At 48.3% G+C, this 510,783-nt stretch overlaps 2 protein-coding genes, 1 long non-coding RNA gene and 1 pseudogene across 45 annotated transcripts in view; all 4 read left to right on the top strand.

The window, feature by feature from the left end:
* Positions 1-30,215: 30,215 nt before the first annotated feature.
* On the top strand, positions 30,216-197,565 carry ZNF638 (zinc finger protein 638). 23 transcript variants are annotated; one of them, XM_051842790.2, is made up of 29 exons: positions 30,291-30,419; positions 106,020-106,118; positions 106,348-107,866; positions 112,791-112,852; positions 121,836-121,874; positions 123,007-123,305; positions 125,766-126,040; positions 128,860-129,006; positions 130,966-131,091; positions 137,716-137,774; positions 138,174-138,226; positions 149,984-150,034; positions 154,843-154,911; positions 155,670-155,756; positions 155,985-156,053; positions 156,740-156,780; positions 158,101-158,232; positions 160,571-160,699; positions 161,871-161,912; positions 163,107-163,241; positions 165,736-165,861; positions 179,873-179,910; positions 184,808-186,026; positions 186,635-186,700; positions 187,816-188,767; positions 190,812-190,916; positions 194,716-194,817; positions 195,716-195,834; positions 197,247-197,565. In XM_051842790.2, exons 3-29 carry the CDS (start codon positions 106,550-106,552, stop codon positions 197,310-197,312), a joined length of 5,925 nt encoding a protein of 1,974 aa, XP_051698750.2. In that variant the 5' UTR covers positions 30,291-30,419; positions 106,020-106,118; positions 106,348-106,549; the 3' UTR covers positions 197,313-197,565. The 23 variants fall into 23 exon arrangements, with proteins under 23 accessions (XP_051698743.2, XP_008252487.4, XP_051698746.2 ...); XM_051842789.2 differs by lacking the exon at positions 30,291-30,419 and adding an exon at positions 82,010-82,132; XM_070068948.1 differs by lacking the exon at positions 30,291-30,419 and adding an exon at positions 82,039-82,122.
* An 8,088-nt stretch (positions 197,566-205,653) lies between these two features.
* Positions 205,654-219,102, top strand: LOC103347658 (nucleophosmin pseudogene; annotated as a pseudogene).
* Positions 219,103-219,117: 15 nt separating this feature from the next.
* On the top strand, positions 219,118-409,263 carry DYSF (dysferlin). Of its 20 annotated transcripts, none has more exons than XM_051842769.2 (58): positions 219,118-219,658; positions 242,264-242,319; positions 243,631-243,722; positions 254,616-254,721; positions 262,102-262,216; positions 263,230-263,322; positions 263,682-263,893; positions 266,233-266,361; positions 266,701-266,763; positions 267,382-267,432; positions 267,828-267,858; positions 268,368-268,483; positions 273,426-273,552; positions 275,421-275,524; positions 285,165-285,233; positions 285,414-285,457; positions 288,820-288,902; positions 296,412-296,453; positions 298,111-298,226; positions 298,592-298,705; positions 299,801-299,978; positions 300,384-300,508; positions 302,191-302,297; positions 307,070-307,262; positions 309,061-309,216; positions 311,700-311,831; positions 311,918-312,084; positions 312,856-312,970; positions 313,207-313,312; positions 313,471-313,613; positions 315,019-315,192; positions 327,289-327,382; positions 327,845-327,922; positions 335,013-335,194; positions 337,481-337,621; positions 338,257-338,286; positions 339,344-339,373; positions 345,014-345,055; positions 347,350-347,451; positions 347,559-347,720; positions 348,636-348,801; positions 348,990-349,066; positions 355,154-355,216; positions 375,412-375,510; positions 381,770-381,898; positions 382,177-382,332; positions 383,737-383,828; positions 386,121-386,291; positions 386,893-387,035; positions 388,874-389,013; positions 389,947-390,035; positions 390,266-390,361; positions 390,673-390,814; positions 394,742-394,841; positions 402,509-402,687; positions 404,256-404,365; positions 405,553-405,700; positions 409,014-409,263. In XM_051842769.2, the coding sequence occupies exons 1-58, from the start codon at positions 219,571-219,573 to the stop codon at positions 409,050-409,052; spliced, it is 6,447 nt and encodes a 2,148-aa protein (XP_051698729.2). In that variant the 5' UTR covers positions 219,118-219,570; the 3' UTR covers positions 409,053-409,263. The 20 variants fall into 20 exon arrangements, with proteins under 20 accessions (XP_051698729.2, XP_002709822.2, XP_002709821.2 ...); XM_051842768.2 differs by lacking the exon at positions 219,118-219,658 and adding an exon at positions 228,524-228,849; XM_051842773.2 differs by lacking the exons at positions 219,118-219,658; positions 355,154-355,216 and adding an exon at positions 228,524-228,849.
* Positions 409,264-447,855: 38,592 nt separating this feature from the next.
* LOC127488392 (uncharacterized) overlaps positions 447,856-510,783 on the top strand; it is a 153,499-nt gene continuing 90,571 nt past the window's right edge. The window contains exons 1-2 of one of the 2 annotated variants that reach the window (XR_007916088.2): positions 447,856-451,458; positions 455,546-455,610. This is a non-coding gene — a long non-coding RNA (uncharacterized lncRNA). The remainder of the gene's footprint in view (positions 451,459-455,545; positions 455,611-510,783) is intronic. The other variant, XR_007916087.2, reaches the window with a different exon arrangement.

The raw sequence follows: 510,783 nt of genomic DNA, 5'->3' as shown, positions 1-510,783 counted from the left end.
CACTGTACAGTAGCTCACTGTCTCTCAGTTGTTTTCACTCAGCCATTCTCAGCTGTGAATTTAAAATAAACTCAGCTGAGAATCCTTCCAGAGTCTGCTCTTTGGGCTTTGCTCTCCAACTTTCTATCACCTGGAATTAAACCACCTCATTGGAAAGACAAAAAAAAAAAAAAAAGTAATAATAATAAAAGGCATTGGGGTGATTATTTTTTCTTTCAAGTACTTGTATCTGTTATGTGGCCTTCATAATTTTTTGTCACACTTCTAGTTATGTCTTCATGACTGCATGACTATCTGATTTATTCACCAGTAAAGCTGCCACCTCTGTATAATTTTTCAGAATTCTTGATTTTTCTACCCTACATGTACATACCTAACACATATTTGTTTATGGATGAACTTTAAAGATTCATGTCATGAATACATTTGCCAAGGCCATAAACCCCACTACTACTATCAAAGTTATCCTTTGCAAACTATTATTTTTCTACAGTAGCTTCTTTTGCTTTGAAAGCAAAGCTCAGACACAAATTTACAAGGATCTGAAAAGCCCCATTATTCTCTGGGAACCAAAATTCTAAGAATACCTTTAGGTTCCAAATTTAACCCTCCTGTAATGGAAAATCCAGTGCTGACCTCTCCTGCTGAGATGGTGGTTTCTGATTGCACAACAACGTGTTCCCTTTCCAGGGATGCAGAAGCCTAAACACTCTTGAGATTCTCTCTCCCCACTAGAAACACAGACTGTTCATTTAGCAATTAGAGCTGTCAGCACAGCAAGCTGGAAAGACAGGGGGAGTAGCATCTGTCCCTGGGCAGGAAGCCCTTGGCACAACCAGGACTTCAGGGCCTGAGGAAACAGGTAGGCCAGTGGCTCTAATTTGTCATTTCCCCAGCACTTGCTTATTTACATCATGTATCCTGGCAAATGACAGCTATACTAATCTCACCTATTTGGTGGACAGGAAAGTTGTGTGGGAAGTATGAGAAAGAAGTAAGAACAGGAATGGTCTGTCTGTGGGTCTCCAAGGACTTGGACCCAAGTGATGCTGCCTCATCCACCCATCACTCATTCACCATCCACCTAACGACGATCTTTTCTATACTAGCTGCCAAGCTTGGTGCTGTGTAATCACTGGTGCGGATGACGTGGTTCTCACCCTTAAAGGGTACCCAGTGAGTGGGAAAGACTAAAATATAGACAATAGCCACAAAGGGTTTCAGACTCTGCGGGGCATGAGGAGCATATACAATTAGGAAAGGGGTGGGTCTCCATAGTTTCCACCTGCCCTTTTCCCAAAGGAGCAAATTCCCTAACCATTTCAATGTGCTGATTCTTCCCAAGCTGCTGCTTTGAGGCTTTCCATCATCTGACCAGGAAATCTTGAAATGCTTCAGATTTTTATGGTATATTCCACCTTGTACATTATATTTTGCCTGTAAGACATGCTGAGCCTATGGTAGCTATTTTAGGTGTTCCATGTATATAAATATTGCATCTCAAGATAAGTACCTTGGGGCTGGTGCTGTGGGATAGGGAGTAAAGGCACTGCCTACAGTACCAGCATCCCATATGGGCTCCAGTTCATGATCCACCTGCTCCAAGGCCAATCCAGCTCTCTGCTGTGGCCTGGGAGAACAGTAGATGATGGCTCAAGTTCTTGGGCCCCTGCGTTCACATGAGAATTCCCAGAGGAGGTTCTTGGCTCCTGGCTTCCGATTGGCGCAGCTCCGGCAATTGTGGCCATCTGGGGAATGAACCAATGGACGGAAGATCTCTGTCTCTCTCTGCCTCTGCCTCTCTGTAACCCTGCCTTTCAAGTAATAAGTAAATGAATCTTTTAAAAATTTAAAAAAAAGATAAGTTCCTTGATTGTGATTACCCTGTACTTTACTTTTTAAAAAATTTTATTTATTTTCTATTTGAGAGAGAGAGAGAGACAGACAGAGAGAGAGAATCTCCTATCCACTGTCCAAATGCCTGTAACAGGTGGGTCTGGGCCAGACTGAAGCTGGGAGCTGTACTCTCAGTCTGGGTCTCTTATGTGGTGGCAGGGACTAAGTGCTTGAACCTTCGTCTGCTGCTTTCCAAGTTGGTCATTAGCATGAGACTGGAGCTGGTACTTGAACTGGAGCTGGCACTCTGATATGGGATGAAGGTGTCTAGAGCAGGGTTTTAACTGCTGAGCCAAATGCCTGCCCCAGCGTAAGTGCCTTCTTAATCTAACAGGCACATAATTATTTTCCAACCAGTCAGTAACTTTGCTGGCTTCTTCAAGCAAATGTGGCTTTAATTCATTAAAAGCTTCCAGAATTTCATCATCTGGAAGGAATGCCAATGCAGACAAATGATGCATTTTTGAATGAATGGATGTTTTCATCACTGCCCTATGACAGGCCCAGCCACTACCCATTTAATATGGTTTTTTTTCTTTCTTTTTAAATGGAAATTAACCGTGGTTTTGGGGATTTTGTCTTCAGGATTTCACCATTCAGGACCTTAATCTTTCAGGATTGTGATTTTGGGATTTCAGACTTTAGGGATTTTGGTCTTTTGGGATTTCAACATTCAGAATTATGGCATTGGGGACAGTATCTTTGGGGATTATGGCCAGCACCACTAAGTACTCCAAGAAAAAGGAGTCTGAGGTTACAAATCCCTTATGGCTGGGCTCAGAAGTCCCAGGACATCGATCCACCTCATTCTATTGGTAAAAGCAATCACAGAGCCAGTGCAGATTCAAAAGAAGGGGAAATAAACTTCAACTCCTGATGTAAGGAGCAGCATGCATATGGAGGCAGGAGGGGGATGTTGCTGTTGTATGTCATCCCTGGAGACTAGCTGACACAAGCAACTTAGACACCATCCTAATTAATACATTGAATAGTTTTAATCTTTTAAAATGTTGCCCATTTGATAGTCAAACAAAATTATTTAAATTTTCCCTGTCTTTGTTACCAATCAGGTTAAGAATCATATGTGAGAGTATTTCAAAAAGTTTGAGGAAAAATGTAATTAAAAGATAAGTTTATTTTTCTATAACCTTTTTTATTTTTATTTTTTGGAAAGGCAGAGACAGAGAGAGAGCAAGAGATTGATCAGTTAATTCCATCTGCTGGTTCACCACCTCCCCCCAGATGACTGCTGTGGCCAAGGCTAGGCTAGGGCTGAAGCTGGGAACCAGCAACTCCAACCAGGTCTCCCATGTGGGTGGCAAAATCCAGTCATTTGAGGCCGGCGCCGCGGCTCAATAGGCTAAGCCTCCACCTAGCAGCGCCGGCACACAGGGTTCTAGTCCCGGTCGGGGCACCGGATTCTGTCCCGGTTGCCCCTCTTCCAGGCCAGCTCTCTGCTATGGCCCGGGAGTGCAGTGGAGGATGGCCCAGGTCCTTGGGCCCTGCACCTGCATGGGAGACCAAGAGAAGCACCTGGCTTCTGCCTTCGGATCAGCGCGATGCGCTGGCCGTGGTGGCCATTGGAGGGTGAACCAACGGCAAAAAGGAAGACCTTTCTCTCTGTCTCTCTCTCTCTCTCTCACTGTCCACCTGTCAAAAAAAAAAAAAAAAAATCCAGTCATTTGAGTCCTCACTGCTGCACCCGAGGGTCTGCATTAGCAGGAAGTTGGAGTCAGGAGCCAGAGCCAAGGATCCAGCCCAGGTACTCTGATGTGCACATGGGTGTCTTAACTGCTAGGCTGATGAAAATTTGAAGTACTCTAAAATATGCTTCTGGACCATGTGTATTTTTCTCTGGGAGTTCTCTTGATACCCTTACTCATTTTCTCCCTTATAATACCTCATATATCTATAGAGCTGTTTATATTTCAGTTATATTTTTTACCCAGAAACCTTTTATTTAAGTTATATAAACTTCATGCATTTCATAAATATAACTTTAGGAACATAGTGATTCTTCCTACCCTATTAGCCCTCCCACCTGCACTCCCACCGTTCCTCCTCCCTCTCCTAGTCCCATTCTTATTGTTTACTAAGATCTATTTTCAATTAACTTTATATACATAAGAGTAATTCTATACTATGTAAAGAGTTTAACAAATAGTATGAAAAAAAAAAAAAAGCCTGTTTCTCAACACTCAAGACAAGGGCTGTTCAAAGTCATTGCTTCTCAAAGTGTCAATTTCACTTCTATATATTACCTTTTCAGTGCTCTATTAGTTACCATAAATCAGGGAGAACATATGGTATTTGTCCTGTTGGGATTGGCTTATTTCACTAAGTATAATGTTTTCCAGTTGCATGTATTTTGTTGCAAGTGACAGGATTTCATTTTTTACCACTGTGTAGTAGTCTATGGTGTACCTATCCCATAATTTCTATCCAGTCTTCAGTGATGAACAGTTGGGTTGATTGCATATCTTAGCTGTTGTGAATTGAGCTGCAATAAATATGGGGGTACAGATAACTCTGTCTTATGCTTTCATTTCCAATGGGTAAATTCCCAGGAGTGAGATGGCTGGGTCATTATGGTAGGTCTATATTCAAATTTCTGAGGTACTTTATACAGTCTTTCACAGTGGCTGTACTAGTTTACATTTCCACCAACAGTGGATTAGGGTACCTTTCTCCCTACATCCTCGCCAGCATTTGTTGCTTGTTGATTTCTGTATGAAAGCCGTTGTAATGGGGGTGAGGTGAAACCTCGTTGTGGTTTTGATTTGCATTTCTCTGATGGTAAATATCCCTGAGCATTTTTTCATGTGTCTGTTGGCCTTTTGGATTTCTTCTTTTGAAAAATGCCTGTTTAAGTTCTTTGACCATTTCTTAACTAGGTTGTTTGTTTTGTTGTTGAGTTTCTTGAGCTCTTTAAGTATTCTGGATATTAATCCCTTATAAGTTGCATAGTTTGCAAATAATTTCTCCCATTCTGTTAGTGGCCTCTTCACTTTGCTGAGTGTTTCTTTTGCAGTGCAGAAGCTTCTCATTGATGTAATCTCATTTGTCAATTTTGTCGCTCCCCGTCTTCGTGGAGGAGCGACACTAGACCCTGCGCTGTTCTTTCTGTCTGCTCGGCCCTCCCCGGGTTTGCTGCTGGTTCTTCGCGGGTTGGCTACTATCCCTTCCACCTCCGTGGAAGGGCAGTTCCCCCTGGCCACATTCCCCACTTCCGCAGGGGAGCGGCACACCGCCGGCCGGGTCTCTGGGGGGGCTGCACAGGTGTTCCCTCTAGATGTTCCCCTTAGATGTTCCCTGTGCATGCCGTCTCTCTCCTCCTTTATAGTCCTCCTCTGCCAATCCCAACTCGGCTGCCCACACGCCGAGTACGCTGCTCTCCTCCAATCAGTAGCAAGTCCTACAGTTTATTGGTTGAACTGGAGGCAGCTGTGCGGAAGCTGTTTACTTCTCTCCCAGCGCCATATTGTGGGAGAGCAGATGCATAGAATAAGTCTTAATTCCAGTAACTCAGTCCAGTCCGGGCTGCTCCCCACAAATTTTAGCTTTGATTGCCTGTGCCTCTGGATTTTTTTCCAAGAAGTTTTTGCTGACGTCAATGTCTTGCAGGGTTTCCCCAATGTTTTCTAATAATGTGATGGTATCTGGTCATAGGTTTAGGTCTTTGATACATTTTGAGTGGATTTTTGTGTAAGGTGTAAGGTAGGGGTTTTGCTTCATACTTCTGCATGTGGAGATTCAGTTTTCCAAGTACCATTGGTTGAAGAGACTGTTCTTGCTCCAGGGATTGATTTTAGCTCCTTTGTCAAAAATAAGTTGGTTGTAGATGCATGGGTTGATTTCTGGAGTTTCTATTCTGTTCCCTTGGCTATTCATCTGTTTTTGTGCCAGTACCAAGCTGTTTTGATTACAACTGCATTGTAGCATGTCTTGGAATCTGGTATTGTGATGTCTCCAGCTTTGTTTTTGTTGTATAAGATTGCTTTAGCTATTCGGGGTCTCTTGTGTTTCCATATGAATTTCAGTATCCTTTTTTCTATATCTGAGAAGACTGTCATTGGTATTTTGATTAGTATTGCATTGAATCTGTAAATTGCTTTTAGTAGTATGGACATTTTGATGATATTGGTTCTTCCAATCCATGAATATGGAATATTTTTCCAGTTTTTTTTTTGTCTTCTTCTATTTCTTTCTTTAATGTTTTGTAATTCTCATTGTAGAGACCTTTGATGTCCTTGATTAAATTATAATACTTTGTTTCAAATATTTTCTTCTTGTTTGTATTTGTATTTATTTTGCTGTTTGATATCTGAAAAAATTGCATTTAGTTAAGTTTTCCAATGTTTTCCTTTAGCCATATTGGATTTCATGTACTCCTTGGAAAGACCTTCTCTATATTATGATCATAAAAATATTTCTTCCAGGGGCCGGCATTGTGGCACAGTGAATTAACGCCCTGGCCTGAAGCGCCAGCATCCCATATGGGCACCTGGGTACCAGTTCTAGGCCCTGCTATTCCACTTCCGGCCTGGCTCCTGGCTTTGGATTGTCGTAGCTCTGGCCGCAATGCCAACTGAGGAGCAAACCATCACAGTGAACCATCGGATGGTAGACAAAAAAAAATTTCTTCCATATTTCTTACTATGTATACTTTTCAAATATTCATCTATAGATGTATCAAGGTTTTCATATGAGTTTAATATATACCAATTCCATATTAGTCACATTTGCTACATACATTTCAAGGATAGCAATTTAGTAACATCATTTTGGGTTGAGTGAAAATTTTTAATTTTCAGAGTTCATTACCCAGCTTGATTTATCCTATTGCATTGATGCCTAGAAGTATGTTCCTTTAAGGACCTGATAATAAATTCTGTTTTATTTTATTACTTTTAAATTTATTTTATTACCTTTTATATTTATCTCTATTATATACCTGGAAATTACTTTGGGCTACGAGCCAGTTACCACAATAACATTTATTACATAATCATCTTTCAGTTATCTTAGTGGTATTTCTTTAGTCATGTAATAAAATCTTGAAATTTAGTAGAATATTCTTTGGGCTTTCTCTTCTCTCCCATTCACCACAGTCCAGTTTATAGAAGGATATGATATTACTTTATAGGAATAAACATCCAATGATACAGCAAAATATGAGCAGAATGGCAAATATGTTCAGGAATATAATTATCAACTAATCTCTGTTAGGGTTTCCTTCCACATACCTATTTCTTTGTTTAACCACACACACAGCTGGGACTGTTGTACACATGATGTTCTTCAGTCAATTTTTCCACTTGAAAAAATATTGACAGTGTTTTTTTAACATGCCAATATTTCCAAATTATCATTTTTAATACAGCTGCATGATTCCATTGATTATTCATATATACCAAAATCTATTTAACCAATACCATATTAATGAACTTTTGTGTTATTTCCAATATAAAAATATGGGGCTAATATTCTTGCAAATTTGTCTTTAGAAATTTGCATTGTTTATCCCACAAAATAGTTTATGGATGTAAAATTGCTGGGTCACCTTCCCCCACAAAAATGTAACCACTATATGGAATTTTGTGCTAATCATTCTCTAGTTTTTCTTTGTAATTTACCACATCCATATTTACTTAAAAATGTCTACATAGAAGTTACTTTTAAATTCTTATGTAGAAAAAACTTATTTGTTTCCCTTTACAAGTCATGACTTTTGTTTTATGCTTAGAAATGTCTGTCTCATCTAAACCCGGTCGGGGCACTGGATTCTGTCCCAGTTGTTCCTCTTCCAGGCCAGCTCTCTGCTGTGGCCAGGGAGGGCAGTGGAGGATGGCCCAAGTGCTTGGGCCCTGCACCCCATGGGAGACCAGGATAAGCACCTGGCTCCTGCCTTCGGATCAGCGCAGTGCGTCGGCCGCAGCGGCCACTGGGGGTGAACCAACGGTAAAGGAAGACCTTTCTCTCTCTCTCTCTCTCTCACTGTCCACTTTGCCTGCCCAAAAAAAAAAAAAAAAAAAAAAACCAGTTTCCTTTAGCATCAGTTTCATTTTTTTATACTGAAGTGCAAAAATAATCTGGAATTTATCCATTTGATTTAGGAATCGAGGTGAGAATCCAACTAAATTTCCTCCCCCGGTGGCTTACCGGTTGCCCTGCTTCTTACGAAGGAAAATATGCCCCGTTTTTTTGCTCCCATGTGGAAATGAAGGAAGACATAGAGCTGGGTAAAGATTATAACCCAGTCATTAAGAAAACTGCAGGCCGGCGCCGCGGCTCACTAGGCTAATCCTCCGCCTTGCGGCGCCGGCATACAGGGTTCTAGTTCCGGTTGGGGCTCCGGATTCTGTCCCAGTTGCTCCTCTTCCAGGCCAGCTCTCTGCTGTGGCCAGGGAGTGCAGTGGAGGATGGCCCAAGTTCTTGGGCCCTGCACCCCATGGGAGACCAGGAGAAGCACCTGGCTCCTGCCATCGGATCAGTGCGGTGCGCCGGCCAAGGCGGCCATTGGAGGGTGAACCAACGGCAAAAGGAAGACCTTTCTCTCTGTCTGTCTCTCTCTCTCTCACTGTCCACTCTGCCTGTCAAAAACAAACAAACAAACAAAAAGAACACTGCAGTAACCGCCACAGCCTCAGCCCCTCAAGGAGGGTCCCATCCAAGAGGCTTCTTCTTCCCAGCAAGTGACAATGAGCCCCATCTACAAGCTGGGAAGGTGAAAGGGACTCAGGTGCTCCGCATAGTACTTCAAAGCTCTGACACCAGTGTGAGGGCACTTAGATGAAGAAGTTAAGAAATGCCTTTCAGGGCCAGCATAGCAAGCTGTCGCCTGTGACTCTGGCATCCCCTAAGCATGGCAGGTCCAGTCCCTGCTGTTCCACTTTCTATCCAGCTCCCTGATAATGCCTGGGAAAAGCAGTGAAAGATGGCCCAGGTACTTGGGCCCCTGCACCCATGTGGGAGTCCAGGAGGAAGCTTCTGGCTTTGGCCTGGCCCAGCCTGGACTGATGAGGTCATCTGGGGAGTGAACCAGTGGATAGAAGATTCTCTCCCTCTCTCCCTCTCTCCCTCCTCTCTTTTTCTGTCTGTGTAACTCTGACTTTGAAATAAATAAGCAAATCATTTTTTAATAAAAGAGAAATGTCTTTTCCTCTTTTTTTTTTTTTTTTTTGGACAGGCAGAGTGGACAGTGAGAGAGAGAGACAGAGAGAAAGGTCTTCCTTTGCCGTTGGTTCACCCTCCAATGGCTGCCGCAGCCATCGCATGGCGCTGATCCGAAGGCAGGAGCCAGGTGCTTATCCTGGTCTTCCACGGGGTGCAGGGCCCAAGCACTTGGGCCATCCTCCACTGCACTCCCTGGCCACAGCAGAGAGCTGGCCTGGAAGAGGGGCAACTGGGACAGAATCCAGCAACCCGACCGGGACTAGAACCTGGTGTGCCGGCGCCACAAGGCGGAGGATTAGCCTATTGAGCCGTGGCGCCAGCGAGTCTTTTCCTCTTAACGTTTTTTAAATTAAGAGTCATGTGTGTCTGATTTAATAGTTTGGATTTCTGTTCATTTATTTATTCAACAAATATATCTGAGTGTCTACTATGTGTTGTGTACTTGGGCTGGATTTTAGGACCCATTTGGACAGGTGCCTGGCCCAGTGGCCCTGGGCAGGGAGGAAATTGTTTTGAAGGTGACATTTGTACAAATCATGGGAAGCAGGTGGAAGAGGCAGCCCTTTGGCTAGCTGGAGGAGGAGCATCCCAGGGAAAGAGAAGAGCAGTGTAAACACCCTAAAATAGGAGTACACCTCGCATATTTGAAGAAAAGCAAAACAAAGTTCTTATGACTGTAATGGAAGTGAGCCAGAGAGAAAGTGATAGGCAATGCGTGAGAATATTAAGTGGGAACACAGGCAGTGTAGTGACTTATAGGCCATTTAAGAACTTGGCTTTTACTCCTTATGAGATGATTTGACTTCATTTTTTAAAAATGATTTATTTATTTATTTGAAAGGCAGAGTTACAGAAAGGCAGAGGTAGAGACAGAGTGAGAGATCTTCCATGCGCTGGTTCACTCCCCAGATGGCCGCAACAGCCAGACCTGCACCAATCTGAAGCCAGGAACCAGGAGTTTCCTCCGGGTCTCCCACACAGGTGCAGGGGCCCAAGGACTTGAGCCATCTTCTACTGCTTTCCCAGGCCATAGCAGAGAGCTGGATCGGAAGTGGAGCAGCCGGTCTTGAACCAGCGCCCATATGGGATGCCGGCACTGCAGGCGGCGGCTTTACCCGCTACACCACAGCACCAGCCCTTTGACTTCATTTATTAAAGAATTTCTTCATCTGGGTGGGAAAAAACTGTTGGAGGAGCCAGTGAGACTAGAAAGGCAAGAGATGATGGTAGCTGGAACCAAGGTGGCAGCAGCAAATGTGGAAAGAAGGGACCCAAGAGGGCCAGCACCACATGGGATGCCAGCACTGCAGGCAGTGGCTTTACCTGCTATGCCACGGTGCTGGCCTCTAAATAAATAAATCTTCTAAAAATTTTTTTTGCAACCATATATCTTAGTTTGGGTTTTCCCAAGAGTGGATTCGAGATAAGAATCTGAATGCAATTGTTTATGCAGATGTGGTCTCAGAAAATACCAGAAAGAGTTTAGAGAAGTAAGACAGAGATGAAAATGCAGTCAGTAAAGGATATGCTATCATGCAAGTTACCAACTGATAACTGGAGCTCAACCTTGCAGGGAAGTTCTGGGCCTCCCAGAATACGCCATGAGTATATGGCTGATATCAGTAAAGAGCAGCTCCTCACCCTTCAATCTGCAGTTTCACTTTCTATGGTTTAATTACCCATGTCAACTCTGCTGCAAAAATATTAAATAGAATATCCTAGAGATAAACAATGTGCGAGTTTTACATTGTGAGCTGGTCTGAGTAGCATGAAATCCTGCTCTGTCCTGCCCAATTTGTGAATGATCCCCCTGTCCAGTAGCCACACTACATATACTACCTGCCCATTACTCTCAGAGTAGCTGCTTTGGTTTTCAGATAGACTGCTGTGGTAACACAAAGCTTGTGCTCAAGTAGCATTTATTTTACTTTACTTGCACTTTGCCCCAAAGTGAAAGAGAAATCATGCTGGCAATTTTATTACACTGTATTGTTATAATTGTTCTATTTTAATATTGATGTTTTTAATTTCTTACTGTGTCTAGCTTATAAAATAAATTTCATCATAGGTATGTCTTCAAAGATTCATGAAACATGTATGTTACCAAAGCACGATGCATTGGCTTAAAAAATTTACACCAAAATAAACTTTTCTTTTAATTCCATTTTCTGTGAACTTTTTAAAGAACCCATGTGTGTATGTGTATGTGTGTGTAATGCACATTTTACAATATATTGTATACTATCTGTAGCTTCAGGCATCCACTGGTGGTCTTGGAACATTTCCCCTATAGATAAAGGAGGACTATGGTGTCAACTCCTTTCAGTAACTAAAGATGGCCGTTTCTTGGGTGTATTAATTCTTGTGTACTTCTGGCCTGATGAGCCCACTTGCCCACAGACATATCATATTCTGGCTGCTGAAGAGAGTCAACAGGCAAAGAGACGTAGACAGAATTGGTGTGCGAAGGTACATGGATGGGGGCCCTAGCACTATCTGCTATACTATTCTAACCTCTTGTACTCCTGGGTACTGAACACTAAATGAATATTTTTCACATGTTCACTGACTATCACAGGTGTTTTCTGGGGGGAAAATCATATTTTGACTTAGCTGTTCTTTCCTACACTGTAAATATTTCCCTTAATTTTCCCAATCCTTTTGTTGACTTGATTACTGAACATCTAGGCAGCCTGGTATAGTGCTGGTGTGGACCCCAAAGGAGTAGAATCTGGGGGAGGGCACATCCAGGAGCCTCAGGCAGAGATTAACCACAAAGTACCATGGGAGAGGGGGAGAGAGATTGGAGCTGGGAGGAGCACATGTAGAGCAGACAGCTCAGGGTGAAACAAGAGGATGTCTGGGGCTGGCGCCACGGCTCACTAGGCTAATCCTCCGCCTGCGGCGCCGGCACACCGGGTTCTAGTCCCGGTTGGGGCGCCGGATTCTGTCCCGGTTGCCCCTCTTCCAGGCCAGCTCTCTGCTGTGGCCAGGGAGCGCAGTGGAGGATGGCCCAAAGTACTTGGGCCCTGCACCCCATGGGAGACCAGGAGAAGCACCTGGCTCCTGCCTTCAGATCAGCGCCATGCGATGGCTGTGGCGGCCACTGGAGGATGAACCAACAGCAAAGGAAGACCTTTCTCTCTCTCTCACTGTCCACTCTGCCTGTCAAAAAAAAAAAAAAAAAAAAAAGAGGATGTCTGAAAACTCTACTCTTCCAGTGTCCACTAGATGCAGCTGACTCTTAGATGTGTGTCTGCATATACATCTTTACCTTCTCTGATTTGAAAACCATCCATCTGCCAAACATTAAATTCTAGTATATCCTTGTGTATAATTCTATTTGAGTGATTTTTTTTCTATTTTTTTGCCATTCACATATACAGTTTAACTCCTTTTTTTTTTTTAAGATTTTATTTATTTATTTGAGAGGTAGAGTTTTAGACAGAGAGAGAAGGAGAGACAGAGGGAAAGGTCTTCCATCCGCTGGTTCACTCCCCAAATGGCCACAACAGCTGGAGCTGGGCCTATCTGAAGCCAGGAGCCAGGAGCTTCTCCCAGGTCTCCTATGCAGGTGAAGGGGCCCAAGTACTTGGGCCAGCTTCTACTACTTTCCCAGGCCACAGAAGAGGGCTGGATCAGAAGAGGAGCAGCTAGGACACGAACCAGCACCCATATGGGATGCCAGTGCCTTAAGCAGAGGCTTAGCTTACTGTGCCACTGTGCCAAACCCCATTTTAACAGCAGCTTTACCCACTATGCCACAGTGCCGGCCCCATCAGTTGACTCTTAAAAGGAGGCCAACATCTGGGGAGTGAACCAGCAGATGGAAGCTATCTCTCTCCCCCCTTCTCTCTCTGCCTTTCAAATAAATAAATAAATCTTTTTTTTTTTTTAAATTTTGACAGGTAGAGTTATAGACAGTGAGAGAGAGAGACAGAGAGAAAGATCTTCCTTTTGTTGGTTAACCCCCCAAATGGCTGCTACAGCTGGCGCTGCACCTATCCAAAGCCAGGAACCAGGTGCTTCTTCCTGGTCTCCCACGCAGATGCAGGTGCCCAAGCACTTGGGCCATCCTCCACTGCCCTCCCGGGCCACAGCAGAGAGCTGGACTGGAAGAGGGACAACTGGGACTAGAACCCAGAGCCCATACGGGATGCCAGCGCCGCAGGCGGAGGATTAACCAAGTGAGCCATGGCAACAGCCCCAAAAGAAATAAATCTTTAAAAACAAACAAAGACAACAAAGGTGTAGGAGGGTGCAGGTAGAGGAAACAATAGGTGTAGAAGGGAGCAGCCAGGAGATCGTGTGATGGAGCACTAAGGTCAGGGGCAGCTGGCAGGTGGGGAGGCTGGGGTCCTAGGGAGTTTTTGGTATGGTTTGTATGGTAGACTGCATTTTCCACAGATAGCCACAACAACACTTCTCCTCTCACTTGCTCACCTACAACATGACCTGATATTCTTTCAACTGAAACATAAAATCTATGTCCCCTCCCCTTGCATCTGGACAAGTTTGCTTGTAACCAACAGAAAGTAGCAGAAGTGACATTGTGTGAATTCAGAGGCTGTCATAAATGGTGAGCTTTGAAATTCCATGTAAGAAATCTTTCTGGGGCTGATGTTGTAGCGTAGTGGGTTAAGCTGCCTCCTGCGACCCTGGTATCCCATACAGGTGACGGTTTGAATCTTGGCTGCTCCACTTTTGTGCCAGCTCCCTCCTAATGTGCCTTGGAAAGCAATGAAAGATGACCCAAGTGTTTGAGCCCCTGCTCCCACGTGGGAGGCCTGGATGAAGCTCCTGGCTCCTGGCTTTGGCCTGGCTCAGCCCTAGCCATTGTGGCAATTTGGGGAGTGAACCAGTGGATGGAAGATTTCCTCTCTCTCTCTCCTTCCGCCTTTCTTCTCCTCTTTCTGTAACTCTGTCTTTCAAATTAATTAATATTATTTATAAATCTTGTAAGTAATATTTACTTATTTGAAAGGCAGAGTCAGAGAGAGAGAGAGAGAGAGAGGGAGAGAGAGATATTGTATCTGCTGGTTCACTCCCTGAATGGCTATATCAGCTGGAAATGGGCTGATCTGAAGCAAGGAACCAGGAGCTTCCTCTGGGTCTTCCACATAGGTGTAGGGGTCCAAGCACTTGGGCCATCCTTTGTTGCTTTCCCAGGCACATTGGGAGGGAGCTGGATCAGAAGTGAAGCAGCCGGGACACGAACCGGTGCCCATATGGGATGCCTGCATCACAGGCAGTGGTTTTGCCCGCTATGTCACAGCCCAGCCCCAGAAAATAAATCTTTAAAAAAAAAGAAGAAATGTTTCTGCCTTGAGGACATCAAGCTTCAAAGAAATCAAGTCACAAGGAAAGGGTACACCCAGGGGCTCTGGTCAGCACTGCTAATCTTCTCCATTCGGTTCAGGCACTAGGCACTGGAGTAAATGAACCTTCAGATGATTCCATTCATCATTTGCTGAATCCCCAGGTAAGGCCCTAGTCATCAAGGACATTACTGCTATACCCTTTCCAAATTTCTGATCCACAAAATCCACAAGTCTAATAAAACAATTACTGTTTACACCACTAAATTTAAGAGTAGTTTATTACACTGTCATAAATATTAGAACCACAGATTTTGGGCTCAACCATCATGTAGTACAAAGCCTTGGGGTTGTACAACTTCAGGAGGCACCAATAATAAAGCAGACAATGTAATGATGGTCCCAAGAGTTGTGCGGAGTGGCAACTCCGCTGCTGCGGATGAACAAACTGCCAGTAGCCAGAACTAGAAGCAAATGAACTACTAATGAAGCTAATGAAATCCAGGTGGGAGAAGAGACGGGCCTGAGCTAAGGAAGTAGCAGTAGAAATAGAGAAAAGATGTGTTTTAGATCAGGTAGAACAAGGAGACAAACAGGAGAAGTCTGGAATGACTCCCAAGTGTCTGGCTCACAGAGGATGGTGGTATAATTTCCCGAGTCAGAGACCACAGCAGGAGGAATCAGTCTGAAGAGGGAAATAATGAGTAAGGATACGGATGTATTGATTTTGTGGTACCTGAGGAAATATCTAAGCATTATATGGACATATGGAAGAAGGCTGGGCTGTAAATAATACCTTTGGGTATCAACAACATATGTTCAGGAATTAAAGCTGTGGAAATGAATATGACAGTTGGAGAAGATTTAGAACAAGAAGAAGGGCCAAGGACTAAACACTGGTAATGAAGATGTTTCTGGAACAGGACAAGGAAGAGGACCCCATAAAGGATTTTCTGAAAATAAATGATTGAAAAGGGGATAAAAGAAACAGAAGAGTCTGGTGTCAGAATAGCCATGAAAGGAGAGGTTTTTTGTTTTTTTTGACAAAGAGATCTCTTCCATCCACTAGTTCACTCCCCCAAATGCCTGCAATAGCTAGGGTTAGGACAGGTTGAAGCAGGGATCTGGAACTCCATCTAGGTCTCCCACCTGGGTAGCAGGAACTCAAGCACTTGTTCCATGACCCATTGCCTCCCAGGTGCCTTAGCAGGAAGCTGGATTGGAAGTGGAGTAACCAGGTACTTCAATATGGGATGCAGTCACGCCATGCTGCGGCTTAACCGCTGTGCCACGACGCCAGCCCAGGAGGAAATTTTAATAGAAGGTAGTGGTCAATAATATTCCATATCTCAAAGAGCAAGGAAGATGAGGACTGAAAAGTAGCCACTGAGTCTGGTAATTATAAGGTCACCGGCGCCTTTGGGAGAGTGGTTCCTGTGGAGTGGTGGAATAATGAACAATGGGCTGTGGACAAGGACTTACTGCAGAGCAAAAGGAAAGAGAAAAGAGCATTGACATCTACAATGGCAGAGAGAGGAGGGAGAAGGGGAGGGTGAGTGGGATAACTGGGGCCTTTGTCAGCCACACTGCAGGCCCTTGTCTGTCAGAGAGGCAGGGTGGGGCAGTGGCTGCCTGTATTTGTGTCAGGCTTCACCACCTCTCGCTAGCTGTGGAAACTTGAGCAGGTTACTTAACATCTTGTCCTTAGTTTCCTCATCGGTAAAGACAGTTCTTACTTCAGTAATAACTGAGGCATAGGGCATGTAATACGCACCAGATGAATGCTGACTATCACTATTATTATTACCATCATCATCATCATCACCACACTTGTGAACTCTGGCTTTTCTTTTGGTAATACCTACTGCTCTTGCTCCAGGGCAGCGGTTTTCAAAGTATGATCCAGGGACCTGTGGGAGCTCCCAAGGCTCTTTCAGGGGGTCTGGGAGATCCAAAACTACTTTCATAACGCAAAGACATGATTAGCCTTTTTCACTTCCATTTTCTCACAAGTGTGTGAGTTTATAGCACAGTTTTCCAGAGGCAATGTGATATGTGAAACTGCATCAAATTGGTGCAGAAACAAATACAAAAATACAGCTGTCTTTCATTAACCCAGACATAAAAGAGATTTTCAAAAATGTAAAAGAATGTCACTCTTCTCACATATTTTGTTGTGTTTTGGGAACTATATTTTCCATAAAAATGTGTTATTTATGTTAAAGTATAATAGGCCTATTTCTGTTATTGTAGATAAATGCAAATTAAATATTTTAAAAATTTATCAATCTTGATTTCTGATATGGTAAATATTCAAAAACATAAACAAAAGCTCTCAGAGGCTGTCAATAACTTTAAGAGTGCAAAGGGAAACTAACACCAAAAAGTTTGAGAATCACTGCTCTAGGGCTGAATCTGAATCAGAATAGAAAGCCTTAACCAGTTTGTATCCTTTCTCTGCCACACAATACCACTTGCTTTTCCCTAAGGAAACCATCTTCATTCACAGTTCTGAATGTTTGCTGTGCTGTTGCCCAGTTTAGAATGTCTGCTTACTTTTCTTCACCTGTCAAAACTCTGAACATCTTTTAAGACACCCAGACTCTCAATGGCATTGGCTTACGGTGATGTAGGTGCTCAGTGTTCCTTCTCAGAGGTTTCCTAGCATCAAGTACCTTTATGCTCCTTCCCCACGCACGGTCTTTCTTACTGTTTACCAACCACCATAGTGATAGCCACGAGGCCTACATGTGCCATAGCAGTTAATCCTCCGAGTGGGATGCCAGCATCCCATATGAGCACTGGTTCAAATCCTGGCTGCTTCATTACCGATCCAGCTCCCTTCTAATGTGCCTGGGAAAGCAGCGAGGATGCCCAAGTTCTTGGATCCCTGCCACCCATGTGGGAGACCCAAATGGAGTTTCAGGCTTCTGGCTTTGGCTCGACCTAACCCTGGCTGTTGCAGCCATTTGGGGAGTGAACCAGTGGATGAAAGATGTCTCACTCTCTCTATATAGCTCTGACTTTCCAATAAATAAAATAAATTTTAAGAAAAAAAAAATGGTGACAGCTATGCTCCAGTCTGAGCAGAAGTGAGAGCAATCCTCTCCCCAATTCTCTGTTGAAATTTGTCACCTTGGCTTCCAAGCAACATTTCTTATTTATTGAGTCTCACAAATCTACTGCTTTAGTTTTTGCTTAAAAGCCCCTATTCCAGCAGTTAGACACAGTCCAGCCTGAATGAGGCACATAAGACCTTGCTCCCCATACCTTCATCTCTTGTATTTCTCAGAGTTCAGGAAGTAAACATATTTTCTTCACAGTGGTAGCTCTTCTGCCAGTTTAAGCATAGCTGGGGTTCCCTGTTGTCCCCCTCCTCCTTCTCCTCCATATATACATTCTGATCCCTACCATAACTTCTGCAAGGAACATGTTATCCCATTGTATTAGTTACTTAATAGTAGTTGATGCTGTGAGCAGAATAACTCCCCAGACTCGGTGGCTTTAAACAACATTTATCTCATAGTTTCTGTGGGTTGGGAATCTGGGCTGGCTTCGACAGGTCTTTCACTTCAGGGGCTCTCACAGGCTGCAGTGAAGGTGTCAACCATGACCATCATTTCAAGCCTCAACAGGGGAAGGATTTGCTTCCCAGACCATGCATGTGGTTATCGGCGGGATTCAGTTCCTCCCTGGCTATTGGCTGGGACCTTCCTCAGTTCCTTCTGAAAGGGGGGCTTTCTAAATGGCAGCTTGCTTCAACAAAGAGTATAATCTAAGAGGGTAGCAGGGTAAATCCAAAAGATGGAAGTCAGTCTTTCATATCCTTATTGTGGAAGTGACATCTCATCACTTGTAAGTATTCATTTTGTCATAAGTGAGTCACTGAGTCCAGCTCTCATACAAGGCAAGAGGATTCACACAAAGGCATGGCTACCTGGATCACTCAGGGTCATTTTGAAAGATACCTGCCACCTCATTTTCCTGATACTCAGTGTGTTTCAGTAATTCAGTAGTTCAATCATTCAATAAATAGCAGCACCGAATTTCAGTTTAAGTCTTTATGACTTTGGGGTCTGATTTTTGGGGTTACCTTTAGTAATTATTTCCTAATTCTTATATTGTGTTTGTCACTGTGGGCATCTGCCTCATTCAACTGCAGCCTTATCAAAGGTAGGGGAGCTTATGTCACCAGCAAAAATGTTGGTGAATAGACAGAGGAATATATGCATCAGTTAAAAATAGTCCATATATTATAACTATGCAACAGAAATTGCTATACAGGGGTTCAAAATAAAAATCCAGGACCTTAATAAAACAGAGCATAGGTTGAAGTAAGAGAAGGGAGCAAAGGGGCAACCCAGATACCTGCTGGCCCCATGGAGGTCTTCAATTTATTTTTCTTGCATAAAACATGGTTTCCTGGTGTGTGTGTGTGTGTGTGTGTGTGTGTGTGTGTGTTTGACAGGCACAATATTGTCAGAATACGGAGAGTGGAATGGACAAGAACGCTCATTAGGCAATCTAAATAGAGTTATATCCATGCCCCATCCAAAATGTGTTAGCCTGTATATTTACAGATAACTTAGAGAGTCCTAACCTATGTTACTGTGACCAAAATATTTATACTAGTAGAGATATAAGGAGCAAATATTCCATACAAATTTGTATTATTCCTTTATCTTGAAATCTTGGGTTATTCATATTATTTACAAAATATTGCCTTTAAAAGGCAGCATTTTGGGGCCAGCATTTTGGCGTAGCAGGTTAAGCTGCTGCCTGGTGCACCAGTGTCCCATACGGGTGCCAGGGTTCAAAACCCAGCTGCTTCACTTCCAATCCAGCTCCCTGCTAATCTGCCTGGGAAAGCAGTGGAGGATGGCCCAAGTGCTTGTGCCCCCATACCTGGAAGAAGCTCTTGGATCCTGGCTTTGACCTAGGCCCAGCCCTGGCCATTGTGGCCATTTGGGGAGTGAATTAGGGGATGGAAGATCGATCTCTCTCTCTCTCTCTCTCTCTTTCTCTCTCTCCCTTTCTTTCTGTAACTCTTTTAAATAAATAAAATAAATATTTTTTAAAAGGCAGCATTTCTAATAAACCTGATTTTATTAATCAGGTATGGATATATTTGACATACATTTTTGCCCAGGTAGTTCTGCAGTTCCTGCTTTTTGTAGGAACTCTGACAGATGCTTTCAGATATGGTGTTAAGCTATGCAGAGCATTGACTTCCCCGCTTTTACCAGGTAAGTGAGGTTGGCCAAGAAGTGGTTGCAGGATCCATCCATTTCTTCTTTCTCTTATATGTTTAGATTTTATTTCTGTTCAATGTCTTGTAGAAAGCACAACTCTGAAGAATCAAGAAGAAGCAGTGATAGTTCAGCCCCTTATATTAAGGGGAGGAAATTAGCAAAATAGTCAAATTTGTGGCTGTAAGTGCCTATTTAAAAAAAGAATGATCTCAAATAAAACACATAACTATGCACGTCAATGACCAAGAAAAGCAAGAATAAAACAAATCCAAAATTAATAGAAGGAAAGAAATCACAAAGATCAGAGCAAAAATAAATGAAATGGAGACTAAAATAATACAAAAGATAATGAAATGAAGAGTTGATTTTTTTGAAAGGATAAACAAAAAAGAGAAACCTGTAGACAAATGAGAAAGAAGGAAAGTGTGTGTGAGGGTGTGTGTGAGAGGGAGAGAGAGAGAAAGAAAGAGAGAGGCTCTCAAATTAATAAAATCGGAGATGAAAAAGGAGATATTACAACTGGTACCACAGAAATACAAAGGATCATTAGGGACTGTTATGAGCAAGTGTATGCCAACAAACTAGAAAATCTAGAAGAAATGGATAAATTTCTGGACACAAGTAACTTACCAAAACTGAACCATGAAGACACAGAAAACCTGAATGGACCAATAATGAGTAATGAGATCGAATCAATAATAAAAAATTTCCCAACAAAGAAAAGCCCAGAACAAGATGGCTTCACTGCTGAATTCTACCAAACTTCTAAGGAATAACTAACACCAGTTATTCTCAAATTATTCCTTCTAAACTCATTCTATGAGGAAAGCATTACGCTGATACCAAAACTAGTCAAGGACACAACAACAACAAAAGGAGACTATAGGCCAATATCCCTCAAGGATATAGATGCAAAAGTACTTTAAAAAATGCTTATAAATTAACTCCAACTGCACATCAAAATGATCATTTGGGAACAGCGCTGTGGCGTAGCGGACACAGTGGCAGCATCCCATATGGGTGCCAGTTCATGTCCTGGTTGTTCCACTTTTGATCCGGCTCCCTGCTAACAGCCTGGGAAAGAAGCAGAAGATGGCCTAAGTGCTTCTGCCCCTGTACATGGAAGAAGCTCCTGGCTCCTGGCTTTGGCCTGGCCCAGCCCTGGCAGTTGTGGCCATTTGGGAAATGAACCAGCGGATGGAAGATCTCGCTCTGTCTCTGTCTCTCTCTGTAACTCTGTCCTTCAGATAAATAAATCTTTAAAACAAACAAACAAAAAAAATAAACAAAAAAACGATCATTCACCATGATCAAGTGGAATTCATTCCAGGGACACAAGAATAGTTCAATATACTTAATAAACATGATACAGCACATAAATAGAATGAAGGATGAAAAAACCACATGAGCATCTCAAGAGATGCAGAAATAAAATGTACTGATAAAATCCAACATTCTGTCCCGGTTTCCCCTCTTCCAGGCCAGCTCTCTGCTGTGGCCCGGGAGTGCAATGGAAGATGGCCTGAGTCCTTGGGCCCTGCACCCCATGGGAGACCAGGAGAAGCACCTGGCTCCTGCCTTCAGATCAGCCGCGGCAGCCATTGGAGGGTGAACCAATGGCAAAAAGTAGACCTTTCTCTCTGTCTCTCTCTCTCACTGTCCACTCTGCCTGTCAAAAAACAAAACAAAACAAAACAAGAAAATATAGGTGAAATACTTCAAGACATTGGCATAGGCAATGTTTTTTTTGAGTAAGCTTCCAAAAACAAAAGTAACAAAAGCAAAACTAGACAAATGGGATAATATTAATCTAAAAAACTTCTGCATAGCAAAGGAAACAATCAACAGAGTGAAGAGAACAGACAGCATAGGAGAAAATAGAAAATATTTGTTAATTATTCATCTGACAAGGGATTAATACCCAGAATAAATAAAGAACTCAAAAAACTCAACAGCTACAAAACAATCCAGTTAAGAATGGGCAAACATTCTAACAGACATATCTCAAAAGAAGAAACACAAACAATCAACAAATATTTGAAAAAAAAAAAAAAAATGCTCGGCCGGCGCCGCGGTTCACTAGGCTAATCCTCCGCCTAGCGGTGCCGGCACACAGGGTTCTAGTCCCGGTTGGGGCGCCGGATTCTGTCCCGGTTGCCCCTCTTCCAGGCCAGCTCTCTGCTGTGGCCAGGGAGTGCAGTGGAGGATGGCCCAAGTGCTTGGGCCCTGCACCCCATGGGAGACCAGGAAAAGCACCTGGCTCCTGGCTCCTGCCATCGGATCAGCGCGGTGCGCCGGCCGCAGCGCGCCAGCCGCGGCGGCCATTGGAGGGTGAACCAACGGCAAAGGAAGACCTTTCTCTCTGTCTCTCTCTCTCACTGTCCACTCTGCCTGTCAAAAAAAAAAAAAATGCTCAATATCAATAGTCTTCAGAGAAACACAAATCAAAACCACAATGACATACTATCTCACTCTAGTTAGAATGGTTGGTTACCATCAAAAAATAGGCCAGCGCTGTGTTGTAGCAGGTAGGGCCACCACCTGCAGTGCTGGCATCCCATATGGGAGCCAGTTTGAGTTTCAGCTGCTCTGCTTCTGATCTAGCTTTCTGCTCTGGCCTGAGAAAGCAGTGGAAGATGGTCCAAGTCCTTGGGCCCCTGTACCCACGTGGGAGACCAGAAGGAAGCCCACAGCTCCTGGCTTCAGATTGGCCCAGCTCTGGCCACTGGGGCCATCTGGGGAGTGAACCAGTGAATGGAAGATTTCCCTCTCCATCTTTGCCTCTCCTTTTCTGTTGCTCTGCCTTTCAAATAAATAAATAAATTTTTTAAAAGGAATTAAAAGGACAGTTCGAGACATCTCCAAGAAAATAAAGTTTCATCTCTGCCTGTGATTATCCTTAAAAAAATGCTGATGAGGATGTGGAAAAAGGGAGCCCTTAAACACTGTTAGTGGGAATGGAAATTAGTAGAGCCATTGGGGAGAGCAGAATGGAATTTCCTCAAAAAACTAAAAATGGGTCTTTCCTATGAGCTAGCTATCCCATTTTTGGGTATATATCTAAAAGAAATGAAAACAGCATATGAAGAATATACTTTCAGTGAAATGGAAACTGGAGGTGATTATGTTAAATGAAATAAGCCAACACAGAAAGACAAATACTGAATGGTCTGTTTTATACATGAAAGTCAAAAAAGATCAATCTGAACTTGTAATACTGATTACTATGAGGCCGGCGCTGTGGTGCAGCAAGTTAAGCCACTGCATGCAGTGCCAGCATCCCATATGGGCGCTGGTTTGAGTCCCAGCTGCTCCACTTCTGATCCAGCTCTCTGCTAATGGTCTGGAAAAGCAGTAGAAGATGGCCCGAGTCCCTGGTTCCCTGCACCCATGTGGGAGACCTGGAAGAAGCTTCTGGCTCAGATGTTGTGGCCATTTGGGAAATGAACCAGGATAGAAGATTCCTCTCTCTCTGTAATTCTGACTTTCAAATAAATAAATACATCTAAAAAAAAAAATAGTGATTACTAGAGGCTGGGAAATGTAGGGGGAGAACATCTGAATCCACCCTAGAGAACAGTCACCTAACAATGGTGTAGCTTTTGTTGTTTTCTTAAAATATCCTGAGGTATAAGCACAACAGCTAGCTGAGCAATCCCTCCATGGTCTGGGGAACTACATGCATAAATTCAGTGATTGTTAATTCAGTCGGGAAACTTATAGAAGGTTATCTGTGAGGGTCTAAGTCTCCAGAAAATCCTACACTTAGAAAAAACATTTAGGGCCAGTGCCGCGGCTCACTTGGCTAATCCTCCGCCTGTGGGGCCAGTACCCCAGGTTCTAGCCCCAGCTGGGGGGCCGGATTCTGTCCTGGTTGCTCCTCTTCCAGTCCAGCTCTCTGCTGTGTCCCAGGAAGGCAGTGGTGGATGGCCCAGGTGCTTGGGCCCTGCACCCACATGGGAGACCAGGAGGAAGCACCCGGCTCCTGGCTTTGGTGCTGCACCAATCCATAGCAGCCTTTTGCGGAGTGAACCAATGGAAAAGGAAGACCTTTCTCTCTCACTAACTCTGCCTGTCAGAAAAAAGGAAAGGAAAGGAAAGGAAAGGAAAGGAAAGGAAAGGAAAGGAAAGGAAAGGAAAGGAAAGGAAAGGAAAGGAAAGGAAAGGAAAGGAAAGGAAAGGAACAACATTTAGACACATCCACCAGATCCTGTAAGTCTGCTGGTATTAGAGTATTGAGGATTCACTATTTGGAAGTTTAGTCTTTACAGGAGGAAGGTCAAAGGTGGCCATCTCTGTAAGTTAAAGCATTGCACAGCTTCCTAACAGTGGAGATGTGCATTTAAAATATTTTTCAATTGTCAAAGAGAATTTTTTTTTACTGAAAATTTTGCTTAAGTATTCAGAATATTACCATCATAGGATTAGGTAGGTCATTTGCTGTTGTCAAGTAGCATTTGAAATTGTTGAGCAAGACTCCTTTAGCCATAAAACTATGCTAACCTCTCCAGGACATTCATTCCTCAAGTCTCTGCTGACAGTACACAAGTTATCATATAGCCTGCAAGGGAGTATGAGGTACAGTTCTATTTTCAGCTTGCCCTTTGGCTTGCTCTATAACCTTGGGAAAATCACTTCTAGGCTTTGTGCCACAGACCTGCCATCTGTAAATTACAGATGGTTAGTAACCCTGTGACCAAGCTGGTGGGTCATGAATTCTGGAATTGGGCAACAGAGAACTTCAGAATGATGAGAGTGCCACTGACACATCATTCTTTTGAACTTTTCAACAGATCAGTCTTCTTGGACATTTGATCATAATTTTGCTGTAATAACTCTTGAATATAGAACACATTAGCACTAGTTTCCTAAATTTGGATGGCCCAACTAAACTCTTTAAAATCTTACTACTAAGAAAAAGTGAATATGAACTTTTCCTTCTTACTCATCTCCATTTCCCTTGGTCATCTTCCAGGGTGCATTTGAACATCACTTCCAACTGGATTTTGCCATGACAGGGGCCTGACTGGGATCTAGTGTCTTCTACTTTACTCATTACTTTGTATACACTTTCTCACTTATTAAAGAAGCAAAAGTTGGCTACTTTAATAAGCACCCTCCCAACCATTAATCATCCCAGTTGTTACAATTTTACTTTGTTTTGCATTTCAAATAGTGCTGCTGTAAACACTATGTGAAAATTGATTTTCTCATTTGGATTATTTTGAGGGAATGTGTTCCCAAATGTAGACTCTTGGGTGAAAATAATTTCACAGATTTTTATGCTTTGTCCCAGTACTCTTGAAAACTGTTGTTCTAATGAATAACTTTATCAACTTATGAATTTAGCCATTTTTCTTAGCTCCATCAATATTCTTTTGTAGTTTTCAGTTAGCATTGCAGCAAAGCTAATAATTTCTCCCAAGACTGACTTCTCTGTTTTCATGTATAAACTATTTGGTCATATATTTTGAATCTTATGCAGTAAGTCTGGGAATTGATTTTGTTTTATGCTTTTATTGATAAATAATTCACATACCATATAATTTCTCCTTTGGAAGTATATAATTCAGTGAGCTTTAGTATCTTTACAGAGTTGTACAAATATCACTGCAATAAATTTTAGAATGTTTCAGAAAGAAACCTTTCTCCTCCAGCCTTTATCCTTTCCCTAGCTCCTTCATCCCACCCCCTGAGCAACCACTCATCTACTTTGTTTCTGTGGATTTGCCCATTTTGGATATTTCATATAAATGAAATAATACAACATTATTTCATTTACTGAAATAATGGTGGTTTTACTGACTGACTTCTTTCACATAACGTAGTATTTCCAAGGTTCATCCATATTGTAGCACATATAAATAAACTCATTCCTTTTTATTGCTGAATAGTATTCCATTATATGGATATATCCATTGCTTGCTTGCTTGCTTTATTTATTTATTTATTTATTTGAGAGGCAGAGTTACAGACAGTGAGAGGGAGAGACAGAGAGAAAAGCCTTTCTCCGCTGGTTCATTCCCCAAATGGCCACAACGGCCGGAGCTGCGCCGATCCAAAGCCAGGTGCTTCTTCCTGGACTCCTAAGTGGGTGCAGGGGGCTGCTTTCCCAGGCCACAGCAGAGAGCTGCATCGGAAGAAGTGCAGCCAGGGCTAGAACCAGTGCCCACATGGGATGCTGGCGCCGCAGGCAGAGTTAACCTACTGCGCCATGGTGCCAGCCTCCATTGCTTTATTCTTTTATCAGTTGATGGGCATGTGGGTTGTCTCCATGTTTTGTCCATTCTGAACAATGCTGCTATGAAAATTCATGAAGAAATGTTCTTGTAGACATGTGTTCTACTTCTCTTGTATATATATACAAGAGTGCCGTTGTTGGGTCTTATGGTAACTTGATTTATTAGAGTAACTACTAAACTGTTTTCCAAACAGGCTGCACCATTTTGCATCCCAACCAGCAGTGTATGAGTGTTCCAATTTCTCCATATCCCTACTGAATCAGTTTGTTAGGGCTGTCAAAACAAAACACCACAGACTCGGTGGCTTAAACATCAGAAATTTATTTTCTAACAGTTCTGGAAACTAGAAGTCCTGGATCAAGGTGTCAGGAAGACTGGCTTCTTCAAAGATCTCTCTCCTTGGCATACAGATGGCCACCTTCTTAAGGCCTTTGTTCAGTGCATACACATCCCTGGTATCTCTGCCTCCTTAAGAAACCGGTCATATCAGATTAGGGCTCTACTTTACATCCTCATTTAATCTTTTGTTTGTTTGGTTTTTGTTTGTTTGTTTTGACAGGCACAGTGGACAGTGAGAGAGAGAGACAGAGAGAAAGGTCTTCCTTTGCCATTGGTTCACCCGCCCATGGCCGCCGTGGCTGGCCTGCTGCGACCGGCACACTGTGCTGATCCGAAGCCAGGAGCCAGGTGCTTCCTCCTGGTCTCCCATGCAGGTGAAGGGCCCAAGGACTTGGGCCATCCTCCACTGCACTCCCGGGCCACAGCAGAGAGCTGGCCTGGAAGAGGGGCAACCGGGACAGAATCTGGCGCCCCGACCAGGACTAGAACCCGGAGTGCCGGCGCCGCAAGGCGGAGGATTAGCCTAGTGAGCCACAGCGCCGGCCTCATTTAATCTTAATCTTTCAAAGACCTGTTTTCAAATACACTCACATTGGAGGTTAGAGATTTAACATTATTTTTACAGTACTATAATTCAGTCCAAACACTTGTCAACACTTGCTATTATCTGATTCTTCCATTATTGCCATCATAGGAATGTTAAGTGGTATCTCACTATGGTCTTGATTTTCATTTCCTTGATGGCTACTAATGTTGAGCATCTTCTCATGTGCTCATTGGCATTTTTATCTTCTTTGGAGAACTCTCTGTTCATATCCTTTACCCAGATTTATTTCTTCATCATGGCATATATTATTCCTATTGTAGGTTATCTGCATAATATATTAACTGTATAGTTATCAGATGTACCAGAAGCAACTTTGGGAGAATTTTTCTAAATTCTGTTCTAATTTCATTCTAATTCTAAATTAGTGACAGTCTTTCTACGGAAGATTAAGAACAGCAACAATAACAACAAAAAGAACCTTGAGGGGCAGGCATTTGGCCTTGCGGTTAAGATGCCAGTTAAGACAGCCGTATTAAAGTATCTGGGTTTGCTATCTGGCTCCAGCTGCTGATTCCAGTTACAGCAAATGCTGATCCTGAGAAGTAACAGTGATGGCTTAAATAATTGGGTTCCTGCCACCCATACAAGACACCTGGATTGGGTGGCAGCTTGGGTCTAGAATCAGCCTTTGCAGGCATTTGGGGAGTGATAAATAAAAATTTTAAAGTAGAAACATTTACAAATCAATTAATATATCTATATGAAAATAACAAAGAATTAATGGAAAAAATACAGTAAACAAAACCCAAATAAAGTGGATGAAAGATAAGTGCTCTGAGGATGGCACTGTGGTGCAGTGGGTTAAACAGCGTCTGCAGTGCTGGCATCCCATATGGATGCCAGTTTGAGTCCCAGTTGCTCTGCTTCTTATACAGCCCCCTGCTAATGGCCTGGGAAAGCAGAAGAAGATGGTCTAAGTCCTCAGGCCCCTGCACCCACATGGGAGGCCCAGAAGAAGCTCCTAGCTCCTGGCTTTGAGGCTGTTGCAGCCATTTGAGGAGTGAACCAGTGGATGAAAGATCTCTTTGTTTCTCCTCTCTCTCTCTCTCTCTCTCTGTATAATGCTTTCGAATAAATAAATCTTTTTACAAAGCTAATTACCTTATTAACAACGTACCAATTTCATTGTACGATATATGTATGTATTCTACAATGTTTCTGTATTTTAAAAGCAGAACACTTGCTGCCTGTTTAGTCACTGAAATTCTCAAGTTTTTTAACTGAATGTTGGGTTTAGGTGTTGTTCCTAGATGGAATCCATCCCTGACTCTGCAGTACACAGTTTTAATGTGCCTCACTGGATCAGTCCCACTGGTATTTTGTCTTTTAGCCTTGGCACTCCAATTATACATCCTTGTGTGCTCAGTAGGGTAACAAAAACTGCCACAGGTTGATTTCTGAAGGTGGTAGGCTTTAGAGCCACGGCAGCAGCACAGTCTGTGACACTTTCAAAACAAGTATATTCCCTCCATCATCTTGTTTTTGAGAGCCAGAACAGATATTCTACAATTAAAAAAAATCATGAGTAGAAAACTGGACAAAATATTATAAGCTGTTTACAGAAAGGGAAATTTAAAAATTAAGTCTGATAATATTCTGTTTATTGAGATGCACTAAAATAGATAAGTTGATATATTACTAGGGAAGTATAAATGAAACTGGAGAGCAACTTGGCAACATTTACCAGATTTTTTAAATTCCTACTTATGATTCAGCATTCAACACTCAGTTTTTAAGCACAGACATACATTTGCTTACACGCCAAGTGCTATAAATAAGAATACTGACTGTAGCATTGTAATAGCAAAAGAATAAAAACAACTTAAATGGACAATTTGATGGAATACTATGAAATCATAATAAAGAATGAAAGCTGTCTGACATACAATGGTAACAGAAGAAAAAGCAAAGTAGCAAAAGTGTGTAGTGGATCACTTGTGCATGTGTGTGTCATTAGCCAAAGAGCTGGTGTGTGTACACAAAGCAACTTCAAAAGGTTAGTGAAAATTCAACATATCTTAATTCTACTTTTTCCATGAACTTTTAAAAAGTTCATATACTGGGGCCAGTGCTATAGTGTAGTGGGTAAAGCTGCCACCTGCAGCGTGGCATCCCCTATGGGTACCTGTTTGAATCCTGGCTGCTCCACTTCCCATCCAGCTCTGCTATTTCCCAGGAAAGCAGAAGATGGTCCAAGTGCTTGGGCACCTGCACCCACGTGAGATATCATAAAGAAGCTCCTGGCTTCTGATCGGCACAGTTCCCACCATTGCAGCCATCTGGGGAGTGAACCAGCAGATGGAAGACCTCTCTCTCGCTCGCTCTCTCTCTCTCTCTCTGTGCGTCTGCCTCTCTGTAACTCAGTCTTACAAATAAATTAATTAATTAAAAAAATAAAAAGTTCATATATATACATACATATATTTGTTGTTTTGGCTTTGTTTTTAATGCATAGAATATCTTTGAAAGTATACGCAAGAAATTGGTTAACAGTAGTAGCCTGCAAAGAAAGAAAACTAGAGTTCTTGGGGGGGGTGTGGAGAGGATTAGTGGAGGATGGGAGCTTTTTCATTGAACGCATTTTTGACCATGTTACACATATTTCTTAGTTGTCTACAAGAAAAGAAAAAAATGACATGAGGATTTTTCACACAAATGACAGCCACAGGACTCCCAGAGTAACAAGCCTCGGCCCCATCCCTACCCCAGCCCTTTTCAATTTTTAAAAAAACAGATTTATTCATTCATTTAGCAGGGTGACACGCTGAGAGACACACATACAGAGACAGAGATCTTCCCTTCTGTGGTTCACTGCCCAATTGCCTGCAACAGCCAGGGCCAGGCCAGGCACAAGCCAGGACCCAGTTACTCCATTGGGATCTCCCACGTGGGTGGCAGGGGCCCAAACACTTGGCCATCACCTGCTACCTCCCAGGTGCATTAGCAAGGAGCTGGTTCGGAAGCAGAGCTGCCGGAACTCCCCCGGCTCTGCAATTTGGGATGCCAGCGTCCAGAGCTTCAGCTTCATCTGCTGTGCCACAAGCCCGCCCCACCAGACGAGAACGTGGCGCCACGGTTACCGGTTTTCCGTTCCTCCTCCTCGCCGACTCCGCGGGTCCCCAAGCACTGTAGCTGGTCGTCACAGGTGTTCCGCAGACAGCGGACCATAATAAAAACGGAAAGCCATGCACAATCCGAAGTTTGTCCCGAACGTCTTAGGCGGTCGCAGATCCTTTCTTTGACGAGCACTTCCCCTCTTGCGGACCGCTCCGGGACAGCTGGCGTCGCAGGGTAGCGGGGAGCAGGGGGCTGCAGGACCAGCGCCGCCCCGCCCCGGCTTCCCGCGCTCCGCGCCCATTGGCTGCCCCGGGGGTGGGCGGGCCCCGCTGCGCAGAGCCCCGCCCCCCGGGGCCTGAGGGGCGGTGTGCGGGGCGCTCCGGGAGCCTGCGTGGGTGCTGCGAGCACCGCCCGCGATGTCCCGGGACCACGTTCCTGCCGAAAGTGCCCCCCGGGCCGCAGCCCGGGCCGCGGAGCCGAGCCCTGTGGCCTCGACCGCCGGCGCGCGGCCGGCTTCGGACCCGCTGAAGCGGTGAGCGCCTCCTTTGCCCCCGGTGCTGCCCGCCCTCGCTGGTGCTTAGCGGCAGTTGGCAGGGGTGGGCAGCAGGACGGGCCGTCGCGGGGTCGGGGCCAGGTGCCCCCGGTGGCTGCCGCTTCCCAGCTAGTCTGGCTTCAGCGCCTAGCAAGTTGCGCACGCCCATGTGCGGGTCGGTCAGCCAACAGCCGCCGAACGCCGAGCCGGGCCGGCGCACTTGGCCTCGGCCTGACATCCGCCGCTGCGCGTCTGGACCGGCTCGGTGGGCTCTGTGCGCGCGGCGCCGCGGGCCGGGGCCGGTGGCGAGCGCCGGGAGGCGAGGACCCTTCGCGTCATAGGCTGTCTGCGAGGGCTGGGCCGTGCAGTCGCCAAGATCGCGGCTCTGTGGGCGAAATGGCCCGGGCGAGCTCCAGCTTATTTTAAAAACTTACATTGCAGATTGCGTACTATGACCTGACTCGTCCCCAAATAGTTTTCGATGTCAGGGCAGTCTTTGGAAGGCAGCATCGACACTTTTTCTTTTTCCTTCAATCAGTTTCGAGCTTTCCAATTTCATAGTAATAGATTTTACACTAGAGAAATTTCTCAAAGTCCAGGACACGGAAAGCCAAGGAGCTGTGCGTACTGTTTGGACTCGGTCCTGAGGGGGTATTTTTGCTTCTCCACTTGCCTAGACCTGCTTTCGCCCAGGGGAAAATAGCGCCCCCGCCCTCGTGCCACTTAACGAAGGGGAGTCCCGCACCTGGGAGCCTCGCTGGGCTGCGGGCTCAGGGCTGTCCTGATGGGCCGGCCGTTCGTTGCAGCGATTTGGATGTGCCCAAAGTCACAAGGGACACTGCTCACGTCCCCGTGTGGGGGCACTTCGTAGCAGCATCAGCTCCCTCTTTTCACCCTTTTGGCTGTGGTTTCCTGCTGTCCTCTGGACTGAGCAGGCTTGGAGCAACTTAATTGCTCTTTCTTAACACAACTGAATACCAGTATTGTATTGCTCCTCTCCAATCTTTGTGGCGTCTGTGTTGATAGGAGCTGGGAGTGGAGAATGATGGACATTCTGCAAATGTAGAAGGCTTTGGTGTTATGTCATTCTTGGCATTGTTGCTGGGTCCAAGTTGTGGTGACATCGGACCTGCTTTGCCCTTTCTCAGGCTCCTGGCTTAGGATGAGTCAAAAAGGAGAGGCCATTTCTTATCCGGTAAGAACTAGAGACAGGGATTGCTGGTTTAAGAAAAGTTGCTGTAATTCGGTTTGCTGCCTTGTGAGGATCAGAAGATTATGGGTTTTTTTTAAATGAGTGCATATTGGAGATTGTAGAATACTGTAATTACTGTTCTTTCTGGGTTGGAAAATACAAATGCTGCTCTATTTTAATTCAGTGATTAGAAAAAGCATAAGTACTTTAAATGCACTATTTAAAATTGCCAATGCTGCTATGAATACTCTTGCAGAATCAAAAAGTACCCCTAATTTATCTTTTCTGTAGATCTTTTATGCATAACTTAAAGGACATCGGTATGGTTCTGTTGTTCCTGGTTGTCAGGATTCTTAATGTCTTCCTATTTAGAAAGTGTATTTTAGGAAAGAGAGCTGCAAAATGTATTTCATTACCTTTTGCATCTGGGGACATTTTGTAATGACAAGGAAAATGGATTTAGTACTGGTCTGTGACAGTAGAATAGTTTAAAGAATTTGTTGGGGATTGCTTTTTTTTTCAATGTGCATTGTGTTTACTATTATTTGAAGAATTGTACAGTATGCTGTGTCTCAACAAAAGTAATTTTCAGTATCAGGATAATCACGTGAATGTAGTAATGACACTTTTGTTCCCTACATACTAAGTTTTGAGCTCTTATGGCATATATCACCACTCATTAAAGAAATTTTGCAAAATACAGAACAAATTTAAAACCATACCTAGTATTGTTCATTCATCAATTTTGAAGGATTTATTTTTTCCAATTTGCTTAGGCTTATTTTCACTCACAAATGCATTTCTGGGTTCCAGATTTGGAATAGGGTTTATGTTGTTGAGTATATAGTTTTGGTGATGGGTAGGTAGAAGAGTTTATAGGGTCTGTTGAAATTTTAATTTTCCCCCCATTGAAATTTCAGCACCATCAGAGGCTATTATGGTGTTTTCTACTTCAAGAGAAGGATCTGATGATAAAATGCTTTGTAATTTTGAGTATTATAACCACCAAGATTAAATGCTATGATTTTTTAAAAATGGTTTTGAATTAGAAATCTTTGAGAGCCTGAGTCATTCTGTCATCTTGTAGTGATGTTTAATTGCCAACAGGTTATTTTCCCTCCTCTCCAAAGTCCAAATATTTTCCTTGCAGCATTCCTAGAAGAGCTGTTGATGTGGTATCAAGGTGTAACACTCTTTTTTTTTACTTACGTGTGCAAAATTTTGTCAAGATTTATTTGCGTAGCTGAGGGCTCACAGATGGAATCAATGAAGTACCCTGTTGTTTCCTTAAATACCTTGTATTTGATTTCCTATTAATAGTTGATTTGTGGTTTGGAGGGCATTTTGCCCATCTCTATTAAAATCCTTGAATCTTTAGACACATTTTGATCCAGCAATTCCACTTCTAGGAATTATTCTGAGAAAATCAATAATGGATATATACATAGGACTGAGTACTGGAATGTTTGTTGCAGTGTTTATGATGATGGAACTTTGAAAACACTAAATTTGGCCGGCGCTGCGGCTCACTAGGCTAATCCTCCACCTTGCGGCGTTGGCACACCGGGTTCTAGTCCCGGTCAGGGTGCCGAATTCTGTCACGGTTGCCCCTCTTCCAGGCCAGCTCTCTGCTGTGGCCAGGGAGTGCAGTGGAGGATGGCCCAAGTGCTTGGGCCCTGCACCCCATGGGAGACCAGGAGAAGCACTTGGCTCCTGCCATCGGATCAGCGCCATGCGCCAGCCCCAGTGCGCCGGCCGCGGCCATTGGAGGGTGAACCAATGGCAAAGGAAGACCTTTCTCTCTGTCTCTCTCTCACTGTCCACTCTGCCTGTCAAAAAAAAAAAAAAATCTAGAAGGAAAGGCTATATTTACATATTTAGGCGTTGAAACCATTTTGTCATTGAAATAATTGGCTAATCCTGGAGATAGATGTGAAGTTTTCAGGTGACCCTGCTTATTCAGAGTTTATTTCTTTCTATTTTATTTGAGATTTTATATAATCTCAATATAGATTAATTTCATGTTGTGAGATCAAAAGACTGGAAGTTAGGTTCTCAAGACAGCATCTAAGAGTGCAAGTTGAACATGGGTGATATGACTGCACTGTACTAGGAGTCTTCAGAAAGTTCATGAAAAAATGTGTATAATGAAAAACCTATACATGGATTTCATAATTTTTTGCATCAAAATAAACTTACAGCTTAAAAAATTATTATTTGATAGAGAGGCAGGTGAGTGAGGGAGAGGGAGAGAGAGGTGGGGGGGTGGAGAGAGCAGGCATACACAAGTACTACCATTTACTGGGTCACATCTCAAATGCCCGCAACAGCTGGGGCTGGGCAGGCCAGACAAAGGCTGGGATCTGAGAACTCCGTCTGGGTCTCCCATGTAGGTGGCAGGGACCCAGGTACTTGAGCCATCACCTGCTGCCTCCAAGGGTGTGCATTAGCAAGAAGCTGGATCAGAAGGGAAGCTGGAACTCACACCTACACACTCTGATAGGGGATGTGGGCATCCTGCATGGCATCTTTACTGCACTAAACGTCTGCTCCTATTTGTTGACTTTAAAAAAATTATTTGAGAGGCAGAGAGATAGAGGGAGCTCTCACCCACAGGATGACTCCTCAAATGCCCATTAATGGCTGGAACTGAGCTGAGCTGAAGCCAGGACCTGGGAACTCAATCTAAGTCTCCCATGTGGGTGACAGGGACCCAATCACTTGAACCATCACCACTATCTGCAGCAGGAAGTTGGAGTTAGGAGCCAGGCATCAAACATAGGTACTCCCATAGGAGATGCAGGTGCCAATCACTAAGCTAAATGCCTGTCCTATTTACTAACTTTTTTGATAAATTGATAATTGATAACAAGGTGAGGATTTAATCTTTACACTTCCTCTAGTCTATTTCCACTTCTTTCATCTTTCCAATTGAATTTTGTTAATTATATTATATTATATATACAATATAATCTATATATTATATATACATATATAATATATATAGATTTTATATTATATTTATATATCAACTTTGCCTCACTGTAATGAAATACAGGACACAGGCTACTTACGAAGAGAAGGCTTATTTAGCCCAACAGTTCTAGATATTCAAGGGCATGGTGCCTGCATTGGCTCAGTTCTGGTGAGGACCAAGGTAAATGACAGTGACAGCAGTGCATGTCAGGGCATGTGGTAACATCTCAAGCCAGGAAGCAGAGAGCTGGGTCCCACAGTCCCTTTTCAGGGCCCACCCCAGTTGACTCAACAACCTCCAACTAGACCTTACCTCTTAAAAGGTCCGTAGCACTTAATGCTGCCACCTTGGGGACCAAACCTCCGAGTACAATGGACCTTTCCCTTCGGGGGCACCATAGCACATTACTGTGTGTAGGCAAACATGATTAGTGTTTGATCCAAATAACAAACTTGGATTATGTCTTTTGTCTACCTAATTTTCTATCATACTGTGGCTAATTTTTCTCAGTGCTCCATCAAATGAGCCAACAAATGCCAAGGATCTCTCATTTTTATTTTTTCCTTAAGACTTCTTCATATAGCTCCTATTCTTCATATTGCCAATCTGATCTGGCTCTAAGTTTGCACCAAAGCTAAAGCTATTCTTTAAAGAGGTAGGAAATATTGCACCCATAAAATATGAATAAGGTGCTATGGAAAGAAACCACCAGAGATTGGGAAAGAGCTGTATGAAATTCAAAATATGGCTGCCGCCACAGCTCACTTGGTTAATCCTCCGCCTGCGGCGCTGGCACTCCGGGTTCTAGTCCCAGTTGGGGTGCCGGATTCTGTCCCAGTTGCTTCTCTTCCAGTCCAGCTCTCTGCTGTGGCCCAGGAAGGCAGTGGAGGATGGCCCAAGTTCTTGGGCCCTGCACCCACATGGGAGACCAGGAGGAAGCGCCTGGCTCCTGGCTTCGGATGGGTGCAGCGCACCGGCTGCAGTGCGCCGGCTGTGGCTGCCATTTGGGGGGTGAACCAACGGAAAAAGGAAGACCTTTCTGTCTCTCTCTCTCTCTCTAACTCTGCCTGTCATAAATAAATAAATAAGAAATTCAAAATATTATAGTGAAAATAGAATTCTGAATAAAAGGACTAGAAAGTACAGCTTAGGTTTGGTGCATGGCTGTCTTCCTGGTTCTTTCCCTCATTTCCCTCCTGCTTTAGATCTTGTTATTCAGATCCTGGTTTGCTGAATTCATTTTCCTGAGAATTTACTTCAGTCACTTTCTAAGAAACGACAAGTTTTCTAAGATTTTGCATGTCTTAAAAATGTTACCTTCCACTTGAATTGTGGTTTAGATGATTATGAAGTCTAGATATTCCCTCTGAATTTCTAAGATTTAATTCTAGTGTGTTTGCTGTTAGTCAGTATTGCTGTTAAGAAATCTGATACCATGACATTTCTTGCTCCTTTAAATATGGGTGATTTTTCCTTTCTGAATTCTTTGAGTACTTTTATCTGTTATTCTGGAATTTTATGAGGATATGCTCATGGTGGGATTGTGTGCTATACCTGGTGGACATTTTCAGCCTTAGAACCCCCATTTTCTCCCTTGTTTGGTGAAATTTAATAATTTCTTGCCTTCTGCTTTTTTATTCTGTTCTCTTCATTTGGATTATGGACCTCCTAAATCAGTTCTTTAATTTTCTTATCTTTCTTCTATTTATTACCTCTCACTTTTTTAAGCTTCTTGGGTAATCTTTGCTACTCTTATCTTTCAGTTCATCTACTCTATTTCATTCTGATCATTATATTTTTAACTTGTGGAGCCTTTTCTTGTTCTATGATTGCTTCTTTTCCTAATATCCTGTTCTTTATAATATGTATTTTCTTATCTTTTTTTAACTTTTATTTAATGAATATAAATTTTCAAAGTACAGCTTATGGATTACAATGGCTTCCCCCCCATAACGTCCCTCCCACCCGTAACCCTCCCCTTTCCCACTCCCTCTCCCCTTCCATTCACATCAAGATTCATTTTCGATTCTCTTTATATACAGAAGATCAGTTTAGCATACATTAAGTAAAGATTTCAACAGTTTGCTCCCACACAGAAACAAAGTGAAAAATACTGTTTGAGTACTAGTTATAGCATTAAATCTCAATGTACAGCACACTAAGGACAGAGATCCTACATGAGGAGTAAGTGCACAGTGACTCCTGTTGTTGACTTAACAAATTGACACTCTTGTTTATGGCCTCAGTAATCACCCTAGGCTCTTGTCATGAGCTGCCAAGGCTATGGAAGCCCCCTGAGTTCACCGACTCTGATCATATTTAGACAAGGCCATGGTCAAAGTGGAAGTTCTCTCCTCCCTTCAGAGAAAGGTACCTCCTTCTTTGATGACCTGTTCTTTCCACTGGGATCTCACTCGCAGAGATCTTTTCTTATCTTTTCAAAGATATTAATTATAGTTTCTGTGTTGTAGTTTTCTTTCACTCTCTTAATTGTTTTTACCCTTTGAAGTCCTTCTCTCTCTCTCTCTCTCTCTCTCTCTCTCTGGCTTTTCAGTTTCCACCATGAGAAGCCTCGAGTTCTTAGTGGTATAGGACATAATCTTGGGAGCAGGGCCAGTGACGGGGAATGCATCAATAGCCCCCAAGCCACCCCAGGTTCAGCGATTCCCTAGGAGAATTCACAAGGTTCAACATATAGTTGTACTCACATCTATTTATTCCAATGAAAGGATACAAAACAAAATTGACAAAGGGAAAAGGTGCATAGGGTGACGTCTAGAGGGATCTGGGCACATGCTTCCAGGGTCTCTCCCTGTGGAGTTCCACAGGATGTGGAAATGCTGTCTCCCAGGGAAGCTCATTAGACACTTAGTGCCAAAGTTTTTTATTGGGGGCATGGCGTGTACCAAAATTCCAGATTCCCAGAAGTAAGGCAGTTGCTCAGCATAAACCACAGTGTGTGTATTCTCCCTTTTTAGGCACAGTGAGCCACTCCACGTTAGGGAAAGGTAGGAGCTTTCCTGGTACCCAAGCTTCCAGACCAGTGTAAAGTGTCTCAGGTGGCAATGCATGCGTGGCCATGCAGACTGTGTCAAGTGCTCTTCAGGGAAGCACCATTCACAGCACTGCAAGGCAAGTGCACCCCTGAGGCTGGGCAGCACAGTGGACCCAGGTAAATCAAAGAGCCAGGGCTTAAATCCAGGCTTATGTGATTTTACAGTCTGCTTCCTCATTTTGATTAAGATTGGCTAGTCTCTCATGTTGTATATACTGTTAGAGAATAATTTTTAAAAATAGGTAATGTCATGGATCTCATACACACAAACAGATGAAAAAGTCTTACTGATCTTTAAAAATTGTTTTCCTAAAGATTTAATCGTTATTTGAAAGGCAAGAGTTAGAAGAGAGATAGAAAGATCTTCCATCTGCTGGTTCACTTCCCAAATGGGCACTGTGGGGAGCAACTCGGACTAGACTAAGTTACTGGAATTAAGACTTATTCTATGCATCTGCTCTCCCACAATATGGCGCTGAGAAGGGAAAAACAGCTTCTACACAGCTGCCTCCAGTTCAACCAATAAACAGCAGGACCTGCTCCTGATTGGAGGAGGGCAGCGTACTCGGCGTGTGGGTAGCAGAGTTGGGATTGGTGGAAGAGGACTATAAAGGAGGAGAGAGACAACATGCACCAGGAACATCTAAGGGGAACATCTATCTGAAGGAACATCTGAGCAGCCCCCGAGAGAGCCGGCCGGCGGTGTGCCGCTCCCCTGCGGAAGTGGGGAAAGTGGCCAGGGGGAACCGCCCTTCCACGGAGGTGGAAGGGACGGCAGCCAACCCGGGAAGAACCAGCAGCAAACCCGGGGAGGGCCGAGCAGACGAAAGAACAGCGCAGGGTCCTGTGTCGTTCCTCCACGAAGACGGGGAGCGACATAATGGTGCCGTGACTCGGATATGAAGCCTAGGCAGGGCTTAGTGTCGTTCCTCCATGAAGAGGGGGAGCGACAGGCACAACAGCTATGACTGGGTCAGGGGCTTCCTTTGGGTCTCCCATGTGTGTGGCAGGGGTCCAAGCCCTTGGGCCATCTTCCACTGCTTTCCCAGGTGCATAAGCAGGGAGTTGGATCAGAAGTGTAGCAGCCAGGACTCAAACTGACGCCCATATGGCATTGCTGATGCTGTGGTGGCTTAACCTGCAACACCACAATGCCTGACCCAACGATTTTATTTAACTCATTAATTAAATGAAGAAACCAGTAAGATGTTTAGAAACCAGTTTAGAATCCAAAGAATTGATGTATTTATAGATCAGGAATATTGGAATGAATACACAAATGAGAACAGAACTGCTGTCTTACACATTGGAGGAGAAAAGTCAGTTGAGCCTCTGCAAGACAGAATTGGTATGCCTGGAGACAAAAGTTATTTCCCCTTGTTAGCGGTTGTCTTCAGTAGAAACCAATAAGGTAGAATTGCTCAACAGCAGAGAAAGGCTAGAACCAGATATCTGGAAGGTTGTGATCTACACAAAGCATTTTTTCCACTGAAGCATGATTTCCCTTACAATAGTTATTTACCAAAATGTGGATTTTGAATTGCCTTTCAATGTAAAATTATCTACACAAAAATTCTGGTTGACAGGGAAATTATATATATATATATCACAATTTATATATATATATCACAATTTGTATCTTGAGTTCATTTGCTAGGTTGTTTTTTTAACTTTTATTTAGTAAATGTAAATTTCCAAAGAACAGTTTATGGATTACAATGGCTTTTCCCCCCAATAACTTCCCTCCCACTTGCACCCCTCCCATCTCCTGCTACCTCTCTCATTCCATTCACATCAAGATTCATTTTCAATTATCTTTATATACAGATTGATTTAGTATATATTAAGTAAAGATTTCATCAGTTTGCACCCACACAGAACATAAAGTGTAAAATACTGTTTCAGTACTTATTATAGCATTAATTCACATTGGGCAACACATTAAGGACAGAGATCCCACATGAGGAGTAAATACACAGTGACTCCTGTTGTTAACAATTTGACACTCTTGTTTATGGCATCAGTAATCTCCCTAGGATCTAGTCATGAGTTGCCAAGGCTATGGAAGCCTTTTGAGTTTGCTGACTTCAATCTTATTCAGACAAGGTCATAGTTAAAGTGGAGGTTCTCTCCTCCCTTCAGAGAAAGTTACCTCCTTCTTTGATGGCCCCGTTCTTTCTACTGGGATCTCACTCGCTGAGATCTTTCATTTAGGTCCTTTTTTTTTTTTTTTCCCTCCCAGAGTGTCTTGGCTTTCCATGCCTAAAATACTCTCATGGGCTCTTCAGCCATATCCGAATGCCTTAAGGGCTGGTTCTGAGGCCAGAGTGCTATTTAGGACATCTGCCATTCTATGAGTCTGCTGTGTATCCCGCTTCCCATGTTGGATCGTTCTCTCCCTTTTTTATTCTATCAGTTAGTATTAGCAGACACTAGTTTTGTTTGTGTGATCCCTTTGACTCTTAGACCTATCAGTGTGATCAATTGTGAACTGAAATTGATCACTTGGACTAGTGAGATGGCATTGGTACATGCAACATTGATGGGATTGTATTGGAATCCCCTGGCACATTTCTAACTCCACCATTTGGGGCAAGTCCGATTGAGCATGTCCCAAACTGTACATCTCCTCCCTCTCTTATTCCCACTCTTATATTTAACAGGGATAACTTTTCAGTTAAAATTTAAACACCTAAGAATAATTGTGTGTTAATTATAGAGTTCAACCAATAGTATTAACTAGGACAAAAAAATACTAAAATGGATAAAGTATTAAATTGTACATCAACAGTCAGGACAAGGGCTGATCAAGTCACTGTTTCTCATAGTGTTCATTTCACTTCAACAGATTTCCTTTTTGGTGCTTGGTTAGTTGTCACTGATCAGGGAGAACATATGATATTTGTCCCTTTGGGACTGGCTTAATTCACTCAGCATGATGTTTTCCAGATTCCTCCATTTTGTTGCAAATGACCGGATTTCATTGTTTTTGACTGCTGTATAGTATTCTATAGAGTACATGTCCCATAATTTCTTTATCCAGTTTACTGTTGATGGGCATTTAGGTTGACTCCAGGTCTTAGCTATTGTGAATTGGGCTGCAATAAACATTAAGGTGCAGACTGCTTTTTTGTTTGCTAATTTAAATTCCTTTGGGTAAATTCCAAGGAGTGGGATGGCTGGGTTGTATGGTAGGGTTATATCCAGGTTGAAGAGGAATCTCCAGACTGACTTCCATAGTGGCTTTACCAGTTTGCAGTCACACCAACAGTGGATTAGTGTCCTTTTTCCCCACATCCTCGCCAGCATCTGTTGTTGGTAGATTTCTGAATGTGAGCCATTCTAACTGGGGAGAGGTGAAACCTCATTGTGGTTTTGAATTGCATTTCCCTGATTGCTAGTGATCTTGAACATTTTTTCATGTGCCTGTTGGCCATTTGGATTTCCTCTTTTGAAAAATGTCTATTGAGGTCCTTGGCCCATCTCCTAAGTGGATTGTTTGTTTTGTTGTTGTGGAGTTTCTTGATCTCTTTGTAGATTCTGGTTATTAACCCTTTATCTGTTGCATAGTTTGCAAATATTTTTTCCCATTCTGTCGGTTGTCTCTTCACTTTCCTGACTGTTTCTTTTGCAGTACAGAAACTTCTCAATTTGATGCAATCCCAAATGTTAATTTTGGCTTTGACTGCCTGTGCTTCTGGGGTCTTTTCCAAGAAGTCTTTGCTGATACCTATATCTTGCAGGGTTTTTCCAATGTTCTCTAATAATTTGATGGTGTCAAGTCATAGTTTTAAGTCTTTAATCCATGTTGAGTGGATTTTTGTGTAAGGTGAGAGGTAGGGGTCTTGCTTCATGCTTCTGCACATGGTTATTACCAAGCAATAACCATGTGCAGAAGTTAAGCAAGTTGTTTAGGTTCACACAGCAAATCAGTGATAAACTAAATAGATAATTAATAAGGCTTCTCATTTGGGTCCCAGATTGGTTTTCCTACCAATAATTGACAGAGAATGGTGAGTTTTCTTAAGTTCAGCAGTGGGCTTGGAGAACATCAAAATAAGTAAGCTTCCAGTCCTATATTCTCACTAGGAAGACAGCATGGTACATAGTGAACCATCATACAATGATGCAATAGGCACTTTGCCAGAAGTGGGAAGAGTGTGAGGCAGAATCAGAAAAGAATGAGCAAGGCCGGCGCCGCGGCTCACTAGGCTAATCCTCCGCCTAGCGGCGCCGGCACACCGGGTTCTAGTCCCGGTCGGGGCGCCGGATTCTGTCCCGGTTGCCCCTCTTCCAGGCCAGCCCTCTGCTGTGGCCAGGGAGTGCAGTGGAGGATGGCCCAAGTGCTTGGGCCCTGCACCCCATGGGAGACCAGGAAAAGCACCTGGCTCCTGGCTCCTGCCATCGGATCAGCGCGGTGCGCCGGCCGCGGCGGCCATTGGAGGGTGAACCAACGGCAAAGGAAGACCTTTCTCTCTCTGTCTCTCTCTCTCTCACTGTCCACTCTGCCTGTCAAAAAAAAAAAAAAAAAAAAGAAAGAAAAGAATGAGCAATTAAATTTGACATGGAAATGAACATTTTGTCAGAGGATCAGAGGCAGTAGAACTTAACCAGAATGATTTCTCCATTTACACAAATGTAGGACCTCTGTGTATTCTTTCAAGTAGAAAACCAATCCCCAGACCCAGCCTCCTTGTATTCACAGCCTCACAATGGATGCTCTGGGATTGGTCTGCATGCCTGTTTAACAGTGGCAGCAGAGGCACTGTGTAGCTTTCAAGACTGACCCATTATAGATGTTGCTGTTTCCATCATGGTCTCTTGGCTTGCCTGCTTTGAGAGAACCAACTGTCATGTCATGGGAACGCTCAAGCAGGCCCTGAAGAGGTTTCTGTGGGGAGAAACTGAGTAGAATTGGAGCAAATGGCCACCCAGCTAGAGATTGTATTTCCCAGCTTCCCTGGCAGTTAGGTTTATCTTTTTTTTTTTTTTTTTTTGTCCTTAAGATTTATTTCTTCATTTGCAAGTCCAAGTCACAGGAATCTTCCATTTGCTGGCTCATTCCCCAAATGGCTTACAGTATCTAAAAAAAAAAAAAAAAAAAAAAAAAAAAAAAAAAAAAAAAAATTCCACTATCAAAACCCAAATTACATAGATTACCTATTATTTATTTGAAAGGCAGAGAGAGAGAAAGAGAGAGAGAATATCTTCCATCCACTGGTTCACTCCCCAAATGACTGCAATGACTAATGCTGGTCCAGGCTGAAGCCAGAGCCAGGAACTCCATCCTGGTCTCCCCTGTGTGCAGCATGGGCCCAGACATCTTCCCAGGCATATTACGGGGAGATGGATTATAAGCAGAGCAGCTGGGACTGGAACTAGCACTCCCATATGGGATGTGGGCATCGCAAGCGGTGACTTAACTCACTGTGACACAGTGCTGGCCCCTCGGTTTGTCTTTATGACTAAGTTCTTGGAAGCAGATGCCATGTGTTCAACTTCTGGTATTTGCCTTCCAAAAACATTTCTCAATCTGTTTTTCAGTATCACTTCCATAAAGAGCCTTTTTAGACTATTTTTCCGTAATTCCTCCTATGAAATTTTAATACCACAGATATACAGTGTATGTATTTATGCAATGTAAGTGTATATCTGTACTTCATCCATAAAAACAGCAAAATTTTTTTGCTTCTTTATCGCCCTACCCACCCATCCTCAAGAGCCTGCCTTTGCCCCCTTGAGGACAATATGTTTGGTTTGATGATGTATGGTTTAGAGACTGAGAATGTTCTCCCTCCTTCTGTTTCTCCCTTTGTGTGAAAGCAGCCTTATGTGATTAGCTAACCTCACTCCTGCAGACCCAGGGAATGTGAGCAACAAGATAGAAGGAACCTAGGGAGTAGTGCCACAGAATAAAGCTGCTAGCCTGTGTCTAGACAGTTAATTGGGAAAGAAAGAAGCTTGGATCTTATTTAAGTGTTTTTTTTTTTTTTTTTTTTGACAGGCAGAGTGGACAGTGAGAGAGACAGAGAGAAAGGTCTTCCTTTGCCTTTGGTTCACCCTCCAAAGGCCGCCGCGCCTGGCGCGCTGTGACCAGCGCACAGTGGTTTTATTTCAGGGACTTTGTTGTAACTTTGCTGTATCCTAACAAATATGCACCCCATTTCTTCAGCACTTCTCTTCTGTTGGTTCCATGTCACCCAGGTCTGTTTACCAAGGAAGCAGGATTGTCATTTACTCTTTCATTATCTACAGGTGCCTTATGATTACTGGTGCTGCAAGTTGTATAAATATTTGTGTTATTTGATATAAAATTTTTAGCATCTTTGAGTGATACTTCGTAATTACTCAACTAAATTGCCACTGTGCTTTATCTCATTCATTATTGCTAGTTTGCATTACAGTCATTTTTAAAATTTGTTTAAGCTACTAGGTTTTTTTTTTAAGATTTATTTATTTGAAAGTCAGAGTTATAGAGGAGTGGCAGAGGCAGAGAGAGAGGGAGAAAGAGATCTTCCATCTGCTGGTTTACTCCCCAAATGGCTGCAATGGCCAGGGCTTGGCCAGGCTGAAGCCAAGAGCCAGGAGCTTCTTCTAGGTTTCCCATAGGGATGCAGGGGCCCAAGGATTTGGACCATCCTCCACTGCCTTCCCAGGCTCATTAGCAGGGAGCTGGATTGGAAGTAGAGTAGCCAGGACTTGAACCGGCACCCATATGGGATGCTGACACTGCAGGCGGTGCCTTTACCCACTATCACAGCACTGGCCCCACCACTAGTGCTGAAGCAGTAGAGTATTCTAAGAGTACACAAATGATCTTCTCAGTTCCCTCATCTGTAAAATTGGCCTGGTAAAAGTACCTACTCATAGGTTTTGATGAGGATTAAGTGAGGTAAGGCTTGTAAATGACTGAACACATTGCATAGTTTGTACTACCACTAAATGGTTTTTACAGGGGCCAGTGCTGTGGCACAGCACTTTAAAGCCATGGCCTGCAGCGTCGGCATCCCATATGAGCACTAGTTTGAGTCCCAGCTGCTCCACTTCTGATCCAGCTCCTTACTAATTCACCTGGGAAAGCAGCAGGGCACAGCCCAAGTATTCAGGTCCCTTCACCCACATGGGAGACCTGGAGGAAACTCCTGGCTGCTGGCTTCAGATCAGCCCAGCTCTGGCCATTGTGGCCATCTGGGGAGTGACCCAGCAGGTAGAAGACCTCTCACTGTCTCTGTCTCTACCTCTCTCTCTGTCTTTCAAATAAATAAAATAAATCTTTTTAAAAATTCTAAAATTTTAAAAATAAAAAAGGTCATTAAAATTGTTCCTTAATACACATGTGGGACGGAAGGTTGGTCCCAGGGCACCCTTCAGATGCCAAAATACATCAGTTCTCAAGTCCCTTATATAAAATGGCATGGTGTTTTTCTAAACTGTACATATCCTCCCATATAATTTAAATCATCTCCAGATTATTTACAATATCTTATACATTGTCAATGCTGTGTATACAGTTGTTTTATTGCTTAGGGGATAATGATGAAAATGTCTATACATGTTCAATACAGACACAGTCTTTTTTTCCCAAAATTTTAAAAGATTGTTTATTTGAAAAGGCAGAATTTACAGAGGGACACACACACACACACACACACACACAGATCTTCCATCCACTGATTCATTCCACAAATACCCACAATAGCCACCAGCAGAACCAAGCTGAAGCTAAAAGCACAGAACTCAATCTCCCATGTAGCAGGGACCCAAGTACTTAAGCCATCATCTGCTTCCTCAGCAGGAAGCTGAATTGGAAGCAAAGAACAAGGACTGGCACCCAGGCACTCACTCTGATACAGGATACAGGTGTCCCACATGGCGACTTAACTGCTATGCCAAATGACTTACCCTTCTGCCCCGCCCCCACTAGGTTTCTTATGATCTTGAAGTGGATGTGTATTCATGTTTCAGCGGTGCTTCCTTAGGGTGGAGATTCCCTGAAAGTAAGTGAGTTTACCAACACTGCCTTCCCTCCAACTGCCCCTGCCCCGCTTCACTCAGGATTTGTAAGCATCAAGTGCTGAGGAAGGTGGGAATGAGATGTGAATCTGCGGGGCTGGCGCTATGGCGTGGCAGGTAAAGCTGCCACCTGCTGTGCCAGCGTCCCATATGAGAGAGCTGCTCCACTTCCCATCCAGCGCTCTGCTATGGCCTGGGAAACAGTAGAAGATGGCTCAAGTCCTTGGGCCCCTGCACCCGTGTGGGAGACCCTGAAGAAGCTCCTGGCTCCTAGCTTTGGATCAGTGCAGCTCCGGCTGTTGCAGCCAATTAGGGAGTGAATCAGCAGATGGAAGACCTCTCTCTCTGCCTCTCCTTCTCTCTCTGTGTAACTCTGACTTTCAAATAAATAACTAAATAACTAAATAAATAAGTATGAGTTTAAAGATGTGAATCTGAAGTAAGGTGCCTCATCATTTTGGAGTAACCACTATTGACATAATAGTTGTCTTCTTTTCATGCTTCTCTTTATGTATATACACATACATTTACTTAATTTTATACATGTGAGATCATATTGCCACTTGAAGTTTTTTTAAAACACTATTTGAGAGACAGAGCTTCTGTTTGCTGGTTCAGTCCCCAAGTGCCTGCAGTGACAAGGGCTGCACCGGGACTGAAGCTGGGAATGCAATCCAAGTCTCCCACATGGGTGGAAAAACCTAATGACCTGAGCTATCACCCCTGCCTCTCAGGGACTGCATTGTCAGGAAGCAGAGCAGGATACTCCAGTGGGATGTAGGCATCCAAACTGCTATGCTAAATGCTTGCCCAATGCTTTTATTTTTAAGATTTACTTTATTTGAAAGGCAGAGAGAGGGAGAGAGAGAGAGAGAGATCTTCCATCTGCTAGTTTCACTCCCCAAATACAAATGATAGCTGGAGTTAGGCCAGACTGAAGCCAGGAAACTGGAACTCCATCCAGGGTTCCCATGTGGTTGCAGGGGCCCAAGTACCCGGGCCATCATCCACTGCCTCCCATGCACATAAACAGGAAGTTGGATCAGAAGTACAGAGTATCAAAGACTCAAACTGGTACTCCCATATGGGATGTGGCTTAACCCACTGTACCACAGTGCCTGATGGCCACCCCTCTGCCCTGGCACATTTAATAGTAGCATTTTTATTTCTTATTCCTTTCTTGTTCTTAGCAGTGTAATATGTATTATGTGTGTGCAGTGTGTATATACACACTTCTATACTTCATGCTCATATAATCATATTTAGATATAGCACATATGAGTTTTATAGTAAGTCATCTAATCAAGTTTTCTGTTCCTTTTTTTAAAAAATAATTTTATAAAACTTGTATTAAAATTGTACATTTTTAAAATTTATATTTTATTTTAAAATAATTTTCTTTTGGTTTTTAAAATTTGTTGCCATAGTATTGGAGGTATGTTTACTTACAGTTTATTTAGTATTTTTGACATCTCTTTTCAAATTATTTCTGATCCTTGTATTTTTGCTCAGCTCTTCCTTTTCTCCCCCATTCTGCAAAAATCAGAGTTTTGTCTGTTTATCATCCTTTCAAAGAATATGCTTTTAGATAAATATATTCTGGTCAGTTTTTTTAAACGTATACTCATGTTTATCCTCATTAATTCCTTCTTATTATTATCTCATAGTTTTTGTCTTCTGTCCTTTGAATAATAACTCCTTCCCATGTTTTTTCTTTTTATTAAAGATTTGTTTATTTATTTGAAAGTCAGAGTTACAGAAAGAGGAGAGGCAGAGAGAGAGAGAGAGAGAGAGAGAGAGAGAGAGAGGTTTTCCATCCGCTGATTCACTCCCCAATTGGGGAGCTGCGCTGATCCAAAGCTAGGAGCCGAGCTTCCTCCAGGTCTCCCACATGGGTGCAAGGGCCCAAGGATTTGGCCATCTTCTACTACTTTCCCAGGCCATAGCAGAGAGCTGAATCGGAAGTGGAGCAGCCAGGACTCAAACTGGCGCCCATATGGGATGCCTGTACTGCAGGCAGTGCCCATATAGGACGCCTGCCCTCCAGGCGGTGGCTTTACCCACATGCCACAGTGCTGGCCCCCTTCTCAAGTTTTTAAACCATACTGAAGGCATCTGATGCTCTACAGTGTCCTCTGAGGGCTGCTTTAACTCCAAGGGGCCATGTCCTATTGATCTAAAGTTTTCTCCTTTTTATCACTTTATAAATGGTTTGTAATTTCAGTCTGGTTTCTTCATGTACTAGTATGTTTGTTAATTTCCAATTACCTATGATTTTTTTAAAAATTTAATATTTATTATTTGGAATTTTAGTGAATGACAGAACATGCATAAAAAATTCCTACTTTAAATTTTTTGATTTTTTTTTAAATTTTGTTTATTTACTTTTTGAGAGACAGAGAGTGAGAACTTCTGTCCTGTGGTTCACTCCCCAAATGCCTGCAATAGCTAGGGCTGATGCCAGGAACTAGAAACTCAATCCAGGTTTCCCAAGTATGTGTCAGGAATCCAGTTACTTGAACCATCACCACTGCCTCCTAATGTCAGCTGATCTGTTTATTCAAAATATAAAATTGGTTATAAATATAAAGATGATTGAGTGTTTTGTTTTGTAAGTTTTTCACTTTTCATAAGGAAGGAAGGCACTAATAATTTCTTCTCAGGTAGATAGAATATATGCCGTGTATTTAAGTGTTAGGTCATGAACCATTTACAGATGCATAGCAATAATTTCTCATCTCGGGAATTTTCTTTTTTTTTTTTTAAGATTTATTTGTTTATTTGAAAGTCAGAGTTACACACAGAGAGAAGGAGAGGCAGAGAGAGAGAGAGGTCTTCCATCTGCTGGTTCACTCCCCAAATGGCCACAACAGCCAGAGCTGAGCCTTTCCGAAGTTAGAAGCCAGGAGCTTCCTCTGGGTCTCTCATGTGGGTGCAGGACTTGGGCCATCTTCTACTGCTTCCCCAGGCCATAGCAGAGAGCTGGATCAGAAGTGGAGCAGCCAGGACTCTAACCGGCGCCCATATGGGAAGCCGCACTGCAGGCGGCAGCTTTACCCGCTACACCACAGCACCGGTTGAGGAAATTTTTTTCCTTTATTATTGTTTTATCCTCTACAGGTTTAATTTAGAACTAAAGAAAAGAGTTTAGCTCTGTTTCACCAGAACAAAGGTGGTTTGAGTGACAAAAAATTAGGAGAGGAAGACATTTAAAAAGCAAAAGCAAAACCCAAAATTCCTAGACTTTTTAGAAGCAACTGGGTGTTCTGCACAGTTAACTACGCTTGGTGGAAGGCTGTTAAACCCCAACCAAAGAGGGGAGGCCTCTTGTATGAAAAGGCTTTGTTATTTGCTTTGCTAGTGTCACTAAGAATATAGATGGATATTGGTAGGACTTCAATCTCATGATGAGAGTGGGGAGGAGGGGTTCAGGAGATGTCCTAACCTGATGGGCTGTCAATCATTTGCATGCAACTCTATACAACTCCCATTGTCATCTTCGTACAGGGAAAACAGTGTCACTTTTTGGGTTTTAGAACAAAGGTGCTATGAGCTACGAGAAAAAATTAATGATTAAGTATTTACTTTTTTTGTTGTTGTTGTTTTTTGGTTTTTTTACAGGCAGAGTGGACAGTGAGAGAGAGAGAGAGACAGAGAGAAAGGTCTTCCTTTGCCGTTGGTTCACCCTCCAATGGCCGCCGCGGCCGGCGCGCTGCGGCCGGCGCACCACGCTGATCGGATGGCAGGAGCCAGGTACTTATCCTGGTCTCCCATGGGGTGCAGGGCCCAAGTACTTGGGCCATCCTCCACTGCACTCCCTGGCCACAGCAGAGATCTGGCCTGGAAGAGGGGCAACCGGGACAGAATCCGGCGCCCTGACCGGGACTAGAACCCGGTGTGCCGGCGCCGCAAGGTGGAGGATTAGCCTAGTGAGCCGCGACACCGGCCAAGTATTTACATTTTTAAAAAAGATTTATTTATTTGAAAGTCGCATTACAGAGAGAAAGGGAGAGAGAGAGAGAAAGAGAGAGAGAGAGAGATCCTACATCTGTTAGTTCATTCTTCAGATGGCTGCAACAGTCAGCACTGGCCATGCTGAAGTCAGGAGTCAAATGCTTCATCCAGTTCTCCCACGTAGGTGGCAGGGACGCAAACACTTGGGCCATATTCTACTACTTTTCCCAGGCTTTTAGCAGAGAGCTGAATCAGAAGTGGAGCACCTGGGATACAAACTGGTTCCCACATGGGATGCCAGAGTCACAGGCAGTGGCTTTATCTGCTATGCCACAATTTTTTTTAATGATTTGTGTATTAATTAATTTATTTATTTGAAAGGTAGAGAGAGAGAGAGGTCTTCCATCCACTGGTTCATTCCCCAAATAGCCTCAACATCAGAGCTGGGCCGAACTGAAGCCAGGAGCCTGAAGTTTCTCCTGGATCTCCCACGCAGGTCGGAGGGACCCAAGGACTTGGGCTGCTTTCTGCTGCTTTCCCAGACCATAGCAGAGAGCTGGATGGGAAGTGGAGCAGCCAGGACACGAACCATTGCCCATATGGGATACCCGCATTTATTTCAGCTGTCTGGGGAGTAAGCCAGCAGATGGAAATCTCTCACTCTCTCTCTGTCTCTCCCCATCTCTCTGTAACTCTGACTTTCAAATAGATAAATAAATCTTTTATTTTAAAGCTTTATTTATTTACTTGAGAGGCAGAGTTACAGACAGAGAGGGCTGGACAAAGAAGTCTTCCATCCTCTGATTCACTTCTCAAATGATCACAACAGCTGGAGCAGGGCTGACCTGAAGCCAGGAGCAAGGAGCTTCTTCTGGGTCTCCTATGTGGATATGGGGGCCCAAGAATTTGGACCATCTTCTACTGCTTTCCTAGGCCATCAGCAGGGAGATGGATCAGAAGTCGAACAACTGACACCCATATGGGATGTCGACACTGCAGGTGGATGCTTAAACTCCCATGCCACAGTGCCAGCCCCTAGATAAATAAATCTTTTTCAAAATTTATAAGCTCTAATATCATCACTGCTCTGTAATTTTTATGTCCAAATAATGGTTCATTAAGAATAATATTTGGTTCTATTTCTGGCTTCTGAATTATCTTTTACTTTGACCACCTTAGTTATTTATGTTGCTGACTTGGTCCCTGTAGAGATTTGAGGTTGTACCCCTTGTCATAGGTGGGAGGTAAAATCTCGGCTATAGACCCAGGCTCCATGCCTGTGATGCCATCATTCTCATTGAGTTTATGCTACTTCCACTTTTCCTTACTTTTGCACTAAATATATTTGGTGGTTTGTTTCATGGTGGCAGTTTTGGGAACTGAGCTTGGAAAATTGTTATTTATTAATTTCCACATTGTAAATACATATTTGACAGCCCAGTATCATGTAGTAAGATTTCTCCCCTTCACCCTTTTCTCATCCCCTTGCAGAATCTTCCATGAGAATTTCCCATGACAGTTTCAGGGCAAACCAGTTAAAATAACACCCATGGATTTGATAGAATCTGAGTCTCCACCCAGGCTATCTAGACAGGAAGAGTTTGGGGAGGATCTGCATGTGTTGTGTTTTGCAGTAACTCCCGAGTTTCTGTTGTTGCATCACTGATTCCTTGGGTTTGAACCAGGTGTCTGCAGCTTGTGAGAAGCTACCTTGTGCTCCCTCTCGCTGGCAGTGCTGTCTTCACCCTGGCTCAGATGCAGCTCCAGTTCTGCCCTCTCTATTGCTGGCTGTGTGATGCCTTTTCATGGAGTGATAGACGTCGAAGACTCTAGTAGAGCTTTGACCACAGGAAAGTAGTCAAAACTTTCCAAAGTTCTAAAACTAGACTCCCACATCCCTCCCCCCAAAAAACCACCACCACCACCAACAAACCCTAAAAAGAGGAAGACAATGGAATTTTTTCCCTAAATCTTAAATAATTTGTAGATACTACCCCCTTTTCATCCTTCTTTGGGATCAGGGAGGTGTGGTGGAGTTATTTGTCTGAATACTCTCTTCAGTGGTTCTTAAGGTGTGGTTCCTGGGCCAGCAACTCTTAGCATCACCTGGAACTTGTGGAAATGGCAAAACCTTGGGCCTCATTCCAGTTGGGGAATAGGGTGGGTGGCAGTCTAAGTTTTAACAGACCGTCAGGTGATTTTGATGTACACTGCTCTGTTATAACCTGAATTATACTTACTTTGGATTTGTATGTGACAGTCTGCAAGAGTTCCCAAACTCGTTCAGCAGCTTCCTGCTTTGCTTCCGTTGCTTTGGGGTCTGGGATAAAGTATACTGTGTGGTGAACTGTGAGCCTGACCCCAGCTGGCTGGGAGTTTGTGATAGCTAAAGTCAGTTGAATGCCTTGAAAGAGAACTAACTGGAGGCTGGCACTGTGGCATAGCGGGTAAAGCCGCTGCCTGCAGTGCTGGCATCCCATATGGGCGCTGGTTTGAGACCCGGCTGCTCCACTTCCCCTCTAGCTCTCTGCTATGGCCTGGGAAGGCAGTAGAAGATGGCTCAAGTCCTTGGGTCCCTGCACCCATGTGGGAGACCCAAAAGAAGCTCCTGGCTCCTGGCTTCGGATCAGCGCAGCTCCGGCCATTGCGGCCAACTGGGGAGTGAATCAGTGGATGGAAGACCCCTTTCTCTTTCTGTCTCTGCCTCTCCTTCTCTCTGTGTGTAAGTCTGACTTTCAAATAAATCTTAAAAAAAAAAAAAAGAAAATAACTAATAGATGAGGTAATGGGTGGCACAGAGATAGATGCCTTGAGCACTTCCAGAAAAGTCAGTTAGCTCTGATGTTCAGGTTGTTGATCAGAGAACTTAAGTTTTGAGACATGGCCAATAACAATTATTCTCATATTGATAAATTAATGTAAGTAATCTAGAGAAAAAAGTTTGATTATATGCCATTTAGATTTTTTTAAAGATTTATTGTATTTATTTGAAAGAGTTACAGAGAGAGGTAGAGACAGAGAGAGAGGTCTTCCATTCCGCTGGTTCACTCCCTAAATGACTGCAATGGCCAGAGCTGCGCTGATATGAAGCCAGGAGCCAGGAGCTTATTCCAGGTCTCCCACATGGGTGCAGGGGCTCAAGGACTTGGGCCATCTTCTACTGCTTTCCCAGGCCATAGCAGAGAGCTGGATAGGAAGAGGAGCAGCTGGGACTCAAATCAGTGCCCATATGGGATGCTGGCACTGCAGGCCAGAGCTTTAACCCACTGCGCCACGGCTCTGGCCCCAGCCGTTTAGATTTAATATTTAAAATTGTGATAGAATGTACTGTTCCAATCATTTAAAAAATTTATTCACTGAAAGGCAGAGTTACAGAGAGAGAGAGAGAGAGAGAGAGAGAGATCTTCTGTCTGCTGGTTCACTCCCCAAATGGCCACAAATGGCCAGTGCTGGGCTGGGCTGGGCTGAAGCCAGGAGCCTAGAACTCCATCTGGTTCTCCCATATGGGTGCAGAGACCCAAGTTCTTGGGTCATCTTCCACTGCTTTCCCAGGCTTGTTAGAAGGGAGCTGAATCAGAAGTAGAGCAGCTGGGATTTGAACCTGCACTCAAATGGGATACTGGTATTGCAGGCAGTTTAACCCACTACACCATAATCTGGCCCCAGTATTTATTTGTGTGTGTGTGTGTGTGTGTGTGTGTGTGTCTGGCTTATTTCATGTCACGTAATGCTTTCATGATTCATTCAAACTATAGCATGTATCAGAATCTTATTTATGTTTTTTTAAAAAGTTTTTTTTTCTTATTTTTAAGGCAGAGTGACAGAGAGAGTTGGGGGAGAGACAGAGAAACCTTCCATCTGCTGGTTCACTCCCCAAATGGCAGCAATGGCTGGGGCTGGGCAATCTAAATCCAGGAGCCTGGAACTCATATGGGTCTCCACTGTGGGTAGCTGGGGCCCAAGTACCTGGGCCATCCTCCACTGCTTTCCTAGGTACGTTATTAGGGAGCGGGATTGGAGATGGAACAGTGGGGACTTAAACCAGTGCTCCAATATGAGAAGCTGGAGTCTCAGGCAGCACCTGCTTCACTACAGTGCTGGCCTCCAGAATTTTATTTTTTTAAAGGTTGTTAATATTCCACTGTATGTATGGATCAATGTTTTGTTCATCCATTCATCCATCAATGGATATTTGGGTTGTTTTTACCTTCTGGCTATTGTGTTGCTGCTGTGAACATTGGTATAAAAATATTTGTTCACATTCCTGCTGCCAATTCTACTGATTATATACTTAGAAATGGGATGAATAGGTCAGATGGCCACATTAGATATTTCAGGAAACTCCATCCTGTTTTCCATGGTGGCTGTTTCATTTTATGTTACCTCTGGCAATGCCTAAGAGTTCCAGTTTCTCCGCATCATCACCAACACTTGGGTCCTATTTTTGGATTTAAAAAGTAATATAGCCATCCTAATGAGTGTGCAGTGGTATCTCACTGTTGTTATTATTTGCATTTTCCTAATTATTAATGATATTGAACATCTTTTCCTATGCTTATTGGTCACCTGTATATCTTTCATCAATGTGTTATAATTTTCAGTTCAAAAGTCTTTTGCTTCCTTGGTTAAATTTATTCCTACTAAGTATTTTACTTTTTATACTATTATAAATGGAATTATTTTCCTAATTTCCTCAGATTGCTCATTGATAGCATATAGAAACACAACTGATTTTATTTTACCCTCATAGGTGGTGAGGGCAGGGAGACCAGCCCTGAGTTGAGGGAACAGGGTGGTGGCTAACTGAAGAATTATGATATTATTTAATGTAAAACCTGGGTTAGCCTGTGGAAACTCAGGGTGCGTTCTGCATGAAGAACTGCCTTGATACTGTTACAACTGAGGAAAGTCACACCGACTTGTCCTCCACAGCGGCTGGGTGGGACAGCTTTCCTGAGAGAGGTCTGTGTATGGCCAGCCTCCATCTGGTGCTTCATTCTGCTTTGGATTGTGCCAATGTTGGTCATCATGCTTTAACCGTCTGTCTGTCTGTCTACCTACCTACCTACCTACCTAAGATCAGGAGCCCATAGCAGGTGACTCAAATCATCAAAAGCAGGCAAAATAGCCCTAGGATTCACACTGGCACTTTCCCTGGAGCACAGCCCAGACTCCTAAGTGTTTAGTAGCAATACTGTAAAGTACCACAAGGTGGCAAGAGAGCTCCAAGTTTTGTTTTATTTTTTTTTAAACGTTGGGTTATGAAGCAAACAAGTGTTCCCTGATGGGAATGAGGAAAAGTTTAACAACTGGAGTCATTGTGCACTAACTTCCCATGCAGGATCTCTGTCTTCAATAAGTTGTATTATGAGAGTTAACTGTAAAACTAGTTCTCAAACAGTTTTTGTGAGTGTGTGTGTGTGCGTGTACGTGCAAATTGTTGAAATCCTTACCATATAGAGTTGGTCTTCTGTGTTCAAAGTTAATTGAAAATGAGTCTTAATGGAGAATGGGTCTGGAAAGGGGAGAGGAAGGAGGAGGAGTATGCCTGGAAGGGTAAGTAAAGTGGAAAAATAACTATATTCCTAAATTTGTACTTATGAAATTTGTATTCCTTAAAAATTAATTGATTGATTAAAAAAAGAAAGCTTAAGAGTGCTGTATTTTACAATTTAAAGGTGATTAGAATACTTGCTCTGGCAAGTTTTGTAACTCTTGCTCATTGTTCTGGTGAATGATTCCATACCTATTAAAGAGCAATATTGGTACACGAGTGGGATATTTGTCTCTCAGACTCAAGCGCAGGTCACTATTGCCTCCTTCCCTCTCTGTTCTTTCTCTGTTTCTCTGTCCTTCATTCAAGACTATGTGAAGAAGGCAGTAGGAGGCAGTGGTTCAGAGCATGAACTCTGGAGGGCGTATTGCTTGAGTTCAAATAGAGATACCACTGCATAACTGTGACAGCAAATCACTTAACTTTGTGTCTTGGTTCTTTTTTCTGTAAAATGGAAATAACAGCTCCCACTTCCTTGGATTCTCAGGCTTAAATGACTTGATAGGTAGAAAGGCACTTAGAGTAGGACGGGCATTTGGCCCACTGATTAAGATGCTGCTTTGGATGCCCACAACTATATCCGAGTGCCTGGATTTGAGCCCTTACTCCATTTCTAATTCCAACTTTTTTTTTTAAAGATTTATTTATTTATTCAAAAGTCATAGTATCAGAGGGAAAGAGAGCAAGAATGCAAGAAAGATCCTCCATCTTCTGGTTCACTCCCCAAATTCCCACAACAGCCAGGGCAGGCCAGGCTGAAGCCAGGAGCCAGGAACTCCATTAAGATCTCCTCTATGGGTGGCAAGGACTTAAGCACTTCCCAGGCACACTAGCAGGAAGCTGGATCAAAAGCAGAGCAGCCTGAACTTGAATTAGTACTCAGATATGGAATGCTGGCCTAGCAAGTGGGAGCCGGCCTTGTTGCAACCACAACCTCGGCCAGTTAGACAATAACAGCTGAACAAAGTCTCCCTCTCAGCAGATACAGGAGTTTCCCTTATCCACAGTGTATATTCAAGACCCCCAGGGGTAGCCTGAAACCGCAGATAGCACCAAACACTATATAAACTATTTTTTCCTATATATACATACTCATGCTTATGTTTGATAAGGTTTGATAGGCACAGTAAGAGATTAAAACAATAACTGGGGCCAGCACTGTGGCATAGCAGGTAAAGCCTCCACCTGCAGTGCTGGCATCCCATTTGGGCACAGGTTTGGTTTCAGGCTGCTCCACTTCTGATCCAGCTCTCTGCTGTGGCCTGGGAAAGCAGTAGAAGATGGTCCAAGTCCTTGGGACCCTGCACCCACATGAGAGACCTGGAAGAAGCTCCTGGCTTTGGATCACCTCAGCTCCAGCCCTTGCGGCCACCTGGGAAGTGAACCAGTAGATGGAAGACCTCTCTCTCTCTCTCTCTCTGCCTCTCTAACTCTGTCTTTCAAATAAATAAATAAATTTTAAAAATTAAACATGTAGATAAGAAAAATCTTGTTTTTAAAAAAGCATATAGAACAATTCCTAGCATATAAAATACTAAATTTATTTTAAAGATTTATTAATTTCATCTTAAAGGCAGAGTTACAGAGAGAGATTGATTGATTTTCCAATTGCTGGTTCACTCCCCAAATGGCTGCAACATCCAGGAGTGGGCCAGGTTAACAAAGGAGATTCATCTGGGTCTCCCACATGAGTGCAGGGTCCCAAGCACTTGAGCTGTCTTCTGCTGCTCCAAGGTGCATTAGCAGGGAGCTGGATTGGAAATGTAGCAGCTGGGACTCATACCAGTGCCCATATGGGATACTGGCATTGCAGGTGGTGTCTTAACCCACCGTACTACAACGCCGGCCCTGAAAATACTAGAATTTTATGAAATTAGTGTTTAAAACATTTTTTGTTCATTTATGGAGTTACTTTGCTTTAATTTATTAACCAGATCAGTGAACTTGAGGATTCTGTCTTACAAAAAACAAAAACAAGGGCCAGCACTGTGGCATAGCAGGTAAAGCTACCACCTGCAGTGCTGGCATCTCATATGGGCTCCAGTTCCGGTACTGGCTGCTCCTCTTCCGATCCAGCTCTCTGCTGTGGCCTGGGAAAGCAGTAGAAGATGGCCCAAGTCCTTGAGCCCCTACACCCATGAGGGAGACCTGGAAAAAGCTCCTGGCTGCTGGCTTCAGATCAGCTCAGCCTGGCCATTGCAGACATTTGGGGAGTGAATCAGCCGAATGGAAGACCTCTCTGTCTCTGTCTCTACCTCTCTCTGTAACTCTGTCTTTCAAATAAATAAAATAATTCTTAAAAAAAAAAAAGCAAAAACAAGACAACACCTTCCAAATTAAATTTAGTATATAGTTATTTCATTGCTTTTTTTTTGGGGTGGGGGTGGGGGTTAGCATTCACCAACCTTTTTTTCTCTCATTCACCAACCTTTTTTTCTCTGTCAGTCATTTCCACCTATTTCCCACCCTTAGTGTGTCAAGGAAGAGAGCAGGGATTTTGCTTCTTCATAGGAAGAGTCTTCATTAAACAGTATGGAGTTTGGTTCTCAGGAAGTGACACACACACACACACACAAAAGAAGACGTACGGAAGCAGAATAGCTTTCTGTTCTTTAGATCTTTTCTGTATGTGCAGAATAAAGATTGTTTTAGTAATCGAAATTTTTTTAGAGGCTGCTGTACGTTAATAACCATTTTAAGATCATATTAAAATATATTCTAATAATATTAAAATATGAGAATACACTCTTTAGAAAAAAATCTTTAAATAAAAACTTCAAAATAAATAAATAAATAAAAACTTCAAGTACTCAAAAGAAAATATGAGATAGTTGTATGGTAAGATTGTAAAAATAAAATTAATGCAGGGCCAGTGCTGTGGTGTAGAAGGTTAAGCCTCCACCTGCAATACCAGCATCCCACAGGAGCACCAGTTTGAGACCCGGTTGTTCCACTTCCGATCCAGCTCTATGCTAATGGCCTTGGAAAAGCAGCAGAAGATGGCCCAAGTGTTTGGATCCCTGCCACTCACATAAGAGATCCAGATGAAGCTTTTGACTCCTGGCTTCAGCCTGGCTCAGCCCTGGCTGTTGCGGCCATTTGGGGAGTAAACCAGCAGATGGAAGATTGACTCTGTCTGCCTTTCAAATAAGTAAATGAATCTTTAAAAAAATAAAATTAATGCATGTACTTACCACTCAGTTGAAAAAATAGAACATTGCTATTTCTCCTTCTTTCTCTCTCTTCTCTCTTTCTCTTCTATTCCTCCCTTTCTTCCTCCTGATGCAGAGAGAGAGATGGAGAAAGGGAGAAAGAGCTACCATCCACTGGCTCACTCTCCAAATGCTTGCAATAGCCCTGGATGGACCAGGCTTCAGCCAAGGGCTGAGAACTCAATCCAGGTCTCCCACATGGGTGGCAAGAACCCAATTACTGGACCCATCACTGCTGCCACCCAGGGTCTGCCTCGGAAAGAAGCTAGAGTCAGGCCCAAGAGCCGGGTGTTGAACCTAGGTCTTCTCATACAAGACATGGCTGACCTAACCAACATCTTCACCACTAGGCTAAATACGCACCATGAATCAACAATATTTCTAAAGTCTATTACTCCTAGTGACCCTGTGTCCTTCCCTGAACTTCCCCCAATATGAACTTTTTCTTATTCTGTTATATAAAAAAATACCTTAGCACTTGTGGACATACTCATAACATATTGTGTAGATTTACATGTTTGAAAATGACATGAGGGGCTGGCAATGTGGCGCAGTGGGTTTACGCCCTGGTCTGAAGTGCCGGCATCCCATATGGTTAGGGTTAGGGTTAGGGTTAGGGCATCCCATATGGTTAGGGTTAGGGTTAGGGTTCTAGTCCTGGCTGCTCCACTTCCAATCCAGCTCTCTGCTATGGCCTGGGAAAGCAGTAGAAGACAGCCCAAGTCCTTGGGCCCCTGCACCCGTGTGGGAGAACTGGAAGAACCTCCTGGCTCCTGGCTTTGGATTGGCGCAGCTCCGGTCATTGTGGTCATTTGTGGAGTGAACCAACAGAAGGAAGACCTTTCTCTCTGTTTCTCTGTCTCACTGTCTGTAACTCTACCTCTCAAATAAACAAAATCTTAAAAAAAAAAAAATAAGAAAGAAAGTGATGGCCTCAGAATGAGCTTGGAAGGGTTCCCTCCCTTTCAATTATTTGGAATAGTTTAAGAAGAATTTGTATTAGCTCTTCCTTATGGTAGAATTCTGCAATGAATCCATCTGGTCCTGGACTTCTGTTTGTTGGGAAACTCTTTATTATTGATTCAAACTCAGTCTTGGCTTATTCAAGTTTTCTATACCTTAGTGCCTCCATTTTAATAAATTATAATCTATATAACTCTATCTGTTTCTTTTAGATTTTCCAATCTGTCACTGTAATAATATCTCCTTTTTCATCTCTGATTTTATTAATTTGGGTATTCTCCATTTTTTTTTGTTATTTGAGTCAATGGTTTAAAATTTTGTTTAGCTTTTCAAAAAATCAACACTTTAGGCTGGTGCTGTGGCATAGTGGTTTAAGCTGCTGCTTGCAGCACCAGCATCCCTTGTGGCACCAGTGAGTCCCAGCTGCTCCACTTCTGATCCAGCTCCCTGTAATGTGCCTAGGGAAGCAGCAGAGGATGGCCCAAGTTTTTGGGCCCCTGCACTGACATGGGAGACTGGAAGAAGCTCCTGGCTTCAGCCTGGCCCGGCCCTGGCCATTATGACCATTTGGAGAGTGAATCAGTGGATGGAAGGCCTCTCTCTGTAACTCTGTCTTTCAAATAAATAAATACATTTTTTTAAAAATTGTTACGATGAGGCTCTTTTCTGATCATGCCTATTTGGGATTCTATGTACATCCTGTATTTGGATTAACACATCTTTCTCCAAACTGGGAAATTTTCTGCAGTTATTTCACTGAATAGTTTTCTAAGCCATTCTTTTCCCCCATACCTTCAAAACTCCATAACAGTCATATATTTGATAGTTTGATGATATCTCATAAAACCTGAATACTGTTTTTGGTTTCTTCTTCTCCTCTTCCTCTTCCACTTCTTCCTCCTTCGTGTCCTCTTCCTCCTCTTCCTCTTTCTTTCTTCCCCTTCTTCCTTCTCCTCCTCCTGAGATATTTCTAAAGACCTATCTTCTCTGCAGGATATTCTTTCTTCTGCCTCACCAAGTCTGTTGTTGAGGCTTCCTGCTGTATTTTTGTTTGATTTATTGAATACTTCATTTCTAATATTTCTGTGTTTTTAAAATTTTTGTTTATTTTTTATTTTGTTTATTTGAAAAGCAGAGTTACCAAGAGAGGGAGAGACAAAGAGAGAAATCACCCATTCACTCCCCAAATGTCCACCGTGGCCAGGATTGTTGGGTCAGACCAAAGCCAGGAGTCAGGAGCTTCATCCAGGTCTTCCACATGGATGCAGAGGCCCAAGGACTTGATCTATCCTCATCTTCTTTCCCAAGAGCATTAGCAGTGAGCTAGATTGAAATTGGAGCAGCTGGGACTCAAACCAGCACCCATATGGGGTACTGGCATCGAAGGTAGCAGCTTTATCCACTACACCACAACACTGGCCCCTGTTTATCTATCTATCTATCTATCTATCTATCTATCTAATATCTCATTTCACTATTTCCCTATGTTTTTAAGTAGCCTTACCATCATTCTTTTGAACTGTTTTTTAGGCATTTCATCCATCTATCCTTCTTCACAGTCCAATGTCAATATTTTATTATGTTCCTTTGTGGGAGTCCTATTGCTTTCCTACTTCAATTTTTTTTTTGTTTCTATGTTGGTTTTTGTGCATCTGTGGGATCTTTTGTCCAATCTCCTCTGGAGGATTTTTTTTCTTTTAATTGAAGACTTTATTCCTGGAAGTGTGCCTCTGGGGCTCAGCGGAATACCTATGATTTATACTTGAGTTCCAGGGGTGTGTGCTGGGTGGGGTTAGGGAGCTCTGGCCATCATTTATGGGTTGGGCAAGATTCCAGAGTGACACCCAAGATGGGTGTGGTGGAGCACCTCTGGGTGCAGTTGGTGGGTGGACACTGTGCAGAGCACTGATCCACTCTGCAGTGTGTCACCCAACCCCCTCACAAGATCTGTCCCCAGCATGCGGGGAGCTGAGTCTGCAGTCAGACCAGGTGGGTGCACAGGAACTCAGCCACAGCTTACGACCCCCTCAGCTCCGAGACCTATGCCCAGAAGCTCCCACAGTCACATGGTACAGGGGTCTGTTCTCCACCCTGCAGGCTGCCCTGTCACTGGCCCAGTGGCCTCCAGCAGCAGCAGGACTGCCCACTCTTCCCAGAGTCAGGATAAAGTTCAGTTGCAACTCCACCACAGCAAATTGAGCTAGGGCTTTGGTGGGTGGGAGGGAAGGAAGGGAGGTATGGCCTCCCTTCAGCTAAGCAAAGTCATTACCCATAGCCTCATTGGCTCCCCAGGCACAACCTAAAGTCGATGGGGACCATTACCATGGAATTCTCCCTGGATCAAGGCTGCTAGTGGCAGGTGCTGTGGCAGCCTCCCCTCTCCTTTGCAGATGGGAGCTGACTGTAGATGCAGGAGTAGCTGGTGGTGTGGCTGGCAGAGGCCCGTCTCCTTTCCTCACTGCCCCATGAGGTCTCTGTTCTGTTCTGTTCATTCTCTACTGAACATTTCTCTCAATCTGTCTCCTGGGAACATGGTCCTTCCTTTGTTCTTGTGATATCTTTCTGTGGCTGAGGTCAGTGTGGCTTCTTACTATTCAGCCATCTTGATGCCATCAGTAATTGACCATTTCAGTATCACCTGAGCATATGTGTAGTTAAACCTTCATTTTGTTAGGCTCTGTTCCTAGATGTTTACCTGCTATATGTAGGATACAGACATCCTTTAAATGTTCTTGTGAACCTAACTTGCCTTCCAGAAAGATTGCTTTCCCGACAGAATTACATGTGAGTGCTCAGTTCTGTTCCTTAGGAATAGACCTCTTTCTTGGTTTCACTTGCTTCAAGCAATTTGCTTCAGTCTTGGCCTCTGCCTCAGGGCGTTGCTGAGGTTGATCCCAGAGAAGAGATCATGGCCCCTTTGTGCTGTCCCAGTTCTTTGGGTCTCCCTGAATCCTGAGCATACCTTCTATAGTATCTCACTTAACTTGGTTTGGCAGAAATTTTAGCTTCTGCAACCAAACAAAGCTGGTGATTATCTGACTCAGCCATTTTTGGGACAAATGTCTGTAGGCACTGTAGGTGCCTGTTTGCAAGGCTCTATGGTCTTTCCTGTTTGCTTTCAGAGGGAACAACCCAAATAGAAGCTTGTTTCTCACAAGCATTAGATGTCAGAAGTAGACAGTTATTTGAGTTAGGATACTTTTTTACTGCAAACTGTAGAAAACCCTAATGCTATCATCTTCCATAACCAAAAGTCCAAGGGTAAAGTGGCTTCAAAGTGGCAACACTCAGCAATGGCTGTTTTATTATTATGGACCCAGCTTCATTCCTGTCTTCATTCTGCTATTCTCAGCAGAGACTTTATCCCAAAGTTGGCCTCCTGTTACAAGGTGTCTGCCACCAGTGATAGAGGATAGAAACTTCTTGGTAATGGCTTGGGATAGAGGAAGGAAGGGGCTCTCCCCTATAACAAAATAATGCCTTTTTCCTTAGTGTATTTGAACTAATTTAAGTCATGTGTTAATATGACTAAAGGCCTCTAAAGCTTTAGGTTTGACAAGCACAAACAGTGCTCTGAGTTTTTCAGTTTAATCAGCTCCTTTTAGCCACAGAATAAGGACAGTTACTTCCCAGCTAGGGTTAGTGGGATCCTCGTGGCATTCCATGTATTGAGATCTGTTATTGCCATCCCTTCTCCTTTATGTTATCCATGGGTGTATCAGCCAGGATCCTGGTTTGCAGATGACAAATACTGAACTGAAACTGGCTTAAGCAAAATGGGGCATCTATTGCTACAGGGATCAGGAAAGGCTGTAGGGTAGTCTGGCTTTCGGCATGGCTGGAGGTGAGGCTCGAGTGACATCACCCAGGCCCCTTTTCTCTCTAACATGTTCTGTGATGTAGTCATGAGGACCACCAGAAGCCCGAGATACCCCTCTTGCCAGCTCAGCAGCCCTGGTGGAAGGAGAGCATCTTCTCCCACTGCTGTGGCAGAAAGGTCCCAGGGAGGATTTTGATTGGCTACATTTCCATTTCTGAGTCAATTACTGTGGTCATGGGAATGGAATGTTCTGATTGGACAGGCTTGGGTCCTGTGTCTCCTGTGGGCGAAAGAAGCAGTCCAGCCACACCTAAGCCACTTGGAGGTTTTCCAGGGACTCCCCTCTGGAAAAGGGCTTGGTTTTGGGGAAAAGGAGGGATGAATACTGGACTAAAGCAAAATCGCAGAAACTCACTATAATAATATTTAACAATTCAAAGGAAGCCAAGTTGTCTAGACATTAATTCTCAAATTGTGCTCCCCAGATGTACTGCATCAGAAATCCTGGAGGTGGAACCAGAAACCTTGTTTTGATAAACCCTCCATATGAGTCTGATGCAGGATAAACTTTGAGAACCATGATAGAGTCTCCCCTCACAGCAGATGATGGCTCAGTTAATTGAGCACCTGCCACCCACATGGGAGACCCAAATTACATTCTGAGCTCCTGGATTCTGCCTGATCCAGTCCTGCTTGGGGAGTGAATCAGCAGATGGAAGATCTCTTTCTCGCCTTTCAAATAAATGAAAATAAATGTATAAAACTAAATGAGGTCTCCCTTAGTGACCATGGAAATGCAATAGAGCAAGCATTGCACTCTGTGTAAAGGAGAGGTGGAATCTAATTTGGACCCTAGAGGAGATGGACTTCATCTTTTGAGTACATTTCCATTTATTACTCTCTGGCTACCCATTCTTCACTGACACTGAAGCCTGACTAGTGCCAGTTTACTGTTTCTCTTCTGCCAGTTAAGCCATGGTACTTCAGCTTTTCCTTTTCTCTTCACTGATTCAAACCCTAACCATCCTTGGAGGTTCAAATCAACCCCCTCTCTTCCAGGGAACCCTTACCTGATGGGCTCTGACTTCATGGATGTACGTCTACCCCAGTTGCCTTCTTCTGTCATTCATCTGGGACGTATTTATTAATTGCTTATGTACCAGGTGCTGTGGTAGGTCCTGTGGCTTAAAGGATAGGTGCAGATTCTTTCTGACACCATCAGAATGCCCTCTGAAGTGACTCTACTAGTTTACATTCACCACCAGCAGAGGAGGCTACGTAGTTCCCCACATCCTCACCACTGCTAGATATCACCATCATAGTCTCTCTGATTTTTGCCAATCTAATGAGTGAACCATATCTTGTTTCTATTATAAAATTGTGCATCTTTTATGGCCAAAAAATGTGAAGGTCTTTTCTATACAATTTGCATTTATTTTTCTGTAAGTTGTTTTTCAATATCCTGAGCCAGTTTCTTTCCATTTTTTAGACACAACAAAATTGATATTTTTCTTTTGGTATACAGTACTTTGCACTTTAATGCATGTATAGGTTTGTGTAACCACCACCATAATCAGGACAAAGACCAATTCCGTTGCTAAAAACAAACAAACAAAAAACAAAAAAGAAAGAAAAAACAAAATCTCTGTTTTAACCCTTTATAGTCACAATGAACTATATTGTACCTCTTGGCAACTACTCATCTTGTCTCCATCACAATAGTCTGTGTTTTCAGGAATGTCTTATGAATGGAATCATTTAGTAAGTAACCTCTTGAAATTGGATTCTTTCACTTAGCAAAATGTCTTGATATGCAGCCCAAGTTCTTGTATTTATTAGTAGTTCATTCTTGTTTTTGCCAAATAGTGTTCTGTTGTGTAGACAGACCAAAGTTTGTGTATGCATTCATCCATTTGGGGAAATTTGTGTTGTTTCCAAGTTTGAGTCTGCTACAGATAAATCTGATATGGACATTCATGTCCTGGATTTTGTGTGAACAGAAGTTTTTATTTATTTAGGGAATAGAAAAATCTTAGGAGTGAGGTTCTTGAGTCATATAATAAATGCCTAACTTTAGAAGAAAATGCCAAACCATTTTCTAGGGTGACTGCATCATTTTATATTTCCACCAGCAATATGTGACAGTATCTTATGCTCCATTTGTCTTGTCAATACTTGATATCACCAAGATTTAACCATTCTATGGGATGAGAATTTGGTGCAGAGGTTAACACAACAATTGGGATGGCCACATTCCATAACAGAGTGTGTGGATTCAAGTCTCCGGTCTACTTCCAATTCCAGCTTCTTACTAGTATGCACCCTGGGAGGCAGCAGTTGATGATACAAGTACTTGGGTTCCCGCTACCCACATAGGAGGCCTTAATTGATTTTCTGACATCAGCCTGGCCCAGTCCCAACTATTACAGGCTTTTGGGACATGAACTCATGGATGGAAGATTTCTCTCTGTTTCTCTGTCTTTCAAATAAATAAATGCATTAATTAAAATCCCAAGTCTGTATTTTTTAAAGACTTAGCCATTCTAGTAAATGTCTAGTAGTATCATATGGCTTTTAATATGCATTCCCTAATGATCTAATAACATTTCTGGGTTCGTATTTGTTATCCTTATATCCTCATTGTTGAAGTATCTGTCCAAGTCCATTGCTGATATTTTAATTGGATTTGTTGTGTTGTTGCATTTAAGAATTCTTATATTGTCAACACAAGTCCTTTGTGTGATTTACAAATATTTTCTTCCAGTCTGTTTCAGTGTCTTTTATAGAACCAAAATATTTATATTGATAAAGTGTAGTTGAACACTTTTTTCTTTTATAGATTATAGTTTTGATGTCTTGTCTAAGAGTTCCTCATTTTAGAGAATCCCTAAGGTCAAGAAAATTTTCCCCCTCTGTTTTTTTCTGACAGATTTGTAGTTTTATGCTTCACATTTAGATTTACGATCCACATCAAGATTCCTTTTTTTATATTTTCTAGAAGACACTATATAGAATTGGTGTTATTTCTTTGTTTAATGGTGGGCAGAATTCACTTGTATAACCATCAGACCTGGAGAGTTCTTTCTTAGAAAGTTTTAACTATAAATTCAATTTGTTAAGTAGCTATAAGAACATTCATATTACTTATTTCATGTTGGGTTAGTTTTGGTAGTTTGTAATTTTTAAAAAATTGTCCATTTCATGAAAATTGTTGAATTTATTGGCATAAGGTTTATAATCTTTTATTTTTTCAATATTATAACATTTGTACTGCTGTCAGCTGTTTCATTTTGAGTATTGAAAATTTTGCATCTTTATTCTTTTTGGTTTATCTAGAGGTTTATCAATTTTATTTATTTATTTTTCAAATATTTCTTTATTCATTTGAAAGGCAGAGCAACAGACAGGGAGAGGAGCGGGAGAGACAGTGAGAGAGAGAAAAAGAAAGAGAGAGAGAGAGATCTTCCATCTGCTGGTTCATTCCCCAAATGGCTGCAATAGCTAGGTCTGGGCCAGGCTGAAACCAGGAGCCAGGAACTCCATGTGGGTCTCCAACTTGGCTGGCAGGGGCCCAAAATCTGCAGTCCAATGATGCCAACCCCTTTTATTTTATTGATCCTTTTAAGAGCCAGCTTTTGTTTTTCATTGACTAGTTCTGTAATTTTTCTGTTTTCTACTCCATGATTTATGATGCCCTTCATTTTATTATTTCCTTCTTTCCACACAATTTGGATTTATTTTGCTCTTCTTTTATAGTTTTTTTTAAGATGAAAGATTATTAAGTTATTGATTTGATACCTTTCTTCATTTAATATAAACACATAATGCTAAACATTTCTCTTTCAATTTTTTCTTTGTTTTTCTTTTTCTTTTTAAATTTTTTTAGTTTTTTATCTTTTTATTTTTTCTTTTTCTCTCTAAATTTTGATATGACATTTTCACTTAATTCAGTTAAAATATTTTCATATTTATTTTGAGATTTTTTTTAGCTCTGTGACTCTTTAAATAAGTATGTAGTTAAATTTCCTATTATTTGGAGATTTTTCTGTTATTGATTTTTAGTTTAATTCCATTATGGTCTGAGAACATTCATTATATAATTCAATTCTTTTATATTTTTTACTTTGCTCTAGCCTAAGTGGCAATCTTTTAAATTTTTAAATTTGCACTTATTTATTTATTTTAGCGAGAGATAGACATACAGACTAAGAGAGATTATCATCTGCTGATTTATTACACAACAGCCAGCACTGGGCTAGACCAGACAGGAACCTAGAATCCAGGTTTCCTCCATGAGTGGATCCCCCTGCCTCTCAGGACGTGCATCAGCAGGAAGGTGGAAATGGGAGTAGAGGCAGAATCCAAACCCAGGTGCTGGGATAGGGGATGTAGTTATCCCAAATGGAATCTTAACCACTAAGCCAAATATTTACCCTTCTTGTGACTATTCCTTGTTTACCTGAAAAGCATGTAATTTCTGTTGATGAATGGAGTGGTTTATAAATAACAATTGGATTTATTTTGTTTATTATGTTATTCAGTCCCATAATATTCTTGCTGCTTTTCTGTCTGCCAGTTCTATTTGTAACTGAGAAAGGAGTGTTTAAATTTCCAACTGTGATAGGAATTTGTATTTGTGATTGAATTTATATATCTTTCCTTTCAGTTTTGACAGGTTTTGCTTAATGCAATTTGTATTCTATTGTTAGGTGTAGACATACTTAGGATTGTTATATCTTTTTGGTGAATGTATCCCTGTTAACTTTATCCTTGCTAATTTTCTTATCTCTTATGTCTACTTTTATTCACTTAATATGGCCACTCAGCATTTTGTGATTAGTATCTGTATGGTATGTAATTGTTTCACCCTTTTACTTTTAGCCTAGCAATGTCATTGGCATTTGAAATGAATTGCTTATAAACAACATGTATCTGAGTTCTGTATTTCTATGTATTTTGACAATCTCTACTTTTAGTTGGTTTGTTTGGACCATTTATACTTAATTATTGGTATGTTTGGAATTAGAAAAACTATCTTGTTATTTTCCCTTGGTTCTCTCTGCTTTTTGACTCATGTTTCATCTTCATTGCCTTCTTTTGGGATATTTTAACATTGTTTAGTATTTTTAGTTTTTTCATTGTGATTTTTGACAGTATATTTATAGAGTGTACTTTGGTTTCTGTCTGTATAGTGACTTCTTTAGCTGTATTTGGCACCTCACAATCTTCCTAGGGTCCCTGTTTTACCATTTTTGTTTGAATTTGGTAACATGACTACCACATAGGTCTGCTTGTCCTTTCCTGTACATGCTACAGTTTTCCTTTATATTGTACCTAAATATGTCAAAACCCCAGCAGACAATTATTGTTGGTTTCAAACAACAAATATAAGAGCAAGGTTTTGGTGTAGTAATCAGTCCCTGCTTGGGCCACCCTCATCCCGTATTGGAATATCCCATATTGGAATACCTGGGTTTGCATCCTAGCTCTGCTCCCAGTTTCAGCTTCTTGCTTAAGCACATGCGAGGAGGCAGAAGGTGATGGCTTGAATAGTTGGGGCCCTCCACCCATGTGAGAGACTTGGATTGGGTTCCTGGACTTCCTCAGCCCTGGCTCTTGCAGGCATTTGGGGAGAGAACTGGAGGATGAAAGATATCTTTGTCTCGTCCCACACTGCCTCCTGTCTCTTAAATAAATAGCAATAAATAAATTAAAATATCAAACATATTTAAGGAATGAAAAAGGAGAAAAACCTTTTTACCAAGGTATTTTCTTTCTTTTTTTCTTTTTCTTTCATTCTTCTTCTTCTTCTTCTTTTTTTTTTTTTTTTTTTTTTTTTGACAGGCAGAGAGGCAGAGTTAGACAGTGAGTGAGAGAGAAAGACAGAGAGAAAGGTCTTCCTTTACCGTTGGTTCACCCTGCAAATGGCCACCACGGCCGGAGCTATGCTGATCCGAAGCCAGGAGCCAGGTTCTTCCTCCCGGTCTCCCATGCGGGTGTAGGGGCCCAAGCAATTAGGCCATCCACCACTGCCTTCCCGGGCCACAGCAGAGAGCTGGACTGGAAGAGGAGCAACCGGGACAGAATCCGGCACCCCAGCCAGGACTAGAACCTGGGGTACCGGCACCGCAGGCGGAGGATTAGCCTAGTGAGTCACGGCGCTGGCCCCAAGGTATTTTCTTAAAAGTTTTTTTGTGCCTCCTTTATATACTTGATGTTCCAAATTTCTGTATGGTGTCATTACCTTGTGGTCTGAAGAACTTCCTTTAGCAATTATTTTAGAGTAGTTCTGTTTATAAACACTACTCATGCTCTTTCATCTGAGAGTGTCTTCATGTCACATTCATTCCTAAAGGATATTTTCATTGGTTATAAAATGCTGCACTAACATTCTCTAGGCACTTTAGAAAGGGTGTGTCACTTCATTTTGGCCTCCATAGTTCCCGGAGTCTTCTGCCCTTTTAAATTGCTTGTTGGGAAGTACAAAAATAAAGATACAAAATAAGTACAAAGAGAAGTCTTGAGAATGGTAACAATGAAGCAAAGAGCTTGTCTTGAGAACCATAACAATGAAGCAAAGGATGTCTTGGAAAAGATTCTTTTAGACTCTGATTGCTTTTCACATACTCCTTCAGATGAGGAAAAGGCTCCAAGATGTTTCCCCTTACAAAGTTTTAAGCTTTGCATCATATTAAATTACTGCCTTTACCATAGAATAATTAAAGTAGGAATAAGAGCTATATCTAGCAAGTGACTTATGAGTGAATTAGTAGGAAAATAATTCCCCCCATAAAGGACAATGGGACCCAAGCAAATTTGAATTTGAGACCCTAATAAACAAAAAACAGAGCCAATATTTATGTGAGGAAGAATCTAGAAATACTGAGTCACTTGTGTGATAGACTCACCAAAGCAGGGAACAACAGCTGCCTACTTCAGAGGGAACGCCTAGATGAGGGAGCCAGCGGATCTGGGGCTGGGTCAGGAATGGTGACGAGATCATATTCCATTGCTCTGTGAAAACTGACCCTTGGGCAGCGAGCTGGAGACTTGTGCTGTTTTTCTTTTCTATGTAGCCTTAAAATAACTCTCATCAGTTAGGGAAGGAAGCTTTAAGATAAAAATTTTATTGAGATGTAACTCGTATCATATAATTATCATTGAAAGGATACTATTCAATGGTTTTTGGTATATTCATAGAATTATACAGCTATCACCACAATCTATATTAGAAAATTTTAGTCATTTCAACAGGAAACTCTGTACCACTAGCCCAATTACCTCTCCTATCATGGGGACTAGGGAGTTCCTTGCTAGCCTGTGTAGTTATTCAAACTATCCAGTAACATCCTCCTGTGGGAACCAGGGACCCCCACCACCACCACCCCGCCTTCCTGAAATTGCAATGGCTTTCTTCCACAGACCCTGCTTGCTCATTCTGGTCTGGAATACAGCTCCCATGTGGCCCTGTGATATCCTCACCCTGGCTGTGAGTATATGTAACAGTGAGCTCTGTCAGCCTCACTTTTCAAGGGTCAGATGGTATGTGTTTCACTGTCCCTGTAATCCTGGGATAGGAGTCTCCCCTTCATGAATGGGGTAAATGAGAGGCAGTTAAAACAAGAGGCTCAGCAATAGAGCAGCAGGCAGAAGAAGAATCAGCACCCTGGAAAATAGCTAATTGAGATTATCCAGTCTGCTGAACAGAAAGAGAACAAGAGTGAAGACAAATGAATAGAGCCTAAGACACCTACCTGTAGGACACCATCACACATAACCCTGTATGCATAATGGAAGCACCAACAGAATAGGAGAGAGAAAATGGAACGGAAAGACTCCCCAAAGAAATCATGGCCCAAATCTTTCCAAATCTGATGAAAAACATGAAAACATCCGAAAAATCCAATGAACTCCAAGCAGGCTGAATTCTATATGGAGATATAATGTAATATAATATATATAATGTAATATATAATATATATAATGTAATATATAATATGTAATGTAATGTAATGTAGTATCTATATGGAGATATAATGTAGTCAAACTGTTAGAAGATGAAGATAAGGAGAGAAGACAGAAGGCAGCAGGAGAGAAGTGACTTGTCATCTACAAGGAATCCACAATCACATTGATAGCTGATTGCTCCTTAGATGGCAGTGGGATGACATATCTAAAGTGCTGGAAAAAAAAAATCACGAACCAGGAGGCCAGCGCTGTGGCGTAGCAGGTAAAGCCGCTGCCTGCAGTGCCAGCATCCCATATGGGCACTGATTTGAATCCTGGCTGTTCCACTTCTGATCCAGCTCTCTGCTATGGCCTGGGAAAGCAGTAGAAGATGGCCCAAGTCCCTGGGCCCCTGCACCCATGTGGGAGACCTGGAGGAAGCTCCTGGCTCCTGGCTTTAGATCAGCTTAGCGCTTGGGAAAACAGCAGAAGATGGCCCAAGTACTTGAACCCCTGCACCCATGTAGGAGACCTGGAAGAAGCTCCTGGTTCCTGGCTTTAGATTGGCCCAGCTCTGGGTGTTGCTGCCATTTGTGGAGTGAACCAGCAGATGGAAGATTCATTTTCATTCTCTCTCTCTCTCTCATACACACACTACTTCTGCCTTTCAAATAAATAAGTAAGTAAGTAAGTAAGTAAGTAAATCTTTATAAAAATCACCAACCAAAAATTCTATATCTGATAAAACTATCTTTCAAAAATGAAGGACAAATTAATATACTCGCAGATAAACAAAGACTGATGAAGTTTACCATTAGTCAACCAGCCCCATACAAAGTGCTGAAGACATCTTTCAGGATGATATGATATATGGGCCCCTGCCAACCACGTGAGAGACCCAGATGAAGTCCTGGCTCCTGGCTTCACTGGCCCAGGCCTGGCTGTTGCACCATCTGGAGAGTGAACCAGTGGAAGGAATTTCTCTTTCCCCGCCACCCCCCCCCCAACTCTGACTTTCAAATAAGTAAATAAATATTTAAAAAAAAAAAAGTGTCATGTGAGGATAGATCACAGTCACAAAACAGGAAGCTTGTTGAATATCACTGGAGGGGGTGGGCATTTGGGGCACTGGTTAAGAGGCCACTGGGACACCCACACCCCTTATCAGAGTGCCTGGGCTTGAATCCAGACTCTGCTTCTGATTCCCTCTTCCTGATAATGCATACCCCGGGGCAGCATGCGATAACTCAAGTAGCTGGGTCAATGCCACCCACGTGGGAGACTTAGATTGACTTTTAGGATCCCGGCTTCAGCCTGTCCAAGCCCCAGCTATTGCAGACATTTTGGGAATGAATTAGCAAATGGAAGACCTCCCCCAAACTCCTGTTCTGCATCTCTCTGCCTTTCAAGTGAATAGAATAAGTAATAAACATGTATAATTGAAATGTATCAATTAAAGTAAAAATATATTTAAAAATAAACTTTATATAAATATCACTGAAATTAAGTATAAATCTGACATAGATTCTGAAAGTTAAGGTGTATATGGGTAAACCCTAGAGTCACAACTAAGAAAACAGATTTTAACATATGTAAATAATGAAAAAAATTGCTATAATAATTAGGATATTACAATAGAATATATTCATATGAGAAAGAAACCAGTAAAGGAGGAATAGAGGAAATAAAGGCATAAGAGTAGTAGAGAATGAAAAAGAAAATGGCAGACATAATCAATAACATTAAATGTGAATGGATTAAGTAATCCAGCCAATAAATGGGATTGTCACACCTGTAAAAACATGTGTACAAAAATATATTCTCTAGAGAATACACTTTAGATTCAAAGGTACAAATAAATTGAAAATAAAAGGATGAGAAAGCAGATAAATGAGTAGCAAAAACAGAAAGCTGAGGAGGCCATACAGGTTCAATGACTCATCTCCAAAATAATTGGGACCAGAGTGTTTTAGATCTGGATTTTTTTAAATCTTTGGGATATCTGAATATACATAATGAGATACCTTGGGGATGAGGCCTAAATATAAAGAAAAAATTCATTTTTGTGTCAAATATACCTTACATAGAGAGACTGAAAATAATTTTACACAATATTTTTATTGTGCCTGTGTTTTGACTGTGACCCATCACAGGTAACGGGGTAGAATTTTCCACTTGTGCATCATGTCAGTGCTTAAAAGTTTTGGGGGGCTGGTGCAGTGATGTAGCAGGTAAAGCTGCCGCCTGCAGTGCCAGCATATGAGTGCCAATTGAAGTCCTGGCTGCTCCACTTCCAATCCAGCTCTCTGCTATGGCCTGGAAAAGCAGAAGATGCCCCAAGTTCTTGGGCCCCTGCACCCACATGGGAGACCTGGAAGAAGCTCCTGGCTCCTGGCTTCAGATGGGCACAGCTCTGGCCATTGTGGCCAGTCGGGGAGTGAACCAGTGGAATGGAAGACCTCTCTCTCTGCCTCTCCTCCTCTCTCTGTGTAACTCTGACTTTCAAATAAATAAATAAATAATTTTTAAAAAAAAATGTTTTGGAATGTAGAGCATTTCATATATTGTACTGGGTTAAGGATGTTCAATTTGAACATTAGACAAAATAGACTTCATCTCAATTAGTGTTAGTAATAAAAAAAAAAAAAAGAAAAAGAGGGGCCGGTGCTGTGGTGTAGTAGGTTAAGCCTCCACCTGTGGCACTGGCATCCCATATGGGCAACAGTTCAAGTCCCAGCTGCTCCACTTCCAATCTAGTTCCTTGCTAATGGTCTGGAAAAGCAGCTGAAGATGTATTAAGTGCTTGGGCCCCTGCACCCACATGGGGAACCTGGAAGAAGCTCCTAGCTCCTGGTTCCTGGCTTCAGATCAGCACTTGTTGCCATTTGGGGAGTGAACCAGTGGATGGAAAACCTCTTTTTTTTTTTTTTTTTTTACATTTATTTATTTATTTACTTAAGAGGGGGAGAGAGAGAGAGAGAGAGAATCTTCCATCCACTGGTTCACTCCCCAAATGGCATCAAGGGCTGGAGCTGGGCCGATCTGAAGCCAGGAGCCAGGAGCTTCTTCCAGGTCTTTTATGTGGCTGCAGGGGCCCAAGCATATTGCTTTCCCAGGCCATCAGCAGGGAGTTGGATCAGAAGTGGAGCAGCTGGGACTCCAACAAGGGCCCATATGGGATGCTGGCACTGCAGGCAGATGCCTAACCTACTACACCATAGCACCAGTGCCTGGAAGACCTCTTTGTCTCTCCCTCTCTTTCTCTGTAACTCTGTCTCTCAAATAAATACATAAATATTTTAAAAATAAAAGATAAGCTCATTTTAAAAAAACCTCTTGCTTCCTCACAGCTGTATTATCCTTCCTGTTGTGATGGTCACAAACTGCATCTTTATGGATTCATCCTTTAAAATCATATAGAGGGCTGGCGCTGTGGCTCACTAGGCTAATCCTCCACCTGTGGTGCCGGTACACCGGGTTCTAGTCCCCATCGGGGTGCCAGATTCTGTCCCGGTTGCCCCTCTTCCAAGCCAGCTCTCTGCTGTGGCCAGGGAGTGCAGTGGAGGATGGCCCAAGTGCTTGGGCCCTGCACCCGCATGGGAGACCAGGGGAGGCACCTGGCTACTGGAGTCAGATCAGCGTGGTGTGCCGGCCGCGGCGGCCATTGGAGGGTGAACCAACGGAAAAGGAAGACCTTTCTCTCTGTCTCTCTCTGTCACTGTCCGCTCTGCCTGTCAAAAAAAAAATAAATAAATAAAAATAAAAATAAAAAATCATATAGAAAAAAAACCACCAAAGCAGAAGAGTTGAAATCCTAATGTGCAATACTGGTTTTTATATATTTACTAATGTAGGCACTTTTAGTATTTGCTATGATTTGGGTATGGTGTGTCTCCCAAGTAACGGACTTTCATAATTACATATTACCTTTCCTGTGTTTTTGTTAGGATTTGAGTTAATGTCTGAGGTCTCTTGCTTTCCACCCCAACATGTTTCTTTAGCTTTTCTTGTAAGATGGAATTTCTAGAAGTCCTCTCCATTTTAAAAAATATGAGATGTGTTTATTTAACTTTAATTTTTGAAAAATAGATACATTGAATAAGTTTCTTGGTTGACATTTCTTTTTCCTTTTTCCTTTGAAAATGTCCTTCCACTGTCTTCTGGCTTTCATTGTTTCTGATTAGAATCAGTTTGTGATGAGTCTTTTTTTTTTTTCTCTTGCTGCTTTTGCAATACTTTGTCTTTTAGAAGTTTTACTATATGTTTGTTTGTGGATCTCACTATTTATACTACTTGAGGTCAAACTTCTTGGATGTATATATTACTGTTTGCCATTAAAATTGGGAAGTGTCCAGCTGTTATTTCTTCAAATTTTTTTTTGTTCCTTTCTGTCTCCTTTTCTTCTGGTAATCCCATTTATGTATTTGTTGGTACACTTAAAAGTGTCCCATATTTTTCTGAGGATCTCTTCATTTTTGCCTACACTTTTTTTTCATATATTCTTTGGATTGTACAATTTTCAAGTTTGCTGATTGCCTATCTTCAAGTTTGCTGATTCTTCTGAAAATTCAATTCTGTTGCTGAATTCTTCTGGTGAAAAAAAAAATTTTTTTTGACAGGCAGAGTGGACAGTGAGAGAGAGAGACAGAGAGAAAGGTCTTCCTTTTCTGTTGGTTCACCCTCCAATGGCTGCCGTGGCTGGTGCACTGCGGCCGGCGCACCGTGCTGATCGGAAGCCAGGAGCCAGGTTCCTCTCCTGGTCTCCCATGGGGTCCAGGGCCCAAGCACTTGGGCCATCCTCCACTGCACTCCCTGGCCACAACAGAGAGCTGGCCTGGAAGAGGGGCAACCAGGACAGAATTTGGTGCCCCGACCGGGACTAGAACCCAGTGTGCCGGCACCGCAGGCGAAGGATTAGCCTATTGAGCCGCGCGGCGCCAGCCTAGTGAACTTTTTATTTTAGTTATTATACTTATATTTTACTTATACTTATACTTATATTTTACTTCCATAGTGTCCATTTTGTTCCTCTTAAAAATGATTTTGTCCTTTTTATTGATACTGTCTACTTATTACAACATTATTATCATACTTAGCAATTTTTATTGCATTTTCCTGTAGTTCTTCAGTATATTTATTATAGGTACTATGAAGTCTTTGTTAAATCCAACATCTGGACCTTTCACTTGCAGCTTCTATTGCCTATCATTATTTTCTGTTTAGGTAACACTTTCTTATTTCTTTGCATGTCTTGTGATTTAGGAGTTGAAAACAGGACATTTTAGAGTCTCCCCTTCCCTTGAGATTTTTGGCCTTTATTGTTGTTTGCTTGTTTATTTGTTTGGTGACTGAACTGAACTGTTGTAGGGAAGTTTATTCCTCTTGCAATGTGCAACCTCTGTCCTTGTTCCTTAGAGGTTGTAGTCTTGGCTATGCACACAAGACAGTAAACGACTGGGATTTCTCTAACTTTTCATTAAGGTCCTGTGTTTATCCCAATACTTAGCTCTGGATTCTGAAGACAGAAGAAGGGCAGTAGTTGTCTTGACATCCTATGTATTAGGCCACTTTCGCTAGAGCTGAAATGGTGATGGGATTCTCTGGGTCATGACACAAAGCCCATTTACACAAACAGATCACAGGAGAAAGGTTGTGATGACTGCCCTTTTTTGCATTGAGCAGGCATTGAGCTGTGACTGTGCTGAGCTGGCAGAGGCTGAGCTCTGCAAAGAGCTGCTCAGTACTGGCCGATCAGCAATAAGAGAGGGTAAAAGAAGAGGGTGGGGAATTGTGGAGTAGAGTGGTAGTAAGAAGACCTTGTGGGCTAAGATAGCTTTTCTTTTCCTGGCAAGAGTATTGATGTTTTTAGGTGGTGTTGTGGACTGAGAATTTTTGACTCCTCCACTCTTGCAGACATTCAATCTTAAGGTCTTGTGTTAACAGTTAATTAACTGTTGATGGGCTCCAGTGGAGGTTTGATCCAACAATGGGGTTTGAAGGTGTGGCCTTTGGGAAGTGACTGGATTGGATTTAGAGGCTAGCGTGGAGCCCTGTGATTGGCTCATGATGGCATTAGGAGAAGCCTCACAGAGGGTAGGGAGGAATCTGCTCTCTCTCTCTCTTTTTGCTGCCTTGCCCATGTGACCGATCCCCCAGCACCCTCTGGCCTCGGCAGATGCCTAACCAATGGGCCTCCCACTCCTGGACTGGGAACCTCTACACTGGAAGCTGAAATAAACCTTCTTCCTTCCTAAGAAGCGCCTCACAGGTATTTTAAAGTAATGAAAAGCTGAGTCATACAGATGGGATGGAGGACTTATAGAAGCAACTCGAGAAGATAAGCTAAAATCTACTCTAGTCTCCTCCTGTCCCCCTTTTACATGTGAGAAAACTGAAACCCTGTAAGGTTAATGTCCAAGCAGAGATTGTGATTGCCAAGCCAGTGTTCTATTCAGTGTAAGGCTTTTCATGATCTAATCCCTGGCTGCTTGTCCATCCCCTTCCTTCCTCTCCATCACTCTCCCTCAGCTCCCTGCCCCAGGACCCTGACTCCTGATGTTTCCTCGGGCTTGGGAGCTCTTCTTCAGGTATCTGTTTGGCTTTCCCTGCCTTCTTCCCATCTCTGCTTAGCAGTTATGAGATAACTTCCCTGAATACCCTGGCTAAAACATCCCCCAGCCCCTGCCTCACATTTTCCCTTACCTGTTGCATGGTTTTTATTTCATATTACCACGTTATAGATTTACTTGGCTATTGTTTGTTTCCACTAAAATATAAATTCTACGAGGGGAGGTACTTGAAGTTTGTTCCCTGTTGTATCTTCTAATGTTTAGAATACTGGCATAGAGTAAGTATCCAGTGTAACGTGAGTCAGTATTATGCTACTCCTATGCTCCAAACCTACCTTTCTCATTCACAGTAAAAACTAAAACTCTCAAAAGTTACAGACTGAATAGAGTTTCCCAACAAATTCATATGTTGAAGGCCTACCTCCCCAGTGCACCTCAACATGTGGCTGTATTTGGAGACTTTTCAAGAGTTGTTTAAAGTTAAATGAGATCATGGCAGTGGGGCCTAATTCAAAAATGAGTGGTGTCCTCCCACGAAGAGGCAGACACTGCGATGCCTGTGCTCAGGGGGAATGCCATGTGAGGACATAGTGAGAAGGTGGCCAACTGCAAGCCACAGACAGGACTCGGGAGAAACCAAACCTGTCCACACTTTTATCTTGGACTTGAAGCCTCCAGAACCGAGAAAGTAGAAGTCTGTTGTTCAAGCCACCTAGGCTTGGTATTTTGTCATGGCAGCCCCAGCAAACTAACATAGCCTCTCAGTGGTCCCTGCTGCCCTCCCCCTTCTCCGTGTGACGGTAGCCTCTGTGGCTTTCTTGGTGTTTCTCAAGTATTCCAAGCTGGCTTTCACCTTGGAGCTTTTATATTTTATGTTCACTCTATCTAGAATGCTCTACCTCCCAGATGTCTATCCTGTGTGTTCACATTTCAGTCAGGTTTCTGCTTAAACACCGCCTTCTTAGTGATGCCTTTCTTCACCACCTTAAATCAGATTGTCACCGGGGGGAAGCGGGAAGGCCATGGGGTTCTTGTCTTCACGCAAGAATTCAGGCATGAGACAGAGAGCAGAGTGATAAGGCTTTATTGGGGATAGGGCATCCGTCAGAATGGAAGGCACAGAGAGAGTGCCCAGTCACTCAGTCTGGGGAGAGCGGGGTTACATGGTTGAGTGGACAGAATACACCTGGGCAGGCCAGGTGGGCGGCTCAGCAGAGAGCAGAGGGCTGAGCTAGCGGTCTGTTTGGATTCTCTAGGTTTTTAAGGGAGTCTGTTTACCCCCCTCCTCCTCTCCTCTAGGACAAAGGATGGAGAAGGGTTTGTTGAGTGAAAATTAGCAGATTTCTCTCCAGATTTGCTAGTGCCTGGGGAAGAGTAAGGGGGCTTTCCTTAGGGCATCTGAGAAAGTTTTATTGACCCGTTATTAGGTTGGGTAACTCACTTGGTCCTGAGAGAGAATTCTCCTGGGAGCTTTCCCTGGGGGAAGGGCTGGGGCCGCCTGGAAAGCTATCAGGGCCTGAGCAGGACTTTGAAGTGCAAGATGCTGGGCTTCTGGGGCTTCCGCAGTGGGTGCTGGTCTTCAGGCCTTTCTCTCACACACACACAGGCTAAATTTCTGACTTGCTACCTAACAAGACTGCAGCTTCTGTTACTGCCTCAGATGGCAGAGTGGGCCCTCAAGGAGTTTCTTGTTCAGTGTTCTTATATGTGATGGTCAGTCAGGTGAGCACACAAGAGGACACTGGGAGAGGCTCAGAGTAACACCCAGGTCCTGGAAACACCCAGGTCAGGCAGGAGGCAGGAGTCAGGAGGGCCTCTAGCAGAGAGAGCTCCGGTCAAGGCCTCTACTGTTTCCAAGGGAAAGGCAAGGTCAGGGAGGGAGCAGAAGATAAAAAGGACTGGCTCTTTTGAGGAATTTTAAGTTCCAAACTATGGGGTTGCCCCCTGGTGTATAGGGCAGGCAGAGACTTGGATTCCCTTAGTTTACTCCTGCTGAGCCCCTTGCTGTCTTGGAGAATTGGCCAATCCCAGGAGGGGCAGTTTCTCCCCCAGCCAGAAAGGTTGTAAGATGTCAAACACCATAAGGTACAGAAACTACAAACAAACAATCCGTATTTATTGGGTTAGTTATCCAAATGACGCTGACCCATGGGTTGACAAATAGATTGTTAAGCCAGACCTCTGGGTTCACAAGCCCATATTTATATATGGGAATCAAGTAGTTTGTGTTGTTTGCTTTTTAGAAGGTAAGACACATTTCAATTAAGGGGGAAAGGATGATTTACTTAGTATCTGGAACCTTTATGATTGGCTTTTTTTTTTTTTTTTTTTTTTGACAGCAGAGTGGACAGTGAGAGAGAGAGAGAGAGAGAGAGAGAAAGGTCTTCCTTTTCCGTTGGTTCACCATCCAATGGCCGCCGCGGCAGGCGCGCTGTGGCCGTTGCACCGCACTGATCCAAAGGAAGGAGCCAGGTGCTTCTCCTGGTCTCCCATGGTGTGCAGGGCCCAAGCACTTGGGCCATCCTCCACTGCACCGCAGCACCGCGCTGATCTAGACTAGAACCCGGTGTGCCAGCGCCTCAGGCAGAGGATTAGCCTAGTGAGCCGCGGCGCTGGCCTATGATTGGCTTTACTCATTGGGAAGAAAACAAAGCTTGATCTCTACCTCACATCATAAAATATTAAATGTTAGATTGATTAAACATCAAAATGTAAGAAAATAAAATTGTGAAGTTATAAAGAAAAGTTTAGGCAACTTAGGAAAATGTCATATAATTTCTGGGTGTATATTTCCAGGGGATGGAACGAGGCTTCCAAAACAAACAAAAACTCATAAGTCATAAGGAGAGGGATAGATTTGATTATGTGAAACATTTAAGTTTATAATGGCAAAGACCCTCAAGAACAAAATACCAGTGGGGAAAACCAAAGGCACCATTTGACAAAGGGTCTGCATTTTTTCCTATAATAAGAAATGCCTCCTGGTAAGAAAAAGTCAGCTTACCAGAAACAGAAGCAAAGAGTGTAAAAAGGAGTTGTTTTTAGTGAAGAAATGCACTAGGCTAGTAGATGGAGAAGACGCTGACAGCTCCACACAGGAGATGGGAGAGATTCTTTCACTGCCTTTCAAATAGATAAAAATAAATGAACATTAAAAAATATGATATATATGATTTACTGGAAGGATTGTTGGGAAGTAAAGAAATGGCAGGTTAACATGTATATTTTTTGGGAAAAAACTTTTCCTGTTATGTGCAGATTACATTTTTGTGCATGTTTAAGTAAATATAAAGAAATGTGTGGAGGAGCTTGTTGGCTTTTTCTGTTATTTTTGGCTTGTTGCCTCTAACAGGATTTTTAGTTTGAAATGAAAATCAGTAGGTATCTTTAAAAAAAGACTTTTCTTAGGTGGTCCTGTGCTTATTTTAAGGAAACTTGGGTGCTAGGTAGAACTGTGGGAGGCTCAAGGTGGGTGGTGTGATTAGTGTACTATCCAAAAGGCAGAGCTTGCTGAGTTTTTCTTTCCGGATTTTGTCTGATGAGTTTTTTTTTTTTTTAAGATTTATTTATTTATTTGAAAGGCAGAGTTACAGGGAGAGATGAGAGAGAGAGAGAGAGGTCTTCCATCCACTGGTTCACTCCCCAAATGGCCCACGTGGCTGGAGCTGCGCCTATCCAAAGCCAGGAGCCAGGAGCTTCTTCCCGGTCTCTCACACGGGTGCAGCGCCCAGCACCTGGGCCATCCTCCGCTGCTTTCGCAGGCCACAGAAGGGAGCTGGAACCGGCGCCCATATGATTGAGTTTTCGTTAGTGTAGTAGGACTCTGTTCAGCAGATTAAAGCATTGGGGAAAACAATCTAACTTCTCTCAACCCAGTATTTTTCACGGGTAAAATGAGTATTAAAAGTGTCTATCACACAGGTCTTTTTATTTTGAAATGACCTATAAAAGGATTTTCAGAGGCTTAAACTTTTAGCTCAATAAGCCTTAGTTGAATTCTAATTTCCTGACATTTTGAGTGGCTACGGTATACAGCATGTCATTCCTACAGGGCCGACAAAAGGGTACAAGGTGCGAGGGGACAGGCACGCAGAATCTTCAAACCATACAAAGCATGAGGATATTAAGTGCCAGGTGAAGGTTATCGGGTTTAGTGCTGTCATCGAAGGCAGAAGTGATCAGGGGAGACTTCACGGAGGCGGCGAGGCAGTGCAGGTGTTAAGGGTAAGTGCGGAGGCAGGTCGAGAGGGCTCTTGGGTTCGCGGGAGCGCCCCCTTGCGGGAGCCGGCCGCGTTCCCACCCTCGGTACGCAGGCGCCGGCGCCCTGGGGCTCGCAGAGGCTGGAGGGGCGCATGCGTGTAGCTCTGTGGAGGCGGTAGCTTGTTCGGCGTCGGGACTGGAGGCTGAGGGCTAAACTGAGGCGCGAATGGGATCCGGCTGTTAGTCGGTAGGCATAGGTAGGACCGCTGCTTTGAGGGGAGCAGGGGGCTGGCACACGCGGGCCGTGGCGCGGGGGTCCGGAGCCGCTCCGGGAGCTCCGGGCCGACTATTGTATCTGTGTCGCAGCGACTGCGCACAAAATGGCGGCGGGCAAGCGGCGGGGGCGGGAGGAGGCCGGGGGACCCCCGGGATGGGGAGGGGAGCTGGGCGGCCCCGCGCCCGAGGTGCTGCGCTCACCGCCCGGGCGGGCCGGGCCGGGCCCTCGCGCGGGCCCCTGCCCTGGGAAGAGCCGCCCGGCGCCGGTGCGCCGAGGAGCGAGAAGAGACCTCTGGCGAGGCCGGGCGGCCCCCTCCCCAGCGGCGCGAGGCCTGCGGCGGCCGCGCGTAGCCTGACAGCCGCGGGAGCCCCGAGGAGGGAGGAGCCGTGGCTGTCGGGCACGAAGAGCGGTGGAGTTTGAGCCGAGCCCTTTGGCCCGCGACGTGGTGCAAGAAGCGATCGGAGAAGAGCGTGTTTCGGGGCTGGCCTTGAAAGGGGGAGGTTTCGAGCGAGCGGCTTCTGCGGGCCGGGGTGGCCTGAGCCTGCCCGGCGTGGGAGTGGGAGCAGCACAGGTGTCACCCGTGTGCGCGGCGCGGCTGCGGGCCCGGAGTCGTGGACGCGGGGCGTGAGCGATGGGTTTTTGTGGCATTGCGAGTTCGCGCCCGGTTCTTTTCCCGTGGGGAAAGTGTGTCCCACGTCCTGGAGAACTCGACGACGTCTGTGACAGATCTTTTGTTGTTGGAGGTAATTGCAAAAGAGGGAACCCACAGTGTTAACAGCATCTTGAATTGGGCTGGACTGGGGAGGCTGCTTCAATCTGGTTTTTCTTAAAAATCTTGAAATTCGTTCTCAGGCGGCGTTTCTAGATAGGGGACGGGAAAGGAGTTCTGAAGTCAAACTTGTCACCAGCTGCTTGTGTTGATGTAATTCATTCTCTAACCAGCTTTGGAGTTGTGTACAAAAAAAAAACAAAAACAAAAACAAAAAAAACCTTTTCCCCTAATTTGTTGCAAAGGGTTAACTCAGTTTTCAAGATTGTTTTGTTTGCGGATGCAGATTTGGAATCAAAAATGGCACCCTGGAAAAATAAATTTGCCAGAAAAGATGTATTTAAGGAAATTTACGCAGAAAAATAAATGCATAAATAACATCACTTCAGAATTGCTTTCAATTTTGTTACTGATTTAGTAGTTTGAGACTCGCTGGGCTCGTGTGGCGTTTTTAAAAATTTTTTGACAGCATTTCGTATACATTTTATTTTATATTCTCATATTCTGTAATGGGTACTTCCAGGTAATTTTGTGGTATACAACGTGTACATACATCAAAATTTGCCAGGCCATTCCCTCCTTGGTCATTTGTGTTAGAACCAAGCTAAGGGTAGATATAAAACCGTTGGAAGAAATCAGAAAATTGCATTCGTTTTTCTAACTAGGTTTTAGAATGCATTTGTTCATGCTGTACATACCTATTGCCTTATGTATTGGTTATATTTGTAAATTTTTTGCATTTTATTACAGAGGGTTTGTACAGCGGAAACTGTAGTTTTGAAAAGACTCATAATCGTCTCTCTATACTTCATGGCTGCCTTAAAATTTTTCTCTTGGGTGCTTTTAAGAAGGTGATTTCTGTAAATTTTGTTTTTATGTAATGGAAGAAAATTAGAGACAAATGGTTTAGTGGAAAGCCAGTACGCTTTGGGAATCAGAGTATCTGGATTCAAATCCCTGTTTTAGTGTGCTTATGAGACTTAATTTTATTTCAGTCTTTTGAACTTTTGTTTCTTTATCTGTGAAATGGTGATGATAATACTTCCTGTTTGGGACTTTTTGCACTGTTAAGTGAGACAACCCACGGAAAAACTCCCATTCCATGGTGTACACTGGGTTCTTAATATATATTAGCCATTTTCTCTTAAAGTGTCGAGGTAGTATATTTTGGTAGAAAATTGCAACCTGTGGATACACTTAATACGAAAGATCATCTAATTTAACTTTCATTAAAATATTCTGTGCTTCTATAGATGTGAAACATTTCCCTCTTGCAGTCCTTATCAAAATATTTTGTATCCATTTACTTACACAATTTTTAAAAATTGTTGTATCAGCCTCTGTGTCTGGTGTATTAGATGCTCAGATGTTAAGTAAGTGAACTTAGCTGGTAGTTTGCCATTGCCTGGACTTTTTCTACCATTACTTAATGTGTACCCATCAAAGATTGAATAAACTTGTCCAACTTAATAATGAAATGCTTTATATACTAGGAAACAGTGCTTTGAGTACCCTATACAGGAGCCAATGGATGGGGAAATGTGGTTTAGAGAGCCTCCAAATTGAAAACAACTGTTTAGCTAACACCAGTAAGCCCACATCTATATCTAACTTTTTTTTTTTTTTAAGATTTATTTACTTATTTGAAAGAGTTAGAGAGAGAGAGAGAGAGAGAGATGGCTGCAATGGCCAGGGTTGGGCCAGGCCGAAACCATTTGGGTCTCCTTTATGGGTGACAGGGGCCCACGTATTTGGGCCATCTTTTGCTGCTTTCCCAGTCTGTTAGCAGGGAGCTGGATTGGAAGTGGAGCAGCTGGGACAAGAACTGGCAACCGCATGAGATGCCAGTGCACAGCTTTACCTGCTGTGCCATAATGCCTGCCCTAATATTTCTAACTTTTTTACTCTTTCAGCGTTGTTTTGTACTGAAATTTTTGGATAAAAATGAAAGAAAAATAAGTAAATGATGGATGAGAACAATGGGAAGAAACAATGGTGAGGAAAAGGCAGGGTATAGAAATAAAACACAGCTGTAACAATGAAAGTCAAGCATAACAAGGGTTTTGAATTGAAAATAAAGAGCCAGAAGCATAGGAGAAATAGCTTTAAGATACAAATATTTTCATAGTGGTTACCTTGGGATCCATCGATTTTAGATTATTTTTCAGTTCTTTTTGAACTTTCTGATATTTAATCCAAAATATATTGATTATCCCAGTTTTTATTAAGTGTTTATACTTTTAACTGTCTTGTTTCCATAAGTCTTCTTATTGAACTTTCAAATAAATTTTCTAGTGTTTTTCTGGGTGTAACTTGCTGACTTTCTTTTCTATTGAACTTTTTACAAAAAATTTTGTTACAGAAAATTTTAAACATGCACAAAAGTAGAATTATGTAGTGGTTCACTCATGCTACCTATCAACTTCAGTAATTAAAAGCTAATAGTTAATATCTGTCTCTGCCTCTCACCTTATTTTTAAGCAAATTGTATACATTTCATCAATGTAGTGTAAAATTTTTTCTAAAATACTTAGGAGAAACATGTTAGTCAGATCTAAAATAACTAATTGCTAACAATAACTCAATAATTGCATGGATTTTTTTTTGTTGTTGTTGTTACTTATTTGGGAGTCAGAAGTATAAGTCCCATCTCTAGTTCACATCCCAAATTCCCTCTGTGGACCCTGGCTGGGGCTAGGGCCAGGGCTAAGATTTAGGGTGGAGCTGGGGAGTTGGAATCTCAGTCTAGGTCTCCTAATTGAGAGTCAGAGACCCAGGTACCTGAACCATCACTGCTTTGTATATCAGACAAAGTCTATATTAGCAGAAAGCCGGAGTCAGGAACTAGAGGCAGGTATTAACCCAAACACTCCAGTGTGGGATGTGACCATCTTAACTGCTAGACCAAATGCATGCATCTTAATAATAAATCTTTTTAAAAATTTTTGTATTTACTTTTATTTATTTGACAGGTAGAGTTACAGACAGTGAGAGAGAGAGAGAGAGACAGAGACAGAGAGAGGCAGGCAGAGAGAAAGGTCTTTTCTCCATTGGTTCACTCCCCAAACGGCCACAATGGCCGGAGCTATGCCGATCTGAAGCCAAGAGCTAGGTGTTTCTTCCTGGTCTCCCATGTGGGTGCAGGGGCCCAAGCACTTGGGCCATCCTCCACTGCCTTCCCAGGCCACAGGAGAGAGATGGACTGAAAGAGGAGGAACCAGGACTAGAACCCGGTGCCCATATGGGATGTTGGCGCCGCAGGCGGAGGATTAATCAAGTGAGCCACAGCGCCGGGCCCTAATAATAAATCTTTAATATCATATATTCAGATAGTATTCAGATTTCCCCAGCTGTATCTCATCCACCATGTAGAAACACAAAATTTCCATAAAATTTGTTGAGGTCAGGCTCTGTGTAAGGTGTACAATGAAAGCAACTTGTTGATAATTGGTAAATATAGCTCCTAAGACTATTTATAAGCTCCCCACCTTGTGTGTGTTGAAGAAAACTTTGCTTTTTATATATTGATTTATAAATAATATTTTGTTTCATCAGCATCTGAATCCATCAGTTTCAATAGGACTTTAAAAAATGTATTCAGTAGTTAGAATTTTTTAATTAACAAGTGTGTTCTGCTAGACCTCAATTTAGGATACACTGAAGACAAGTGAAAGTGAGCAGTTAATTTCCTTATCTAGTATATTGTGATTTTCAGATTTGCCCACGTCTTAAAGGAACAAACACCCACCTCGTTAAGTAAAGCATTTTGTTTTATGTTTTTTGAGTACCTATTGTCTGTCAGGAGATATAATTTCAAGTAATCCTCACAACATTTAAAAAAATTAATTTGTTATTTATTTGAAAGGTAGAGACAGAGATCATCCATTCATCAGTTTACTTCCCCAAGTGGCTGGAGCTGAGCCAGGCTGAAGCTGGGTTTTCATTGGAGTGACAGGGATCCAACTACTTCAGTCATCACCTGCTGACTCCCAGGGTGTGCATTAGCAGAAGCTGGAATTGGAAGCAAATTCGGGACTGGAACCCAAGCACCCTTTCGTTTTATTTTTCTTTCAAGATTTATTTATTTGAAAGGCAGAGAGTTAAGAGGGAGAGAGAGAGAGAGAATCTTCTATCTCCTCAGATGGCTGCAGCGGCTGTCCAAGGCTGGGCTAGGCTGAAGCCAGGAACCAGGAGCTAGGAGCTTCTTCAGGTCCTCCACATTGGTACAAGGACTCAAGCACTTGGACCATCTTCTGTTGCTTTCCTAGGCTCATTAGCAAGGAGCTGAATCAGAAGTGGAGCAGCTGGGACTCGAACTGGTACCCATATGGGATGCCAGCATTGCAGGCGGTAGCCTAACCTGCTATGCCACAGCATGGCCCCGATATTCAGATATTTTTGAATGCTCTTTTGTTGAAACTATTAAGATAGTTCTTTGAACTATTCAGTTACTGGCCCTGAACCCAGGTACTCTAATAGGGTGTATGGGCATCCCAAGCTGTATCTCCAAATTCTTGGCTTACTTCACAACATTCTAAATGAGTACTGTTTATATTTCCATGTTCACTTGTTGGATTGAAGTTTGGGTTAATCAGTTGGCTCATGGTCACACTGTTAGCAAACAGGAAGACCAGAATTAAAATGCAGATGAAGGACCTGCATTTCAAAAATCACTATACCGTACTGTTTCTCTAAAGCCGAATTAATAGTGATAAATTTTACTTACGGGAGTAAACCAATTTTGCATGAAGTCATTTGCTGGCACCCCTCCTAGCAGGGTGGGTATCTTCAGATTAGTGGAAATTTCCCCAAAGATCAAATTATTAGGAATTGCATAATGGACTGAATAATAGTCAATAGGGAGGCCAGCGCCGCGGCTCACTTGGCTAATCCTCCGCCTGCGGCGCCTGCACCCGGGCTCTAGTCCTGGTCGGGGCGCCGGATTCTGTCCCGGTTGCCCCTCTTCCAGGCCAGCTCTCTACTGTGGCCCGGGAAGGCAGTGGAGGATGGCTCAAGTGCTTGGGCCCTGCACCTGCATGGGAGACCAGGAGGAAGCACTTGGCTCCTGGCTTCGGATCAGCACAGTGTGCCGGTCGTGTCGGCCATTTTGGGGGGTGAACCAACGGAAAAGAAAGACCTTTCTCTTTCTCTCTCTCTCTCTCACTAACTCTGCCTGTCCAAAAAAAAAAAAAAAAGTAGTCAATAGGGAGGCAACATAAGAAGGACCAAATCCAAAAGTGTGTTTGGAGCTGATGTTCTTTGTTATGTTGCAGATTGTCTGCCTCTTGCCATGCTTGTGTGTATTCTTTTTTTTTTTTTTAAGATTTATTTATTTGAAAGGCAGTTAAAGGGAGAGACAGAGACACAGACACAGACAGAGAGCGAGCGAGAGAGAGAGAGAGCGCGCTTCCTTCTGCTGGTTCATTCCCCAAATAGCTGAAGTGGCCAGGGCTGGGCCAGGCTGGAGGCAGGAGCCGGGAGCTTCATTCAGGTCTCCCACATGAATAGCAGAGGCCCAAGCAGTTGGGTCATCTGCTGTTTTCCCCTGGGCACATTAGCAGGGAGCTGGATCAGAAGTGGAACAGCCGGGAATTGAACCCATGTCTATCTGTGATACCTGCATTGCAGGCAGCACCTTTACCTGCTATGCCACAATGCCAGCTCCATTTATAGTATTTTTGACTTTGTGTACAGTTAAGAAGTTACATGGTCATAAAATGTTTGTTCACTGGGCCGGCACTGTGGCGCAGTGGGTTAAAGCCCTAGCCTGCAGCGCCAGCATCCCATATGGGCACTGATTCAAGTCCCAGCTGATCCACTTTCCAATCCAGCTCTCTGCTATGGCCTGAGAAAGCAGTGAAGATGGCCCAAGTCCTTGGCCCCTGCACCTGCGTGGGAGACCTGGAAGAGGCTCCTGGCTCCTGGCTTCACATCAGCTTAGCTTTGGCCGTTGCAGTCATTTGGGGAGTGAACCAGTGGAATGGAAGACCTCTCTTTCTCTGGCTCTACCTCTCTCTGTAACTCTGTCTTTCATAGAAATAAAATAATTCTTTTAAAAAATAATATATTAACAAGGTTCAAAAGTCAGTATATCTAAAAAAATTCAGTCATTAACATATTTTTAATGAAAATTAGCTCCAGGTGATAGGGTAATTCCTTTTTGCACCCCCTTTCCTAAATTATTTTATAGTACTTGTAAGTTGCATATGTTGTGGTCCTTTATCCCTGAATAATGTGTCTGTGTCTGTCTGTCTTTTCTTTTCTTTCTTTTTTTTTTTTTTTGACATGCAGAGTGGACAGTGAGAGAGAGAGACAGAGAGAAAGGTCTTCCTTTGCCGTTGGTTCACCCTCCAAGTGATCAGCACCACGCTGATCCAATGTCAGGAGCCAGGTACTTCTCCTGGTCTCCCATGGGGTGCAGGGCCCAAGGACTTGGGCCATCCTCTCTGCACTCCCAGGCCACAGCAGAGAGCTGGCCTGGAAGAGGGGCAACCGGGACAGAATCCGGTGCCCCAACCGGGACTAGAACCCGGTGTGCCGGCGCCGCAAGGCGGAGGATTAGCCTAGTGAGCCGAGGCGCCGGCCCGAATAATGTGTATTTCTAAAAATGGGGTATTTGCATTCATAGTCATAGTACAAAGACCTGCTTCAGTAAATTTAACATAAAATTCTTCCATCTACTATTTTTATTTCAGTTTTGTCAGTTGACTGAGTGGTGTTCATTGTAGCATTCCCCCCACCCCACCCCAGCAGGATTATTCTAGGATCAAATACTGTATTTAATTGTTAGATTTCTTTAGTTTTCTTTATGCTGGAATTTTTAAAAAATATTTATTTATTTGAAAGTCAGAATTACACACAGAGAGGGGAGAGGCAGTGAGAGGTCTCCTATCCGATGGTTTACTCCCCAGTTGGCCGCAATGGCTGGACCTGCGCTGATCTGAAGCCAGGAGCCAGGAGCTTCCTCTGGGTCTCCCACGTGGGTGCAGGGGCCCAAGGACTTGGGCCATCTTCTGCTGCTATCCCAGGCCATAGCAGAGAGCTGGTGGGAGATGGAGCAGCCGGATCTCAAACCGGGGCCCATATGGGATGCTGGTGCTTCAGGCCAAGGCGTTAACCCACTGCACCACAGTGCTGGCCCCAGCTGGGATTTTTTTTTTAAAAAGATTGATTTATTTGTTTGAAAGGCAGAGTTACAGAGAGCAGAGGCAGAGAGAGGGAAGGAGGGAAGGGGGGAAGGGTCCTCTATCTGCTGGCCCACTCCCCAGAAGGCTGCAATAGCTGGAGCTGTGCCAGGAGCCTCCTCTGGGTCTCCCACATGGGTGTAGGGGGCCCAAGGACTTGGGCCATCCTTACTGCTTTCTCAGGCCATAGCAGAGAGCTGGATCAGAAGTAGAGCAGCCAGGACTTGAACCAGTGCCCACGTGGGATGCCAGCACCACCACAGCACTGACCCCTAGGCTGGAATGTTTTGATAGCTTGCTTCTTCTGTTTTGTGAGGTTGACTTCAATACATTTTGCTATTTTTAATATAACATTTCTCATTTGGGTTTGCTAATGTTTCTTCTTGAATACATTCAAATTATGCATTCCTGTTACATAAGTGATGATAGGTCCCCAGAGTATCACTCCTCCATGAATGATAATATTGTTTGGTCATGTGTTTAGTTAAAATGTGTGCTGTGGAGAGACATTTTAAGATTTCCCTCTGGATATAACATCTATTCATAATCCTTACTTGAAACATTTTTTATTGGATGGTTCCAAAATGATAATTTTCCAACTCCATCTTTTCCTCTACATTTACAGACAGGAACTGAGAATTCAGTAAGAACCTTTCTCTTTTCTACTGATTGATTCTTCGGTATGGACTTAGGGACTCCTGGATTTATGAGTCTTTATTACTGTTACGTTCTTGCTTTTTCCCCACTTCATATCTGTGTTGTCTTCCACGGTGAGGGCCTTAGTTCCTAAAGCATTTACTTACTTGCTGAGTCTTACCATAATACATTAAAGTAGTTTCACTATTTCTTCATCCATCTCACTACCCAAAACAATAGCTAAGAATGGAAATTTGTTGTTTATCCTTTCCTCCTGCTTCACTAAAAATGAAGGTGTATAGATTGAATAGTGGTTTCATAAATCACTTGGATTAGTTTCCTTTTTTTTTTTTAAAGATTTATTTTATTTGAAAGAGTTATACAGAGAAGCAGAGAGAGAGAGAGTCTTCCATCTGATGGTTCACTCCCCAATTGGCCGCAGTGGCTGGAGCTGCGCCAATCCGGAGCTAGGAGCTTCTTCTGGGTTTCCCATGTGGGTGCAGGGGCCCAAAGACTTGAGCCATCTTACACTGCTTTTTTTAGGCCATTAGCAGAGAGCTGGATGGGAAGTGGAGCAGCCGGGTCTCAAACCGGCACCCATATGGGATGCTGGCACTTCAGACCAGGGTGTTAACCTGCTGAGCCACAGCACGGCCCCTGGATTAGTTTTCTTTTCCCCATCAGTGGGTTGTGGTATTTAGTGGAAATATGATTGAATTAATTTGCTTTCAGTTTTGGGTGTTTCTTTATCCTTACTGATTTAATTTTTTAAGCATTTCTATTTGTTCTCTTAAAAACAGACACACATCTCCCATACACTGATTCACTTTCAAATGATTAAAGCTGGGAACTCAGTTCAGGTCTTCCACATGGGTGGTGGGAACTCAAATATTTGAGTCATCACCTGCTGCCTCCCAGGGTATCCATGAGCAGGAAGCTTGAATCAGTGGTGGGGGGGCTTGAATCCAGGTACTCTGATATGGACTATGGGTATCCCAAGTGGTATCTTAACTACTAGACCAAGAATCTGCCACTATAATTATGTCCTGTGTTGGGCATTCTGCTGCACAACAGTAGAACAGATGGGGTGTGTGTGTGTGTGAAGGGGGAGGATTGTAGATTGTTAACACAGTTCCAAAGGTTAAAACAGTAAGGGGCACCACAGATTAAGCCACTGTTTGCAACATCAACATCCCGTATCGGAATGCTTGTTTGAGTCTCCCGTTTGGTTTCCTGATGTGCCTGGGAAGGCAGCAGAAGATAAACTAACTGCCTGGACCCCTGCTAGCCATGTGGGCAGTGGGGGAGGTCTAACTTCATCATTTTTATTATTCTTCCTGTGTTTCTTATAATCATGAGCATATACTTGTGTATGTGTGTTTTAATATTTCCTTTTTACACAAAATATAGTTTACCATGTATGTTCTTTTCTATTTTGTAAAGATTGCTTTTGGGCATTTTTAAAGTAAAATTTATTTATTTATTTGGAAGGCAGAATTACATAGAGAAAGGGAGAGACAGGGAGATCTTCCATATGCTGGTACACTCCCCAGATGTCTGCCATGGCTAGGGCTGAGCCGAGTAAAAGCCAGGAGCTTCTTCCTGGTCTTCTACATGGATACAGGGGCCTGAGTGCAGGCAGTAGCATTACCTACTATGTCACAATGTGGGTCCCCATTTTTGGAGTTTTTAAAAGCATTTAGTTGGGTAGTTTAAATATGCTTACTTGAAGATTCTGGAGTCCACTTTAGGCAGATGGGACTTTTTTTTGGCTCATGCCTCCATGAATGAAACTAAAAATGACAAAGAAGGCAAAGATGCAGTTAGGCCTCAAAAACAGTTGGAACTGGGTATTGAATGCCTTCAATATTGTGTTTACCTCTTGGACCTACTTAACTTTCATATAATGGTTTATTTTGTTTCAGTGCTGTGCTTTCTCAGTAAGGCAGTAAATCTGGCTGTGAACACTACTTGAGTTTTATAAATTTCCACATATCTTCTAATTTATAGTTTAAAAAGATACCGGAGAGCACTTCTTTATTTCAACTTGGCTCTTGAACTAATCTATTATATTTATTAGGGGTGGTAATGTAGGCAGAATCACCAGTGCATATCTTTAGGGGAGCATCATTTACAATGAATACAATACTGTACTTCAGAAATTCTTAAAAGGACTGGTGCTGTGGCTTAGTAGGTTAGGCCTCCCCCTGTGGCTCTGGTGTCCCATATGTGCACCAGTTAGTGTCCCAGCTGTTCCTGTTCCGATCCAGCTCTCTGTGTATGGCCTGGGAAAGCAGAGGAAGATGGCCCAGGTGCTTGGGCGCCTGCACCTTTGTGGGAGGCATGGAAGAAGCTCCTGGTTCCTGGTTTCAGATCAGCTCAGCTCCGGCCATTGTGGCTTTTGGGGAGTGAACCAGCAGGTGGAAGACCTTTCTCTCTGTCTCTCCGTCTGTCTGTAACTCTACCTCTAGAATAAATAAAGTCTGTAAATAAATAAAACCCACCCTATTTAAAAAAAAAAAAAGAAATCCATTTTATATTTGAAGTGATATGCTCCTAAAAATAAAAAGGTGTATCTGATTATACTCAACCCATTTATTGTTTTCCTGGAAATTCATTGCCTTATGGAGTTGTTACTATCTGGTTCTTAAAGTGATTTGTTCCAGCATTGTACATTAATAGAAGTTACTTTTTTTTCAGAAAGAAGTTCATGGTGTTTGTCCATCCTTTGAGGTAGCAGTAAAGTTTGTGATGCCCTTCAAGATGCTAAATAAACGTTGTAATTGTCTGCCTGTTAGCTTTCTGTTTCTTTGGCCATTTTATTTGCCAAATATTTGAGTCATCACCTGTGCATATGGGATGCCGGCACTGCAGGGGCGGCTTTTACCCGATATACCACAGCTCTGGTCCCTGGCCATTTTCTTGAGGCACCACATTTTGGCATTTTAATTTCTAAGAGGGTACTCTACCCACAGTTGTAGCACTTCTGGAATTATGAGTTGTGTGAAACTCGAGGTAGAAAAGAGTTGGCAGAGTGGATATGTGGTCTGTTTCCATAGTGGGAGAGATTAACAGATGGATGGACAGTTAAACTGAAGAAAAACACAGAATGACATGTTAGGTTCTTGATTGATGAACAATTGGATTCCTGTGTTAACTGGCCATTGTAATAATAGCATTCTTAAGTGCCAAAGTGGATTTATGTACTATACGACAAGCAGTGCTCTAACAAAGTAGCACCAAATGAGGTATATGAATGTAATACCTAGAAAAATGTTAATGGTAGTTTTCCCTTTGTAGTAAGATTATGTAAAACTTTTTATTCTTTTCCACATGTCATAAGGGCCATTTTTTCTTTTGGGGGTTGTGAGTAATGGATGCATTATTATTATTTTTTTTTTTAGAGAAAAGCTGTAAAACTTACATTCTGTGTAGCTGGAATACAGCATGGAAGGAATATTGAGGGAAGATTGATTGTTTTTAGATTTTATTTATTTATTTGAAAGAGTTACACAGAGAGAGGAGAGGCAGAGAGAGAGAGAAAGGTCTTCCATCTGCTGGTTCACTCCCCAATCGGCTGCAACGGCCAGAGCTGTGCCAAGAGCCAGGAGCTTCTTCTGGGTCTCCCACATGGGTGCAGAGGCCCAAGGACTTGGCCATCTTCCATTGCTTTCCCAGGCCATAGCAGAGAGCTAGATCAGAAGTGTAGCAGCTAGGACTTGAACTGGCGTCCATATGGGATGCCGGCACTGCAGGCCGTGGCTTTCCCCACTACGCCACAGCACCAGCCCCGGAAGATGTATGTACTTTTGTGATCTTGCTTGCTAACTGCTTTCCGGGGTTTTACTTAATCTGTAAACTGGGATTCTTTTGCTCTCCGGGTTTTTGTAAAGCTCAAGTGAGATAATGTTAAAATGCTTTGTAAACCATGAAGTACAATAAAGTCCAAGTGATACAAATCTCTTTATTATGAGTCTAGTGGAGCCATTATGATCTGGCTGACTAATTTATTGATGGTGTTTCTAGATTCTGAAATCTTAGGTCTGTCAACATCTAAAGAACTAAAGACTCCCTTCCAGAAGACTGCATCAAAATAATAGGCAGTTCTTGATTTTCTTTGATAGTGGACATCTCAAATACTTCATGGGATCTAGTAGTGATAGCTTTTTAATCTTTTAAGCCATTTCTTCATGCCTGCCTATTTCTGTTGTGTGCTTATAAAATTTTTATGATTGTCATTGAATATTTCTTGTAGAGTGACAATTTTTGGTTCTTAAAAGGACACAGAAGAGAATTCTTTTGGGACTTTAAATATTTGAAAAATAGGGGGAGAGACAAAAACAGATCTTCCATCTGTTGGTTCACTTCCCAAATGCTTACCATCATTGGGGCTGGACCTGGTCAAAGCTGGGACCTGAGTCTCCCAGATGGGTGGCAGGGACCTAATTACTTGAGCTCTTATTTATTGCCTCTCAGGATTACATTAGTAGGAAGCTGGAATTGGGAGTGAATTTGGGACATGAATCTAAGCACTGCAATATGGGATGTGGGCATCCCCAGAGGTGTCTTTTTGTTGTTTAAGATTGATTTATGTTCATTCATTTTCAAGGCAGAGAGAGATGCAAGTGTTCAAGTGGCAGCTTAACCATCTGAGCTACTACATATGCACCATCCCCGCCCTGGGGTGGGGGAATTTAAACTGTTAATTGTCAAAATAGTTCATAGGTGCAAAATGTTTTATTTATTTATTTATTTATTTTTGACAGGCAGAGTGGACAGTGAGAGAGAGACAGAGAGAAAGGTCTTCCTTTTTTTTTTTTTTTTTGGTTGCAAAATAATTTACTAAAGGCACTTTTGTTAAACATCAAACTGATAATTTGTTACTGATAAGGTATGTCATCGTAAACATAACAAAGTGATTTCAGGAGATACATGGCTAGTAGAAAAACAGTACAATTTTTTCATAAGCGACAGCGAGAAAGGTCTTCCTTTGCCGTTGGTTCACCCTCCAATGGCCGCCACTGCAGGCGTGCTGCGGCCGGTGCACCACACTGATCTGAACCAGGAGCCAGGTACTTCTCCTGGTCTCCCATGGGGTGCAGGGCCCAAGTACTTGGGCCATCCTCCACTGCACTCCCTGGCCACAGCAGAGAGCTGGCCTGGAAGAGGGGCAACCGGGATAGAATCTGGCGCCCCGACCGGGACTAGAAGCTGGTGTGCCGGCGCCGCAAGGCGGAGGATTAGCCTAGTGAGCCACGGCGCCGGCCACAAAATGTTTTGTGACGATTAAATAAATACCCTGTTTTTGAAAAATATTAAATACTCAAAAATGAAATGTCACTTGAAATAGCAGATAATATAGTTATGATTCTAACCAGTGTTTGATTTTGCCCCCCATCACACTTTCTTGCACAGGAATAGAAGAAACTGTTCCAGAACATGAGTTTGTGCTCAGTGATCGCTTTAAGTATTTTATTGGCTGTATGTTTTTTTTTTAAGTTTTATTATATTTATTTGAAAGGCAGCATTTAAGAGCGAGCTAAGTTCAATCTACTATTTGCTACTCAAATGACCACAAGAGCTGGGGCTGGGCCAGGCTTAAGCCAAGAGCTTGGAACTCCCTCAGAGTCTTCCACATGGGTGGCAGGGGACCAAGCACTTGGATCATCTTCTACAGCTTTTCCAGGCACATTTAACAGGGAGCTGGATCAGAAATGGAGAAGCTGGGACTCAAACCAGTGCCTATATGGGACACTAGTATCACAGGTGGCAGATTAACCCACTGTGCCCAATGCCAGTCCATTTTTATTGATTTCTGTAAGTATCTTATTTAATTAGGAATACGATTCTATTTTAAACCCTTTATTTAATTGCAGCTTTTTTCTAAAATTGAGGGTTAAAAACTAAGAGCTCAACTCAGGCTTTTCCAGGTTAGTTTAGTAATTCCCTGAGTTCACTGTCTATAAATTCCTCTGAATGAACAAAGCTGAATATGATCAGAACTCCTTGGTTAAATTAAAAGGGGTTTTATAATAACTGTCTTAACTTGTTTTGTTGTTTTCTAGGTGTTATGCCAAGTTCACCATTGTATTTTTGTTTATTATCTTTGGTCAGATTGTTTCAGGTTTTACCATAATGATTCTCTAAAGGCAAAAAATTTATTTTCTTCCTTTTTTACTTTCTTTGCTTTTAAAGATTTATTTATTTGAAAATCAGAGTTAAGGACAGGAGAGAGAGAGATTGATATCGGTATTGATATCGATCTTTGCGTTTGCTGATTCACTCCCCAGATGCCACTATAGCCAAACCAAAGCCAGGAGCTTCATCCAGGTTTCCCTTGTGTGTGGCAGTAGCCCAAGTACTTGGGTTATCTTTTGCTGCTCTCCCCAGGCCATTAAGAGGAAGCTGGATCAGAAATGGAACAGGGACTGGTACACATAGGGGATGCCAGCATCGTAGGTGGTGGCCTTACCTACTATGCCACAGTGCCAGCTCTGAGTTTATTTTCTTCAGTATGACATGACCCAATTCTTAATCAGAGGTTTCTTATTGAGAATCTTTTGCTTGTTTCTCTTCTTTTACTTTGTTCATTTCACACAAAAAATATTTTTCCATCGAAAGATAGAATGAAACAAAGATAGTGAAATATTGAACTACTTAATACTTGATAAAATGTCAGGTAGCAGAGAAAGGTATGAGAAATAATCAAAATTTGATTTTAGACTCAGATCTGAATTTACTGTGTACACATTGTTGTTAATCACACAAAATTAGCTGATTCTGGTTTTTGTTAGACCTTGGTGTGATATGTTAGGTTGAGAATCATAAAGTCATTTTCAATAGCCAATATTGATTGTTTTATACTGCCCCTCAGTTTTTGTTATCTGTTAAAACAGTCATGCCTAATATTTAACACTTAAAGTTTTTATTTAACACTGAAATTTTTCAAACACAGAAAAAAGCAAAGGAAGAGTAATCTTATGGACCCATCACTCAGCTTCCAGAACTCATTTATTTTTATTTTTTTTTATTTTTATTTTTATTTTTTGACAGGGAGAGTGGACAGTGAGAGAGAGAGACAGAGAGAAAGGTCTTCCTTTGCCGTTGGTTCACCCTCCAATGGCCGCCGTGGCCAGCGCACTGCGCTGATCCAATGTCAGGAGCCAGGTACTTCTCCTGGTCTCCCATGGGGTGCAGGGCCCAAGCACTTGGGCCATCCTCCACTGCACTCCCGGGCCACAGCAGAGAGCTGGCCTGGAAGAGGGGCAACCGGGACTAGAACCCGGTGTGCCGGCGCCACAAGGTGGAGGATTAGCCTGGTGAGCCGCGGTGCCAGCCCAGAACTCATTTTTATTAGTTCCTTATTAAACTTTTCTTATCCACCTCCAGATGCTCTATAGATTACAAAAAAGAAAATATCTAACACGCCTTATTCCACTTGTTAAGCATCTGAATCTGTAACATGACATGTTAATGCCAGTGGCTGTATCTAGATACGTGTAGATTAAAGCTCATAATAGCCAAGCAAAAGCTGTTAGTTGCAGAATGAATTGAGATGGATGCCAGGTTTAGTCATGAAAGCTTTTAAAAGGGTGGTGGTAAGGAGAAAAAGTACATATGAGAAGTATTGACAGCAATGCATAGAATTTTATAAATAGGTAAAAATGGAGAATAAAATTTTGCTGAACTTGGATAACTAAAAGGAACTGGTGTAGAGACAGAGAAGAGGAGGATTGAGAAATGATTGTTTTTGGAGACAGTTTAAAAGCTGACAAAAGCAGTAGTAGATGGGTTTCTAACAAAAATTTTCTTCATAGATTATTTCATAAGATGGTCTTGATGTTACAGTAGATTTGAGCATTTTAACTGATGCTTTATTTTGGACTAGAATGTCATGGTTTTGTCAAGACAAACATAGGCAGTTTAAAAATTTACTTATAATTTGTATCATTGCAGCACAGTTGTCTCATCCTAAGGTATTCAGAAACTATTTTCACAGTATTCTAACTTTCCTAAAATTTGATAAACATGTTTATTAAGACCTTGTTTTCTGAAAACTAATTTTTTCCTAGTTCCTGTAAAAGATATTATCGTACACAACTGAAGCGTTCATTGCCTCTCCCAGAAATCCTTTTCTGATAGGTTAGCATTGCTATATTGACAAACTATACTGTAGTTCATATACTTTGTTTTTCCTGTTAGATTACTAACACTTTGTAGGGATCATGTTTTATTTATCTTTGAAAATTTAGGAACTAAAATAGTGACTGTTTTGTTAGGCTCTCAAAAAATGTTTAATAAGCTGAAAGAGTAATTCTGAGCTCATTCCTTTCCACTAAAGCCAAAAAGAAGGGGGAAAGGAGGAACCCATGATTATTTATCTCCCCACTTCATCTTCTAGTGGCATGTGTACAGGTTTGGAACCTTACAGGAAGAGCTTTCTAAACTACATTGCCTATTAAATGTTCCTCCTTGTCAAAATCAATCAAAAACACAGCTGAATGTAAAAAAATGATGATAGCAGCAAGCATCAGACATGTTGTTGTATAGGAAGGCAGTAGCTAAAAACTGGATGAGAGAGTGGAGTGGTAGCTAGGGAGTTGTCTTGGTTACATGGTTTAATCTAAGCATTGAAGGCCTACATTCCAAAACCTCTAAACAGGGTTTCTTAACGATTTTGGGTCATAGGCCTTTTTGAAAATTAAATCAGTCTCAGTTTGGATTTAATTCTGCCTGCCTCCCACCCCCAACCCCAAACACATTTCTTGTCTTGCTGTACTTTCTGTTTTCAGCATTAACAACTTGCCCTCTAATTTTTGTCTTCAAATTCTAAAGTTTCCTTCCAACCCAGAGGGGATTGTCATATCTTTTCTGTGTGGTTAGTTACTAACTCTGGCCATTAAAAGCCATTCTGTACCATAGCTTGTCCTCTGGATGTATTCAAAAGTTCTTGTAGAACCCCAATTGATTATTTTTTTATTTTAAGCTTTATTTCTCCCTTGAGCAGTGGATGCTCCATACTCAGTGTAGACAGAATAAGAAAAATGAAAAACTCAAAATTTCTATACCAAAGTACATGTCAGGAAGTATTCATTTTAAAAAGTTAAATGTAATGGTCCAGCATTGTGGTGTAGTGGTTACCTTTGGCATGGGCATCCTATGTAGGTGCTGGTTTGAGTCCCAGCTGCTCCACTTCTGATCCATCTTACTGCTAATGCACCTGGGAAAGCAGTGGAAGATGGCCCAAGTGCTTGGGCCCCTATACCCAAGTGGAAGACCAGGAAGATGCTCCTGGCTTCAGCCCAGCCCATCCCCACCTGTTGGGGCCATTTGGGGATTGAACCCATGGTTGGAAGATCTCTTTGTCTCTCCCTCTCTGTAACTCTGCTTTTCTAATATATAAATAAATTGTAAACAAAAAGTAAAGGGCTACATTCTCAACTGTTGGGGAACTCAGTTATCTGGAAAATGGCTTATTTGCTAATGGCTATAGCTACCTTATCAAACATTTGTCCTGGATATGGATGACAGTATTATCTAATCAATAAATGCCATTTTTGGTGGAATTCCTTAGATTTCTTTAAATGTAATAACAGATTTGAAACATCTGGGCCTCTATTATATTTCATGGTTTTTTTTTTTTTTTTTTTTTTTTTTTTTTTTGACAGGCAGAGTGGACAGTAAGAGAGAGAGACAGAGAGAAAGGTCTTCCTTTGCCGCTGGTTCACCCTCCAATGGCCGCCGCGGCTGGCGCGCTGCGGCCGGCGCACCATGCTAATCCAATGGCAGGAGCCAGGTACTTATCCTGGTCTCCCATGGGGTGCAGGGCCCAAGTACTTGGGCCATCCTCCACTGCACTCTCTGGCCACAGCAGAGAGCTGGCCTGGAAGAGGGGTACCCGGGATAGAATCCGGCGCCCCGACGGGGACTATAACTCGGTGTGCCGGCGCCGCAAGGCAGAGGATTAACCTAGTGAGCCATGGCGCCGACCACATTTCATGTTTTGGGATTAGAGACCACTTTGACTTCAGATAGGTTATAGTAATACTCTTCACATACTTAACATTCATAATGCTGTTGGATGGCTGATTCTTTAACCAGTATTTTATTGATAGTTTTGTCCAGAGGCTAATTTAAAACATGAAAACAACTTAGGGATTTAAGGAGTTTTTGTTTGTTTTTATTTGCTAGTACATTTTAAGATATATCCTACCAGGAGTGTATGATACTTTCATAGCTGTAAAATATGGATATACTGTAGTTTATTCAAATAGTTTCCAGTCTCTAGGAGCTGCCTTAATTGCAAAGGCATGAAAAAGGAAACCTTAAAGAGACTCCTAACTATATATTTTGTTATTTGTTATAATTCTTATGAGATATCTCTGAAGGAAAGCATCTTTCTGGCTTTATAACTTTGGTTCTTGCCCACCTAGAACAGTGATGTAACTATTTATATGATAAAACAGCTGAATTTCTTACTATTTAATATATTTTTATAGCTAGGGAGATAGTTTTCTAAATATTTTAGGGGTACTTAGCTTTTTAAAAAGATACACTGAATGACCTAATAATTATTTTTGGGTTTTTATTTCCTTGGCTTGATTGAGAAGGATGTAAAAGTTAAGTGACAAAACAGAGAAAGGTGCTGATGGTCAGGCTTGCCTGTGTGTAAGTTACATTTGGGCCGGTGCCGCGGCTCAGTAGGCTAATCCTCCGCCTGCAGTGCCGGCACCCCAGGTTCTAGTCCCGGTCAGGGCGCTGGATTCTTTCCCGGTTGCCCCTCTTCCAGGCCAGCTCTCTGCTGTGGCCCGGGAGTTCAGTGGAGGATGGCCCAAGTGCTTGGGCCCTGCAGCTGCATGGGAGACCAGGAGAAGCACCTGGCTCCTGGCTTAGGATCAGCACAGTTCACTGGCTGCAGCGGCCATTGGAGGGTGAACCAATGGTAAAAGGAAGACCTTTCTTTCTGTCTCTCTCTCATTGTCCACTCTACCTGTTAAAAAAAAAAAAATTAAAGTTACATTTGAAAAAAAGGCTTCAGAATTATATAATTGCAGAATTCAGGTTTATAATACCTTATGAATACAAAGTTTGCAATACAAATACAAGTGTCCTTTTATAAAGTGCTTCCACCAAAACAAATTTGCCTTTCAGTTCTATTTTTCCACCAACTTTTTGAAGTAATCACATGATTTCTCTTTTTTATGATGATTCATTGATAAACTGGTTGTCAGAAACTTCTCTACCAGGATTAGAATAATATAATAGCTCCAGAAGATGTTCAGTAGTTTTATATTAGTCTGAAAGTATTACTAAATATAAGCTAAAATTATATAAAATATACTAAACTTAGAAGTATAAAATGTATAAGAAATCTTAGGATAAGTTAGAAGTATTGTCTTAAAGCTCAGGATTAAGGGAACTTCTCAGAAAGGAAGTTTTCAGAAATGACCCAGTAAAGGACAAGGATGTCAAGAGAAAAGTACTGATTGTAGCCAATAGGTCCTGGGTCCAGAGGACTTATTAATAAATAATGATGGCTGAGCAGTCCTCTAACTTGTCTTCCCAACAATGAAAGGAGAGAGATCTCTTAGAGTTAGGGTTGTTAACTTACGACTCTATTCTTACTAGATTGGATTTTATGAGGCTAGCCATTTGAAAGGTTTAGTTTTAAGTTTCTAAAAAATGGAAAAAGCCAAACCTGCTGTTGATAGTTGAAAATTCCTCAACCTGGAAAAGACCTTTACTTTTCATGTGTATTCTAGACTGTCTGGTGTCTTTTCTGGACTGATATTCAGTGACTGCACACTGATAAAGCTAGCTGTACTAGCTGTTGTTTTTGTTTTTGTGGGTTTTTTTTTTGTTTGTTTGTTTTTTTGACAGGCAGAGTGGACAGTGAGAGAGACAGACAGAGAAAGGTCTTCCTTTGCCGTTGGTTCACCCTCCAATGGCCGCTGCGGCCGGCGCGCTGTGGCCGGCGCACCGCGCTGATCCGATGGCAGGAGCCAGGAGCCAGGTGCTTTTCCTGGTCTCCCATGGGGTGCAGGGCCCAAGCACTTGGGCCATCCTCCACTGCACTCCCTGGCCACAGCAGAGGGCTGGCCTGGAAGAGGGGCAACCGGCACAGAATCCGGCGCCCCGACCGGGACTAGAACCGGGTGTGCCGGCGCCGCAAGGCGGAGGATTAGCCTAGTGAGCCGCGGCGCCGGCCAATTTTTTTTTTTTTTTTTTTTTTTTTTTTTTTTTTTTCCTGACAGAGTGGACAGTAGGAGAGAGAGACAGAGAAAGGTCTTCCTTTTGCCGTTGGTTCACCCTCCGATGGCAGCCGCAACACACCACGCTGATCCGAAGCTAGGAGCCAGGTGCTTCTCCTGGTCTCCCATGCGGGTGCAGGGCCCAAGCACTTGGGCCATCCTCCACTGAACTCCCTGGTCACAGTAGAGAGCTGACCTGGAAGAGGGGCAACCGGGACAGAATCCGGCGCCCTGACTGGGACTAGAACCCGGTGTGCCGGCGCCGCAGGCGGAGGATTAGCCTATTGAGCTGCGGTGCCAGCCGACTAGCTGTTAAACTACAGAAATATTCCTGCTCTTGCTTGGTAAGTAGCTACTGCTATAAGATTGTCCTTCCCTTAGGGCTGCCTTATCACACTACCTCCTCCTGCTGCAAGCATCTGAAATCTTAAGGATGATGGAGGAAGGAGGGATTCAGGATTCTGTTTTGTGTATTGTAAGACAAATGTGTTTTGATTGTTCTTTACCAGTTACTAGATATTTCAGACATCACCTCTGGGTATGCATAAGGAAAAGCTCAACTTTGGAAACTGCAAAATAAGAAAGTTTTTGATAAGAGGGTTCAGAACCCTTAATATGCTAATAGGAATTGTGCCCCTCTAAGAATAGTAGCAAGTATAGCACTTTTCAAACTGTCTTGACCAAGAAACTCCTTTGTAGAAAGCTAATCTTCATAGAATAGAACAGAATAGAATTGCGAAGCTCACTAACATTCTATAAATATATACTTCTGTCATGTAAGGCAGTGCTAGACAAATTAGAAATTACATAGGTAGGTTTTTGCCTTTAAAGAACGTAAAATGCAGATACTTGAAGCTGATGATTGTTCATAATTAGATGTAGTAATTACATGGCTGATTGAAAGCTGTTCCTTTTCTGTTTTGTTTTGGAGAGAAACAAAATCTGAAAGAGCTTGTGTTCCTTAAGTTGTAAGAGGAGTTTTCACCAGATGGGGGAAAATGGTGCAGAAAGAATTTGAATAGACGAAAAACTGCTTATATAAGCAATGATTGTTTTTAAGGATTGGGGTAAACAAATGTTGTTCTTGAAAGTAATTTTATTATGTAGAAGATAGGCATGGTTTCATAGGAATGTTTAAAAAGATCATAAGTTGCTGGCGCCGCGGCTCACTAGGCTAATCCTCCGCCTTGCGGCACCAGCACACTGGGTTCTAGTCCCGGTTGGGGCGCCGGATTCTGTGCCGGTTGCCCCTCTTCCAGGCCAGCTCTCTGCTGTGGCCTGGGAGTGCAGTGGAGGATGGCCCAGGTGCTTGGGCCCTGCACCCCATGGGAGACCAGGAAAAGCACCTGGCTCCTGGCTCCTGCCATCGGATCAGCGCGGTGCACCGGCTGCAGCGCACCGGCTGCGGCGGCCATTGGAGGGTGAACCAGCGGCAAAGGAAGACCTTTCTCTCTGTCTCTCTCTCTCACTGTCCACTCTGCCTGTCAAAAAAAATCATAAGTTTGTTATAAATGAACTTTTTTTGGGGAGAATTTGGGTATTATTTCAGTAAGTTTGTTTCTGCTGCTGTTTGGTGAATCAAGCCTGTGCAATTTTTGCTGCATTTTTTGTGTTTCATTTTAGTTTGAAAATTTACTTGTGTTAACGATGAGGATTTTGGATATAGTTGTTCAGATTTAACAAATATTTGAGGATCTTTTGAGTAAGTATGATTTAGATGCTTGAGAGATAAGACTTAACAGTGAGGGACCAGCACTGTGGTGTATTGGGTAAAGCCACCGCCTGCAGTGCTGGTATTCCATATGGGTGTCGGTTCAAGTCCCAGCTGTTCCACTTCCAATCCACCTCTCTGCTGTGGCCTGGGAAGGCAGTGGAAGATGGCCTAAGTCCTTGGGCCCCTGCACCCACGTGGGAGACCCAGAAAAATCTCCTAGCTCCTGGTTTGGATTGGCACTGCTCTGGCTGTTGCAGCCCACTGGAGTCTGAACCAGTGGATGGAAGACGCCCCCTCCCCCATCCACTCTTCCCTCCTCTCCTTCTCTTTCTGTGTAATTCTGACTTTCAAGTAAAAAAAAAAAAAAGGACTTAACAGTGAACAAAATAAGTTGACACTAAATTGTTGAAGAAAAAGACCATGCATATGCGCACAGAAACAGGACCATGAAAAGCATGAGTCCAAAACTGTTGGAAGCAATAAGTAAGAAAGGTTGTTGGAAGACCCTCTTTGGGCCTTGGTGGTCAAGTTTAGTCACAGTATATGTTCTTGTTACAAACTGGGAGAGGATAGGCAGGTTGTGGCTGCTGACCTTGGTCCTGAATGATAACGGTACTATTTTGCTAAGAAGTGGTTTGGAGTGGGTAGTGCTGCTCTCCGGTGGGCTGTTCAGCAGCCAGCTTTGACTAACATAGCGGGAACTGCAAGATATTTTTACATCTGTGAGTGGTTAAGAGCATGGTTTATGGGGCCAGATTACTTTAAGTGCAAATCCTGGCACTGCTACTTGTCTCTGTTTCTTAACCTGTCTCTTAATATACTCTATAAAACTAAGTGTCTCAGAGTTGTGAAAACTAAATGATATAATCTGTGTAAAGTGTTTAGAAGGTAGCTGATATATGAACAGTGCTCTGTAAAGTTAATTGTTGTTTTCCAAATGTACAATTTGTTTGTATTCCACTGTGGTGGAAATTCAAGAGACTGGTGACTGGCTTTGTTAAAGTATGTTGTGTCTTACTACCAATTTCATGCTGTTACATACTCCTTTGTCAGACTGTAGTCAAGTTATTGGCAAAAAATTTTTATGTTACAGGAAACAACTATTTAATAACAGGAACATAAGTGTAGTTTAATTGCCACATGGAATTTATTAGATGTGAAGGCTGAGTCCAGGGAAGAATGTGTCTTACAGAAATGAGTCATACAAAGCTTTAGGGTTACAGTTATTATTTTCATTGTTTTTATGTCTGGTAATATACTTAACAAAGTGTGCGCATTTCTGAGTATTTTAATGCCTTCATCTTTTTTTCCAGTATTAAAGCATGAAATAAATCCTCATTGTTTTTCAAGATTATTTAAAAGGAGTTGTAATTACTGCTCAGCACCTAGGACAGCACCCACCACAACACAATGTACATGAACTCTGGCTTAAGGTTTGGGGTATATTTTCTGGATTCGGGAAAGGAAAGAAGAGAAAGTTCTGGGGGAAGTTTAAGATCCTTCTGAGTTCCTGCTCTAAAAGTATATGAAATGCAGGGCAGTTTTATGGCTTTATTTCAAAATGTTTTACACTGGCTGTAGAACCCACTTCATGAAGTAGTTTGAGTTAAAATGATCTAATATTTGTGTTTTAACTTTCAGCTTTGTGTTATTCTTGGAAAATTTCGCACCACTTGTGAATTCCTTGAACCTGGGCATTGCAAATCCACTTCTGTTGGGCCCATCTCCTTTGCACTTTGCTCAGATTAAGACTCAGTTGGCGCTTCAGCAGCTGAATGCCGTTGCCTCACATGGTTCAGTACCACCTTATACTTTATTAAATCAGGCTTTCTTGAAAATAGCCATGTCGAGACCCAGGTTTAATCCTCGAGGAAACTTTCCACTTCAAAGGCCACGAGCACCTAACCCTTCTGGGATGAGGCCTCCAGGACCATTTATGAGGCCTGGATCTATGGGTCTTCCAAGATTTTACCCAGCAGGGAGAGCCCGTGGAATTCCACACAGATTTGCTGGCCATGAATCTTATCAGAACATGGGACCACAGAGAATGAATGTTCAGGTAACTCAACACCGAACTGATCCAAGATTGACCAAAGAAAAATTGGATTTTCATGAAGCACAACAAAAGAAGGGGAAGCCTCATGGTAGCCGGTGGGATGATGAGCCTCACATATCTGCATCGGTAGGAGTGAAACAGAGTTCTTTAACACAGGTTACAGAGCAGAGTCCTAAAGTACAGAGCCGCTACACAAAAGAGAGTGCCTCAAGTATCTTAGCAAGTTTCGGATTATCTAATGAAGATCTAGAAGAACTTAGTCGTTATCCTGATGAACAGCTAACTCCTGAAAATATGCCATTAATTTTGAGGGATATAAGAATGCGAAAAATGGGGCGCCGATTACCTAATTTACCTTCTCAAAGCAGAAATAAAGAAACGCTTGGTAGTGAAGCAGTTTCAAGTAATGTGATTGATTATGGGCATGCAAGCAAATATGGCTACACAGAAGATCCCCTTGAAGTACGTATTTATGATCCCGAAATTCCAACTGATGAGGTCAAGAATGAATTTCCATCACAGCAGAACATTTCTGCATCTGTTCCCACTCCAAACGTAATATGTAATTCTATGTTTCCTGTTGAAGATGTGTTTCGTCAGATGGACTTCCCTGGTGAGTCCTCCAATAATCAGTCTTTTTTCCCAGTTGAGAGTGGAACCAAGATGTCAGGCTTACACATTTCAGGAGGACAGTCAGTCCTTGAACCTGTAAAATCCATCAGTCAATCTATTAGCCAAACAGTTAGCCAGACAATGAGTCAGTCTCTGATTCCTCCTTCTATGAACCAGCAGCCTTTTTCATCTGAATTAATTTCAGCTGTAAGCCAACAAGAGCGGATCCCACATAAACCTGTGATTAATTCATCTAATGTACATGTTGGCTCAAGAGGAAGTAAAAAGAATTACCAGTCAGAGGCTGATATTCCCATTCAGTCTCCATTTGGGATTGTGAAAGCATCATGGTTACCAAAGTTTTCACATGCTGATGCCCAGAAGATGAAGAGACTTCCAACTCCTTCTATGATGAATGATTATTATGCAGCATCTCCAAGAATATTTCCACATTTGTGTTCTCTGTGTAACGTAGAATGTAGTCATTTGAAGGTGAGTGTTTTTCAAGATCCCTGTATAATGATGCTCAGCACCCAATTTTCTCTAAATTCTCCTGTGTGTGCTGGTATTAACTAGGCCTTTAGGAAATGGCAGAAATTTTGAATTCGGTGTCAACGTTTAGTTGTAATCTTAAGTAGCTCTGGCCTTAGTACTGAATTGAGTGTTAGACTTTCTAAAGCATTCCTATAACTGGATACACCACATAGTTTGCCGATTTATTTTGAACTTTTAATTATCCCACTTACAAAATTTATATAATGAACTGTACTTAAAAAGACTGTCACATGAATCACCTTTGTCTAAATAAGAGAATCTGTTGGTGTAAAAATATAAAGAATTGGTATAACTCATTTGTACAGCACAATTTTAAAAAACAGTGTATTTTTACCTTGATTGTACCCACCTGTCTTAGGCTAACGACAGTTAATATTGATTTAAATATTTTTTAACTTTATATGGACTAGTGGTTTCTTGAAAAAGAGCTTCCTAAAACAACTTCACCGCAAAATTAGTCAAGATGTATTAATTATGGGGCCAGCTATGGGCTCAGAAAATAGTGTAAAATAATAGAGATTTGAAGAGAAAAATGTTTGTAAAATAAGCTTTAAATATTTCCATGGTTAGTATAGTTGTAAAGAAGTGTCTTGCAGAGGTGCTGAAAAGTAGAATAATGAAAATGTACTTACTATTTGATAGTAATCATTGGTAGACCTGAGCAGAGATTCCTGTTTTATTTATGTATAGGTATTTGGAAACCACTGGTTCTTCTATTTACTAATGTGATTTTTAGATTAGACTGGAAGTGGTCAGGAAGGAGTTTACTTCCCATTGGAAGAAACTCATTCAAAATCATAGTCTACTTTGAACAGGCTTGAAAATCCATAGGTGCTAATTCCCTTGTTTCTTCTCCTTCTGGTACTTCCCTTCTCCCCGTTTTTCTCTTCTGCTTACCAAATTTCAGTCAGCAAGAATCTGATACATAGATCTGATGCCATTGTATTAAGGTTAACTATAGCAAGAAAAAAGGCAGTGTTTTACCCAATCTTAGCCAAATTTCCTGAATTCTATTAAAAATAATAATTGTCTTATTCCATCAAAAGGGATAGCAAAGCCTTACCTTGAAAAAGAAAAATCTCAGAGTAATTCCCAGCAGTTAGTTGTAATTTCTAGGTAGCTCTGGCCCAAGTACTAAATTGTGTATTAGGCTCTCTGGATGAAGCACATCATTTTTTGCATTTATTTTAATTAGTCACTATGAATCAAACAAAATATCTTAGAGACCTTTAAGCTTTAAGTTTTATTCTGCAGTGTAGAAAAGGAACACATTTATTCAGCATGTTTTTTATAACAGTTTTTTTGTATGACTTTTTGATGATAGGGTAGAAATGAATATTTAAAATGTAGATGTTTTTGAGGTGTTTATACAGTCTCAGAAGAATTACACAATGAAGGAATTAAAAACATTAGAGGGCAACAAATGGAGATTTATTTATTGAACTTGTTTGGGTATGCTGTTGAGGGGGAGGTGACATAATATTTGTCTTCATTTTAGACTTGTACCAGTCAGCATTATCAATTTACCAACAACTCGTGTGTGTCTAGCAGTATGTGATTTAAAAAATATATTCTACTTCCTGAGATCAAAAGACTTTGCTAGTGTAACTTAATATAGTGGTAGTTACTTATGCACTAAGTCTGTCTGGACTAGAATGGTCTGAAAGGGAAGATGTAATGAAGGAGGTTGAAGATGGGTCTAAAGAGTGGGCTTTAGATATGCCTACCTAAAGGGGGAGAGATGAATAACATACAGAGGCAGAGGTCCTGAGAAAGGACTACATTGCCTTGTGGTCAGAGGCTATTAAGAAAGAGTGATGAACATATTAAAAATAAGTACAAAGGGCCTTGAAAATCTAGTGTAAGAAGTTTGAACGTTAGGTATGAGACGTTAGGAAGCTAAGTTTCTTGATACATGAAGTGATGTGTTCAAAGTGTGCTTTAGGAGAGATCTGACTGAAGCATTCATGGTAAATAGGAATAAGAAGAGATGGGAAAAGGCACCTAATTGGTGCCTTCTTACATATTCATGTGTGAGAGGGTGAAAATCTGGGTTAATATGGTAAAAGTAAACATTTCAGAAGAGGGAAAGTAATTTAGTGATCATTAGAGCTCTTAGGAGATTGCCAGTTAAAGACACCTCTTCATGGACAATACAACAGAATGGTGTTTAAGTAATGATTCTTCATTACTGAATGTTCAAATGATAGGGGTTTGTGAACATGGCTTTAGAAGGCAAATACTACCTCTCATTACTATGATACATTTTGCTTCCTCAAGTGTGTATATATACATTTTAAATAGGTAGCTGATGAACAAAAGTTATACAAAATCTAACAGTGTCTGTGTTCCTCACTTTTAAGTCTTTAACACTGTAGCCTTAAGATATACTTTGAGAATGCAACAGAATGTGAAATGTATTTCCTTTTTAAATTGGAATTCAGAATGTAGAGGAGGAGCTTTTCTTGGTTTAAAAACACTATTTATTTCTGATTCAAAAAATGAATTCCAAAAAGGTTTTTGAAGTATTTGGAGAATAGAGAGTGAGCTCTGATCTGGGTAGGTAATTTTCTTAAGATTTACTTATTTGACAAGCAGAGTGATGGGGTGGAGGTGGAGGATCTTCCATCTTCTGGTTCAGTCTTCAAATGCCTACAACAGCTGGGGCTGGGTCAGGCCAAACCCAGGAGCCCAGAATTCCACCTGGGTATCCCATTTGGGTGGCAGGGACTTAAATGCTTGAGCCATCATCTCCCTTCCCAGGTGCATTAGCCAGGGAGGTATTGGAAGTGGAGGAGGCAGGACTCCATTGAACACTCTGATAATTGGATGCAGTTGTCCCAAGCAGCTGAACCCACTGCACTGCAACACCCACCCAGTAGTTTCATTCTTAGCCTGCCCAAATGTACTGTCCTGTAGCATCACCTGCTTAGTGTTAATTAGTACTTTTTCTATGGAGAGGCCTTGCTGCTTTTGGAACATTATCTAATCTTGTACTGTTACTTCAGAGTCTAGAAATTGGGGTGTCAGGGGCTGGCACTGTGGCGAAGCAAGTAAAGTCTCTGCCTATGTTGCTGGCTTTCCACATGGGCACTGGTTCGAGTTCTGGCTCCTCCTCTTCCAATCCAGCTCTCTGCTAATGCACCTGGGAAAGCAGCAGAAGATGGCCCTGGTTCCTGGGTCCCTGCACCCATGTGGAAGACCTGGAAGAAGCTCCTAGCTCCTTGCTTTGTACCAACCCAGCTCTGGCCCTTGGGGCCATTTGGTGAATGAACCAGCAGATGGAAGATCTCTCTCTTTGTCTCCCCCCCCAACCCCCATGTAACTCTGCCTTTCAAATAAATTAAAAATATAATAAAAATATGATTATAAAAAGAAATTGGGGTGGCATACATCTATTTACTGAGCTTAGAAGCATGTTAAAAAGATGGTAGAGTGTGTGTTGCACTGGAGTGACTATACCTTAGATAGAGCAGCTGTCACCTTCAGCTGATTACTGCAGTAAGAATGCATATCCAATATTAGATATCTTCATATTTCTTCCAAGAAAAGCTGGACATCTGGATTTGGGGATGAAATCTATGGGTTTTTAAATGTTGGCAATTTAAGTAAACACCGTGTGCTCCAAATAAATCATGCTCAACCTCCTTCCCGCCATTGTGTCTGTTTGATGTAAACAGTGTCCAATTATTATCAAAGACATGGCTGTAGCACCACTAGAGACTCTTTAACTGCCAATCTTATCTAGCTTTCTCATTGTATCACTGAGCAGAATATGAAACTGTTTTTCCCCCCTTTTGCAGTCTATAGTCAGTTCCATGGCTTAATGAAATAATTCAGGGTTTGTCATAACTTGTTGAATATTGCAGGTACTTTCAGATAGTTCTTGCCAAGGCAGAATCCAAAATTAATGTCAAGTGGTGCTCTGTGATACTTCTGGTTTATCTTTAGCAATGACCTAAACTAAAATATTTTGAAATGGAAACAAATGTTTTCCTCAAGGAAAGTTGCAAAATACAGAACTGCTTAGTAAGTTTTCTGCCTTTCCAAATGCTGGAGGAACAATAAAACATTGAGTAATACACATGTTGCTTTTATGTATTTGCTTTATTTTGGAGTCTGTATCTTTGAAAACTGTATTGGCTTTTTTTTTTTCCTAAAGGAGATGTATCACCCAGGAACTGATGGTTACATATTGTAATTTTATGGCAGATTAATTGTAAATGAAGAAATGTATAAGAAAGCATTTTGTTAATTGTAAACATCTATATGTAAGGGATTTTGTGTCTTTCAAATGATGTTATTTTCTCTTAAATTTTGAAAATAAATTAGATTTGATCAGCAACAGTTTTTCATATTTTTACTAATCATTTGTCAATATAGTGAGTACCTTGTTTGGAATGATTCTGGCCTATGAGATAGTATTTTTTGATTGTTGGTGGTGTTAACTTGAATATTGGAGGAATAAGTCAATAAGATAGTGTATTTTGAAGATGCTGTCTTACAGATACCCTTTTACTTACAGAATTTTTTATGTTCTTAGATGTTGTTTTCATATTGGAGAGAAATTACTTTCTGACCGTGCTTTTATCCAATTTTAAATATTTGTTGATTTCAAGTGTTAATCTATGGGTATGACTTTTAAAATGTTTTCCATATAAAATAGTTTTAAAAGGGATCAGAAAGGTATGGTATTAAGTGCATTTGTTTGGAGGTCTTAATTTTTGTGAAAATTTTACTGTGACAAATGCAATTTATACCTAGTTTAATTTTTGAAAAGATGTATCTTGTCATTTAAGACATCCTGTTTATTACTCAACATGAGGAATATTCTAATTTCAACACTTTTGTCTTACAATAGGATTGGATTCAACATCAAAATACATCAACTCATATTGAGAGCTGTCGACAGCTACGTCAACAGTAAGAATATTCTTTTTTATATGTAACAAATTTACAAAATAGTTAATGTTCAGTTATGACTTAAATACCTTTAGTGTGATGCTTTGTAGAAAAATATTTTAGAAAGCTCTTGCCTATTTAAAATATTATTTTTGTAGATGTATGTTTAAGATTATTCCAGAAGGGGAGAATTCAATATGATCCTTGCCTTGGATTCCTTCTTAACTCAATTTCCAGTAGGTGAATTTTTTAATATCATTGGTTTTTTTTTTGCTGGCTTGCCTTCCCTGAAATAGTTTATCTATTTCAGAGCAGATATCATTCCATTCTCTTCTCCTTTCCCCCAGCAGTTATATTTAACTAAAAACTAATGGATACAGCACACCAGTATTTAACTTTAAGCCTACAGCTCTGCTTTGTCTTAGAACTTGTTTTCAGAATAAACCTTAAGTAAGGGATGAACAAGCTAGTCTTTGTTCCTCACAATTACTTCTTCAGCTCTTCCATATTTTTCTTTAAGACAAGGCACCTGTGAATATTTCTCCTACTAGCCTTAGAGACGAGAAGTGTGATTATAGCTGTATTCTCCAGTGTCCTTTGTAATAACAAAAATAAATTAGGTGTTCCCCTTCCCTTTAAAAAATTTCTAGTCACCAGACTTGGGCAAATATATTTTGAGGTTATTATTCAGGACTCTTCCCGTTGCATGTGATTAACCCAACTAGAAATAGTTTTTAAGGGAAAGAAATTTATTAACTCATTTAACTGGGAAGCTTCAGGGGTAGCTCTAGCTCTAATTTCAGAAACAGTTTAATTTAATCACAGAGTATCGGAAATATTTCCATTTCTTGGCCATTCTCTTCTGTGTAGGCCTTATGTGATCTCGGGCGTACTTCTTCCACTCTCATAGTTCTGGACTTAAGTTATCTGTTTACTTATCTCCAAGACAGTTTTGTTTAAGATTTATTTATTTGAAAGGCAAAGAGAGAAAAAGAGATCTCAAATTTGCTAGTTCACTCCCCAAATTGCTGTAGGTCCCCTCTGACAAAGCCAGGAGCCAGGAACTCTTTCTCATTCTTTCCCATGTGTGATAGAGACCCACTGCCTCCTAGGTGTATTAGCAGGAAGCTGTGTCAGAAGCTGTGACTCGGTCCATCACTCCCAATGTGGGATACAGGTGTCCCAAGTGGTGGCTTACCACAATGCCTGCCTCTTAAGCGTTTTATGTTTTGTTCTCTTAAAGTACTTCTTTGCCTGTAACTCCTGCAAAGGTCCTAGGTTTGACTCTTTGGGACCACTTTGGTTTTGTTCTCCATCTTTATAGTAGCTGAAGGAATACAGTGCTCAACTTTTTTTGGTGTCATTGTGCATATTTCTGGTATTGAGAGTGGGGTAACTGGTACTCGAATCATAGAACAAGTAATTGGGGTTGTTTATCCAGTTACTAGAAACTATACAGACAAACATAGGTCATCTCTGGGAGATAATATATTACTTGAATTAGATATGCCTATAAATGGAAACCTTCCCCTAAGTCACATATTCCCACAGATACACAGTGAGATGTCTAGTTTTTATGAGGATGAGGGCTTTGCAGAAGTGAGTTATTTGCTGTAGATATTCACTCATGATGATAAGAGGATTCTAGCTGCATGTACTGCCATTTACTAGAGAAAAGAGCATGGTATGCCTATTAAAATCTTTTTTGTAGATAAGCTTATATTTTTCATGCAGATGGGACTTAATTTTAAAGTGTGTCATTTCCATGCCTGCCAGTTCAGTGCTCTAGCCTACTTTTTTACCTTACTGATATCATATACTTGATTAATTACTTCATGGCTTTTTTTCCCAGCAAAAAACATTTTAGCAAATAAATTAGTTTGAATTGGCTGCTATAGATCCTGATTCTGTGTCCTTTTAAAGGTGCATTGTGTTCCATTATGTAGAATTCTTAATCCATTTACTAATTCCTATATTGATAAATATTTAAATTCTTCTTTTCTTAATAGCTTATTGTCTTCTATCTTTGTTGGCTCTTTCTGGAATATAACATATGGGTGGTTAGCTTGAGAAGAGATACAGTGCGTCAGAATTTTAGTATTAAAGATTTGTGGTGGGCTTTGATCTAGCCCACATTGTATTCAAGGACCCAAATCTACTCCTAGTTCCAGCTTCCAGCTTATGCAGATCCTGGGAGGCAGCAGGTGATGGCTCAAGTTGTTCATTTCCTGCCACCCACGTGGGAAACCTGAATTGAGTTCCTAAAATCTGGTGTTGCAGGCATTTAGGGAATGGAACAGCAGATAGAAGTTTTCTGTCTCTCAAATAAATAGATTTTTAAAAATACTTTATTTTATTTACTTGAAATGCAGATTGACAGATTTTCTAACTACTGGTTTACTCCCTAAATGACTACAGTGGCTAGGACTAGGGTAGGCCAAAGCTAGAAGCCTGGAACTCCATTTGGTCTCCCAAGTGGGTGGCAGGGGCCCAAGCACTTGAACCATCTTCTTGCTGCTTTCCCACAAGTATTACCAGGGATCTGGATTGGAAGTGGAGCAGCTAGGACTTGAATACACACTCGTATGGGATGCCAGCATCACAGGCAGAAACTTAACTTGCTGAGGCATGACACTGGCCCCAATAAATAACTTTTTAGGGGCTGGTGTTGTGGTATAGCAGGATAAAGCTGCTGTGTGTGATGCAGGCATCCTATATGCGTGCTAGTTTGAGTCCCAGCTGCTCTCCATTTCCAATCCAGCTCCCTGCTAATGAGCTTGAAAAGCAGTGGAAGTGGCCCAAGTATTTAGGCCCCTGCACCCACTTGGGAGACCCAGGCAAAGCTCTTGACTTTCGCCTGGCCTAGTTGTGGCCATTGCGGTCATTTAGAAGTGAACCAACAGATGGAATATTTCTCTGTGTCTCTCCTCTCCTCTGTATCACTCTTCAAATAAATAAATAAAACTTAAAAAAATTTTTAAAGTGTATTTAAAAATACAGAATTTTACTTTGTGTATTTACTGGGCATTATTCTAAATACTGACATGTTCAATTTAATCAATTTGATTTGATCTTTGAAACCACCTCTGAGGAAATTGAGGCGCAGACAGGTAATTTGCCTACTATCTTATAAGAAATAAATAACACGCGCCATGGCTTACTTGGTTAATCTTCTGCCTGCGGCGTCGGCATCCCATATGGGCGCTGGGTTCTAGTCCCGGTTTCTCTTCTTCCAGTCTAGCTCTCTGCTGTGGCCCGGGAGGACAGTGGAGGATGGCCCAAGTACTTGGGCCCTGCACCCACATGGGAAACCAGGAAGAAGCACCTGGCTCCTGGCTTCAAATCAGCACAGTGCTGGCCATTGCGGCCATTTGGGGAGTGAACCAATGGAAGGAAGATCTTTCTTTCTGTCTCTTCTCTCACTGTCTGGCTCTGTCTGTTAAATAAAAAAAAAAAAAGAAATAATCACACTAGTTTATCTGGTTCAAGGATTTTTTTTTCCTCCCTTTTCCCCCTCAACATTTTATTCTGAAGAATTTCAAAGCCATAGGAAGTTGAACTGTCTTCATCTGTATTCACCAATTGTTAGCATTTGATACATTTATTTTATCTTTATATATACTTTTTTTTTTGAAATTTCAGGAAATAAATTGCAAATATTATGAGACTTCATTCCTAAATTCACTATTTCCTAATAATTTTTTCTGTATAATGAGAGCAAAACACATATCAGAAGATTAACATTAATTTCATATTATCTACTAATTTATATAGGCCAAATTCAAATTTTGTCACTTATTTCCAAAATGCCTTTTGTAACTAGACCTAACCATGCATGACCCCATTTAAATTTAGGGATTCAATCAAGATTCATGCATTATATTTCTGAATTTAGAGTACTCCACACTATACTTTTCTTTCTTGTTTATGTTTGAGGAGGGTGTTTTCATGATGTTGACTTACAAAACATTATTTATGTGAGTGGCCTAGAGACAAAATACTCACACATGCTTATACACAGACACACACACACACACACACACAGAGAGAGAGAGAGAGAGAGAGAGGAAGGGAGGGAGGGAGGGAGAATGGTTCACTTCCAAGATGTCTGTAGCAGCCAGGACTGATGCTGGAAGATGGGGGTGGAGCCCAGGTCTTTCACACTGGTAGGAGGAATCCAATTACTTGAGCCATCATCACTGTTTGCCAGGGTCTGCATTAACAGGAAGCTGGAATCAGGAACCAGAGCCAAGTATTGAACCCAGGGACTCCAACATGGGATATGGGCATCTTAATGGCTAGGCTAAACACCCACTCCTGTTGCCTTTTTTTTTTTTTTTGGAAAGTTATCTTGTAGAATGTCACACATTATGTATTTTGCTGTTTGTTTTCCTCATTAAATTCAAGTTAAATGTATTTGTCACATTTACTTCATAAGTGATGTGTGAATTGTATCACATTAAGGCACAGATAATGTCCATTACCTAGATCCTTGCTCCTAATCATTTCCATTATTCTACCTCCATTAGTAATATCATGCTTTGGAAACAAAATTTTTGACTAGGCAAAATACTATAGATGCTTTATCTTCTGCCCTGGGCAGCAGGTATGAGATGAAAGCATTGTGTTAGCAGACAAACTTTGAAAGTCTAAGACATTGGAGCCAGCGCTGTGGCATGGTAAGCTAAGCCTCTGCCCACTGCACTGGTATCCATTAAGAGCACCGGTTCAAGTCCCCACTGCTCTACTTCTGATCCTGCTCTCTGCTATGGCCTGAGAAAGCAGTGGAAAATGGTGCAAGTGCTTAGGCCCCTTGCCTGGAAGAAGCTCCGGACTCCTGGCTTTGGATTAGCTTAGCTCCAACCCTTGCGGTCATTTGGGGAGTGAACCAACAGATGGAAGACCTCTTTCTGTCTTTCCTTCTCTCTTCTGAACCCTAACTGGAGAGCTCTGGAAAATTAGGAATAATCTTTAATGTATTGATGACCGTTTGATGACCCCCCTGAATTGCCCGCATTATACATGTCAGAAAGCTGAAACCTACACATACTGGAAAGTGGGCTTTAATTTATATAACCCCTGTGCTTAAGCCCAGTTTTGTTTGATTCCAAAGGTCTTTGTTTTTATTTGAGAAAGAGAGAGAGAGTAAGAGAATGTGCTTTGCTCATTCAGGATGCAGATTAGCAGGAGGCTAGTTAGCATTGGGAATAGAGCTGGAGCTTGAACTCAGGCTCTGTGATACGTGATATGAATATTCCAAGCAGTGTCTTAATCACTAAGCCAAACACCCACCCATTTATTTATTTATTTATAGATAAATCTGTAATTCCGTTTTCCCATCAACTTTAAAAAAATTTGAGGGGGCCAGCACTGTGGCTTAGTCGGCTAAGGTTCTGCCGGTAGTGCCAGTTCATGTTTCCACTACTCTTCTGATCCAGCTCTCTTCTATGGCTTAGGAAATCAGTGGAAGATAGTCCAAGAACTTGGACCCCTTCACCCTGCATGGGAGACCCAGAAGAAACTCCTGGCTTTGGATTGGCACAGCTCCAGCTGTTGCAGCTGGAGTGAACCGGCAGATGGAATTCTTTTCTATCTCTCCCTGTCTGTCTCTGTAACTCAACCTCTCAAATAAACAATTTTTTTTTTAATTTGTATGAGAAGTAGAGACAGCTCTGATAGGCTGTTTGAGTCCCCCAATACCTGCAACAGCCTGGATTGGGCCAGGGCAAAGCTGAGAGCCAGGAACTAATCTAGGTCTTCCACAAGGGTGACAAGGACGGACCCAAGTACTTGAGCCATCATCTCCTGCCTTTTAGAGTGCATGTTAGCTGGAAGCTAGAATTAGGACCTGAGCTAGAACTTGAACCCAGGCACTCCACTATGTGAGATCATCCCATCTCGGGGGTCTTTAACTGCTAAGCCAGGTGCCTGCCTCTGCAGATTTTTTTTTTTTTTTTTTTTTTTTTTTTTTTTTTTTGGACAGAGTTAGACATTGAGAGAGAGAAACAGAGAGAAAGGTCTTCCTTCTGTTGGTTCACCCCCCAAATGGCCACCACGGCCAGAGCTATGCTGATCCGAAGCCAGGAGCCAGGTGCTTCTCCCGGTATCCCATGCGGGTGCAGGGGCCCAAGCAATTGGGCCATCCTCCACTGCCTTCCCGGGCCACAGCAGAGAGCTGGACTGGAAGAGGAGCAACGGGGACTAGAGCTTGGCGCCCATATGGGATGCTGGAGGATTAACCAAGTGAGCCACGGCGCTGGCCCCTGCAGAGTTTATTTATTTATTTATTTTATTTTTATTTATTTATTTTTGACAGAGTGGACAGTGAGAGAGAGAGAAAGGTCTTCCTTTGCCGTTGGTTCACCTTCCAATGGCTGCCACGGCCCGTGCACTGCGCTGCCGATGGCAGGAGCCAGGTACTTATCCTGGTCTCCCATGGGGTGCAGGACCCAAGCACTTGGGCCATCCTCCACTGTCCTCCCGGGCCACAGCAGAGAGCTGGCCTAGAAGAGGGGCAACCGGGACAGAATCCGGCGCCCCGATCGGGACTAGAACCCGGTGTGCCGGCGCTGCAAGGCGGAGGATTAGCCTAGTGAGCTGCGGCGCCGGCTATGAGTTCTTTCTTTTAAACACTGAGTTATAAGATGAGGCAGGAGTTCATCTTCCTAGATAGTAATAGAGTAACACAGTAATACAAGTTTTAAAAAGTATTTAAAAAGTTAATAGTAATGCAAGTTTTAAAAAGTATTAGAGGGGATGGAAACAAAATTATCCACTTACTGGAATTTATTGACAAGTGAGGAATACCTTGGATTAAGGTTAATTTATTTTTAAAAAAGATTATTTATTTAAACGAGTTGGAAGGAGGGAGGGAGATTTTCCATCTGCTGGTTCACTCCCCAGGTGGCCTCAATAGCCAGGGCTGGCCAGGCTAAAGCCAGGAGCCAGGAGTTTCTTCCTGGTCTCCCATGTGAGTGGCAGGGAGTGGCACTCATTTTATGTAAGCAGTTATGCCATCTTTTGCTGCTTTTCCCAGGCCATTAGTAGGGAGCTGGATTGGAACCAGGACCCATATAGGATCCCAATGTTGCAGGCAGTAGCTTAACCACTGTGCCACAATGCTGGCTTCAAAGCTAATTTTTTTATCAATTTAAATTTTTTCTTTTTAATTTGAGTGAACACTACCATCTGATTTATCCCCTAAATGGCTGCAAGGGTCAGGGCTGGGCTAGAGCAAGGCTGAGAGCTGGGAACTCAATCTGGGTCTCCCACATAGTGGCAGGGATCCAAATACTTGAGCCATCATCTACTGCCTTTCAGGGTCTGCATTGGCAATAAGCTGCTGTTAGGATCTGGGGCCAGGTGCTGAATCCAGCTACTCCAATATGAGATACGAGCTTTTAACCATCATCTTAACTGCTAGGCTAAACACCTGCCCTGTCTTCATAGTTTATCATCACATAATCACAAAATACCATGGGTAACTTGTCTACTCTCAAAGCAGGAAGAAAGCAACAGGAGATTTCTCAGAATTTGTCAGCGGTCTTGCTCCTTTGTTTGGTTAGAACCTACCACTAGCTGTCTTCTAAAGAAGCTAGGCTGGGGAGAAAATATTTAGCTTTTTTAGCTTTTGTTACAGAGGCAGGCAAGGAAAAACTGTTGAGAATTGCTGTTGAGTTAGTTCATTAACAGCATCTGAGGCAAAGAGCAACACCAAAAAACCACTTTACTTTCACTGAGTTTATGACCTAACTTTTTATTGATGACTTGTTGAAAGTGCTGTCTCCATTTCCTTACCTGGCTTTCATCTTACTATGGAAAATATATTCTTGAGTACTAGCAATTTAATGATTTAGTATGTTCACCATGTCTAGTTAGCTCAAGTCCTTTAGAAAAGTTGAAGGTGGAGATGTCTGTCTTCTGTGATACTGTTGTTCCTCCTTTTTCTTTCTGTGATTATTCCTTTTTTGTTTTAAATGTTCTTGTGCATAAGATTTCTGTCCTCAACCCTCTTTTTTCTGTAACTCCCTCCTATGTTAGTCTCACTCTTCAGAATATAGCTGTGACTTCTTTCTAAATATCTCAGCCGCCTTTTCCTAGTTTCAGATGTTCATTTATAAATGTTCTGAAAACATTCTTATGTTATCTTTGCTTCAGAAATGGTCAGTGAATCCCTCATTGCTTTCTCTTGTGTGAAGCCACATTATGTGATTTTAAGGTTGTTCATAATTTTGTCTTTACCTGAGACAGCCTTTCCAAGTACTTTCACAGTTCTTTTTCATCATTTCCGTGCTGTTGCAGACCAGTTTCTGGAACAGAATACCAATATTTTGCCACTGGTCCTTCGTTTTATATATTTTCATGCTTGAAATCTAAACTAACCCATTCCAGCTGATGGGTTTTTTTTAAGGGCTACTTGAAAAGCAGTGTTGTCTTTGAACTATCTTCTGATTGCTCTCACTTAGATGTATCTTTCCAGAGACCACATGGTATCACTTAAGGAGCACCACTCATATTGTAGCCTATGGAAGTACTCTAAAATATGATAAGAATCATGTCCCCCTGGAGTTCTGCTTAGTGGATGAACTGTCTTCTGTCTTTTTAACCCCTTTCAATACTTGTATCTTGTACCTCTTCTGTGCTTTTAAACACTTTTTTGTGTGTGTATTGCCTATTATACTTAAATTTTTAGGCCTTTAAAATGTGTTTCTCTGTTACACCTACTAGCATAGTAGTTTAATTATTTATTGAGTTAGACTCTCAATATTTTATTTCCAAGAAAAATTTCATATTTTAACCTACAAAGGCACTTCAAAAAGTTTGTGGAAAACACATACTATTTTTACCTGTATTTTTCCATGAACTTTTTGAAATAACCCTATTTAATAAATCACTATGTAAACTAAGGTTTTGAATAGTTCTCCTAATATATTGAAGGTAAAGATTACTTGAGCCTTATAGTTTTAGTTTAGCTGTTTATTAATATTGTTTATTCTCAAAATAGGTATCCTGATTGGAATCCTGAAATCCTTCCATCAAGAAGGTAATTTTTAAAAAAATAGTATTATTATTGAAACTTGATTTTCTTTTGAGAGTAAACAGTTACTTGTTAAAAAAGTTATTCTTTTGAATTGAAGCCTACTTTCACCATTTTTGCTTTTTAACAGAAGACAAATGCAAAAATCTGTGAATCTTCCTTCACTTATTCCAGCTTAAATGCAATACTTTCCCTCACTGAACTTCTGTTTTCTTTAATCTTTTCTGAAAATACTTGTTCTGATTATTTTATGTTTGTGGGATCTTCTATTGTAAATGCCTTAAAGGCTGAGAGTGGTCTTTCTAAGATCTATAGCCTCTAGGGGTCTGTACTCAATTTGTGTTTATATTCACAGAAATATTTGTAGATGGCTTTGTTCATTTTTCTGTTACTGTAACAAAGTACCTGAAGTTGAGTAATTTGTAAAGAAAAGAGGTTTATTTGGCTCACAGCTCTGGAAGTTTTAAGAGTGTAGTGCCAGCTGTGCTTGGCTCTGGTGAAGGTCTCACAGGGAATGGTATCACAGTGGTAGGGTCTGGGCGGGAGAGAGAACAAGGAAGGAAGCCAGATTCAAAGGATTCTTCTACAACAACTCGCTCTCATGAGAACTAACTCTGAGTTGTCCAAGAGCTACCTTCCCTTCTCAGGCAGAGCCTCTAGTGACCTGAGGATGTCCCACTAGACCCCTTCTCTTAAAGGTCCCACCAACTCTTGTTATCACCAACACATGAGTCCTTTGGCAGGGGAAAAAAACACATTCAAACCTTAGCAATAACAATCTTTCAGGGAAAAACTTTTGAAAAATGTTTATGTAAATCACTTTCTAAATTCTTTGCATATCTCTTTCAAACTATTAATTATAATATTGGTACAGGAAAAACCCAGGACATTTATGATGATACTTTTCTGTAAACGAGATAGCACAGCAATTGGAGGGCTTATCATCTGTTCTCATTTTTTCTTCCTTACCCTACAAGGCTGAATTACATCATAACAGGTGTTTATTTTTGTTTTAAGTATTACTAATGCTTGATACTGCCAAAAGTCTCTTTTTAGTGAAGTGTTGTTGTCATTTAATATCATTTGAGCTTACATTAAATTGCTGACTCTTGGCTTGTTTTCTCTTACTCCTTTGTAGAAATGAGTGCAATAGAAAAGAAAATGAAACTCCAAGAAGGCGGTCTCATTCACCCAGCCCCAGGCGATCCAGAAGATCAAGCTCTAGTCACAGGTTCCGTCGATCTCGAAGCCCAATGCGTTACATATACAGACCAAGAAGTCGAAGTCCAAGAATTTGCCATCGTTTCGTTTCTAGATACAGATCAAGATCCAGATCTCGTTCACCATATCGAATTAGAAATCCATTTAGAGGTAGTCCAAAATGCTATCGATCAGTTAGCCCTGAAAGGATGTCACGGAGATCAGTGAGATCATCAGGTACTCTAATAGCTGTGAAATAATCAATCTACTTATTTTGACTAAACCTTTTCAGTTTTTTTATGTTTGGATTTTAAGAAATGAAATGTTGTATATGGTAAATTTTAGAATTGCTACATGAAATCTGATTCACATCCCATACAGTCCATTATTCCCTCTAGAAACATTGTGTGCAGAAGTCTGAGAGAGTGTATCTGTTTACCAACATCAAATTTAAAAACAGGATGTAAAAACATCTGATTTTTTTCTTGAGAATTACTTATATAGAGCTTTATGAATTCATTTAAAACTTAACATGAAATTATTCATATTGTTAATTTATGTCCTTTTTTAAATTAATTTATTTATTTGAAAGAGTTATGCAGAGAGAAGAAGAGGCAGAGAGAGAGCGAGAGAGAGGTCTTCCATCCACTGGTTCACTCCCCAGTTGGCTGCAATGGCCAGAGTTGTACCGATCCAGAGCCAGGAGCTTTTTTGGGGTCTTCCATGTAGGTGCAAGGGCCCAAGGACTTGGGCCATCCTCTACTGCTTTCCCAGGCCATATAGAGAGCTGGATCAGAGGTGGAGCAGGCAGGACTCGAACTGGTGCCCATTTGGGATGCCGGCACTGCAGGCAGCAGCTTTACCCACTATGCCACAGCGCCACAGCACTGGCCCCTACCTTATGTCTTTTTTTTTTTTTTTTTTTGACAGGCAGAGTGGACAGTGAGAGAGAGAGACAGAGAGAAAGGTCTTCCTTTGCCGCTGGTTCACCCTCCAATGGCCACCGCGGCCTGCATGCTGCGGCCAGCACACCGCGCTGATCCGATGGCAGGAGCCAGGTACTTATCCTGGTCTCCCATGGGGTGCAGGGCCCAAGCACTTGGGCCATTCTCCACTGCACTCCCGGGCCACAGCAGAGAGCTGGCCTGGAAGAGGGGCAACCGGGACAGAATCCGGCGCCCCGACCAGGACTAGAACCCGGTGTGCTGGTGCCGCAAGGTGGAGGATTAGCCTAGTGAGCTGCGGCGCTGGCCTACCTTATGTCTTAATACCAGTTTAATGACCTTTCCAAAATAGCCTTCTATAATGAGAAATTACTGTAAATGTTTAGGAAGTACTTTGAGTAGGTCTTTTACTATATTCAGTATACCAATAGATTGGCTGCAATTGGGAATACTTTTAAATTTATTATTACTTTTAAAATTTACTTCAGAGAGAGACAGAGCTCCCATTTGCTTTTTTACTCCTCAAATGCCCTCAATCATTGGGGCTGAAGCTGAGTGCCACTAAATCCAGATCTCTTACGTCAGGAACAGGAACCCAGTTACTTGAGCTGTTACTGCTGCTATCCAGGGTCTGTATTAAGCAGGAAGCTGGATTCAGGAGCTGGAGCAAGGCATGGAACCCTGGTACTTCATTGTATTTCATGGTGGGATATGGGTATTTAAGTGGCTGGGCTAAATAAATACCTGCCCCTGGAAATATTTCTGAATGGATAAAGCAGCCATTCTCAGTGTGTGGTCCAAGGACTCTTGGAACCTCATGTTCTTTTCAGAGTTTTATAAAATCTTTGTTTTTTCAGTTTCGTCTCTTATGTGAGGATAGATTTTCTTTGTATACATTGAACCAAAACACTATCAACAGATTCACTACAGAAGTAGATATAATTTAAAGGTATCTTTTAAATCCAGCATTAAAGTGTTTGCAAAAATGCACAGTGATGCTACTAATCTCATTATTTCTGTTTTGAGAATTACACTTTTTTTTTAAATAAGTGTTCTTTATATTAACAGATAGTATTCACTGAATTAATATTCTGTTTTATTTTTAACATGTTAAATATGAATACACTTAAATGACATACACTTAAATGAATACACATTAAATGACAATAACACAAAATACCTTGGAGTTTTCAGTGGGAGTATAAAGGAATTCTGAAATTGTGTGAGGACCACTGAATAAAGGAGCTTCTTATAAAAGCCTTTTGAACAATTAAAGACTTAACTATCTTTTGGGGGGGTCCAGCGTTGTGGCTTGCCAGGTGAAGCTGCTGCCTGCGATGCTGGCATCCCATGTGGCGGTTTGTGTCCCAGCTGCTCTGCTTCTGATATAGCTCCCTGCTAATAGTCTTGGAATAGCAGCAGAGGATTGCCCAAGTGTTTGGGCCTCTGCCACCCACATGAGAGATTCACATGAAGCTCCTAGCTCCTGGCTTCGGCCTGGCCTAGCGCTGGCTGTTGTGGCCAACTGGGGAGTGAGCCAGTGGGTAGAAAATCTGTCTCTCCCTCTCCCTTTCTCTCTGTAATTCTTTTAAGATAAATTAATAAATCTTTAAAAAATAATTTTTTCTGTGTATTTGCTCACTATTTATCTTGAGAATGGCTGTATGTGATAAATAATGTTTCTTTCACTATGTAACGAAATGGTTCTTTAAGTTCTTTTCAATTGAAATCATGTTGATGTCCTTTTTAATAGATAGAAAAAAAGCTTTAGAAGATGTAGTACAACGATCTGGGCATGGGACAGAATTTAATAAACAGAAGCATCTTGAAGCAGTTGATAAAGGACACTCACCAGCACAGAAACCTAAAATTGGCAGTGCAACAAAGCCATTAATTAAAGCTACAAGCTCTGCAAAGAGTGATCCCAATTCAGGAGGACATTCAGCTCGTAAATTAAAGAATCTAGAAGATGACACCTCAGCAGAATGTAAGCAGGTGCCTGATAAAGCTGTTTCTCTCCAGCGTAAGGTCAGTATTTCTTTGTTACTACAAGTATATGTACATTTTTTCTTGTAGTGTTTTGCATGGTATATGTTTTTTTCATTTTTTTTTTAAATTTTAGTTTTCACTAACATAAAAAGTTGTACATTTTCATAGGGTACCATATGATGCTTCTATAAATGTTTTTTTAATTTTTAAAAATTTTTTTAATTAATTTTTTTTTGGACAGGCATAGTGGACAGAGACAGAAAAGTCTCCCTTTGCCGTTTGTTCACCCTCCAGTGGCCGCTGCGGCCTGCGCACTGCGGCCAGTGCACCACGCTGATCCGAAGCCAGGAGCCAGGTGCTTCTCCTGGTCTCTCATGCGGGTACAGGGCCCAAGCACTTGGGCCATCCTCCACTGCACTCCTGGGCACAGCAGAGAGCTGGTGCTTCTATAAATATGTACACTGTGTAATGCTCAAGGAGGAGAAAACATACCTGTCTCCTCAACCATTTTATGTTTTATTATGTGAAAGCTTTAAAAATCTTTCTTCTAAGACTCAGTCCAGGTCTTTCATGTGGGTGACAGGGACTCAAGTACTTTAGACATTATCTGCTGCCGCCCAGGGTGTGTCTAGCAGATAGCTGGAGTGGAAGCCAGAGAGCTGGACATGAACCAGGCACTCCAATGTGAGATGCTGGTATGGTGTACCAAGAGGCATCTGAATGACTGCACCAGAAGTCCACATCACGTTTTCTTTATCTGTTCACATGTTGATGGACATGTTGGTTGTTTACATCCCTGGGCTATTGTGAATAGTGTTGCGTAATCATGGGAGTACAGGTGTCTCTGACACAGTGATTTCATTTCCCCATACATTAGTTTAATGATAAATAACAAAATTCTATGAATTTTTTATTCCATTTTTGTGATATATTTGAAATCACAAGTTGGTAAATTACATTGATGGGAATTTTATTTGTTTCTCTTAAGAACACAGAGTCTGGCCGGCGCTGTGGCTCACTTGGCTAATCCTCTGCGTGTGGTGCCAGCACCCCAGGTTCTGGTCCTGGTTGGGGTGCCGGATTCTGTCCCGGTTGCTCCTCTTCTGGCCCAGCTCTCTGCTGTGGCCCGGAAGGGCAGTGGAGGATGGCCCAGGTGCTTGGGCCCTGCACCCGCATGGGAGACCAGGAGGAGGCACCTGGCTCCTGGCTTCAGATCGGCGCAGTGTGCCGGCTGTGGCAGCCATTTAGGGGGTGAACCAACAGAAGGAAGACCTTTCTCTCTGTCTCTCTCTCTAACTCTGCCTGTCAAAACAAAACAAAACAAAACACAGAGTCCAATAATTCAGTCTTGTAATTTAGTAATGCCATAGGCTTAGCATTTGATGTATTAGAGCATTTTAAAAGTTGGGTGGTGTTAGCTAATTTTAAGAGTAGATCATTGTGGTCAATTTTGCTGTCTGGTGAAACAAATCTAATTGCCAGCAGCAGACTTTCTTGGGAGTTGACCACTTTCAATCTGTTGTAAACTTTTTATGTAAGTAGAGTTTTTATGGGAAATAGAACTTTTTTTGGACAGTATAGAATAGTTTTTTCTGGTTTATTGGTGTATTTCTACTTAATTTGCAAGTTATAATACTGGATATTCTGTATTTGTTAATTAAATTACTCTTTAGAGTTATTGCTGATGGATCTGGTTATCAGATGTTTAGTGTTTTTTTTTTTTCTTTTAAAGATTTTATTTATTTATTTGAGAGGTAGAGTTACTGAGAGGGAGAGACAGAGAGAGGTCTTCCAACCGCTCGTTCACTCCCCAAATGGCTACAGTGGCCGGAACTGCGCTGATCCGAAGTTAGGAGCCAGGAGCTTCTTCGGGTCTCCCATGCGGGTGCATGGGCCCAAGGACTTGGGCCATCTTCTACTGCTTCACCAGGCCATAGCAGAGAACTGGATTGGAAGAGGAGCAGCCAGGAATAGAACCAGCGCCCATATGGGATGCTGGCCCACAGGCAGAGGGTTAACCTACAGCACCATGGCGTCGGCCCCCTCTGTTGGGTTTTAAAATAGAAAACATTTTGTCTTTAGCATTACAAATTTTTTTAAAAAGATTTATTGATTTATTTGAAAGGCAGAGGCAGAGAGAGAGAGGGGTCTTCCAGATGCTGGTTCTCTCCCCAAATGGCCGCGTTGGGTGAAGCTGAGATGATCCAAGCCTGGAGCCAGGAGCTTCTTCCGAGTCTCCTATGTGGGTGCAGGGGGCCACAAGCACTTGGAACATCTTCTACTGCTTTCCCAGTCCATAACAGAGAGCTTGATTGGAAATTGAGCTGCTGGGACTCCAACCCAGCACTGCAGGTGGCAGCTTTACCTACTAAGCCACAGCACCGGCCCCACATTTAAAATTTTTTAGGGGCCAGCACTGTGGCATAGAAGGTAAAGCTGCCACCTGCAGTGCCAGCATGCCATATGTGTGCTGGTTCGAGACCTGGCTGCTCCACTTCTGATCCAGCTCTCTATATGGCCTAGGAAAGTAGTAGAGGATGGCTCAAGTCCTTGGGCTCCTGCACCTACATGGAAGTCCCCAAAGAAGCTCCTGGCTCTGGATTGGTGCAGCTTTGGCTGTTGCAGCCAATTGGGGAGTGAACCAGCAGATAGAAGACCTCTTTTTCGCTCTCTCCGTGTAACTCTGACTTTCAAATAAATAAATCTTTAAAAACATGTTTTTTAAAAATTTTGTTAAAACTATTTAGAAAAAATTCTTTAAAGAAACGAGATTAGTGGTAGAAGAAAAACTATATAAGGAATTATTACTGTACTTCATGGTTTATTTATGCTTAATTTTTTTTTATTTCAAAAAATAGCTTCGGAAAGAGCAGTCTTTGCATTGTGGCTCAGTTCTTCTTATATCTGAGTTACCAGAAGATGGCTGTACTGAAGAAGATATTAGAAAAGTATTTCAACCATTTGGAAAAGTTAATGATGTTCTGGTTGTTCCATATAGAAAGGAGGTGAGTCATTTAGTCTGTTCAAAGAACTCAAAAGTTAATAGTTCTATAAATTATTGTTGTGTCTTTTAGCTGCTTGTATTACACAGGAGAGTACTACAAAGTGTTTGTGGAAAATGGAATAAAAAGATAATGCACATTTTCCATGAACCTTTTAAAGATCCCATATATATATAATTGTTCATTAGTTAAGTAAATATTGGAATATGAATGAACTCCCAAATACTGTTCTATATCCTTTATAATAAGGGTTGGCACAATATTTTTATAAAGGGCCAGATGATAAGTATCTGTGATTTTATTGTCTGGCCAAAGGATCACAACTACTTTGGCATTGTGATACAAAAGCAGCTGTATATAATACGTGAGTGAGCATGGATATCTTCCAAAAAAGTTTTTTTTTTTTTTTTTTTTTTTGGCCAGGCAGAGTGGATAGTGAGAGAGAGACAGAGAGAAAGGTCTTCCTTTGCCATTGGTTCACCCTCCAATGGCCGCCACGGCTGGTGCGCTGCGGCCGGCGCACCGCGCTGATCCGAAGGCAGGAGCCAGGTGCTTCTCCTGGTCTCCCATGGGGTGCAGGGCCCAAGGACTTGGGCCATCCTCCACTGCACTCCCAGGCCACAGCAGAGAGCTGGCCTGGAAGAGGGGCAACCGGGACTAGAACCCGGTGTGCCGGTGCCGCTAGGTGGAGGATTAGCCTAGTGAGCCGCGGCGCTGGCCCCAAGAAACTATTTTTTTTAAAGATTTATTTATTGGCCGGCGCCGCGGCTCACTAGGCTAATCCTCCGCCTTGCGGCGCCGGCACACCGGGTTCTAGTCCCGGTTGGGGCGCCGGATTCTGTCCCGGTTGCCCCTCTTCCAGGCCAGCTCTCTGCTGTGGCCAGGGAGTGCAGTGGAGGATGGCCCAGGTGCTTGGGCCCTGCACCCCATGGGAGACCAGGAAAAGCACCTGGCTCCTGGCTCCTGCCATCGGATCAGCGCGGTGCGCCAGCCGCAACGCGCCGGCCGCGGCGGCCGTTGGAGGGTGAACCAACGGCAAAGGAAGACCTTTCTCTCTGTCTCTCTCTCACTGTCCACTCTGCCTGTCTCAAAAAAAAAAAAAAAAAAAAAAAAGATTATTCATTTTGTACTCAAAGTTAGGGATGAGTGAGATGTTTCATTCACTGATTTACTCACCAGATGGCTGGAAAGGCCATCCCTGGACCAGGTCGAAATGAGAGCCTTGAGCTTCACCTTGGTGTCACAAGTGGGTGACAGGAGCCCAAATACTTGGAACATCCTCTGCTGCTTTTTCCTGGTCATTAGCAAGGAGCTATATTGGAAATGGAGCACCCGAGACTTGAACAAGTGCCCATATGGGATTCCAGCATCACAGGCAGCGGGCTTTATCCACTATGCCACAACACCAGGCCTCCCAGAAAACTGTTTTAAAAAAATAGGTGGTATGCCATAGTTCACTAATAATTGCTTTAGGACACTAGTAACATAAATAAATGATATTTTTATGTAAGAACTATTTTCATGTGGGTTATATTCATGTAATACATAAACTGTGAACAACCTTTCTTAGACTAAACAGAACATAAAGTTATATGAGTTAAGACAGCAATGTACTGCTAGTGTCATCTTTGTTGCAAAAATCCTTAAAAATGTCAGATTTTAAACTAGGTCAAATCCTGCTTTCACTCCTGTTCAGTGAGCCATGCCTTCCTGTTTCATTCTATTCAATGAGCCTGCCATGCTGTTTGTTGGTAGTGGCCTAGAAATTCTGTAAGGTTAGATGTCTATTTCATGTGTGAAAAACATCAAAATACTCTAGCGAAAACAAAGAGACAAAATCAACTAGTACTTGAAAGTAGTTTCATGGTTTAATGCTTCCCAGAAAAGTTTCACGTTTTCTATAAGATGCCCAGGCTTTTAAAAGTAAATTTCTGACTAAAAAAGGAATAAATTTCATTTTAGGCTTATTTGGAAATGGAATTTAAAGAGGCCATTACTGCAGTAATGAAGTACATTGAAACAACACCTCTTCTAATAAAAGGAAAAGATGTGAAAATACGTATTCCAGCAGGGAAGAAAAAAGTACAGGTAAACTGAAGTTAGGTCCTACATAGTTTATCATTGTTGATGAGCTGAATTTTTTTTAAGGTATGACATGTGTGCAAAAAAAGTAAAATAAACATTTTAGCTGAACAGATAACATGTTTGCAAATTTAAATATACTGAAATATAAAGCTTCTGAATATATACATATGTATAGTACTGTAAACAATATTAAATGACAACAGAGTGGTGGAAGATATCAGATGTAAAACAAAATTAGTAAATGTCTGTGAAACTGCTACCTAAAGTGAATAAAATAGTACATCTGCCAGCATCTTGGAAGCCTCTGAACTACTCCTTTCCAATCCTCAAAACCCTTCATTCTTTCTACAGGTAGCCTTTAGCTTGATTAATTTTATTTCAGAGACAGACAGGTATATATGCTATATGTATGCTGTATCTATGCTAGTTAACTCCCCAAAGGCCTGGAAAGCTGAGGCTGAGCCAGACCGAGAGCAGGAGCCAGGAACCCAGTCTGGGTCTCTTACAAGGATGGCAGAGATCTGGGTACTTAAGCTGTATCTGTCACCTGTCTTTCTAGGTACTTGGATATGGGATGCTGACATTCAAACCCAGAGAGAGAGAGTGTGTGTGTGTTTTAAGATTTATTTATCCACCTGAAAGAGTTACACAGAAAGAGGAAGAGACAGAGAGAAAGAGAGATCTTCCATCCACTGGTTCACTCCTCAAATGGCTGCAATGGCTGGGGTTGGCCCAGGCCAAAGCTGGGAGCCAGGAGCTTCTTCCAGGTCTCCCACGTAGGTGCAGGGGCTCAAGTCCCCTGGGCCATCCTCTGCTGCTTTCCCAGGCATGTTAGTCAGGGGCTGGATTGGAAGTGGAGCAGCCAGCTCTTGGGTTTCGAACTGGCACCCATATGGAATGCTAGCATCACAGGCAGCCGCTTCATTCACTATGCCACAATACTGGCCCCTAAGCCTAGAGTCTTAATTGCTATACAACTTGGTTTCTAATTCCATAGTTTCGTCTATTTTGAACTTAGAGAATATACTGAGAAAAACCTCTTTTGCTTTAACCTTAGAAGTATCAATGTTAGTTTGGTCTTTGTAGATTATTTTCTATTTTGTTTATATGTCCAAAAATAATATCTACAGAATTACTGTAAAATATCCAGTAGGTTTAATTTTTAATTTTTTATTTGCTACAGAATGCCTGCTTTGAGATTCTGTTGCATACATTTTTCAATTTGATTTTTCAGTCTGATCATGTTAGTTTTCTTCATTGCTTTTAACTTCTCTGTAGTGTTACTTTTAATGACTATACCAGTTATTTTACCAGTTCTTTATTGATTGATTTTAAGGATAATTCTAGTTTTTCATTATTATACACAAGTTTTTTTGTAATTTGGTGTATGCTTCTCACAGGCCATCCTTTTGCATTTTTAAGTTGATGCCTATCAATGAAATTGTCAGGTTATAGGGTAGTAATAGATCATATCAGATTGTCCCTTCAGTTGCTGCGATAGTTTACACTGTTAATTTTTGAGAGTACAAATGTTTCTGTATTATCAGTATCTTAATTTCTTTAATTATAAAAATCCAGTATTTTAAAAATAGTATCTAGTTTTAATTTGCATTTTATGCAGTTTTTTGCTTATATATACACATATATAAATTTTGTAATTTCCCTGTCTACAGTTTTATTGGTGTGTTCTTCAGTGGCTTTGCTTTTTTCCTTGTGGCTTGTTTTAGATGGCCTTCTCTCTACTAATGTCAAAAAGAAATGCTTCCATTATTTTCTTAATCTGCTTTTTGTAATGTGTGATTAGGAATCTATACCTGTTTCTAAAATGGATAGCAAATTAGCACAACACCATTTATGATTAATCTGTGTTGACTGGGGGAAAAAAAACCTTTTTATATATGAATTACCCTGTATATCTAGATTGTTTCAGACTATTCTGTTGAATCAGTCTGATTATTTTTATGGTACTGTGTGATTTTAATTAATAATCTTTTAATATTTTCATATTCCTGGTAGTTATTTTTCTTTGCTCTTAAATTTTTTGTGGAATCTTGAGCATTTATTCAGGCATAGTGGTTTCAGAAACAATTCAGGGTTTTTTTTTTTTTTTTTTTTTTTTTTTTAAGATTTATCTATTTATTTGAAAGGCAGAGTTACAGAGAGAGAGAAGGAGAGGCAGAGATAGAGAGGGGTCTTCCATCTGCTGGTTCACTCCCCATTGACCTGTGCCAATCCGAAGCCAGGAGCTTCCTCCAGGTCTCTCACATGGGTTTAGGGGCCCAAGGACTTGGACCGTCTTCTACTGCTTTTCCAGGCCATAGCAGAGAGCTGGATTAGAAGTGGAGCAGCCGGAACTCGAAGCGGCACCCATGTGGGATGCCAGCAATGCAGGCAGTGGCTTAACCTGCTATGCCACAGCAGCAGCCCCAGTTTAGGTTTCTAAAGAAATCTCACTGGGATTTAACTGATATAATATTGAATGTATATTGATGTTTTTCCAGTAATAAGTTTTTCTATCCAAAAACTTAGTTATCTCTCCATTTATTTAGGTTTCATTTCATGTCCTTTAGCAAGTTTTATATTTTTCTCCCTTGAAGTTCTACATTGGGGAGGGGAATTTAGTTTATTTTTTATATATACATGTATATACACACAGATAAAATATTTATATGCTATAAGAAAAAGGGTCTTTTGTTTCAACTAGTGGAAAACTTCACTGGTGATTTATTAAACATGTAGGAAGTATGTTTGCATAGTAACAGGAAATATTCAGATGTGTTGTCCAGGGCTGATGTCAGCTCTGTAATACTTTGAGGACCCCAACCTGTCTTTCTGCTCCACAATCTAGCATGTGGCTCTCATCCTCAGTTGTAAGATGATGACTATATCTCCTGGCATCATTTCTATCTTCTAAACAGGAAAAAAAAATGAATAAAATTCATGAACAAAATGGAGTTTGAGTGACTGAATTTCCTAGCAACATTTGTTCTATTTGATTTACCAGAACAATCACACATGGTTATCTCGTTGCAGAGGAGGTTAAGGAGAATCAAGAATTGGATGTGTAGTGTAAGAACTTCAGCTTATACACAAGTAAATTTTACTCAAGATTTTTAAACAAGGGATGTGACACTTAGAATGTATTGATTAAAAAGAGTGTTCTGTAAGTGGCCAAGAGAATGAGTTAGTCCAGCAAATGAGACTGAATGCAGAGAAAGCCTAGCAGATGGATTAAAGTGGAGAAGAGACAAGAGTACTGAATTCCAGTCAGATAAATCATCTGTTGTGATGATGGAAATGTTTTTGGGTGGTCTAGTAGCCTTGAAAATAGGAAGGAAAAGTAGCATATACAAGTGACTGGCAAGTGAGACCTAGCTGATTGTTACATTTAGAGAAATGAGAAGGCCAGTCTTAAGTTCTAAGACGTTTAATCTGGAAAATAGATTCAGGAGACATTTAAGGAATTAGACTGTGTTAAACAGATCAGGATTCTTTTGGATGACTTTCTGATGAGGCTGGTAAGGTAACAACAGAAGTCCAAGAGCACAAACCATATTTACTATCAAGATTTTTCATAAAATATGCCATCTGCGTCTAAGAAACATTGATATTCTTTAAGTATGGTTTGAGTTATGCTGAGTTGAATGAGACTTGGAAGGCTAACTTAGGACTCTTGTGCTGTGAAAGGGCAAGTTGCCCAGGGATTTATGGGAGGGAACTCCGGTAAGAATTCTGATTATACCTTCTTCATATTAGAAGTATGTAGATGGGACAGGCATCATGGGGTAGAAGGTTAAGCCCTTGCCTGCAGTGCTGGCATTCTATTTGCTGCCAGTTCAGTCCTGGCTGGTCTATGTCTGATCTAGCTATCTGCTAATGCACTTGGGAAAGCAGTGGAAGATGGCTCAGATACTTGGGCTCCTGCACCTACTGGGGAGACCCTGAAGAAGCTCCTGGCTTTGGCCCGGCCCAGCCTCGACTATATCAGCAATTTGGGAAATGAACCAGCAGACAGAAGATCTGTCTCTGTGTCTCTCCTTCTCTCACTATATCTCTCCCTTTCAAATAAATAAATGAACCTTTAAAAAAGAAAAAGAGGTATGTAGAGTCTTTTGGGCTCATTACCATAGTAAGTGAAAGACATTAACTTTTTTCTACCAGAGCAACTCAGGTAAAATCCATATAGTTTGAAAGGCAATGAAAAATAGTTCTGGGAGGCTGTAAAAAATTTAGTATTATAGAAAATCCAATGAGTTAACAAGAAAATAAAACCAAAGATGTAGTCAGTATTCAGATGAAATTAACTTCATTTTAATTCAGAAACTTAAGAAGCATCTGACATAGTATTTGCAGAAGATGCAGTAGGTCCTTACAGTCTGTTAGTGAAGGTTAAAGAGACAAAAATTATGAAATGCTAGGCACATCCAGTCTGTATGTAACTAGAACTCCACAAAGAGCATATCACTTAAATACTTTTGAAGATTTAAAGTTCCCTTGTTACAGAGAGACAATTTAAAAGTGATCCAGACAGAAATAGTATAATTACACAAAGAAATAGTCTAATACTGGATAGCAGAACAATAAATTTTCAGGGTTGCATGGAAAAAGATTGTGACTCACTGTAATTTAGTACATCCATTTCAAGTGAAATACTAATGTATCTTAGGACAGTGTTTTCAGATGTGCACGGACAGGAATTATATATCTTTACCAAAATGTTGGCATAAAATGAAGAACTTCAGAAACGAAGAGGCCAGCATTGTGGTGGTAAAGCCTCTGCCTTCCACTCCAGCTCCCTGCTTATATGCCTGGGAAAGCAGCAGAGGATGGCCCAGGTGCTTGGGCCTCTGCCACCCACATAGGAGACCCAGAAGAAGCTCCTGGTTTCAGACCAGCCCAATTCAAGCTGTGCAGCCATTTGGGGAGTGAACCAGCAGATGGAAGATCTCTTTCAGTAGCTCTGCTTTTCAAATAAATAAATACATTTAAAAAAAAAGAAAAAAAGAAATGGAGAAGTTGTAATATAAAGTGTTTGGTAACAACCCATGAAACTATTTACAGAATAAAATCTTAATAATCATAAAATGGCATCAGTTGCAAAGACATTTATTTATTTATTTTTTGACAGGCAGAGTTAGTGAGAGAGACAGAGAGAAAGGTCTTTCCTCTGTTGGTTTACTCCCCAAATGGCTGCTACAGCCGGCGTGCTGCGGCCAGCGCGCTGCGGCCAGTGCGCTGCGCTGATCTGAAGCCAGGAGCCAGGTGTCTCCTCCTGGTCTCCCATGCAGGTACAGGGCCTAAGCAGTTGGGCCATCCTCCACTGCCTTCCCCGGCCACAGCAGAGAGCTGGACTGGAAAAGGAGCAACTGAGACAGAATCCGACACCCAAACCGGGTCTAGAACCTGGGGTGCCAGTGCCACAGGCAGAGGATTAGCCAAGTGAGCCGCGGCGCCGGCCTAGTTATTTATTTGAAAAGCAGGGGGCAGAGGCAGAGTAGGAGAGAGAGAAGAGAGAGGGAGAGATCTTCCATCCACTGGTTCATTCTCCAGTTGGCCGCAGCAGCCAGAGCTGAGCCAATCCGAAGCCAGTAGCCAGGAGCTTCTTACGGGTCTCTCACGTGGGTGCAGGGTGCCAAGGACTTGGACTGTCGTCTTCTGCTTTCCCAGACTATTGCTGGATCGGAAGTGGAGCAGTTGAGACTCAAACCAGTGCCTGTATGTGACGCTGGCACTGCAGATGGCAGCATTACCTGCTGTGCCACACCACTGGCCCACAAGATCATCATTTTGATCTAAAGAATATCATCAAAAATTGGAATATAACCAAAGAATAAGGGCCAGGATTTTAGCTTACAGGGAGGAAATAAGTAATTTCAAGTTCTTTTAAAATTGAAGGTGTCTTTCAGAATGAAAACAAGTTGAACATCTTCTGATGTTTTTAGTCTTAGATATGCTTTGTCACAGATATGGTATAGGAAAAAAAAAAAAACCAGAATGTATGGGGTTTGGTACTATCTATGTTTCAGATCACCACTAGTGATATTGGTATGTATGCCCTGTGGATAAAGAGAAACTACTGACTTTTTCTGAGTGTAATGAAAATTTTTGAGTCTAGGAATGGCCTTTTAAATCTAGTTTCATGTTGTCATGAGAGTGTGGGTTGGTGGAAAGTCAAGGGCAGAAGCAGAGAGATCTTTATGAGGGTTTTGTAGTTAGCATAATATCACAATAATCTACTCTGGTAAATTACACCAGGGTGATAGCAGTTAGACATTTGAAACGTCACAGTGCTGTAATAAGTCTTCTTATTGAAAAGTAGTTAATGTTAAGAAAAATATAGATGAGTGGTAAATGATGGGCATGTAAAACTGTGCTGCAAGATCACAAATTGGGGGCAATCATTGTGGCATGGCATGTAAAGCCGCCACCTGTCATGTCGGCATCCCATATGGATGCTGATTTGAGCTGCAGTTAATGCAATAGTAAAAAGTAAATATTTAACTTTGGAGTAGGAAGATTTTTAGATTTTTTTTGTTGGATTCCCTTTATCCTTTTTTATATCTTCTGAATTGCTTTTTATAAATGGGAGAAAACTAAATATTTTTCTTAAATGCTTTTTGTTCATAGAACAAAGAAGTAAAGAAAAAGACTTTAGATTCAAAGAAAGTGTCTGCATCTGCATTAAAGTAAGTAATTCCATGATTTCATTGACTGAAGAATGTGTGTATGAGTTAAGAAATAATTAATTTGTAAAACATTTTAATATGAGGACACCAAAATAAAATATAAAGTTATTTTCGGGCAAAATTTTAGAATTCAATGTGTAGTTTTTTGATAATACACATTTTCCACAAACTTTTTGAATATCGCTGGTATATGTGGATTTCAAAATCTTTTGCACCAAAATTATGTTTTAATTCTATTTTGTATGAACCTTTTGAAGTACCCATGTAATTTCATCACCGTAAGGACAAACTGAATGGGACATAGTTCCAGTTGAGTTGCTTTAAACTTTTTTAGATTTAAATAATTCATTTTTGGAATTTTTTTAAGATTTAGAACTTCTCATTTCTTCTTTTAAATAGGAAAGATGCAGATCCTTCCAAAACTGTTGAAACTGTTACTTCAACTTTTACTGGTAAGTCGTTCCTTTTTCTCCAGATAAGTGTATGTTGTCAGTTTACTAGAACTTTTTAAAGATGATTCTAGAAAGATATTATTTATTGTGCTTTGATAGAAGGTACCCATATTGCATCCTTTAATTGGCACTTGTATTAAGCAATTGGTTAATGTGTAAGTGCTAGATAATTACATTCTCTCTTCTGAAATAAATCTAAGAACCCTATGAGACAATATTTGTGAAATGCCTATCATAGTTTTGTAGTTAATGGTTGTTTTTTATATGTTTAGGTAGTTTTGAAATACTTTCCTCCATCCCCTCATCATAAACTCACAAGACAAAACGTAAAGAAATATATGTTAAAATAGCTTATCTGATCCCCTTTTATTTTGAAAGGTAGCTGAAAAACACTAAACAAAAATATATGCTATCATATATATATATACATGTTCTAAAAATTGTACCTTTACAGTCATAAAAACATTTCATGTGTTTAAATTTAGCTAAATGAATTTTACCTAATTTTTAAAAATATTTATTTATTATTTATTAGAAAGGCAGGTTAACAGAGAGGTAGAGACACAAAGAGGGGTCTTCCATCTGCTGGTTCACTTCCCAAATGGCCGCAATAGCCAGAGCTGGGCCAATCCAAAGCCAGTAGCCGGGAGCTTCTTTCAGGTCTCCCACGCAGGTGCAGGGGCCCAAGGACTTGGGCCATCTTCTACTTCTTTCCAAGGCCATAGCAGAGACCTGGATCAGAAGAGAGCAGCTGGGACTCAAATCGGTACCCATATGGGATGCCAGCACTGCCAGCGGCCTTAATTTTACATAACTTTTTTAAACTGGATGGAGAGAGAAATTGCTGCCAAAATAGCACTCTTGAGATGAGTGAAAATAAACAATTTGATAGTGAGGAACAAGACAGAAAACCTGAAATCAAGCAGACTTAAAGAAATTCAGAAAGTTAAATTGTGTTTTGTATGTTCTGCTTGGGGGAAGGCAGGTATATAATATATTTTGGATTCCTGTTCAGAATAGAATAAGAGTTGTTCTTTTTTTTTAATAACGCTATTTTTTTTCTTTTTATTTATTTATTTATTTGACAGAGTTAGACAGTGAGAGAGATAGACAGACATAAAGGTCTTCTTTTCTTTGGTTCAGCCCCCAAATGGCCGCTACAGCCGGCACTGCACTGATCTGAAGCCAGGAGCCAGGTGCTTCTTCCTGGTCTCCCATGTGGGTACAGGGCCCAAGCACTTGGGCCATCCTCCACTGCCTTCCTGGGCCACAGCAGAGAGCTGGACTGGAAGAGGAGCAGCCAGGACTAGAACCTGGTGCTCATATGGGATGCTGGCGCTACAGGCAGAGGATTAACCAAGTGAGCCACGGTGCCGGCCTCCTGAGAGTTGAAGTTCTAAAGCAATCAGGTGACTGGAAAGTTAGATTGTATAAAAATCTCCTTTCTCCTAATGTTTAGTTGGATTGAGTACCTGAAATATTGTATTATGGATAGCTTCTGGAATGCAATGTATTTTCACTAGGATTTTAAATTAGGTGTTGTGTGTGAACAAATATACAAGAGGGCTTCAAAAAATTCGTGGAAAAAAATCATACTTTAATACCATTTTCCATGAACTTTTGGAAGTTACCTGATAGAGAAGCAGAAAATGACTTTATGCGGGTGGGTGACATAACAAAGGTAACAAAACTAAATACTCATTCTAAAGAAGACTTTGAAGATCATGCATTTGACCCCATTAATAGCATTTCTCAAAACATGTTGTGTGAGACTAATTCCTAGAAGATGTTTTGGTTCAGATAATTTGGGGTAATCAGGACCTCATATGAAAAGGTTAGTTAAAATGGTGTAGAAAGGTAAAATTTAAATTTTATTATCTGGAATATTTTAGTGGATATAATATAAAAGTTAAAAGAAAAACTTTTTTCCAGGTTTCATACAAGATGAATTCTATTAGAGTAGTGTGGTACTTTTTATTATAATTGGAAAACTTAATACTTTTTTTTATATTTGGGGCAAACTGTTAACTTAGATTTGAACATTTCAAAAGTTCAGCTATCAAAGAATATCTGTTAGAGATATCTTTTATTTTGACAGTTACATGGCTTCGAAAGTAGAATGCAGGTGCCTGAGAAACTGTTGTTCAAGGTGTAGATTTTGGAAATGACCTTATAATAAAAGTAATGAATATAAGGGGGTAAGTGCATACATGTGCAAAGAAAGAGAAGAACTTATAAATCAAGCAAGTACATGTCAGAAAGATAAGGGTGCATGATGTCTTTCTGAGGTCAGCTGTATCAGATTAAGGATGATAGGAAAAGTTAGGATGGTTTAAAGATAATTTTGACTATAAGCACAAATAAAAAAGGAAGGGGAATGGGGCTGGTGCTAGGGTGCAGCAGGTTAAGCTGCAGCTTGTCACAACATCCCATAGTGGACTTCCCCTCCAGCTCCTTGCTAATGTGCCTGGGAAGGCAGTGGAAGACTGCCCAAGTACTTGGGCCCCTGCACTCATGTGGGAGACCAGGATGGAGTCCTGGCTCCTGGTTTCCCCCTGGCCCAGCAGTGGCTTTTGGTGGCCATATGGAGAGTGAACAAGTTATGGAAGGTCCCTCTGTCTTTGTCATTCTGCCTTTCAAGCAAACAAAACAAATTTTTGAGAAAAGAAAGGGGAAGTCTAAAGAAGAACACAAAAGCATAATTTGATAATAAAGGGAAATATTAGAATTCTTATACAGTGTGATTTTGAAAAAATGTTTGAGTACCTACTGTGTGTCAATTATAGGAAGCATGTTCTAGAGGCTTAGGATACAGTAGTAAACCAAATTGCATTCCTGTCCCCAAGTAGCTTACATTTAACTTGAGGTGACAAACATTAAATGATGTGTATTTTAGAAAGAAGAGGCATGACAAAAAGGGAAAGTAGACAGGGTAAAGGTGATCCAGGATGAGTTGATTTAAAGTTTGAATTTTAATGCACAGAAAAAGGCAGTAATAATTTTATTAAAGCAGTCTACTAACATAATCTGTGCCATCAGGGAGAAAATAAAAGGAAGAAATTTAAATTTCAAGGATCTGCTTTGTGGTTGTTATGCAGACTAGGCACATTGGTTTATTTTTTTTTATTTATTTATTTTTTTGGACAGGCAGAGTTAGAGAAAGGTCTTCCTTTTCCCTTGGTTCACCCCTCAAATGGCCGCTACGGCTGGCGCACTGCGCCAATCCAAAGCCAGGAGCCAGGTGCTTCCTCCTGGTCTCCCATGTGGGTGCAGGGCCCAAGGACTTGGACTTGGGCCATCCTCCACTGCCTTCCTGGGCCACAGCAGAGAGCTGGACTGGAAGAGGAGCAACCGGGACAGAATCTGGCGCCCCGACCAGAACTAGAACCTGGGGTGCAGGCGCCGCAGGCAGAGGATTAGCCTAGTGAGCCGCGGCGCCGGCCAGCACATTGTATTTTTAATTTAGTTTCATTTTATGTTAAAGGTAGTAAGACAGAGCAGAGATGAGACAGAGACTTTCCATCTGCTGGTTCACTTCCTAGATGTCCTCAGCAGGAGGGTTGGACCAGGCAGAAGCTAGGAGTCTGGAACTCCATGCCAGTCTCCCATGCAAGTGGCAGGAACCCAGGTATTTGAGCCATTACCTGTTGCCTCCAAGGGTGCTTGCAGGAAGCTTGGCCTGAAGCTGAGGAACTGGGATTCAAATCAGACACTCTGATAAGGGATGTAGTTGTCCCATGTAGCGACTTAATTTCACCAAAATTGATGAAATTGACCCAGTATGTTTACGTTACTTGATCCTGTAAGTTCTGTAAGTTACACTTTGTTCATTTTATAGGTGAAGAAACAGATTTGGAGAGGTTAAATAACTTAAGGTCACATGAACGAATTAGGTATCAAAATCAAAATTAGAATTCCAAAGCTTTTAGCCTCTATTAAATTACCTCTTTTAGACTGAAAATGTGTTTCTTTCTTTTTTATTTTTTTTTAAGGGAAAGAGTTTGTTGGGGGAAACCCGACAGACTGCAGGGATGGAATGAAGAAGAAAAAGAGGGAGAAGGAGAGTGTAAGAGATACAGAGAGAGAGAGATCAAGAGACAGACAGATAGTGAAAATGTGGTTTTTTTTGTTTGTTTATAAGATTTATTTATTTATTTGAAAGCCAGAGTTAACACAGAGAGGAGAGAGAGGGGTCTTCCATCCGATGGTTCACTCCCCACTTGGCTGCAACGGTCAGAGCTGTGCCGATCGAAAGCCAGGAGCCAGGAGCTTCTTCTGGGTCTCCCATGCAGGTGCAGGGGCCTAAGGACTTGGGCCATCTTCTACTGTTTTCCCAGGCCATAGCAGAGAGCTGATCAGAAGTGGAGCAGCTGGGTCTCGAACTGGCACCCATATGGGATGCTGGCGCTTAAGGCCAGGGCATTAACCCACTGTGCCACAGCACTAGCCCGAAAATGTATCTCTAATTTTATATGATCACCGTTCTTTTATTCTCCCTTAATAGTTTCCAAAAAGTTTATTCTTTTCATGTCCTTTCTGGGCAGTTTTTGTTTTTCTTCCCTTTCCATGTCTTTAAGGACCAGTGCCATCTGCTATACACACATAAATCCCTGTATCCTCTCAAGTTTATTCCTCTCATTTAACATTCTACACTAGTCATCCAGTGTAGAAACTCATGAGTAGTGCATAAACCTATCTTTCATTTTCTTCTGTCCTACCCAATTAAATTTAAGTAACACTCCTTTCATCTCATCAGTGACTGATTCATTTTAGTTCTCTTGACTCCTCTTCAGCTCTCAGATGCTTTTGCCTTTGTTTCTTCACTCTTGTAACTCTTTCAGTTCATTCTCTTAAATTTAAGCTTTTGAAAATAGCTTCCTGATTGGTAGTTTTGTTCCATTCTCTGCTCCATTAGTCATTCTGTTGCCTCTTTAAAGCACATGTGATCATTTCACTCCTTGTGACCCATAGAATGAAGTCCAAGTCCTTCAGTTTTGTATAAATTACCCTTTAGCCTCATAGTACTTTTTTCATTCTCTTAATATACAATTTAATATTATATTCCAACAACTCAGAACAGTTTATTTTCCATCTGTGCCTTGCTGTTTCATTCCTTGTTCTTCATCTGTGCAGCCTGTATGCATGGAATAGTTGTCTTAACAGCCAGTGAACTTAGTAAGTACCTATTTAATAGGTGTCAAGCAAGATACTAAAGATACAAAATCAATTGAGACTCCTTTTGGGAGGTGAGGTGAGACAAATCCTAAGTTATCCTTTAAGGACCATCTCAGGTGAAACATTATGATACCTTCCCTGACTCCTAGGTCCTAGAAGCTTCCAGCTCTCTTTTGGTAATAATTTGTACATTAAGTCAAGTAGTATTAGCAGTTTGTTAATAAATGTCTACTTTACTGGACAGTTGAGGTAATATTTATGTTTTCATTCTTTAATCTCTAGTTATACTATAAGGGCTTAATGAATAAATATTTGTAGGAGAAACAGTACAGGTATAATTAACCAAGGTTTATATTTACATTGTGATTGAATACATGGGAAAAGTATACAAAACCTTTTTTTTTTTTTTTAAAGATTTATTTATTTGAAAGTCAGAGTTACACAGAGAGAAGACAGGCAGAGAGAGAGAGAGAGAGAGAGGTCTTCCATCTGATGGTTCACTCCCCAATTGGCTGCAACGGCTGGAACTGTGCCGATCCAAAGCCAGGAGTCAGGAGCTTCTTCCAGGTCTCCCACGCAGGTGCAGGGGCCCAAGGACTTGGGCCATCTTCTACTGCTTTCCCAGGCCACAGCAGAGAGCTGGAATGGAAGAGGAGCAGCCAGGACTAGAACCGGCACCCATATGGGATGCTGGCACTTTAGGCCAAGGCGTTAACCTGCCGCGCCACAGCAAAGACCCTTTTTTTTTTTTTTTTAAGATTTATTTATTTATTTGAAAGAGTTACACAGAGAGGGGAGGGGGAGGCACAAAACCTTGTTTGTCATCTATAAGCCTTTTTTGCTTTCCTTTTTAAAAAAAGTATCTTTGCCTTTTCAGTTCCCAGATGAAAATGAATTAAATTAAAATATATTTATCAAAGTAATAAATGTTTATTGTTAAAATTCCATTTTTCAGATGTTTAAAGTGATTCCCACTATCTAGATACTGCCTCTGTTAAGTCAGTTATTTCCCCAACATAATTTTTTCCTCAATTAAAACACTCTGCTGATAAGTTTTCCACATGTGAATTCCACCATGTGGAAAACAGTAACTGTAGTCATATTCCAGCTATTCCATAGCATTCAGAAGAAAGGAAAGCTTCCTTTAAAAAGGAATGGGGAGGTGGAGAAAAGAATAGAGACAGGGGACATGAGAAAAAAACAAGCTAAATGCTGCCATCAGAGACATGTACACTTGTCAGAATGGCTAAGATAATAATAATACCAAATACTGATGAGGATATAGAAAAACTCATATGTTGCTGATGGGAATGTAAAATGGTACAGCCATTCTGGAAAAGCATATGGCACTTTCTTAACAACTCCACCTATGTGCTTACTACATGACCGCACATTTGTCCTAGAGGAAAGAAAACTTATGTCCACTCAAATACTTATACATGAATACTATAGCTATTTCATTCATAATAAAAGAGATTATAAACAACTCAAATGTCATTCAGTGGATAGATGTGAGACAAACAGGTATATCCTTAGCATAGATTACTACTCAGTGAAAAGAAAGGAATCAACTATTTATATGTAAGCCACTCAGATATATTGCAGAGGAATTGTGTTGATTGGAAAAAAAAAATGTTAAGTTTTTTACATTATAGGATTCAATTTGTGTCACACTCTTGAAATAATAGTTCTGGAGTCTCTATAGATGAGTGATTGTCAGAAGTTTGGGGAGGGGAGGAGGTGCCACTTGGTATAAGTGGCCATAGTAGAGATCCTTGATAAGCCTGCCCCGCAGCTCACTAGGCTAATCCTCCGCCTTGTGGCACCGGCACACCGGGTTCTAGTCTCGGTCGGGGCGCCAGATTCTGTCCGGTTGCCCCTCTTCCAGGCCAGCTCTCTGCTGTGGCCAGGGAGTGCAGTGGATGATGGCCCAAGTCCTTGGGCCCTGCACCCCATGGGAGACCAGGAGAAGTACCTGGCTCCTGCCATTGGATCAGCGCAGTGCGCCAGCCACGGCGGCCATTGGAGCGTGAACTAATGGCAAAGGAAGACCTTTCTCTCTGTCTCTCTCTCTCACTGTCCACTCTGCCTGTCAAAAAAAAAACAAAAGATCCTTGAGAAGGAATGTTTTGTATCTTCAGTGGTGGTGGTTAGACTAATATGCACAGGTTTATGTCCTGTAAATTTTACAGAATTGAATATATACTCTGGATTGTAAAACTAGTAAAATTTTATGTTAGTAGATTTGTAGCAGTATATTATGCTATAGTTACACAACATTTTACTGTTGGAGTCAAACTGAGTGAAGGATATATGGAATCTCTCCCTGTTAACTTCTTAGAACACCATGTCAGTCAGTGTACAATTATCTGGTTACTGAATGAAAATTTTAAAGTATTTATTTACTGATAAAGGGTTCATAATAAGTTACAAATGTAGGGTGATTTAACTTAGGAATTTAATTGTAGATGTAGAGGGTGGGCATTTGGTGCAATAGTTGAAATCCTGGTTGGGATGATGCCTGTTTCCTGTATTGAACTGCCTGGCCTTGAATCTCAGCTCCACTTCCAATTCTGGCTTCTTGTTAATGTGCATCCTGGGAAGCAGAGGTGATGGTTTAAATACTGAGATCTCTGCCACTCCCAGAGGAGACTCATATTGACTTTCCCAGGCTTCCGGCTTCAGCCTAGTCCAGCCCTGACTGTAGCAGGCATTTAGGGAATGAGCCATTAGGTGGAAGATACCTCTCTGTCTCTGCCTTTTAAATAAAATGAAAATAAAGGCCGGCGCCGTGGCACCGGCACACCGGGTTCTAGTCCCGGTCGGGGCGCCGGATTCTGTCCCGGTTGCCCCTCTTCCAGGCCAGCTCTCTGCTGTGGCCCGGGAGTGCAGTGGAGGATGGCCCAGGTCCTTGGGCCCTGCACCCGCATGGGAGACCAGGAGAAGCACCTGGCTTCTGGCTTCGGATCAGCGTGGTGCGCTGGCCGCGGCAGCCATTGGAGGGTGAACCAACGGCAAAAGGAAGACCTTTCTCTCTGTCTGTCTCTCTCTCACTGTCCACTCTGCTGTCAAAAATAAAAATTAAAAAAAAAGTAAAATAAAAATAAAAATTCCCCTCCCCCCAAATATAGATATAAAACTAGTATACAAGGAGTCTTTTAAAAGTTCATGGAAAATTTATATTATGAAAAGATTGTATATGGATTTAAAAAATTTTTACAGCAGGGCCAGCATTGTGGCAGAGCAGGTAAAGCTGCTGCCTGCTGTGCCAGCATCCCATTTGGGTACTGTTTGAAATCCCAGCTGCTCCATTTGCAATCCAGCTCCCTGCTATTGGTCTGGGAAAGCAGCAGAAGACGACCCGAGTCCTTGGACCTCTGCCACCCGTGTGTGGGACCTGGATAAGCTCCTGGCTGCTGGCTTTGGTCTGGCCCTGCACTGACTGTTGCAGCCATTCGGGAATGAACCAGCGGATGGATGATCAATCTCCCCTCTTCTGCTCCCCTTCCCCCATGTAACTGACTTTCATTTTTTTTAATTTTTTTTATTTTTTATTTATTTATTTATTTATATTTTTTTTTTTGACAGGCAGAGTGGACAGTGAGAGAGAGAGACAGAGAGAAAGTTCTTCCTTTTGCCGTTGGTTCACCCTCCAATGGCCGCCGCGGCTGGCGCGCTGCGGCCGGCGCACCGCGCTGATCCGATGGCAGGAGCCAGGAGCCAGGTGCTTTTCCTGGTCTCCCATGGGGTGCAGGGCCCAAGCACCTGGGCCATCCTCCACTGCACTCCCTGGCCACAGCAGAGGGCTGGCCTGGAAGAGGGGCAACCGGGACAGAATCCAGCGCCCCGACTGGGACTAGAACCCGGTGTGCCGGCGCCGCAAGGCGGAGGATTAGCCTAGTGAGCCGCGGCGCCGGCCCGTAACTGACTTTCAAAGAAATAAATCTTTAAAATAATTTTACAACAAAATAAGTATACCTTTTAATTCCATTTTTCCATTTTTTTGAAGTATCCTTGAAGTATCTGGAAGCACTGTGAATGATGTACTGTACACAGGAGAGGGTCTTACTGGAAGTGTAAAAATGTTTCAAAATGAGGAAATCTTTTGATTCTATTTACCATACTTTAAAATATCATGGTTTTTTTTTTTTCTAGAGATATTTGATGAAGTTTAACATTCATTTCTTGCATTCAAAAGAAATTGTCAAAGTAGACAGCTACTTAAGTATGATTGTTTATATACATGTGCTTTATTTATGTGCACACGTATGTACACAGGTACACGTGTGTCGACTTAAAAGCCAGCATATGCTTAATGGTAAAACATCAGATGCATTTCCATCAAGGTTGGGAACTAAACAGTATACTCATCATTACCCCTTTGAGTTAACATAAATGCTTTTTTTTAAAAAAAAGATTTATTTATTTGAAAGTCAGAGAGAGAGAGAGAGGGAGAGGCAGAGAGAGACAGAGGGGTCTTCCATTCACTGGTTCACTCCCCAGTTGGCTGCAATGGTTGGAGCTGCACTGATCCGAAGTTAGGAGCTAGGAGCTTCTTCCAGGTCTCCTATGTGGGTGCAGGGGCCCAAGGACTTGGGCCATCTTCTGCTGCTTTCCCAGGTCATAGCAGAGAGCTGGATTGGAAGTGGAGCAGCTGGGACTCGAACTGGTACCCATATGAGATGCTGGCTCTGCAGGCGGTGGCTTTACCCGCTACACTACAGTGCCGGCCCCAATAAATGCTTTTCTAGTCAGTGCAACACAAATCAAAAAGCATGAAAATTGGAAAGTAAGATGCAACTTTTTTATTTGCAAATAAAATAATATGAAAAACTCAAAAGAAATTAGTTAAAATGCCAGTAAATTGGGGCCAGTACTGCAACATAATGGGCTAAAGCCTCTGCATGCAGCACTGGCATCCCATATGGGCGCTGGTTCTAGTCCCAACTGTTCCTTGTCCGATCCAGCTCTCTGCTGTGGCCTGGATAAACAGTAGAAGATGGCCCAAGTTCTTGTGCTCCTGCACCCATGTGGGAGACCTGGAGAAAGCTTCTGGCTTCCTGGCTTCGGATCAGCCTAGCTCTGGCCATTGCAGTCATTTGGGGAGTGAACCAGTGGATGGAAGACCTCTTTCTCTGTCCCCACTGTTTCTGTCTGTAACTATCTCTCAAATGAGTCAAAAAACAAAACAAAACAAAACAAAAAAAAACTTTTAAAAAAAGCTAGTAAATTGAACTATAATTACTCATCTTAATTCTCTTAAGTCGGTACGTGTTAATTGATTCATTATATATAAACAATATGTAATCTAATAAAGTATTCTGTTTAAAATAATAAAAATGGTGAGAACTTTAAAAAATTTGAATTAAAAAAGTATTTTTTTCCTGAGAGGCAGAGGGATAAGAGATTGTCCGTCTACTGGTTCATTCCCCAAATGCCTGTAACAGCTAGGGCAGGAGTCAGGAATTCAGTCCTGGTCTTTCTCATGGGTCACAGGTACCAACCACTCCAGCCATTGTCTGCTACCTCCCAGGGTACACATTAGCAGGAAGCTGGAATCTAGAGCAGGGCTGGGTCTTAATTTCAGGCACTTTGATAGGTGATATAGCCATTCCCACAAGTCATCTTAAACTGTCGACCAAATGGCCACTCCAGATCTTTGAAAATATTACTAACAGGCATAAAATATGGCTTAAAAGACAGAACTCACCCTTGGGTGGACAGCCTTTCCACTATAAAATGCCTGTTTGTTGTAATACAGAAATATTTTGAACTTTGTAAAAATTATCAGTAAGAATTTTTAAAAATTATTACATTACATCTTTGGTCCACCTGTAATTTGTTTTGGTATAAATGCTTTACTTTATCAAAAGTAAAGAGTGATACATAGAATGGTAAAGACATTTAAAAATATGGACGATATTTTTTCTTTAAATTTCAGAGTGAGGAAATCCTTCCCAATCAGGAAGACGTTTGACTACATTAAAAGTATTTTGCATAAGTATTTTGCATAACTTTTTAAAACAATTATTATCTATGTGATACAGACTAATTAATATATAAGAAGTTCTCATAAATAACAAAAAAACTCAACAATCCAAAAGATAAATTGCCAAAATAATATGGATAGGTATGTTATAGACACAGTAGAGATGACTTTTAAACATATGGAAATTGATACAACTTTATTCAAAAGTAAAGAAGCAAAAATTAAATCACACCAGTTTCCATCTCATATTTGAAAGGTTGGTAACTTTTCTTACCAAGTTAGACTTTTGACTTGATAGCATATTATAGAAATGAATAGAGAAGTTTCACTCTTGTGCTATTAATGGGAATATTAATTGGTACATCCTTCCAGGAGAACAGTTTAATGATAATCATTAAAATTTAAATTTATATGCCTTTTAACATATGAAGTCCATGTATTAAGATCAGTCCCCATGATTCCATGGACATACAGAGATAAGTATAGGAGTGTTGTTTATAGTAGTCTATCAAAATTATTGCCAGATTATTGTTATCTAAATCCATATGATGTTATTTGTGATGTGTTATTAAAATAATTTCTTGTTATTTTAGCCAGAACTGGACAAGCCAAGACATCTGCATCCAAAGTAAACAAATCTGCAGGTATGTTTTTGATTAGGATTCTAGCTATACTAATTTTAAATTATTTAAGAAGTATTTAATAGTTGTCTTGGATTTTATATGACATGTATTGAATATATACTAATCTTTGAGATTTATATAGTCACAAGAAGTTTTCATAAACAGGATGATTTTTTTATGAAAATAAAATTCTGGATTGGCTTTATGGCTCAGTGGGTTAAGCTACCGCCTGTGATGCTGGATCCCATATAGGTACCAGTTCGTGTCCCAGCTGCTCCACTTCCAATCCAGCTCCCTGCTGATGGTCTGGAAGAGGCAGTGGAGAATGGCCAAAGTGCTTGGGCCCCTGTCACCCAAGAGGGAGCCCTGGATGAAGCTCCTGGCTCTTGCCTTCAGTCTGGCCCAGCCCAGCCCTAGCCATTGGCAGCCATCTGAAAAGTGAACTAACAGATGGAGCAGCTCTCTCTCTCTCTCTCTAACTCTGACTTCAAATTAAATAAATAAATCTTCACTTGATCTTATCCAAAGACCAAGAAGTGATAAATCTTTAAAAAAATTTTTTTTTCTGGAGAAAGTACTAGAGTATACTAAAAAGTTTATGAAAAAGTAGAATTAAATAAAAGTTTATTTTGATGCAGAAAATTTTGAAACCCACACATAATGTTCTCATGCTATTTATTTTCTATGAGGCTTTTTGAAAGCCTTTCATATTTCTCATAATGCATATATTGGAGTCTTCTCTGTTTCCTTTTTTTTTTTTTTTAAAGATTTATTTATTTGAAAGGCAGAGTTACAGAGGAAAAGGCAGAGAGATAGAGGTCTTCAGTTACTGGTTTACTCCCCAAATGGCGGCAACGGCCAGAGCTGGGCTGATCCGAAGCCAGGAGCCTGGAGCTTCTTCCAGGTCTCTCACATGGGTGCAGGGGCCCAAGGACTTGGGCCATCTTTTACTGCTTTCCCAGGCCATAGCAGAGAGCTGGATTGGAAGTGGATCAGTCGGGTCTCGAAGTGGTGCCCATATGGGATGCTGGTGCTTCAGGCCAGGACGTTAACCCACTGTGCCACAGCACCGGCCCCTATAATTGGTTTTTAAGTAATTATTATTCTCCTTCCTCCTTTGGCATAATCCTCCTTTCTGTTTTTCCCTACCGTCTCTACTAAATGCAGGTTAATTCAGGATCATCTCTTTTAATAGAGGTCAATGTATTAAATTTTCTTCCCCATAATGTTGAAAAGGAAAGGAAACTGTTAAGCTGGGAAGTCCCACTGTTAGTGGCAGAGAGTTTTCATATTGTCATATCTTAGAAGGAGTAATCTGGGGGCAGGCACTGTGGCGCAGTGGGTTAACTCCCTGGCCTGAAGTGCCAGCATCCCATATGGGCGTCGATTCGAGACCTGCCTGCTCCACTTCCAATCCAGCTCTCTGCTATGGCCTGGGAAAGCAGTGGAAGATGGCCCAAGTCTTTGGGCCCCTGCACCCATGTGGGAGACCTGGAGGAAGCTCCTGGCTCCTGGCTTTGGATCGGCGCAGCTCTAGCCGTTGCAGCCAATTGGGGAGTGAACCATCAGATGGAAGACCTCTCTCTCTCTCACTCTCTCACTCTCTCACTCTCTCACTCTCTCACTCTCTCAGCCTTTCCTCTCCCTGTGTAACTCTGACTTTCAAATAAATAAATAAATCTTAAAAAAAAAGTAATCTGAATGGAATTATGAGTTGCTAAGAAACTTGTCTTGAAGATGCATTTATTTTTGCGAAATTAAATTATTACTTTGATAATAATTGTGTGATACTCATAGTGGAATTGCACTAGCCTTCCCATAGCTATGGAAAATCAATGCTGGCCAGTGCCGCGGCTCACTAGGCTAATCCTCTGCCTTGCGGTGCCGGCACATGGGGTTCTAGTCCCGGTTGGGGCGCCGGATTCTGTCCCGGTTGCCCCTCTTCCAGGCCAGCTCTGCCCGGGAGTTCAGTGGAGGATGGCCCAAGTGCTTGGGCCCTGCACCCGCATGGGAGACCAGGAGAAGCACCTGGCTCCTGCCTTCGGATCAGCGCAGTGCACAGGCAGCAGCACACTGGCCGCGGCGGCCATTGGAGGGTGAACCAACGGCAAAAGGAAGACCTTTCTCTCTCTAACTGTCCATTCTGCCTGTCAGAAATAAAAAAAAAAAAAAAAAAAGAAAAGGAAAATCAATGCTATTTTTCCTGAAATTCTAGTTCTTTGGCGGTATTAGTAAAATGAATTAACTTGTGATAGTAATATAAGGATAGTGAAAGAAAAGTCTGTGGCCTTACCTAACTAGTGTAGAGGAACTTGTGAACAACTAAGAATTGATTAATTTAGATAACAAGCTGTAAGGGTTGGTACCGTGGTCCTGCCTTACTTGGGACAATATATTTCAAGACCTCCAATGGATGCCTGAACTGTGGCTGGTACAGAACCTTTTATAAACTATGTATTTTTCCATATATTCCTGTGATAAAAACTTTATGAATTTGACACAAGAAGAGCTATAATAACAATAATAGAACATAGTGTGTGAATGTGGGCTCTTCCTTTCCCCTCAAAATATTTTATAATACTTTCACTATTCACTTAGGAAGCGCTCTGCTGTTTTTCTTTGACTATCAAATTGCCAGCATTACTACTCTTGTGCTTTGGGGCTGTTATGAAATTACACTTCTGTTTAACTGGGACACTGAGATAACCAGTCTAACAGCAGAGATGCTACTATGTAACAAATGGCTCAGAAAGTTTGTGGCAAGTAAGATTAAAATATGTTTATTTTGGTAAAAAGAAAATAATCTTTTTTTTTTTTTTTTGACAGGCAGAGTGGACAGGGAGAGAGAGAAACAGAGAGAAAGGTCTTCCTTTGCCATTGGTTCACCCTCCAATGGCCACCGCGGCTGGTGCGCTGCGGCCGGCGCACCGCGCTGATCCGAAGGCAGGAGCCAGGTGCTTATCCTGGTCTCCCATGGGGTGCAGGGCCCAAGGACTTGGGCCATCCTCCACTGAACTCCTGGGCCACAGCAGAGAGCTGGCCTGGAAGAGGGGCAACCGGGACAGAATCTGGCGCCCCGACCGGGACTAGAACCCTGTGTGCCGGCGCCGCAAGGCAGAGGATTAGCCTAGTGAGCCGCGGCGCTGGCCAAGAGAAAATAATCTTAAAACCCATTTGTGTAAGCTGTCTTTAAAGTTCTTAGTGAATAGGTGTTATGAGAAAACTATACATGAACTACAAAAATTTTTTGCACCAAAGTAAACTTACTGGTAAATTGCAGTTTTCCACAAATACTTTGAAGTCTCATATACAGTATGGATTCACTGGACAAAGGGATCACACATGGAACAGCTTGCGATTTCATCATGCTACTTGAGAACAGCGTACAATTTAAAATCTAATGAGCTGTTTATTTGTAGAGTTTTCCATTTTGTACTTACAGACCATGGTTAACTGTGGATATCTGAAACCATGCACGCCTAAACTGCAGATAAGGGAGGACTATTTGTGCTGCCTTTTTGGACTAAAATTATGGTCTATCTTTGAATATAAAGGGTGGGTTTATAAACACTTTCAGTTGATTTTTGTGGATGTCAGTGATTGTCTCTTTTTTTTAAAGTATAATAATAAGTATAATAGTGTTCCCTCACAGGGTTTCTTCCTGTTAGGTAGTTGTAGCAGTCACCACCCTTGTTTATATATGGAATAGTCCACATAGGAGTCTTGTGAATGCCCTGTGGCTCACTTGGTTAATCCTCTGCCTTTGGCGCCGGCATCCCATATTGGCTCCAGTTCTAGTCCCGGTTGCTTCTCTTTCAGTCCAGCTCTCTGCTGTAGCCTGGGAGGGCAGTGGAGGATGGCCCAAGTCCTTGGGCCCCTGTACCCATGTGGGAGACCAGGAGGAAGCACCTGGCTCCTGGCTTCACATCGGCGCAGGACCGGCTGTTGCGGCCATTTGGGGAGTGAACCAATGAAAGGAAGACCTTTCTCTTTGTCTCTCTCACTGTCTATAACTCTACCTGTCAAATAAATAATAAAAAATACATTTTTAAAAAAAGAAATCTTGTGACTGCCCCAAGGCTTCTCAGTTTATCTTGGGAGTTCAATTTAGAGCTATGATTTCTCATCCTGGATTTTTCCTCATACTTTGTTCTTATGAATCCTGATTTTCAGAGCTAAGTCTCTTGCTCTGTTAAAGATGGTTTTACTCCCTGTTCAACATCTGTACTGCAACTTTGATCGTAGTCCATAAATAGCAACATCTTGGAAAATAAGCAACAGTAATAGCTAGGTGACAAAGAATGTTTGGAGAGATTTTAGTAGTCCTGAGCAATTTAAATAGTCCTGTACAGCAAGAACATTCTAGCAGTGAATCAAAGCAAACTTTATGTGACCTCACCACAATTTAGATGTTACTGAATGCTTTTTAACCAACTGGGAGCAAAGCAAGTAAGCATGGGTTGAAAAGCTCTAGCTTTAACTGCTTTTGTAACTATTAAAAGCATGGTTTTTTGCTTTTTTTTTTCCTCCTATCCTTGAAATTGGTAATTTTCCTTCTGGTTGTTGGACACATTCACAAGTTCACTTAACCTGCCTGAATGCTGTACCCCATCAGGGAAGTGAAATGTTTGTTCAGTGATGTATTGTTTCCTGAAAATTACCGTAATTGCTAGAATTAGAAAATGTCTTGTGCCCCCAAAGATGATAGCATTTTACATTTTGAACAAAATTCTAATCTGTTGTTCTTCTATTCTTTTCCTGTGAGGTTCTTTGGAGATTATTCATACTAGTTAAGTAAACCAACTTTGACTGTAGCTTTTGTGATTTAGGGAAATCAGCAAGTTCTGTAAAATCTGTGGTAACAGTAGCTGCGAAAGGTAAAGCTTCAGTCAAAACAGGTAAGACTGTTGGAGAAGCAATGTGTTATTAAGTTTATTCTTAATTCTCCTTTAAAGAATATAATAAGTGTAATATCAAAAGCAAGTTTCAAATTCCTAAAATAGATTTTAGCATCTTATAACATTTGAAGAAGTTAATAGATACTACACACCTATATGGTACTATATACACACTACATATACACAACTTTTTGACTGTACATTTTTCACAGGTGCATAATCACATGCTGGTCTGTCACTTCCTCTCTATAAGTGGTTTAATCATTATTTTCCTCTTTGTTTTTGAATGGTGACTCATATTACCTTCCTCTGCTTGTACATTTCCTCTGATGTTTGTTACTTTTAAAAAGATTACTTCTTTCCATGTTAGAAGAATGCTTTTTCTCCATAAATAAGTGGAATACTATTGAAAATAAATATAGCACGTTGAAACTACCAGTATCTTTTTAGTAATACATTTTCCAGTAGCCTAGTCTTACAGAACTTTTGCAGAATTAGCAAAATACGAGTTTTGTAATGTGTTCTTAATGATGTGCTTCTATCACTTGAGGTTTGAACTTGTAACTCACTTTAGGATATCATCCAAAAATGGCATCTCAGCTTAGTAAAGCAGATAATGAATATAAATAGAAAAAGTGAATGTTCGGAAAGAACTGCTTTTATAATAAACCACTACTTATTCACTAAGATATTAGCATAAGACATGTTGCATGGTTGAGCAGACCCTTAAAATAACGGATCAATTCTACCTTTAAAAGCAAAATCTACTGGGAAGAAGTCTCTGGAATCAAAAAAGGCTGGGAATATCAAAAACAAAGACTCCAGTAAACCTGTGACTGTACTAGGTAAGTTTGAAATGTTGTTATTTCAGTAGTTTATTATCTTAGACCCTCTTGGTGTTATACTCAGTGTATATCTTGTAATTTTGCTTAAAAATCTTCAAAGGGCTTGTTTTTAAATTAAGTCGGATCAGCCTAAGGAGACCTAGACTGACCAATAAGCTTAAGTTCCTTTTCACTAGTTGAATTATATTAGTGCTTTTCTACACTGCTAAAGCAGACTATTTCATGCAGAAACCTCTGAAATAAAGACTGACATAGAAGCGAAAGCTACAGAGAACTCTGCTAAAGAAACTACTTCAGGTAGGTCAATAGAAATTTTATTTTGTTTTATAAAGGTGGAGGAGAATCGAAATTTTAAGAGCAGAGGTACTTAATTTTGTTGTATTACTTGAATACGTACCTACACACATTTTTTTCTCCATCCTGAAATAAAGGTCATACCTAAATAAAATTAAGAATATTATGATTCAAAGGGTCAGCATCATGGCTCAATTCCAGCATTCCTTATTGGAGCACTGGCTGCTTTGATTCCTATCCAGCTCCCTGCTAATGTGGCTGGGAAGACAGTAGAAGATGGCCCAAGTGCTTGGACCTCTGCCACCCACATTGGAGACCTGGATGGAGTTCCTGGCTCTTGGCTTTGGCCTGGCCCTGCTCTGACCATTAGCCATTTGGGAAGTAAACCAGTAAATGGAAGATCTCTTTCTGTCACTCTGCCTTTCACCAAAAAAAAAAAAAAAAAGGAAAAGAAAAAATAATTTTTTGATTTAGATTTTCACCCTTTTAAATGTGATTAATGCTATCAGAAGAAATAAAAATGTATTATTTAAAAGCCAGTGTCACTTTTGTAGCTGTTCCCCTCTGGTTCTCTAACTCTTTTGTGAGCTGTGTACGCTTTCAAATAGCTCCTGTTTAATCCATTGTGGAATAAAGTGAGATCTTGATAAAGTATATCTATTTATTTTTTTCTTTTGTTTTGTGTTAAGAAGCTGCTTTGGAAACTGCAGAAAATGAACCAGTTAACAAGGTCAGTTTTTTATTCCTTTAAACCTTAAAAAAATTTGACAAAAAAAGTTTTTTACAAAATTGAAGTAAAAGTTATTATGGTCTTTGGGACTTTGAAAAACTCCAGTCACTTTTGATTCTTTGAGTATGTCTTGAGTTCAAAAACTTTGAGTAGCTCAGTAAATGGAAGATTTATTAATACATTATTAATAAATGTACATATTTTTGAAAATCACTTTTTCATTGGGAATGACATATTAGCCAAAATGAGTCTTTTTGGTACACAACAGGTTATCAAATTAGAACCAGGGGAATTTTCTGATAGCTTTTTCTCCCCTAGGAGGCAAACGTGAGATATGTTAATATTTGGAATTCCAGTTGTTTCTTTGTGTTTTGGAAGGAACAAATAGTGTTTTCAGTTCTGTTTGAAGGATATAAACTTCACCTTATTGTTTTCTTATGATATCTGTTATTATGAATATATTAAAATATCTTTAATTTAGAATTTACCAGTTTAGATTTTGCCATCATTTAGTTGCTAAGCACAAGTTTATTTTTATGTAGTAACTCCATTCTTCAAGTGGTAATTAAATAATACATCTTACAGGGATAATATTTTAAAGCACCAATAGTCCTTTAACATAAAGGACTTCAGGGAAGGAGCCATTTATTAATATAGTTGACATGGTAGTTAAAAATCACTAACAGTTGATTTATGGAAATCATAAAAATTTATAGTTTTTTTTTTTTTATAAAACAAAAGTAAAACATTGTACTATGGCTCATTTTTAAGAATTTCCCCAAAATTTTCAAAGAAAAAACTGTCATTGATAAGAGAGCCATCTTGAAGAATAAAATCGATGTGAAAGGATGTTTAGTAGGAAAATAGTGCTTAACTTGCAGTGGCGATTGAGTTGTGTGGTAAGGAGTCTAAGGAAATACTGCCAGAAAGGGATGATCCTTTCAAGAAGGTAAAAGGATACCCACTGATTTGGAGTTTGGAGTTTGTGCCCATAAAGCACAGGAGTGACAACAGTACTTGAATGGCATTGTAGTCAAAGATATTTCTCAAATTTTAAAGCACCAGGTGAAAAAGAGACCTATAGAACTAAATTAGATGATGGATAGTACCTCTATTAATTTCATATATTTGAAGAACATAAATTTGCAAAATAGGGAGGGAGTGTTGTTTTTAATTTGAAGTTCAGATCAGCCTACTGAATTGATCAGACTTGCTCAAATATTAAATGCAGTATACATACTGACATACAGTGTGTAGTATAAACTTGACTAATCTAAAACCTGTTAAACTTTAATATCAATTTTTAAATTTATTTTGAAGGAAACAGAGGAAATGTGTGTGATACGTATTTCTAATTTGCCTAATAAAGGATATTCTATAGAAGAAATTTGCAACTTAGCAAAACCGTTCGGTGGTTTAAAGGATATTTTGATTTTATCATCTCACAAAAAGGTAAGTTAATAATAGGTATTCATACTGTCTGACAGCACATTTTGAAGTGTTAAATTCATAACATGGGAAGAAAAAGTTTAAAAACACCATCTTAAAGTAATCCAACCATTTCAAGCTAAAGACATTTTAAAATGTAAAACAGAAAGATTCCTTTATGTTTGAATTCTAAGCAGGCATAATTTTGATGCTGGGGGGAAAATGGCTTACTAATAATTTCAGAAGTTTTGCCAAAAAATTTGTTTAATAAAAATGTTATACGTCTGTAATCTGTTTAACAAAGAATTTTCAAATGACACTTAGCATTTTGTAGATCATTTTCACTAGTATTTCTTTAGGCTGTTTTACTAATGATATTCAAATGGGAAGTAACCTTTTTGAGACTCAAACTAATAATGGCATCAGTACTTAGAATGATCTAGGCTCTGAGTTTTCTATCAGTTTACATTGCTTTTGCATTTTAAAACAAATTTATTGTTAACAACTTGTGGGAAGTATTTTGTATGAAATAGGATTCCAAAAATGAGTTTAAATAGTGGAACTGACATCATTGTAGTGCCAAAGAATATTGTTTTTACAATAGAAAGGTGTTGGTGAGTTCTTTGAGAATAGAGTTTGTGTTTGGTGATAATCAGAATCAGTGTGCTTGAGAAAACAGGAGAGGAGACAGAATACGGTTGAGTTGTATATAGCTTGACATTATGTTACATATAGATTATTTGAATAATTACACCACTTTGTAAAGTGTATATTCTTAAATGATTGAACTTTTTATGAAAATTATATTTCAGTAGTTTATTTAAAAGTCTATTATTATGTTTTAAAAACATAACAAAAATGAACATGTTTTTAATGTGAGTTTTTTCTTTTGAAAGCTTTTATTTAATAAATACAAATCTCATAGGTACAGCTTTAGGAATACAGCGGTTCTTCCCCCCATACCTGTACTCCCACCCCCACTCCCATTCCACCTCCTGTTCCTTCTCCCATCCCATTCTTCATGAAGATTCATTTTTAATTATCTTTATATACAGAAGTAATGTGAATTTTTTAAATGAGTTTCTTAATACATTGAGATAGGGGAAATGTGTGTTTACAACTAATTTAAATTGATATTTTACGTCACATGTCAAAGTGCATATTATACCAAAGTATATGTGTAAACAGGTAATAAAGTGTATGTTCCAAACCCAAATATCTTAATTATTATCTGCCCAATTTTGATTAAATTTAAATATTCTGTGATTATTGAACATTTCCAAGATATTATATAGAAAATACCTGGTTCAATTTACACTAGTCCTCCATTTTCCTCTCAGGGAAGTGTTTGGGCTCTGCTGGATGCCTAAAACTAGGGATATTACTGAACCCTATTTTATGATGCTATTCTTTTCATATGCATATGTACATAAAGTTAAGCCTTTTCCATTTTTAGATAAGTACTTGTAGTACACTGGGGCCATTATGTTTGTATTTGGAGGTACTGTAGCAAAACTAGCATGTGTTTCTTTTTCCTTTTTTACAACCTCACACTTTTAGAATTTGTTCTTATGTAATCTCAACATAATTGTTTGGTTTGTTCTGTTTTAAGTAGAAAACTTAACCTCTTCATTTAAAAGTAGTACTTTATAGCTTCTCTTTGCCATCTCTGAATTTCCAACAGCTTTACTCTTGTGCTTTGTGCATTATTAAGGAAAATAAAGGGTGCTTAAACAGTGGGATATGGAGACCATCTATCTGATAACAGAAATGGCTGATAATTGACCAGTTGGCACATACAGTGTGTATACCTAGACAAAAGATTCATTTATGTGCTGGCCAGTCAGAATGAGATTTCATTACATTATGGAGAATAGCTCATAGTTTAAAACTTGTTGTTTATTTCTGGAATTTATCATTTACTATTTTCAGACTATGCTTGATTTTGGGTAACTGAAACTGTGGAAAATGAAACCAGATTGGAGGGAAGGATTCTATATAATGCAAACATTTGTCATATATTTTTAGTTCATATTTCTCATTTTATCAATTGTTGGATTTATTTGCTTAAGAAATATTCTTCTATATACTAAGGATACAGTGATGAATAAGAGGACTTTTGTTAATGTTGGTTACTAAAATGTCCTTGTTTCTGTCTTTAGTATTGACTTCTGAGTTCAGTCATTTTTTCTTGCTTATGGTTTTTAACATTAGTCTGTGGGACTCAATTTCTGAAGACTGTATTTTTTAATTTTAAAAGTGCTTACTAAGTGTTCAATTCATTTGATTCAAGTATTAAATCTTTCCAAGAAAGAGTAACTTAAGACTTATGTTTTCATTCTTGTAATTTCTATTTTAAAAGGCATATATAGAAATAAATAGAAAATCTGCTGATTCTATGGTAAAATTTTATACTTGTTTTCCAATATCCATGGATGGAAATCAACTCTTAATAAGTATGGCTCCTGAAATCGTGAATATAAAAGACGAGGTAAATGAGACTTAACATCATGTTTACTAAATTTTATTAAATTTCTTATCAGATTTATTTTAATCTGTTACGTTTTGTAATTTTCTTTGAGTTCACGTTTTCTCTCAGGCATTGAGAAAAGTACTTCCTGTCTTTATAATAGTTCACTACACTGTTTGAGTTATTTTCTTAGTGAAACAATCCTGTCCTTCATGTGTATTGATCTTGAAAACAGTTATCACCTCAGCATTCCTAACTCAGTGCCATTATGTGTCGTTCAAACTGGAATCCCTGGACTTTCTTTAATTTTTTTTCTCTCATTCCTTATATTTGGTTTATTAATAGATGTTGTATAAAGGTTGTTTCTTTATCTCAGACCATCTTCTATTATTTCGTTTCTTAAAAACTTCTGCTGGACCACTAGAGTAGTTGATCTTTGTACCTTCTACCTTCAGTTTTGTTTCCCTCAAGTCTTTTCTCCACAAGGCCCTCTGACTGACTTACAATTCAAATCTGTCCCAATTTAGCTTTAATGTCTCTGTGGCCTGTAAACATTGACCATCAACTGTTAAGAGGCAAGAGATAAAGATGGGGAAATCTCCAGAGTAAGATGGATATAAAATACATGTAATTTGAGGAAAACTTTCATCAGAATCACTCTCATTTGATTGAATTGGTGGTGGTGTTTTATACATGTCAGTAAAAAGAAAAAAAGTTTAAGAACCATAGTCTAATGTTTGTTACCCTCTGCCAGCTCTGACATTGTAGGCTCATGGCATTCTTGGCCTGATTATAATGCAGCAGCAGCAGATCACTTCATACTTACACACTGTGCTATTTTCTGTTTTGTCTGCATTTCTATTTTTTCTATTTTGATTTGCTTAATTTTTCTTTATAATTTGATTATCTTCCTGTAATCTGAATTAAGTCTTTTATTCCTTGTATTTGAACTTGTGTGTTCATTCTAACTATATTTAGGGGAATAGGAAGAGTTAAATTGTAATGGGAAGGTAGGACTTTGATAACTTGTTTTGAGGGAAAGATTTTTGAAAGGAACAGAAGTTTTGCTACTTCATTTTATGAAATGCTGTGTAATGTATATTTGCATAGATTATTATATTACACATCTTGACTGAATATGTGAATGACAAAGAACTTACACTTTGAACCTTTGTATAATTTGACTTTTTAGGAAGCTATGTTTATAGCCTTGATTAAAGAAAATGACCCAGAGGTAAGTTTTGCCTTTGATTTCTTTTTTACCCATATTTAATTGATAGAAACCTTGAGTGTTTTATTTATTCACCTTTGAGTAAATAGAGAAAAACATAGTAATAATTTTAAGATATTGAGGGTGGGGCCAGCACTGTTGTATAGCAGGTAAGAGCCCTGGCATCGCAGGTAAAAACTGCTATTGGTGGTGCTGGCATCCCATGTGGGTGCTGGTTCAAGTCCTGGCTGCTCCACTTCCAATCTAGCTCCCTGTTGGTGTGCCTGAGAAAGCAGCAGAGGATGGCCCAGATGCTTGGACCCTTGCACCCACATTGGAAACCCACATTGGAAACCCACAGGAAGCTCTTGGCTCCTGGCTTCAGATTGGCCCAGCTCCAGTTCTTGTGGCCATTTGGGGAGTGAATAAGCAAATGGAAGACACCTCTGTTAATTCTGCCTTTCAAATCAATAAATAAATCTTTTTTTTTTTTTTTTAACATTCTGGTGGTAATGGAGATGTCAGATGGGTTGTCTTCTTGTTAAAATAAGAAATAAAGGGTCATGGTAATCCTTGATATGAATTAAATTCCCCATATATTGGAGTATATAGTAAGTGGCCCTATAGGGCAGTAGCCTGACAGAGGATGTTTTGGGTAAACATATTGATAGTAGAAGTACTCTATTTCTTGTTTTAGTATATTGTTTTACTAATTACTCAAACAAATAGACTTCACTATCATCATATATCATTTTCTCACTCTTAAGAAAGGACATTTCTGGAGTCTGTAATATTTTTATTTATATTTATTTATGTATTTTACTTGATAAGCAGAAAGAGACAGATGAAGAGAGAGACATCTCCCATCAATGTTTTATTCCCCAAATAAAACATTAGCAATAGCTAATGCTGGGCCAGGCCAATGCCAGGATCTGGGAACTCATTTGAGGTCTCCCACATGGGTGGCAGGGATCCAAGTACTTGAGCCATTCATTACCTGCTATCTCCCAGGATGTGGCTTGGCAGGAAACTGGAATTGGCTGCAGAACCAAGACTTGAGCCCATGCACACTGATACTGGATACAGTTGTCCCAGGCTGCATCCTAATGGCTATGCTAAATTCCCATCACCTATAATGTTAAATTATTGTTAATCTGTGTGTATAGTGTGATGCTACAGCATTTTGTTTTTTATGCTGTCTCTTTTTTTAAAAAATAGGCAAATATAGATAAAATTTACAATCGATTTGTACATCTTGATAATTTACCAGAAGATGGACTTCAATGTGTACTTTGTATTGGACTTCAATTTGGAAAAGTAGATCACCATGTATTCATGAGTAATAAAAGCAAGGTAACAGTTTCCCTCTTAACATAGTTATATAGTCTGTGAGATTATGTAGCTGGAACCCTATATTATGATCTGCATCTTATAATTCAACTTCTGAACTGAAGTACTTCTAATCATTATGTAACTGCTTACCAGAATATATACTTACCAGAAATGTGCTAGGTTAGGATATTTTCTTCTGGACTGTGACAAGACAGAAGAGGTTATCTCTCTCTCTCTTTAGAGCTCTTAGTCTTTAAGGAAGATAAGACACAAGGGGAAAAGGTAATATATATAGTACACAGAGCATTATTTTAGTGGAATGTTTAGTTTGTTCTGCCCTTAACTATTTTACTTTGGCTTAGTTGATGCTTATTTGTAAAGTTAAGGATTATTACCAGATATTTTCTTTAGTAACTTACAGTCAAAAGACACGTAGAGGCCGGTGCCGCGCCTCACTAGGCTAATCCTCCACCTTGCGGCGCCGGCACACCGGGTTCTAGTCCCGGTCGGGGCGCCGGATTCTGTCCCAGTTGCCACTCTTCCAGTCCAGCTCTCTGCTGTGCCCCGGGAAGGCAGTGGAGGATGGCCCAAGTGCTTGGGCCCTGCACCCCATGGGAGACCAGGATAAGTACCTGGCTCCTGCCATCGGATCAGCGCAGTGCGCCGGCCGTAGTGCGCTGGCCGCAGCGGCCATTGGAGGGTGCACCAATGGCAAAGGAAGACCTTTCTCTCTGTCTCTCTCTCTCTCACTGACCACTCTGCCTGTCAACAAAAAAAAAAAATAAAAAAAAAAAAGACATGTAGAATTAGGTCTGTTTATTTCTGTGGAAAGAAGTATAAATAAAATAATTATTCTTTACCATCATGACTGAACTTCCTTCCTTAAAAGAACACCAAAAACTGTGTCATCTGTTCACATTTGTATTTAACATGTATTTCAGCTGTCCATTAAAATTAAATTTTGATCAGCTACATATTACCCAAAAAGGCAAGATTTTATTCCAAAATATATAGTATTTCATTTAAAAAGTTATATAATTGAGCAATAATTTTTTATTTATTTCACATGTTCCTAACTGATAAATAGAGCATGTTTTGTACTGTAGAAATAGCTTCATATAGGATGGAATGTGAGGACAGAAGGCTTAAAAGAATTTTGAACCTTTGCTTTATAGATCCTTTATTGTTTATTTTAAACAAAAATTTTTATTTATAAAAAAACCAGATTTCATAAATACAGTTCTAAGAGCGTAATGATTGGCTGGTGCCGCGGCTCAATAGGCTAATCCTCCACCTTGCGGTGCCGGCACACCAGGTTCTAGTCCTGGTCGGGGCGCTGGATTCTTTCCCAGTTGCTCCTCTTCCAGTCCAGCTCTCTGCTGTGGCCCAGGAAGGCAGTGGAGGATGGCCCAAGTGCTTGGGCCCTGCACCCCATGGGAGACCAGGAGAAGCACCTGGCTCCTGGCTTGGAATCAGCGTGGTGCGCCGGCCGCAGCGCGCCAGCCATGGTGGCCATTGGAGGGTGAACCAACGGCAAAAGAGGAAGACCTGTCTCCCTGTCTCCCTGTCTCTCTCTCTCACACTCCACTCTACCTGTCAAAAAAAAAAAAAAAAAAAAAAAAGAGCATAGTGATTCTTCCTACCCTACCCTCCCTCCCTCACTCCTACCCTCTCTCCTCCTTTTCTTATTTTTATTTTAATTTTTACAATGACATACTTTGAATTTGCTTTATAATTACAATCTTAATCCTTCACTGAAAAGCATACAGCATCCTCTTAAATTTTGCCTTGCCTTTGCAACATTCTAAAAATTGTTTCTTTGGTTTATTTTACACAGAGATTGACCTTACCTTTGCAATCATGTGTCTAGAGCCTGAAATAAAAACACATTCAGTTTTCTAAAATAATTTTAAGAAACTTTTATGTGATTAAAATATGCAAATTTCATATTTGTAAAACATAAATCTGTGGTTTTGATTGCGTTTAATTGTCAGATCAAAGGCATTAAGTACATTCATGTTGTACAACCATCACCTCCATCCGTATCCAGAACATTTTCCATTTCTTAAACTGAAGCTTCCTGTCCACTAAACAGTAACCCCCTAGCCAGTGTTAATCAATATTCTGTTTATGAATATGACTACTTAGGTACCTTGTATTTGTGGAATTCTGACTGACTTATTTCATTTACCATATCTTCAAGATTTATTCGTGTCAGAATTTTCCTCTCTTCTTAGGGCTATTAAATACTCTGTTGCATGCATATTTATCCACTTACCTGTTCATGGACTACTAGGTTGCGGGTTTTTTTTGTTTGTTTGTTTTTTGGCTACTGTGAATAATGCTTTTATGAAATGGGTATACAAATATATGTTCAAGTCCCTGCTTTTTTTTTTTTTTTTTTTTTTGGGTATATACTGAGAAATAGAATTGCTGGATCATATAATAATTTTAAACTTTTAATTTTTTAGGAAGTATTCATGCTTTTTTTTTTATTTATTTATCTTCTCCAAAGGCAATTCTTCAATTAGATAGTCCTGAGTCTGCTCAGTCAATGTACAGCTTTCTGAAGGAAAATCCACAGAACATAGGGGACCATGTGTTAACCTGCAACTTATCTCCAAATATAGAGTCTTCAGAGGTAAGTGGTTTTTGTTTTTGTTTTTGTATTATCTTTTGTGCTTTTAGTTTTTTTTTTTTTTTTTTAAGAATTATTTATTTATTTGAAAGACACAGTTACAGAGGAGAGACAGAGAATGATCCTCTATTCATTGATTCACTCCCCAGGTGTCTGTAGTGGCCTGGCAGGCTGAGGCCAGGAGCCTAGAACATTATCTGGGTCTCCCATGTGGGTGGCAGGGGCCAAGCACTTGAGTCACCTTCTGCTACTTTACCAGGTACATTGGCTGAGAGCTGGATTGGAAGTGGAGCAGCCGCAACTTGAATCGGCGCTCATATGAGATGTCGGGTTTAGAGATGGCAGCTTAACCCATTCTACAAGGCCATTCCTCCATTTGTGCTTTTAGAAAATGGAGAAAGCATAAAGTTCTTTCTCCCAGAAGTTACATTCTGAAGATGATTTGAAGAATTTTTCTTGGGCAATAGTCAAACTGGTTCTGAGTTTAGATGTTCTTTTTTTCTCCTCCCTCCCCTCCCCCTCTCTTCTTGGTTTTGGAAAGTTACAATCCAGGATTGGAAGAGTCCCATCGGTTCATTTGGTGATAACATTCTTGCTGGCATAGTCCTTAGGTAGGACAACGCAGTTCATGGCAAAAGACACAAAACACACAGAACTGTCATTATCTGGTCAGTCTCTCCCCATCCGCTTCAGTCTCTCTCATTTTAAAGCTACCATAATTGAATCATGGAGAGTGAGACATGTCCCCCTAATATAATCACACCCCAAAGGTCCTACTCTTAAACACCATAGACAGATTAAGACTTTAGGGACTAAAGCTCATGTGTTAGGGAGAACAAATATTCAAACCATAGAATTCCACTCCTTCTCCCCCAAAAGTTGGATTCTTTATACATACAGCATACAGTGGTTGCATCTCCAGCAGTTCCAAAGTCTTCACCAAGTCCGGCATGAATTCAAAAATCCAAAGTCTCATCTAAGACTCAGAGCAAAGTGCTTCAGCTGTGAGCCTATAGAAATCCAGGTGGCATGCTTCCAAAACAGTAGTGGGATAGGCACAGGCCCTTATACATTCTGATTCCAGAGGAGGGAAATAGATAAGTAAAACATATTAATTAGCCCCAAACAGACTGAAACCCAGGGCAGATGTTGAATCCTGAATCTCCCAAATCCCCAAGGCTTTGGGCACAGCCCATGCTTCAGTTCTTACCATCTTCTGTTGCATGTTGGTAGCTCCATAGTTCTGAGGTCTTGATAACCTCCCATACTCCATATTGCTATTTTCTCTACCTTTCTGGGGTCTTTAATTTTATTGACACAGCTTTACTAGACATCACCTCATTGGAAGCTCCTCTGACCCCTGAGCCTCTGACCCTGTGGCAGACTTCTGCCTCACCTCCCAGTCTTTCTTTGAATTCTTGGTGGAAGCTGCCATGAACTCAAAACTCTTAAATCCTGTACATAACAACCCATCATCATGTGGACTCCATCAAGTTTTGCTTCCTGCAGGAGCTGTGCCTGCAGCTTTGGAGTACTTTGATGCATGAATTGTGAGATGGTCTTGGGGATACTTATGGACAGGGGTAGGAGTTGTTTCCTTAAAATAATTCTGGTTTTCTATGCTTGGAGCATATGATGCAAGGTGGGGCTGGAAAGATTTCTGGGATATCCTCAAGACAAGTTTGCTGTTGTGCTAATGTGAAGCATTCAATAATATTTTTCAGGGGGTTCCTCAGCCTTACTGATTTGTACTTTTTTTCACTCTGTGCCTGGACAGACAGCAGAATTTCCCTCTTTAAATTGTATATTTTGGCCGGCGCCGTGGCTCAATAGGCTAATCCTCCACCTTGCGGCGCCGGCACACCGGGTTCTAGTCCCGGTTGGGGCGCCGGATTCTGTCCCGGTTGCCCCTCTTCCAGGCCAGCTCTCTGCTATGGCCAGGGAGTGCAGTGGAGGATGGCCCAGGTGCTTGGGCCCTGCACCCCATGGGAGACCAGGAAAAGCACCTGGCTCCTGGCTCCTGCCAGGATCAGCGCGGTGCGCCGGCTGCAGCGGCGGCCATTGGAGGGTGAACCAACGGCAAAAGGAAGACCTTTCTCTCTCTGTCTCTCTCTCTCACTGTCCACTCTGCCTGTCAAAAAAAAAAAAAAAAAAAAAAAAAAAAAAAAAAAAAAAAAAATTGTATATTTTGCCTTAAATCAAGCTACTGCTTTCAGATACTGTGTGCAGTTAAAAGTAACCAAACATTAACTTGATGCTTGCTTTCTTTCCTTTTGAAATAGCTTTTCTTTTAATCCTATTATTCTGTGAACATTTAGAAATTTTCAATGTTTTCCTTTTATTTGAAAGGCAGAGGAACTGAAACAGAGAGAAAAATCTGTCTATATGCTGGTTCACTCCCCAAACGCTTGCAACAGACAGTGCCGGACCAGGCCTCAGCCAGAGACCTAAAACTCCATCTGGGTCTCCCACATGAGTGGCCAAGTATTTGAGCCATCATATGCTGCCTGCCAGGATATGTGTCAGCAGGAATCTAGATTGGAGTGGAACAGCAGTGACTTGAACCAGGTGCTCTGATATGAGATGCAGACTTCCCTGTGGTGTCTTAACCTAGTGACTGAGCCAAATGCCCACCTTTCCAAATGCTTTGTTATTTAGATGCTTCCTCTACCAGATTTCCTTGCTAGTCACTTTTGAACACAGTTCATCTAAGTTCCTTATGATGGTGTGACAAAGGAGGTCTTTACTCCAGTTTTCCATAGAATAGTCTTCCATTTGCATCTGAGATATTGTTAGCATGGCCTTTACTATCTATATTCCTATTCACATTCTGGTTACAACTACTTAGCCATTCTAGCTCTTCTCTCATCTTCTCAGCCTATCCCAGAATTACTGATAAGGCTTTGCTTAAAACAGTCTAGACCTTTTCTAGCCTGCTGTTTAGCACTCTTCCAATCTGTTAGAAACCAATGCCAGAGCTGCCTCCATATTTATAGGTGTAGTTATAATGTTTCCTAGCTCATGCAGGAGGTTAAGAGGGCATGGCATACCATGCCCCCCAGGAAAAGCACTGGTCAAGGGCTCAGCACACTGAGATCCCCAAATATGTTATGACTGCTGGCAGGCAGCAGAACCCAGGCACATTTCTCCCACCTCCACTTCCTGTTGAGGGGCCTTGTAATTGTCAACTAGGTAAACAGCTCCGGGTTGTGGCCCAGACCCCTAAGACCACCTGGAAGGCTATGTAGGCTACATGACCTTCAAGCTGATTGGAGAATCGTAGAGGCTCCAGTATCTGCTTTATCCTATAGAATTAGTGTTGCTACCCTGAGCTAGCTACTCCCCTTTGCCTGCCCTATTTAAAAAAAAAAAAACTGTGCCCAACTGTTAATAAATGAACACATTCACTGAAACTGTCTCCGGTGCTTGTCAAAGAACACCATCTCCGCACCATCCTGACAGTGTGGGCCTCACAGGACGAGCCCACAACTGGCGCTCAGACAGGGAACTGAACTTGTAAGGTAGGCAAGGGTGGAGCCCTCCCTGCTAGGTAAGGAGGCATCACCCATTAGTCAGGCCCCCATTCCCTCTCTGCTAGGTGAGAGGGTACCTCCGTCCCTTTCTAGGGACCCCCCACCCTGTTCATCAGCTCCAATCTCTCTGTGCTAGGTGAGAGGGTACCTCTGTCCCTTTCTAGAGGCCCTCACTGTGATCGTTGGCTCCAACTCCTCTCTGCTAGGTGAGAGGGTGCCTCCATCCCTTTCTAGGGTTTCCCCGCTGTGATCATCAGCTCCCCATGTGGATCTTCTATTGTTCACCTATGATAATTTTCTTGGTACCCTTGTTCTCTCTCTGGGACTCCTTGTTACCGCTCCATTGGACTGGTCTGTTTGTAGTTCATTCTTTCGCTTTCCTGATTGTTACCTACTTTTGCCCTTCACTATGGGCCAGATCCCGAGTAAGGACCCCAGGCCTAAGCTCTTGCAGGCTTTGTTGGAAACTCATGGCCTTAAACTAAAATGGGAGGAAGCCAAATGATTTTGCGAAACCTCTGTGGGCATGTGTCCGTGGCTTGAAGCAGTACACATTTATGATCCATCCGTCTGGGAGAAGATTCATAAGCCGCCCGTCGGCAGGAGGTAAACACCAACATACCTGCCCCCTCCCCAGTTGTTTGACCAGGTAAAGCTTTGTGCCCTCCATGCTTGCCTGAAGGAGGGGCCCCACTCAATCTCCAAGGCTGCATCGAAAAGCCTCTGAGGATCTTAAACTTCCTTACCAGAATGGAACAGGCTGTACACAGCAAGGTCACTCATGAGGGGGCCAAGAGGGCCCTGATCTGTGACCTGATATGGGAAGGCTTAAATAAGGAACACTGTGCTGCGATTGCCCCAGTGCGTATAAAGTCGCTAGATGAGTGGATTCTCACATGTCAGGATATTGGGGTCCACTCTTCCCAAACTGAGAAGCTCACCCAGGCACTTAATGCCTAGACAGAGATACTTTCCCAGGCTCTGACTTCTGTGGTACAGGTTCAGGACCCTGAATTCCTCCATGTTACAGTGGACACCTATTCAGGATTTATAATGGCAACTCCTTCAACGGGTGAAAATGCCCCTAAGGTTATTGCTCACTTCCTGTCTTGCTTTCTTGTTATTGAACTCCCACTTTCCATAAAAACTGATAATCGCCATGCTTATACATCCAAAGTGTTTACCTCCTTTTGTGTTAAATGTGCCATTTGTCATATCACAGGCATACCCTGTGACCCCCAAGGCCAAGGCATTGTAGAAAGGAGATGTTAGGACCCTAAGCTTGAAAAACGGGGAGGGAGTATGGTACCCCCCAAAAGAGTGTTAACTTTGCTCTTCTCACCTTAAATTTCTTATAAGTCTCACCCTCTGGAGAACCACCAGCAGTGAGACACTAGAGACCTCTCACAGGCCCAACCCAGTTGCCCCTGGTCTGATGGGGGAACCTGACTACCCAACAGTGGAAGGGACCTGATCCCCTTATAACAATGGGAAGAGGTTTTGCTTGTGTCTTTCCAGATATCGCTCCATAGCCTGTGTGGATACCCACCGGAAATGTCAAACCCTGGACCCCAATCTCCAAAAATAAGCCAACTTCAGCACCTTTCCCTAAACGAGCCACCAATGAAAAGACCCTGGAAGAGGAGGAAGCTTGTGCCCTCCCAACTCCCAATCCAACTGGCTTGATGCTGATCTGTGCAGCACTGATGTCAAACTCTCAGGCTGCCCGTGACCAGGCTAGGTCCCAGGATGGCCCTGGCAATTTGACTTCCTACCCAAATACACAGTAACTGGACCGGACCCTAGGACCAGTCCTTCAAGGACGTGGTCAGGCAAGTGGTAGAACAAACTAAGAGGGCCCTTGGACTGATCATCTCTGCCGTTATATTCATTGTCACTGTGGTAGCCGGTGTGGCGGTCGCCACAGTTTCCCTCGTCCAACTGTGCACCCCCAGTGTGTTCACTTCACAACTGTTTGTGTCACCAATGTGCCTGTCTTAGACTGGGAAACTGGATATTGTAACTTGGCAGCCTATATCAGGGGCCCTTAGGATGAGGAGTTTTCTCAGGTGCCCTTCAATTTAACCCAGAACTTAATGCCACTCACATTTCTATCATGGTGGTTACCACCTTGACACAGGGACTGGTTGATTACTGGTGGGGACTCTTGAAATTTTGGTTCCATCCCTATACGTTGATTATTGCAGTCATGGTTATTGTGGATTGTAGCTTATTGATCTGGTTTTTCCATGCCACACTAAGCAGAGTCACATCTGTCAAGCGAAAGGCTGCTCTGCTGGCTGAGATTTTGGCCATAGTATAGTCCACCCTAAAACTGTGGGGGAGATGTGGGTGATCCTGTGCCTGACTGGGAGACTGCCTGCCTAGCCCATGCAGGAGGTTAAGAGGGCCCCTGGAAAAACCCTGGTCAAGGGCTCAGCACACTGAGACCCCCACATATGACCTGACGGCTGGCAGGCCGCAGGGACCCAGGCACATTTCCCCCACCCCCCTCTTCCTGTTGAGGGACCTTGTTGAGAAATGTTCCTTCTATACCCAATTTACTTAGAGTTTTCATCATGAAAAGGTGTTGTATTTTATCAGATGCTTTCTCTGCATCTATTTTTTTTTTAAGATTTATTTATGTACTTGAAAGGCAGAGTTACAGAGAGGCAGAGGCATAGAGAGATGTCTTCCATTCTCTTGTTCACTCCCAGTTGGCTGGAACGGCCAGCCAGAGCTTTGTCAATCTCAAACCAGGAGCCAGGAGCTCCTCCCAGTCTCCCCCATTGGTGCAGGAGCCCAAGGACTTGGCCCATCTTCTGCTGCTTTCCCAAGCCATAGCAGAGAGCTGGAACAGAAGTAGAGCACCTGGGACTCGAACTGGCACCTATATGGGATGCCTGCACTGCGGGCAGTGTGTTTACCTGCTACCACAGCGCTGGCTTCTCTTTGCATCTATTGAGATAATCATATGTTGTTGTTGTTGTTGTTTTAATGACAGGTAGAGTTACAGATAGTGAGAGAGAGAGACAGAGAGAAAGGTCTTCCTTCCATTGGTTCACACCCCAAATGACTGCTACGGCTGGTGCTGCGCCGATCCATAGCCAGGAGCCAGGTGCTTCTTCCTGGTCTCCCGTGCAGGTGCAGGAGCCCAAACACTTGGGTCATCCTCCACTGCCCTCCCAGGCCACAGCAGAGAGCTGGACTGGAAGAGGAGCAACCGGGACTAGAACCCTGTGCCCATATGGGATGCCGGCACTGCAGGCGGAGGATTAACCAAGTGAGCCACAGTGCCAGCCCCGATCATAGGGTTTTTGTACTTCAATTTGTTAATGTGATGTATCACGTTGATTTTGTGAAAGTTGAACCATCCCTGCATACTAGGGATAAATCCCAATTGGTCCAGGTGAATGATCTTTCTGATGTGTTGTTGGATTCGATTGGGTAGTATTTTGTTGAGAATTTTTGCATCTATGTTCATCAAGGAAATTGTTCTGCAGTTCTCTTTCTCTGTTGTATCTTTTTCAGGTTTAGGAATTAAAGCGATGCTGGCTTCATAGAAGGAGTTTGGGAGGAAATAGCTTGAGAACAATTGGAGTTAGTTCTTCCAGCTAGAATTTAGCAGTGAAGCCATCCAGTCCTGGGCTTTTCTTTTCTGGGAGGGTCTTTATCACTCATTCAATTTCTGTCTTGGTTATGGGTCTTTTTATGATTTCTTTGTCTTCTGGCTCAATTTAGGTTGGTTCTGTATGCCCAGGAATCTGTTCATTTCTTTTAGGTTTCTTCATTTCTTGGAATACATTTCTTTGTAGTAATTTCTGACTATTTTTTTTTTTATTTTTATGGTATCTGTTGCATTTCCTTTTTTATTTTCAATTTTATTGATTTAGGTCTTTTTTTTTTTTGGTTAGTTGGGCCATTGTGTCAATTTTGTTTTGATGAGCTTTTGTATTTTTTTTTTCAATTTTGTTTGTTCTCTAATTTAAATGATTTCTTTTCTCCTACCAGTTTTGAGTTTGGTTTGCAGTTGTTTCTCTTGGACCTTCAGATTTATTGCTGACTTATTTATTGGTATCTTTCCAATTATTTGATATAGGCACTAGTTGCTATAAACTTTCCTCTTAACACTGCTTTTGCTGTATCCCATCAGTTTTGAAATGTTGTATTGTCATTTTCATTCATTTTCAGAAATTTTTTGATTTCTCTTTTGATTTATTCTATGATTTCTTCATTCAGGAGCATGTTTTTCAATCTCCATGTGTTTGCATATGTTCTAGAGATCCTTGAGTTGTTGATTTCCAGCTTCATTCCATTGTAGTCTTTATTTATTTATTTGAAAGGCAGTGCTTTCCCAGGTCATAGCAGATATGTGGATTGGACGTGGAGCAGCCAGGACTCCAACCAGCACCCATATGGGATGCCAGCACTGCAGGCAGCAGCTTTACTGGCTATGCCACAGTGCCAGCCCCTTGATTTTTTTTTTTTTTTTTTTTAATTTGCTGAGACTTGCTCTATGGCCTAGTATGTGATGAGAAGAATGTGTATTCTGCCACTGTGGGGTGAAAGGTTCTGTAGATATCGGTTAGGTCCATTTGTGTCAATTAACTCTGTTGTTTCCTTGCTGATTTTCTGTCTGGTTGATCTGTCCATTGCTGAAAGTGGGGTGTTGAAGTCCCTTATTACTATTGTATTGAAGTCTGTCTCCCTTTAGATCCTTTAACATTTCTTTTAAATAACGAGGTGCCCTGTAATTAGGTGCATATACATTTATAATAGTCACATCTTTCTGTTGAATTAATACCTTAATCATTGCATAGTGCCTTTTTTCCTCTCTTTTAACAGTTTTTGTGTTAAAGTCTATTTTGTCTGATAATAGGATGGCTACACCAGCTCTTTTTTGTTCCTGTTAGCATGGAGTATCTTTTTCCATCCTTTTGTTTTCAGTGTGCATATATCTTTGTTGGTGAGATATGTTTCTTGTAGGCAGCAAAGAGAGGGTCTTTTTTTTTAATCCATTTAGCCAGTCTGTATCTTTTAATTGGAGTTGAGGCCATTTACATTCAAGGTGATATTGATAAGGACTTGGCCTGCCATTTATCCATAAATATTCCTATTGTTTACTTTAGATTTCTTTTGTACTTTCACTGGGAGATTTTTCTGCCTCCACCTTTTTTTCGTAGTGGTGACCATGTTTCTGTGTAAAGCACATCTTTGTTTTTGTTTTTGTTTTTGTTTTTTTTTTTTTTTTTTTTTTTTTTTTTTTTTTTTTTTTTTTTTTTGACAGGCAGAGTGGACAGAGAGAGAGAGAGACAGAGAGAAAGGTCTTCCTTTGCCGTTGGTTCACCCTCCAATGGCCGCCGCTGCAGCCGGCGCACCGCGCTGATCCGATGGCAGGAGCCAGGAGCCAGGTGCTTTTCCTGGTCTCCCATGGGGTGCAGGGCCCAAGCACCTGGGCCATCCTCCACTGCACTCCCTGGCCACAGCAGAGAGCTGGCCTGGAAGAGGGGCAACCGGGACAGAATCCGGCGCCCCGACCGGGACTAGAACCCGGTGTGCCGGCGCCGCTAGGCGGAGGATTAGCCTAGAGAGCCACGGCGCCGGCCTGTGTAAAGCACATCTTTAAACATCCTTTGTAAGGCTGGGAAAGTGGTAACAAATTCTTTCGGTTTATGTAATGGAGGGTCTTTGTTTCACCTTCATTCATGAATGAGAGCTTTGCAGAGTACAGTATTCTGGGTTAACAGTTTCTTTCTCTCACGACTTGGAATATATCTCATCATTTTTTCCTAGCCTGTAGGGTTTCTGATGAGAAGTCAGTTGTTGAATCTAATTGGAGATGCTCTGAAAGTTCTCATACACATTTTAGAATCTTTTCTTTATGTTTTACTGTGGAGAGTTTGACTACAATGTGTTGTAGTGAAGACCTTTTCTGATCATGTCTTTTAAGAGTTCTATGTGCTTCCTAGACTCGGATATCCCAATCTCCATATTAGGAAAGTTTTCTGTAATTATTTCCTTAAAAAGGCCTTCTAATCCATTTTCTCTGTCCATGCCTTCAGGAGCTCCCAAGACCCATAGGTTGGGTTGTTTGATAGTATCCCATAAATTTCCAACACTGTTTTTTAGTTTTCTGATTTTTTTTTTAGTCTGACTGTAAAATTTCTAGTGATTTGTCTTCTAACTCATATTCTTTCTTCTGCCTCACCCAGTCTGTTGTTTAGGGTTTCTACCACATTTTTTATTTGTTCTGTTGAATTCTTTATTTCCAGTATCTTATTTTGATTTCTCTTTAAAATCTCAATTTCATGGGAAAACTTTTCATGTGGTCATGTATGGATTTCTTTAGTTTGTGGATTTGCTTTTGATTACTTCTAAATAACCTTATGATCAATTTTTTGAATTCTGTTTCTGGTATTTCTTCAATCTCTTCATCTTCATATTCTAATCTTGAAGTGTTGTGCTTTTGGGGGGGCATCATGTTGTCTACCTTATTCTTGTTTCTTGAATTGCTGCTTTATTATTAGGCATTTTTGGAGATACTTGCTGGTTTGTTTTTTTTTTCCCCTGTAATGGCTTTTTATCTTTGGACTATGCCTTTGTGGCTTAGTGTCTGCTCTTTCAGTGAACACCCAGAGACATGTGCTGGGTATGGTCAGTGAGCTTTGTCAGTGCTCCAGAGTGAGAGGAGTGTCCAAGGTGACACCCAAGTTGGGAGTGGTAAATCTCTTTTCCTTTCCCTTTCCCTTCCCTTTTGTTTCCTTTTTCACCTTCTCTACTCCAAGGAGACCAGTGCCTTGGTGCTTGCCCTAGTGAGTATAATATTGTCTGCACTGCCACAAGAACCACAGAAAGAATCTGTTCAGTCGTCAGTGTGAGCATGGATCCTACAGCAGTGACCCTCACCCAGAAATCAGGGATCTCCAAGCATGTGCATCCGTCCACAGTGACTGCCCAAAGTCCCAGGCACACCCTGTGCCCTCTCTCACAGCCACAGTGTTTTCACAGTCCCAGCACATAAGACTCCCACAGTCACGAGCACCCAGCCAGACTCAGGTGTCTCCTCTCAACCGGCTGCCAGGCCTGTGGACAGGAGCTGGTGCAGCTGTTATGTATGTCCAAAATGGCACCTTCCCTCTCTCGGCTAGTAACAGAATGCCATTGCCAAGTGGTTGGGGAGAAAGAAGCGTGTCCCCCTTTTTTCCCCTCTAGGTTGGCAGGAATACTGTCCTCCACAGAGCTCCAAGCCAGACTCACACTGCTTTATCACTGATAGCTTGGGCTACTGCATTCTGGTCTCACCTCACTCTCCAAAGCTGGTGCTGAAATTCTTGGCTGCTGGGGTCCTGATTTGTGTGCATCCACACCCTCCACATAGATCCACAGTGTCCCTCTATAATTTGTGTGGAGTTTGCTCTCTGACTCTCCCCTGAGACTGCTTCTCTCCACTTTTTTTTTTTTTTTCTTACTATCTTCCCCTTAGACTAGAGCAGTAAGCTCCCTCCCTATTCTGCCATCTTGGAAATTCTCCTAGATTACCTATTATTTATTTGAAAGGCAAAGTCTCAAGGAGACACAGACAGGGGGAGCGGTAAGGGGAGAGAAAGAGAGATAGAGTAACCGATTTTCTATTTGCCGGTTTACTCCCCAAATGACTGTAATTGCTGGGGCTGGTCCAGGCTGAAGCAGTAGCAGTAGCCAGGAACTCCAGTTCGCTCATATGGGTGGCAAGGGCCCATGAATCTGCTTTCTCAGGCCGATTAGCAAATCCAAAATGGAGCACTCAGGACTTCAACAGGAGTTTCATCTTAGGATGCTAACCGTACAGTCAGTGGTTTAACCTGCTTTGCCATAGTGCCAGCCACTAAAATTGCATTTTGTTAAGTTATGTCATTCATGATTTTCAAGTTTTTTTTCAATTAAGTTCATATTACACAATGGCTATATAAGAATTCTTCCAGCTATATAGTACCCAAATTCTTTAATGAAAGAAGCGAAAGTTTATAAAATTTGTCTTGATGGGTACTTTACTTCCCAAACCCTTGTTCATTCTATTTTATTAAGTTGGAAAGTACATTTGGCTTAATGTGAATGCTTCATTTCACCCTCAGATTTTTGTCACTACAGTTTTTACTACTTAAAATGAGTTACTGCTACTTAAAATAAGTTAATTATGTCTATATTGCTGTCTCAGTACCTCCCCACTTTCGTTAGTTGTAAAGGTTACTTCATTGTATAGAACATTATAGCCTTTAGTTATTTTTTAATGTTTTCTCTTTTTACTTTTTAAGATTTATTTTATTTGAAAGAATTATAGAGAGAGAGGAAGAGACAGATCTTCCAGCCTTTTAGTTGACTCCCCAGATGGCCGCAGTCAGTGGCTGGAGCTGGGCCCAAGTCAGGAGCCAGGAGCTTCCTGTGGGTCTCCTGTATAGGTGCAGGGGCCCAAGCACTTGGGCCATCTTCCACTGCTTTCCTGGGCCATCAGCCGAGAGCTAGATTGGAAGTGAAACAGCCAGGTCTCAAACCAGCACCCATGTGGGATGCCGACATTGCAGACAGTGGCTTAATCCACAGTGCTGGCCCCAGCCTTCTTTAATTATAGATAATATGCATACAAAATCTATAGTACTCAATTCTAAGTATTGAAAAGCAATATTAGCATTTTTAATATCTTGATTATAAATTAAGTAATAATGAGAGTGGTTCTTTAAAAAAGGAAATATATATATACACACTTGTGCACTCAGAGATGAATTTCTTGCATTTTGTTTTTGAAAGGGGAAAGAAAATATCTTCATTATGTAACTCAGATTATGTAGTTTAATACTTCTGTTGAATAGAATCTATTCTCTTAGAGGTATTCTCTGGCTTCCTATTCTAAATGATGGCTATTTGTGTGCTTTGTAAACCAATCCTTTGTTTTCTTTTCATTGTTATTCTGAGTTATTTCTGCTACTTCTTAGACTTTGTAGAGCAATCCATAAAGTGAGAAATAAAGTTTGCTAGAGTACATCTTCAAATAATGTTTTACCCCAGAAAATATGGGAGGTAAATTTTCTGAGTCCTTTCATATTTGAAAATTATTTTAGCCGGTGCCGGGGCTCAATAGGCTAATCCTCCGCCTGTGGCGCCATTACACCGGGTCCTAGTCCTGGTCAGGGCGCCGGATTCTGTCCCAGTTGCCCCTCTTCCAGTCCAGCTCTCTGCTGTGTCCCAGGAGTGCAGAGAGGATGGCCCAAGTCCTTGGGGCCCTGCACCCAAATGGGAGACCAGGAGAAGCACCTGGCTCCTGGCTTTGGATCAGCGCGGTGCGCCGGCCACAGCGGCCATTGGAGGGTGAACCAACGGTAAAGGAAGACCTTTCTCTCTGTCTCTCTCTCACTGTCCACTCTGTCAAAAAAGAAAAAAGAGAAAAAAAGAAAAGAACTATTTTATTACTTTCCTCCTAGATACTTTATCAGTAGTTTTTCTAGGTGGAGAATTTGGTGCTCACATTATTTTGCCTTTGATTTTCAGCAGCTAGTACTGTTGGGAAGACCAATTCTTACCATACCTGTAGGTATTCTGTATCTTTGATAATGTTTAGGGCTTATTCATTAAACTAATATTTAATTCTTTTCTGTGCCATCACTTTTAGACATGTTGAAATACATTGGTGAATAGCAGGGTCACTATCCCATGTCCCAATCCTACAAAAATTGTATTTGAATGGAGTAAATAGATGATAAACAGATAACACAAATTTGTTGTCTGTGTGCCTGCATAAATGTCAACAAGTTAAAACTGTTAATGAAACAATCGGGGGGAAAAAAAAGAGTGATCAGTAAGAAGTTGTATTTCTTAGAATGGTCAGTATTAGCCCCCTACAGAACAGTTACTAGCGATATCTGAAGGAAGAGAGAAGCTCTACACATACATATCAAGGAGAAGTTTTTAGAAAAATAAGGGTGAAGGCCTGAGGAACATACTTATTAATGTAGAAATTTCCAGGGAGGATCAGTATGCATAGTCCAGTAAGCAAAATTTTCTCTTAGTTTGTAGCTCATTTCTTTTTGTTTTTTGAAAATTTATTTATCTGAAAAGCAGAGTTACAGAAAGAGAGGGAGAGATACAGAAAGCTCTTTTGTTGCTGGTTCACTCCCTGAATGACCACGTTGACCAGAGCTGGACTAGTCTGGAGCCAGGAGTTTCCTCCAGGTCTCCCACATGTGTGCAGAAGCCCAAGCACTTAGGCCATCCTCTGCTGCTTTCCCCAGTGCATTAACAGGGAGCTGGAGTAGAAGTAGAACAGTTGGGTCTCAAAACAGTGCCCATATGGGATGCTGGCATCACAGGTGGCAGCTTAACCCAGTATGCCACAGTGGTGGCCCCTAAGAGGTATTGCTTTTTGTATTTTCACTGAATGCACTTCATTGATAGGTTAAATATACTTAAAGTCCAGTAGAATTGCCTCTAATAAAATGTCAATTATATTACAGGCGCAAACTGAGAATGACCCAGAACTAGGAAAAGAAAGGTATGTTGCTTTTTAAGTTTTCTAACATTTTTGAAGAGGTTTTTTTTTCTTTTGAGTTTCATTTCTGCATTTTAAGTAATTACTCATAGCAAAAAGTTCCTGTCTTAGAAGGTTTTTTAATGCAAATGTGGGCTTGTTGTGGGTTCTTTCATAGTTGTTTGAACTAGGGGTTTGTTGCTTTCTCTGTCTCATTAAGGTATTTCTTGATTATTTAGAGAAGTTGAGTGTACAAACATAGATTGAATTAAATGTACAAATATGACTTCTTTATAAAATGTTTTCAGAAGGCTGTTAACTAAACTCTAAGCAATATTATATATTGTTGTTACTTTTTCTGTCCTAGAATAATTAAACACAATAATAATGTTTGAACTATCTAAATTGCATTAACTTAAAACAAAAAGGTAGCTTTCATGTGTGTTTTGGTAGTTCTTAAAAGCAACTATAGTTTGAAGAAGGGATTTTTGTCAAAGTTAAATACACTGCTTTTTATTTTCAGAGGATGAAAGCTTAGTTTTCAAAGTCTACGAAGTAGAGACTTATAACCTTGTTTGGGCTACATAAAAGACACCTTCCCCTTAGTTACTTTTTTATTCTGATGGATACCTTCCTTGTCACCGCTGTTGTCCCACCAATTATTAACCTGCCTCTCACTGTTTTACATTATATTTAAAAATTTATTTTATTTATTTGAAAGACAGTTACAGAGAGAGGTAGAGCCAGAAAGAGAGCAGTCTTCCATTCTGCTGATTCACTTCCCAAATGACCATAAAGGCCAGAGCTGAGCTGATCCGAAGCCAGGAGCCAGGAGTTTCTTCCCGGTCTGCTACACTGGTGCAGGGACCCAAGGACTTGGGTCATCCTCTGCTGCTTTCCCAGGCCACAGCAGAGAATTGGATTGGAAGAGGAGCAGCTGGGGCTTGAACCGGTGCCCATTTCGGGATACTGGCGCTGCAGGCTTGGGCTTTAACCTGCTGTGCCACAGTGCTGGCCCCTGTTTTACATTTTAAATCACTGATTTGGGATATTTATTTTCCTTCCTGTATACTAACTGAATCACTAGTGTTTGCTAGCCCATGTTGTATAAGCATGTAAGTTTGAAATCGCATTTTCATTCTGTTTTAAAGTGTAGTGTTTGTTTTTTGATGTACTGTTTTGAGATGCCTACGAAACAAAATGTCTTACTGGATTTTTCTTCTCAGTAAATATTTCTTACAAAATCATGGTTTAGATAAAGGTGATTGTCAGTACATTGGTAACTTCAAGCGAAACAGGCTTGGTGTATTGGTCAACACACTTTTTGTAGTTGTTGACTTCATCATACCAATTACATTCATTTCCCTAAAGCATAATACCACCTGTCATGTTTGTTATAACAGCTTACAAAGAGCTTCATAAATAACAGTACTTCATGGAGTAGTACAGATAGACCTACAATTTGGCTATAATAACTGTTGCTGCTAAGTAAGTATGTTCTTCCCAAAATTCATTTTATCTATTTCATTTGAGGTCTGCAAGAAAAACTGTTGTCTGTTTGAGAGGCAGAGAGACAGAAACAGAAACAGAGCTCCCAGTCCACTGATCAGTTCACTCCCCAAATTCCTACAACAGCCAAGGCCCAACTGAAGCCAGGAGCTGAGATACAGTCCAGATCCCCCGTGTGGGCAGCAGGAACCCAATTAGTTGAAGCACTGCTTCCAGAGCCTGTTTGGCGTCAGGAGCCAGTGGCAGGTATCCAACTCAGGCACTTGATATGAGATGTAGGTGACTTAATCACTAGGCTAAATACCCACTGTGGTTTTTAAAAATTCTTATTTATTTTCATTTATTTGAAAATCAAGAGAGATCTTCCATCTAACAATTCACTCCAGAAATGTTTGCAACAGCTAGGGCAGAGCCAGACCAAAACCAGAAGCCTGGAATGCAGTCTGGGTCTCCCACATGGATAGCAGGAATCCAATACTTCAGCCATCACTTGCTGCCTCCTGGGATGCCCATTAGCAGGAAGCTAGAATAAAAGTGCAGGCAGGACTCAAACCCAGACACTCTGATAATGGGATGTAGAGTTCCAAAGTGTGTCTTAATTGTTGCACCAAATACCACCTGCACCTAAAATTTTCTTTTGCCATCAGTTTTTTCCCTCTTTTATTTATTAGAGAAAAAGATGTGGGATATGACCAGAACACTATACATTTCTTTTGGAGTAAACTGATGCTGAGAAAAGAGTTGTAGTGGTATTTTTTAAAGTACTTAATGGTTGCCAGCTCATCAGAATGTGATCTTTTTGTTTATGATGAAACTTTATTTAAGTAGATTTCCTATTTAGAGAAGATCTCACATGGATATGTTTTTATAATTTAATAGTAATCCATGATGCCTGTACTCACCCTCTACTGGATAAACAGGGTTCATTTCACATATTTAAAGCTCCAAATAAGGATGCTAGATGATTCATTAGTATTGGAGCTCTGAAATAAACACTGATCTCCAGGATTGTGAAGTCCAAATCTAGTTTCTTGGGATGTGTGTCTTACAGTGTTAACCTTTGTTCAAAATGCCCAGCTTTTATTGTATGCATTTTCTGAAGGTCTTAAAATTCGGGCATTAATGCAGATGAGATGGAGAATGCGAAATCAGATGCCTTCCTGAGATCCTTTTCTGTGCCTTTCCCAGAATGATTTTGTTTTGCTTTAATCTTTAAAAAGACTTGTTTAACTCTGATATTAACAATGTCATTTATTTGACATCTCAGACTGGCTTTGTAAGCTACCTTGCTCACTAGTGAAGCCTTTGCCTATTTTAGCAAATAGATACTAATGATACTAATATGTGGTAAATGATTTCTGTGAAGAAAACTTTTTTTAAAGACCAGCACACGAGACATATATGGAATTAAACCATTTTTCCACATAGGTGGTCTTTCTCTGTGTGAGGGTGGCACTACTTAGTGATTCATTTTGTGTAAAAATAGTAACTTTTTTTGGTAGTAAGGGAGAACTCTCTCTATGAGCTTGAGCTGGGAACCAAAATTTCCACTATTATCTTTCTATACCATTGAATATTTTTATAGCCCTAATTTAGGGTTAATACTCAGCTCAGTAATGAATGTGATTTTCATTATGGGAAGTGAATTTTGAAATTAAAAAACCAAAGTTTATATTTTTAGAAATAATCTTTACACAACTGTTGTAACAGTGAATGTCACAGCTGTGTCTTTGTCGTTTATGCTGAGCAACAATTTGTATTTTACATAATCCTAAGAATTTGGAACACTAAAGTTAGTCATTGATATTTGACTAATAAAGATGTGAATTGTTTCAAATGACTTTTTCAGCTTATGAATAATAGAATCTGTGTTGACTAAGGTCTATGATTATTGGCTTTTCAACTTAAATACTTAAATTATGCAAGCACTGTGGCATTTGCAACATTTTTTTTAAAAAAGAGAGATTTATTTATTTTAAGTCAGAGTTACACAGAGAGAGGAGGAGATTCAGAGAAAGAGGTCTTCCATCTGCTGATTCACTACCCAGTTGGCCGCAGTGGCCAGAGCTGCACCAATCCAGAGCCAGGAACCAGGAACCAGGAGCTTCTTCTAGGTCTCCCACATCAGTGCAGAGGCTCAAGGACTTGGGCCATCTTATGCTGCTTTCCCAGGCTATAGCAGAGAGCTGGATCAGAAGAGAAGCAGCTGGGACTTGAATGGGTGCCTATAAGGGATGCTGGCACTGCAGGCAGTGGCTTTACCTGCTACGCCACAGCGCCGGCCCCGCATTTGCAGCTTTTGATCAAGAGTTATTTATCTGATCTCATAGAAAAGTTTTCTCCTTCGGAACCTTAAACTTAAATCTTTGTTGGAAGTGAGGGATTTTTCAGTTCATTGACTATCCTGATGTTATAGCACTTTTTCTAAACTTCTGAAATATGATTGACATCATCTCAGGACACAAAACACTGTGTTGCATTGTTAACTAAAGGATGTTTAGCCACCCTTTAAGAAGCTTGTTAAAGGGAATTGGTTGTATGCCTCCTTCTTTGAAAAAGGGAGAAAAATGTTGTTATTCTTTATTGTGAGGTATTGATATGGTTTGATCACTTTCTGATGTCTGTCTCTAACCTGCTTCTAATGTAATTTTGTGAATGTGTTAACTTTAATTTGTGTTGGTAGAATGATAGACATTGTCTTCAGAAGCTAAGATTTTCCTTATTCAGAATAATCTTTGACCTATGGAACATTAATATAAAGATAGTTCATTCTGTCTTTGCTTCCTTGAAAGTAATGAAATTACAAAATCACATTCATTTTCTTTTGATTTGGAAAGACTAGATGAGGTAAGATCAGTTAATCAGTGCAGTTCTTGAAAATGTAAAAGCTATCACATCTTTTTAAAAAAATGATATGGTTAGGAGTATAGCCTTTTCCTACTACCTTTTTTGTTTTTAAAAAAATTCACTTTAAATTTCAGTGCATCACTCATCAATTTCATTGTAGTACAGTACCAACATTTTACTGTTTTAAAAACTGTTGGGAGGTTAGGATTATATAATTTGAGGATCTCAAGTTGACATAGTAGGGAGCAAAATTGGTTTTTAACTCCGATGAGTAAAAGGAGCATATCAATGCTTGTAGTTTTGCCATTGTTTCCTTCAAATTAAAGAGAAAGCTTCATTGAGATGGAGTATCTTTTAAATTTTTGTATTGTTTACATATTTCCAAAAACTTCTTAACCGTTTTTACTGTTAATTGGCTGGATTTTCCAAAGCTTATTTATGATACATCAGGAAATCTTTGCAAGTAGCATCCGTAGGATTAATTATAATGGTTGAATCCTCATCATAGTTTGATTTTGGTTTGTGTTCTTTTTTTGTTGTTGTTTTTGTTTTAAAATACTTTTAGCCCTGGTTTGAAAAACAATCCAGTTGATGAAAGTGAGGTACAGACAGCAACTGATAGTCCCTCTGTTCAACCTAATGAGATTGAAGAAGAAATTACTCCTAGCCTACAAACAGAAACTTTGGTACAGCAAGAAGAGCCTTGTGAGGAAGAACCTGAAAAAGGACTATGTAACTCTGGTTTTACTATTGAAACATTGCAAGTTGAAAATCAAGAAGAGGAGGTCAAAGTAGAAATTCCTCTTTTAGCACCCACTCCTACCAGTATTGAGCTATTCACTGAAAATATAGAGGAATCTGCTTTAAATCAACAAGTATTTTCTAATGACTTTGAGAAGGAAGAGGCAGAAATTAATGCTGAAACAGAATTGTCAACATCTGACAGTGCATTTATAAAAGAAAGGAACATCAAAGAAATTCTAGAAGAATCTCCATCTGAAGCAGATTTCCTTTCTGGAATTACACAGTCTGTGGTAGAAGCGGTAGCTGAAGTGGACAAACATGAAGCTGTTTCAGAAATAATGCCAGCTGCTTGTGTTGTAACTTTAGTACCAGGAGTTTCCTCTAGTGATGAGAAGGCAGTGAGCAAAAAAGATGTTTCTGAACAAAGTAACATTGATGAACATGAGAAGAATGAATTTGCTGCTAAGGAAACCAGAGTAGATATACAGATAGGAGCAGAGGAGGCTGAAAAGAATGAAGCTAGGATGGTTGCAGAAAAATTGGAAAAGATTATGGCAGCAGTGAAAGAGAAACCTGCAGAAAACGCTGTAATTAAGGCATACCCAAATAAAGGAGTGGGACAGACTATTAAGCCTGATGAAACTAGTAAAACCAGTGTGTTGGCTGTATCGCATGTATCTAACAGTAAATCAAGCATCAAGACTACAATGATCTCTACTCCTAAGGCAAAAGCTACTGCTTCGAAAACTGAAAATCAGAAAAGTTTTCTGAAATCTGTGCTCAGAGATCAAATAAATGCAGAAAAGAAACTTTCAACCAAGGAATTTGGTCTACTTAAACCTGCAAGTGCCAGGTCAGGCTTGGCGGAAAACAGCAGTAAATTCAAAACCACTCAGAGTGGTGTTACCAAAGGAGGCAGTGGAAGGATCTCAGCTTTGCAAGGCAAAGATTCTAAACTGGATCACAAGGACATAACAAAACAGTCTCAGGAAACAGAGGCTAGATCTTCCATCATGAAGCGGGATGACAGCAACAATAAGGTGAGGAGAGTAGAAAGAATGGCTCACTGTGTCTTTGACGTGTTTAGCTCTGTTGCTGTAGCTGTGGAGTAGAAGATGTAATCTTATTTCATGTTTGCACCTGCTTACTTTCAGCTCACCCTAAGCTCCCATGTCCCTTCCTTAAACAGTTTCATTGATTGAAGCCAATAGCATTTTAGAGTATGAAACTCGAGTTCATAATTTATTAACAGGTTTGAAAAGCATTTGTGTATAGAAGTTGATCAGAAATAAACCTATGTAGTTTAAAGAAAAAGTGTGCAGTGAATCTCCTTAGCTGATTCAGCACTTTGCTTCTGAATGGGAGGTGATTTCCTCTCTTACACTGATGCTTTGTCAGGTTTCTAATTGCCCAAATTAGACATTGTGGATCTAAGGAAGAAATGATCAGAAAGACCGAATTTAATTCCAACTTTGAGAGTTGTTTATACCATTCAGTGACTGTTGACTTAGTTTTGTGTGCTTGTTAGATAATTATACTTGCATAATTGATTATAGTTGAATAATGTTTTATGTTTAAATTCCTTTTTTTGAATATTGATATTAATAACCTGTGTAAATTCTGGTTCTTGTGTTATTTAATATTTCAGACTTTGGCTGGGCAAAACACTAAGAGTTCTAAAAGCACCACTGGTAGAAGTTCCAAAGCTAAGGAGGTAAAAAAAAAAAAATCCAGTAACATTAACCTTTCATTTCACCCTTCCATGGCAGAGTTTGTCTATCTTATAACTCATACCTGCTTACTGATGTTTAATGAGTGAGAGCTATTCAACAAGGGACAAGAATGAAATGTCCTTTTTTTTTTTTTTTTTAACTGTACCATGAATTCTTCACTTTTTTTACCTTGAGCTAGGCTAAATAGTTTATCACTAATAGCAAACTAAATGTATAGAAATCCCATGGAAATTTATTTTCTTCAGGCACAATATTTCAAATCACAGATCTTTTTTCATTTACAGTTATATTACATATTTAGTCTTTTTTTTTGACAGGCAGAGTGGACAGGGAGAGAGAGAGACACAGAGAAAGGTCTTCCTTTGCCGTTGGTTCACCCTCCAATGGCCGCCGCGGTCGGCGCACCGTGCTGATCCGATGGCAGGAGCCAGGAGCCAGGTGCTTTTCCTGGTCTCCCATGGGGTGCGGGGCCCAAGCACCTGGGCCATCCTCCACTGCACTCCCTGGCCACAGCAGAGAGCTGGCCTGGAAGAGGGGCAACCGGGACAGAATCCGGCGCCCCGACCGGGACTAGAACCCGGTGTGCCGGCGCCGCTAGGCGGAGGATTAGCCTAGTGAGCCGCGGCGCCGGCCTACATATTGAGTCTTAATTTTTTCATATAACTTTCTTAATATATAAACTTTCTAGCTTGTACTGTGTATCTTTTTTGGGGTGCTGTTAGAAGTCCAGTAAGTCTCCAAGAACACTTGGTAGATATTTCATGTACAGAACAGTAAATTATTTGTTTATATTGTTTGACAGATCCTTTAAATGAAGCATTTTTGCATTTATAGTTCAAAATATCATTTATGAAGTAATTGTAATCTTAATTGAAATTAGGTAAAAATAGAAGATTGATATTGTTAGGATTTTTGGCATTACTTTTAATAGTTGATTCATTTGTGGTGCTTTTAAAAAAAATGAATTTTGACCTTTAGGAAACTTCTTTGTACTAAAATTCCCTCGAAAGACATACACCACATTTATTGTGACTTATGGGAACTCGGCCAGTTGGTTAATAGTTGTTCACAACACTGATTCTTAACTCTCCAACAGGAACCATTATTTCCATTTAATTTGGATGAATTCGTTACTGTGGATGAGGTTATAGAAGAAGTGAATCCTTCTCAAGCCAAGCAGAATCCATTAAAGGGAAAAAGGAAAGAAGCTCTCAAAAATACTCCTTCTGAACTTAATTTAAAGAAGAAGAAGGGAAAGACTTCTGCCCCTCGTGGTGTTGAGGGAGAATTATCTTTTGTAACATTGGATGAGATTGGGGAAGAAGAAGATGCAGCTGCACACCTAGCACAAACTCTAGTTACTGTAGATGAAGTAATTGATGAAGAAGAACTAAATATGGAAGAAATGGTAAAAAATTCAAATTCACTTCTTACATTAGATGAATTAATTGACCAAGATGACTGCATTTCCCATAGTGAACCTAAAGATGTTACTGTTCTGTCAGTGGCTGAAGAACAAGATCTGCTCAAACAGGAACGCTTGGTAACTGTGGATGAAATTGGAGAAGTAGAAGAACTACCTTTAAATGAATCAGCAGATATAACTTTTGCTACTTTAAATACTAAAGGAGATGAAGGAAATAATGTAAGGGAATCCATGGGGTTCATTTCTTCTCAGATGCCTGAAGACCCTTCTGCTTTGGTCACTGTTGATGAAATACAAGACGATAGTAGTGATTTGCATTTAGTGACTTTGGATGAAGTAACTGAAGAGGATGAAGACTCTCTGGCTGATTTTAACAACCTTAAAGAAGAGCTGAATTTTGTTACTGTTGACGAAGTTGGAGAGGAAGAAGATGGAGATAGCGATTTAAAAGTAGAGTTAGCACAAAGCAAAAGTGACCGTCCCACAGATAAAAAGGGGGATAGGAAGAGAAGAGCTGTGGACACAAAGAAGACAAAACTTGAAGCCTTGTCTCAAGGGGGTCCAGTAAATGAGAATATTATGGGAGAAGATCTGAAAACAATGATTGAAAGACACTTAGCAGGTAGATACTTGGAGGTGGTAGCTTTTCTATTTTATAAGAGGATTACATTTAAAATTAATTTAAAAATATATGTTGTAGAGGTAGGTGTTTGGCACAGCACTAATTAAGCCACTGGTTAGGATCCCCACATCCTGTATTAGAGTGTCAGTTCAAGTCCCAGCTCCTCCACCTCATATCCAGCTTCCTGATAATGTGCCTGGGCAGCAGATAACGACTCAAGTGCCTGCATCCCTGACACGCATTTGGGAGACCCAGATGTTGTTCTTGGCTCCTGGCTTTGACCTGGCCCAGCCTAGGTATTTACAGGCATTTAGGGTGGTGAATCAGTGGATGAAAGATTGATCTGTTTCTCTCTCTGTGTCTCTTTCTCCTTCCCTGTCACTCTGTCATTCTGCATTTTAAGTAGATGAAAACAAATGAGTGTTTTAAAAATAAATTTATATTGTGGCATTACCATTAATTCACCCTTTATTAATGTTCCAAGCCAAAAGATTATACTAACCATTAATAAAAGAGAACTTTAAAAAAAAAAAAAAGAGGGGGGGGCGGTGCTGTGGTGCAGCAGGTTAATGCCCTGACCTGAAGTGCCGGCATCCTGTATGGGAGCCGGTTCGAGATTCAGCTGCTCTACTTCCGATCCAGCTCTCTGCTATGGCCTGGGAAAGCAGTAGAAGATGGCCCGAGTCCTTGGGCCCCTGCACTGCTTGGGAGACCTGGAAGAAGCTCCTGGCTCCTGGCTTCGGATTGGCACAGCTCTGGCCATTGTAGCCATCTGGGGAGTGAACCATCGGATGGAAGACACACTTTCCACCTCCCCTCCCCTCCCCTCCCCTCCCCTCTCTCTGCTCTCTCTGTGTAACTCTGACTTTCAAATAAATAAATCTTTAAAAAAGTGAGAACTTTAGGAAGTTCATGAAAAATTGAATTATAAGTTGATTTTATTGCAGAAGATTTTTAAAATCCATACATATAAGGAATTTTCAAAAAAATCATAGAAAATATGTATTAGAGAAAACCACATGGATTTCATACTTTTTTTTTCTTTGACAGGCAGAGTGGACAGTGAGAGAGAGAGACAGAAAGGTCTTCCTTTTGCCGTTGGTTCACCCTCCAATGGCCGCCATGATTGGTGCGCTGTGGCCGGCGCACCGCGCTGATCCAATGGCAGGAGCCAGGTACTTATCCTGGTCTCCCATGGGGTGTAGGGCTCAAGCACATGGGCCATCCTCCACTGCACTCCCTGGCCACAGCAGAGAGCTGGCCTGGAATAGGGGCAACCTAGACAGAATCCGGCGCCCCCACCGGGACTAGAACCCGGTGTGCTGGCGCCGCAAGGCGGAGGATTAGCCTAGTGAGCCGCGGCGCCAGCTTCAAACGTGTTTTTTTTTTAAATAAGCAAAAGGATGTTCACACCAGATTGTCTTCCAGTTTTTGTTTACATTTAAGATTTAGCGTAATTCATAAAAAATATATTTTCCTTCATTTATTTTACTTGAGAGACGGTGCCAGATGGAGAGAGCACTCATCTTCTGGTTCATACCCCCAAATGTCCACAACAACTGACACTGGGCTAAGTAACCACCCAAGTACTCTGATGTGGGCATCTTAAAACAGTAGGCCAAATGCTGCCCTAAAGTGATATTTTAAAAATTTTTTATTTAATTTATTTGAAAGAAAGATCTTCCATCTGTTGGTTTACTCCCGAAATGCCCCCAACAGCTGGGGCTGGGCCAGACCGAAGCCATTAACCTGGAACTCCCATCTGGGTCGCCCATGTTCTTGGCAGGGACCCAAGAACTTCAGCCATCACCTGCTGCTTCCGAGGTTGTGCATTATCTGGAAGCTGGATCTGAAGCAGAGCTGGGACTCAAGCCCAGCACTCTAATTTGGGATGTCAGCATCTCAAGCTTAACCTCTGTGCCAGACACCTGCCTCTTGGGTAGTATTTGCAAAAATGTAAGGTGTTAATATTCAGATAATTTAATGTGTTTAAAGCAGTTTAAATATGGCTACTGTAGCACTAAAGGAGACTTTGTTTTTAAAGCTAAGACACCAACCAAAAGAACTAGAATTGGGAAAGTACCACCATCAGACAAAGCTGCTGGAACAGAAGCAGGCAGAGGTGAAGAGGCCTTCCACATTGAGGAAGGTAAACCAAGACTGGGAGTGTTGGGGGAAACGATTCAAAGATCTGCCATCTGAGAAGAAAAATAGAAGAATGGTGAAATAGAGCAGGAATGGAAAAAGGCAATAATTAATTTTTTTTCAGTTTTATTTGAAAGAGATCTTCTGTCTTTCTCTCCAGATGTCTCACATGAATAAAACTGTATTTAGATAATGAAGCATCAGTTTTTGGAATGTGACATATTTGTGGACATGATGTATGAAAGGTTTTTTTTTAATATTTTATTTTTTTATTTGAGGGTGTTACAGACAAGGTGAGACAGGGTGAGACAAAGGTAAAGCAAAAATTAACCACTAGCGTGCCTCAAAACACTCGAAGATTATCTCTCTTATCATTCTCTTTGAAGCACCTTTCCTGTCATTTTTTTTTTTTAAGCTTTACCCATTTGAAGGTCAGAATTATAGAGAGAGGAGAGACAGAGAGGTTTTCCATCTGCTAATTTACTCTTCAGATGGTCACAATGGCCAGGGCTGGGCCAAGCCAAAGCCAGGAGCTTCATTACGGTCTCCCATGTGGATGGCAGGGGCCCCAGTATCTGGCTCATACTCTGCTGCTTTTCCAAAGCCATTAGCAGGGAGCTGAATCAGAAGTGGAGCAGCTGGGATAGGAACTGGTGCCCATATTTTGGCTGGCATTGCAGGTGGCAGCTTCATCTGCTATGATGTACACCAACCCCTTCTGTTGTCTTTTTTTTTTGTTTGGTTGGTTTTTTTAAGAGATTTATTTATTTATTTGAAAGGCAGAGTTACAGCGAGTCAGAGGCAGAGAGAGAGTTCTTCCATCCATTGGTCCACTCCAAATGGCTGCAACTGCCGTAACTGGACCAATCTGAAGCCAGGAACCATGAGCTATTTTGGGTCTCCCACGTGGATGCATGAGCCCAGGACTTAGGCCATTTTCCACTGCTTGCCCAGGCCATAGCAGGGAGCTGGATTGGAAGTGGAGCAGCTGGGACTGGAAATCTCAGCTGGGCCCTCAGTGCTGCTCCACAGTCTATCAGAGATCTCCTGCCTCTCCAGTTTCCTGATCAGTATAAATAACTTTTTACCCCATTTGCGTCATCTAGCCCATTCCTTACTGGATGACCTGCCAGAGCAAATGCAGAATCTCTCTTGTCTGTCAAATTGAATTTTACTTATGTTGGCTGCTTTATATGATCAAGTCCTACCAAATTTTTTTTCCCCCAGGGCTAGCATTGTGGTGCTGGAGGTTAGAATACCATTTTCAGTGCCAGCGTCCCATATTGGAGCATTGGTTCAAGTGCCAACTGTCCACTTCCCATCCAGCCTTCTTCTAATGCACTTGGGAAGGCAGTAGAAGATAGCCCAGATGCATGAGTCCCTGCCACCCAGATGGGAGACCCAGATGGAGTTGTTGGTTCCTGGCTTCTGCCTACCCCAGCTTAGGCCATTGTGGCTATTTGGGGAGTGAATCAGTGGATGGAAGTGTGTGCATGTGTGCTGTCTCTGTTCCCCTTGCCCCCAACGCAGACACTCACTATATATTTCAAATCATTTTTTAAAAACTCTTTTTAAGCTTGGGATCCCTGTGGCTCCTTTCTCCTTCCTTTCAGAACAAAGCACCTAAAAGCAATCACCCTTTTTGAAAAAAAAAAAAGATTTCCTTGTTTATTTGAAAGCTAAGAGTTAGAGAGCACTTCCATCCACTGGTTCACTCCCCAAATGGCTGCAACATCCAGGGCTGAGCCAGGAGCTTCATTCAGGTCACCCAGGTGGGTGACAGGGGTCAGTTACTTAGGCCGTCTTCTCCTTTTCCTAAGCCATTAGCAGAGAGCTGGATTGGAAACAGAGCAGTCGGAATCCAAACCATATGGGATGCCAGCATTGTAGGTACTGGCTTTACCTGCTGTGCCACAACACTGACCCCAGAATCACCCTTTTTTTTTTTTTTTTTTGACAGGCAGAGTGGACAGGGAGAGAGAGAAACAGAGAGAAAGGTCTTCCTTTGCCGTTGGTTCACTCTCCAATGGCCGCTGCGGCCGGCACACCGCGCCGATCCGAAGGCAGTAGCCAAGTGCTTCTCCTGGTCTCCCATGGGGTGCAGGGCCCAAGCACTTGGGCCATCCTCCACTGCAGTCCCTGGCCACAGCAGAGAGCTGGCCTGGAAGAGGGGCAACCGGGACAGAATCCGGCGCCCCGACCGGGACTAGAGCCCGGTGTGCCGGCGCCGCAAGGTGGAGGATTAGCCTGTTGAGCTGCGGCACCGGCCCCGAATCACCCATTTACTTTTTCTTTGGCTTCATTCTCTACCACCTTCTATAAACTGATGTTGATAAACCCCATTGGGTTGTCAAACATGATTTTTAAATTGTGTTTCCTCTTAATTTAGTCTCATTTTAGTTTTCTCCATCATTGTTGCTATTGATCACTACCTCTTTTTTAAAGATCTTTCTCATGGTCAATAGGTATTCCTCCTTCCTTGTCTGGTCTCTTCCATAAACAATCCATGATGTCAAGCTTTAGGTAGTAGCTTAATAATCTGATTAGTAGTTTTCCCCTTTAGGATTTCTTGAATAATATAGAAAGAATTATCTTATTTACTACTTAGTAATAGTGTATTTCAGTTAATGGACAGTATGTTTGACAAAAGGACCTAACTTTAGAAAGACAGTACCCCAAACATTTTAAACGTAAATGAAGTGTGGTATATTATTAATTTAAAGGTGCCTTCAGAGTGGCAGGAGCCAGATGTGTTTTGAGAAAGTTCCTTAGCTGGGTAAGGAGTTAAAGTATTTTAGGAAGAGATTAGAGGCAGGGAGATTAAGCTGTTTTAACCATCAACTCAAGCAAAGAAGATAGCTTTTTTTTCTCCCCTACTTTTAAATAGACTAGGACTTCCTAACCAGTAAAATATGAAGATTAAGAGAAGAAAGAGTATTGATTTCAAAATTTGTAGCTGTACCCTCAGATTTGGTAAAGTGTAGCCCAAATGTGTGGAGTGAGGAGCACTGAACTTAAAGTCACAAGTCTTGGTTTAGCTTCTGTCACCTGCTGGCTATGCACTGGAATCATAATAGATTATTACCTCTTTTAATCTTGTTTTCTCCATCTATGAAGAAATATTTAATAATTAATCTTATCTCATGTGGGATGAAAGCTAAATGAATAATGTAAAAGGAGTTTGTTTAGTACTGTGCAACAGTAGGGTGTTTCAGTTACTGAAGGTAACTAGAATCTCTTGAAACCAGTTTCCATTTTTATGTCTGCCCCAAGACCATGTTAATGCGGGATCTGCTAGCACAGAGTAGGCTTGAATGTATGTCATTTCACTGGTGATTCTGCTTAACAAGGATCTTAAGCTGTCAGTTTATGTTAAGTTGTTTAGGTTTGAAGCACCACAATACAAGGCATCAAAATTATCTCTGCTGGTATCCTTTTCTCCTAATCTTCACTCTCTTCTCAACTCAGCATCTTGCATACATAAGTTAACTCTTGCCAGTAACTATAGAAATTGGACTTCTTCCCTTATCCCTCTAAATTATTTCTGGAACAATATATAAATTAAATTTTATATTAGCCTTCATCCTACACCCCAGATCCATTTAATAATTCTGAATTTACTCATTTATTTCTTACATCAGAGAATCTTAGAGAATATTGATGAGTGGTCAGGTGGGATTAACCAAGGAAAATGTTTCCTTTGAATTTTAAGTTAGTCTTTGAAAGTAGGGAATATCCAATGTTAACTTCACAAAGTCTATAATAGCTTTTTTCCCCCTCCTTAAAAAATGTAATGGCTTTAGTTGATGAAGACCCTGGATTAAAGGATTCAGAACCAGAGCGAAAACGCAAGAAAACTGAAGACTCTTCTTTAGGCAAACTGGGGGCACCTGATACTCCTGAAGGTAAAGTAAAATGACATTTTTTTTCCTTACTCCTATGAAATAAAAATTCCAGATCATAGTTAATGTTTTTGTTGATTAAATAATTGACACTTAAAGTGCTGCTCTAAAGTGGAAACTAGCAAGTTTTACACATCGGTGGTTATGAGGACATTTTATTAGGTTGATTTTTCGGTCAAGGGTATTTGTATTGCAGACACAGAGACAGAAAGAAAGGTTTTGCTTCTGTTCGTTCACTCCCCAAATGGCCCCTATGGCTGGCACTGCGCTGATCCGAAGCCAGGAGCCAGATGCTTCTTCCTAGTCTCCCATGCAGGTGCAGGGGCCCAAGCACTTGGGCCATCCTCCACTGTCCTTGCAGGCCACAGCAGAAAGCTAAACTGGAAGAGGAGCAACCGGGATTAGAACCCGGTGCCCATATGGGATGCTGGCACCACAGGCAGAGGATTAACCAAGTGAGCCACAGCACTGGCCCAGGACCTTATTTGTTTACTTGCATACTCCTCAAGTAGACAGCTGCCCATCATAATGCTGCTTCTCCCTGTTTTATTTCAGCTGGGGTTCCCAAGAGGTTTATTTCAGACTGCCACATTCTTATCCAGTGAATTGTTCTGAAGCATAACTGAGGAGTTCTGTGTTATCTAATCTAGTTAACTTGCAATATGTCATTGTACTGGCATTCTGGAATTCCCTGGAGGTTCTGGAATATTGTAGAGTTTGTTAAAATATAATGACCTGTGTTTTGTGATACTGCTTTTGATCTCTAAATGCATAGCAGTTATATTATGCTTGTATGTAAGCATACACTATAGTTAGCAGGTTTTTCATGTTTGGACAAATTGATTAACAACAGTTAACCATTTTTTCTCCTTTTTCTTCCATCTCAATTTCTGTCTTCTAGATTTAGACTTTCTTGTACCGAAGGCTGGATTCTTCTGTCCAATTTGTTCTCTTTTCTACTCAGGTGAAAAAGCAATGACAAATCACTGCAAGAGTACACGTCATAAGCAAAATACAGAGGTAATTTTTTTTATTCTTAATATATAAAATTTTCAGGTTCTGTTGTCTTGTAATTTAACTGTTTAAGTATCTACCCAAAAGATACCTTTTTACCCATTGGGAGAATTTTTGAATATTTATGCCAGTTTTTTCTCAAGTCCAAAATCCTATTTTTTCCTTTAACTGTACCTTGCCAGTAATTTCTAGTCCTTGTTCCTTTTCCTTGGATAACATTTGCCAGAGTGGATTCAGCAGATTGGTGATCTCAAATGACACTCTGTTAAAGTGTGAGAAACTGTATTCTGATGCCCTCTTATGAAGTCATGTACATATTACCATAGTAAAGTTTGGAAATTGTCTAGTTTTCTGGTTGTTTATATTTAGCCCACTTTCCAAAACCACCAAAAATTCCTGTACATGTCTTTAGAAAGTGCTACTCTGGAGGCTCATCCTTAGCCAGTCATATAACAGTAACTGAGCTGTTGTTTGCTGGAAGCTTATTTAATGTCCTCATCAACTTTAGGAGGTAGATGCTGTCTTCTGATTAAAGATGAAGGAACAGACTTAAGATGGTCGACTATCTAAACACAAGGTCACATTCCTAGTTAGCATTAAACCTGGTGTTTGAACCCAACTCTTTTATTCTAGGCTCAAACCCTCACACACTTTGCTATGCTACCTGTACTCTTTAATATATATATGTATATGTATATATATATATAATTAATATATCTTACCATTTTTCCATTTAAAATCTTCAGCACCTTCATACTGCACTTAGACTAGTATCCAGTCTTTTCATTTTGGATCTGTAAATCTCTGCATGATCTAATTGATTATTTTCCTACTTCTCTGAACTCAGTTTTTTGTTTCTCACTACATTCTAGCTTTTCAGGTTCTCTTTGTTCATTTTTTCATACATGAAAGGCCTCTTGCTAACTTTATATTGCTATTCCTTTGCCCTCTCCCAGTCCCACTTGCATGGCCAATTCTTCTCTTTGATTTCAACGCAAATGTCAGCTCCTTAGAAAGGCCTATGCTCAAAAGACGTAGCTAGAGTGGAACACCCCCTCCTACCCTATGAGGAGATCATGCTTGATCAATTACCTTATAATTTTAGAGTGCTTACTACCACCCAGAATTATCTTGTTTGTTTTTTCTTCCCAAATAGAATATAAGCTCCGTGGTATAAAGGGCCTTACCTTATCTTGCTGACCAGCTACATCCTCAAGGACCAGGTGTAATGCTTGGTATATCATAAATATTAGATGATTGATGAATTAAAGGAAGCAATTACTTAATATACTATGTTTCTAATTTTTATTTTGTGGGATTACCCTTTAAATGGTAAATATATGGAAGTACATAAGATAGGTTTGCACACACAGGAAAACATCTAATAAGTATTTTATATTGTAAATTGCTTTTAACAGAAATTCATGGCCAAGCAAAGAAAGGAAAAGGAGCAGAATGAGGCTGAAGAAAGAAGCTCTAGGTGATGGAGGCAGAAAAGGGAAAATATTCATTAGAAATTTGTTTAGGGTACAGTTGATTTGTGTATTTTTGTTATCACTTAATTTGTAATTTTTGTTTAAGAAACAAATATTCATGTTGTACAAATTTCTGATTACCCTTGATGTAGAGAGACTGATGGGGAAAGTATGATGGGTTTGATTTTTATATCAAATCATCAGGCATGGAGAAATATCTTTTAGAAGTGTTAAAATAAATGTTCCTACTGTATATTTAAAATATCGTCTTGTTTGTGACTGATTTATTGAAGACTTGCTTGTCTCTGATTGCAGACAAGGTTCTCTACAACCCCTGTGATTTGGGACATACAGGGGTTTTTCATGTATTACTAGAAGTCATATAGCATAACAGTGTTTTAATTTGCTTTGACCGTTTATGTACAGATCAGAGGTTTCCTAAAACTCAAGTTTTTCAGGATAACATTATATTACATCATTTTTGATGAAATAGATTTGAGTACAGCATTGCTTGATCTTTTAAGTGTTGTGGGGAGATAATGTCTTCTGTTTCTGATAACACCTGTTATTTCTGCCAGAACCTATTTAAAATAGCTTCTAACAAGTCATTTAGTATTAGTTTGAATCTACAGAGCAACCTTTACTTTCAGGGGACCATCAAATGTTACTTTTTAAACCATTTGAATTCTTATGTAATTTGTAAATATACACAAAAGTAATTCAGTGAACTGTTAGTAGAACATAGCCCTATAGGACTATACTTCAAATGAAAGTCTGTTGACTTTGAATTGTTTTAGTATTTGATTCCGCAGTCTCTTCTAAGAGTAGAGTGTACCAGTTGGTAATAGAAGGTGAATGAAGGGGAAACAACAGCAACAAAAAACCCAGCTTTGTGAGTATTTCTTAGCTTACAAGCACAGGTTACTTCATAGTTGACAAGAAATAGGAAAAAAAAAAGTCAGTACTTCCTTGTCACAAACTCACCACACACTCAGTTTAGACTTAGCCACAACCTAAGCACAATGACAGAATGCTACATGCCACACATTATTAGGGAGTGGAGTGGGGAGGTAAGTGGCTTTTGGGTGCCAAAAGTCCTGGAATTAAAACCATATGGGTGAATGAGGTAATGAGAGGGATAAGAGCTATTCCAAGGTCAGAATCAGGTGCCAGGAAGCTGAAGCAACACGGTCAGAGTAAATAAGAGTCCTCTTTTTTTTTAAGAATCTTCTTTTACTAATGAGCTTGCTTCTGGGACATTTATGACCAGGGAAATTATAAATTCTGAAACTTGTTTCAATCAGCCTTGAAGTCTTTAGGATCTAAGTGTGAAACTTATTTCTAATTATCCAGAAAACCACTATTTTACTTTTAGAATTGGGATCCAAGGGAATAAACTATGAAAGCATGAAATTGGAAGGGTGATTATTGTGTTTTATCCAGTAATCAATGTTGACAGGTAACTACATCCTAAATAATGTTTCTTTCTGGTGCTTTTTGCACTTAACACTAGTAATTTTTGTCACAGGGCTCTAAATACAAAAGATTTTTGTGAGGTTTTCTAAAAATGAATGTGTTCTTTGTGTGTAATGTTAGATGTTCTTAAAAAATCTTGAAGTAATCTCCCTCCTTTAGTCAGCTACACAATGTAACATTTGTTGGTTGAGGAATATAATTTGAATTGCAGCTTATGTTAAGTTTCTGTCATTTCATCACCTAGATGCCAAAGCAAAAATAGACTGCATTCAATACAACTTCTATAAAAATTCTTAGATTTTATTAACCTTTTGACACAGAATGCTGTGGAAATTTGCCTCTCTAAAACTGGTCTTTTGGGATTTTTTTCCCCTTTAATATATGGGACAGTTTTTTTTAAAGCTTACAAGTTTTGTTTTGATGTTTGATTATGGAGCATGTCAAGCATACTAGAATATCAAACTAGGATAATACACCCTCATACACTGATTCCTAGTTTTCAACAGTTAATGAACTCAAGGGCAGTCATATACCTATGATTGAAATACATATATTTCCACTACTAACCCTCTTACTTTAAAGGAAATCTCAGGGGCTGGTGTTTTCACACAGCTTGTTAAACCTCCTCTTGCAGTGCCAGCATGCCATATTGGAGCACTGGTTGAGTCCTGGCTACTTTGCTTCTGATCCAGCTTTTTGGTAGTGTGTCTAGGGAAGCAGTGACAGCTGTCCCAAGTTCTTGAGCCCCTGCTACCCATGTGGGAGATCAGGATGGAGTTCCTGGCTCCTGGCTTCAGCCTGGTCCAGCCCAGGCTGTTGCAACCATTTGGGGAGCAAAGCAGCAGATGGAAGACCTCTCTAACTCCCCTCGTGTCTTTCTGACACTCTGCCTTTCAAATAAATAAGTGAATTTGTTTTTTCAAAAGTAAATCTCTGGGGGCCGACGCTCTGGTGCAGCCGGTTAAAGCCCCAGCCTGCAGCACTGGCATCCCATATGGGGACTGGTTCGAGTACCAGCTGCTTCGCTTCTGATCCAGCCCTCTGCTATGGCCTGGGAAAGCAGTGGAAGATGACACAAGTTGTTGGGCCCTTGCACCAGCGTAGGAAACCTGGAGGAAGCTCCTGGCTCCTGGCTTCGAATTGGCGCAGATCCAGCCATTACGGCCAGTTGGGGTGTGAACCAGCAGAATGGAAGACTCTCTCTTTCTCTCTGGCTCTGCCTCTCTCTCTCTAACTCTGTCTTTCAAATAAATAAAATAAATCTTAAAAAAAGAAAAGTAAATCTCTGTATGTTATTTTACCCATGTTTCATTTCATATTATCTAAAAGATACAGATTCTTTTTAACATAACCAATATTATTTTAAATCATCTACTTATAAAAGCCCAGGTGAGCTTTTCAACTGTATCATAATTTTTAAAATTTTATCATGTCTGAATCCAGATCTAAGTAAAGTCTATACTTTGTGATTCTGTGATAGATCTTTATATATTTTTAAAGATTTATTTATTTACTTGAAAGAGTTACAGAGAGAGAAGGAGAGGCAAAGAGAGAGCGAGCTTCCATCTGCTGGTTCACTCTCCAGTTGGCCATAATGGCCAGAACTTGTGCTGATCCAAAGGCAGGAGCCAGGAGCTTCTTCCAGGTCTCCCACTTGGGTGCAGGGACCCTAGGACTCGGGCCATCTTCTACTGCCTTCGCAGGTCATAGCAGAGAGCTGGATTGGAAGTGGAGCAACCAGGACTTGAACTAGTGCCCATATGGGATGCCGGCACTAGCAGGCAGCAGCTTTACCCGCTATGCCACAGCGCTGGCCCCCAATCTTTATATTTTTTAAAATACAGGTTGTTGTCTCTCAATTTGTTTTAAAGATTTTTGTTTATTTATTTGAGAGGTGGAGTTACAGACAGTTAGAGGTGAGACAGAAAAGTCTTCCATCTACTGGTTCACTCCCCAGATGGCCAAAACAGCTGGAGCTGGGCCAATCAAAGCCAGGAGCTTCCTCCTGGTCTCTCATGTGGTTACAGGAGCCCAAGCACTTGGGCCATCTTCCTTTGCTTTCCCAGGCCGTCACGGAGAGCTGCATGGGAAGAGGAGCAGCCAGGACTAGAACCGATGCCCATATAGGTTGCTGGCACCGCAGGTGGAGGATTAACCTGTGTCACAGCATCGGCCCCCTCTCATAATTTATTTGATAAAGAATTGGATCCAATATTGATCCATAAAGTGTTTGGTATCAGTTTGTGATGACATAAGTATGGAAATTGAGTGTTTAGAAACGTTTTTGACTGTGATTCTATGTCTGTTAGATGTAACAATAAAAAAATGGGATTTTTTTTTAACTTTGGCTTTTATAAAAGTATTAGTCTTCAGTGAATTAAACTAGGGGGAAAAAAATTGATCCAGCACATAGTTTGAGAAGCAGTGCTTACAGGTTTCCCACAGGCTGGATGTTTTTTTTTTATTGCAACGTTGTAGTTTTTTGTCTTCTGTATAACTTATAATCTGTAGTTGAATGTAAACACTTTATTAGAGTTGGGTTCTTTTTTTGCTTTTTGGCAAGACTAGTTAAGGCAGCAGTGGTCATTCTAATCTGGAGGCGAATATGTTCTGGTGGGATTTTACTAGCTGTTACTGGTTAATTTTGATCCATTTATTAAATAGGGGTTGCAAAATTGTGACATTTTAATTCTGTATTCCTTCTTTGCTTGAAAGCTGAAATACTTCCCTGAAGAGAGAAATTTATCTGCTCTTTTGCTGCTCACTGGTATAATTTGTACACGAAGCACATGATAAATGTTTGATGCTTTTCCTTAATTTACCAGGTTTTCTTTGTTTTTCAGAATAAGTCATTTCATTGGCATCTGCCAACTGTGATAAATTCCTTTTAAAAATATTAATGTGAATTTTAACATACATGTGTTTCAGTCCTTGCAGTATTAGCCTTGTTGCTCAAATTGTCCCCCCCTTCATTTTTTATTTTTTTCAACTCTTCTTAACTTTATGTATATGTTAAGATGTTCCAGGCTTATCTTGTAGAATAGTACTCCATAAAGTTCATTGGAAAATGAGGTTAAATGATCAATTCATTTTGGTGCAAAAAAATTGAAATATATATGCAGAAGATCCTTTGTGTACTTCCTGCCTTAGACCCAAGGTCAGTTATTTCTCATGGTCATGGCTTCTGGGTTTGCTTTTCAGTGGATGGAACTTAGAAATACATGTTTTGGGGGCTGATGTTATGGTGTAGCAGGTGAAGCTGCCACTAGGCGACACTGATAATCCCATTTGGGTGCCAGTTCATGTTCTGGCTGCTCCGCTTTTGACCAGCTCCCTGCTAGTGGCCTGGGAAAAGCAGCATAGAACAACCCAAATGTTTTGTCCTTACCACCCACAGGTGAGACCCAGATGAAGCTCCTGGCTTCTGCCTATCCCAGCGCTGGCTGTTGCTTTATGAGTTTTATGGATTACATATTTTTTAGCTTTGATACTTCATGTTACAAGGACTTGAAATGTGTTCTGAATTCAGGGTCATAAAACAAGATGTATTCAAAAAAATCTAGCCTTTGTCTCATTCCATTCTATATTCCTTCCCTTCCGGATACAGGTAACTAACTTTATGCTAATTTTGTGATGTATTATTTTTTTAAAAAATCAAGTCATAAACATTTGTATACATGGGGTTATCAATTTTAATATCTAGTGCCTTCTAATGATCACTTACCTAAAAAAAAAAAAAAAAAAAAAAAGGTGAGAACAGCAAGAACAGAAGTTGAAGCTAGAAGAGAGCCAGAGAATACTTGAATTCTGTGTAACCTAAGAGGTTGGAAATCACCACATGCTGAACCTTTCAGTGTGCAGAAATTAAGTTCTATGAGGTGAAAGGAAATCTACTTTTTGCTAAAATTTTAGTTTTTAAAAAGGTTGGTTTTTCTAAGAATACGTTTTTAAAATATTGAAAAAGATGAGAAAAACAATGTTTTGGGGCCGGTGCTGTGGTGCAATGGGCTAACACCCTAGCCTGAAGTGTCGAAATCCCACTTCTGCCGGCTTCTCCACTTCCAATCCAGCTCTCTGCTATGGCCTGGGAAAGCAGTAGAGATGGCCCAGGTTCTTGGGCCCCTGCACTCGTATGGGAGACCCAGAAGAAGCTCCTGGCTTCGGGTCAGCGCAGCTCCAGCTGTTGCGGCCATTTGGGGAGTGAACCATAGGATGGAAAACCTCTTTTTCTCTCTCTCTGCCTCTTCTGTCTCTGTGTAACTCTTTCAAATAAATAAATATTTTTTTTAAAAATGTCTTGAGAGTCCATGAAAATGATGTGCTATGACTGACTCTTTACCACTTTATTCTGATATTTATAATTTTTCACATCAATGGATATAGGCTTCTGAGGTAAGGTGCTGAACTTAAAAGTGTATGTGAACAAAGGTATATTAATCATGTTCCTGTCCTCCTCAAGGTGTACATGAGAACATGAGCACGAGAGGATATTTGATAGTGCAGCCTGTGCTAACTATCTCACTGAGATATGAGAGGTCAGCGTGCAAGGAAGTAGGGAGAGGCTTAGAGAGTAAAATGGAATTATATTGTTGGATTTTTTTTTTTTTTTTGAAAGGCACAAAGAGATCTTCCATTTGCTGGTTTACTCCCCAGATGACCACAATGGCAAGGATAGGGCAAGGCCAAGGCCAGGAGCTCTGAACTCAATCTGGGCTTCCCGTGTAGCTGGCAAATAAATACTTAAATACTAGCAAAGAAATACTTAAAAAATAAAAGAAGAATAAAGTAGACAAAAAGAAAACTTTGGAGACTTAACTGTATAGCTAATTATATTACATGTGGCTAGACTACATACATTTCAATTAAGGTGTTCTGAGTACTTCAGGCATGAACTGGAGTTAATTGGCGTAGTGTATTCTTTGTATTCTAAGAGGACCCTAAATCCTGGGAATAAATGTTTTGCTTTTTCAAATTTTAAGTCTTACAGAAAAAGTAATGCAGGTAATCCTATTTAAAAAATGGTCACAGCTTATGCAAATGATTTGTGTAACAGACATTCTCATTTATATAGGATGAGCTCAGTTCTCAAACTAGACACACAGATTAGGAGCAAAAATAAACTGTTGGTAGCCTGTGCGCTAATAGGTGCTAATTCTCAGAACATAATAGTGAAAATATGACTCCTATGTTTGCCAGTGTGATAAACATTTTATAGCATCCTCAATCTTCAAAATAATCCTAGGGGAAAGATAATATTCTGATTCTCTTTTTACTTAAGAGGCAGCATAGGATGGTTACTTGCCCATGGTTACACAGCAGTAAATGATAGAATTGGGACTAGAAACCCAGTTGTTTTTGTCTCAGCTGGTCAGGAAGAAAAGTCCATGAGTAACACAGCAGTATCACTGCATTGGCAGGACTGGGAATCCCAGGAAGGAAGGTTGGCCTTCTTTGTATCAGTGTGGAGTGCTTTACCTACCTACTGAAGTGGTCACGGATAAAGTGGAAAACTTAACTCACTGATAGGAATGCTCTTGAGTCATTGGTTAAATGGGGTATTTTGTCACTAATATTTGTTTAGAATTACCTGTGGACATGGTGCGTGTCACAGCTGTTAAGATGCCACTTGAGAACATCCCTTACCACAGTGTCTGAGTTTGAGTCCCAGTTTGGTTCCTGATCCTAGCATCCTGTAAATGTACACCCTGGGAGGCAGTAGGTAATGGCTTGAGTACTTGGGTCCCTGCCACCCACGTAGGAGACTTGGATTGAATTCTGGGTTCTTGGCTTCAGCGTGATCCAGTCCCAGTTGTTGGTGAGCATTTGTGGAGTGAACCAGTGAATGGAAGGTTCTCTATCTGTGTGTGTGTGTGTGTGACCCTCTGCCCTTTAAATTAACTTTTTTTAAAAGATTTATTTTATTCACTTGAAAGACATAGTTAGACGGAGAGACTGAGAGAGAGTTCCTCAATCCACTGATTCACTGTTTAATTGGCTGCAATGACTGGGCGGGGCCGGACTGAAGCCTGGAGCCTGGAGCTTCATCCAGCTCTCCCACATGGGTGCAGGGACCCAAGCATTTAAACCATCTTCCTGCTGCTTTCCCAGGCACATTAGCAGGGAGCTGGATCAGAAGTGGAGCAGCCAGGACTCAAACCAGCGCCCATATGGGATGCGGGCATTGCAGGCAGCCTCTTTACTTGATAAGCCCCATCTTTTAAAATAGGGATTACTATGGCATGTGGCAGTATCAAAGAAAATGTCAGTTTTGTTTTTAGGTTCTATACTGCACTCGCTGTGTGCCACCTTGGAGTGGGCTGTACCTGTTGTCCTGCATTTTATTACATCCCTGGCAGTGGGAGTTGGGCAGTCCTGCCCCATATTGGAGCATTTCCTTCAGCCCTGCGGAACAACCAGAGCCTTCTAAACTTTTCCTGACATAGCAGAAAAAACTCATGGGTGGGCAGGAACTTGCTGGCTCCTTTTATGAAGGCTCACCAGAGGGTTGGGTGGAAGTATAACTAAGGCACCACTGCTTGTTGAGCTTGGGTGAAGCCAACATGTCCCTGCTTTTTGTAGGCCCCCGAGCTAAGGCTACTCAAGTGTCACAGGCCAGAGAAATGGCTCCTGGTTTCACATAGCCATTTACAGGGATTGCAGTGACTGGCTAGAAACTTCCTCGTGTTCAGCCTTCCCAACTCCCAAGAGGCCTGCTGCCACTTCCTTTCCCTGTGGGTGCTTTCCCAACCAGGGAGCAGAGTTGGCCAAAAGGCCTCAGGGAAGTTGTAAAGATAAGGTTTTAACTTCCACACTGATGTACATTTATCCTGCAGTTATTGAAGTGGCCCCACACATTGCTGTGAGCTCTTATTAAAACCCAGTTAGCCCGATTACAGTCACACTGGCAACGTTGAAAATGTCTGTACAGCCAACGGTTTCCCTTGGGGGCTCTGAAATAACACCACCTGCGGTCTTAAGGTGGAAGTGTGGTTCAGGGCCTGTGCATAGTAGCGGACAGCACTTAGTAGCTGTGGAGGAAGATGCAGAGTCAGAAGACGAAGAGGAAGAGGATGTGAAGCTATTAAGAATATCTGGAAAACAATCTGCCCCTGGAGGTGGCAGCAAGGTGCCACAGAAAAAAGTAAAGCTTGCTGCTGAAGAAGATGAAGATGAAGATGACGATGATGATGATGATTTTGATGATGAGGAAACTGAAGAAAAAGCTCCAGTGAAGAAATCTATATGAGATACCCTAGCCAAAAATGCACAGATATCAAACCAGAATGGGAAAGACTCAAAACCGTCAACACCAAGATCAAAAGGTCAAGAATCCTTCAAAAAACAGGAAAAAACTCCTAAAACACCAAAAGGACCTACTTCCGTAGAAGACATTAAAGCAAAAATGCAAGCAAATATAGAAAAAGGTGGTTCTCTTCCCAAAGTGGAAGCCAAATTCATCAATTATGTGAAGAATTGCTTCCGGATGACTGGCCAGGAGGCTATTCAAGATCTATGGCAGTGGAGGAAGTCTCTTTAAGAAAGTTTAAACAGTTTGTTAAAATTTTGCGTCTTATTTCATTTCTGTAACAGTTGATATCTAGCTGTCCTTTTTATAATGCAGAGTGAGGACTTTCCTTACCGTGTTTGATAAATGTTGTCCAGGTTCCATTGCCAAGAATGTGTTGTCCAAAATGCCTGTTTAGTTTTTAAAAAAAGGTTTTGCTTGGTTTTAAGTATGTATGGAATGTTATGATAGGACACAGTAGTAGCAGTGGTCAGATGTGGAAATGGTGGGGAGACAAATATACATGTGAAATAAACTCAGTATTTTAATAAAGTAAAAAAAAAAAAAAAAAACCCAGTTAGAGTTTTCCTAAGTAAATGTTTAAAGCTCTGTTTCAGATGAGAAATTTGACAAACACTTAAACCATAAGGAAACTAAACAGAACAGTGTTGAGTCGTCACTATCCTTTTTCTCATATAAACTCCAGATTGAGTAATTGACTTGTGTTTCAGGCCTCACTTAAGAAATGCATTCTTTGACCTTAAACTTCAAGTCACAGTAGGGAAGGCTGCATGTGCTAAAAGGTCACTTGCAACTTGAGAACTGCTAGAAGGAAGGCGAAATCACATCCCCTTTCTTATGTTCACCCCAGGCCTTATCGAGTGGAATAGCTTAGTTCCTAAACATCTGTGTCTTCTGATCTCTTACTGCCAAGCATGCCAATTAAATAGGCATCTAATGCAGCTTCAGGGCCTGTGTTAAGTCTCGTGTTAAGGTTGTGGAGAAGAGGTTGGAAGATGCAGACAGGTGCCCCAGCAGGCCTCTACATGCGGGTGCTGTGACTTGCTTTCAAGTATTCACCTCTCTCCTTGTGTGCCTGGGAGTCACTGACAAGGCGACTGCCCTAGTTTGAGCTAGTCAGAGGAATCCAATGCACTTTGCCCTGGTGAATTTCCAGTTTGAGCCAATGAAACCTAAGGGGAAGTTTGCCCAGTCCTGCTGACAAAGAAGGGAGCTCCTTTGGAAAAGTGCAGTAGAAATTGTGCCTCTAACTTGGCAAACCCTGAGCGCTTCTGGCTGCCAGCCTATAACCACAGGAGTCTCCAGGCTTTGGAAGAAACCTGTGCTGAAGCCAGTGAAGCAGAGAAATAGTAAACACTTGGTCCCAGGATTACATCCTTGAGCTACTGCATCAAACAGCATGCAATCTACCCTATCTCTGGACTTAAGTCCTTAGAGCTAATGTTACCTTATAAATGTTACAAGTCATTTTTTTCTGGGTTCCTCTTTGAGTAAGAGAGTTCGACCTTTATCCAATTGTCAGAATTTTTTCAGAGCCTTTTGAGATCAAAGTGTCCCACATTTAACAATCACATTTAAATGTCATCTACTTCAGTGATGTAAAAGAACCCTGTTTAATCTCATCCTTTGTCTTATGTAATATTGTTGCTTTTCTTGTTTGTATGAGTGATGTCCAGTAGGCTCCTGTTCTTGTTTATTTCCCAACCTTGCCCCTGACATCCACACTCGGTGTGCCTCTGTCCTGACCCATAGAGAACAGCAATCTCCCTCTGCACCCCCACTGGACTCCCAGTGCCAGTGGTTAGAACCTCCATATGACTTAGGGTTTCCAGAATGTTTAGGCTGCTTTGTTAACTACTCAGCAGAATCTCATTTCAGGCTAGGAACTTCAGACACTTGAAGATTCTCCATGGCATTCCTATCATTGGCTGCTGGTAGATGGAGTTTTTCTAAGTCCTGACTTCTCATGCTATGGCCAGTTTTATTTTTAGGTAGTTCTAATTCTTATCTTCCCCCTAGAATTCAGATCTTAAAAACCTATAATCCAAGAGAAAAGTTACTAGCTCAACACTGCTGATCAGGAACTTTGAGTGTTTTTCCACTTGTCCCACCGATCTCTCACCACCCTTCTTTACCCTGTGTTCTGCTCCAGGAGGCTGACACATAGGCTCCTACTTTTTTTGGTGGCTTTCAACCAGTGAGGAACAATGGCAGGGGATTGGACAGAGGAAGCACTATTGTATTTTTTTCTCTCAGCTCTCTCCCTTCAAGATCACCTCTTTCTGGCTGTGTCATTCAACCAGAAATCACTGTACCTCTTAATATGGCATTATTTATAGGACTCTCCTGCTTCCAATAACAAGTAACTACTATGGTTAGTTTTAGGGCACCCTACAGGCCTTTGTGCTTCCTTAATAGCCTGTCCACACTTTTGTAAGTCATTTCTTTATTATTGGCTTTTACTCAGTTTAACGGAATGTCAGTATCCATCTATGAGGGGTCTTCTGAAGTTCAAGAAAAATGCATATGATAAAGTACCAAAATAACTTGTCTTTTAATTCAAAATTTTCATGAACTTTTGGAAGTACCCTTGTATTTCTAGTTGGACCCAGACTGATCAAATAATTGTTAATGAGAAGCTGGCTGTAGGAAACTGACCCTCAAAACTGGATTCTGGGCAAACAAAAATGACTAGTTATATTAATAACAGATAAATTGGACTTCAGAGTAAAGGGTATAACTAGAGACGATGAGAGACAAAGATCCATCAAAAAGATACAGCAATAAGAACAATACAGCGATTTCAAACCAAGTTTGAAATCAGTGAAGTAAAAACAGCTAAGAAGAGGAATAGACAAATCCAATTATAGTTGGGAACTTCAGTACCCACTCTCAACAATTGATAAAACTTGTAGAGAAAATTAGCAAGGGTATGGAAAGACTGAACTTGATCATCAGTCAACATATTTAACTCATTTATAGAACACTACCCAATAACAAAATACATGTTCTCTTCAAGTGTCCATGGAATATACACCAAAATAAACCATATGCTGGACTATAAAAGAAACTCTTTAACAAACTCAGAATAACTCAAATAATACAGAATATGCCCTGTGGGCATAATGGAATCACATTAGAAATAAATTTAATAAAATCACCAAATGTGTGGAAATAAAGCAGACGGCACACTTAGAATCCATGGATCATAAAGTTTCAAAGATTTTTTAAACAAAAATCAGTATCTTGGGATACAGTTAATGAAGTGCTGAGAGGGAGATTTATAGCATTATGCTAAAATCACAAACGAAAAAATATCGAATCAGTAAGTTCCTAACACAAGAAACTGGAAAAAATTTAGCAAACGAAACTCAAAGCAGGAAGAATGAAGGAAACGATAAAAGAGCAAACACGAGTGAATTTGAAAACAGGTGAACAACAGATAAAAATTTATGTAACAGAAATCTGGTTCTTCAAAAAAAAGTTGACCAAGGTAAGACAGACATAAGCCACAAATATTAGGAAGGGAATAGTGAATAGCACAGCAGATTCATCTGCTGGGTCACTCCCCAAATGGCCACAGTGGTCAGGGCTGAACCAGGCTGAAGCCAGGAGCTAGGAACTCCATCTGGGTGTCCCATGTGGGTGGCAGGGACTCAAGTACTTGAGCCATCATTTACAGCTTCCCAGGTGCATTAGCTGGGCACTGGATCAGAACCAGGTGCATTAGGTGGGCACTGGATCAGAAGCAGAGTAGCCAGGACTCAGAACAGGCACCCCAATATGGGATGCAAGCATCCCAAGGGACAGCTTAACCTGCTGCAGCACAACACCTCTTGTTGGTCTCCATTAGGTTGCATGCAGCAGGTCCCTTCTCTCATCGGTTCATCTTGTAGAGATAGAGTTGTCCCTAAGATAAGACATGACCAGATACTTTGAGCCACTGTGACTTGCCCAAATGCCCACAGAGTAGCAGTCTCTGTCACCTGCCTGGCTTGCCCTTGGACTAGAATCATGTCTATTCATTCTGGTCTCCAGTTTCCCTTCTCTCACACTCACCTAGTGCCTTCTTCGAGTGTGAGAGTTTCTGTGCAAGGATCTTCCATCTGTTGGTTCATTCCCAAAATGGCCACAAGGGCCAAGGCTGGACCAGGCTGAAGCCAGGCTTTTTATCTGGGCCTCCTATGTGGGTGGCAGAGGCCCAAGCACAGGAGTCATCTTCATAAACATTATTTCTAGACTCATCTAAAGTTTTAATCCCATGAAATACAAGTCTCAATAATAACAGCTAATATTTATCAGATGCTCACTGTGTGCTATAATGTTATCCTATGGGACAGGTATTCTTATATTCTCAGTTTTACAGACAAGGAAACTGATGCTTAGGAAGATAACTTGCCCAAGGCAATACGGTGAGTAGATCTAAATTTTGAATCCAGGCAGTGTGGCTTCAGCTTCATCCTTTTACACTGCTATCATTGTTCTTTTCTTGTCCTACTGGTTTTACAGTTTTTGGCTGAATCTTATCTCCCTCAGCTTTTTGCCCCCCACCCCCACCACTAAAAGTCACCTGTAGCCGTCTGCTCTGTCCTCATGCGCAAAGAGCACATTGATCTGGTGTTTCGGTTATGGTCCAAGTAGCCAAAGCCCATTCTTTGACACCACCCACGTCAGTGGTGCCCGCTTTGTTTTCTGCATGAGAACAAATGAGACATTCTGCGAGCCAGATTCCTAGGCCATTCTCAGAAATGTCGGTTCCCATGGTCTGGGAGTGGAAGGGCCCCAGCTGTGTCCATTGTTCGTAGGAGGAGCCTGATGAGGGAGGCCTTCTTCCCCACCACACTTTGCGAGGCACTGGTAAATCAAATGCTCATTCTTCTTTCCTTTCCAAAGTCCTGGCCTTCAGGGAGAGACAATGACAGAGTCACCAGTGTGCTGCCCGCTGGTACAATCTCCCGGTGAATCAGAGTACAGGGTGGGTTCATGCGCTAACGGAGGCCAAGAGGCTCCACACTGCGCATGTGCGAACCGGAGACCCGGGCAAGCCCGCGGAGTCTGAAGGCCTGAGGAGGAGCCACAGAGGGGCCTGGAACCAGCAGCTCGGCTCCTAAGTGCGAGGGAACTGAGACTTGAGCGTCCCGGCCTCGACAGATTGGCTGCTGCGGCCCACGCCGGGGAGGGCAGCTCTTCCCTGAGCCTCCGGATCTCCGCACCAACCCTTTCCTGAAATGCCCTCACGGAGACACGGAGCAGTCACGCTCGCCAGCTCTCTCTGCCTCCTTGACCCCAAACTGACGCGGAGCCTGCCCGTCCCAGCGCGTGCTGGTTGTCCTCCGTCCTGCCTGGAGCCGCCTCACCCTCCGGAACGCCTTCGGAAGGAAGGCCGGGCGGACTTGCCCCTCGGGCGGGCGGCGTCCTGGGCGTTCCTGGCGTTTCAGACCAGAGGCCTGCGCCTCCCCCGGCCCTGCGCTGCGCTCCCTTGCACCGTCGCAGCCATGCCTGAACACACCGGAGAAAGTCAGTTCTGTGTCCTGAGTGCCTCCTCGTGTTTCTGTCGGCAGATTCTCAGCAGAGCCCATTTCGTGGGAAATGGAAACCCTCCGCCAGGGGCAGCCGCGTGGCCTCGGGAGACAGTGTTTTCACACTTCCTCTTCTTCTTTTTGTCTTTCTAGTAGAAAATAGTATCAAAAGTGTCCCTTAGTTTCTCCGCGAGATGGGAGAGCCGGCCTCCTCCCCACCCCCACCTCCGCTCTGAAGCAGCCAGGAGTGGAGGCTTCTGAGCCCCAGCCCTTTCCAACAATAGCCTGGTTGTCAAAGGCTCAGTGCTTCCTGTGGCTGCGCAAACCATGGAGGCTTAAAGCAGCACACTTAACTCTCTGAATTCTGGGGACCAAAAGTCCAAGGTTGAAGTGTCATCAGGACTTGCAGGAGACTGGATTCCTTGCCTCATCTGGCTGCTCGGGCTGTGTATTATTATTATTGTTATTACTTCAAAGGCAGAGAGACAGAGAAAGTCCTTCCATCCTCTGGTTCACTCCCCAAATGACTGCAACAGCCAGGGCTGGGCCAAGCTGAAACCGGGAGCTAGGACTCCATCCAGGTCCCCCATGTGAGTGGCTGGGATCCAAGCTCCCAAGCCATCATCCACTGCCTCTGAGGATGTGCATTGGCAGGAAGCTGGACTGGAAGCGCAGCTAGGCCTTTGACAGAGGGACATAAGCATCCAAGCAGTGACCCAAGCTGCTGCACCAAGCACCCACCCCATGTATTCCTTGGCTTGCGGCCGTCTTACTCCACTCTGCCTCCATCTTCACATCACCTTCTCTGTGTGCACTTGGCTGGTCTCCTCTTACCTTTCCTATAAAAAGGCACATGTGTTTTAGGGCCCACTGGGGTAACTCAAGATTGACTCCCTAGCCTTAATTTGATTACATCTTTTGCAGGTAAAGCAACATTTACAGGTTCTGGGATTAGGAAGTGAATGTAGCTTTGCCCAGGCGTTGTTACTGCCTGCCATGCTTGGCTGTGGCACGTAGGCATCCTCTGTGGTCAGCCCCCAGAGAGGAGGCAAATTAAACCCACCCCCTTGGAAGAAAAGGGCAGAAACACACAGGACATGTTTGCATTTGATAGGATATAGAGGATAAAGGAAATCTTTTTGACCAACCTCAGTGTTTCAGGTAACTTCTTACCTACTAAGATAAAAAATAATAAAAATCCCCATCTAGGTTAAAAAGAGAGACACCTCAAATTTTGGAAGACCTAAAGTATGCTTTCCACACCTTTTATTCCCATTACCTTCACCACAAAATATGATTATACCCACCTTACAGATGAGGAAACTAAGACTCAAGGAAAGCAGATCTGGCAGTGGCTGTGAGGTCCCTGGGCTCTAGCCCTCCATTGCCACTTCCCCTGACCGACCAGATTCACTGTCTCCATCACGGCATGTGATCCCAGAAGACCTGTAGCAAAACTGCGCTGACCTCGAGGTTTCAAATAATTTTTCCCTGAACTGCTCAAGTTGGGAAGGGCTCTGCTTGTTAATTCTTTCCCAGAGGAGAAACCAAACTGTAACTCCAGATCCAACTGGTAAATATAGCTGCATCTGGGCAAATACACATAAATCCTTATATAACCTCCAGTTGAGCAGAGTTTACTTATTGAAACAATAAAGGTAGAAGTCACAAGGGAAAGAATTGATAAACTTCAGTGTAAATATGTGGGGCCAGCACTGTGGTGCAGCGGGTTAACTCCCTGGCCTGAAGCTCTGGCATCCCATATGGGCGCTGGTTCTAGACCTGGCTGCTCCACTTTTGATCCAGCTCTCTGCTATGGCCTGGGAAAGCAGCGGAAGATGGCCCAAGTCCTTGGGCTCCTGTACCCGTGTGAGAGACCCGGAAGAAGCTCCTGGCTCCTGGCTTTGGATCGACGCAGCTCCGGCCATTGCAGCCATCTGGAGAGTGAGCCAGCGGATGGAAGACCTCTCCCTCTCTCTGCCTCTCCTTTCTCTGTGTAACTGACTCAAGTGAAACAAATAAAAAAATCTTAAAAAAAAAAAAAAAAGACTGGCGCCATGGCTCACTAAGCTAATCCTCTGCCTGCAGCGCCAGCACCCCGGGTTCTAGTCCCGGTTGGGGTGCCAGATTTTGTCCCAGTTGCTCCTCTTCCAGTCCAGCTCACTGCTGTGGCCCAGGAGTGCAGTGGAGGATGGCCCAGGTCCTTGGGCCCTGCACCCGAATGGGAGACCAGGAAGAAGCACCTGGCTCCTGGCTTCGGATTGGCGCAGTGGCTGGGTGCAATGCACTGGCCGTAGTGGCCACTTGAGGGGTGAGCCAACGGAAAAAGGAAGACCTTTCTCTCTGTCTCTCTCTCTCTCTCACTGTCTAACTCTGCCTGTCAAAAAAAAAAAAAAAAAAAAAAAAAAGTAGCCTCCCACCCCCATAAACTCCACACATTCTTTCTGTGCAGAAAGAAATATTGAACAATTTTTTAAAAAGTGTAAATATGTGTGACTTCTGCTGCTTAGCCAGGCTGGCTACAGGGTAGAATTCGTTTCACTGCAGCGGGCAGGCAGGGGACTTAGCAGCCTTCTCACCTTCTCCTACCCCTGTCCCTTACCCCTTATTCTTCCCCAGAGCAATCATAGAAATGAGAATTCCTGGCCCCCTAGAAACCAGGATCCTATTTCCCCAAAGACATCCATAAGACCTAAAAATGTTACTCTAGGGGCTGGCGGTGGGTGCAGTGGGTTAAACTGTTGCCTATAACACTGGCATCCCGTATCAGAGTAATTGTTTGAGTCCAGGCTGCTCTGCTTCTGATTCAGCTCCCTGCTAACATGCCTGAGAGAGCAGTGGATGATGGCCCAAGTAATTGGATGCCTGCCACCCACATGGGAGACCCATTTGGAGTTCCAGGTTCCTGGCTTTGGCCTGGCCATTGCAGCCATTTGGGGAGTAAATCAGCAGATGGAAGGTCTCTCTCTTTCTTTCTCTCTCTCTCTCTCACTCTGCCTTTCAACTAATAAATAAATCTTTTAAAATGTATTCCCCTAACTCCCCTTTTTCTTTCTGTCTTAGTGGATCTTAAGGATCTTCTATATCCCACAGTCAATCATAAGACCCCCATTTCAGAAGAGGCAGGAGGCAGGAAGGCTGGCCAAGCAGGCTGAGAAGAATCTGCACAGACGGGCCTTGCTGAGTTTCCCCACCCAGTTTATTAACATCGGGTCATGTGCAGTCCCGTGTGTACAGGACCATCCACGCTTCATCAGACCTAGGCATGAACGGATAGCTCCATGGGTCTTCAAGCTGAAGGCTCCCATGTCATGTAAAACTGTGACCAAATACATTTGTGTTGTTCTTGTTAGCCTGTCTTTTGGTGGAGAGGCGTTGGTCGTGACTTTACGATGCGCGGGAAGGATCACCGTCTTGCCTAGCTTCACAGTGCTCGGCCTGGGAGAGCCACAGAGTGTGATTGATGCATCACCTCTGCAGCAGTACAGGAAGCCCTAAGCCTCCCATTGTGTTCATCTCAGCTCCAGCCACACACACAGGCCAGCCTCTCTCAGTCCCAGCTCCAGTTCTTGGAAGAGACCAATCTGATTAGTTCAGCTTGGGTGGCCTCAGAGAAAATAGTTCTTTTGATTAGAGATGATACCCAACCTTGTCCTACTCAGGATGGTGATTTACTCGTGATGCCCCACAAAAAAGCCCTTGATGATAATACACACACACATACACACACACACACACACACACACATACCCCTAGGCCTCACCTTGTCCTCTGAGCAGTGTTCTGGAATACATCAATGCTCTAATTTCTCATGTTCTCCACTCTCCTATCTTAATTCCAGAGGAGAAGAGAAGGTAGAAATACAAGACACTGGGGGTGCTTTATATGCCTTGGCTACCATAGCCAGGGTTCTTTTGTAGCAAGAAGCGAAACTGTGCTTCAAGTTACCCTGGGTCAAACATGGAGGGACTCACCACCAAGACACAGGGTATGTCAGCCAGCATTGCTGGCTGCACTGAGCAGCCAAGCCTGGGCATCCTGGGAGAGCTGTGGGAGTTCCCAGAACAGAGGCAAGTTGGAGGCCATGGCTTGGCAGATGGACAGGACTGAGGCAGCAGGTGCCACAGCTGTGATCCTCCAACCGAGAGCAGGACAAGGGTGCTGACCTGCCGTCACTGCAGCTGCCACATCCGGCTTCCTGGAGCTCCTGCAGGAATGACCTCAGTGCTGGGACACAGCATGGCATGGCTGAGCCTTAGGCCACCCTGTGCGGTGACAGGGAGAGGGAGGCCCTGGCTCTGGAGTTTCCAGAAGAGAGGCAGCGTTTTCATCTCCCTGGAGCACCCAGTGAGTGGGGAGAGCCTGTTTTAGGTAGGGCAGCTTCAAAACTGAGAGCCACAGATGGCAAAATTCCACCGTAAGGGCTATCTCGGCAGCCTTGGGCACGGAGGCGTCTGAGCAGTGGGACCCAGCTACAACTGCCCCCAGGAGGGTCTCTGCCTCCTGTTCCCCCATCCCACCTTATTCTGATCTCTAGCTCTGTTCCTCTCACTGTAGGCATGAGCCTCCTTTTTTTAAAAAATTTTTTTCAAGAGGTAAAGAGACAGAGACATACATAGGAGCTCCCCTTTGCTGGTTCCCCCTCGCCCAAAGCCACAACAATCAAGACTGGGTCAAGCTAAAGCCAGGAGCTGGAAATTCAGTCCAGGTCGTCCACGTGGGTGGGAAGGACCCAGCCACCTAAGCCATCACCTGCTGCCTCCCAAGGTCTCCACTGGCAGGAAGCTAGAGTCAGGAGCTGGAGTGGGGAGATCAAACTCAGGACTCCAATGTGGGACCCAGGTAGCTTGACGGTGTTTTAACCCCTTGGCCGGATGCCTGTCCCTGGGCCTCTCATTCTACTCATCTCAGCTTCAACCACACACAGGCCAGTCTCTTGCCATCCCAATTCCAGTTCTTGGGAGACACAACCTGATTAGTTCAGCTTGTGTGGGTTCAGTGACTATGGTTCTTTTAAATGGAGCCGGTACCCTAAACATGTCCTACTCACTCTGTTGAAGAATAAAATGTGGGTGTGTATGTGCTGAGACTGGGCTGTGCAGAAGGAACTTGAAGACCCCTTCTCTCCAACAAAGGAAATAACAAAAAAGCCCAGTTCTTTTCAAATAACTGCAGTCACGGCATCTCTACCAGCAGCTGGGTGCTTCCTTAGATCCTATTTTTGCTCTGTCATGCCACAGGTTCATGTTACTCTGCATTTGGATAGAGCCAGACTGTAACTTCTTTAAAAATAGATGATAATTTGGGTTTCCCTGTACCAGCAGGGACTCTTATTCCATGTCCCAGTGAAATTATATATTTTTGTAAAAATATTTATTTATTTGAAAGTTAGAGTTATACAGAGAGAATGGAGAGGTGCAGGGTGTGGGAGGGGTCTTCCATCCACTGGTTCACTCCCCAGATGGCCACAATGGCAGGAGCTGCACTGATCAGAAGCCAGGAGCCAGGAGCTTCTTCCAGTCTCCCATGCAGGTGCAGGGGCCCAAGGACTTGGGCCATCTTCCACTGCTTTCCCAGGCCATCAGCAGAGAGCTGGATTGGAAATGGAGCACCCGGGACTCAAACCAGCACCACATGGGATGCTGGCACTGCAGGCAGTGGCTTTACCCGCTACGCCACAATGCCAGCCCCTGCAATTATATTTCAGCTCCCTATTTTGCTCCCGTCTCTAAAACCTGCATCTGGCAAATGCCTGCCACATACAAGGCACCTGTAAATGTGGTTAACTGAGCCACTGGATCTACCAGTCAGCGAGTCACTTCACCGGAGCCAAAGGGGCTTTCTTCAGCGTCACATGAGGGCCGGGTTCTGCAGTAAGAGACTTGATTACTTCACCTGCACTGCAGGGTGTCCTCCTTCCTCTCAGTGTTGCCTTATTTCATGCTCTCCATTTCCACAGCCTTGTTCCTCCTCACCATCATCTCCTGGCGCAACCCTCTGCTGCGTCTTGTTACACTGGCTGCTTGGACCCCATTCTCCAAAGAGCAGCCAGAGGGAGCTTGTGAGAAGCCGATCAGATCCTGCAGCTTCCCTGGATTTGGGGCAGCCTCTCCAGACTGGCCTCCCCCCTTATCTCCACTCCAGACAAGGTGTTCTCTTCTCTCCCTTCTCCCCCACGGCCTTGCCCCACTCCCTTCCTCCTCTCTGGAACGCTCTGCCTCATCTACACCTCAGTCTTGTGCAAAAACTACTAAATGGCCTTCAGATCTTCCCTCAAGCAGCCCTCCCTGGGGCCACTATTGGCCTCATTTTAACTTCATCGCCACTTTCTCACAGCTGTCTCCATAGTCACATTCCAGGGCTTCAGTGAGTGAATTTCAGAGGCACAGAATTCAGCCCCTAACCGGCACTTCCCTTCTGGCTCACCATTGTGTCCCTCTCACCGGAATCTGGACAGACAGTGCCTGGGTTTTTGTAGGACTTGATCAGCACCTGTAATGACTGGATTTCAGCTCCATCCCTCCCCCACGAAAAGGAAGAGAGGCCACAATTGCTGCATAAGGATCAAACGTGACCACAAGAAGTGTTTGTGATGCTGATTTTGAAATTACAGACTTTTAGGGAAGTGTGGCTCCCTCCTCCCACCTCAGGACAGGACAAAACCAGCCCCTTCAGCAGCTGACCCTTGCTGCCCTGGGTGTGTCTGCTGCCCCCATGGGCTGCAGCCGGTAAGTTTTGCTAACAGCTGCACACCCAGGCAACTGTCCCTCTTTAGAAGGTGAGTCATGGGCTGCTGGGAGTGTGGACCTGCGTAGCTCTGGGAATGCAGTTTAGCAATAGGTACGGGAACCTAAAAACAGTGGTGTCTTGCAACTTTCTAATTCTAAGGTTAGAGCCTGAGGCAACTGGTGGGGTGTGGGTGGGGATGGGCTCAAGACACACTTATAACCAACCCAGTTTTAACTCTTTAAAATATTTCTCACTATGATAGTCGTGCTTTGGTAAATCTGGTCCATTCCTATGGTAGGCAGTTATGTAGCAATCATTGAAAAGAATTCTATGAAGAGTTTTTAACAATGCAGGAAAACGTTATGTTGCAAAATAACAGATTGAATATACACTCCGATCTCAGGTGTATTATAAATACGGTCATTTACATGCATATTCATATTGACAGGGAAAATCTGAATTGGTAAATGCCCATATGTTAGTACTGTTATTTATTTATTTTTAGAACCAGAGATTTTTCTTTCTTTATGCTTCTTGTGTTGAAATTAGTGTGTGTTGCTTTTACAACCTGAAAAGACCGGCAACGTTGTGCGCGGAGTCGGTACTGCCGGTCCATGGAATTCTTAGCTCCGGGTTTCTCACAGGGAAAGAGGCCGCTGAGCAGCCCTTCCGGGAGAATCTCTCGTCCCAGGTTTCTGGAGAGTGCTGGAATCCCCGCAGCCGGAGGAGGAGGAGGAGACGACCGACCGGCTTGGCGTGGCGCTCCGCTGGGGGTGGAAAGGCAGGGGAGGGGCTGAGCGAGCTCTGTGCTAGGCTGGGTGCCTGAAACCCTGGTCCAGCCCCCGGCCCTCGCGGCCACCGCCCAGCCCGCTGTTCCATGGCCAGGTGCAAAATGCCTTGTCATCTGGAGAGCCCGCGGCCGGAGCATTGAATTACAGCTCAATGGAGCCCCGCTAGGGCGGCGGGCGCGGAAGCAGAGCAGAAGCCCCTGTTCTCGGAAGGCCCGCTGAGCGGCCGGGTGAGCACACCCCGGGCAGCGCAGCCGAGGCAGGGTCCGAGCCTTGCTCAGTGGAGCAGCCCGGGGGTGGGGTCTGTTCGCTTTTAAGAGAAGAAGCTCGGAGCCGGGAGCCGAGCCTGCCCTCCCCGGGAGCGGACCCACTAGCTGCCCCTCTGCCGTCTGCGACCTTCCCCAGCCCTCCAGGCGCCCTGGGCGCACGGAGCTCTGCTCGCGCCAGACATGCTGAGGGTCTTCTTCCTCTACGCGGAGAACGTCCACACCCCGGACTCCGACATCAGCGATGCCTACTGCTCCGCGGTGTTCGCAGGTAGGAGGGGCTCGCGGAAGGGTCAGGGAGGGAACACCCGGACTCTCCACCCCTGAGAGCGCCCCGAGGTGGGAGACAAGGCTCCCCAGCTCCGCTTCGACCGAGCCTGAGTGTTGCAAAGATACGCGTCCTCGGTTGGAGCGACTCAGAGGGAAACTGAGGTAGAGAGCGAGAGAGCGCGCGCTGGAGAGCGAGACAGAGCGAGCGAGCGAGCGAGCGAGAGCGAGCGCAGAATGGCGCTTCTAGGGCTGGAAGCTGAGCCCGCGTCGGCCCGAGGGAGGCCAGGAAGGCAGGATCCGCATCTCTGCTCTCACCTCTCCCTTTCTCTGAGAAGAGGTCTTTTCTGCGCTGGGCAGCAAAGCGCGGAACTGCAGGGCTCCTCTCCCCAAAGGCCTGGTCCCATCCTATTTATAACCCGCTCTCCCCTCCTGCCAGCGCCTGGCGGCTCTCCCTGGCCTTTGCTCGCCCTCAGAGGCTGGGCTGGCAGGCCACTGGGGGCGGAGGCTCGCCCACCCCTCCAACAATCCTGAGTTTGCCCTGGGCACGGCCCTGGGGAGGTTAGCAGCTGGGACACAGCGGTCACCAGCAACAAACCTCAGGGGCTTTGTCCTCTCTCTCACCCCACCAGACTGGTGGTTTCTGGTTTCCATCATCAGATGGGGTCTCCCTGAGCAGGAAGATCTTTTCAGGGTTAGGCCTGCACTTTTCCTCAGTGAGGGCCAAGCCAGAGCTGGGGTCTCCAGCAGCTGGGTCTTTGGGTTTGAAGTCATCGTGGGGGAGAAGGACAGCACGTGTTTGAGCTCTGTGCACTCAGCCCCTGTTATCTGACAGAGTGGACTCCTGATCTACCTATCTTCCTCATCCGCACCCCCAGGCCTCGAGAAAGCACAGCATTGGTTGGCTCCTGGCCATCCAGCATGGAAAAGTTCCTTTCCCTTTCCTGAGCTCCGGGATCCACTTGTTCACAGGCGCGAGCACAGTTTGGAGCACCGTGGGCTCCCTCGCATGCTCCCTAGAGCCGATGTCCTGGTGCACGCCCACCGCACCCACTAGGGGTGTGAGGTTTGGGGCCTTAGCGCACTGACTGGAAGCGAGAGCAGGGCTTTGGTGCAGGTGAAGCGGGAGCTGTGATGCGGGTGATGGCGATGCTGCAGCTGTGTGTTTGTCCTCACGTGCTGCCTTGGCCTGTTCTCCACCAGTTTCCATGGGGCCTCCGGAAATGAGCTCTCTCAAGGTGTTTCCAGCAGGGAGGACACAGGGGTCAGTGAGGGTCTCTCGTGTTTCCTTTCTGCATCCTCAGCTCTGGGCAGGGCAGGCAGGGCCTGGCTGAGGGCCCTGGGTTCCTTGTAGCACAACTGCAGGGGGCAGCGTTCACCATTTGCACTGTAAATGCCCCTTGGTGGGGGCGGGGAGCACAGGCACTTGTGCATTAAGCAGCCCCCTTGCAGCAGTGCCTCTGCCTCCAGCTGCCTTCTCAGTCTCTCCCCTGAGCACTGAGTTGGCTTTGTGAGTGGTGCCCCCTGCAGTGGTACAAATGCACACCCCCCCCCCCCAAGGTGGGCCGCAGCTCCTGTTCTGGGGGAGGGGGGCTTGTCTCTGCTGTCTGCCTGCCTGGAGCCACATTTTCCTCCACCTTCCCCATCACACCCCCTCCCGGATGCCTGGGCCACACTTGCCTTCTGCCTCAGGCAGTGGAGTACCTACTTCCACCCCGGCAGGCAGACTCAGAGCAGCAGTGCAGAAAGGAAATAATGAATAATGAATGGCAAGCACTTTCTAACCCAGAAGAGCTTTCCCCGACAGGAAGTGGTCCTGGTGTGGCTTCTACTCTGTCTTTATTTCGGCCCCCAGGGCCTGTCTGTGGGGCAGGCTCCCCCTCCTCTGTCCCCAGCCTCTCCCTTGGTCCGCACCTGCCAGGTGTCAGGCCCCAGGCCTGCCCTTTGCCCACTGCCAGGCTTCTCTGGCTTGGCTCCCCCTTCCTGGCTCTCAGGCCTGGCTGCGGAGAAAGAAAATATATTGTTTGCTCCGATCAAGAGCCTCTGAGCGGGGGGAGGAGGCCGGCTGGAACCCCCACTCTCAGTCTTCACTGTCACTACCAGGCAGTCAAGGGGAATGCAGTCCCCCCTCCCCCAGCCACTGGCCACATTCCACCCCCTGCATTTGCCAGGCTCCTAGGCCATGTCCAAATTTGGCCTCCCCGCGGCTTTCAGCCCTACTCACTCCCCTTCTCCCAGTCCAGGCCCCGCTGGTGAATGATTACACGGAAGGCTCTGGGCTCAGGGCAAAACACCCTTCTGGGAAGACTCCCCTCCCTGTCTGGCCTGGAGCTGACTTCCAGGCCTCTGGTTTTTCCCCTGAAGCCCCTCCTTTGGCTATCTGATTATATACCCCATAAGGACACCTGCAGTTCCTCTGTGCAGGTGTAGATTAACCTCGTGCTCACAGCAGCTCTGCCAGGCCGAAGGGCAAGAACATTAATATTATCCCCTCTTGACAGATGAGGCTGTGGGCCCAGAGGAGGCCAGGGCCTGGCCACAGTCACACACTGGCCACAGCACACCCCTCCCCCATCGTCTGTGCTCTCTGTTATTATCAGCATCCTGGGCTCCTGAAGAGGAAAGTGCTCTGGGATGCGTACCCCGCGCTGCCCACACTCAGCACACCCAGGGCAAGGCCTGAGTCCGAACAGGGAGGTGTGTGTGTGTGTATGGGGGGGGGTACCCTGCAGGGGGCTGGATTAAAGTAGGGGAGCGACAGGCCTCAGGCAGCACACGGTGAGGCAGATGACCAAATGATGGAAGATTCCTATTTGTCAAATGTGTATTTATCTCACAGTTAGGGAACGGCAGCTCGTTCAGCACAAACAACGTGCCATTTTGAGATGCTGTCTCTTTAAAACCCTGCCACAGCGTTATAAAGAGAGCTATTTAACAGACACAGTGCTTATTATGTACCCCACCTTTTTCAGAGAACATTTAAGATGAGCTACACGCTGGCCCAGTTGTAATTGATATCAGGCACTTTACACACGTAGGCCTCAATTAATCTTCCTAGAAGCAGATATGTTAGCAACTATCACCACCCCCTTTTACAGAGGAGGAGACTGAGGCACAAAGAGGGTAAGTGACTTGCCTAAGATTATGGTGGAGTTGGGATTCAAGCAGTCTGGTTGCAGAGTCCCCCTGCTCCCACCTTGTCTTCAGCCACTCTGGTACCTACCTCTGCTTTATGGGGACCAGGACTGACATAGCAGGTAAGGCCCTCCCTCTCCCCTACCCTTCTGGAACTAGCATCCCAGGTTCAAGTCCTGGCTAATCCAGCTTTCTGCTAATGTGCCTGGGCAGCAGCAGATGATGGCTCAGGTACTTGAGTTCCTGCCACCCACACTGGGAGACGTGATGGAATTGCTGTCTCCTGGCCACAGCCTGGGTCAGCCTTGGCTGTTGTGGCCATTTGAGGAGTAAACCAGTGAATGGAAGGTTGAAGATCTGGCTCTCTCTGTCACTCTGCCTTTCAAAACTAAATAAATAAATATTTTAAAAAGATCTGGGAGCAGGGTTTGAACCCATGTCTTTTTTTTTTTTTATTTCTTTATTTGAAAGGCTGAAAGAGAGAGAAGGAGAGAGAGAGAGAATTTTCCACCTGCTAGTTCACTCCACAAATGGCTGCAACAGCCAGGTCTGGGCCAGGCCAAAGCTAGGAGCCAGAAACTCTGCAAACAGCTAGGGCAGAGCCAGGCCAAGCCAGAAGCCAGGGATTCCATCTGGTTACCCATATGGGTGGCAGGGGCCCAAGCACTTGAGCCATCATCTGCTGTCTCCCAGGTGCATTAGTAAGAAGTAGATCATGCTGCTACTTGGGATGCCTACATCCCATATGAATGCCTGTTCAAGTCCTGGCTCCTCTGCTTGGGATGAGCTGAGGCCAGAGCGATGGAGGCGGGCAGCCTGTGGTGGGTGTGGCAGATACTTGGTCATGCACATCTAAGAAGACTTTTTATATCTTTTTGGCATGGTAAATTCTGTAATCAGCTGTTTGTTCAGCCACTGTCCTGCCAGGCTAGGCACAAGGTGGCCGGTGACCATCCCGTATGCCCCCAGGGACTCTGGTCCTATCTCCTCTGGATGTCCTTCCTAGAGCTGCCCTTCTTAGCTGAGGGTATTGATTTGCCTGCCTGATGACTGACTGTGCTCCCACCCCTCTCCCCAGGCCACACTCATTTCTCTACAATCTGCATTCTTTCCACATGTGTTCATTAGCGTGGGATGTCAGCAAGGGGCGTGTGAAGGGCTACCTTGGGCCACGTGCTGTGCTGGAGGCACTGCTGTTTGGTTTAGTCCTCTCAACACCTCTGTGAAGGACTCTGAGAGGTCCACAGGCCTCAGGTCACCTGGCAAGAAGAAAACGTGGCCTGGGACACAAGCCCAGGACCATCTGCTTGTTCCCACTGTGGGTGGGTGCTTCCATGGCAGTCACGTGACAGAGGCTGCAGCCAGTATCAGGACTGCACCTGCATTCTACACTCTGGGAACACACAGGTGCTGTCAAGCCTGGCTGATTGGATGGCAAGATCCATGGGGCACAGATTCTTAAATGAATGCAAGGGGTGAGGGGGGGAAGGATGGGTTGGCTCATCCACGCTTCCGGAAGGTTTTGGACATTGACAAATGTGCCCTGCAGGACTCGTGTGCATGAACTCATGTGCAGTGTTGCTCTCAGTGCCAATTCCCGGGCCTTTTTGCTTCCTGGATACCTCATGTTCAGGCCCTGGGGAAAAACAAAGCCCTGGACAACACCAGGAAAACTCCCAGAGCAAGGAGGGGCGTGCTTTGAGGAAACTGCCTTGATGATCAGGGACATGGACCGCAGATAGGTGACAGGAGAACTCACAGACGCGTGCCTGTGGAGGGAGGCTGGCAGGTGACCCAAGATTAGGCCACTGGTGGCAAGTGAGCAGCCCCCTTCCCCAAGTCCCTTTCTTCAGGGCCCAGATGTCAGTTTTGGGTGGAGAATTGGGGGGGTCCAGGTACCAGTTTCTCTGATTGTTTTAACTTTTTTTTATTTGATAGATAGAGTCAGACAGTGAGAGAGAGTGACAGAGAGAAAGGTCTTCCTTCTGTTGGTTCACCCCCTAAATGGCCACTACGGCCGCTGTGCCGACCTGAAGCCAGGAGCCAGGTGCTTCTTCCTGGTCTTCCATGCAGGTGCAGGCCCCAAGCACTTGGGCCATCCTCCACTGCCTTCCCAGGCCACAGCAGAGAGCTGGACTGGAAGATAGCAACCGGGACTAGAACCCAGCGCCCATATGGGATGCCGGTGCAGCAGGCAGAGGATTAACCAAGTGAGCCACGGTGCCGGCTCAGTTTCTCTGATTTTTTTTTTTTAAAGATTTATTTGAAAGGCAGAGTTTCAGAGAAAAAAAAAAGAGAGAGAGAGACAGAGAGAGCTCTTCCATCTGCTGGTTCACTCCCCAAATGACTGCAACAGGTGGGACTGGACCAGGCCAATGCTAGGAGTCTGGAACTCCATATTGGCCTCTCACATGAATGGCAGGGGCCCAAGCAGTTGGGGGAATCTTCTGCTGCTTCCCAGGCACATTAGCAGAGAGCTGGATCAGAAGTGTAGCAGCCGGGACTCAAAGTGGCACCCATATGGGATGCTGGCGTCACAGGTGGTGGCTTAACCCTCTATGTTACAGTGCCGGCCCCAGTTTCTCTGATTTTTAAAGAGAAGCTGTAAATCAAGATTGGTATGGAAAACCTAATGCTTAATTAAGGCCTAATTTTGTTATAAGACATTGTATCGTCAAAGGCAGTACCTCTGTGTGTAGGTTGGATGTGTCCCAGGGGACACTAGTGACAGCCTCTGATACACAGGGTTTTGTCTCATCCTGGAGGCTGAGGGCCTGGGCTCTCCAGAGAGCAGGTGCCAGTGCCTTCCTTCCCCCAGTGACAGAGCCACATCTGCTCAGATCCCATTGACCAGTGCTCTTTCATGGCCACATCTAGCTGCAGGGTGGGCTGGGAAATGTAATCTTCCTATTTGGGTGGCATGTGGTCTGGAAAAACTCTGTCTACGGAAAAGGGGGACATATGTGTGTTGGGGGGAGGTGAGGTTTCAGCCACGCTGTCTGTTAGGGCTTCATTCCTGATGGGTGTCTGCTCGGAAGGAAATGCCGTTCATGGCACCCCCATAGGAAGTGTGCAAGGAAACAGCTCTCTTTGGGGAGATGTCCCGAACAGTGAACAGAGGCTCCGGGCAGGAAGTTGGAAGGTAAGGTGGGAGAGAGGATGTGTGCAGGGCTCAGGGCACTGGCTATTGCTTTTCTGGTTTGCAGAACAGGTGTGTGGAGCCCCGGTTCCTTGGACACAAGCCGAGGGTTTGTAAAAGCTATGTTCTTGTGGAAAGCTTAGATATTCCCACAACAGATTTCCTGTACCGACTCTGACAGATTGGCACAGGGGTAGGGAAGGATGCATGTGGCTGGGAGAAAGCAAAAAGCCAGGAAGTACTGCAGCACAGAGGAAAACGGAGCCTCATAATATCTGAACTTTCCCCTAGGGGGCAGTGCCCTGCCTTCTTGGAGGAGATACTCTCACAGGGAAGAGGAAAAAGACACAGGTGATCCCTGCTGGAGCCTGGGCATAGAAGGCAGGGGGAAGGGGATGTGGCTTTAAATGGGGTGCCCAGAGGTAGTCCCCTTTGAGAGGAGGGCTGAAGGAAGGTTGATGAACATACAGTCAGGGGAAGCAGCAAGCAAAGGCCCTGAGGGTGCCGGCCTGACCTGCCTGAGACAGCTGGAAGGCTCACATACTTGAAGAAGGATGTTATCTCCCCACCCCCGCCACTCCCACCTCCCCCAGGGAGGGGCAGGAGAGAAGGTCAAGGAGGTCACACAGGGACTTGGAGTTTAGTGAAGTGGGAGCCTTTCAAGGGGCTAGAGTACAGGATGGCAGCGGGTCACACTGACGGGTAGGAGCAGGAGCCGCTGGGGCATCTGTGGCCACCACACAGGCAAGTGCTGACGGTGGCTTCAGCCAGGGTTACCATGGAGGTGGTGGGGAATGGTGGGATTCTGGATATTTTTTGAAAATATGTATTTATTTATGTAAAGGCAGAATTAGAGAGAGAGGGAGAGACACAGAGAGAGATCTTCCATCCATTGGTTCACTCCCTAAATGGCCACAATGGCCGGAGCTGAGCCAGACTGAAGCGAGGAGCCAGGAGCTTTTTCCGGGTCTCTCATATGGGTGCAGGGGCCCAAGGACCTGTACCTGGGCCATCTCCTGCTGTCTTCCCAGACACATTAGCAGGGAGCAGGATCGGAAGTGGAGCAGCCAGAACCGGAACCAGTGCCCAGACTGATGCTAGCACTGCTTTACCAGCTACGCCATAGCACCGGCCCCTGGACATATTTTGAAGGAGAACTGATAGGATTTGCAGGCTTGGTGACATAGGTGGGTTCAAGAGAGAATGGAAGGGAGAGATTGGAGACAGAAAGTAGGGACAGTGCTTTCAAAGAGTAATGCTGTGAAGAGAACTGAGTGGTGGCTGGAGGGGTGAGGGGTGCAGAGGCTGTTTATGGCCAGACAGTAGTGTGCAGATGGAATAATCCAGGAGACAGGGAAACTCGGCATTGTGTGTGTGTGTGTGGAGGGGGGTGGGTTACTGGGACCTTGTCAAGGAGAGGAAAGAGGGGGTGAGCCTTATGCCCCAGTGTCCTGTTGGTCTTAGGAGCGCGATGATTCCTCCATGAGCACAGGAGGGAAGGCAGAGGAGGGCAGCACAGATGCAAGGGGATCAGCAGGAGCCCGGGAGCCTGGGATGCTCTCTGCTCTGTAAATGGGACATAAATGGAGGGCGGGTGGGTGGGGGGTGCTGGAGGTTTGGGGATGGGGAACAGTATGAAATCATTAACCAGGAGAGTTAGTAAGGGGCTGCTCGGGTTGGGCGTCAGAACTGTCATGTGACCCTGGTCAGGTGGGCTGGATGACCCTTCTGTAGCACCTAGGGTGGTGAATGGGTGTCTAGGAGGCAGAGCAGCCGGTTCAGCCCCAGAGGGAGAGAGGGGGAAGGGAGTTAAGGTTTGTGCAGAATGGTGAGAGTAACCGGGCACTGAATTTAGGCTGAGTACGCCTGGTGGTAGTGGGAGGAAGGGAGGGACAGTGCCCTGGCTGTTGCCAGGTGCTGGACTGTTGGAGTTACAGAAGTGACAATCCATGGCTCCAGTGGTCAAGGGGTTCCTAAACTGGAAAGGACCAGACATGGGCTCAGCCACAAGCAGCTGTCCCCACAGTAGGGGGATGGGAATCAGGTGTGTAGGGATCCCTGGGTTGGAGGGACCGTGTAGGAGATGGAATAAGCAGCGGCTGGACCCCGGAGCTACAAAGAAGGCAGTATGAACACAGACCTCTGCCTCTGGAGACCAGAGACCCTAGACAGCCCTAGAGAAGGTGCAGAGGCGGGGTCTCGGGCACCGGGACTTCGGTGTCTTCCTGACCCTGGTTTCTGATCTGGGCAGCCAGCGCGAGCTGAGGGGCCTGGCTCTCCAGGGCAGGTACTGCTCAGAGGCGGGGCTTGGTCCGAACTGGGCGTTCCTGTCCCCCGCACACTCCTCAGAGCTCTAAGTGGCCAGGGACTCGCTCTCCTCTGCCCCCTACTCCCCATTCGCTATGGGCGCACGGCGGCCCGCAGCGTGAGCTGGGGTCACTAGAGGGTCCCGCGTGGGGCAGGCTCGGCGGCTCCGCGTCCGCGGTAGGAGGACACACGGTGGCCCGCGTCAGCTGCGCTTCCATTCCCGGCTGGAGGCGGGGACCCGCGAAGCCCAGGACCAGCACCCGCAGGGCTCCGGTCCAACCTCTGCTCCTCCCCGCCCGCCTCAGGCAGGGCGGATCTGGGTAGGGACCAGAGGGAGGGTCCGCCCCACGGGTGTCCGGTGTCATCCCAGGGGCCTCCCCCAGGCATCGGCCACTTCTCTGTGGAAGCACAGTGAAGGTGACGGCTCCCTTTTGGCGCGGGAGCCTGGGAGGTGGGTGCCTGGGCCCGGTGCTCGCACTCCAGAGCTGCCGGCGCTCCTCTGGGCGCCCAGGACCGCTGAGCCATGCTGTGCTGCCTGCTGGTGAGGGCCAGCAACCTCCCCAGCGTGAAGAAGGACCGGCGCAGCGACCCTGTGGCCAGCCTGACTTTCCGAGGTGAGAGCCCCGGGTCCGCGGCTCTGACCCCCGCCCTGACCCCAGTCCCCGCCAGTTATTCCTCTGCCAGTGAGGACAGAGACCTCAGCCCTGACTTGTGCTGCCAGCGATGGGGAAGAAATAGCACAGGAGATGCCTTCGGGCTGTGGGGCTTTGGAAACCCGAGTGCCACGCTTTGTCTTGGGCCATCGCTCTTCCAAGAGCTGCCCCCGAAGGGACACGAATGAGTCCCAGCCCTAACCGGGTAGTGGGGATGGGGGTGGGTTGGCAGATGGGTATGGGACCCATCGAAAACTGAGCAGCAGATGGTGCGGTTTGCTGTTGTGTCTTTGTTTCATTCATTCATTCGCCGCTGCCCCCGCCCCCCCATCTTTGTTGAATGCTGGCCAGGTTGAATCTGTGGTGTCTCTCGGGAAAGAATTGGGAGCAGAATAGGATGGGTACGGCCTTAAGACAAGAAATTCAGAATGTTTTTTCCAGAGTCAAGAAGCTTCAGCCCCTATGGGTGGTGCTAGACCAGAGAGGGTCTGCTGTGTTGGGGGGAAGCAGAGTCCCACCCCCACCAGGCATCCCCAGAGAGGTCTGCTCTGTTGGGAGGAAGCAGAGTGCCCCCCCACCCTCTCACCAGGCATCCCCAGCTCTCACTCCAGGGCAGAGGTTCCCACGGGAGGGGGAGTCTCAGAAGGGGAAGGGAAGAGGAAAGATCTGTCAAAATGAAGAGGAAGAACAATAGTTATGAGTCAGACACTCAGTGTGGCAGGGAAGCAGAAGTGAGGAGACGAGAGAGGGCTTCCTCTTTGCCAGGACTCCTGCTCCGCGCCTTTGTGTAGTTAGAAATGTGTGCGTGGCTCACAAGTGTGGTCAGATGGGGAGGGAAAGAGACAGGGGTTTGCATGAGATTTGAAAGGGGGGCTCCCAAGCAGTTCTTTAGCTCTGACCATAAGCCCCATCATGTCCCTCGGCACCCTCCACATAATAGCAACAGGGCAGAGACACACACAGTGTGGCCGAGGGAGACCTACATATAGTGTGATTTATGTCATTTTGGACAGTTTTGTGATTTTCATGTACTGGTGACATACCTGCGTGTTCAGTCTGCCAGAGCAACTTCAAGGCAAGGTCCTCAGTTCTCCCTGTTGCCCTTGTGCTGTGGGAGCCTTGGCTATGTAGAAATTGTGGGGAGAGAAATCCCGCTGGGGACACTGAGCTCCGGGGCACACAGAAGCCCATTGCGCCTTCCCTGGTTCTGTAACAGCCCCATTGTGCCTGCTAACATCCCTGTTCTGGGAATAAGGATGTGGAAACCCAGGGAAGTTCAATGATGTGTTCAGGTCAATGGTGGCACTGCCCTTGGGTCAGAGGTCCCTCCTGGCTACCGCGCTGGCCCTGATAGCCCGAGCGTGGATGGCTGCTGTGCTCTCCTCACCTCTGTACGCCCTACCCTTTATCCATCCTTCCTATTTGTGTGCACTGAGGGGCCCCTGGACAAATTGGAATGTAGTAGAATGTAACCGCTCCAGCTGTTCCAAGTCTATGCGTCTTTCAAAGTCCAGCTGCAATGTTGCCTTCACCAGGAAGGCCCCCAGGGCTGTCCTGTCACAGGTGTCTCCTCTCCAGGTAGAATGGCATTTTGTGAAGTCTGCTGGTGTGCTCACCCCAGCCAGCGCGTGCTTAGTACTCAGCCCCATACCCAGGACATCAGGCCTCCTTGGGAACGGTCACCTGGCCTGCTTATTCTCTGGCATGTCCCAGCATGGGGCAGAAGCAGGAGCTCTGTAAAGTCTGTGTCTTTGGCCCTGTCTCCAGCCAACTTCCGGATGTGTCTGGCAGCCTCACCGAGTCTAGGGTGGGGTCCTTACCTGGAGAGGGTGTTTGAGAACAGATTCCTGGGTCTCCTGCATGGAGATTTTCATCCAGTGGGGATGGAAGGTGTGTGGGTGGAATTCCTTTGCCCCCCCACCCCGGGGGGGGGGAGCATTCCCAATGCAGGGCGGGACTGAGCTAAAGCGTAGGGAGGGAAGCCTGTGGAACCAGCCCCAACACTTACAGAGTGTCCAGGCCTGTGGCATGCCAGCCTGGCTGCACACAGAACTGCCTGCCAAGGTTTAGAACTGGCCCTGGCTTGCCACTTGTCCCCTTCTCTTGAGAAATTACATGCCCAGTGGTGCCTGGGCATGGGTGCTGCTGACAAATCCCCAAGGGTTTTGCATGCCCATGGTCAGGAAGCCCTAGGACCCGGCCTTGTCATGGCAGAGGGGACGGTGGCGCTGCTCGGGAGGCGCCTAGCTGCCCCTGTGCCGCCTCCACCATGCAGCCTGTAACATATGGGCCGGCACTGGCCCCCTGTTCCTTGCAGTTGTGCCCTGGGCATTCCAGCCTCGGATGTAATTTCAGGACCTGCTTCCCAAAATAGAGTGTGAGCTCTCGGAGATTGGACTCTGAGGGCGCTGTTTTGGCTCCCGTCTGAGGGGGGCAGAGGCTGTTGTGAATACTGGTCATGCTTTCATCCTTGTATTGATTGATTAATCTGTGAGTTAGCTAAAAGCATCACGAGGACCTGGGCCATTGTAGACATTCTCAGTCCATCGTTGGTGGAGATAAGCAGCTTCCTTCCCTGTAACATTTAGTAATCGCTAATACTTTGCTTCCCCGCCCATTTTCCATCTTTGAATGTGATTATTTTTATCCCTTTATTCGTGCAGTTAGTCACTAAGCATTTATCCTTTGAACACATTTATCTATTGAACATCCCAGTGCCGGGGATGCATCCAAGAGCAAGAGCGGACCTTCGTTGCTTTGGAGCTCGGATGTCTTCATTTCCTTGAAGGCTGGATGTAAATTTCTGCCCTGCTCACCAACCAGGAAGCCAGGAGTCCTCTCTCACCTTGCTTCTCCCTCCACCGGCCAGCAGTGGCCAGTGTCAGGTCCTTCCTTCTCCCCAGGGCTCTCCAGCCTCATCCTGTCCCCTAGAGCCTGGGGAGGGGGAGGGCGTCTTGCAGAACCATGTTAAGGTGGTTTCCTGTCCTTAGGAAAAGCTCCCTGCTCGCCTGTGTATAAGGAGGGTGGACCATGGGACCCTGGACTCTGAACCTGGCCTTTTAAACATTAAAAATGATTCAGAACAGAGAAAATAACTTTCTGTGTCCATTTTATAAACGCCATAGGTACTCATTATAGAAAATGACAAATTTTGGGAAGACATAAAACAAAATTTAACAATGGGCTTGAATCCCACCACTGGGAATGCACTTGTTAGCATTTGACTGCCTCCTCCTAGATTCCTTTCCCCTATTTTTATTTTTTTTAAAGAATTATTTTTTATTTCTTTGAAAGAGAGTTACAGAGAGAGGTAGAGCCAGAGAGAGAGAGAGGTCTTCCATTCTGCTGGTTCGCTCCCCAAATGGCTGCAATGGCCAGAGCTGAGCTGATCTGAAGCCAGGAGCCAGGAGCTTCTTCTGGGTCTCCCACGCGGGTGCAGGGGCCCAAAGATTTAGGCCATCCTCTACTGCTTTCCCAGGCCATAGCAGAGAGCGCCGGCCCCATCCCCTATTTTTAAAAAGCAGCTTTAGTTATGAAATTTAACCAGAGGAAAAATACATAGCATATGAATGTATGATTTAATGGGGTGGCTCTCAGCTGGGAGCGGTTTCATTCCTGTGGGAACTTAGGGCAGAATAGGGAGAGGTGGGTGCCGCTGGCCGCTTGTGGGTAGCAGCCAGAGATGCTGTCAACAGCCTGAAATGCTCAGAGCAGGCCCCACGATACCCACAATGCAGGTGAATTTGGCTCTGAGCTTGGGAAGGCATGCATTCGTAGATTAATGCTGAAGAGAACATGCCTGTGATGTCACCCAGGTCAGGGGGCAGAATTGCCAGCTCTCCACACCCCTGCCACTCTCTGCAGAGGTAACCTCACCCCAGGTCCCCTGCCCTAAATGTTTGCATATTTGCTGAAAAGCAATAGGGACAGGTTTCAGTAAATATTCTTCTACATCACCTTTCTTAAAATGTCTGCATATTATTTTATTATGTGGGTACACCATAATTAAATTACTCAACCCCCTGTTGATGAATACTTAGGTTAGATCACATCTTAAAAATACATATTGTCACTTAGAGGAATGTCTTGGAGACCAAATTTTTTGCCCCCATGTGTAATTTTTAAAGAAGTATTTATTATTTATTTATTTATTCACAAGGTATAGCAACAGAGAGGGAGGAGCAGACTGCAGGTCTCCCATGTGGGTGAGTGGCAGGAACTTAACTACTTGAGCCATTACCTGCTGCCTCCCAGGCAGGAAGTGGAATTGGGAGCAGAACTGGGACTCGAAGATGCTCTGATATTGAATGAAGGTACCCTAAGCAGGGTCTTATCCAATAAACCATACACCCACCTGGGTAGTCTTTTTAAATTATTTTGTAGATTTATTTATTTACTTAAAAATCAGAGTTATACAGAGAGAGGGAGAGACAGAGAGAGATCTTCCATCTGCTGGTTCACTCCTTGGATGGCCACAATGGCTGGGACTGGGCTAGTCCAAATCCAGAAGCCAGGAGCTTCTTCCAGGTCTCCCAGATGGGTGGCAGGGACCCAAGTACTTGGACCATCTTCTACTATTTTTCCTAGGCACATTAGTAGGGAGCTGGATTGGAAGCAGGGCAGCCAGGACTTTAACTGATACCCATATGGGTTGCTAGCATTGCAGGTAGCAGCTTTACCCACTATACCACAATGTCAGCCCCATTAATAATCTTTTTTTTTTTTTTTAAGATTTTCTTTTGAGAAAGATAGAGATAGAGAGAGAGAGAGAGGTCTTCCATCTGCTGGTTCACTCCCCAAATGGCCACAAAGGCTAGAGCTGGGCTGATCTGAAGGCAGGAGCCAGGAGCTTCTTCTGGGTGTCCCACGTGGGTGCAGGGGCCCAAGCACTTAGGCCATCTTCTACTGCTTTCCTAGGCCATTGGCAGGGAGCTAGTTTGAAAGTGGAGCAGCTGGGACACAAACCAGCACTCATGTGGGAAGCCGGTGCCACAGGCAGATGCTTAACCTACAGTGCCGGCTCCACCCCAGAGTAGTCTTAATGCATACTTGCCCCTTCAGATGCCTCCGTATCTGATGGAAAAAATTAGGGGGAAACGCACCTGTAGTAAACACATACAGGAATGTTTTTATTGTTATTATTCCCAGAATAATACATTATAAAAATTGTGTGCATACCATTTACTTTGTATTAAATCTTTACATTACTTAGGATACTTAGAGAATGCAGGAGGATACACTTGGGTTATATGAAAAGATGACATCATTTTATATGATGATATTTCAAAAAGTGCAAGTAGGGGCCAGCATTGTTGTGTAGTAGGTTAAGCCACTGCCTGTGACACTGACATCCTGTATGGCCACTGGTTCAAGTCCCATCTGCTCCACTTTCCATCCAGGTCCCTGCTAATACATCTAGGAAAGCAAAAGATGCCCAAGTGCTTGAACCCCTGCACCCACATGGGAGACTTGGAGTTCCACACTCCTGGCTTTGACCTGGCCCAACCTGGCTGTTGTAGCCTTTTGGAGAGTGAACCTGCAGAGGGACACTCTCTTGTTTCCTCTCTCTCTGCAATTGACTTTCAAATAAATGCATGAATCTTAAAAAAAAAAGTGCATGGGAAATGGGTATTATGGATTTCAACATTGTTTGCATCAAAAGAAACTTACCTTTTAATTCCATTTTCCACACAGCTTTTTTTTTTTTTTTTTGATAGGCAGAGTTAGACAGTGAGAGAGACAGAGAGAAAGGTCTTCCTTCCTTTGGTTCACTCCCCAAATGGCTGCTATGGCCGGCGTGCTGCGCTGATCTGAAGCCAGGAGCCAGGTGTTTCTTCCTGGTCTCCCATGCGAGTGCAGGGCCTAAGCACTTGGGCCATCCTCCACTGCCTTCCTGGGCAACAGCAGAGAGCTGGACTGGAAGAGGAGCAACCGGGACAGAACCGGCGCCCCAACCGGGACTAGGACCCAGGGTGCCGGTGCTGCAGGCAGAGGATTAGCCTAGTGAGCCGCGGCGCCGGCCCACACAGCTTTTGAAGTTACCTTGTATGAGGGATTTGAACATTTTGGGGTGGGTGGGCAGGTCCTGGAACCATTCCCCATTAATATTGAGGGATGATTACATTAATAAAAGGACAAACACTGCCCCCTAAAACATTGGAAAAATTTCAAACTCATTCATTAAGAAATAAGTGAGTAGAAAATAGCATTGAAATATTACAAATACTGCTTAAGCCACAGGAAATGTCAAAAGTTTGCATGATAATGCTTTGTTTTAGCAGGATGATAAGAAAATACGCCCTCTTTCTTGGCTGCTAGGAGGCCAGAAGAGGCCATTTCCAATTTGGGAAATGCAGCAGAGCCCACAGTATATCTACAACCTCTGACAGCAATTCTGCTTCTGGAATTAATTTTTTTTTTTTTTTGACAGGCAGAGTGGACAGTGAGAGAGAGAGACAGAGAGAAAGGTCTTCCTTTTTGCCGTTGGTTCACCCTCCAATGGCCACCGCTACCGGCGCGCTGCGGCCGGCGCACCGCGCAGATCCGAAGCCAGGAGCCAGGTGCTTCTTCTGGTCTCCCATGGGGTGCAGGGCCCAAGTACTTGGGCCATCCTCCACTGCACTCCTGGGACACAGCAGAGAGCTGGCCTGGAAGAGGGGCAACAGGGACAGAATCTGGTGCCCCGACCGGGACTAGAACCCGGTGTGCGGCGCCACAAGGCGGAGGATTAGCCTAGTGAGCCGTGGCGCTGGCCTGGAATTAATTTTAAACGGGGGAGGGGGGGGTAGTGTTGTGGTGCAGTGGGTCAAGCCACCCCTTGGGAAGCTGGGATCCCACACTGGAGCACCAGTTCAAGCCCTGGCTGCTCCACTTCCCATCTGGCTTCCTACTAAGGCACCACTAAGGCGCCAGCGGAAGATGGCCCACGTGCTTGGGCCCCTGCCTCCATGTGGGAGGTGGAGTTCCAGGCTCCTGACAGCCTGGCCCAGCCCCGGCCATTGAGGCCATTTGGAGAATGAACCCACAGATGGAAGATCTCTCCCTCTGTGTCTTCTTGCCTCTCTAGTAAGATAAAATGAACATTTTAAATCATAAAAAATAATATTAACATTTTGCCATAGGTGTTTCCAACATCTTCCCTAGGTTTTCTTTTTGCTTGTTTGGTTTTTAATTGACAAATACAAGTTGTAGATAAATACCTTCCCCAGTGCCAATTGGCCTGCTGAATTTAGAGGCTGCCTATCTCATGGTGGATCCCATGAGGGCAGGGTAACCCTCCCTGGCTGCTGCAGGGTTTAGGAAGATGGGGATGGGCTGGCGCCGCGGCTCACTAGGCTAATCCTCCGCCTTGCGGCGCCGGCACACCGGGTTCTAGTCCCGGTCAGGGCGCTGGATTCTGTCCCGGTTGCCCCTCTTCCAGGCCAGCTCTCTGCTGTGGCCAGGGAGTGCAGTGGAGGATGGCCCAGGTGCTTGGGCCCTGCACCCCATGGGAGACCAGGAGAAGCACCTGGCTCCTGGCTCCTGCCTTCGGATCAGCGCGCCGGCAGCAACAGCCATCGGAGGGTGAACCAACGGCAAAAGGAAGACCTTTCTCTCTGTCTCTCTCTCTCATACTATCCACTCTGCCTGTCAAACAACAACAACAACAACAACAACAAAAGGAAGATGGGGATGGGTGAGGTACTTGAGAGTAAGGAGGGCAGCGAGGCTGCCCAGGTCTTGGGGAGCACAGGTGCACGACTTGCAAAGTAATTTGGGCATCTTCCAGAGTCCCATGTGTTTAAGTCTTGCTCTCCAGTCTTAGGATAATGGATTAGGGATGGAACTGAATCAGATTATGGTGTCTGAAGCCGAGGCCTTGGGAAGTGATCAGGTTGGGTTAGGTGGTCGGGGTGGCATCCCTGTGCTTGAATCATTGTGACTCTATGGAGGGAGATGCGCGGATGTGGAGGAAGTGCACCTCCCTGTGTCTGCTTCCGGGCTCGCCATGTGACCGTCCACCCTCACCCTCAGCACCCCTGAACCGGAGGGGCTGCCCAGTCTAGACTGGGAATCCTTGAGCTGTGGGCTGAAATAAACATCCTTCCTTCTTAAGTAGCTTCTCCCAAGTGATGTTCAGGTCCGGAAAACTGACTAATGCAGCAGCTTGCGCCCGCGGATGGTGGGGCAGGTACCAGGATGAGCAGCGTTGCCTGCCCTTCTTGCCAGGAGCCTCTCTGTGCCGAGCAGTGCAGCAGAAGCCAGGCTGTCCTTTTTTCCTTTCAGTTGCTGCTGCCCTTGGGTTGTCTGCTGAGCCTGTGGGTTCCTATCACTGTCTTTCTCCTATGAGTATTCCAGTGGGGCTTAGCTCTGCGCACAGCAAACCTTCAGTATACACTTGTGGCAGAAATGCAAAGCTGCACAAGGCCCCCCCCGCAGCGTCTGAGCCTAAATCCTGTCTCCTGACTCAGGGCAGAAGCAGGGCGCGCGCTCTCTCTCTCTCTCTCTCTCTCTCTCCCTCCCTCCCTCCCTCCCTTCCTCTCTCTTTCTTGGGAGTCTGAAACACTCTGGCTCTGCTCCCTCTCTAGGTGGATGGCATCAAGCAGGCACTGGGGCACTGGGCCGGGACCTGGGAGACCTCCCTGCCCCTTCCCCTTCTGCACACCCCACCCCCACACTGGCCAGTAGACTTCAGCACCGCCACCTGTGTCCTCACAATCCCCCCCCCCCCCCAGGCCTGTAAAAACCTTTCTGCTGAAATCCATATCATGGGAAAATCGCCCATCTGCTTAAGATGTGCGTTCAGCCTGGAGGAGCACCCCAGGGCTTCCGCATGGTTCTCAAGGATGCCTGTGGGTCCCCAGTTCTGCTGAGAGGGCTAGAGGGAGGACACGGTCCTCTCCCTCCCCCTAACGTGAGCCTCGGGCTCCCCTCCACCTGGAACTGTGGTATTTGTTACACAACACCAGTGAAGCCCCCTCTCTCAAGACCACTTAGTCCTCAGGGTCAGGACAGGTCTAAATCCATGATACAAAGAAACTGTTTCCTGATTAACGATTATGTCTTCCCTTTCCATGGCGTCTGTAAATCGTTTGGTTGTGCTGGGTTCTGTTTGCTTTTACTCCTGTTCCTCTGTGGGGCAGGCGAGCCCCTTGGTGACACCTCCCTTAAGGGCATCCAGGGCGTGCCAGAGTGGGCCCCTCTAAGCAGGACTTGGGAAGGCAGGAGGTGGACACTGGACCTGGAGTTGACACCCAGATCCTGCTCTGGGAATGCTAGCTGGGAGCACTAGGAAATGAGTTTCCTCGTGGACACCTCAACAGAGGCTGCAGATGGAATTTTCCATGTGACTCCTGGCAGGGGAGGGGAGCCTAGATGTGTCCCTGAAACCTATGCAGTGGGCGCTTCTCATCAGTTTGCTGCCGAGGGAGCAGAGGCACGGGAGGGGGATAAGCTTTCCCCGAGGTTGCGGGAGGCGTCCGCGCAGCTTAGCCAGGCAGGCGTGGAGCTGGTGCCCTTCCAGGCCATCTCCTTTCATGTCTTCCGCCTGCAGAGTTCTACCTGTAACGACTCTGAGGACCGTGCTGCTAGGAGAAGCACATGTGTGGCTGCTTGAGTCACAAGCTGAACTGGCCGCGTGCCTGGGGAGGGCATGGGCTGCTCTTTTTGCTTGCAAGAATGAGTATTTTTGACTATTCACTGGGCATGTAGCAGGTATTTTCGTGCACATGAATAAGGGAGTCTGTCACTCCAAAGAATATAGCTGCCATCCACCACTGGTTGCCAATGATAAAATTTGAACTTTCAAGCAAAACTGGAATTTTAGAAAGTTTGTGTCTTCTACCTTCCCAGTACTTTTTCAAAGATTTATTTGAAAGGTGGAGTGATTGGGGGTGGGGAGTGGGGGAGGAGACAGAGACAGAGAGATATCTTCTGTTCAGTGGTTCACTGTCCAAATGGTGGCAACAACTAGGGCTGGTCCAGTCGGGAGCCTGAAACTCCATCAGGGTTTCCCAGGTAGGAGGCAGGCTTCTGAGCACTGGGGCCATCTCCCACTGCTTTCCCAGGCATGTGAGCAGGGAGCTTGATCCGAAGTACAGTAGCTGGGACTCGAACTGGTGCTCCAGGGTGGGATGCCTGAGTCACAGGTGGTGGCTTAACCCACTCACCACAACACCAGCTTCCAGCTTCCCAGCAATTAAAGATATTTTGTGATAAGATTAATGGTGAGATTAGTGAAGCTGAGTTTTTGGTATTGTAAAATAAATGTGTGAACTCTTGGGAGATCCTCATAACTCACTGCACAAAAATGATCCAAATGCCCGATTGTAGGTGACGCAGAATCACACATGGATGAAAATCTGTCCAAAGTACAAGTAGGACAGTGATGGGTTTTAATGTCACAGGCCACGGCGTATTTATGGGCTTAGTTTCAGATTTTACATTGTGATTTACCTCTAAGGAAGATGAGGACTACTACATGTTGAATTTAGACATAGTGCCACAGATCTTTGCAATGATTTGAAAGTGCATTAAAATACGCCTCCACTTCCAGCTCTAGATCTGGCTGGGTTTTCCTCAGAGACAACCAGAGTGAGACATCGCAGTGGACTGAATGCAGAGGTAGACATCAGAACCCAGCCAGGCAGTAGAGAGTGTCACAAAAATGCAAGGCAGTGCCTCCTCTTGTTTCCCTTTGTTTTGGAAACTCTTTACTTTTTATAGAAATATATCATTCATGTTAACATATGTCAGGCTTATTATTTAAACTAATGACTAAATACTTTAAAATGCCTCCATTTTCATTTTGCATGCGGTCAAGATCAAAAGACACAGCCTCCCCAATACAGGCTCCTGGGGGTGCCTTTTGAGACTGCAGCCCTGTGACTGAGAAGTTTGAGAACTGTGGCCCTGAGTGTCCACGGGGTCAGTGTCATCCCCAAAGCCACGGTCTCTGTATCAGTGGTTTGTAACCACAAGAGGGAGGGGCATGGGAGCGAGTTCCCCTGCTCCCAGGAGGGTCTTGGGTAAGGGCAGGGGTTTGGCACTGTGGTTAGCCCGCTGCCTGGGACACCCACGCCCCATGTTGGAATGCCTGCGTTTCAGTCCTACTCCTGCTTCCAATCCTGCTTCCTGCTCATATGCACCCTGGGAAGCAGCAGGTGATGGCTCAAGTACTTGGGTCCCTGCCACCCATGTGGGAGACCTGGACTGAGTTCAGAGCACCTGCCTTTGGCCTGGCCCAGCCTTGGCTGTTGCAGGCATTTGAGGAGTGAAGTAGCAGGTAGAAGATCTCTCTTTGGCCCTGCCTTAACATGTCTGGGGAGACTGGAGTAGGCTGAACACCTGTTTTCAAGTGGCTGCCACGGAATCTACCGAGTCCTCTCTGTCTCGCTCCCTCAAACGTTCCTTTCCCAGGATTTTCCTCTGTGCTCTCTCTGCTGTTTCTCTCCTCCAAATGCATCCACACCCCTTGCCTGCCCCCTTGACCTGCCCCTCCCACCCTCCCACAGGAGTTTGTACCTCTCAGAGCCTCTTCAAGGCCTTGGGCAGAGAGGGGGTTTTGTTTTGTTTTTAAAAATTTATTTATTTTTAACAGGCCATCAAAGAAGGAAGTACCTTTCTCTGAAGGGAGGAGAGAACTTCCACTTTGATTATGGCCTTGTCTAAATAATGTCGGATTTTGTGGACTTCCATAGCCTTGGCAGTTCATGACAAGAGCCTCGGGTGATTACTGACGTCATAAATAAGAGTGTCAGTTGTTAAATCAACAATGGGAGTCACTGTGCACTTACTCCCCAAGTAGGATCTCTGTCCTTAATGTGTTGTACTATGAGAATTAGTGGTAAAACTAGTATTCAAACATTTCTTTATACTTTTGTGTCTGTGTGGGTGCAAACTGTTGAAATCTTTACTTAGTATATACTAAGTTGATCTTCTGTATATAAAGATAATTAAAAATGAATCTTAATGAAGAATGGGATGGGAAAGGGAGTAGGAGATGGGATGGTTTGTGGGTGGGAGGGTGGTTATGGGGGGAAAAACCGCTATAATCCAAAAGTTGTACTTTCAAAATTTATATTTATTAAAAAAAAGTTTAAAAAATTCTATTAACCAAAAATATTTATTCATTTTATTTGAAAGCAGAGTTAGAGAGAGGGGAGGAGACAGAGAGAAAGAGAGGGGGGGGGAGAGAGAGAGAGAGAGAGAGAGATCTTCCATCCACTGATTTACTCCCCATATGGCCTCAATGGCTAGAGCTTGGCCAGGCTGCAGCCAGGAGCCTGGAACTCTCTCTGGGTGTCCTCACGTGGGTGCAGGGCCCCAAGCACTTGGGCCATCCCCTGCTGCTTTCCCAGGTGCATTAGCAAGGAGCTGGATCAGAAGTGGAGCAGCTGAGATTCTGGCTATGGCCTACAGCTGAGATTCTGGCGATGGCCTAACCCGCTGTGTGACAACACCAGCCCCAGGGTGGGGCAGGGTTTGTTTGAGTGCAAGTGCAATTCACAGGGAGCTCACTGTTCTAACTAGCAGTGTACAGTGTAGGTGGCTTCAGGTGGCAGTGCTGTGTGCCCATCACCACTCTAGTTCTGGGGCATTGTCATCTCCCCAGACAGAACCCTTCACCCACTCCTTACTCACTCCCATCCCTGTGCTTCCCTGTGGTCCTCCAACCCCAGGAAACCACTGTTCTGCTTTCTGTCACCAGGGGCCACACTCTGGGCATTTTGTACAAGTGGAACCAGACAATTTATGGAGATGGTTGTTTCCTTTTTACATTTCTTTTGAGAGAGAGAGAAAGAGAGAGAGAGAGAGAGAGAGAGAGAGAGATCTTCTATCCACTGGTTTATTCTGCAAATGCCCACAATCGCTGGGGCCAGGCACAAGCCAGGGCCCTGGAACCCAATCTGCATCTCCTGCGTGGGTGACAGGAACCCAGCTACTTGAGCTGGTGAATATTTTTTAAAAAATAAAAGAAGTATTTTCTCAGAAGACTTCATTTTTAGAATCAGAACACTTAGCAGAAAAACCCTTTTTCTAGAAGGTCAAAAATGGCAATAGCAAGCTCATTAAGAAGATGCAAACGACGGGTTTCCTTTTCAATGAATGCTTCTGATGAAGCTGCTGTTCTGTGGTCCTAGGGCTGAGGGAGGGAGGGAGGTAGAGGGAGAGGGAGAGAGGGAGAGGGAGAAGGAGGAGGGAGAGAGAGGGGGAGGGAGATGCAGGTGAGGGAGAGGAAGGGAGGAGCCGTGTGCTGGGCACTGGGCCTTAGTCGTAGACTGATGGGATTCTCAGGCAAACCCGCTGAGCAAAAGTACAGATCTCAGATGGAAGCTGCCTGGTGGGAGGTACTGGGTGGGCCGCGTGTCCTCACTTCCCTGTGTCTCTCTCGTAGGGGTGAAGAAGAGAACCAAGGTCATCAAGAACAGCGTGAACCCTGTGTGGAATGAGGTATGGGAGCCACCCTGCCCCCTGCAGGACAGGCTGGGGGCTCTCAGAGCAGTTGGCTTTCTCAGTGCCCAGTGCCCCCCAATCCCCCTGCACTGGGGCCTGGGCCACAGGGACAATGGGGACATGTCCTGTGTGTGTGGGTGTGACCGGGAGTGGAGCGGGGAACCTTTGTCTGTTTCCCTTGGCTCTGGCCGGCCAGGCAGAGGGTGTTTGGGCTCTCTTGTCCCTTTCCCTCACACAGCCCCTTCTCCCTGTCCAAAGTCCACCTCCTCCTGAAGCCCTCCCTGGCTGCCAAGGGCTCTCTGTACCCTTCATCAGCTTGCACACGTGGCTCCTGTGGGGTCCTTCGGAAGCCCTGGCTGCCTCACGTGGGGTTGGGGGATGCACAGGAGCCTCGCTCTGACGAGTGTCGTGGGGCCTCGGGCTGGGCCTAACCCGTGCTGCCCGCCAGAGCCTTGACTTCAGGAAGAACGCGGTGACTTGGTCCCTGAGGACCCTGAAGACTCACCTGGCCTGGCTTCTTGGGGATGGATTAGAATTGACTTGAGAGAGGGGGCAGTGAAAATTTTGCCTTCTTCTGTCTTCCTCTGCTGTCATCTCTCATCATCTCCCCTAAAGCTCTGGAACTCCAATCCATCCTCCCTCCATCCCCTCCTCCCTCCCTGCCCCCCTCCCTCTCTTCTGCCTTTCCATCCTATCCCATCCATCCCTCCCTTGCTCCTTCCCTTCTCTCTATCCCTCTCTCCCTCCCTCCCTTACATCCATCCATTTATCCATCCATCCATCCAACAGACTCTTTAAAAAAAAAAGATTTATTTATTTATTTGAGGGGTAGAGTTACAGACATTGAGAGGAAGAGACAGAGAGAGAGAAAGAGAGAGAGAGAGAGAGAGAGTCTTCTATCCACTGGATCACTTCCCAGATGGCTGCAACAGCCAGAGCTGTGCCAATCTGAAGCCAGGAGCTTCTTCCGGGTCTCCTATGCAGGTGCAGGGACCCAAGTACTTGGGCCATCTTCTGCTGCTTTCCCAGGCCACAGCAGAGAGCTGGATTGGAAGAGGAGCAGTCAGGACTCGAGCTGGTGTCCATATGGGATGCCCGCGCCACAGGTGGAGGATTAACCTATTGCGCCACAGTGTCGGCCCCCCCCCATTAGACTCTTTCATGGACAGGGGTGAATGATTAGTATTCACTAATCTCTCTCATGCACCCAGGGTTTGCTCTGAGGCCTAGAGGCATGAGAGTGGCCGAAACACGGTCTCTTCTCCTCGAGGGCCACAGGTTAAGATGCTTTTTCTGTTTTCTTTCAAGGGCTTCGAGTGGGACCTCAAGGGCACTCCCCTGGACCAGACCTCTGAGCTTCATGTGGTGGTCAAAGACCATGAGAAGATGGGGAGGAACAGGTGAGGGGGGCCAGAGGGCGACTCCATGGCTCGAAGGTGCAGGTAGGGTTGTGGTGGGTGTGGGTTCCAGAATCTGGGCCTGGCCCAGGCGGTGCTGAGGGAAAGCCTGGCTGTGGCCTCAGGACCTTGGCCATGGGTAAAGCTGAGCGCTGCCTGTGCTGCAGGAAGAGGGGATGGGCTGCTGTTGCGCTCACGGGGAATCTGGGGCTCCAGGGGACTGAGCAGCTTCCTCAAGTAAGCGATGGCGCAGCTGTGATTGGAGGGCAGGTCCCGGTGTCCTGCTTGATGTCCCCGAGCCCCCTGGGAGTCCCAGGGGTACTGAGTCCTGCAGAGTTCAGCTCTCCTGCTGCTGCGGCCTTTGAGAGAACCGAAGGAGCAGAGCAGGTGAGTCTGGCCACTGCAGGGCACCTGGAAGAGGACACGCATGTTCACTTCCTGGACCGCACTCAGCAGTGGTGCAGCCCCATGCACAGATCGCGTGAGAGCAGAGGCTGGGGCACATTAATCATTCACAGCCCACCGGCCTCGGGGGGATGCTAGGGCAGGGCCGCCCAGGGGCTGGAGGCTGGTGTGTGTGTGTGTGTGTGTGTGCGTTGAACTTTGGGGCCCTCCTGTTGGCCTCTGAGGGTGCCCTGCAGCTCCTGCAGGCAGCCAGCTACCTGAGAACCAGTTCCCAGCATGACTAGTTCGTTGCACAGCCAGTGGGCTACATGTCAGTTCTTCAAACGTCAATTTGCAGAAAAGCTAATTCACGGATCTTTCCAATTTACCAGAAATTTCTGTTTTATAACTACCTCAGAGTAATGTTTTCAACAAGGTATGCATTTCGGGTTTTTAAAAAATTATTTATTTGAGAGGCGGGGAGGGGAGAGAAAGAATCTCATCCATTGGCTTACTCTCAAATACCTGAAGTAGCCAGGCTGGGTCAGGCTGAAGCCAGGAGCTTAGGACTCAATCCTGGCCCCTCATGTGGGTGACAGGAAGCCAAGTTCTTGCTCCTTTGCCTGCTGCCTCCCAAAGTGCACATTAGCAGGAAGCTGGAGTCAGCAGCGGAGCTGGGACTCAAACGCAGGCACTGCTATATGGACTGGATGTGTTCCCAGCAGTGTCTTAGCTGCTGTGCCAGATGCCTGCTCCTCAGTGTAATTTCTTTTTATTTTCTCAAACACTTTTGCAGTTTTGCATTTCTACTGATTAAAAATTAAATTGTGGGGGCTGGCTCACTGGTGCAATGGGTTAATCCACCGCCTGTGGTGCCAGCATCCCATATGGGCACTGACCTAGTCCCGGCTGCTCCTCTTCCCATCCAGCTCTCTGCTATGGCCTGCAGTAGAAAGCAGTAGAAGATGGCCCAAGTCCTTGGGCCCCTGCACCCACAAGACCCGAAGGAAGCCCCTGACTCCTTCCTGGCTTCAGATCGGCCCAGCTCTGGCCACTGGGGCCATTTGGGGAGTGAATCAGCAGAAGGAAGACCGCTCTCTCTGTCTCTCCCTCTGTCTCTGTTTTGTAACTCTGCCTCTCAAGTAAATAAATAAATCTTTAAAATAAAATAAAAAATTAGATTGTGATTAAACTGAATTGAAATTTAAACTTAGATCTGTATCTGAAGAATATGAGAGGCAGGCCGGCGCCGCGGCTCACTAGGCTAATCCTCCACCTAGCGGCGCCGGCACACCAGGTTCTAGTCCCGGTCGGGGCGCTGGATTCTGTCCTGGTTGCTCCTCTTCCAGGCCAGCTTTCTGCTGTGGCCCGGGAAGGCAGTGGAGGATGGCCCAAGTGCTTGGGCCCTGCACCCCATGGGAGACCAGGAGAAGCACCTGGCTCCTGGCTTTGGATCAGCGTGGTGCGCTGGCCACAGCGCGCCAGCCGTGGTGGCCATTGGAGGGTGAACCAACGGCAAAAAGGAAGACCTTTCTCTCTGTCTCTCTCTCTCTCTCACTATCCACTCTGCCTGTCAAAAAAAAAAAAAAAAAAAAAAAAGAATATGAGAGGCAGTCAAGGCAGCACCAGCAGGTGAGGAAGTGACAGGACCAGGGTGTGGCTCCAGCAGCGGATGAGGCTGCAGCCTGGACAGCAGCCTGTTGGAAGATGCAGAGGTGGGGCAGGGGCCCTGCAAGGCAATTCTGTAAGGGCTCCACCCCAGAACTCCCACTGCTTCCTCTCTATGCACGAAAAGGGAGAAAAAGCACCAGAGACTAGAAACATTAAAACCCTAAAACCGTGAACATTGGAATCATACCCGGGGTGACAAGAGTGACTACGTGACATTTTAAATTTTGAAAGAAAAGGAAAAGCATTAAATGAATTCAGTTCCGTGGCAGTTTTAAATGGAATCTCTGATAATGCTGTCAACCTAACCAATGAAACAAACAGCAGAGAGAGAGAGGAGAGACTTTTCTATCAGCTGATTCACTCTCCAAATGGTTACAACTGTTGAAGCCAGGAGCCAGGAGCTTCTTCTAGGTCTCCCACGTGGGTGCATGAGCCCAAGCCCTTGGATCATCTTCTGCTGTTTTCTCAGATGCATTAGCAGGGAGCTGGATCAGAAGTGGAGCATCTGGGATTCAAACCAGTGATCTAATATGGGATGCCGGCACTGCAGGCGGGATGTTAACCAGCTGTGCTGTAACAATGGCCCACCCCTCGCCCCCTTGCTTTAATCAAGCAGTATAAGGACACCTGGGATATCCCTAGCCTCACTAGGAGGCACATGGTTACTTTTAAGAGAGCTTCTCTCTAGGTATTGGCAGTAGCCTTTGCTTTGACATAGTGGGATCCACTCACTCCCTTTTAGCAACCTGTTGACTTTATCCAGTGGGGCATGAAGGGGCCTCTCACCTACACACAGACACTTGCCTGCCTTCATCTTTCGCATGGTCTCAGGGTCAGTCGTGGCACCTGCACCTGGCGGGGGGCCCAGGCGGCAGCTCAGGAGCTCCCTGAGCGCCAACACACCTTCTCCTCCTTCCTTCAGTGGCTCCCGCTCCCATCCCGCACTGAGTGATGGGCTGGTCCAGTGTTATGAGTGTGGACCTCGAGAAGAGCTGGGTGTAGGCACAACAGGCGTGTAGCTGTGGGCGGTTCCCCAGCATCCCCAGCCTCTGTTTCTTCCATTCTTAGGGAGTATTAAGTCAAGTGCAAAAGCACATGGAAGGAACTTGCCACAGCACGGTGCTCATGCGAGTTCTGCCTGCCCTGTCCCTTTCCCTTGTCCCCCTGTGCTGCCCAGGCACTTCCAGTCCTGCTGACCCTCTCACCAGCTAAGGCTTGAAAAGGGGTGAGACCTCAGTTACTACGGGCAGCCTATGGCTTAGTGGATGCTGCTGGATGGCCCAGACTCTGCTGAGAAGACAAGGGCAGCCACACAGGCTGCCGGGGACACCGTGAGGAGGGGAGCCTCTGACTTAGGGGCTGCCTCCTGGATAGGCTTTGGTGCCTCAGGGTGGAAGTGAGGGTGGCCTGGTGCCTGCCATGGTGGTGAGCCTCATCTGTTGAGGGCAGGTGGCGCTTTCCTGGGAGGAGGAGCCTGCCTCCAGTCCTGCAGGGCAGCAGCGCTACCTGGAGGGGTGCTGTGGGGGGCGTGGGGAGCTGGCTGGTTGGTGCCCATCACCCACACCTAGAGTGTGCTGATGCGACTTGGGGGGTTCTGTCCTGGGAGGGGCAGGTGCTCTAAGTCCCCCCGAGGCGTCTACCAGTGCTGGGCTGGGGCTGGACAGTGGCATGCGATTGAGGGTCCTATCCTGCCACTGCCTGTGACCTGGGTCTCTCTGAACCTATTTCCTAATCAGGGCTTCACCTGCTGTGCCACAACGCTGGTCCCTTATGCTGTGCTGGCTTTCAGATGCAGCCTTAGGAACGGGGTTACTGGGTGTAAGCCTATAAACTCTTGGTTGGTTCTGCCAAGTTGCTTTTTAAAAATGTCCTGGTTTAAGCTACCCATCAGTGTCAAAAACAACAGAAAGGTTTCCTGCACTTTGTGTTTCCCTGAGGTGGGCATCTTTCCTCACGCTTGTGGCCCATGTGTGCTCTCTCTGCTAACAACTCATCCTTATGTTTGAGTTGTTCATCTTTTTCTTGTCAGTTAGAGGAATCTGAGCATATTTGGGACTTTATGAGGAATATTTTTTTTTTTTTGACAGGCAGAGTGGACAGTGAGAGAGAGAGACAGAGAGAAAGGTCTTCCTTTGCCGTTGGTTCACCTTCCAATGGCCGCCACAGCTGGCGCGCTGCGGCCGGTGCACCGCGCTGATCCGATGGCAGGAGCCAGGTACTTATCCTGGTCTCCCATGGGGTGCAGGGCCCAAGCACCTGGGCCATCCTCCACTGCACTCCCTGGCCACAGCAGAAAGCTGGCCTGGAAGAGGGGCAACTGGGACAGAATCCGGCGCCCCGACTGGGACTAGAACCCGGTGTGCTGGCGCCGCAAGGTGGAGGATTAGACTAGTGAGCTGCGGCGTTGGCCTATGAGGAATATTAACCCTTGGTCTGCTTTATATCCGGGGAATATTTTTCTTCCTATCACCTGTCAGTTGCTCTGTCCCAGTGCACCCTCCCAGGGGCATGAGCACCCAGTGTGTGAATGGGCACACAGTCACAAAGGCAGAGCCATGATTTGCCATTGTTAAAGTTGGTCAAGTAGGCATGGCTGAGTTGCCGCCCCCTTTCTGGAGCCCTAGCAGACTGTTGTGGATGAGAATATTTTCAGTTCTCCATCCCATTGTTCTCAGCAGGCTCAAAAGCATCAGCCATATCCTTATTTTCAAGGATTTTTTTTTAATAACTATATTTTGCCCTGGATTCTATCCAGGACATCCCTGGATTTCAGAGGGATTTTTCTTTTGTCTTCCTCAGGACTGAAGTGGAAAACTATTTTGAGTCCCCCTGGGCAGCCCCCTGGGGAATGAGATCCTGGCAGGAAGGCTGCCAGAGGCCGGAGGGCTCAGGGGATGGAATGTGCTGGTGTCCCTCACTTCCTGGCCCTCAGTGCCAGGCACGCACAGCTGGGGCAGGCGGGGCTCCCCTGTGTGTGTGCTCATTTCCTGACCCAGGGAATCTAAGGAGGGGCCCTGCCCTGAGCTGCGCTGAGCTGAGCTGTAGCACGCACTCTCAGAGTTCTAGTCCACACATTGCTCTCTTGGTTTCAAAGATAAAGAATGAGCAACTGACACATGGTGCCCCTACTGCAGCATTTAAGGAATAATTTCAGACTTATAGAAAGTTGCAAAAATAGTTCAAAAAACCTCCATGGACCCTTCCCTGAGATACACTTGTCGCTAACATTTTACTCCATTTGTTTTATTATTCTTCTTCCCCTCTTTCCTCTCCCTTCCCTTCTTCCTCCTCCTCTCTTCTTCTTTGTCTCTCTGCCCCCCAATTTGAGGATAAGTTCTATTCATCATGGCCTCTTACCCCTAAATACTCAGAGTGTCTTTCTTAAGAATAGGAATATTCTTTCACATGACCACAGTACAGTTATTAACTTGAGTAAATTTAAGCGGCTTTCATACTTTAAATCTATGGTTTGTGTTCCAGTCCCGTCAATGGACCCAATCATTTTTTTTTATAATATTCCCCCCTTCCCTCTGCCCTCAGCATACCTGTAGGGTCCCACATTGAATTTAGTCCTCAGACTTCCATGGCCTCCTTTAATGTGGAACATTTCCATAGTCTGTCTTGTATGACAGTTTACATTTTTGAATAATTTAATAACCTTACATTGAAAAATTAATTTATTTCTTATTTATTTGAAAGAAAGATGAGAGAGACAGAGATCTCCCATCTTCTGTTTCACTCCTCAAATGTCCGTAACAGCCAGGGCTGCACTAGCTCCATGCCAGGAGCCAGAAGCCAGGTCTCCCATGTGACTGGCAGAGATCCAACAACCTGAGCCGTCACCTGCTGCCTCCCAGGGTGCGCATTAGTGGGAAACTGGATTGGAAGCAGAGGAGCCAGGACTCAAACCAGGCACTCGGATATGGGATGTGGGCACCCCAACTGGTGTTTTAAACTGCTGTGCAAAATGCTTATTTTTTTAAAAAGATTTATTTATTTATTTGAAAGGCAGAGTTACAGAGAGAAAGGAGAGAGAATGAATCTTCCATCCGCTGGTTCATTCCCCAAACGGCAGCAACCCCCAGAGCTGAGCCAGTCTAAAACCAGGAGCCAGGATCTTCTTCCAGGTCTCCTACATGGGTGCAGGGGTTCAAGCACTTGGGCCATCTTCTGCTGTCTTCCCAAGTGCATTAGCAGGGAGCTGGATCAGAAGTGGAGCAGCTGGGATTCAAACTGGTGCCCATATGGGATGCCTGTGTGGCAGGCAAAGCTTTACCTGCTACGCCACAGCGCCGGCCCTAGTAATAGACTTTAAAAAGAGTAAACTTTAAAAACAGCCCACACCAGCTGCTCCCCTCCCCTGTGCCCACTGCTGACCTCTCTTTCCTCTGTGTGGCAGCGACTCTCAGCCCCCAGATCCCAGTGACTCCAGCACAAAAGAGAACCAAGAGACGGCCAGGTCTGGGGAGGCTGGGGGCCAGGGTCCACCCTGGGTTTCCTTCCCCCTGGCCAGGCTCTTGGTAGCTAGGGCCCTGTGTGGGGCCCCCAGGCCTCCCCTCCTCTTATTTGGCCCCCATTGAATCCTGTGGCCAGCCACTGGGTGGTGCCCATCATTTCTAGAGGGCATCTCCTCCATCCTCTGTGAAGTGGGCAGACCACTGCGGAGTAGCCCCAGGGCCTTCGCACCTCTGCACTGAAGGCTCTGTGCTGCCCTTGGCCTCCTGTCTTATCCGAATTCCATCCCACAGACTGTCTCTTATGGAGCCTCTGGCAGCCAGCCCCAAGCCTTTGCTTTCCCTTGGGGGAGGGGCTGGCCCCAGGACCTCTGGTGAGGGAGAGATACAAGGAGGAAATAACAAGGGTTACTGCTGGCCGCAGCCCGGAGGTGCCCTGGCTGGCAGGGGTGGGGCCAGCATGGCCTTCTGCATTTCCTCCCATTGTTCGGCGCCCCACTTCCGGGAATTCTCCCGGCCCAGGCGGTAGGGGAGGCCTGCCCTGGTCGGTGCTCCACTCTGCCTGCAGTCTCCAGGGCTCCCCAGCTGAAGCTCCAGCCTCCATCCCCACCCACCTCCCAGGCCAGAAAGCTCCACGCTGCCCAGCGAATCTGCAGACGCGAGGCCTAGGGCCAGGCCGCAAGGTCCCCTTGTGCGCCCCAGTTTTCCCCTGGAGGATGGGGCGACTCTGCCTGCTGGTGTCCTGTGAACTCATGGGTCCCCTCCACCTGCAGGCTGGGCTTTTTGATCTTGGACACGTTCTGGCAGCAGAGGCCTCTGGCACGGCGTGCTTCAGGAGCCAGAGCTCAGTGAACTGTGATGCACGGAATCTACGTCTTCAAAGGCATCTCAATCCAAGCAGCTCACGTTTTAGAAAACGAGGGGTTTTAGACCCCCGAATAGGTAGCACTGAACGGCCTCCTATAAAGAACATCAGAAAAGTTGTCTTGCTTGCAAGGGCACCTGTAAGGTGACAGGCTGCTGGTCCACGAGAGGCGGATCTTCTTGGCGAGAAACCCGTATAAGCAGCCAGCGCAATATTTTGTGTGCGTGGTAAAATATCCGCAGCAGAATCTGCCGTCTTAGCCAGTTTTTTTTTTTTTTGAAAGAATATGTATTCTGCAGTTATTGGGTATTTACATTTTTGTTTATTATTTATTTGAGAGGCACAGAAACAGAGGGAGAGAGAGATAGAGACAGATATATAGAGATCTTCCAACTGTTAGTTCACTCCTCAAATGCCCGAGGGAGAGAGAGATAGAGACAGATATATAGAGATCTTCCAACTGTTAGTTCACTCCTCAAATGCCCGAAACCTCCAGGGCTGGACCGGGCTGAAGCCGGGAGCTTGGAACGCACTCTGGGTCTCCCCTGTGGGTGGCAGGGACCCAAGTAGTAGGGCCGTCACCCACTGCCTCCTGGGGTGTGCCTCAGCAGAAAAGCAGGCTCAGAAGAGCTGACCCTCAAGCCCAGAGATTTTTATCCACTGCACCCAGTGCCCACTCATTTTAAACAATTTTTTTTAAGTGTACTTCAAAAATTCATGGAAACATCGAACGAGAAGTTCACTTTTGGCCAAAGATTTTGAAACCCATGCTTTTTTTTTTTTTTTTTTCCATAATCTGTGTTTTCCATGGATTTTTGAAGACCCCTGGTACAGCTCAGTAGCTTTAGGTGTGTTCAGAGTGTTGTGCAGCCATCACCACCCTCCATCTCCCAACTTTCCTCTTCCCAAACTGAATGGCTGCGCCCCCTGAGCAGTCACATCCCCTGCTGCCCCCTGCCCAGCCCTGGCGGCCACGTTCTGCATCCTGCCTTATACATTCGGTCACTACCTCGCGTAAGTACTATCAAACAGCATCTCCCCTTTTCCTCCAGGCCCATTTCACTCGGTATAATGTCCACAAGGTTCATCAATGTCGTAGCGTGTGTCAGAATTCCCTTCCTCTTTAAGACTGAATGATCTTCCATAGTCTGTATTTATCACGCTTTGCTGGGCCATTCGTCCTCCCTAGAGACTTGGTTGCTCTGTGAATGATGTGAATGGTGCTGTTAGGAACGCGGGTGTGCAGACGTCTGCTCCACTCGCTGACTTCGGCTCTTTCCAGCACATGCTCAGTAGTGGGGTGAGAGGTCCCACGGTAACTCCCTGTTGAACCCTCTGAAGACCTGCCGTGCTCTTTTTTTTAAGACTTATTTATTTATTTGAAAGGCAGCGTTAAAGAGAGGCAGAGGCAGAGAGAGAGAGAGAGAGAGAGAGATCTTCCATCCACTGGTTTTCTCCCCAGATGGCTGCAATGGCCAGAGCTGGGTCAATCCAAAGCCAGGAGCCAGGAGCTTCTTCCGGGTCTCCCATGTGGGTGCAGGGGCTCAAGGACTTGGGCCATCTTCTACTGCTTTACCAGACCACAGCAGAGAGCTGGATCAGAAGTGGAGCAGCCGGGACTTGAACTGGCACCCTGCCATGCTATTTCCCATGGTGACTGCACCCTTCCCCTGTACCTACCAGCAGTGCACAAGACTTCCAGTTTTCCCGCATCCTGGCCAGCTCTTCTTATTTTCTGGTGTGTGTGTGTTTATAAATGTCATCCTACTGCATGGGACAGGTACCTCATTGTAACCAAGGGTGCAGGTTTATCTCATGGGGTGGTGAAGACCCCATGTTCAAATTGCTGATCCCAGGGAACAAATCATGTACTCCTTATGCATCCAGGAATGCAGCTGTGGCTGCTCATTGGCCCGGCGGGGCTTCCTGCCTCGAAGTGTGGGGCGGGGCGGGCCTCACGCCCAGGGAGCAGACCCCAGGGGGACAGGCTTTGCTCTGTTGGCGCTGCCGCCACCGAGGTGCAGAGCGCGCAGCATTCTTGACTCTTGGCGAAGGAACAGCCCCTTTCCCTCGGGCCCCTTTCTTTTTCTTTTTAAATATTTTATTTATTTTGTTAGCAATGACTAGTGGGATAGTTTCCTGTCTTCGTGAAAGAAAGAATTCAGACGTGAGACGGAGAGTAGTGGTAAGCAAGGTAGCAAGGTTTAATGGGGTGGGACGTCCGTCAGAATGGATGCGACAGAATCCGAGAGAGAGTGCCCAGTCACTCACACCGGGAAAGCAAGCTTACACGGTCAATGGAGAGAATGCACCTGGGGCTTATAAGGGAGAGGGGTCCAGTTTTTCCTTCTCCTCCTCCTCCTCCTCCTCCTCCTCCTCCTCCTCCTCCAGAACAAAGGGCTTGCTGAGTGTGCATTAGGTGAAATTCCTCCCAAGGTTTCACTACTCAGTGCTGTCAGACTGTGGAGCACACCTGGCCCTGGGCAGTGGAGCCTGCCCTGGAGGAAGGTGTGAAGGTTTTATCGTCAATGTCCTCGGGGCAGGTAACCCATTTGGTGCAAGGAGAGAGGATTCTTCTGGGGGGCAAGGCTGAGACCACCGTGAAGTTATAGGGGTCTGGGCAGGACTTTGTAGTGTAAAATCCCAGGCTGCTTCACGGTGAGATACTGCAGAGGCTTTGTTTCCCTCAGGCCTCTCTCTCACATTCACAGGCTAATTTCTAATTTCCTACCTAACAGTTTCAAGGTAGGGCCACAGAGAGAGGGAGAGGCCCAGTGGGCTGCTAGCTGATCTGAAGCCAGGAGCCAGGAGCTTCTTCTGGGTCTCCCACATGAGTGCAGGGACCCAAGCACTTGGGGCATCTTCTACTGCCTTCCCAGGCCATAGCGGAGAACTGGATTGGAAGAGGAGCAGCTGGGACTCGAACCAGCACCCATATGGGATGCTGGTGCCACAGGTGGAGGCTTAGCCCACTGTGCCACACGCCAGCCCCACCCAGGGCCCTTTTGAGACTCCCTTCACCCTCATGCTGAGAGCCTGCCCAGGAGCGGGCTCCCTCCCCTCAGGTGTCTGTGGGTGCCTGTCTCCCATGGCCCTGTCCCGAAGATGCAAACGTTTCTTTTGGAATCACTGTGGGTCAGGTCCTGGGAAACCAGGAGAGGTGCCCTGTAGACGTGGGCCATGGGGGCTGCTGCAGGGCAGAAGCAGCGCAGGTGAGGTGTTCCAGGAGGACTGTGGGGTCTGATGTGGAGCCAGTCCTCAGCTGGGTTGGGGAGGGGCGTGGCTGGGCCTCAGGGAGGGTCAGAAAGGGGTCAAGCCCGACCCTGGGAAGGGGACATGTCTAGATGTCTCCCCAGGGGCTTGACTGGCAGTGACTGGCAGTAGGAGTGCAGGGTCAGGGTCAGGGGGTGCACGTCCTACTGGGCCAGGCAGCTCCACCTGGCATGGTGGTGGCGAAGGTTCCAGGGAAGAGCCAGGGTGCACTGGGTGAAGTTTCTCCATTCAACTTCTGTCTCTCGTCAGGTTCCTGGGGGAGGCCAAGGTCCCGCTGCGGGAGGTCCTCGCCACACCCAGCCTGTCCGCCAGCTTCAATGCCCCGCTCTTGGACGCCAAGCAGCAGCCCACGGGGGTAAGTGCCTGGTGGCCCTGCTCTGTGGCCTGGCCTGGTGGCTTCCTCTCAACGCCTGGCCTTTTGGATGCCAGAGCTGTGTCAGACTCCAGCTCTCAGGGGCCAGGCCTCTCCTTCCCTGACAGAGCTCGGGGGGCCAGGAGGGACACTGGACTGGGAGAGGTGGGAGGGGCGAGGGAAGCCCTGGCCTCACATCAGCTCGGCCTGCCCCGGGTCTCGCTCACCTGCCTAGGCCAAGCTACGCAGTCGCTCCGTGGCTTCCCCAGGCTCCCCAGCAGAACTCCGTCCTCACCGGACAGTACACTCTCTGAGTCACCTGGGTCACAGATCACAAGGGAAGGGGGACAGACAGCCCACTCCCCTGCTCCCAGGACCTGCTGGACCCCCTTCCGTTTCCTGCATTGTCCTGCCTGCCCCAGCCCCCAGCTTCCCAGGGCTCTCTCAGGTCAGGCAGACAATTCCCGGCCTCATCTCTGGCTCCTGTTATTTTTAGTGAGCTAAATATAGCCCTCAGGGCTCATTCTTCCTGGTCCCTGAGATTCGTGACCTTCCCTCTGGGTCTGCCCCACCTCCCAGGATGCCCCGGGAACCATTGATCTGGAAGTCACTTCCTGCTGACGAGACCTGGGGGTTCTGGATCCTGAGTCATCTGTGATAGCATGGAGCTGCAGAGTCCTGTGGTGTGTGTGTGTGTGTGTGTGTGTGTGTGGACACTGGGGCCCTTGGTGGCCTGGGTGGGCGAGTGAGGAAGTGACCAGTCTGGACCAAGCTCAATGGAACCTCACTGAGCATTGAGACCCAGGGAAAAGAGGACAGCACAGTGACTTGGTGAACAGGGACGTGCCCCAGAGCGCATCTCCTGAACTGCCCGCGGCGGAAGGGACTGGAATGGACTCCTGGCTCGCTGCACTCCGGTCTGACTTGCTCCCAAGGTCACTGAGGCCTGTGATGGCTGCGTTGCTTCCTGGATGGGGAGAGGCCACTTCCTAGGAGAACCCTCCCCCCCCTCCCCCTTTCAGACCAGGCCTGCTGGTAGAACATTCTGGTTCAGTGCCGTGTCCACTGAGCCCGTCCTTCCTTGGAGCCCTTCCATCTGCTAACACTGCCCAGAGCCAAGGACTTCCTGGGCCTCTGGAGCTACCCCTCCCGGGATCCCGGCCAGGTCCAAACCCAGCCGGACAGGCACAGAGCACTCATGGAGCAATTCTAGACCTCAGGGCAGCTGGCGAGGGAGGCACTCTGGGTCGGCCGTTCCGCTGGTGCTCTCCCCTGATCTCAGGAGGGGGCCGCCTACTTCACTGTGCACTGGGCCCAGAGTGTCCAACCACCGGGAGCAGAGACTGGCAGCGAGCTAGGGCCACACTCTGATGAATCCCTGGGCTTTCTTCTGGCGTCGTGAACGTCCACAGCTAGCCGCGCCCCAGCTTCTGCGGGGCCTGTGGGAAGAGCAAGGCAGGCCCAGGCACACCAGACCTTGCCTGCCCACTGCTCAGTGTGTGTCAGAGGGAGGGGCAGGAGCTGGTCTACGGCTTGGTCTTGCAGAGCTCAGAGATGGACATCTCCATGCAGACAGCCTGTGAGAAAAAGGAGCTGGGCAGAGGACCCCAGCACCCGGCCTGGGAGAGTCTGCCTGGTTGGCCTGTGGTTTCCTGAGCCCTCTGAGTGTGGAGGGCAGGCAGGAGCCCAGGTTCTGTGGATCTCGTTGACGGTGGACCCCAAGCTGACATATATGGGTGGCGGAGGCTACACCATCCGGGGGTGCCATGTTTTGGACATGTGATTGATGTGGCCGTGTGGTGTGGTAACCTACAGTGATGCTATGGCTCAAGACCCGGGGAGTGGGCTCTCGGGTGGGGCCCTTACTGTGGAGGGTCCCATTAGGGGCCTGAGCCAGAGAGTGTGTGGTCTGGGAATGCACAGGGCTCACACTCATGCTGTAGGAGGGGAACCTCAATTCTAGTTGTCAGGAGAAGGGGACTGGGGTTGTGTGTGTGTGTGTGTGTGTGTGTGTGTGTGTATTTAAACATTTATTTATTTGAAAAGCAGAGTTACAGAGACAGAGAGATCTTCCCTCCACTGGTTCACTCCCCAGATGGCCACAATGGCTGGGGCTGAGCCAGGCTGAAGCCAGGAGCCAAGAACTTCATCTGGATCTCCCATGTGGGTGCAGGGGCCCAAGCACTTGGGCCATCCCCTGCTGCTTTCCCAGGTGCATTAGCAGGGAGTTGGATTGGAAATGGAGGAACTGGGACTCAAACCAGCGCCCATATGGGATGCCACCAGCACAAGTGGCAGCTTTACTTGCTCGGCCACAGCGCCGGCCCTGAGGGGCTGAGTTTTGCTGTCATGGTGAAGCTAGGGCATCCCGACCCTGGTGGGAACCATGGGCAAGTCCCGTATCCCTATAGATCCTTGGTGAGGATCTATAACAAAGATTCATTTATTTACTTGAAAGGCAGAGTTAGAGAGGGAGGGAGGGAGGGAGGGAGGGAGGGAGAGAGAGAGAGAGATCTTCCTTCTACTGGTTCACTCCCCAAATGGCCTCAATAGCCCAGGGCTGGACCAGGCCAAAGCCAGGAGCCTGGAACTTCATGCAGGTCTCCCACACAAGTGGCAGGGGCCCAAGCACTCGGGCCATCCTCCACTGCTTTCCTAGGCACATTAGCAGGGAGCTGGATCAGAAGAGCTGCAGCCAGGACTGGAAGCAGCACTCATATGGGATGTGGTGTCACAGGCGGTGGCTTAACCCACTGTACCACAACACTGGCCCCTGTATTTTATTTTTACTTATTTATTTTGCTTGTTATTTTTGGTCAGTCTCTTCTGCCAAGACATTAGCGTCACGGGAACACGGCCTTTGTTTTGTTCATAGAATTATCCCCAGTGTCATGAACGGTAGTTGGCCCTAGCAGGTGCCGGATGTGTAAATGTGATTGTGAAGGGCTCAGGAGCGGTGTGTGTGTGTGTGTGTGTGTGTGTGAGGCCAGACACATCTGGCAGGCTCCCAGTCCTTCACTGTCACCTGCCCGCAAAACCAGGACCCCCACAGGCTGGCCCCTGGGCTGTCGCCACGCTCGGCTTTATCCTCTGCTGTTGCCATCTTGAACTTAACAGTTTCTGAATAAGGGACTCCTATTTTCTTTTTGGCACTAGGCCTGTGAGTTTCATTGTGGGTCCTAACTGTGTCCAGCTCCTGGACCCTGCGTGAGGGCTTCGTTTGTCTCCACTAGGCAAGATTCTTACGGTTACAGCAGAAGCAGGTTTCTCAGATTTTTAAAACCTTTTGTTGGGGCTGGTGCTGTGGTGCAGTGGGTTAAAGCCCATGCCCACAGTGTCAGCATCCCATGTGGGCACTGGTTCGAGTCCCGGCTACTCCACTTCTGATCCAGCTCTCTGCTATGGCCTGGGAAAGCAGCAGAAGATGGCCCAAGTCCTTGGGCCCCTGCACCTGTGTGGGAGACCTGGAAGAAGTTCCTGGCTCCTGGTTTTGGATCAGTTTAGCTCTGGCTGTTGCAGCCATTTGGGGAGTGAACCAGCAGATGGAAGACTTTTCTCTCTCTCTCTGGTTCTACCCCTCTCTGTAACTTCAAATAAGTAAAAATAAAATCTTAAAAAAAAACCTTTTATATGTGTAATTTAAGATTTAGAGAAAATTCGCCAAGAATGGTATGAAGAGTATTCTGTCCTATACCATTGGGACCAAGTTGCCAACCCCTGGTCCATCTTCCCAGGTGTTGGGTGTATTTCTCTGAGTAAGGACATCCCCTTACAGATGTGCAGTCCTCCAAACGAGGAGATGGCCACTGATGCAGTATCTTTTTTTTTTTTTTAAACATTTTATTTATTTATTTGAAAGGTAGAGTTATAGACAGAGAGAGGGGGAGAGAGAGAGAGAGAGAGAGAGAGAGAGAGAGAGGTCTTCCATCTGCTGATTCACTCCTCAAATGACTGCAATGGCTGGAGCTTGGTTGATCCAAAGCCAGGAACCAGGAGCTTCTTCTGAGTCTCCCACGCAGGTACAGGAACCCAAGCACTTGGGCCGTCTTCTACTGCTTTCCCAGGCCATAGCTGAGAGCTGGATTGGAAGAGGAGCAATCAGGACATGAACCGGTGCCCACGTGGGATGCCAGTGCCACAGGCGGAGGCTTAGCCCACTACGTCTGGGATGCAGTATATTCATCTGAGCCAGGGACCTCTCCTGGCTGTCTGCTGTTTCAACAATGTCTTTGCAGCGAAAGGAGCCAGCAAAGGATTGTGTGTTGTGTTTAGCTGCTTTGGCTCTTTAATGTTCCTGTGCCTGGGCTAATTTCCCAGTCTTCCCTTGACTTTTATGGCCTTGTGGCCGTGGTGCTTCTGGAAGCACAGACCAGTTATTTTGTAGAATGGCCCTCAACATGGGTTGTCTGGTGTTTCCTTGGAACTAGATGTAGGCTGTGCATTGTTGGTGAGAATGTGACACAGGTGATGACATCTGTGTACCCTGTCCAGTGGTGAGACTTGGAGTGGCTTCCTTGCTTCACTGTCACCCTCATCATTTGATTGAACTAGCACTTACTGGATGTGCACCAATCATTCCTCTGCTCCCCTTTCCAGCAAGGAGAAATTCCATGGGAATTCTTCACATCTGAAAGATCCTGTTCCTAACCCACTGTTGACTAGGAGTTGTAACAGCTATTTTTTTATGGTTAAATTGATTATTTTTAAAAGATTTATCTATTTAATTGAAAGAGTGAGCATACAGAGAGAAGGAAAGGCAGAGAGAGAGAGAGAGAGAGGTCTTCCATCCGCTGGTTCACTCTCCAGTTGGCTGCAATGGCCAGAGCTGAGCTGATCCGAAGCCAGGAGCCAGGAGCTTCTTCCTGGTCTCCCACATGGGTGCAGGGACCCAAGGACTTGGGTCATCTTCCACTGCTTTCCCAGGCCATAGCAGAGAGCTGGATTGGAAGTGGAGCAGCCGGGACTTGACCTGGCGCCCATATGGGATGCTGGCACTGCAGGTGACTACTTTACCCGCTCTGCTACAGTGCCAGCCCCAAATTGATTATTTTGACAGCTGCTAATTGGTGATATTATAAATGAGTTATTTTTCACACTAATCAGTTTGCATTCCACCCCAAAGAGAAACTGTCTCTTCTTGTCTCCTTCATATCTATCTATCCATCTATCAGCCATCTATTTATATCTAATCTATCACTTAATCCATCTACAAATCATCTACCTATATACTTGCCCATTAATTTATTATTCATTATCAATCACATTTCTCTCCATCTACCATCTATCATATATCTCATTTTTCCATCTACCAATTATCTATCCATTAATTTATTATTCATCTGTCTCTCATCTATCAATCATATATCTCTCCGTCTACCATCTACCTATCATCCGTCTCAATATGGATCATGCATTTCTGTTTTATTCAGTGATTAACCTGTTACTATTGTTATTTTGTTATTCGTCTTGTGCTCAACATTTCCTGATTTGGCCGGTGGAGCCCCTGAGAGCTGATGTGTATGTTCTTTTCATTAAGCACTTCTTTGCTTTCTGTCCCAAAGAAATAGCTCAGGCTCATCTTGTATTTCCCCTGCCCTAGCCATGGAATTAGTTATTTCTCCAGAGAGCCTAACTTGCCTTGGAGTGGAGAGACCTACCCAGGCTCCCTGAGCTGGCGTCTCCAGGAGCAGGGGCAGCCCTTTGGGGGTTCTGCGGAGGCTGGGCATTTCCCGCCTGGGTTTGCTGCACGAGTGGCGACACCTGGTGGTGGCTGAGAACCCTACAGGGCTGGTTGTGGCCCTGGCTTGGATCTGGGGCTTACTGGATCCTGGTTGCTTCCGGTCCTTTCTCAGGGTTCTGAGCCCTGTTGTCCTGGCTCTGCCCTCGCTTAGCAGGCTGCCCCCGTCCAGGCACAGATCGGGAGGGCTGGAGCCTGAGAGCTGGATGCTTCCAAGGCCCGCAGGTTCTGCAGTGCAGGGACAGGGTTTGCTCCAGGGTCTCGGTGGCGACGCCCGGTGCGCATTGCTGGAACACAGGGTGGAAGATGATGCGTGCTTGACTGTTGGTTGCCCAGACCCGCGGGGAGGGTGGCCTGACCTTCAAGCATGAAGCAAAAGACAAACAGGCAGCACAGCTGGGCGCTGTTTCTTTAAAAAGATTGGTAAGCGCAGGGGCCGGTGCTGAGGCGCAGCGGGTGAAAGCCCTGGCCTGAAGCACCGGCATCCTATATGGGCACCGGTTCTAGTCCCAGCTGCTCCTTTTCCGATCCAGCTCTCTGCTATGGCCTGGGACAGCAGTAGAAGATGACCCAAGTCTTTGGGCCCCTGCACCCACGTGGGAGACCCAGAAGAAGCTCCTGGCTTCGGATAAGCGCAGCTCTGGCTGTTGTGGCCATCTGGGGGAGGGAACCAGCGATGAAAGACCTCTTTCTTTCCCTCTGCCTCTCCTCTCTCTGTGTAACTATGACTTTCAAGTAAATAAATCTTAAAAAAAAAAAAAAAAGATTGGTAAGCATGACCCTAAAGTGTGAAGAGTGAGGGAATTCTGGGCCATTTTGCTTGATTTTGAATTATTTTTCTTTAACAAGGTTTTTGGACTCCCCAAGCTTTCTTAAGTACGTATTACTTATATTTAAAAGAAAGACAAAATGGCTCTCACAGGAGGCTTGCGGGGTTGCAGCAGGCCTGCTGGCCCAGGAAGGCCAGGCTAGGGAGCTGCTAGCCTGCGCCTTCTCCCTGGGGCTCAGGGTGGGGGTGGGGTGAAAGCTGGGCACCTTCCCCCTGCACCTGAAGGGGGTGACCTGGCACGGACCTCTTGGCTGGGGATGCTGCTATTCAGCAAGGGGACTCAGCAGGGTGAGGGATGTCAAGGCCTCCTCAGTGCTGCGTGGCCCCGTGCAGAGCAGAGCAAAGAAGCTGTCTGCAGACAGGCAGGGGAGGAAGAGCCCGGGCTAGGCAGAGGGGCCACTGGCCTTTGTGCTGGAGTCGGGCCTAGGCTGGGAGCGAAGAATCTTGCAGGAGGGAGTGGATCCCTGCTTTGTTTATAGGATGTGCTCCACCAGCTGACTTAGTTCTCACCCGGCCCTGTGAGGAAGGGGCCATGGCCACTGCTGTGCCCATTTTACAGGCGAGGACACTGAGGTATAGGGCGGTACCGCTCTTGCCCAGATCACAAGGCTCCTGGTGGTGGAGCCCCATCCCAGATTCTGTGCTCTTTACCAGCCGGCAGTGCTCATGGGCCCCTGGTGGGGGAGAAAGGGCTTTGCCACAGCCTTCTACAAACCCAAGCCTTGTCAGAGGCACAGTCCTCGCGGACAGGAAGGCTGCGGGGTGGCAGTGGCCAGAGCCAGTGTGCTCACCTGCTGCCCACCTCTGTGTCTTCCAGGCCTCGCTGGTCCTGCAGGTATCCTACACGCCGCTGCCTGGAGCTGTGCCCCTGTACCCGCCCGCCACGCCGCTGGACCCCACCCCAATCCTGCTGGACTCGGATGCACTGGCTGGTGAGGGGCCCAGCCCTGGCCACGCAGGAGGGCGCTCTGTGGGGGAGTGAGGATGCCGGGCCGGACGCCCTGCCCTGCGTGGCTCCCGGCTGTGCAGCGCAGGGTCTGCCCCACGCCATCGCCGAGGCCTCGCCCCAGAGTCCAGTGCTTCTCTGTCCCCACGCCCAGCAGGGCCTTAGTGACGCAAGAGTTAGTGTTCCGAGAGAGAGGGAGAGAGAGAGAGCGAGAGAGCGAGCCCTGGGTTGAAGTTAGGGGACATGAGCTCTTGTCTTAGTTGACACTAAGTAGTCACTGTGTGACCTGGAGCCAGTCACTCTCCCTCTCTGGGCCCGCAAAGGCTCCATCATCTGTGAGTGAGCAGACGGAGTTCGCCGAGTCCTGTGCACGCCTCAGCTCTCTTTCTTTGCCTCTGCCTGGCCTGTTGAGCGAGGACCCCAGCGAGGGTGGCTGGCCTGCAGCAGTGGCCCCTGGGAGGGTGCAATGCCTCACGGGTTGGCTCCTGGACACCTGCCTGTGGCAGAGATTCTGGAGTTTCTCTGGTGGTCAAGGCAGCCGGGCACAATCACAGCAGATGTCTGGCCATGCCCTGAGCCCGTCCCCTGGGACCCAGCCCTGTGTGGGGGCTCAGTGGCGAGAGGGGCGGAGAGCACCGTCTTGGGGCCCAGCACTGTCCCAGCGTAGAGACCTGAGCTTGCTGAGCACTCGGGAACCTACACGACCGCAGGCTGCACGAGAGCTGGGCTGGATCCTGGGGATTGAGGGTGGGGAGGGCGGAGGCCCCCAGTGCTCTGGGAACATACGGAGGTGGGTCTGGCAGGCCAGTCTGGGGACTCCCAGCCCTGCCTGCGAGGTGGTGAGAAGGGACAGTCCCCCGAGACCTGGCAGCCCTGTCTGAGCTTTGTGCCCAGCTGCCAAGGGTGGTGAGAGCCGGGATGGGTTTGGAGTACCCAGGTTGGTGCCCTCACCCCAGTTCTTCCCGTCCCTCCTGGGGCTGTGCCCTAACCACGTGGCAGGTGGGGGACAGAGCCGGGCCGAGACTTGGTCCCTGCTCAGTGACAGCACCGTGGACACGAGATACTCTGGAAAGAAGTGGCTGGCCCCCGCGGGTGAGACATGGGCTGGGGTGGTCCCAGCCCCACATCTTGCCACCTGTAACTGTCTTACTTGCTGTCACCGCCAGTTCACGGGGGTGGGGTGAGGGGGCCAGAGGGCTCACCCTGCAGGACGCAGGGGCTGGGGAGGGCTGGGGCCATTCTCTCTTCTTCCTGTTCACTAACGGACTGACTGCCCTCAAGTTTCAGCAGCTGGAAGCTCCCTGTATTTCTGCCTCATCCATCCTGGCCCCTGATGGAGAAGGGTGGGGACGAGGGAGATGGGTGCTGGGTTAGTGCCCGTGCCCTGTGGATCGCGGTGCACTGGGCTGGGTCCCACGGGCCCTGGGGCTCATTGTGTCCTGTCCTCCCAGACACAGGAGGAGAGGAAGACACGGAAGACCAGGGGCTCACGGGCGATGAGGCAGAACCATTCCTAGACCCGAGCGGTGCTCCGGGCCCTGGGGCACCCCCCACCCCAAAGAAGCCGCCATCCCACCCTCCGCCCTACCACCCTGGGAGCAGGAGACCAAGAAGCGCGCCGGCGCCCAGAAAGCTGCTGTCGGACAAACCGCAGGACTTCCAGGTGATGACCAGGGTGCTGCCCTGATCCCGGCCCCTCCTGCAGCCCAGCAGCGGCTGCCAGTGCCGGCCGCCCCCTGACCTGCCCACCGCTCGGAAGGACGGGCCTGCGACCCTGAGGCACTGTGCTTCCCTGCGGCCCCGGCAGGGCTGAGCTGGCACTGTCGTCTCAGGACAAACCTCCACCCAGCCCCAAGGGTTTGCTTTTCACAAAAAAAGAAAAGTCCCAGCAGAGATTCTGGCCTTCTGTCCTCTGCTTTCCTGTCCAGGGTGAATCTCCCTGGCTACACAAAGTGTGGTCGCGGCCTCCTGAGAAATGTAGACTTTCTGGCCCCATCCAGACCTGCTGTATCAGGATCCACAATTGAAAACAATCTGTTTATTTTTATTTATTTGAAAGGCAGAGCGACAAAGACTGAGACTGAGAGAGAAAGCAAGAGTGCTTCCAAGTGCTTGTTTACTCCCTAAATGCCCAAATGCTTGCAACAGCCATGTCTGGGTCTGGCCTAAGTCAGGAACCTGGAAGTCCATCTGGGTCTCCCATGTGACTGGCAGGGATCTAACTACTTCAGCCATTAGCAGAAAGCTGAATAGGAAGTGGAGTAGTTGGGACTCAAGCCAGGCGCCTCAATGTGGGGCATGGGTGTCCCAGCAGCGACAACCACTGTGCCCAACGCCTGCCTGATATTTAACTCGTTAGAATTCCTTTTAATGTTAAACACGGGAAACTTAAGTCCCTATTCATTAAGTGCAGCAAATCAGAAAAATATATCTCTGTTCTAGATTAAGGTATTTTAAGCGGAAGTCCTAGCTGTACCTGTTATAGCTGCCCCAGGAGACTGAATTTTATTTTCCACACCATCATTTCCCACACAGGTTGTTTTCTTTAAAAGTAATATATATTTATTTTTGTAATGCATTTTTTTTTAACAGGCAGAGTGGACAGTGAGAGAGAGAGAGAGAGAGAGAGAGAGAGAAAGGTCTTCCTTTGCCGTTGGTTCACCCTCCAATGGCTGCTGCGGCCGGAGCGCTGTGGCCGGCGCATTGTGCCTATACGAAGGCAGGAGCCAGGAGCCAGGTGCTTCTCCTGGTCTCCCATGGGGTGCAGGGCCCAAGCACTTGGGCCATCCTCCACTGCACTGCCTGGCCACAGCAGAGAGCTGGCCTGGAAGAGGGGCAACCGGGACAGAATCCGGCGCCCCGACCGGGACTAGAACCCGGTGTGCCGGCGCCGCTAGGTGGAGGATTAGCCTAGTGAGCCGCGGCGCCGGCCCTTTGTAATGCATTTTTAATATTTTGCACGGCAAAATGAAGAGAATAGAAATCAGTCGTCCCCTTCGCAGCGTTGTTCCTCATAGCCTGATGTCTTTGAAGCAATAGTTGGTTAATGAATGCATTCACTGATGAGGAGAACAGTAATGGTGTTATTTTCCTGTGAGAATTGCTGGGATGGTTTTGGGTTTCGTGTTTTAAAATTCATCACCTAGTAACAGGAAGCACAGACCTTGACGTCTTCATTGACTGGAAGTTCAGTGATGAAAATGCGCCCTCCCTCCCTCTCAGCGTGTGAGAAAGCATTGCATCTCCTAAAGATGGGCCCTCTCGCTTCGCGGCTGCCCTCTGAGGGGGTTGTCCTTAAGAATGCCCAAGGCTGGCACCGCCCGCGGCTCACTAGGCTAATCCTCTGCCTGCAGCGCTGGCACACCGTGTTCTAGTCCCGGTCAGGGTGCTGGATTCTGTCCCGGTTGCCCCTCTTCCAGGCCAGCTCTCTGCTGTGGCCAGGGAGTGCAGTGGAGGATGGCCTAAGTGCTTGGGCCCTGCACCGTCATGGGAGACCAGGAGAAGCACCTGGCTTCTGGCTTCGGATCAGTGCGGTGCGCTGGCCGCAGTGGCCATTGGAGGGTGAACCAACGGAAAAGAAAGACCTTCTTTCTCTCTGTCTCTCTCTCTCACTGTCCACTTTGCCTGTCCAAAAAAAAAAAAAAAAAAAAAAAAAGAATGTCCAAGCCACTGCACGTGTCCGTGTCAGTGGCTTGTCATGTGGGGCTTATGCCAGTGGCTGCAGGAACTGAGCGCAGGAGGGAGGGACCCAGCCGCCCTGGGCTTCTCTGCGAGTCACTTCCCTGGAGCAGTCTGGCAGCCTTTCGCTGGAACTACAGAACACACAGACAGAAAGGACCCTGGCGGGAAACGTGATTGGCTCTTTCATGCTTTTCCTAATCCCTTTCGAAGCCAGCAGTGAGACTGTGCCCTCACTCCCATGAGGGAGTGGTGGGTGGTCCCTTCCTCCCTGCCCGCCCAACCCCTGACCTTCCTTTCGCTCATGTCCCTCCTGGCTTTCAGATCAGGGTCCAGGTGATCGAAGGACGCCAGCTGCCGGGGGTGAACATCAAGCCGGTGGTCAAGGTCACGGCTGCCGGGCAGACCAAGCGGACGCGAATTCACAAGGGGAACAGTCCTCTCTTTAACGAGGTGGGAGCCGCGGGGCGTTGGGGGCTAGGTGGGCCCTCCAGCTAATGGTGGCTTGAGATGTGCCTGGTCTTACGTTGGTTATCTAGGCACGGAGACAGGGCTGCAGCCCCGATTCCTGCCCTGGGCTCCTGCTGCTCCACGTCCCCAGGCACCTGCCCCTGAGGTGACAACCTCTGTGAGGTCAGGGCTGGACAGCCTGGAACTGGGCAGATTTTCTGAGCTCAGCGTTGGCCTGACTGCCGTCCTGGCAGCTCCTGGGTGGTGGTGGTTGACCCCCATCTCTCTGACCCATGGGCTGCAAGCGCTGAGTTTACCCCCACTCTGGCTCTCGTCCCACAGACTCTTTTCTTCAACGTGTTTGACTCTCCCGCAGAGCTGTTCAATGAGCCCATCTTCATCACAGTAAGTCCTTCTGCCGGCCATGTGCAGGCACATACGTGTCCGTGTACACATGGGCACATGCAGGGCTTTACGCGTGTGTGAGTGCATGTCCATGTGAGTGTGTGTGTGTGAAAGACCGGGGCTGCAGCCCTGTGCCTGGTGGGTGTGGAGCAAACCCCGTAGGCTCTGCCTGTCTGGCAGCTCCCCTGGGAGACCCCCCACTGCTCAGCATTCGCACGTGCCTCGGCTCAGGGTCCTGCAGCAGCTGCTTCGGTTTTCATCTTTTTTTTTTTTTTCCGTTTGTCCACCTGCCTGCCTCTGGCCAAGGTTTTCTTTCTCTGGGCCTCAGCCGTTCCTGCCCCTGGCCCCAAAAGGCAGTGCCACCTAGTTAGTGTGTGGGCTCTGGAGCTGGCCAGTCTGGACTCCTGTGTTGCCTGTGCCAAGTAGGGACTGTGCGATTCTGTACAAGTCCGGCAGTCGCTCTCTGCCTCTACTTCTGCACCTGTCAAGTGGGGGTGAGCCCGACGTCCCTGGGAGGGTCAAACCTGGCTGAGCGAGCCCTGAGGTCGGCCGCTGTGACTCGGGAGGGAAGATCTGGGGGCGGCCCTGTCTGGGCCTGTGACTGATCTGTCCGTGCAGGTGGTGGACTCCCGCTCCCTCAGGACAGATGCGCTCATCGGGGAGTTCCGGGTGAGTTTCTCCGGTGCGATGCGGGCCCTTCTCACCTCCCTGTGTTAGCTGCCGCTCTGGGGCGGTGGCAGGAAGCGGCTCTCAGAACTGCGGTATCTTGTCTGTGCTGGGAGTGTCCTTGCAACAATCCCCCCGCCCTGCCCAGTCTCCTCCCAGCCCAAAGAGCCTGGGTGCCAGGGGGTGGAGCAGTAACACTCAGGGGCAGGGTGGGCGAGGACACAGAGATGTCCCCGGACCACGGCCAAAAAGTGTTGTGCTGACTTTGCACAGGGAGCAAAGATGACCCCGCTGCCCTCTGTCTCCGAGTGTTCTTTCAGGGACTCTCACCTTTCGCCCTGTGTGCTCAGCCCCTCAGTGCCAGGGGTCGAACCTTTGTTTCCTCTCTTTGCTTTCAGATGGACGTGGGCACCGTTTACAGAGAGCCCCGTGAGTTCTCACCGCCCTGGCCCTATCCTTGCATTTTGGTCCTGGAGGCTGCTTGAGGACATCCATTTGGGACCCTCGTTCTTGCTCCCTGGGGTGGGATTTAGGAGTTGGAGGTGGAGTTTGATTTTGGAAGAGAAAGCAGGTTTTCATCCTCCCCCTAAAACACGCCCTCGGGAAGATCAGCCCCTCATCTGCGTCTCAGCCCATTCAGGGGTGATAATCTAGAAGGTTCCAGCAAGCGTTGCTGAGGCAGGGATGGGTCATTTGGGTGATGAGTTCAGGTTCCCACTCCAGTCTGGGCACTTCCTGGGTGGTGGGGAGGGGCTTCGGGCTTGGCTTTCGCACCTCTAACAGGTGTGACACCCACACAGATATAGCTCCCCAAGCCCAAGCTCTGCCCTGCCCATGCCTGGTAGATGAGTTCCCCCCACCCCCGCCCCGTGTGGTCCCTCTGGGCTCCTGAGTGTGGCTGCGGCCTTGGGGTCACCAGTGGACACTGTCTCTTTTAGGGCACGCCTATCTCAGGAAGTGGCTGCTGCTCTCTGACCCTGACGACTTCTCTGCTGGCGCCAGGGGCTACCTGAAAGCCAGCATGTGTGTGCTGGGACCGGGAGACGAGGCGCCCGTGAGTGCATTCCCCAGGGTGCAGGCCCAAACTCGATACTTTCCCGATTTAAAAGAACACAGGGTAATCATGAGACATGCAGAGCATGTGGGAAAGTATAAGTAACAAATGAATCACTCGTAATCCTCCCAGGTGGAGGGAGCCATTATTAACATCCTACTGCATACCCTTCCAGAAGGAATCCGCGTGTAGTTTTCCATTTTGCCAAAGTGAGGTGGTCTGTGTCAGTTGCCCAAGATTGTATGCGGCTCCTCTCACATGTCAGTAAGGACAGCTGTCAGCTGGCCATGGCCAGAATGAGAAAAGTGTCTCTGCATGTTTGCCAAGAGGAGGAAAGGCGGAGGTGTGTGGGACACTCAGAGCTAAATGAAGGGTTTCTGAGCAGACGCAGAGCGCCCTCTCTGGGTTGGAGATTTCGTTTGTGGTAGAGGCCCTTGCCTTAGAAGGCTCAGCAGCAGAAGGCAGAGAGAGGCTGGGGGCTGCTGGAGGCAGGTGGGGTCCAGGGCAGAGGTGAGAGGGGCGCAGGAGGATGGGCTGGGGGAGGGAGAACCCCGTGTGATGCAGTGGAAGAGGGAGACAAAGACTGGGAAAGGGCTGGGGAATGCATGTGTAGTGAGCGCCTGCGGTGTCCCTGGCTCTAGGAGAGGGAGGAGGGCGCTGGGGGGTGAATGGGTGGGAAGCTGTCCCCGAGAAGGAGACTCAGCTGTCCAGGGTTGCTAGAGGACTGGTTCTGAGTGGCTGGAGGCTTGAGATGTGGCTGTGGCTCTAGTGAGAATGAGGAGATGTGTTGGTTAGCGGATCATCTACATGGGTGTTGGCAGGGATGCTGTGTTTTACAAGAGAATTGGAAATCAAACAGGCGAATTATGAAACAGGTGTCCGGAGGGAAGGGAAGGTGAGCAGGTGTCGAGGCTTGGTGGGTGCTAGCAAGGGGATGGAGGAGAGTGGTGTACGTGTGTGTGAGCATGTGGGCTTCAGAGAGGAAAGATGGTGGAGTGCTGGTGGAGAATGGGGGCAGCTGGGAGAGAGCTGGGGGCTGGGTTCTCCTCTCGTTGTGATGGTCAGGAGGAGGAGGAGAATCAGGGGGCAGCATGGGACGCTAGGGAGAGGGTTGCAGGGGTGGATTGTCCCAGGGGAAGCCAAGTTCCAAGGGCAAGTCAAGGGGGACGGCTGCGTAGGAAGCCGCAGTGGAAAGGGTGCGGGGCGGGGGTGCCCGGGGCTGTGCAGGGGCCCGGGGCGCCTGTCCCTGCCTCTCACCCGCAGAGTCCAGCCCTGTCCCTCTGTAGCCCGTCTCTCCAGAGGGCTCCCCTGCTTGTTGATTTCGTGTGGCATCTCTGAGCCCATTTTTCTAAAACACTGCTTCCTCTCTCTTGCATCCTTGCGTTTCCTGCATGGAGCCATTTCCCTTGAAGCGGCCCAGGGGGAGCCCCTATTTTCTGTGCCTGCCTCCACTGGGGGCCGAGCCAGGAGACGCAGCCGCCCTGGGTTTCCTCCGCAGCTGTGGGGCACTGCAGCCCCTCCCGACGGCCGCGCCACCTCCTCCTCTGGAGACTCCTTTACGCTTCCGCTCCCCTGGGCCGGTACCCACCTGGGCGCAGGCAGACTCAGGAGGGGCCTCGCCTGCACATTCCGCGTCTCCTCCCCGATCTTGGCCGTTCTTCTGCGACCTGAGGTCCAGGAAGGTCCTCGACAGCTGTCCTGATTTCTTCTAAGAACCTGAGGTGGGAAATGGCTCCCTCCTACCAGGCCCCCGGCCCTTGCTGAATGACTTCCTCCCCAGGTTATAGCCCCTGCCCCCCCGGGCTTTCTCTTCCTTTCTGCCACGTGATGGCCCAGCTGGACCCCATCCTTGATCGTGATTCTTGTTGTGTGCCCTGGGTCCCCCCATACCTCCTGTCCCCATTCTTCTTACCGCACAGTGTCCTTGGTCCGTTTTGGTGGCAAAAGTCACCTGGAGGTGGGTCTGGGGGTCTGTTTCCCGACCTCAGCAGGGCCCCGGATGCTGTCAGCGTCCTCCCCTTATCCTACTGTCCGCCTGGCTGTCTCCTCTCCCGAGCCCCAGGTGCAGCTGCCCTGGGAGGGACACAGCTGCACCACAGTGAGGTCCTGAAGCGCCCCTGGTCCCCAGTTCGTTGCCTGTCTTCAAAAAGAAAGATGCCTCAAGTCTTAGGCGTTACGGGAGGGAGACTTGGGTTTCTCTGTCTTGGAAGTGCTTGGGCAGGTGGGCCAGCCTTGGCCTGGTGCTTCTGCAGTGCCTGGAGACCCAGGCTCCTGGTCTTTGTGCCACCATCTTCATCATGCAGCTCCCGTCTCGTGGCCAGCAAGGTCACTGCACTTCCCCTGCTTGCGCCTGCACTCCAGCCAGTGGAGAGGGAGAAGAGGAAGGAGGCCCATGTCTTCCTTATAAGGCACCACCCCGGAGCTGTCCACGTCTGTGCGCAGGCTCCACTGGCCAGGCTTAGTCACGTGGCCGCACCCGACTGCTGGAGGGCCTGGGAAATCAGGTGCATCCTAACAGCAGCCTGCCCGGCTAAGAGTGGGAGGTTCTTCAGAGGAAACAAGCCATAATGGATTTGGTGGCAGAACGAACCAATCCTGCCACTTCCTCCTCTGTGTCCTCCGAGTCCTCCGAGCTACCTCTTCTGTCCCGTGTGCCTCTCTAGCCAGTCCCACGGCAGCACCAAGGCCATCTTGTTTGAACCCAGATAGAGTCACACGCGTCTCCTCTTTAGCAGCCTCCAGGGACAGCCCCTTTGCCTTCAGGATCAAGTGCAGAGTCCTTAGCGTGGCACTGCAGGCCCTTGACAATTCCTTCTCCATCTGCTTCCCCAGTCTCTCTGCCCACGATGTCCCCCACAGACCCTGTGCTGCCACACCAGGTGCTGTGACCCTCCCTCCCGGGACCCCCCCCCCCCCTTCATCCACTGGAAGGCTTTCCCTCTCTTGCCTAGGCCCAGCTCAGATGCCGCTTCCTCCAGGAAGCCTGCCTTGTCCTCCAGGGTCTCCCCTTGGGGCCACACTCAGCCCTCTGTTGGTCTCATTAGGTGATAAGTCTAACTCCACCCCCGAGATTCAGTTTCTTCATGGTGCGGACAATATAGCAACTATGACCTCTTCTGTCTCCCCTCTTGCCTCGGGCAGGTTTTATACACAGTAGGTGCTCAATCAGTGCTTGTTGTCTAGTGTGGCAAGGCTGGGCTGCGAGGCATATGCTGGCTTACACTCTACTGGCCCTTCCACGCCTGCCTGCCCGCCCAGGCGCTGTTCTCCAGATCTGCTGTCTTCTGCAAGGGCCTCTGCCTGAGCTGCCTCCCCTGCTTGGTGCTCACCACCCAGGCCTGAAGCCGGAAGGCCTTTCTGAGCACCAGTGCCCCCTTCCGTCCTCCCGAGAGACCTAATAACAAGTCCTCTGCCCCGTGCTCTCCCAGCATGTAGGTTGTGCTTCTAACCTGAGCGAAGCCTCATCCTTCTCATCTCTAAAATGGGAACATGCTAGGGCCTTGCACCCGGAGTGTAACCTGGGGACCAGCAGCATGGGCATCCCTTGGAGGCCCTACCCCAGAACTGCTGAACTCGAACCTCTGTTTGAATTGGCACGTACGGAAGGTCTGGAAGACACAGACTCTCGCCCCATGTTGCACATTGGCATCACCTAGGAAGCCTTAAAGCCACGGAGGTGTAGCTCTTCTCCCCCAGAATTCTGCTGTGGCCCGGGCTCCCCAGGTGTTGCTGATGTGCAGCCAGCTGTTCCGGGGGAAGCTGGAGAATTGCATGAGACCGTGCAGGGCACTGAGTGACTGCTGGGTTGTGTTATCCCTGTCCCTGTTGTCATAGGCAGCTCACGCTCTTGCCTTCGTTTGCTCAAAAGGTCCTGTTTTCCTTGCAAGATGGTGAGTTCCACTGTGGGCAGGCCCTCCCACCCCCCGTGCCTTATTCATCCCAGCGACTCTTGCCCTTCAGGGCCACAGTCACGACTTGGCAAATACTTGTTGAGTGAATGGGCAGATGTTGCTGAAGACAGAGTGGCCAGCTCAGATCTCCGAGATATCGTGGGTTTCGTCCCAGATCATGGCGGGGAAGCAAGGTGCAGGAATTGCTTTCAGTTTCCCAGTGCATGTCATGTTTTGCTCACCATCTACTGTGGCCTGTGAAGTGCTTAAGAGTGTTTTGTCCAAAAACACACACCTTCTTAAAAAGACTTGCTTGCTACAAAATGCCAGTGGTCATCTGAGCAGTTGGGAAAATAGACTTGCTCTATGCAGGGTTGACCTTAGCCTTCAATTTGTAAAACAGACAACATGTGTGAGGCACAGTAAGTGGAGCCAGGTAAAAGTAGGTGCAGCTATGATTTTTTTTTTTTTTTGACAGGCAGAGTGGACAGTGAGAGAGAGAGAGAGAGAGAAAGGTCTTCCTTTGCCGTTGGTTCACCCTCCAATGGCCGCTGCGGCTGGCGCGCTGCAGCCAGCGCACCGCGCTGATCCGATGGCAGGAGCCAGGTGCTTCTCTTGGTCTCCCATGGGGTGCAGGGTCCAAGTACTTGGGCCATCCTCCACTGCACTCCCTGGCCACAGCAGAGAGCTGGCCTGGAAGAGGGGCAACCGGGACAGAATCCGGCACCCCGACAGGAACTAGAACCCGGTATGCCGGCGCTGCAAGGCGGAAGATTAGCCTAGTGAGCTGCGGCGCTGGCCTATGATGTGTTTTTGACTGGCAGTAGTAGGAGGGAAACTGAGGTGGGCTGGAGGCCTGTGTGGGCCACGTGCAGTTACGTGGCTGTTGAAGACGCCTCCCCAGCAGTCGGGGATGGAGATTGGTATTATTACTGTCTCAACAAGGAAACAGGTTCTTGGCCGAGTACCTTGCCTGAGGTCAAGTGGCAGCCAGGGGAGAGCACGCTGTGTCCAACAGCACATTAAGGAATCCCATTTGGTTTACTTTGTAGCTGGAGAGAAAAGACCCCTCTGAAGACAAGGAGGACATTGAAGGCAACCTGCTGCGGCCCACAGGCGTGGCCCTGCGAGGAGCCCACTTCTGCCTGAAGGTCTTCCGGGCCGAGGACCTGCCACAGAGTGAGTGTGACACCCTGGGCAGAGGCCCGCCCCTGCGAGGGTGGACCACGGGCAGCACCGAGGCCTCCAGTTTGTGGGACCCTGGGTCCTTGCTCAGCCTCCCTCTCCCCTGACCTCCATCCGTTTTGCCTTTGGCCTGGCTTCCTCACCTCAGGGTCTGTTGGAGGCTGGGACCGACCACACAGCGCAGGCATGCCCCAAGCCGTCTCTGGGTTTCCCCTGGGCTGCTTCTGCTCTTAATAGCTGAAAAGCAACCAGAATTTAATGGAAAGTCGATGCTAGTGGAGTCCGCAGGATGCAGGAACTCTCCAGTGTTGCCTGGGCCTCTTCAGCCGCTGTGTGGACCCGCTTTCCCGCTCTCACAGGGAGCCTGCAGCACTGGAGGCGCTCAGCTCCCAGGGCTGGGTCTCGCTGCTTTCTTCCCTCTGCGAGCAAGCCCTGCAGGCTGGGGAGCAGCAGCTCTGATGTTGGAAGGGCCTGCCTGAAGGGCTCCTGGGGCTCCTTTTCTGCACAGGTCGACACCCATCCAACAGGTGATGCAGCTGCCGTGTGCCTGGGACTGAGAAGACCCTGTTCCAGGAAACCTTTTGTCCCTGTAGACTAGGACAGTGGGTCACCCTACTGGTGACATCCCCACCCCCTCCTCCCAAGAAGGCCGCAGTGGCCACTGTCTGGTTTTGCACCGTGACTAGCCAACACGAGACCCTTGTGCTTAGTGAATCCTGGACTGGGGTCGGGGGTTTACTAAATATTCTAGGTGGCCGGCTGTCAGGCCACACATTGCAGTCCCCTAGGCCCCGCCTCCAGCCTTTCAGATTGACTTGGGTGGGTAGGGCTCAGCCTGAATGTTAAAGCCTCCAGGTGATTCTGTGAGGGCCCCTCCTGAGCTGCTGTTTTAAAACCCTTCTTAGCATAAACAAGCCCGCCACTGTCCACGTCCTTGCCAGAACGCTTGTGACAGTGTCCCTGTCTAGCTTTTCAGGAAGCTGGTCACTTGAGGGCGTCCGCAGTGGCGCTGCTGTCCACAGTGAGGTGGGCTCTTTCTTACAAGCTTACTTGGACCAAAATCGGGGTGGGGTCGGGGGAAACCTTCACACACGGATTGGGTAGTAAACAGCTATTCAAGTTTGTGCTTGAAAATGCCCTGTGTTTATTGATTACAACTGTGTAGAAGAGAGGCTGGCGCGCTCCCAGAGGGCCGTGGGGAGATACAAGTACCAGCTCCTCCTTAGGAGAAGGAGCTTTGCGTTTTATTCTCTGCAATATTATTTAAATATAAATAAAAAACAAAATAGTTGGGTGAACAGAAATGAAGTATTTGCCACTTGTTAGCTATTATGTTCATGTCAACATCAGCGGGCACAGAATCCTTAACTGTCCCCCTGCTGTCTCGCATCTGTGTAAACATAACACAAGGGCGCCTACAAACACCTGTCCCTATGCAGTTATATGTAAATAATGGGCTGATTCAGTAAAGTAATTGGTCTGGAGCAGCACAGACTAGAAACTTTGTTTACAAAACAGAATTGACTTGTTGGTTAATCTCAAGGAAGCCACTGAGCTCATGGCTACAGAGGAACCTGTGGGCCAGGCCTCAGTAATGAGGCATTATCACAACCTCTGGCCCTGCCTGGGTCTTTCCCTGCGCTCAGCAGTGCAGGCTTCCAGTCGGTCAACCGGAGGGCCTTTCTGAGAGGCTCCAAGCAGAGTGAATGGAAGAGCAAGCCGCCTGCGGGCCGGGGCAGGAAGCTGCCGGTGCGGTGCTCGGGCTGCTGGGCTGAGCCCGCATAGGAGGGGAGCCGCTGAGGGCACAGCTGGGGTTCGGAGATGGCACAGCAGGCAGGCAGTGACTGGCGTCTCCTCCCCAGTGGACGACGCCGTGCTGGACAACGTGAAGCAGATCTTCGGCTTTGACAGTAACAAGAAGAACTTGGTGGACCCCTTCATGGAGATCAGCTTTGCAGGGAAAATGGTAAGCAGTGAGGGGTGGGAGGGGATGGCCGGGGGCCCCCAGGGACGGGTGTCAGGCTCGCCCCCACCCCCGGCAGGGACACATGTGCCCACGCTGATCCGTGTACATGCATGGGATACGCCATCAGGCCTGTGCTCTGGGGCTGCCATGCACATGAGCGTGGGTAGATCAGCCTGAGGTGCCCTGACACGGCCATGCAGTGACTCGGAGGGGACAGACACCCACAGTGAGCAAATGGAGGGATATTCAGGGAAAACTGAGGAGTCACATGGGAGCCAGTTGTGAAGGCATAAAGAAAGGAACACTCCCCTCACATAGTATGATTAAACACATGATGATGATGATTTTAAACATTTATTGTTTATTTCAAAGGCAAAAGAAAGGTTGTTCATCCACTGGTTCATTCCCCAAATGTCTGCAATGGCCAGGGCTTGGCCAGGCCTAAGGCCCGGAGCCTGGAACTTGATCCAGGTTTCCCATGTGGGTGTCAGGGATCCCAGTACCTGCTGCCTCCCAGGGTGTGCATTGAAGTGAAGCTGGAATCGGAAGCAGTGCCAGGACTTAAACCCAAGCACTGCAATATGCGGGTGTCCCAAGTGGCATCTTCACCACTGTGCCAAATGCCTGTCCCACAGTGATGGGGTTTTGAGAAGCTGTGGCAGGAGTTGGGCCAAGAAGGACCATTCTAGCAGGCCCCCTCGGGGTCGCTCACTGGGACAGCCCCCTCTTCCTGAAAGCCCAGCTTCTGCCCCAGCCCCTCTGCATGCAGGCGGGAGCCCCCAGCATCTGTGTCTGCCCCATGGGCTCTCCCAGGCTGTGGCCATCGCCTCTCTGCTGAGGACTCCCCGCAGCTCACCTTAGCCTTGACCCCTCCCTTTGACCCCAGCCCTCTGAGCAGCCCCACCTACGGCCTCTCTGCCTCTGAAGGAGTCCTTTTCCCTGCCTCAGCTGCCCTTCTTCCCCAGGAGCCCCCATCAGAGGCAGAACGTGTGGGGCTGCCTTGACCCCTCCCTCTCTCCCTCCCCACATCAAACGTTCGAAGGCCCATGCCTCCCCTCTGAGCCCACGCAACACCCGCCCCTCCCCCAGCCTCCATTTTTCTCTCTCCTTGGCATCACGCTTTTGAAGAGTTCAGCCTACTTGTCCAAGTGCTGCTCTTTTCTGAGTGTTTCCTTCTGGTGGTGTTTTTTTTTTTTTTTTTTTTTTTTTTTTTTTTTTTTTTTTTCCTCAGGCTTCTGTATTTCTTATACTCTGGAATTCAGGGCTAGAGACTTGATTAGATTCAGGTGAAGGATTTGGGTAAGAATGTATAACACATGTGCAGCTGGTGTTGTGGCGTGGCTGGTTAAGCAGCTGCCTGTGACACCAGCATCCTATATGAGCCAGGTTCAAGTCCTGGCTGCTCCACTTCCAGTTTGGCTCCCTGTTGGTGTGACTGCGAAGGCAGTGGAAGGTGGCCCAAGTGCTTGAGTCCCTGAACCCATGTAGGAGACCCAGATGGAGTTCCAGGCTCCTGGCTGTCGGAGCCATTTAGGGAGTGAACCAGCAGATGGATCTGTCTCTGTGTCGGTTTATCTGTCTCCCTTCTCTGTCTCCCCTCTCAAAACAAAAAGGAAAGGCAGAGTTACAAGGACGCAGCACAGGCGAGGTTCTGCGTGTGATACTGCAGCTGACAGGAAGCACTCCAGTCAGGCGCCAGGCGGTCCCGTCACTGGCGACAGTCATCTGCGCAGCTGGCCAAGGCGCTGTCCCCAGATCCCTGCCCGGGGAGCGTCCACCCCGTTGTAACGAGCAGGAAACCTGTGGAAAACGCCTGGCACAGTGTAGATACCCTGCTTCTCAGGAACCTCTTGCCTAGTCAGACCTCCTCGCCCGAATCAGTCATTTACTTGGAGATACAAAATGGTGATTTTTTTTTTCTCACCATCATTCCTTCTCTCTTGAGTAGCTGGCATTTTTCTTAAGAGCTTGGTCCCCCTCTGAGTAGTCCTCGGGACATCAGTTTCTATCAGTGTAGTGCATCAAGATCGGTCATTGTGTGTGTGATGTCAGGATCGTCTTGTAGCTGACCGGCTCCTCCTTCCTGAGCACATGGTCTAGTGGGGGAGTTGAAGCTCACTCCTGCTAGGTGTAAATGCTCCTGGCAGACCCTTACCCAAGTGTACGTTTGGGTTGGGTCAGGGTCGATGCCCTGTTCCTGGCCTCGGGAGGGGCCAGGCAGGATGTATGTGGACACGAAGCAGTGGGTTGGGCAGTTCCTGTCTGAGGACAGAGGTCGATGTTCCCAGTGGGCAGGTAGGGGAAGCCAGGTCCTGAGGTTGGTCTCATTCCTCACTCCCAGCCCGTCAGGGCGCTCTGATGGTGGCCGGACCGCAGGCCGACTTCCTTCACGGTCACTGCTTCCTTGGTGGGAAGTCTCAGAGCCGTGGGGGCCCTGCTGCTCCCCCGGGGCCCTGGCCAGCACCTTTGGGATCTCTGGGTCCTCTCGGTGCTCTGGGCTGGCCCCAGGTGTTTTCCCAGGAAGCTGTTTAGGGAAGGGCCTGGGAGAGTAAAAGGATTGGACATAGCTGACTGGCAGCTGACATCAAGCCAGAAGCCCCATCTCCCCGTGGTCCCTCTCCAAGGTGGTGGAGGGTAGTTGAAGAATAAGTTGGTAGTGAAGGCGCAGCTGAACCCTCCCCGCTGGTGGCTTCAGCCTGGTCAGCCTCCTCTATTGGTCTGTGGGCCCTGCCCTGAGCCACCTCCCTGCGCTACCTCATCTGCATCCACCCCAGCCTGATCGTCTGCCTTTCCTCTTGTGGACACTTGGTGGTGCTGTTATCCTAGATGTCAACTGTACTTGGTGTGGCTGAGCTCCTAAGGAACTGGGAGGGTGTATGGGTGCACGTGCACAAACTTCAAGTTATTGGGGAAGATAAGGGAAGGTTCTTGTTGAACAGGGCAGGAGGTATGCACACTTTTTCAGAGTTCTATAAAAAACCCATTGACTGTAAAAAAAATTCTTTTTCTTTGAACAAAAGGAAAAAGCCTCATGATATTTCTGTATCCCACACCATCTTGGAGACAACTGTGAACAGTTATTAACACTCATGTATATTTGCTTCAAGAATGTCTTCTCTATCCCTGACATTCCCCCAGCTCTCCTTTCCCCATCCCCTGAAAAAAAAAAAATTGGATTCCGAATACAGTTGATCTTCGTTATCCCCAGACTTGGTGTTTGGAGTGTGCCTGCTTGGTCAGATTTGTTTGTATTTTGTGAGTCTGCACTGGCGTCACTCTCCTGGTCGTCTGTGGGCACATGCAGAGTGGGGGGTGAGCTGAGTGCCCTGCCGGGCGTGTTGCCTGGCGAGATGATACCCTGCCTCCTTGCCTCAGATCTTGTGCTGCGAGTAAGTGTCCTTTTCTCTGTCTATTTAGTGCCTCATTTTTCTAATGTTTGTGCCTCTTTGTGGTGACTTCTCTGCTTAAAATGTATCGCAGGCATAGTGCTGAGGTGTCTGATGTTTGTAGGCACCGTGGGGAGAGAACAGGTGTGTGTGTGTGTGTGTGTGGTCCGGGTGTGAGTCACAGTGCTGCTGGCAGGTCCCGGGTTCATGGACAACTCTACGTAATCAAGCTGCCCCTCCACAGAAGCCGATAGAGTGAGGCTGGGCATTGATAAGTTGGCAAAAGTGTCGTGGCGGAGGCTGGCAGGAATTCAGCCCTTTGTTTTGCAGGCACAGTGACTTGGCATCCACTAAGTCAGCCCTCACAGTAACTATAGATCACAGCTCCCATGAGTAGTGGGAATCGACTCTGTGCCGTTTGGTAAATGCCTCTGTTGTCTAGTATTTTCTTAGGTTATTTAGAGGTTGTTTTTAAAATTTGGATTAAAATGTAATACTTGCACATTTTGAGGGGTATTATGGGATATTTTTATATATTCACAGCATAGGTCAACTCTACCAGCCTTTCTGTTTCCTTATCTTTTCTTTGTGTTTGGAGCCAACCTGCTCTTCTGTTCTAGTTTGTTATATAGAATGTAATACATCAATTGGAGCCATAGGCACCCCCTGTGCTGCCAAATGCTGGAATGTGCAAGTCTCTACCACATAAATGTGTATGTGTGTTCAAGACTTCACTTCCACACGAGAGAGAACGTGTGGTCTATGAGCCATCTGCTGGCTCATTTCTCTTAAAAAATCTTCTCTAGTTCCATCCGCTTTGCTGCAAATGGCAGGACTTCCTTTTTTATTGTTTGGATAATGTTCCATCGTCTGTATACACTGCATTTTCTTTTTATCTGTTCATTGATGGATACATAGGCTGACTGTCTCTTGGATGTTGGGGACAATGCTGCAAAGAACATGGGAGTACAGGGATCTCTTCCTTCTGCTGAGCTCATTTTCTTTGGATAGGTACCCAGCAGTGGGATAGCTGGGTCATATGGTATGTCTGTTCTTTGTGTTTTACAGAATATTTATCATTTTATTTGAAAGGCGGAGCTTCCATCTGCTGGTTCACTCCCCTAGATGCCTGTAGGAGCCAGGGCTGGCCCAGGCCAAAGCCAGGAGCCTGGAACCCCATCCAGGTTTCTTCCAGGTGGTTGACTTAACCACCTGAGCCATCCCCTGGGGCCTCCCAGAGTAGCCGTTAGCAGGAAGCTGGGTCAGAAGTGGAGGAGCACTCTGATATGGGATGTGGGCCTTGTAACTGCTGCACTGAACACCTTCCCCTGGTTGGTTTGGTTGAGGAACTCCCATATTCTCCTCAATGACTGTACTAATTTGCATTCCTGCCAAGAGTCCCTTTGTCCGTATCCTGACCAGCTTTTTTCTCTTTATTTTGTCTGAGAATAGCCATTCCATTGGAGTAAGATGATACTTCATTGTGGTTTTGATTTGCATTTCCCTGATGGCTAATGATATTTGGCACTTTTTCATAGATTGGTTGGCCATTTGTATTTTTTTCTTTTTTTTAAGAAATAGATTTGTTTATATGAGAGGCAGAGTTGGAGAGGCACAGATTTTTCAATTTACTGGTTCACTCCCCAAATGGCTGCAATGGCTGGGGCTGGGCCAGGCTGGAGCCAGGAGTTTCTTCTAGGTCTCCCACATGGGTGCAGGGGCCCAAGTACTTGGGCCATCTGCTTTCCCAGGTCACTAGCAGAGAGCTGGATCAGAAGCGGAGCAGCCCAGACTCGAACTGGAACCCGTATGGGATGCCAGTCTGCAGGTGGTGGCTTAACCCACTGTGCCACAGTGCCAGCCCCCTTCCAGGCATATTTGTAGGGAGTTAGATAGGAAATGGAAGAGCCAGAACTCAGTATGGGGTGTGGACGTCCCAAGAAGTAGCTTACAATGCTGTGCTGTGATGCCAGCCTCTCCTCTCTTATTTTATTAATTTGGTCTCTCACTCTCTTTCAGTCTAGCTGAAGCCTTATACATTTTGTTAATTCTTAAAAATATTTTATTAACCCTTGGCTTTTCTTAGTTTCAATTTAGTTCTGATTTTTATTTCCTTCTGACTATGGGTTTAGTTTGTTCTTGTTTTTCCTATGTGCTTGAGATACATTGTTAGATTGTTTATTTGATACCTAACTTTTTTGATGTGGATTCTTATTGTCATAAATTTCCCTCTTAGCACTGTTTTTTCTATATCCCATAAATTTTGCTATGTTATGTTTCCATTGTTGTTAGTTCCAAGGAACTTTTTAATCCCCCCTTGCCCTTTTTAAAGATGTATTGATTTGAAAGGCAGAGAGACAGATCTTCCAACTGCTGTAACAGCTTGAGCTGGGCCAGGCTGAAGCCAGGAGCTGGGAATTCCAATCAAGGTCTCCCACATGGGTGGCAGGGACCCAAATCCTTGGCCCAGCATCCACTGCTTTCCGAGGCATGTCAGCAGGGAGCTGGATCAGAAGTGGGGCAGATGGGACTTGGACTGGCACTCGGACACAGACAGCTTGACTGACTGTGCTACAATGCTGGCCCCCTTTAGTTTGTTTTGAATATCATTTTTTGTAGTGGGCTTTATAGTTTCATACATTTTCATGGTATAACTCTTTTTCTTTGTTTATGTAGGACACACTTAGGCATCTTTTTAAAGTCTTGTCTGGTATTGATTCCTTGAGTGTTTTTCATGTCTTGTAAGGACTTTATTTCTCCTTAATTTCTGAGTGATAACTTCATGGTTTTCTTTCAGAACTTGGAATGTATTATTCCATTTCCTCCTGGCCTGTAAGATTTCTGAAGAAAAATTTGTTAATCTAATGGGAGTTTCCTTAAAAGTTACTGAGTGCTTCTCTCTTTCTCTCTCTAAAGATTTATCTGTTTAATTGAAAGGCAGAGTCACAGAGAGGGAGAGGCAGAGAAAGAGATCTGTCTGCTGGCTCACTCCCCAAATGGCTGCAACCACTGGAGCTGGGCTGATCTGAAGCCAGGAGCTTCTTCCAGGTCTCCCATACAGGTATAGGGATCCAAGGACTTGGGCCATCTTCCACTGATTTTCCAGGCCATAGTAGGGAGCTGGATCGGAAGTGGAGCAGCCAGCATTCAAACCAGTGCCCATAAGGGATGCCAGCACTGCAGATGGAGGATTTACCCGCTATGGCACAGTGCCAGCCCCAAGGGTGCGTTTCTCTTACAGATTTTAGAATTCTCTGTGCTGTGCTTCTGAGAATGGTGGAGATCTTTACTAGTCATGCCTGATGCCATGATCTCTTCTGGTCATTTGGGGTGCTAATGTCCACATTTTTCTCCATATGTGAAGTTTCCAACTATTTCATTGAATGGGTTTCTTTTTGTTTTGTTTTTGTTTTTGCCTTTATTCCTCTTTCCCTCAGGAATTTCCATGTGCCCCACAGATCACAGTTGCTGTCTTCATTCTCTTATTCTTTTTTCCCCCTCTTTTGTCTGACTGCTTGAAGTTCAGATGTTCTTTCTTTTGCTTGATCCAGTTTGGTTTGGTTCTTTTCAAGATCCTTCTTTGCTGAAATTCTCATCCATATCATGCATTAATTTCCCAGTTTTGTGCAAACCCTTGGACTGTGTGTGAGGGCTGCGAACCTGGGCTGGTGCCAAGGTACGTGGGGCATGCAGGCTCCAGGTTGCTGCCTGACATCACCTAGGTAGCACCGGGGCTGCCGGCAGGCAGATTCTCACACAATACTGAGGATGGTCCCGACGGCTTGCACAGCTTCCAGGAGCAGTGGGCAGACTGTACTGGGATCACAGGAACCCTGGCTGGGAGTCCTGGTGTGCATGGTCCCAGGGACAGCCAGGGACTTCCAGGGTGGCTGGGGGAGGATGACAACCTGTCCCTTGTGAGCTCCGTGGCTAGCTAGGTCTAGCTGGATCTGTGAAGTTACAGTTGTCTTGCTTACTTTTTTGTCTAGTGTAGTGGAAGTGGGTGGGTCTATTCAGGGGCCCCTGTCCTCTGGGGCAGCAAGTCCTTTTTCAGGATGGTGCCACCTGCCGCAGCCTGTGCTCTGGGGTCTGTGCTCTGGGGGAACTTGCTGTGGGTTCCTTCTCTGAATCACTGCCACTGTCTGCAAGCTCCCCAGGGAGCTCTCCTTACAGGAGTATGGACTTCTCCTGTAGCAAGGACTGCTCTCATTGGGCACCCGCACAGATGGGCTCTGCAGAGGCGTGCCCGTGTGCCCCCCTTTCCCCTGCAGTGCAGATCGCCCCTGCACCCAGTCACTGGGCCTACATCTCAGCTGTTGGCTGGCTTTGTTCCTCCCTGTCTGCTGCAGTCCCAGCAGGTTCCCTGCTGAGCTCTGGTGTTCCCCAGCATGTGTGTGTGTGTACAAACACACACACACACACATATATATACATATTATATATATACACATACATATTCGATGAAAATAAGAGATTGATTTTTTTCCACTTGGAATTCACTTCCCAGATGCCTGTAACAACCAAGCCTGGGACAGGCCAAAGCAGGGAGATTGGAACTCAGTCCAGGGTTCATGTCCATGGGTGACATGAGGGTGGCAGAAATGCATGTTGCTACCAGAAAAGCTGGATTGGAAGTGGAGTGGCCAGAATCACTTCCTCCTTTGCAAAGAAGACCACTGCAGTTAATGTGTATCATTTTTCACTACACACATGCAAGCAATTATGGCTATAGATTCTCTTTTACCCTTTTAACACAAATGGTTGCATAGTATACTCACTCTGTATCTTATTATTTCTACTTGATAATAGAACTTAGAGATTGCTTCATATCTGTGTGCAGAGTGATCCTCATTCTTCTTTAAAGCTGCAGAGAATTCCACTGTGTGACTGGATCACCATTTGTCTAACTTTTCTCTATTGTTGGACCCCTGGTGGCTCTTTCTCTATTGTTGGATCCTTGCTAGTTCAAGCCATGCTGCACTGAATAACCTCACATGTAGGCCATCCTGCGCACGTATAGGTATTTCTGCAGGCGAAGTGTCTAGAGAGAAGCAGTAGGTCTAAGGGAATGTGCATTGTCAATGACTAGTGGTTGTTTGTCTCCTGGAGGGTCAAACTATTTTTCCTACTAGTGAAATACCAAAGTTCCTACTTCCAATGGCCTCGCTGACAATGAGTTGTCGGACTTTAGAGAATTTTATGAATCTACTTTATAAGGAATGGTCTCCCATTAGTTTTACTTGTGTTTCATTTATTGACTGAGGTTGAGCATCATTTTATATGCTTCACACCCTGTCGTGTCTCCATCCCATGAATACTCTGTTCTAGTCTTTGCCATTGCTCCAAGGGGTGATTGATCTTTCTCTCCTTTCCTCTTCACGTTGCGAGCACAAGAGCCAAATCCTGGCACCTGGCCCTGGCCCCAGGTACATGCACTTTTGCCTGTGCTCCTTTTCTACAGCAGTGGGGGCAGGGGCCAGCACTGGGTGGGTGGGGATGGGCCTGAGATTCCTGAAGTAAGTCGTTTAACACACATGAAGTACTTAGCATGGTGCGAGGTCCACAGCAAATGCTCTGAAAAAGCTGTTACTGTTTTGTGAGGAACATGAAACCCACCAGGATCCATATATCTGAAACGTGGCCTTTCCCTGCCACCCCATGTGTGGATCCTGGGGCCCCCTCCCCCCAACTCCAAGGGCAGTGTTGGCCCATGAGTCACTGCCTTAGGTCTGGTTTCCACTCCTGCTGGGTCATTTGTTTGTGAGAAGCCCAGTGTTTAGGGCAGTGCTGGTCTGAGACAGTCTGTGCTTACGGGGTTTGCATCTTCACTGAATTCTCTTTGACTCTCAGATGCAGGTGTGTGGCCTGGCCCTCTGTTCTCCCCTTCCCTGTCTCTGATCTCCTGAGGTCTGAGGTCTGGGCCTTTGGGAAAGCCAGTCAGGCCCCAGGCCGCTGCTTAGGGTCACAGCCACAGTGGGGGTTGGAGCCAGGAACATCCAGCCAGAGCTGTGCTTTCAGGGCAGAAGGCCTCAGGTGTTTGGACAACTCTCCCCAGCCCTGCTCGCCCCTTGGCCCTGGGTCCGACCTTCCATTGAGCGTTGTCTCTGCTGTGCCCCAGCCTACTGCATGGGGCTCCCAGGCCCTAGCTGTAAGGGCAACCAGCATGGCAGAGTGGCCACTGGCTGGTTTGGATGTTCCTGAGGGAGCCCAGAGACCCCCAAGAGCCTCCATCCCCCGTCCTCTGCGCCTCCTAGCTCTGCAGCAAGATCCTGGAGAAGACAGCCAACCCTCAGTGGAACCAGAGCATCACGCTGCCTGCCATGGTGAGCCTTGCCCTGCCCCTGCCCTGCCCCCACCCCAGGAGGCCCTGAGGCGCTGGGCTTTGCAAGGTTTAGGGTTGCCTGGCTCCCCAGCACCCCACCTATGTCCTGGACTCCTGCTTAGAGGAGGGGGTGCTGCCTTTGTTGAAAGGGCTCTGCTGTAACTCGCTTCTCTTCCCTCAGTTTCCCTCCATGTGTGAGAAAATGAGGATTCGCGTCATGGACTGGTGAGTCATGTGTCCAGGGGTCTTCCGAGGGGCTGGCTTGCTCAGTGTGGTTCTTCTCAGTCTGCTGGTGGTGAGAGGAGGCTTCAGAGGAGGTGGGGCTGAGGAGATGGTTCCTAGGAGGCTTGCTCACTGCCCTGCGCTAGGAGGTAGGGTCTGTGCTAAAGGCAGGTGGGGAGTGCGTGGTCCGGTGGGCTCGTGAGGAATCCATCTCTGAAGCTGGGAGGGGCTGGGCAGGCTTCCTGGAGGAGGTTGGGGCGAGTAGAGGATTGGAGGCCCATGGAAGGAGGCTGCAAGGAGCAGAGCTTCTGGGAGTGTGGCTATGCTTGCCCTGGGGCTGGTAAGGGGACATACGGGTCCCCAGTCTGGGGAGATCTACCAGCCTGCCCAAGTAGGGGACAGCAGGTGAGGAAGATGGCCTATTAGAAACATAATGGTAGCTAACACCTGCCGAGCAGCACTGCGTGCCAGGCCCTGTGTACAGCAAGCTCTTTACGAGTACGAACACATCTGACCCGAGACGCGGGGGCCTGATGCTACTGCTCCACGGAGGTGGAAGTGGCTCAGGAGAGAGGAAGTGACTGGGTGGTGGCTGAAGGGCTTTCCAGACCAGACTTGAACCCAGGCCTATGGCTGTGAAAGCTGTGCTCATATCTGCTGCGTGGGGTGTCTCTCTGCCACCCTTGGTGTCGGGGGGTGTTAGGGGTCCGCAGTGCGATCCTCAGGCACCAGGCATTCCAGAAAGCGACGCTGTCCTTTCTCTGCCCCCGAAGAGTCTTGGCCGTGCAGTTCCCCAGCGTGTTCTCCTTTGGGCCCAGGCCCGTGGCACCCCCAGCCAGGAGGATAATGAGAGACGAGGGAAAAACCCCCAGACCACAGAGCCAGCAAAGTGTGTGCCAGTTCCCCAGGCCTAAAGCAAACAGCTTGTGAGAATTAGGAGGGAAGGGCGCAGCCAGGAGGCCAGAGCGGGGGAGGCTCGAGGGCCATGACCACGGCTCTGTGCCGCGGGGAAGCGGTTTTGGGGGGAAGGGGGGGCAGAATGGACTTGCTGTCCCTGGGACGATCTCCTCGTGGCAGCTTGTGGCGTGCGTGTGGTGTGGCCTGGGGGCGCTCGGCCATGCGTGCCTGTGCACGTGGACGCGTGTGGGTACGATTGGCCTGTGTGTTGCGGTTGTGCCTGGCGCAAGTCTCTGTGAGCCGTGGCAGAGGCACGGGCATACTGTACAATCCAAACACATTACGGAATCTGGGGGCTGCGTCTGGGGTTTGGGTTGAAGTGGTGTTTTTATTGTGAGTCTATTTTCAGACTTGCTGTATTTTCCAAAAGCAACCCCAAGCCCCAAAAACCCAGCTTGTGGCCAGAGAGCATGCTGTCATCGTGTGCTCCTGTGCAGAGGAGCCCTCTCTCCAGAAAGCCCAGGTGCACTCGTGTTGTCACCTGGGCCCCCGGGACGCCACTGGATGCCATCTGATCCTTTCCCTGTAACTTCATCTCTGCTTAATTCTTTAGCAAAATTCCTCTTTCCCTGGAAGACAGACAGACAGACAGAATCCCCAAACCATCCCTCCCCCCACAGAAACAAAACCTCTGCCTTCCCGTTCTCCTGGCTTCCCTCTGATTCAGAGAAGGTCAGAGGTCAGAACCAGCGTGGTTTTTCCCCTATGGATTGGACGTGAAGGCAGGGTGAACATGCCAGCATCTATCTGGTGTCTGGGGTTGATCACCTCATTGTGAGATGTTCCTGGGAATTTTTACTTTCCAGTTCTTAACTAACATTGTTCCCTAGGACACAAGATGAAGATCTGAGCTGACGATTCACTTTTTGTAGCCCCTGTCCTAAAAGAAAACTTTTTTTTAAAAAAAGACTTATTTATATTAAAAGAGTTACAGCAACAGAGTGAGCTTCCCGTCTGCTGGTTCACTCACCAGGTGGCCACAGTGGCCAGCCCTAGACCAGGCTGAAGCCAGGAACTTCATGTAGGTCTCCCACGTGGGTGCAGGGGCCCAAACACTTGGGCCATTTTCCGCTCCTTTTCCTAGGCCATTAGCAGGGAGCTGGATGGGAACCGGAGCAGCCAGGACTCGAACCGATGTCCATATGGGGTGCTTGCATGACAGGCAGTGGTGTTACCTGCTACACCACAACACGGAGCCCCTGAAGGAAAGCTTTAAAATCTAAGCTTAATCACTTCTCTGAGTCTCTGAGAAAAGAGGAAGTGAGGGAGCAGAACAGGTTAGGGTAACTCTTGGGGTTAGGATTTAGAAGAATCAAGTCCCCATGCCCAGGCGTGACGTTTCCGGGGGGCTGAGTGCACTAGTACCTGAGGCTGCCTGTGGCCAGGTGTTCCGAGCAGGGGGAGAGTAGGGAGAGGGCCTCACGGGAGTTGAGCAGAGGGAAAGGCACCCGAGAACCTTCCCCGTCTGAAATCGGGGCTCACTGCGGTTCCTACCTGATGGAGCTGATGTGAGGATTAAGCCAGCTGTCACTTGACATCAGGGTCCTGCTTGGCTCTTAGTAGGCACTCGGTGAATAGTCACTGTTGCTGTTGTTGGAGGAGGCAGCTGTGTGGGTGTGGGGGGTTCTGCCTGAGACGCTGCTGGCCGGTGGGTTAACCTGGCAATTGGTCTCCTTGGGCTCCTGCCCATCGTCCTCTGGGCTGGTTAGGGAGGGGGAGCAAGATGGGCTGTACTGTGCCCCGGGGCTGTGGTGTGAGTGTGGGAATCCGCACACCAGGGCTTCAGGCCCTGGCTCTGCACCTCCCCCGGTGGCTGGGCCCGGGCAGGGACCTTAATGGCTTGGAGCCTCAGTGTCCTCAACAGAGACGATGGGGAGAGAAAAGTGCTTTTTTCTTAAGGCAGCATGAGAGCCTTTTCTAGGTAAAAGTAGGTGAAGAGTACTTTGTCATGGTCAAGCCAGACACAGAAAGCGAGTGTGCGTTTGCTCAGCTGAAGACCTTGGCCTTGGAGGTGGTTTCTCCTTGGTTGTGAGGTTTTCCCCTTGATGTGGGTATGGCTTCAGCTCCTGGCCTTGGTTCTCCCTGGGCCTGGGAATCTGGCTCCCCTGCCCTTGCCGCCTGCCTCTGGGTGCCTGCCCGACCTCCTGCAGCTGTGCTCACAGGCCTGCGTCGGTGGCCCACTGCTGGTTGGCTGGTGGGATGCTCGGGGTTGGTGAGAGGCAATAGGGGGTCGTGAGCAAGCTTTCTGCCGGTCTCTCTCTTCCCTGGGTTAGCAGGCCTTGGTAGTGCACCCGAAGTGTGCACTTCCTTCCTTGGTAGTGCACCCGAAGTGTGCCACTTCCTTCCTGGGTGGGCTGTGGCCTGTGGTTCCTGTCCGTGTTCAGGCCCCCTCTGCCCCCTTGCTCTAGGGACCGCCTCACTCACAATGACATCGTGGCCACCACCTACCTGAGTATGTCGAAGGTCTCTGCGCCTGGAGGAGAAATTGAAGGTATGTTCCACGGTTCCACCCCCGAGCCCTGTGCTGTCTTTTGTCCAGCCTCCATCTGCCTCGCCCCTCTGAAGAGGGGAGACCGTTTCCATGGGTGAAGGCCCTGGTCAGGGAGAGGGACGCCCCTCCCTCGGGAGGCGGGATACCCGTTGAGCGACTGTAAGAGCTTAATTCTCTCCTTTGGGTAACGCTGGTGGCCATGGCCACGCCGTCCCCTGAGTTTCATGTTCAGCGACCAAGCTCTAGAAGTTTTTATTTTGAAACTGACTTTGTTGGCCTATTAAAAAGTAATCCATTGCTGTTTTATAAAATTTTCAATAATGTGAAAATAGAATACGTAATTTACTCATGAAGTTACCCCATGCCCATTCCTTCAGACAAGAATGTACATGAGCCCTTTCTTTATACACATGTGTACGTGTGTGTATATACAGGCACGCGTGTGCACATGTGGGGCTATGTACACACATATACGTTAAAAACAAATTATTCAGGCTGACGCCGCGGCTCACTTGGCTAATCCTCTGCCTGCAGTGCCGGCACCCTGGGTTCTAGTCCCGGTTGGGGCGCCGGATTCTGTCCCGGTTGCTCCTCTTCCAGTCCAGCTCTCTGCTGTGACCCGGGAGTGCAGTGGAGGATGGCCCAAGTGCTTGGGCCCTGCACCCGCATGGGAGACCAGGAGGAAGCACCTGGCTCCTGGCTTCAGATCAGCGCAGTGCTCCGGCTGCAGCACACCGGCTGTTGTGGCCATTTGGGGGGTGAACCAACGGAAAGGAAGACCTTTCTCTCTCTCTCTCTCACTGTCTAACTCTGCCTGTCAAAAAAAAAAAATTATTCTGAAAGTTGCTTTCTGCCCCTTGACAATGTAACATAGATATAATTTCACGTTATTAAATATGCTTCTTCTATACAACTAGTTAATGGTGAAAATGTACGTATTTCTTTTTTTTTAAAAAGATTTATTTATTTATTTGAAAGTCAGAATTACACTCCCCAGTTGGCCACATCAGCCAGAGCTGCACAGATCCGAAGCCAGGAGCTTCTTCTGGGTCTCCCATGCGGGTGCAGGGGCCCAAGGACTTGGGCCATCTTCTACTGCTTTCCCAGGCCACAGCAGAGAGCTGGATCGGAAGAGGAGCAGCTGGGACTAGAATCAGCACCCATATGGGATGCTGGTGCTTCAGGCCAGGGCGTTAACCTGCTGCACCACAGCTCAGACCCCTGCATATATTCTAATTTTTCTACATCATGAACAACTTACTTTGCAATGAATGTTTTTGTAGCTAGTTCTTTGTGCAATTCAGGGATAAATATTTGAAATTATCATGTCAAAGGACTTTAACATTTTTAAAGCTTACAGTCTACATTGAAACTACCCTTGAAAAGGCTAGACTAATCTCCAATCCCTAATCGTTCATGAGCTTATTTTGCTGCATCTTTTTAAACACAGGGTAAAATAATAATATTGAAAAAATGTTAATTTGAGTGAAGATAGTACCTCCTATTGCCTTAATTTTCACTTCATTGATACCTTGTGAAGTTGACCAATGCAAATTTGAAAATACTTTAATCATGAAAAATCACAAATAAATAGTTTCATATTCATTAATAAGCATATATGCTATGGTACATACATTCTGTAAAATCATATACTATATATTATAAATTCCCAGTTGTGCTCTTGGTCCAAATTTCTTCTGGTATGTCTGTCTGTCATTGTTTTGTGAGAGTTCTGTATGTATATGGCTATTAACCTTTGCCCTGTCATATGTGTGGTAAATCATTTTTGCCAGTTTTATCTTACCAAACAGTAGTTTTTGACTTACAGATATTTAACATTTGTACACAGCCAAGTCTCTCAATCTTTTGTTTGGTGAATAAGGCAGGGATTTAACTTCACTCTGAAGCATTGTTCTTTGGTATAAACAATGCTATGTTTTGAGTAATCTTTTCCCTATGTTTTGAAATGCCACCTTTATCACCCACCAAGTTTCTCAATGTGTTCTTGGGTCTGTTTTCTTGAAATTTTTTTCCTATTATTTTCAATTGGTATGTGTGCTTATTATTTCTCTGGTTTTGGTATCTGGGTTATGCTGGCTCTGTAAAATTAATTGGAAAGATTTAAAGTCTTCGCTAACATCTGGAACAGTTTATATAGCATAAGAATATAGTCTTGTGAGGGTTTGAAATAATTCACCCATAAAACCAACTGGGCTGGGTGCCCTTCTTCAGTGGGTGTAGTAATAGTGCCTCAGAAACCTTCCAGTTTCTTCGGTGCTCCTTGTTAGTTTTAGTTTGTTACTTTTGTTCTAGTCAATTTTGTTAATTTGAATTTTCCTAGCATCCATTACATTGAGGTCTTTTTATTTATATAGTGTCCTGCAAAGCTTCCTTTTAGGAGTTAAACAATTCTTTCTATCTGCCATGTTTTCCTAATTCTTAGTTCTATTATGTTTTCTTTTTTCTTAAGCTTGCTAATTTTAAAAAAAAACTTATTTGACTTTTCATTGTATGTTTTAACTCTTTATTTTAAAAGTTAACTCATTAGAGGAAGAGGGAGAAGCAGGGGAGAGAGAGATCTGCTGGTGTAACTGTTGGGTCGCTCCCCCAGAAGCCTGCAAGGGCCCTTGGCTGAGGCTGAACCGGGAGCCGGGAACTCGACGCAGGTCTCCACTGGTGCAAGGAACTCGACTCCTTGAGGCAGCACCTGCTGCCTGCCAGGGCGTGCGTTAGCAGGAAGCTGGAACTAAGATGGAGCCGGGGCTTGAACCTCTGTGCTCTGCTCAGGGCTGCAGGCATCCTGCCTAAGCATCCACTCACGGACTTCCTTCCTTTCTAAACTTTCCAACACCTTGCGTTTACTTTCAGAATGTCTTATTTAAATGATACCATAAGGGTTCTGCTTCATATGTCATGCTTAAAAGGTCTTCAGCTAACCAAGGTTATATTCAACACTATTTTTCATTTTTGTTTTCACATTTGACTGTTTACCCTGTTTTGAATTTATTGGTGTGTTTTCTGAGTGCGGTTTGATTTTTATTTTTTGTAGGTAGCCTATGTTTTTCTTCTGACTAGATGCTGCTTGTAGGAATTTGTCCTTTTCCTTCTAGCTGAGAAAATGACTCTATCCATCGCTCACAGGGCTCTCTTTCACTGAGCTATGTGTGAGGCACGGTGAGTTCTTAAATCCGAATTGAAGAATAATTAAAGAGAAATTCGAATGTGTTGCTGTGACCGGCTGAAGGCCGGCTGGGCAGCAGTGGCAGGACGTGCTGTAGTCCCGGCCGGCCAGCCTGCGGCCCCATTGGCTCTGCTGCTTTGTAACCAGTGGTTTGCCCCAGTCCCCTTGTGTCCAGTGAGGCTCTGGGGCGTCCCGACCCCGTGAGGTGGTTGTGGGGATGGAATGAGATGATAAATTCACTCACCCCCAAGTCACGCTTCCTATGTGTTAGCTCGGTAACTAGCTTGCTGCATCATGAATTTGATTTTTTCCCCCTGTAGCGTGTGGTTGAAAATTGGTGATTGCTCGTTAGTTTCTTCTCAAGGCTTCGCTCCCCTCTGTTGCTCCTCCTGCCATGTCTGCTCCCTCCCAGAAGGGGGCCTGGGTCCACCAAGGCCTTCTCTTCACTCCCTCGAGGCTTCCAAATCGGTTCCTGAAAAATTCACATGGGTGCCCTCCTGAATGGCGCGAATGCTGCCTCTGCATCGTGGAGGGTGCTCTGCGGCCCCCTCCAGGAGATCTGTTGGGTGTTGGCCGGGTCTCTGTCCTCGCAGCTCCTTAGGTCTGCAGCAGGGGCACAGGGGCGTGCTCCTGGCAGACTCCACCTGGTGCTCTTGAAATTAGTATCTTCTCCAATCCCTTCTTTCAGGTTCTCTGAAACAAACAAACAAACAAACAAAAAAGCCCACCCTTTTAATTTAGGAAACTCCAAATCCAGTGAGGTGGAGAGTTTTCCAGTGAATTCCCAAGTATCCTCAACTCAAACTGCCACACCTAGCTGCCCTCTGCCATTCTGATTCCATTGCTGAGACTTTGCACTGGTGCCATACGCAGAAATGGCCTTCCAGACGGCACTGCCCTTGGGGCGCCCCTGCTCCGCCCCTCCCACCGGGAACTGCCCGTTCCAGCTTGCAGTGCCTGTGGGGATGCTCTTCCTAGGGTTTCCGACAAGGCTGTCCTGTGTGGTGGTAGGATGTAGGGGACAGGGCGGGGGGGAATACAGAGGGCGTGGTGGCCACCTCACCATCACAGTTCTTGGTAAGGAAGGAACTGACTGGTCCCCATCTCAGAATTGAGGGGCCGAATGGGACGTTTATGTTTTCCGACACCTGCTGTTTCACGAGGCTCCCACTGTGCCTGCCCATAGCCCCCTGATAGGGAGTGTGGACCCCCCAAGAACCCCTCCTCATCAGGCTTCCCTGGTGGTCAGGTTAGCCTTTTCTCTTTGTGTCACTGGAAGTGGTTGGGGGGAGGGATGAAGATGGTTACTGGCCACTAGATGGCGCTCAGGTCACGGGCATTCCCGTGTGTGTCCTGGAGGCAGTCAGAGGCAGGACCACATTTCCCGCAGATTGTTCTGGAAATCAGAATCTTCTCACAATCGGTTAACTGGTTTTGTCCAAGTTAAATAGCTTGAGCAAGAAGAGTCAAGTTCATAGGTCAAGCGGCCACCCAGACTCTCCGGTGTCTGTCTGCAGAGGGGACCTGAGCCTTTCTCCGGCCCCAGTGGCAGGCACTGGCCTTGCTCCCTGCCATGCTGCTCCCACTGCCGAGGCCCCCTCGGAACCTGCCGCTTCCACTCGCCCCTGGGCTCTGCCGTGTTTTGTCCCCATGCTGGGGTGTGTGGGGACCTACAACAGCCTCTTTCCTCATTGTCCGCAAAACTCAAGTGAAACTGAACTTGAACAAACCAGGGCTTTCTCTGCAGTCTCCCACCTCCCGGATTTTTGGGCCCCACCTGCCATTTTTGCTTTGTGTGTTTCCAGCAAGGAGAAGAGCTGATACCAATCCAGGCGCACTCCTGCCCTCAGGTCTGCCTGGGCACAGTGCAGGGTTCCTGGGACCCTGTGCACCCGAGGACCAAGATTGGCTTGCCTTTTTTTTTTTTTTTTTCTTTAAAGGAGTGCTTTCCTTAGAAGCTGTCCTCCTTTCCAAAGGTAGTGGGCACAGGAGACCTGTGAAACCTGAGCAGATTCTTGGATAACTGTGTACTCATGAAACTCTCGCTCACAAGGAGCGCTCATTCCCTTACAGTTTTTTCCATGGCTAAGAGCTCCAGAGTTGGTTTCTTTTTGTCTTTGGAAGGCAGATGATGACCGTTTCCCAGCAGGGCTCAGTGACTCCTCCTGTCTGGCGCGGGCTGGCTTCGGACGGCCAAATGCCATGGGCTTGGGGGCGTGCCGAGAGGAGCGAGCTGGCCGCAGGTAATGGCCTTGGCTTCTCCAGGAGACACGTGTGTCCCCGGGGACTGTCTGCAGGGCTGTGACCTGTGGCTGGCTGGGCTGGGAGCCTCTGCCCTGTCTCCTTCAGCTTCCCCCAGGTGAGGGGGCTGCTCAGGCCACAAAACTGGGAGGATTTGTCTGCATTTTGGGACTTCCACAACCCTGGTTTCCTGGGCTTGGGGAAAACACACCAAAACACTTGTGCTTGGCAGAAGGGTGATGAGGACTAAATAGAGGCTTTGTCTTGGGTGGCTGTGCTGGTCACTCTGCCCTTTACTTTACGAGCTGTCTGCAGACACAGGGGAGAGAACCCGGGCTGGGCCTCGGCACCCAGAGACCCGTAACCTGCCCCACGTTGGAACCCCCTGGCCTAAGATGACACCTGGGCCACGTGTGTGACTCCAGTCCCCATGCCCAGTTAAGCTTGTTGAATGAACAAATGAACAAACAAGAGCAAATGAAAAGGCGTGGTTGGGAGACAGGCTGCTATACCACCCTACTGCCAGACCCCTCCGGGCTGGATGCTGGTCAGATGCTGGTGGGACTGGGGTGGCATTCAGTCTGGGCTGGGCCCGTCTGCAGCCAGGCTTTGGAGTCGGGCTGTGGGTGGGAACCAAGGTTGCCTCTCTGAGAAGCTCACTGGGCTTAGAATTGTGACCTTGGCCTCATCAGCCTGAGGAAGCTGGTCGGGCCTGTTAGTAATCCTTTGGAGAGAGCTGGAAGCAGAGTTTTTGTCCTTCTGGTGGTCCCCGGCCATTCCTTTCCTTGGGGGTGGCAGCTGTGCCCATGTGGGTCCTCTGGCTTTTGCCAGAAGCAACCTGATAGCCAGATGCCTGGTTCCCTCACTTGTGAAAATCTATCCCTATGGATGTGAGAATGGCCGTGAACTATGATTTCTGCAGCCCTGACTTCCGCTGGCCAGCAGTGGCTGCCGAGGCTGGCTGTGGAGAGCCGAGAGCTGGCCTGGGGCTGCACCCTCCTTACTGCCTCTGCCCTCACTCGCCCGGCCCCATTCTTGTCTCCAATCTTCCGCATCCCCTTGTTCTCTCATCTCCACCCTCTCTCGGTGGCTCTGTTCATTCTTCCTTCACAGCGGTTCTGCTCAACTCTTGGCTCCCAACTGCAGTTATACAGCTATGGAAAAGAGCAACAGGGATTTTTTTCTTTTGGAGAAAGGTAGTAGGTAAAGGTGAACAATGAATAAAATAGCAAGTTCACCAAGCATGTCTGCAGGCTTGGTCATGGTCTTGAACTTGGTTACCCTTTGATGATTGGAGGAGGGAGGGAAGGTCAGAGTGTGGAGGAGGCAGCCAGTGGAGGGAGAAGGAGAGTTCCTGCCCCTCGGAGCACCTTGTTCCTGCCCAGAACTGAAGAATGATTCCAGGAGCCCAGGGCACGCCGCAGCACTTCCTCCCTTCCGTCCTTATTTGTAGATACCCAGTACCGTATTTAAGGACATGGCTGCCATTTAGAGACTTCAGCTAATGGACAGTGCCCATCACTGCTTCACTGGAAGCAGCAGGTGTTAGAAGCAGAGTCCCAGCGCCTGTTGTGAAAACGCAACCTGGTGCCTCCACTGGCAGTACTGCAAATGAGCACTAGGTGGAGATGTTGTGCCTGGAAGTGCTGTTAGAGTTCTTGGTCCAAGTGTCCAAGGGGCCCACTGGGGTTGGAGCATGGGGTGTGCCTGGCTGCTCTGTGTCTTCCCTGTCCTTTCTTTGTGTCTGTGTGTTGTCTTCTCATGTACCTGGCTTCAGGAAGGAAGAGCCCATTTTTGTGTCATTCCTGAATATATCGAATACCGTTCCGTCCACTCTGGCAGGCAGAACATGTTGCGATATACAGGTGGAGGGTCGGGAAGGGCCCCCGGGGCTCCTCGTGGGCTGCAGGCTGCACCTGGCTGGGACTGAGCTTGTGATAAGATCTCAGCTGGGCTGGGGGTGGGGCCCAGGCCACATCTGTTTCCCAGCGGGGAGCTGTCTCTCCAGCCGTCTGTCTGCATCCACACGCGCTGTTCACGTAACCATTCCTCCCATCCTAACCCATTCCCATTTCTTTACGCTTCAGAGGAGCCCGCAGGTGTGGTCAAGCCTCCACCAGCCACAGACCGTACGTTGCCGTTACCTTTGGAGCTGTGGGTGTTTGCTTGGTGGGGAGAGGGTGCTGGAGCCGGGGGAGTTTTGTGCTTGAGTTGGGATTGAGGTTTGCCGGCAGCCTCTGAGCTTACCAACCTGTGCTGTCACGGGTGCAAACCACTCGGAAGGCTTTGAGGGCAGTTTCTTCCCACCCTCCCTGACCCCTTTCAACCTGCTGGGCTTCGGCTGATGCTCTTGTTGGGAGGGCGGGGTGGGAGTGGCGATGCAAGGTGTCTGAGAGACCAGGAGGAAGTCAGGAGCCAGCAAGGGCGGAGGAGGATGGGATTGAAGATTCTGGAGGTTGAGATAAACAAGATGAGTCATGACCAAGGTGATCCACACAAATGGTGATCAGCGCGCGCTTTGCTTGGCTGTTCCTCCCTCTGTCCGCAGAACCAGAGCCCTGTCTGTGCTGGCGTTTGGAAGAGGGAGAGTGTGAACAATGCAGGGTGACCCCTGGTAATGGGACAGGCACAGTTCTGGCCTTCTGGTCCCTTGCTGTCCCTCCCTCACCCCCAGGTTTTCAGCAGGGATGAGGCATTCGTTGCATGACCATAGCTCTGGCCCAAGCACTTTTGGCTGAGGCCACTGAACTTGGCCTTCCCTTGGTGTGTCCTTGGGTAGGTTGGGTCACCCAGGTGGCTCTTGCACCTGGCCCTACTTCCTACCTTTGGCATCCTTCTGGAAACATTCTCTCTCTCTCTCTCTCTCAAAGTTTATTTGCAAGGCAGAGCGACAGAAGGAGGGACAGAGATCCTCCATCCACTGGTTCACTCCCCCAGTGGCTGCAATGGCAGGGGCTGGGCCAGGCTGAAGCTGGGAGTCAGGAACTCCCACATCAATCTCCCACGTGGGTGACAGGGACTCAAGTACTTGGGGAGGAGTCTTCTGCTGCCTTCTTAGGCTGAATCAGAAGCAGAGCAGCCAGGACTTGAATCAGCTCTCTGATAAGTTAGCGTTGCAAACAGCAGCTTAATCCACTGCCCCACAACGCTGGCCCCCTTGAAATGTTCTCTTCCCCTTTCCTCCGAGACGGACACCTAGCTTTGTGGGGTTTTCTGAGTAAGCCCAGTCAAATCCCATCCCGGGAAACTTGGCTCTGTGTGTGTGTGTGTGTGTGTGTGTGTGTGTAAGTAAGGGATCTGAGGCTAAGTCGGGCCAGTGGACGTAGGGGCCTGAGCGGGGGGCTGCACTGTTTGGAAGGGACGTCCAGCCAGACCCCTCTCATATCCCCTGGCAGGTGGACACTCTGGTCACTGGGCCTGGGGACCTCCTTTGTGCCTCTCCACTGGCTGGAGGGGCTGGGTGCTGAGGAAGTGAGGATGGAGATGGTTGTAGGATCCTGGGGGCCTGAGCCCTAGCTTTGCTGCTGGCTGAGTGCGTGTGCTTGAGGCTGCACCGTTTAGGGTCCTGCTACTTTGCAGCTGTATGTTCCTTTGCATCTCTGAGCCTCAGCAATACAAATACCCCCGTGTCTCAGGATAAGGATCTGAGGGACTTAGGGGAAAGGGTGAGAACGCTCGCTGAGGTCATGGTCGTGCATATGCTTACAAGGGCTGCCTCTGGCACATGCTGGAGGAACAGGGGGCGGGGTTGAGCCCACCCCTCTGATCCCTGCTTGTGTCTTGCAGTGGATGACCATCTGGGCTTCCTCCCCACTTTTGGGCCCTGCTATGTCAATCTCTATGGCAGCCCCAGGGAGTTCACGGGCTTCCCAGACCCCTTCGTGGAGCTCAACATGGGCAAGGTGAGCCAGGGTGGGATGCCGGGTGCCTGGGGCCTGCACGTGGGCCCGTCCCTGAATGGTCTGGGCAGCACCTGGGCCTGGCATATGTTCCAGGGACCCGATGGGGCTGGCCCGGGGCCAGGCAGCCACCCCCCCAGAGCATCCTCCTCCTGCCCGGCCCAGCCCGGCCCAGCCCCTGCCCCTCCTCTGCCCCTCCTGTTCCCCTTGACCCTCCTTCTTCTGCAGGGCCAGTGTGGCTTCTCCTTGCTCAGGCTCTGCTGGGCCATGCCTCACTCAGCTCCGGATGAGAGGGTTGGTGCAGGCACCTCCTGGGTTCCCTGAAGATGTGCGGCCTCAGGGCCACCTTGTGCCTTCCCTCCCGGCAGGGGGAAGGTGTGGCCTACCGAGGCCGGCTCCTGCTCTCTCTAGAGACCAAGCTGGTGGAGCACAGCGAGCAGAAGGTGGAGGACCTCCCTGCGGACGACATCCTGCGGGTGGAGGTGAGGGGCACCTCCTGGGCCAGAGCTGGATCCCCGCTGGGTGCGGCCACATAGTCAGGAGGAGGGAGGGCTCGGCCCCACACTCGCTCTGCCTTCACCTCCCTGGCCTCAGCGTCTCGGCTGCAGAACGGGTGTGATCAGCACCCGTCCTGCCTCCTGAGGGATGCCCAGAGAAGAGAGAGGATTCTAGAAGTCTGGAGCGCACAGCAGAACCCGACGCTGTTTTATCATAGTGCTGTCAGAACCGCTAACCCGGAAGTCAGGTTGACTCTCGCCGTGCGGCAGACGCTGCTGGGGTGCCCCTGCAGCCATCCGATCTTCCCAGCGGCGATCACCCCATCTCACAGATGTGGAAGCGGAGGCTCAACAGACAGCAGAGCTCAGACCTTGGGCCAGGAGGTCTCGACCTGCAGACTCTGTGGTCAGATGGCCCTGGGCGGAGCCTGGCTCTCCCGCTCCCAGTCTGCACTGTCAGGGTGACAATTACCCTTCCCTCCTGGGACGGTGAGGAGAGTTAAGTGAACGAATATGTGTACGCACGAGGCACTCAGGAAGCATCAACTCTCATTGTTTACATCCTCATGCCCAACTCTTCTGACCCTCTGCCCTCTGCCCTCACTGTGGAAAACACCGGGACCAAGGCTGGCTGCCTCCTGCGTACTCAGCCTTGTGCCCCCACCCCCAGCCCATGCGGTGGCGCTGGTGCTTGTCTCAGGGGTGCCTGGAGGCTTGGGGTGGGGGCTGTGGTGGTTGGAGCTTTGCAGTCCCCCTCTGAGTGCAAACTCGAGCCTGTAGGGCACCGTGGGGGACCCTGCTCCGCTGGCGTGGTGGTGCCGGCGGCGTGGATTTCCGAGCAGCCTGGCCCTGGAAGAGCAGATCTTGCTGGGGAGGTGCGGCCAGGCGCGCAGCCCTGGAACCTTCGGCTCCGTTACTACATCTGCGCCGTCTGCTGACCTGGGCTCTGTGTGCTGCCCGTCGGTCCAGCCGGGGGCCTTGGGGGTGTGGTCATGGCCAGGGCCGCTGGGCCCCTGAGCCCTCCCCGCCACGCCTTCCTCTGCTCCTTGCGGTGACCTGTGGCTGCTACTCTGCCCTCAGAAGTACCTGCGGAGGCGCAAGTACTCCCTGTTTGCTGCCTTCTACTCGGCCTCCATGCTGCAGGACGTGGACGATGCCATCCAGTTCGAAGTCAGCATCGGGAACTATGGGAACAAATTCGACACCACCTGCCTGCCGCTGGCCTCCACCACGCAGTACAGCAGGGCTGTCTTTGACGGTGAGGCCTGCACCCGCGCTCGCGCTCCTGGGGGTGCACAAACCACAGGGCGGGGGCCAAACCCTAGCTGTTACCTCCCAGGGAAGGCAGCTGCTGAGGGGTCTGCCCTTGGCTCTGCGCCCCGTGCCACTGCCCCATGCTCCTCCGCGTGGAGCCTGCAGCTGGGACCCCTGAAACACCATCTGTGGCCGGGGTGGATCTTGACCCAGATGCTAAGGGGCTCTGATGAGAGCAGCGGCTGGCTGTGTAACAGGCAGCTTGTTTGCACGCGCCGGGGAGTACAGGTTGTCCGCATGTGTCCAAGGGACATCTGAGGTGGGAAGGGGGTGGGTCCTCTGTCCAGGAGGAGGTCTGAGCCCTGGCCTCTGCCTCTGGCGCAGGCCTCAGGTCCTTCTCCTCTCCCAGGCTGCCACTACTACTACCTGCCCTGGGGCAACGTGAAGCCTGTGGTGGTGCTGTCCTCCTACTGGGAGGACATCAGCCACAGGGTCGAGACACAGAATCACCTGCTTGGGATCGCCGACCGGCTGGTGAGCAGAAGCCACCCCAGACCTGAGGGGGTTGGAGTGTCTTCAGACCCTCTTGGCCTGGGGGTTTGCAGTCCTGCCCTGCAGGTTGGGAAGAGACTTGGCAGGGGGGACAGTCCCGGGGACTGTCTGATATAGGGGATGACACCAGGCAGGGGGCAACGGTCTTAGTCTGAACTGTTCACTCCCCGCCTTGGGTGCCCTTGGGCTCTCCCCACACACAAGGACTCCTGTAGGCAACTTCTAGCTACAAACCAGAAGCCAGGAGCAAACCAGGAGCTACCCCTGCCTTCAGAGAATCAGTTTAGTGACAGAGAATGGACTCCTTGGAGGGAGATGGGTTGTGGGGCAGGAGCTCAGCTCAGCTGTGAAGATGGGGGGGCCCAGGGGAGGAGGTGACTTCTGGGGGAAGCTGTGGGGTGTTAGCTACAAGGCCTGGGTGGCCTGTTGGATTTGGGGGTGAGGAAGGACTATGAGAAGTGATCCTGGGGCCTAGGACTGGGCAGGCAGGGAGCAGAGAAAGAGAGTGGGTGGTGAGTTCTGGTTTGGAGGTGGGGAAGGGGCCTTTTAGGGAGTTATGGACAACTGCTGGGAGCTTGGCCAGGGCGGTAGAGATCCAAATGTGGACAGAGGTGGAGAGGATGAGGGAAGGAAGAAGGCAGGGCAGGAAGGGTGTGGCTGGAGTGTGGGACTCACAGGTGAGGTGTGTAACCTGTGGAAAGGTGGGAGAGGCAGGTGCAGCCATGTTGTTGGAACAAGAGAGGAGTGGCAGGTGGAGGGACCTGGGGTGAGGAGGTGAGCACAGTTCAAAAGATGGAGGGTGAAGGGAGGCAGTGGATCTGGGGCGTCCAGACTGGACCAGGGTTAGTGGGGCATGGTGGGCCACACCTCCCTGGAGGCCGGCAACTCTAGAGGAAGGAAGAAACCAGCAAACACTGAGATGGGGAGAATGGCGAGTCTGTACTGCCTTTGGATCAGCCACTATCTCGTTCCGGGATCTGTCCTGGACTGGTGGTGGCAGCCTGGAGCACATGTCCCGTGCTTGAGATGGCTGATGAGTGGGGAGCAAGGTGCATGGGGGACCGATAGACCCATTCATTCCAAGAAGGGTCTCTGCCCCCATCTCAGGGCTGCGGCCCACAGGGAGGCTTGGAAGGGAGCTTAGCCCGGGAGGCAGCGTCAGGCCAGGGAGGTTGAAGCGGGAACTCACTGTGCCTGGAGGTGGGCTGCCCCCTGAGGAAGGCAAGCTTGGTGTGAACCTAGCCAGGTGGTAACATCTGGAAAGGAGAGAGGGGGTTCCAGGCAGGGGCCTGGAGCAGGCTCAGAATGGGCTGCTTAGCTGTGGGGAGTCATGGGGAGTCAGACTTGGCTTGAAGCGGCGGGTGAGGCGTGGGATGCATTCAGATGCTGTGAAAGTCTGTAGGTAGCATCTGAACTCCTGGAGACCACCTGTGAGGTTGGCATCCGGGCTTAGGGATTTGGGTGTGACTGAGCATGGGGACCCCTGGAATGTTCTGGAGCTGGAGCAGATCCTGAATAGTTGGGTCTGGGCTCTGCCTTCCCTGTCCTACACGTTCACCCATTCTTGGTTTAGGGGCTGAGCTGTGACAGGGCCAGGGGGTTGGGTCCCGTCTGGACGTTATGCACCCTGGTGGCATCCTGACCCCGGCCTGCCTGTTCTACAGGAAGCTGGTCTGGCGCAGGTCCACCTGGCCCTGAAGGCGCAGTGCTCTGCCGAGGACGCCGACACCCTGGGGGCTCAGCTGATGGATGAGCTCATTGCAGACTGCAGGTAGGAGGTACCTGGCGCCCCCAGCACCCTCCTCCGCTGGCTGGGTTAGGCCCGTTTCCCTGAGAGTGTTCGTGTGTGGCGGTGAGCAGGGCGCGTCTCCCAGCCACGCTTGGCCAGCAGTCCGGCCCGTGCTGAGTGCAAAGGTGGAGGAGCCAGCGCGGGGAGTTGAAAAGGTGACATTTAGAGCAGGCCATAAATCTCCCTGCAGCGGCGGCAGCTGTGGGCCCAGGGCGGCCCGGCCACCTGAATGGAGAGCATTGTGTCTCTGATCCCCGACCCCTTATTTCCCTGATGGAATCTCCAGGAGAAGCTGGCCATGTGTGTGCATGTGCGTGTGTGTGTGTGTGTGTGTGTGTGCGTGTGTGTGAGACGCGGCTCCTCTCCCAGGGCCGTGGCGGGAGCATGGTTTCTGGTTAGCCTTCTGTTGACACGGCCGACTGTCAGCTTCAGGAAGAGGGAGATTGGGGTGATGGAGAATGGGGGTGCAGCGGCCGTCCAGAAGGGGCTCTGCATCTCCCCTTCTGGTTTTGAGGAACCGTGGCTAAGACAGCCTTGAACTTCAAGCTGTTATGAAGAATAGCTCCTTTATGATATTTCATAAACAAAGTGCCTGGAGCAGAAGGACTTAAGAACCGGTGGCTCTAGTCATTAAGAAGAAAATGTCGGGAGACTCGGGCACTTGTCTGTTCACTGGCTTTGGGCAGCTTCACCTCACTGGGCTCAGTTTTCTCAGTGGGTCCGATGGACTTATAACGAATGGTTGTTCTCCTCTGCTGTTTGGGGCTGAGTGTGAGTGTATGACAGTGTGCCCCTCAGCGTCTCATCACCTCGCCTGGCTGTGGAGCCCCTGTGAAAAATGTCTTAGTGCCTTCATGCTGAGAAATGGGTCCCCACGGCCACCTGCTGCGGTGCCTGTTCCAGTCCTTTGTTTCCTAGGAAGGAAGTGTATCTATCAAGATCTTTCCCAGGGGCCGGCGCTGTGGCTTGGGGAGGGTTAAGCTGCTGCCTGCAGTACCAGCATCCCATATTCCGTTCAAGTCCTGGCTGCTCCCTTCTGATCCAGCTCCCTGCTCATGAGGCTGGGAAAGCAGCAGAGGATGGCCCAAGTGCTTGGGCCTGTACGCCCACTTAGGAGACCTGGATGGAGCTTCGGGCTCTTGGCTTCAGCTTGGTCCAGCTCTGACTGTTGCAGCCTTTTGGGGAGTGAACCAGCGGATAGAAGAGATTCATATTCTCATTTTCTCTTTCCCTCTCTTGCTGTAATTCTGCCTTTCAAATAAATATCCTTTGGAAAAATGTTACCCCCAAAGAAATGCCCTCCCCCAGTGGTAGAATTCCAGACCAGTCCCCCAAACCTTCCTACAGCCTGGCAGGCTCAGGACCAGGCTTCCAGAATGTACTGATGAGGGTGCACCTTCTGTCCTCTGGGGGTGACGACATAAAACTAAGCTAATGAAGGAACCAGTGTTGGGGCTATAGAGCTTAGATCAGGTACACCTAGGTCCAACAAGTCCAACTAGGGGGAGCTTCCTGGAAGAGGAATACCTGTGGACTTGGTAGGGAAGGGTAATAGTTGGCCTCTGAAAAGGGGACTTCCTGCTGCTCAGGGTAGGGGTAAGGGGGGGTTTGGCCTCAGGGATCTGGGGGTAGGCATAAGGGGGGTTTTGGCCTCAGGGGTCTGGTAAGGAGAGATCAGTCCTGGGAGCCACAGAAGACAAGGGGACCCCCTGTGGCTCAGCTGCCTACTGGGGCTGCAGTGTGAGGGGTGGACCGGTGGGGGGGCGGCTATGGCTGCGTTGTGACAAAGCCTTAGCAGAGGCAGGGACACCAGGAGGAAAGGCTGCTGAGGGAGGAAGAGGTCAGCCTGGGCTCTTCCAGAGGTGTTGCGGTGACAGCCACCTACTGTGCCAGGTGCTGCCCTAAGAATCGCACATGTATGAATGTCCCATCAAAGTGACAGACCAGGAAACTGAGGCACAGGCTGACTAACCTGCCCTGTCTCTTCTGTCGTGGATGGGTCATGAAGGGGGCTTGGCCAAAGGCAGGCCCAGAGTGACCTCCTGGCTGCGGCCGCTCTCTGTGGGGTCGGCAGCAGTGTGAGTTGGATGAGGCATTTAGGACAGGGATGGTGACTGGAGGCAAGCTGGTGCTGTGGTCTGGACATGGGAGAATGGATTGGGGCTGGAGGGACACACAGGGGCGTGGTCAGCCCATGTGGGGCTCATGGGGGGCTCACCAGGGCATTCTCAAGTACCCTGCGCCATCCCTGCAGAGTGGCAGGCACTGCCCGAGTGGCACAGCCTTGGGGTCGGGTCAGGGGCCAAGGCTCTGCTTCTGTAAGTAGTCTCGCTCATGCCTCATGGGGCTGAGGTGCTGGCACCCTGAGCCAGGAGGACCTGTGACCTGTGCTGCCCTCCACGTCCTCCCCACAGAAGTACTTCCAGCCTGCCCTCGTGAGTCGGAGGGTGTCTGGGTGTCCTGGGGAGCTTGGGAAGGGAGCCGAGCTCCTTCCTCTGTAGGACGTACGGTGGCTCTCAGGTGGACTTCCAGGTACCACCTGAGGCTGTGAGCAGCCCCCGGCCAGGGCAGGAGGGTCTCCTCCATGACGGCTGATGCCCCTGTGGCCCGTGGGGTCCCCAGATCGCCTCTGGCCACGTTGACAGTGTCAGTGCCGCTCATCCACATGGTGCCCTTTTCTCGGTCCATCTCCCAGGGAACGCCACTCACCCTGCTGGGCCAACGCTGTCCACTCTGTTCCTGTAGCCATAGGTTGACCTGTGTGCTGGCCTCCCAGTGGGGTGTCCTGCTGTGCACCACGCCATGTCTGGGGCCACAGGTACCCCAGACGATTCTGTCACCTTTCCCCGCTGTGTCTTCTCCTGGATCCATCGTCCCCAGAGCTGGCGTTGTCTTCCCTACCTCTCCTGCCCTGCGGGTGCCCCTGTCGCACAGCCATCTTCACCAGCCCTCCTTGCGTCAGCGTCCCCATGATCTTCCTAAAATGGTGACACAGCAGACTTCAGCCCCACAGGACAGAGTCCAGCTCTTGTCCTGGTGAGCAGGACTCTGCCCCCACCACCTGCCACCACAGCGGGACCTCAGGCCCTGTGAGCCTCTCTGCTGGTCTGTGCAGCCCTCCCCACCCCTCCTCACTGTACCGTGCACTCCCTTGCCCCTGTGCCTTTGCTCATGTGTGTGCTGTTCTACCGGTCACACTGCTCTTCCTGCTTTCCTGGGCCTGACTAGCTTTGGGCCACTTCTTCCAGGAAGGACTCCTGACTTTGAGGCTGCAGGAATAGGAATTGTGGATGGCTTGCCTCTCCATTCTTGGGGGGCTCTCAGAGAGCAGGGCTAGGTCTGATTCTGGTCCAGCCTGGGCCCAAGGGAGCTGTGGCTTCTGAGGAGTGACAGCAGGCCAGCTGTGGCAGTGACTTTGTGAGCAGCCGGCTCTGCAACTGCCCGTACTCCCTGAGTCAGGAGGGCTGACTACGCTAGGGTTGGGGGTGCAGGGCCACCGGTGTTGTCTTCTGTGACCCCTCTCTGTGCCTGCTGCCTTGGGCTCTCCTGCGCAGCAGAGAGCTGAGATACGCTGTTAGTGGCCTGGTCCTGGCTGGGCTCCTGGCCTCCATGGAAATGTCCCTTTGGTGGTCGGGGTTGCTGTCCCTCCTGGCTGCCGACACAGGCTGGGCAAACTCCTGTGCCCAGGCCCAGCTTGGTCAGGGCCCCCTGCACCCGGAGCGTGCCCCTGCGCTGCAGCCGCCGGCTGGGGCAGTCCCAGCCACGGCACCCTCGGGCAGTAAATATTATATTACTACAGGGTGTGCAGTACGTGACCTGAGACAGGCCCCGGGGCTTAAGTTTCCCGAGATGGAGTTTGCGTGCTGCTCCCCCCACCCTAAAAATTCAATTAAAAAAAATAACAGGAAAAATGCAGCACGCCGAGGGCCTGCCAGAGTGGTGGATCTGGCGCGGCGGTGCCGCTGCGCTCCGCCGGTAATTGGTTCTGCATAGCTCGGGGAAATTGGCAGAAAAATAAATCAGCCGGGAGCCGGGAGCCCAGACGCGGCGGGGAGGGGAGAGGGCGGTGGGAGCGGAGCTGGCGGGGTTGACTAATGTCCTGTGCGGGAGTACAGGACCCCACAGGCTCGCCCAAGGGCCGGGAGGTGCCCCCGTGGGAGGCTGGGAGGTGGGCGGAGGTCTTTGCCTCCCAACAGCATTGGGCTTAAACTCGACCTTTGTGCTCAGGGCTGTGTTTCTGAGACTGTGTGAGACCCAGTCCTGTCCAGAGGTTTCCCCAGGCCGGGGGGGGGGGTCTGGGTGGGTGTTGTGGGGCTGCCCCCAGCCGCTGGCCTCCCTGCTGTCTGTGGAGGCCCTCAGGGCTCCCTGCATTTCCTTTTTTAAAGTACACCTCGCCCAGAAGGGATGGCCACATAAGTTGTGGGGAGGGGCGCTCCTGTGTGAAAGAACTCACCAGGCTGGAGGTAGGGGGGTGACTTCTAAACAGCCTGCCCCAGAGTAAAGGTCAGGGAGCTTTGGAGTGGGAGGTGAGTGAGCCGATGTGGTTGGGAAGGCTTCCTGGAGGTGGTGAGGATGGAGCCCTTTAAATGTGGTGATGAGTGGATCAGGTTGGAGAAGGCACCTGGCAGGTAGGCTGAGGGTATAGGGCCTGTTAGCCTGTGCATGTGTGTATGTATGCACGCCTGTGTTCACCTGTACCTGGAGAAGTGCCTGCTTCTCCTGCTGGTCACGTGATGTCACACCTATCCTCACAGTCAGCCCCTGCACGATGTCCGTGAGACGCCCTCTGCCACCCACCTGGACCAGTACCTGTACCAGCTGCGCAGCCGCCACCTGAGCCAGATTGCAGAGGCTGCCCTGGCGCTGAAGCTCGGCCACAGCGAGCTCCCTGCTGTCCTGGAGCAGGCGGAGGACTGGCTGCTGCGTCTCCGTGCCCTGGCTGAGGAGGTACAGACCCCAGGGTGCCTTCCTCCCTCTGCCTGGAACCCCAGGAAGGGGAGGGACATGGGGACTGTGTGGACTGGTGCTGGGTGACCTTGGTCAGGTGGCTTACCTTTCCCTAGTCTCGTGTCCCCGTTTATGACAGGAGGGAAGATATAACAGGTATTGGGGGCCAGCGTGGAGCCTGGAACACTGTAGGTGATTAATAAATGCTCTCTGCCTCCCAAAGTATGTCGGAGACAGAGCCGAGACCAGACTGGCTGTAGGGCCAGCGCTGGGGGCTGCTTCCTGCCAGCCTGTGCTTGGTCTGTACCTGGCCTCAAATGTGCCTCTCCTGGGCATTGTGTCTGGAGCCCTCCTGGGTGCCTCCACCATGCCTCCATGTTGGGTTGGACCTAACCAGAGAGAACTGGCTCCAGCGTGCCTTTGGGGGTCCCTTTCCCTACCTTTATAACCCCAGCCCAGGTCTGTGAGGCCACAAGCACCCACACAAGTCCTGGCACACAGGCAACTCATTCTGGGTTTGTTCAGAATGAGAAAAGTCTCCTCCCAAACCATGGGCAGATGCAGCTGCTGCCCACTCTGCCCAGGGCCACACGGATCCTAAGGGAAGAGGTAGGGTGCTTAGGGAGGGGCTCTTGGAAGCAGTCTGGGGAGAAGGGTGCTGAGAGGGACTTTTGGAGGAGCAGGTAGAGATGCTGCTCGGGAGGGCACGAGGGTCCCTGGATATTTCTCAGGGCAAGGAGTACAGGCAGGGAGTGCGGCAGCTCCCTGGGGCATGCTGCGCTGCCCAGTGAGGACCAGCCCCTCAGGTGGACACCAGCTACCTCTGACTCCATAGCCTGAATATGGATGGCAATAAGCCTGCAGTTGGGTAATGCTAAGTGAGGGCTAGAACTGTATGGGAATCCGTGTGTGTGTGTGTGTTTGTACACACACGTTGGAATCCCCCAGGGGCTTGTGCAAACAGGTGTTGAAGCCCACCTCCAGGGGTCCTGGCCCCAGGTCCAGGTAAAGTCTGAGAGTCTGCATTTCTGACAAGTTGTTGCAAGGAGCTGCTGCTGTGGCTTCAGGGGTCCCAGCGTGGGAGCGCCGTGCCAGTCAGGGGTCAGGGACACGGATCTGGAGCCCTAATCCCTCAGGCTGCATTTCCTCGTGTGTCAGGTGGAGGTGCCTGGCCTGCCTCCTGGGCCCGCTGGAGGGATTAAGGGAAGCAGTCCTTGTGACACGCTCAGTGAGCACCCCAGGAGCACTGCCCAGTGGGTCCCCCTCACCTCCCTCTTGGCTTACCATTCTGGAAGCCGAAGGACACTTCTCCGAGCAGCAGGAAGTAGTAGCCTTGCAGTTCTATTCTGGGCCAGGCTTCTGTGAGAGGGCAGAGCAGCCAGTGCCCTCTGGGGGCACCTTCTGTGCACTTGGGATGCTCTCAGGGCCAGGAAGGAGGCTGCTGTCTGAAGTGCGAGGTCAGCTCTGACCCAGCCTGATCCTGCAACGCGTATGTACCCCCGGGAGTCCCCAGCCTCAGAGGGCCCTAAGGACAACATTGCTGAGCTCCGGCAAGGGCCTCTCCTGCCAGACAGGGGTGTTCACTTGGGGGGATTTTCAGCAGGCTCCTGTGCAAGCCTGGAGCAGGGCTGCTATCTGGGGGCTCACAGCCACTGCAGGCAGGTGCCTGGCCAGCCTGGGAAGGCTAGGGGGGCAGCGTGTGGACAGCAGCTGGGGAGGGGCTTCTGAGGTGGAGGTTAACTCTCGCGGTAGCCGTGGGGTGCAGGTCCTGGTGTCTCACTACCCTCCTGCCCCGCAGCCCCAGAACAGCCTGCCGGACATCATCATCTGGATGCTGCAGGGAGACAAGCGTGTGGCCTACCAGCGGGTGCCCGCCCACCAGGTCCTCTTCTCCCGGCGGGGGGCCAGCTTCTGCGGCAAGAACTGCGGGAAGCTGCAGACCATCTTTCTGAAAGTGAGTTCTCCTTTTCTCAGTCTCGGTGGTCCTGATGGTGCCTTCTCCATGCAAGGCCTTTCTCCCGCCCCTTCCGTTTCCCGCTCGTGTTCTGGATCCATGTTGGTGTCCTTGGGCTGTGGTCTCAGAAGCGGTGGTCTTTGTCTAAAACAATGCCCCCTTCCCTCTGTCCCTCATGAGGCGCCGTGCATGTAGTCTAGAGGGCTTGCGGGATGGACTGGACGTGGGGAGGCGGCGTGCGAGGCCTCAGGCTGCATGGGACGCTGATCCCTGAGGGCAGGTAGAAAGGACAGCCTTAGAGCAGCACAGGGCATGTGGACAGCTTTCCAGGCCTGGAACTCCCCATGGCCTCGGGCAGCTTGCCTGTCCTCTCTGACTGCCGGCTGTCTTCTTGCCTGTCAGAGGAGGACAAGGGCTGCCCACTTCACAGGTTGTAAGGGGCCAACTAGGCAGCACAGATACTGGGTCTTGCTGGAACGGGGGCTCGTGGATGCTGGCTTCTCTCCCCTCCTCTCCCCTTTTCCTTTGGGGAGCACCTTAGCTTCACAAGCACCATGACTGGATGCACACCAAAGCCAGGAGTGGGCACTGGTGCCTCAGAGGGGAGGCCAGCCCTGTGCAGCGGGGAAGGAAGCAGGGGTGTGTGTGTGTGTGTGAGAGAGAGAGAGAGAGAGAGAGAGAGAGGGCTGCCACTCCACCTCGGGCACATTCCTCAAGTGATTGACCCCAACCCCCGAGAACCGCCCTTCTAAGCCAGCTCTTCACCCCGTAGGGCAGGAGGGGAGCAGCCCTGCCCACGTGGGGCTGGCTGTGGAGGGCTCTGCGTGCACCTGATGGGCTTGCTTGCTGGAGCAGGGTGGGCTCTGGGTTCTGACCTTTTGGCCCCGTAGCCTTAGGGAAACACAAACTGAAAATTTTCCCTGATTCCAAGGAAAGGAAAAAAAAGACGTAGAATTTTTCTCGAAGTCTTCCCTGCTGAGTTTATGAGCCCGCCAGTAGCTCCTGAGCAAGCTCTACAAAAATGTTGGCAGTGAGCAGAGACCAAGAAAACATTGGTGTTTCTTAACTTAAACCAAAGTTGGAAAAAATGAGCACCAGCAGAGAGGAGAGGAGCCCCAAACTAGACATTTCTTTATTTGCTGTTGCTATTTTGGGTCCAGCAGGCTGGCCCTGTCTGGGGGAGGGCAGGGGAGAGAGCTGGGGGTGGATGGGGGAAGGGGGGGGTCAGGCATTCCTGCCCTCTCCCAGGGGCTGGTGGTTTGGAGGGGAGCAGGCTGCTAACCACCCCTGGGGAGAGGATAGCTGAAGCCAACAGCCCTGGGGAAGTGTCAGGGAGGGGGTGACACGTGGGATCAGGGGCTTCGCCGAGCATGAACCAAACGGAGGGGCTGGGCGGCATGAGATGGTCGTTGCCTCGGCATGTCCAGTGCCCTGCCCAAGCTGTCCACCTGCCCCAGGCTGCTCCTGCACCAGCTCGCGTGCTCTTGCCTCGGTCTCCCTCTCCTCCTGAGAACCCACCCCAGCCCTGCCTGCCCTGTCGCTCGGCTCCCTGTCCTGGAGAAGTGACTCCCTCTGAGCCGGTGCACACGAGGCCCAGGGGGCTCAGCGTGTCGCCTTGTCTAGGGGACCACGTGTTATTTTAAGAGAGGAATTTCTGCTCCTTGGGCCATAGCTGACCTTTGGTTTCAACCAAATGATGAAGTAATTGTGGAGAATACTTTTTTTTTTTAGCATTGGGATGTTGTGGTTATTCCATTTTGGCAGTGCTTCTGAAAGCTTTGGGATAAAAAGCAGTAGAAGAGCAGCAAGTTGTGGTTAGCAGGCTGATAAGCTCTTGGAAGCGTAAGGGTATTGGTGATGCTAATGTCCAGCGCCCACCCCTAATCCTGAAAACAAACAGGGAGGTTTGGATCACTTCCCCTCGCAGATCTCTATCACTGTGTCGCCTCTGGAGATGGAGTCTAGAACGCTGCTGTCCACCGTGGCAGCCGTATATGGCTGTTGAGTGAATTAAAGGGAAATGAGACCCAACGCTCGGTTCCTCAGCCGCACTAACCATGTTTCACAGGCTCATCAGCACATGGGGTGGTGGCTACCATACTGGATGGTGCAGATGTAAACCAGTTCCCTCTTAGCAGGGGGTTCACTGCACAGTGCCAATCTAGAGGAGTAAGGGAGCGAGGTGGGGGGAATGTGGAGGGAGCAGGGGAGACCTCTGGATCCTGGTCTGGGTATGACTTCTCTCTGCAGAGGGCTCCTGGGGTTGGGGGTGCTACGGTTCTCTTTGATGGGAGGGACTCCTTGCGGGAAGTAGAGAAAGTTCTTAATTATGTACTCTTCTTCCAAGGAATTCTAGTGCCTCCTCCTACAGGGCACACAGCTAATGGGGTAGGGGTGGGGGCTGTGCCAGGCTGAAATCCCAGAGCTAGAGGACACCCTCCACCTCCAGACCAACCTGTAGGGTCCTGTCCTCTGGTTCTCAGTATCCCATGGAGAGGGTGCCTGGAGCCCGGATGCCAGTGCAGATTCGGGTCAAGCTCTGGTTCGGGCTGTCTGTGGATGAGAAAGAGTTCAACCAGTTCGCTGAGGGGAAGCTGTCCGTCTTCGCTGAAACCGTGAGTGCCAACCGGCTTGGCCCTGCCTCTCTCCGAGCTGCCGCCCACCTCCCCCTGCTCACTCCTCCTCCTCCCTCACCCTCCAGTACGAGAACCAGACCAAGCTGGCTCTAGTCGGGAACTGGGGTACCACGGGCCTCACCTACCCCAAGTTTTCCGACGTGACGGGCAAGATCAAGCTACCCAAGGACAGCTTCCGCCCCTCCACTGGCTGGGCCTGGGCTGGAGACTGGTTCGTGTGTCCGGAGAAGACGTGAGTCCTAGGCAGGGAAGGCTTGGGGAAGGCCACACTGCCCACTGCGACCACTCCATCTGCCCAGCCACGGCCCTGTTGGCCAGTGCACCTGCTCCTGCCACCCGAGCCTCTCCCAGCACAGGGGCAGGATTCCTTTGTGGAGGGCTCTGACAATCAGAATGGGCCTTTGGATTCGGCCTCGGTTCAGCTTCGCACCCATTGGCATGACCCTGTCCTCTTGCGAGCCCCTTGGTGCCTCTGTACGTGAGCCCCTCTCATGTCTGGGGCTGCTCACCCGTCCTTTCTCTTTTTGTCCTTCAGTGTCTGTGTGACCATCTCTGCCTCTTTCTCCTCTTCTCTTTCTTGTTTGATTGACAGAGCGTTCTTTTATTTTTACTTAAGATCAAAGCGCAGCGTATGTTACACAGCCAAGGACTCAAGTCTTAGGTGTGCAGCCTCATGGGTTCCCTGTTTCCACGGCTCTCTATTGAGAGATGCTGTACTCCTGGCCTGGGGGAGGGGCTCCTGTCACTCACTGCCCAGCGGTGCCCTTGACTGGCCTTGCTCCCTCTGTTTGATTGGGGTGATGTGGTCTTTCGCCTCTATCTCGAGGTGTCCCTGGCTCTCCTTTTCAAGCTCTGACCCGGTTTTTCTGCACCCTCACCTCCATCCCTCTTGTAGCAAGGCTGACGTGTGTGGGTTGGCCAGAGCCTGAGTGCTGTCCCGGAGCGGGTGAGAGGGTGGGGGGGTCTCTCCTGCAGAGGTACCGAGTGCTCCCCTACCCCAAAGTCTGCTCCATGACACGGATGCCGGCCACCTGAGCTTCGTGGAGGAAGTGTTTGAGAACCAGACCCGGCTCCCTGGAGGCCAGTGGATTTACATGAGTGACAACTACACGGACGTGGTAAGGCAGCAGTCCGGGCGGTCGGTCGGTCCCGCGGGAGCTGTGGCTCAGAGGCAGGGGATCCCCGCTTCAGGACTACTGTGGGAGCCGGTGGGAGCAGGATATGGACCCTGAGTCACACAGGTCCCCAGCGGCTCTGCCCTTCCCTCGGGGTGGGGGGAGCGGGTGGCTTTCCTGCTTCCCTGCTAAGGTACATCTATGTCTCCTCACTCTCGCCTGTCTTGTTTTGTCCCTAGAACGGGGAGAAGGTGCTTCCCAAGGACGACATCGAGTGCCCCCTGGGTTGGAAGTGGGAAGATGAAGAGTGGTCCACCGACCTCAACAGGGCTGTTGATGAGCAAGGTGGGCGGCAGGGCTTGGCGGGGGCGGGGGTGGGGGGGCATCCGAGTGCCAGGACTCCTTGGAGGGCTGAGAGTCCCTGGCCTCGCCAGAGTTCATGAGCGGGGCCCCAGGGGAGAGGGACGCGGCTGAGCGGTGAGTGACAGGTGCCCCTCCCCCAGGCTGGGAGTACAGCATCACCCTCCCCGCCGACCGGAAGCCCCGGCACTGGGTGCCGGCAGAGAAGATGTACTACACGCACCGCAGGCGGCGCTGGGTGCGCCTGCGCAGGAGGGACCTCAGCCAGATGGAAGCCCTGAAGAAGGTGAGCAGGCGGGGGGTGGGGGGGGAGGGTGGAGAGGAGACTGCTGGGCACGGGTGGGTGTGTGTGTGCGTGCCGTGCATGGGCGCCTGGCCACACCCAGCACGCACAGGGACAACACACCCAGATGCCCGAGACTGCCCGAGAGCGCTCGCGAGCACGGCAGGTGTGCGGAGGCCCGCTTTCCTAGCTGCAGAGGCGGGTTCTGAGGACCTGTTCCTGAGGGTTCGCAGCGCGGGTGTGGCCTGCAGAGGGCGGGGCCCTGGAGAGCCACAAAAGAAACGCCACCTGGGTGGGGAGCACCCTGGGGCGTGTGGCCTGTTGGCTGCCATTGGCCGAGAGCTGCTGGGGTCCACGCCTCCCAGTGAAGTGTTCCCCTTGGCAGCCGGCAGTTCCCTGGGTCACACGGCCGCTGCGTGCAGTGTGGTGTGCAGGGCCTGGGCTGGGCTCCGCAGGGTTTCCTTGAGGACACACAGCCATGGTCATGTGCTGGTCCCGCCAGGAACCGTCAGCCCACGGTATGCGTGTGTCACGTTCTGCCCCGGGGTCACACGGATGCCCACGCTACGCGCAGCCTCAGATCCAGCCTCCCTTGGACTCTCTTGCCCAGTGTCCTTCTTTACCAAGAGCATGTTGGAATTTTGGCTCCACGGCCAGCCCTGGCCAGACCTGGGTTCCTTCTCTCAGCACAGAGCTGCTGGAGCGGAGCATTTCTGGGTCTGGGAGAGGCGGGGGTTATGGACAACCAGCCATTCCAGGTGCCTTGCACCAGACAGGCTAACGGGCACTCGGCAGGAGGGGAAGCCCAGGCAGGCACGAGGGCCTTCCTGGAGGGGGTGTGGCTGGCTCCAGGACCAGCTCTTGTCGCTGTGGGTGTGGCCCAGGTGAGGAGGTGTGGAGGGACAGTCCCAGGCTGTCTGCCCCAGGAGCTGGGGGACAAGAGCTTCCAGGCTCCAAGCAGGGTCCCCTTGTAGATACTGCAGGGGATCCTTCCACGGCTGACCCAGGTCCAGCCTCCTGGTGCTGGGAAACGGGATCTTCATTTGGCCTCTGAACTGTGGGCACTCTTCCATTTTTATGGGCTGGGATGTGAAGAAGAGAACCTTGGATTCATGCAGTCTACCCATAATTCAAATAAACAAGCAAACCGAAGCCCAGTGTGTTCATCACTGCTCCAGGCGGCCTTCCCTTCCTGGCTCGTCCTTTTTCCCCACAGCCCATGGAGACTCCTCTCCCCTCTCCATCTTCTGACCTGGGGTCTTGCAGAAGCTGCTTAGAGGCACCTCCTCCAGGTGGCCCTCCCAGGTTTCCTCACGGGGAGGGCAGGCGGGCACAGCTGGAGGTGAGCCCAGGCGTCCCCACGGGCCTGCCAGCCAGCCTCTGAGTCTGCCCCTCTCTCCCGGTGCAGCACAGGCAGGCGGAGGCGGAGGGCGAGGGCTGGGAGTATGCCTCGCTCTTTGGCTGGAAGTTCCACCTCGAGTACCGCAAGACTGACGCCTTTCGCCGCCGGCGCTGGCGCCGCCGCATGGAGCCACTGGAGAAGACGGGGCCTGCGGCCGTGTTTGCCCTCGAGGGGGCCCTGGTACGTGGGTGTGCGCCTGTTGTGGGCCGGGTGGGGTGCTTGTCTCCCGGAGCTGTGCCCGGCGGACATGGGAGAGGCGCAGGAAGCCCGCGCTGGGGCTTTGGGTGGAGCGTTGGCAGGCCGGCCTGGCTTCAGCTCCTGCGGGGTTGTGTGTGGGGACAGTGAGCACCAGGCTGGGTGTCCTCTGAAAACAAAACAGCGGCTTTCTTGGCACTGGACGACCCGCTGCCATCACCGCCGCTGCTGCTGCTTTGAGCAGCCAAGTTGGGCACAGAGAAGGAGCTGACCTTGGCCTTCTCCCCTGTGACCGGGGCTGGAGCTCAGGGCCCAGGTCTTGTGGAAGAGGCTGAATGGCATGGGGATGGGTGGCAAGGCTTTGGCCTCACCCCTGTAATACCCAGAGAGGTCTGGTGACCCTACAGTATCCTTGGTTGGTCAGGCATGCTCCTGAGACAGGGGCCACCTCGTGGATGTCCCTAGAGGTGCCTTAGAAGCTGAGCCCCAGAGGGCTTCGTGCCCTAGGGTGTAGCCGGTGAGCTGGCTCCACAAAGGGCTGAACAGGTGGGGACACTTGGGCTCACGTGCAGACTGTCTCCCTGTAGTCTGGGCGTCTCTGGGATGCGAGTGGCCCTGCATGGGATACCGCTCTGAGATCCAGCCAGGGCTTTATTCCCTGCCCCCTGCCATGGGGACCTTGACCGTGACCCTGGGGAGCAGGTTCCATGGCTGAGGGGTGCTGAGGGGGTCTGAGGCTGCCCGTGAGTGGCCGGCTGAGTATGCACATTTGTGTATTGGGTTGGGGCCAAGGCTGGGTATAGACTTGTGGGGCAGCCCAGCTGCAAGGGCTGGGGTTGGGGGTGTACAGGGTGGGCTCTGGGTCTGATGGGGTGAACAGTGAAGGGCATCGAAACCAGCTGTGGCTCTTGGAGGTCATGGGAGGGCCGGGAGGTTCTGTTGGCCTCCAGGTGGCTGGGCCCACTGTGTGACACAGGAGAGGAAACCCTTAGGAGGCTGGGACTGTCCCAGGAGCCCCTCTGCCCTGGAGCCATCTGGTGGGAGGCTGGGGAGATAGAGCCTGGTGGTCGGGGCAGGAGCAGCCGGGAGAGAAACCCAAGAGAATATTCAAGAGAATAGGGGGCCTGGGCTGAGCCCACGAGGCTCGTGGGGAATTAGTCTCTGGCAGGAAAAGAGATTCACATGCGTCCCAGGCCCAGCCCCTGACTTGGCCTCATAGCACTCTGGCCTGCTCCATGGCAGCAAAGATGGTGCCGGTGATGAAAGGCCGATGGCTTCCTGACAGCCAGCAGCAGCCGCTAGGTGAACTGGCACAGCCCACCGGCTGCGCTCGGTCCCCCCGCAGCTGGAGACCCCGGGGCACTACTTCCTCATGCACACCAGAAGTCTCCTGTCCCAGTGATTTGACTCCACCTGACCTTGTGCGGGAGCTTGGGGGCGAGGGATGGAGAGGCCTCTGATTGGCTACCCTGGACCAATCAATCCCTGTGACTGATGGCACCACCAGGTTGGGGAGAACAGCTTCCGAAAAGGGAGCCGAGCAAACAAATCAGCGGACACAGTGCTGGGCAGAGCTCCAGATGGCGACAGCAGGACTCTGCCCGGTGGGCAGCAGGGAGCCAGCGTGGGTTGTGGAGCAGAGCAGCACTCTGGTCGGAGCTGGGTTTCAGGAGCATCAATCAAATCCTTGTGGATCATGCCTGGGGGAGGGAGTCGGGGCTGGAGGGGAAGAGGAGTGGTAGGATTTGGGATTTGGAGAGGGAAGGGTCACAGGGGCCTCAGGGACTTGACTGGTGGAGGGGAGGCGGGCAGGCTCAGGGCTGCGATGAGTTCACCGCTGGCCCTGGCAAGCAACACAGACACACACACACACACACACACACACACACAGTGGAGAATGGAGCTGGCGGCTGCCTGTCAGGGGGCCTGGGGCAGGGAGTCTGGGAGGCCTGGGGACCAGAGGTGCCCGGAGACGCACAGACAGGAGTGTGCATGGGTGCTGTGGCTGGCTTGGGACCTGCAGGCAGGTGAGCAGGGCTGCGAGCCACAGCCAGGCTTCCAGGGGCCTGGAGGGTGGGGGCAGCCCTTCCCAGAAGCAGGCACCAGCGGTTGGTCCTTCGGGAGAGGGTGTGTGTGTGTGGGGGGGGGGGGATCGCTGGAGCCGAGTGTGGAGTCGGTGACTGCTTGTGATTCAGATGTGATTGGCTGGAGAGAGCAGCACAGCGTGGCCCTCTGAGTCCCAGGAGGACTTGGCTGACGCGAGAGCCGGAGGGAGACAGTGGTTTGGGAGGGTGGATCCCACAAACCTGGAGTCGGAGGACCACAGGGCTTTGGAAAGCCTTCAGGTGTCTTCTGCATTTGGACAGAGCCGCAGGCACATTTGACGGCAGCTGTCTGGCTTGCTCCGTGCCTGCTCCGTGCCTGTGGGAATTGAGGCTCCGTCAGCTCCCACCCCACACTCCCACACGTTGCTCCCGTGGTCGCCTCCATGTCCTTCCCACCAGGGCAGAGGGGCGTCTGAGCCCGCGTCCTGAGTCCATAGTCCTCCTCCAGGATGTCCTGAGGCCCCAGCAAGGCTCTGGACTCACATCCACTGTGCTCCCTTGTGGAGACATGGCCGTGTTTCCTGGGTGCCAGGACCCAGCGCCCGTCCTTACCTGCCCGTGGCTGACTTGAGGAGGGCAGGTGGGATGAGTGAGCTTCTGGGTGGTGCAGGTGTGGTTTGGCTAGTGCTTCCTCTGCCCACCAGCTGTAGATGGATCAGTCATGCCTACAGGGGTTCTGTTCCCTCCCTCCTGGAAGTCGCCAGGGCCTAGGATCAGTGTACGGGGTGAGGATGACACACGCAAACACGCGCTTCTTAGGCTTAATGAGTGTGGGCACTGCCCGTGGCCCTCGTGCTGCAGACTCTCGCCTGGGAGTCGTAGCCGACAGGTGGTGCAGTGAGGATGTGAAATGCACAGCACATTGTGGACCGTGAAGGGCAGGGTGCACCTGTACCTGGCTAAAGGTGTGAGGCCAGAGTCCCAGAGAGGAGGATGTGTTTCCCTGCTTCTTGGTGGGAGAAGAGTGATCTAACGGCAACTTGGTGTGATAAGGAAGAGTATGTCCACACGTGAGTGCAGAGACTCCCAAGAGCACTTGTGTGTTACATGTGTGGGAGGTGGGACACGTGTCGTTCCTCAGTGACAGTACCCGGGGGGGGGGGGAGGAGGGGGCGATCTTGGAGGACATCGGGAGGCAGACCAGGAAGGACTGGGATGGCAGCCAGGTGGCCTTCCTGACAACTGGACAACCTCGGGTGCCTGGGCCCAAGGACCAGGCCCAGGGAGCCCCTTGCCTCCTGCCACCCCTTCCCTGGCCCGCGGTCCGCTGGCGGGCCCTGATGCCAGCTCTGCTCTGGAAGACGTCTCCTTGGAAGGCAGGCCCCGTCTGCTCATTAGCCTTTCCCTGAAGCCTTCTGCAGGGGCCAAGCCTGGCTCCCTCCACGGAGCGGGAGGCCCTGGCTCCGTCTGCTAATCGTCTGCTGTCTCCATCCCGAGCATTATTTTATTTTCGTATTATTCTTTTTCCAGCTAATATCCTGGCATTCCCAGAGACACCGGCTTTCATAATCTTCCTGGCGTTCCCAGGGAGCTGGGAAGCGGAGCACAAAGCCGCTATTATAGCGTGTTCCATCCGCCTCCCTCTCCTCGCCCCACACCCCTCGCTGCCGCCACAGCCACCACTGCCGGCCCCCACCCAGCGATTCCCTCCCGACGCCACCGGGCTCTCTGGGAACTCGGGTGACGGCGGCCGGGATGAGCTCACGGAATCCATCCTGTCGCCCCTGCCCTGGGCCTGCCCTTCGTGGCGAGGATTTTTCCAAGCCCCGCCCCTCTGCTTGGCTCAGGATGTCCAGGAGGGTGTTCTGAGATGCCTGAACCTGGCGGGGAGGGAGCCATGTGTGCTTGCAGCCTGGGGGAGTTGAAGGGCTGGAGGGAACTTTGATGTCCTAAGTGCTTGCTAACCTGCCTCTGGTGTGGGAGCCGCTTGAAATGGATAGAGTGTGTGTGTGTGTGTGTGTGTGTGTACACGTACATGTATGATCTGTGAGTGTATGAGTGTGTGCATGTGCATATGTGGTCTGTGAGTATGAGGCATGCACGTGTGTGGTCTGAACACACTCAGTGGTCTGAATGCAGGTGTGTGCATATGTAAGTGGTCTGAGTGAACACGCGTGTATGCATGCGTGTGTAGTCTGAGTGCATGTGTGTGATGCCGTGGCTTTACCCAGCTCCACCAAGAGCATAGGAATGGCGGAAGTTGATTTTCCCATTTTCTCAGCCATCTCAGCCTGAGAGCTTCACGTCATCTCATTTTATCCTCGCGCTGACCTCGGGAAGCGGATTCTTTGATTAACCCCATTTTACAGTCGAGGAGGTTGAGACACTGGAACTGCCTTTATTCAGTACAAGATACACATGGCTATTGAAAATAGAGTAAGAAAATGGAGCTGCTGCCCAACGGGGCTCGCCTGGCCAGTGGCTGGCTCCCGCGCTGGCCAGTGCAGCTCCAGAATAGTCTGTTTACCGCAGAAAGTTCTGCCGGACAGCGCTGTGCTAGAACAACCCTGAGTCCCTAACGTGACCCCAGGAGACACCGGGGACTGAGGTGGCCCTACACCCAGGACCCGCACAACTCCTCGCTCCCCTCCACATGACTCCCGGCCAGGGGCCAGACCTCTGGGTCTTTTCTTCCCCACTTGGGTTGGGGCAGGATGTCCCTCTTCCCATAGAGAGGACCTTTGGGGGTGGGGTTCCCCGGAAGGGAGGGTTCGATGTGGGCAGCCAGGCCCTGACCCCAGGAGCCTGCAGTTGACTGGTGGAGGCCTCTAGTCCTCAGCTGAGGTCCAGAAGGATTGGACAGAGAGGCACCGCCAGGCCTGGATCGCAGGCAGGGCAGGGCAGCTGGGAGTCGGAAGTGCTGGGAAGGGGGTCAGGGAGAGGCTGGTGCCAGACGGGAGTGATCTGGCATTTGAGCTGGCTGAGAAGGAGTTCAGATGTGGGTGGGACGGTGAGGGCCTGGATGAAGCTGGCTGTGTGCAGGGCACCCGGGCATGGTTCCCGGAGCTGGCACTTTGAACGAGGGCAGCGCCTGGGAGGTGTGAGGAGTTTGCCTTGCTGGTAACCGAGGCCCATGGCTGGGGCCGAGGCTGGGCCCAGACTTGCTGCTTGAGTGTATAGTACCTGTTCTGTGCCTGGCATTCTGGGGCAGCTGGAGGCTGGCCCCCCTCTCAGGGGCCTCCTGGCTCAACCTGCTCACCCACGTGCAAGGACAGCTTGGGGAACTCCTCTCAATGAACACACCCTCGGTCTGTCTGGCTCAGGATTTGGGTGCTGAAATTTAGGGCACCTGTGCGCCTCAGACAAAATGCCAGCATGCTTTCAGTCCAGGGATGTGTGTGTGATCATGCATCCACGAGGGTGCTCGTCCACCTTCGCCAGAGTGCACAGTCTATCGCTGGTCTGCGCTGCGAGTGATAATCTTGCTGGGAAAGCAGGCCCCTGTAGGACTGTGCCAGGCGAGCCGGTACATAGCGTTGTCCTAATTACGGCGGCACTCTGGCATGCCATCAGACCTGCTCGAGCCATCTTTGCAGCCTCGGCATGTGGAGATGTGGAAACCCTAGAGAGACACACGCACACACACCCGCGCCAGCCCACACGTGGCATTGGGGATTCTCCAGGTTTCCTGATTCCACTCCCAGATCCCCAGGGGCCAGCCAGTAGTTTTGCAAGGAGTTTAACAGCTGCTTCCAAGCCCTGGCTCCAGCTGTAAATTAAATGGGGTTGCACCCTCGCCTGCAATTCCGCTTAACGTTGCAACCGGCCCTGATTAGGCTGTGAATTTCTGTGTTCCATCCCCTTTTAAAGGGTTCTTGTCTCCTGGGCTGGTCTGCTGGTCTGTGTAGGACTTTTCTGCAAGCAAAAGCTGTGGCAGCTAGGGGCTTGAAGTGGGCCCAGGCTCCCCACAGCCCTGACCCCCGCTGTAGCTCCAGAGCCCTGCTCAGGCACCGAGGAAGCAGGTGTCTGGGAAGTCCTGCAGGTGGGCGGGGAACTCCACATTCCCCTGGGGAGGAAGTTAGTCACTCTGAGCCCTGGTGTTCTCAATCAGATGGGGTGAGAAGACCCTAGCAAGAGTGATAACCTCCCTTTGAAGGGGAGCTGGGCTCAGCAAATCTGGCCCCCCACCTGTTTTTTTTTTGTTTTGTTTTGTTCAAAAAATACTTTTTTTAAATTCCATTTTTCTTTTTATTTATTTGAAAGGCAGAGTTACAGAGAGGCAGAAACAGAAGTTTTCCATCCTCTGGTTCACTACCCAAATGGTTGGTGTTGGGCAGATCCAAAGCTAGGGGTTTTCTCCAGGTCTTCCACATGGGTGCAGGGGTCCAAGCACTTGGGCCATCTCCTACTGCTTTCCAAGGCCATAGCAAAGAGCTGGATTGGAAGTGGAGCAGCTGGGTCTTGAACTGGCGCCATATGGGATGCTGGCACTGCAGGTGGCAGCTTTACCTGCTATGCCACAGTGCTGCCCCCACCCCTTGTTTTTGTAAATAAAGCTTTATTGACACAGCCAATGCTTATTCATCTGTGTTGTCTCTGGCTGCTTCTGTGCGTAACAGCAGCTGCATAGTTGCAACAGAGACCATAAGGGCCAGAAAGGTGAAAGTGTTTACTGCTTGGTAAGTTATACACAAAATTTGTTCAGCCCCAATCTAGGGCACAGATGAAAGAGGTGCATTCAAAAAATTTGTGGAGGGGCTGGCACTGTGGTGCTGGAAACCTGTATGGGCACTGGTTCAAGTCCTAGCTGTTCCACTTCTGATCCAGCTCCCTGCCAATGTGCCTGGGAAAGCAGCAGAAGAAGAGGGCCTAAATGCTTTGGCTCTTGCACTCATGTTGGAGACCCAGATGAACCTCCTGGCTTTGGCCTGGCCATTGTGGCCATTTGGGGAGTGAACCAGTGGATGGATGATTCTCTGTCCAACTTTTTCAAATAAACCTTTAAAAAAAAACACACGGGGCCGGTGCCGCGGCTCACTAGGCTAATCCTCCGCCTTGTGGCGCTGGCACACCGGGTTCTAGTCCTGGTTGGGGCGCCGGATTCTGTCCCGGTTGCCCCTCTTCCAGGCCAGCTCTCTGCTGTGGCCAGGGAGTGCAGTGGAGGATGGCCCAAGTGCTTGGGCCCTGCACTCCATGGGAGACCAGGAGAAGTACCTGGCTCCTGCCATCAGATCAGCGTGGTGCGCCGGCCGCAGCGCGCCAGCCGCAGCGGCCATTGGAGGGTGAACCAACAGCAAAGGAAGACCTTTCTCTCTGTCTCTCTCTCTCTCTCACTGTCCACTCTGCCCGTAAAAAACAAACAAACAAACAAAAAACCACGGAAAACCAGAATTAAAAATAATACAAGATTTCCATGAATGCCTTGAAGCCCTCTCATATTATATGTTACCTCTGCTCTGTTTGCCTATCATCTCATTTAACTGTTCTCATGGTACTAGGGGATCAGTTCTAATATTCTTACTTTATGGGTAAGCAAACTGAGGCACGGAGAAGTGATAATAGAGGCATTGTCACAAATCTTGCAGGTGATGGCCAGGTGGTGTCAGACCAAAGGTGATCTGTGCTATGTTGTCGAGTTCTTTGGATGGCCCGGCAAAGTTGATGTTGAAAAGATAAGAAGTGAGGACCTGCAGGGTTGCCCCAGGGCTGTGCCGGTCGGTGTTTTATAATCAGCTCTATAAGAAAAGTGAACCAAGGCCGGCGCCGCGGCTCACTAGGCTAATCCTCCGCCTAGCGGCGTCGGCACACCGGGTTCTAGTCCCGGTCGGGGCGCCGGATTCTGTCCCGGTTGCCCTTCTTCCAGGCCAGCCCTCTGCTGTGGCCAGGGAGTGCAGTGGAGGATGGCCCAGGTGCTTGGGCCCTGTACCCCATGGGAGACCAGGAAAAGCACCTGGCTCCTGGCTCCTGCCACCGGATCAGCGCGGTGCGCAGGACGCAGCGCGCCGGACGCGGCGGCCATTTGAGGGTGAACCAACGGCAAAGGAAGACCTTTCTCTCTGTCTCTCTCTCTCACTGTCCACTCTGCCTGTCAAAAAAAAAAAAAAAAAAAAAAAAAAAGTGAACCAAGCCAAAATGGCGGCGCCAACCCTGGGTCGTAGCATGTGCTGATTTCTGTGGCATAAATACCCCCACCATGGCTGATCTCAAGCTAGGGACGTGGTGCCTCTGCATGTGGAGCCGGAAAGGGGCAGGCGGTGGCGCCCTGGTTGATGTACTGCCATCCCGGGGACGTTAGATGCAGGTAACCCCTAGATCACAGGTAGTAGTGAACAGTAGGAAGAGAATTAGGGTGAGTGTGAGTATTTGCCAATTTTTATTTTTTCATACCGTCACTTTGGTTGTGGGTTCGTATGATTTAGTTCTCCCTGATGGCTGTGTGGCAAAACGCTTGATCTCATCTGCTGCCCCAAGCCCTGTGAGCCGGCTCTAGCACCTGCTGCCCTCAGGGCTCCATGGGTCCTGTCTGCATGGAGTAAAGAGGAGGCTGTGGCCCCTAGCTGCAGCGGCCTTTCTGCCAGGCCTGTGGCCAGTGCTCTCGGGGCCCCTGCTGTGCAGTAGCAGAGCTAGTGTTCTCTAAAGTGAGTGAGAGGCAGCCACCCATGCTGGTCTGTTAGATCCAACCGAGACAGGGAAGGACGCTACGACCCTGAGATGCCTCTGTGGGTGCAGCTGCTGTGGCGCTGTCCTCTGAGTGCTCAGCTTGTGCCGTTTGCATGCGTCCACCTCTGCCCTCCAGCCTCCACTCTGTAGGTGCTCAACCGGAGCCCTAGGTCCCGTTTCAGGCATGGCACCGTTGCTACAGGGAGATTGTGCATGGCACAGAAGGAGTCTCGATGGTCTCCATCTTGGCCTTGACCCAGTCAGGTGGGTGGAGGCGTTCTTGTAGGCTGTGGGGGTCTCTGGATGTCAGCCCTCGGCAGACTCAGGTGGTTTGGCTGCTGGCTCTGGGCCCTCCCAGGGGAGCCCTGCGGCATCCCGGAGGCAGAGCATTGCTCAAGCCCCTTGGGGAGCTGTGGCTCCAGCTGGGCAGCAGTGGGTTGGAGGGGGCCCAGTCCCCTGGGCGGGCAGTGGGATCCCTTACACAGCCGGCCCCGGCATGGAGTGCGTGGCCGCAGCCCGGGTGGCTGCCAGGCTCGGCCTGGGAGTTGCATGAGCTATGGAGGTAGGAATGTGATTGTGGGAAACTCAATGCCCTGGGTCTGGCCTGGGGCTGGGCAGGAGTGTGTGTGTGTGTGTGTGTGTGTGTGTGTGTGTAAGCGGGATGAGGGGTGGGTAGGCAGAAACCAGAGCAGCAGCCTCTCCTGCAGGCAGGCCCTGCACTGGGCTCACAGGGCTCTGGTGTGGGCACTCCCTGTCCTGGCCAAGCAGTGCCTGAGGCTCCAGGCACTGCTGCTCTCCTTAGCTGCCACCCCGCCTCTCCTCTTCCTTCAGGAAGTCTTCCTGGATGGAACCCTCCAAGCCCTCCGGTTGCATCGCACCCCACAGATGGTGCCATCCTGGGGTGTGAGTCGCTGCTGGTGGGTCTTTTCTGTAGTAACAGCTTCGTGCCCAGAGCTTCCTAAAGGGGGAGACTGCTGTGTGGTGCACCCTTTCCTGTCCCTCGCCATGGGTCCTTGGGCCTGTGTGCCACACGTGTGGCAGAGGGCAAAGCCATGCTGGTGACACGCGGCAGGTGATGAGTCCTCACGGGGTGACTCTGAGGTGCCACTTGCTGGGCTGGGTGCTGGTGATAAAGGACCAGATCTCCTTGATTTCACGCACAGAGCATGAGTGCAGGAGAAAGACTAGGAGAGGCTGGAAAGGGGCTGCTGATTCAAGCCAGACAGTCAGGGTGTCCAGGTCCCAGCGATGACGGAGCTGAAGGAAGAGCTCAGGTTAGTTTGATGGAGAGGAGGAGTCCCTGTGCAAAGGCCCTGTGGCAGAGGGAAGAAGATGAGCTCAAGAAATGTAAAGAAGGTGAGAGAGGAGAGTGAGGGGCTGACAGCATTGTTTAGTGTGAGCCTGGAGTGATGAGAGAGGTAAACTGATGCCACTAGACCCGCTGCTGAGTACCAGGTGCCTGCCGAGGGCGGTGGGTGTGTCATTTCACTGTGCCACTGCCTGGAAGCATCTTTGGTGGCTGTAACTCGGTGTGGCTGTGATGGCAGCCGTCCCTCCCTGGGACCCCCGGGCTACTGCCTCTTGTTCCTGCCGTCTGAGTACTTGCTGTGGAGTCCCTGAGCTGCGTGTCGGGTGGTGCTCCTCGGCAGAGCCCCAGGCCGTGTGCCATGCTCTAGCGCCTGGGTTTTCTACTCTGTGCACAGATGCTGGCGGGCAGAGCAGGTGCGCTGTGGTGCCGTGGTGAGTTCGCACACCGTTGTCTGGCTCTGAAACAAAGGCAGGAGTGGTCCCTCCGTGACGGCGCTGAGTACCGTGTAGCTGAGGCGATGGGCATTGTGGGGCGAGCCCGTGTCTGTCCTGCCGTGCTCCAGGTTGCTGCTCCGGCGGCTCTTCCTTCCAGTCAGGCTGTGCTCCAGGAAGGTTCCTTTCCTTCCTTGTCAAGGCTGGCCACGCGAGGAGCAGGGCGGTGAGGGGGCGGGGCTTGGGTTGTGCTCACTGACCAGTCTCAACCAGGGCCTCTTCGTGCTGGGAGCCCATGCCACGTGAGGGAGAAGGTGGGCGCACCCAGCGTCTGCGGCAGCCCAGGCTGTGAGGAAGGGCGGAGCCGCGGGGCAGGGTTGGGAGCGCTGCGTGGGGGTGCAAGGTGTGTGTGAGACTGTGTGGCGTGACTGAGGATTGTGTGAGGCTGTGTGAGCATGTGGGAGGTACGTGGAGACGTGTTGAGTGTGTACGTGTGATGGCGTGTGTGAGTCCGGGAAAGGCACGTTCCCTGGTTTGAGCATGGAGAGGTGGCCGGGTGCGTCCAGGCTGCTGAAGATGCATTTCAGAGGTTAGGGGCTGGCAAGGGTCTCTCCTGGGCCTAATGGGGCTGTGTGGAGAGCCCAGGTCCTCCAGGAAGGTCAGGAGGGCCAGAGCTATACAGATGTCGACAGCTGCATGGGTAGGAACTAGGGCAGCTGGAAGGGTCCTAAATTGGCAGCTGTCCCTTAGCTCGGCTGTAGCTGTGTAGTTGCCCTGCCTGCCCAGATACACGTCTTCCCAACAATCACTGTCGCTGTGAGCTGACGGTAGGAGGCAGGTCCTTACCTGTGGATGGCAGGTCGGGTGGAGGCTGGGCAGAGGCAGCACAGGCCCAGAGCCCGGGCAGCATGGGGGCCCTTGCAGTGGCTCCTCTCCCTGAAGGAAGTCACCCTCAAGGCCAGTGCCTGCAGTGGGCCTGCCACTGAGCTCCGCCTGTGACGTCCTGGCCAGCGTGGTCTCTTCGGGAGGGGTCTGCTCTCATTGTCCTCAAAAGCCACTCATGGCTCAGTGGGTTGGGGCCCAGAGCTATGAGGACATGGTGACAGGGCTGACCAGCTTGGTTTCACGCGCAGCAGACTGACAGATTGGCTTCTGAGCCTGCTGTAGACCCACCCTGCCTCCCATCCTGCCTCAGCCTTGGTCCTCCTCACCCTCAGTGCTACGGGAACTGGTGAGAGATGGGGGGTGCAGTAGAGCCCCTCCCCGGAGCTTGGACCTGCTGTGCTGGCACTGCCTCTAAACACCCTGGGCTGGGGACCCGCTAGACCTGTCCCTCGGGGGCAGGTCCCCTGGTGGGTGTCCCCTGGAAGGCCCTCTAGGATCCTTCCTTCCACCATATTCTGGCTTCTGTGGCTGGAACACCCCCAGATTGCACAAGGAAGGCTGTGTAGTCTCCATGGGGAAGGGAGGATTCCCCATAGCCGTTTGTGGACATGACATTGGAGTTTGATGCTTTAGAGGGGGCGCACCCCAGGGTGAGATTGGAGTCCTGAGGGCCCAGAGTGATCTTGAGGCCTCTTGGCCCTGGGGACCTAACACTGGGGTCAGCATCCCCCATGACTGGCTTTGTCCCCAGGGCGGCGTGGTGGATGACAGGAGTGAGGATTCCATGTCGGTCTCCACCTTGAGCTTTGGCGTGAACAGACCCACGATTTCCTGCATCTTTGACTGTAAGTGTTGCCTGGGGGTGCCGATGGGGGTGTGACCTTACACTTCTGTCTGTGTGGGGTTCTGTGGGCAGGCTCGTATGCGGGGTCATTGGAGAATGCAGTCTGCTTTTTCATGGCTCAGTGTCTTGGGGTTTACGTGCGTGTCTAGATGTGTGTTGATGTGCGCATGTGCACACAGTCTCAAGTTTGAGCTCGGACATCCAAAGCTCTGGCTGCCCTGTTGTGTATTTGGCTCTTCCCCCTTCCCTCTCCCCATCAGCTCTAGCCTGGGCCAAGGACGCATCAAGCCCCTGTCTGCCTTTGAGTGGTGGTCTGTTCGTCCCAACCTGGTGCCCGAGTCATTTCTGTTGTTCAGCCCCCCAGTCTGCTGCCCTTACCGTGGAGAGACCCCACCTCCCCTCCAGCTCCAGCTCTTAGTCACCCAGCCCTTCACGCTGCTGTCTCTGTTTCTTCCTTGGGAAGATGGGAACCGCTACCACCTACGCTGCTACATGTACCAGGCCCGGGACCTGCCTGCGATGGACAAGGACTCATTTTCTGGTAGGTGGGGGAGGGGGGGCACCAGGGACTGTGGCCTCAGGGGACTTCTTGCCAGTGGGGGCCTGGCTGTGCCCAGTACTGTCGCCTGGATCAGCTGGTGTAGCAGTCACCCGTCCATGGCCTGCTCAATTCCCCTGCAGGGTTCTGTGTGGCCGACTGCCCCTCCTCCCTGAGAGCCCCTCTGGCCGTGGCTCCCAGGCTGCCACTCTGCCCCAGGTCTCCTGCTGCTTCTGCCACCCCCACCTGCTCCATTGCACAGACAGCAATTGATCGATGCATCTGCTCTGTCCAAAGCTGACTCCTGGCCACCCTGCCCTCCCAGGTCTAGGCCTCTTTTGCACCTCTTGCGTTGATCCTGGGGCTGGCAGCCATTTCTGACCCAGTCCTGTGGATACTGGCTCTGGAATTGCCCTCCTACCTGTTCCCCCCTCTTCAGTCTCATGCTGCCATCTCTCACTGGCCTCGCCCCTTCTCTAGGCCATTTGTTTCTTCCCTGGCTTCCCTGCTGCCTTCCATGCTACCCCTGACACACCTGGGCAGCTGCTCACTGCTTTCATGAACAGATGCTGATGGACAAGCCCCCAGCTCCTCAGCACAGCAGCCAGGTCCTGGGAGGCCAGCTCTGTGGACCTTGCCTATTTCAAATTTGGCTTGTTCCCCTGCCTCTGCTAGCTCCATGCCACCAGTCCTTGTGTTTGCCAAGCTTCTCCACGTGCGTGACTGTTCTCTGCCAAGAATGCATTCCCCTCCTCGTAGCCCAGAGAACTCCTCGCCATGCTTCAGGACCCTGCTCAGGTGCCTTGCAACTCTTCTCGGAGCCGACTTGGTTGCTCCTTTCTCAGCCCTAGGCCAGCGCCTTGCTGGGAGCCCTCATGCTTACTGCACAGACTGGTTGCAATCCTTTGCCACTACCTTCCCACGTTGAGCATGAGTTCCCGCAGGAAGGGGTCCTTGAACCTGGAGTGCTGGAATTGACCTTGCAAGCAGCCCCAAGTGCTCAGGGTGGGCCAGGTGCTTACTGACAGTGTAACCCTTGCCGCAGCCCTGTCTTAAAGGATGGGGGTGGAGGCTCAAAAGTAACAGACAAGTGACCCAGGGCAGTCAGCCTCCAGAGGCCTGCTGTTTGCTGGGGCAGGACTTAGTGCTGAGAGAGTGACTTCCTCATCATGGAACGCCGCTACAGCTTCCCCCGATCTGCCTGTCCCCCTGCCTGGCCCGTGCTTTTCACCCCGATGTGGGGACTGCGCATGCTCGCCCTCCCCAGCAGCTGTGGTTCCCAGGTCCCTTACCTCCCCTGTAGCCCCATGCAGCCAGGCTCATGGTGGCTGCATTCATTTCTCATCCTGAGCGTGCCTGTCCCTAAAGCGTATTCAAAACCAGCAAGTTAGAATTGGAGGCCAGGGACAGATAGCTACGTGCGTGTGGTGACAACGTCCTGGGAAACTTACCCGGGATTCTGACGATCGGAACGTACCCAGAGGAAAAAAAGATATGGGCAAAATTCACAAGCTAGCTCTCTTCCTCGCCCTTCCAGGGACGGCGTGAGAGGTGAGGGTGTAGGTGGCAGGGTCGTGCAGGGCGGGCAGCCAGATGGGGCCCAGGCTCCTTGTCTTCTGTGGTCCAGCTGGCCGAGGACCCCACGGGGAGGGAACTCCTGCAGGGAACCAGTGAGAGGAGCCGGTGCTCACGTCTGGGGCAGGCCCGTGGGCCACATCACTCTTTCCATCCCGGCCCCACCCCTCCCCCAGATAAACCTCCCTTGAGCTTTGAGGGCACTGCCTCGGGCTTCCGCGGAGGCACTGGTTTCTGAATGAAAGGGCCGATTGAGCAGCTGCTGCAAAGGAAAACAGCAGCCGCGTGGGGAACCTGTAAAACCCAGAGTGTTTATTTTCCCTCCCAACCCTAAACCAAAGCAATTTCTCCCTGGGAACTGACCTGGGGCGGCTGGCGGCCGGCGGCTGTGCAGGGCCACCGGCTGGCCTCTCGGAGGAAGCTTGTGTGCGACTTGGAATGTCTGAGCCAGGAGGGTTGGGCACAGTGTGTTGCTGGTGGCACCTTCTAGCCGCTGGCCGCCTCGGGATGGTATGGAGCTGCCCTGTGGTCCCCAGGCTGTGCTCCCTGCCTGCCCCCTGTTTGGCAGGCCTCGGGGCTGCCTGGAGGCCAGGCTGTGTCTGTGCCTTCTCGTTGGCTGAGGATTGGAGTGGATGCTGGGAGCGTTGCAGCAGCACCTGTTGAGTAACACTGAACTTGGGAGAGGAAGGTGCTTGTACCGATGTTGCTGTGCAGGTGACCTGAGGCTTGCATCTGGGTGGGGCCATCTGCTTCAGTCCCCTGAACCAAAGGGAAGACGTTCATGGCACGTGCCTGTGTGTGTGTGTATGTTGGGGGGGGGGGGAGGGAGGGAGAGAGAGAGAATGTGGCCACCATAACATTTCGATGAAGTGAAAACGTGGAGGACACTGTGCGACACAGCCAGCTACTCTGTGTTGCTGGCCCAGGGCTGTCCCTGCCTTGTGAGTGTCTGCTGCATGCGCTGGCTTTCCTGGGAACTGAGAAGCTGGGCTCGAAAGGATGTGGTGCTCTGCCTCCATCCTGCCACCCCTGTGGGTTGGAAGGGGTGACTGCCCTAGATTGCTGTTCCTCAAAGACAAGTGGGTATGGGGGCAGCTGTCTGCTTTGCCCCTCCCCAGCTGAAGCTGCCACATGCTTGCAGGGAGCCTCGGCTCTGCTCACAGAGCTGCCCCCGCCCCCGACGGGGGACCTTCCAGCACTTGCATTCCTTGTGGAGTGTTGCTGGGCAGTGGACATGGGGGCCTGATTTGGCCAACCAAATGTGAGAGACGGTGAGCTGGTCAGGTGCTGTTATTCATCTCTCAATAGGGGCCGGACGGCCTGTCCGGGAAGCTAAAGCTCTGTGCTCCCTTTGCCAGCCTTGTGGCCCCTCATGACACCTGTGCTCCAGTTGGATGGTCCTGGGGGTGTTCCCAACAGACTGGACCGCAGTGCTTCTGATGAGATGTGGCAGCCACACAGCTGGGGCCACCTCGTGGTGACCAGTGCCTGCGTTTGGCCCCCATCTGGGCTCTGTCCTGGCTGGCGGTGGAGATTGCTTTGGGGCTTCCTTCCCCATCTGTGCTCTGGTCCCGCACCCTCCCTCTCCTCCTCTAAGCAGAGCCTTTTGTTAAGGTTGGCGCTGGCCTGGGCAATCCACGCAAGGAGCTCAGGAAGGTGTTTTCCAAAGTGCATTGGAGGCTTGTGAAATGCTTCACTTGCAAAGGGTTCCTTAGTGGGAGAGGCTGGGAAGCCCTGTGCGCCTGGAGATTTATGGGGCACAGGAGCACAGAGAAGCTCTGAGGCCTGGGCAGGCAGGAGCCTGTTTAACCAGTTTAAGCGTTCGGTAGCTCCCTAGAGAGCGCGCCACTTGAACACATGTTTTGGGAAACGTTGATCTGCAGGATGCAGCCCAAGCTGCTCAGCACGGGTCCAGGGCCGTCCATGACCTGCCCCGGGTGCGCCCTTTCTCCCCTGTGCCAGGACAAGGTCTTGCTGTGCCCCCAGTGCCTGTGCTGTTCTTGGGGTCCCTGGCTGCACCCTGCTGGCTGCCTGCAAGGTCCCCTTTGGCTTGGTCCGCGCTGGCTGCCGCCTGCTTTCTGAGACTCCAGGGAGGAGACTTGTCCTGGAGACTCGATGCGACCAGGCTGCAGTTGGGCACTCCCCGTCCCTGGCACCCGAACCCACCACTAGGAAGCTGCATCTCACCTCCTGCTTGTCGTCACGTGCCTGAGAGCTTGGGCTGGGTCCGGGTCTTCTTCATGCTGCTAGCACCATGCAGCCCTACCCCGTGGTGGCCACTCTGGTGAATGAATGATGCGGTGCCATTAGTGCCAGAGCGAGCATCTTTGCACATGCAGCTTTTGGGGTTGTTGGGATGGTTCTCTGGAATGCAAGGAAAGGGATAGGATCAGGTTCACGTTCTTCAGGGCGTGCTGCCACGTTGCTCTTTTGAAAGCTACTGACATGCTGCCGGCGGTAAAGGAGCGCACCCTTTGTCTAGGTTTTGCTAGTGCTGGGTTTTATAACTTTAAGTGATTGTTCTTAATTTTATAGGGAAAATATTGCTCTAGTATAGTTTTAATGTGAATTTCCTTGATTCCTGGCGCTCCGCCCCACCCTCCCTTGCGGGTACCTTCTATGAGGGCGACATGGCAGGAGGAACACTGGACTAGGAGTTGGGGGGTCTGGCCCTGGGCCAGCCCGTTTGTCTTCTGGGGCCAGGCTGCCTTTTCTGACAAATGAGGTGACACCATCTGCCCTGTCCCCAGCCCTGGGGTTGGAAGCTGTGTGGTAGGAGGCCCTCCAGGAAAGCCTGGTGTACTGGGAATGCAGAGGTCCCTCCCTGGAGCTCCAGGAAGGGCTGAGCAGCAGCGCCCAGCCCCCACAGCCCGGTGCTGGGCTCTGGACCCAGCTTAGAGCCGCCTGCCTGGGACGTGCTGCCCACTCCCTTGCTCGCTGGTGGCAACGGCGGCGTCCAGCAGAATCCCCGCGTGTCTGTGGCTGGAGCCTCTCCCTGTAGCTTGGGGTCCTGGGAGACTGCTCATGCAGAGGTTCTTGCCCCCGCCTTGGGGGGTGCTCAGCTGGAACTGGTGAGCCCCAGTCCCACCAGGAGGGGCAGGTTCTGCAGGTCCATCTGGCTTTCCTTCATCTGCACACCTTGCTGTAGCAAACGCCCCCATCCCCTTCAGCTTGGCAGGGAGGGGCTGGGCCCTGTAGGGGAGAGGCCAGGCCCGGCACACAGTAGCGCAGTGTCTGAGGCCCCAGGCCTCCAGGCCTGCTCTTTACAATGCCTTTGTTGTGTGTTTTCCTCCCGTGGGCGGGTGGGGCACAAGTGTGGGTCTGGGTGAGTTTTGTTTGAAAGCCCACCCCCACCCCCACCCCCAGCCCCGGGGGCTGAGCTCATTGCCTGAGCTGGGGGGTGGAGGGAAGGCTGCTGGAGGGAGTCGACCCGCTCAGGGGCCAGCGTGGGGGTGCTGCCAACACCAATACAGCGTGCATGGCGCTACAATGCCCAATTGTGATGGCTGTGTAAACGCGGCTGGCTGGGGCCCGCACGCTTATAAAAATAAAGCGCTGGGAAGCACGGGGGGCGGGAACGAAAGGGGCTTTGTCGCGGCCTCTAATACGGTTTTATTTATCGGAACGCGCCCTACTTCCCTTACTGGAACTGGGAGAGGTTCTCTGCCGAGCCTGCAGCTGATGGTATCACAGCCAGACGGTTTCATTAAATGCACAGACGCCGCTGGGCCCTGCCAGGGGCAGCAGGCAAAGGGCTCGCGGCCAGCCCTGCCAGGGCCTGTGCAGGGAGCAGGGAGCCCCATGCCAGGGGTGCTCCCGCCAGGTGTGTGTGGAGGGGGTGAGACATGCTGGGCATCTCTCATCTACCCTTCCTGTGCCAAGGGCCTCCCGTTGCCCCCTTCTCCCAGAATCAGGTTCATACCAACTTCCTGCAGGAAGCCCTCTGGGATTGCCCCTGCTGTGTTTTGTGCCTGATGGGTCTAGGTTGGCGGCTGCCTCTTATTAGCCAAATCCAGCATTGTTCAGCCTGTGGCTGCCCATAGCTTCTGTCTTTTAATGTAGATGCCCTTCACCCTTAAAATCTGCCCTGTGGGTGACAGCCACCATTTGGATCCTGCTTCCTGCATCCCTTAATGGGAGTCCTGCCACTGCCCACCCACTCTTCCTACCTCTTCCTTGGTCACTCCCTGCAGCCCCTCCCTCTGCACCTCCTGTGCAATGGCTGTTGCTTGTCCCTTGGCGTCCTTGTGGCCATCAGCCTGGCTTGTTCTCTCCTCATCCCAGCCCATCCCCACTCCTTCTGAGGCTTCTGAGTTGGAGGTGGTTGCCTGTCAGGTCACTGAGGCCTCTTGAGGTCATATGGGGAGTTAGCGGCAGTGCCGGGGCAGGGCAGGAGGGAGCAGGATGCCAGCTGCATGGACTTGGCCCTCTCACACATCCAGCCTCCTGCGTGCCCAGACTTTCCTGTCCAAGTGCCCTCCACCTCTGCCACTTCTAGTCTTACAAGATGGTGACAAATGGAACCCTGGCCCTAAGCTGAACTCCTGTTTGGAGGCCCCCCCCTCCAAGCCCTCAGCTCCTCTCCCAGCTGGGTCCCCTTAGACTTTGTGTTACACTGGTTTCCACTGTGTGGCCTTAGAGGGCAGCCCCAGCATCACCTGGGAGCTTGTTAGAAAGGCAGGTTCTCAGGCCGTCTGCTGAATCTGCATCTGTGTGCCCCACTTCCCTAAACTCTGCTCCAGTGGCACAGCCTGTCTTTGTTACTAGGCAGAATGACTTGTGGCTGGGGCTGGCAGGCTGGAAAGGGATTTGGTGACAGCGGGGATCAGTGGGGGCCTTCTGATTCCTCTCCTACCCCCCAATAGCCAAACAGCTCTTGGGTCTGTGTGCTCTCTAGCAACCCACTCCCAGCTAAGCCCTCACCATCTCTGCCGAGACCTTTGTAATAGCCTCTAACTGGCTTCCTGCAAAACCCTCCGCCCCCTCCAGTTTGTTCTCCATGGGGCAGCCAGAGTGAGCTGGAAGCGCAGACCTGGCCACGTGAGCCTGTTGGCGTCCTGGAGCTCAGGGACCAACCTCGCTGCGTTGTCCTTCCTTCCTTGGGAGCAAGTGTTTCCCTGACACACTTTGCTGTGCTGTGTGGTTGTCTGATCCAAATTGTCATTTTGCATTTGTGTATTTTACATTTTCCTTCAAATTGTAGTCTCAGCCCCCAGCACCTAGCTCCTATCCTGACATACAGAGGCACTTAACAATTGCTTATCGGATTAGTGAATGAATGAGCAGACCGTTCAGGGACTTACTTCTTCCAGCTGGACTTCATTCCTGTGGCCTTCCAGAGGGGGAGGTTCCGTGCATCTCATGTTCGTTGTCAGGACCTGGCTCCCAGCCCTCCTCCCAGACGAGCTGGGAATTGCCCCTGGGACAGTGGGTTCCAGCCTGGGCGTTGCTGTCCCCAAGCAGGTGGCTGTCACCGAGCCTGCTCTGTGTCCTGTCTCCCTCTCCCCCGCCCACGCAGACCCCTACGCCATCGTGTCCTTCCTGCACCAGAGCCAGAAGACCGTGGTGGCGAAGAATACCTTGAACCCCACCTGGGACCAGACGCTCATCTTCTATGAGATCGAGATCTTCGGCGAGCCAGCCAGCATTGCCGAGCAGCCGCCCAGCATCGTGGTGGAGCTGTACGATCATGACACCTACGTGAGTCACCCGCCTCCCTCCCCTGCCCCTCACCGCCCACCCCCTGGAGGCTCCAGGGAGAGACGGCCGGTGAGGTTGAAGTTTGAGTCTCCGTGGACTCTTGGTTTCCCACCAGATGGGTGCTCCCCGCGGCTGGGACTGGTGGCTTCTCCCTGCACCCTGCAGGCTATGCAGCAGTTAAAGCTTTTTGAGAGTAATTGAGACTGGCTGGTTAGCACACGTGTGCCAGGGCAGACACGGCTAGTGAAGCGCCGCAGAGGTGGCCGCGGTGGAGCAGAGGCTGGGCTCCTCCTTCTCGCTTAGGAGATCCTGTGTGGTCCCTGCTGCCATCACCGAGCTCTGCGGACTGCACAAACATTTCTCAGGCGCTGGCTTTCCTGGGAGGAGGGGCCCCTTGCCTGGCATCCCCCCTGTAGCTGGGAGCTAAGACTCACCAGTAGAGCAGAGACTCCCCTGCAGGAGAAGGTGTGTCCCCAGGTCCCCCCCAACTCTGTGGCACAGGCAGGGCTATCCACTGGGACTTCCCGAGTTGGTGGAAATGACCCATGGTTGTGCTGTCACCAGCATAGGAGTATTGGCAATGGGGCTAGCCTGAGAAGTGGAATTTCAAGCCTTCTTTAGTTTAAAACATTTTTAAATTTTTCATTTTATTTGAGAGGGAGAAACCGGTCTCTTCCATTCACTTCCCCAAATGCCTTCAGTAGCTGGGGCTGGGCAAGCTTGAAGCTAGGAACCCAGAACTCAATTCAAGTCTCCTGCATGGTGGCAGGGACCCAAGTACCCAGGGTGTGCATTAGCAGGAAGCTGAATTGGAAGTGGAGTGGGGACTTGAACCTAGAGGATTATGGTGTGGGATGTGGACATCCCAAGCGGTGGCTTGGCCATTGAGCCAGGTGCCCCGTCTTTAGTTTTAATGCACTACAATGTAGGTTTAAGTAGGCACCAGTGGCCAGTGCTTCTGCATTGGACAGCGCAGGTCTTGAAGTTTCCTGGAGGGACAGTGAACTGTGGCAGGATGGCGGGGAAATGTGGGATTGGGGTGTTGGGGCAGAGCTGTGAGTGGGAGACTGTGATGTCAGGGGAAGGCAGCCCGGGAAGGAGGAGAGCACAGGATTGACAGAGTCAGCTGTTTGAAGAACACAGGGTTGGGTAGTACTGGAAGAGCACGGCTGTGTTGGCCCACCAGGCACGTGGCAGAGAGGCCTGGCTAGGGTTTTGCAGGTCCTAGGGGGATGAGAAGGGAGGAGGCAGGATTTGGAAGATGTTTCCAGAGTTGCCATGACCAAATGTTGGGTGCCCTGGGAGGTTGAGCCGCCCAGGGGGTGTGGGAGGACTATGCTGTTTGGATGGGGGCCAGCCAGTGGTGGACAACACAGGCCTGGGCTGGGGAGCCCTCCTGGGTGCTCTCCAAAGGAAAGACCGATGCCACAGGGCAACAAGCAGCCGGGGGAGGAGGCCCACTCTGAGTGGTTGGAGCCAGGCTGTCTCCCGCCGTGGTGGGCATTGCTGCAGGGGCTGCTGGCTACCCCAGGATGGCCCCCTGCAGTGCACGACCTTCTGCTTGGGGGCTCTCCAGATGCTGGCTTGTGTGGGCTGCTGCACCATCTGGCTCCATGCCCCTGCCCTTGGAGAAGCCATCCACATGCCTGGAGGCCATAGGCAGGCCAAGATACAGAGGGCTCATCTTGGCAGGGCTGTGAGGGAGGGGGGACAGCAGCACTGACCATGCCATGCTGGCTCGAGGAGGGAGAGGCCGGCTGAGGCTGTGGGCTGGAGTGAGCATGGGGAGGGGGGGAACAGGGCTACGGGGAGGGCCTGTGGTGCCAGCCCGGGACTTGGCCCCTGTCCTCTCGACAGTAGGAGCCAAGGAAGGTGCCTGGCAAAGCAGTGTGAGGTGAAAACAGCATTTTCACAAGGCTTACTTGATGTGTGCGATCACCATTTCCCCATTTGCAAAGAGGGGTGTTGAAGAGTGAAATGAATGCAGAACAGCCCCTCTGCTGCTGAGGGCGTTGGTTCTGTGGTCTCCAAAGGACACAGAGCTGGGTTAAGTAAAAGCAGGGTGAACAGAGTTAGACCTGCAGAAGGACTTCTGACTGAGCCAGCAATGCAGGCCAGGTGTTGGTGGTCAGAGCCCGGCTGCGTCCCTCCTGGTCCGTGCCTCCCTCTGAGGAGAGCAGGGCTACCGTCCTCCACAGAGGCTGCCCTGACTCCGAGGCCCTGTCTGGTCCCGGGTGTGGGTCTGCTCCTCTCTCTGAGGCTCCTTATCCTCCATGCCCTGTGCAGGGTGCCGACGAGTTTATGGGCCGCTGCATCTGTCAGCCGAGTCTGGAGCGGATGCCCCGGCTGGCCTGGTTCCCACTGCTGAGGGGCAGCCAGCCGGCCGGCGAGCTGCTGGCCTCCTTTGAGCTCATCCAGAGAGAGAAGGTGAGGCTGGTCCATGTCCAGACCTGGGAGGGCTGCTGGGACCCTTCCCACTCCTCCTCCTTCTGAGGCCCTCTTCTCCCATCTTTCCTGAACCCCTAATTAGGACACGATTGAGCATGGCACTGTGTTAGGTTCTGCAGTGTCCTTGTGCCCTGCCCCCTCCCCCCAGTTCTCGCCTGGTCATCTCCCAATGTGGCTCTGGGATGAAGACCTCTGTGGTCTGGCTGGGGGAGGGGTCTGGACAGCAGTGATGGGGGCGGCTGGGCCATGGCAAGGCAGCATCCCCATTCCACGGCGGCTCTGCCATGGCCCAGATGCATGGCCCTAGGTCAGCCATGTCCCCACTGTGAAACAAGAGGTTTGGGTTAGAGCTCTGCTCTTGGTACGTGTGAGCCCAAAAATGTGCCCCGGATAGGGGAGGCTGCCCTGAATGAAGTGTCTGGAGGGGACCACGGTCCTCAGCTTCCCCTTCTTCCCAAGGGATGGGGTTAGCGCGCCCTTGCCTCTCTGGTCACCGACCTTTTCCGCGGGTGTCGCTGGGGGCTGAAGATGTGATTGCCTGGCCAGGGCAGAAGTGAGGGGCTGGGGGCCTGGGGTGACAGCCACGTGACCACCATGCTTTTTCTTCACCCTAGCCGGCCGTCCACCACATCCCCGGTTTCGAGGTGAGTCTCGCCCTTGCCGTTCCTTCTTGAAGCTGACTGCCTGCCCCTGCACTGGCAGCTCCTCGGGGCAACACAGGCAGATGGGCAGACACTGCCCACCTTGTGTGTGGAGCCCCAGGGCGGGGTGGGAGGGGTTCGCCACCCAGCCCTGGCCTTGCCTGGCCTTCTTCCTGGGGAAGTCTGTCGTGCCCTCGCCCCACCCCCACCAGAAACACTACCTCTGGAGGTGTGGCCTGGGCTAGGGCTCCGCAGCACCTCAGCTAGTTCCTGGGGTCCCCTTATGTGGACTCTGGGCAGGGACTGCCCATGCACGAGTGACATGCAGAAGCTATGGCTGAGACGGTCTTTGCTGACCCCTGTTCCCACCCTAATGCCATGTCCTCTTATCTGCCATGGGTGCTTTCCTCCCTTCTTGCCTCCTGCTTTCTTCCTCCTGGGGTCAGAGCAGACAATGTAAACCTCGGCCTGGGGCCCAGGCTGATTGGATTCACTGTGCCAGTGCAGGCCAGACACAGCAGCAGCTGTTAGAGTGCTTATCTCCCCTTCACAGGAAGCCCCGGCATTTCCAGACAGTTCTTACCCTACAAGCCCCACTCAGCCACCCCCATGCCACCCACCCTTGCTGTTCTCCCCTCCTCCTCCTCCTCCTCTTCTCTCCCTGTCCTATCCAAGCTGCAGCTCTTGGTTCTTACAGCCCTGGGGGATGCCAGGTTTGTTCCCAGCTCCCCACGTCCCTGTGCCCTGGCAGGCTGCACCTGTCATCTCCTTGGGGCTGCTGCACAGGCTCCCTTCCCAGAGCTGCCTGGACTCTGTCTGCGACTAGGCTTCAGCCCTTCTCACCTCTCCCTCTGCATCCATGTCCACCTCTTCCTTCTCAGGTGGCCATCCTGGGCCGGGGGTGTGATCAGGAAGCGGCCATTCTGGATCAGATGAGCAGGTTTCTGCTGTGCTCCTCTGTGGCCCAGCCTAGTGCTCCTGTTACTAATGGAGAACTTGTCTCTTCCCCTCTCCCCCCACCCATCTCCTGGATATGGAACATCCCACGGGTGTGGTGCAGGTGCCGGACAGCTCAGGCATACTGGATGAGGTGAGCTGGACCCTCGAGGCTGTGGCTGGTGGCAGGGCCAGGGGCGGGGATGGGGTGGGGGGAGGAGGGAAGGCCAGCGGCCTCTAAGCACTTGCTTCAGAGCCATCCAGGTTCCTGGCTCCCTGTGGTCACCTGTCGCCTAGAGGTCTGTCTGGATTTTATTCTCATGCTCTGTGTGGATCAGGGTTGCCGAGGCTGTGTCCTGGGGGTGAGTCTAGCCTCAGAAGGAGGGCCAGCTGTCCTGTTTGGAGGCCAGATGACTATACGGACAGCAATGCCCAGTCTTATCAAGTGGCACATTTTCAAGAATACAATGTTAAGAGGGGACCAGAGCAGCCAAAGACGACTTTGTGCGGGAGGCAGCCAGAAGTTGCAGGCTTAGGAGAAAGGAGGGAACACACCTTTGGCTCCAGGGCTGGCTTCAGAAATGGGGTGGACTGGGGATTTGTGGGGACTGGCAGGCGTTTGGGGTTTGCATCTAGAAGAAGCCAGGACATGTCCTTGGGGGAGGGTGGTGAGAAGCACACTCTTAACGGCCTCCTGGATGCCGGTGAACCGGTGGCCGAGAGTGAGCCTGGGGCTGAGGCTCCGGGGAAGAGAGCGGCTGCTTCCTGCCATCAGGGAATCCCCAGGCTGGGAGCGGCCACCGTTTGACATTTTCGGTGTAACTTGGACTCAAAGTGCAGGGTCAGGATGTGGGATCCGCAGGTCCCGCGCCCCTTACCTCACTTCCTGTCGCTCCCAGACCGAGGTGGGGTCCGCCAAGGGAGCTGGCCGTGATCGCGCCCGACAGGCCGCCTCCTGCTCCTGGCTGCAGTTGCGAAAGACTGCCGGTTTGGAACGGGAGGCAGGGCCCCGTCCAGGGAGGCAGCACGGAGCCCTCGCTCTTGATTGAGAGCATTCTGTGGCCAAAACCCACAGCCTGCGCTGAAGAGGACCCAGCCCAGGGATGAGTTATTAAAAAAAAAAAGTTTAGGTCCCTAATAACTGGATTTGTCATGTGTAACAGCGAGGGCTCAGATTCCGACAGCAGGGATCTGGCTGTGGTCGCCTTGTCAGGAAACGAATCAAAACGGCAGCTTTTGGGCCAGACCCTGACGAGGGCCAAGTGTCCTGCTGCAGGGCCGGCCAGGCCACAGGCTGAGGCCGCGTGTGGGTCAGCAGGGCCAGGGGCCAGTGCGTCCTGGGGGTCTGCCGGCCGTCGGGCTGGGCTGAGCCAGCGGCTCGGCCTCTGAGACCCAGCTGGGTGTGTGCAGTATCAGCTGGTCTGGGGAACCACTCTGGAGGATGACCTTGTGCCTGGCGCTGGGGGACGTAGCTCAGCCCACTTGAAGGGGAAGCCTCGTGCCAAGATGCTGGGTCCCACTTGGTCTTAAGAGTCCCCAGGAGCTGATTGCAAGCAGGTTGGTCCTGCAGGAAACCTGATGCCTCAGCAGGATTTTCTGTCTTCTTCCTGTGGCCCAGCCCCTGCCTGGTGTCCTCCGTGCAGTCCCTCCCGGGCTCCCAGCCTGAGCTGTGGGCCAGTCTTCCTGCAGGGCTGTGGAAGGCACACTAAGGGCTCAGCTCCTGGACCACTGGCTATGGGAGGGCTTTGAAAGTCTTCCTGCAGGGAGGGAACTAGGGGAACACCAACCAGGAGGCTTTGGAGACTGTCGGGATAATGGGGACCTGGACAAGGTGGGGCTGCTGACCCCGAAGCATGGCTAAAGGGTGGCCTGTCCCCTGGGGAGTGCCATTGGCCAGTCCAGCTGGGCACGGAGACTCCCGTGTGGAAGCCAGCATGCTGTGAATGTGATGAGACTGTCTGCCTGGGCTGAGGGCTCCCAGGGCAGACAGGGATTGGCAGAAACGGTGAAGGAGGGTGCTACAGGAGCAGTGCCTGGGGCCAGTATGGTGGGCAACAAGATCTCCCTAGTGCAGGCTCTGTGCCTGTCTGAAGGTCCCTGCGCGGTGGTAGTGGGGAGGCGGGACCATTGTCACTCATGCTGGCGGCACACTGGCAGTGGACGGATGACAGGCGCAGGCAGAGAGGGGTCCTTTGCATTCTCCTCTCTCTCTCTCTCTCTGCCTCTTCCCCACTCTCCCTCTGTGTTTCTCCTTCCTTTGCCTGCTCCTTGGCCCCATCTCCCCCCTTCTCCCGCCTTTTCTGAGCCCTCCGTCTCGTTTCTTTTCCTTTTTTGTCTGGAGAACAAAGGCGGGCCACGCTGCCAGGGGGAATGAGTTCAAAGCAACGGCAATTTTAGATTTCCTGAGAACTGGAGAGTGGTGCGTGCACGTGTGTGAGTGTGCACACCCGGGAACTCACACGCTCGTGCGCACACGTAGCAGAAGGCATGTGAGCGCCTGCCTTCAGAACAGGGGCCCTGCACCGCGCATGGAGGACGGCCCCATGGGGTGTGCGGTCCTGACTGTCTCAGGAGTGCCGCCTGGTTCGGCTTCGTCTCTCCTGCTCCGCCCTCATAAGAGAAGATGCCTGTTCCATGGCTGTTCTCATGGCGGGCTCCAGGCTGGGCCAGATGTCACTTCACCCACCCTTCCCTTCCGAACCCCGGCCACAGGCTTCATGCAGAGGTACCGAGGTACTCGCCTCTGCCCCCAAACCCGCTGGAAGGAAAAATTTGGTGTTTTGCAATCAGGAAAATAAACCCAGTGGTCTCCCATCCCCCTCGTCCTCCCCCAAGGCTTTAATGTAAAACACTGTTTTTCCTGGGAAGTGTAATTAGAGCAGCATGTTGTTCCTAACGAGCTGGGTGGGGCCAGCACACAGTGGAGCCCTCCCAGCCTGCCTGGCTGCCCCCTGCCTGGGACTCCCCGAGGAACCAGCGTGAGAGTTTCTGTGAGGGTCCCCTGACTGTCCCTGGCTGGGTGAGAAGGGGGTCTGCGGGCTTAGGTGGCTAGAGAGGTATGTGGACACTTCCTCTGGCCTGGGAGTGAGCATCTGTCTAGTGCGGTGTCTCCTAGGGCTTGGGTTGGGAGACCCTCCCCTCCCGCCGCCATGACTCAGGGCTCAGCCACCTGTGTTGGACCGGTTGGCAGGACACACATACTGGAGGACACCCAAAGGTGGCTTCTGCTCTGATGGGGTCCTTGCTTGTCCTCAGGGTCCTTTTTGTGTGAGTGGGCTTGATGAACACCATGCATACCTGTAGACGTGTGGCCACCTAGGGCGGCTCTCCACTCACTGCTGGGCAAGGGAGGGGCAGCTCCCATGTGGCTTCCTCACCCAGCCTCGTTCTGGCTTCCCTCGAGGGCTGTCACTCATGGGATGGTGAATCCGAGTGTCCAGTGCACTTCCATTCCACCTCCGCCCCCTGCCTGGCAACGCCGACCTGTACTCCTAGTTCTAATGAGGGTCCTGGCTCTCACGCTGACAGCTGCTGTCCCTGAGGGGAGGAGGTCATATAGCCCTCAGGTGGCCTGGACCAGAAAGAAGTTGAGAAACAGGCGCAGGAGCTGATCCTGAGGCCTCAGGGCTTCCACGTGTGCGGTGGTTAGAAGCTGCTAGGATTCTGGGGGTGGTGCAGAGGCTGCAGTGGATGTAGGGTCGCAGAGGATTATGGGAAGTCAGGGACTAGGGTTATGAGAGGCTTCTGGGGGAGTTTTCTGGAGGATAGAGAGCTTGAAGTGGACCCAGAGAGATGTGCTCCGTCCAGGAAGGCAGCCAAGGAAACCCATTCAGACAGAGGGAGCAATGAGCAGGCATGGGGTTGGGTGTGGTGAGGGCCCAGGAACAGGCTGGGGCAGACAAGGGCATTAGAGAGAGAGCACATGTTGGAGTCATTCCTTGATCCACCTGTTCACCCACCTGTTCATCTGCCTGTCCACCTTCTCTTTCTCCCTCCAACTGTCCGATTAGGATGGTTTACTTACTGGATGGGGATCCGGCTGTGCTGTGGGTGTATAGGATTGCTGGCGTCTCTGGGAACAAAGTCCAGTGCACACAGAGACAGTGCAGGGTGAGAGACAGCGTCTGTCAGTGGGGCTGAGTTGCTAGGGAAGCCACGGAAGTGCCTAGGCCCAGGGCGCCAGGGAAGATTTCAGTGGATATCTAAAGTCCCAGCAGAGGTGGCCAGAGGAAGTGGGGACAGAGTGCATTTCAATTAGAGGGACCCATGAGCTCCAAGCCTCAAGGCTACAGAGACCACAGCACCTCTTGCAACCTGCTAGGGTTTGAAGGGCAGGAGTTGACCGTGTCTGGGAGGTTGCTCCTTGCTATTTGGAGCTCTGGGCGGTCGGGGTGGAGAGAGTTACCTGGTAAGAGATGTGCCCGGAGAAGTCAGCAGGAGCTAGGTGACGAGGGGTCCTGGGGGCCGCCTCAGAGAGCTTGCACTGCCTCCTGCAGGACACTGAGCAGTGAGGGAGTTGTTGGAAGGCTCGCCCTGGCTGCAGAGGGCAGCACCTGCTGGTTGTTAGGAGGGAGTGTGCAAAACTGCATGTGAGGAGACCGGGCAGGGATGCTGGTGAATCCAGGGAGAAGGGTGATGGCCTGAACCAGGAAAAGGAGTCAGGAGGGCGTGAGGAGTTCCTGGAAGACAGAATCATCCGTGCCTGGTGGCTCACCAGGCAGGGTAATATGGAGGTAAAGGAGCCAGAGACACCTGGGGGTAGGTGGGGCCACTTTCTGAGAGGGCATTGGAAGGGAGCAGATATTTTTAAATGTTTGTTTTTATCTATTTGGAAGGCAGAGTGACAGAGACAGGGAGATGGCTTCCTTCTTCTGGTTCACTCCTCAAATGCCCTCAACAGCCAGGGCTGGGCCAGAGAGCAGCCAGGAGCCAGGAATGCATCTGGGTCTCCCTTGTGGGCATCACCTACTGCCTCCCGGGTGTGTTAGCAGGGAGCTGCCTCAGAAGCAGAGGGGCCTGGATGCAAACCATGTGGGATGATGGCCTGCCAAGCAAGGAGCCCCCTGCCTGTTGCAGGGAGCATGTGTTGAGGTGGAAGATGGAGAATCTAGTTGTAGAAAAGTTCAGTGAGAGAGGCTGGGGGCACATGAGGGGCCGGGGTTAGGAGAGACGCTGGGAGCAGAAAGCTCCTGGTGGACGAAGGAGGCACTGCTGAGCCGACTGCAGCAGACGGCAGTGAGCAGGCCGCGGGGCCCAGAGAAGGAGCTGGGGTCCGCCGCCCAGAGGCTGCCGAGGCGTGATGAGGAAGACAACGGCCATGTGTGTGCCTTGGGTTGGGTGCTGGCAGGTGACTGTTGACCTTGGAGAATGAGGGATGCAGAGAGCACTGGACACCAGGGAGGAAATGGGAAGAGAAGAGGGAAGAGGGCTGGAGGGGGCATAGAGGAGGGCGTGGGAGGGGTTTGGACATGGAGTGTCTTTAACTGGGGAAGGAAAAGACCCAGGAGAGAGCATGAGCAGCTGGGAAGGACGGGGTGAGAAGGCGGAGAGCATTTAAGAGCAGCCACGCAGTAGCAGCGCCGTGGGCACCGAGACGGGCACACGGCACCAAGGGCTGTGGCGGCAGCGTGCAGGCTGGGCAGAGCCACAGAGGCAGGGATCCGTGAGAGGCTGCAGCCGATGGCAGGGTGGACAGGGCTGGCAGCCCCGTGCTGAGGAAGCTGCCTGAGCCCTCCTCTAACCTCTGTCTGTGCTTGTCTCTCCTCCTGCCTGCGCTGGGCCTGGCGCTCCACAGCTGTGTGCACCCGCCCTCCTCCTGCAGGGCCTTCTGCAAACGGTATAGTGCCCAGCCTTCTCCAGGGGCATGGGGGCCTGCAGATGGGGACGCTCCTTGGTGCCGGGCGAGGAAGGGGGGCTCCGGGAAAGGCTGCCCAGGATTTGGGGCCACATAGGAAGTGCTTCCCCAGGGGGATTTTGGGAGAACCTCGCAGCTGTGTGAGGAAGACTGATCTTTCTGCTTCCCCTCTCAGGAGAGCTTGAGGCTGAGCCCTCCCTGGCCCCTTCTTTTTGCCCCCTTTTGTCTTGGGCTTTTGGCCCTGGGCCCATATAGGGCTGGACACTAGCCAGGAGAGACCATGAGTGGGCCACGAGCAGGTCACTTCTGCATAGCCACCTGCTGGTGGTGGCCTCAGGGTGCCCTGGGTACACACCAAACTTGGGGTCCTCTCAGCAGCCAGGCCACCGCTGCGGCTGTGGAGGCCCCAACTCCATTTTCCAGGGATCCCTTCTGTGTGGAATATGACATGCACAGCACCCCCTGGAGGTGTGTGCTGGGCCAGCCCTGTCTGACACCCTCCCTCTCAATCAAAAAAGAGTAGGAGCTTCCCATGTGGAGTGTCGGGCATGGAGGGGACTACAGGGTTCCGGCACTGTGCTATGGTGACATGGGGACGTGGCGAGGCCAATGTCTCACTCAGAGGTGCTCCCAGGGACCGAGCTGTCCTCAAGTCATCCCTGGAAGATCAACACCAGCACCGTTGGTGCAGACAATGGTCCCAGCCACAGTTGGAGCCGTTGCTGTGGTCACAGCCACGTGGAGAGCGCATCGTGTATGACAGATGCTCTGTGTAGCTGTGCTGTCCTGCTGTTCTCAGAGCAGCTTCAGAAGGGGCTGTTGTCCCTGGGCACACAGGGGAGGGGCACAGCTGAAAGTAGGGGCCAGGCCCGTCTGACTCCAGAACTGAGCTGCTTCCCACTGCAGGTCAAGGTGTCGCTGGGCAAGAGTGATGGGCGGCTGGGCTGTGAAGCGATTCAGGGAGGCAGGAGGAAGCTGGCATTTTCTCCGCCTCAGATCTCCCACCATCTACATCAGAGCATCTGTGGATAGGTGTACGACCTTTTCAGAAGAAACCAGGTCACTTGGAGAATGTATCCAGTGACTCCTTTGTTTACTAAATGAAGATTACATGAGGCAAGCTCCATAAAGTATCCAGCACAGCCCTTTAAAGTATAACCAGTATTTCCTAAATGGGAGGTCCTCCACGTATGGATGTGCAGGTTAGGCACTGCACAAGGGCACTGTGTCAAGGGAGGGATAATTTCTGGCACAGACCTCATCTATTTGTATTTGTTAGAACAGTTTCCAGTAGGTGGCAGTAAAGTGTCTTGTACTAATAATGAAGACCATGCCTGTTTTCTGATATGGGAAGTAGAGTTTTAAGAAAGGGACATCTTTCTCTCGTGGTCACAAAGGTGCTAGGTAGGTCAGGAGTCCTAGTGAGAGTTTAGCGAACCAGGCACTCTTCTGAGTGTTGGACAGGTATTCATTTCCTGTACCCTTGCACTAACCTTTAGAGATTGATAATGTCCACTAACCACTTTGTAGATGAAAAAGTTGAGCTATAAGCAAAGTGAAATAGCTCATTAGCTTCATAAGTGGTCAAACACATTAACTAGTAGTTAGCTAGTAGTCAACTAGTCTAAGGTGGGAGGTCTCCCTGGCCCAACCCTGCCTCTCCCATAGTTCTTAGAGATCGCTGGGGATCCCTGACCCAGTCTCTTTAGCAAACTTCTAGGAGGCCCAGGGAGACACAGGCCTGGCTGTTCTCTGGCCTGCAGGAGTGAGGAAGCCACCCCAGCAGTGCCTGCGGGCATTCACATCCCTTCTCCCGCTGGGCATTTGCTATGTTGTTTGTGGTTTGCAGTACAGGTGTTCTGTCCTTGCAGGGAGCAGGTGTGGGACATGGAGGTGTGGAGCACCAGGGCAGGTGGTCCCTGGGAAGGAGCAGGAGAACCAGGCTCTAGGGGGAGATTGGCATGGCTGTGCCAGGACGGGTGAACAGTGTGAGCACCGTCAGGGAGGGGGAGACCCTGAGCAGCTCAGTGGTGTGCTGGAGCCTGCGCTGTGGGAAAAGGGGCAGCCTCTACCCTGCTGCAGGTGCTTGACCTGTGACCTACGAGAGGACGGTGCCTGGTATGAGCTGCCCGAGCCGCTGACCATCTGCCCACCTGTGTCTGCATCTGTGTGTGTCTGCCTGTCATTTCTTTCTGTCCTGTCTCTCCTTTCTTGTTTCTTTGCTTGGTCTCACTCCCACCTTGGTCTCCATCCATCCTGCCTGGTGCCCCCTGCAGTCGGATGACACGGACCTGCCCTACCCACCACCCCAGAGGGAGGCCAACGTCTACATGGTTCCCCAGAACATCAAGCCTGTTCTGCAGCGGACAGCCATAGAGGTGAGGCCCACCTGGGCGCAGCAGCCTGGCCCTTCTCCCATCCTGGCCCTGGCCTCTCCTAGTGCTCGGAACCTTTCCAGACACCATCCTCCTCCTGGGCTCCCCAGATCCTGGCCTGGGGCCTGCGCAACATGAAGAGCTACCAGCTGGCCAGCATCTCCTCCCCCAGCCTCGTGGTGGAGTGCGGGGGCCAGGCTGTGCAGTCCTGCGTCATCAGGAACCTCCGCAAGAACCCCAACTTTGACGTCTGCACTCTTTTCATGGAAGTGGTGAGCCCCTCTCCCTGCCGCCACCTGCGCTGCCCTCATGGCCTCAGGCTACCTGGGGTTGTGGCTCTGGCTCCCTGTGGGATCCCAGGGAGCTCTCTCTCAGAAACTCTCCCTCTGAAGTGGAAATGGGGAGGAAAAGCATCCGGTGCTGTGAGCAGCACTGGCCGGCCGACTTGCTCTTGCCCACCCCACCAGGGTCAGCAGTCCCAGGAGAGAGCTTGGTTATAGCCTCTTTGAGTTGTTACAGGCGCCCGCCATGGCTCTGACTTCCAGAGATGCCTTCAGGCTCTGTCCACCCGGGGCCTCCCCAGCCCGGTCCCCCGGCCCCGGGAGCCCAGCACTCTCCAGCTCCCCGGGGCTGCTGGGCCTCGCCTCGTGGCTGCAGAAAGGCAAGTCTGAGGAAAGGAAAGAGGTTTGCGAGATGAAAGCGCTGTAGAAACTCCAGGCCCAGTGGCTGTCAACAGGAGCCTCCTCTTGGCTGGGCCAGAGCCGCCACTGGAGGAGAGCACATAAATTATTTCAAGTTGTGTTCAAAGTGTGTTCGGGGCGGCGGCAGTGGGGGGAGCAGCTGGATCTGGAAGCCGACTCTTGAGTATCCACTTGGGGGGCACTGTCTGCAAGAGGTGTTGAGCCCCGGCCCAGCCGCCCTCGCTGCTCCCTGGCTGGTGAGGGCTCAGGGAAGGGAGACTGGGCGTTCGCTTGCTGCGAAGCCGGTGGCTCTGGAAGGTAGGGAAGCGGGGGAAAGGCTGGCATTTGGACAACACCCAAAAAGTGGGCAGAGCAGGTGAGTGGCTTCTGGGTCTGGCTCTTGGGGATTCCCTGCGGTTACAGCCGTACTCTGCTTCCCCAGCCTCTCCTGGGTGTTCCAGACGTGGGCTCAGGCTGGCATCTGGAGCCTCACTTCTCCTCCCCCAGATGCTGCCCCGGGAGGAGCTCTACTGCCCGCCCATTGTGGTCAAGGTCATTGATAACCGCCAGTTTGGCCGCCGGCCTGTGGTGGGCCAGTGCACCATCCGCTCCCTGGAGAGCTTCCTGTGTGACCCCTACTCAGCTGAGAGTCCATCGCCACAGGGAGGCCCAGGTAGGGGAGGGCCCCTGGAGCTGGACGGAAGTTCCCAGGGGAGGCTCGGCTGCACCTGAAGGTGGAGGAGACCTGGGAGAGGGGAGAGTTGGGTGGGAAGAAGAGATGGGTCCTGGCATGGAGAACGAGGGGTCTTGCCTCTGCTCCTTGTGGCTGAGAGACAAGCCTCCTCCTCCGCCCCCATGCAGATGACGTGAGCCTGCTCAGCCCTGGGGAGGACGTGCTCATTGACATCGATGACAAGGAGCCGCTCATCCCCACCCAGGTAGGGGCGGCCCCAAGGCCCCCTCCCCTTGCCCTGTCACTGAGGGAGGAATGGAGGTGGAAGCTTCCTATCTGGTCCAGGGGGTGGGATGTGGTCTTCCCTGTGACACCCAATTGATTTGTTCCTGGAAGCATGTGAGAAAAACAGCTACCCCTGACCTTGGGGGCTGCACTGGGGCTTCCTCCTGGAGATCCCCAGCCAGGCAATCAAGGTGGGTGGGGCAGTCTCTGGAGCCCTGGCAGGCCCCTTCTTCGAGGGCGGGTTCTTCCACATCTGTGCTTGGGGCAGCTCAGAAACAGGAGGCTGTGTCCCTACCGATGGCCCTGTGTCCCTGCCTCCAGGAAAGGAGGGGAAGAGGGGCAGGACTGGGACAGTACTCTGAGGATCTCCGATCTCATGGGGGGAAGGAGTCATCCTTTTGCTGTGTACTCAGCCCAGTAGGGCCAGCTAGTGGCCCAGAGCCTATGCAAAGAGCATGGCTGGATGCCTATGGCCTCTTGGAAGCACTCACTCCACCTTGGGCCCCGGATCCTGGAGGGCTGCAATCCAGTCCCTCCTAAGGTGGAGATGGAGAAAGACCTCACTGTGAGCACCTGGCCTTGAACTTGAGGTCTGCTCCAAGTGGTCACCTTCCTCTCCAGGCTTCCTGTGACGTGGGCCAGGCCCCTGGCATGCTGGGGCTCCCCGAACTGCCAGGCTGCCTTGAGCCTTTGTGCCCATACTGTAGACGACGCCTGTGTCTCGGGCCCACAGCCTGCGTATGTATGCAGGGACAGGGTGGCACTTGAAGATGGCTCCCATTCCTTAAACTGGTGATCACATGTCAGCCTGGGTGCCGAGCTCGGCAGTCCGGCAGCCCCTGCCTTGAAGCCGCCCTGCAGCTGTGTTTGCCACTCTTCCCTCTGCACCGAGCACTGCTTGCTGCTGCTTTCTCCCACGTTCATCTTTCCGCCCCCACCGTGGTGTCTGGCTCTGGGCCTTGTTGCTGCTGCTGACACGGGAGGTCTTGCTCTGTGCTAAGAAGTCTCCTGAAGCCCTGAGCTCTCCTCCTTTCCAGCCCCCCAGGGCTCTGTCCCATCGTCCTGTCTGCTGGGAGACCTTCTGTCCTGGCTCACTTAGCCAGCTCTTTGTCACTCTCAAAGCCTCAGCTTGGATGCGGTCACCTCTTTCAAGGTGTCTTCCCTGGCTCCCTCACTTCTCCTGCCAGGCTGGTCTGTGTCTCGGTTGTAGCACTGTCCCAGGTCCTGCCTGTCTCTGTATGTGTCAGCATCTTCTCCACGGTAGACTGAGGCTGGCAGTTGGGGCTCCTCTCTCAAATGCCCAGCATCCACAGATCTGCCTCTGCAGAGGTTTCCGTGGAAGTCCATGGGCAGGCAGCGACTAGGGGCCGGACTGATTACCTGCCCACTGTCTGCAGGACTGGGGAAACCCCTACGGACATTTCAAAGAGCCCTTCGTGAAACTGATCTGAACTCCACACTGGTGCCTGGTTGAGTGTTTGTGGCTGAAGCAGGCAGATAATTTGCCCCCTAACTCTGGGCTTTCCTGATCCTGGCCCCTGTTTTCTGGCCTCCTCAATGGCTCTGTCTGGGACTGTGCAGGAAAAATCAGGGGCTTGCCCAGCAGGATTTCCGTTCTGCATGTGCTGCCCTCAAAATGTCTACAGATTTGGATGGGGAGGGGATTATTTTGGGCCCTGCTGGCTACAAGCACAGCCAGAGGCCGAGGAGGAGGAGGCCCCGTCTGGCCGTCCTCCCAGTGTTGACATGAGGGAACTGGAGATGGCGTCTGAGCCAGAGCCAGGCCTGTGCTCCTTGTGGGAGGCCCCTGGCCACTCTGGCGGGAGCTGCTGGCCAGGCAGAGGAATGGGGCACCAGAATATGGGCTCCTAGAGGTCTGTCCACATGGGGAGCGGCGGGGCCTCCCCTCACCTGAACGTGGAGGGCAGGAAGGAGGAGGAAGGAAGACCAGACTGTTCTGATGGAGGAGACTGGGACTCTGCCCTCACTGAGCCCCCTGTCTGATGGAGGAGATGAGCCCCGAGTCCAGAGGGAGCCCTGGCCCTGGAGGAGCCCCTAGCTCAGGGTCTGACTTTGTGTTGTGTTTTGGCTCTAAGATCTGTTTGTCCAACCTGGCTGATGCAGGGCGTTTGCACAGACTGCTCTCATCCACAGCCACTGACACTGGGAGGCCAAGGCGCTCCCAGGTTGACCCTGGAGCTGCTGGGGTCTGGTTCCTGGGGTTTGTCAGTTCATTTTGGCCGTGTTCTCCTGCTCTCTTCCTGCCCCTAGTGCAGATAGAGAGGCCCTGGACTTCTAGAGACTGGAAGGACAGAAAGTCTGGCAGGAGTTGGTTTGGCCTGGCTACTGTTTTTCCCACTGTGCTTCTTGCAGCCTATTTCAACCTCACAGCCGATGCAGCCCCTTTGCTGGCTCACCCAGTCCTGGCTGTCCACCCAGCCAGGGGCTCCTCCTCCAGCTCACACCTGCTCTTGCCAGGTCGGGCGTCTGTCTTGGGCCCTGGCTGTCATCCCCCCCCACTTACTCCCTTCTCTCGGCTCTTGATGCCCCTCGCTGTCATCTGCCTAGGTCCTGGGATAAGCCCACCACACTCGGAGAATGCCTCCTGCCAACCTTCCCTGGTGCTCAGGTCCCCAGCTGGCCCTCAGGACAGAGTGCTCCTGAGGACCTGGGACATGTTTTGGTCCGTGTCAAGATGGCCTGTGCCGGGGCCAACTCACAGTATGTGCAGAATGTAGATCTGTCCCCTTGGCCTCCCATGGCTTGTGGGTCAGGAGCGCTTCTGGGGATGGAGAGGGTGCTGTGTGGGAGGCTGGCCTCTGAGCTCCGTGCTGCTGAGACTGACTGAGAGATGCCTCTGCGCATGCACTTGAACTCCACTGTTTGCCCTTGGTCCGGCTGCTGTCCCACCTATACACTTCAGGTTGGCAGCCCAGGGGTGGGCTGGGACGAGTGTGTGTGGAGTGCACACACAGAGCTCTGCCTCTGCGTGAGAGGTGGGAGAGGAAGGGGGCAGGTGTGTGCATGCTTCTGAGGCTACCAGCAAAACGTCCCTAGCTTGGTGGTGGCGTGGCAGGAATCCTGGCCTTGACTTTTAGCTTTCTAGGGGCAGGCATGAGTGTGTCCTCGGAAGTACTTCAGCCCATGTGGTTCTCTGGTTTAAACAAAGAATACATTCTCTTTTTTTCTCCTGATAAATAAATATGATACACACTCATTATGCATGAGTTCAGAAAATATCGAGAATAAACAAATGGGCATTGCGTCCAACCAGACGTGCACTGTGAGTGCCACCAGCATCTCGCCTCTGGGCTCCCCTTTCCGGCTCCCTCAGTCTCTCTGATTTGGACTCCATGGCCATCTTTAAAACAAATCTGAGGCCTTTGCTTAGTAACCTGTCTGTCTCATTAAACTCATTCTTGATGCTGTGATTAGGAAGATGGGAAGAGAACCGTAAAGGAGAACAGAGCCCGTCACCCACCCCTCCCTACCCCCAGAAGGTCTGGGGCCCAGAGGAGAGATGATGACCTCTGTGTCCTCTCTTGCCCCCATATCGTTCACCTTTGGTGCTAAGAAAGCTTGCAGGGCTGCGGGTGAAGGAGGACCAGGCTCACAGGTGGACAAAGCCAGGTGACATGCTCTGGGCGGGGCCCCAGCAGCTGCGAAGGTGGAGGGAAGAAGCACGGCACGCTGGAGAAAGGGCGAAGGGCCAGGAAGTGGGTGCTAGAGCGGGGCGCTGGAGAGCTGAGGGGCCAGCGGGACGGGGGCTGCCAGGGCAAGGCTGCTCGTCTGAGCCTGGAGCAGAGAGCCTGGGATGGCGTCCCGAGGAGCAAGCCCCAGACCATCCTGTCTTCATTGGCAGTGAGACCCTAGGGTCTCTCGGAGGCCGCTGTGGGACAGGGGTCTCCTGGATTTCTGGACCCAGTGTACTGTGCAGGGGTAAAGGGAAGGCACGGGCTGGGAGCCGAGAGGGGTGTGGCAGGTCTCACACGCAGGCGATTGCACGGCACCGCTGAGGTGCCTCACTGATGCAGCTGCCAGCATCCTGGACTGCTCCGGTCCATGGGTCAGCGTGTGCTGAGCGTCAGGGAGGGGTGCCTGGGGACATCCTCTGGGCCCAGGGGCTCAGAGCTGCGGAGGGAGGAGGGCTCGCCTGGCAGCCAAGAGAGCCTGAGCAGGGACTTGGAAGTGGGACTGTGTGTTTGGTGGATATAGGTAGGAAACATATCTGTGTATGTGGTAGAGACGGGTGTGTGTATGTGTTTGTGTGTGTGTGTGTGTGTGTGTAGTAGATGTATGTGTCTGAGCCCATAGCCCGTATGTGGTATGATTGGGGGTGTGTGTGTGGGTATATGGTAGCGGCGTGTGTGGAGGTAGGGGCCGGGGGAGGGGGGTTGAGGAGGAGCCAGGCCTGGCAGACTTGTGTGGAGGAGGCATCCAAGGGTGGTGCAGACCTGTTCTGCACCCTGCGGCCTGGGTGCTGTGGGGCTGGCGTGCTCCCGTGCCCCCGGGCTCAAGCTAATTTTGAGCCTGCTGCTCCAGTTATAGTCTCTGGGACACCGTGAAGGTGGGAACGCGCCCCAGCAGCAGAGTGGCCAATTATGGCCGAGTCCCAAAGGGGAACGTGTAATTTCTGCAGCCGGACCCGATCTTTGCCGCGCTATGTTTAGCTTTATATTTTCTCCCCTGTGCTCTGGTGAACTGCTGGCTTCTCTCTCACCTTTCTAAAAAAGAACCACATTAAAAATAACAGTAAGGCTTCCGCGGGGTTCAGGATGGGGATGGGAGGGGCAGTGCTGCTGCCTGGTGGGGCCGGTCTCTTCTGGGGGTCCCACGATGCCCAGCGTGGGTTTTGCCTGCTGGGATCTTCCAAAGGCCCTGGTTGAGTACTGTGGGCCGTTCCTCCCTGTGGCCCATGCTCCTGGCTCTGAGTGGCCCCGAGGGAGCACTCGGTGATGCCCCTCCTCAGCACAGGATGGGTCTGGCCTGTGGGTCTCAAGTCCCCTTGCAGAGCTCCATCCCCCACCCTCAGGAGGGGCCCTAGGGTTTCACTGCCAGTGGCGGGAGGACAGCCTGGGGTTTGGCTCTTAGGGATCCCTCGCTGGGCTTCCTGCTCCAGGCCGAGAACTCAGCATCTTGCCCTGGCAGCTCGGGCCCTGCTGGTGGCTGCTCCCGCGCCTGCCTTCTGGCCCATTTGTCCCATGCTTCTCCCTCCCTCTACACCAGCAGCTGCTGGCACTCTGCCCAGCGTGCATCTCCTTGCCTGTCCACCTGTGAGACTGGTCCTCCTCCACCTGGCGCGCCTCCCCATCCCCTGGACTAGTGTCGTGGCCTCTGAAAAGTCCCCAGCCTCCAGTCCTGAGCCCCGGAGGTGCGCTCGGCCCTCGGCCCATAAAACGATGATTAGCAGTGCAGGAAGACTGCGTGCAGGCCAGGAACTGGTGCCGAAGCTTACTTGCAGTAAAGCGTGGCTCACTGCACTTACACAGCTCCTAAAGTCCAAAGACCAAGGCTTTGGGGGCAGCATGGGATGCCCCGGCTCTTGTCCTCCAGGAGACAGAAACAGGTACTTGCACAAGCAGGGGTGGTGTGGCTCAGCTCTTAGAGGAAAGTGCCAGGCAGGATAGGGAATGGGAGCCTCCCTGAGACAGACTGGAAAGGCAGGGAGGGCTCTGTGGTGAGGCGGCCAAGCCAATGGTCCGAGGACAGTAAGGAAGCGGGCCGGAGCCCGGCACTGGCTGAGGCTATTCCGTGGGCTTCACCTGGTAATGGGCTTGCCTGGTCTTCATTGCATTCATATGCACTGTGGCCCTGGGAGGTGGGTATTGTGCCCATTTCCCAGATGAGGATGCCAATTCAGAGAGGTTGGGGGCTTACCCAGGATCATCCAGCTGGTGCTGGGATGAGCTGGGCTTGTTCCATTTGGAAGTATGTGTTCTTCCACGCCGTGTGCTGTCTCCCTGGAGAAGGAGTCGAGGATGCCTGCACGGGAGAGTTCTGTGTCCTAGGGGCTGTCCCTGGCGTGGATTCCCCAAACCTGCTGCTAACCAGCGTGTTTAATTTGTAGCTTGCAGATGGGCTGTCGAGCTTGGTCCCCACTAACACGGCGTCTTCTCCATCCAGTCCTCATGTATGTATCAGGTGCCGCTCTTCGGGCTCCTTAATTTCCCTTGGGGGGCTGGGTCGGGGGAGGGGTCGTCTGCAGGGGGACAGGGGAGGGGGAATCAAGGTGGTATTTTCTGAGCTCTAGCAGCAAATAGCTCCCTTTGCCCTGTGTAGTAACGGAACGGTGGGTAGGTCTCCACAAAGGACAGCCCTGTGTTGTCTCCTGGTGCATCCGAGATTTGCCCCAGTCCTGGGAAGGTGCTAGGTGGGGCAGCATGGACCAGTGGAAGCAGAGAGTATCCAAGTTGCTTCTGACTCCTGGGACCTGGGTGGGCAAGGCAGGCTGATTTTTTCTGTTCCTTCCAGCTGCAATGAAGGGTAGGTGTGACTGAGGGGCTCCAGCTGGCTCCAGGCAGACTCGGAGAGGGCTGGTTGAGCCATGATCAGCTCCTGCATTTCCCAGCCTACCCAAGCTGATTTCCCAGGTGTCATCTGTGTGGGTTGTAGGTCCTCCCTGGGCCTAGGGTGTCTAGTTCTCGGTGTACACTCATGGAATCCCACGCTCATGGCGGGGGGAGTCCCTGACCTGCTGGGGGTGGGGAGGCACAGTGATAGGATCTGACAAAAGGCGGTGAATTAAATCCCACTTGTGGTGTCCAGGAGTGGCATTGCTGGAGTGGGTATCACACAGGTTGCTAACAGGAGGAGATATATATACATATATATATATTACATATATGTATAATTTTACATATAATTTTTCTGGTTTATCATAGGAAACATGGAAAAACACAAAAATGTGTAAGGCAGAAAGTTAAAAGATAAGCACTGTTAAGATTTTGATGTACCTACATTTTAAATTATTTTGTGCACGTGTGCATACCTTTTTCTTTTGCAAAATTGGAATCATATTGTACTTTTTATAATCAGCATTTTAACTTAAAAGTATATTGTGAATGTTTTTCTGTATTTTTATGTTCTTTTAAAAATGGGACTGCATGTCATATGGACGTTCATAAAGTTTTAACTACTCCCTATCATTGGACATTTAATTTGTTAATTTCCACTATTGTCTTATGTTCCTTGGAGGAACTATTTCAGTTTCCTTTTTATAGGCTCAGCCCATTTCTTGTTAAAATTTATTCCTAGGGATTTTATAGCTTTTGCTGCTATTCTAAATAGAATCTCTTTTTCCCCCCTTATGACTCTGACTACTGCTAGCAATATAAGAAAACAAATTTCTGTTTATTTACTTTGAAAAATTAAACGCCTTCCTTCATTCTGAGAGTTGTTAATTGATTCTGTTGGGTTTTTCAGTAGGTAAGATTTTTTTTTCCAAATAATAATAAATGTCACTTTCTCTCTAATATTTATACCTTATCCCTTTTTCCAGAATAGCTGAAAGTATTCCAGAATAATTTCCAATTTGATAATTGAGATGTTAGTGAGCAAACTTATTGAGTCATGATTCTAGAGAATATCTCTACCATTTTCCCATTGATCATGGTAATGAATGATAACGTGAGATAGATGTTTTTTATTTTGTTGAGGTTGTGTCCTGTATTGTTGGTTTAAACATAGCTTTAAAATACGTATGAGGAGTTTGTTTTTATCAAATGTGGTTTGGTATTTATTAAGATGATCATTTTGTCTTCTCTTGCCCTGTTAATATAATGTGTAGTTGTCTTGTATTCCTGGAGTAAACCCAGTTGGTCGCTTGGTCATGGATTACAGTTCACTGTAAAGGAAGATCTGTTATTTAGTGCAATCAAGACAGGTAGTTTATTGGCTGGTTGAAAAACTTAAGCAGGGACGCATTAAAAGTCACATATCCATACCACAAGCATGTTTTAAGCCCCCCCCCCCTTTTTTTTTTTTTTAATTTGGTGTGTTGATTTGTCATGTTATCCTTGGGGAATAAACCACACCTAAAATGCATGACTGTGATTTGTAGCTTTAGGTTTACTCATTTATTTATTTAAGATTTTACTTATTTATTTGAAAGAGTTGCAGAGAAGTAGAACGAGAGCGAGAGAGAGGTCTTCCATTCACTGGTTCACTCCGCAAATGGCTGCAATGACCAGAGCTGAGCTGATCTGAAGCCAGGAGCTTCTTCTGGGTCTCCACACAGGCTAGAGCTGGGCCAGTCTGAAGGCAGGAGCCAGGAACTTCTTCTGGGTGCCCCACATGGGTGCAGAGGCCCAAGCACTTGGGCCAGCTTCTATATACTTTCCAATCCAGAAAGCAGGATTGGAAGTGCAGCATCCAGGACTCGAACTGGCCCCCATATGGGATGACGGCACTGTAGATGGTGGCTTTACCCACTACACCACAGCACCAGCCCCGCTTTAGGTTTATTAAAGTTTGATGGGAACTTAGTGATATGTGCCAAACAAACGAACAAAGCCCAAGTGTAGAATCCTCTTAAAGTTTGATACCCCTGGCACTTTCATCTCTTGAAAAAGTATGAAATGAGTATCTATAAAATCCCTTTTCTACTTAAATTCAGATTTAGTTTTTTTCAGTATGTAACTTATTTATCTAGTTACCTTGTTAGTATATCTGGTCTGAACATGTTTGGGAACAAACACTTTTGAGTGTTGGCAAACCACAACTCACCTGCTGGGGCTGCAGTGGACACGCTGGGCTCCTAACTGTGGTCACATTGCTGCCAGACACAATGTAAGGAAAGCGTTTATTAATCCCAGTTACAGGGAAGTTTGAAAGGACAGCTACTATATATTACTGAGCCATGCTTGCTGTTACTTAGGTTTTTGCATTCCTATTAATAAGAATTCCTTTCAAGCTGTCTCTGTTACCCGTGGGTCTCAACGTTTCAGTTCCATGAATTATTTTTCAGGTGACTCTGTGCTCTTGAACAGTCACTATGGCATGAAAAGGATGGTTTCTTGAAGTCTTAAATATGCACCAGAGCCGCTCTTTAGGAGTCTGACTTCTGCAGTAGGAAGTTGCATGCTATAAACATTTTAATAGTCTTGCTTTACATACAAGATGTGGAATAGTATGAATCAACACAAATTAAAAATGTAGCCTAAAAGATAGTGATCAAGTGAATTATATATGTGGTTTAGCTGATTAACGAAATCCCCATCATATTTTCTTGACTGATTTTATATTGTGTGAGGTTTGAATCATATACAATTTTTAGGAATGCATATCTTATATAACTTTTTAAAAATTGTTTTAAAAAGATTTTTATTTATTTATTTGAGAGATAGTGTTAGACAGTGAGAGAGAGAGAGAGAGAGAGAAAGGTCTTCTGTCCGTTGGTTCACTACCCCACATGCCACAACACCAGTCCCAGTTTCTTTAATTTCTAGACTGGGTTTTGAACTCTCTTGCTCTGAAATTCCTGTTGCATAGATTTTAGATATCTTGGGTTATCACTTCAACCCTCTTGTTTAGACAAAATATTTGTCTACATTTTTAGGTCAACAAGAAAGGACGGGCCAGTTTACGATGATGGGAATTCAATGGTTACCTATGTGGGAAAAAGTAAAATCTAAGCTCTACCTCACAGTACACATGTGTACACACACACCCACACATCAATTCCACATGAAATAAGTACTGAAATGTGAAAAGCAAAACTTTAGGATTTTCAATTAGCTTTTGCTCATGTATAAATGAAATTGATTCTCATATGCTGATCTTATATCCAGAAGCTTTGCTGAATTCTTATTAATTCTGTTAATTTGTGGCTTATCTTGGCTTTTCTGTGTAACCAGTGGTAATTTGTGATTAATCACAGTTTTGATTCTTCTGTGTATGTGTTAGTTCTTTTTCCTTTTTATTGTATCCTGTTCTTGTCTTATTGCACTGGATAGGACTTCTAGTTGGATGTTTCATGTAGCTAATTATAGAGCACATTCTTTTCTGCCCCTAACTTGAAAGTGAGTAAGTTTTTGTGTCTCGCCACTGAATGTGAAATTTATCTGGTGAATCGTTGTTATAATGAATATTGTAAAATTCCGTTGATTTTGTTAAATGTTTCTATTGAGTAATTACATGACCTCCTTCTTTCTTTGAGCTGTTAATGTGATTAATTAATAGTTTTTTTTTTAAGTGCCTAAACTACTTTGCATTTCTAGAACAACCTAATTTGGTCATAAAGTATGACCTTTCTGCATTGCTGGGTTTAGTTTGCAAATAAATAAGTTTTTTTCTATATCAATTTTTATGGATGAGAATGGCTTGAAATTTCTCTTTTTCATACTGTTTCTTCAGGTTTTGGTATCTAGGTAATAGTAATCCTATAAAGTGATTTGGGGTACATATGCTTTTTCTAGTCTCTCAAAGAATGACATAAGATGGCCATTATCTGTGTTTAAATGTTTGTGGATTTCACTTGTAAAACTGTCTAGACTCAATAATCTTCTTGGGGATACTTTAAACTGCTAATGCCATTTTATCAATATTTAGAGGACCCTTGAGATTTTCTGTTACTGTGTGATTCACTTTTGGTGATTTATATTTTATAGATGTTTATCCATTTCATTCTAAAATATTGGCATAAAATTTTTCATAATAACCTCTTAAATTTCAAAAAAATAATTCTCCATCTAGTTATACCTCTTTTCATTCCTAAGATTTTATTTTTACTCTGGTCAGACTTTGTCAGATTCTTTTTTTTTTTTTAATAAGTTGGTTTTTTTTTTTTTTTTTTTGACAGATAGAGTTAGAAGTGAGAGAGAGAGAGAGAGAGAAAGGTCTTCCTTCCATTGGTTCACCCCCTAAATGGCTGCTACGGCTGGCACTATGCTGATCTGAAGCCAGGAGCCAGGTGCCTCCTTCTGGTCTCCCATGCGGGTGCAGCAGCCCAAGTACCTGGGCCATCTCCATTGCCTTCCTGGGCCACAACAGAGAGCTGGACTGGAAGAGGAGCAACCGGGACTAGAACCTGGTGCCCATATGGGATGCCGGTGCTGCAGATGGAGGATCAACCAAATGAACCAAGGCACCGGCCCCATCAGATTCTTTTCAAGAACTCAATTTTTAGTTTTTCTTTATTGTTTCCTAACTTTCTAGTTTGCTAATTTCTTTTCATTTCCATCCTTTTTCTTTTAAACTCTGTGTAAACATTTAGGGCTATAAAATTCCCTCTAAGTACTGCTGTCCCACAATTTTTGACAAATACTATTTTATTTTCTATTTTGTCCCCCCCCCCCCCCCCCAATTTCTGTTATTTCATTTTGACACCTGAGTTGTCTCAAAATACATTTTGGAAGTCCTTTTATTTAAGTTATCTTTTTGATGTTTTCTTGCTAATGTGTACTGTGGTCCAGAGTATATAGTCCTAGTATAGTGATACTTAGAAATGACATGATACCTGCTTTATGGCCTAATAATTGGTCAACTTTTATTACTGTCCTGTTTATGCTTGGAAAGAATGTATATTCTCCAAATACATAGAATGTGTTCATTTATAATGGGACTTATTAGTTGTGTTATCTTTCTTTTTTTAAAGAGAATTATTTTATTTATTTGAAAGACAGCTACAGAGAGAGGTAGAGCCAGAGAGAGAGAGGTCTTCCATTCCACTGGTTCACTAAAAATGACCACAACGGCCAGAGCTGAGCTGACCCGAAGCCAGGAGCCAGTAGCTTCTTCCAGGTCTCCCACTTGGGTGCAGGGGCCCAAGGACTTGGGCCATCTTCTGCTGCTATCCCAGGCCATAGCAGAGAGCTGGATTGGAAGAGGAGCAGCCGGTGCTCGAACTGGCACCCATATGGAATGCTGGCTCTGCAGGCTGGGGCTTTAACCCACTGCGCCACAGTGTCAGCCCCAGTTGTGTTATCTTTTAAAAAATGTTTATTTTACTTATTTGGAAGAGTGACAGAGAGGGGGAGAGAAAGATCTTCCATCTTCTGGTCACTTCCCAAATGGCTGCAATGACCAGGGCTGGGACCAGGCCGAAGCCAGGAGCCTGGGACTCTCTCTGGGTCTCCCATGTGAGTGGCAGGAACCCAAGCACTTGGTCCATCTTCTGCTTTCCCAGGTGCATTAGCAGGGAGCTGGATTGGATATGGAGCAACTGGGACTTGAACCCACGCTCATATGGGATGCTGAGATTGCAAGTGGCAGTGCCACAATGAAGGCTCCTAATTGTGTTGTTCAAATCTATGCTCCTTTTGATTTTTATGTACATGTGATTTATCAGTTTCTGAGAAAGGTGTATTAAAACATCCTGTTTTGATGTGACATTTGTCAGTTTTTCCTTGTAATGCTGTCTACTTTTCTTTTATCTAGTTTGTGATTGGTTATTGGGCACAAACAAGTTAGAATCCTTAGTTTCCTGGATCATTGGATCTTTTAATAACGTGTAGTAGCTTTGCCCTGCTTCCTTTTAAAATCTGTGCTAGAAAGTTTTTCTTAAAGTTGTTTCACTCACGTTAATGTGTTGCACCAGGATGCTCTCTGTCTTTAAAGGACATGTTTGTTTATTTGAAAGGCAGAGTTAGAGTTTTTCTATCTGCTGGTTTACTCCCCAGATGGCTACAGTGGCTGAGGCTGGTCCGGGCTATAGCCAGCAGTCTGGAACTCCACCCAGGTCTCCCATGTGAGTGACAGGGGTCCAAGTACTTGGGCCATCTTCCACTCTTTTCCTAGGTGCATTAGCAGGGTGCTGGACCAGAAGTGCAGCAGCCAAGACTAACTGGCATGGACGTGGGGATGCCAGCATTGTAGGCGTGGCATAACCTGCTGTTTCCCACGTGGGCCCCAGCAGTAGTCCTGGTTTTCTAGTTGATCTTCGTGCCTTAAGCTTTTCCGTGAGTTTGTTTTCGATGTTGTCTCCTCTGACAGCAAGTACATGAAGTCCGCTTTTTAGAAGTACTTTCTGAAAATCATTGCTGACTTGTGTGGGTTTATTTCTGCTGCCTTATTTTGTATCAGCCCTTTCCTTTTTTTCCTCCCTTCATTTTTTCTTCCTTTTTGGATTGAAAAATCCCTTTCTCTTTTTTCATTCCCCCTTCCGTTTTTAGCTTCAGAACTTACCTTGTTCCTATTCCCTTGGTGATAGTACAGACATTTTAACATGCATGTTTGATGTAGAAAAGCCTAGTTTTAATTGGTGCTTGTAGCTGTTTCTAGACTGTTACAAGGAACTTAGACTGCTTTCCCTCTAATCACCTACCAATGTACAAACATGTGCTTGATATTTTCATTCCAAATTCAAAAGCTAAATTTTAAAAGCATTATTACTTTTTAAAAATATTCAGCTGGAAATATTTTTAATTAGGCATTTTTGATTCATATGTAATACATCTTCATGGGATATAGTGGGTGATTTCAACACATGCATACAGTGCAAACTTATTAAAATATGCCAAAATACATTCTAATTGTCCTCAATAGGTTCTTCTACATAACCCTATTCATATTAAAATTATCATTTTTCAATTTTCATTTATTTGAAAGAGTGACAGGGGACGGAGAGAGGGAGGGAAGGAGAGAGAGATCTTTCGTCTGCTGGTTTGCTCCCCAAATGCCTGCTATAGCTGTAGCTGGGCCAGGTTGAAGCCAGGAACCTGGAACTCCTATGTGGGTGGCAGGGGCCCAAGTAGTTGAACCATCGTCTGCTGCCTCCGGGGGTGCACACTAGCAGGAAGCTGGATTGGAAGTGGAGGTGGGACTGTACCCTGGGCACTCTGATACGGGATGCAGGTCTCCCAGGTAGCAGTTTAACCTGTACCACGACCGCCACCCTCAAATTACTTTTAAAGGAATCTACTTTTAGCTGTGCCGTGTTTACTGTTTGTGTGTGTGTGTCAGCCTTCCTCCTCCTGGGACCATTTCCGTCTTCCTGAAGCAGAGCCCGTTTAGCTTCCTGCAGTCAGGGCCCCTCTGTTACACATGCTCTCACTTTTTAATTGCCTGGAGATGTTTTTGTCTCACTCTTACTCTGGAAGACACTAGTTTCACTGTCAGTTACTTTCTGTCACCTCTGTCTTCTGGCTGCCATGGTGTTATTCTCTTCCTAAGTCTGAGGACTTTTTGTTAATGTATTACTTCTGGGGAGTTCTCAATCATTCTCTCTTCAGATATTACAGATCCCCCATTCTCTCTGCATGACCATCTCTATTCTCCAAGTCAGTTAAGCTTTCTTTCATATTACCTGCTTCTTTTTGTTGCACTGTGGCTAATTTCTGAAGATATATCTTCTAGTTCAACAAGTATTTTTAGCTATTTCTAGTGTTCTATTTAACTCCATCTTTTGGTTTCAACTATTTTTATTTCTCAAAGTCCACCTCCCCCCATCTTCTTGTTTCTCTTCAAAGGTCCCTTGTCCCTTTTTCTGTATTTTTAATGCCTTTTATTTCTTTAAATATTCCCCTCTCCCACCCCCAAAGCCCCACTTCTGACCATTCTGATCCCTGTCGTCCTGGCAGGTTTGAGTTTTGCCTCGGTTGGCTCGAGCTGGCTCTTGCTCATGGTGTCTCGCTCCTTATGTGTTTTTCTATTTTTTGATTGTGAACTCATGTTCCTTGGAACTTTGTCTGAGAATTCCTTGAGGCCTGGATGGAAGTCACATTCTTCCAAAGAGTGTGTGTGTTTACTTTCACCACATGCCTGGAGACACTACAAACCCAGATTCACTTACAACTAAATGTTCAGCTTGTGGCTTTTGGGTCCCTTAGTATGCATTCTGGCTCCTTGGTTCTTTGGGATTTTTCCTTTCTCATCTGCCCTTAAGGATTTTCTTTACATTCCCATTAACTCAGTCATGCATTTAAAGTGGATTTTAAAGATATATGTTAATTTAGGTCTTCTTTCTTGGAGGGTTTCTCTGGTTGTCTGGGTTGTCATTTTGCTGGAAATCAAAGCCTTTGCTGTAGTTTTAAGTTGGACAGTCGTGTTGCTCATCAAGCAGGTTTTCTGTCCTTCAGGGCCGCATTTGTGAACAGAAATCAACAGCTTGTTTGCTTCTGGTTCTCATTCAGCTCTTCAGCATAGCATTTGTCTTGTTTCTCAGCTTATGCTTTTATTTTGCACCAGAAGATGTTCTCTCTGTGTTTTGGTTGGCCTCGGGGAGGGAAGTCCTTGCTTGTCAAGTGCTGGGACAATAGCTAGATTCTGTCCGTTAACACATGGCCCCTTCTAACGCCACACTCAGATAAAAGGGAGAAGGAAATAGTTTAGATTTGCTGTAGTGTTTCTTTGCCAGTCAGAAGTCCAGGAGGGTGGGAGAGGGAAGAGGAGTCGGACCCTCCCCTGGGGCTTTCCCCCTGGGCTGCAGTTTGTTTGCTGCATTTGTGGTGGTGGTCAGGTGTTATCCAGAGTGCTGTGGGCGCCTCTGTGGGAGTTTAAAAGTAAGGAGAGTCGCTCCCAGCAGACCCACGGCCCAGCAGTGTCCCTTTCGGGAAATTTCTGTAGTCTTGGCTGAGCGCATTCTTAACCTGGTGGGTTCAGACACTTGCTGGGCTGGTTTTTTTCAGGGTTGGAGGCACGTTGTTTAAACTTCTCAGCCGAGGCTACGAGTTTACGAGTTCACAGTAAGCAGGAGGTCTGCCCGGGGCATGTGACCCTGGACGCTGGCCAGCCCTTGCTTTCTCTATGGGCTCCGCAATTGGGAAGACGGATTGCTGGAGACCAGACAGAAGCCAGAGTGAGCCGAAGAGTCTCTGTGACTGATCATCTGTTTCCAGAGGCAGTGCTGGTCCCTGGCCTAGGCTTCCTGTCCGCCGAGGCGCTGCTCTAGACAACTGTCCTCGTTCAACCCTCACTGCTCTTTCTGGACCTGTCCGTTCCTTCCTCACTGACCTGTTCTTTCTCTAGATGTAGGCAGGCACTCGTCCCACTTCCGGTTAAGGCTTAGTGGAGAAGGCATTTTTCCCTGTTGAGATGATGTCGTCTCTCCTTGCTCTGACCTGCTCTGCATTTATTTCATGGTAGATTCTCCAAGGGCAGCCCCATTGCCCTTAATGCCAAGTCTTTTTTTGGGTTGGGTAGGGGGAAATGCCTCATTGCGACTCCTGAGTACTGACAATTTACCCCAAGACTTTGAAGCAGAGCTTTTCTGAGCCAAGGCATCAATTACAGGGTGTGGCTCCCAAGTGAGGAAGCGTTTCCAGAAGGCATCCGGGGCAGCTGGCTCTGAACTTCATGGTTGCACCTCTGGAGGAGTCTCTCAGCATTCATGCTGTTACCTGCACTTGTGCACGTGTCAAGTGTGCTAATTGGGAAGATGCTCGGGTTCTCCTCCTGTGGGTTTCCTGGGGACGTGTATTGGGCCATGTTGGGTGAGTGGGAATGACGGTATGTGCTCGAGCGTCCCAGACCTCTGCTCCCTTACGAACGTCTCTGGTTTAGATGTGTTGCCGGTGAAGCCCGCCTACCCCCAGGCCCGCTAGTTCTGATGAGGGAGGTTTGATGCCCGTCACCGGTGGAATCTGGACCTTCCTTTGTGACTCATTCTTTCTCTCATTTTCTCAGAGCAAATACAAATCGCCCATCAAATGACAAGTGAAGGCACAGGGGAGGCGAGGGAGGGAAATCAGAGCTGCAATCTGTTAGCTATTTGGAGTAATTGGTTATTTGCTGTGTTTGCTGGTTGGGAAGCAGAGCACATACTTTACGGTCTCTCCTGTTACGGGGGCTGGAGTCACCCGCCGATATTGGATCCTTGTTGCTGGAGCCCTTGGCTCCGGGCGCCTTTCCCCTGCTTGGCATTCCTGTGGTCTCCTTGGGGGTGCACCCCTCCCCTCCCCCCCATGCTCACTGCAGGGGGGACAGCCCGGGGTGAAACTTGTCTGGCAAACTCCAGGGCCCCATCAGGGAGGAGGAGGCCCCAGCTCCCTCCGAGCAGCCCTCCCTGCCTCTGCCTCCACCTCTACCCCAATCCTGCCAGGACCCCTTCCCCAAGTGGCTTTAGAGAGCAAAGGTTCATCTTCCTACAGGGACATTCTCCAATTTCTATGATAGTCTCTGGACAGGAAGTCCTCTCCAGGATCTATGGTGATGCCTTCCTATTGCCATTGGTCCTGTCTCCCCTCTAGACTGGGTCCAACCAGCACTTGGAAGCTGGTGCAGCTCACTGCTGAGTGCAGCCTATTCTGAGGGGACTCGAGGAAGATTATGAACCTAGCCCGTGTCTTCAACACCCCTCGACACTAACTGAGGCAGAGGAAATCAGGGTGAATTAGTAGCCAGTTCAACATAGCAAATATTTGAAAAGCAATGTGATTTTGCGTATGAAAATGCATGTAGTAACTAGAAAGGCAATTGACTTTGGCACATGGTGGGCTCCCCCCAAATCCTTTCAAAATTGAATTTAAGATCGCTAATATTAGTGTCTGTAGTTTGATGAATGTTTCTGCAGTCCTGGGACGTCCTTCAAAAATAGTTTTTCTCTTAAGTAGTTTGTTGGAACTCTTGTGAAGCGAAACTGTCTGCGCAAGCAGAATGAAGGCAGGGTAAGCTTTCGCCCAGGCCCGACTGGAATCATCACAGATTCTGAATGAGTGGTGTTTCATTGCTTTCTCCATAGATTTGAAGGATCTGATGGGATCTTCTTTCACTCAACCTCTTGAATAGAATCTGATCCTCCAGGCTTTCTGCGTGGGTGTATGTGGTCATGCGGCCCTCATGAGGATCAAGTCAGGGGCCAAGTGTCTATCTTGGGCTCCTGATTCTGGGAAAAGTTAGTGAGCCAGGACTCCCCACAGGGCCCCCACCCCATGTGAATCCTCCCCCTGAGATGGGCCGAGTGAGAGGATCAGGACTCTCAGCATCTGCTTGACTGCTGGGTTGGGCACACTCGCCAGGCCTGTGGAAGCAGTGGGGCGCCTTGGTTAAAGATCTTCCCTTCCCGTCTCTGCCGATCAAGCTTGGAGCCAGAGCCTGCAGAGTTATAATACCCTCAACAGACAACAAGGCTGGACAACAGCGAGTGTCAACAAGAGGGTGAAAGCCCAGTGTTCCACTTGTGGAAGTAATTAAGCACTTTCTGTTATGAGTGTGTAGAGTTCTGCTGAATCAACATGGTAGCTGACCGTGGGCATATGTCTGTGTGGTTTCAGGGGGCGCGAGCGGTTTGTAGGCTTGGGGTGGGGTAGGTCTGAAGTCAGGGTACTTGCATATCTGAGGGTTTGATCTACGTGTAGGCATGAGTACTTGGACATTACATATGTGTTTGTACTTATGTATGTGTGAGCAGATAGTCTGTTTCTCAAACCTTGGGCTATTAAAGAATTTGAGGAATAATCCTATTGTTATTCCAGTCAACACAGCTGTTGTGCTTGGAGTGGAAGTATTGGGACTCAAACTGATGATGCTAGCAGCATCAACAAGAACATTTATCATGACAGCTTGACAGGTCATAGAATACCCTCACAGATACCAACTCAGAGCTTCACAATAATTCCAGTGTTGGATCGTTATTATTATCTTGATGATCATGATTTATACTAAGAGAGAAATTACTTTACTTTCAACCCTGTCTGGAATATTTACTTCTCGATTGACATAGGCAATGAAGGCCTGCTTAAAATCATAAAAAAAAAAAAAAAATAACCAGAGACTCCTGCTTTATACGCAGCTGTAGAGTTCCATGTAGTGACCCAGAGTTTAACAACATAAGCATAGGCATCAATGAATTTGACCAGAAACTTTTCTCTTTGATTCAAGTGGTCATCCTGGGAGAGGATATCAATTCTGCCCCTGCTCCTGCCCCCGTCTTGACTTCAGAGTTAGGATTGTTGCTGACAATGTTGCTCTCCCTGTTCCTGAAATGTGTTAGGCCCACTGAATGATGATGGGAGAGTAAATGTTTGGAATGTGCCCTGCTGATTTGAGTCTTTGGAGGGATTAGGGTGCCCATTAGCCTGGATCAAGCTGAGAGAAACAAGTCTTTGTTACCTGGCCCTGGTTGCTGAGGAACTGAATGTTGGCTATTAGCTGAAATTGCAGAGGCTTCCAGTCTGGCTTGGTTGGCTTGGTTGGCTGACTGGGTGATGAAGGGTCTTGGAGCATGGGCATAGGAGGATAATGTTGTAATGGCCAGCCTTCTTATTGAAGCCTGGGATGACACGTCAAAAATCAAGCCTTTTGCATTTCTTCCCCTCCTTGCCATGTTCAAAGACTAGATGCCTAGCTCTTGCAGAATGAGGTCAAGAACAAACTCGGAATTGGAGAACATAGGCCATTTGCCTTTCGGAGCTGTGGAGTATGAGACTCCACTCATGTCAGAAGGGTAGTTGGCTTTGACACATCTGGGTTAGGATATGGAAGAGCAGCCCTGTTTCTCGGGGTTGGGGGGCTGTGCTTGTGGGTATGCTAACTTATTCTTGGACTTTCTGGTGGAGAGAAGGAAGAAGTAGACTCGAAACAACTCCATCAGAAGTCAGATTAGTGTATTAGCAGGAATAATATTTTCATCCTTAAGTGTGTTAAAGATAGAACTATTTTTTTTCAGTAAGTCAACTTGATCTCTCCTTGGAGCCCACATTTTTTCCTGATGACAGGAAAGTCCTGGTAATCTTCAGCATTTTAGGGTTAAATTTCATCAGTTTGGGCTTTCTTTTATCTCCCTCACCCTCCCCTCCTCCCCTCATCCAGACTCTGGGCTGGGCTTCCATAATGTCATGAGCTCCATGGAAGGGGATCCTTGGTCGTGCGTCCACTCTGACATCTGTGTTGCGTCTGCTCACCATCTCATCATAGCCCCAAGGTCCTTCAAGGTCTCCTTCCTCTTTCCCTCTCTGTTAGCTTTGCAAGCCCTTTCTGGGAGTGGAAGAGGTGGGCAGCTCTCCTGTGACAACTGGGGTTCACAGGAAATGTCTTCTCTGTGGCGCGCTTGCTGTGATACCAGCGCAGCCACCTTCTGTCAGGTGTCCAATGCCCCAGTTCCCCTGGCGACCTCTGGGTGGCGCTGCTTTCTGATCCCCACAAGTGTGCATCCAGGGGCGAGAAGTGGGATGCCTTATCAGAAACCACAAGTGTCCACTTCTCACTCTTTTCTCCCCTTCCCCTCTGTCCATGATGGGGGAATCTGGCTGGACAAAGCATTCATTTAAGCCTATCTTATTAACGTCGCAGAATTGTAAACTTGATAAACAACCATTTCCCTATGGCTGCCCCTCTCCCCCACTTAGGCATTCATGTATCCATCAAACATTAACTGAATTCTCCAAGGGCCAGGAAAAGTAGATCAGGAAAGTGGATGGCACTGGGCCCCCTTGAAGCTGTGACATGAACTCAGAGTGGGACCAGGCAGCTGGTTTGATGCCCCTTCCAGCCACATTTAGTTGTGGGGGCTGATGGACGGAGAGGGAAGAGCAGGTTTTAAACCAAGGGCGGGTTGGGCAGAAGCACAATGAAGCAAGAGAGAGGGAGGGGAGTTCAGAAGCTGAGGAGGACCAAGGGGACAAATAAAAGATTGCAGGGCTGAAAACAAATTAATTCATATGAGAGTTATGATTTTCGCCACCTGCATGATTCCTGTCAAAGATGATGGCGAACGATTAGAGGGAAGTTTACCTGTAGGACTCAGGATCAAAATGGGGACCAAAGTCACTGAGCAGTAGACCAGCTGGTGTGACCAGAAGTTATGAAGTCTCCTTGCCAGCTCTGTGTCTGCCCTGGAGCTTTGAGGGGTGAGGAAGGTATAGGCAGGGTGGGTCCTCCGTGAAAACTGAGCATGGTAAGGTATAGATTCTGCGGTGGCCTGTTGCTTATTCTGTCAAAATACCTGTTTGACTCTTCCTATAGAATAAACACTTGGGATTGCTCCTTCTGTTCTTTTGTTTGAAGTTACATGTTTGCATTTGATCATTTTTACTTTAATAGTTTTATTGAGATAATCTACTTAAGCCCCCATGTAAAGTATGTAATGCAGTGTTTTTTAGTATTTAACAGAGTTGTGCAACCATCACTGTAACCAATTTTAGGATATTTTAATCTCTCCACAAAGAGACCCTCTACTCAATAGCAGTCATCTCTCATTTCTTCCCAACCCTGCCCCACGGCAACCTCCACTCTACTTTTTGTTTCTCTTGATTGGCCTGTCCTGAACATTTCATGTTAATGGACCCATATAACATGTGCTCTTTGCTGATGAGCTTTTTCCACTAGGCATAATGTTTTCAAGTTCCACTCATGTTGTAATATGTGTCATTCTCTTTTGTAATATGTTCTGCATTCTTTTTTGTTACCAAATACTATGCCTTTATCCATTCATCAGTTGATGGACATTTGAATCCTTTAGACTTTTGGGCTATTATGAATAATTCTGCTTTGAACAGTTGTGCACATGTTTTTGTGCTAGACGTATATCCAGGAGTGGAATTGCCGGGTTATTAGGAAACTGACCATTGGAGGTACGGCCAGACTGTTGTCCAGAGCACCTGCACAGCTTTACACCAAAACGTGCGACAGTACACTCACTGTCATCTGACTTCTTCAGTATAGCTGTCCTCATGAGTGACTTTATTTTTTTTTTAATCGTGGCTTTGCTTTGCATTTCTCTCATGGCCAGTGATGTTGAGCATCTTCCCATGTGCTTATTGGCCACTTGTGTTTCTTCTTTGGAGGAAGGTCTTTTTAAATTCATTGCCTATTTTGAGATCAGAGTTTTGTTGTTGTTACTGAATTGTGTGAGTTCTCTGTATATTCTAGATAAAAATCCCTTGTTAGATGTATGATTTAAAATGCCTTTGATTCTGTGTGTTGTCTTTTGAGGCATCCTGCTACTCTTCTTTATTTTCAAAGTTTTTAATTTCTGGGGTAGGTGTTGTACCATAGCAGGTTAAGCCTCCATTTGAGACGCCAGTGTCCCATATGTGTACCTGTTCAAGACCTGGCTGTTCCACTTCTATCCTGCTAATGTGCCTGGGAAAAGCAGTGAAAGATGGTCCAAGTGCTTGGGACCCTGCATCCACATGGGAGACCCAGAAGAAGCTCTGGGCTCCTAGCTTCTGCCTGGCGCAGCCTGGCTATTGCAGCCATTTGGCAAGTGAACCAGTGGATTGAAGATCTCTCTCTCTCTCTCCCCCTCTCACCGCCTCCCCATCTCTCCTCCTCTCTCTGTAACTCTGCTTTTCAAGTAAATAAAAAATAGAAATTAAAAACTTTTTAAAAAGCTTTAAACCTTACAGGGAATACTTGTACACAATGAAAAGTCTAAATTTTTGATAAAAGGAATAAATAAAACATTAGTAACATCACTATTTAGATGTAATCACTGTGAACATTGGGGTTTAGGCCTTTTATTAAAGTGAGATACAGAATTTAACCCTTTATAAGTATCACCAGCTCTGCATGACTTCCCATGTCAGTAAATGCATTTCTATAGCGTCACTTTAATCATGAATGTATGGTTTTCCCAGACAGCTCCTCACAGTTGGGCACTTCAGTTTCCAGTTTTTCAGTGTTTTAAATGAACTTAAATATTTAAGCATATCCATGTACTTTCTTTGGGTAGATTTCTAGAATAGATTTGCTGGGTCAAAGTGTAGGCACATTTTTAAGGCTATGGAAACATGCAGCTGATTGACTTTCTGGAAAATGTGTGGCCAGCATTGCTCCTGCCGGCAGTTTGTGGGAATGTGAGTCCTTGGCCAAGAAGCTAACGTGATCTGCATGACAGCAGCAGCAGCACATTTATCAGTAATAGTAATAACACTTAGGTTGCTTTTATGTGCTGGGTGCCGTTTTGAGCACATTATACATTTATTCCTCTGAATAACTCTATCAGATTGGAACTGTTATTTTTCTATTTTACAGATTCGCTAATTGCAGAATAGAGAAGTTAGGTAGTTGTCCAAGATCACGTGGCTGGAGTGGTGAGATTTGAACTCTGGCAGTCAGGCTCCTGACAGCTCCGCTTTGGTGGTTTCTCTGGGTCATGTGCAGATGATCAGGAGAGGCCGCCAAAGGCACAGAGTCCAGGAAGGGAGGAAGCCTGGTGTTATGCAGGACAGTGCTGGCGTGGGCTCTCAGAGCTAGGACCGCTTCCTATTCCTCTCAATCCACGGAGAGTTTCCTTTAGGAATAAACCAGACATTCTACCCCTCCCTCCGCTAATTTTTGCTTTTGTTTTTATTTTTGTTTTGCATCTTATAAACCTGGGGTTGGCAAACTCTCTCTTACAGGCCAGATAGTAAATATTTTAGGCTTGGAGGACACAGGTCTCTGTTGCCATCATTCCACTCTGATCTCATCCCTGAAAAGCAGCCACGGACGGCACTGGTGTTTAAATTGTAAAGCTACATGGCCAGCCAGTGGGCTGGAGTTTTCCAACCTCTGTTGACCATGATCTTGTGGGGTTTCTGTCGTTGCTCATCAATATTGAGCCACTTTTGCATTCAGGAATAAGTCAGCGCGATCATGCCAGGTCTACTGTGCAATCTGTTTAATATTTTATTTAGGGTCTTTATATCTCTACCCAGGAAAGAGATAAATCGTGTGTGTGTGTCATTCTTTTTCAGGTGTTGTCTCATAAAATGAGTGGGGAACATTTTCTTCTTTGTCGATGTTGTAGAACAGAGTGACTTCGTCTTTGAAAACACTGATAGAACTTTCCCTTAGCTCGACCCGATATCTTTCTTGGAAGTCTTTCTTTGGGATCTCTTCCACTTTTTATCAGGTTTATAAATCATTTCAAAATTGGCTCCTTTTGAATCACTGTTATCAATTTATATTTTTCTAGAAAATCACCTCATCTAGAGTTTACATGATTTTGTTATTGATTTCCCCCAGTAAATATTAATATAGAATACTAATATTATACATTATGCATTTATGAGTATTTTTATTCTCACCATAGCATATTTTGTTTTTGATCTGTCACATTCCTAATATTATACCTATTTTTAAAAATTAGTTTTGATGAGTGTTTATTTTAGTGGTCTTTGAAAGCTTGCTCTGGGATTTAATTATCATTGCTATATTCTTCTCCTTTATAAAATGTTAGTTTCTTACAGCCTTCTTTGATCTTTCTGCTCTTTCCAGTGTCTTGAATTATCAGGTTACTTATTTTCATTCTTTGTATACAAAAGTGAGAACACTTAAGGCTGAATATTCTGCTGGTGTAGATACGGCTACAGCTCGTATGTTTTGGGGCCTCTGCCTCTCATGGTTGGTATTTTCTTGGTACCTGTGATCTTGGTTTTGGTTTTCACCTTGTTCTAGAAGAGTAGTAAGAGTGTGCTTTTAAATTTCCAAAAGGTACAGATTTTAATTTTTAACATTTCTCATTGATTTCTAGTTGTATTGCAGTACAGTCAGAGAATGTGACTGATAGGGATTTTATTTCTGGAACTTTACTGAGATTTGCTTTGTGGCTTTTTATTTTCTTCTCAGTTCTCCAAGGGTACTGGAAAAGAAGGTATATTTTCTGTTTTTAGTTTCTCTCATCTTTGTCTACTTAGTTGTTACTGTTAATGGTATTATTTACATCCTCCGTCACCTACTGCTTTTTAAAAAGTTACTTGGTTTTTCAAGACTGAGAGGAGTATAATACCTTTCAGCAATTGTTGCGTGTGTGTCTGTCCTTTTCACAGAATACAGTGGTTGTGTTTGTGTCTGCCTCTGAGCCTAAGTTACAAACTCAAATCTTTACGCAGCTTAAGGAAAATAAATGTTTAGGAGGAACCTAACAGCTAAACTGAATTCCATGTCTACCCAGGTGCACATCTAGCCTGTGTGTGTGTGTGTGTGTGTGTGTGAGAGAGAGAGAGAGAGAGAGAGAGAGAGTTTCAGCAAACTCACCTCCCTTGGGCGTGACTGTATATGTGTCTTCCTCTGTGTGCTGGTCATTATGTGAGTCTGGTATGTGTGTCTGTACATGTGTGTTCATCCCTAGCATCTTTTCCTTGAAATTGAACTTCTGATGTCAGGGCCTGGAGCTGCCTTGCTCTAAGCTGGCTCTTTCGGGAGTGTAGGAATCGGGAAGCTCTGTTTGCCTGCATCTTAACCCCTCTAACCCTCTCCTCTCCGCTCCTCCCCGCTCCTCCCTGCTCTGCTGCAGAAGACCTTCCTGGTAAGTGGTCAGAGGGTGACTGCCCCAATCTGGTGCTCCCGTGCTGCTCTGCGTCTGGTGGCCACATGAGGATGTTGGGACCACACAAGGATGTTGGGATCCTCATCCTGCCCTCTCCCTGGTGCCTGTTCCAGTGCCCTGGGCCTGGCTCCAGCTTGTGCCTGTCCTTCATCTGTGGGAACTAGGACTCACCTTGGCTCAAAGGGGGCCGCCAGCATTTTCAGAAATGCAGCAGCAGGCATCCAGCTCATTTCACAGAATTAGAGCAGACTCCTGGGGGATGCGGTAGCCCAGCCTCTCACAGAGGAGGAAAGCGAGTTCAGAGGGGCTCTCCTGACACCCTGTGCCTTCCCACTGAACCAGAGCAGCTGCAGTGGTGTGGACACAGAGCCAGTGCCCAGCCTTACCGGGGGGCGTGGTGGGGGCGGTTCCAGGGCAGCTGTGGGAGGAGTGAGCATCCCACCTTCAGGGAGCTTGCTGAATGTCCGGATGACAGGACACGGCTGAAGGAGGGTGTAGGCCCCAAAACTGAGAAGACCCACGGAAATACCATGAGCAGGAGCTGAGAGGTGGGGAGCCAGTGTTTGCCACGATGGGCCTGGCCACATCTTCCTGCAGATACGAGTGACTGGAGGAAGGCAGGGGCAGAGCGTGCTGTCACAGACGCCCTTTCATCTCTCCGAATTCCCCCCATCTGGCAGCGGCTTTGAATAAAGGGCAGTTGGTATTTGTGGATTTTCAGGGTCTCTGCCTGGACTGGCCTTGCGGGAAGCTGAGTTCTGATTCCCAGGGCTTCCTTTCTTGCCAGGGCAGCAGGTCTAGATGGCTCGTTTGGGTCTGGGCATCGCTGGATCTGCTGCATTTTATTCATTAAAAGCCACATGATCGGTTCTTCCCCTAGAGTTACCCTGCGTATCCTCTGGTTTTAGCTTCAGCGTGTCCCTGGGATATAGGGGGTACCGTGATGGTGATGCCCACTTCACGGAACAGAAGAAGGAGGCCTGAGAGCTTAACAGAAGCACACAGCAAATGGGGGCAGAGCCCATGCCTCCCAGGCCCACTGGGTGTTAAAACCTCCCCTGAGGAGTCTGCTCCCTGCCCCAGAGCTCCCCCAGCAGGCCGGCATTGGAGTGCAGGCCGGCCAGTGGTTCTGGGGACTCTTACTCAGAAGGGCCCTACTTGCAGGTTGTCTCCTAAGCCATCTCTGTCTCTGCACTCAGGAAGAAGAGTTCATCGATTGGTGGAGCAAATTCTTCGCCTCCACAGGGGAGAGGGAGAAGTGTGGCTCCTACTTGGAGAAGGATTTTGACACACTAAAGGTGAGGCCCCACAGGAGGGGAATGTGTCCGTATGTGCAACTGTGTGCGCTTGTGTGTTCCAGGTAAACACGTGCTAGACTCCTGTGTATGTATGTATATGGTATGGGCGTATATAACTGTTGTGTGCTCATGTGTTCCATGTGGATAATGCTGTACTCTTGTGTGTGCTCACGTACAAATACGGTGTGCTTGTGTGAATACATGCTATTCTCCATGTACATGTGTATATAGTATAAATGTGATATGCTCGTGTGTTGTTTTTATGCATATCCTCATGTATGTGTAGGTATTTAGTATACTCATGGATATACATCGTATACTCATGTATATATGTATGTAAGATACTCATGTATGTATGTAAATGTAGTATACTCACGTATATGTATAGTATAATCATGTTTGTCTCTGTCTGATACTCATGTATGTATGATATATGCTTGTATTGCATGTATATGCATAGGCCTGTGTGATACACTCATGTATATGGTATATTCATATATACACACATAACACATATGTGTATTTGTGGTATACTCATGTTTGTGCGTACAAATTTACACATATATGTAAACATACCCATACATATATCGATGTCATTTGGTGCCCAAGGGTGACGAGTTCTGATGATCTAATTGGGGTGAGAAAGGCTACGCCATCAATTTAGAGCAAGAAGTTGGTGTGGGTTGTGATAACCAAGAAAGTATTTCTGGAAAGTGCTAAAAAAAATCTGAAATTATACCTGGGATCAAAATCCTCCCTGCCCCCTAAGAAGCACTCACTGTCCCCTGAACAAGGAACTAGGAAGACAGATTGGTGTGAGCAACCCACTGACAGATTTTCAAATGATTGAAAGGTTTAAAGTTGCAAAACAGTGGAAATTGATAAAGCTTGGAGATTTGTTTCACTGTTCTCTTTCTTTTTTTATTTTTTAAAGATTTATTTATTTATTTATTTTAAAGAGTTACACAGAGACAGGAGAGGCAAAGAAAGAGAGAGAGGTCTTCCATCCGATGGTTCACTCCTCAATTGGCCACAACGGCCAGAGCTGCGCTGACCCAAAGCCAGGAGCCAGGAGCTTCCTCCGGGTCTCCCACGTAGGTGCAGGGGCCCAAGGACTTGGGCCAGTTTTTACTGCTTTCCCAGGCCACAGCAAGAGAGCTGGATGGGAAGTGGAGCAGCCAGGACTCAAACTGGTGACCATGTGGGATGCTGGCACTGCAGGCGGCAGCTTTACCTGCTACGCCACAGCACCGGCCCCTCACTGTTCTCTTTCAATATTATTTGAAATTTGCTATAATGGGAAATTTATATTGAAAAGGAAAGTCAGTTGAGACTGTACCTCTGACCTCCCCCTTCTCCCGCCCAGCCCCTAAAATTGGGGCAGAACTTACCTAGCAAATATAAAACTATGATAAACTCTGTTTCTGTAAAAAGAATCAGAATTGAACCACCCAAATTCTAATATTTTAAGGAAATTCTACAGTACAATTCAATATTTTGAAAGTGAACTAGTTTTTAAAAAGATAGCCAGAAGTGACTCAAAAATTCTTCCCAAAGAGTTGTATAATCTCCAGAATAGGGTTGCCAGACAAAATTTAGAATGCCCAGTTACACTGAGTTTCAGGTAAATAATGAATACATTTTTGGTATAAATGTGCTTCAAACATTAGGTAGGACATACTTATCTAAAATTATTCCTCATAATTTTAGGTGAAATTCAAATATGAGGGTATTTAAAAAGCTTTGTAGAAAAATGAAATTGGAAGCTGTTTATTTGGGTGCAAAGGTTTTTTGAACTCTATGCACAGAACTCCTAACGGGCATTTTCTATGAAATTTCTCTGAAGAGTCCCTTGTATAACTGGATGCTCTGTATTTTCACTTGGTGTTTCTGGAAACACAAGTGGGGGAGACTCTGAACCCCACGGTTACTGCCCAGGCATGGGGAAGAGAGAACGGGTGGTGAGCCCAGGATGTTAGACCCTTGGGAAGCCCCCTGGAGCCCCGTAGGGGACTGGATGAGTGAGAGGTGAGGCGAGCTGGGCCTGGGCTCTCGCTGATGCTGCTGGCCGAGAGCCCTCGGGGACTGTACCGGGCGATCTCCCTGGGTGGGCATTGTTGGCTCTCCTGCGCTGGAGGCTGTCTGGTGAGTTGTTGCTGGACACCTGGCTGCTCAGAGACTAGGCCACAGGCAGCAAGGGCAAGCCTCAAGCAACATGTTCTTCATTGCCTCGGGAGTTGGGCATGTGAGGTCGGGCACAGAGACAGAACTATTTGTGTACCAGGAAGAAGGTCCGACACATTAGGTCTGGCATGTGGTACTGTGGCCTTGCCAAAAATATGAAAAAAAACAAGCAAGAATGATGATTCCTGCCATGGTGGCCCCATGGCCCTGGCCCTGGCCTCTCTCTCTCCTCCCCAGATACCGGATGTGTAGCTGGCACCCGGCCCTCCGGCCTGACCTCTCTGAGGTGGCCTCTGACAGCATCCAAGTGAGAATAGGCTCAAGAGAGCAAAATGCATTCAGATGGTGCTGGGGCGAAACTAGGCCTAGAAGGGACGTTGGTTCTTTAAGGACAAGGAAGTGGGAGAACACCACCACCACCAGCACAGGTCTTTGAGAAACAGCCAGCAGCATGATGGAGAGAATCAGGCACGTGGTGGGTGGAGGAGAGAACACAGTTTAGAAGTTACAAGTGTGAGAAAGAACAACTCATAATCCAAACGGCAAAGTGTTGGAGATACAAGAGGTAGCAAGGACGCATGCACAAACGCAATAGAAAAGGAACAAAACCCTTGCTTTCTTAATAGATGAAAGTAGGTTAACCTTCTCCATTAAGTGATAAGAACTCTCAGATTACATCAAGAGCCAGAGTCATGTTGTCCTTAAAAGGCACATCTAGAACAACACAGCATAGGATGGCTGAAAAATAAATACTTGGGCAAACAAAAGGGAAGTGGATAGAATTTAACTTAAAGCAAAGGAAACAAAATAGCATTTGATTTAAATGAAAGATATCCATATCAATGAAAAGTCCCCCAAAGCTTAGAAATTCTAACACCAAAATTAGAGAGAAATATATAAACCAGTAGCTCACAGAATTAAAAGAACATCATGACAGAAATGAAAGTTGCAGGGGTGATTTTGATGCACATTCCTCCTTGACCAAGTAAGCAGGCAATAAATAAATAAAGAAATAGAAGATCTGAATAACAAGGTAAATGTTTTTGTAAGCTATGTCAAGTTAAAATTGTCACTTTACATGAAGCTAAAATTCTAGCTTTGAAATTGAGAAAATAAAAAATAGAGTACATTTTTTCCTAATGCTCAGAGAACACTTTCAAAATTTGATCACATATTAGTTTAGTAATGTTACCAAAATCAGAAATCATACAAGACAGATTAAAATGCAATAAAATGAGAAATTAATAATCAAAGTTTAAACAAAAAGTCCAACCACTTGGAAATTATAAAGTATTTTATTGGGACTTCCAGTATGAACATGGCTGCATAAGTCAGCATTTTTCCCCTTTTCTGTTGGAAATCATTCAAACCCACAAAATTCATTTTTCAGAAAAGTTGGAAACAAATGAAAGCCACAGACTCCAAAATATATGTAAGGGCTGCCCAAAGACAGGCGGGATTGGGTAGAGGCCACTCAACAGTAAACGGAGAGAAGATGCATGAGAATGATGGAAGGCCCTTGAGGCAGCTGGTTTCAGAAAGCCCCACAAACGCTAGGCTTCCTGATAGAAGAATATCGATGGTTCTTTCATACAGATGAGGAGCCCATGGGGGTTTATTTTCTTGTTCTCTTTTCTTTTGTGAGTGCCTGAGAATATTCATAATAAGATTTTAAAATATAGCTCCCAAAATTGAGGTTTCACCATGAAACATTGGTATTAGCTTCCTTATTTAGAACAGTGGATCTGAGAACTTTGGAGCAGGTTCAGGAGACGACAGACATCTCCTAGACCTAGGTTGACCCAGAGAAGCAGAGATGGTGGAGCTACACAAGCATCACACAGATGAGCCATGTTTGAAGGAAGCAGTCTGTCTTCGTGGTGGGAATAGAGGGAATTGTGACAAGAAGTCAGAAACGGCACAGTGGTAATTTAAACATCCTGCACATGCACACACACAAAGTACAAGTGAAAATTTACTAGAAAAAAGATATATATGCACCAGAAAAAAATTACCAAAGAACAGAAGAGGGAAAATGTTTAGCTGTGAACTTTTTAAAACTGGGCAGTCAGAAGGCAAGCAGAAATAAAAGAATGCTTACAGAATGATTAGATGAGTGGCCACAAGAAGTATGAAGTGTGGGACTTGGGAAAGAGAAGCAGATGTGAAACTGGAAGCATTTCTGGGCAGAGTGGCCATGTAGGAAGTATAAGGAGGGGCCTGGAGGACAGAAAGTAGAAAGCAACATGAGATGGAAGCAAAGGGGAAGTTGTAGAGGAGTGAAGAGTAAATGATCTATGGGAAAGTCAGCGGGGAGGAGACCCAACATCTGCACAATTGGAGTCTCTGCGAAGACAACTAAAAAGTGAGATAAAGCAGATAAACATACACGGGCTTACTGAACATAGATGAATGGCTACTTAAATAGGCAGACTTGTGAAAAGTACTGCAGAACTTGGTTAAACGCCCAGGACCCTCACCTCTTCAGCAGTGCCCTGAATGGCTTGTATCCTGCCTTACAAAAGTGTCTTGAACTTGATGGAGCTTCTGTTGAGAAAGGGAGCTTATTTTTTTAAATTCCCATCTTTTAATTACATTTTTCTATGAATGTTTTGAAGTCTGATACTTTATTTATTTATTTTTTTTTATTTTTATTTTTTTTTGACAGGCAGAGTGGACAGTGAGAGAGAGAGACAGAGAGAAAGGTCTTCCTTTGCCGTTGGTTCACCCTCCAATGGCCGCCGCAGCCGGCGCACCGCGCTGATCCGATGGCAGGAGCCAGGAGCCAGGTGCTTTTCCTGGTCTCCCATGGGGTGCAGGGCCCAAGCACCTGGGCCATCCTCCACTGCACTCCCGGGCCACAGCAGAGGGCTGGCCTGGAAGAGGGGCAACCGGGACAGAATCCGGTGCCCCAACCGGGACTAGAACCCGGTGTGCCGGCGCCGCTAGGCGGAGGATTAGCCTAGTGAGCCGCGGCGCCGGCCTGAAGTCTGATACTTTAAAAGTTCACGGAAAAATGGAATTAAAGGATAAGCTTATTTTGGTGCAAAAAACTTTGAAATTATATATATGAAGGGTCTCCAGCAAGTTCATAGAAAATTTATACTCTAAAAGCAATATGTGAATTTGAACTTTTTTGCATCAAAAATGCTACTTTGAATTCCATTTTCCATGAAATTTTTGAAGTCCTTGTGTGTGTGTGTGTGTGTGTGTGTGTCTGTGTACACTGTTCAAAGGGACACTTACCAAATGCTAAATAACTAGTTATTTTGTGGAATCAGAATTTGTCAGCATTCATTCTTTCTTTATATTTGATTAGATTTTCTAATTTTTGATATCCTATATCACTTGCACAATAAAATATTTCTTAAAAGAGGTGGACCTTGGGCCTCACAGGAGAGGTAGAACTTAAACCGGGTCTAAATGAGAAATAATATTATAAAGGTGAGAGAGTCAGCGTGTATATTAACCAATTTAATATTAATATTTATTGGGTACATTATATTATCTAAAATAAAAAAAAAACTGGATTCACTTAAGCCTAAGCAATTCCAAAACACTGCCCTAATAAATAAAAATGACTGGCTATAAAGTATTTCTCAGAACATATACCAGACCTGATATTTGATACCATTGTCATTGGACATACTGAACAGTGAGCATTTTTGCTTGAAATGCTGACCTGTTAATTTTTCAGAGCTGTATCTCTGTCTTCAAATTAAAATACAGTCAACTTTTCATTTGTTTGGGATCTTGGTCCCCTAAAACTGTAACACGCATGGATGCGACAGCTCTCCCATATCCAGGGTATTTGATTGACCAGAGAAGCCTGTCTTTGACTGGTGCCACTGCTCCTTATTTGACTTTCTCTCTCACCTCTTGACCTCCCCAACCCCATGCTCCTGGCCTCCATTCCTTTGTGCTTTGTTTTCTTTCCTCATTTTCTCCTCCTCTGTTTTGTGTCCTCTCCTTCCCTCTCATGCTGTCACCCTTCACCTCCTTTACCATTCCCTCTTCCTCTGCTGCCTCTCTACTTCCTCTCCTGTCCTCATCCCTCATCCCCACCGTGTGGCAGGTCTATGACACCCAGCTGGAGAATGTGGAGGCCTTCGAGGGCCTGTCTGACTTTTGTAACACCTTCAAGCTCTACCGGGGCAAGACTCAGGAAGAGGTGGAAGATCCGTCTGTCATTGGGGAATTCAAGGTAAGTCCTCGAGGAAGCATCCCTAACCCAGGCAGCCCTGGGACTGTTGTTACAGCACTAGGTGGGGAAGGGAGAGGCGTGGCAACGACACTGGTCACGTGGTGCTGATGCTGGCGGCAGTGCTGCCGCTGCTGCAGAATCTGACGGTGGTGGAGCGGCGATGGGCTGGGTGATCGCTGTAGCAATGACTCTCATAGAGATGAGTGTGATGGTCATAACGGTGATTGTGTCGGTGACAGTGATGGCAAAATAAAAAGTGAACCCCTCATTGTTTTCAGGGCCTCTTCAAAATTTATCCACTCCCAGAAGACCCAGCTATCCCCATGCCCCCCAGACAGTTCCACCAGCTGGCTGCCCAGGGGCCACAGGAGTGCTTGGTCCGTATCTACATCGTCCGTGCCTTTGGCCTGCAGCCCAAGGACCCCAACGGGAAGGTAACATGTCTAGAACCCTTACCTTCACCAGAATAGGGGGTGTAGGAACAGATGGCCTGTGGCATCTGGCCACAGTCTCCACCCCAGTGAGTTCACAGCAAACTGGGGAAACCAGACAAACTGAAACCCAAAACCCAGATGGGGCAGGACGGAGTTCCATCAAGGACCAAGTTCTCTAGGAGTTTGGAGAAGGCTGAAGGACTTTGGACAGATGCAGGAGGTTTCCCAAATAACTCTTAAGGATTAAAAAAAATTATCATTTTCAGAAGAGTCGAAGCATAGGCAAAGATTTGGAAGATTGTGTCCTGTGTATGTAGAACAAGGATGGGGCGTAAGTCAGGCTGAAGGTTCAGGTTGGGACTGGATTGTGGAGGGCTTTCACTGGCACAGATGCACAGAAGGGAGGGAGCAGGATTAGAAACTCCTAAGCCAGAGGCAAGAGGAAAGTCCAGTATTACTCACTCTGTCTTTATTCACAGTTCTGATATTTAGTTCATCACAGACTATTAGCATTGGTTTACATTTTTAAAATATTTCATTGAAACATTGTCTTGATTGCTGAGTTTTTTGGCTCTCAAATTTTGTGCCTGAGGCTTGGGCCTCAGCTCTTGTTTCCCTAGTTCTGGCCCAGTATGGGAGAGAAGGATTGAAGGAGGGAAGGAGTCTGGAGGCATAGGGAGTGGCAGGGATAGAATGGAAGGGGAGAGGGAGAGAGGGCAGGGGGAAGAGAGAGAGAGAGGAAAGGCAGGGGTGTGGACCACTGGAATTTGGAGGCACAAAACTAGGGTACATATCTTAACATTTTAGACACAGTATGTGTCCTTGAGGTGATGGATAGAGGCTGGCGATGCATCTATAGTGCTGAATTTCAAAGTTAAATAGAGCAATCCTCAGCCCCGGCCCACCGATAGCTTCTGGGAAGAATTTGTGGCCAGTATGTTGGTTCACATTTCAGACCAACGAGTTGGTTTGTAACCATTTGGTCTTTTCAATGCTGGGCCAGCCCTTCTTCCTTTCCCATCTCAGCTGCTCCTGGAAGCTGGCTGAAAGCTTCCAGGGAGAACATTCTGGGCTGGCCTAGGTGGGCACAGTCTGACCAGCTCTCTCCCTCTCTACCTGCTTAAGCAGCAGCGTCAGAGAGGGCCCAGTCTGGCCTGCCCATGTAAATCATACAGACTGGTGCTTCTGAGGGTGGAGCCTGTCCCACCCACCCTTAGGCACCCCATTCCCACTGTTGCGGCTGAGCTTAGAAGCCCACGCCAGGGCCATGTGGTGTGGTATGCAGGGCAAGGCTCCTGGCTGGCAGGACACAGTGCACGTGGCAGCTTCCCGATGGCCTTCAGAAGTCCTAGGGATGTGTTGGGAGAGGGGTTTCACTTACACGTTTTCTGTCTCCTCCCCCAGTGTGATCCTTACATCAAGATCTCCGTAGGGAAGGAATCAGTGAGCGACCAGGACAACTACATCCCCTGCACCCTGGAGCCTGTGTTTGGAAAGTAATTTGGGGACAGCTTGGGTCTTGGGAGGGAGGATCCTATGCGGACAGGCCACAGTCGAGTGGGGGAGATGTGGCCGCCTCAGCCACTTCTCCTTGTGCTAAAGGCTCGAGTTCTGGCGGAAGCTCCTAGGTAAGCACACAAGGTTACGTCTAAGTCAGGAGTCTCCATGGACGCTCAGAGGAGGCATTTGCTAATTCTGCCTTGTTTTTTGGATGAACTTTTTCTTTGGAATTATTTTACATTTACAGAAAAGTTACAGAGATGGCACAGCCTTTGCCCCATTTCCTCCACCATTAGTATCTTGCCTAACCATGGCACATTTGTCAACATGAAGAAAATGACATTGGTGCATTACCGCTAACCAAACTGCAGGCTTTTATCAGGATCCAACGTATGTCTTTTTATTGTTCCAGGATGCCACCCAGGGTACCACATTGCATTTAGTCAGTATTTCTTTTAGAGTTCCTTGTGTGTCCATAGTGGAGAGCTAAGGAAGCATGTGGAGCCAGGATAGTACGATGATTCTGCAAGCTCAGAACAGGGCAGGGTAGGCTCCCAGGGAGAGTAGTGGGAGACCGCACCTGGCTTTGCCGTATCATGAAGTAACATAGAGAATTCACGGCCAGTGTCTGTGGACTTCCTTGTGGTCACTCAGCCCTGCACCCAGGGCCTGTCAGCCTGGAGAAATGTCATTCTTGAAGGGGCACCAATCCTGGCCGGTGATGGGCCACCACCGCCCTGGAGCTGGAGGGAATTCAGCAGGTGGGAGACAGGAACTCTGTTCAGTGAGCACCAAGGGCTCATGGAAATGGGGCAGTGCACTGGGGAGGGGTGGAAGGCAGGCTGTTGCATGATGTCAGGGCTGGGCAGGTGAGGGCGTGCGTGCAGAAAAGCCCCTCTCGTGCCTGTTTCCCATCACCCCGAAGCGTGGCCATGCTTGAGCCTCCCTCCCCTCACAGCGGAGGCTCATTCTCCAGTCCCTGGGTTGAACAAACACAGCTCATGAGACAGAATCAAAACCCGACTTTGTGGTCACTTTGCCAGGACCCTGTAAACATTCACTCCTGGCGGGGGGTGGGGTGGCGGGTGACCTGCCCTTCTGCCCAAGGGGATGCTGGGGCCAGTGGGCAGCTGTTCTCTCTTGCCCCTCAGCCACTTTGAGTCACAGACCCACCTTCTCAGGGCTGAAGCCAGTGCCCATTCACGTGCATCCGCAAGCACCCAGGTGACTTTGCAGGAGAGAATTTTCCCTTTCCCCTTCCCTAGCCAGGTCCTTTGTCAAGGGGTGAGTGCGTGGACGGAAGGAGGCTGAGCCAGCCGCCGACATCGGTGACTGCTGTGCGGCCTGGGCCAGGAAGCTCACCCTGAGGAAGGGGCGCATTTCGTCTGCCGACTGCCCTGTTGTCTGTGCACTCTGGATGTCGGGTGCTTCAAGCTGATTCATCATCTTGTGGGTGCTTTCTGGAGCTTCCGCTCAGAGCCCCTCGGAGCCCTCCCTCTGCACCTCCTGGGCTATGGTGGATGCCGCCTGCCCTTAGCTGGACGCCCCACAGCTCCTGGCCGTTGGGTGGTCTACTTCAGAGTCTCTGGCTGTTGGAACTCGTGGAGCTCCCTCTGGCCAGAAGCCAGAACAGCTCGAGTCTGGCCTCACGGTGGCCTTTCTCCTGCATGTGAAGCCCGTGTCCTTGCCCAGCCATGAACTGGGCCCCTCCTTCCTCCTCTTTGCCACAAACCACGTTAGCTGTCTTGAGTGGGAGTCAGGCACCGGCCTTGGGTCTCCCACCTACAGGCAGCTCATCTCAAGGAGAGAGGAAATAATGCCCCTACTTCTGCCCCCATGGAAGGTGAGGGTCTCAGACGCAGCAGGGGGGCTCTCTTCAAAGACATCTTTTTCACACCCCACCCTGGAAGCAGACGTGAAGCCCCAAGAGTCCAGAAAGTGGGTTCCAGGCCACTCCCTTGGTGTGAGTTCCAGAGCTCTGATGCATGGCTCTGCAGTGTCACATCTCGTGTCTCCCGGTGACACGGGGAGCACTTCGGCTTTAAGGTTCTGCTCCAACTCCTGCTTTCCTGCTGTGGCCCGTCAGGCATCAGCCCGGTGTACGGGAAACCTCGCACACACTCAGCAAAGCCCAGGGTGGTTGCTCTGAGGGCCGCAGGACGGCTGAGGAAGTGGACCTGCTGGGATGGCTCTTGGGGCCTGTCCTGGCCCCGCCACTTGCTTGAGTTCCCGCCGTGTCTGAGGACGTGCGGGAGCTGGGGGCGTGCTGACCGTGGCTCCTCCTGCAGGATGTTCGAGCTCACCTGCACCCTGCCCCTGGAGAAGGACCTGAGGGTCGCTCTCTATGACTATGACCTCCTCTCCAAGGATGAGAAAATCGGGGAGACGGTCATCGACCTGGAGAACAGGCTGCTGTCCAAGTTTGGGGCTCGCTGTGGCCTCCCACAGACCTATTGCATGTACGTGTGTGAGCTGACTTCTCCCATGCACCCTGAGCGCTTGCCGTGGGCCATTCCCAGGGCTTAGCCCTTCTCGGGCGTTCTTGCACTCAGCCCGTTGAGGGTTTTGTCCCCACTCCACAGATGAGGAAGCTGTGACTCTAAGAACCTGGCTTCCCCTCAGGTTATAATTTAGCTTCCCTTCATGTATCACTGAGGCCTGGAGAGGGAGGGAAAGGAGGAAGGGAGACACACAGTGGGACACATGGGTGCTGACGGGGCTGTAAGGGGAGATGCGTGACAGTCTGTTGGAGGAAGAGGTGTGGACAGTGCCCCCTTCTGCCATCTGGGGTCTGTTTGGGTCTAAGTCTCTGCTTTGGAAATTGGAAACATTTAACTTCCAATCCTGTATGCATGCAGACCAGTCCTTAGCTCTCTGGGCCTCAGTTTCTTCATCCGTGAAATGGGAATACCCAGTCATGGCACGTGACTGTTGGCGTTGTGAAGGGTGGGTGAGGCTGTGCATGGGGCGGGGGTGTGGGGGGTCCAGGTCACTGTGCGCCCCTCTGCCCTGCTCAGCACCCTTGGAGTGCTTCATCTTTGTTGTGTGCTTGGACTTCAGCTCTGGACCAAACCAGTGGAGGGACCAGCTCCGCCCCTCCCAGCTCCTCCACCTCTTCTGCCAGCAGCACCGAGTCAAGGCCCCCGTGTACTGGACAGACCATGTGACCTTCCAGGGTAAAGAGTACACCATTGAGGACATAGGTGAGCTGGCACACGGCCCCGTGCCATGGAGGGCTCTCCCTCCTCTTCTCTTGCAGGCCTGCCCACGTCACAGAGGGCCACACGGACACACTCCACGTCAGCAGGGTTGCCCTGGATCTTTCTGGGGCAGCATGCATGGGCTAAGCTCGCTCCCCTGGGATGCTGCTGTGGAAATCAGGAGTCTGAAGGGTCAGGCTCAGGGGTCAGTCCAAGGCCAGGTTCAGGACCATCTGGGCAAGTAAAGGGCTGTCAGGGCCAGAGCTAGGATCTGTCTCCTCCTAGCTGGAGCCGGGGTGTGGGCTACCTCTGAGGAACAGTTTTCTGTCCGCCCCAGGGCACCAGCTTGTCACTGATGCACCTTCTGGGCTCCTCGGGTGCACAGCCACGCACCTAAGCAGGCCTGTGGGGCCCCCGGCTACGCAGTGCTGTGGGTCCTGCCACATGTTCTCTGAGTGCCGGGGGTGCCACAGGCTGGCCTCGCCCACCCAGAGCTGCCCAGACTCCCTGCAGGTGTTTACAGGCCCAGGTGGCCCCTCGCCTCCTGTTTCAAAGATGTTTGATGTTGGAGCTGGAGCCGAGGTTATGAAGGGGAAACGATGGCTTTGATGCCCCCAACCCCAGGTTCCTCCCACCCCCTTCTGTTTTCCTAATCCTTCCAGGTCACGGCTGAGCCAGACTTGGCCATTAGCATCCCTTCCCTCCACCTGACTCACAGCCGTTCTCTCCCACACGGTGTGTGTCTGTTTTGGGGGAGTAGTTTCATTTCCTTCTGTGGGCAGCTTTAGCACAGGGGCCAGGGCTCAGGATCGTGAATCCATAGGAAACAGAGAGCTAAGGGCAGAGCAGTCCCACGTCTGTCTGCCCGGGCAGGTGAGTCCCTGAAGGCTACCAGTGATTCACAGCCTGTCCAGAGTCAGCCAGCTAGCTACGAGCAGGGCCGGACTGCTCAGGCAGCCATGCCTCTCCCTCTGGGGCCCCTGTTCAGGTGGCAGAGCAGGCATGCTGGGGGACGGGTGTGGATGCTGGTGCACAAGGGCACAGCTGAGGTATGCGTGCCTGTGTGTGTGTGTGTGTAGCTGCACGTGAACCCCCACCGCCATCAGGTCTTCTGTCACAGGGCGCTCTGAGTTCATGTTGCTAAACAGCCATCCAGGCTTCTCAGGGTGAGGAGCACCCCGGGTCCTCTCCCCACCTGAGGGCCCCATCCTCGATCCAGGTGCTGTGTTGGGAAACAAAAGAGAAAGGGGCAGCCGTGCCATGTGTCGCCTTTCCTAAGAGAGCAGTGGGGGCCCGTGGCGGGCTGGGAGGCGCTGCTATGCTCCAGAGTTCCCAGCATGTAAGATGGGGATGGTGAGAGCCCTCCCTTAGCTTCCGGGGCCTAACGGGAGTGGCAGGTGTCGATGTGGAGCAGTGCCTGTACACACACAGCCCTGCTCTAGAAGTGTGTGCTGTCGCTGCTGCTGCTGTCGCTGCTGCTGCTGCTGCCAACAGAGCAACTTACAGGCGTGACCCCTCTGAGATGCCAGCCTGGGGCAGAGGTCGCTGAGGCTTCCGGCTGCAAGCAATCGGGATGGGTGGGCCTCGTGGGACAGGAAGGATTGGTATTGGTGGAAACAAGGAAGAACTTTCCAGAAGAGGCTTGGTGGAAGTGATTGCAGTAGGGAGTCTCTGATCTTAAGCCAGGAGCCCACGGACAACAAGGCTCCCTATGGAAAGCTAGACATGAAGAGCGAATGGGTGTGGCCAGGCTGGGGAGCGAGGGCTTCCTGTGGCCCCCAGGCAGCCCCACTGTCTCTTACCCTTCGGCTCCTGCAACCTTTTGTTTTCTCCTTGGGCAGAGGCTGGCAGAATCCCGAACCCCCACCTGGGTCCAGTGCAGGAGCGCCTGGCTCTGCACGTCCTCCAGCAGCAGGGCCTGGTTCCAGAGCACGTGGAGTCGCGGCCCCTCTACAGCCCCCTGCAGCCCAACATCGAGCAGGTCGGATCTCGACCCCATGACCCCATAGTCCTTGAACCCCAGTGAGCCCCACCCTGAGGACAGCATGGAAGCCAGCGGGGAGCTTAGGGTCCGGCCATGCCCCCCGTGGCCTGTTGTTTCAGTCTGGGTGGTCACTGTGTACCCGGGAGAGGTCTCCAGGGCCTGGTCTCCCTGGCTGCTTCCAGGACCCGCGACCAAGTCTATGAGCTGTCTTCATCCCCTTGTAGGGGCCTCCAGCCCCCTCCGCCATCACATGAGGCCTTGCTGTTCCACCCTGGACCCAGGGGCTCCCTGTCCCACTGCCACCAGTCAGCCTCAGTGGGCCAGGCCTGTACTGGTCCATGGCGAGGTGTTCAGATAGGGTGGCTGGGAGGAAATGGCCGGGGAACCACAGAGAGCGGCTGTCGGGAGGGAGCAAGAGAATCCTCCTGTGTAGGGTAGGCGAGTGCAGACAGCAGCTCGGGAGGCCTCGTGGAGGAGGGAGCACAGAGCTGGGTTTTTGGAGGAGGAGGAGAACAGAGGTTACAGGCCAAGAGAAGGCCCAGGAGAGCCGTCTCTCTGAATGGTCAGGGGACGTCAGCCCGGTTGTTTGGAGCTAAGTGTGCCCTGGCCCTCAGGGTCTGACTTCCAGCCACCCCACTGTTGCACGGCTTTGCAACTTCATCTCTTTTGTCCTCTGTGTCTGTGACCGTGCAGGAGTCACTTCGACCGCTGCTCCTTCTCTAAGATAGGCACAAGAACTGCACTTGGCTTGCAGTGGGGTGGGCTCCCCTAGGACAGTGGGACTCACCTCCACACCAGCCCTGTGACTCCCTGCCTGGGGCTGTGGGGCCTGGTCTCTGTCCCACACCCCAAGCCTCTGGCCCAGAGAAGGCCCTTGGTGACGGCCGGACGGGTGGAATGGGTACGAGGGAATGGTGCGTGTTTCCCCAGGGGAAGCTGCAGATGTGGATAGACCTGTTCCCGAAGGCCTTGGGGCGACCTGGACCCCCCTTCAACATCACCCCACGGAGAGCCAGGAGGTGACCTCAGCCACAGGCGCCAAGCTGAGCCGGGGTGGGGCGGAGGGGGGGGTGTGGGGGCCGCTGCAGCCAGCTCTGGGTGGGGTGGGGCTTTGGGCCGCCATGGCCTGAGAGTCCACACAGCTCTGGGCTGGGCCTGGCCGAGCGTCCAGCCATCTTGGACGAGCTGGCCAAGGCCTTTGTGCCTTCTGCCAGATCTGAGCAGTGTGGGTGCTTCTTGTGCTCTGCAGGTTTTTCCTGCGCTGCATTATCTGGAACACCAAAGATGTGATCCTGGACGACCTCAGCATCACGGGGGAGAAGATGAGCGACATTTACGTGAAAGGGTAGGGGGAGTCGTCCTGCGCCCCAGAGGAGGCCTAGAGGGTGGTCTTCGCTTGGGGGATGACTCCTACTGATGGATTTCTTCTGCCTTCTTATCCTGACTGGCTGGGAGGAAGCCCCCAGGCGTGGCTGAGAAGTTAGAATATTGTCATGTTCATGGTGCCTTTTGTATCCTGGGGAGGTCCCCTAGGGGCAAGACTGGTGACATTACTCACTGCGTTTGTTTGCCTTCTGCATTCCCACCACCCTGACCTGAGGGTGCGCGTGGGGTGGGATCGGTTCTGAGCTACGGCCTCTGCACCCCTGTCTGCAGCTGGATGGTGGGCCTGGAGGAGCACAGGCAGAAGACGGACGTGCACTACCGCTCGCTGGGCGGAGAGGGCAACTTCAATTGGAGGTTCGTCTTCCCCTTCGACTACCTGCCGGCTGAGCAGGTCTGCACCGTCACCAAGAAGGTGAGTGGCGTCCTGCCTCTGAGGTCACCTGCCCCGAGGATCTCTGACATCAGCCAACGTGGTCCCACCCCCACAGTCACCGCCTGGCCACTGTCACAATTCACTGGTACCCCGCTGCCATGCAGCATCATGCCAGTACCGCTGTCATCACCACACTGCTGCTGCCACCACCATGCTGTCCCATCACTGCCACCGTCACCACCACACTGCCCCATCTTTCTCGATGTGCTCACACTCCCATCCCTGCTGCCACCACCATCTCTGTACGCACACTCTTCTCGCCTCTTCCCCCGTCTTTGCCACCAGCTGCACTGTGGCTGTGCCAGACCCACCAGGGCCACAACCATCGTAAGCCACTGAGTCCGTTGCTTTTCTGTTCAAGACAAACAGCAGGGCGGGGCTTGTAGTCCCATCGGGCAGAATGGGAACCCAGCCTGGCCAACACCGGGGCTGGGGGAGCTTCCCAGGAGGATGGGCCTGGTGCGCAGATTAGGCTGTCCACAGATTGGGGGTCGGGTGGCTGAGGCCCTCCTCTGCCATGTTTCCTGATTCTTTGGTGCCTGTGTTTGCCATGCAAGCTGGAAGTCACTGGGAGTGACCCTGCCCCATGAGGCCTGAAGCCATCAATTGCCCTCTTCTCTCTGCCCAGGCTGAAGGCGCCTGGGGAGACCTGGTAGTGTCGGGGTGAGGTGGATTTGGGGACTGGGGTCTGTGGTGGCAGTATCTCCTGGGGCAGCTCTTTCCTGGGCTGTAGACCCTCTCCGTGAGGGCAGAGCTGATGGTATAGGGCCTGCCGTTTGGGAAAAGATCCCGGGGCTGGGAGGCCGGCCAAGCTGACTGCAGGCAGAGGCCTTGCTGGAACTTCGCAGCCCCTTTGGCCCTGGTATGCCCACCTTGTGGGGCTCCCCTACTCAAGAGGGCATGTGGCTCTCTGATAGTTAGCTCCTGCTGCTCCCTCCAAAGGCAGCTCACGGGTTCAGATATGCAAGTTTCTATCTACGACTCCTCCCTCGCTCCTGGCTGGCGGAGTGGCTCCAGCTGGGAAATACACAATGTCCTTGGGCTGCCTCACTTTCCATGGCTGCCCTTCCCCCAGCACATCCTCTCTGCCTGATCTTCCCAGCCCACCCCCCACCCTACACACACACAGGATTGTGTGCACTTGGAGAACCCAGAAGGCTCTACAGAACCTTCAGAAGCTGTGAGATGAAAGAACGCGTGGATTAAACAAGGCTAACCTGATTCTTTCACCCGGGGATTGCTGCCGGGGACCTCCCAGATGGCAGAACTGAGCAAGGTGTCCTGCGATGCTGAGCAGAGCCAGCCCATTCGTAGCGTCAACCGTGTCTGTGTGCCGCAAGCCTGTTGCCATGACAGAGCCAGCGCTGCACCTGTCGGGGAGCTGCATGTCGTACGGGCACCCCTCGCTGCCTTTGCTGTGCCTGGAGAGGGTGGGGCCGGGGATGGAGGAGGGAGGGTGAGGCTTCCTGTGTGTTATCACCCTGTGGGGAGCTCATCGTGGGTGGGGAAGCCAGGCCGAGATGCGGGTCTGGCTGTTCAGGTGGGCTGTGGCAAGGAGCCGCGGGAGGAGGGTGTGTAGGTAAGAGGAGAGAATCTGGAGCTATGGCAGGTGATTTGAGATCAGTGAAATGGCTGGGAATAGCAGTTATTTGGAGAGAGGGTGGGAGGATGGAGAGACAGAGGGCAGAGGAGGAAGAGCCAATGGTGGCTCAGAGAAATGCTACCCAGTGCTTCTGGAGGCCGGCTGGGGTCCCCGGCTAAGCATTTGGGGTCATTCCATTCTGGCATTGGGAGGTTTCATCTCTGCATGAGGCAGAGAGGAGAGCTGGGCTGACCTGGGGGTGAGGGCTTGGGGACTTGCAGTGGGCCAAAGGGCTCTGGAAGGAGCTAGTTGGCCTGACTGGGCCTGGGGGAAGGAGGGCAGTGAGGGAGGGGAGGAGAGGCACACTGCAGGGGTGGGCAGGAAGGGACAGGAAGTTCCTCACTGTTCCAGGCTCTGGGGAGAGTGTGGTGAGGGTAGAGCTATGAAGACTAGCCAGGCGGTGGAGAAACAGTAAGAGCCCAGGTGGTTCTGAAGTGAACCAGGAGGGTGCTCTGTGGGGAAGGGACCCTGGGACGCAGGTGGAGCCATGTGTGTGCATAGCGGGGCACCAGTTATCTGGCCTGGGCTACAGGACCCAGATGGGGGTGGGGTGGGGAGGTCAGCGCACCACCTCTGGGCTCCCTGCGCCTGCCACAGAGCCAGTCCTCTGCTGTGGGGTTCAGGGCCTCTGGCAGGCAGGCCCTCCAGGGACCCCATTAACCAGACGAGACTGTTGTAAAACACAAGGTCTCCTTTCATCCGGCTGCTTTGAACCATCGCTGGTTGTCCCGGCCGGCTCCCCACCTGGAGCCCAGCACACCCACCAGGGCCTGCCTGCGCGTCAGGCACCCACCCTGCAAATAAACAGCTAGTAAAAGGGCCCAGGCAGGGAGTGTAATGAGCGCCTGGGACCTGGGGGCTCGTTCCCCAGGCTGGAGCCCTGGCCCAGCTGCTCCCACCAGGGGCTGTTTGAACCTCTGGCTCATTACTGAGCCCATAAACCAGGCTGGCCAGAGGAGTGGAGGATGCTGGCGGCCCGTGCAGGCGAGTCTGTGGAGCTGCCCATAAAAGCTCGCCAGAGGAGGCAGGCACCTGCAGGAGAGCTGGGGCCCCGAAAGGGGGGAGGCACCAGACGGAGGCTGGGGCCAAGGGGCCAGCTGGGGACCTGAGGCAGCAGTCCAGGCCATGGCTGGGTGCTTTGCACAGTGACATTCCCCAGAGGGCAGGGGTCACGTCTTTGATTAGGGGCCTTGGCGGGTTCTGTGTGACTGGCCGCTAAGGCCTGGGCTGGGCAGCACAGGGCCAGACTAACCCTGCTGTGGTCAGCAGTGGGGTCCCCCCATTCCTCACAGAGCCTTCCTCCCAAGGCCCCTGCTGTGACCTGGCCCCCACTCCCTGCTCAGGTCAAGCAGGGGAGACAATAGAGAACCTCTGTGGGAAAGCTCGAGATGATCCTGTGGGTTGAGTGTGGCTGTACCCAGGACAGGCTCAGGCCCACACCTGAGGCTCCCTGAGGCCTCTTGGGAAGAAACCCAAGCAGACCCTGTCCCCAGGCAGAGCTGGGGTGAGGGGCTGGGGCTGGCAAGGGAGGGCCCCCTTCTCCTTCCCATGGGGGACTGGGAACTTCCTTAGCCTTGACTTTGCCTAGGCAACCTCCTGGACGTGAGTGTAGGGTGGGATGGGGGTAGGAAGGGGGACCTGGATTCTTGGTTCCAGTGCCAGCTCCTACAGCTGGAGGAGCCTTCTACTGATATCCAGGGTAGGAGGGACCTTCAGTTTCTCAGCAAGCCCACCCTGACCCCAAGATCACATGTGCAGAACAGGGTTTAGGGTTGAGAGCAGGACCCTGGAGCCCGACTTACTGGGTTAGAATCCCAGCTGGCCACTTGGGTCAGACAAGTTACTGGCTTTGGTTTTCTCAGCTGTAAAGACTGTCTCCTTCATAGGTTGTTGGGAGGTGAGATGAGGCCATCACAGAGGGGGGCTGATGCACACAAAGGGTGAGGTTCAGCAGCATCAGCGTGCGCTGTCCTATGTCTGGCAGATTCCTCCAGGCCTCTGTTTCATCCTCTGTGAGACGGGCACGATAACCTGGACTTACAGGATTGGGAGGACTGAGGAGCCCTCTTGTGTGAAGTGGGCCTGTCTGGCACCTTTCAGACCCCGTATATGGCCTTCTGGGGTCTGCCTTCCCAAGTGGTCCCACCTGGACCTGCCTCTGGCAAGGCCCTCAGGGACACCCCACCCCACTGCTGGTGGAAGGGAACCCTGCCTCGCTCTGACCTTGCTCGGCTGCTTCCTTCTCTGCTCTCCCTCTGGGTCAGGACGCCTTCTGGAGCCTGGATAAGACCGAGAGCAAAATCCCAGCGCGAGTGGTCTTCCAGATCTGGGACAACGACAAGTTCTCCTTTGATGACTTCCTGGGTAAGCCTCGTCTCTGGTCAGCCCCATGCTTCACGTCGGGGGCCGTCCTGTGTGTGTGTGTGTGGAGGGAGCACTCTGGCACCCATGGGAAGCTGGCAGGGGAAGCAGTCCTACTCTCTGCCCTCAGGGAGCCTGGGGCCACTGGGTCCCCAGCACTGAGTGAGGTCTGTGACTGAGAGCGGCTGCAGGTGGGCTTTCCACGGAGGTGGCAGTGAACATGGGGCTGTGTTGGATGGCAGCTCAGATGGTAAGGAAGAGAAGGGAGTGCAGGCTGAAGCTGGTGCAAGTGTGTTGGGGCTGTTGCCCTCACCCTGTCAGTGAGCCAGGGGTGGCGAGGTGGGGGGCAAGTCACTCTCCATCTCTATGTGCAAGGGACAGACTCAATGAGCAACTGTGGGCTCCAACTCCAGCCCCCAAGACAGGGTTCTGGTGGGAAGGGCTGTGCTGAGGTCGAGCCGGGGAGCTGGAGGCACTGAGCTGGAGGGTGGGTGGAGACAATGCCCCTGCAGGGTGGAATGTGGAGAGGAGGAGGAAGACGTGGCGGGAAAGCCAGTGGGCTGAGCCATGAGATGAATGAGTCTGAGCCTGGTCATGGCTGTAAAGGCTAACCCTGGAAGATGCAGCCTGTCCGCACAGTGGGGTATGCCTCAGCCGTAAAGGGAAGCGAACTGATCCATCCTGCAGCACAGAGGAACCTGGACAACGTGCCAAGCCCGGGAAGGCAGACAGTGAGTGTCTCCGTGTATGTGAAACGGCCACAAGAGACAAACCCACAGGGGCAGAGAGGACGCTCATGGTGGCCAGCACTGGGAGGGCGGAATGGCCAGTGACCGCTGATGGGTGTGGGGTTTCTTTCTGGGGTAATGAGAGTGCTCTGGAATTAGGTGGTAGTGACAGTTGCAAACCTCCAAATATATTAAAAGCCACTGGTTGGTATACTTTAAAAGAGTTAAAGTGGTGGATTTTTAATTGAAGTAAATTTACTTCAATTAATACAAAAAAGGAAAGCCATGACAAAGGCAGCTGGGAGGTCAGGAGCCCCTGCTGCTAGTTCTGTTCTGCTCCTTGGGGACAGGGTGGCCCTGGACAGAGCACTGAACACCTCCTTGGGTGGCCCCTGACTGCAGGGAGGTGAGTTGGTCTTGGCTGAGCCCTAGGCCCTGCAGTGGATTTTCTTTAAGATTAGTTATTTGAAAGGCAGACTGATGGTGGGTGGGTGGGTAGTATCTTCTGTCTGCTGGTCCATTTCCCAAATGCTGCAATCCAATGGCTGAGGCTAGCTGAAGCCAGGAGCCAGGAACCTCATCCAGGCCTGCCACGGGGGCTGGTTTTGGCTGCTTTCCCCAGGTGAAGTTCTGATGAGCAGCCTATAGCAGGGGGAGGGCTGCCTGGCCATCTGCTGCTCTTCCTGTCCCCCAGCCCCGCACCCCTGGCCATTTGTACACAGAGCCCCAAGAGCTGCTTACTTAATCTCCATATAATTCCTGCAGAAAAATTAGGAAACACAAATGAACAGTACCTCTTCCCTTGCTTAGTCTCATTTTGGCTTATATTATTATATCACATACTGTTTCAGATATGCAAATGTATGTCATATGTGAATTTCATATACACAGGTGCTCCTTGACTTACAATGGGATCATAGCCTGATAAACCTATCGTTAAGTGCAAAATGCATTTAACTAGCCTGGCCTCCCTTACACTGCTCAGAACACCTACAGTAGTCTACAGTTGGGCACAATCACCCAGCACAAAGCCTAGTGTGTGTATATAATGTATTAAAGAGTTCATGCAATTTATTGAATACCCTCATCCAGAAGACTCTGGCCACACGGTACACAGCAGAGCTTTGTGTGTGTGCTTTTGTGGTTGTGTGCCTGACTGGGAGCTGAGGGTCACTGCTGCTGCCTAGCACTGCGAGAGTTTTGTGCCTTGTATTGCTAGCCCAGAAATACAGCAGTATTCAAAGTTTGCAGTATAGTCCTGACTGAATGCTGGTCACTCTCACACCATTATAAAGTCGAAAAATCATTGTTAACCCTCCTAAGTTGGGGACCATCTGTATGCACGAGGAGACCTCAACAAGTTCATCGAGACATGGAATTAGTTAAAATATAAAAATAAAAACTACAGACGTTGTTTCTGAATGTGAGCTCCTTCAAGGTCAGGACCCTTTTGTAAGTGGTGACGGCAGCCATGTAGGCCATCCCTAAGGACTGCCGGTCCTGGGACGCTAACATGCCGGTGCGGTCTTCCTTATGTCGTCAACGGAAGAAAGGTGGGTGCCCTCTAAGGAGTTTTTAAGACCAGAGGATGAAAAGAAGTGACATGGAGCCCAATCAGGACTGTAAGGGGGGTGCCCACTCAGTGACTTCCCATTTAAATCCCCACAAAATTGCCCTTGCCTGGTGAGTGGGGTGAGCAGGAGCTCATCTGCGAAGCTTTCCCAGGTGTTTCTTCCAATCCTGCGGCTAACTTCTTCGGAACACTCTCCCCACAAGTGGATGCTGTCGCTCGAGCCCCGGGGAGTCAGCGAGCAAAATGCCTCAAACGGCCGGAAACACCGGAGCCGTGACCTCCGCTCCGGACTGCCCTGCTCTTGCCGTGACCTCTTGGGCGCCACTGCTTTGAGTGTGCTTTGCCCGCAGGACTGTCCTGGGAAAGCCGCATGGGATCTCGGTACAGTCCTTCCAAGACCTGCTTCAAGTTCTTGATCCCACTTGGGAGAACTTCCACGGACGACTCTGCTGTTGTCCAGGTGTCACTCGGCTGTGGCCCCCTGAGCAGAACGTTGCCTCGGCTGTGATTTCCCCGTCCCGTCGGACGTCTGTGTGGTTGGCCGTCGTTCCTTGCTGTGAACTGTGGGTCCTCCATGAGGGCGCCCAGAAGATTCATTTTTTGCCTCATAAGTTGACGTGGATGGGCCGCTGCTGCAGGCTGCATCCTCCACCCTCCACGTGGTCTGATCCTTTCTTAACATGAGCTGTGCACTTGCAAGCTGCTGATTTCTCTGGGGCACTGTCCTCAGAGTTCTCGGAAGCACCGACGACTTCGCTGTTCGTCACCCGAGCTTTTTACGCTCAGTGCAGTGTTGCTTCTTCAGCTGTAGCAGAATTCATGTTGCTCTCACAGGGGCTCTGCAAACTCACTACTAACCCTTCTTAGTGCCTCAAATTAGATCTGAGCCAGATGAGTTCCAAGTTAGTATGAGTTTATTTTGTTGCAGCAAGCTGTGAAATCCATGCATGTTTTCCTAATGCACATTTCCCGTGAACTTTTTGAGATCACCTCATAAATACACGTGTGACATCTGTGTGTGTGTGTGTGTGTGTGTACACCCATGTACGTGTATCAAATTACTTCAGAAAGTTTGTGGTAGAATTGAAAGACAAGTTTATTTTAGTTCAAAACATAAATTCTTACAGTTTTTCCCAAATACATGTTTTCCATGAACTTTTTGAAGACTCCTGGTATACTTGCATGTCAAAATTTAATAAGCTTGTCTTTTAATTCCCCTTATGAATGAATTAATATTGCAGATACCATTTTATGTCTTGATCCTTGGGAAACCTAATGTTTCCAGAACATTCTTGCTGATCGCCAGGTGTCTGTGTTTGTATCTGTGCTGTCGCACTTGGTGCCTGTCTGATGGTGTGTGGTTTGTTGAAGTTGTCCCCTCTAGTAGGGATCTGGCCATCTTCAGGCTTTCTAGTGTGAGTGACAGCCCAGGCATGCATCCTAGGGGCCTTTGAGAGTCTGTTTCCCTAACTCTAAGAAACAATTTGTTGGCAACTTTGTGCAGCTCAGTGCTTTTGGGAATATTTTATTTCGTTGCCATCTAGAGAAGTTTTTCCTTATTTGCACTTCCACCTGTGTCCTTTTTTGCAGGGTGCCATTTTCCCTAAACTTCTGCTATGACTGTTACATTTTTTAAAAATTTTCCAATATAATAGTTTTATTTGCATTTTAAATTGTAAGGGAGAATTTTAAAAATGTTTGTTGTCCATATTATTGGTGGTATTTTCTTTTTCATAGTTTTGGGCTGTTCATTTTTTTGTTTCCAGAGGATTTTAATATATTAAGGAATTATTTCAAGTTTATCTTATTTTAAAAATTTGCTTGTTAATATTTTCATAGTCTTTTTGCTTACAGACTTGAAATCCTTTTTAATGTTATCTGTCAATCTTGCCCTTATCAGGTGAGGCTTTAGAAAGCAAATTTTAAAAACAAAGGGGCAGTCAAATGGTAGAGTTAGAAACGTGCCAGGGGATTCCAATTCAATCCCATCAAGGTGGCATGTACCAATGCCATCTCACTAGCCCAAGTGATCAATTTCAGTTCACAATTGATCATAATGATAGGTCTAAGAGTCAAAGAGATCACATAAACAAGACTAGTGTCTGCTAATGCTATCTGATAGAATTAAGAAGGAGAGAATTATCCAACATGGGAAGCGGGATACACAGCAGACTCATAGAATGGCAGATGTCCTAAACAGCACTCTGGCCTCAGAATTAGCCCTTAAGGCATTCGGATCTGGCTGAAGAGCCCATGAGAGTATTTTAGGCATGGAAAGCCAAGACACTCTGGCAAAAACAAACAAACAAAAAAACCAAAAACCTAAATGAAAGATCTCTGCGAGTGAGATCCCAGTGGAAAGAATGGGCCATCAAAGAAGGAGGTACTTTTCTCTGAAGGGAGGAGAGAACTTCCACTTTGACTACAACCTTGTCTAAATAAGATCGGAGTCGGTGAACTCAAAATGCTTCCATAGCCTTTGCAACTCATGATAAGAGCCTAGGGTGATTACTGACGTCATAAACAAGAGTGTCAATTTGTTAAGTCAACAATAGGAGTCACTGTGCACTTACTCCCCATGTAGGATCTCTGTCCTTAATGTGCTGTACATTGTGATTTAATGCTATAACTAGTGCTCAAACAGTATTTTACACTTTGTGTTTCAGTGTGGGTGCAAACTGTTGAAATATTTACTTAATATATACTAAATTGATCTTCTGTATATAAAGAGAATTGAAAATGAATCTTGATGCAAATGGAATGGGAGAGGGAGCAGGAGATGGGAGAGTTGCGGGTGGGAGGGAAGTTATGGGGGGGAAAAGCCATTGTAATCCATAAGCTGTACTTTGGAAATTTATATTCATTAAATAAAAGTTAAAAAAAAAAAACACAAAGGGGGCAGGCTTTGGCCTAGTGGTTAAGATGCTGTTTGAGATGCCCACGTTACCAGAGTACAGGGATTGGATACCTGGCTCCACTCCTGATTCCAGTTCCCTGCTACTGCAGACTCTGAGGCAGCCGTGATGGCTCAGCTAGCTGGGCCTGCCACCCACCTGGGAGACCTGGACTGAGTTTCTGGCTCCTGACTTTCTGTTGCTGGCATTGGAGGGGGTAGACCAGTGGATGGAATGCACTCTTTCTCAAATTTTACAAATTAAAAGAAAAAACAGTGTGCAAAGTAATCAGGCTCATCTTTTGTTCCTAAAACTAAAACTTAAAAACAAATAGTACCTTTTAACTCCATGAGCTCTCTCTTCTCTACCATCATACTGTAGTTTATAATTACATATTTTATGTCTTTCAAATATTTTTTAATTTTAAAGGTAATAGTTAAGTGCCTATAATCTTACTATCCCGAGGTAATCCTATGTTTCCTTACAGTCTTTGGTGTAGATAATGTTGGGATGTGTGTGTGTGTGTATGGGGGTTCAATATTCTGATATTAATATTCCATTAGGCGGCCAGCACCGCGGCTCACTAGACTAATCCTCTGCCTTGCGGCGCCGGCACACCAGGTTCTAGTCCTGGTGGGGGTGCCAGATTCTGTCCTGGTTGCCCCTCTTCCAGGCCAGCTCTCTTGTGGCCAGGGAGTGCAGTGGAGGATGGTCCAAGTGCTTGGGCCCTGCACCCGCATGGGAGACCAGGATAAGTACCTGGCTCCTGCCATTGGATCAGCGCGGTGCGCCAGCCGCGGCGGCCATTGAAGGGTGAACCAACGGCAAAAAGGAAGACCTTTCTCTCTGTCTCTGTCTCTCACTGTCCACTCTGCCTGTCAAAAAAAAAAATATTCCATTAGGACTGTATTTTAAAGTGGAAATGAGCACTCATCTGCATTGAGGGGTAGAGAGCTGTGTGGACGGGGGACTGGGCAGAGGAATGCTGATCTGGAGTTGGATGAGTAGGTAGATGGGTAGACAGGGGGGTAGGTACAGCACTCAACAAGTGGTAGCTACGGAGGGCTATAGCTAGTGAGGATGAAGCAGAGTATGGATGGAAGGACAGATGGAAAAGTGAACGAGTGGAAAGGAAAAGTGGAAAACTAGATCTGGTGCTTAGCTGTGTAAGTGAGCACCCCATGCTGAATTGTCTAATCTCTGGCATGGCATTCAAGAACTTTCATTTGGCTTCAGGAAACAGTTTCTTGACTCTGTGATTAGAGCAGGTGAAAGCACACGAAATTGCCTTTTTTTTTTTTAGGTCAAAGATAGTTGAATATCAACATTTTCATGGGATTCAGCCTAATTGTTGGAGCTACACAGGAAGATGGTGGATAAAATAGATGAGTAGATGAACCAGTACAGAAACATGGCTAGCTGGGTAGCCAGGATGGAAAGGGGTGATGGATGCTCACAGTAAGATACCGCTTCCCACCTACTGGGGGCACTAACAGCAGCAGCAGCAGTAACAGAAAGAAGTGTTGGTGAGGATGTGGAGAAACCGGAGCCCTTGTGTGATGCTGGCATGAATATTAAGCAAAGCACCCATGGTGGAAACCAATTTGGTGATTCCCTGAAAAGTTGAACACAGAATCGCCATAAAACCCAGCAATGCTACTCCGTGATGTGTGCCCAAGAGAACTGAAAGTAGGCACACAAGCACTGGTACTTCAGTGTTCATGAAGCATTGTTCACGATACCCAAGAGGTGGAAACTGCTGAAGTTTCTGTCAACAGGTGGATGGGTAAATACAAGCTAGCATAGGCAGGTAGTGGAGTAGTATTCCACCACAGGGAAGGTTGGCGTGCCTACGTAAACTACAGTGTGGATGAACCTTGAAAACATGATGCTAAGCAGAATCAGCCAGACAGAAAGCACACACACGATTCCACTTAGATATCCTGAGCAGGCAAATCTGTAGAGGCAGTGAGTAGAGGCTGCTGGGGGCTGAGGGAATGGGGCGTCACTGCCTAATGGGTACAGAGTTTTCTGTCTAGGGAGCGAAAAAGTTTCGTGACTGTAATTCACTAAAAAAGCATCATGACGGATGTGAGGCTGTATGTACTTTACTACAATAAAAAAGCTTGTAAACAATTGGTGGATGGATGGATGTAGGTAATGGTATACAATGGATTTGTCCATAGCAAGATGCATTATGGGAGAAGTAGGTAGCTTTGTTAAGGGTGACTGGGTACGAGTGGGTGGGAGCGTGAGTGAATGGGTAGGAAGCTGTGGTGTAGATGGGCAGAGAGGCTGTGCATGTGTGTGTGTGTGTGTGTGTGTGTGTGTTTCGAGAGTTTGGGACTTTGACCCATGGAGAACCCTGGATAGGAGCTGAGGAGGTGACTGCTTTCTTGCCCTGCCCTGTACCAGGGTAGCCTTGGCTGGCAGTGATGGAGAACCCCTCAGCCAAAGACCACCTCTGTGTCACAGGCGCCCTGCAGCTGGATCTCAACCACATGCCCAAGCCAGCTAAGACGGCTGAGAAGTGCTCCCTGGAGCAGCTGGACGAAGTCTTCCACCCAGAACGGTTTGTGTCCCTCTTTGAGCAGAAGACGGTGAAGGGCTGGTGGCCCTGTGTGGCAGATGAGGGCGAAAAGAAGATCCTGGCGGTGAGTCTACTTCCTCTTTTGGCTGAGGATGCTTCCATGGTTAGGGAGCACACGCAGGCTTCCTGGCCTGCCCCCTCTGTTTAACAAAGCAGCCCGCTTCTTCCCTCCCAGTTCCCAGCTCTCCTCTCCCTCAAGGCTCACGTCCCTGGGGGAACCTCTTTGAGGTGCAGTGTCACCTGTTTATCCTGGCCTTGTGGCCTCCCTATGAGCAGGACCCTGCATGGGACTATTCTGGTTGTGTGCACCTTGCCGGAAGGCCTGCTCGGGATGCTGGAAGGCCAGGGGGAGTCACCCTTCCCCTGTGCCCAGAGCAGCCCTGATGTTTCACTTAGTAGCAGCAGGCAGCTGGCCAGCTGCTGAAGTGGCCCTTGAAATACAATACCCTTGTTATATAAAGAACTGTAGCCATTAGTGAGGCATGCTAATACTCTAAAGGAAGAATGAGCAAGGGACACACAAAGATAACTCACGAATGACATACAAGTGTCCATTAAACAGGAAAGCAATTTATCACCTCTAGTGATTAAATCAGATAATATTTTAAATGTGATGCTTGTGTCTATTTTTTTTTTTTTTAACAATTTTATTTATTTGAGAGTCAGCATTACAGAGAGGGAGAGATTGAAAGAAAGGTCTTCTGTCTGCTGATTCACTCCACAAATGGCCACAAGGCCTGAGGCTGGGCCTATCTGAGGCCTGGAGCCAGGAGCTGCTTCTGGGTCTCCCACATGGGTGCAGGGGCCCAAGCATCTAGGCCATCCTCTACTGCTTTCCTGGGCACTAGCAGAGAGCTATATTAGAAGAGGAGCAGTGGGGACACGAACTGGCACCCATATGGGATGCCGGTGCCACAGGCTGAGGCTTAGCCTACTACACCATAGCGCTGGCCCCAATATCTGTGTCTACTAACAGTTTAAAAAGCAGAAATGCTCCCTGGTGGTGAGGATCCGGAGAGAAGGAACCAACTTTTTGCTGTTGGTTTTAGTGTGTGGGGCTGCAAGTTGGTAATGTATGGGCAGAAATTTAACAGTATTTATGCCTCCAACTCTGTCATCCCACTTCTAAGACTCTCTCCGTAAGAAATGATCAGATAAAATTAGACATTTGGCTCTGGGGTGTTTGTTGCAGCATTATTTACAATGTCAAAGAGCTGGAAATAACTTACATGAACCAAAATAAGTAGTTTACTACATAAATTATGGTTAAACATCTATAGAATATTTTACAGTCATTAAAAGCCAAACTTTAATGGATGTACAATTATATAGTGAAATATATTCTGAAGTGAAAAAAGCTGTAGAATGACACACACACACACACACACACACACACTGTGGTTTCTCCTAAACCTGCAGAGAAAAACAGCAGTGATGCACACTGGAGGTATGGTGATGTTCTTTGTACATTTCCGAGCTTTCTAAATGTTCTACGAGGAACAAAACAACTCTTCGTCTGAATAATAATAATGATGATGACAATGATGTGTGTTTTGTTTGTCCTGGCTGGCTGCTCTCCAACCACTGAGCAGAGTCTCTGTGCCCCTGACCAGGGTCTCTCTGTCCCCTTAGGGCAAGCTGGAAATGACCCTGGAGATTGTAGCAGAGAGTGAGCATGAGGAGCGGCCCGCTGGCCAGGGTCGAGATGAGCCCAACATGAACCCCAAACTGGAAGACCCGAGGTTAGTTCCCAGCCCCCAACTCCTGATGCCCAAGGGTCGCAGGAAGTCACAGGCCCACCGGCCCAGAGAGAGGCCGCGCCGTGAGTGAGGGGCAGGTGACCTAGCTGCTGCTGAGGGCGCCGGGCTGACTCAGGAAGCAGGCACTCTGGGCGCCTGTCTGTGGTGAGCAGGCACGCCGGCCTCGCGCGTGTCCACATCGGGCTGCGGACCTTGCTGCCGTGCGGCGGTTTCATCTTCGTCTCACGGCTGAGCAAACCGCCCCAGCACGGTTCCACGGGGTCATTCCATCCGAGAAAGTGGTGGAGCGGAGGCTCGCCGGCTCCACCGCAGCCCCGTCAGGTCTTTCCCCTTGCCAAGCCGCCTCCCACGGCTCTCCCGTGGGGTTAGGGCGGCTTTCAGAGGGTCTTCTCACCTTGCTTTTCCCATCTGTGAGACAGGGAGACCAGCCCGTCTTCCCTCGGCCGCAGGCCTCTCGGGCAGACACCGCACCAGATGGTGGTGAGGGTTCCGGCTGTTTGCTGGGTCCCTCCCCGCTGCCTGCCTGGTCCAGGGTGGACCTGGCGTGGGCAGCTCACTTTATCATGGAGCTCTCCAGGTGCCATGGGACTGGCAGAGCTCCCCAGGATGCTGGGAGCTGGGTAGAGAGACAAGAGAGAGCCAGGCTGTGCAGTCAGATGAACAGAGCCACAGCAGCAGACGGAATCCTGCATCTTCTCTGAGTCCTGGGGCTGACTGGGGAGGGTTCTGAGGGCCTTGGATGCAAGGAAGAGAAGATCAGCGTTCTGGGTGCTCTTCCTGCCGGCCTCTCCTGAGCACGCACCAACCACGTGCTGCTTGCTGGGCATGTGGCTCGGTTACCTGGGGCTCGCTGGGCCCACACTCACTTCGGGCAGCAGCCTCTCAAGACTGCCCAGCTCCTGCATCTGTGGTCCACGATCAAGTCGTGGTCGGGAGAGAAGTGGGTGGGGCGGAGAGGATGGCCGGGAACTGGGCCTCAGAGCCAGGAGCTGGAGGCCCACAGGATGTGGGGGGAGAGGGACTGCAGGTGTGAAGGGCTGAGTTTAGGGGCAAGGCTGGGGTCTACGGGGGCCGGGGTGTTGGCTGGGATGTCACCAGCTGAGAGCAGGGTTTGGAGAGAGCACTCCAGGGAGAGGACGCCTTGCTGAGCTCTGGGACCCACCTTCCAGGCGCCCGGACACCTCCTTCCTGTGGTTCACCTCCCCGTACAAGACGATGAAATTCATCCTGTGGCGGCGCTTCCGGTGTGCCATCATCCTCTTCATCATCCTCTTCATCCTCCTGCTGTTCTTGGGCATCTTCGTCTATGCCTTCCCGGTGAGCCGCCTGATGGGGGAGGCACACACGCCGTGTTGGAGAAGCTTCAGGTCTAACGGGGGTGTCCATCTGTGTGAGAGCTCCCCTGTGTCCTGGCAGGGGTGGGACTCCTGGCCTGATAAAGGAGACACTGTCCCCACCCAGGGAGTCCCCAGTCAGGTGGGGGAGGCCCTGTCCTACCTGTTGGGAGCTCTTAGCCCAGTGGGGGTAAATTGAGTTCTTATGCTTGGTGGGGAGACATGGCTGTCAATCAGGAGATTTGGAGAAGATGAGGCCCCTTGGGCTGGTGGGCGGGAGAACCTGCCAGAATGGGTATGGATCCGGGTCAAGTGGGGAAGAGAGGGTGAGGTGTGGGTGGCAGGGTGGAGAAAGCCCTCAGGCTTGAGGCTAAATCCTGGGAGAGGAGGCACTAGGGCCAGGAGGGGTCCTGCCCACTGCCGTCTGGTGGGCATGGGGAAGGGGGCTGGCCCAGGAGCCCTCACTTAGCATGAAGCACGCTTGCGGCGCCCTTCTAAGAAGCCAGCTGGCACCTGGCAAAAAGCTCACCGGCGTGACCTAGAGACAGCGGCTGTGCCCCCAGCTCCGCAGCGCCCCGCCTGGGGGAGGCTCCAGGGCTGTGTTCTCAGCCTGTCATTTGCTGGCTCTCACAGCTCCTCAGGGACCCCCAAAGATGCTCCAAACCCTGAGGGATTGCAGTGTTCTCAGGCTGACACCTGATTTTTTAAAACGTTCTTAAAAACTTTTTAATGTGGAAATTCCAAACTCGTAGAAGTGGAGAGGTGTCTCTCCTCTCTTTCTCTCTCCATGGCCAGATTTTCATGGCAGAGATACAAACTTCCACAGAGAAGGGACTGGCCGGGGGTGTGCAGCAACACGCAACACGTGCATAGTTCCTAGCACAGGGCTCGCTGTGGTTCCCACTGAAGGCCTCAATACTGGGCAGCACCAGGCCAGCAGCCCAGGGCGCCGTCCCCACAGCAGGCAGGCTTCTCAGGAATCACTCCTAGGTGAGCTCCTGGCTTGTAGACCCTCCAGGAGGTGTAGAGTGATGGAGATTCTCTCTCTCTCTCTCTCTCTTTCTCTCTCTGAGAGCTGTCAGCTGGCCGGGTCTGGTGTCCACAGAGTGCAGCTCCTGGAAGGGAGAGGTTAAACCGGAAACCACCCCCTGCAGTCCCCGGCGTCATCCGCCAGGAGGAGTGGCAGAGGGGACATCTGGTGTTCATGGCCAGGCTGTGACTACCCTTTAGTAACAAAGGAGGGTCTGGAAGCAGGAGGGCCTGTGGGTGCAGCTGCAGGCCAGGCCCCCTAGGCTGGCCTTGGCTGCCCACGGCGCCACATGGGGGAGGCATTTCCTGAGACCCCGCAAGAAGAGTTAACAGTTGATTAGCAAAGCATGACGGGGGTCGAGGGTGGATCTGAGTGGTGGGTGCCTGAGGTCTGTACAATTCCAGGAGGCCTCATTAAGCAGAGGCAGGTGAGACCACAAAAGCAAGATTAGAGACAGCACGGAAGGGCACGTGCAGGTGTGGTGTCAGCGCTTTTGCTGCTGCCAGGGCCACCTGGAATCTGGGGACAGCCGGGACTTCTGCAGGCCCAGGCTGCTGAGCCTGGGGGGGCGTGGGCCCCTCTCCTGGCCTGCCTCAGTGTATCTCCTCTGACTGGGAGTGTCCTTGGCTGCCACTCAGCTGTGTCAGGGTGGTGAGGGGCTGCTGTGGGCCTAAGGGAGGAGGTGAGGAGGTCCGGACCACGGGGGAGAGCCATGGTGTGTAGTCAGATGTTCCAGCGTGGGGCCCAGGCCGGAGGGTGTTCCAGCGAATTGGGGAGCTGGTGCGGACCCTCGTATCTCCACATATGGTCAGTGGCCAGTGGCCTCAACAGGCTGGGGTGTGGGCCAGACAGGCAGAGTCCTGGGCCGGCCCTGGTTCTGCTGAGGGCCAAGCTGCCCCTGGGCACACTGAGGTTGGAGAACTGCTGTCGTGCAGGACAGGGCTCTGCACTCGGAGTCTGGAGGACTAGCTCTGCCTGTGAGACCTTGGCCCATCCCCGTTACAGCTCTGACCTCTGTGACTGTCGGGGCGGGTCCTTCCCCTTCCCTGTGACTTGTCCTGCAGAGTCTGGGTGGACCATGCCCCACGTCCTGTCTGCCCCACCCGTGGCCCCTGGAAGCCTGGGGCAGGAGACCCTGCTGCCGAGCTAGGAGAGAAAGGGAAGCTCTCCTGTCATGCAGCCCATGGTCCTTCCTGGTCAGAGCCCCTGCCCTGTCTCCCTAAGCCCGGAGTTGTCCTCTTTACAAGGCTGGCCTGGGGGCAGGGGTGGGGGCCTGGGGGAGTCTGTGTCCAGGACTGGGCTAAAGGCTGGTTTTGCCTGTAGGCCTTTACTGCAAGCCGGGCTACCTGCTTGTCTTCACCCAAATCCCTTAATCACCTGGCCAGTCCCACCCCTATGAGGGCTGTGTCCTGGTGACCCTCACCTGGCTCTCAGCTGCCCAGGGTCCCGGGAGAAGGTCAAGGCTGTCCTTCTGCCGATGACCCAATCCCCCCGCCCCTTGGAAATTCCCCGGGGAGGAGGCCATGGGGGCCAGTCTGTCTGATGGGAGCGAGCTGGGAGCGGGGCCAGTGTGGGGAGGCGGTCTGGCGGGGACCGAGGACGGCCTTTTGTTTCCAGTGCCGGCTTTCCTGGGCGGCCCTGGGGAACATGCTGTCCCAATTAGAGCCCTGTGCTGCGTGTGCTCACGGAGGACTGGGTGGGGAGGCCCTTGTCAGTCCTGCAGCAGGCAGGGTCCTGGCGCTAGCCTGAGTGGTAGATCACCCCCAAACACCTCACACCCCAACTCTCCCCCTCTCTCCCTGCTTTCTGGGCAGGAGTGCGGCGACGGATGAGCTCTGGGTTCCCATGTGGGCGAGTGAGTGAGTGAGTGAAGGTGTAGTAGGGGCAGGGTGGGGACCATAGCCCTGCTTCAGCATCTGTCAGGTGGGAAAGGCCAGGGCAGGCCTCCCCTGGACCACCACGGGAACCTGGGCTGGAGCAGGCCTTGGGCTGGTGGGAGAGAGGAGTGCCCATCATGCAGTCTGGGCCCCCAGGCAGGAGGGCTGAGGGAGTCTCTGGTGGGTGTGGGTGTGGGTTGGCTTGATTGGCGACAGCCCCAGGTGGGGTCAGGTGTTGAGCTGAGCGTCAGCGTGGGAAGGTGGGTGGTGAGGGCCAGGTGCATGCAAGTGTCTGAATGAGGAGCCGTGGCCTCCCTTCCCGGCCCCTGTCAGGCCAGCTCTGTGCCTGCCCCTCGGGGTCACCACGTGTCCTGCCTCCTTCCCTGCAGAACTACGCTGCCATGAAGCTGGTGAAGCCCTTCAGCTGAGGGCGCCCCCACCCCATCCAGCTCCTGCAGACCTCTGAGGCCGGACCGTCCTGCCAGGGTGGGCGGATGCGCGGAAGGACTGACGAGTGCTCCCAGAGCGGCAGGCGTCGAGCCCTGGGGTCACCGCCTTTCATCATCGCTGTCTCCTCCGGCCCTCCCCTCCTTTGGATCGGCTCGCACACATTTCAGTATAAAACAGACAGAACCTCGATGTGCTGTGGCTGTGTGTCTCTCCTGTGCCTGAGTTGGGGCGACTGTAGGCCTGTCCTCTGGGGACAGTGTGTCAGGGCCTGACGGGGTGTTTCCTTGACAGTAAGGTGAATTGGGGAGCGGGCGGGGCTCAGTGCGTGGCCTGCCTGGTGGCCAGGAGTGTCTGCCCTTTCCCCAGGGCTTTTCCCTTGTCCCCTCTGTCCCCTCCTCACTCGGGCGTCTCCCCTTCCTCCCCAGCTGCCCTTCTCAGGAGGCACTCGCCTCTGCCTCCAGGTTCCTTTGCCCTGTGGGGAAGGGGTCAGGCCAGAAACTCCCAGGCAGGGAGGGCTGCTGGACCCTGGCTTCGACCTTGTCCCCCACGCTCCTGGGGCCTCTTAGGATTCCTTCCCTCTGCTTTAAAGAGCTGGTCCGGACAAAGCCACCTTTTCCTCTTGTGGCCTGAGCTTAGCCTTCGCTGCTGCCTGATGTTTCCTGCAAGAATCAGGCTTGATTGACAGGGGCAGCAGGAGCACCCCTGGAGAGAGAGCCAAGAGCTTGGAAATGGTGGCTTCCCAGAGAGAGGTCTCTGCCTCTCCCCCGACCCTGGAGGGGCTAGAACGCTGCCTGCCACCTCTCCTGTTACCAAGGAGGCTTCTCTTGTTTCTTTCTGAGAGGCCCCAGAGGGAACCTCCTAGCCCCCCATAGCTCTCAACTCTGGCAGAGGTCCTGCCACACCCCACCTGATTGGCAAGACTAGGGGTGTCTGAGGCCCACCCGGAGCAGGGAGCAGCACCTTGAAAACAGCGGTTCTATTCAGGCTGGAGGTGTCCAGGAGCCCCGGGGAGCCTGATACTGACACCTAGAGCCTGAACACACAGAACACACAGCAGGGACCGGGGGGGGGGGGCGCATAGTGATCCTGGGGAGGTCCCTCTGGGACAAGCCTTCACTGAGTAGCACCTGTGTGGAGGCAGAGTGGGAAGCAGGCACTGACAGCTGGAGGGAGAGGAGGTGCCAGGAGCTGCCTAGGAGAGGGACCCCTGAGGGGGGCATCTGAGAGCAGGGAAGAGGCAGCTGCTGGGCGGGGGAAGACCAGAGACCCTGGAGTGTGGGGGAGTCAATGGAGCCCTCTTCTGGGGGAGTGTGGGGGAGTCAATGGAGCCCTCTTCTGGGGGAGAGCAGAAAGAGTGAGCTTGGGACAGAAGGTCCCACTTCTCTCTCCAGGTGCAGGAGGGCAGGAGCAAAGGCGGGCTCGCCATGCAGCCATCAGCGGGTTAAACAATGGGGGTCACTGTGCTCTGTTTTTATCCTCCCTCTTTTTTGATTCCTCTGGGTTGCAGGTAATACCCTACTCAAACCAGTAAAGGGAATTTCATGGTTTTTTGGAAACGAAACATGTAGGAGGACTGGCTTCAGGCAGAGGCTGATCCAGCTGCTCAGCCTGGTCACTGAGGGCTTGGTGCCCTCTCTGCAGTCTACAGTGTGACTGCACTTGTGGAGCCAGGCTTGGAGCTGCTCCCTGGCCCTGTGTGGGCCACCAAGCAAAACAAGCAGGCACTGAACAGCTGCCCCAGCAACTGTGTACTGAGGGATTCACATGGAGGGTGCAGAAGTGAGTTCTGCACAACTTTGGTCTTGCATTACTTGCAGTGAGGCAAGGGAAGGGGCCCCTTATGGGAGCAGCAGAGAAGGGGCGCTGGCCGGCAGCCACGGGTGTTCCCAGCAGCAGGGAGGAGGCCGCGTGGGGGAGCAGCCAGAGAGCTCAGCTCGCTCAGGGCGTGGTCCGGGGAGAACGGGCCTGGAGGAGACAGCCCGGGCATGAGAGGGCTGGAAGGCGAGGCCCGGGTGTGGAGCAAGGAGTGTGCACTTGGTCCTGGAGGCGATGAAGGCACGCAGAAGGGCTCGGTGTGAGACTGAGCTTGACGAGCGCCACGTTGCTGGAAAACCCTTTTTATCCTGGTCCTTACCTGGGAGGACAGGGTTCCTCTCGGAGCTTATTCTCTGGATAAGTGTTGTGGCAAACTGCCTGTGATGGGATGGGCCGGGGGCTGGGCGCTTCCAGTGCTCCGGTCTGTGGTCACCAGTGGTGAAGAGTGACGGCTCAGGGTGCTGCGTGGCCACGTGCAGAGAGCTGTTCTGGAGGAACTGTTCACCAGTCCAGGAGCCAGCAGGGAAGATCTGAGAGGCAGGGGGAGGATGATTCCGTCACTCGAGAAGCATACATGTATAAATAAAATATGGTTCTACAGATGGGTGTGTGTGTGTATACATACGTGTGTGTTTCGTCTACACCGTCAGTCCCGTGTCCTCACCTCACCCTCACTCCTCCACTTCCTGTGATCAAACCAATCACAGTGAGGCCATTACCCTTGGTGGTGCTGGTGACGAGGAGGGCTGGGCCACTTTGAGGAAGGTTTTCTCCCCGTTAAAAAAGGATGCACACATCCACGTCCACATCCTCCGCCTCTTGATCTTGTGGAAGAATGTAACGGCCAGAGCTGTGGCTTCCCTCTTGGGATCAGGAAGGGACAAGCCTGGGGAAGAAGGCCGCCCACGGAGGGTGACAGAGCAGATGGGGAGGGAGAGCCAGCCCTGGCGCTGCCCTCCCTGCAGACGCGAGCCCAGGGTCCACCTCTGCTTGGATCGCGTGCTGCCTGCAGCTCCGGGCGCCCTCGCGGGTGCAGTCCGTTCCCCTCCCCTGCCAGCTGCTTTTACTGCCGTCGCCGGTGACCCGGGCTGCCATGAGCAGTCGCCACATCTGAGACGGCAGACGTTTATTATTTATTATAACAATTTTCCCACAGATGGCAGTAAAGTGTTCTAATAAAACCAGTGTGTTGAAGGAGTAGTTTTCTGATAGAAGTCAATTACCTTGAGAAAGGGGCACCTTTTTCCAATTCCCACAAGGGCACCAGCTCGCCCAGGCTGCTCAACGTGGGGATGCTTGCCCTTCACCCCCTCAGCAGGGGCGCTGCTCCCTGCTCCGCTTGCTGCCGCTCCTGGGCACCCCTGTGGCCTGCTTTTCCTTCTCCCTACAGCCTGGCCTTGGAGTCCCCCTCTGGCGGCTTGGTGTTCTGCAGGGCTCATTGCCCAGCCCTGTTCTCGTGCTGCCTACCCTGTAGGCAACCTCACCTGCTCCCCTGGCTTCGCGTGCCTTCCAGAGACTCCTGACCCTGGAATCGCATTCTGCAGCCTGGCCTCTCTCCTGTGCTGCTGGCGCATTGTCAACTGCTGACCAGCTGAGCATGACCCCTAGATGACTCAGTCCCCAAACTCCAACGTGCCTGCTCAGAGTCTCCATCCTCTACCCCACTGAAGGACCCCCGTGCTGCTGAGCCCTCCTCATCCCCTCCCCCCCGATCCAGGACACCCCCGAACCCCACAACTTCTGTGTCTGGAATCTGCGGGCCTGCAGCTTCCTGGCTTGCTCCCACCACCTCCACTTGCCATCAGACTCCCAGCAGGCCAACCCCATGGAAACCCAAGAGCCGCTGCCTTCAGCCCTCTTCCTCTCTAGCCACGCAGCAGTCTCATCCCACAGGAGGGGTCAAATACGCTGGCACAGGGCCCCCGAGCCCAGGCGGGCTCAGCTTGTGCCTTTCCCTCCACCTCTGCTGTCTTTCCTCTGGGAGCTCCCTCTGGCCTGTCCTGGGCCCTCCACCCTGCTCACTGGGTGCGGGGCCTCCTGCTGCAGAGCCCAGCACATGCCCAAGTCCCTGCACCTCCCACCCCCCTGGCAGTCTGTGCCCGCGGGGCTGGAATCGCATCTCCCAGCTTAATGAGACGTCTGCTTCTTGGAAGGGACTGTAGTGAGTGCTTTTGCAAGTTCTTTCTAAATAGCCAAGCCCTCAGAGCCATTGCAAATGGGATTGTATGTCCCGAAATCCAGTTCGTTCTCAACATTTGGGACCAATTCTGGCAGTGAGATGGAGAATAAATCTCATTTGTTAAAAAATGGTTTGGTAAAACTTGATAAGCCTCATATATCCAGAATCCCGCGTTCCTGCCTTTATTTTCACTGCTGGTGTTTTTGAGAGAGATTCTGTACACACACACACACATGCATAAATGCATACACAAACACAAATATGCACATCCACATATATGCATACATACACAAGTATACATGTGCACACACACAAATATACAAGAAAAGATGGGCATTTTCCATGAACTTTTTGAAGTACCCTCGGGTATACATATCTACACACACATCCATATGCACCTTCACATACGGACACCTACATATGAAGTACACTGATACATGTAAATATACGAAGACACTTCAAAAAGTTCGTGGAAAGGTGGCATGAAAATACACAGTTCCCATGAACTTTTTGAAGTTCCCCTGGCTGCGCACGTCTATACTAACACAAACACACATGCACAGCCCCATACAAATGGCCACATTCCATTTTCTGGTCCTTTTCTGGGGTTATGTGGGCAGCCTGGGACAAGGTGACAGGGAGGTCAGACGGACACAGAGGGAGCTCTGAGTGCAAGCCTGGCTGGTTCTGCCTGCGCCCCCTCCGCGTTTCCCATCTGTCCCCAGGGAACTCAAACCGGCCTCCGTCCTCTCTCCACGTGTTTCATAAATGTGGGATTACCGGATTTCCAGAGGAGCCAGGTGGGCATCTCCTGCCTGGGACCTGGTGACAGCCCGAGGCGTTTCCTGCTGGGGAGGGAGGCCTGAGTGAGGGCAGGGGGTTGGCCCAGCTAGGTCCTCACATGGCTGTGCGGTATGGACATGAGCTGGGGCAACTTTCCTCCCTCCTTTCCCAATCGCTTGTTCCTCCCGCTGGGGCAACACAGCTCCAGCTCCGGTTCCCTGTGGCTTGGCCCCGTGTGGGTTCCAGACCCTGTTTCTCTGCCCTTGTTTAGGGTGTGTGCGTGTGTGCATGTGTATGTAAAAAGAGAGACAACAGATGGAGACAGAAATAGATTCGTGGCAAAGGACAGAGACAAGCACAAAGACCGTGGCAGCAGGGGGCAGGAAGGAGACCAAGAGCCCCACGCCATGGCTGTGGCATTTCCTTAGCTCGTCACTCCGTCGGTGGCCACAGCTGGCTTCCTCCGGCCCTCTGCGCTGGCTCCCCTGAGAGTTCAGTTAGCAACAGAATGTGGCAGGGAGGAGAGATGACAGCCCGCGCCGGTCCCCAGATCCAGCTGGGCAGGCCTGCATCACATTTTCCTCGGAACCCGGGTGAACGGCTCTGCGGGCTTCCCCGGGCCCCTCTGCCTGTACGGCCGCCTGGTGTGTGAGGGGCAGCGGGTAGAGACTCAGTGCTTGCCCTGCCCGGTGCTCCGCCAGGCTCAGGGGTTCCCTATGGAGCCCCCAGGGAGCCCACCTGTGGCCCTGCTCAGATTGGACCTAGGTAGGAAGCTCTTCCCTTCACTGCGGGCTTCAGCAGAGATGGTCTGGGATCTTTTCAAAAGGAACCTGGCCAACAACCAAGGGTGAAACCAAAGCCCGCAATGCACTAGGGAATCACTCACACATGGCAGCTTTTGAAATAGCTGCTGGTCTAGTTTGTCTCTTTGCAATCTGTTTTTCCCTCTCCCTGTCCCCGAGCACTGCCCGGAGAACAAGGAGAAGAGGATATCCTTCAGGATAGGGAAGAGGGCCAGAAGCCCCAGGGAAAGCGCCCCGCTAGATCCCACCGGAAGCTGAAATGCGGGGTGGGCTCAGCCTGGGGTCGCTCTCGCCACAGAGACCAGCGGTGGGGCAGCAACGCTTGAAGGGCCAAAGGCTTCTTCAGTCCACAAAAGAACCCAGACCTGATCGTCTCTGGTCCCCAGAGACCTCCCCACAGCGTGGCGGCTGAGGGCATGACGCTGGGAATCAGAGGCACCGACGCCATTCCTGCCCCTCCCCCTCGCCGCACAGAAACAACGTGGTGAGGGTCTCCCCTCGCAGGGTGTGGGAAGGACCCCCTGCGACCATGCGAGGTGGGAGAGCCGTCGTGGTGATCCTGAGGAGCCCAGCCTGGCCCGGCGCTGGAGGGGAGGGTGAGTACTGAGGAGGAAGGCAGGGCGGCAGGAGGCGCTGGCTTGCCTGGGAGCCTCCTCTGACGTGGGCTGGGTCGACTCCATTTCCGCACCTGGACAGAGCCAGGCTTTCTCCCTGGGTGTGGGGAGGGAGCGGAGAGAGGCTGTGCGGCTGCCCCGACGGCCTGGCAGTGCCCACCGCCCCGCCCTGTCTCCTGCCCCGCGTCCAGGGGCTCCTTTCCTAGCCAGCAGCATGAGCTCAGCTTTCCACGTGCTGCCTTGGGGTGGGCTGGCCGAGGTGGCCCCCATGACCAGAACCCCGCTGGCTGCAGACCCGGCGCCCAGGCTCCTCTTGCAGCCGGTGACACCCGGTCACCCTCAGACACCCTGCCGCTGTCTTGGTCTTGGTCACAAGTGTGGGCATAGGCACTCCCAAGGGAGCTCCCGGGGCACACATGCTCTGTGTGTGTGTGTGCACGTGTGCGTGCTTCACGGTGTAGGCCAGAGTATTCTCTGGAAACCCAAGCAGAAAGGAGCGTGTGAATGTGGCCATCATCAGGCACAAATTAATCCCAGACATGCGAAGGGTTTTCTTTTTCATTCTTAGCCCTACTGCAAATTCAATTATGACGCTCTGCCAGCTACTGAAGTGAGGGGACAAGTCAGTACGTGGCTGGGCCTGGAAAATGGGGCAGGGCAGGGGACCCTTCTGCATCCACATTCTGTTCCCCCTCCTGCTCTCCTGGATCCAGGAAAGCGTCAAGGTCTCCTGGATCCTCTCGCCGCCCAGGCCGACCCCAGCAGCAGCAGTGTGCCAGCTGCCAGGTGGAAGCTGTGGGAATAGAGCTGGCCTCTGAGGGCTGGCCTGAGAAGTGACCCCTTGCAGCGCAGCTCATGGACTGGCACCGGCTCCCTAATGAGGCCTCCGGTGCCAGGGCTGGCACATGTGGTCACTCATCCAGGGAGACCTACCCTGATCGCGTCCAGGGAAGAGACGCTTGGCTGCTGGGCTCCTTGGCAAGATTTTGTGACCCTGTGGCTGTCTGAGGCCATGAGATACACTGGGCCTCTCCGTTGTCCTCAGCACTCACGGGCCACTTCTGATGGTGCCTTGGCTTCAGGCCGTCGCCTGCTTGTGGGGGTGCCTGTGTGAGCCACAGCCTGGTCTGCACTGCACATTGACATGCCACTCCTCTGGGCTCTGCTAATGAGGGTTTATCTCTGGGAGCTGACCCACCTTCCTCAGGCCCACAGCCTCCAGGGTCTTAGGCTGAAAGCTTGCCCTGGGTCGGGGAGCCCTCCTGGGTCAGAGAGGTCCCTGGAGAGGCCTGCCATTCTTTGGTGGCACCCTCCCCCATGGGCTGTGCTTATTTGTGCCCCAGGACCTGCAGGCACAGGGCTCAGGCTGGGGACAAGGGCTCTGCCGCTGCTCCCTAGGGGCCCAGTGGGGCTCTTATATAACCTAGGCCTGGCCGGGGACAGCTGGAGTTTCACAGTTCGGCTCATGCTGCCAGAGAATGAGAAAACTGGCCCTGAGGGAGCCTGCAGCCCAGAGGGTAGGAGGGAGAAGGGCAAGGCTGGATAGAGGGGGCACCCCATGGATTGGCTGTACAGCCCCTGGTCAGCCAGGGCCAGCACGGAGGAGCCCCCAGCCCCTGTCCTCCCCCAGGGCCACACCACATCAGCCAAGCCAAGCCACCGTCAGGCCAGGCTCACAGCCCTCACCCAGCACAGCCCGGCTGCCCACCCCATGAGGCCTCCCATCAGTGAGGGAGGGGAAGGGCCTCCAGACTTGGCTGCTTCAGAGGGGCACTGATCCCTCCAAGCAGGTCTCAGGGAGCCCTGGCCGCTGAGTGCCGCCTATGGGTCAAGTGCTGGACTGTGCCAGGACTATTGTCACCTTTAATCCTCACACATGGGAGAGAGCTATGCGGAGACTCAGGGGGTACACAGCTGGGAATGGAAAGTAAACCCCAGGTGCATGCTGTTTGCACCCTGCTTCCAGCCCAGCCACCCCACCTCCACCAGTGTCACCCCCGTAGACTTTCTCAGCCAGTACTTACTGAGCTGCCACTGTGCCCAGGCAAATGTGGGAGGGAAAGCCAGCATGGGGATGGGAGGGGGAGAATCCTGGGAGCAGAGGGAGCAAACCTGGAGAGAGCCTTCCAGGCAGAGGCATAGCAAGTGCAAATGCCCTAGAGCAGGACCGGGCTTGGCTCGCCAGCTGAGGATCACAGTGGCCGTGAGTGTGGGCCCCGCCCCGTGCAGCTCATCTGAAACCTCTGTGTGCCGGTCACGGAGGCTGAGCTCATTCCTATCCCTCTGGGTGCCCCTCGCTGGGACTGGTGTGGGCACCGTCGCCAGCCCAGACTGGGCAGGGTCCCTTGGCAGGCTTCTTTCCCTCGGCTGGCTCGATCTCGCTCTGGGAAGTGCTTCCGGAGTTCACACTCCTTGTGCCCACTCTGATCCCGCTGGGGATTCGGGCAACACGCTGTTTCCAGATGGGCAAGGGTGACTATTTATTTTATTTTTAAAAATAGCTTTTATTGGGTTTTGTCTTATTACAAAGTAATATATGTTCATTATAGAAATTTGAGAAAATAGCTAGCAAAAAGAAGAGTATAAAACAGCCACTAATCCCATTACCCAGAAAGAATTGCTGTTGGCATTAGGGTAATTCTAGAATTTTCCACGTATAAAATATATGTTAGTTTTTTTTTTTTAAATGTGATCTCACCGTACATAGTGGTTTACAACCACAGTACTGAGAACATCCATCCGTATCACTGAGCATGCCCTGCAGCGTGATCTCATGGCTGTATCATTTGAGCAGGAGTCAAGTTCATTTTTTCTTTTTTCAGTGTCTTGTCCACAGGTCTTTTCCATGGTCATTCCATGGCATGGCTTTTTGCAGCATTTAAGCCATCCTTGAGATAGGATGCCTGAGGTGTGGTCAGGGGTCTGGGTTGGGAGGGTGGGACTCTGCTTCCTGTGCTAGGGAGAGACCAAGGAGCTAGGGTTTAACGAAGCAAACTGTCCCCACAGCTGTCCACAGTGCTGCCATAGAGGAAGGACTCTGGGCTCCCATCCTGCCTCAGGCCACCTCCACCACCGCTGTCCACCGCAGGCTGGGGTGGGGTGGGAGTAACACTCCTGAGAGTCTGTTGGGGGCTCTGCAGGAGAGCGGGGGCTGGGAGAGGACCCCCACGGGAGTGCAGGTTCAGCGTGGATGAGCCACGTGTCTGAGTCTCACCAACTGTAAAAACCGTGCTTCCTCCCTGAAGCCACCTCTGATGTTTCCACCAGGGCAGGCTTGGGCCCTTACCATGCCCTGAGTGTGTCCACAGTGATGGCTTGGGCCGGTCTGAACTTGACTCTGCTCTCTGGTTCCCTCCCCATCACCTTCAAGGCCTGGGCAGCTCTGTCCTCTGCCTCGAGCCAAACACAGGCTCATCTCCTCTCTTACTGTGATGTCCGGATGCTGGGGTGTAAAATGAGGCCCGTGGGGCCGGCACCGCGGCTCACTTGGCTAATCCTCCATCTGCGGCGCTGGCACCCCGGGTTCTAGTCCTGGTTGGGGCGCCGGATTCTGTCCCGGCTGCTCCTCTTCCAGTCCAGTTCTCTGCTGTGGCCCAGGAAGGCAATGGAGGATTGCCCAAGTCCTTGGGCCCTGTACCCACATGGGAGACCGGGAGGAAGTACCTGGCTCCTGGCTTTGGATCGGCGCAGCGCACCGGCCATAGCAGCCATTTGGGGGGTGACCCAACGGAAGAAAGACCTTTCTTTCTGTCTCTCTCACTGTCTAACTCTGCCTGTCAAAAAAAAAAAAAAAAAAAAAAAAAAAAGAATGAGGCCCATGGTAGGCGCTCAAGTTTTTTTTTTTTTTTTTTTTTTTTTTTTTTTTTTTAAAGATTGATTTATTTATTTGAAAGGTAGAGTTACAGAGAGGCAGAGGCAGAGGCAGAGGCAGGGGCGGGAGGGGTGGGGAGTCTTCCATCTGCTAGTTCACTCTCCAAATAGCTGCAATGGCCGGAGCTGCACCTATCTGAAACCAGGAGCCTGGAGCTTCTCCTGGGTCTCCCACACTGGTGCAGGGGCCCAAGGACTTGGGCCATCTTCTACTGCTTTCCCAGGCCACATCAGAGAGCTGGACTGGAAGAGGAGCAGCCGGGACTAGAACCGGCGCCCATATGGGATGCTGGCAATGCAGGCAGCAGCTTTACCTGTTATTTCACAGCCCCAGCCCCAACACTCAGGTTTTAAATATTCTTCGAATGTTTTCCTCTCTCACCAGAGTCTCGGTCTTTGGAGGGACACTTGTGTAAAACACTGTTGTCTCTATGCCTCCCTCACCCCTAGGAAGAGTAGCACAAAGACAAAGCCGAGTAGCTGACGTGTGGGTTGACCCTGGACACCACTCACGCCACTTGGCCCCTGCAGTCCCTCGGGGTCTGAGGCAAGACACAGCAGCAGCACCGCCCTCCCGTGTCACCTCTTGCTCTGCTGCTTTCTATGTGTCAGTTTTGGGTGTGAATTTGGTTAATTAAATGGATTTGCAGATTCTCTGGCCTGGATTCAAGTAACCTTCACTGAAATGCAGACACGGCTCTTAGAGACTGCTGCCTTGGCACCTCTCAGGTTGAAGAGACGCGAACATGCCAACAGAAGAGCAGAGCAGGTGGACGGACAGCTAACAGCGCCTCTCTGAATTGGCGGCAGAGCTCAAACAGAAGGCTTCCCCTAGCGAGGGCTCAACTGACAGACCGCATTAGGGAGTGGGGCAGGATCCCTGCGTGTCCCTTGGTGCACTTGGCAGGTGCTCAAGTCTCTTGTGTACAAAGGTGTAGAATTTGCATATAACCTCTTCCCATTCTCTGCACTTCAAAGCATCCCTGGATTACTTGTGATGCCTAACGCAATCTAAATGCAGTGCGGATCCCTGTCTTACTCTGCTGTGCAGGGAATAATGACAAGAACAAGTCTGCACATGTGCAGTACCGATACTTTTTTTTCCCCAAGTATTTGTGATCTGTGATCGTTTGAATCTGCAGAGGCAGAACCTGTGGACACAGAGGGCTGGCTGCAGTCGGATTCGTCAGGAAGCCGGTGGCACAGGCAGAGATGCCCAGGCGCTGCCACCCTTCACCGGCAGCAGTACAGTGACCTGGGCGGAATGAGAACACGACCGTCGTCCAGGGGAACGCAGGGGGCTGTAGCCTCTGTTCCAGGTGTGTGCTCGCTCTCCCCGGCCAGGGGCTCGTGATTGGAGACCACTCCATCCTGCGAAAGCCTGCAGTGGGGCCAGGAAGCTAGCGTGGGGGCTGCTCTGTGTCTTTGTGCCAGTGTGCGTCTGTGAGGGGCTTTTATGACTAAGTGTTCCACTCACCTCCCTGGCTGGGAGCACGCCCTCCCACCCCCCTTCCTCTCATTTATTCCCCCCTGCCCCTGCCTGACCCTCATTAACTCAAAGTGTAAAAGCTGTTTGTCTGCAGCCCCCTTGCCCCCTTCCTCCCCCTGCTGGGGGCTGGGCCAGGCCCTTCTCTCCCCTCCTGGATGCTCAGGCCTTGTGGTTTATGAGCTCGGCCCTAATGGCTAGGCCTCACCTTGTTAGGGGCTGGCCTCGTGCTGCTCAGAAGACCCATAAAGAGTCTGTGATCCCCCACCCCCACCCTGGGGGGCCCAGATTGCCACCCGTCCCTCAGCAGCTGGCACGGATGGTGCCCTGTGCACCCCTAAGGGCAGTGGTGCAGATTCGCCCCTCCCCAGGCTGTGCTAGATGCCAGGGTGCAGCAGTGCGTGGACGGCTACCTTCAGCTTTGTCCCTTCCACCCCTGCCTGGAAGGAGAAATCGTCCATCTGCGACCCCTGGAGGAAAGGACCCGGGACAGAGAGGAAGGAGGGGAAGTTGGACCTGGGATTAAAGCAGAGTCAGTGTGGAGGGCTTGGAAGCTGGTGGAAGTGCCTGCTGTGCTGCCAGGGCCCGGGGAGGGGCCAGAGCCTTGGTAGGACTGCAAACTGTCCTTCATGGGGAGGGAGCCTCCCCAGGGAGGAGACTCAGTTGCCCCTCTCGGCAGGTTCCCTTCTCCATCCTCCAGGGCCCCAGCAGGCTGGGTGTGGCATCCTTGGGCCGCAGAGGGAGTCTGCCCGGCCAGAGGGCTCGCCTGCCTCTCTCCCAGGGGAGAGCCCTGCTGGGCAGGCAGAGGAGAGCAGGGTGGGGTGTCCGCCTCCTTCCCCATGCTGGCAGAGGGCCAGAACAATCCCGGAGTCAGAGTGCATCCAGGGCTTGTGGCCAGGAGACCCGCCTGACCCTGCTCAAGAAAGCATCTGAGGTTTCACTACTCAGGGGGAGCCACCGGTTGCCTTGAGAGCCTGGTGGGGTTTACATGATGGAAACAGCCCTGCACACGGTGGTCCATCTGCTGGCCAGACAGATGGGGCTCGGGCCTGCTACTGGAGGCAAGAGGTCTGCAGAGGACACACTGGCCTCCCTGGAGCTGGGCAGGGGCTGCCCGTACAGGGTGCCCAGTGGCTCTGAAATCTCCCTGCAGGGTGTTCTCCCTGGCTCCCACAGCCGCCTCTCTCTGTTCCTCATTTGAAGGTTGGCCCTTCCCTGCGTTCCAGGGCGGGTCACTGAGATGGCTCCCTTCTCAGGGTGAGCTGGGTGAGACCCATCCTGCCCTTCCTGACTTTGGTGGCCCAGAGGACCCTCAGGGACCAGGCCAGGCAGGTGGCGGTGCTAACTGGGGATGGCAGGGCAGGATTCCCTGAGTCTCTGACTCTGTTGCAGGCCAACCGTCTCCCCAGGACAGGGGCTAAAGCAAACGTCAGGGGAGCAGAGCTGAGGATGGATGTGGAGACCCTGCTGGGGCTTATTCCCTGGGTGCTCTGACTTGCTTCTGGGTGCACAGGGGGCCTGACCTGGCACTGCTCGGGGGGCTGCCTGGGTGGCCCTCAGCTGCTCTGGGCTGTCCTGCTCCCTCACGGCTCTCCCAGCCCAGGCCCTCGCTGGCCCCTGTGGTGGCTGCTCTGGGACTCACTCAAAGCCACCACTGACCTGCCTCCCTACCCGCCAGGGTAAAAATAGATATTTCCACCGCGGCCACCTCCGCAGCATCAACTTTCTCCCACTTGAGCTGCTGCCAGTGCTCGGCTCAGCGAGCGGAGCACGAATTACGGGGCCGAGCCTGGCGTCAGGGCCCTGCGCAGGAGCCAGGCTGCTCATGAATGCCCTATTGTTCGGGGAGGTGACCCCGGGTGTCTGTCCTCCGGGCCTGGGGCCTGTCCTGCTCACCTCCGGGTCTCCATCCATTGCTTTGGCTTCGAGCCTGCCTGACCTTCCACCTCGTGCTGGAGGGGAGGCCTGGGTCCTCCTGACAGGGCCAGCTCCAGGGGCACATGGCCCATGCAGTAGCACAGGGCCCCATGCTTGGTTCAGTGCACTGCCAGCACCACCTTGAAATCCTTAATGATTTTTTAAAAAGGGGCCCCGTGCTTTTATTTTGTGCTAGATCCCACGGATGGTGTAAGTAGGCCTGCTGTACAAGGAGCCACTGCTCTGATGGGAGAGACATTGTCTCTGCATCCTCAGAGCCCCAGGTCTGCTGGGAGAGGCACAACTCTCAGAGATTGGAGACAAAGACGTAGCTGCCCTTAGAACACACACTGGAGGGGCAGCTGGCGGCTCGGCCCCTCATGGGCTCCAGGCCAGTGAGGAGACGCGGAGCTTACTCTCTCTTGGGGAGTCCCACGTCTAATGGGCAGGGGTAGCCTGTGTTCTTAGCGAGTAGGCATTCTGATAGGGGTGCAGGCTGTCATCAAGTGGGGACACTGTGCCCTTGGGAACCCTGAGACGCACGTGTAGCAGGGGCAGGGCCTGAGCCATGGTGGGTACCGATTCCCACACGAGCTGTCCTGGAGGAGGGTCTTGGGCCTGGGCCCTGGCAGGAGACAAGGAAGATGAAGCAGAGGAAGCCTGTCCCACTGGCCTTGGGGAGGGGGCGAAATGCTGTCAGGCAGAGACAGTGGCAGAGAAGGTGGAGGCACGGATCTGCTCCCTGAGTGGGGTGAGTACTCTGCCCCAGAGGCCTCCTCCTCCCTGAGAGCCCAGCTTGGGGTCACAGGCTGGCTGCTTCCCTCTGCCCTTGGCCCAGCAAGGGTGCTTCCAAATCCGGGGCAGGTGCAGGGCAGCCAGGGCTGGGGAGGCTTCCTGTGGCTTCTCCCCACACAGAGCCCTGGGCAGCATCTCAAGGAAGACCCTCTCCTGCGGGGTCTGTCTCTGACCTGTGACCTGCCCTGGGCTGGCCACAGCCAGGCCACCAACTGCTGTGGTTCCTAGGAAGTGTGTGGGTGCGAGTCCTGGGGACAGTTTGGGTTCTGCATGTGTGGTGCGTGCCGTAGGCTTGTTGGCCTCAGAGCATGAGGCTCAGGGCGTATAGTGGAGGGCCTGGTGGCAGGTGGGGTCCTTCCACCAGAAGAGGGGGAGCTGCTGAGCGTGAGAAGTTGGTGGTGAGAGGATCTTGGGGAACCCAGGTGAGGGCTCTGCCTGGGGCTGGTGACAGATATCTTGAACTTCTGCAGAACGACTGTGTCCTCCCAGATGAGGGGTAGAGCTGGGCACCATGGCCATGGGTGCCCCCAGGCAGGCCCTCTTGGCAGACTGTGGGGAGCAACTGGGAGCAACTCGGACTAGACTAAGTTACTGGAATTAAGACTTATTCTATGCATCTGCTCTCCCACAATATGGCGCTGGGAGAGGAGGAAATAGCTTCTACACAGCTGCCTCCAGTTCAACCAATAAACAGCAGGACCTGCTCCTGATTGGAGGAGAGCAGCATACTCGGCGTGTGGGTAGCAGAGTTGGGATTGGTGGAAGAGGACTATAAAGGAGGAGAGAGACAACATGCACCAGGAACATCTAAGAGGAACACCTGTGCAGCCCGCGAGAGAGCCGGCCAGCGGTGTGCCGCTCCCCCGCGGAAGTGGGGAAAGCGGCAGGGGGAACCGCCCTTCCACGGAGGTGGAAGGGACGGTAACCAACCCGGGAAGAACCAGCAGCAAACCCGGGGAGGGCCGAGCAGACAAAAGAACAGCGCAGGGTCCTGTGTCGTTCCTCCACGAAGACGGGGAGCGACATAATGGTGCCGTGACTCGGATATGAAGCCTAGGCAGGGTTTAGTGTCGTTCCTCCACGAAGAGGGGGAGCGACAGCAGACAGGGTTCCTTAACCAGGCTTGCTGAGCACAGTTCCCGCCATGCACAGAATGTGGCTGTGTTGGGCCCACGCTTGCCGTGTGGAGTGCCAGCGCCCGCCCTCCCTGTGGAGCCGCAGTGCAGGGCAGGGGCCGGGCTGTCTGCATCTGAGGCCCTGTGCAGGTCAGCCGGCAGCAGGTGTGCAGCCGAACCTGCACACCACCCCTCTGGGAACACCGCCTGTACCAGTGGTCCTGGCATTTGTGGGGTTTGTCCTCCCTAGAAGTCAGGGTGAAGACTCCTGCCCCGGCCCCCACCTGAAGCTGAGTGTGTGCAACGAGTGCCAGTCAGGTTACTGACATCAGGGCTGGGCTCAGCTCAGCTCAGTCCTCCCAGAAGCCCCTGACTTTGGGCAGCCCTTGCAGAGCGGTTCCTGTGTGAACCCCACAGCCATGGCCGTAGGCCCTTACAAGTGGGGAGATAACACCCAGCTCATCTGGCCCAGGCCAGGAGCCTAAGCCTGCACAGTCAGGCAGGGGGAGCGGAACACTGAGCTCCACTGCCTCCTAGCCTGTATGTATCCTCACGGTGCATGGATCCTCACTTCTCTCACTCACTCACTCACTCACTCCTTCCTTCAGTTAGTCAGCAAGTATCGACCGTTGTGGGCTGAGCAAGCAGGGCAGGCAGGTGAGACCCGACCTGTCCTCTGGGAAGCAGCCTGAGCTGGCACCAAGTGTCCCTGCGCCCTGTAGGGCAGCCAAGGCTGCCCCTGGGCCCAGAGAGTAGGGTCCCTAGGAAACTTCCGGGGACTCCAGAGCTGCCCTAGGATTCGTGGGACAAGAAGAGTGTGCCCAGCGGTCCTGGTGAGGGAGGAGTTGAGACTGGGGAGACCTCAGCATCCAGCTCTTCTCCAGGCGCGGGCCCCAGGTCTGTGGGCCGGACCTCCCCTCACACCTCAGCCCTGGGGCCCTCTCTGCCGGGTCATTTGCCTCCTCTTGAGCCCTCGGAGGAAGTGTCCCCTGTCCCCAGCGGGCTCCCAGAGGGACTCTGCTGTCCTCCGTAGCCTCCGCCCTCCCTGTCACCTCCACTCCAGAGAGCAGCCTTCATCTTCCCCACCTGCCTGTCTGCCGGAGCCCCCAGCAGCTGTGGGGGAAATTGGGCCATTTGAAGAATAAAGGCGAAGGCAGGAGGGGAGGAAGCGCCCGTCTCAGGGCCCAGCCCACAGCTGGGGTGAAAACCTGTTCCTCGTTAACACCCGGAGTCGGGGACAGAACGGGGGTGTCGCGCCTCCCCGGCCCTCCCTCGGGGACTGGGAGGTGCAAGGCATGCTGGGAGACGTTCGCTGCAGTTATTGGGAGCAGATGGGAAGGACTGGGGGCGGGGAACCCGAGGAGGAGGGGGCCGGCTTCGGGCGGGTGTGGTGGGAGCGTGGGCAGGAGGGGATGGGCGGCCCTTCACCTGGGCCTCCAGGGCGCTGAGCCCAGGGTCTGGACCTGTCTCCTCCCTGGGAAGCCCTCTGGTCCACACTGAAGGGGGTTCCGGGGCTGGAGCACATGGAGGCCTCCAGGAGCGCAGAGCAGCCAAGAGCCAGGCGTCAGGTCCAGGGTGTTGGGTCCCCGCTGCACCCTGTCCCTCACTTGAGCCCTTCTAGGGTCTGAGGAGCCCTGGGCAGGACTCTCGCTGGGTGGAGGCTGGGGTGGGATTTGGGGCTGGACTGCATACAGGAAGCCGGGGGAAGCTGCGAGTAGGCATTGACCAGAGGGCACGTCTGAGGACACTGACAGGTGGTGATGCTGGCGACAGCCACGGTGACGATGTCCGCGCTAGGCTCACTTGTGTGTGGGTGAGGTAGGGGCGCCTGCGGGTGACCCTCCCGGCTTTCGTGCTAGCACTGCCCTCCACTGGAGGAACTCCTGACTTTAGGAGACTCTGGGTTCTGACCCCAGCAGAGGAGAGGCAGCTCGGAGCTCGGCCCCTCACTTCATGAGGCTTGGCTGAGTGCAGCCCCGACCTGGGGGTTTTCCTGGTGCAGGACCCAGGCCCACTCGGCACTGAGGTTGGTGTTCTGGTGTGGAAGCCACAGGGTCCTACGGGACGAGGCAGTGCTGTTCCCAGGGTGGGAGGCAGGGTGGGATTAAGGCCACAGCTCTGCCCCCAGTGGCCCCTGCTCGGCTAAGTACTCTGCCCACCAAACCTAGGCTCAGGCAGGCTCCCTGCCACACTTCCTGTTCCACATGGCGTGGGCCCAGACTCCTCCTGCAATGTTTTAATTAGATCCCAGGCTCATTAGCGGCCCAAATGCCTTCCAGAAACCCTGCAGCTGCTCCAACCCTCCCCACACCTGCCTGTCCAGCTGGGCCTCCCCCACACCTGGAAGACATCGGGGCCTCCAGCCAGGGCCCACACCCCAGTCTCTAACAGCCAGGGCCAGAAGAGAAGCAGGCACTTCTGCAGAGGGAGGGGGCCACAGGAGCAGTGCCTCCCCAGACCCACCACCTCGGCCCAGGCAGGGCGGCTAAGAAGTGACCTGTGGCCATGGTACAGGAGACGAGGTCAGATGCCCCCTGCCTGCTGTGGCTGAGGCCCAGGAGCCCGTGTCTGGGCCCCTTCCGCCTCGCCGTGCCTGGGCCCTCCGGCAGGGACCCCTGGGGAGGACCTGCTCAGGCCCTGGAGTGTTTGCTGTCTGCTCGCTGGCAGAGCACAAGAAGGGTCTGGAAGAGGAAGCAGGGCTGGAAAAGGGGCTGGGGAAGCCATGACTTTGATCTCAGCAGGCTTCCCTGACCGGCTGGCAGCTCCTGCAGGATTTACCAGCTGGAATCATGCTTCAGAGAAGGTCAAATGCAAGGTCTTGGCCCAGGCATGGACTCAAGTTTGCCCCTGACAACAATGCCCCTTCATGGTCTTTGCTGCACCAACTCTAGGGGGCACCATTCCCATGGAATCCAACAAATGAGTGAATTGCACGCTCATCGACGTGGCTGTAGAGCTTTGCAAGTACTGACTGATCCCTCACCCTGCCCTGAAGAGATAGGGTCTATTACTTATTCCTGTTTCACAGGTGAGCTAGGGAGCAGTGGATCAGCTCGTTCATGTCCACATGGGTAGCAAGTGGCCGGCTGCAATAGGGTTCCAGCCGCTGTGGTCTGTGCTCTGTCTCCATGCTTCTCCCCTCTCCAGTAGGCTGTGTGCTGCCCCCTGGAGTAGGCAGATGTGGCCCTGTGCCGGGCTTTCACCCACAGTGGGCAATCGGAGTGGGAATTGCTGCCACCTGTCGCAGAATGGTTGGGAGATTGTAGCTCGTGGTGAAGGCCAGGCGAGTTACTTCATTTCTTGCAGCCTCAGTGTGCTCGGTGCAAAATGGGAAAGCCGTCTTAGCTCACCGAGTGCTCTGGGCGTGCACGGAGTGCCAGAGTGTCCTCAATTTCCCCATTGTGGTTCTGACCCTGCAGGGCAGGACAGACATCCCGGCCGCCCACCCCAGCCAGGCCCCTCTGCGGATGAGATTTTGCGATGGAGACCCTCTCATTAAAGGAAATGTGTGAGGACCCGGATTTAAGACAGGTGCAAGCAGAGCAGCCTAGAGAGAGGACAAGGAGGCTGATGCTGGAGCACTTGGCCCCGAGTCCCCCTGCCCCGTCCTCCAAGGTGTCGCAAAGAGCCTTGGGTCTCCTCTGGCCTCAATATCATTGTTCTGAGGGGGCTGACTGTCTTTTCTGGGGACCCCTGGTGGGCCTGCCCTGGACCTCTCTCCCTCCCTCACCTGATGGCAGTTCTGGGATGAGTGAGCCAGTCTAGGGAGGACACATGGAGGCAAGAGCCTTGAGCTGGGGTTCTCTTACGTCCCGGGAGCAAAGGAAGGGAGCAGAGAGAATGAGAGAGGGAACCCCTCCTTCAGCCATCCTAGATCTGATGGTGGAAACCTTACATGGCTTTTCCATCTGCCCCCACCCTTCCTAGTGTTCCCCGGCAGGACGCTGGGAGGCACTGGTGGCCCGAACAAGCTCAAGCCCTGAAATACTCAACCAGCCTCTGGGGCCTTCTGTTCCTGTCCCAGGTGGCCAGACCTTGGAGACAGGGATGGGAAGGGTTGGGGGTGAAGGGGGCTGCAGAGTAACTCCGCTCCTGGGCTGGCCCCCGGGGACTCTCAGATGCAGGCTCCTCCCCAGCCGTCCTGCACACCTGTGCCCACCCTGCTGCTGGATCAGGACCCCATCCTCATTTGACCTTAATTACCTCATTAAGGGTCCCTTCTCCAAATGCATTCACGTTGACAGTACCGTATGTCAGAATAGTTAAGAGAAAGACTGACTTCCACGGTTGTGTAAGTTTGGGGAAAGCTTGAATTTTTTTTTTTTTTTTTTTTTTTTACAGGCAGAGTGGACAGTGAGAGAGAGAGACAGAGAGAAAGGTCTTCCTTTGCCGTTGGTTCACCCTCCAATGGCCACCGCGGCCGGCGCGCTGCGGCCGGCGCACCGCGCTGATCCGATGGCAGGAGCCAGGAGCCAGGTGCTTTTCCTGGTCTCCCATGGGGTGCAGGGCCCATGCACCTGGGCCATCCTCCACTGCACTCCCTGGCCACAGCAGAGGGCTGGCCTGGAAGAGGGGCAACCGGGACAGAATCCGGGGCCCCGACCGGGACTAGAACCCGGTGTGCCGGCGCCGCTAGGCGGAGGATTAGCCTAGTGAGCCGCGGCGCCGGCCGAAAGCTTGAATTAACACTGGACTCTTGACTGCAAGGTCTTTGTAGGTCGCCTCGCTGTGAACCAGCGTGTTCCAAGGTGGAAGGGACAACACGCTGTGTTTCCCACCCACGTCTGACCCTGGAACTCACTTCAAGGTCATCGTCCTGTGCAACTAGTGCCTCTCGGATCTCAGTGTGGGGCTTGGTGGCCTCCTGGGTTCCCAGGCAGCGATTCTTCACCTGGGTACCCCACGGGCAAGCTCAGCAGCACCGTCCTGCTGAGAATGGAGCAGGACCAGGAGCTCTTCCTGGTTAGGCAGGCTGGGTCTCCAGTGAAGAACCTCTGTGTGTGATGCGGCCAGCCATGCCTGTCAGTGTGCCGAGAGAGGTTCCCAGACCTACAGCTGCCTTGCTTTCTCTCCTCCCTCTTCGGTGAAGTCCCTAACACTGACTGGCAGCTGTGCCCTCCCTGGGCCCCTGGGGCGGCACTCTTTGCTGTGATAGGCCCTTGTGTCTGCTGCGTTTCAGCTGTAGCCTTGCCTGGAAGGTGAGTGGCAGACAGTCCTCAAACCCCTTTGATCTTTCTTGCGTAATCCCCAATACCCTTTGCTGCAATTGCGGCCCTGGGCCTTGCTACTCCACGGTCTGAGGACCAGCAGCCTGGACATCACCTGGGAGAGCTTGTTAGAAATGCTGAGTCTCAGGAACCAGAGTCTGCATTTAGCAAGCTCCCAGATGCCCCAGGGGCAGGGGCCTGGAAGCCTGAGAAGTACCAGTCTGGAGGAGGATTTCTGGAAGCACAGGTCGTGACCCATAGCGGATAGTGAAGACAAACCACAGGTTGCAATCAGGATTTGAAAAAATGAAAGAATCAGAACTACAGGATGCAGTTCATATAGAGCAAGTTTTTTGTGGGGAGCTTTGTGTGTTTTGGATTATGGTGCAAAATGTGCATTACTATCGAAAACTTTTGGAGACACTGATTTAGGGGCACGTGAAGGTAGTGACACAGGGGCCTCCTGCCTCACCCTGCCCTCCCCAACCCCACCTGGCCTTTCCCCAGCTGTCCTGGTCGCTACGGCTGTCCCGTCGCTGACCACACACACCTTGTCACCACACCCTGTGGCCCAACGCCTGAGCTTCCGGGTGTGGTGGGGAGAGCTGGAACCAAAAGAGTGACTTTTAAAATAGGTTCTTCTCCAGGGTTATTTCCCCCTCGCTTCTGTCTCCTCCGTGTTGGTCCAGCTCCTTGCCCTGGTTCCTCCTTTCCTTCTCCTATTCCAAGCTGGAAGGCAAAGCCAAGGCCAGCTCGTGGGAGATGGAGTCTCTCCCCCCACACTGTAGTTTTGCCTTCCCAAGGCCCCGTCTCCATACCAAGGAGTCAAAACAACCTGGCTGACCCCGTGCCTGTGGGGCGGTTCCCGCTCCTGGCAGTCAGCCACCAGCCCAGGTCTGCCAGAAAATGTATCTGATCTTTGAACCCAGCACGCCCCAGGAGATAAACCTGGGCAGCTGTTAAAGACATCAGCACCACTGTAGAGTCTTGTCGTCAGGGCATGCAGAGGTGAGCAGGGCAGGGAGAGGGCAGGAGGCCCGGGGCCAGCTGAGGGGGTGGGAGGCGGGCTGCCCAGGGCAGGCTGGAGGTGCAGGGACAGCCTGTGGCCACTTTTCCCTCTCTCCTCACTCAGCCTCTGCTTCAGTCCTTCACTGTTGTCATCATCATCATCGTCATCATCACTGCTGTGGGTGACATAGTGGGGATCATATGGCCCTGTTAGCCTGGAACAGTTGGGATTCATACCTGCTATCAGGGTATTATAATGAATAGTGCTCGCTTTCTTTCTGAAGACAGTTCTAGTTTGAATTTTGAATGATTTCATTGCCCTATATAAGAAAATGTAAGAACTTGCCAAAGGTTACAATGCTAATAAACTTTAGCTGCAACTTGACTTAAGTCACATGGCCCTCCCAGAATGCCTCACACCCTTCCCAAGATGCCTCCTTTTTTTGCTTCTCTGGCAGGAAAAGTAGTGTGGGTCAGTGTGTGAGTGGGGTCTGGGGTCATAGCCTCTTTATAGGCCTCGAGAGCCAGTTAAAGGGTATCAGTTCACCCTCTAGCAGCCTCTCCCAGGCTGCAAGGTGTAGTAGAACCTGAGCAGTTTGTGAAGTTTCGGGTTCCCTTTCATGGGTAGGCAGGGCTGAGACACAGGTTAAGGTGTTGTCTGGGGGATCTTCCCTCTGGGGAATCTTTGGTCCCAACCTGTTCAGGTTTGCCCAGAACCCCAGCTGAAGGAAACTGGAACTTCGTGGAGGTGGAAGATACACAGGCCCTCTTCTGTCCTCTGTGAGGGTGTGTGTGGAGGGCAGAGTGGGGCAGACGGACCTGGGAGTCAGTGCCGGGCTGGGAGTGGGATGGGAGCAATTGCTTCTGCTTTGCATGCCGGGGAGTTTGGGGTCTGGGGGCAGGATTTTGGGGTGGAAAGACACTAACCACAGGTGGGTTCTGGTAGTCAGTACGATTTGAACTTGAACTTGGCATCGAGGCACAAGGCCACTCTGAAGGCTCCTGGTATTTTCATTGCTCCAGGCCACCCATGGGCACTGGACTGCTGACAGCCTTCTGGCCACAGGCACAGGAGTCCTGGGATCGTGTTCCACTGCAGTCAAGGCCTGAAGCTTGCTGGGAGTCTGCCACATCGAATCTGAGCAGCATGCAGGAAACGCAGGTGAGGGTGCCCTGCAAGCCGCCTCCCCTAAGGACAGTGCTGCCTGAGGGTGGAAGAGCACACATGTGCAAAAGCATGCATGTTGACATATCACAGATGTAGTACAGTCCCAAATGCCTGTCCCTGACACAACCACACATGTGCCAAACACACATACACTGACATGTAGATACTTCCTCCTTACCCACATATGTGCATACACATACACACTCATATAAGCACACATAATCACACATGCATGTACACCCCTGTGCGTGCATACAAATATACACAGCCTGCATAGCAGATACTCAAGTGTGCAGTGTCCCCTGGACAGCCACACAGGAACGGGGACTGGTCTCTGCCATGAGAGGGGAGACCCCATACTATGTGAATAGGGACCGTGTGTGTGGAGAGTACCTGGTTCTTAGGGACTGCATGGGGAGGAGTGAGCAGCGCTTGGAACAAGGGCTAACAGTCAGGTCGGGGGAATGGCATGTCCAAGACATGACCAATGGCATGTCCAAGGCACCTTCTGTGGGGCTCCCATTCCATTGCCCACCTTGTATCCAAGGTGATGAGCCTCTCCCTGCCCCTTCTGCCCCAACTCAGAGAGTTAGAGAGAGAGAGAGAGAGAGAGAGAGAAACATATCACCTTCAAAAAGAAGCCCAAATCAAATTGACACCAGATTTCTGCCTAGCAACAACATATGCTAGAAAAGAGCAAATTCTTGTTTTAAAAAATACCAGGCTGCTTTCCATTGAGCTTTCTTGGGAGAATCCAAGGGCAAGTGCTGTGTCCACTCTTGGATTGGAAGGTTAGGGAGAGAAACTCTTCAGTGACTCTCCGAAGACACTTGTGGTTGGGATTGTGTGTTTGAAGAACATCGAAAACCTATATGGAACAGGCATCAGCCTCCCAGGGCCAGCGGGCAGAGAGCAAGCAGGAAGGAGGAGAAGGCAGGCCCTGTGGTGAACGTCGGAGCAGAAGTCCAGAGGCCAGCCAGCTGGTGTGCTTGGCCAACGCTTGGCTTTTCCCCAGTGCTATAGGTGGTGTTTCTGAGCCCCTTGCCCATGAGTGGTCCCTCAGGGCTGCTGCGGGTGGCCCTGGGTTTGCACAGGACCTTCCTTCTCCTGACCCATGTGGCTGCCACTCAAGTGCAGCTAGATTGACAACGGTGGGCCGGGAGGCTGGGGTCTGGTGTGGTGCCTAACACCCTGTTCAGATGTTGGAGTCAGTCTGTGGTCAGGGTTAGGGTCAGTGTGGTAGCTTGGGTAGGATTAGTATTTGGCCAAGGTCCGTTTTGTGACCCATATCAGAGGCTGGGCTTGGCCACCGTTGGAAACATTCTGAGTCATGTCGGGATCGGTCTGTGTCCCTGGTTGTGGTCAGGGTGAAGTCACGTTGATGTGACCAGAGTTAGGGCTGCATGTGGCTGGGGAGCAGTTTGTGCTCAGTGTAACTGGTGCTCAGGAGACTTGCAGTGAGGCCCACACCCTCACGAAGCGCCAGCCGGGGGAAGGTCTCCCAGACCCTCCTCTAGTGCAGGCTCATGCAGTGTGTCGACATCTAGAGTTCCAAGTTCCAGGCTTTTAGGTGAGGCCTGGGGTGGGGGCAGCAGGGCCACTAGACCAGGCGCCTTACAGGTTGGGGGACCCCGTGGTGGACGGTGTCTCAGACTCTAGGGCTTAGCATCTGGAGGCTGGGTTTTGGCGTGGCAGGCAGCCCAGGGCAAGGCTCTTTGGATGGGACATGGCTGGCCACGGGCTGTGCATGGACCTTTAGGAAATCTGGGTGACCACCCTCACCCCACCCAGACCCTTTCCTCACCCTCTGAAATAATCAGGTACCCCATTCATGGCAAATCCTCTGCCTAAGGAAAGGGGTAGCCAACACTTTCTGTGTCCCACACTCTTGCCTTTCAATGTGTTGTCCCAGGAGCTGCCCATTTCAGAAGGAGCAGCAGGGGCAGGAAGGGGCTTGAAAGGCTGGCCACAGGCCAGGTGATTCTGCTGTGTGATAGCCTGGTGTCAGAGCTGGCAGGACTGGAGGGTTGGAGGCCCGGGGTCCTCCGGTGCGAGCTACCCAACTGGCATCCCCTGAGACGCTTCTGCACTCCAGGCCTGGCCTGGGCTCTGTGGGAACGTGAGAAGCGAGCCAGGCTCCTGTTCTCAAGGCTTTTCCTAGAGGGCTAGAGAATGTGTCCAGCTATAGTGTGGGCTGATGGTGGTGTGGGCGGAGCTGTGTACCCTGGCATCACCTGAGGAGCTTCTGAAAACTAGGCTGCCTGGGCTCTGCTCCAGACCTGGGAAGAAAGACCTATGTAAAGCAACAGCCAGGGAGGGGACAGATGCCTCCTTGAGCAAAGGCTTCCTTAAAGCATCGCCTGAAAGACTGCACCCCTGGCCGCTGAGTAATAACAGCTGCTCCCCATCGGGACCCCCTCAGGCACCCCTAAGTCCTCACAGCAACTGTGGGGACCCTGTAACAGGGCCACCAAGTTCTCTGATGCTCTTTCCACGACAGGCGGGGTCTGCTTCCCTTCCCCGCGATCTGTGACGTGTTGGCCAGTGTGGGGAGCAAATCCGGACTAGACTGTTACTCGAATTAGGACTTATTCTATGCATCTGCTCTCCCACAATATGGCGCTGGGAGAGAAGTAAACAGCTTCCGCACAGCTGCCTCCAGTTCAACCAATTAACTGTAGGACTTGCTCCTGATTGGAGAGCAGCGTACTCAGCCGAGTTGGGATTGGCGGAGGAGGACTATAAAGGAGGAGAGAGACGGCATGCACCAGGAACATCTATGGGGAACATCTAAGGGAACCCGTGCAGCCCCCGAGAGAACCGGCCGGTGGTGTGCCGCTCCCCTGCGGAAGTGGGGAATGCGGCCAGGGGGAACTGCCCTTCCACGGAGGTGGAAGGGATAGTAGCCAACCCGGGAAGAACCAGCAGCAAACCCGGGGAGGGCCGAGCAGACGAAAGAACAGCGCAGGGTCCTGTGTTGCTCCTCCGCGAAGAGGGGGAGCGACATAATGGTGCCGTGACTCGGATATGAAGCCTAGGCAGGGCTTAGTGTCGTTCCTCCACGAAGAGGGGGAGCGACATAATGGTGCCGTGACTCGGATAGGAAACCTGACTCGGATAGGAAACCTAGCTCGGATAGGAAACCTGACTCGGATAGAAAACCTAGGACGGATAGGAAACTTAGGACGGATAGGAAACCTAGGAGGGAAGAAACGGGAAGAACTGGGAAAATATCGGAGAGAGAAACTAGCAAACAGCCTAGGGAAAATATCGGAGGGAGAGACTAGCAAACAGCCTAGGGAAAAGCCGGACGAAAAAGGAGCCGGAAGAAGCTATTGAAAGCCTAGGCATAGACTCGGATACGGACTACGGGGGGAAGCTGGGAGGAATCTCTAAGGTCGAAAGCGAAAGTGAAAGCTAGAACAAACAGACTCGGACGCGGACTGTGGGGAGAGGCCAGGAGAAATGAGGGAGGAATATCGTTGGAGGAAAGTTTGGGGAAACATACCGGGTAGAGAAAAATGTTAGGGAAATTGAAGCCGCGGGGGGCAGGCCGAGGCGGAAACGAAAGCCACTTTGGGATTCTCAAGTTAGCCCGGGAATAGGGGGCGAAAAGTTGAAACTAGAAGCTGAGACGCAAGCCAGGTTGGGACCCGTCTGATTAGCCCGGGGAGCAAAGGACGGGAAGCCAAATCGCGGGGCGGAGACGTACGCTGGGTTGAATTCGCCAGGCTAGCCCGGGGAACTTAGATTGAATCCTAGTGGCGGAGACGCAAGCTACGCTGTGTTACTCGCGGAAGCCGCCGCGTGCAGAGAGAGCACGGGGCGTGAATAGATAGGGAACGGGGCTGGCGTAGGCCGTGGTTCAGACGCGAAAGGGTTAAGCGTGGAGACCGCGGACCGCGCAAAGCCGGGAAGCCGCGCAGAGAGGCGCGCGGGCTGAAGCGGCGCAGAGCCGGGAACCCGCCGGCGGGGCGAGGTGCCGGGAAGCTGCGGGGATAAGAGAAACAGAAGTTTTAGAAGTAAAAGAGAAATAGGAATGTTGGCAGACAGAAGTAAAATGGGAGAAATAGAAATGCCCGGAGATAGAGAAATAGAGAAAAATAAGGCCTCCCCTCAACATGCCAATTAGAAGGCTTGGATTCGGTCTGCCCGATTAGTGAGGCGATGAGCACCTGGGCGGCTAGCTGCAGGTCACCGAAGATAGGCACGAACCAACACTAATAAGTCTCCCCCACAATAAGGCAATGAGAAGGCTTGGATTCGGTTTGCCTGATAGGTTTTGTAAGCCCCTGCGGGCAGAGCAGAGCATGCGCTGCAGGGCACCGAACACAGGCACGCATCAGCGCCTAAAAACCTCCTCACAATGGCGAAGAGAGGACCCGGATTCGGTTTTCCTGATTGATAGGACTTGTAAGAGCCTGTGGCAACTCTAGCAAGTAGAGCAGAGTGTGTGCCGCGGGACACCGAAGACAGGCGCGTATCAACGCTAAAAAATAAAAAGAAAGGGGGATCTGTGGGGAGCAAATCCGGACTAGACTGTTACTCGAATTAGGACTTATTCTATGCATCTGCTCTCCCACAATATGGCGCTGGGAGAGAAGTAAACAGCTTCCGCACAGCTGCCTCCAGTTCAACCAATTAACTGTAGGACTTGCTCCTGATTGGAGAGCAGCGTACTCAGCCGAGTTGGGATTGGCGGAGGAGGACTATAAAGGAGGAGAGAGACGGCATGCACCAGGAACATCTATGGGGAACATCTAAGGGAACCCGTGCAGCCCCCGAGAGAACCGGCCGGTGGTGTGCCGCTCCCCTGCGGAAGTGGGGAATGCGGCCAGGGGGAACTGCCCTTCCACGGAGGTGGAAGGGATAGTAGCCAACCCGGGAAGAACCAGCAGCAAACCCGGGGAGGGCCGAGCAGACGAAAGAACAGCGCAGGGTCCTGTGTTGCTCCTCCGCGAAGAGGGGGAGCGACAGGCCAGCAGAACATAGTGGAAGTGATGCCTCCCACCAGTGCCAGGCCCTCGGACCAGGTCTGAAGAAACTGGCAGCTTCTGCTTCCTGTCTTTTGGGACACTTGCTTTTGGAACTCAGCAACCACACTGCAAGGAAGCCAAGCAGCCACCTGGAGAGGTCACCCTTGGGTGTTCTGACCGACAGTTCCAGCCAAGGTCCCAGCTGACAGTCCCCACCAACCACCAGACAGGTGAGTGAGCAGGACTCCAGACAGTCCCTACCCCAGACGGTGACTCACTTCCAGCCTCCAGCCCGCCCAGAGGATTCTGGAAGGAGCAGAGACGACCGTCTCCACTGAGTGGCAGATGTGAGAGCAGAATGGATGACAGCTGATGCTTTAAGCCAGAGGGAAGCACACTTCTGTAAAGGACGAAATGGCAACCCCTTCAGGCTCTGAGGAGCGTGGGGTGCCTGTGGCAGCGGTTCGGTTCGGTTCGGTTTGGTTCTGTTGTAGTGCGCCAGCAGCCTCAGGCTGCATGCAGATGCATGGGGGCAGCTGGGCTCCTGTACCGCATCTCAGGTGTGCACTGAAGGTTGCATTTCTGGTGTTTTCACGTGTCACAAGACAGTGGTCTTCTTTTGATATTTCCCGACTGTTTACAAGCTTAACCATGTTCAGGGGACTAGACAGAACTGGGAGGTGGGACAGTTTGCCGCCCTCTGTTTCAGGCCTTGGTGACTGGGATGGCTGCTTAGGTAACAACAGATGGCCGCCTCAACAGCCTGCTACATACATGATTTTGAGGCATTTATGTCCACCTGTGATTTGGGCTATTGAGAAACCCTTTGAGTTAATTGCTGCAGTAACACATTTATCTGAAGGGTGAGTAAGTTGGAATTACAAAGTATTGGGATGAAAAAGATGGGAGAAACCAAAGCTGTTTGTTGTTTTCCAGCTGTGTTCAGGGAAGAGGGACCTGGGAATTAGGGGCCAGAGGGTCGAGTTTTTCCTGTGGAATTGGGCTGTTTATTAGGCTTTTCCTAGGCAAACTCTCTGTCCAAGCCAGCCACTTCTATTTTCTAGCCCCACGCTCACTGAGCCGCCTTCTGAGTCACCATCTGTCTTCCCAGGAAGAGCCAGGGGTTGGTGTTAGCACTGATTGGTTGCTGGCAGAGACCAGGCACTGTTCCTGGTGCTACCTGTGTATTAATCAACCTTCCCACTAACCTGCTGCTATCTTGGACTTGTGAACGAGGAACTTGAAACTCAGAGAGCCTAAGTAAGATGTGCGGGCTAGGACTTGAACCCAGGTCACCTGGCCCCAGAGCCCACTTGCTTCAGTGCTCCGCTTTGCACCCTGCCCCTGGAGAGGGTCCTCGGAGGGGAAGATGCATTCCAGGCACGGGGGTGGGGGGCAGTCCATGCTGCAGAGAAAACAAACTGGCAGCCGCATTGTGCTCTGGCTTCTGTGGTTGAGTTAATGCAGGTCTGTGCCTGAGATGCGTGGAGACCCCTGCCCTGAGTGAGGGCTTGAAAGGCAAAGGCCCGCTTGGAAAGGCAGAGCCCCAGGATCTTGGTTGGGGCAGGGGGACAGCAGGCAGGAGGACAGATGGCTGGCATCCTCATCGGTGTCCCATGAGCCATCTCAGTTCTCATTGTACTTGACTTCCTGCCACTCCCCCACTCGCGGAGGAACGACGCTGTCTGGGGTTTGCTGCCGGCCCCCCACCTCCGCGGAGGGGCGGCACCCCCGCCTTTTTCCCCGCTTCCGCGGAGGAGCGGCACACCGCCGGCTGGCTCTCTCAGGGGTTGCTCGGATGTTCCTCAGATGTTCCTGGTGCATGTTGTCTCTCTCCTCCTTTATAGTCCTCTTCCACCAATCCCAACTCTGCTACCCACACGCCGAGCACGCTGCTCTCCTCCAATCAGGAGCAGGATCAGCTCCTGCAGCCTGTTAGTTGAATTGATGAGGCAGCTGTGTAAAAGTTGTTTGCTCTCTTTCAGCGCCATATTGTGGGAGATCAGATGCATAGAATTAGTCTTAGTTCCAGTAATTTAGTCTAGTCTTAGTTGCTCCCCCCAACTTCCCTGTAACATATGTAAAAAAGTTCATGGAAAGTGGGATTAAAAGGTCTTTGCCCTGGTGCCAAGCAGTTTTGAAATTCATGGCATTGATTTTTTTTCATTTTTATTTAATGAACGCATTTTTACATAGATACAACTTTAGGAATATAGTGGTGGCATTGGTTTTTCATAATATGCATTTTTCACGGACTTTTTGAAATACCCTCATACAATTTGTTCACATATTTTTTTTCGTAATATTTCCTTATTTTCTGAATCTTTTCAGCAGCTTTAGAGGTGCCTGCTTCCTCATCTTGGTACTGATTTTCCATGTCCTCACTCATTCCTCCTTCCCCTCTCTGTCCTTGATCATCCCACTAGAGGTTATCAGTTCTATTAGTCCTTTCAGAAGCTTGATTTTTTTGACTTTCCATTATATACTTATTTCTTATTCATCATTTTCTGCTGTTTAATATTTCATTCTACTTTTTTTTTGAGCTTGTCTATCTGATTGAAATCATTGCTTATTTTCAGCCTCTCTCATTTTCAAATATATCAAGGCAGTAAATTTTCCTGTGGCTATATCACAGATTTTCTCTTTTTTTAGAGATTTATTTTATTTATTTGAAAGAGTTACAGAGAGAGGTAGAGACAGAGAGAGAGGTCTTCCCTCTGCTGGTTCACTCCCCAGATGGCCACAACAGCTGGAGCTGTGCCGATCCAAAGCCAGGAACCAGGAGCTTCTTCTGGGTCTCCCATGCAGGTGCAGGGGCCTAAGAGCTTGGGCCATTTTCCATTGCTTTCCCAGGCCATAGCAGAGAGCTGGATCGGGAGAGGAGCAGTCGAGACTAGCACCGGTGCCCATATGGGATGCTGGCACCTCAGGCCAGGGCTTTTAACCCGCTGGGCCACAGCGCTGGTACCACAGATTTTCATTTATAATATTTTCATTATTGTACAGTTCAAAATATTTTCTAGTTTCTAGAGGATTTATTTTTTGACTCTTGGGTTATGTATAAATGTGTTTCTTCATTTTCAAATATAAGGGGATTTTTTTTTTTTTTGCTGATTTCTCATTTAATTGGATGGGGGTTAAAGGGCATGGTCTTTTATTAAAATTATTTATTTACTTATTTGCAAGGCAGTGAGAGGGGTGGGAGAGAAAGAGTGTGTGTGTTCCCATTTACTAATTCATTGCCCAGATGGCCATCATGGCTGAAACTGGGCTGGGCCAAAGCCAGCAGCTATGAACACAATCCAGGACTTCCACATGGGAACCAAGAACCCATACTTGAGCCATCACTGCTGCCTCCCAGGTTTGCATGAGCTGGGATTAGGTGCCAGAACCAGTTGTTTTTTTTTTTTTTTTTTTTGACAGGCAGAGTTAGACAATGAGAGAGAGAGAGAAAAAGGTCTTCCTTCTGTTGGTTCACCCCCAAAGTGCCCCTATGGTCGGTGCGCTCCGCTGATCTGAAGCCAGGAGCCAGGTGCTTCCTGCTGGTCTCCCATGCAGGTGCAGGGCCCAAGCACTTGGGCCATCCTCCACTGCACTCCCGAGCCACAGCAGAGAGCTGGACTGGAAGAGGAGCAACCGGGACTGGAACCCAGGGTGCCAGTGCCACAGGTGGAGGATTAGCCTATTGAGCCACAGCGCCACTCCAGAACCAGGTATTGATCCCAGTCGTTCTCATGTGGAAATGCAGGCATCTTCACAGATGTCTTAACTATTAGGCTAAATGCCCACCCTGATAGAATGCTCTTTATGAAGGGCTGGTGTGTGGTGTAGTAGGGAATGCTATCTCCTGAAAGACCAACATCCCATATGGGTGCTGGTTTGAGTCCTGGCTGCCCTACTTCCAATTCAGTTCCCTGCTAATGCCCTGGGAAAAGCAGTAAAGATGGTCCAAGTGCTTGGGCCCCTGCCACCCAAGTGGAAGACCTGGATGAAACTGCTGGCTCCTGGCTCCTGACTTTGGCCTTGTTCAGCACCAGCCGTTGTGGCCATCTGGGAAGTGAACCTGCAGATAGAAGATCTCTTTCTCTGTCTCTCCCTGTTTCTGTAACTCTTTCAACTAAATCAATTTTTTTTTAAAAGAATACTCTCTATGACTTTATTGCTTTACAGTTTTTTGGAGATTTATTTTCTATTTGTATAAATTTTCCTGGTGTGTGAATATGCATTTCCTGAATTTGTTGAATGCTGTCTTCTGTGTCCATTAGTTAAAGTTTCTTAATCCTGTTTTTCACAATTTCTTTCTCTCTCCTGGGTTTTTAATTAGTTACTAACAGAATGTGTTAAAATGTTATGCTGTAATTATGGATTTGTCATTTATTTGAAGTTAAGATAATATTTTCTTTATATATTTTTGAGGCTATGTTATTGGGTGCATACAGTTTAAACTTGTTATAACTTTCTGGGATGTGGATTATGATGGTGAGTGGATCTCCTAATCTTTAGTAGTCCCCTTCCTTAAAGTCTATTTCATGTGAAATTAATGTTGCTACTTCACGTTTCCTTTGGTAACTATATGCATAGCATATATCCTTAGGGTACTGATGTCTAGTGCAAACACATTTAACTGGATTTTAAAACTTTTAAACAACCCAATAGTGAAAAAAACTGACAAAAAGTATGGCACAAGGACATAAAATTGTACTGCTTGCAGTTCCTTGGGTTCCTGCAGTGATGCAAATTTAGCTAGTGATTTCAGTGCAAGGCCTCTGCGTGATGAGCTAACTCATCCTTATTTTCTTCTCCCTGTATCCGTCCCTCTTCTCTTCTCCTCCCCAGATCTGTTCTGCACAGGCCTGGGACGTGCACGTGGGGCGTGCAGGGGAGAGGTGAGTGATCCCCTTACTCCCCTGAGGCTGCACTTCTTCAGAATCCCAGCTTCCTGCAGGGACGCGGGGTCCTTGCACCTGGGGAAGGCCCCGGGCTTCTGTATCTCCACTTGTCCACGAGAGGTGTAAACATCACGACCTGGCTGTGGAGCTGTTCCTCACGCATGGGCCCGTGCTCTCAGGGCTGGGGAGCACCCTTACCCTTCAGGGCACTCTCCTCCTTCTGATTTTGGCCTGGTTACTCCTCAACTTCCCGTGAGTTTATGCCTACACTGATGTTTCTCAGGTGCATCCTTATCACCTTCAGTTGTCTGCAGTGGGAGGATTGGTTCAAGGAACTTAGCTACTGTTCCCAAATCACAAGTCAATTGGCTTCTTCCTGAAACTCGGCCTTCTCCTGGTCACAGGGCACCATTCTTTGCAGATTATTCTTCTGTCTCTGCTGTTCCTTTTCAGTCTGCTTGGCCAAGGCCTTAAGATGTCAGTGTTCCAGGGCTGGCGCTGTGGTGTAGCGGGTAAAGACGCCATCTGCAGGGCTGGCATTGGTTTGAGTCCCAGCTGCACCACTTCCTATCCAGCTCTCTACCATGGCCTGGGAAAGCAGTAGAAGATGGCCCAAGTCCTTGGGCCCTGTACCTGCATGGGAGACCTGGAAGAAGCTCCTGGCTTCTGGCTTTGGATTGGCCTGGCTTTGGCCGTTGTGGCCAATTGGGGAGTGAACCAGCTGATGGATGACCTCTCTCTCTCTCTCTCTCTCTCTCATCTCTCTCATCTCTCGCATCTCTCTGCTTCTGCCTGTCTGTAACTGCCTTTCAAATAAATAAATCTTTAAAAAACGAAACAAAACAGAAATGTCAGTGTTCCTCAGAACACAGCCCCTTGTGTTGCTTTTCGCTGTCTCTCGCTGTGTTTTCTAATACCCTGCTTCCTTGGCTTTCATTACTGCCTGAGATGTTGGCAGCGCCCAAGTCAACGTCCCTCGCCCAGACCCCTGGCCCGTGCTCTACTGAGCAGGTCCAGCCGCTTGCCGGAAACCGCTCTGGAACACATGGCAGATCCCTCACAGTCACGTTCAGAGCTGAACTCAGGATTCCCTCCCGTGTCTGCCCCTCCTCGTGTGGCCCCTCAGTTAACAGCATGTCAGGCACTAGCTCCTCCCTAGACACTCACTCGTCTCTGAAGTCAACCGATCCTTATCAAGCATGGGGTGAACTGCGTCCCCCGCAAATTCAGGTTGAAAGTCCAGCCCCTGGTACCTTAGAAAGCAAACTTTGGGCATGTGACCTTGCTGATGTCACTTGTGAATTAGGGTGGGCCCAAGGCAGTATGACTGTCATCCTGGTGAGGCAGGGAGATTTGGGCACAGATGCGTGCACAGGGAGGCCGCTGTATGCAGATGAAGGCAGACCCCGCGGGGAGGCTTCTGTAAGCCAAGGAAAACCAAAGATTGCCCCCAGCCCCACAAGCCAGCAGACAGGCAGGGAGCAAGTTCTTGTCAGCCCCGGAAGGAGCCAGCTGCTGACTGCTGGGTCTTGGACCGCCAGCCTCTAGAACTGAGCTCACAGCTCTGGCGGCTGAACTCGCCTGGTGTGACTGTTTCACCGCAGCCCTAGCACAGGGATAAAGTCGTGGTCCCCTTTTCACAAAGCAGCAAAACAGATCTTTTGGAGAAGCATCCATCAGATCATGTCCCTCCCCTGGCTGAAAACTCTCAGGTGATAGCCCATTTCACTCAGAACAGAACAGAAATGCCTCAGTGTGGCCTGCAAGCTCTGGCCCCTGCACCCCCTCCCCTCATCCTCTCCAAGCCGTTCTCCACTCCTTCCACTCATATGATCCTTGTTCCTCGAATGCTGCCAGAGCTTCCCTGTAGGCCTCTGCACTGCCCCTCTCTCTTCTGGGGCTGCTTTCAGAACACCCTGCCGCGGGCGCCTCTCCCCAGGCTGCTTTCCCTCGCACTGCCCTGGTGTACTGTTCTCGTGGCCTTGTCGCACCTAAAGTGACCTTGGATGTGCTGACTTGTTTATGTTGCATTAGAACATAAACTCCCTGAGGGTAGGCACCTGGCTCACTTTACATGGGTAGACACAAACCGCATGGTTGTTGAATGAATGAATGAGTTTTTTTTAAAGATTTATTTATTTATTTATTTGAAAGAGTTTCAGAGTTGGAAGAACAGAGGGAGACAGAGAAAGATCGAGACTGAGCTCTTCCATCTGCTGGTTCACTCCCCCGATGACTACAAGGGCCAGGACTGGGTCAGGCTGAAGCCAGGAGCTTCATCTGGGTCTCCCATGTGGGTGCAGGGGCTAAAGGACTGGGCCATCTTCTACTGCTTTCCCAGGTGCATTAGCAGGGAGCTGGATGGGAAGTGGAGCCAGCTGGGACTCAAACCCGCACTCTGATATGGGATGGTGGTGCTACAGGCATGGCCCAACCTGCTGTGCCACAGTGCTGGTCCCTGAATGTGTGAAATTTTACTTCTCTGTATCTTCATCCTTACCTCATCCAGGTATTCACTGTGTCTTGTTGCTTCTGTGTCTTAACAGTGTCTCAGAACTTCCGCCTCTTTCTACTGCCCACCTCCATTACCAAGTTCAGGTCACCACCATGAGTCATCTGGACACCTGCAAGTGTCTCCTTAGTGTTCAACCCCCCCTTCCAGATGGGGCCCCTCCCACCTACCCTCTATCCTGTGTCCCTTGATGCTTCTAACATCTACGAGGCAGGTTCTCCCCTGGTTAAACCTTCTGCAACTTCCCATTGTCCTCGGGAGCCCTTTTAACATGGAGTCCAAGCAGCGGTCTGGTCCCTACTCCCTTCTCTAGTCTCATTCTGCCTCTCCTGGCTCTTATTCCTTTTTTGTCCTGAGCACCAGCCACGCTGCTCTTCTTCCTCAAGCCCCCTCCTCAACTCTTCTTTCACTCTGAGCCTTTTTGTACATAGGAGCCCCTGCCTGGAGTCCTCTCTGTCTCTCTGGCTCCCAGAGGCTGTCCAGACCCCACCCTGCCCTACCATTGACCAGGTTCCTCCTTGCCTTGCATCTGTGTGCTCTACTTTCCAGCATGCATGATTGTGGCAGCTGCTGGGGTTGCTCCTTGGTCCCATTCCCTCTGGCACCCACAGTACTCAACATGCTCCCTGGTGCATGGTGGCACTTGGGGCATCTCTGGGGAATGAAAGCCCAGCGCTTGACTCTGGGGCCCCAGAGTGGGCTGTGCTAGCCCACACCTTTGCAGGGCGACTGGACTCTGGAATCCATTGGTCTCACTCATTTCTGGATTGAGACTCCGTGGAGGAGGGGACCTTCTGCTATTGGAAGGTGCCTGGGATCTTGACCAGCCAGTTTAGGGAACAAGCAGCCCCTTTTCCGGCCTCAGGCCCTGGCGGTACTTCCTCCTCAAACTGGCATTTCTAGAAGGTGACAGTGGTGCTGCTTCTTGTGGTACTGGGCTTGTGTGCCAACTTGTCCGGAGCCCCGGGGGCCATCGTCACCAAGGTCTCTCCAGCTCCTCCCGTCCAGGCCTCCTCTGGCTCTCACTTCCTTTGGGAACAGGAGTTCCAAGCCCATTTGGGAAATGCTCACTGCAGAGGGGTCTGGCACAGTGTCCAGGTGGGCAAGGCTATATTTAACTGGCTATATTTGCTGTCCCACTCGCTTGTCCCTGGCCCGCCGCCCGCCACCCGCTCTCCCTGCACCATCGGGGCCCACGGCGTCCCTGCTCACCCTGCTCCAGCTGTGCAATTGTGGTCTGGGCCACAGGCTATTTTTTGCTTGGTGCCAAAGATTATTCAGTTATCAGGAATGTGTGTTTAAGTGGCCGTCTCCGGAACAAGGATTATAAATAGGAACTTGGGGTCAAGGCCCGGGCCCCAGTGTCCTCCTCCTCTTTGTCCCAGTTCCTGTCCCAGCTCTGGGATTGTGCTTAGGGTAGACATCACAAGCCATGGTGAGTGTGGCAGACTCTGAGGCTGTCTGGGGAAATGGAGCCCCGGGCTGGGAGGCCAGAGGGCTGGGACTGAGGCCACCTCTGCAGGCGGTCGCCGGCCTCTCTGAGCCTGGCTCTGTCCTTTGAGTGGCTGAGTGGCAAACGGGGCTTGGCTGTTCCGGGGAAGGAAGTCCAAGTTAGACCATGGGCATCTGGGAGGGGTGCTTTCTAGGACCCGGAGGGCTAGGTATTAACAGACCTGAAAAGGCAAGAAGCCGTCTTGGGGATAAATGTACAAAAGTTATTTTACCGTTAGGGAGCTCCCAGTTTGATGGTAGAAGCTGGGCCTAGGCTTAATCTCATCCCCAAGTGTCTTAAGCAACGAAGTATATGTGTTTGGGCACAGGGACCCCCAATGAAACTGACTGTTTCTGTGACAGAGTGAGGATTGGTGTCTGAGGCCTGCCCCAGGCAGTGAGGCTGGTGGGTGTGGACAAGCATGCCTGGTCAAGAGGCCCCTCCTCTCCTGGTGAGAGCCAGCCTCTCATGACCTGGCTTAGGTTTGGCTTCTCTTAGCCCTCCTGCCCTTATTCCAGAGGGGCACAAGGACAAGGCTCCACCAAAGGGCAAGGCTGGCACGAGCCCCTGGGAGCTCTGTGCTGCTCCTCTGAGCTCCACCCCTGGCACTTGCCTGTGAAGAAGGGATGGAGCAGGAGGAACACATGGTATCAGTACTGCACCTAAATTCTTCTGTTTGTAAAATGTGGCAGTAATACACAGTATCCCTCCCTGGAGCTGTTAGGTATAAGAGTGGTCTAAAAGGATACAGCTCCCACAAATGGTAATGATGAGTGATGGACCTTGGTTGACTCGAGTAGTCCAGGCTGCTAACATCACTAAACTTGACCGAGGTACCCTGGTCCTGCAGCTGCCATCCTCTGTGTCAGATCTCAGTCCTCCCCTTGGATGTAGGCTCTTCTAGATGCCCTGCCTTCTTAGTGGTCTTCCACTGCCTCCCCCACCTGGCCACAGGCTGTGGCAGCTCTCAGGCCTGGAAGACTGATCTGGGACAGAATTACTGAGAGCCCTTCTTCCTCTCATTCTAGGCCGTTGGGCTTCATAGCTGCTTAGCTCTTCCTCCTCTGCAGGTGAGGCCGAGACCTGCCCCATCACTGGCGCCGGCTGCATTGCCAGCTGTGGCATTGCTCCAGCAGCTTCAGCCGTTGTTCCAAGGCCATCACAGTTCACGAGAGCCTCTTTGTGATAATGTTACAGCATCCAAATGTGCATGGCAATGAAATGGCATTGACCTTTATATCTCAGAAAGACTTTCCACTTAAATTTGTAACTAGAAGAGGAAATCTTTGACTCACTACATTTTGGTCTTTAAAAGTGGATAGGTGGAGTGATGGGGCATTTCCAAATGGAGATGGAAGTTGGGCAGGGCTGCCTCCCTGGCTGAGGATTCAGGGGCTCCACAGTATGAGGGGAAGGCATGCAGGTGTACGCTGGCTACCTGGCAGCAGAGAACTTGGAAGGGCAAGTACGTGGCGTGTCCTCCTGATGGGCCAGTGCTGGGTCATTGCCAAGGGCTTCCTTTGCTTATGTCCTGGGGGGCGTTCTCGCATGGCGTGGCAGTGCTGGCGCTCCCTCAGGCCTCAGTCTGCCTGCACGGGGAAGGGCAGGTACCCTCAGAGGGAATTCTGAATTGTTGGGAAGGGGTGAGCAATCAGTGGAGAAGGAGATGACAGAGAGGGCCTGAACTCCGCTTCCCACCTGGCCTCCCGATTCTGGTGGCCCCCCAGCTGCTTGTGGGGCAGCTTCGGGGGAGGGGACGTGGACTTGTGCCAGGCCACCCCTGGGAGCATCACACCTGGGACGGAATCAAGACGGAGGCTTGAACAGCTTTCTTCCAGGGCTCCACTGCCAGCCCTTCTTCCTACAGTAAGGCTGGGATGACCCCCCAGCCCAGAGCGTCCCCCAGCTCCCTGGTCCTGCAGCCCCCACAGGGGAGCCCGTGTCCTTGCCTTTCCAGGTAGGATGCTTCCCTTGTTTCTTGTCTCTCTGCTTTCATTGTCACGGTGCTGTCTCTTGTTTCCTCCTCTCTCTTTCCCTGTAGTCCAAGCTGGCGGTGCTCTCGCTGGCTTTACTTTCTTAAGAACCTTACTTTGGTGAGCCGGCCTGGGCCTTACACCCCTCAGGTCAGGTCTGTCCCTGGGACCCAGTGACCTGGACTGACTGCTCTCAATACCAGATCTTTATCTGGCCTGTGCTCTTTCCCGGGGGAACGTCTCTTCTCTAGAGAGGAGTGTGTATGGCTCCAGGGCTAGCACTGAGGGCAAGGAGAGGTGGGGCCAGGGTAGCCTTGCCCTGGGGGCTCTGGAGGGCAGCGCTGAGATCCCAGACCTGAGTCCCACTGTGCACGGGCAAGTCCTCTCTCTGTAGGCCACTGGAGTAAACTTTCACAACTGCTCTCTGCGCTAGGCATCGTACACTAGTCTACAGGTGAGAAACACAGGATGAGATCGCACAGCCAGGACATGTGTCCAGAGTCTCTGTCCCTCAGCCTGCCTCAGTGCAGAGATACAAGGGGCCTCGCTGAGATGTAACTGCTTCCAGCCCCAGGATACCCCCTCCCTCCCCTGCCCCAAAACCTGGGGGAGAAGGGCGTCCTTTGAAATGCTCTAGGTCTCCCTCTGTGTCTGAGACTTACTAGGGCAGGCAGTGCTGTCTGTTGGGGTCCTCGTATTGGAACACGTGTGGCTATTCTCTGGCCTCAAGTTCATGGGTGGGGTGGACCAGATGTCCCCTGGAGCAATGGGCTTCTCACCTATGCAGTTGTCCTGGGGCCTTATAGCTATACTTATTTCCAGGAGGGCAGTCTGGTGGGTGGATTGCTCCCCTGGCTGGTGAGTTATTTCTTGGTATGGGATCACACGAGACTGGGCTTTCAGCACGGCGCTGACATGCTAATTTCGAATGACTCAAATTGTTTATATAGACAGGAGCCTGGCAAAATAAAAATATATTTGCCTGGGTCCCACCCACCCTACGGGTGGCTCTGTCATCCCCCTGACATTAAGCCATCTCGCTGTGTTGTTGTTTATTGTATTAATTGGTTTTCCCTTTGTTGCCCTGAAATCTCTTTTAAAAGGCCCACACCAAGGGATATTTCCCAAATTCCTTTTATTACCCCTTCCCCACCATGTTTCACAATCCTTAGATTTAAAAATTGGATCCAGATATGACTTCCAGGCCCAGTCCTTCAGCTAAAACAATCTCCCTTTGTCCAGGCCTCAGTGGACAGTGCTCAGCCCCACCCTGCCCTCAGCCTGCTCTCAAAAAAAAAAAAAAAAAAAGAAGAAGAAAAGAAAAAAGAACACCAAGAGCCCTGCTCACACCCAGGGATTTCTAGGAGAACAAAGAGATCTCATGGCTTCACAAGGAGGCTTGGGATTGATGCTTATAGTTCATATGCCTACCCTGAACAAGAGCACTCTGGGTTGGCAGTGGAGGCTGTGGCCAAAGGGACCCCATAGGACAGGCATGCTTCGTGCTTCGTGCTTCGTGCTTGTCACCTGCTCCTCCTCTCCTCTTCTCCTCTTTGCCCGGGCACTGACCCCCTGGCTTCTTTCTAACACATGCTCTGGCCTGTGCTCTCTGTGAACTTGGGAGGAGGGCTTGGAACAGAGCAGCCACAGAGGGCCCTGCATCCAGGGAGTGCTTGTCCGTGGTAGATGGAGGTGAATGGACCATCCCTCACCCCACAGGTCAGAGCTGTGAGCCCCGTTTCCTTCCCAGCAGCAGCTGCCGTGAGCCTTTCTCTGAGCCTCTTTGTCTCCCTCTTCTCAGTGGGGCTGTCAAAAGCCGAGCCTCACAGGTTGTGACTAATCACTAGCAGATTTTTTTTCCATCCAAGAAGACGAAAAAGCTGAAGGAGATGAAGAAAAACCCCAACAGTGAATAACTCGGAAGAGTTTCCAACATGTGGGTGTTTTTCTGGGACCAAAGATCAGGAAGATTCCAAATGTAAACAATCCCAAAATAGCTCAGCTCTCCCAAGTCCAGGCATTCCCAGGACTGGATATCCACACTCGCTGCCTCCCCCTCAGGGAAGCTGAGGTCAGGGAGAGGTGGCAGGGCTTGGGCACTGTGCAGACTGGCTGGGATCAGGCTTCCACGCAGAGTCGAGTCTGCAGCGCTGGGACTCAGTCTGCCTCATCACATCACAGCGACCATCCCTGTTTGAGAGAGGGGCTTCTTCCTGCATCATCAGACCAGATATCCCTGGGATTAGGGACCAGGACCATGGCTCTCTCTGCTCACATTCATATCCCGTTGTGCTGAGATTTCTTGCCAGCATAGTGTAATGGAAAGAATATGGACTTTGAAGTCACAAAGGGTTGGAATCTTGGCTCCACCACTTATTAATTGTGTGGCCTTGAGTATGTCATTTAGCATCTGGGAATCTCAGTTTCCTCCTTGTAAAACCAGAGCAATGATTCTCACTCAAGAGGACTCTATCTAACTTGTCTACTGTCATGCCTCCTGCCTACAAAGGGCTCAGTGCAAGTTGCCCCGCCCCTACCCCACCCCATGTGTGTGGCTTGTGCTAGAGAAATCAGTGGGTTCCTTTCTACCCTTCTCTTTCTCCAAGAGAAGAAAGCTGTGTGTGTTCAAAGGTGGAAGTCACTTCTCCATGTTGCTGAAGTCTCTGTTAAAGCTCATGGGAGAAGAATGTATTCAGTGTGCAGTGTAGAAATGTGTCTGCAGGAGATAATGCCCGAGGATGGCGGGAGTCTTGGTGAGAGGTAAGGGAGGGGTGGCAACGGAGTTGATGGTCCTCATGATGAGATAGTGATGCTGAGAAAGTGGCGGTGATGTCAGAAGTGATGGCGATGATGGACACCACGACGGTGCTGATGGTGAAGGTGATTCAGGTGACGGCGGAGGCAGAGGTGGAAGTGAGAGAGACCATGACAGAGACAGTGATGGCGTGAACGTGAGGGTGGTGGTGGTGACGCAGGCTGTGTTACAGGTGGCAATGTTTATGTTGTCCAGGATGGTAGATATATCATGCCTGATTTGGAGTCCCGGTGAGATGTGGTGATTTGCAATCAGGACTACCTTCACTACCATTCACTCCAGTAGATGAAGGTGCAAAGGAGGCAATAAAGCAGAGTAGAAGGCTCCTTTATGATGAATGGTTGCTGTGGCTCTACATCATAACAGAGATCATTAGACTTCATCATCACTGATTGAACACATATGTTTACCTTGGTGACCTCCAGAAGCCCCACTAAAATGTCATTAATGGTATTTTTAAAGAAGGCACAGACCCACAAAGAACAAGAGAAGGGGAGAGGAAGCAGCAGCAGACAGGAGAAGCTAATAATCTAGAAATCGGGAAGTAGATGGATGAGTGGAACCTGACTTAGCAGACCACAGAAAACTGAAAACTCAGCCTGCAAGGGTGTAGGGCTGGAGGGCAGGAGCCAACAGGTAGCACAATACTTCTAGACACAGAATCAAAGAAAGACCTGGGTTTTGGAGGTACCAGTTACTTCTGAAGGCAAGGATTCAGAATGAGGTTGGAAAATTGGAGAGTTGCTCGCATGTTTTGAAAAGAATCAGAACTTTCCCATCCCAGATGTATTCCTCTACCCTGTGCATCTAGGTAATCATCACCTTCTGTGCTGGCACAAAGCAGATTTATGCTCTGGGATACAGAACCAAGAAGTTTCTGGACACAGAGGCACCAGGCCCAGCTGAGGGAGGGCTGAGGAGCCAACCTGAAAACACGGGGATTAAGGATGAGCCTGTTTCCTGAAAGGTGAGGCTCTCGGCTCTCTTCCTCATCCAAGTCCCAGAACTCTGGTAGCCAAGTTAATATCATAACAGCAAGATGCTGGAAGAGACTTTCCTGGGAAAACAGATTTTCCCAAGAGAAAAGACTTGCAGGTGTTGGTATTTAGTCTTTCAGGGAAAATGTGAGTCCCACTCAATTGCCCGATGGAGAAGCCCACCTGTCAACACCTTTTCTCTTCTATTCCCACCACTTTCAATGAGTATTTTGGTGCCTGACACTTCAATATGAGTGGGAAACTAAGATCTGCTTGATATTTAAGGAAGATATTCAGCTGAGAGAGGGATCCAAGCAGAGAGGGGGAAGGAAACAGCACAGAGATTGTGATGAACATTTTCAGAATGATAGAAGATGATGCCTCTTTCAAATGACAACTAGAGGTCTTTTTTTATAGGTATAAAAATGTTGTTGGAAAAGACACATAAAAATCCTTATTTGATTTTAAAAATCAAATCAAAATAAAGCAGGTTGTAGAGATAAAGTCAAGACAGATTCCCAAAAAGTAGAACAAAAATATCAAAGAAATGGAAATTGACAGAAAAAAAAATGAGATGATCAGACTAGGATAATCATCTAAGCTCCAGAGAGAAATAAAATAGAGGTGAAATGATCAAACAAAAAACATACAAGAAAATCTGCTAGAACTCAAGAACTTGAATTTACAGATTGAAAATTTTCTATGAGTACATAGCAAATTGAATTGAAAAAAAAAAATCAATTGTAACACAACCATTTACCCCAAGGCTCACTGCAGTGAAATATCAAAACTCTGGAGATGAAAACGTTTTTATTTATTTATTTATTTTTTGACAGGCAGAATGGACAGTGTGCAAGAGATAGAGAGAAAGGTCTTCCTTTTTCCGTCGGTTCACCCCACAATGGCCGCTGTGGCCGGTGCACTGCGCTGATCCAAAGCCAGGAGCCGGGTGCTTCCTCCTGGTCTCCCATGCAGGTGCAGGGCCCAAGCACCTGGGCCATCCTCCAGTGCCTTCCCAGGCTACAGCAGAGAGCTGGACTGGAAGAGGAGCAACCTGGACAGAATCCGGCGCCCCGACCGGGACTAGAACCCGGTGTGCCGGCGCCGCAAGGTGGAGGATTAGCCTAGTGAGCCACGGCGCTGGCGAGATGAAAACTTTAAAAGCTTCCAGAATAGAGAGAAAAATTTATTCACAAAATATTTGGAATCAAAATTGTGTCAAAGTTCTCTTAACAACCACCATATACACTATAGTTCTATATCCAGCCCCGCTAGCAATTGAGTGTGACAATAAGGATAGTGCTGGCGCGAATGCTCTTGAAAGGCTGCTTTGCGATCACACCTCGGCAGGAGGGTGTTGAGGAGTGGCATCCTCCTTAGTTAGGAAGGAAAGCCGGGAAGAAGAGGGGATGAAGGATCTAGACAACAATATAGAGTCAGAGGACGGAGTCAGAATCACAGTGAAGGAAAGTTTCAGGCTGACGTCGTCAAAATATTTAGATAGCAGTTAGTCCTGATTGGTCACAGATGTGGACTCCAGCAGGGGGTTCCCAGGAAGAAAGTGGAACCGGAGGTAATACATAGTGAAAGGAAATGGTCAGCTCCACTGGAGAGTTTGGGGACACATTAGTAAAGGATGCAAATCTATGACAAGTTAAGCAAATGGCAACAAACACACACACACAAAAAAACAGCCAGTTACTAACTCTGAGAGAATCAAAGCATTGTACAAGAAAGGAAAGTGGATCAACTGTGAATGATTGCTATATACAAGAACAGTACAAGGTCTTGCATACGACTGTGATCAGTATCAGTATTCACATGTGCCTTTGTGTGTTGGGAGTGATTGTGTGGAAGAGTAGTAGTGTAAGTGAGCTGAACATTCATCTTCCATAGTATAAAGTCAACAGATAAACCTAAAACTGAAATATGCAAGAAGCATCAGTATTACTGTGACATCTAGAAATATGGAAGTCAGTGCAGGAATTTAGCCTAGTGGTTAAGACATCGGTTAAGATAGGAACTGGTGATATCCACCTCCGACTCCTGGCTTCAGTTTCCCTCCAAGGCAGGCCACGGGAGGCAGTGATGATGACTGAAGTGATTGAGTTCCTGCCACCCACACGGGGTGCCTGGATTGAACTCTCAGCTCCTGGCTTTGGCTGGACCCAGCTCTGGGCCATTGTGGGCAGCTGGGGAGCGAACCAGCAGATAGGAGTTCTCTCACTCTCATTACTGCTCTCCCTCCATCCCTTTCTTAAATAAATTAAAAAGGTTTTGAATAAATACAGAAATAACAACTAGAAGAAAGAGAACAATTTGAAATGCTTGCCTCCGGAGAGGAAGATTCAGAAGTGAGCAGGATTGGAGCAGAAGTCTGATGTTTTTCATTATAAACCTTGTAGAACATTTTACTTTCAAAATATGTACATGTATTACTTTGATAAAAAGTAAGGATTTAAATGGAATATAAAAATAAGAACTCTAGCAATCCATCCTAGATGATGTGGAGAATGTCTTGACCAAATAAATCAGTCCAAATGGCCCAGAACCAAAATCAGCTGAACGACCTGCTACATCTACTGCCTCTAGGTCCAAACCTAAGTCTTGGATGTGTCCACACTCACAAGAAAGCCACAAAAGGGAGCTCAAGAAACACAGAAAGTCTTACATTTGCTCCGTGGCTCAGGTCTTTCCAGGACCATGTGGCAGCCACATGGGAGAGAAAGGAGTGGGGGAAAAAGGTTTAAGCCAAAAAGAAGAGATGATTGGACCTTCTCCCTGGGGGGAGAAGGCCCCAGCCCTCATACTGCACCCATGTGAGTGAGACATTCAGTCTGGCACACTCCCCCGTTAACTAGCATAGTACACCATAAGATATTTTTAGACCAAGTAACCATTGCAGGATTCCTCCTCGAGGGTAGAGTGGGGTGGGGGGTGGATGGGTAATGTGAAAGACTCCCAGCACACAGCAGTGATGGTGCCAGCAAATCTGGAGGTGATGGTGTGATAATGAAGTTGACAGAGGTAGAGAAAGTGGCAATGACAATGACTTTTTTTTTTAAAGATTTATTTATTTGAGAGACAGAGTTATAGACAGAGATAGAGGTCTTTCCTCTGCTGGTTTACTCCCCAAAGGGCCGCAGTGGCTGGGGCTGCACCAATCCAAAGCCAGGGCCCAGGAGCTTCTTCCAGGTCTCCCATTCTGGTGCAGGGGCCCAAGGACTTGGGCCATCTTCTACTGCTTTCCCAGACCATTAGCAGGGTGGTGGATCAGAGGTGGAGCAGGCACCACAGGTGGAGGCTTAACCTACTACGCTGCAGCGCTGGCCCTGACAGTGGCTGTTTTAAGGAAAATAATAGAAATGGCAGGAGAAGTGGTAGAGATGGTGCAGGTACTAGTGATAGTGAAATGACACTGAGGTGATGTTGAAGCTAATGATGGAAATAATTATGCTGGACTGGTGAAAGTGATTGTATTAGTGATGACTGAGGTGAAAGTGGCAGCGAGGGTGGAGATTGCAGAGGGGTGGATATGAACCACCACAGTGGAGGTGATGTGGCATGACATTGGTGAAGGGGATGACAATCATGAGGTGGATGGCAGTGAGCAGGATTATTCAAGGGGAGGTGATTGTAGGGAGATGGCATTGATATTACAACTGCAAAGGTGGAAGTGAGTGGTAGTACTTAGTAGAGCTAATGACAGGGATAATGGGAATAGTAGTGGCATTGATGTTGGAAGTGGCAGTGGTGGGAGTGTTGGCAGAGATGATGGTGGGAACAGTGGGTCTGGGGGATGAGCGATGATGATTGATGTAGCAGTCTCAGACAACACTGTCTATCTTTGGTTATTAATCAAGATCAAAGGGTAGATACATGCATGGGGCACCTAAAAACATCAGTCTGGAGAGGCTGGGTTATGTTGCAGTAACAAGCAGCCCCACATTATGGGGCGTTTACACAGCCAAAGTTTAATTCCTACTCTAGATGTTGAGATTGTGTTAGAAGACAGATCTACTGTCCTATTCAATCAAGGACCTGGGCTGATGAAGAATCTAACTCTTGTGCTTTCAGGATCACTGTGGCAGTAAGAGGAGAACGTGACGAGCGGTGCACTGTTCCTGTGTTGGTCAGCTTGGGTAGGTTATGGGGTGGCAATGAAAGACTGCAGAAGCTCGACAGCTTCATCAACAGCAGCTCTCACTCACACTCTGTGTACGCTGTGGGTTGGTTCTAGCATTGCTCCACGTCATTTTCCTTCTGGTAGCCAGGTCAATGTCTCAGCCTCCATCTATAACTTTTACAGTCTGGCAGCAGAGAGAAAAGGGATTTGGTTAAATATGGGCCAGCTTTTCAAGCTTCCGCTCCTAAGTGACACATCATTTCTGCTTTCATGTTCTTGGCCAAAGTAACTTCAAAAAATACAGAAATGCAATCTTCTCAGGTGCTCAGAGACAGGAGAAGAGAACTATTCGTGAGCTTCTGAATGACTATGGAAGATGCTATTGTCTCAGAGAGTGTGGGAGGGAGAGAGCGCAAAGAGGGATCTTAGAAGGCTGGTATGATTGTGGAGGAAGGGTTTGGTCAATGTGGAAGGGCTTCTGGGATGATGGGAAAACAGTTGGGAGGGAAGAGGCAACAGAAGTAAGAGGCAGGGCAAGTCATGGTCAAGTTCTCAAACCTGTTTGCCATTGGTCCTCAGTTCTCCCTAGTATTTCTGGCTTTCCTGAAAGCCAACAGATTCTGGGAAAGATTGTTCAGAGCACAAGATTCACAGAAACAGCAGAAGAAAGGGGTGGAAAAGTCAGTAGAGCCAGAGCATGGAGGGCTTTGAATGCTATGCTATTTTGCAAAAGAAACCACAAATAAAATGTGCCTAATCAAATAAGCTTGGGGAATGCCGCATGCCCTGTCCCCCTCTTGTGCCTTCACTCTCTGTCAGGGAAACCCTGGTGCTAAATCTGCCATCCTCAACTCGTGGCTTCCAAAGCTATCCTGGGGTCAACATCTTGATCAACAAGAGGGAAAAGAGCAGAGCATGAGGTTTGTAATGAGGCAGGCCAGGAAGTGATGCACATCACTTCTGCTCAGCTGTCACTGGAGATCACCCAGTCACCTGGGTGCACTAACTGCAAGGGTGGCTGGGAAGTGTGGTCTAGATGTTGGCCCAAGTCAGGAGAGATGAGCTTTTAGAGGGGGGACAATGGTCTCTTCATGGCAGCACTCCTCACATATTCACAGGACTTATATGAAGGCCAAGATTTTCTCAGTATTACTTCAGAGGAGATGAAGATATGGGGCCCAGTGACGCTGGCTCAGTAAATGCCCGACTGTCCTAACAGAATCATGTAGCATCAGCACTGGGAGTGACCTGGGTGTCCATTCCACCTCGAGGCTTGAATCCTACTTCCGGGAACTCTGTGTAGAAGCCTCTAGTGATGGAGCACTCTGCTTGGATGGGGCAGCCTGTCCCATCTCCCAAAATTTCTGATGGCTGGAAGTGTTGACAGCTCCATTCAGACAGAATCATGAACAAAGATATATATTTTATGTGGCCCCCTACCTTCATATACCTTTCTCAGCAACTTTTTGGTTTAAAAACTAAGGTTTTGTTTCCTAGACACCTCACCCTCCTCAAATTCTTTCATACCCCAAGGTCCCAGAGCTGTGAATGTGACGGCCTTTGCAGGTACTTATGCTCTGGGGACAGCGTTTTAGAAGCTGGATTCCTGCAAGTGCAGCTCAGGTGATGGTTTAAGGAGTGAGCTCTAGATCTTGCTATTCTGGAAAGCGCATCCATCATTCTGTGCACTTGTGTAGGCTGTATTTCTCTGTAGATCCAGCCTGGCCCCAACCCTTCTCCTCCATTCTCAGGAACCAGTTTCTGGACGCCTGGTCCCTCCCCAGAAACTGTCAGCTTTTTGTTTCCTGTACTCAGTGCTCCTTTTGCTTTGTCTCCCATTGCTGTTCTCTAGGTCAGCTTTGTGCACGCGAGTCTCTAAGGTGCTTTGCTTCATGCTACAGTGCTTCCTTAGAAGAGGCGTTACTTCCCTCCCTCAGGAGGCGGAGTCACTGCAGTTATCAATGCTAGTGATGTTTAAAAAGGATTTGTTTGTCTATTTGAAAGGCAGAGAGAGAGAAAGAATGAATGAATATGAATATCTTCCAAATGCCCCCAAAAGCCAGGGCTGGGCCGGGCCAAAGCCAGGATCCAGGAACTCTCTCCAGGTCTTCCATGTGTGTGGCAGGAACTCAAGTACTTGAGCCATCTTTTGCTGCCTTCCCAGGATGCATTAGCAGAAAGCTGAGTGGGAAGTGGAGTAGCCAGGACTAGACCTGGGATTCAGATATGAGATGCAGGCATCCCTGGCTGTGGCTTAGGCTGCTGAGTCACAGCATCCACCCCTTAAGTGTTTTTTTTTTTTTTTTTTTTTTTTTTTTTTTTTTCCCTGCTATTCATCCAGTCATTCTCTAAGTACCTTAGTCAATGAGCACTTGACTGGACACTTAGCAGGCAAAGTACTTAACACAGATCAAGGACTCAACGATGGGGAACTCGTTTCCTTTCCTCGCTTGCCTTGGGGAATTCCCCCTGCTGGTGAAATGACACCTGTCACCACATGCCCTGGTTCTGGGTGCTGGGGACAACTGTCTAGTCTGGCTGCAGATTGGCGCCCCTTGAGCATAGCGTCCCTTCTCCTTCAGAGTCCCACGGTGGAGACTTTATCCTCAGAAGGGGGCAGGCCCAAAATTTCTCTGGTTGCCCGTGGCCATATCCCTGGCAGTCTGACGCAGCTGTGCAGACAGGACATCAACCTTTACAGTTGATAAACTCAGTGGTTCAGAGCAGACAGCTCCAGGGATGTCTGACGCCACCTCCCCGGTGCCAGATCTCCTGGACCATACTCGTCTCTTCTTGGCTCACCTATGCTAGACACAAGAGGCTGACAGTGAGCCAGCTTCATCCTGCAACCACCCCTTTTGAAACAGCACAAATTTATTTAGACTAGAATAGGACTGTCCTCTTGCAGAGAACACTTAATGGGTCCGATGACCAGGGCAGTCCCATTGCCCACCCAGGGACCCTTCTGGACAGTATTTTTTCCAGCCATAGGGGCAGGTCTGCAGGTCTGCACCATTCCTGAAAGCACCTTCCACATCGCAGTTGGCCATGGACTTGTGCTACAGGGAATGCCATGTTTGAAGGCTACAGTGTGAGCAGTGCCCCCTGGGGTCGTGCGGAGCAGCAGCCACACTTTTATTTTTTAATTTGCATTCTTATCATGTTCTATCTGAGGGCAAAGAGCTTCAAGGTTTCAAAGGACTTTTGTGCTTTCAAAGGATCCTCAAAGCACTCAAAGATTAGGTGGTATTTCTGTTTTGTAGAGGGGAAACTGAGACCTGGAGAGAGAAGGTGGCTTCCCCAGGGTCTCAGAGCTAAGAAATGGCGGAGCAGGAGCCTGGGCTGGATCCTCTGACTTGTCCGTGTGCTGTTTGCAGCATTGTGTGACTGCGTCTTGCCCCTACCATGAAATCCCCAGCCCTGCCAGGCTGCTGCCACCCTGAATGCTGCCCGTGTCCCTTTAAGTCCCATCATCTCAGTTCAAAAGTCAATGTGTAATGAGTAGTCTGAGCTGGTAGGAGAGGCCAGAGGTGCAGGCTGCCCTCCAGGTAACTCAGGTGTATTTTCTTAGGGGCCTCACCGTTTTGGGCTCCTTTGGTGCCTTAATGGGAAGTGATGGGGGGCCTAGCTTACCCTGGACCTGGCCTAGGACAATGCAAAGGGGCTAGTGCAGGGCTGGGGTGGAAGGGAGCCCTGCTGGTCCCCCATCCCACCTTGGGTCCCTGCTCTGGCCCCTCCTTGTCCTCTGCCCTGTCTGTCAGATGTTCCTGACACCCAGAAATCTGAGATGTCTGGAAAAGTGGAGAGGAGACGGCAGGCAGCTCTGAGCTCATCGGGCCGGCGCCACGCGCCCCTGCGGGACCCTTTTTCCATAGTGGGGTCCAGGCTCCTCGGGTGGCGATGACTTCAGGGCTGGAGATTCCCCTCTGGTGGCCTCGGGGGATGGATGCTGGCTTGTGGTACATTCCAGCCGTGCTCCCCTCAACCCTGGGGACATGAGAACGAGAGCCTGCGGACCTCTGTCTCCCGGCTAGTCTCCAGGGGAACCTCAGACCCAGTGCAGCCCCAGCCATCCTCCCGGCACCTCCTCCTGGCCCAGACCTCTCTGGTCCCCACTCTTCCTGTTCCAGAGATGGAAGTCCCAGGACCAAGATAGGTCGCCCCTCCTCTTTCCTTCCAGCCTGGCTTCCCTGGTGCCTTCCGCCCTTCTCCTCTGGGGCCCTGACCGGCTCCTGGGCCCTTGGCCCTGCCTGTGCAGCAGACACCAGCTCACACAGAGCCAGTGGCCCTGACATAGATGACTGCATGAAAGCTGTGACCTGAGAGGCAGTTGGGGGCAGACCTCAGGGCCACACTTGTGTGTGATGATGGAACTTTCTGGAAACTTTGCTTACCATTTCCTTTCCAAACTCTGTATAGAGACCCTAGTTCACCTCTTGTCCAGATGTCCTCCTGCCCAGCCCAGAGCAGCTGTGGCCTTGGCAGTGTCTGCCTTTCTCCTGGCCCCCTTTATGCCCTTGGGGTGTTTTATGGGCCCTGTGGCCTGGGCGTCCCCTGCCCGTTGGCAACACCTCTCCTCGGCCCCCTGCACGGCCCATTCACCTCCACGCTCCAGCCTGGGGCTCACTGTTCTCCAGATCATTCCAAAGCTAAGGGGCTTCCTTATACCCACACTAAACCTCATCTACTAGCTCCCTGGGCCTCTTGTCACTGTCTACACATGGCTGATAACCCTGTCCACAACCCCTCTGACTCCCAGCCTGTCTGCTTGAGGCTGTTGTCAACAGCTGCTTCTCTACTCAGCCTATCTTCCACAGCTTGGCCCAGCCCGTTCACACCCAGGCCGCTGTGCCCCCGGAGCCTGTGCTCACTGTGGTCACTTCTGTGCAGCAGCTGTACTGAGCACGCCTCCTTCCCCTGCCTCTAGGTTCCCCGTTTCAACCTAAGAACCCCAAAGCACAGCCTGACCAAGACACACACAGTTGATATTCTGTTGAACCAAAGGCTGAGCCTGTGGCTGGTATGGTGCTTTGATGGAGTGAAGGCCTGCTCCTTCTATTTGTCCTAAAACCTTCCATGTCCTACTTGCATTTCTTGGTGCAGGAGGGCTGCTCCAGACACTGTCATCAGTGAGAGAGGAAGGAGATGCCAGCAGCTTCGCTCTAGAAGCAAGACTCAGAGGCTGCAGACTTCCCTCAGCTTCCAAGGCGTGGGCCAGCATGGAAGCACGCAGCCGTCCCTACTGAGGAAGGTGATCTCTAGCCAGGCTGCTGCGTGCCTGGCCAAACGCCCGCTGTCACATAGGAGGGGAGGAGAGATGCTGGGGGCACTGTCTTTGCGATAACTCTGTGTGGGCTGTTTTCCTCTGCCTGCCGCCTACGTGCTGGTGCTCCAGTGTTACCTTCTCGTGACTTCTGCTTTCTCTGTGTTCTCTTCTGGGACTCAAAGCACTCCTTAGATTCAACCCCACAGGCACTCATGACTCCCAAGTCTGTCTTTAGCACACACGGACCTCTTGGCTGTGTAGCCACAGGCTCACTCCACAACTCTCCCGCTAGCATCTCAAAATCAATACGCCACAAACCCAACTCATGATTTTCTCCCAGAATCTCTTTTTCCTCATTGGCCTTTGCTCTTGGGCATGGTGCTTCCCCTCCCCTAGTCTGGCTCCAGAATTCACTGTGGAACCCATCATTTCCAACTCCCTCAAAGCTGTCCTTGCTCCTCTGTCACCTCAGTCCGTGGCCTCGCCCCTTCTCACCTGGCCTCACTGCCATCTGCTAGCTGTCTCCTTGCCTGCACCTGCCTCTCCAGGTCTACGGAGCAGCCGGACTCTTCCTAAAGCCTGCATGGCTCCCTGCTGCCCACCGTGTGCCTCCCAGCTGGCTGCTGCTTCTCCTTTGGGCTCCACCCTCCCTGCTTCTTCCTAGTTCTGCTTTGCTGTTCCAAGCAGTGTTGTGAGCTCTGACAACTGCACGCCCTGTTCCTTTGCCTGCCTTTCCCAGCCCATTCCATTCTGTCCTCCCCAACCACATGGCAAACAGCTGCTTGGCTCTCCTGACTGGCTGAAGCGTCAAGCTCTCCGGGAAGCCTTTCTCACCCTTCCCATGCCATTTGGGGGGCTGAGAGGCAGCTCTGGCCCGAGGCTCCGACAGCACAGCCTCTGTTTCTCCCATACCAGGGTTGCAATGGACCATGTGTGAACCTATTTCTCACCTGCCCAGGCCCTGTTTGAGGTCGGGACCCTGCCCTTTCTTTCGCACTGTCCCCAGCACCTGGAATGCCTGGAAGATAACAAACATCCATGAGGAGTTTGTTGAATGAAAAAGCAACCTTGCCACCTTGGCCAAAAAAACTTCAGTGGCTACTCCTTGACTAGATAATAAGGTTTAAACTCTTTTCCAAGGAATTTCAGGTGGAGGTTCAACACCCACCTCATCACCCAGAAAGGCCATTTTGGGTCATGATCTCCTTCTTATAGGCTCTGGCCTCTTGTCATTTGCTTCTTTCAGCCTGGAGTGCTTCATGCTCCCTGTCTTCATGTGTTGTGCACCCAGTCAGCCTTCAAAACTCACTGTCGGTCACGTTCTGTGGTCTTCTCTGTATTCTGCCACACATACTGCCTCGTAGTTCATTCCTGTGCCTGGCAATAGAGCAGCATCCAGCACCCCTCCCTCCCTGCTACCTCCACCACACAGGTAGTAGAAGGCAGAGACTGCCATCTACAACCCTGCTTTTATGGTCACAGTTGATGGACTTTGCCAAGCTGCAACAGTCATAGCTTCTCACCCTTCTGATTCTAGTTCATAGTCAGATCAACCATCTGACTAAATCTAGGCCAACCAGGGTCCTTTCCTATTTAAGAAAAATGTAGAATACATAAACTGAGATGAAGAATGCTATAGAAATGATAAAACACAAAACTTGTTGGGATGTCGGGGGAGAGTGGTATTTGGCACAACGTCTCAGATGCCCACATCCCATGTTGGAGTGCCTGTATCCCGGCTCTGCTCCTGATTCCAGCCTCCTGCTAATGCAGACCTGGGAGGCAGCAGGTGATGAGGCCCTTTGGGTGATCTGGATAGAGTTCCGGGCTCTTGCTGTTGGTCTGGGCCAGCCCCGGCTGTTTCAAGCATCTGGGTAGTAAACCAGCAGATGGGAGATCCCTCTCTGTGTTTCTGTCTCTCGGCTTTTAAGGGTAAATTGAAAAAGAACACTTGGAAGTTGTCAGAAACCTGTTTTATTTTTATGAAAGAAACTATTGTGTAGGAAGAGAAGGAAGTGAGTGAATGAGAGAGAGAGGGAAGGGAGTGTGTACTCTGGAGGTACTTGAAGGTATATTGATGCTTAGTTGCATTTTTGCTTTTGCTGTGACATGTTTGGATTCTCTGAGCAAATAATACCCAAGTTTTTCTTCTTAATCAGGTTCAACTTGCAACCAACAGTCCTGACCAATACATATACCTGTGTGATTCTGCTTAGTACTGTAGCAAACTGAGAGGGAATCTGATCCCTCCCCTATGTGTCGCCAAGTCTGTAGAGGGTGCAACTCTCTTGGATGTTACGTTCATGACCAGGTCCTGGTCTCCTCTTCCAATTCAGGCCGGCAGCCCCAGGCCAGGGCTGATCCACTTTGTTAATTCAATAGCTAAATGCTCACACACAGGAAGACTGGGCTGCTGCCTGACCGTGGCTTCGTTCCCATTCTAAGCTGTGTAAACCCATCAACAATCAGCAGATTAATAGTCTGCAAGCCAAGGTCACCCGTGGTTTGTTTACTACAGCCGCCATTCCCTTGGGCTGGGAAACCCTTCCCGCAGGTGTTTCTTGGATCTGGGTTTGATTTATTCCCCTTCCCTGCCCTCCCTCACCCAGGCTAACTGTTGCTTTTGTTTATCATTGAGTTAAGTAAACTGACCACCATCTTCCCCAGCAGAAGGCTCTATGCCTACACGGTCCATTAACACTGCCGCTGTGTGGCTGGACTGCAGCCAGGTTGTAGGACACCAAACATCTGGATCCTGAAGAGGCTTCAAGGGCTATTGCTGGAGAGGAGGTGTCAGGGCTTGGGGAAAGGGACAGGACAGGAGCCTTTCATTGCCAGTGACTTGAGACTTTGCTTGGCGTGCGAATCAAAGCATTTGTAAAGTGAAGTGGTAAGGTCAGCCTGAGTGTGTGTCCCGGGCCAGGCCTCGGAGAGGAACGAGAGGTCCCTCTAGGAAGCGACCGTGGAGCAGATCCACAGATGAATGGGATGGCCAAATGGTGTTGGCTGAAAGAGGGAGCTTTGATGGAGGAGAGGAAGGGACCATTCTCTGTTCACTGGGACCTCCTGGGATGGGGCAGGCACCAGGCCTTTTCTAGTGGAGGCAAGGAATGGGGCTGCCTTCATTGGAATTGGAGCCATAGGGACAGAGTCCAGCTCTCTCTGAGAGGGCCCGCTCTGTCCAGAGACCCATAAATACTTGGCTGTTTTTGGTTTACGAAGATCAGCCCCCAAGCCCATCAACAGGGTGTCCTCAGCAGGGAGGGACAGCCACACTCTTTCATCCTGGCTCCCATGTGGCTCCCAGCACATGGGGAGCTGTCTGGGTGGGGGCTACCAACCAGAGCTTGGCTGCCCCCCAGCCCTTGCCCTAAGCCCTGACGTCACCGGCCCAGACATCTGGCTGTCAGGTCTGATTGAGCTCATGCTCAAAGGGAGCTGGCGGGCTGGGAAGCTGGACTCCACGCACATCCATGCCCACCCAGCCAGCATCTCTCAGAGACACTGCCTCTCTCCTGGGGGCAAAGCACTTAACTGCATAGAGCCTTGATGTCTTCCTGTGCTAAGTGGGGGTAATAATATCACTGACCTGGAAGGGTTTCCCAGAGGATTCATGAAGACCATGTGTGCCGAATGTCATTAACATACGGAGCCTGGCACGCTGTGCATCCAGCTAATGGCAGCTACCCTAACGTTTTATAACAAGACACTCCTCATACTCTCCATGACACTCAAGTGCTATGTGAGAGCCACTCTCCCCAAGCCTCAGTTTCCCCATCTGTAAAACGAGAACATTTCCAGCAGGTTTCCTTCTTGAAGTCTACGTTTCTTTTTCTGTGAAATGACGATAGTATTGCTTTCTTAGGTATCTTATGGGGGTGGAGGGAAGAGAAGAGGCCCCAGTGACATGTGGTCAATGTGATAAAGCTCTGGCAAGTATAAAGAGCTGTTCTAACTCAAGGGACGATAATGGCAATGAGGAATAATTGTAAGTGTTAATTAATGTGGGTAGTTTCCTAACAGGCTTCCACTGGCCTGTGAAGGATGCGGGGGTGGGAGGTGGGGGGGTGCATTTCCAGCGTACGTGCAGAAGAGGCCTGGCAGAGTGCCCCTGGGCGGCATATGAATTATGCAGGGATGTGGCTGAGCTGGAAACATTCAGCCCACTCTTGGGACGCCTCCAAGTCATTAGGTGTGTGGTTTGGACAAGCTTCCCAAGTAGTTTGGATGCTCTTGACTCTCACCCCATCCCTCTTCTTGGGTACTCCTCACTTTAGCTCAAGCCTTTGAGGCTTGTTGTAAAGGCACTGGCCCATAGATTCTGTGCACAGCTACTAGGATATACTCACACCTGGGCGTGAGGGAGATTCCTGTAAAGGAAGAGTCTGTACTCAGAAAGCGTGGCCTTGGAGGTGGCTCATTGTGGGACAACTCCACAAAGGTGAAGACTGCAGACCAACACCCCCTTGGCTAATGGTCCTGGGGTCTTGGTATATCTTTATTCTGTGCTGTCTGAGTAGCTTCAGTTGCTGTGTTCTTAGGAGCCAGCACAGGGTGCAGATTCGGGTATCTTGGCCTCTTTAATCTCATATTTTCCTTCCTGCCCTTCATTGATCTGCCCCTCTCTGGGAAGGAATCATTGCTAGCTCTTGCCTATTTCAAGAGGGGTGTGTTAAGCTTCACTTCTAAAGAGTTGTATTGTAAGATCAATACATGTTTCATCTTCAAGAATAATAGATTACAGTGATAATTTTGCACATTTGTTTGGGGTCTCTAGGAGTAGTTGTGGGGACAAGAATTTGAGTGCAAGTAAGGAAGTGATCCCCAAAAGCACTGGGAAAGGGGAGAGTGGAAGAGGGAAGGGAGGAAGCCAGTAAGGGAGTGTTACTGAGTAGCTTTCAGTGTGGGCAGTTGGGGCTCAATCTCACAGGAGGAGATACGGAGACAGTTATCCCAGTCAAGGGAGGAAACCGAGGGGCTTACCCGCCACCTCCCCACCATCCTTTGTCTGAGGACTGCCTCCAAGGGCATTAACTCGCCAGCACTTCTGCCTTACCCCCTGCACGAGCACAGACACAGGAGACTGTACAGCAAGCAGTCTTCAGTCTGTAGAGGTGGGTGTAGAAGGGCTCCGGGCAGGGCATCAAGAAAGCCTGTTGCAATATGCTTTTACAAATGAGGGGCACCCCCTACCGTCGTCCTGAACCACACCAAGACTGATGTGAGTGTGAGGTGGGGATCAGTGGGCTGGGGTGCAATGCCGAAGTTTTGGGACAATGCCAGAGGACATCGTGAGATGAGTAAAAGAATGGAGTGCCCCACACGGAGACAGTTCTCCAAGGCTCTCGCATGCTTCTCATCTTGCCAGCACAGGCCTGGGCTCCCTTTGTCTTGACGACTTTTCCAAAGTTGTTTGTGTAGTCAAATGTTTTGGAAGGTAGAGAGGGTCTCGCTCTGGAGCAAAGGGCTGATTTGTTTCCCATCAAATGCAATAAAGATAATACCTTCCTCTGGGCCAAAGTTTAGGCATACTTACTGCCTAAAAGATTCTGGCTCCCTAAGCTCAGTGATGCTTTCCTGTAATGAAACTCACTAGGTATATGGGCATCACCTGGCCCTTTTTTTGGCCATATCCTGTAGGAATTAGGACTCATGGAACTGGAGCAAATATTGATTCTCTAAACACTGCTTACTGCCCTGAGTACTAAACTGTCCTTTATCTCTGGCCAAAGAGTCTTGTGTCGTCTACCAGCATCCATGGAACTGTGGCATGCCAACCTGCTAGCTTACGAGTAGGATGATCTCTTACCTCCATGGTTCTCGATGCCTTTCCTCTTACCTTCCATCCTTACCCCATCTGTTTGGACAAATGAGAGAAATGAAGAGGAAGTAAGAAGTCCTTTGCAACATTGCTTGAGGAGCCACAGCACGGTCTTTGACTAGGGTTGGTGGGTTGGCACAGGGGAGCTGGATCCAAGCAGGGAGGTTGGAAGTGAATGCAAGGTATCCAAGGCAGCCCCGGGGTAGGTGAAGGTTGGTCTCATCACAGATATTTTGGGGTACCTGGCTGCAAAACAGACTGGACCTTGTGAGTGGGTCATGGAGAAGCCCTCAAAACCCCCGCATCCTCTTGCATCTTTCTCCCATGCTCCATCCCTTTCTTCTTTGGAACTCACTATCCTGACGGCTTCATCTCCCCCAATTCACTGTGCCCCAAGGTGCCTTGGAAAAATCCCTGGAGAAGATGTGGCATTTTTTGTGGGTGCGTGGATTGCTTGTGTGGCCTGGGAGATGGGATGGGAGGTGAGTCCAAAGTGCATATGAGCGTCCCCTACCCCTACCCCCACTCTCCCAGACAGCAGCCAAAGACCACCAGGAATGTCCAACAGGGAAAAGATTTATGACCGAGCCAGGAAGAGCATCTTGGTGTAGATACCTACATAGTCGTTTCGACGGGAGAATTTGCAAGCGTTCTCCTTCCCCTGCTACTGAGTGGAAAAATACACTGGGCCCAGAGCCGTGAGTGCCTTGCCAAGGCCTGTGACTCATCCCCAAGTCATAAATAACGGGTCCCTCATGACAAAGCAGAGAGGGGAGCCGGGCCCAGGGCCACGTATTTATTAGAAAAGAGAGAGGAGCCATTAGTTGGAGCTTGGTTTCCGGAAAGCTCAAACCACACCGCGTTCGAGAAGGTCAGGAGGCGCTTCCCCAGGAATTCAGACCTGACATGCTTTTCCATATTCCCAACCTTCCGTGCTGAGCTGAGACCCCTGATGCATCCAACAGAGGCGTCCCCCGGGCCACCCAAGAGAAGGCTTTGCTCTTTTGGCCCTGCAGGGTCCCTTTGTCCCCTGATGCATCTGATGGCCACAGGGAGGCACAGCAGTGGGCCTTGGTGGCCACCGCTGTGCTGCGCGCATCAGGAAACATTTAGTGCCTGGAAGTGTGACCTCTGGCAAGTTACAGCCCCTCCTGGGGCCTCCATTTCGCAAGCCTTCCATGGTGGGGAAGCAGATGCAGGCCGCGGACAGGCACACGGAACTGGCTTACGTTTGTGCAAGGCATGATCTAGGGTGAACAGGGAGCAAAGATCGCCTCTCCCCTGGATCTCTCTGCCTCTCTCTGGGTCCTTCTCTTGGTCTCTGTGCCTCTCTGGGTGCACAGGAAGAACCAAGGACCCACAGATAGCAGATAGTGAAGGGGGCAATCGTAAATCATCTGCAGGCGTCGATGGAACCTTTTACGTTTCAAGGAAACCCAGCTGCGTTTGATTGAGAGCAAGCTGAACTCAGCTCCCCCAACCCTGTTCCTGGGTGTTCAGCGCCGCTCTGTAGCTGTTCGGGTTGGAACACTGGGTGTCTAGGTTGTCAGCCTGCTTCCCCCTGCGCCCTGCAGCAGTGGCCAAGACCTCAGTGTGCTCAGCCCAGCCCCTCTGCCTTTGTCCTTGCTCTTGCATGCCCCACCTTGGCTCAGGGCACTACCACCCCTTACCTGGTGGCACAGGTGAGTACGTTGCCCCCCTTCTGCAGCCTGTTCCTCTCTTTTGGTGAAAGTCTGTTTTCTTCATTGTGGATGCAGCCCCCTGGGAGGCATACCTGGAGGGGCTGCACCTTGGGGGCTTCCTGGCATCTTTCTTGGTCACTTGCCAAGGCCTGGACCAGCCCCCTGCCTCTACCTGCTCTTTCCTCAGAACCACTCTACCTGTGCAGACATGGACTTCAGCCTCCTGAAAGCTCGGTGGCTCTTCACTGTTCCTACCCATCCACGTTCCCTGCCGGGCTGTTCACGCCTCCAGGCAGGAGCTGTCTTACTCATTGATTCCTCCCTGGCCACACAGATGCTGGCCTACCAGGGACAGCTGAGAGGAAGGCAAGGAGTGAATGATCAGTGGCTGAAGGATGAATGAAGCAGTGAATCAGCCCTACCTCTGTGACACAGCCTTGGCACAGGCAGGCTGTGTGCTGAGCCTGCCTCCCCGCTCTGAACTCTGACCTATTTTCATTGCCTTCTTCTGGCCTTCAAAGCCCATGGCCTTAACTAACCACTGGCCTTGACCACAGATGACTAACACAAGCCCCACGTGTGGTCGGCTGGCTGACCTTTGCTGCCTCAGCTGTTAAGGAGACTGCTCGCTTCCACTCTAATCAGACCCTGCATGAGCATCATGGGTATTTTTTCATGAGGGGCTCCAGGGCCCTGGTTTTGAGACCTCCAGGAAATGCATACCCCTCCTTGTGTTTGTGTGTGTGCTGCAATCATAGAGAACGATTGAGACAGAATGGAATGGCAGACCCTCAGACCTGCGAGGCCTCGTGGGAGCCCTTGGCACCAGTGTCTTCCCTGTACGGGTGAGTTTCTTGGGGACAAGGGCTCTGTCCTGGGTCCCCAGTTCCCATGTTGGTGGGAGAGGCAGCTCTGGGACTCGAGGCTCCTGACACCCAGTCCAGTGTGCACTGGCAAGCCCCTGCTGTTGGCAGCTGCCTCAGCTGTCTCATCTTGCCGTGATCCCTCTTCCTGGTGTTCCAGGAGCTGTTCCCTCGTTCCCTCTCATCCAGCCAGTGCCTCCCGCAGCCTCCTCGGGCCTCTCTACGTGCATTGTCAGCCTTGTTGGTTTCCAGTTCTGCTGGTCATTTCTCTCTTCAGGTGGCTCTGTGCCGCCCATCAAGTACCGATATTCAGAGTTGATGTAGGGACGATGAGACCTCAGCTTTGGGAATGATGTATTTAGGTCTTAGAATCCCAGGGCTCAGGGTCAACTTCTTGGGACTGATTCAAGGCAGGAAGTCGTCCTTGTGGCTGGCTGATCCAGTTTCAGACAAGGGCTAAGCTCATCTCGATGGGGTCGGCTGGTGCTGGCTGAGCAGGGAGGGAGAACACGACCAGTGCCGGGCCACAGACAGAAGAGAGGCAAGTGTGAGTACACACAGGCAGTCTCTGCGCTTGACTCTTGCGCCCTTACCGTTCTAAGAACAAGTGGGGCCTCCTGGGGAGGACTGTCCAGAGCAGGAGATGAAGTCCGGGAGGGCTCAGGGTGAAGGTGAGCCGGGCCACGAGGAGGAGCAGAGGCTGGCCCTGTGGCCCTGATTGTCACTGGGCTGGGACTTCAGCACCGTGCTGGGCTCAGGGAGGAGAGCTCGGCACCCCCTGTAGACCTGAGGGGTAGGAGGAGAAGGACACGTCTGTGCAGCCTAGAGGGATCACTCAGGCGGGAGCTCTGGGCCGCAGCCCTTCAGTTGGAATCTTCAGTCTCACTTGCCTTAGGTGCTAGAGAGACATAACCCTGCCACGTGGCCCGCATGCGCCAACTGCCATCCCAAGTGCTGTCCCGGCCCCGCGGCTGTGGCTTCAGTGTTTGTCCTCTCCAAAACGCATATTGAATTTGATCGCCATCGCAACAGTATGAAGATGGGGCGCCAAATGGGCGGTGTTGAGGTCGTGCAGGCTGTGCCCTTGTGAATGAATGAATGCTGAAGTAAAGAGGTCTGTAGGGGCAGGCTTGCCCCTCCCACCTGCTGTCCCATAAGGATGCAGCAAGAAGACCTCACCAGATGCCAGCACCTTGACCTTGGACTTGCCAGCCTCCAGAACTGTGAGAAATAAATCTGTCTTCTCCATGAATTTCTCAGTGTCAGGTATGCTATCAGAGCAGCAGAAAATAAACCATTCTCTGAAGAGACACAGTGTGGGCACCCAGAGGTTCTTTCCTGCCTGCTTTTTGGGCTCAGTAGTCCTGGTGGAGGGGGCTGGGGCTGCAGGCATGATCTGGGCATTACTGGGAGGAGTACAGGCAGCCTGGCCACATGGGCCGCTGCGCTCTGCGCATGCCCAGGATGCCTCTCAGGAGGTCCCGGCTTGGAGAGGAGTCAGTCCGTCGGTGTGTTCAGCCAAGTGTTCGGGCGCTGCCCGCTTTCACCCTGTTTTCCAGATGTATCCAGCTCCAGATGTGCCTGCATTTTCCAGGTTCCTGCTCAAGCTGTTCTCTCACCAGCTTCCTAACCCATCTCAGTCTCCATCCTCTGGATAGCTCCTTCCCCATTACCCAGAGCCCAGGCACATATCGGGTACCTGGTACCTGTTTGTTGAACAAAACTCTGAGCTCAACCAGGGGCCTGTAGGAGCGTGGCTGAGTGCAGACCTGGCTCTTTCCACACCTAACATGCTTGTGATCCTGGGCAAATTGCTCCCCCTTTCTGGCCTCAACTTCCATATTTGTCAGGGAGGCAGCTGAACTAGCTGGGCTGTGAGTCCTCAGCTCTGACACACACCCCGGGGGGCAGCAAGGCCAAGGTCCCGGCCTCCCGTGTCCCGGCTGGCTTGCCTCGCTCTCCCCAGCCAGGGAGGAACATCCTGAACAGCGTTAAGAATAATAAACACAGGCTGATAAACATCAATAGGCCCGCCTGGTGCCAAGAGGGAAAGAGAGAAAACTGCGCTTTGCTGGCTGGAGCCTCCCTGGACCACGGAGCCACTGCCAGCTCCTTATTCATCTGGAGACAGCCAGCCGGTCACCCCCGCCCCAGCCCAGGCCCAGGGCAGGCAGAGGCCAGGCCCTGGGGAGCACTGGGTCCTCAGCCACAGACCAGCCCTAGGTGCCCTCCCACATACGTGCCAGGGCCTCTGTTTGGATGAGGGTCAGGATCCTTGCATGGCTCTCCACTGCCCATGTGGCAGGGCCCACACACCCTTGCCTGGCACAGAGGGCTTGGGCTCCGGTTTCAGTGTGTCTTCAGCCTTGCAGCTCTCCTGCCCCTCGGCTGGCCCTCGAGGGTGTCTGACTGTTTGCTGGGGAAGCCGAGCTCTTACTCGCCAGAGGTTTCTGCTCCCTTGGGGGAAGGCCCTGGTGCCCCTGGCCAGATCCTATGTAGGTCCCCTCGTTAGGCACCTGAGTCCAGCAGAGATAACCTTTTTAGGTCAGGGTGCTCCATGTTCTCATGGTTTGGGTCCTGTTGGACTCTCTGAGATGGTGAACTCTTGATGGAGGAGGACTAAGACTCTCGTGTGCTGCTCTACAAAGAGTCAGCGAGTCAGGGTTCTAAGGCTGGGCTCATTTTGCTGCATAGCCCTGGACCAATTACTGAACCTCTCAGTGCCTCAGTTTCTAGTACCAAGATGGCATGAATCATAGGATCATAACTCCCTTTCAAGGTTACTGTCACAGGGGCTGACACATATGGAGCGCTTGGAAGAGTGCCTGGGACCCAGCCACACCCTTACAATTCGTGATCTTATGGCTCTTATTTGTCTTCACACAGCATGCAATATGAGTGCCTGGTGCGCAGTGGGCTCCAGATGTGTTTGTTGAATGACTAACTGACTGACTCATAGTGAGAGAAAAGTCCATAAGCCTGGCTTTCCCGTGGAGCCTTCTGTGGTTGTGCACAATCTGTTGGGAGCCAGGCTGTGGTGGCCAGCAGTGTGGCCACAGGACAGACATCCATCAGGCCAGGGGCATCATTTCATGGGGCGGGGTCTGAGAGTGTTAGTGAACTTGAAGACTTCTGGTTGCCTAGGCAAACCCAGGAGCACTGATAAACTCGGTGGTCAGCGGCTTTGGGTTGGGTGCTGAGTCATGTAACGCTGGGAGTTAGCAGTGGCTGTGGGAGGGAATGATGGTAGTCAAGACAGGAAGTGGCCTGCTGTGGCCGGAGCAGGCAGCCCCTGCGACCTGTGGGGCCTTGGGGACTCTTCCCAGAGCAGGCAACCTGGCTCATTCATGAAACCACATGCCGGAGGGAATCGCCATTCCCAAAGAGGCTCAGCTCACCGCTTTGCAGCCTTCCCGCCTCCCTGGGGAAGCTGTGTCTCCCTGCTCGGGTCCAATTTTCCATGTGGGATTTCCGGAGACACCAGATGGGTCGTGCGATGGAGACATGGCTCGGGAACTTCGTGCATTTCTGAAATTCCTAGCTCTATTTTCAGATGCATGCTCCCCTGTGCATACCCCCCGCCTCCCCTCCACGGCCTAAGCGTGCTCTTGCTTTGTGAGCAGTGTCCTTCCCTGAAGACTGGAGATCAGAATCACCAGGAGATGCATGATTCAGAATTCACTGGGTCGAGGATCGTCCCTTAATCTGAGGAGGCCTTCCTGCTGGACTCTGGGTAACACCAGCCTGAGGGCCCCTGGTGGGAAATGCGTGCCCTTTGGAAGGCAAGTGCACTGCCAGACGTCCCCCCTGCTGTTGGCTGGAGACTCTGCTGTTGGGTTATTCACAGGAAGGGGCTGCCCTGCTCTGCACATCAGGGAACTTGGGTGTCTCAGGGCCAGTCCTGTCCAGGGACCCATGTGTCTGCAGTTCCACTGATCTGTGGGCATGAGTCAGCTCTGAGCTTCCAGTTGCTAGCACCTTAGAGATGGGGAATCGGGCAGATCATGCTGAAAACAAAATCTCACCACCCAGTTGGTGCCTAGAGCTGGTGGGTCACAGGTGAGGTGGGGCAGGGTTAGGGAAAACTGCTGGGGAAAACAGGATTTTAGGAGGAGGCAGGGCCACTGTCAGGAACTAGGGAAGGAGATGGGGACCCGGCTGTATACCCATCACTGTGGCTGTGAGCAAAGACCACGGCTTTGAGCAAAATAGACACAGGAGACCCTTTGACTGGGCACAGCCCCCAGTGGGTGCCGGGCTAAGTGGGTGATGTCTGGATTGGATTTCAGCCTCGTGTGTCCTGGGACCCTTCCTGCTGGGGCCCTTATGCAGTGATTGCTTGACCTGCACGTGGCACCTCGTACCATGGCTCCAGACTCGGAGCAGCACTCACACTTGCACGTGTGCACACTGCACTTCCTGGAGCAGGCTCTCTGTCTCCCCTCCCCTCTGCTTCTCCTCCGCCCCTGCTAGGGGGTCTGTACTCTGAAGGGGCTGAGGCTCACAGGGAGGGGTCAGTTGCTGTAGCCTTGGCCTTATTAATGGGGCTCCGAAGGCAGCCAGGGTGCCCTCTTTCCCTCCACTGAGGTGCCCTGGGGACAGCTGATTAAGCAGCCGGGCACAGTGTCTGCGGTGATTGACGGGCTGCCCGGAAGCCTCTGCCTCGAGCGCCAGGCTGCTGCATTATTCATGGCCACGAGCCATAAATCTGCTCTGGAGCTGGCTGCCGGCTCTGCCCTGCAGGATGAGCATGTTGGGAGGGGGGTGGGGGAGGAGGACGGGTACCAGGAGGGCAAGAGGCTCGGAGGTCTGCTGCGTGGTCCCTGGAAGTCATCTCTTCCCTCCCTTGTGTGTCAGCAGAGGGAGTCTGTGCCCTCCCTTGGTCACTGTGGTCCTGGATGTTCTTACAACAGCTGAAGCCCATGGCTCCTGCCAGAGGTAATTTTAAAGCAGACTTAAAAATACCACATTTCCTTTATTTATTTATTTATTTATTGAAAAGGCAGAGGGAGGGAGGGGTGGAAAAGAGAGAGAGAGAGAGAATATGAATGAGATCTTCCATCTGTTGGTTCACTCTGCAAATGGCTGCAGTGGCTGGGGCTGGACCAGATTGAAGCCAGGAGCCTACTCTGGGTCTCCCACATTGGTACAGGTGCCCAAGCACTTGAACCATCTTCCACTGCTTTCCTGGTCCATTATCAGGGAGCTGGATTGTAAGTGGAGCGGCCAGGACTCTAACCTGTGGCCCCAGGGGATGCCGGCACTGCAGGCGGAGGCTTAACCTTGTCCGCCACGGTGCTGGCCCCAATATCATGTTTCTTTAGAACAAATCATCTGCCGGCAGGCAATGGGGCTATCATCAGAAAGTCCACATGCGGCCTCTGCCAGTCTTGCTATAGTGTCTTTACCTGGATTGCTGATGCCTATGTGGGAGAAAAGGGAGGGCGTGGGATGGCCACAGGTGTAGGAGGAAGCAATGCAGTGCTTCTCAAAGTTGGGTTTGCATCAGAAGCACCTGGAAGGTGCTGGGTCCCACCCCCAGCATTTCTGATCCAGCAGGCGGCTCATGAGGAGCCTGAGAATTTGCTTCTGTAACAAGTTCCCAGGTGGTGCTGATGCTGCTGACCCAAGGACCACACTGCAGGGTCCCTACCTTAACCTAGACCACTCACTTAACTCAGCTTTCCTGTGCTAACCTCATCTAACAAGGGCAAGGACTACCCATAAAATCTGCAGCTCATTAAATTCATGCATTCATTCATATAAACACTTACTGACAGAGACTAAGTGGCCCTGCTGTGCCCTGAGCAGGAGGTATAGACAGGAAGAGTCAGGCGGCCAGCTCAGGGTTCATTCTCGTGCATACTCCAGGCATTTGTTAGGAGTTGAATCCTGTAATTCAACAACTTCAGCCCCTCCTTGAGGGTCTGTAAGAGCCCTTTGCTGCTCACTGCTGTGATCCAAATAAGTGAATAAGGCCCAGTTTCATGATTTCTCTTCCCAAGTTGACTGTCTGGAGAAATACCCAGGTATTTGAAAGGCTGGGAATTGGTCAACTCAGAAGATAGAGCTGTCCTGAGAAGGAGGCATCCCTGCAGGCTGGGAGGTCAGGGAAGGTCACGCAGGAGGTGAACCCTAAGGACGGACCGGGGAGGAGGGAGATGGTGAGTGTGACTTTCCGTGCTAGATGAATACCCTTCGCAAAACGTAACAAATGTGTTTGTCCACTGCCTTCTGAGCTTTAGGCTGGAAAACCTTTTCTCTGATGTTATTGGTCCCAGATCTTTTGGTTTTTTTATAGTTTGTTTGTGCTTTCCCCTGGGATTTGCAGACAACAAACAGACAAAGTGTGTCTGGGCAGTGTCTGAGCCTGGGATGGATGTGGCGGTGGAATCTGTGAGAGAGTGGAAATGGGTTGTGGTAGCCGTGAAGGTGGGGATGAGGGAGTGTGGCTGGGAAAGGAAGTGAGCGCAGGGCAAGGAGCAGGTTCTTCGGGTGCTGTTGCTGGAAGTCCCAGCAGATGGCTCAAGCCTGCTCTTGCCACTCTTTTCTCATCCTTCTTCCCCAAAAGGAAAAGTTTTAGACTTTCCAGAGTTTCATTTGGTATTTATAGCCATATTTCTAACACATTGCTTTCTCTCTGTCCATCAGTTTCAGACATTATTTTCTTTTATGGTAGATGAAAATTTAAATTTGTGTATAGACGCTCTTCTGCATCTATTATTCTCAATTATTACTTAAAATCATTTTCAGAGTTTACTGTTGACACAAATGGTACCATCTGATTATACTTCCATTCTTGTACAACTTTCAGTTTTTCCTAGACTTAATAATTGCTTCAGGTTTTCATTTATTCAGTTTCCTTTGAACATCTAAGCAATTTCACACACTTCCACAGCTGTGCAAAATATTATTCAATACAACTCTCTGATTGGTCAAACTACCAGATAATTCCCCACTTTCATTTTCTCTCCTCTGGCATCAGGTCTCCTTGTGCTCTGATCTACTCCTCCAACTGGTCTCGTTTTCCTCTATGGCTTCTGCCTAGTCTCAGCCCACCCCTCACCTCCCTGACATCCTGGCACTCCCTTTGCCCTTCTGTTTAGTCCTCATTTGTTTGGTTCTACATATGTATTCCTCTTTATTGTTTTACTTCCTTGTTCTGTTTATGAACATACTCCAATAGCTTCCTGATAAATGGCACAACACAGGGAAATATTAGGAGACTCTGATGCCTGAAAATATCTTTATATACTTTCAAATTAGATGGAATATTGATAGAAAATTGTAGACTGAAAATAATTTCTCTGACTCAGAATTTCCAGCTTCTTGTTGCTATTAAAAAAAAAAAACAATTTCATTCTTGCCCTTATTTGGGTTATCTTTTCTCTAAAAAAGCTTCTAGAATCGTTTCTTCATCCCAGGTGTTCTAAAATTTCTTGATGGTGAATTCTAGGTTTTCTTTTTTTTTTTTAAATTTAATTCAATCTTGAAATCCATGTTCTTCTACATAAGAAACTTTCTTATGATCTTATTTTTCCTGTTCTTTCCTCCCACTTTCCCTCCCTCCCTCCCTTTTTACTCTCTCTTCCCTCTTCCTGATAGTTACTTATGCAGCATTCTTTTTTGCCCTAGAACTTTTACTTGGATTTTCTGACTTTATTCTTTGATGTTTGAGACTTTACTGTATTTGTCCATGTCCTTATCTTTTTGTGCTACTTTATAACATAAGTTATTTTCTTAACTTTATCCTCCAACTCTATTTTAGTTTTCACTCTATTTATTCTTTATAGATCCTTTTGTATTTCATGGATTTATTATTTTCTTTTATCTCACTGAGAATGTTAATTATGTATTTTGAGGGTCTCTAATGCTTTGCTTATTTTGAGTTCTCTTTTATTTGTTTGTCTCTGTCTTTCACATAGAGGATTTCCCCTCAGTGTCGGGCAGTCCTTGATTATCCACTCACATTCAGGAGTTAGGATGAAAAAGTGGATCAAAAGTGGAGAAAGGAGGTGGGCTGTGGACAGGTAATCAGGTATCTCAGAGGCTTTAGTTGTGAACCTCCAGCAAATCGGCGGGTCTTGTCTTTAAAGTAATTCAGTTTCTCCACCTAAAAACCCAGCCCTCCATTCTCTGTATGGTAGATCTTCACTTATATCATGTGGATGCTGCTGGAATTCTGAAACTTGGCAGATCTGGTACGTTGAAATGGATTTTATAATTCTCCCTTCAAATGGCGGGGTTATTTCCCTTACCTTAAATATGGGCTGGCTTTGTGAATGCTTTAACTGCTAGAATATGGTGAATTTATTACTGGGAGAGTTCTGAGACTGAGAATTAAAGTGACTTTGAAGACTGTATTTTTCCACTTTTGGAGTCTCTGAGACACCATGTAAGAAATCTAGCTGCTTTGCTGGAGAGGCCATGTAGAAACACTGCACTAAGGAAGGAAGGAAGGAGGGAGGAAGGTCAAGTGGAGAAGCCAAGCATAGAGGAGGTGGACCTGAGTCTACATGGGGAGGAGTGGAGAGAGAGAGGGAGAGCAAGAGAGAGGGAGAAGGGGACCGGCCATCTCAGCACTCGTTGAGCCCAGCTTCCTAGTGAGATCAGCCAAGGCTTCTGGACCTGTGAATTGGCCATCCTGGATGACTATAGTACCAGCCAACTCACTGCAATGGGGAAGAACTGTTTATCTGGGTGCAATCAGTCTATACAATTGTAAGCAATTGTTTGAAGCTGTTAAATTTTAGGATGACTGTTATTCATCAATGGTTACCAGAATGAGGGGAAAGAGCTCAGGACTGTATCACATAATTTAATTTGCAAATTTTCACTCAATGCTGATTTTGCATTGGCTCCCTACTTCTGCCCTCTCTAAACTTTGATTTAGGAGTTTCTGCGTTATGCAAAACTTTTGGCCCAAATTTAACTACTGATATTGCTCTTAACATCCCAATTGTAGCTTTTAAGATCTCTTCCTTGTTAGAGCTCAAATCTGAAATTTAACATTATTGTGATCCATAATCTCCTGATCCAGTACCAATACAAGGGGTCTTCAAAAGGTTAATAGAAAATGTGTATTATGAAAACTATGTGTGGATTTTCATTTTTTGTACCAAAATAAACTTATCTTTTAATTTCATTTTCCATGTGCTTTTGGAAGTACTCTTATATTTTGACTACAGCTATATTTCCATCAAGTTTTTCCTCACCTATGACATTTTCCTGCCCAATCTTTTCTCAACAGTCCATTTGCATCTTTTGAGAAAGTGGAATTAAAATTCCTTCTGCATAAGGTCTTCTGGGGATTACTCCACTCATACAATTCCACTAGCAGGTCTAACACAGACATCTGTAGATAAGTGTTCTTGGCTGCTAATGATTTTAATGGAGACATGGTTCCCAGCCCCCATTGCAATTAGTTAATTAATTAAAATGAATAAATAACTTTGAACTTTCACCTGGCATTTCTGATGTGACTTACATGACTGTCCTTCTAAAAACCATTGGCAACTTAGAAAGACATGAAAATGTTTAAATTATTGAAAGCCAACAGATTATCAAATTATACGATGAATTTTCTAAACACAATTCCGATAAAGCCATGTCTTAGTCCTTTTTCTGTTGCTATAACAAAAGATCTGGGACTTGGTAATTTATAAAATAAAAGTTTGTCTAGGCTCATGGTTCTGAAGGCTGGGAAGTCTAATGTTCATGGTGGGAAGTTGAAGGACAAATGGGCTGTGTGTAGGAGAGAAGAAAGGGGGCTGGCTCCTATGATGGCCAACCCATTCCAGTGAGAAAGGCTCTGACTCCATGACCCACACATTTTCCACTTGGTCCTGCCTCTCACCACTACCACGGTGGCAAGCAAATTTCAGCATGTGTTCCAGAGAGGACAAACCATAGAAAACTGTATTAAAAGCCAGAAACAAGTGACATCCTCTTGTTCCTCTTGAAATAAAGCAGAGTGTTGTTTCCTTTCCCCTCCTCTGGTTACCCTAACACACTCTGAGACCAAATTAATTAAAAGCTTGGGATGCTGTCCCACCACTATGTGGTCGCTGCTTATTCTGCCTTCCCATTGATGTTTTTACATTCATTAGGAGATCACAACTGCTGGAAAATAGCAGAGCACTGTGGGGTGACCCCAGTGATGGTGTTTTGCATGGATGGAAGTATACTGCTCTCACCTACAGCTCCATGCCTGTGGGCGAGGACAGAAACTAACACACCTGGTAACAGTGTGTGCTGGGAATCATAGGCTCCAAGTTTCAGGAAGTTTCAGAGGTGGAACAAGACTCCACCATGGCACAGCAACACCATATTAAAAGAAAGCCTGGGAAGCAGGCCCTGGGAGTTGGGCTGAACCGGATAGAGAGCCATCAAAATCCCAGTTGCTAATACACAGTGGATAGCGGTGGGATCAGGAAGAACTACACATTTTGTCTGTTGCTAAAACAGAGTCTTGGTACATTTCTTTTATCTTGAAAATGAAAAAAAAAAAAAAGGGAAACAGCTATTTTTTTTTCTTGAAGAAGACAAACTGGGGAACATGAGAAAGGAAATCTCGTCCTGATGACTCAGAAGTACAGACAGAAACTAGAATACAATTTTAGAACACTGTTTGGAACCCTCATGGAGATAAAAAAAAATGTAGCCTCCATGAATAACTAAAGAAACCTTAAGGAGAGAGAAGACCAAGATGAAACAAGATGAGATGAGAAGATGACAAGACAGAAGTTGAACTTTCAAAATGGGATGCAAAGGTGAGGTGTTAGAGTGTGTCTGGTTATCCATTGTGATATAATGAACTGTGCTAAAATGTTGTGGCTTAAAATACACTGTCCTGTTTGCTCGCAATTTTGTTGGAAGGAATTGGACAGAGTCACCTGGGCATTCTTGTGTACTGCACGGTGTGAAATCTCCAAGAGAGGGAGCGTTCAGCTGAAAACTTGGCTGGAGCTGGGCTCTCCAAGATGGTTTTCCTTGAACACCTGACACCTGGGGGCTAGAGCACTTTGGCACCCCCTCTGCCCTCCCCCAATACACATGGCTTGTTTATTTACAAGGCAGTGAGATCCCCAAAGTGAGAGAATGGAAGTTGCCAAACCTTGTCAGATCTATGGTTGGAAGTCCTCTATTGTCAGTTTCACCACATTCTATTGGTTAATGCAAGTCACAAGGGCAGTCCAGACTGGAAGAGAAGGAAATGATCCCCATTTCTTGGAAGGAGATACGTGTGTTCACAGCTTCAGCAGGAATTGCTGACAGCTGTCTTCTTGGTTAACCTACATGGGAATTGTAGGTTCAGAGAGGACAGGAAATAAAATTACAGAATTAACATCCACACCAGCAGAGGTGAGGAGTACAGCTGGTAGTATTGAAAGCTGGAACAATGACGTGGAAGACAAACATGAGTAGTGCTCCCAGTAATGCTCTCTAGCAGAGAGATGAAGCGATGAGAGGGAAGATGGATACGGAGGGAAAAACTCCTTTGTAGGTGGAATTTCCTGTGATAGGTATCTTGGTGACAGAAACAGCCTTTCATTTGGAATCTCAAAAGATCATAATCTCATTTTCTCAGGCTGCCAGCATGTGACCTCTGGCAGCCAATCAGGTGCATCCATCTGGGACTTTGAAAAGGAAGCTTGTGGCGTGGGTGAAAGGACCAAGAATTCATTTTGGACGGGACAGCATCAGGCCCAGGGCAACAGAAACCGCAGTGCAGGATGCAGTACCTGGGATGCACAGTTAGTGGTAACACCATGAGCCAAGGAATGGGTGGTAGCACACCTGGAGTCTTGCTGGATGTGTTCTGTGGTATAACTTGGCTGTCATTCTGGCTACTGGTGAGCTCTGTTCTGTGCTGCCCATTTTCCAAGTCTGGGTTGAGGTCTTACTGATATTTTTGTAAGACTCCCAATATTCTTGGAATAAATTCTTTCACAACTAAGAAGCCAGAGTTAGTTTGGGTTGCTTGGATCTAAGAGTCCTGACTTGTACAAGGATATGAACAAAGAATAATAGGTATCACTGTGGGAGGGAAACCAGCATAACTGGAACCAAGGCAATGATCAGTGAACACAAAATATTTTTGGCTTTTTAGAAGCCAAAAGAGAATCCAAGTATGTGTCTAGAAATATTTTACTCTATTTCTAGACACAATCATAAAATGATCTCTCAACTAGACAGATAATGCAAATAATTATATTTAATAGGATAAGACATATTCTATATGAATCAAGAAGTGAAAAAATAGATTATCTGCAAGTTGACATGACTTCAAACTTCTTATCTGCAAGGTAATTGCCAAAAAAATATATAGCAATAGTTCCATTTATCAGTTTCATGGATCAGAGTCTGTATCCACGTTCTTTCTTTTAAAAAATTATTTGTAGATGTTCAGCTTGAAACTGAGTGAATGATTCTCAAACTTCATTTTTTAATTGAGAGGCTGTCTTGATGATTCTAGGTCCTGTGCCTCCCATGAAAACTTTAGGATAAACTTCTCTATGTCTTCAAATAAGCTTACTTCAATTTTGATAGGAATTGTATACATCTATAAATCAGTTTGGATAGTACTGGCATCTTTATGATGTTGAATCATCTAATCCATGAACATGGTATATTTTTGTATCTATTTACACTTCTTTGATTTCTTTCACCAAAATTTTATAACTTTTAGCATATAGATCTCTAATTTCAGAGCCATAATTTTTACTATACATGTTTTGGTAGATGTATATACCTAAGTAACTAATTTTCTGTGGAGAGATTGTGAATGGTGTTGTTTTTATTTATTTCATTGTTGGTATATAGACTTGCAATTGATTTTATGTATTGATCTTATATTCTGTAACCCCCCGAATTCATAATATAGTTACATATGCAATTTTCCATATAGACAATCAATCATAACATCTGCAAGTATAGACAGTTTTTCTTCTAAATTATGTTCCTTTTATTCTTTTTCTTGCCTTAGTTCAAGAGCTTGGACCTGCAGGACTGTGTTGAACAAAAGTGGCGAGAACACATTCTTGGCTTGCTTCTGATCTCAGAGAAAAAGCATTTAGTCTTCAGCATTGAGTATGAGATTAGCTATCGATTTCTTTTTATAGATACTCTTCGTCAAATTGAGATAATTCCCCTCTATTCCTGATTTTCATGAATGGGTGTTAGATTTTGTCAGATGCTTTTCTATCGACTTGAATGTAAACTCTAAAACTTCTAGAAGAAAATAGAAGATTTTGGAATTTGGGTTTGTGGGGAGCAACTGGGAGCAACTCGGACTAGACTAAGTTACTGGAATTAAGACTTATTCTATGCATCTGCTCTCCCACAATATGGCGCTGGGAGAGGAGAAAACAGCTTCTACGCAGCTGCCTCTTGCCAACTTGAGTGATGACCTCCAGAAGCTGATCCTGCTCCTGATTGGAGGAGAGCAGCGTACTCGGCGTGTGGGCAGCCGAGTTGGGATTGGTGGAGGAGGACTGTAGAGGAGGAGAGAGACAACATGCACCAGGAACATCTAAGGGGAACATCTATCTGAAGGAACACCTGTGCAGCCCCCAAGAGAGCCGGCCGGCGGTGTGCCGCTCCCCCGCGGAAGTGGGGAAAGTGGCAGGGGGAACCGCCCTTCCACAGAGGTGGAAGGGATGGTAGCCAACCCGGGAAGAACCAGCAGCAAACCCGGGGAGGGCCGAGCAGACAAAAGAACAGCGCAGGGTCCTGTGTCGTTCCTCCGTGAAGAGGGGAAGCGACAGGGTTGGGCAGACAATTCTTAAGTTTGATACCAAGCCATGATCCAAATATTGTAAAATTATGATAAATTGGACCTTGTCAAAATGAGAAGCTTTTTCTCTGTGAAAGCCCACGTGAAGGGAAGAGAAAGGCTACAGACTAGGGAAAAACATTAGCAAACCACATATTTGACTGTGACTAATATCTAGAATACAAGAAGAGATCTCAGTACCCAACAATAAGAAATTCCAATTAGAAAATAAGAGAAAGGCATGAGCAGACAGTTCACAAGGAGAGGACATACAGATGGCAAGTAAGCACATGAAAAGATGCTCAACATATTAGCTGGAATAGTCATGACAGCACCAAACTAAACATAACCCAGACATCCTTCAGTGAGTGAATGGTTAAGCAAAGTGTGGTACACCTATACCATGGAATACCATCCAGCAATACAAAGGAACAAACCTATATTGATGCACATAACCTGGGTGAATTGCCTGGGAATTGTGGTGAGTGGGAGAAAAAAGCCAGTTCCCAAAGGTTATATGCTATATAAGTCAATTTATAGAACATTCTTGAAATGACAGCGTTATAGGAATGAAGAACGGATTAGTGATTGCCAGGAGTCAGGGGGCTGGATGCTGGGAGGAAGGTGTGGCTATAAAAGAGCAATGTGAGAGGTCCTTGTGCTAACGGACCTGCCTTGTATCTTTATTGTGGTGGTAGTGGATACAAATTACATATGTCATAAAATTCCACAGAATTAAAAGACATACACACATATACACTCACAACACACAAACACAAGTAGAACTGGGAAAGTATTAATAAGACTGATGAATTGGACCAATTTAATATCCTGGTTGTGACTATAGTTTTGCAAGTTGTAACTGTGTGAAGCTGAGCAAAGAGTACTTGAGTTCTGTTTGTATTCCTACAACTGCATATGAGTTTACAATGACTTCCAACTAATAATAAAGTGGGAAAAATAATTGGAAAAATGAAATATTGGAACATTTGCATTAAAGTCAGAAGGCAGACAAAGAGATGCCCACCACAACTACTGTTAGTTGACATTGTTCTAGGGTTTCCAGCTAATATAATTACTTAAGAAACAGTAAATGAAATGATCATGATTTGTGTATAATAATTTTTCTTTTACCCTGGAAATCCTAGGGAAGCTGCTGAGAGAGTTTATAAAGGCACTAGTTATGAATTCAGTTAACAAAGTAAAGAGCTTTCTTATAAAGTGGAAATAGCTAGTTAGGGAGAAAACATTTCCTTGAACTGAACTGTTGAAAACTGTTCAGGGCCATAGGGTTGAATAAAGTTTTAGTGAAAGACATAAACAAAAACTTGAATCAGTACAGGGACATGCTTCTGTTGGGATGACTCAATATGTAAAAATGCCACTCCACCACAAATTAATTTATACCTTTAATAAAATTCTGATAAACATCCCCACAGAATTTTTTCAGAACTTAAAGAGAATACAAAGTTCAGTAGAAAAAAATAAATGGCCAAGAAGTACTCCATTATTAAATAAAAATTTTAAGCATTGAATCCAAGAAACTTAAATAAGAACAAAATGCACCAAAGGAAATAAGGAGGGGGAAAAGTAATAAATAAAACAATGAAGTACAAAGAGAAAACTGGCAGAATTGATAAATATGTTCAATAACTCTTTGAAAAAAAAGTAATAAAATAAATTCTCCCTTACACTGCTCATCATAGTAAATCATGGAAAGAAATAAAGTGTTAGAAAAACTAAATCTGTAATTCTTATGTTAGCAGTGAGAAACATGCATGTTTTCCCTATTATGTTGTTCAGTTGATCCCCTTCTCAATAACAGGTTGTTTTAATTTACTGACTTTGTCATATGTTTAAGGTAAACTGTAAGCTTTGGAATAATGAGACCTGGGTTCCAGTAGAGACTGTTGAGTTTTAGTACTTTTGTGATATTGGCAAACTTTTTAACACCTCTAAGCTGCAGGTTAATGCAGGTCATTGAGTTTTGGGGAGTAATAAGTAGAATCTATTATATGGGTGAAAGGCTCAGCTCAGTGCTAAATATAGAAGCAGCACTTAGTCGATCTGGTTGGTAACATCTAAAGCTTTTCCTTTACAAAAAAAAAAATACTCCTGGCTTCCATTAATTCTTTCACAATATAATTGATTGTATTGTCAAATTCTGAAGACAGTCACATTGAGATTGCATGGAGTTGATTTAAGACAGGTGAACATCTTTACATTAGACATATTCGTATCCAGCGACAATGCATTTCTCTCCTCTTGAGGACTCTAGAATCCTTTACATGTCCCTAAGTACGGCACTCTGTGTTTCCTACTTAGATGCACATTGCTGGATTCCATCTTCTAGGTACTTGGTAGTCTTTTGTTGACATTGTAACTGGGATCTTTCTCCATTGGTTTTTAAAAACTGGTATTATTGATTTTATGGGAAAGCTATTGGTTAGAATATTTATTCTGTAATGGATAGATATTAAAATAGTTTTGCTGTTTCCACTCCATTATTTATGTTTATGTTTTGAATTACTACCTTTCCTGAGATATCCCTGTTTGCTTAACTTTGGCTTAGATTGTGTTACTTGTAACTGAAAGAGTCCTGACTTAAACATCTAGAAAAGAGTCTGAATTCTAAAAAGCCATTTTATGGCAACTGTTATATCTGTGTATCTCCTTTTATCTATTATTTTAACATTAATAAGTTAGGAATTTCCTAACCTTGACCTGTCCCTGCATTCCTATAGCTAAGCGATTTGGTCATGCATTACTCTGTGAGGTTTTTGCTTCTGTAGTTAGGTTTGGATATCTGAGTTTTACTGGATTGGTAAAATGATTTGAGATATGATTTAACTCTTCCTCTGATCTTAGAACAGTTTACATAACAGAGATGATCTACTCCTTGAGAGTCTGAAGTATCTTTTGTGTGAAAAGGTCTCTAATGGTTTCTCCATTTATTTCAAGCTTTTTTCTGTGTCGCTTGTCTATCTTTTGGGCAGTCCATCTTGGTAGTCTACATTTCTGCTTCCTAGCCTTCTAGTCTTTTCCCCTTTGTCTCTTCTTGCATGACTCTTCCTGAAGCAGTGGGAGTGGGGATGGAGAGACCAGATAAGACAGGGGTCCCATACAGGGTGGATGGTATGTCAGAGTTTGAGCAGGGTGAGAAGGAAGTCTGTCTGCGGTGGGAAGCAGTATGAGGAAATTGGTGACAGCTGGGAGGTGGAACACTGATTCAATAAGCAAGCATATTAAGAATAGTGAGAGCCGAGTCTTAAACTTAATAGAAAGGAGGTACAACTATAGAGGGGATGAAAACTCGAATTAATCCTGTGGTGCTGAATGGGAATTTAAGGCATGAGGGTGAACTCGTGGCTTTCAGTATGTAGAACAGACATAGGAGTAAACGTTTATACAAGGGGCTTCAAAATGTTTATGGAAAATGTGTATTAATGAAAAAGCTACACTTGAATTTCAAAATTTCTTTGTACTAAAGTGAACTTATCTTTTAATTCTGTGTTCTATGCACTTGGGGAAGTACTCTCATATTTGTGTAGATGTGTAGTTAGTTTTCTACTTCTGTGTGATATATAACCCTAAAACTTAGTGGATCAAAAATTATAGAATGCATTTGTTATTTTCATACTTTCAGCTCATCAGAAATCTGAGAGTAGGTTGGCTAAGTTCCTCAAGGTCTCTCACAAGGCTGCCAGACAGGGCTGCAGTTTCATCAGAAGGCTCTCTCTCTCTCTCTCTCTCTCTCTCTCTCTCTGTTTTTTTAAGATTTATTTATTTGAGAGTCAGAGTTACACAAAGAGAGGAGAGGCAGAGAGAGAGATCTTCCATCCGATGGTTCACTCTTCAATTGGCCACAATGGCCAGAGCTGCACCGATCTGAAGCCAGGAGCCAGGAGCTTCTTCTGGGTCTCCCTTGCGGATGCAGGGGCCCAAGGACCTGGGCCATCTTCCACGGCCTTTCTAGGCCACAGCAGAGAGCTGGATTGGAAGCAGAGCAGCTGGGACTAGAACTGGCGCCCATATGGGATGCTGGTGCTTCAGGCCAGGGCTTTAACCTGCTGTGTCACAGCGCCGGCCCCATCAGAAGGCTTTCTTAGGGGAAGCTCTGCTTCCCGGCTCACTCATCATGTTTGGCAGCATTCACTTCCTTACTAGGTGCTGGCTGGAGACACCAGCAGGCCCTTGCCACGTGGGCCCCTCCAGAAGTTAGGTCCCAACATGACAGCTGGCTTCCTTTGAGCATTAGAAGTGAAAACCTGGCCCACACTGCGGCTCACTAGGCTAATCCTCCTCCTGCAGTGCCGGCACCCCAGGTTCTAGTCCCGGCTGGGGCGCTGGATTCTGTCCCAGACTCCCCTTCCAGTCCAGCTCTCTGCTGTGGCCCGGGAGGGCAGTGGAGGATGGCCCAAGTGCTTGGGCCCTGCACCTGCATGGGAGACCAGGAGGAAGCACCTGGCTCCTGGCTTCAGGCCAGCAGCACCGGCCGTAGCGGCCATTTTGGGGGTGAACCAACGGAAAAGGAAGACCTTTCTTTCTGTCTCTCTCACTAATTCTGCCTGTCAAAAAAAAAAAAAAAAAAAAGTGAAAACCTTTTTTGTAACCTAAACTTGAAAATGACATCCCATCTCTTTTACCATGTTCTGTTTGTTATAAGGGACTCACTAGGTCCAGTCTATTCCAGCAGAGAGGAGATTATATAAGAACTCAAATACTAGGGGTGGGGACTATGGGGCGGAGTAATCCCGAGACCACAGATAGATAAAGGATGTGTGTGTGTGTGTGTGTGTGTGTGTATGAGAGAGAGAGAGAGAGAGAGAGAGAGAGAGGTCTGAACTCTGTACTCAAACACCCTCACAGCAGTGAGCATACCTAGTGCCCAAATCTTCATTTGTAAGTATCTTTCTCTATGAAAAGAAATAGTGTATTCCAAAGTTGGAGCCTAAAAAGTACACAAAGAGCCTGGAACATCTTGCTGTTCCAGGAATTAAAGAAGTGTTCAGAGAATGACAGGTACAGGTCAAAAGGACATCCAAACCAGATTGAAGGAATTCCCACTCTTCAAATCTGGAATAATTTGGAAAAAAAAAAAAAACATGAAGATGGTAGCAGAGTTTTTTAAACCATTGAATAAAATAGAAATCCATGAGTCCATACTTATGGAAATAAATAAATGAAAATCTAAATGGGAAAAGAGAGACATTTGGCCTTAAATGTAGAATGCCAGCTGTGTAGAAGGAGAAGGAAACAGAAAATCACCAGCTGACAATCATTTAGCAATAAGTGATTGATCCGGGAAACCTCAGTGGATGTAAAACTGGATGAAGAACGGGATAGTTGCTAAGTCTCAAAGTACACACCTTGCTGCAGAGTGGTGAGATTACAAAGGGAAGAAGGGTCACTTGGCAGTGGAAGACACTCCTGGAACTAAGGGAGCAAGGTGCAGTTGAGATCACGCGACCCCTGACGGGATGCACAAAGGGACACAGCCTGCAATACATGATTTGGATCTCATGATTTGGAAACACCAGACAAACCCAGCCTGAGGCACACTCAACAAAACGGCTGCCTGTGTCCTCAGGAATATCAAGATCAGGAGGGTCAGAAAGCCACTGAAGAGTTGCTGCAGATTGCAAGAGACTGTGTGAAACTACAACTGAATTCAATATGATACTGAATTAGGGTTTTAAATTTTGGATTAACATGTGATACTTACACATTTCTAAGTGGGTACAATGCAACTTTTCAACCTGTATATGGCTCTTCAATTTACTGTACCCGGGCAGCCAGCTTTTCCATTTCTTTAACCTTTTTTTGTGTTTGGAGCCTACCAAATACTTGTTCTTTGTCCTCTATATAGAATATTCTGCATCATTGTGAGCTATATCCACCGTGCTATGCTTCAGAACACTAGAACCCATTGGGTTCATCCTCCTGTGTTTTAGTACCCATTATCCAACATTTCAATCCCCAGCCTGTTTCAAGACTCTGTAATAATCACAATTTTAAATTTGGAGTCAATATATTGTTATTTTTAATTTCCCCATATGAGGGGGGAAATGCAGTGTTTGTCTTTCTGTATCTGGCTTTTTTCACTTAAAAATGATCTCCAGGTCCATCCATTCTGTAGGAAATGTCAGGATTTCATTCTTTCTGAGAGAAGAACAGTCCACTGTGTAGTTTACCATATTTTCTTTATCCATTCATCTCTTGATGAACACCAATGTTGATTCCATATTTTGGCTATTGAGTGTAGTGCTGCAATGAACAAGGGAGTGCAGGTGCCCTTTCATATGCTGGTTTCATGTCTTACAGATAGATACCCAGAAGTGAGGTAGCGAGATCATATAGTAAATCTATTTTTAGTATTTTTTTGAAGAACCTCTGTACTGTTCTCCACAATGGCTATACTAGTTTGTACTCCCACTAGCAGCATATAAGGGTTTCCTTTTCTCTACATCCTCCCCAGCATTTGCTGTTTGTCTTTTTGATGACAGTTATTCTAATTGGTATGAGATGCTACCTCATTATGGTTTTTATCTGCATAATTTCCCTGATAGCTAAGGAAATGCATTTTTTCATGTATTTGGTTGGCCTTTTGTATTTCTTCTTTTGAGAAATATCTGTTAAGATCTTGTGCTCATTTCTTAAGTGCATTAGTTGGTATTTTGTTTTTGAGTTTTTTAAGTTCTTTATATATACTGGATATTAAACTTTTGTTGGATGAATAGTTTGCAAATTTTTTCTCCAATTCTGTTCATTGTCCCTTCACCCTGTTATTTTCTTTGCTATACAGAAGCTCTTAGTTTGATATAATTGCATTTGCCTATTTTTGCTTTTGTTGCCTGTGCTTTTGGGGTCTTATCCTGAAAGTCATTGCCTATGCCAATGTCTTGAAATGTTTCTCCCATGTTTTCTTCATATAGTTTCATAGTTTTGGGTCATGGATTTAGATCTTTGATCTATTTTGAGTTGATTTTGTGTATGGAGTGAGAGGTGAGGGAATATGTCTTGATTCAGTCTTTTACATATGGATATTCAGTTTTCCCAGCAACATTTATTGAAGAGACTGTCTCTGTCTCTCTCCCGGGTATGTGTTCAGCTCCTCTATTAAGGATACGTTGGTTGCAGAGGTATGGCTTTATTTCTGGGGTGTCTATTCGATTCCATTGGTCTGTGTGTCTAAGTTTATGAGAGTACCATGCTGTTTTGGTTCCACTAGCTCTATAATATGTCTTGAAATTTGGTATTGTGATGCCTCCAGCTCTGTTCTTTTTTGTTCAAGATTTCTTCAACCATTCGGTGTCTTTGGTATTTCCATATGAATTTTAGGATTTATTTTCTAATTCTATGAAGAATATCATTGGAATTTTGATGGCGATTACACTGAATCTGTAAATTGCTTTGGTGTAAAATGGACATTTTGATACTATTAATTCTCCCAATCCGTAAGCATAGGAGATTTTTCTGTGTGTGTGTGTCTCCTGTTTAATTTCTTTCCCAAGTGCTTTGTAATTTTCATTGTGAAGGTCTTTCACATCCTTGGTAAAATCCGTTCCAAGATATTTTGTTATTATTGTTGTTGTAGTTATTATGAATAGGGTTGCTCTTATAATTTCTTTCTCAGCAAGGTTTTTATTGGTGTGTAAAATGCTACTGAGTTAGGAGTATTGATTTTGCATCTTGAAACTCTACTGAATTCATTTGTTAGTTTTAATAGTTTCTTGGTAGAGTCTTGTGGTTTCTCTCTACATAGAATCATGTTATCTGCCAACAGGTATTATTTGATTTCTTCCTTGACTATTTTAATGCCTTTTGTTTCTTTTCTTTGCCTAATGGATCTAGTTAAAGCTTTCAATACTATATTAAATAGGGTGGTACTTATGGATATTATTGAAACCATGGGGAAAAGTTGAATAGGATCTGTAGATTGAATGTTAATAATGTATCAATATTGTTTTCCTTCGTACATATTGTGATTACAAAGGAGGATGTTCTTGTTTTAAGGAAATACACAAGTATTGGGAGGGTCAAAGGGAATCCTAACATCAGATTACCGTCAAGTGGTTTAGGAGAAAAAGTCCTTTGTACTATTCTCACAAATTTTCTGTTGGGTTTAAAATTATTTATACATAAGAAGAAATAGAGGATATAAAACTGGATGAAATGTTTAATACTATGTCAAACAAACAAAAACTGCCCATAAAGAAAAGAGTAAGTAAAAAAAAGTTGTCTTATTTATGAAGTTGCATGTAGAATTTTCTCAGAATTTTTAATCTGCTCTGTAGTGGTATAAGACTTTTTTGCTGTGTGTGTGTCTGGCATCTCTTATCCTTGCTGTTCCTAGCTGGAGGGAATTGTAGAATGACTAAGAGCAGGGGTTCTGGGGATGGACAGACCTGGGACTCAGCACTGAACTCCCAATGCCTCAGTTTTCTCATCTGTTGAGTAGAGCTGTTTATACTTCCTACCTCATGGAAGTAATTGTGAGAAATGACAAAGCTGAAATTAAAAAGTTTAGAGTGTGTGATGGATAATTTTATAAATCAGCTTGACTGGGCCATGGGATGCCCAGATGTGTGGTTAGACATTGTTTCTGTGTGGATGATTCCTGGTTAATGTCTGAACTGGTAGACAGAATAAAGCAGATGTCTCTTCAGTGTGACTGGGCATCCTTCAATCCAGTGAGGCCTGAGTAGAATAACAAGGGAGACGAAGGTTTTATTCACTTTCTGTCTCACAACTTGAACTGGGACAGTGGTCTCCTGCCCGTGGTGCTCCTGGTTCCCAGATCTGCAGACTCGGCTGGAGTCCATGGCACCTGAGAGCTCTGCGGCTCTCAGGCCTCAGCCCTACACCACCAGCCTCCCTGGGTCTTCAGCTTGCGGAGGTGAATTTGGGGACTTAGGAGCCACTTTCTTGTAGAGAATCTCTATGTATCTAGCTCGCCTAGTAGCTCTGGAGACTCCTGTTCTGCTTGTCCTGGTACCTGGCCATTAGCTAAATGCCCAGTAAATGATGGCTCTTACTGTACTAGTTATAATCATTTCAAAGATACAGCTCCTGGATCTCTCAGCCCCATAGCTTTTATTATTTTTGATTTATTATTATCTTCAAATCCTTCCTTCAGCTTTTCATAGGTTTACTCTTCTTTTTGCCCTTTTACTTGTTTTTGAGTTGAGCACTGAGTTCATTTAATTTCATTCTTCTCTCTAATGAGAAAAACAGCAGTATATGTGTTCTGCTTTTGAGGGCTTTGTGTTTTCTTTGCCATAGCTCCCCCATTGTTTCTTAAAGGATCATGAATTGTAGTTTTGGCTTCCTCCTTGACTCTAGGGCTATTGAAGCTCTTTCTCCCCTTGTACAGGGCTTTTCTTTTGTTTCCTTTGTTTTCCCCTTTGTTATTCACTTCTAGTTTGGTTGCATTGCGGTTTCAGTTTGCGTATTGTACTACTTCTGCTTTTTAGATTTTAATGAGATTTTCGTGTGGCCTAAGATATGATCAAACTTTGTAATGGTTCCTTGGCCATTTGAAATGAATATATATTGGTAAAGATGTATTAAGTGAAAAATTTAATAACAATTTTTAACCCTTCCAGGGTCTTATTTACTGTCATCTACTCAGTATCTCAGAAATGGTAAAGCATGTTGAGCGTTCTTCTGTGATTATGGTTTGGTACACATTTTCTTTCATTTCTAACCTTTCTGGGCGTGTACATTTGGTGCTGCATTCAGTGCACACATTTCATGGCTCTTCTGTTCTCATTTAGTTTGTACCATTTATCATTATCTATAGGACAGCCCTTCATCCCGCTTTAATGCTGTTTTTGCTGTAGATTCCACTTTGTCTAATGTTAATATTGCTCTCTTTTTGTTTGTCTTTGGGTCTTGGGTCCCTGGCAGATTGCCTACCCCCTTCCCAGAATGTGGTCTAATTTTTAGGGAGTCATTTAAGACCTTGACTCTAGCCATACTTGTTTGCTCCAGAAATGGGCATCCAACCCACGCTGGGCCAATCAGAACTCTCCCCAAGTGGTGAAACTTGACTCTAGTTTTGGCACTTTCTAGATTTAACTGGGATACACACTTGGCACTGCCTGTACTGTGGCCATCCTCCCATACACAGGAAATGCAGGATTGGAGTAGGAAGTTGTGGTGTTCTGATGCAGGTAGGGTGACTGTAGTGCTGATACCCTGTATCTCTGTTTTCTGTATTTCTGATGCTTTGACATCTGGGGCCTTGCTGACTCTAGAGTGAATGTCCCTTCCAGGGCTAGCCAGTTCCTGGAGGTAAAGTAAGGTAAGGGACTCCCCTGCAAGCATGCCTTCCTTATGCAAATCAGCACACCCAGAGCCCACCCCTACACATCTCCTACTCTAGGTCAGTAGCCACCTGCCCTAATCACCATAATCACCAGGGACATCCTTTTTGTCCCAGAGCTGCTGAGTGTATCCACGCTGGCCAGTTCTGCCTGCTGGTCTGTCTCATTCCTTCCCACGGGAACCACGCATACACGAGGCTCTCACTCAGATTTCCCCCCGACTGCCCCAGTGCTGCCCGCGTGCCCCTCTGCAGCCATGGCATGGCTTGCTGCCTCCTCTTGGCATTGTGAGTTGTAAGCTCTCTTTTCTGAGGTGCCTTCTCCTGGTGCTGGCCTCCCCACACCTGAGTAATAACAAAGCCTACCTTTTAGAGCAACGTCCTTCTCACCATTCCTGAAAGATAAGGAGAAGCAAATGGAGCCAGGAGGAAACAAAAGAGGAACAACACTTTAAACTTAGGAGCCAAAGTTTCTGTTGAGGATCAAACATTAGTAATGAAAGAGCAACCACACTTAAATAATGCCCTGTGACATTTTAGGGTCTTGGGGACAAATTCTGAAGATCTTTCAGAATTTGAAGGTGAGGGAGTTTACATGTCAGACTGGGGAGGATTGAACTAGAATCAGACTTTTCTACAACCCTAAATAGAAAAAGAAGTATTGTAAATATAATTATCTACAAGGTTCCCAGGGGAAACCTTAGAACCTGCTTCCAAAACAGGAAAGCTATTATTCATTCATGATGACAAATGAAAGACACTTTTCAAACACGTAAACATTCAGAGAGCATGCCACTAATGGAAACATGCAAACAACTCTGCCCAAAGTAATGCTCTAATTGAGCAAGAAACAAATAGGAAAATTAGCATAAGTAGATAAATAATGTTAGAGTTCATTTATAAAATCTTAATATTAACATTCTTCTTGAAAATAATAGCAATATCCAAAATAATGGGAAGAGAAGGCCCTTACACGTGGGAAACAAATTCTTACTAATAATCTCAATCTAAAATATCATTTAATTAAGAACAAAAATGAGAAAGAAATTAAGAAGTATAAAATCATCTTACACAGGGCAAATAAATATATACTATGTTCTTTTTGAGGTTGATATGGCATATATATATTACACATAGTTTGTATATATATGTGTGTGTTTAAAGGAACTAAGAGAGTCTACAAAAGGAAAGTATGAAATCCTAATATCTTAAATATACATAAACGTGCAAAACAAACCTGAACAAATGGCAAAATGAAAAAGAAAAGTACAGGTAAGAATGATGAGGTCTTTTAATGATTTATTTTGAGTTGTGTGATGGTCACAACATGTGTTCTATATCATATTGATTAGACTTCTTCAGGAATGCAGTTCAAGTTCAGTACCATAAGTAACCATGTATACTATGTGTACTGGAAAGGACTGTGCATTTTCTGTTTATTGGATGCAAAGTACTGTATGACTCTATTATATCAAACCTTCTATGATTTATTGTTGAAATCTTTTAAAATCTTTGTGTGATCTATGCCTTTCTAAGTAACCTATGCTTATTGTGGGTTTGTCCGTTTCTCCTTCAATGATGTCAGTTACAGAGTTGAGTCTGTGTTGCTAGTTGCATACAAAGCATTGTTGTTATATCATTTTAATGGATAATTCTTTTTAAGACCAGGAAATTTTCTATATTTCTATAAAATTAATATTTTCTTTTATTACTATTTTACCAGCATCCTTTTGGGTAGCTTATTACATATGTATCTGTGGGTTGTGTAGACCTTTACGTCCTTTTGTGTCTCAGTTTCAGATGATTCTTTCAGAAATAGCTTATGGGTGAATTAAAGGGGGGGGGAAGGGCCATTATGAAATCCTGTCTTTGAATAAAGGTTTAACCCATCCATAGCCACTGATTATGAATATCAACTTAACGTATTTCTGAAATACCATTTTTTCTTTTTATCATGAGTATTCCTTGCTTTTTTACTTTTCCTCCATGCTTGATTTCTTAAATTGATTTCCCCCCCACATGTTTGGGAATTACACATTCTGTGGATAATCGTGTTTGGAGACTCATCTTTCATGGAGATGTTCTCCCATGTGCCCTTTCCTTCAGGGTGGTTTTGTGGGTTCCCTCAGTCTCAGACCATGGGGTTTGGAGTTGCGAGCCGGATGTCGGGTGAACATGTTTGTCTGGGGTCTTCTCTCTGCGGATGCGCTAGGTCTGAGCTTCACGTCTACACAGGGTGTGATTCTGTTTGGAGCTGCAGTTCTATCTGAGCATCAACAAGCAGTGCATTTCGAAACCTGGCCTGGGGCCGTGAGCAGGGTCAGTGCAGCCTGTGGTGGAGGCAGCTGTGTGCTCATGGCTTCCTGGCTGCACAGAGGAGCCAGTCTTGGCCAAGTGACTCTGTCCCGATGACCCATCTCTGTTCCCAGTTCTGAGCTGCACCTCCTAAATTACCTGTGAGGATTTTCAATTCTTTATTCCCTGAACGCAGTCATATACACATATTCTCCCTTAGTAAACATCTGCCATTCCTGTTTGTTGGAGTGAGGGGAAGGTTTGGGCACGTGCACTCTCTGCCACCTTGACCTGCAGGTTCAATGCTCAAATTCAGATGGAAGTGAGGTCAGCGCTAGATGCCTGACACTCGCCCGAACACTCGAGGGTGCAGTTCTCCCTCTGGCCAGCCGACCGCCAAGAAGAAGGAGCCTGTCCTCTTCAGAATGCCCTGCAGGCCACGTGTTCTTGGTGGTTCATCCGGGGCCTTTTCTGGTCCCTCGAGGCTCTTGAACTGGACCTGGCTGCCCCCACTGCCCCTGATTCCCATGCATGCTGGTCAGGACGGGGCAGCCTGACAACTTCTGGAACACAGGCAGCCTGAAGGTCAAAAAAGGCAACACAACAATGCAATAGCAGAAACAAAAGGGTGATGACAGAGATGGATGCGGGTAAAACTAAGGACGAACTTTTTCCCAGGCCTGGTTTCTGAGCTGTTCTGGACACTGGACAAATGTGCTCATATGTGCGCCTGAGGTAGCATTGGGCCGGCTCCACAGCTGCGGGCTGGGAGGACCCCTCGGCCCTAGAGCTCCCTTCCTGCCTGCAGCTTCCAGCAGCACAGGGCTGCTCAGGCCCCTTGCATGATTCTCCAATTTTCCTTCTGCCTTTCTGAGTCAAACAAACCTACCAATCACTTGTTGAGGCTTCTGGGAGCCTTTGTGTTTCCTACCCGTTGAGTACAGCACACTAATAAATGCTAGATCTCATGGATTTAGCACATACAGGTGCTCCATGTCAGACAGATGCTGTGCTGAGGGTGGTGTCTTGCTTCACCCTTGTACCTTAACATGGGTGCTATCCTGACGTGGAGACCAACATCGTCATTTTACAGATCAGGAAATCGGGGCTAACAGAATTTCTGTCCCATGCCCAAGTTTGCACATGTGGCACACAGCAGAGTTGGGAATCAGGCCCAGCTTCATCTGATCCCAAAGGCTGGGCTATTTCCTCTATACTTTTCTGCCGACTGATGAAACGGGAGTCAAATGCTGTGCCAACATTTGCTTCCAAGCTAACTTCCAAGATGCTTCCAAGGTAGCTACCATGTAGAGGAAATACGGCCATAACAAGAGACGAAGAAAGAAGCCGACCCCTCCTCCCAACACAGACCTTGAAGAGTGGCTGCTCACAACTAACCAGTGAAGCAACTGCCCACTGTTATCTTGTCTAGGGAGGGAAGAAGTCCTAAGCTCTGCTTCTGTCAACTCCAGTCATAAATCTATTCTAATAAATCTGTCCCTGGTATCTCTTTTACCAACATTGCCACTGGAAATGTGGTCCTAAGTCACATAGGCTGCAATTTAAGCCCACCAGTGCTATAACAGCTAAGGTATGATTCTGATGAACCTATAAATATTGTAAGAAACTTGGGATTGCTGCTCAGTTCTCGGGAAATGATGCCAGCTGAGCCCGCTGGCATAGTAAACTGCTTGATCCTCCACTGTCTCTGGTGCCTGTTTGAATGGAGGGAGTTGTCTCTCCCCCTCTTCGTGGAGGAACGACACAGGACCCTGCGCTGTTCTTTTGTCTGCTCGGCCCTCCCCGGGTTTGCTGCTGGTCCTTCCCAGGTTGGCTGCCGATCCTTCCACCTCTGTGGAAGGGCGGCTCCCCCTGGCCACTTTCCCCACTTCCGCGGGGGAGCGGCACACCGCTGGCCGGCTCTCTCGGGGGCTGCTCAGGTGTTCCTTCAGATAGATGTTCCGCTTAGATGTTCCTCGTGCATGCCGTCTCTCTTCTCCTTTATAGTCCTCCTCCGCCAATCCCAACTCGGCTGCCCACATGCCGAGTACGCTGCTCTCCTCCAATCAGGAGCAGGATCAGCTCCTGCAGGTTACTGGTCAAACTGGAGGCAGCTGTGTAAAAGTTGTTTACTCCTCTCCCAGCACCATATTGTGGGAGAGCAGATGCATAGAATAAGTCTTAATTCCAGTAACTTAGTCTAGTCCGAGTTGCTCCCCACAGGGAGTGTTCCCACCCCAGATTTCTGTAACAACCAAATTGCTCATCTGGGCTGGGGGGAGGGGCTAGAGGTGATTGCATACTGCTTCTCTGGGAAATGACACCACACTCACTGCCGGGATCTTCTGGAAGAAGCTCAGTGCCATGCACAGGCAGGATGCTCAGCTCACGGGAGGGTGGTGCCTGGGGACTGGGAGGGGAAGATGGGCAGATAAAGAATGAGTCCCTGGAGGGAAGGCCTTGGGGGTGAGTTTGGGAGTCACTCTTATGCCTTAGGCACACCTCTGCTCACCAGTCAGGCTACTGCCATTTAAAGGAGAAGTCTCTACCTGCTTCTCATAGCTGTCTCCTCTGAGATCCAGGTTCTAGGATCTCTCCCAGTTCAAATCCAGCCTCAGAGCCACCTTACTCAGAAGATGCTGTGTTAAGATCTAACCATTTCTGCCTGCGTTGTCTTTTATTTGGGGCTGAGCTCGGCTCTGTTTGTGCTGGACAAGGGAAAAGACAACTCAAGAGAAGGAAGGGGTAATTGCCAGACTTTCCATAGGGCTCAGACTCTGGTACAGGGGACTCCGTCCATTGCTGCACACCCAGTGCCCAGTGCAGGTCCATATCCCCTAGGTAGTTTGTACACCGTACACAGTGTCTGCCTGGAGGAGGGAGCCTGCATCTGGGTGACTGGGCGCCAGAGCCCTGGGCCTGCTGCAAAGGTGCTCACCTGTAGTCATGGGGAGAAGAGCTGCTGATGCTCACTCAGCCTGGGGGCAGTCCAGCCCCTCCTAAGGCCAAGTTCAGGCCAGCTCGGGGCTCCAGGCAGGACCTGGATTGTGGGAGAGAAGCTTTCGCTGCCTCTGTTCTTCTTGGCCTCAGATGGGCCCCGCGATCTTCCTGTAGTCTGCTGGCCCTCTGGCTCCTGGCTCCTGGAATCCTGTCTCCCCAGTCCGTTTCCTCTGGCTTCTTTGAAACATGCTGGTGTAATTGATGAAAATCGGCCAACTGTGCTTTCCCTTTGTTGAATGCCCCTGTGTACACCTAAAATCACTCACAGGCTTTCTTCTTCCAGAAAGACAAGAAAGTTGATCAGGATGGGATCTGTCCTACTGTGGTACCAGACCTCAAGTCTTAGTGGCTTAACACAATGGAGATTTATTTCTCACTCATCCTCCACGTGGGTTGGCTGGAGGCCTATCCCATGTCATTGTCATATAGGATCCAGGCTGATGGAGCACCCTCTTTGGGAGATAGCTGGTTGCCATGGCTGAGGGGAAGAGCTTTGGGGGCTTCACATGGACCAGGAAGTGTGTCCAGAAAGTCCAAGGCTGGGATAGACACTGTATGATTTGCAGCGTGGCTAAGCAGGCACCTTTCTGTGGGTGAGGAGCTGGGCTTTCAGGTGGTTGCTCAGAGGTCAGCCGGCACCTGTGGAGATTTTACCCCCTTGTGTGCAGCAGTACTGACCTGGGAGCTAAACTTCCCTGGTTTAAGCATGAATTCTGCCGTGAGCTAGATGTGTGACTTCCGGCAGAATGGCTTAGCTACTCTATGCCTCTGTTTCTTCATCTGTAAACTGGGAGCAGTTATATCTAGGGTGCCACAGCTGGCAAGTGCTAGTGCCAAGACTGTTAGCCACCTGAGTATGAGCCCTTATTTCTGTCAAAACTTCATGTCCACACTGGCAGAAATCCACCTAGTAACACTCGCAAGGCAAAAGGTGATGGCGTGACTTCCCCTTTAGCTCACCTGCCTGCCCATTCTCCTCCCCCTTTCTTCCAGACTGGAAATTTCTTCCTAGTGTCCCAGGGCCTTTCTAGCCTCCCTCACGTCCTAGCCGTGGTCTGGCTGCAGAGCACAGGGCTTGCCCTCAGCTCCTCTATAGTCATTTACTAAGAGCTGGTGGCAGCTCTGATTCACACTCATTCAGCCCGGGGTTCTCACCAGCCCTTGCCTTGGGGCTCGGACCCCTTCAGCCTCCCATTGCACAGTGACCCCAGCACACCCTGGAGGCCCTGAGCCTCAGGCAGCATCCCGGACTCCAGGCTGCAGATGGGAGGGTCCTGGGTAGAGAGGGGGTCTGTTCTACAGAAAGGAGGGAAGTGTTACAGAATCTCTGTAAACAAGGCAAAACAAAGTCATTTATCTTGGGGCATTAGTCACTGAGCTGCTGACGCAGGAAAACGCAGTGCTCTTGGCAATCACCGTTTACATCAGAACAGGATGATTTGTGGACCCTTCCAGACTTCCCCACCCACCTCAGTCTGTCCCTGTGTGTGCCAGAGGGCTGTTCTTTAGGGCAGAGGGACTGGCTTTGGCCTGGGCATGACAGGTGCCCCAAGTCCCACCCCCATTTCCATTCAGGTATATGTTGGCTCATAGCAGGTGCCTTCATCTCTCAGAGGCACACTTATTGGCAGCTGTCTGTCAGGCAAGACTGGGTCCAGTGTCGGCATCACATTTTATGTGTGGTCTTTTTTCTTGGCTGTGACTGTCTAGTATTTGGAAGGAAGGGTTTTCAATCCCTTACATTTTCCATATTCCAAAGAGAGATGATGACAACAATGAGGACTATACCCATGCATAGTTTTCAGTAACATACAATTCCTGTGAACTTTTTAAAGGTCCCTCATATGCATGGATTTCAAACAAACTTATCTTTTACCTCCATTTCCCATGAATGTTCTGCAGTGCTGTTGTGTATATGGTGTCTCCCACGCCGCTCTCTCTCCTCCTGCTGAGATTGTCCCATACATACAGGGATGAAATGCGCACCTCCGGAAACCCACACTCCCTTGTTCCAGCCTCAGGTGGTACAGAGGGCTAGGAGTCCTCTTGTCAAGGTGTCTTAGCGTTTGGTTTGAAGCAAATCCCAAGTGCCATGATTTTGGTTGGAAAGTTAATTCCCGGAGTTAATAGCATTTGGAGGTGGTACCAGTGGGATGTGATGGGATCGTGAGGGCTCTGCACTTATCAGTGGATTGATTCGTCGTGGATTAAAGGGTTCTCAAGGGGTGGCTTTGTTATAAAAGCAAGCTCTTTCTGGAATGCGTGCTCTGTCTCACTATGTGGTGCTCTCCAGCATGTTAAGATACAGCAGAAGACCCTCATGAGAAGCAAGCAAGATGCCAGAGCCATATTCTTGGACTTCCCAGCATCCAGAACTGGGAGCTAATGCGCATGTTCTTTCTAAACCAGTCTATATTATCCAGTTATAGCAACAGAGAACAGACTATGACACCAGGAAACCTTCGCATCTGTGTTCATGTAGAAGATAGGTGCCATGGCCTTTTGTTGTCTTTTAGCCCTGGTCATGGTACCTGTCAGGCCCCACCCTCAGCCTAACTACTCAGTGGTAGAGCATGTGACCTGGTCTGAACCAATAAGAAGACTGTATTCTCTTGGTTTCAATGATTGGTTCAGAGATGGCTATGTGACCTAGTCTGAGCCAATGAGCTTCAAGGAAACCTTTGTTGACCTTCTGAGAAAGTGAAGTTCCAAGAGAGAAGGAGTGAATGTGACTGTGTGATGGACACAGGATGTCTCTCCTCTTGGGCAGCGGTGTCAGAGGTCAGTCAGGCTCTGCAGCCTGGACGTAAAAGCTGAAGGGCCTGGAGAGCCACCACGTGGAGCTGAGGACAGAGAGACTCAGAGAGACCGAGTCCCTGCTGATACCCTGCAGACATCCGGGTGTAGCTTATCTGGATCCACCTGTTGGGCTGAGAGTCAACACCTGCCCTTTGTTGTTCAGCCAGACTAAAGCAGCCGTATGTCAACACTGAGAATACAGAAGACCTGGAAACCCAGTCTTGAGACTTTGGCCAGGCCATCCTACTACCGAGAGCACCCCTGTTGCTCACTGCAGCTCTGCTCTTCCAGGACCGATTGATGCATCACCCCCCCCCCACTTTGAAACATCCCGTGACTCTGGGACCCAGACTGCACCATGGGCATACTTTGGGCTGCATTTGCTGCCTCCTGTCCATCTTCTCCATTCAAAGATAGACCTGTCTTACCTCTTGTTCCTGTGGCCTCTGCACCTAATAGTGGGCATTTAATAAAGGACTGTTCTCCTAAAAGACTATACTGGGAGGAAGTGTGGATTTGGGGTAGGGTGGGGCAGGCAGACTTTGGGGTAGGGTGGGGCACTCTAAATGTCCAGGTCTAAAGCGTGGAAGGGGCAGAGAAGAGAGATTTGGAACGAGAAGATCAATTGCTTTTCCAAATGAGAGTGTAGTAGAATTCTGTAAGTTGGAGCTGAAAATGCTCCACCTTTTGGCTGGAAGCTGTGGTGAGTGACACGGAAGTCTTACATAGAATATCAGAATTATTTCCAGTTTGGATGAGGTAGGGGCAGGGAAGCTCTCCCCATCGCAGTGAAAACTCCTGCTCCTCTGTGCTCCCCTGGCCAGCAGGTGCCCCCTTCTCCCTGCCCACACCCTTGAGCTGACATAGACCATCCTAAAAGGAGGTAAAAAGTAAACACTGCTGATTGAATGTGGAATGCATTTTTATTCTCCAAGTGAGAGGGGTGTCCTGGGGGTAACTGCAAGCTGGTAATGAACACTGGGCTAGGTGTAGGGAGTTGTGGTACCCTCCCCTCTTAGATCTATCCCCACTGAGTTCTTTAGAGCTGATGTCATTGTGAAGGTTCTTGGAAATATCCCAGGTGGCATTGTCTTTTCCCTTACAGATGACCTCGTCTGCCACACTGACTGTTGCCAAGGAAGGGTAAAGGACAGCCAGGGTGGGTTCCTGAGGAGCCATAATGGAGAAGAGGGAGCAGCTGGATAGCAACAACGAAAGTAGGGAGCGAGGGCAGGGTCAGGGGGAAGTGGGGTGAGGAAGGAGCTGCCTCTGGAGGCTCCTGGTGATACTTCAGGACTGCCTGCCCCAGCATGCTGAGCCAAGACCTGCAGATACTGGTGGCTGGTAGGGAGAGGGCTGCCAGCATTCAGGCTTCTGCCTTGGATTCTAGGATGGGCTGGACCCGAGGCTCCCAGGCTCATGCTGCTGCCGTGTCAGAGCAGGAGCAGAGGAGGTGGGACGGTGGGTATGGACTAAATGGAGAGGGAGTTGCTATGGTTTGAACGAGAGCTGACTCCTAAACTCATATAGAGGTTTAATCCTCAAAGTCATAGGTTGGTGATGCTGAAAGAGTGGAAGCTTGATCCATTTAGGGTATTAGGAGGTGGCCTAGTGGGAGACCCTTATGTCACTAAGGCATGCCCTTGGATGGTAATTTTTGCAAAAGGGTTGGTTGTAACAGCCTGAGAGTTGAGTCTAGCTGCTTTCTATCTCCAACCCCAACTCCCAGCCCTCGCTTCCTGGCTTGCCATGTGATTGTTTTTCTGCATGCACTTCACTGTTGCCTTCCTCTGGAGCTACACACCAGACAGCAGAACCAATGGGGCCTGGGCAGTCTCAGACTTGTGAACCTCTAAACCGAGAGTCAAAAGCTTACCTCCTTCCTTCCTAAGTAGCTTCTCTTAGGCACTTGTTACAGTGGTGACAACCTGACTAGCACAGGAGTCAAGCCCTAGCCCAGGCCCACCTAGCAGCAGTTCCTTGAAACTTTGAGCCTAGAGGCTTGGTCCCACCCATCCATGGGGCAAGTACTCACCCAGAGCCCTGGCATGCATCGTGGAGCCCTTGAGGGGCAGCTCAGGTGTTTGAGATGAAACTCTCGGCTCCCGTAGGACTGCCATCTGCAGTCCTCTGCCTAGACTCTGCATAGAGTGGGGTTATGACAACACTGCAGACTCCTAACCCCTGTTCTCAGCTAGCTTGGCCTACTACCAGCTGAATCCTTGGCCATGCTACTCTTCATTTGCACCTATGCTGCTCCTAATTTGGCCCAATCCTCATTCCCTGTCCATCCCTTCCCACGAGTAGGGGCCATGCTTTGTGACCCATAGAAAGTCCAGAGCTGAAGTGTAGTCACCAGTGGGCCCTCTGAACACTAATGGCTTCCTGTTCCCCAGATTGGCCCCCATGATGTTGTCACAGAACATCCAAGAGCTTTGGATTTGGACCAAGGAAGAATGGAGAAAAGTGAGGCAACCCAAGGGCTAGTCCCAGCTCCCTAGTACCCCTGCTCCTGCATATCCCCCTCATTCTTTCTGCCCACCCACATTCAGGAACAAATCTTTATAAAGGCAAATTATTTTATTTCTCTGGAGTATGTATCCAGGAGTGGAATGGCTGAGTCATAGAGTAGGGATATGCTTAACATTTGAGCAAACTCACTAATGGTTTTCCAAAGTAGTTGTCCCATTTTACATTCCACCTGGCAAAGTGTGGGAGTACATGTTCCAACTATTTGCTTACACTTGGTATTGTCAATCTTCTTAGATGAGAGCTGCGCTCATGTGGGTTATGACAGCGAATTTAAAGAGACAGGGCTGGAAGTGAGAGAGCAGGTAACGAAGAAGGACAAAATTGGCAAGGGACAGTGTTTTTGGAATTTCAACTCTATCCAAATCTAACTCAGCTGTATGACCTTGGGATGTGAATGAACTTTGCTGCTTTTTCTTACCTGTATAACATTTACCTGTGTGGATTCTAAATGAGGTGAGGGATGTAAGCATATCTTCACAGAGCCAGGTCTGAGAGTTTCTTTTTTTTTTTTAAACATTTATTTATTTATTTGAAAGGCAGAGTTACAGAGAGACAGAGACAGAGACAGAGACAGAGAGGTCTTCCATCTGCTGATTCACTTCCCAAATTGGCTGCAATGGCCGGAGTTGGGCCAATCCAAAGCCAGGAGCCAGGAGCTTCTTCCCATGCAGGTGCAAGGGCCCAGGGTTGAAGGGTTCTATTAGTTTACACTGTGTCTTTGTGTGAATTAGGTAAAGGTATCTCCTCTCCTGAGTTGCTACAGCCCAGGGCCACGTGCCCAGGGAGATGGGCTTTGTTGCTATTGCCCCTTAGGCAAGGAGCCCTGAGCAACACAAAAAGCACTGTATTATTCACAGTGATGCCGTAGGACCCACAATAGGTTCTCAACAAAACCACTGAAAGGAGTTGAAAGTAAGAGGTGTGTGTGTTTGTCAGTGTGCATGCTCCTCTGTCCCCGGCTCTGCTGGCTTCTCCAACCCTCCTCCATCTCTTCCCTTGTGCCTGTGAGACTTTGGGCACCAATCTCTAGGTCAGATCTGCAGGGGAGACTTCTTTAGGATTGGGCATTTACATAAGATCCTAAGGAACCCTCCTTGGGCAGCTAGTCTTGTTCTTGGAAATGATTTAATATCATGGAGATGTGCTTGAGCCAACCACGTGAATGGCAACTGGATTTGATCTTTGTTTGAGGGGAGCCAGAAAGAGTGGAGAGTATTTGGGGGCTCAGAAAATATGGGCAGCATTCCTGGTTTATAGCAAGAAGAAGCTTGAGGTGCTAGAGACAATTCTTGGGGCACTAACATTGGAAACTTTGGTCAGGGGAGTGTGGGGAGCAATCCGGACTAGACTAAGTTACTCGAATTAGGACTTATTCTATGCATCTGCTCTCCCACAATATGGCGCTGGGAGAGAAGTAAACAGCTTCCGCACAGCTGCCTCCAGTTCAACTGATGGACTGTAGGACTTGCTCCTGATTGGAGAGCAGCGTGCTCGGCGTGTGGGCGGCCGAGTTGGGATTGGCGGAGGAGGACCATAAAGGAGGAGAGAAACGGCATGCACGAGGAACATCTATGGGGAACATCTAGCTGAAGGAACACCCGTGCAGCCCCCGAGAAAGCCGGCCGGCGGTGTGCCGCTCCCCTGCGGAAGTGGGGAATGTGGCCAGGGGGAACTGCTCTTCCACGGAGGTGGAAGGGATAGTAGCCGACCCGGGAAGAACCAGCAGCAAACCCGGGGAGGGCCGAGCAGACGAAAGAACAGCGCAGGGTCCTGTGTTGCTCCTCCACGAAGAGGGGGAGCGACAGGGGAGCATAAGGTAGAAGTCTCTGTTTTGCGCCTTGTATGGCACAAACACGCAGAAGGCCAGGATGCATTGGCTCAAAGCACATAACTCACTGGATGGACAACTCAGCTGAACTAGACTTTGAGTTTCTGGTGTGTGTCCTCAAAGGGAGCCTTCCTAACCTGAGGGACTTCTGGCCGGGCTCCTTGATTTACACGAACAGCTCATTTATGGAGCAGTAAGACAGAGAGGGGCTTGGGTTGGACAGCCCCCATCACCTCCACAGTGGACAGTCTGGCCTCTCAGTGTCCAACCTTGCAGTCTCAGCCCAGGCACGCAGCGTGAATCCCTGGGGAGTGACGGAGGGGTCATCCCTGAGATACTGCAGTGAGTCACAGCATTACCGTTCCCAAATGCACTTCCCAGCAGCCTCAGGAAGCGGCTGCACAGTTCTGCACAGGGCGGGATGCCTGCAGTTTAGGGCCCTCCTCCCTCCCCTTCCCCAGGATGTCTCACATGCTGGGTGCTGAAGTGTGAGGAAGAAGGGAGAGATGCAGCACACACACCTGTTGGCCAGGTGAAGATGAGGAAGCCAACTTCCTGGCTGGGTCTCCAACGAGAGATCTGAATGGACAGATCTTGATCGTCCCAGCATCAGGCGGGGACAGGTGGATGTTCAGGTCCAGGAGGACTCTGGACCCAATTCTGTTGGGGCTGAGAGCATCTGCCAGGTGTAGCTAGGGCCCCAGAGGGGAAGAGCAACAGCCGGGTGCCGAGGGCTCACATAGTTGGGGCAGTATTGGTCCTGAATGGCCTCCTGGGAGAGACAGTGGTGGGCAAGGACTGGGCACAGCCCCGGTGGGCCCCCCTCCAGCCCTGTCCCACCCCCTGCAGGTCTTGTGCTCCTCCTGGAGCAGTACCACTCCCAGCTCCCAGGCACAGCCAGAGTAGTGCTGGCTCTGAAGGTGAAAGTCACCTTCCCGGCTCTTGCCAGTGCCTGCTGCCGGGGTGGGGAAGCGGCGACATAAATCCTTCCTCGTCTCTGTCCCCTGGCGCTTGCCTGCGCGGCCGCGGGAGCAGACCCCAGCGGCTGTAAATCAGCGGTCTCCTCCAGTGGCCGCCCGCCCTTCATCACGGTGCTTTACGGCGCTGACACCGGCCAGGATTTAGTGGGCCCCGCCAGCCAGCCAGCCAGCCCAGGGCCGCCTCCTCCCCTCGGCATTAAGGCCACCCATAAATTCTGGAGATGGCCATTTGCATATCCATCTGCATACATTTGCCCCTCAATTTGCCTGCCTTGAAACTTACAGACTCTTGGAGTTGGCTGGGCCCGAGTGAGCCTGTGTTATCTAAACTCAGCTGGAGAGGGGAAAATAAGGCCAAGGAGGGTGGGGCCACTTCATGGCACAGTGGAAGATGGGGACAGAGTCAGGCATGGCCCGGGAAGGATTTCGATGCAAAGGGGCCTAGGAGGCGAAGCTAGAAGTGGAATGAAGGCAGTGAGGAGAGCCCAGGTGTTGGATCCAGCTAGTCTACAAGGCCAGGAAGGCTGCGGGGGAAGAAGGCTGTGAGCCCTGGGAGGACAGCCAACAGGAGACTCAAGGACACGTGGCCAGGAGGTTCCATGGAGGGGGAGCAGCAGAAGGAAGCAGGGCTAGTGTCTGAGGGAAGAAATGGCTGGTGTGGGCTCACCACAGAGGGGGCCTCTGCAGGGAAGGGAGGAGAGGGGGAGGCCGAAGGTGCTGCCTCTGGAGACGGCCCCGTGAGGCCCGCAAGGCAGACAGGTCAGAGGCAGGACCATGCCAATCAGGGCCCTCTAGGACTCCTTCTGCTTCAAGTTGGGGCCAGTCTTAGCCAGGCCCGTGTGTGGACCTGTGTGATCTGCTGGGGGAGGCCCGGGCCTGCTGGAGGGACACGACACACCCAGATGGCTCTGTGCATGAGCCCTCCCCCTCCACTCAGCAGCTGCCGTGCCCAGGAGGTTGCCCGGGTCTGTGTGTCTGCCCTCCCCTTTGCCTCTATGGTGGGTGCCTCATGTATTTCTGATGAACTCGTGAAGAATGCCTCCTATCAGAGGCCCGGGTTGCAGCAGTGTGGGCAGACAGGTTGTGGGGGGACTTGATGCTCTTTCTAGAGATCTGGAGTTCCAACAGCAGGTTCCTCCCCGGACCAGGCCAGCCCATTATGTCGCCCAGGCCCAAGGCTCTGCTTTCCCATCTCCAGGGACAGACCCAGAGGCAGCCATACTTGCCGATAGTTCCTGTCTGGCCTCAGGTGTAGGGCCCTTCTTTTAAAGTCTCCTTGTACTGCCCCATCCCGCCCCACCCCCCCATACCACCCACCCTGCTCCAGCCAGTAGCCTGAAGGCTGGTGAACCAGTCCCAGCCAGGACAGGGAGGGGCCGGGCCCACAGCTAGCTGAGTCCCGACACTGGTGTCTCTTTCCTGAGCCTTCTCTGGTCCCCCTAGGACTCAGTCCTTGCAGCCCAGATGAGGCCAGCTGCCCCCAGGTCTGCATGTCCAGACCACCCCAGCTCAGGGAGCAGCTGGTGGTGGGGATGGGCCAGGAGAGAGGATGGGAGCTAGGGTGATCAGAGAGAAAGGGGCAGAAAGGTAGGATATCCCTGGGCATGGGCACCATGGGACGGCGGGAGAGGAGCAGCAAGCCTGGCTGGGTGCCCTGGGAGCCTGCCCCCACAGGCCCCAGTCCGCCTCTCCTCTCTGCAAGGAAACCTCACTTTCTGCTCGACCTCTCCTGCAGGCCTCTCTCCCCAGGGCTCCTGTGGTCGTTTTGCTTCCTCTTCTCATGAATTTCCAAGGTCTCCTCGGGTTTGGGGGAGTGGAGGCCCATCCTTCTGCCCTATAGCCTTCAGGGTGAAGCTGTTCAGAGAAATCAGGCAGAGGGGGCCCGGGGCCCGGGACTCGGGACAGCACCACAGGGGGAAGCCAGAGGGCAAGAACAGACGGCAAGCATCCCGCCTCTGCAGCCTTTCAACAAGTGACGGTGATGGCAGCTGCGGGTGGGTGGGGGATGGCCTCCCGTTAGCCCAGGGATGGTGGGGCTCACAGAGGCAGGGGACTGGCTCGGAAGACCTCCCAGAGTCTCCCTGGCTAACGTTTGCCGAGATTCTTAGAAAGCACGCACAGACTTGATGGCGGCACAGCAGCAGACCCAGGCAGCAGGGCCCCCCATCTGGAAGCCTTTAAGGGCTCCCTCCTCCTCTCCTCCAAATAGCTTGTTCCCAGAAAACAGGAGGAGAAGTTACCCAACAGCAAGCTGGGCTTCCTGTGGGGCTGGCGGCCCTCCCCTGCCTCTGCCGCGGCGCACCAGGCAGGCAGACTGCGATATGGTCAGGGGTGATTCCCGTCACCTCCTCCAGGGTCTGGGTTCACGGTCCATCTTCCCCACAAGTTCCAGTAACCGCCCGGCATGTGCCTCCTGCCTTTCTGAGTCTGCTCCCCTCCTGGCCCGAGAGTCCTGGGTCTATTTGCAATTGTTCTGCTTTTCATCCAGCCTGGGCTGAAGTGTAGTGAGGGTGGGCGATTCCCCCCCTTCCTCGTTTACATAATGGAAAACTGAGGCCCAGAAAAGCCAGGTGACTGGACCCAGAGCACACAGAGCCAGAGTTAGGTGCCGGCTTTGCCTTGCCTGCTCCAGGGGTCTGTCCCAGCTTATCTGGTTGGTTGTGCTGACAGCAAAAGCCCCAAGAGGCCCCAAGTTCTGGTTGCTGGTATCACATGGGCCCTGGCCCAGCACAGATGCTGCCCCTCAGTAGAGGCCTTGAGAGATGGACCAGCAGAGGTGTGGTCTTTAGAGGCAGCCTGAGCCCCCCTAACCCCTACTGTTGACCCCCACCCAGAGGGCCCAGCTGCCTGGCCTGCACCCTCCTGGCTGATCTGGCTCCTGGCCTGCTCACCTGGGGGGCACCTCACCTGGGGCAGCTTGGAGACCAAAACACCCATCACCTTGCCCTGCAACAAGAAGAGACCTTTCACTTTTAGCAAAGCAGAGAGTTTGATTTTAGGTGGCCCCTGGGAGGGCTGACAGAAATTGGTTTCCTTGTCTTTGAGATGAGTTTGAGAGCACCCAGGCTCCATGGGGAAGGTGGCAATGGGCTGTAGAGGGTGGGAAGGGAGAGGAGAGACGTCTAGAAAAAATCAGGATGGACAGAAATGTTGGGGGGTTGGGGTAGGGGCCAGCCAGACCCTGCCACACTCACGAGCCGACACACTCACCAGCCATGTGACCTGGATCAGACAAACTCACCTGTGCTCAGTTTTGCCTCGGCACACCTGCCTCATGGGGTGCAATGAGGTAATGCTTGTAAAATCCCAGCCCAGGGCCGGCACGCAGGCAGTACCCAACGAGGGGGCTGTTTCTCATTTATTTATTCATTTATTTAATGAATAACATGGGCTTTCTGCGTACTGCTCATTTCAGTTCCCTCAAGTGGCAGGGGACAGCGTTTCCTCAAGCTTGTCACTCCTGGCCACTCAGCCTGAAGGGCACCCTGGGCCTTGTGAGCTCAGGCCTCCTCCCACGCGAAGCTGCGGACCTAAGCCAGGCCAGCCCTGCTGCCCCGCGCTCTTCCTGGGCTGGGGGCAGGTTCTCCTGAGCCTTGGGGCAGGGCTGGGGCCTGGGCTCCAGGGCCACCGTGGCAGTCTGAAGGCCCCGGAGTCCCTCCTCAGCTCTGGGTCTGTGACAGCAGCCAGCTTGAGGAGGGGTCCGAGGAGACACCCGAGGGGTCCCTGCTGAGGGGGCAGCCCGAGAAGAAGGGGAGCCAGTGGGGAGACAGACGACCCGTGTGACCAAGGATCACAGCTCCAAGTGAGAAATAAGCAGGAGCAGATGGAGTCCAGAGCACAAAGTTCCTGTTTTCACGCAAGTGTCTGGGACAATAAAAGTCACGGGGGAGCCGGGGTGGGGCTGGAGGGGAGCATGGAGCCGGTGGGGGGTGCAGGAGGAAGATGCCGTGTCAGCAGAATTAGCTCTTATTAAAATAGTTTCCATTGACTTGGTTGGGGTTGGGGGTGGACTTTCC

Source organism: Oryctolagus cuniculus, chromosome 2 (assembly GCF_964237555.1).
Source record: "Oryctolagus cuniculus chromosome 2, mOryCun1.1, whole genome shotgun sequence".
Taxonomy (NCBI): Eukaryota; Metazoa; Chordata; class Mammalia; order Lagomorpha; family Leporidae; genus Oryctolagus; species Oryctolagus cuniculus.
This window is presented reverse-complemented; position numbering and strand designations above follow the sequence as displayed.

Coding starts and splice junctions, on each gene's coding strand:
- ZNF638 (XM_008254265.4), top strand. CDS start 30,304: ATGTCCCGGGACCACGTTCCTGCCGAAAGTGCCCCCCGGGCCGCAGCC. Junction 156,054..156,739: donor TGCTAAAGAAACTACTTCAG/GTAGGTCAATAG, acceptor TTTTGTGTTAAG/AAGCTGCTTTGGAAACTGCA. Junction 165,862..179,872: donor CAAATATAGAGTCTTCAGAG/GTAAGTGGTTTT, acceptor ATTATATTACAG/GCGCAAACTGAGAATGACCC.
- DYSF (XM_051842768.2), top strand. CDS start 228,759: ATGCTGTGCTGCCTGCTGGTGAGGGCCAGCAACCTCCCCAGCGTGAAG. Junction 382,333..383,736: donor CCAAGGACCCCAACGGGAAG/GTAACATGTCTA, acceptor CTCCTCCCCCAG/TGTGATCCTTACATCAAGAT. Junction 405,701..409,013: donor TCTTCGTCTATGCCTTCCCG/GTGAGCCGCCTG, acceptor CCTTCCCTGCAG/AACTACGCTGCCATGAAGCT.